The following is a 576,716-nucleotide window of genomic DNA, read 5'->3' on the forward strand; positions in this document are numbered from 1 at the left end:
ATAACAGCACCTACTTTTATAAAGTCCTGGTGATGATTAAGTTAAGTAATGTATGTAAAGTACTTAACATGGTGCCAGCTCATGGTAAGTGGTCAATAAATGCTATTACTAACATATCCTAGTATACTAACAAAATTAAAATAGACATTAAGTTTATGCATGAAAACTGAAGGGAAATATTGTAAAATGTAAATAGTGATAACATACCTTAGTGATATAAATACAGGGGATTTTTTTTACTTTTATGTGTTCCATATTTTGTACAATGGCAATATTTACCTTACAATAAGAGAAAAAAGTTATTTCAAACAATAATTAAAGGTCTTTAAAATACGTTAAATATTTTCCAGTTTGATTTTTTAAAAACAAGTCAAATATTACAAACCTTTCATTAGTGAAGTTAGAATTAAGTTCTATTGTAGTTTAAATTGTGATAATTTTCTTTTTCTTTTTTTAATGATAAAGAATCTTTTTTAAAAGGACTTTATTTATTTATCTTTATAGAGAGGGGAAGGGAGGGAGAAAGAGGAGAGAAACATCAGTGTGTGGTTGCCTCTTGCATGCTCCCTACTGGGGACCTGGCCCGCAACCCAGGCATATGCCCTGACTGGAAATGGAACCCGACTGTTTGTTTCACAGGCCAGCACTCAATCCACTGAGTCACACCAGCCAGGCAATTGTGGTAATTTTCCCAACAACATGCTTAACTACTTTCATTTATTTCACAATTTGACAAATACTAGAAGATTATGAAGGACACTGAACTTCCCTTAGAAAATAAAATATGCCAATGTCAGTTCAATAAATTTAATAAGAAAGTACGATAAATAAAATAAAATGAACCATGTGCTTAGGAAGCCGTACTTTAAATATTTAGATTGTTTGTTAAGATATGGGGTGTGTGTGTGTGTGTTTGCAACCATTGTGTGTTCTTGCCTCCTTTGTCAAATATTGAGCAACCACAAAGATGTGGATTTCTGGGCTCTACATTCTGTTCCAATGACCTCTATGTCTGTTTTTACACCAGTAACATGCTATTTTTATTACAATGGCATTGTAGTATGTAGTTTGATATCAGGTGGTGTGATTCTCTATCTTTGTTTTTCTTTCTCAATAATGTTGAGGCTATTTTTTTGCGGTTCCATATAAATTTTTGGAATATTTGTTCTAGTTCTGTAAAAATATACCATGGATATTTTAATGGAATTAAGTTGAATCTATAGATTGTTTTAGGTAAGATGGACATTTTAATTATGTTCATTCTTCCTTTCCATGAACATAGAATGTGCTTCCACTTGTTTGTATCTTCAATTTCTTTCTTCGGTGTCTTATAATGTTTTGAGGACATGTTTTTTACATCCTTGGTTAAATTTATTCCTAGGTATTTTTTTATGTAATTTATATGGAATTGTTGTCTTAGTTTCCCTTTCTGATAGTTCATTACGGTTTATAAAAATGCAGATGATTTCTGGATATTTATTTTTTATCCTGTTACTTTACTGAATTCCTTTATTAGTTCCAGCAGGGTTTTGTTGTTGTAGTTGTGGCTGCAATCTTTGGGATTCTCTATGTACAGTATCGTGTCATCTGCAAAGATTGACAGTTTTACTTTTTCCTTTCCAATCTGGAACCTTTTATTTCTTCTTCTTGTCTGATTGTTGTGGCTAGGACTTTAGTACTATGTTGAATAAGAGTGCTGGATATCCTGTCCTATCCCTGATCTTAGAAATAATTTTGGTTTTTGCTCACTGAGTATAATGCTAGCTATGGATTTGTCCTTTATTATGTTGAGGCATGTTCTCTCTATTCCCACTTTGCTGAGTTTTTGTCATAAATGGTGCTGGATTTTATCAAATGCTTCTTTATTTATATAGTCACGTGATTTTTATTTTTTATTTTTATGTGGTGTATCACATTTAATGATTTGTGAATATTGCAAGAATGATTTGTGTATCAATCTTGCATCCCCAGAATAAGTCCCACTTAATCACGAAGTATAAGTTTTTTAATGTATTCAAAAACATATTTTTAAAAAACCTTAAACAACTCAATAGCAAAAAAAAAAACACTTAAAAATGGGGAGATAAACTGGATAGACATTTTTCCAAGAGAACATACAAATTTTCATTTCATTAGGTACATGAGAAGGTGCTCAACATTACTAATCATCGGCAATGCAAATCAAAATACTGAAATATTACCTCATTCCCATTACAATGGCTATCATCAAAAAGACAAGGAATAACAAATGTTGAGGAGAACGTAGAGAAAAGGGAACCTCTTTGACATCTTGGTGGGAATGTTGGTAGGATTATAACTGGTGCAGCCACGTGGAATCCACTATGGAAGTTCCTCCAAAGATTAAAAAAATAGAACGACCATATACTCCAGCAATCCCATCTGAGTGTATATCCAGAGGAAATAAAAACAGGATATTGAAGAGGCACTTACACTCCATATTTACTGGAGCATTATTCACAATATCCAAGATAGAGAAAAAAGGTTAAGTATCCATCAATGAATGAATTAAAACCAAAAAAGATGTGATATATAAATATATAAATATATAAAATATTCCATTGTGTTTGAGTATATGCAGGGTCCAGCAGAAGTAACACCTGCTTGAGTGTGGTTGATGGAGTAATAATATGGGTGTAATAATTTATAGTTTTAATTTGAACATTTCACCTAAAATGTCCTATGAGTGTGATATTGTTGTGTTACAGAATTACATACTTATGATTTTGTAATAAGAGATTTTGTAATAAAAAGGTGGCATTATTTGCACAAGACCCTATGTGTGTTATTCAGCCATGTTAAAAAAAGGATACACTGCCATTTGCAACATGGATGGAGCTTGACAGCTTGACAGCATTATGCTAAGTGAAATAAGCCACACAAATACAGCATAATTTGTTTGTGGAATCTAAAAAATAACAATAATAAATATGTGAAGGGATAGATAAAATAATTAACTAGATGGGGGAATACTTTCAGAATATTCGGAATATATGTGTATCACACCACCACAATATGCTTTTAAATAAAAGAAATTAAATCAACTTTAAAATTCACTGGCTTTTTCTATGATTGCAATATGATAAAGGAGGCTGACTTAAATATACATGTACATATACATATGTGACATGTATATAGCTACTATGTGCTATTTTTCAGTAAAGCAACTGTTACAGGAAATGGATTATAAAAAATAGAAAACAGAAAGTGAAGGTGGTTTGTAATGGCTTTAAATTTGCTTGACAGACAGAATTACCTGCAGACAGCTTCAAATACTATGCATGTGCTAATGAATCCCAAAATTTCCACCTCTGAAATAATCTTTTCTGTTCATTTCAAACTTCCTCTTGCTTGTGCCTCAGATCTCAGCCTAAATGTCAATTCCCAGAGTTGCTTTCCTGAGTCCCAAGACTAGGTCAGTTTCCTTTAAGGGAGAGGCAATCAGCCCACACTAATTTATTATATGACATGTATTTTCATATCATAATCTGTACATAGAGGTAAATATTCATTCTGGAATAAGTAATTATCTCTATGTGCCAGTTGATGTTATAAAGCACCAGGAACACCAAGTGAAAAGCAGTTAAAATCTGTTGCCCTGATGGAGCTTATGCTCTGATGTTCCTGCTTCTGCCTTTTCCTGTCTTTAAACTATTCTCAGTTAGGCAGCCGGTGTGATCCTGCTAAAACATAGGTCAAATCACAGCACTCCACTGCTCAGCACTGTCCAATGGCTTCTTATCTCACTCACAGTCAAAACAAAAGTACCCACAAAACACCAAAAGGTCTTGCATGACCCCCCGTGTCACCTAACCCCCCACACCACCCCGTGTCCCTTTTTCCTCACCTGCTGCTATGCCTCCCATTCACTCCCCTCCAGTTACACTGGCCTTGCTTTTCTTCAAGTTCGTACAGACCAGGCACGCTCAGGACCTTTGAACTGGCTATTTCTCTTCCTAAAATGTTCCTGCAACTATCCATATGGCTCACTTCCTCAATTCTTTGAGGTCTTTACCCAAAATGTACCGTCTCTAAAATTTCACCCCCTACCTCTGACATTTGATATAGTCTTCCTTGCCTTTTTTCCCCCAGTTCTGTCACCTTCTAACATAGCTTCTAGTGCACTAATTTTTCTTGTTTATTATCTATTTTTCTTCTAGGATCTGAATGTTTATCTGTTTATTCACTGATAATGTAGACTGAAATAAATGTTCCACAAAACAACGCTTTCCCTTACTAAGAGTGCTTTACTCTGATATTTTCTGGGGGGTTTTATTATTAAAAATTCAGCCACTACACTGCTTTCATGATCTACTCAAGAGTCATGATCCAGTTTATATTACACTGACTTAATGTATGCTTTCCTTGTATCTTGTATGTTTCACAGCATATCCTTTTACCCTCCCTTCTTCTGTTCTCCTCCCCCTCCTCCTTTCTCTATCTCACTCTCTTTCTTTTTCTCTGTGTGTGTGTCTGTCTGTCTGTCTCTCTCTCCTCTCTGCCATATTATGAGTCCCATAAGGGATCAGGGCCATTTTACTCACTGACATATTTCCAGCACCTAGAATAGTAGCAAAAAAGATGCAAATCATGTGCAAGCAGAAGTTAAAATGGAGCAGAAACTGTAAGCAGCAGTTAGCTACCAGGCAGATGAAGAGCAAAACACAAAGGGAAGTTGAAACTATGACCCATGAGAGAAAGAGAGAACTATAGTTCATAAGTATATTTTAAAATTTTTTTTTAATTTCTAGAGAGCGGAGAAGGGAGGGAGAAAGAGAACAAGAGGAACGTCAGTCAGTTGCCTCTTGAATGCACCACAACCCAGGTATGTGCCCTGACTGGGAATTGAACCAGCAAACTTTCTCTCTGTGGGACAATGCCCAAGCAACTGAGCTACATGGGTCAGGGCAGTTAATAAGTATCTTTATAGCAATATTCTTTACCTTCTTTCTTAATTAGGGTGTTTTTATTTTTAGAAGCTAATGTTACATAAATAGCAGATGAATAAAATATCAACCAAAGCAAACAATTCAAATATTTGAGTAAAATAAATATTGTTTCTAAACTTAAGGAGGGTGTTTATGCATTAATGGAAGACTTACTTGAATACCTGGAGATGGGCAAGGCCAGAGAGCATGTTTGCTCCCATCAGCCCTCGTGGCCTTTTACCACCTGGCTGACTTCCTGCTTTGTTCTGCTGCATGGCTCTGCCACACAGGAGGGGCTCCTGACGACCCCTTGCCCAGTAAAAGGAAAGATCTAGATTGTATTAGGAAGATGTTTTCAAAGCTACATAAAATTTACAGGAGAAACCTCTCTTTCAGTGTCCTCTCTCCCAGGAAGTTGAGGGGAAATAAGAGTGCTCCTCACCTAAGCGAGTGTCTAGGTTGGTATTTCAGGACTGCTCAAATGTAGCTACTCTGCTTTGGTCATTTGCATTCTGTCACAGTTCAGTGCTCCAGACCTCATTTTATGTAAAAGTTATGAAACTTGAGCTTCAAGTTTGACCATTTAGATGGTTCAGTCCAACTCACTAGATTCTACATTGGAGAGAGGGGACAAAATCCCAGTTAAAAATTAAGTATTCCTGCACTGTTTTTGGTCTTATACACACAGAGTTGACTAAGAATGGAGTTTTGTGTCTCAGGAAGTCAGGTCTGCCCAGTAGCCCTGGCTTTCAGGAACCCCGACAGCTGTCCTGCATGCTGAGGAGTTGCTGCTAAGACAAGTGTTGGTTTCTTCCTCGTGACTGAGGGGGTTAGCTGAGGGACCATGACTTAGCAAATGACTGTAGAAGGAAGTGTCCATAAATAGCCCAACTAAATTCTGGATAAAAAATATCTTTTATAATCTTTATTTGACTTGTAATTCATACAGATCTTTAGTTAATCTTGGATGAAAATATTAGAGATAAACTGGAGATCTGAACTGAAAGGTATGAGATAAAACTAGATATTCACAGTTGTCAAGATCATTGTCATGAAAGATAACATGAAAAACATTTTCTTAAATAAAGATTAGTCTGGAGAGAGCAGGAAAATATCTTTCATATCTTTTTCCCTTTTAACCATGAGGCAAAGGGAATATCCCAGTGAATTTGAGGCCTACATAAGAGAATTGCTGTAAGAGAATTGTTGGAGAAAGGGCCCAATCTAATATGCCCTCAATTCTAATATGAATCTAATATTAATCAAATAGGGTGGACACCACAAAGTCATTCTTTTTGAAAACTGCTTCATAAAATAGAAAATTAAGATGAATTTTTGACTCAGAGAGAATTAGAAATAAAAGGACTCTTAGAAACCTTAATCCTCTTTATTAAGAAAACTTAATCCTCTTTAGTTTATAAAGAATTTCTTAAAAAAGATCATTTGCCTAAAGTCACATAGCTAGGTAGTCACAAAGCTAAAACTAACCCCCAAGACAGGTAATTCTTGGCCCAATGCATTTTGTGGGACATCTTATTGCTTCTCCATTTCAGAAAATCAAAATCCATGTCCGTTAATGCTACATGCCCGAAGCTTTTTTCTTCCCAAATTAGAAATTAACCTTTTCCCTGAAGAAAAACAAATCTTACATTTTATTATGAGTTTTAAATTTGACTAGTTGATGCTTTTATATGACATCTAATTCAGTTATAATAAAAATGTAAAGAAAAATGTAAATTATTACTACAAATAAAAATACAAAAAATTCCAGCCCTGCCTGGTATAGCTCAGTGGATTGAGTATGGGCCTACAAACCAGAGGATCGCAGTTCGATTCCCAGTCAGGGCACATGCCTGGGCTACAGTCCAGTTCCTAGCAGGGGATGCACAAGAGGCAACCATACATTGATATTTCTCTCCATCTCTCCTTCCCTTCCCCTTCAAAATAGATAAATAAAATCTTTAAAAATATATTAAAAATTCCACAAGAGAGATAACATATTTAAAAATCTTTGGCACTTACATAAAAATGTTTACAATTATTATTTAACTGATCCAATTTGTGTGGTCAGGGAACAACAGACTATCATAGTTCTTCAAATCATTATAAAATTTAACCTACTTTTTAATTTATTACATTTCTATTTTTTTGTTTTGTTTTGATGTCTTGCTTGACTTCCTTTAGGAATAATCTGATTATTTTTAGGACTTCGGAGAGTACAGTTCAGTCATTCACAATCCTGATTTCTTCCCTATTCACTTACTGCCAGTTTCACTATTCAACTGATATCCTTATTTACACTAACTCTCTCTTATATTCAATAGCTAGTTTACTCTCATACTAAAGTAATATGTCTATGAGAGCAAAAGCTTAATGTGCTAATTATATTTTTCCTTATTAAACTATTAACAAAATACAAATCTATTTACTACCTAAAATCACCTTACTGTGAACACCCCTGATATGGTTTACAGAAAGAGCACTGAATTTAGAACAGAAAACAGAGTTTCGAAATCCAGTTGTGGCATTTTACTCTGTGAAAATCATTACCAGTCTGAGCCTCTCTGCCTTTTAATCCACAAAATGATAGAAGACACCAATTATGCTTCCCTTCTTGGTTTATCATGAAGTTTAAATTACATAGTAACCATAATATTTCATAAGCGCAAAAAAAACATGTGGGGGGAAAGTATTATATAAGACAGTAAATAATTAATAATAATAATAGCCAAAGAAGTCAACTAATTTCATGCTTCCTATATTAAAATATATAGCCATGTTTTGATCTAAAAAACTATATTTATGAATGCAAAAACTGGGTATGAGATATCTAATCAACAGGAAATATTTGGAGGGAAAAAAGAAAATCCTTGCCATTTGCAGAAACAGAACCATTCTGTTCATGACTCACTGCAGCCCAGGAGCTTTTGAAGGCCGTCTGCAGCAGTCCAGTGAGCCGTGGGTGAGACTCCCCCAGGACTCCAGCCAGTCCTGTACATGGACTTGAATGATAATTACAGAGTCTTTAAAAGCCTTGGGGTTGTTGCTTTTTTAAATACCAATCATTAAAGCTTAAAAAATTGAATCCTTACGTTGTCTTGCTACCAGAAGACAGCAGAGAATTGCTCTCAGCTTCATCCAGGGTCACCCTGGGACCCAGCAGTCTCTTGTAATCATTCACATCAGAACATCAAAGGGAACTTTCCGGTCTACACTCAGCTTTCAAGGTCATGTTAGGTATCCTTGAGAAAATGAAACACATCTAGGTTAGCAGGTGCCACAAGGACTAATATTTATCTCTGGCCCTCTTTAACCTGAATATTAAAGTTCAAACAAATGTATCAGGCACTTTGCTACATACTTTTGCTTATATTAATACATTTAATATCAATCTTGCCATTTGTGAGAAGCCTAATGTTATCTGGTTGTAAGTTAAGCATGTGCCTTATATCCTAGCAAATGTTCAAATTTATCCGCATTCTTATAAATTATTCAGTTTCCTCAGGTAAAATTCCAATTATCTGTGATGGTTAGACATTTGAGTGTTTTAAATATGACAGAATTGCTATTTTTTAAAAAGTGGCATATGTACAGTATTAAAATTACACCAATATGTTTACATCTTTATTTGATTCAGAAAAATCTTAAGGCTCTTACTCATGTATACTAATATAAAGAAATGATTGAGTAAAGAAATAAATGGGGGAAAAGAGACAAATCTCCCATGCAAAAGAATTAACAATAATTTTATACAGACACCGCCCCCATCCACAAGGTGGATGGAGAGGGAGCATCACTCCTAACTTCAGGAGTTATGGGAACTCTTTTAAGTGTGGCCTGTGTGCAGTGACTTAATTCCGATGAGTAGAGTATGAGAGGGGGAAATAACTTTACAATAGAGAAACCTCACAAATACTACATCAGCCAGAAGATCAACATCAGCATTAACAGTAATATATCAAGTAGATATAAGTAGCCTTCATATGATATGATGAAAATGGCACTTTAGCTCTGTGTTCTTCTCCCAAAAACGCACAAACCCAATCTAATCATGAAAAACAAAATTACACAAAACCTAACAGAGCAACATCTTACAAACTACTTGACTAGGAGGACTCATCAAAACTGTCCGAGTCATCAAAAACAAGATGTCTCGGAAAGTGTCACGGCCAAGAGGAGCACAAGGATATATAGTGACAAAAGGTGATGTGGTATTTTAATGGGATCCTGGGGCATTAAAGACATTAGGTAAAACAAGTCTAAGTAAACTGTGGACTTTAATTAATAATAATGTATCAAAATTAATCATAAGAATGTATCCATATTGGTTAATTAATTTCAACAAATGCACCATAGCAATGTAAGATATTAATAATATAATAGGTATGGGGTAATGGGAACTCTGAGCTATTGTCTCAATATGTCTATAAATCAAAAACTGTTCTAAAATATATAGTCTACTCTTTAAAAAGTTGTCAGTTATTCTAATGGAAGCATATTATTTAAATAACACCTTATGCTTTCTGTTTAATAGAAGTAGTTTTAGGAGACTGACACTTGTTAATGTTGAAAATATTATGCTGCAGACATTTAATTCTACTTAACCAAAGTGGAATAAGCAACTGATTTAATTAATTTAATTTATGGTAGGATCTGGATATTGTGTATATTTTAAAACTTAATTAGAAAAAAATTTTTTAATTAAATCCAGTACTGAATGCTTGCTTCTGTCAATTTATTTTATTTATTTAACCTAATGACCAGAAGCATACAGAAGCTATAAAACTTTTTAATGAGATAGTTTATTTGGAGGGGAGGCAGGTTTCCTCCACATACACATAAATAGGTTAACCAGAATTGATCTACTAATACGACTAAAACACCTGCTTAAAGTTTTATAAAACTATATTTAAAAATAGGACTTTTTAACCATGTAATTTTTTAGCACCTTTTACATGAGCATTCAAGCACTTCACAAGCACCTTATGGTACATTCATAGTGACATTTCCTAAATCAGAGAAGCAGATGAGTCATGTGACTTTATGCCAGATTCTCCATGAGTCAGAGGTGGAACTGTTCCATTGAGTCATTACAGCGATGTTCATAAGAATTATTTAAACAAAAACCATTTGAAATCATAAGGAAATGAAAGAGCCATTTTCTAATTTGTTTACAATGTTAAATTATTTGAGATGAAATTTGGGGGCAATCAAATACCCAAATATACTGCTAAACTGAGTACAAGGATTTTTTCTCATCTTTAAAAAATTATATATTAATATCTGTTGCATATGTGCTAATCTTAAGGACAAAGAGTAGCCTAAGCCTCTTGGAGCTGAAATCCTAGGCCCTTTCTTTCTGTTATAGTGCCCATATAGGAAGTGCATTAAAGAAGTCAATAGCTTTCTATTAATTGTCATTATCTCACCTTAGCTTCTAACATGAGCACCTTATAAGTAAAGTGACAACACTGTAGCAGAAAACATAATTATGAAATTTTTGAATGCCATGAACTAAGAATTTCTAACTGCAGAGTATTCACTGTCCTTTCCTACCCTGATAAAGGTTCTTATGAAACTGGATACCAAAAATAAAACACCAATATTTTGTATACAATTCTGAATGTTTATGAAAATTAGTTTTCACTTATACCCAAAGATTGGTGGGCCCAATTAAGCTTGTTTCCAACCTAGGATGAGACAGTGTTTCAGGTAACCCATTTAAAGCAATGTGGTTTTAAAAAATGAGTAATAAGTAAAAAATACTTGATCCGAAACACACTGGGAAAAATATACTAACACAGATGATCCAATAATTCTTGAACTGCTTGACATTGTCACAGGAATCTCTAACCTTGTTGGCGGAGGCCTGAGGGCAACGAGATTTGTTGTGTCAAGCAAACAGCAGATTCTAATCAAATTCCTGGTTGCCCCACTACAGTACTTAATAATGAAAAAATAAAAACATTATTTTTATGACTTAGTATAGGTTTTGTTAGTCTAAATTGATAAAACTATTAAAATAAACTAATATACTAATAAAACCTTGCTGATATGGACACCGGCCCACAGTGTCCATGTCATTATGGATGAAATAGACATGCACATGGACTACGGAGTCCAGGGAAGGAAAAGGGGCAACATGGCTTTTCTCTCAAGGGGAGCAAAAGCCTTGGCCCCTGCCGTGATCATTTACTATACACAGGTTGCTTTAGGGGTTACCTTTTACAGAAAACAAAGGAGCCAATGCTGCTAATCACATCACAGAAAGATATTTGTAAATGAAAAGGCAAAAGTGGTTGAACAGGGTACACTTGTCCTTGGATGGTTTAGCATGAATTTTTGGAAGTTACTTTGCAGTAAATGTTTGCCACTGGGGGCTGGGCCTCCTACATCTCCCCCCTTGTTTTTAGTTAGGACCACTAGAGATCCCACAAAGCTTGTTGTTTTGCTGGTCTCCCACACAACCCTGGGAAAATAACTTGCAAACACATCAAAGTACATAGAGCATTGTTATAATCAGTAAGCAACCAGTGGTTCCACATTCTCAGATTAAGTCCATCAATCATTGTCAGGCAGTAATGATCAAATAGATAACATTCAAAGAACTCTGAGGGCCTATTTTGAGTCAGGGTCAAATAGCTAAAGTGCCACAAAACTTTGGGGAAACAAACTCATTTCAGGCTTGGACCCTTATCATTTAAATTGAGGGCACTAGCAAAGCAGGTTTCATGGGATTTTATGTTTACTTTCTTAGGGCCTGATTGCCCCTGGAAACCTACCCTTTCCAGCACAGAGCCGCACCCACCTCCATCCACCTCCGTCATTGTTTCTGTCGTTGTTTCCGGCTTAGGTTGAGCAGGAAGTAAGGCAGCCAAGAGATTAGGAAACTTCTTGCAGACAGAATGAGGACTCAGCCTAGGTCAGAGCCAAGGGGCGAGGGTCCATCACCCTCTTTTTCTACAGCCCCCCAAGTCCTTCACTGAAGGCCTCCACATGATCATGCCTGTCTTAGGTCGCCCCTCCCTTGAGGGATCTTACCCGTCATTGGCTAACTGACCAGGCATTAGTGACCAGGCAAGGTGAAGTAAAGTGGGCAGAGGCAGTACTCCTGCCAGGCATATAAGCCTTGTCTCCTCAGTGGCTCAGGTCCTCATGGCAGAACAGACCCAAATGAAGCAGGTCCCTTGGGTTCTTACTCGGCCTTAGCCGTGGTGGGGGTTACAGCTTCTGAAACCAGGCGGGGTGGTTTCCAACATCTAATCTCCCCCCTTTTTCTATTGTAAATGCAATTGTAGCTGTTAAGCCTGTGAAACCTACTATTTGCTGTTCCAGAATATGATCTCAAGAAAACAACCTCTATATATATCATAAAGCACAAATAAGGGTTAAAACAAAGGGGCATCCAAGGGCTGCTAGAACCAAAACTTGTAAATTTGGTCCATTGAAACAGTTTTTAGGGTTCAACCATTGAACACTATGGGGCACTGAAGGGCTGTTGCCCTCTGCAGGAGGTGATGGAGCTTCGGCCCCTGTCACTGGGGCAGGCCCCACCCTCCTCCATTGGAGGGAGGACCCAGGCCTGTGAGTGACGGTGCAAGTGTCCGTTTTCCTTCTGGTTGTTCAGAGTCAGCTAGGCTATCTGGTCTATCAGTTGATTGGTTCTCAGATCCAGGTAGCAGAGCTTGATGTCTGTCCCGCTCATGATATGGCTTTACTCTTTCAGCTGGTAGCCAGACAGGGCCCCCAGGAATGGAAACACAAGCACACCCTCTTCCCCAAGTTAAGGTCTGTCTACAGGGCCTTGCCAAGAGCCATCTCCTAGCTAATCTCTATGTAAAACCTGAGGATAAGATGACTTTGGTACTTTCTTCTGAAAATGTTTCTTAATTGGAATACAAAAGCAATTCATCACGATTTAGAAAATTATAGGTAAACAGGGCTAACATCAAATTTGGAGGGGGAAGGTCTCATGACTCCCCCTTTTTCTGTTTCTTAAGAAGATTTCTAAAAGTATGATGAGCCTGTTCTACAATTGCCTGACCAGTTGGATTTTAAGGTATTCCTGCTTTATGTTGGATATTCCAACGCTGAAGAAAAACCTGAGTAGAATACGCAAGGTATCCAGGGTAAGGTATCCATTATCAGTTTTAATTTGCTGAGGCCATCCTAAATGACTAAAGGCCTCAAGACAATGGGCTTTTATATTTGTAGCAGATTCTCCTGTTAAAGCAGATGCATGTAGGGCACCAGAGTAAATATCAATAGAAATGTAATATATTAGAATTTTCCAAAGGAAGCATAATGAGTGACATCTGTTTGCCAGATTATTTGAGAACTTAGTCCTTGAGGATTAACTCTTGTAGATGGGGGTGCCTTGCTAAGGGCTTGGCAATCAGGACATTCTTTAATAATTTGCTTAGCTTAGAAAGACAAGCCCCCTGATATTTCTGCAATCTGCCATGAGTTTAAGCAGTAAGTTAATTGCCTTGTTGTTCTCAGGACCTGGTAGCTCCTAAGTTTAGAGTTTTCAAGAAAAATGGGAAAGATGGAGCAGGGGGGAACGGTGCTCTGAAAAGCTATGTTTTAGGCAAAAATGGCTGCATGCCAAGGGCCTTTTGTAACTCGACTGACTAACCGTTCCCTTTGGGAGAATAGCCAGTTCTTCCCCAAGGAAACAATCAGTGTTTACAGGTACTGAGGTAAAAAATGGTACTTAGTCTTCTGGAGAGAAGGGCTAGTTCCCCCCGGGAGACAGTATACCTATATCTCAGTTTTACAATAAAGGTCACAGCTCTGGCATAAACAAGGAGGATTCTTAATATTTTTTAAACAAATCACACTCCCTATCCCACTCATAGCATGCTTTAGACTGACAAATTTATGAACATGTTCACAACTTTCAGAAACAGTTTTTCTTTACTGGCAAATACATTTACTTTTTTAAAATTGGAGTTTTGACCTGCTCCATTTCCAACCTGGGCCGGGTCACCCCTTCCTGGGCAACCTGGTGGCCACCCACTCCCAGGAAGTCACCATATCGATGCCAAACTTAGTACGGACACCCGATTGACATAGCGCACTGCAGCCCAGGACTCCGTGGCTCAAGCGATCCTCCTGCCTCAGCCTCCTGAGTTGCTGGGACTATAGAAGCGCACCATGGCGCCCAGCTGGCAGCAACTGCACCTGAGAGGCCAGGACTGCACCCAGTGCCGGAGCGGGGAAGGGTCTCCACCAGCTCACTCTGGGGAGAAAGGGAGGTGAGGGAAGCCAACCTCCCCTCCGCTCCACTGCCTGTCCACCGCTGCCCATCAGGGCAGAGACCCAGCCCCCACTTGCCTCGCACAAACCGGGAGGAGGGCCTAGCTAGAGCGATGGTCCCTTCTGTTCCATACTTCCAAAATGTAAAGATCCCTTATCAGCAGCCCCATATCTGTTGAACTAGCTTCAGACCAGCCATTGCTCTTATTTCCCAGAGAACCTGTTCCCCATGGTTGAGGATTCGCAGGAACCTCTAAAAAATTTTTTTAAAGATTTTAATTATTTATCTTTAGAGGGGAAGGGAAGGAGCGAAGGAGAGAAACATTAATGTATAGTTGCCTCTCTGCGCGTCCCATTCTGGGAACTGGCCCACAACCCAGGCATGTGCCCTGACTGGAAATCGAACCTCGATCCTTTGGTTGGCAGGCCCGCGTTCAATCCACCAAGCTACACCAGCCAGGGCTAGAAATTTTTTAACAAATAAAAAAACCTTTTTCTGAAATTCTTCCCACCGCAAGCACAGCGATTACAAAAACAATCTCCATTTTGCCTTTTCTCCACGTGCACCTTTAAATCCTTATGGCGGGGGACAGAGGGAAAAGGCAAAACTGAAGGGGCGGCAAGAGGTGGCTTAAAAGAAAGAATTTGCTGAGATGCTTGTAAATTGTCCTGTAACTAGTTGATGTTTTTAAAGCCGATTAAAGGGAAAATCTTTGCTCCTTCTCCCAAGCCTAGACCTAGTTTGGGGTTGCCTCCTGGCAAAAGCTTGGGAGAGGGAGCAAGGCTCCTGTTTACCAAAGAAGGTACAGTTGCAAAGCGGTCACAAGAGAGAGCAACCTAGGAAGAAAACCCTTTTCCTCTGTAATCCAACACACCCTACGACATTCCCAGAAAGCACTCGGGGTCATCGGCCTTTACCTGGGCTAATTCAAGCGTATTCCAACCAAGCTGGTGTTTTGTCCACAATGACAATGACTCATGGCCTTTGGGTCCCTGTTTTTGGGCGCCAACTGATGTGGACACAAGCCTGCAGTGCCCACGTCATTATGGATGAAATGAGACATTCACATGGACTACCAATTCTGGTGGAGGAAAAGAAACAACATGGTTTTTTTCTCAAGGGGAGCAAAAGCTGAGGCCCTTGCCCTGACCGGCCTTTATTGGGTTTCTCCACACATTACATGCTGGTCCTCATTTACTATGCACAGGCTGCTTTAGGGGATTACCTTTTACAGAAAACAAAGGAGCCAATGCCACTAATCACATCACAGAAGAGGGATATTTGCAAATGAAAAGGGCAAAAGTGGTTGAATGGGTTACACTCATCCTTGGAAGGTTTAGCATGGATTTTTGGAAGTTACTTTGCAGTAAATATCTGCCACTGGGGGCTGGGCCCACGGGAGCAGAATGGTCTCTTGCACCTTGCCCTAAGTGTTTAATGTAGTTTAGCATAAGCTAAGAGCTAGTAGAATCCCTACTAGCTAGTGAAATGGGGGTAATGCTAAGAAATACCTAAAAGCCCTCCTTAGAAAATCATGTCATCGTGAACGCATAGCATATACTCTGAGGAGAATATCTTCATTATAACACCCTTCACAGGGCCCTAATTAGAGGCCTACTTAGCTGTGGGACCACACACCTTTCTTCGTGATGACCTCATAAATAATTATCTTTAGAGGACTCTAACACAGTCCCGAATCAGTAAGAAAATTCTAATTTTACTAAATACCTGTTTAACTTGTTTCTCTCTAATGGACCCATTCCCATATACAAGCAAATGATCCATTAAAATAGTAAGGCAGGTGACCTAGTTCAATAACTTTCATTGAGTGGCAAGCCCCGCAGAGAAATGCTATTCCCATATGTGGGTATATCCAACCATGACTATTTTATTTATTTTATTTTATTTATTTATCTTTAGAGAGGAAGTGAAGGAGAGAGGGAGAAAAACATCAATGTATGGTTGCCTTTCGTGCATCCTCTGCTGGGAACTGGCCCGCAACCCAGGCATGTGCCCTGACTGGGAAGCGAACCATGATCCTTGGTTCACAGGCCTGTGCTCGATCCACTGAGCTACACCTGTCAGGGCTCCAACCATGACTATTTTAGAATCAGTTCTTTATGTTGTAACTGTGTATATGGTGGGCTGCAGACTAGAGAAGGTTGGGGAAGTGAGACAACCATGGATAGGCCCACTGGGCAGCTCTAAGGTTTAAAATTCCAGTGTTGGCAGGGGAGAGAAGTTGGGCTAAGGACAAGGTTATTGCTAAAAACATGCAAAAAGAAGGTAGAGATAAAAGAAAGGGCACTGTGGGATCGGAACCAAAGCCTAACTTGACATTTCCCATGTGACAAGATTAACAACAAAGAATTCCCTACTAGAAAAGTCTTCCTTTTTGCTGACAGACAAACCCTACAAAAGGCACTGCTTTTTTTTTTTAAAGGTTGCCATCTGGACCTGTAGCAATTGGTTTTCTCTAAAACATTATGCAAATTAATCCCAGCAATGCTGACATTCTATCAAGTTCATTCAAATTGGAGATTAATTGTGCTGAATTTGTCCATTTTTAAAATCAATTTATAAGAAATGGCAAGCAGGGAAAAAAGACTCCTTTAGGAAAATAACTGAATTTCATGTTTGGGGACTGAACCAGATGTGTCAAAAATCAGTATGAGAATATGTCAGGAGAGTAACCAAAACACAGTGGCTACCTCCAGGACCTGGGTGGCTGGAAGACAAGGACAGAAGAGAGCTCATTATATACGCTTTCGTACCTTTAAAATTTTAAACCATATGACAACTACCTATTCAAAGAAAGAAATATTTTAAGAAATTTAATATTAATGTTTTTATTAAAATACTAAGAAGGTTGACAACCACATAATCTACTCAGAAAACTTATTTTTGAAACATTAAAATACATAGCAAATGCTATTCTATCCCCCAGGTTAATGAGCTGTGCTATCTTGGAATCAGAAAGAATGCATTCAATCACGTGCCTTTTGGAGTCAAAGAACAGTACTCTCAAAAGCCATTTCTATAATTGTATTTCATCGGGTGTCATTATATATTATTTAATATACTCTTTAGGGCAAAAATTGTATGGCTCTAAAATTTATACTTTTAGCTCTTATAGGTAAGAGGATAAGTTAGCATTTAGAAGGAAAGCAATGTTAAGTTTCTTTTACTTTTATGTCTCAGAAGCTTTTACTGATGCCAAGGCTGATGGAAGTATAAAGACTGAACCTCTAAAAAGGACGATATATCTGTGAATTACTCAGTGCAGTCTATTTCAAATCCAACAATAAAAAAATTCTATTTAACTATATTATTACTACTGATGGGGATAAAATTACTGAATCTATTCATGTCAACAAAGAACCCTTGGAATTATTTCTCCTTAAACTAGAGTCATCAGGAAATTGGACCGAGACCCAAAAGAGCAGCCACTGGGGTGGCACATAGAAAGTGAAAGAGCATAATGACAATAGTGTTTTCCTAGACCCACTTCTCTGACTTTAGCTCCATCCCAATATCCCGTCCTTCCTTCCAGCAGGATATTATCCTAGGCAATAGGAGTTCTAAGAACTATCTTATGGACAGGTAGAAAAATAACCAAATAAACCTCATACAGCTAATAAATGATAAATAGCATAAACAAAGAGCTACAGACATACACAGAGGTGCAGAGTCTGGTGTATTCTGACTTGGTCACATTCTGGAGCCACAGCAATATTCTTGACCCATGATGAATGAAGATAAAGTTTGGACTAAGAACTGTGGCGAGGGAAAAGGAATTTGATAAACAACCTATTATAAGTCTATGAGTGGGTGAACACAATTCTGCCACCCCTTGGGATTAATGGAAATTTTTTTGTGCTAAAATATTTTAATTTATTATGGTATTACAATTCTTAAAAATGTTCATTTATTTAAATGATACAAGGCAATGCTTTGAGTATTTGAAAGCAACTCAATGTGGGGGCAACTTTGCCCACAAAGTTTCCCCGTCTGCTACAGATGAAAGTGAAACTACCAAGACATGATCTGCTTGGGGAGGAGAGGTGGTCAGTCTCTCAGAGGAGAAAGACCAAGAGCCCCTTCCTCAACTGCTTTTATTGGATTGTAATACACAGGAATACAGGTAAAGCTCATTAATCAATATCAGGTGGCAAGGATCAAACAACAGATAACATTTCAAAGAAATCTGAGGGCTTAATCTGAGTCAGTGTCTGTCAAGTAAGGGGGTTGCAAAAATTTTGGGGGACATACTCGTTTCCTGCTCAGACCTTTATTATATGAATGAAAACACTCAGCAAAGCAGGCTTCACAGGACTTTAGGAACTCTTTCTTATGCCCAATCACCCCCAGATCCCACTCTACCCGACAAGGGGCTGCACCACCTCCCCATCATAGGTTTTAGGCTTAAGTGGATTAAAGCCAGGAAGCCCTTCTCCCAGACAGAAATGGGGACTCAGGCTATGTCAGAATAGCAGGGGAGCGAGGGTCCATCACTCCCTCATTGTTGCGGCCCCTGAGTTCTTCCTTGAGGGCCTCCCAAGTGATTGTGTCTGGCTTAGGTTGTCCCCCCTCTGAGGGGGTCTTACCCATCTCTGACTAACCAACCAAGCATTGGGGGCAGGAAATGAAGCAGAAGCAGCGTTTGCTGCCAGAGATAAGCTTTGTCTCCTTAGTGGCTCGAATTCCAGAGGTCACTCACTCAACCTTATCTATGGGGGCCAGTTACAGCTTCTGAAACCAGGCAGAGCAGTTCCCAACACCTCATAATGTAAAATTACTAGTTTGCTTTGGCATGCATTTGAGCAAGAGTAGATCTAAAGGCTTACCTTCCTTATTACATTTTGTTTGGGCTGATATTAAAACTAGTTTTAACCTATTAAGACAATAATAAGCTTTAAGCAGTGTAAATTGGCTGAGGGAAAATGCCAACTAAAATTTTGCCACAGTTAGCCCATAGAAAAGGTAGTCCAAACTCCAATACATGGAAGGGATTTAAATCCAAAGAAATAATGTCCTATCATTTTCCTATTATTCTAAAAATTATTTCCCAGATCCTTCATACTTTTTTAAACTAATACCAACTGGCCACGACTTCTTTTAGCTACTTGTAACAGATTCAGATGACGACTAGATTAGATACAGCAAGACCTAGTGACAACAAAAACAACCTCCCTCAGCTAAACTGACCTGAACTAGAAAAGGTAAATCAAAGCCAAAAATCTCAGGGACTGAGATGTGAGGTTCACAGAGGAAAGGAAAACATTCAATGTACTCACAGAGGCATTCATCTAACCGTATTTATATAAGTGCCTACCTACCATGGCCAAAGCATAGGATTGTTCTAGAATTATTTATGTGTATCTAGATCTATAATGAGAAGCCCCAGTTTTGAACACATTTAAATCGTGATAATAGTAGTTAAAACTAGAAATATCAGAGGGGGCAAAATAACGCCTTGTTATTTTATTTAAAATAGCAATAATAACCACTAACATTTATTATTAGTAACAATGTTCTATCTTTCAGAAACTATGCTAGTCACTTGACTTGCATTAATTCATCTAAACCTAATGACAACTCTGAAGAAAGTACTATTTTTAACCATTTTACAGAAGGGGAAACCAAGGCAAAGATACACAGCAACTGTTGTGACTGATATAAAAGCCCATGCACTTATCCTCTGTGCTGTACTAACTTTTGGAATTTTAGCAATGAGAAGATGAGAACCGGTGTTATTTTTGTGACTATGATGTGATTCACTTTGGTATCTGGATGGTAACAGCTCACATAAACTACTTCAATTTAAGCCAATTTCATCTTCCAAGTTTACCTTTCAGGTGGCCGAATTCCAATTAGGCATACAGTTTTTTGGCTGTAGAACTAATAATTAATATTAATTTAGGCTTTAGTGTGGCCCAAATACTGGTTTAATTCATGAGGTAGGTGCTATTTTTTTGTCATCCCTACTAAAGCCCTGAGGGCTTCAGTTTCTACTGCTTGAGAGCACCAGAGCCAGGATACAAACGCAGGCAGCTTGGCTCAAAGGCTCCAGGTCACTGCTCTGTGCAGCCCTTCAACTAACAGAGGCAAATGAGCAAAAAACGATGATGAACCCTGCACCTTGAAAAGGGAGGGTCACAACAGGGTGCCTCAGAGGACCCAGGAGTTCCATCGCTTTTACAGCACAACATTTCCTCCTTTGCTGCTAACCCTTTGGGGGGAGCTAAATTTTACGTGAGAGTTAGACATCGAAGTGGAGAGGAACTGCCATACTCAAGTGGCCTGGACACCTGCAATATCAGCTTCCACTGGCCATTAGCACCACCCACTTTCTAATGGAGCCATTAGTTGTTAAGTTTCACCAAGAGCTTACTATTTACTGTTTAGGAATAACAGCAGTAGCTTACTGCCAGCTTACTGAATCTATAACCTTGGGTAGGTTCAATGCTCTGTTCTTGTTTGCCTTTGACGAGATTGGGCGCGTTCAGGGTGGTATGGCTGTAGACTCTTGTTTGCCTTTGAAATGCCTTATTAATGCCTGAGTAGAAAGCACACTATTAATACAAAATATTGATTATACTTATCTTCAGGATTATAAACATAGCTACAGATTTTAACAAGTGATATAGATTACCATTTATTTTGTGCTGCACAATCTTATTTACAAACAATTGCAATGTCCTTTCCATTCCATAGTTGCAGAAACAGAGTAAGAGTTTGGCAAAGTGACTGACTTAAAGTTACATAGTGTATTAGCAGTAGGTATTCCAAGTTTGGATTGTTCTTTGTTCAAATTCAAAGTTCTTATACCAATGATAATCTAACAATAGCAGCAAAAATGTATTGAGTACTTACTATGTATGAGACACTACACTGAGAACACTAGGTTCAACATCCAATTCTCTCAACAACCCTGTGAGGCAGTTATTATTATTCCCACTTTACAGTAAAAAAAATGAAGTCTCAGAGAGGCTAACTCATTTAACCAGATTACATGCTCATTAAATGTGGCCAAAAATTAGGATCCACACTCTGACCTCTCTGACTCCGAGCTAGAACTTTGTTTCCATCTAAACTCTGGAGCATGGGAGTATTCATGTAAAATATTAGACTTACCTAAAATGTCTAAAAGTAAGGGGTTATAGAAAAAGGTTGCACAAATGGTGGCAATGTGCCATGAACAAAGAAGCATGATTATTTTATTAACTCTCTACACCCGAGGTCACAAAAAAGAAAAGGAAACAAAGATATGACATATCTCTGTGTCTATCTTTAGGGGCTACATTGCTTATGTTCCAAATAAAAACCTGCTGGGTAAGGACACCAAATTGTGCTTCAGCTGGTTTACTGCAATACTTCTCTGCATGTACAAAGTTTACTAGCAACAATGCTGCTTAACAATAATTGGGAAACCAGTAGGCGATAGCATGGAATGTTGGGTTTACATATAAATAGATATTATAAAAATAGAAATGGTACTTGTGGGTACACACATACAGATACATACACAGGCACATATACAAATATTTTTTTGTTATTCAGATGTAAGAATACTGTCCATGTCCTGCCCTGGCTGTATGGCTCAGTTGTTTGGTTCCATGCACTGAAAAGTTGCCAGTTCTATTCCCGGTCAGGGCATATGCCTAAGTTGCCCAAAGAAAGTATATCAGTACAATTGAACATGTGGCATAATTCTTTTCTTAAAGCTAAGTCCTGGGGCAGTTAAAAAAGTAAGACTATTGATCAGAATCAAGACATTTATAATAGTAAAAAAATAGAAGCTTTTCAGGTAAAACATTCAATTAAACAAGGATTATACTTTTACCTAGTTACCTTTTTTTCCTCTTTTTTGCTTTAATTCAGGCTGTGAACAAGGTACACTCACTTCCACAATAAATGTATCATCTCTTATTTTTCTCTCAACTACTCTAAGTGACCCGAAATGTTCTCAAGTCCCCGGACTGGCCAAGCTCCTTCATAGCCTTTGCTTGGGTTGCTCACTTTGCCTGGAAAGTGCTCACCTTTCCCTTCTCACCCCTATCTTCCAAAGACTTACCTAAGGGATACCTTCTTCTAAGAAACTGTTCCATGTACATCACTACTCTCCATCCCTGTTTAAATTGACCCTTTCCTACAAGTTTGCCTCTCTACATATTGCCCCATAGGCTACTTCTCACAGTACTTCCACCCCTCATTGTCATTTACTAACTGAGAGGCTTCTTGCACCTGCCTAGATTGTAACCTCTGTTGAATACTGGCATTCTATAATAGACTTTTAGAACCTCTTCAAAGTTGTATTTTTTTTTGAAGTATTGTGAAGGGTAGGATCTGAGTTGAGTGCCAGAGCCTTTCCTTTAACCTTTTGTATGAGCTCCTAATTTTCTAATAGCTACTGCTTTAGAAAACAGCTTTTTAAATTTGCTGACCATTCTTAATTGGGCTTCTCCTGAGGTCAAGAACCCTTTTTGTCTCCAGTGCATTTCAACTTCATGGACTATTCTAAAAACACAGCGACTATCCCTGTAAATGTTAATGTTCTTATCTAATAAAGAGCTCTAGTGAGCACAGTGAGTTCTGCTGTGTGAGCAGATTTTTCCTTCTGGCAAAGAATTATGTTTTAGGGGTGAAACGAGTTATTGTTGTTTGTTTACAAATGTTATTTTACCTAACATTGTTCTATTTTGGTTTTAAAACATGACCTATCAAAAGCAAGGTTAAGGGAGCTCTCCCTCCTGGGAGCAAGCCCACACCTTCCCACCCCTCCAGCCCTCCAACTACTTTTACCTTTCTCTCTTCTAAGCTCCAAAGGCCCCTCTTCTGCCTTTGTAACTTGTTTTCTGAGCCCATTTCTTCTACTGATCACTTCTTCTACCTCTGTGACTTTCTAAATGAATTTCCCCTTATTGAAAAAATGTGAAGTCTGCAGTTTCTAAAGGAAGTTCTAATAAATTTTTTCAGAACATGGATTCACAGAAGTTTGACAGTTACTAATTTCCTCTTCATCAAGTAATGGAAGGATAGTAGCAGGATTTAAAGTATTATAACAATGATCAGAAATATATAACAGAGAAAGTAATAGGATTTCATAGAAGTTAAGCTTACTTATGGTGACATGTAGTGTTTGTTCAGTGAAAATCAAAGATTGTACAGCATGAAGGAACATCAATTTTTTTTAATCCTCACCCAAGGATTTTTTTTTTCATTGCTTTTAGAGAGAGAAAGAGAAAGACATCTATGTTAGAAACATCAACCACTCGCCTCCTGTATACATACAGATAGGAGACCATACGCTCTAGGACCAGGGATCAAACTCACAACCTAGGTACATGCCCCAACTGGAAATTGAAACCACAACCTTTTGGTTAAGGACAATGCTCTAATCAACTGAGCTAAACCAGCCAGGAAAACACATCAGATTTAAAGGGGCCTCCCGAAACAAGTTGCTGATATCTCCACTGGTTTAGCAACTGGGACTACCATTAGAAAAACCACAGTGGGAGGCTGTTGAAGGGCTCATTTTAATTTTCAAAAGGCCTGTTCATATTTAGGTTCCCAAAGAAGAGATTTCATTACCAAGGACTTAGTTAAGTCACATAGCTGCTTCTGACAAACACTGTACAAAGACATTGTTATTTCAAAAGAGTTGGCAATTCACTGCTTGAGAGAAAAAGCCAGTGAGACCCAGGAATCTAATTGTGTCTTTGTTTCTAGCCTGGCAATATTTTGAATAGCATATAAGCCTGTAGTCTGTCAGAAGTAAAGGATTTATAAATCCTGTCCTAGCTAATGAACTTCACTTTGATAAAATCATGAATTCTTTTGGGAGACTTAGGAGTTTTCTAGTCTAATCTTCAAAACACAACATAAGGTTTGCCTCACTAAAGGCAACCACAAATTAACTATTTTGATCTGAAGGAAAATGTCAAACGGTAGAATTTGGGGAGAACTATCAACTTTTCAAAAGAAAGTATCAAACAACAGTTTACATCCTAGAAATTGTCACAAAAATCTCACCTCGTTGCGTCTGCCAACTCTAAACTATAACATGCATGGAATCCATATAATGATCCATACTCAATCCTACTTAACAACATCCCTCTCTTCCAGAGTTAAAAGATTTACTTTAAATCAAACATCAAAATCTCAATTAATATCTCAGCTTTGCCCTTCCCTAGCTGAGGCACTATTAACACTGCTGTCATAGCGCTCACTCTCTCTTACTGGACTCAACAATAAACTCAGCTTTGTCTTACCAACAGGTTTAGGTGATTTGACTGAGCCAGCATTCAACAGTCCCTGGAGATTAGGGATTATGTCATATTTAGTTTTGTGTTTTACAATGTCTAATTAAGCATAAGACACTTACTAAATACTTTATATACTGCAAATCAGTACTAGCTGAATGAATAAATTACTGTAATATTTTGAACTCGAGAATGTTTAGCAAGTTGGCAACGCTCTTTCTGAGAAGTGGTTGCTCTCATGAAGGGTGGGGTGGTATTACCTCTTTAGGGAGATTTTGGGTTAGGGTTGCCAGATTTAGCATATAGAAATACATGAGGCTGGGGCACAGAAGATTTTTAGGACAATGAAACTGCTCTGTATGATACTATAATAGTTGATGTATGTCATTACATGTGGGGGAGCTTTGCCCACAGAGCCCCCCATCCACCGCAGATGAGAATAAATCTACCAAGACATGATCTGCTTGGAGAGGAAAGGTGGCCAATCTCTCAGAGGAGAAGGGCCTGGAACCTGTTCCTCAATAGTCTTTTATTGGGTTTAATTTACATAGAAATACAGGTGCTACAGGTAAAGCTCATCAGTCATTGTCAGGCAGTAAGGATGGAACAACAGATCACATTTAAAGAACTATGAGGGCTTATTCTGAGTCAGGGTCAGATAGTCAAAAGGCCATAAAGTTTTGGGGAACAAACTCACTTCTTGCTTGGACCCTTATCATTTAAATAGAGGGTAGTAGCAAAATAGGTTTCAAAGGATTTTATTCATTCTTTCTTAGGCCTGATTGCCCTAGGGAACCTGCCCTTTCCAGCACAGGGCCCCACCCACCTCCAGCATTGTTCCAGGCTTAAGTCAGGGAGGGGAAGTAAGGCAGCCAAGAGATTACGGAACTTCTTGCAGACAGAATGAGGACTCAGGCTACGTCAAAGCCAAGGGGCAAGGGTCCATCACCCCCTTTCTCCATAGAGCCCCCAAGTCCTTCCCTGAGGACCCCCTCAGACCATGCCTGTCTTAGGTCGTCCCTCCCTTGAGGCATCTTACCTGTCATTGGCTAACCAGTCATGCACTCGGGGCCAGACAGGGTGAAGTAAAGTGGACAGAGGCAGTGCTCCTGCCAAGGAGATATGCTTTGTTTCCTTAGTGGCTTATGGTCCCAAGGTTTCTCACTCAGCCTTAGCCATGGGGGATTACAGCTTCTGAAATCAGGCAGGATGGTTCCTAACAATTACATATTTATCCAAACCCATAAAATGTACAACAGCAAGAGTGAACCCTAATGTAAACTATAGTCTTAGGGTAATAACAATGTGTCAATTCAGATGTTTCAACTGCAAGAAATGTGCCTTTCTGGTAGAAGATACTGATAATGCAGGAAGCTATGTATGGGTTGGGGAAGGAGGTATATGGGAAATCTCTGTACCTTCCTCTTAATTTGCTGTATATCTAAACATAGAATAAAACCTATTAACAATACCAGAAGCCCTGTGAAATTTGAATTTCAGACAAACAACAAATAATTTATTAGTATAAGTATGTCCCATGTAATATTTGGAGTGATAAAAATTATTCTGAAATATAATTTGGACTGGTCTTTCTGTCTCTGACATCCCTATGCAGAGTAAGTGTAGGGTATTTTTGATTAACACATTGTCAAATGGCAGGGCAGTGGGACCTGTGAGCTCTATTGGCAGGGGCCAGGGGCACTTAATGTCCTGAAATCATGGGACGGTCTGATGCAGTGAAGAACTGTCTCTTCCAAAATGCCAAAAGCACCACTTGTGAAAACTGGCAGACTTGTGGGGAGGAAATACACTTTTTCTCTACCCTCTTATTTTTAGTAAGTAAAGGCCTGCAAATTAAATTGACAAAAGAAAAATTGTTTACTTGTGTGCATAAGGGAACTAACAAAGGAAGTGGGTAGCTCATTAATCAGTTGAAGTTAGAGGTTTATATATCTGACTTAGCAAAGGAAAAGGAGAGGGGAGAAAAGTTTTCCATGCGAAGAATGAATAATATTTTAAGAGAGACAGATGGGTTTTAGGAGAATGAAGAAGGGATAAAAAGTTTATGATAATGTTTGTACTGGTGGTCTTTCTTCTTCAAGGCTATAAAACTCCCCAGGAAGCGGGGGATTTATGATAGGTTTACTTTTGTCTTCCTTTCTGGGCATAAGAGCTGCCAGAAGAGTGAATTTATGGAAATTTCTTGTCCCCAAAGTTTCTGCTTTTAATAAGGGAATCTCCAAGGCAACTACTTTCTGCATCTGGTAAATCTCAAATGTCTTCAGCTTAAAATAATATTCATACCAACTCTGGAGTTCCAAGTAGGTCCCCATAGATTCTTAATCATGAATCTGCTTTCTTCTTTAATGTCTTTTGTGTACAATTTTTGGAAAGAATGTTCTCAATTATAAGAAAAATTTGGTAATAATTTTTGTGTTTAGCCTTAGAGAGAGGATTGATACAGTAGAAGGAAAACAGAAACTGAAGTTTAAATTTTGACTGTGTCTAATAACTTCTGTTTCTATAGTATAGAATCTCATCATAGTGCTTAAAGTGTGCTTTTTAATCAATTCTACTTACCTTTTTGCAAAATAAAAACCCAACGGTCAATATATTCAAAGTTATTAAAACTAAGATATATGAACAACATCTCCACTTATTAATGACAATGAAAAATGAACCAGTGTGAGTCCTGGTCAGTGGCTCAGTCAGTTGGAACATCATTTCGTAAACCAAAAGGTCATGGGTTCAATTCCAGGTCCAAGCAAATGCCTAGGTTGCAGACCAAGCCCCGGTGGAGGTGCATGAGAGAAGCAAGCAACCAATTGATATTTCTGTCTTACATTGACGTTTCCCTCCATCTCTTTTCCCCTTTCTAAAATCAATAAGCATGTTCTCTGGTAAGGATTAAAAAATAAATTAAAAAATAAATCAGTGTAGTTTTTTTATCATTTTGTATAATAAAAAACATACAAAAGATATTCTTTAAGTTTAGAAGTTACTAATTAGGGGTACGCCTTTAAAACATGACTCAGTCACAGTTTGAATGAAAAATATTCATTCAGACTAGTTTTGCCACTATGATGATTTCCAGAGGGAAGGGGATGCAGGGCAGGTAGAGAAAGATAAAGGGGGCATAGATGGTGGTGGAAGGAGACTTGACTTCGGGTTGTAAACACACAATACAATATACAGATGATGTATTGTAGAATTGTATATCTGAAACCTTGTATAATTCTCTTAACCAATCTAACCCCAATACATTTAATAAAAAATATAAATTCAAATAAGAAAAAAACAACCAGTTGCTTTGCTTTTCTAAGGTTTTAGGGTTTGTTTGTTTGTTTGTTTGTTTGTTTGTTTTTTCTCCTTTTGCCTTTACAAGGATCCAAGGCCTAAGAATAAAGGTTACATTTCTCCACATATCAACACTTTTCTTCTTCATCCTCTAGAATCATATTTTGGATCTGAAGTGTTTTACTTTAAACCTCTTTGAGAAATAGAGAGATGATAAACGCGGCCCAATTCAAAATTCAGATGGAAAGAACAATAAATATTATTGTTGGGAGTGGTTGTTAGAAACACTCACCTAACTTGTTTGAGACAGAAACATCCAGGCTCTTGGCTGCTGTGCATCTACTCTGGAGGCAATGAATGATACAGGAGCAGTCCAGGAACAGCTAGTACTACAAGAACACTATAGTCCTCCCAAACTCAGTGGAATTCAAAAACAAAGCTATCTTAATCAGATCTATTTTCATAACATATTTTCATATGCTCATGTTTGGGTTTTTGAAATTCTGTCTGCTATTCAAGTATGCTATTTTTTTCTCAAAATTTAGTCCTCAGTTTTTAAGCCTTACTTTAGTTTAAATGAAATCTGCTCATATCAGAAATGTCTCAAGGGAATATTTTTTTGGTTTTATTGTCCTTTTCCCAGTGAATTACTGTAGCAAACAGTTACATAATTTCCAGTCCCCTTTTTCTTGCCCTCATTTCTCTAAGACTTTGTAAGGGCAGTTATCCATTTCCCTAGCCTTGATGCTAGGGGTTTGCGATGTGACCCACTTTTGGTCAGTGAAATATAATAGGGAGTTGCTTGGTAGCATCTTAGGAAGACTTTCCTCCTTGGTTAAAAAAAAAAAGTAGAAAGCAAGGAGATTTAACTTTCCTTCCTTCTCCTTCCTGTGTGTTTTCTGGTGAGGATAATGTGGGGGCTTCTGTGTGTGTGCCTATGTGTGCCCATCAGGAGAAAGTCCACATTTTGTTGCTGCACCATCCTGAGACCATCTTTGTCGTATGACACAATTACATGTCTCCATGATTTAAGCCACTGTTGGTTGGACAGTCTATATATAAAGAGAGCCTAAAAATCTTATATAAATACTATTTATGCATTAAAATATTTTGTTTATACATCATGTTTGCATTTGTTGATTTGGAAATATGCTGTTATGCTCCATTTGTTTCTTCCCCAGAATGACTAGGAAGTAGAACAGGTTCTATGGAATTCTGGAGAAATCTAATATTTCAATGAAAAAGGAAGAGAAGAACATATAGACAATTGCAACCACCCAGTAAGGAAACATCATTAAGGGAACCCATAATCAGGAATTGCCGTGCTAATACAAATGTAACTTTCAATGTCAATACTTTTCTAATTTTATCCCATCTGCTACACTAGCTCCTTTTTTAAAAAACAATTTTATTGAAACGTAATTCTCATACTATAAAACTTACACTGTTTTTTTGAAAAGGATGTGTGACCTACTTTGCAGAAAGGATAGACTATCAAGTTTACCCTTTCCTATTCCACCTACACCTATTTCCAAGTTTATACTCTCCACCCTTGAGTCTTTATTCCTTGGTCTCGACTCCACCAATACTCTTTAATGTCTTTCCACTTGTGTAAGGAGCTCCCTACCTCTTAGATAGGCCTTTCCAAAGGAGGAATAAGCAGTAGGTTGTGACACAAATGGGATTAGTGAAGCACTGCGGTCAGACAGCAAGAGGTCTGGGCAGGGCAAAACTGCTGATGAGGCCGGAAAAGCAGGGCTTGGCAAGTTTAGGAGACAAGAAGCTTTAAAACCTCGTTTGAAGGTAGCAATCAAGGTCAGAGAAACAAACTAATTAGACTTCTCAGGCCGATGGTCTAGAGTCAGTGGTAGAAAGAACTCGTTCTTTGACTGATTTGGCTCGGGAAACACAGTCCTTCTTAACTATTGTGACCCAGGTTTTCTCTTGTCAGCCCCTCTCCCTGTCAGACCATTCTAGCTATCAGGAGAATTTTAAAACGTCTTAATCCTTAAACAAACAAACAAACAAAAAGATTTTTAAAAGAAGTCTGAAAGCCCTGGCTGGGTAGCTCAGTTGGTTAGAGCATCCTCCCAGTATGTCAAGGTTGTGGGTTCAATCCTGGGTCAGGGTTCAAAAAAGAATCAGCTAATGAATATATAAGTAAATGAAACGGCAAACCAATGTTTCTCTCTTTTCTCTCTCCCTTCCTCTCTCTCACTCTAAAATCAATAAGCAAAAGTGAAAAACAAAGAATTGTGGAAGGAAAGAAAGAAGGAAGGTAAGAAAAAGGAAGATGTCTGTTTTTATTTATTTAAAGGCTCTCAGTATCTAAGTCAGATTCAAGGCTTGTATGGAGAACTGAATCCCTCACAGTGGGAAAATTCTTCAGAGCCTTGTCATTTTCTTCCCCATTTTTTTCTTTTCAGGACCTGGCTGGAGAGCAAGGTAAGGAATAAGTACAAAAGCAAGGACATTGCCCTCAAATGCTTTCTTATGTCCTTTTCATACATTCCTGAAAGTCAGCAATGACCTCATATCCTTAATCTAAAACTCTCTTCTTGGACTTGAATTCTTTTTACCTTCTGAGTAAAATAGTTTCTTTTTCTCAAGAAACATACTTTTTGAAGTTCCTCTATGGTTCTCCTTTTAATCAGCAGTCTGTCTCCATTTCCACTTTCTGTGAGAAAATTTGAAAGTTTTATCCCCCTCTTTTACAGGATAAAAACTTTCTGAAAAGAATATTGAGCAAATAAACATACCATGTTAGACACCAAATGTCATCATGTATAATAGAAAGTTAGAAACATGTAAAAATATTATCCTATACATTTTTTATTTTACTTTTGAAAAACACAGAGGATAAGATTTATTTTTCTCAGAAATATATACAACAAAAGTGACTTTCACATATGCAACAAAAAAGGCGGTTTGTTTTTTTTTAAACTACCTCTAGTTCTGATGAGTCACAAAGCAGAATGCCTTGTTTATTGAAAATCCATTACTGGTTCAGATAGATAAGCTTTAATAAAAGTGCTGTTTACAATCTGGAGTTTTCTCTATGGATGCTTTTGATGCAGGAACTATAATCAAAAGCTTCTGAACCACGAGACTGTAGCAGTATTCTTCCAGAACACAGGGAAAGGTATTGTGCCTATTTGAATTTCTAGCAGTTTCAGCTACAGAAATAAGGGGTTTTAGAAGGCTGCTTATTGAGTGTCCTTCGTTAAAAGCTACTCCTTTTCTTTAATCTGCTATGCAGAAAATAAAAATTAGTAGGTGAAACCAAATTCATCTATTCCTCTTCATTCTTCTATTTGTACAGGCCCTTGTTAGATGTTTTTCTGGGAAATTAATTTTCTACATGGTATCTCTACTTGGTATCTCTACTAGAGGAGGAGGGCAAGGAGGAGAAAAAGAAGGAGGGAATACAAAACAAAATAAAAGTAGGCGGGGAATATTTGGACTCACGGTTGGGTATGATGTGCATTACACAGAACTCAACCATGAGTTCAAGTGAGGTTGTCATGGTGACCTCCTACTCCCTATCAAAAATAAACTTAGCTTTATTCGACTCTCTTCATTCTTAACTAAAACACTCAGGCATCATCTATGTTTAGAGATGATGGTCCTTTCTTTTAAAAATGCAAAAGTTCCCTACTAGCAGAAAAATCCCAGAGAAGAATTCTGATATTTGGGATTCATCCTTGAGTCAATTTCTGTGGCCAGGGAACCTGAAGTGAGGCAGTGTGATCTAGCAGTCAAGGGCATGTACTCCGGTGGGATTTCGTAGATTTATGTAACCTCAAAGTAGATTAACCAAGCTGGTAATTCCATTCACAAGGGAACTGCCACTGTCATTCTGAAAATTCAGGGTAGAGCCCTGGAGCCTAAAAACAAACTCGTGAGGGGCAGCCCAGGTTCTAGCTGTCCATATCTCTTTTCATCTACTATTCTCTAGCAGGCATTTCCATTTTTCTAAGCAAAGAGAAAAATAAGGATATATTCTCAATCCACTTACTTCTAAATTTGGGATTATTGTGAGAATTCTTATGAATTGTTTTTAACTTCTGAGAATTGCTCCTGGGAGATGCAGGTAGAGCCACACTAAGCCTCAGCAGAAACCTCCACTTGTGCAGCTGGCCATTCCTTTCTCTGGTTTACCTTACAAGGTTGTGTGTCTTTCCTAATGGGGTTGTTGCTGATAAAATGGTGCTGTTTTTGAATATATATGTTTTGTTGTTTAGTTATACATTGGTGAACAAAATGTGTGACCCATTTAATTCTCCTCTTTTTAAGCAGAAGTAGCCTTGGTTTACATTGCATGCTTAAAGGGGCCATTCAAGTAGCTCTTACATAGACATAGATCACCCAAAGGGCACTTGCAATGGTGTTTTAGGCAAAAAAGAGTCCAGCAGTTTCTTTTGCTAGAAAATTTATGTTGTGTCTCATCAATTCATGAGAGAGGATAAGCACAGTTCCTAATAATCTTTGTTTATAATCTAATTGGGTAAAAAGTTTCCCCTGCACACTCATTTTATTGTATTTGTTTTTAGAATATGTCAGCCTTTTAAAATTATTCCCCATGCTTGAGAAACATTTCCAAAATTTCTGTAAATTAATTTACCTTCCTTATCTGTTCTTACCTTTTTGCTAGAGCAGCAATTTTCAACCGGCATGCCTGGCAAGTTTTTAAAACTTGCAATACCTGACTATTTAGTCAGGGCCACTGACCTCTTTTCCATTAGATTGTCAAATTAAAAAAAAATGACAACAGCCAACACAACAATAGCCTTCCAGTGCAGATGAATCAACATTATACCTTTTTTTTTTTTGTCAAATCAACAAAGAAAAATTTTTTTGGTGTGCCAAAGAATTTTAGTCCTTAGTTTACGTGTCAGGAAATGGAAAAGGTTGAAAATCGCTGAGTTAGAGGGAAGTGGAAGGCTCTGATGATTTCCAAAACCACGCTTCCCTTCCCACTTTTTTTAAAAATATTTTATTTATTTATTTTCAGAGAGAGGGGAAGGAAAGGAGAAAGAGAGAGAGAGAAACATCAGTGTGTGGTTGCCTCTCATGTGTCCCCCACTGGGAACTGGCCTACAACCCAGGCATGTGCCCTGACTGGGAATCGAACCGTGATCGCATGGTTCGCAGGCCCGCGCTCAATCTGCTGAGCTACACCAGCCAGGGCCCTTCCCACTTTTTAAGACCATATTTTTAAAAAAATTTTAGGTTCACAGTAAAATTAGGAGGCAGGAACACAGGTTTCCCAAATACCCCTGCCTTGACACAGGCACAGCCTCCCCATTGTCAACATCCCTCACCACAGCGATACATTTGTTACAATGGATGAACCTTTTGGGTTGGCCAAAAAGTTTGTTTAGTTTTTTCCACAAAACGAAAGACACATTTTTTCATTTTTATCAATAACATTATTGATTTGGGTATTTTGAGTATGTTGGCTACCTCCCACTATTGGTTTCCAGTGGGTAGAGGCCAGGGTTGCTGCTAAACATCTTCCAATGCATAAGACAGCCCCACAGCAAAGAATTATTTGTCCAAAATGTCATTAGTACCAAGCAACTTTGCAAACCACTTTTGATACGTACAATCAGTCACAGCATCTGCTCCATACACTGCACAAATCTTTTTATCTTTTTGCATTTCTGTTGCATTTTTATCTTGAAATAATAAAGCATAATAACATAAAAATGTTGCATATTTTCTTCCATCTTCAATATTAAAATGGCTGCACAAAAATTCACCCATTTTGATAATTTTTTTAAAAATGCATGCTGATATGACAGCTGTCACAATACAAACTAAAAAAAGAAATTATTTCACATGAAGTTAAAGACAACTAAGCACTACCAGAGCCATCATATAGAAAAAACACAATGGGCTTTTTGGCTACACAATATCTTAACACATCTCAATCACCCAAAATCTATAGTTTATATTAGGGTTTAATCTTGGAATTGCACATTGTATAGGCTCAGACAAATGTATAATGACGTGTACCCATCGATAGTATCATACAGAGTATTTTCATTGCTCTCTTAAAAAGGCTCTGCATTCCACCGATTTATCTGCAACCCCCAATCCTGACAGTCACTGATCTTTTTACTGTCTCCATAGTTGGTTTTTTCTGCATGTCATATAGGTAAAATCATATGGTGTGTAGCCTTTTTAGATTGGTTTCTTTCACTTAGGAATATTTAAGTGAGTATTTGTTGCAATGGACTTATTTATTTAAGTCCTCCATGACTCATCATGGCCTAATAGCTCATTTCTTTTTAACACTGAATAATATTCCATTGTCTGGTGTATCAGTTTATTTACCCATTCACCTATTGAAGGACATCTTGGTTGTTTCCAAGTTTTGGCAGTTATAATAAAGCTGTTGTGAATATCTGTGTGCAGGTGTTTGTGTGGATATAAGTTTTAAACTCCTAGGTAAATATTAAGGAACATAGTTGCTAGATCATATAACAAAAGCAAATTTAGTTTTGTAAGAAACTGCTTGTCTTCAAATGCAACTGTACTATTTTGCATTTTCACCAGCAATAAATGAGATTTCCTGTTGTTCCACATCCTTGTAAGCATTTAGTGTCATTTGGTATTAACAATGTTCCAGATTTCGGCCATCCTGATAATTTGGGACAGTATCTCTTGTTTTAATTTGCATTTTCCTGAATAACATATGATGTGGAGCATCTTCTCATATGCTTATTTGCTATCTGTATATCTTCTTTGATAAGGTTTCTATCAAAGTCTTTGGCCCATTTCCTAACCAGTTATTTGTTTTCATATCGTTTTAAGAGTTATTTGTATGTTTTGTATAACAGTCCTTCATCAGATGTGTCTTTGGCAAATATGTATGCCCAGCCTGTGGTCTGTCTTCCCATTCCCCTGATATAGTCTTTCACAGAGCAGAAGTTTTTTATTTAAATGAATTCCAGCTTATCCACTGTTTCTTTCATGAATCATGTCTTTAGTGTTATATTTAAGAAGTCATCTTTAAACCTAAGGTCGCCTAGTTTCTCCTGTTATCCTTTAGGAGTTTTATAGTTTTGTGTTTTATTATTTAGGTCTATGATCCATTCTGAGTTAGTTTTGTGAGGGGTGTAAAGTCTGTTTCTAGATTATTTTTCTGACATGTGGATGCCCAGTTTTTTTAGCACCATTTGTTGAAAAGACTATCTTTGCTCCACTGTCAAATTGCCTTTGCTCCCTTGTCAAATATCTGTTGCCTATATTTATGTGAGTCTATTTCCAGACTCTGCATTCTGTTCCATTGACCCATTTGCCTATTCTTTCACCAATACCATACTGTCTTGAAAACTGTAGTTTTATAGTAAGTCTTCAAATTGGGTAGTGTCAGTCTTCAGACTTTATTCTTCTTCAATATTGTGTTCGCTATTTTGGGTGTTTTGCTTTCTTCATAAAGCTTGACAATCATTTTGTTAATATCAGCAAAATAACTCTGGGATTTTGGTTGCGATCATCTCTTTTCTTCATTTCTGTCCAAGTGTCCCTTGTGCACAAGTTGCACCTGACTAAATAAAACTCTCTGCTGTTGTCTTCCACATGGCCTCTTTTTTCCATTTCAAAATTACTTTTTTTTAAAAAATGAAAGTTCTCACATGTTTATTACTAAACCAGCCTAATAGTGCAGAAGCATAGAAACAAACACCACTTTCCCAATAAAACAAGTTCAACTGTCCAGACAGTAGTGAAATTTTCAGAGTGATATGGTAAGATGCAGGTGACCTTGAAGTGGTATAAATATGTGTGCCATCCCATTTGTAAGATTCCTTATGGACATAGTTTGTTTCTTCTCCAATGTCTCCCTTTGGAGTTGAACCTTATTTTATTACCAGACACCATCTGAATCCACTGAGGAATGGGAAGATTCTGCTTTTGTTTCTTGGCCAGTAGTTACATTTCTTTTTCTTAACTGATTTTAATAACTTGACTTAAAAATACAACACTTGATGTAATTGTTATGCAAAATACATAGATGAATACTGTCTTCTTTTTAAAATATGAAATAAGTAAGTACAATGTGAAAATAGGCAAGTGTCCATTAAATAAATAAAAATGTTTTAAAAAAGAAAGTTTTGCTTTCTACACGTTAATTTTTTTAAAAGATTTTATTTTTATTTATTTTTAGAGAGAGGACAAATGAGGGAGAAAGAGAGAGAGAGAAACATCATTGTGTGAGAAATACATCCGTTAGTTGCCTCTCACATGCCCCCAACTGGGGACCTGGCCCATAAGCCAGGCATGTGCCCTGACCGTGAATCAAAGCACAGACCTTTTTTTTTGATTTGCAGGCCGGTACTCAATCCACTGAGCCACACCATCCAGGGCTCTATAACATGTGAAGAAGGGAAAAGATTTAAACAATATTCAAGTTTATTAAACACATTTTTAGAGTATTATAAAAATGTTTAACTTTCATCAGCTTCAAAGTTTATGTTGCTCTTAAATTTTGCATATAACTGACATTTTAAATCTGCTAACACCAGCTAAATTATTTGCACTCCAATTTAAAAGCATCAATTTATTTTTGCATTTTTTTCTTTGCTTATTCTATCCTTTCTTATGTTTCTTCTTGAGAATGGCTAATGAAAGCATTGCCAATTTAATAAGGTATCATTAGAGAGTTGTCATCTGAAAACATGATATCCTTAGAAGCATCTTATAAACTTTGGAGTTATTTCTTTTTTACATCTATTTCTTCCTTCATCTCTGAGATTCTACTTGTTTTCTCTGCAAATCTGCTTATCACTTGTTGATCTTCCAAAGTAACATCGACATCTTCTGCAGATGCCTTCATGGTGGCTCTTATCTTCATGCCAGTAGTTATTCGATTCTGAAAATTTGAAAGAAACAGAGTCAACTGCACACACCACAATGATGGAGAAAAGGAGAAAGAGCGAAATTACATCTCTTGACTTCTGCTTCATCCTAATGAAAATTCCAATAGGCACAAGAAGAGCCTCATCTTGATAAAAGACATAACTGTTTGGTGTGACTTATAGATCAAAATTTTTCTTAGAAGTATTTGCCTTTAACCAAGTGAATATTTCCCTAATTGGCTGAGTCTCAGGGAGTTTTTTGGTTGGAGATGTTTACTTTACCTATTTTTTTAAAAGGCTGGCCTTTATAGTTTCAGAGTGGGAATAAGGTAAGAAGGTGAGCTTTCCTTCATTGTGAAGGAAAAAACTGTTTTAAAAGATAGTTGTTGTTGTTGCTTTCTACCAGAGGATCACTAAAGATGAATTTAAAGAAGTTGACTCACCTTTCCTGTCTCTTCTTACCTTGCCAGCACCTTACCCAACCAGGCTAAGGTGATGGTTGTATTCACCTTGGGTTTCAGGAGATTTTGGAGAACACATAGAGGGCCTATGCAGCCTAAGAGATCTGAGTTCAAATTCTTGGGTGATGATTTGACACGAATCTAATATGACCTTGGGCAAGTTATTTAATCTCTTTGAGTCTAGGTTTCTTTATTTAGAACACAGAGATATTATCCTTATTGTGTTTTGAGACTTAAATAAGATAAAGAACATGGCTATTCCATTATACAGTGGGTGTTTAATAAACAGTAGCTTTTATCAATAACTGCCCTTTACATGCAAACACCTTAAGGGTGGAGAAAGTTCCAGCTGAGTGAGTGTGAGCCAAGAGTATTTAATGGCAATCTCCAAATTTTAGAGATACTGGAATTAATTTTTCCATAGTAACATTATAAATGATGGCTAGGGTCCTGTATCATTGCTCAAACATATATATAACCGATAATATTCCTGATTAATATTGCTATACCAAGGTTGCTGTTGGCAGTACAGGCAGGGTCCTGGGGCAGTCAATGTCTTAGTTGCACAGGGTCCCTCATATTATTTTTATGAGATAATGAGTTTGGAATGTTTGCAAGAAATTCAGCAACAGAGCCCCCACCCCAATTCAACCTTAGTTACAGGATTAGGGACTCCCTTTACTGCTAACCTCCCTCATTTATTGGGTGCTGGCAATGAGGACCGAAGCTTCTATTGGTGGCTGCAGTGGCAGGGTCCTGGGAAGAAATGGATTTACACAGATGAGTTTAGGATGAGGGTGGCTGGGAGGAGGGTAATACAAGGAAAGTGGAGAATGAGAAAGAGGCATGATTACTTCTCAATCTGAGTTGGCTTCCTATACACTTCTTTTCTGCCACAACGATCTCAGAATTTAGCCTGTTTCCTTTCTTTACACTGTCACCACCATTGAGTCTTTAATAAAAGTGTCCCTTCCCCTTTACAACTAGCACTGAAGAAAGCATAGTTTCTCTTTGGCCTGCCAGCCCCAGAAACTGCAGTACTTTGTTTTCTAAGAGATTTTGCTGCTAGGAATAATGCAAAATACACAGAATCTTACTTTTTGAAAAAGACTTCCTTTTTTACAGCCAGCCTTCCTCTTTTATTTCTTAATAACAGTTTTAGAAATAAAACTAAAGAAACTGAAAAAAAACTCTAAAAAAATACAAAAACACACAACCTTTGAGCATTCAAGGGAAATAATGATATTACAGTTGAGGGAATAATTAGATTCAAGAATTCCCTGGGATTGTGTATGTTTGTGTGTATGTGTGTGCTGTGTTGGGAGTTAGATTTGTAGCTCTGGGGAGAAGGTTACAGCGAGAGCATGCTGAAAAGCAGAGACCTGTGTAATTTACCTTATCCTCCATTTCTTTTCCTTACTATTGTCACAAGGTTAGAGTGACACTCAGGTTGAATAAGAAGTCAGGACTGGATTTAGAATTGGGTAGACCATTGTTAAGAAGAGGTGAGTGACATTACGAGGTGATTTATGAAGAGCAGCAGTTTAAAGCAAAAGGATTATCTATGGCTACCTCTCTGGGATAGTTCTTTCAAGGAAACTTTTAAATATATGTAAGTAAGGTTCTGTCTATCTTCATCTTTGCATTCAACTATTAGTGAGTTTCTACTCTGTGCTAAAATAAATACTGGGGAATCAGGGATACATACAATAGATATATTAAATATGCTTGTATAATAATTAATGTTAATGTTATGCTAACTAAGCTGCCATACAGTACAATAACAATTCTGCGTAGCAAAAACTATTCCATAGCTCACAGAGCAGTAGAGAATCCTTCCCAAAGGTCAAGAATCAGCAAACTTTTTCTTGAAAGGGCCAAAGAGTAAATACTTTTGGCTTTGCAGGCTATATGGTCTCTGTTGAAACTACTCAATTTTGCAATTGTAGTGTGAAAGCAGCCACGGATACTATGCTTGTTTGTGTTCCAATACAATTTTATTAATGAGCATGTGAGGTTCATATAGTTTTCATGTACCATTAATTATTCTTGCATTGATTTTTTCAACCATTTAAAAATGTAAACCCTGGTCAGTATGGCTCAGTTGATTGGAGCATTGTCCCATAGACCAAAAGATTGTGGGTTCAATTCCTGACCAAGGGCACACAGCTAGGTTGCAGGTTTGATCTCTGGTCAGGGTGTGTACAGAAGGCAACCAATTGATGTTCTTCTCTCACATCAATGTCTCTCTCTCCACCTCCCCCCCAAAAAAACAATGAAAAAATTTCTTTGGGTGAAGATAAAAAACATTTTTAATGTAAAAAAACATTCTTAGCTCAAAGGCTATATAAAACCAGACAGCAGTCCAGAGTTGCAGGGGAAGTAATAGATAATTACAAGCATTTAGTTGTTTTAGTGAAATAATTCATTCTCCTGTATATCAGAGATAGAGAGTTTAATGGGCAATTTAATGAGGTGGTAAAGTATTTCAGATAAAAGGTGTCATAATTAATGACAGAGACGTTAAGCAAAACAGGAATCAGGAGGACCTGTGGAAAGAGCTTTCACACCGTTCATCCTTCATCCATAGGGAAAGCCCTGTGGGAAGAGCTCAGTTTTTATAACAAAGCTTTATGGTCACAATGGCCCCTCTCTATCACTTCCCTTTTTCCTCTAATAAGAACTTCCTTCTTGCTCTTTTCTTCTTATGTCTGATACAGCATGGCTTTATGCACTGGATTGAAATCCTTTCTTTTCCCTGAATAAAATTTTTTGGCCAATGAAATATATAGTCTACTCTTTGTTGACAGTAGACAGAGGCAAAAGAATGTTCTTGTTTTTCATTAGCTTTTGTAACTCTATAGTTTTGGATATAGACTGGAATGGCCTTAAGAGCATTTGAGGCAGTCTTAAATGTCCCTGGAAAATGTGATTTGGACTGAAGCTTGACACTGTTTGGGAAACCTTAGAAAGAGGAAGTATATGTCAAAACGTTAGGTTTATTTAAAAATAAAATAATAAAATTCCTAACATCCATTGAATTCTGAAAAAAAAATCTACTATTCTCACTTCATAGACAAGAAAAGTAAAGCATGGGAGATTAAGTAATTTGAGTAGTTAAGCCAGGATTCTAACTCACGGAATATATCTCAAGGCTAAAGGAATTTAATAAAGGTTAACAGATGTACAGAGTTGTATGAATGAAAAAACCAAGCAAAATGATAATCAGGTTACATTTGCTAATTTTACAGATAAGGAAAGAGTCTTAAAATTAACAAGACTTTCCAAGGTTACACAGCAAAATTAGAAGTAGATCTCAGGTTTCCTAACTACTAGGTTGTGTACTTTCTCTCAGTTTGCTATACTGGATGCCCTTCAAAATAAAAAACTTGGTAGGTTGGAATGAGTAAACATGTTAAGCTTTAGAGCCAGAGACAAAATTTACAGAAGACATAGAAAAATCTTGATTTAGAGTCTACAATATAACACTTATATTTAAATAAAAATTTAATTAATAATTAAAATACAAATTAAACTGTAAATATGTTAGAACTCAATAGAATAGTGCTTTTAATCACAAATTAAGTTTTAAGTCCCTCATTTTTATAAAAGGACTGAAATAAATAATAGAATTCTTTTACATCTTTCAAATTTAAAAAATGGGCGCTGGCTAGTGTAGCTCAGTGGATTGAGTGTGGGTCTGAGAACCAAACAACTGCGGTTTGATCCCCGGTCAGGGTACATGTTTGGGTTGCAGGCCAATTCCCAGCAGGGGACATGTGAGAAGCAACCACACATTGACATTTCTCTCCCTCTCTCCCTCCCTTCCCCTCTAACGATAAATAAATAAATAAATTTTAAAAATTTACAAAATTATTTAAAAAGATGAGAGATGGCTCTTAAACTTGGTTTTTAAGTAAACTTTTCCTTCAAAACAAAGTGAATGTACATTGCAAAAAACTTAAGGAAAGCAAAATGAAGTAAAATTACTAGTGTTACAGAACAAAAGGGGCCAAGGATCATTATGTCCACCACCCTATAGGAAAGACGTCTCTCAATGCCAGAGATTTGTGAAAAGGAAAGAAAATGTTTATTTAATGCTATACAGACTTGAAGTAGTGACCTACGGTCTTCATTTAAAATATCGAAGTCCTTTAGGATACCCACAGATGCAAACAGTGCTTCCTTCTGCCCCTGCCCCTAATTCAGGGTACTGTAACTCAGGAAAAGAAGCACATAGCCTTGTTTCAGGCTACTGGCACCATCAGCTGTGTCGCTGTACAGGCAGGATCTCTAATTAATCCAAAGCCATGTGGCACCTTCTCATGGCCTCCTGGCAAGAGTTCTTTGTACCCATTTTCCAGGCAAAGTCTCTCCTGCTTCCCAGGCCACGTGGCCAAAGGGAGTACCCCAAAGCTGCGTGGTCCTATTCTACCACAGCTGCAGGGGTATGCACTTTGGCCAAAACTGCATGGTTCTTTCCTACACCAGAACTGCGGAGGAGGGGAGGGTTGCCACTCTGCCAAAGCCAAGTGGCAATTCTCTGCTAAAGTCACATGGTGATTCTCTCTACCCCCAGGTGCAGGGGTCCCCACTCTGTCCAAAAGTGTGTGGCTCTACTCACTGCCACAGCCACGTGGTCCTCTCTCTCTCTCACATGGCTTCGGGAGTCTCCACTCTGCCAGAAGCATGGCTTTCTCTCACGTGGCTGCCATGTCTGGGTTTAAATCCCCACACCAATCCTCCTCTGCAGCCCCATTTCTAACTCCTCCTACAATCAGCTACACTTGCCAGCACTCCCATATCCTCCCAGCTTTACTGGGCTGCCATAGTGGGTCTGGGCAGGCATGGTCCCATGTCATGGAGCCAATCATCTCCAAGCTCTCACGCAGGCACTGTAACTTGGGGACCTGCCCCAGTTACATCTTGGGTAGAAGTCACTCCCTTCTCCCTGGCTCAAAGCATGGCCACAGCTATTTAACATATCTATGAAACCAGTTAAAGGTTAGAGATATGTTAAATGACCATGCCAGAGGTTAGCTGCAAAGCTGCTGCTGTACAAAACAGCTCTGCATATTCCTGCTCCATTGGTCCCTTCCCCCAACTCACACCTGTAGGGTGAAGGGGTGAGGACATTTTATATGTCTTTCTAATATTTCCTGGACACCCTGAGTTCTGGACCCCATTCCAAATCCCTTTTTTGGGCCACCCTCTCTTGGCTGCACCCTGTTAGACCAGTACTCCTTCCAACCAGGTATTAATATGAAGGCTCCATTTTTTTTTTTTACTGCAACAAAAGTATATAAAATAGATTAATTTAAGAAATTACTATTTTTATTAGGTGGAGAGTTCCTGTTTACATTCATTCATTTAACATTTACTGAAATGAAATTTATAAATTGGAACTGGCACTGTGCTGAATACTAGGGGATACGGAGATGAGCAGGGCACAGTCTGCCCCTAACAGGGTCCGGGAGGATACATACAGAGTCCCGCACATATAATGCCCCCATTTTTACTACAAGATCTTTTAAAAATTATTTATTTATTTATCTTTAGAGGGAAAGGGAAAGAGAGAAGGAGAGAAATATCAATGTATGGTTGCCTCTCGTGTGTCCCCTGCTGGGAACTGGCCTGCAACCCAGGCATGTGCCCTGACTGGGAATCAAACCCCAATCTTTTGGTTCACAGTCCCACTCAATCCACTCAGCTACACCGGGCATTACAAGATCTTTTATTACTTTATTACAAGATCTTTTATTACTAAAAAAAAAATCATATGCATGCAATTTGTAACATAACAATATCACACTCAAGCACACCATATGGCATTTTAGGTAAAATTTTCAAATTGAAACTATAAATTATTACACGTATATTATTACCCTACCAACCACTCTAAAGCAAGCATTACTTCTGCAGAACCCTGTAAAAACAAATGTATATCAATAGTAATACAAAACGTGTCAAAAAACAAGGAGAGTTGGAATCTCAGTTGTAACTGTGACACTAACCGGAATTTTTAGGTTTTCCAAAACATTCAACACAGGGCTGAGGAGGCAGGATTATTATAGCACGACTTCAAAACGCATGTTTCTGAGAAACTTAGGCAAAAACATTTTAGAACTTGTCAAGTGTCTAAATCAGTAAGTTAGAAACGCAGGTACCCTTAACCCAGGATAGCGACAATTCCAGAGTCGCCTCTAAGTGGTGTACTCCAGAGCCGCCTACAGGAGCGGTGCTTCTTGGGATTTGTAGTCTCTCTTAGGACCCAGGACACCACAATTCCATTTCTAACGTACTTCATTCACCCTTTTACATTTTCTGGCGTAACATTCAGACAACCCTAACCTAAAGCGTGACTTAAAAACTGTCATCTCATGCTAGGATCATTACATCTCTACCAAGATCCTTAAGTTCAACAACCAAATGAACAAAGTGGATCTCAAGCCTCTAAAACACCCGTCTTTCCTCTGTAGTGGGAGGAACCCTAGGTGGATTGGAGCTCAGGATTGGCCAGCATCAAGAAGAGAAGTTTTCTTACCCACTTGCTGATTGGTAAACTGTACAGTAGTTAAAAAAAAAAAAAAAAAAGACTCTACCGCATTACTCCGTTTTCCTGCGGGAAATCTCGCGATATTTTGGGCGAAAGGACCTGGAGACAAGTAGTGAGCAGTCCAGGCCTGTTGGGGTGGCGGACACCACAGCCGGGAAGGGACAGCTTTGGCGTGGAGGGCAAGCGAGTGCTGCCCACGCTACTCGGCCTGAGTCAAGAGCAGGCACCCAGACCCCAGAAGTGTGTGGACAGCGGGGCCTTTCAGGCCGTTGAGCCGGCCCGGGTCGCGGTCTCTGAGTGGATCCCGAGCTTCACCTGGGCCTGCGCTGGTTGTGACAGGTGCTCCCACTAGCTCGGCACCCTGCCTCCCGGGGGCCCGCCCCCTTCAGGCCTAGCCAGCCCGGGCTCGGGATGAGCTCCGGGCCCCAGCTGAGCGGCCCGGGTTCCTGGCGCCCGCCGCTGTCAGGGTTGCGGCCCCTGAGCGGCCGCCGCCGCCCCTGAGGGAAGGAGGGAGGGAAGCCGCCACTGATCCTGAGCATGAGCGGTCCGCAGTGTCCGTTGCTGGACTAAGGCGCCGACATGAACCTGCACCAAGTGCTGACTGGGGCTGTGAACCCCGGCGACCACTGCTTCTCCGTGGGCAGCGTTGGAGACCAGCACTTCACGGTGAGTAAGGGAGGCTCCGCGTCGCCTGTGATGTGTCGGCGTCCCTGAGTCAGCCAGACTCGGCCCCGAATGACCGGCAGAGGCCGAGCACGCGCCGCCGCTCCTCTGGGAGTCCCCCAGGTCCTCACAGAGTCCCCCGTCCCCTGGGGTCCGGCGCAGCTGGCCTTGAGGAGGCCGGGGGCAGAAACCTTCGGTCTTTTAGGTGCTTACTGTGCAGACCCTAAACTCGGAAGCCAGACTGTTTTGTGGGGTGTTTTAAGGGTTTAGTCTGCTGTCCTTGGGCATGCCACTGTCGTTTACACAAAAATCGTGTAGGGGCGGGGGGGGGGCGGTAGTGGGACGCTTTTTATTATTCCACTGCATAGGCAAAAATTGTTAAGTTTAGAAATAGTTGGGATGGATTTCATTTGTTATTCTAAATTAAGGACAAGTATCCTTGTAGTTAGAGTGGATGTCTTCAGTTACCAAGTGTTAACAAGTAACATGGGTTAAAAATGTAGGGAAACAGCGCTTTCCATTTTTCTTCAAATTTACTGAGGAATAACTTTAGAAAGAAAAAAATATTTTTCATAAATAATTTACTCCTGTGGTCCATTAAATTTCATCTGTAACCGTTTAGTATCCTGGGGAACTTAGTTATTTTGTACTGCTTACATCAGTTACTAAAAGTTGTATTACTGTTTCCAGCAAAACTCCTTTTTTGCTCTGTAGTGATAATTCAAGGTTAAGGTTTAATGAAAGTGATTTGTTTTTTCGTTAGTCTTATCCAGATATTGGAAGGAAGAGGGCCCCAAGATTTCTGTGTTCTTACTACTATAATGGAAATTTCTGCCTTAATTATAGTTTTTATAATAACTTCAAACTGTAAGTCAGTATTCACATCATAACTCTATATTTGGAGAATGTATTTATAATGCTGACGCTATAACTTGTGTAACTAGCGCTTAGTTATGATTAAAAGTAAAACTAAAGTTTGCATAAACAAGTGAAACAAAGTAAACCACTTGACAGATACCAGTTTTTCTTTTTGTCTACTTTTGACTTTTGTATTTGTTGTCTTTGTCAGTCAGAATAAATAATGGTTATTATTTAACATGGTGCAGGCATTTAATTCCTGGATTGTGCTTAGATTTATGCCAACCAAATAGTTTGTTTTAAAATGGTCTGTACTTCCTCTGTACAGTCACATATGCACGTGTCAGCTTGCACTTGACCCTAGCAGTTTTGGAGATTGTAATTCTAAATGTTAACCTAGCCAGAATACTCAGAAGAGTGAACTCGGAGGCTTGAGTGAACAACTGCAGTTGTGTATGACCCTCTGCTCTTGCTGTTTAGAGGGAGAGAATAGACAGCATCTACTCAAGGAAGTTTTCTCAGTGGAGATCATAAGATGGTAACATCTATAAAGTTATGTGAGTGCTCCTACATAAATTGTAAGAACTTGAAGGATCTATGTAAGCAGTGGTGTGAACTTCAAAGCACATATTTATGTACGTAGATGATCCATCTAAAGTGTATATAAAACTTTGCTGCATGCCTCCATGTTATTTTAAAGGAGAGGCGAGTTAATGTGCCAAATTATATGTAGTCTCCTACACCATCATGCAGCTTGTTGCTCCCTCCTGCTGAATTTTAAAGTCCATTTCCATACACCAGACTTTAATCTTCTCCCACCAAGCCTACTGAAGATTTCTTCAAGATCTCAGGAAGTGTTCCAGTAAATAAAGCAAAAATAATTTTTTGTTGTTTAGTGTGAAGAGACCCAGTTCTCTGTAGTTTTGGTGGTAGTTTAAGGATTGACAATCACCTTTTTTCTTTTGCAGCCAATTCATTTCTGACACTGAGTTGATAGTTCTGCTATAAACTAAATTTTTTGCCCTCAGTTTCCTGGGGGAAAATATATATATATTAAATTTACCTCTCTTGGAATTGCCCATTTTTCTTTTATGTTAAGAGCAGAATCTACTGTTTACATCTTGAATTTTATTTTTTAACCACTTTTGATTTTGAATTCTTTTTCTTTGATAGAAAAATAGCAAACATTAATGGTACATGGTATGTGCAGACTAAAAAAAAAAAACTCTCTAAATTCCAGTTTTACTTAAGGTAAGGACATGAAGTCTTTTTCTCACAGGCCCCCTGTGAAGAATTCTTTTATTCCTCTTGGTATGTTATGCATTCTGTGAAGACAGTCCTGTGTTTCTTTGTCCCTGTTTGCATGTTTGCAGATAACTTATCTGTTTTTGTATTGAAAGATTACAAGAGTTGAAACCCTGTTTTCCTGTAAAGTGTGTCAAGTTGTACATTAAAATGAAATTGAATGCCATTTCTTGGGGTCTAGAGTTTAAAATATACAATGACTGATACAGTTACTATATTCAAGAATTAGATACCTTTTTGCTACTTAAACCGGCATTAAACTATTTTGACTTTGCTCTTAGTATGAAAGCTTCCAGTAGGCAGTGACCATATCTCATATTTTCAAAGCACTGTTTGCACTTTCATTGTATCATTAACCAGCCTTACCTTGTATATGTCTTGCATGGTTTCATTGTGAGCATCTAGAACAGCAATTAAAGTACTGATGAGACCTAATACTAGAGTCATTAGCCGGATTTGATTTCCAGTCTGGTCCCATATAGTTAGTTGTTTACATGGGGCAGGTAAAAGTGTAAACTTTTTAAAATTTTTTTTCATTTTGTAATTTATTTATACTTAGTATTGAAACTGTTCTGAATGAAATGGAAAGCGAAATAATTTCTGAGAGCAAATAGATTGTTTTACTATTTGACTTCCTGTGTCTACTATGGATTTAAATGTCTTTGTTATAGGAGGGAAAGTAAACATAGGTCCAGGTTCCCTTTTGAATTAGGAAACCCAGTGTTCCCAGCCAAGGTGAGCCAGATTAGAAGTGAGGAGACTGACTTCAACTATCTGGCTGTTGGTAGAAGATTAAGGCTTAATTAGCATTCTCCTTCCTCTACTTTTTGTCATAATAAGCATCCTTTAGTTTATCTTTTATTCACTCTAGAGCAGTGATTTTCAATATTTTTCATCGCATGGAACACATAAACTATGAAAATTTGGCAGCAGGCCAAAAAATATATTTTTTGCATGCTCTGACAAAAAATAGGTATAATTTTGATTGATTTACAATAGTAGTAGTAGTAGTAGTGGTGGTGGTGGTAATAGCAATTACCTACCTTTCTTGCTCCAGAGTGACTTTTTAAAAAAATCAGGTGCCTATGCTTATATATATAAGGATTCTGGTACCAATCAGATGCAGTTTTAATATGCAACATAACCAGTAAGTTGCAGCTCTATTATATGATGATGTATTTATTGTTCAAGACAGGGCATTCACACTGGATGGTTATTGTGTGGGCGGTTGGCATTTATTTATTTGACAATTTAAAGGAGAAGAGGTCGGTGCCCCTGACTGAATAGTCAGGTTTTGTATGTTTTAAAAAATTATTGTGGAACACTGGTTGAAAATGGCTACTCCATAGAATACATTAAAGGTGGGTCGATGGAAAGGTTCTTTTTTTTTTGCAGGGGGAATGTGGATCTTTGTGGGTGGAGAGAGTACAGGAGGGAAAAGTTTAATACTGTTCACACCTGGAGAAAGAGATTATTGTGGTATTCATATGCCATTATGAGTATTACATTAGACTTTGTTTTAAAAATGTGTCCTGTTTTAAAATACTATGTTTTAAATAGAATTAAAGTGCCTTTAAGATTATTGAAGTAGTACTAATTCTTAACATTGTTTTTTAAAAGTGAGAATAACATTAATTACAACATACCAAATATAAGTAATTTATCCAGGAAATATACCAGGAAGATATTCTTTGGAATATTTACCTGGCATTGTTGGTAAAAACAGGAAATCTAAATGTTTTACAGAAATCTCAGGATTTCCAGATTAGAATACTGACTCTTACAGCCTTAGATAATTTTTGAAATTTAGAATATTCCAGATGGTTGTCTGCCAAAATTTAAAGTTAAATATCATGTTTTTATTGTATGCTTGCTAGCATACATATGAACTCAGTTTTTCCTGTGCATCTCATTTACTCTCAGTCAGTAAACCTAACATCACATGTGTCTAATAGTAAAGATTTTTATTTGTCAATTTAATTTTAATTGGTTAGTCATAGATTGCTCTGATTATAATCAGAAGCAGCTAGTGTACCAATTAACTTTGCATATTAACTTTGAAGACAAAATAACATGACAGTTTATTTGATAAACCAGTGCTGTTCTTATGGTTTTGATAACCTTCCACAATATAGCCAAGGCACCTTGAAGTGAGTCTTTGAGAATAATTTATTTTAGAAAAATCTGTAAAAGTAGTTTAGATTTTATTCTAGAAATATAATTTGTTGTGCTACATCTTAGGTTTTTATTTAAAACTGGTAGATAGATGATTTTTATTAAAGAATTTAGTGGCAAAATATTTTAAATTTATGTGTAGCCATTTTAAATTAAAGGTTTAATTTAATTTACAGGTTTTTTCCTGTTTGTGTGCATGTGCAAGCATGTATTTCCTTATTACTTCATCATGTTATATAAACCATAGAGACTTGAAATAATTTTAATAATTATTAGAGCTACCTGTAACAAAATGTCTATTTCAAGTCACTTTGGATGATACCTAGTTTCGATCATCTGTACCGATTTAGCTCTTTTGCCCCCAGTTTTATTAATATATAATTGGCATAAGTCATTGTGTAAGCTTAAAATATACAATGTGATGATTATATATATATGTATATAGTGAAATGTTTAGCACAATAAGGTTAATTAACACGTCTTTTACTCAATTACTGCTGTGTTGTTATGGTGGGAATATTAAAGGTTTACTCTCATAGCAATTTTTAAGTATGCAATACAGTATTATTAACTATAGTCACCATGCTATGCATGAGATCTCTGGAACTTACTCATCTGATAACGGAAAGTTGTGCCCTTTAACTAGCGTGTCCTATTTCCCCCATCCCCCCCCCCCCCCCCCCCCGCCCGACAACCACCATTCTGCTTTCTGTTCTTAACAGTACAATATTTTTAGATTCCACATGTAAGTGAAGTACATGCATATAGTATTTGTCTTTCTCTATCTGACTTCTTTCACTTAGCACCATGCCCTCAAAGTTGCCACAAAAGACAGGATTTCCTTTTCATGGCCAAATAATATTTCATTGTATGTATCCATTCATCCTTCAGGAATTTAGATTGTTTCTGTCTTGGCTATTGGGAGCAATTATGCAATGAATATGGGAATGCAGATATCTCTTCTAGATAGTGATTTCATCATTTTGGATGTGTACCCAGAAGCAGGATTGCTGGACAATATGATTATTTTATTTTTATTTTTTTTAATTTCAAGACAACTTTATTTTTTTTATTGATTATGCCATTACAGTTGTTCTATTCCCCCCTTCATTCCCCTCCACCCTACCCCATCCCTACCATTACCCCCCCTTTAGTTTATGACCATGTGTCTCAAGTTCTTTAGATTCTATATTTCCCATACTATTCTTGCCCTCCCATCTATTTTCTATCTACCATCTATGCTACTTATTTTCTATACCTTCTCCCTCCTTCTCCTCCTCCCACTCCCCTGTTGCTAACCCTCCTTGAGATCTTCATTTCTATGTTTCCACTCCTGATCTAGCTGTCCTTTTAGTTTGCTTTTGTTTTAGGTGTGGTTGTTAATAACTGTGAGTTTGCTGTCCTTTCGCTGTTCATGTTTTTTTAACTTCTTTTTCTTAGATAAGTCCCTTTAACATTTCATATAATAAGGGCTTGGTGATGATGAACTCCCTGAATTTGATCTTATCTGAGAAGCACTTTATCTGCCCTTCCATTCTAAATGAAAGTTTTGCTGGATAGAGCAATCTTGGTTGTAGGTCTTTGGATTTCATGTCTTGGAATTCCTCTTTCCAGCCCCTTCTTGCCTGTAAGGTCTCTTTTGAGAAATCCACTGACAGTCTGATGGGAACTCCTTTGTAGGTGACTGTCCCCTTAGCTCTTGCTGCTTCTAGGATTCTCTCTTTCATTTTAATCTTGGCTAATGTAATTATGATGTGCCTTGGTGTGTTGCTTCTTGAGTCCAACTTCTCTGGGACTCTCTGAGCTTCCTGGATTTCCTGGAAGTCTACTTCCTTTGCCAGATTGGGGTAGTTCTCCTTTATTATTTGTTCAAATAAGTTTTCCACTGGTGACTGTTCCTTTCCCCCTTCTGGTACCCCTATAATTCAGATGTTGGAGCGTTTAAAGATGTCCTGGAGGTTCCTAAGACTTTCCTCATTTTTTTGAATTCTTGCTTCTTCACTCTTCTCTGTTTGGCCATTATTTGCTTTCTTCTGGTCCACTCCATTGATTTGAGTCCCAGTTTCCTTTTCATCGCTATTGGTTTCCTGTGCAATTCCATTCATTTCAATTAGTTTCACCTTCATGTGTTTCTCTAATTTGTGGCAATAATCAACCAGTTCTGTGAGGATCCTGATCACCAGTGTTTTAAACTGTGCATCTGAGAGTTTTGCTGTTTCTTCATTGCTTAGATTTATAGGCTCTGGGGCTTTGAGATCTTCTTGAGCCATTTTTGGTCTGTTTGCGCCCTTTAAGTATGAGGAGGGGAGCCTTGGACTCCCAGGTCGCTGGGTTGTGATGCTGTATGTGAGGGCGTGGTCAGATCAGGGAAATGGCGACCCCTGTGCTGTTTGCGCAGCTAGGTGAGGAGCAGAGCCTTAGGTGGTTCACCCGGGCTGGGCTACTCAGGTCGCTGGATTATGACGCTGTATGTGGAGGCAGGGTCAGAGCGGGGCAATGGCGGTGCCCTCTGATCTTGCTCGCAGCTGGGGCCTGCTGGGTCCCGTCTAACCACCCACTCCCTCGCTTGTCTATCTGCGCACGAATCCGCGACCACAGTCAAATCTGGGCCCTGCTCCCTCGCTGGTTCACCGTGGTCACTCGCTGGGTCGCTCACTAGGTCCACCCGTTGCAACCCCACGCCTGGGTTCGGTGTACCTGAGTCTGTCTGCCTGAGTTTTCCTGTGCAGCCCCGCTCCGCCAGCTGCTGGTTTCGCCCCTCTTACAGGTCAGGCTGAAGAATTTGTTGTTATCGGACTTCCGAAAAGTTCAATTTTCTGTGTTCTGGCTGTGTTTTCTGTTGCTAATATTTAGTTGTCTTTAAACTTGGTTGTGTGAGAAAGCACGGCGTCTCCACCTATGCCTCCATCTTGGTGGAAGTTATTTTTTGAAGAACTGTGTTCCATAGAGGCTATTTCAGTTTACATTTCAACCAAGAGGGCACAGGGATTGCTTTTTCTCAACACCTTCACCATTTGCTCGTCTTTTTTACGATAACTCTTTGAACAGGTATGAGGTCATAGCTTTTTGTGGTTTTGATTTATGTTTCCCTTATGATTAGTGATGTCAAACATCTTTTTATGTGTGTATTGGCCATTTGTATGTCTTCTTTGGAACAATTTCTATTGAAGTTCTTAGCCCTTTTTAAAATTGGATTTTAAAAGTTTTTGTTAAAAACAAAAGTTTTTGTTTTTTTTCTATTGAGTTGTATGGATTCCATAGCTATTTTGAATATTAAGTCCTTATCAGGTATGATCATTTCTTTTGCTGTGTAGAAGTTTTTTAGTTTGATGTAGTCCCACTTATTTATTTTTGCTTTTGCTTTCCTTTTTGTGTCAAATAAGCAAAAGTCATCACTAAGACCAATGTCCAGAAACTTGTTCCCTGTTTTCTTCTAGAAGTTTTATGGTTGCAGTTATTATACTCACATCTGTATTTTTAGTTGACTTTTATGTATGATGTAAGATAAGGGTTCAATTTCATTCTTTTGCATGTGGCTGTCCAGTTTTCCCAACTGGTGAGAAACTGGACAGCCACATTTATTTCTTCAAATTTATTGAAGAAACTATCCTTTCTCCATGATGTGTTCTTGGTGACTTAGTTAATGACTAGTTGGTTATATATGCTTGGGTTTATATATGAGATTCTGTTTCTTTGTTCTATGTGTCTGTTTTTATGACAGGACTGCACTGTTTTGATTATCATAGTTTTATTGTATAATTTGAAATCAAGTAGTATGATGACTCCAACTTAGTTCTTCTTCCTCAAGATTGCTTTGGCTATTTGGGATATTTTGTGGTTCCAAATGAATTTTACTATTTTTCTTTTTTGAAAAATGCCATTAGAATTTTGCTAGGGATTGCATTCAGTCTGTAGATTTCTTTGGGTCACATAGACATTTTAATAATATTCTTCCAATCCACGAGCATGTGTCATCTTCAGTCTCTTTAATCAGTGTCTTACAGTTTTCAGTGTATAAGATCTTTCACCTTAGTTAAATTTATTTTTAAGTGTTTTATTCTTTTTGATGCTGTAATGAATTGGATTGCTCAGGAAAAATTTAAATAGTTTGTTAGTATATAAAAGTGAAACTTATTTTTTTATGTTGATTTTGTATCTTGCAACTTTGCTGTATTCACTTATTAGTTCTAACAGTTTTTAGAGTTTCTTTATATAATATTATATGCAAACAGGCACAGTTCTATATCTTTTTAATTTGCATGTCTTTTATTTCTCTTTCTTGCTTAATTTCTCTGTCTAGGATTTCTAGTAATATGTTGAATAGAAGTCATGAGAGTAGGCACACATGTCTTGCTTCTGATGTTAGAAGAAAGTTTTCACAATCTTACTCAATTGTGAAAGCTTGTTATATATGGCCTGTTATTTATGCCTTTATTAAATGATCTTTGTATCCCAGGAATTAATCCCACTTGATTATAATATATGAGCTTTTTAATGTGTTTTTGCAATCAGTTTGTTAGTGTCTTGAAGATTTTTGTATCTTTGTTCATCAGGGATATTGGTCTGTAATTTTCTTGTATTATCCTTGTCTAGCTTTGGTATCAGGGTAATGTTGACCTTGTAAAATAAACTTGGAAGTATTCCCTCTTCAATTTTTGGGATGAATTTGAAGAAGATTGGTATTAATTCTTCTTTAAATGTTTGGTAGAGTTCACTGATGAAATTATTTTGTCCTGGGCTTTTATTTGTTGGGAGGTTTAGATTACCACTGCAGTTTATATATTATGTTTTCTCTGTTTTAATTTCTTAAAGACTAAATATTAATAGTAATAACCCACATAAACTAAAGATTTGGGGTAGAGGGAAGGGAGGATGGTTACCCTTAATACTTTCATAAAAGTACAAAGGATTCCTGAGACCACAGAATTTGAGGATCGTTGCTTTAGTATTCCATTGTGTGATTATACTACAACTTATTTTGTACATTGCATTGTTGATGGATATTTGAGCAGCTTCTACATTGGGGCTTTTATGAGTAGATATGAATGTTCCTGTACTTGTCTCTTAGTGTACATTTAGATACATTTCTGTTGAGTATAAACTTAGGACATGTTATGATGGTTAAATGGGATACCAACAAAAAGCACTGGCTTTGAAGCATGATGCCAAGGAGAAAAAAGTAGGCTCAGATAACTGGTTTCTGGAAGATAGAAATACTTTTTAATATTTTTGGAAATAATTATTTAGGTTTCAGATGTTTTCATTACTACATGGAAAATAAATATTTTGAAATAATTTCATGCATAGAAATTAATACCTAGGTTGGCTACTGATCATAATTTAACCCTATTTTCTTATCACTTGTGCATACTGTATGTGTGTTTGTTCCTACAAATTTTTTTTTCTAAACCATTTGAAGGTGAGTTATATACATCATGACTGTTTACCCTAAATGATTTAGTTTGTATTTCATAATATGGATATTATTCAATATAATTACAGTACAGTTATCAACTTCATAAATTTGTATTGTTATACTATTTTTATGTAATGTATTATTCATCTTCTAGTTTTGTTAGTTGATATAACAGTGTCCTCTACAGTGTTTTCACCTGTTACAGTTAAGGATTTAGTCCATGGACAAGTATAACATTTAGTTATCATGTCTCTTAGGCATTGTTTTCCCGTTCCTTTTTAAAATTTCACTTTGACATTGACATTTGAAGAATATAGAACCTCCTTCCTTTAAAAAAAAAACAAAAAACCTTTTCTCATTTTGCATTTGTCTGATGTTTCTTCTTAATTGGAATGAAGTTATTCATTTTTGCTCACAATTATGTGTAAATGATGTTGTCCCCTTTTCTGGATATCACCTTTGGAAGCACATGATATCTATCATTAATGATATTAATTTTGCTGACCCATCAAGGTGTTGCCCAGTGTTTCCACTGTAAAACTGGTTTGCTTTCCCCCAATAATAATAAGCAGTGAGTGAAAGATACTTTATGACCATAGAGAAGATATCCTCTTTTTTATCAAAAATTTCTCCAGGATTAGGCATCCATTGATGATTTTTACCCCATATTTTATTTTTTTTAACACTACTATCTTTCTGGCCTAACAAGGTGCTCTGGGCTCTCATTATAGCTTCCCTGCCCCAGCCCTGTAATTAGCTTTTTTTTTTTAGAATTCCTGGTTTCTTTTAGTGGGAATAATATTAGAAATCAAGAAAAACAGGAGATTCAGGTGGTGGAGGAGTGATTGGAAGCTACACTAACCTCCTCCCAGGATCAATCTGAAATTATTTTTTTAATTACGGAGAAATCATCTGGAATAAGCAACTGAATAGTCGCGGGAGAGAAGCCTTATAACCATGAGCAGGCAGAAGACACAGTTTCACCATCACATAACTGGTACATAGTGCAGAGGAGATACAAGAGGGCTGACTGGGCTCCCACAGGCAACAGCTAAAGTGCCAGAGGAATATTTTTGGGGGATTCCTACTGAGAATTGTGGGGCCTGACTGCCAAGCTGGGCACCCCATCCAGTAGCACCAGAGTTTGAAAAGTACCCAGAAAACGTCCAGCTGCAAAAAGTGGCAAAGTTTCTCTCTGCTAGGGACAAACAGCTGGAGATGCAAAGAACCTTTTAAAGAGCCAATGAATAAAATTTCATTTGCAGCCACTAACCCTGGGCTCTGGCAAAGGGAGGGCATAGAGGACTAGGGACACTTGAGGAAAGCCTGAGGCCAGTGGGTTTGGGGAGAAGACTGAGAGAATAGCCACCAGAACCTGGTGCTAAGTCATCCCCCATTCTGCAGAAGCCATCTTGCTTAGGCAGACCACCCCACTCTGAGTGGCATCTGCCATGAGGGGAAGCAGTAGTCCTGCCCACAGGGGTTACTCTGCCCCACCCTGTGGAGCTTAAACCTGACTGCTAATTATAGAGTGACTAGATTAACAAGTGAAGAAGTTAGTTGAAGACAGTACATCCCTGGTAGTCTTGAACAGGCTGCCTAAAACCAGACTGGGACACCATCTGACATCATCAAAGGTGGATCCAGAAAGAAAAACACAGTGGTAAATACTAGATGCTACCGAGATGAAAACCACTGCTGTTTTCTTCATGATTTGCCATATTTTTCTCTCCTGCTTAGTTTTTTAACATTCATTTCATCAAGTTTGTCTGTATTAAGTCACTAGATTTTATATTATAGTTTATTTCAAATCTCTTATTTTGTTCCTCCCTTCTTTTACCTTATTTTTGTTTCAGATTTTGTTTTCTCACTTGTTACAACTTGTTTCCATTCTGCACTCTTAACTATTTCTCCCTGCTCCAGCTTCTCAAAACCATTTTTCCTGTCATTGATCATCTCACATTCTTTTTCCTGCTTTTAAATACCTGTGTTCTCTCTCTACCTTTATCAATCTTTGCTCATAAGTAGTGATAAGGTGGTGGTTGCTACAGTCCTTCAATCTTATTTCTAGATAGTGACTATCTTTGTATTTCAAATCTCAGATTTCATTGTTCCCCTCTGCTATCCCATTTTGCCATCCTCCCACCCTTCCTCCTGCCTTTTTTCATTTTAAACATTAATTTTTTCCTGTCTTAGCTGGGTTTTCACCCCACACTCTTAGTATCCTGTCTCCCTCTAGCCTCTCAAAATAACTTCTCTTTCCTTTAGACATCTCTTAAGTTTTTTCTTTGTGCCCTCTCATTCCCATTCCACCTATATAAATCTTAGCTCATTGGTTGTTGATATATCTATGGTGGATATTTTTCTGCAATTAGAGCCATATTACTTATTTATATATATCTAGATATACATTTATGTTTACATATATATATACACATATACATAGTAATGATTTTTTCTCTCACTAGATATATACAAACATATATATTTTTAACTCTAGCTTTAGCCTAATACTACACACTTCTCTTACTCCATTCCAACTTCCATCCTCCCTTTTGTAGTTATGAACTCAATTTTATTCTCTTTCCTACTTTGCCTTGTCTCTGTTCCTTACTCATTATCGCCTTTCCCTCTGTCTTTGTAAAATCTTTTTTTCAGTTAGTCATCTCATATTTGTTTTCCCTTTCCTATTATAGTCTTAATTTCTTTCCACCTTTATTAATAATGGCATGTTGCCTGTTGATAGTGTAATTGTGGGTAGAGCATATCTTTGTGGGTTTAGGTCTGTTTCCCGAGCCATTTGATTTTTACTCTGGCAGCATCTGTACAACAGTATACAAGACGTGGAGGGATGAGCGATTCTCAGTCAGCCAGAGGAAAGAACCCACCAAAGAATGACCAAACAACAACCAAAACCAAATTACAGCCACATAAAAGGCATAAAGGGCAGTACGAGAGCATCAGACATAGCTGATCAAGGAGTGTACCACTCAGTGCACCACTGAGTCCCTCAGGTCTCCTACTACAGCAGATTATACCATGAAGACCAGGATAAAATTAAAAAAAAAGACCAGGAAAGCAGATAAATCTAACAAGCAGGAAAAAATCAAGAAAAGTACCAAAAATGGAGAGACAAAGAAACAACCCCAAATCAAAAGGAAAGGAGGAATCTGCTGAAAGACTGCAAAATGAAATTGAGGCAACCAAACTATCAGACATCAAGTTCAAAATAATGGTTATAAGGATGTTCAAAGAGCTCAGTGAGAACTTCAGAGAACTCCAGGAAAGCTTCAAGGAACTTACTGAGAACTACACCAGCGTGAAAAAGAATATAGAACCTATCAATAAGAGGCAGGAGGAAATGAAACATACAATATCTGAAATGAAGAACACAATAGAAGGAATTAAGAGGAGGTTAGATGAAACAGAGGATTGAATCAGCAAGCTGGAGCACAAGGTAGAAAAAAATTCCCAGAGCAAAAAAATGAAAAAAGACCCAAAAAGATCTGAGGTGATAAGGATGCTGCAGGACAACACAAAACATAATAATAACTGTGTAATAAATATACTAGCAGGAGAAGAAAAGGAGTAAGGGATAGAAAACCTCTTTGAAAAAGTAATGACAGAAAAATTCCCTAACTTGATGAGAGAAAAAGTCATGCAAGTCCAGGAAGCACAGAAGGTCCCAATCAAAATGAACCCAAAGAGGACCACTCCAAGACACGTGATAATTAAAATGCCAAAATTCAGAGACAAAGAGAATCTTAAGCAAGGTAGAAACAGCTAGTAACATATAAGGGAGCAGTGATAAGGCTAGCAGTTGATTTCTCAACAGAAATACTACAAGCAGAAGGGAATGGCAAGAACTATTCCAAGTAATGAAAAGCAAGGGCCTGCAACCAAGATTACTCTACCCAGCAAATCTCTTATTTAAAATGGAAGGCGAAAATAGAAATTTCTCAGACAAAAGAAGGCTGAAAAAATACACCTTTACCAAACCAGCATTGCAAGACATACTAAAGGGACTGCATTAAGAAGAAGAAGAAAAGGGGTGAGTGAAAAAGGGACACAGGTACAGAGGTGAAAAATGGCAATGATTAAGTACCTATCAATAATAACCTAAATGTAAATGGATTAAATGCTTGAATCAAAAGACATTGGGTACCTGAATGGATAACAAAACATGATCTCACATATGCTGCCTACAAGAGACCCACCTCAGACAGAACAAAAAGACCTAAACAGCCTGAAAGTGAAGGCCTGGAAAAAGAAAATTTCAAGCAAATGGACAGGAAAAAAAAAAAAGCCGGCATAGCAATACTTGCATCAGACAAAAGGGATTTCAAAACAAAGGCCATAAGAAGAGGGAAAGGTCACTTCATAATACTCAAGAATTCATCAAGAAGACACAAACAATATAAATATATATGTACTTAAGAGCACCCAAATCTAGAGGGAAATCTTGGAGGACTTCAAGAAAGATATAGACACTAACACATTTATAGTAAGGGATTTTAACATCCCATTGTCAACAATGGACAGATCTTCCAAACAAGAATCAACAAAGATATCATGGCATAGATCAAGTGGACTTAACTGGTGTGTACAGAACATTTCACCCCAAAGAAGCAAAATATACATTCATTTCAAATACACATGGAAAATTCCCAAAGATAGAGCACATGATGGGACAAAAAACAAGCCTCAACAAATTCAAGAAAACTGAAATCATATCAAGTGTTTTCTTGCATCACAATGGCTTAAAGTGTGATTTAGAAACAAACCTCAAGGGAGAAATCTCAAGAACATTCAAATGCTTGGAGACTGAATGCATGCCATTAAACAATGAATGGGGTAATAATGAGATCAAGGAAGAAATCAAAAAGTTCCTGGAAACAAATAAGAATGAACACAGAACAGTCCAAAACTTATGGGACACAGCAAAGGTAGTTCTGAGAGGTAAGTTCATAGTGAGACAGGGCCACCTAAAAGAGATAGAAACATTTCAAATAAACAACCTTACTCTACATCTACGAGAACTGCAGGAAAAACAAACAAAGCCCAGAGTGAGTATAAGGAAGGAAATAACCAAGATTAGAGCAGAATTAAATGACATAGAGTCTAAAAGAACAATTCAAAAGATCAATAAATCCAGGAGTTGGTTTGTTAGAAGATAAACAAATTCAACAAGTCCTTTAAGCAGATTCACCAAGAAAAAAAAGAGAGAGGTTTCACAAAAATAAAGTCAGAAAGAAAAGAGGAGAAATTACAACTATTACCACAGAATACAAAGGAATGTAAGAAATTACTATGAACAACAACGATATATGCCAAGAAATTTGACAATCTGTGCAAAATGGACAAATTTCTAGAAAAATATAATCTTCCAAAACTGAGTGCAGAAGAAGCAGAAAGCCTGAATAGACCTAACAGCTGGTGAGATTGAAGCCGTAATAAAAAAAAAATGACACACAAAAGCCCTGGAGCAGAGGGTTTCACAGGAGAATTTTACAAAACATTTAAGGAAGAGCTAACCCCTGTCCTTCTCAGATTATTCCAAAAAATTCAAGAAGAAGGAACACCCCCAAACTTTTTCATCATCCTAATTCCAAAACCAGATAAAGATATGACAAAGTAAGAAAACTACAGGCCAATATTGTTGATGAACATAGATGCTAAAATTCTCAACAAAATATTGAGAAACCACATCCAGCAATACATTAAAAAGATCATATACCATGATCAAGTGGCATTCATCCCAGGGATGCAAACATGGTACATATTTGCAAGTCAGTAAATATAATACATCACATTAACAAAAGGGAAGACAAAAATCACATGATCATATCAACAGATGTGGAAAAAGCATTTGATAAGGTTCAGCACCCATTTATGATAAAAACACTCAGCAAATGGGAGTAGAGGGAGTATTCCTCAACATAATGAAAAGTCCATATACAAGAAACCTACAGCCAACATCATAGTCAATGGGCAAAATCTAAAAGCTTTACCCTGAAAACCAGGCACAAGATAAGGGTGTCTGCTTTCACCACTTCTATTCAACATAGTATTGGAAGTTCTAGCTGCAACAATCAGACAAGAAAGAGAACTAAAAAGCTTCCAAATTGGAAAGGAGAAAGTAAAACTGTCATTGTTTGCAGATGACATGATAGTGTACGTAGAAAACCCACAGACTCCATCAAAAAACAACTTGACCTAATAAGTGAATTGGGCAGAATGGTGGGATACAAAGTCAATATTCAGAAATTGAAGACATTTTTGTACACCAATAATGAAATATCAGAAATAGCAACTGGGAAATACATCCCATTTACTATGGCAACAGGAAAAATAAAGTACATAGGAATAAACTTAACCAAGGAGATAAAAGACCTGTACTCAGAAAACTACACAACACTGAAGAAAGAAATTAAGACACAGATAAATGGAAGCTTATACCATGTTCATGGATTAGAAGAATTAACATCATCAGAACATCCTTACTACCCAAAGCAATTTATATATTCAACATAATCCCTATTAAAATAATAATGACATATTTCACAGATACAGAACAAATATTTTAAAAATTTATGTGGATCTATAAACGATCCCAAATAGCCTCAGCTCATTATGAGAAAGAAGAACAAAGTTGGAGGGAATCACAATACCTGATATCAGACTATGTTACAAGGTCACTGTAGTCAAAAGAGTGTGGTATTGGCATAAGAACAGACACATAGATGAATGGAACAGAATAGAGAGCCCAGAAATAAACCCATTCTCCATGATGAATTAATATTTGACAGATGAGGCAGGAGCATAGACTGTAGTAAACATAGCCTCTTCAGCAAATATTGGGAGATCTGGATAAGTACATGTAAAAGAATGAAACTTTAGACCACCAGTTTACACCATACACCAAAATAAACTCAAGGTGGATAAAAGACTTAAATATAGCCCTGATTAGTGTGGCTCAGTGAATTGAGCACTGGACTGTGAAGCAAAGAGTCACCAGTTCAATTCCCAGTCAGGGTACATACGTGAGTTGCAGGCCAGATCCCCAGTAGGGGGTCTATGAGTGGCAACCACACATTGATATTTTTCTCCCTCCCTTCCCATCTCAAAATAAATAAATAAAACCTTTTAAAAAGGCTTAAATAGAAATTGTGACCCCATAAAAGTCCTAGAGGAGAACATAGGCAGCAAAATTTCAGATATTCTATGTAGCAGTGTTTTCACTGATATGTCCCCTAGGGCAAGAGATATAAAGGAAAGAATAAACAAATGGGAGTACATCAAATTAAAAAGCTCCTGCATAGCTAAAGAAAACATTGGCAAAATGAAAAGGGAACCAACTGCATGGGAAGATGTATTTGCCAGTGGTACACCTGATAAGGGTTTGATCTCCATAATATATAAGGAACTCTCATGACTCCACACCAGGAAGACAAACAATCCAATTATAAAATGGTAAAGGATCTGAACAGACACTTCTCCAAGAAGGGCATACAGAGGGCTCATAGGCTTATGAAAGGATGCTTAACATCACTATACATCAGATAGATGTAAATTAAAACCACAGTGAGATACTACCTCATGCTGGTTATAATGGGCATCATTAACGATAAAAAAAACAGCAAGTCCTGGCGAGATTGTGGATAAAAGGGAACCCTAGTACACTGTTGGTGGGAATGCAGACTGGTATAGCCACTGTGGAAAACAGTATGGAATTTCCTTGAAAAACTAGAAATTAAACTGCCTTTTGACCTGGCAGTTCCACTGCTGGGATTATACCCTAAGAATCCTGAACACCAATTCAAAAGAACCTGTGCCACCCCTATGTTCATAGCAGCACAATTTACAATAGCCAAGTGCTGGAAATAGTGTAAGTGCCTGTTGCTAAATGAGTGGATCAAAAAACTATGGTACAGGGACTTCCGCCAGGATGGAGGCGTAGGTGTAAGCACTGTGCTTTCTCACACAACCAACTTTAAAAACAAAGTTTTAGCAAAAAAAACGCAGCCAAACCACAGAAAATTGAACTACATGAAAGTCTGACAACAACGAACCCTTTAGCCAAACTGGTAAGAGGGGCAGAGCCAGCTGCAGTGCGGGGTCGGGCAGGAAAGATCCACCAGACCTACCCAGGCACGCAACCCAGGCCGGCAGGCAGTGGGCGGATCCCAGGTGTGGTGTAGCGGGCGGACCCACTGAGGGTGCAAGGCGGTGAACCCACTGAGGGCTGACCATGGTCACACATTCGCGCACAGATAAACCAGTGAAGGAGCGAGTGGTGAGACAGACTGTGCAGACGCCAGTAGCGGAAGTGGCAGAGGGGACCGCCATTGTCCCTCTCTGACCCCCCCCCCACATACATTGTCACAAACCAGTGACCTGGGTGGCCCCGCCCTGGTGAACATCTAAGGCTCTGCTCCTCATGTGTAACAGGCATGAACAGATCAAAACATGGCTCAAGAACAACTCAGAGCCCCAGAGCTGATAAATCTAAGCAATGAAGAAATAGCCAAACTTTCAGATGCACAGTTCAAAACACTGGTGATCAGGATGCTCAAAGAACTGGTTGATTTTAGTCACAAATTAGAGGCACATATGAAGGCTAAACTAATTGAAATGAATGGAAATGCACAGGAAACCAATAGTGATGGAAAGGAAACTGGGACTCAAATCAAAGGAGTTGACCAGAAAGAGGAAAAAACTATGATATATTTACACAATAGAATACTATGCAGCAGAAAGAAAGAAGGAGCTCCTGCCCTTTGCAATAGCATGGATGGAACTGGAGAATATTATGCTAAGTGAAATCAGCCAGGCAGAGAAAGACAAATATCATATGATCTTACGTATAAGTAGAACCTAGTCAACAAAACAAACAAGTGAGCAAAAAACAACCAGAGATATGGAAGTAAAGAATAAACTGACAATGACCAGAGGGGACGGAGGGAGACGGATGACAAGGTAAAGAAAGGGAAGGGTCAAGTCAAGGAACATATACGAAGGACCCACGGTCAAGGGCAGTGGGATGGGGATGGTCTTCGGGAGCAGGGGTTGGATGAGGTAGGGCAGAGGAACAGTGGAAAAGTGAGGGCAACTGTAACTGAACAACAATAATTTAAAAAACTAGAAACCAAGATCAAGATGCTTGATTGCAGTGCTGTCAGAATGTTTCCTCCTGGCCTTTCTTTGGACAGTATTCACAAATATATACATGTATTGTGTGCGTCTGTGTGTGTGTATGTGTGTGTATATATATATCTATATGTCTATATATATATACAGATATAGCACACACACATAATAAATATATTTATAAACATATTTACATGTGTACATGAAAATACAGCAGGTCCCTGAATAATGTGATTTTATTCAATGTCATTTGGTTATAATGTGGATGAAATGCCATAGAAATGTAACTCTTGTTTATGTTAATTAACCTTTAACAAAATTGGTTTTATTATATGTAGTTTCATGTAGTCTCAGAACTTGTCAAGGATGTTAAGTAAGAACTTACTGTACAAGCATTTTGGAAACCATGATTTTGTATCCATATTTCCAGTTCTAGTCCAGCCTTACATGATTGTATTGTTTATTCTTCCATTTCATATCTTTGTGCTTTCTTATACAATGTGAACTATGGCCCTTTCTATAACACATCTAAAAAAGTTTTAAAATTGTATCGTCTCTACCACTACAATTTAAAAAAGGAGTTCAGAATTTGTTTGTATTTCTTCGCCCTCCCCTGCTTGAGAGATAATAGAAAATACATGTATCAGTCTCTGTGCCACCATCACCCCATCCCTCCTCCCGTTTCTGTCACAGAGCTTCTGAAACCCTTGTACATTAGATGATAAGAATGCTGGAGCATCTTTTGTTCTAATGAGGCAAATGGGTGGGCTCCTGGATGCTTCCTGGATGATGGCTGGTCATCAGAAAGACTAAGCCATGATTAAAAGCTTGTAATTTTCAATCCCACCCCTCCCCCATTTTCAAGAAAGGGTAGAGAGGCTGAAAATGGAGTTAGTGATCGATCATGCCTACATGAGGAAACCTCCATAAAGTTCCAACTGTAAGGGGTTTGGGGAGCTTTCAGTTTGGTGAACACATCCAGGTACCAGAAAGGTGACATACCCCAACACCACAGGGATTGAGGGACTTTTATGCTACGGACCCTCCCAGATTATCTTCATTTGGCTGTTTATTGGTATCTTTTATCTTATCATTTAATAAACTGGTAAATGTTACTGTTTCTCTGAATTCTATTAATTGTTTAAGCAAATAATCAAGTCCGAGACAGAGATCATGAGAACCTCTAATTTATAGCCAAGTTGGGCAGAAATTGTGGATAATCTGGGGTCCTAGTACTTATGATTATAAGCATCTGAAGTGGAAGGCAGTCTCAGTTAAGACTGAGTTCTTCTTAACCTGTAGGATCTAACATTAGCTTCTTCCTGCCTTGTTTCCTTAGGTGTGGCTATCTTACTCATTTGAAATGCAGTTAGTTTATTGGTTTCACTTGCCCCCCTCATTCTCATTGATTTGATTTAATTTTTTAATATGTATGATGTTTATGTTTTCAAAACTCATAACTGTATTCAGAAATGTTATTCTTTCCTGTATCCCTTCTACTCCATCCTTCTCCATCTATCTTTGTTGGTAACAAACTTAATTATTTCCTAGTTTTATCCTTCCTTTCCTTTTGTAATAATCAAAAACATATACTACTCGTGTGTTTTCTTATTTAACTTGTTCCTTACACACACGCACAAAATAACACATTACATGTGCCCTTTTGTACTTTGGGGTTTTTTTCTTTCACTTAATAGCTCCTAGAAAATACCATTGTCAGTTCATAGTTGCCTTCCTTATTCTTTTTACAGCTGTACAATATTTCATTGTGGTTATATATCATAGTTTATTCAGCCAGTATCACTTGCACAGCAGGATTTTTTGGGAGACAGTTACAAATTTTTGACAGTGATTAAGAAAAAAAAAATGCAAATATGATTTGAGTTTTTCATGCATCCCACATCTATTTATATAATCAAATACACTGTTAAACATTTAAATTCTATAGTTGAGAAAACCAGAGTATCTTTATTAAAATCCCCAAGCATAATAGTCAACTTATGAAATGTAGAGTGCAGCTGGTTATATTATTTTCCTACCATCTACTAGTTTATTACCATACATTAGTTATAAGCTGAGGGAAGAAAGTGAGGATTGAATGAGAGATATTCCAGATGAAGATCAATAATTTTCATTGATTTAAAATTTATCAAAACTAGAGACATCTTTGTACCTTGTAGTACTGTCACTAAGGAAAAGTCAAATGACAATATAAATGACAAAAGTCAAGTGATAATATGATACAGCAGCAGCAAAAAAACAAAGGAAATCCAGAATGGTTAAGTCTTTTGTGATCAAGGGTTAATTGTATTGTAAGTTGTCATCTTCCTCTCTATAGGGCTAAGGGTATTTCTGAGATAATTTTCCTTTTTTCAACTCTGCAAATGTCTAATACTTGTATTCAACAATAATTTTGCGAGGTACTTTAGGATTAATGTAGACTTAATTCTGGAAAGTTGAGAGTTGTGACTGTTGACAAAAATAATTACAATACAGTATCTGAAAGTAGGTAGATAATTTCAGATATAACGAAAGGAAGGCAAAATTATGAATACTTATAATATATAGTGAAGAGGAAATATAAGTTGTAAACATTCAAAATTTAAAACAATATTTTGGGAAAACCGTGACAATCAGTATTTATCAAAATTTAATACTGAAAAAATCAGTTTCTAAACTATTAAGATATTTAGAGTATGATGAATGAAAAATTTTCTTGAAATAAATTAGTTTTTTGGGGCTTATTCTTGCTAATAAGCTTGTGGCAAGCCTTATGATCCTATTGTGGACATGTGTATAGGTGAACAGGCCATCATGAGATTTTTTGTTTGTTTGTTTACTGAGCCAGTCTTTTCCACTATATGACACTAGTGGAACCAGACTTGATTATCCCTAATTTCTTTCAGGAAAATTTCAGGCAAGCATGATTAACTAGGGAAGTCTTTGTTGTGCTATGGAAATAACACTAGATCAAGAATCAAGCGATCAGGGTCTGAAGCCTACTCTGCCCCTAAGAAGTTATGTCAACCTATTTAGGCATCATTTTCTTTTCTGTAATGTGAGCATATTTATTTGTATGTTCTCTCAAGACCCTTTTTAATATTTTTGGTAGCTGTGTACAGGACCATTTTGGGTTGTTGGAAATTAAAGACTGTGGGGGCCACTTTCCTTGCAAGTCCCCCCAGCTGCCATGGATAAGAGTAATCATGACTGAGACATGATGTGATCTGCTTGGGGAAGAGAAGTGGCCATTTTCCCAGAGGAAAAAGGCCATGAGCAGTGGCCAGTTCCTCAGGGGAAAAAGGTGTTGAGCTCCCTCCTCCAGCGGCTTTTACTGGGTTGTTTTTTACTGGGTTTACTGGGTTACACAGGAATACAGGGTGGCAAGGATCAAACAGTAGATAACATTTCAAAGAAATCTGAGGGCTTACTATGAGTCAGAGTCTGTCAGGAGCAGAGTTTTAGGGTTTCCTGCTCGAACCCTTAACATGTGAATGAAAGCACTCTTTAGCAGAGCAGATTTTACAGGTTTATGAGGAAGTCTTTCTGATGCCAGATTTTTCCCTAGGGGACACTCTGGCAAGGCAAGGGAGCTGTACCTCTCCCCAACAAGTATTCAGGCTTAAGGGGATTAGTGCCAGGAAGCCCTTCTCCCAGAGAACATGGGGACTCAAGCTATGTCAAAGCCGGGGGCTGGGGGCGGGGTGGGGGGGAGAGTCCATTGCTCTTTGTTGCAGCCCCCCCAGTCCTTCCCTGAAGGCCTCCCAAATGATCAAGTCTGGCTTACGTTGCCCCCTGCTGTTGAGGGGTCTTACCCTTCATTGACTTCTGACCAAGCTTTGGGGGCAGGAAGAGGAAACTGAGGCAGCATTTGCTACCAGAGGCAAGCTTTGTCTCCTGTGGCTCGCATTCCAAAGGTCGTCCCTCGCCCTTAGCCACAAGGGGTCTAGATACAATTTCTAGAACCAGGCAGAGCAGTCTGCAACAAAAGACATACTGTATATATTAAGTATAATACTTTTTATATTAAGTAAGGTATATGTGCATGTTCAAAAATGACAAGAAAAAAATTATTGAAACTTCAAGAACTTATGGGGATAGAAAGTAGTTTGCGATAGATGTTTTATTATCAGTGTTAATCTGTATGCTGATCTATAATACATGAATTTTAGGATAGTCATGTACCCTATAATGGAAGAAACTCCTGTGATCTAGGAAGGTATTGAAAAGAACACAAAAATAATTGGAAGAATTCTGCTCATTGTAAAATTCAAAAAGAGCTCTAAAATACTTGGTGTAACAAGCCTTGAACTATATACCCTTTTGTGTGGTTATGGTGGCTGTCTGTGTAAAATTAAATGCTTTATTTTTTCCATAGATATTTATAAAGCCGGCCCTTCAGTTAGAATTGGGTGCTAGAGCACAGAACAATATAAACTCAAACTTTACATTTTTGCCTTGGAACTTAATATCCAGTAATAGCAATGGATAATAAGAAACATATTTACAAATTATATACACTACAAAGAAAGATAAATAGTGATGTGGTGGAAAGGAAGGAGGAAAGAAAAAGAGAGGGGTAGGGCAAAGGAAGTAGGGGGCAGGGTAGGTCAAGAGCTGGGACCTGAATATTGAAAAGAAACTAGCCAGACAAAGACCAGGCAGATAAAAGGTGGATACACTGCCACAAAGTGGAAAAGATTGATATGCCTAAGGAACAGAAAGAAGGGCAATATAAGGCCAGGAGCCAGTTGAGGGGAGGAAAGAGAACCTTGAGAGGTTTTGGAGAATTAGGACAGTCATTTAGGGCATTGATCATGGTAAGGATAGTAAGGAGTTGAGATTTCATTCCAAGAAACTATTGAAGGTTTTTAAAAAATATTTTTATTTATTTATTTTTTAGATAGAGGGTAAGGGAAGGAGAAAGAGTGGAAGAGAAACATCAGTGTGTGTTTGCCTCTCTGGGGACCCGGCCTGCAACCCAGGCATGTGCCTGGACTGGGAATGAACCGGCAACCCCCTGCTTCACAGGCCCGTGCTCAATCCACTGAGCCACACCAGCCAGGTCTATTGAAGGGAAATTTATTGGCAAAATTATTGACATTTTTTTCTTCAAGTTTCTTTTATCTCCTACCTCTGTAGTTCTTTAATCTTCAATACTGTGTAAAACCTCACTTATGTTAATATCATTTAGACACACATACAGCTGATTAATATTATAAATCTAATTTTAATAATTTCCAATATAAGCTTTAAGCAGGAAAAATTACTATATTTATGGACTATAAGACCCCCCCCAAATTTGGGAGGAAAAGCAGGGTGCATTTTATAGTCCAAATGTAGCTTACTTGGCTCGCTATGGGGGGGGGGGCAGTGGTGGAGCTGGGTCATAGGTTATTAAATATTTTACCACATTTTTTGCTTCAAATTTTTTTTCTATTTTACTCCAAAACCTAGGTGCATTTTATGGTCCAGTGTGTCTTATAGTCCTAAAAACACTGTGCTTGGTGTAATAAACATTTTTTAGAGATTACTTTTGTCTTTGTATGGAAAGAAATTAGAGGAAAGCAACAGTGGAAGCAGTCAGACTATTAATAGTGCAGGAAAGAGATGAGTTTAGGGGAGAAGGAAGAAGTGAACAGAATTGGTATATTTTTTGCAGATGGGATTGATTGAATTTGCTGATGGGACTGTATATGAGAGGCAAAGGCAATATTCTTAAATAATACATATTTTTTTTAAATTCAAAATTAATCTTTTAAAATGTAATATTTAATGCCAGCATTTTACATGATTAATATTGTCATGACAATTTTGTCATTTTTAGTTTATTTTGTACCCTTTTGTTTCCAGGCTTACGCATCTGGATGTGACATTGTTATACTGGGAAGTGATTTTGAAAGACTACAAATAATCCCAGGAGCTAAACATGGAAATATTCAAGTAGGATGTGTAGACTGTTCAGTGCAACAAGGCAAGGTTTGTAATCTTTTTTTTTTAAGGTTTGTAATCTTACGAGATTCTTTTTTAATATGGTTTATGCCAGGATAATTTCTGAAGTATATTTCCTTTTGAATTAGAGACTTGTTTTGTTTCAAGGACAATATGGCTACAAATTTCTTTGGCTCCCTACATGCACTGTAGAGAACAAAATCCTGATTCTCTTATATGTACCTTTGAGATTTTCAGGAATCCTATTCTTATATAATTTTGAAATAAAGTATAATCTCTATGAGTTGACAATGAACTTAATACTACCTATATAACAAGTATAAAGCTTACTTATTTAAAAATTGATTGGATCAAAGGATAGGAATGACAGTAGTGCTTTCCATCTATTTACAAATAAACTACTGAAGAGAAGTTATATATTAAGAGTCATTTTTTTTTTTTTTTTGGTCTGCAAACAGTTATCTCCTTGTAGCTTCTGGATAAATTTTGTACTAAAATGAAGATAAGGTCTTTTAAAGTCTGTAATTTTTTGTTAATTTATTGCAAGTTTGTCAGAAAAATGAAAAATTTTATCTGGACTTCTATTTGCATATGAAAAGTAAAAAGTAACCTTAAAAGCAAAATAGCAACAATGAAAGAAAGGGCATGTGATGCCATATGAGGTTAAATACAGTTCTATATAGACCAGAATTGGGAGGGTCATAACTAGGAGGCATCATAGTATATAGCACCTTGTAATAGGTGGCTAGACCTAGGTATAGCTCCTTAGGGGCTAAACTAGGATGGACTTTACAAATCTACTAAAAATTTTTTGCTGGATATTTCAATACTTTGACTGTATGATTCCACCAGAATATTTTGTGTGAGGAACCTAAGTGGACCCAAAGCTTTTTAAAAAATCTAATAATTTCTAATAGACCTGACAGTCTGAAAATTTCTTTCTTGGGTCCTAATTTAAAGAAACTCATGGTAAAATGAATTTTCACTCTTGCAATCTTTACCTTGTTGTTGATCACTCTTTTTGTTACTCCTGGGTCTCCTTTCCTTTAATATAGTTACAAGTGTCTCTCACCTATCTTTCTTTTGTTCACTCCTTTCATTCTCACTGTACTAAAAAACGGTATTTATTATGGAATGCCAAAAATTATTGACATTTTTTTCTTCAAGTTTCTTTTATCTCCTACCTCTGTAGTTCCTTAATCTTTAATACTGTGTAAAACCTCACTTATGTTAATATCATTTAGACATTCATATGGCTGATTAATATTATAAATCTAATTTTAATAATTTCCAATATAAGTTATCTTTTTCTGGCTAGATTACATGACAGTTCAAGTTAAAATGAAGAAGTTATTTGGTTTTATAATCATTCTGATAAAAGGCAATTTTTTTTTTACTTATATCAGGTATTGGGAAGGAAGGTATCAGGAAGAAAATTTTGTAGGTTTGAGTGTATGGAGACTTCTGTTTGCCTTTAAGAAGGAAATGCTTCTTGATACCATGGGCATCAGTATGTTATCATTATTGTCTTTGCAGTACTACCGATTAATTTTTCTGGGAAAATTCATGTGCATTTATCTTGTATTCATTTGCCTAAAAACATTCCTAACTTACCATTACCTTGGGAAAGTTCTAACTGTTCACCTTGGTCATGGGACCCAATATGACTGGCTCAAATCTGCCTTTTTGGCTTTATGTTCCTTATTTTGTTGTAAAGAACACTATTCTAGCTTGGCTGGTGGTCAGTCCCCTCCAAACACAAAGTGCATCTTTTAGTTTCTACACTTGTGTTCATATTATGTCTTACTTCTAAAATAGAATATTTATTGTACTTTGAAGAGATACTACCTATATTTTAAAGCACAGGTGGCAAACAAAAGGCTCGCAGACCAGATCTGGCCCTCTACCTTGTTTTGTTCAGCCTGGTACCTTGTTTCTGCCTGGCGGCAGCAACGAACTCTCACTTAACTGTTAAGGAGTAGTTACATTTATGCAGTCCTGAAATTGTATTTGGCCCTTTGAAGGCACCCACAAGGCCAGTGTGGCCCCTGGTGAAAATGAGTTTGACACCCTGCTTCAGAGGCCCAAACTAAACACTCCCTCCCAGACCAACTCCGTGCAGATGATTCTATAGGCTAAGAACTCCTCAGAACACTTAATATATACATTAAAAAGGTTTTTTTTCTAATGTATGTTATATTTTCATTCCTTACCTCCCTTTGCTAGATTATATATTCTTATTTTTATCCCTGATTCATTCATTCATTTTATCTATCTTCTGATATTTCAATGCTCTTCATTTGTGACACACTCAAACTTTAGTAATAGCTACCTTATAAAACAGACCCAAGAAGGGTTGTGCTCCATTGATTTAAATAGTAAATTTTAAATATATTCACATAAAGTGGAATATTAAACACACTCCTTAGAGAGTTCACAAAAGAACATATCTAAGTTTTATTTTTAAAAAGTTAAATATACACTCACAGAATTGTCAACTTTGAAGACTGATAACCTAAAAATTGATTTTTTTTAGTCCTCATCCAAGGACATGTTTATTGGTTTTAGAGAAGGAGGAAATGGGGTGAGAGAGAGAGAGAAATCAGTTGGTTTTCTCCTGTATGTTCCCTGACCAGGGATCTAACATGCAACCCTTTGGTGTACAGGACGATGCTCCAACCAACTGAGTCACCGTACCAGGGCCAAAAACTGATTTTTAAGTCATGTCAGATTTTATCAGGGACAAGGAATACATGAATACATATTCTTCTGTGAGAAGGGAATTAACATTTACTATGCATCTTATAATATACTAGATATTTTACAAATGTTATTTCAATAATCAAAGTAATTCTCTTAGGAAGATAGTATATACATATTATAAATATAGATTGAGAAACTAAGGTTCAGAAAGTTTAGCTTGCTAGTTACACATTTAGTAACTGACAGTGTATATTGGGATTTTGATCCAGACATGGTGGTCTCTAAAACTGACATTCTCAGGTATTGGTGCCTGAAATTGCACATGTATTTTAAGTTATATTATTCATTTCTCTTTTGCTCTTCAGATTCATAAGTATGTTAACATATCCGTAATTTTTATTTCTTTTTTTTAAGATTGCAGCATCCTATGGAAATATTATATCTGTTTTTGAACCAGTTAAACTACAGAAGCAAAAGAAAAATTTGGTCAGTAACTTATTATTTTCCTTTTAGGAATTGAAATGTCATGAGTATTATAAGATGTTATTTTTTAGAATACAAAAAATCAGTGATCATTAAATCAGTATGTTATACACTGTAATTAAAGATAAGTGTTAAATGCCACTTTTATGTTAAAAATGTTTAAATCTTTCATTGAAATTGAATTAAACTAAATTGTGCTAATGAATTGTCTTGAAATATTTTTTCTGACATTTTTTCTTTTATATTTGAAGAGTCAACAACTTTAAGTTTGGCAGTTATAAATAAAATTGTTGCTAGTGCGAACACTATTCTCTAGTCATATGTGGCACTTTATTCTTCAATTTTATGATCTACATTTATATAGTTTTTCTGCCTTAAGTATTTTCTTCTAACAGTTACAGGTTTTAATTGTGGGTGTTAACATACCTCCAGGACTTATTTTCTTCTCCTTATCATATCATGTAATATAACTGTTAACAAGCCAGTGAATTTTTTAAATAAAGAAATTATATTCAGGAATAGTTCTCAAACCTGGTTAAAACTATAGTTTATATAAATATTGAAGTTATGGGGTAGATTTCTTGGTTGCTTCAATGCTTTTAAGTATGGCAGACAGACCAGGTTATTTTACCCATCTCCACTGAAGATTAAACTAGAAATTTAAACCATATGGAAGAATATCACTATAGTGTAGTCCAAAGAACATTTATTAGGAGTCAGATGACTGGGGTTTCCCTGCTGCTTTTTAAGTATTTGATTCTAAGCAAAGAGCATTATGAGACTCTGCTCAATTTTGAAATTAGTTACTATTTATTCATGCAGCATGGGCTATTGTAAGGATGACATATCAGAGATTATATAGAAATCTGTTAAGTGTGAAGAATTAAACAGCGTTTTAATAATAGACATGCCTTTATATATCTTTTTAAATATATATTTTATTGTTTATGCCATTACAGTTGTCCCACTTCCCCCCACCTTGCACACCCCCTCTCCCACCACTCTCCCCCTTTAGTTTATGACCACGTGTCTCAAGTTCTTTAGATTCTATATTTCCCATACTACTCTTGCTCTCCCCCCTATTTTCTACCTACTGTCTATGCTAGTTGGTTTTTGTACCTTCTCCCCCCTTCTCCTCCTCCTACTACCCTGTTGCTAACCCTCCATGTGATCTCCATTTCTATGGTTCCACTCCTGATCTAGCTGTCCTCTTAGTTTGCTTTTGTTTTAGGTGTGGTTGTTACTAACTGTGAGTTTGCTGTCCTTTCACTGTTCATATTTTTTATCTTCTTTTTCTTAGGTAAGTCCCTTTAACATTTCATATAATAAGGGCTTGGTGATGATGAACTTGAACTTGACCTTATCTGAGAAGCGTCTTATCTGCCCTTCCATTCTAAATGAAAGCTTTACTGGATAGATCAATCTTGAATGTAGGTCTTTGGATTTCATGACTTGGAATACTTCTTTCCAGCCCTTCTTGCCTGTAAAGTCTCTTTTGAGAAATCCGCTGACAGTCTGATGTGGACTCCTTTGTAGGTGACTGTCCCCTTATCTCTTGCTGCTTCTAGGATTCTCTCCTTGATTTTAATCTTGGCTAATGTAATGATGATGTGCCTTGGTGTGTTCCTTCTTGGGTCCAACTTCTTGGGGACTCTCTGAGCTTCCTGGACTTCCTGGAAGTCTACTTCCTTTGCCAGATTGGGGAAGTTTTTTTTTATTATTTCTTCAAATAAGGTTTCCACTTGTGGCTGTTCCTCTTCCCCTTCTAGTACTCCTATAATTTGGATGTTGGAACATTTAAAGATGTCCTGGAGGTTCCTAAGCCTCTCCTCATTTTTATGAATTCTTGTTTCTTCATTCTTTTCTTTTTGGTCATTTTTTTTGTTCCTTCTGGTCCACTTGATTGATTTGAGTCCCAGTTTCCTTCCCATCAGTATTGGTTCCCTGTGCATTTCCCTTCATTTCGCTTAGTTTAGCCTTCATATTTTCATCTAATTTGTGACTAAAATTGACCAGTTCTATGAGGATCCTGATCACCAGTGTTTTGAACTGTGCATCTGATAGGTTGGATCTCTTGGTAGCTTAGAAGTTTGGCTCTGGGGCTTTGAGCTATTCTTCTTGAGCCATATATTTTGGTCTGTTTATGCCTGTTATGTATGATGGGCGGAGCCTTGGGTGTTCACCAAGGCAGGGCAACCCAGTGGCTGGTTTGTGACCCTGTATGTGGGGGTGGGGTCAGAGAGGGGCAATGGCATTTGTTCTGCTCTCTCTCGGATTTCCGTCCTATCTACCACTTTCTGCAAGCAAATTGGGCCCTTCTGGTGCTGGTTCCCATATGTGTGGGCTTGGGCACCCTCCAGGACCCTGTGGGTCTCTCCAATGAACTCTCTGTGAACCTCCCTGGTACCTCAACCCCCAAAAGATTTTCCAGTTGGTGCTTTTAGGCTTTAATTCCCAGCTCTGGGGCCCCGGTTTGCACTGTCTGTCTCACTGCTCATTTTTTTGCCTGGTTTATCTGTGCACGAATGTGTGACCCCGGTCAGCCAGCCGCCTTGCACCCTCACTGGGTCTGCCCATTGCCACCCCACACCTGGGATCTGCCAACCACAGCCTGGGCGCCTGGGTCAGTCTGGTCACTTTTTCCTGCGAGACCCCTCTCTGCCAGCTGCTGACTCTGCCCCTCTTACCGGTCTGGCTGAATGGTTCATTGTTGTCAGACTTCTGTATAGTTCAGTTTTCTGTCTGTTTTGGTTGTGTTTTTGTTACTAAATCTTTGTTGTCTTTAAACTTGGTTATGTGAGGAGGCACAATGTTTCTACCTATGCCTCCCTCTTGGCCGGAAGTACCTTTATATATCTTTTAATAGTTTTCATTTTTCACTTCACTCATTAGTATCTTACATATTTCTCTGACTTAGTTTTGCAGCTATTATTTCCTTCTTTATAAATAAGGCAGTAGAGGCCCAAAAAGAAATGCGACTTGATCGATGAAACAGCTATTGAGCCATAGAAAGAGTAAAATGAGCTTTATTGATTCCTAGATGTGAGCATTCTTCTTTCTGCCTTGTGTTAATGAAAAATATTTTCTCTGGATTGATACTCATTTTTAACTTTTATGAAAGGTGAGTCCACAATTCTCCCCTGATTTTTGTGCTTATATATTAATAAATCCATTATTAGAAGCTCTTGTAGCCTTATGAATTAGTAACTGACAGTACTAAAAATAAATTTTAAAGGTGGTCGCTCTACTCAGAACAATGTATTTCAAATAATAATATATTTGTTAAATGAAATAACTAACTTTTAACAAATCTGTGTGTTATGTTAAAATGCCTGTATTAGTAAGGGTAGAATTAATATTTTTAGTTGCCCACTTGCTCTTGTTATATGATATTTTGATATAATAGTATCAAAAACTTATTAAGAAGACTTTAGATAGAGAGTAAAAAAAAAGCTTGGTAAATAAGGGGAAAACTGGATTAGATGGAAAAATCATACACTTGGAAGGCACCCAAAATCTCTTATTTCAGGATACGGTTTCAGAGAATCTTTAGACCCTCATAAAAAGATATTATTTCCTTTTCTTTGTACCTTCTGGAATATTCTTTTAAGGCAGTGGTTCTTCCTTAGAGGTACTTGCTGTTCACAGCCAGTAGTTGATACATGTGTCCAGTTCTTGCCCTGGGGATTTCTGCATCTGTAGGTGTGGGGGTTTGTGTAGATACTTGTACATCTCCTTTTGGAGAACATTCTGATGTGTACTTGATTCAGAACCATTCCTGCAAAGTGGTGTTCTATATGAAAGCATATTCCTCAGTCCATCTGTGTCAAAATCATCTAGGTGTTGGTTTAAAGTGCAGATTCTTGTGCCCCATCTTGACCTTTTGAGGCTGAACCTTTGGATAAGGGTCTTGGAAATTGGAAATTTTGATAAATATCCAGGCTACTGTATAGGCTACTATACATGGGTCTTGGAAATTTGAATTTTTAATAAATATCCTGGCTACCGTACATTCTTATACTAGTATATACATACTTGTATGTACAAGTATGAGAGTCACTACATTGAGTGTTTTTTTAAATATATTTTTGATTATGCTATTACAGTTGTCCCATTTTCCTCCCTTTATTCCCCTCCACCCTGTACCCTCCTCCCACCTACAGTCCCCCCAGTTCATGTCCATGGGTCATACATATAAATTCTTCAGCTTCTGCATTTCCCATACTATTCTTAACTTCCCCCTGTCTATTTTGTACCTACTATTTATGCTTCTTATTCCTGTACTTTATCCTACATTCTTCCCCCACCTCTCCCCACTGATAATCCTCCATGCGATCTCCATTTCTGTGGGTCTGTTCCTATTCTAGTTATTTGCTTGTGTTTGTTTGTTTTGTTTAGGTTCAGTTGTTGATAGTTGTGAGTTTGTCGTCATTTTACTGTTCATAGTTTTTTATCTTCTTCTTTTCCTTAGATAAGTCCCTTTATCATTTCATATAATAAGGGCTTGGTAATGATGAGCTCCTTTAACTTGACCTTATCTGGGAAGCACTTTATTTGCCCTTGCATGCTAAATGAAAGCTTTGCTGGATAGAGGACTCTTGGATGTAGGTCCTTGCCTTTCATGACTTGGAATACTTCTTTCCAGCCCCTTCTTGCCTATAAAGTTTCTTTTGCGAAATCAGCCGATAGTGTTATGGGAACACCTTTGTAGGAGTTCTCATAAGACTTTCATCTGTCTCCTTTTTTCTTGCTGTTTTTAAGATTCTCTTCTTATCTTTAATCTTGGGTAATGTAATTATGATGTGCCTTGGTGTGTGCTTCCTTGGGTCCAACTTCTTTGGGACTCTGAGCTTCCTGGATTTCCTGGAAGTCTATTTCCTTTGCCAGATTAGAGAAGTTCTCCTTCATTATTTTTTGAAGTAAGTTTTCGATTTCTTGCTGTTGTTCTTCTCTTTCTGGCACCCCTATGATTTGGATGTTGGAACATTTCAAGTTGTCCCAAAGGTTCCTAAGCCTCTCCTCATGTTTTTGAGTTCTTGTTTCTTCATCTGTTCTGATAGAATGTTTATTTCTTTCTTCTGGTACAGACCATTCATTTGAGTCCCCATTTCCTTCCTGTCACTGTTGGTTCCCTGTACATTTCCCTTTAATTCACTTTTCATAGCTTTCACTTTTTCCTGTATTTTGTGACCATACTCAACCATTTCTGTGAATATCCTGATTACCAGTGTTTTGAATTGTGCATCCGATAGATTGGCTATCCCACATTAAGAGTGTTTATGGGTCTCAGTCTAATAAAAATTAGTGAAATCATCTTAGTAGGCTACAGTCTGAATGTAAAATAAAATGGAATGGAGTAGAAAAATGTTAGAGTACATCATATGTAATAAGGATAGGTTACTTATACTTGCAATTATGTGTATGTTACATGTATTCTGGGTCACAGTGCAACATGTATTTCTTACTGGTTTTCAGGTGAAGAAGTTGAATACTATTCCTTTAAGGAATGAAAAGATTTAAATCACACATTGTAACAGGTTTACGTCTTTTATTCTGATTTTTCACACATACCATATCTCCGTTGATGATAAAACATTAAAAGAGACGAAAGTCTTAAGTAGCAGAGACACAGGCATATTTAAAATTAAATATTTGTAACAATAATAATAAAATAATTTAAAGGTCTGAGGTCAATAACAGTATTGTCTAAGGTAGCATATACTCATTGGTTGTTTAAATATAAGAAAGATAGACTTTTGGATCTCCAGGAATGGATATTCTCTCCCTAATCTTTTCTATCACATATTCGTTATTTTTCTGGATAGAGTTGCACATTTTCTCCTTAAAAATGACTGCATGGTAAATTATACCTAAAAAAAATAAATGACTGCATGTATTATTAACAGTAATAATAATGAACATATTCATTTGTCAAAAAAAAGATGCCAATAACAATTTGGGTAAATGATCTTCTTTTTTTAATTTCAGGAATTATATAATCAATGGCAGAAAAGCGGTCAGTTTTTTCTGGAATCAATAGCACACAATATAACTTGGGATCCTGCAGGTAAGAATATAAGCAGGATTGACTGCAATAAATATCCCTTTCCTAGGTTATTGTTTTTATTACATTCATGTATTTCAGTCCTGGTTTGTGTGAGATTGTGCGGAACACAATAGTAATAAAACAGATTGCATTTTTTTAGAGGATTTGGTGAAATGAAGATGCACGGCTACAGTATCCAGCTGTAGGAGGAATACCTGTTGTTTCAGGAAGGTCATACTAATTCTCTCTGGAGAGTCAGAGTTTAATCGAAGAGGAGCCTTTTGACCTGAGAGTGGATATATTTAACAATGAGGGTGGGCATAGATGTAGGAGGAAAAAAAGAAGTGAATTCTAAGAAGTGTTAATGTATATATGTGCCAGTAATGTATTTCTGCATTTAAAAACCATCCCAAAGCCATTTTTACTAATCTTCCACAATGAGCAAAAGCACAAAGAAAAGTGTAAGGTAGATTTTAATAGTGATTATTACTTCGTTGAGTCTGGAGTGAATTTGGTGATGAGGATATGATGCAGCATATTATAGAAGGCCTTTAAAGTCATGGTAAGGAATTTGAATTTAATTTTTTTTAATTGTCTAAAAATATTACAGGTTTTGAAAGTGGCTAGGGACAGGTGGTTTGCAAGAATGTTCTGGTAGCAGAGAGGGTTAGCTGAAGGGGAACAAGACAATAAATATTTATAATTATAATTACCTTTTGGAAAGTATGTCTTTATAGTAGTCTAAATGAGAAATAAGAACTTGTTTCAGTGCCTTTAACATAATAATAGGTATCAATTGATATTGAATGAATAATTAAGGAGTACATGAATATGAAATGCATTTAGGCAGTAGAATTGACATTACTTGACAACCAGATTGCACATGACTTTGCAGATATTTGTGACCACTAGAAGAGTAATATGCAAGAGTTAGAGAGAGTAGAACATAGGTTTTGCTTGGATGTGTGGAATTTGAGATGCTTAAATATGATATAGCAATATCCAGCAGATAACTAGAAATTTGAATCTATAACAGTGATTTTCAATCTATTTCATCTCATGGCACACATAAGCTAATTATTAAAATTCTGTGGCCCACCAAAAAAAATTCTATATATTTTGCCAATCTCAACAAAAAAAATAGGTATAATTTTGATTCACTCACACTGGACATCAGTTGTGTTGGCTGCTTTCATTTTTTAATTTGACAGTGCAAGGGAAAAGAGGTAAGTGCCCCTGACTAAATTGTCAGGTGTTGCATGCTTTAGAAATTCTTATGGCACACCAGTTGAAAATTGCTGATTTAGACTATAGGAAAGAAGTTATCTTTGGAACATAGAACCAGAAGTCCATCAGTTTAGATAGATAAAATAATTTACATTTTGAAATAGTTGAGAAAAATGTTAATTTAGAACACAAATTTCAGGATCTTTGGGAATTATTTTATAAGGGATTATCTTTGAGATTTTTTTTTCATGAAAACAAGTTTATTTATTTACTTTTCAATAAGTTTAAATCCTTGAGAAATACAGCATTACACAGATTATGTGTCTAATGGCCTTAGCAGGATGGTTGCTTTGGAATTTTGCTCAAACCATGCCACTGTTTCCATAAGCATGAGTTTCCTTTCCCTGGATTACTCTGGTTTTGTTCTGTTTACCACCAGGAGTTACTGTGTTGTTCTTCACTTTGTACACAAAAGCACATCTCTTGCCTAGACATCTTGAACATAAACACCTTCAAGCTTAAGGGCTGTGTGTGCCCTCTGATTCTGGAGACCCTGCTTATAGCTGGCAAATATGTCCTTGGACCTCAGCCTTCTCAACATTTGTTGCTATAAAAGTTCCCAGCAGGCCCTTGTAGTTCAGCAGCAGGAATTACACTTGAGATTATCTTTTAGAAAAATCACACAATGTTTTAAAATGTTTCTTCTCATGAGGTTGTAAGATTGATGTTTACTTGCTGGTTACCTACATGTTTATTTTATGCATACAATGAAAAGAGGTCAGATCTGGGTTCAAATTTGGGATTGAATTTTGTATACCGTATTTTTCAGACTATAAGACACACTTTTAACCCTCATTTTTTGCTTCAAAAAATTTTTTTTTCTATTTTCCTTCTCTAAAACCTAGGTGCATCTTATGGTGCAGACCCCAGACGCAACTAGATTTTAGAGGAGGAAAATAGGGGGGGAAATTTTGAAGCAAAAAATGTGGTAGAAAGTGCGTCTTGTAGTCCAAAAAATACAGGTATATCACTTTGTATATAACTCTGTTGTGAACAAGGTGACTTATGTCCCAGTTTATGCCTGTTGTCCTGATAGGGTTATTAATTGTGTTATTCTATTATCACAAGTGTTCTTTTTGGATGACAAATTAGTTATTCTGTTATGGTACTACAGTCTTATAATTATTTATTTACATGATTTATCTTATTGATTAGACAAGGGACAAGATTCTATTTTATTCAGTGTTTTATTTAGTTGTCTGTAGGGACTCATCATATAGCAAGCTCTCAGTAAATGTTCACATATTTGACTGCAAGTTTTATGATCATAAACACAGTATTTAAGAGATCAAGAATAGTTAACTCCTTTGTTAATTAAGATATCTAATTCATGAAATAGTTTTTTAGTGGTCAGTTGTGGCAGTATATATGAAAGTATTTGGTAAGTGATAAAGTCCTATAGAAATATTGTTAGCAAGTGAACTGCCTACTTGAAGTATCTTATTAACATCAATAAAAACATTTAATAATTGAATTGAATGACTTTCTTTTTTAAGTAATGACATAGCAGTTCAGAATTTTTGTACTATGATCTGTTAGTACTGATATTAGTATTAATGTTAAATTCCTCTAAAATCATCACTACCGAGTAGCGTTAAAACTACTTACTTTAATATATCTAGTAGCGACTTGATAGCAGCTTATGACCATTATCTTTTTTAACTGTAATTGAGCTAAACTTCACATAAGAGTTAATTTTTTTCCTTTTAATTTTGAAAAGTTTAAAATTTAGGATTCCATTGAGGAATAGATTATAACTGTAATAAATCCTTGGGAACTGTTAGTATAATTATTACTTTTGCAAATGAAATTTGTAATTATTTATAAAAAGATTATACTTATTTTACATGAAATAGTAATATTTGGGGTTTGATCAGTATTTACATACTTATTTGCCAGGTATTGCGATACAAAGAAATTTTTTTCAGATGATACTAATAAACTATAATGTTTTTGTGTTGTCTCTAAACCCACTATTGCATCTTGCTTAAATCATACGATTTTCTGTCATAGGCTTTTATTATTTTTTCCCTATTTCAGTATCCATACTTCTGCCCTTTGTATTCAAATCACTATATTTTATACATGTTACCTACTTTTGTTTCATTCCATACCTGGGATGAATATTTTGTATTTAGTATTTTTAATCCTTCATGGGATAATTTTATTTTCAGTTTATGTGAAAGAAAACTTGTAAAAATCAAACTCATAAGTACAGAGAACAGATTGGTGGTTGCCAGAGATGGAAAGTGGGCAAAATAGATGAGGATGGTCAAAGGTTCCAGTTGTAAAATAAATAAGCCCTGGGAATGTAATGTATAGCACAGTAACTATAATTAGTAATACTGTATTGTCTAACTCTACTATATTACACTAACTATAGTGTAATAATACTATATTATGTTTGCAAGTTGTTAAGAGAGTATATCTTAAAAGTTCTCATCATAAGGAAAAAAAATTTATAACCATGCAGGGTGATGGATGTTAGCTAGATTTATTGCAATGATCATTTCCCATATATACAAGTACAGAATTATTACATTATACACCTGAAACTACTATTATGTAATATACCAGTTATGTCTCCCCCCAAAAAGATGATTTGTGTCTGCTTGTAAGCTAAACAGTGGAATAGTAATCCGATTTAAGTGGACTGTCTTATTAGTACTTTCTGGTCTGTTTTTATCTGCCTGTGAGGCTTTCCACCTAGACTCTACTGTTTACTGAGCTGCTGCTAAGTGCTTAGCATGTGTTAAATGTTGGGTTGGCCCAAAAGTTTGGTTTTTTTTTTTCCCCCGGAAGATGGCTGTAGTAGCTCTTAGTTGTCTTTAACTTTACTCAAAACATTTTTGTTACATTGTATCATCATAGCTGTCATATCAGTGTATTTAAAAAAACACAAAATTGTGAATATTTGTGTAGCCATTTTAATATTGAAGATGGAAGAAACGCAACATTTTCAGCATATCATGCTTTCTTATTTCATGAAAGGTAAAAACACAACTGAAACGCAAACAAAATATTTGTGCAATGTATAAAGAAGGTGCTGTGACTGGTCAAATATGTCCCAAGTTGTTTGTCAAGTTTCATGCTGCAGATTTCAGGCCGAATGATGCTCCACAGTCAGGTGGACTAGCTGAAGTTGAAAGTGATCAAATTGAGACATTAACTGAGAGCAGTCAGTGTTCTACCACATGAGAGATAGCCAACCTACTCAAAATATCCAGATCAATAAAGTTATTGGTGAAAATGAAGATGTGTCTTTTTTTTTTTAAAGATTTTATTTTTTATTTCTTTAGAGGGGAAGGGAAGGAGAGAGGGAGAGAAAGATCAATGTTTGGTTGCCTTTTTTGCATCCCCTGCTGGGAACTGGCCTGCAGCGGACTGGCCTGCAACCCAGACATGTGCCCTGACTGGGAATCGAACCTCGATCTTGTGGTTCGCAGGCCCGCACTCAATCCACTGAGCTACACCAGCCAGGGCCGAAGATGTGTCTTTTATTTTACGGTAAAAACCTTAACAGACTTTTTGGCCAACCCAATAGATTATACATAATATAAATAATCCTTACCACAACTTTATACAAGCTTTTAATTTTAAAGATGAGAAAATTGAGGGTCCAGTGCTGCCCAAATAGATCAATTCACATGGCTAATTAAGTGACCTATTTGGTAATTAAAAACAGGGATTTCTGATCTAAAGTCTATATTTTGCTTCAGAACCCCTTTCCTTTTGAAATAGAAGGATGTTTTTAGAGCGGCACCAGTTCATAGTCCTTAATTGCTAATGTGAATACTTAATTTGCCAAAATTTTATTTCCTCTTTTTTTCTTTTCTTTTTTTTTTATTGATTATGCTGTTACAGTTGTTCTATTCCCCCTTTATTCCCCTCCACCCTACCCCCCATCCCCACCATCACCCCCCCTTTAGTTTATGACCATGTGTCTCAAGTCCTTTAGATTCTATATTTCCCATGCTATTCTTGCCCCCCCATCTATTTTCTATCTACTGTCTATGATACTTATTTTCTGTACCTTCTCCCCCCTTCTCCTCCTCCCACTCCCCTGTTGCTAACCCTCCTTGAGATCTTCATTTCTATGTTTCCACTCCTGATCTAGCTGTCCTTTTAGTTTGCTTTCGTTTTAGGTGTGGTTGTTAATAACTGAGAGTTTGTTGTCCTTTCACTGTTCATGTTTCTTTAACTTCTTTTTCTTCGATAAGTCCCTTTAACATTTCATAGAATAAGGGCTTGGTGATGATGAACTCCTTGAATTTGATCTTATCTGAGAAGCACCTTATCTGTCCTTCCATTCTAAATGAAAGTTTTGCTGGATAGAGCAATCTTGGTTGTAGGTCTTTAGATTTCATGACTTGGAATACCTCTTTCCAGCCCCTTCTTGCCTGTAAGGTCTCTTTTGAGAAATCCGCTGACAGTCTGATGTGGACTCCTTTGTAGGTGACTGTCCCCTTAGCTCTTGGTGCTTCTAGGATTCTCTCCTTCATTTTAATCTTGGCTAATGTAATTACAATGTGCCTTGGTGTGTTCCTTCTTGGGTCCAAGTTCTTTGGGACTCTCTGAGCTTCCTGGATTTCCTGGAAGTCTATTTCCTTTGCCAGATTGGGGAAATTCTCCTTTATTATTTGTTCAAATGCGTTTTCCACTGGTGGCTGTGCCTTTCCCCCTTCTGGTACCCCTATAATTCGGATGTTGGAGCGTTTAAAGATGTCCTGGAGGTTCCTAAGACTCTCCTCATTTCTTTGAATTCTTGCTTCTTGACTCTTTTCTGTTTGGCCATTATTTGCTTTCTTCTGGTCCACTCCATTGATTTGAGTCCCAGTTTCCTTTTCATCGCTATTGGTTTCCTGTGCAATTCCATTCATTTCCATTAATTTAGCCTTCATATGTTTCTCTAATTTGTGGCTATAATCAACCAGATCTGTGAGGATCCTGATGACCAGTGTTTTAAACTGTGCGTCTGTGAGTTTTGCTATTTCTTCATCGCTTAGATCTATTGGCTCTGGGGCTCCGAGATCCTCCTGCTCCATTCTTGGTTTGTTCGGGCCCTTTAAGTGTGAGAAGCGGCGCCTTGGATTCCCAGGTCGCTGGGTTGTGACGCTGTGTGTGGGGGCGTGGCCAGAGCGGGGAAATGGCGACCCCCTCTGCCGCTTCTCACAGCTGGGTGCGGAGGAGCAGTGCCTTAGGTGGTTCACCTGGGCCGGGCCACTCAGAGTCGCTGGGTTATGACGCTGAATGTGGAGGTGGGGTCAGAGCGGGGAAATGGCGGCGCCCTCCACTGCCGCTTGCCGTGGGGACCTGCCGGCCCACCCTCGCACAAATGCGCGACCTCAGTCAACACGCAGCCCCCGGCCCGGCTGTCTCCCCCGCGGTCGCTCGCCTGGTTGCTAGCTGGGTCGCTCACTAGGTCTGACCCTGCGCCGCCTGGATTCCGCGGGCCTGAGTGTGTCTGGCTGAGTCCTCCTGTGCAACCCTGCTCCGCCAGCCGCTGGTTTCGCCCCTTACTGGTCAGGCTGAAGAATTTGTTGTTAACGGACTTCCGAAAAGTTCAATTTTCCATGTTCTGGCTGTGTTTTCTGTTGCTAATATTTAGTTTTCTCTAATCTTGGTTGTGTGAGAAGGCACGGCACATCCACCTATGCCTCCATCTTGGCGGAAGTCTCCTCTTTTTTTTTTTTAAAGATTTTATTTATTTATCTTTAGAGGGGAAGGGAAGGAGAGAAGGGGAGAAATATCAGTGTATGTTTGCCTCTCGTGAGTCCCCTGCTGGGAACTGGCCTGCAACCCAGGCATGTGCCCTGGCTGGGAATTGAACTGCAATTGTGCGGTTCGCAGGCCCGCGCTCAATCCACTGAGCTACACCAGCCAGGGCCTCATTTCCTCTTTTATCTTCTTTGTTTGGATGATAGCACAATCTTCTACCCAAGTTATAAAGTTGAAAAATCTATCCTTGAAACCTACTATGTTTCTGTTTTTTAGTTGGTAAGCCTTGAAACGATTGTTTTTCAAATGGCTTTCAAATCCTTGCTTCTTACCTTAATATCTGACTCAGATCCTCCTGGTCTCCCATCAGTATTATTACAGTCGGTTAACCAGGTTTTTCTGTCTTACATTTTCCCTAATTTTCTCCTTCAGTGGAGTTACTTTCCAGAATGGAAGTTCGTTATTTTCTAGAATGGAAAAATACTTATTTGAGTTCTGGAATCTTTGAAAGTACTCATCGTATGGTGAAAATTGTGTATTATCTCTAGAAAAATGCACACACCATGTACACAGCTTTTGCGTATCTCAGTGAACAGAGGTTCACAGGCCTAGTGAAGACTCTCTATTGATACTCCTCCCCCCAGTTGAGACCTCTTATTCTAAAACACACATCCACTTATGGAATTGTCTCCCCCCACTTAAAAACCTTTAACCCCCAAGTACCTATAGCAAACTTCAAAGTTCTTATGAACATTAATAATGTTTCATAATCTGACCTCAGATTTTTTCCCAACCTTATTTAGATTTTCAGGTCTTCTATGCACTTTATTTCTTATTCATCCCACATTACAAGCCATTCTTGGGAGTAATTTGAACTTTCATGTCTTCATGCATCTGTTCATAATGTTTCTCTATTGGAATGTAAACTCATTATGAAAAAGGACAGTTATATTTGTCATTGTATTCTCCATGCCTAGCACAATGGCATTATAAAGATGTTCATTAAATGTGTATTGAATGAGAGAGTGTAAGATGTCTTTTCTCCCAAGCTGCTTCCACAAAATTAAAATACGGCTTTACTCCCCTTCCCCAATCTTTGTGTTACTTGATTTTTTTAGAAATTGTTTTATCTTTATAGTGTTATATGAAACTATTGACTATGTAGCATAACTCACTAATCAAATACCTAAGTAATAAATGGTGAATAATATATATATTTTTAGGCAATCGTCTTTTAACTGGTTCTAGCTGTTTGCAACTCTGGTCCAGTGCTAACTTGGAAAAGCCAACTGAAGACGAAAATCCAAATAGAAAAGATCTTAACTTTGGGGATTGGAGATGCATTTGGCATTGCAAGTAAGCAATTAATTAGAGATTTAAATTGATAAACCTGTTCCATGTGGTTCATTATAATGCATTTTAGTTTGTATAAAACCACACTAACATAAAAAGTACTGATTTTTTTATTTCTCTTGTAAGCCTTTTCCTATATACAGAGGATTTGCCATTTTCCATGTTCTTTGTGTTCATTTTTTAAAACTTGTTGAATAAAACAACTATGAAAAAAACCTAAGAAATGTTTAAGGCCTACATGAAGGTCATTAAGTAGAACTTGCTAAATTGTACAAAAGGAGAGAGAGACAGAAACACCTTCCATGCTTTTGAATGAGAGCTTTTCTATTGTGAAGAGGTATTTTTCAAAATAACCTATATTAACATAATTTTTGTCCAAATCTTTTTGGAATTTCTTCTCTTGAGCATAGTTCTAAACCTCATTTAACACGTCAAATATGGGAATATTCTGAAAGAAAAAAAGAACAAAGACATCTAGTATAGGAAAATGAATCTAAAGCTACAGCTGGTCAAGCAGTTTATTTTTGATATAAGAACAGACCAATTAGGATTCAGGAATCGGAACAATTACACATGGAGAGTTGATAATACAAAATGACATTTTACATCAGTGGGGCAAACTTGCTAGCTCTGGGGGAGAAAATGAAAGTAAAGTCTGTTTCATATCTGGCACCCAAATAAAGGTTGATGGAAGGAAAAAATGAGTTCCTATACAGTGAAACAAATATTAGAAGAAAATGCAGGTGAATTTTCAGATTTTAGAGCTACAACGTCCGGTATGGTAGCAACTAGCCACATATCACTGTTGAGCACTTCATATGCAGCTAGTCCAAATTGAGATGCGCTGTAAGTATAAAACATACTAGATTTCAAACACTTAGCACAAAGAAAAGAATGTAAAATATCCTATATTTTTTATTGTTTATTTGTTGAAATGATAATATTTTATATATTAGCTTAAATATAATTAATTTCACCTGTTTCTTTTTACTTTTTAAAATGTGGCTACTGGGAAATTTTAAATTACATATATGGATAACATCTGTCATTTATATTCTATTGCTATAGAGTCAGGGAAAGACTTTCTGAAGTATGACACCAAAACTAGACATGGAAAGGAAAGGAAGGGAAAGGCAGAGGAAGGGAAGAGAAAGGAAGTAATGGGTAACTTAAAACAAAAACTTGAGAGGAAATATTTGCAATTTTGGGTTAATGCCTTTTTAAAACTGAGGTATTAACATTAATTTAAAAAGAAGCAATATCTCAATGGTGAACAAAAATGGACGATGAAGAGAAAAAAATTAAATGGTAGTACATATGAATAATAAACACATTAGGAGTTGAGTGACCTTACTTGAAATCAAGAAATGTAAAATGTCCAGAAATAGGGTGCCTAACATCTATTACTAGTGAGTGTTTGGAGAAACAGCTGCTTCTATATACTGTTAATAAAGTTACACAATTGGTATTCTATTTCTAGAGAGCAATTTAGAAGTATTAATTGGCAGGCTTAATTTTTTCATACCCTTTAACAGCAGTTTTAATTTTTATTCATTAATTCAACAAATATTTTTGTGTGCTTATCATGTTCCAAGCAGTGGTAAAAGTGCTTGGGGTATAGCAGTAAACAGATGGGGGAGATAGACAATAACTGGTAAACTGGTATGACAGGATGTTAAATGCCATTCTTCATGAGCCAGTTTTATATGAAGCAATGATAACATACATATCAGATACCAAAGTGAGAGGACTGCAGTCCTGCTATATTTAGAATTTACAAAGGAAATTTCAAAGGAACTGGTTCCATGTATTTTATACCCCTCAGGTAGATAATGGGTATTAAAAAGGGTTAATATATGAGAAGGGGATAGGATTTTGTAAAGAAATTCTTTGGAAAGGGCTATAGCTTTGTTTTGGTCTTTCATAGAAAATAGGGAAGAGGGTGGCAGCAAATTGTTATATTGCCTTCACTGCAGATCTCGTAAGGAGCTCCTATGGGCTAAACTGTGAATTTGAAATGTATTTCATCTATTTAGGAGAGCAGGAGAATTTTAAGTTAAATCAAGATCAGAATATACAGTAGTAACTTGGACTAGACATACTAATAATTTATCTGAGCTGATTTGTTTTTTAAGTAAGAAAAGCCACGAAACTAGAAACTGCAAGTTTTATTTTAGGATTAACTGAAGATTACATTAACTATATTTAATAATAGGTCTCTATAACTTAACTAAATAAAGGCAAAAATTTAAAGCTCTAGCTACACTTGTAGGTGTAGAGATCAATAAGTGCAATAGAGAAAGAGTAAGTAGGGTAAGGGGAAGAAGAGTAGATGTAACACTGAGGACAGACCTGGAGGAAGTGAGGCAGAAAACCATGTGTGCCTATCTCTGGGAGAAGCATGTTGCAGGCAGATGAAACGGTAAGTGCTAAGACACCTTAGCTTGTGGCTGAAGTAAAATGAACAAGGTGAGGAGTGATAGGGGAAATTATTAAAGTCAGGACTCAGTTTATAGGTTATTGTGAGGCTTTTTCTTTTTCTTCTAAGTGATTTGGGAGTCTGTTAGGATTTTTAGCAGAGAGAGTATTGAGATCTTACTCCCTTTTTTAAAATTATTTTAGCTTCTCTTTTGAGAAAAGACTGTAGGGGAACAAGGCCACAATCATGGACCAAGCATTTTTAAGGCATTTAAGGACAGACATTTTTAGAACTAATCAGATGCATAAAAATGCACGTGCAATGCATGCATGAAAATGCATATGCATATTCATTGCATCATTTTTTAAGGCAGAAAAATGAGAAAACAGCAATGAGTTATTATTTCAAATCATTGCATATATGTGTAGTAGAATGCCATAAGCCAATAAAATAATGCAGATCTACACATACTGGTATGCAAAACTACCTATAACATTTTTAAATAAAAAATTTACAAAGCAAATTGTAAATATGACATTGGTTTCCATCTCCTCCCCTATACTCTCTCTAGGAAGGAGATAGAGATGGGGAGTGGACAGAATCATCTGGATATCTGTGTGTATTAGAACATCAAGAGTGGTTTTGCCTGGGAATCTGTGTCATGGTATCAGTCGAACTATATATGATTTCATTTTCTTAGCGATCTGCATTAATATTTTCTTTTTTTTAGATTTTATTTATCTTTAGAGGGGAAGGGAAGGAGAGAAGGAGAGAAATATCAATGTATGGTTGCCTCTTGTGAGTCCCCTGCTGGGAATTGGCCTGCAACCCAGGCATGTGCCCTGACTGGGAATCGAGCCACGATTGTGTGGTTCACAGGCCCACGCTCAATCCACTGAGCTACACCAGCTAGGGCTAATAATATTTCTATTTATTATATTTAAAGTCAGGAAAAAGGTTGTATTTGGAATGAACTGTGACAGAATTCATCTTTGGCCTGCTTTACATAGATGATTTTAGGATGAATCCATCTAAGCTTGAACTTAGGTGAGAAAAGGAGAACAAAGATAGTGAGAGGTGTTTTGAGATCGTCATATATGGGTAGCCAGAAGGGAAGGCAATGAAGGGAAGTGAGCCAAAGCTCCTTGGAAAAGAAAAGCAAGTACTCACCAAGCATATAGAGGAAGCTGGCAGGCTGAGTGCTTGATAGTCATTAAACCACACATAATCTTTAATTAGTCAAATGCCACATTAAAATAGAATTCACTTAAAAATGTTGATTTGTCCGTGCAAGTGTATTTTGGAATACAGATTATCTATAGCTCTTGAAATTAGATTTCCAGGTTCTGAGGGAATAAGAACTATGACTCTTGTCTTAAGTTTTAAAAACTGATAAGTTGTCCCTTGCATGATTTTTATGCATGGATATGTTTACATAAAAAAATTATATTTAAAGTTTTATATTTTAAATTTTGTATTTTAAAATTCATAATTATGAGCCTAAAAGTGAGTGTGAAACTTGTGTTATCAAAAAGTTTTATTATTTGAAGAAATTGCTGAATATAGTTTAGTGGAACAATTTCGAATTTTCCCTATTTAATTTTCCTTGAACATTATTCATCTGTTTAATTTACAGAACTGCTTCTCAAATTCATTTAATGAAATTTTCACCAGATGGAGAATTTTTCGCCACTGCTGGGAAGGTAATTTATGAAAATACTATTGCCAAATTGTGTTTATGATTTGTTTTGAAATTTCAAAAACATTAATAGGCTTTATTTTATTTATTTAAGTTAAAATATATTTTTGTTTAAAATGTTAAATAGCAAAAATTGGCATAATATTGTGTTAAAAGGCAGTATGGTACAGTTGAAACAGCATAGATTTAAAGGTAATCTGATATAATCTGCCCCTTACCAACTTTTTGACATTGGGTAAGTAGTTAATCTTTTTGAGCCTTGGTTTTTCTCATGTATAAACTTAGGATAATAGTATCTATTTCTTATTATTTATCATAGTATTAATTTAGATGGTGTATGTAAAGTGACTGGTTAGTGTCTTGTATACAGTGTATTGTCAATAACCTATTGCTATTATTTATATTATCCTTGAGCTGACAGATATATTAAGCTATATTTAAGGTAAAAGAATTTACAGACTTTACAGAAGACATTTGTAATCATTTTGTTACTACCCATTGATTTCAACACAATGTATTTCTTTGAAATTGTTTTGTTTTTTAATAATTGGTACACAGAGCAATTAATGCACAACTGAAGTTATTCTCCTTGCTCAAAACCTTCTACAGATTAAGAATGTGAGATATTCTTTATTTCAATGTCTCTGGTTATATTTTGCTTGCTTGTTAGTTTGGTTGATTAGATCCCACTTAAAGGTGCGATCATACGGTATTTGTCTTTCACTGCCTGCCTTATTTCACTTAGCATAAATAAAGACAAACTGCCAGTAACCAGAGAGGCAAGGGGAGGGGGATAACAGGGGAAAGAAGGGAAAGAGTCATCATGGAACACATATAAAGAACACATGGAGAGGTGAAAGTGGACAACCTTGTCTTGTTCCTATTCTTAGTGGAAAAGATTTGAGTCTTTGCATATTGAGTATGATGTTGACTGTAGGTCTCTCATATATGGCCTTTATTATATTGAGGAATGTTCCCTCTATTTCCACTTTGCTGAATGTTTTTATCATGAATGGGTGTTGTAGCTTACCAAAATCTTTTCCCACATTTATTTATATGATCATGTGATTTTTGTCTTTGCTTTTGTTTAAAGCAAAGTCATTTTGTTTAAAACTAATACGCCTTTTTACCCAGCAATTCCACTGTTAGGAGTATATCCTAAGAACCCTGAAACAACAATCCAAAAGAACCTATGTACACCAATGTTCCTAGCTGCACAATTTACAATAGCCAAGAGTTGGAAGCAACCTAGGTGCCCATCAGTAAATGAATGGACCCAAAAACTATGGTGTACATTTACACAATGGAATTGTATGCAGCAGAAAGAAAGAAGGAGCTACTACCCTTTGCAAAAGTATGGATGGAACTGGAAAGCATTATGCTGAGTGAAATAAGCCAGGTGATGAAAGACAAATACCATATGATCTCACCTTTAACAGGAACCTAAATAACAAAACAAACAAGCAAGCAAAATATAACCAAAGACACCGAAGTACCGAACAGGCTGACAGGGACCAGAGGGGAGAGGGGAGAGAATTTCAGGGGAGAAGGGGAAGGATTCACAGGAACAAGTATAAAGGACACATGGACAACAACTAAGGGGGGGTGGAAATGGGAGGGAGGTGGGGGGCACAGGGTGGGGTGGGCTGGGATGGGAGTAAAAGACAGAAAACTGTACTTGAACAATAACTAAATAAAAAATGCTAAAAAAAAAGAACACATGGAGAAAGCTGAAATCAGGTGGGATTGAGGGTGGGGCGAGGGAGAGTAGTGGGGGAAATGGAGACAATTGTACTTGAACAACAATAAAAAATAAATAAAAAAAAGAATGTGAAATACTCTAAATCCTCAGCGAGGTTTTTTTTTGCTTTTTTTTTTTTAGGAGAGTAGTGGATTTGTTTATTCTGACTGACTTTACAAGTGGGACTGCAAGTATAGCTTAAGAGTAAAACTCAGCACATTTTAGTCTCCTTTGTTCTTCCCTTCCCAAATTAGTAGATGCAATTTTGATTTTACTTAGATTATTTTATATAGTAATGGTTGTTAAGTGCTTATTATCACTGTCAGCATTTTCTTTGAACATTAATGTGATAATTCATGAAAACTGTCCTTTGTTTTCAGAAGTTATCAGTCTTTTTAAGTCTGCTAATAGTAATGCTTTCTTATTTGATACTTGGCTAAATGGAAAAAGAACACTTAACTTCATCTTTCAGTCTTTTCTGAATGACCCCATTTTCCATACTATATGCTAATTAGAACTTTCTTTGAACCAACTCTTGCAAAATACACATATTCACACACCTTAATTCTCAAAGCACAATTAAGGAATGCTAATAGAAAAGTATTCGATTCACAGATTTTCTCTGTTTCTCCATACCAACCCCTCTTCCATCCTTATGTTTCGTGATTGGGGATACAAATCTTACATTTGCTATTTGACTTAATCTTTAATTTTCATATGGATGTTTTTCTGCTTTTTCTCCCATCTTAGGATGACTGTCTTTTAAAGGTATGGTATAATGTAGAAAACTGGCGGACAGCTGTTATTTCTCCAGATAAAAGTTCAGAAAAACAATCCCAAGGAGAAATTGACTTTTCTTTTGTGTATCTGGCCCATCCTCGAGCTGTCAATGGATTTTCCTGGCGTAAAACAAGCAAATATATGCCTAGGTCAGTGGATTAGTAAATTTTCCCATGTATTAAAAGAATGTCATGTTTGTGATTTTGACTACTTTTCTTATATTGGACTTTTGCCTGTGAAGATTCAAGTAATATTAGCTAGATGGCCCTTGGCTTGCAAATCTCTGGCCATGGGTCAATTGTGGTTGACACTTAAGAGGAGAGCCATATGAAAGAATGTTTTACTTCCATATCTGGTATTTTAAGTGGCAGAGTTGTGCATCTTTTTCTTTTGTATATTATGTATCCAGTTCTTTTATGCCTGAATTATTCTCCATGTTGTTGCTTGCATGGACTTTTTCGCATTTCACTCCCTCATCTTGTGCTTTCTGTGTGTGTCACCTCTGGTTAAAAAAAACAAACAAAAAACCCCATAGCTTTACTGAAAGGACATACCATGAGACCTCAAACGTTTCTTTAATTACACCCAGCATCTTAAGGTTCACAGCAAAATTGAAGGGACGGTATAGAGATTGCTCATATACCTTTTGCTCCCATACCTGCATATCCTCCCTTGATGTCAGCATCCTCCACATTAGTTAGAATTTATGAACCTATATCAACCCAGTAGCACCACCTAAAGTCCATAGTTTACATTATAGTTCATTCTTGGTGGTGTGCACTCTATGGGTTTGGACAAATATATAATAGCATGTATCCTTTATTTTTATACCTAGATTTTTAAGTTATTTTCTCGTATAGTAGTTATTCTTCCTACCCCAGCCCTCCAATATAGGAAAGAATAGGAACAGGACACTCAAGAAACAGTAATAGTTCTCTTGTAGGAGGATGTTATCAGTCTTTGGGCTAAGGAAATTGCTGTAGACCACCAGTGTTGTTAGCACAAACACCTCAGCTTAGCTTCACTTTGAGAACTATTGCTCTAGTACCACTGAGAGCATTGCCTACTTATATAAAAATGGGTTTAGAATAGAATGAGCTGTGGCATATGTTAACTCTTCTCTTAAAAGTTGTAAATGGCCCCAGTAAAAATAGCTGCCATCCCAAACTGAACCTTTTAGACGTATCTGAAGATTACATCTTTTCAGAGGCTGATTTCTTCTGGTACCTCCAAGTGTTTTTATTTATCGATAGATTAGTACATACTTTTAAAAAAGAGGCTTATGAAGTATTGTATCTTTTAAGAGAGGATAGACGTATCATCTGCTCCTGACCATGTTCACTCAGTGTTGTTAAAAATGATCATAGGCAGATGTCTTAAACCGGACCATTACAAATGCCTAATAACATCAATGAGGCATACCAGTTTTTTGTTTGTTTGTTTGTTTGTTTGTTTATACTGCCTGTGTTCATTTGATCTCTTACCAACTAAATTTTGCATCGTAGGGAAATAGAACTAGAGTTTCTGTTAGTTGCAGCATCTTTTAGAGGTCTCCAGAACTTTACTTTTGGATCTGTATGATTTGAGAACTAGCTAATCTCCCTGCGCTCTCAGTTTTCACTTTTGTTTTACCAACTGCCTACTTCCTGCAGGTGTATAGTGGGAAAGCTGACCCTTTCTCATGAAAATGAGAGAGATCCCATCAAAGACCATTACTCTTTTTGTATCATGGGGTAATACAGGTGGTTTGTTTTTCCCGTAAAATTAAGATCCTCATCCAAAATGGGAATGCATTATACAATGGACTCTGCTGGCTTGAGAGAGAATAATGGGGAAGTATTTGTAATAAACATATACTTCTTTACTAATTAAAATTGATGAATGTAGGACAGGTTGGGAGATTTGGTTATATTTTCCACAAACCTTCAAAAGTTAGTTTTGGATAATTAGTTTCAAACTGTCTTTAATCTGTTGTTGTTACATCAAAATAGGATGGGTGTTACAGACACTTACCCTTCACATGGTTGTCTTCTGAGGTGATACTTTTTTTTCCTTTTTTTTCTGTATTGCCTATACCTGAGTATGATATACCATTGAAGAAAGAGTAACACTCTGATGAAGAAGTGAGGAAGAAAGATATTGCCAGAGAAGTGACTGAAACAGATCAAAGTACTTCTTACATATTCTGCTTATATGTTACCTGCCAGCTGTTTACATTGACTGCCCTTATAAAGGCCTAGTATCCTGAAGAAAGTCACCAGGGACCACCCACCTTTCAGGGTCAAATTGTTCTCCATGCTTCTGCGTTGTGTACCTTTCTTGCTTATTTCATTGTCCTTGCCTAAATTCTTATGCCTCTTCTGATTGCTTGCTGTCTGTTCATCCTTTTAGTCTCCTACCTTGTTATTCCTTGGTAAGCCTTTCCATTCTGTCAGTTACTAATTAGAACTGTTAAGGTTGAAATTTCTATATTTCCTTTTGATGTACGGGTATTTTCTTGTGTTTCTGTTTGCTTACATTTAATCTCATTACCACTGCCTGTGTGTGTGAATGTTCTAGAGAGAAATAGAGAGGGAAGGGGGGAATAGGAGAAGGGCATAGAAGACTAGAGAAAAAAAGGGAGAAAACCTGAAGGAGGAAAGAGAGGCCTGAGGATGGGGAAAGGAGAAACAGAGTGTGGAAAGGAAAGGAGGCACTTTAGGAAGGGGTGAGAGGTGAAGGTACAGAAGAAGAGAGGTGGTAAGGGAGGGTAGCTTGGACAGGAGAAAAAGCTGAGAATTGAGAGAGAGAAGTTCTCAATTTTCTCTCTCAATGGGTAGCAAGGGGATCAAGAGGAATAGACAGAGAAAGAAGGGAAGGAAGAGGGAGGGAGGTGAGACAGTAGAAGAGGAAAAGCTGAAGGGAAGAGGAACCAAGACAAGAACATGCCATTCTCCATTCTTCCCCTTTGTTCACATGCTTTTTTAATCAGGTAGCTGTGTGTAACAAAGTAACTGCTACCGAATATTTTTATTTCTTTTAAAAGAACTTTAACTTACTGAGTTACTGATGGAAGCCTTCTGCTGACCATTCATTTTTAGTCAAATATGTTTGACTAAGTGTCTACTACAGGATATTGTGACTTTCTTTCCCTTTTTTATAAATTTGCTGAGTGTCCGAATAAGAGGTAGTCTTTGTTGATAGAGTTTCAGCCTTTGAACTCTTGATGCTTATGGAGTTTACTAATATATGTGCAATTGATTTTGCTTTTATTTTGTGGATTGCAATAAAGTAAATCCACTGAAAATCAAGAGTGACTAAGAAAGAAGGTGGCTGTACTTATTTTATTATGAATTTTCTATTCTTATACTTCACTGCTTTTGGCATATGTATGTGTTAGGCAAGTAGAGGATAGAAATACTAATTAGTGAGGCCTGGTAGTGACCAGTGTGCATGTGCCTGTACAGGAAGTAAAAATTAAGCATTATGAAATAATTCAAATAACCATCCACTGAATAAGTCAGACCTTTTTAACAGATGTGGTTTTCTTTTGCTTATTAACTGAGCGATTATATCATGATTTTAGTCTTTATTGTTTAGTGATAAGAAGAATCTTAGATTATTGAAAGAAGAACTACTGAATTCTAGGCAGAAAAGAAATAGGTTAGCAAGCATTTGATGCAATGAAATAAGATACCCACCCAATTGTAATGGTTTTGACTAAATACATTGCCTAAATGTATGTTGACATTTTCTTCATTGGTACCTTAGTTGTGTACACTATAGAAACATTGTATAATGTGATACTGTGTGAAGTTTATATTATTGCCTCTAAAATCCTTTTATTTCTTAGGGCTTCTGTATGTAATGTACTGTTGACTTACTGCAAAGATAATGTGTGTCGCCTTTGGGTAGAGACATTTTTACCAAATGATTGTTTCCTGTATGGAGGTGACAGCAACCATTGGACCGAACCGATTAATTTAACTAATAATTTCGAGAGAAATGCTTCCAGTAAAGAACGAGTTCAAAGCACTTTAGATGTGAGTGTCTTTGTTAGACGTTATTTCCTACGAGTTTTACAACCTGTTGTATGTTGCTTTTTTGTAACGCTTATTCTAATTAATATTAAAAGTCACATGGATAGTTATAAAAATATATGCGTCTTACAAAAGCTCAGACAAATTTTAGTTTTATTTTATTTAAAAAGTGTTCTTTAGAATTTTGTCTAGAGCAAAAAACTACTTATTAAGTTAATTTTAGCTCACCTAATGATAACAAAAGTGTGCTTACCCTTCGCTTAGCTAGAATAACAAAGTAAATTAAAATCTGAGAAAGCAAAGGTGTGACTGTAAAAATTAGTTATTTTTTTTTTAGGGCTTGGGATGTTTTGTCCTGTCTTAATGATTAGTTTGTCAGATTCTATTCTATGGTTATCTTTAGAGCCCCTTTGAACTTGGAGTATTTATTTTACTAAGTAGTGTTGAAAGTAAATTCAGTTTTTGATGTTTGTATTAATTGAACATGGACTAGTAATGCAGATTCTTTTTATTATTTTTCTTACTATTGAAAAGAGGAAATAATCTAAATTGATTTATCTATGAACACTTTGATTAAGAATGCCTGTTTTTCAAATTAGTACAGTATTGTAATGGTTCAGAATATTATTAAATATATAATGCATGGAGACTTAATAACTAGAATCTGATGATTCTTGTCTACTTTTAGACCATGGGTTCTATATAAACTATTTTATCTTTTGAAAGATGAAAATAACAGTATTTGTAATGTCTGATTTATGGGTCAAATGAGGTGATCTATGAAAATGCTTTGTAAATTATGAAATACTACCCTAATTTATTATGGTAATATTATGCAGTGCTTTGTGGTCATAGGAGGTAAGCTTTGGATACAAAGAAAACAGCATACATACAGAGACACATCATTGTCCACAAACACGGTATTATAAACTTTGCCTTTATGTTCAGGAAATTAATTACCGGAAAATAAATCAAATACAAATTGCAGTATATTGGGTGATAGTTAAGAGTTAGGCAGTTTAAGTTCCAAGCTTCTTCAACTTTCAAATTTGCTATACAAAACTGATGAAAAATATTTGTACATACAAACTCATCTGAAATAGTATATCTGTAATGTCTAACAATCACTGTTTAACCTATACTTATATCTTTATGACAACATAGGCATTAGTTTTACTTTCTTGATTCTTTCACACAGGTAAATCTGAGACATTTCCGTAGAGGCCGAAGGAGATCTCTTGCACTTGTAGCGCATACTGGATACCTGCCCCATCAGCAGGACCCTCATGAGGTCCACAGAAACACTCCACTGCATGCCAATGCACTCTGCCACTTTCATATTGCAGCCAGCATCAACCCAGCCACAGGTAATAAAGCACTGTTCAGAACATGTTTTTGAATTGAGTACATTGATTTTATAACAAATAAGTTATACTTTTAGTTATAAACGTATAGATGACTTTTTTAGTTAATTTTTCATGATAGTCAACTCAGTGATTACACAAAGGAAGTTTTTGTTTATTTGTTTGCTCCTTAAAGCTATGATTTGATTTATGATTTAAGATCTTAAAAAGCCATTTAGATTCTGTATTAGTTTATTCTAAAGTGGAGATTTGAGCTAATACTTAACACAGGTTAACATCACAGAGTAGTGCTTCTTCACTATTGTAGAGTTGTTAAGTTAAAACTAGTGTATTAGTACTTGATTTTTGGAGACATTTCAGAAGTAGAGCAGAAATATTTGGAAGTTGTAACTAGAAGAATTAAGAAACCTATTTCTGTAGTCAAATATGTCTGTTAAATTGACAGATCTAGACTATCTGGGTGGAAGAATTGAACTGCTCATCATTTTAGTAAATGGTGACTGCTTGCGGGGAGGGGATATAAGCAGACTAACTGGTAATGGAAAAAACTGTAATAAAGATTAAGAAAAAAGAGTGGGTGAAACCCCAGCTGATCATAGTTGGGGCATTTAAAGTAAAACCTTATACTATTACTGGGGAAGAAAATGAAAAACAGTATTTGCATATGAGTAATGCCATCTGTACAGAAAGTGAAATGTAAAAGCCGTTTTTCACCTGTATCCTACCCTAGTCCTTCTCCCTAGAAGATAAGCACTATTGATGAGTTTTTATGTATTTGGGGATATTCTGAAGTATAAGTTTAGCATCACCTATTTTCATATAGCACATTGGATTTTGCTATATTGCATTCTTCAAAGAAATACAGCGATAAATATGGTCCATTAGTTACTCTAATAAAAGTGAGTAGTGCTCTGGTAAGTTAAAGAGTAGAGATACTTGTGGTAGGAATGAAGAGTATTTGATGGTTCTCTCAGCTTTTATTTGGTAGGCAACAGTCCCAGCTCTAAAAGTATCCATGAGCCAAGAAAATGTGAAGGGGAGAATATTGATTATTTGTATTAAAAATCACATAGGCTTAGAAAATGCCATTACCTTTATTAAAATATGTACATTGACAGAGGTTATAATACCCAGAGGCAATTCTAAGACCAGTAGAATAACTTTCAGTCTCTGCTGAGTAAAAGACAATATTCTGAGAATATAGAAATCTAGAATATTCTCACTTTAATGGAAAAGGCTAAGGGATGACAAAAAAGGAAACCCTTAGTTTCAATGTAGCATCTGCTTGACCACCTTCCTAAAAACTGTTCATAGGTCGTAGGTCCCTAAGGAAAATTCCTATGTATAGAACAAATCAAAGCAAAATAATATCACTAGTAGTTAAAATAGACCCTATGGAAAATTCCTTTCCCAAAATTGGATCTATTGGAATGACCCCTCTGGATGCTGTATTTCTTATTTGAGGACCAGCTCTCAGATTTGGCTTCACTTATTTGCCCCATTTATAAAAATAGAAACAGAAGAAGAGCTCTAAGAGATATTCTCCTGGTTCCAGTTCTTATATCCTTTCCATGAAGATTTCTCGTTAAAAAAATGACTGTAATCAAATTCTTTAAGTAAGGTCAGGAGACAGAAGAAATGTGAGACGTTTTTCTTTTCTTCCTTTTTCCCCCCTGGAATGCTTCTGCCAAAAGCCAGCATTAGCTCCTCTTTCTTGTGTACTTAACAACTAGGACTGTGATCCACTAGAGGCATTGTTGATCGTAAATCAAAAATCAGAAAGTCCTAGCCAATAGGATTCTTGGGGGCACTCTCTTAATCCCTGGCATTGGTGCGTATCACCTAGGAACAGTGGGATTGGCAATTCAGTCCCTCAAGGCTTTTATTCAGTGTTTAGTCTGTGCCAGTATGGGAATCAAAGACAGTGGTAGGAACTACAGATACAGGGGTGATCAAAACAGGTGTGATCCTTGCTCTCACGAAGCATAGAATCAGTTTACATTCCTTCAATCCATTGCAGCCTTTATTATTCAGCAGATACCAGCATGAGCTAAATTTAGATGTGATCTAATATGATACATACATTTTTCTTGACCTTTATTAGTTAGAAATTGTTTGTCATGACATACTTTGAATTTACACTTCAGTATGCTTAATTTAGCAATTATATCAAAAGTAATACCAAGGAACATTTTTTAAAGCTGAGTTGGTTTGTCTTGAATGCCTTTCTTGAATATAAGAAGGGAACCTCAATTTTACTTTCCAACTTGAATCTTGATGCTAATAAATAAACAGTGTCTTAGAATTAGATGGGTAGGTCATTAAAAAAGTTTGTAGGCCAGTCAATAGACTTAATAAAATAAGAAAGAAAGTTGTTGCTAGTCAGATAAGCCAGTAGTTCTTTGTCATCATACTGGTGACATTTGAATGGTAGGCCAGATTAAAATAGCATAGGTTTCATATCAAAGTGTGTGTATAAATTAAAAAGATTTTCCTATTAAGATGTCTACAAATTATAGATGTTTCTTATGAGAATATTTTTTAGAATTAAAGAAAATGTATATAAAATAAATTAGGCTATATGACCTAGAATATATCATTTTAATTCCTTTATAGGTATGTTAAATTTACCGTTTATGTCCATTATCATTAATAATAATTGTTGGCAAACATTATGTTGGGAGTCTTATTGATAGGTTAAGTAAAATATATTACAGAGGTTTAAAGATATGTGTCACAGTGTAATAAAAATATGAGACCTGGGTGTTTTATATGCTAGAATGATAGAAATTTTAACTGTGTTTTTTTATTGTTGTTGTTCTTAACAGACATTCCACTTCTTCCTTCTATTACATCTCTAAGTCTAAGTGAAAATGAAGAGAAGAGTGGACCTTTTGTGGTACACTGGCTAAACAATAAAGAGTTACATTTTACTTTGTCCATGGAAGTCTTTTTACAGCAACTTAGAAAAAGTCTGGAACAACCATCTTCTGAGGCCAGTGTAGAAGACTCTCATCAGACAGATGTAAAATCTGATGAAGGTAAAGCTTTAAGAAGGGTACAAAATACCAAATTTGATAAAAATAGCAAAGAATTTTGTATTAGGTTAACACTGGTAACTGTCAGAAATAAACTTCAAAATTACAGTGGCATAATACTAGTTTGAACTAGTTCATTGAATAATTTATTGTAGGTGTTTCTATTCCAGGTAGCTTTCTTCCACATGGTGATTTGGGGACTCAGGATTCTTCATCCTTGGGCTTCTTTGGTCAGTCCCTAGGGCCTTGCCACTTAAAGGAATATCTGCAAACTAGCAGCATTGACATTACCTGGGAGCTTGTTAGAAATGCACGATTCAGGTTTTGCCCAAAACTCCTTAACAAGAATCTGTAGTTTAATGAAACCCCTAGCTGATTTGTATGTATATTAAAGTTGGAAAAGCATTATAGTAGGGCCTTAAACTCTTCTGCATTTAGCGTTAGGTAAGAAGGGAGGAAGAGGAGAAGATACAACTATTTCTTAACTTTACTTAGAGTTGGCACATATCACTTTCTCCTTTCATTATGAAGTACTAGTCACAGGATCCTTGTAGTCCTTGACTGGATAGCTAGCCATTCTGTGTTAAGGACTAGGAAGCACAAATTTGTGATGGCCAGCTAGCCATCTCTGCTACAGTTCATGGTTCATAAGTGTTTTTATTTTTTAAAAGTTTTCTTTTAATTATAAGATTATAAGATTGGACATGCTCATTAGGAAGAAGAATCAAATGATACAGATAGGTATAAAATTTCCATATATTTAAGTAAGTGTCCTTCTACATTTATGTTTTTCTATCTTCCTATAACATATTAATATAGGCAGTTTTTTCTTTAACTGGGGAGTTCAGTTTTAAACAAAAATTGTGTTTTGTAACTTGCTTTTTAAATTCAGTATGGGAACTTTTCATTATCATTTTTTTAAGTTTCTCAGTATTCCATGTCAAGAGAAAACTTTAGCATTTCCTTTATTGATGGACATTTAAAGTGATTTAAGTTGTTTTTCACTATACTGATAATGGTACAGTGACATATCTCTTCATCTTTGTGTGAAATTTTCCGTCACATAGATTCTTAGACATGGAATTGCCAGAGTGTAAACTTTTAAGATTGTATTAACATCTGCCAATTTTTGAATTTAACTTTTTAAATATTATTTTTGTAGTACTTTCAAGTGTACGGCATGGTAACTTCTGCCAAATTGACCTCCAGAAATGTTTTACCGATTTATTATTTTTTTCACAGCCTTGCCACCACAGGATATTTTCATTCTATTACTCTTGCCAATAAATATGGGGAGAATGGCATCTTGTTTTACTTAGCATTTTCTTGAACCATATTGAACAGAATTATTTTAACCCTTCTGTGGTTTGCCTTTTTGTGCCCTTTGCCTGATTTTCTATTGAATTGTTTTTCTTGTTCTTAATGATTTGTATGTCTTGACCAATTTTTAAAATCTGGTCAACAGTCTTAACATTTCTTTGAGTCTCTTTTAAGAAAGTCTCTCTATTCCTAAACAGGAATGGGGCAAAGGTTTTTGAAATAATGGTTAGAATATATATATTTGCCTATATTAAGTTGTTATGCCAGTTTATTTCACTTTTATTTACTTTTTTTTTTTAATACTCAGCTGAGGATATATTCACTGATTTTAGAAAGAGAGGAAGGGAAAGAGAAAAATATTGATTGGTTGCCTCCCATACCTGCTCTGACCAGGGATCAAACCCACAGCCTAGATGTGTGCCCTGACCAGGAATTGAACTCACAACCTTTTGGTACATGGGACGATGCTCCAACCAACTGAGCCATCTTGCCAGAGTGGTACCAGTTTATTTGTGATCACCTGTGTGTTGGAGAAAACCTGGAAATTGGGCTGTTATAAATGTATTCCTTTAAATGATTTCTTTAAAATGTCATATCAGTGATAAGTACATAACAGCTAGAGATTAGCTAATATAGCAGACTCAGGTTTTAATAAATCAGATATTATGAAAAAAGTTACATTTCAATAATATATTTAAAAAATTCAGCCTAGAATAATAGCCTCACTTTCAACTCCTTCTTTTTACCATGAGCAAAACTAAGATTCAGAGAAGCAGTATGTCTCACTTTTGAGTAGTTAATTGTGGTACTGGGTTCAGAAATCAGTTTACCTATTTTCCAGTCTAGTAATAGCCCTCTACCTGTAATCCACTGACTCAGTCCTCTAGGCCTTCTCTTTACTGTGTTAACTCCAGTGGCTGTATATTCTTGGAGCAGAGTTATTTTTAAAGGAGAGCCCATTTCTTGTTTATGAAAACTATTATGTTTTTCATCTTGAATGCATCTTTAAAGATATTTCTTAATTTATGGTAATAGCTTGATTATATTTACTTGGTTCATGAACCCTTTTACTTATAGAAACGGATGATGGTGTTGATGATCTGAAAATAAATCATGAAAAGAAGGAATTGGGTGGTGATAAAATGGTACCAAACTCAAGTTTTGTACCATTACCATCAGCTGCCATTGATCATCAGATTGAAGTACTTCTCTCTGAATGGAGTAAAAATGCAGACATGCTATTCAGTATTCATCCCATGGATGGCTCTTTGCTGGTTTGGCATGTGGATTGGCTGGATGAATACCAGCCTGGTATGTTTCGACAAGTACAGGTACTTGATCCTCTGGAGAGCTACTTCTTGTTAAATGTGGGTACAGTTTTGTAATACATCTTTATATAAGTTCATGCATTCTAATGCTCACTTTCTTAATTCTAGGTGTCCTTTGTTTCCAGAATTCCTGTAGCTTTCCCCACAGGTGATGCGAACTCTCTCTGTAAAAGCATAGTGATGTACGCCTGTACCAAGAATGTTGACTTGGCCATTCAGCAAGGGAAACAAAAGCCTTCTACCCTCACACGTTCCACATCAATGCTTATCTCTGCTGGTCACAGTAAATCAACTAGTAGCTTAAAATTAAGTATTTTTACCCCTAATGTTATGATGATTTCAAAGCACGCCGATGGCTCTCTGAATCAGTGGCTAGTTAGTTTTGCCGAGGAATCTGCTTTTTCCACAGTTCTCAGTATTTCGCACAAATCCAGATACTGTGGTCATCGCTTTCATCTTAATGATTTAGCTTGCCATTCAGTATTACCATTATTGTTGACAACATCACACCATAATGCATTAAGAACACCAGAGGTTGATAACCAAAAACAACCTTATGATGCTTTAAATACTGAAGATTTGGCACAACAGAATAAGAACACCGTTGACACGGCATTTCAGGATCCCAAATCAGTTTATAGTGAACTAATTCTTTGGAGGGTTGATCCAGTTGGGCCATTGTCTTTTTCTGGAGGTGTTTCTGAGCTTGCCCGGATTAATTCTCTTCATGTTTCTGCATTTTCCAATGTGGCATGGCTACCTACTCTTATACCCAGTTACTGTCTAGGTAAGCATTCTGATTTTTATTTAATAATTTTAGGTTTTTCTGATATTTTTGCGTAAGGATTTAAATGTTTGTAAATACTTCGTAGGTGCATACTGCAACTCTCCTAGTGCATGCTTTGTAGCAAGTGATGGACAATATCTGAGATTATATGAAGCAGTTATTGATGCCAAGAAACTTCTAAGTGAGCTTTCCAATCCTGAAATTTCTGTAAGTAAATGGTTTTAATGTAAGCATATTATATGATTTTTAGGTACTTAATTTATACTTATTGGGCACATTCTAAAATTGTGACATATAATTTATAATGTATGTTGTTAGTTATTTTTTTCATAACTGCATTGTACCATTACAGTGATGCTAAATTCCTTTAAAAAGAAGCCGTTTCTTTTATTTATTCAGAAGTAAAGTCTTGTGTCTTACAATACGTCTTTCTGTAATAATTTTTGCTCAGAGATAAATGAGGACTAATGACAGTATATTGTGGAATATATGTCGGTCCTTTTGCAGTTTTTTTGTTTTTTAGGTAAAATGAGATGGAATAACAGTAGTGGAATTTTTAATCTTAACCAAGAAAGAAAAAAGCTGTCAGCTTTGTTGTATTACAAGCAGGAGTCCTTTCAACACTATTGCAAAATTTTTGTCTTGTGACAGGCAGTACTTCTTCCTGTGCCCAGCTAATAGCAATCCACCATCTGTATTGTTTCAACAGTATTTGAAACATTTTCATATTTTTGGTTTTGGTATTTTAAAATATTCCCTGTGTTAACCTTCAGCTATACCGAGCTTTCTGTTTAGGAGATTCAAGGTGTCTGTCTCCTCAGCTATCAGTTAATGTTTTTGTTAATGCCCTGCTTACAAAATTCCATGGGTGTCAGTGGTATCCTGCAATCCTGTTTTATTTCTAAGTTTTAAAAAATGTTTAATGCATGGTTTTATAGAATAGTTTTTTCAAACCACATATGTAGCATTTTAGTAGAAATAATATATTTATTGAGGGTCTTTTCTATTTTTGAGAATTGTTTTAAGTGCTGGAAATATCGATATGACCAAAACAGACAAAAATCAGACCTTATATTCTAGTGAAGGGATATAGAGGGAAAAGGTAAAAATATATTAATAAATATGATGGAGAGCAACAGTGTCACTAAAGTAGTAGGGAATGCCGAGTAAGGTGCTGGTCAGGGAAAGCCTCATGAAAAAGGTACCACTTGAGTATAGACCTGAAGAAGATGACGGAGCTAGCGATGTGAATGTTAAGAGAGTATTTTGGGAGAAGAGGCAGGGCAAAAATCCTGAGCCCATAACATGTTTGGTATGTAAAGGAGCAGCAAGGAAACCATTGTGGTTGGAGCAGAATTAGTAAAGTGGCAGGAGAGTAGTCCGGGGTGAGTTAGAAAGTTAGCCTGGCCATACCATATAAGGCCTCATCGGTAATGGTGAACTTTGGCTTTTACTCTGAATAATATAGAACCCACTGAAGAAAATGTCAGGGTGATATTATGATCTCACTTAGGTTTTAAAAGGATTACTCTGATTGCTATATAGATGAGACAAGGAAGAAGTGAAATCAGACACATTGGGGAAGCTATTACAGTAATCCCAGAGAGAGTCAAAGGGGCTTAGTTGGTGACAAATGGTAGTGATAAAGACAATAAGAATTTGTACAATCTGGATGTGTTTTGAACATTGAATAGTTAGTGTTAAACTGGATATGGGGTTTGTGTGAGAAAGAGAAGATGACCCCCAAGCTTTGTGGCCGAGCCCTAGGAAAAATAGAATTGCTTCAAGGTGAAATGAGAAGCATGTGTAAGAAGTAGATTTTATGTAGCGGGTTATATTCAAGAGCTTGGCTTTAGACCTCTTAATTTGAAGATACCTTTTTGACATCTAAGAGATCCAGTAGGCTACTCTCTGGAATTTAGGCAGAGGCTAGTCTGAAGATAAAAGTAGTTGTTAGAATTTAAATTTGAATTTGTGGAGCTAGATGACATCACTGAGGGAGAGAATATAGTTGGAAATTAGAGTGACAGAAGGATTGAACCCAGGGACATTCCATTGTTAAAAGTGGGATGAGTGTGGTGTACAATGGAAGGCAAGTGGAGAAAGTTATTTCAAGGGAGAGGGATTGATCACCAGGATTAAATGTTGGTGGTAAACCAAGTATGATGAAGATTGACTTTAACAATATAACCTTGACTACAGCAGTCAGGACCTAAGTGGCTCAAGAAATCAGCATACGTACATAAACAGGTTGTCAACTTGAAATCCTTCTCACCCGAAAATTAATGTTGAAAAAGTATTGATTCTTAGAATAGTTCCATCCTTCTCACCTGAAAATTAATGTTGAAAACTGTTGATTCTTAGAACAGTTCCATGAGACTGAAGTCAGTCTTTCACATTCATGGATATAAAATACATTTTCCCTCTTAAAATTACCAAGAATTTCTTTTGTTTTTCTGTGCACCAACTGAACTGTAGTTCTTACTCATTACTATGTAATTCCTTAGTAAGGTAAAGTCCTAGAATGATTATATAAAAGAGATTTGAGAACTTATTTAGCCACAATCAAACATACTTACTGATTTATTATTCCTGGATTTCACATTGTTGTTATTATTCTATTTAATTGTTTAATAAAAGAGCTATCCATTTTTTTAAAAACAGAAATATGTTGGTGAAGTGTTTAACATCGTAAGTCAACAGTCAACAGCCAGGCCAGGATGTATTATCGCATTAGATCCCATTACAAAACTTGTAAGTATTATTTTTCTGGCCTCTTAGTATTAGGTAAATAACATTTATATAAACTTATGTTGCTTTTTATTTACATTCAGCAAGGCCGAAAAACCCAGCTGCTTCATGTTTTTCAAGAAGACTTCATTTTAAATAACCTTAAGAAGAAAAGTATAACAAAAGACAGAATATTATCTGATGAAGGTAAAGATGAATTTTGTATGTAATGAGAAGTAATCTGTATGATGTGTTAGGCAGTTAATAAAAATAAATTGATATAATGTTTCATATCATCTATTTGAAGTTAAAATTTTTCTATGTAGGTTTGTGGCATTATTTATCATAAGTACCAGTATCTTCTTTTTCTAAGTATGTTTTATTAATTATGTTATTACAGTTGTCCCAGTTTTTTTCTTTTTACCACCCTCCACCCAGAACCCTTCTTCCTTCCATCATCCACCCCACTTAGTTTACGTCCATGGGTCGTGCATATAAATTCTTTGGCTTCTCCATTTCCTTTACTATTCTTAACATCCCCCTGTCTGTTATGTACCTACCAACTATGCTTCTTAATCCCTGTACCTTTTCCCCAATTCTCCCCCTTCCCTGCTGTGCTGATAATCCTCCATGTGATCTTCATTTCTATGATTCTGTTCCTGTTCTAGTTGTTTGCTTAGTTTTTGTTTTTTAGATGCAGTTGTTGATAGTTGTGAGTTTGTTGTCATTTTACTATTCATAGTTGTGGTCTTCTTTGTCTTAAGTAAGTCCCTATGACATTCCATATAATAAGGCTTGGTGATGATGAACTCTTTTAGCTTTACCTTGTACGGGAAGCACTTTATCTGTCCTTCCATTCTAAATTATAGCTTTGCTGGATAGAGTAATGTAGATTATAGGTCTCTGCTTTTCATCGCTTTGAATACTGCTTGCCAATCCCTTCTGGCCTGCAAAGTTTCTTTTGAGAAATCATCTAATAGTCTTATAGGAGCTCCTTTGTAGGTAATTAACTCTCTTCTTTTCCCTTGTTGCTTTTAAGATTCTCTCTGTATCTGTAACCTTTGGCATTTTAATTGTGACGTGTCTTGGCATTGCCCTTTTTGGGTCCAACTTGTTTGGGATTCTCTGTTTCTTAGACTTGTATGTCTAGTTCCTCCACCAAATTAGGAAAGTTTTCTTTCATTATTTTTTCAAATAAATTTTCAATTTCTTGCTCGGCCTCTTTTCCTTCTGGCATACCTATGATTCGGATGTTGGCACTTATGGAGATGTCCCAGAGTCTTCTTATTTTCTCCTTGTTTTTTGGAATTCTTGTTTTTTCATTCTGTACTGGTTGACTGTTTATGTCCCCCTTATGTTCTAAATTGTTGATTTGAACCCCAGCTTCTTTTCCTTCACTGTTGGTTTCATTATGGATTTTTCTTTATTTCACTTAGTGTATCTTTCATTTCTTCCCTTATGCATTTGCAGTACTCACTGAGTTCTCTGAGCATCCTTGTCACCAGTGTTTTGAACTGTGCATCTGATAGGTTGGTTATTTCCATTTCACTTACCTTTCCATTTCTCTTTTCCTTGAGTTTCAATCTGTTCTTTCATTTGGGCCATATATCTTTGTCTCCTTAATTTGGCAGCTTCCCTCTGTTTGTATCTGTGTATTGGGTAGAGGTTGTTTTACTTGGTCTTGGCATACCTATTTCATTGTGAGGGGTTGAACCTTAGGTATTCGCCAGGATGAGGTAACCTGCTTTGCCACTTTGTGGCACTGTATGTGGGGAAGGGATCTGAAAGGGAACAGTGCCACTTGCTTGGCTCTCATCCCATTTCCAGTCACTCCTCCCACTTTGTATAAGCAACTGATGCCTGTCTAGCTGCTTTCCTGGTGCTGAATCCCAGGGTAGGTGCATTTGTGTAAGTTCTAGGACCCTATGGGCCCTTTCCATGGACTTTCGTGAGAGATTAGCAGTTTCTTCCACTGCCCCAACCTTCACTGGTTTTTACAGCCAGAAGTTATGAGGCTTTATTTTCCCAGCCCTGGAACTCTGAGCTGTGAGGTAAGTCTTGGGGCTGGGATGGCTCACTCCCCAAATGTCCCTTCTAGTTTTTATCCACCAGAGGTTAGTGTGAGACCATCTTTTTCACCGACTGCCACTGCCTCACCACCACTGCCATACTATGTCCTCTCTGCTCGACTCCCCATCTCCACCCCTCCTACCCATCTGGATGAATATTTCTTATTTGTCCTTGGTGGTCAGACTTCCATACAGTTCAGTTTTCTGACAGTTCTGGTTGTATTCTGTTTTGAGATTAGTTGTGATCCTTGTTATGGTTATGCGAGAAGGTGAAGCATGTCTACCTACATTTCTATTTTGGCCAGAAGTCCAATACCAGTGTCTTTTTTGTTTTGTTATTGTTGTGCAAGAACAGTTGTCTGCATTTACCTCCACCACTTTTTATATTCTTAGTCAGGGATTTTGAAGAAATTGAAGGAGGTTTATCAATTATTTTTTAAAAGCATAATATAAATGTTTTTTTTTAATCATTAATGCATGAGTGCTCCTTGATGGGTGGGGTCCTTCCTAACAACCTGGATAATGTGTGCACCTACAATTTTCAGCTTTAAATTATAATTTAGAAACTAAGTATCTTAATTAATACTTTTATAATTAAACAATTTTTAAAATTATTTAAATGCCTCCACTCGATATTTACTATTTATTTGCATAAAGGATAACAGAAAAATAAAGCTAAAAATCTCTCAGTCATCATTTTCATTTACAGGACCAAACCAAACACAAAATGACTTGTTTTACAAAGCAATCATATAGTGTGTACCTGTTGCTTTAAAAGTCAGTTATAAGCTTCAAGTGATATTAATAACTCCATTTTTACTTCTTCCAGATTATATTTTTTACTCCTCTTGTACATTGTTTCTTTATTTTACCTTTTTTCTATTTTCCTTTAAGAAGTACTTCTTCCACTTCTACACTTTAATTTCTCACTGCTTTCACTTAATCTTCTGTCATTTTCCCTGAGAATTCGTAACTGTACAAAGACACTTCCAGAGCTTTTGTAACCTCTGAATATAATGATGGAAAGATGCTAAAAAGGGAAAATAAAGATGTCAAGTACAGGACAAAAAGTTATTTATATCAACAAAATGTTCTTTATTTTCTGTTTTTTATATTAAGGTATTAATAAATAGTATCATTAACAATCCAACTTTTTGTAAGACCTTTTGGAGAAATCACTGTCTTATGCTTAAGGTTGAGTTTTGCTATGATCTTCCCTCGGTTCTAACATTTTCTTTTCTATAAATCTTTAATTTCTAACTTTTTTCTTTAAGACTAAGTATTTTTCCTAGATTTTCTTAAAGTATTCAAGGAGTTCTTACTTTTACTCAAAAATGATTATCTTTATTATCAGAGTTTTCCAGCATATACCCCCAAGGAGTTATGTTTTCATTTTATTTTGCTTTAATGTCAAGAAGAGAAGAAACATTTTACAAATGTTATTATTACTGGGGCATTCTTTCATGTTAAAAATTACTAGAAATAGATTTATTTGTTGTTTTTTCTTTTTATAATCTCTGATCTTTGCCTTTCTGTTAATTCATGTAATTTAAATGCCTGGCTCACCTAGAACACATTACCAAAGTTACCTTTTCAATTAGTCTTTTAAGGCATTTATGATTATCTTTCCTTCTTAGTATTCCTTTGAAAACTTTTTTCTATGCAATTTTAAAAGGACAAAATGATTGCACTGTAATAATAGTTTCTCACTGACTAATATGGTCTTTGATTATGTATTTTCTGTAATGTAATATTCTTTACATAATTTTATGTACAGTGAAAACAAGAATAACTTGGATTAAAATCTAGCATTTTTAAAAAGTTTTTTTCAGTCAGTAATGAACTACTGATTTTATGATATATTTTAGATGCTTTTTTTGTTTATTTTGAACAACTTATGTGCTGCTTAAATTATGCAGTTATACTAAGAAAAAATTTCCTGAATACTGTGTTGGATAATGAATACTCATGTATTGATCCTTAGGTAAACATTGTTAATAGGTCATTTTATTACAGGTCTTATTTATTTCAAAATATGTTTAGCAGTACAGTTTTCATCATGATATGCTGACTTAAAGTACCTATCACATAGTTCCTATCCCAAGATTTCTTACTTAATATGGCCTAATGTATGTGACCATTGTGTTAGTGATAACTGTAATATGTGATTTTTTAAGCCTATCAATTCAGAATTAAATTTAAGCATAGCATACTTGTTAAAATTTTAAGTTAATACAAATTCATGTGATAAAGAAGATTCTATTCTATAATTCCACTTTATATTTGGAACTGTAGATAAGAGTTGTGATTTTCTTAAAAATTAGTTATTTTAACTTGGTGTATTTCATAAGTTGTCTCACTTGTTCATGTTGATAGTGAAAAATATTATTAATACCAACAGGCAGCTCACATAATGGATTTTCTGAAAAATTCTACCTAATTGTAATAGAGTGCACTCAAGACAACCGTTCATTGTTACACATGTGGAATTTACATTTAAAGTCTACTCCTGTCTTACTGGGTAGGTCATTTCTTTTTTAATTTTAAGTAGGCTTAAATTAACAAATTATTTATGATTAGACAGTTCAGTGTATGTTTTTAAAGCTATTCTTATTGAGTGATAATATAGTTTATTCAGTTAATTAAAAAAGCAAAATGATTTTTGATTTTCTTATAGAGAATCATTAATATGTTTACTTTTTAATTTTTATGAGGCAGTTTTGGATTACGAAATATATCAATTATAATGCTTATAGGGTTCTCCCTGCTCCCTCCAGTTTTGGTTTTTTCTTATGTTTTATAGATGAAAAAGTAGATGCAAAAATATCTGAAGCAGTTTGGCAGCCAGAAGAACATTATTCTTCTCCAGAGAAGATCCTATCTCCTTTTGCACAGAAGTATCAGGCTTGCAGAGCAAATCTTCAGAGTGCCAGCAAATTGACTCTGTCTTCAGAAATGGTTTATAGCCAAGAGTTGCCTTTGCCAGAAGGAGTTGAGATAATAAGTGTTAAGCCATCAGCAGGTTTGTAAATTTTGGGAAAATTTTACAGGAAAAAAAACTAAGCAAACTTTTTAATCTAGAAGTTTAAAAATAGGAACAACTAGGTGTTACTAGGTGTTTAAAAATAGGAACAACTACCTCTTCTTAAATATACACAGAAGCAGAAATGGAAAGACTCTCTTTAAGTACCCTACATTGAAACCTTAAATTTCTCATTGTTTTCAGATTACTTTGACATTTGTCAATTATAGCCTTAAATATTGATTTCTAAAACAAATTCTCATTATCCTTTTGTGAAAACAAACTGCATGTTTCTAGGGCAGAGATGGTAATGTGGTTGTATCTTATTTGTCAACTTTGATAACAAAAACCGTAGTTCTTAAACATCTCACTCAGTTCTTAAACAATTTGGTTCTTGGCCAAGTTTTTCACCAAAAAAAATGTCTCAATTGTCACACAAAACTTGGATTCTCAGTTTTTGACCTGACAATTCTTTCATGTGGATACTTGTATGATCAATCACGTGTCTCTCAAGTGATAAAGAAGATTCAGTTTGTGAACAAATTGCTTCTTAAAGAGTTTTCCAGAACAAAATTAAGTTTGAGAATTGAGGTTCCATTGTATTGGTTGTGCTGCCTGGAGCTGTGTGCTGTGAAGGATTATGAGGGTGTGGTTACTAATATATATTTATTAACTTTATCTTAGGGCAGCTGTGCTCAAAATGTGGTCCCCAGACTAGCATCAGTATTACCTGGGAACTTGTTGGAAATAAAAATTCTTGGGCTGCACCCTAGACCTACTGAATCACAATCTCTGGGGTTTGCTTTACCAAGCTTTCCAGGTGATTGTAATGCACACCAAAGAAAAAGAACCACTATTCTAAGATATCAAGAAAACCAAGACAAAGTCTATCTTCTTGCTCAGTTCTTTCCTTTTCATAAATCAAAGTGTGGGTTTTGGTCTTTTCTACTTTTCTCTCTCTCTCTCTCTCTTTTTTTTTTTTAAGTCCTCATTTTTTTATTGATTATGCTGTTACAGTTGTTCTATTCCCCCTTTATTCCCCTCCACCCTACCCCCCTCCCCACCATCACCCCCCCTTTAGTTTATGACCATGTGTCTCAAGTCCTTTAGATTCTATATTTCCCATGCTATTCTTGCCCCCCCCCCATCTATTTTCTATCTACTGCCTATGCTACTTATTTTCTGTACCTTCTCCCCCCTTCTCCTCCTCCCACTCCCCTGTTGCTAACCCTCCTTGAGATCTTCATTTCTATGTTTCCACTCCTGATCTAGCTGTCCTTTTAGTTTGCTTTCGTTTTAGGTGTGGTTGTTAATAACTGTGAGTTTGTTGTCCTTTCACTGTTCATGTTTCTTTAACTTCTTTTTCTTAGGTAAGTCCCTTTAACATTTCATATAATAAGGGCTTGGTGATGATGAACTCCTTGAATTTGATCTTATCTGAGGAGCACCTTATCTGTCCTTCCATTTTAACTGAAAGTTTTGCTGGATAGAGCAATCTTGGTTGTAGGTCTTTAGATTTCATGACTTGGAATACCTCTTTCCAGCCCCTTCTTGCCTGTAAGGTCTCTTTTGAGAAATCCGCTGACAGTCTGATGTGGACTCCTTTGTAGGTGACTGTCCCCTTATCTCTTGCTGTTTCTAGGATTCTCTCCTTCATTTTAATCTTGGCTAATGTAATTACGATGTGCCTTGGTGTGTTCCTTCTTGGGTCCAACTTCTTTGGGACTCTCTGAGCTTCCTGGATTTCCTGGAAGTCTATTTCCTTTGCCAGATTGGGGAAATTCTCCTTTATTATTTGTTCAAATGCGTTTTCCACTGGTGGCTGTGCCTTTCCCCCTTCTGGTACCCCTATAATTCGGATGTTGGAGCGTTTAAAGATGTCCTGGAGGTTCCTAAGACTCTCCTCATTTCTTTGAATTCTTGCTTCTTGACTCTTTTCTGTTTGGCCATTATTTGCTTTCTTCTGGTCCACTCCATTGATTTGAGTCCCAGTTTCCTTTTCATCGCTATTGGTTTCCTGTGCAATTCCATTCATTTCCATTAATTTAGCCTTCATATGTTTCTCTAATTTGTGGCTATAATCAACCAGATCTGTGAGGATCCTGATGACCAGTGTTTTAAACTGTGCGTCTGTGAGTTTTGCTATTTCTTCATCGCTTAGATCTATTGGCTCTGGGGCTCTGAGATCCTCCTGCTCCATTCTTGGTTTGTTCGGGCCCTTTAAGTGTGAGAAGCGGCGCCTTGGATTCCCAGGTCGCTGGGTTGTGACGCTGTGTGTGGGGGCGTGGCCAGAGCGGGGAAATGGCGACCCCCTCTGCCGCTTCTCACAGCTGGGTGCGGAGGAGCAGTGCCTTAGGTGGTTCACCTGGGCCGGGCCACTCAGAGTCGCTGGGTTATGACGCTGAATGTGGAGGTGGGGTCAGAGCGGGGAAATGGCGGCGTCCTCCACTGCCGCTTGCCGTGGGGACCTGCCGGCCCACCCTCGCACAAATGCGCGACCTCAGTCAACACGCAGCCCCCGGCCCGGCTGTCTCCCCCCGCGGTCGCTCGCCTGGTTGCTAGCTGGGTCGCTCACTAGGTCTGACCCTGCGCCGCCTGGATTCCGCGGGCCTGAGTGTGTCTGGCTGAGTCCTCCTGTGCAGCCCCGCTCCGCCAGCCGCTGGTTTTGCCCCTTACCGGTCAGGCTGAAGAATTTGTTGTTAACGGACTTCCGAAAAGTTCAATTTTCCGTGTTCTGGCTGTGTTTTGTGTTGCTAATATTTAGTTTTCTCTAATCTTGGTTGTGTGAGAAGGCACGGCACATCCACCTATGCCTCCATCTTGGCAGAAGCTCTCTCTTTTTTTTTTTTTTGACTGATTATTTTGAATGCTTTTCTAATTGAAGTTAAGCAGGGTATTGACTGTGTTCTGATAACATTTGCATTCTGCTTCTTTTTATATTTGAATAAAAGAGGCATCAAGACAAGGAAATTTAAAGTTTAGAAAAGAATGACTCTTGCATTAACACACTTTTAAGAGCTATTATCTTTAGCCAGACAGTATGATCTTTACTACTGAATTCCAATTGAAATAATATAGCAAATATAAGAGAAACTGAAAATATTTCTAAAAACAACCCTCTTGTTTAACTTCGGCCCCAGTTGAGTTTGAAAGAAAAAGTTCTGGGAAAAAAAGGAAAAATTTGTTTCATATGGCGAAACAGTAGTAATTGGTATAGTAGTTCTCCCCTTATCCTGAAGGATAAGTTCCAAATCTCCCAGTGGATGCCTGAAACTGAGCATAGTACTGAGCCCTACATATACTGTGTTTGTTCCTATACATACATACCTTTTCACTGAAAGGAAGCGCTTTGTGGCTTTTCTTTTTGAATTACCCATATTGCCAACATCACTATTCTTATGCTTTGGGGCCATTATTAAGCAAAACAAGAGTTACTTGGACACAAACACTGCAATACCACAGCAACAGTCAATCTGATAACTGGGATGGCTGCTGAGTGGCAAACAGCCTGGTAGCACACACAGTGTAGGTACCGTAGACAAAGGGATGGTTCTGTTCTAGGCAGGACAGGGCATGAGATTTCATCACGCCACTCAGAATGGCATGCAGTTTAAAATTAGTAAGTTGTTTATTCCTGGCTTTTTAATTTATCATTTGATTGCTGGCAGTTGAAACCACAGAGAGCAAAACTGCAGATGAGAAGAAACTACTGTAAATGTTATTTCCTAGTCTTAAGAATTTTTTTAGTCAAGACTGTTGGGAAGGGTAAGCTGTTACTTTCTGTATAGCTCAGAGAATCCAGTGGGCAATACTAATTGTGTTCTGTTGCAATATTGCTGAATTCCTTGAGGATATTTTTATGAAAAATATATTATAATTATGTTGAAATGAGCTTTTAAAATATGATAAATATTCCATATAACATTTCTTATAATTAGTAGCTTATGTTGAATAGCTTAGGATGGGTTGACGAACTGTGGACCACCTACTTGTTTTGGAAATAAGTTTGAGTGGAAGGCAACCACATCAATTTGTTTACTTTTGTGCATGGTTACTTTTGCTCTCTAGTGGCAGAGTTGAGTAATTGCAAAAGAGACCTTAGACTTAGCAAAGCCCAAAATAGTGATTACTATCTGGCCCTTTAAGAAAAAATTTGCTACCTCCTGATTTAGGAAATTTAGAGTATATGATTACATCAAGCCCCCAAAACAGTGTCCCACTTAGGACTCTTCTCAGCATTTGGCATATCAAATACTCCTCAATCATTGAGGTCCCATTTAGTATTTAGGTAAGCATGGCCCATTCACAAAATTATATTGAAAAATATTAAAGAGAAAGAACCAATGAATGTTGATAAGTTATGAGGTCTGTAATAATAATGTAAAACTAGCAAAGAGTTGTGAGAAGAAGATTGGTTGAGAACCAAGACTAGATAGAATTCAGGTTCACTAATTCTCCCTTGGTTTAGCTGTTTGATTTAGGCATAAGATACTTAACACATTTGGTTAAGGATCTTTACCTATAAAATGCAGGAATTTAACTAAAGTCTCCTAGAGTTCTTTCAGCTTTAGGTTTTGGTAATACTGACCTTTTTACGTACCTTTTTGTCATTAAAAGCTTTTTACTGTTCTTATTGACCCTTAAACTGTTGTATTGTTAACAGTAATTCATACAAAAGAGTAAAAACTTTAGTACATGAACATAGAAATATTTAACCAAATTTGATATTTTGTCAATGGATTATTTTTATTTTAGGTCATCTGAGTTCTTCTTCCATATATCCCATATGCAGTGCTCCCTATTTATTGGCAACTTCATGCTCAGATGAGAAAGTAAGATTCTGGAGATGCAGAGTAACAGATGGAGAATCTGCCACATCAGATAATGGAAAAATGGATCTTGTATACATTTGGGAGGAGTGGCCATTACTTATTGAAGATGGACTTCAGAGCAATAGTAGTATAACTCTACCTGGTAGGCCTGTAGAAGTTAGCTGTGCACACACAAATCGTTTAGCGGTAGCACATAAGCAGCCTGCACCTAATATTAGATCATCTCAGGACTTTGTGATGCGTGTAAGTATTTTTGAATGTGAGTCTACAGGAGGTTCATGTTGGGTCCTTGAACAGACAATTCATTTAGATGAGTTAAATATGATGTTAGATTCTGGCATTAGTATTGATAGTAATTTAGTGGCCTATAATAAACAAGAGGTATATTTATCCAGTAAAGAGAGTATAACATCAAACATAAAGCATTTAATTCATTTAGATTGGATGTCTAGAGAAGATGGTTCTCATATTTTGACTATAGGAATTGGATCCAAACTTTTTATGTATGGACCCCTAGCCGGCAAGGTACAAGAACAGACTGGTAAGGAAAGCATCTCATTTCCTTTCTGGGAGAGTACAAAAATTGTGCCACTTTCTAAATTTGTACTGTTACGAAGTGTGGATTTGGTTTCTTCTGTAGAAGGCTTTCCACCTTTTCCTGTTTCTCTATCATGGGTCCGGGATGGCATCCTGGTGGTAGGAATGGATTGTGAGATGCGTGTGTATTCCCAGTGGCAGCCATCTTCTAAACAAGAACCTGTTGTAACAGATTCATACAATGGGAGCACTCCATCTATAATAAGTTTAATAAAACAGAGTAACTCATCAAGTTCTGGATTACATCCTTCAAAGAAAACTCTGACTCGATCTATGACCAGTCTTGCACAGAAAATCTGTGGAAAGAAGACTGCATTTGATCCTTCTGTGGACATGGAAGATTCAGGTCTTTTTGAAGCAGCTCATGTTCTTTCCCCAACTTTACCTCAGTACCATCCTTTGCAGCTTTTGGAACTCATGGATCTTGGCAAAGTTCGAAGAGCAAAGGCCATCTTGTCACATCTTGTCAAGTGCATTGCTGGAGAAGTTGTGGCTCTGAATGAAGCTGAATCCAATCATGAGCGCCGCCTTAGGTCTCTCACCATCAGTGCCAGTGGAAGCACCACCAGAGACCCCCAGGCATTCAACAAGAGTGAAAATACAGATTACACAGAAATAGATTCAGTTCCTCCACTTCCTTTATATTCCTTACTTGCTGCAGATGATGATAACTCTTACTCCTCTTTGGAGAAATCTAGTAATCAGAGTTCCTTAAATAACTCAAACCAGTTATCAAAAGAAAGTTATGATGAGCTTTTTCAGAACTCAACTTTAATGACTGATGGTCATATGTTAGAAACAGATGAAGAAAATACAAAGCCCAGGATTATTGACCTTTCACAATACAGTCCAACTTACTTTGGTCCTGAGCATGCTCAAGTTCTTTCTGGCCACTTACTTCATTCTAGTTTACCAGGACTTAGCAGGATGGAGCAGATGTCTTTGATGGCCTTAGCAGATACAATTGCAACTACCAGCACTGATATTGGAGAAAGCAGAGACAGGAGCCAAGGTAAAACTAAATTGGGTACAGAATCAGAGGAAAAATTAATGATATTTTGACTTATTCTCACAGACAAATCTAAAATAATTTTTATAAAAATGAAGCCCATGAAAGTTTTTAATCATCATTGCTAACTCACAATAGTTTGAACTTGAATATGTATTATGTATCCCATAAATCATAGTACTTTAAAATAGAATTTGAAATAAAAATTGTAAAAAAAATTATGTCAGTCATACTTAATTTTTACCTTATTATCTGCTTAATATTAAAGAGCCAGCTGAATCCTTTGAGTTTAGCAAACGTTAATGTTCTTATTAAATAATTACTTTAGATACCCAAAAATAGGCTTTCTGCTTTGTTTTCTTTCATATTGTAGTAATTCACTATTATGTGTTCTTAAAAATATTCAGGTTTCTTTTAAAAATTAGCATTATGGTATACTTCTACCTATAATAATAAAAATAAGTAAAATGAAATTAGGTCTTTTCCTTACCCAGAGAACATTTTCGTCTTCTTAATCTCCTGAGTTGTTTACAAATTTGAATGTAGAATTTCCATCACATCTCAAATAATATTCAAAATTAACAAGTCCAACCAGGTGCACCAGATAGAGATCAGCAGGGTATACTCCTTGAACTGTGCTTGAAAGGAAAATATGGGGTAAAATTAAGAAAATAATAATAGTAACTAACAAATTTTTTTAAAAAGTTGGTCATGAATTGTGACACTTTTACTTTAAGAAGTATTACTAGTAGATATTTTTTAAGTAAGTATGTTTCAGGTGTTTTTAATTATCGAAAGTAAAAAGCAGGCCATCATACTGTGTAACTGTTTCTTTCAGTGTTAGCAGCAAATTATTGAAATGGGTATATGACTTGAATCACAATGGGAAATATTATAACATACCACAAAGAAGGTTAAACTATTTTAAAATTTGGTCACATTTTAATTTAAGTATTTTTCATATCAGAAGGTCCAATTACAAAAAAATGTTACATACCCTGAGTTAATTCATTCTCTTATTTATTATTTTCAAATTATTTAACTATACTACTTCTTTCTGTAATATGTAATTGTATAGAAAATAGAGATATTAGAAATATTTAGACTGGTAACTTCAGTTTCAGAATGTTTTGTCAAAGTATTTGGTGCTGTGACATCTTGCCTTCCAGAATTGTTAGTTTTTACTTGTGTTTTGCAGATGAAATGTTACTTTACAAATAAAAATAAGTAACTACAGTTTTTTCCCTTTTTTATAGGTGGAGAAACTCTTGATGAATGTGGGTTAAAATTTCTTTTGGCTGTTCGACTTCATACTTTTCTTACAACTTCCCTTCCAGCTTATCGAGCTCAACTCCTTCACCAAGGTGATTTTGGTAGTACTCTATTAGAAGAAAGTAAGGCTAGAAGAGAAGAAAGGCTTAAGAACTTTTAACTTTGCTTTTGCTCAGATATGATAATGATGGCAAATTTGACACATTCTAAGTTTTCTTGATTTTTTTAAAAGTTTATTTCCACTTAATTTCCTTTACCTATGATATTGAAATATTTTCAGTAAATGGTGTACAGTTAACAAAGACACAGAAATATGAAGCAGTTGGGCAATTGGATGTTCTGTTATGTTTCAAGCACATCATGCATTAAAGGGCAGTGAGAGTTATTTCATTCTCTTTAATTTGTTTTTTAGATTTTCTTTGTTCTCCCTTTTGACATTTATCTAAATTCAAATTGTACTCCTAAATTTGAATAACATTTTTGTTACAGAAAAGACACATATTCAATTTTTACTTGTTTCACAAAAAAAAAAGAGTACCCCCAAAACTACTGTTAACAGTAATGTATATTTTAGATATTAATTTTATAACATCTTAGTTACTATTATATGAGGTCTGTGTGGAAAAAGTCCAGCCACGGTTAATATAACAAGAATGGCTTGTGCAACATCATTGTAACCTGGCAGCCAAGGAGAGTGGACTACAATGCTCACGCATAAACAATGACAACTTCACTGTACAGTCAGTGTTAGTGGTAGACGCCATTGAGTGAGCATGTGTACTGTGTGGCTATCTCAAAAATTATTGCGTGAGTAGAGCAATGAATCTGCATCAAATTTTGCATTAAGCTTGAACATTTTTCCGAAGAAACTATTCAGATGATTTAGAAGCCCACAACTACAGGCGACTGATGCTTGGCAGGTCCATCATGACAGTGCACCCACTCATCCATCAAGTCTTGTGCAGAGATTTTTGCACAAGTCACTGAGGTGACTCAAACCCTCATACAGCCCACAGTTGGCATCCTGTGACTTCTGGCTTTTCCCAAAACTAACATCACCTTTGAAAGGGAAGAAATTTTAGACCATTGATGAGATTCAGGAAAATATGATGGGGCAGCTGATGGCAATTAGGAGAATTGGGACCTGTGTGAGGTCCCAATGTCCCTATTTTGAGAGAGGGACTGAGGCATCTTTGTCCTGTGTACAATATTTCTTCTATCTTCAATAAATGTCTTTATTTTTAATATTACTTGGCTGGATACTTCCTGGACAAACCTTGTCTACTGATAGGACTTTACTAGTAACAGAAATACTTTATTCAAGTTTTAGATAACTTAAACAGGGTATTGATTGGCTTAATGCCCATGAAGTACAAGAGAGACCTGGCTTGTAACATAATTGGCCATCCAGGTTTAAATGTTGTTATTAGAACTCTGTAGGTTAGCCTCTGCTAATTGGTCTCTGTCTCTTGATCTCTTTTTTTCTTTCTATGTTTCTCTTTGCTTTCTCCTCCTTTTTTTTGAATTCAGCTTTGGAAATATGAAGCTTAAAATTCTAAGTCAAATTCTTTAACTATTTATGAAAAAATACTTAACTTGGTTTAGAGATAATAGGGTAACAGTCCATTCAAAGCATGAGTCTTTGTAAAAATTTCTGTTTATTTTTATAAACTTGGGTATAGTGAGAATTTCAAATTCTTTGGCACTGGATATTAGGTTAAGAATTTCAATCTATATATGTCAAAGCCAAATCCTATAATTAATTATTTACTTTACCCATAGTAATACTAAACAAAATGTACTGCAAAGAGAAAATAGAAGCTGAGCAATAAACACCCCATGTGGTGCCAGTAAGTTGAGAGAATTAATGATGTAAATGGTATTGTATAAATATAAAAGTACCTTCCTAATATATCATTACCACTAATAGATGGGGTAATGATAGTATGTGCCAGGTATTATTCTAAATGTTTAAACAATACTATTTCTTTTAATCCTCACAACAGTATAATAAGGTAGGTTTCATGATTATTCATATTTTGTAAATGAAAAAATTGGGGAATCAAGAGACAAATTTGCCCAAAGTTATATAATTAATTAGAGATAGAGCTGCAGTTTAATGTAGGAAATTCTGATTCTAGAGTCTTCACAGTCTTCTTTTTTAATGTCAGATAAAGTTTATTTATACTATATGAGGAACTGATAAAAATATGAAGGATCAATACTTTTTGATGGACAGATAAAATTGCCAAAAGATATAAATAATGGAAAAATACAAGGAATAAAGAAATACTGGGGAACATTCTCTGTCTCACTAATGATTAAGGAAACTGAATTTGAAACAATAATGAGGTAACAGTTCACTTGTATCAAGAGTAAAAGTGAGAAAAATCCAAAGTAAATATAATAAGGTACTTTAATGAAAATTAGGAAAACCTTTTAACAAGCAACATGAGAATATATTTGTTAATCTCACTTGGAGAAGAAAAAAAGCAAGATTTTAAAAACTGTTTTCTATATCTGAAGTATGTATTATGAAAAACTAGATATAAATCAAATGCCCCAAAGAAAGAGAATAATTCATTTGGAAAACATTGATATATATGGTGGCATATAAAATTGCTAATAAAAATAATGAATTTATGAACAATATGTATTTATGGAAGAGAAAAACAAATTAAAATAGTATGAAGACTTTTTGATATGAGTTTTTATAATCTTAAGTTCTGTTCACCAAACTATAATGTCTACTTGATGCTTTTTCAATTCCATGGAATTAAATCTACAATACAAATGTTGACCAAGGGAAGATGAGAATCAGCTTTGAAAAAAAATTACACATATCAGTATAGAATAATATTGGGTGGCCAAAATGTCTCTTTAGTTTTTATCCGTAAAATAAAAGACATTTTTTATTTTCACAAATAACTTTAGTGATTTGGATATTTTGAGTATGTCAGCTCTCTCCCGCCATTGACTTCTAGTGGATAGAGGCCAGGCATGCTTCTAAACATCTTCCAGTGCATAAGACAGCCCCGCAGCAAAGAATTATTTGGCCAAAGTGTCAGTAGTACCAAGAAACTTTGCAAACCTATCTCTATCTATCTATCTATCTATCTATTTATTTATTTATTTATTTTTAATTATTGTTCAACTACAGTTTTCTTTTACTCTCATCCCAGCCCATCCCCCAGTCCTCCCCACCTCCCTCCCATCTCCCCCCCCCTTTAGTTTTTGTCCATGTGTCCTTTATACTTGTTCCTGTGAATTCTTCCTCTTTTCCCCTGAATTTCTCTCCCCTCTCCCCTCTGGTCTCTGTCAGCCTGTTCGGTACTTCAGTGTCTTTGGTTATATTTTCCTTGCTTGTTTGTTTTGTTGTTTAGGTTCCTGTTAAAGGTGAGATCATATGGTATTTGTCTTTCATCACCTGGCTTATTTCACTCAGCATAATGCTTTCCAGTTCCATCCATGCTTTTGCAAAGAGTAGGAGCTCCTTCTTTCTTTCTGCTGCACACAATTCCATTGTGTAAATGTACATCATAGTTTTTGGATCCATTCATTTACTGATGGGCACCTAGGTTGCTTCCAACTCTTGGCTATTGTAAATTGTGCTGCTATGAACATTGGTGTGCATAGGTTCTTTTGGATTGTTGTTTCAGGGTTCTTAGGATATACTCCTAACAGTGAAATTGCTGGGTCAAAAGGCATATTCATTTTTAGTTTTCTTAGAAAATTCCATACTGTTTTCCATAATGGTTGTACCAGTCTGCAATCCCACCAACAGTGAACTAGGGTCCCCTTTTTTCCACAACCTCTCCAACATTTGTGTTTGTCGCTTTATTTATAATGACCATTCTGACTGGTGTAAAGTGATATCTCATTGTGGTTTTAATTTGCTCTCTGATATATTGAATATCTTTTCATGTGGCTCTGGATCCTCTGTATGTCCTCCTTGGGGAAGTGTCTGTTCAAGTCCTTTTCCCATTTTTTAATTGGGTTGCTTGTCTTCTTAGAGTGGAGTCGTGTGAGTTGTTTGTATATTTTGGAGATTAAACCTTTGTCTGAGGTATCATTGGCAGATGCTTTCCCGTACAGTTGGTTCTCTTTTTATCTTAATCCTGTTTTCTTTGGCCCTGCAGAAGCTTCTTATTTTGATAAGATCCCACTTGTTTATTCTTTCCTTTACGTCCCTTGCTCTAGGGGACATACTAGTAAAAATGTTGCTGCATGAAATATCTGAGATTTTCCTGCCAATGTTCTCCCCTAGGACTTTAATGGTGTCACAGTTTATATTTAAATCTTTTATCCACCTTGAATTTATTTTGGTGTATGGTGTAAGTTGGTGCTCTAGTTCCATTTTTTTTCCATGTAGCTGTCCAGCTCTCCCAACACCATTTGTTGAAGAGGCTATTTTTACTCCATTTTGTGTTATTGCCCCCTTTGTTGAATATTAGTTGCCTGTTGAGACTTGGGTTTATTTCTGGGCTCTCTGTTCTGTTGCTTTGGTCTATGTGCCTGCTTTTATGCCAGTACCAGGATGTTTTGATTAAAGTGGCCTTGTAATACAGTTTGGTATCAGGTATTGTGATCCCTCCTACTTTGTTCTTCTCAAAATTGCAGCTGCTATTCGGGGTCGTTTATGGTTCCATATAAATTTTTGAAGTGTTCTATGTCTGGGAAATATGCCATTGGTACTTTAATAGGTATTGCACTGAATGTGTATATTGCTTTGGATAGTATGGACATTTTGATGATGTTAATTCTTCCAATCCATGAACAAGGTATATGTTTCCATTTGTTTGTGTCTTCCTTGATTTCTTTCTTCAGTGTTGTGTAGTTTTCTATATACAGGGCTTTTACCTCCTTGGTTAGGTTTATTCCCAGATATTTTATTTTTGTTTTTGCTATATCGAATGGGATTTTTTTCTTGATATCTGCTTCTGCTGTTTCATTGTTAGTATACAAAAATGCCTTTGATTTCTGGATATTGACTTTGTAACCCACTGTTTTACCAAATTTGTTTATTAGTTCGAGCAGTTTTTTGGTAGAATCTGTAGGATTTTCCACATACACTATCATGTCATCTGCAAACAGTGATAGTTTTGTTTACTCCTTTTTGATTTGGATGCCTTTTATTTCATTTTCCTGTCTGATCGCTGTGGCTAAAACTTCCAATACTATATTGAAAAGAAGTGGTAAAAGTGGACAACCTTTCTTGCAAACCTCTTTTGACACACATAACCAGTCACAGCAACTTCTCTGTAAACTGCACAAATTTTTTCTTACGTTTTAGTTGCGTTTTTACCTTTCTTGAAATAATAAAGCATAATATGCTGAAAATATTATGTATTTTCCATCTTCAATATTAAAATGGCTGCACAAAAACTCACCAATTTTGAAAAGTTTTCTTTTAAATACACACTGATATGACAGCTGTCACAATAAAATCCAACAGAATTGTTTTAAATGAAATTAAAAACAACTTAGCATCATCAACTTAGGGCCATCATATTGAGAAAACTAAATGAACTTTTTGGCCAACCTAATAGTTTGTATTTTTCATTTTCTAAGAAAAAGTCATGAGTAATAGGTACAGAACAAAAATACTAAGCACAGAGGCACTTGCCATAAGCATTTTCATGCTTTTATATCTGTATATATTCTCTAATATATTTTATGGATTATGCTATTAGTTGTCCCATTTTCCCCCTTCATCCCCCTCCACCCTGCATACCCCTTCCCATCTCCATTCCCCCCTTTTAGTTCATGTCCATGTGTCATACTTATAAGTTCTTTGGCTTCTGCATTTCCCATACTATTCTTACCCTCCCCCTGTTTATTTTCTAACTATCATCTATGCTACTTATTCTCTGTACCTTTTCCCCCCTTTCTCCTCCTCCCACTCCCCTGTTGATAACCCTCCATGTGATCTCCATTTCTGTGGTTCTGTTCCTGTTCTAGTTTGTTTAGTTTGTTTTTGTTTTAGGTGTCGTTGTTAATAATTGTGAGTTTGCTGTCATTTTACTGTACATGTTTTTTATCTTCTTTTTCTTAGATAAGTCCCTTTAACATTTCATATAATCAGGGCTTGGTGATGATGAACTCCTTCAACTTGATCTTATCTGAGAAGCACTTTATCTGCCCTTCCAGTCTAAATGAAAGCTTTGCTGGATAGAGCTATGTTGGATGTAGATCCTTGCCTTACATGACTTGGAATACTTCTTTCCAGCCCCTTCTTGTCTATAAGTTTTTTTTTTTTGAGAAATTAGCTGACAGTCTGATGGGAACTCCTTTGTAGTTAGCTGTCTCTTTTTCTCTTGCTGCTTTTAAGATACTCTCCTTTTCTTTAATCTTGGGTAATATAATGATGATGTGCCTTGGTGTGTGCTTCCTTGGGTCCAACTTCTTTGGGACTCTCTGAGCTTCCTGGACTTCCTGGAAGTCTATTTCCTTTGTCGGATAGGGGAAGTTTTCCTTCATTATGTTTTCAAATAAATTTTTAATTTCTTTCTGTTGTTCTTCTGTGTCTGGTACCCCTATAACTCAGATGTTGGAACATTTAAAGATGTCCTGGAGATTCCTAAGCCTCTCCTAGTTTTTTTGAATTCTTGTTTCTTCATTTTTTTTCTGATTGGATGTTTCTTTCTTCCTTCTGGTCCACACTGTTGATTTGAGTCCCAGTTTCCTTCCCATCTTTTTGGTTTTCTGTACATTTTCCTTTATTTCACTTAGCACAGCCTTCATTTTTCCATGTAATTTGTGACCAAATTCAACCAATTCTGTGAGCATCCTGATTAACCAGTGTTTTGAACTATGTATCTGATAGGTTGGCTACCTGTTCATCACTTAGTTGTATTTTATCTGGAGCTTTGATCTGTTCTTTCATTTGGGCCATTTTTTTTTTGTCTTTACGCGCTTGTTACGCGTATAAGGGGTGGAGCCTTAGGTATTCACCCCGGCGGGGTAACTCACAGCACCGTGTTGTGGTGCTGTATGTGGGGCAGGGATCCCAGAGGGAACAATGGTGCTTGCTCCACTCTCTGCCAGATTTCAGTCAATTCCCCTGCTTCCCATAAGCAAATTGGGACCTTCTAGCACTGATTCCGGGGTGGGTGGGCTTGTGTACATTCTAGGTCCTCTAGGAGAGGACCCCGTGGGTCTCTGCAGTGAACTCTCCTGTGAGGCTGGGAGTTTCTCCTGGCACCTCAACCCCTAGAGGTGTTTTCATTCACTGGTTTGAGACTTTATTTCTCCTCGCTGGGACCCTGGGTTGCAAGGTCTGTCTCACTTCCCAGTTTCATCGGGTTTATCTGCGGGCAAATGTCCACAAGCCTCACCCCTCCATAATCTGCTGCCTCGCTGGGTCTACCAGCTGCAGCTTTGCCGCAAGTTCTCTCATCCCAGCTGCCCCACTCTGCCCCTCCTGCCAATCTGGATGAATGTGTCTACTTTAACTTCTTGGTTGTCAGACTTTCATACAGTTCAATTTTCTGTCACTATTGGTTATTTTATGTTTTTAAATTGGTGTTGTCCTTTTGGTTGTGGGAGGAGGCACAGTGTGTGTACCTACCCCTCCATCTTGGCCAGAAGTCTATATATTTGTATATTTTAATTATGGAAAATACACACTCATTGTAGAGAATATTGACATGATAGAATTGTTTAGAATGAAAAAAATAAAATAAACCCTGTTTCCTGTAGCCCTAACTACTTAATTACAACTTTTTGCATTATACATAAAATTTAGACATTTTTATTGCAAATATGGAACTTTTATTTCTGATAGTCATTGTATAATCATGTTTATATTTTACATTTCTTCAGGTCTGTCTACCAGTCATTTTGCCTGGGCATTTCACTCAGTAGCACAAGAAGAACTTTTGAACATGCTGCCAACAATGCAGAAAGATAGTCCCACTTGGTCTGAGCTGAGAGCTATGGGTGTGGGGTGGTGGGTCCGCAATACCCACATCTTACGCAAATGCATAGAAAAGGTAAGTATTTTATGTTGGTGTAAAAAATGTATTATATTTTTGGATATTTCTTTAAATGACCTTCCATATTTCCTTTCTTTTTACCCTTTTTTAATGCAGTAAAATGATTTTAATAGTCTCGATATTTGAAAATATATTTTTATAATTATAGGGTTTTTTTAGTTTTAAATTTTTTATTGATTTATTTTTAGAGAGGGGAAGGAAGAGAGAACACAAACATCAATATGTGGTTCCTTCTTGTGTGCCCTCTACTGGGGACCTGGCCTGCAACCCAGGCATGTGCCCTGACTGGGAATTGAATTGCTGACCCTTTGGTTCACAGGCCAGCAATCATTCCACTGAGCCACACCAGCCAGGGCATGTTAATATAGTATTTCAAAATATGTATTCTAATTCATACTTCTAGTTGGTATATTTACTTAGTAGTATATGTCTGATTTTTACAAAATAATACGTGTACGTGTGTAGAAAAAAATAAAACAGTACAGAAGAGCTTGTAATGAAAAATATTTACAAAAACATAGTTTTTGTAATGAAAAATTATGGTACCAGTCAGTTTTGTTTTTACCTCTCTGTATCATTTGAGGCTACTACCAAAAATTACTTTTGTAATTGTTAAATATATATATATATATATATATATATATATATATATATATACACACATGTTTATATGCATATTTTTAAAAGTCATTGAACATTTAAACAGATGATGTGTGCCAGTCTCATATATGAGGGAAACTATTTGTTTACTTTAAAATTATTTTATGAAATTTCTACCATATTTTCTAATTATAGGTAGCCAAAGCTGCCTTTTATAGAAAGAACGATCCTTTAGATGCTGCCATTTTTTATCTTGCAATGAAAAAGAAAGCTGTGATTTGGGGATTATATAGGTAAGTGAGAAAACTGTATTTTAAATGAAAAACTTTTCATAAGGAGTAAATGTATGAAATAAAGATTTGTTATTCTGATTAGTGTGATTCATGTAGATTCTTAGTTATTTTTGTATTTAAGGAGGGATTTCATAGGGAAGAAGCCCAGGTGTTTTCCAGAGCAGAAGATTTTGATGAGGTCATTTTAGTTTGTTTTCTGGTTATATCAGTCCAAAAAAAAATTATTTTGCTTGTTTTAAGAACTTTTTGTGATACTCTGTAGAACAAAGAACTAAACCAGAAATTTGCATTTGAAGTGGGAAAAATGAACTGATGGAGTCTGGAATAGGCATCTACCCTGTGTCCTATAAGAGACTGTGGACCACTCCTCCTGTGGACCCAGACACCACAATTGAGCTTGGGTCACTTAGAATTTTCCTCTTTCATTTATCCCTTGTAAGATTTATCTAAGTCTTTGTTTTGGGATTCTTTTCAGATGAATCTGTAGGAACAGCAACCTTTGGGGGAAAATTATGGTACCAGTCAGTTTTGTAAGAGACTAGATCTTTTAGGATTGTTTTGAATCAGGATAGATTCTTCAGATTTTGATTATCTAAATGTCATCCTTAGATGGCCAGTGGAGGTAAAGGTGATTGATGGGGTTTAAATGGAGAAGTAGCACAGAAGTTAATACAAATTATATATTTCACTGATTTTAAAAATAATTTCTCATAGTGCTGCTAATACAGTTTTCTTAGTAGTTTGAAAGTTCTTTAGTAATCTCTGAAGTATATATGAAAAAACTAAATGTTTATCATAAATGTTCTTTGCTCAGACTAGAAGATGTTATAGTAACTTTTGAACTGTGAAATGTATCTTTTGAGTCTTTTAAGTGGCTAACTTTATAAAATCGGTTCTGATGTAGAAACATTGTGTTCCACAGTTTTTAAACTTTTTTTTCCTTATAGATCCCAAAAAGACACCAAGATGACACAGTTTTTTGGACACAATTTTGAAGATGAGAGGTGGCGTAAAGCTGCTTTAAAGAATGCTTTTTCTTTGTTAGGCAAACAGAGATTTGAACATTCTGCAGCATTTTTTCTTTTAGCTGGTTGCCTCAGAGATGCAATTGAGGTAATGAAACCTTTTTAAAAATAACATTTTATCCTTAAGCTCTTTATCTAAGGCTTAAATTTTAATTTTTTGTGTTTCAACTTAAGTCTAGTGAAATAGCACAAGGCTACCTACCTAAAGTAATTGATAGTATATAATAATGACTTTTAAAATTTTGTTGGTAGAGATAAATAGTTGATCTGACTCTTAAGAATATGCATGAATAGGTTTAAAAAAAGTTTGTGTCCTATCAAGTTAAATATATTTGAATCTATATGTATTTTGCACTCTCTTAGTTGAAGAACCTTAGCAAATTTTTAACTGATGATTTCTCAGTAAACCTTAAAAAAATTACAAACATTTAAGATATAACAGTTTTGTCTTAAATTGCCGTTTTGCTCAGAGTTTCATACCAACAAACAACTTTTTAAAATTTGGAAACACTATAGTCTGCTGAGGTGGATGGGGAAGAATAAAAGTAGAAAAATAAAATAAAATATATCACTTAAACTGATGCTATTAAGAATTATTCGGTATTTCCTCATTATGCCAATTATTTTTTTCAATTTTTTATTTACTTATTTTTTAGGGAGAAAGGGGAAATTAGGGAGGGAGAGAGAGGAATGGAGAGAGAGAGAGGAAGATTAGTTGCTCCACTTATCCATGCATTCATTGGTTGATTCTTGTATATGCCCTGACCAAGGATTGAACCTGCAACCTTGGTGCATTGGGATGACACTCCAATGAACTGAGTTACCCACCCAGAGCCTAGACTGGTTCTTCTTGCAAGCATATTTAGTACTGGTGGATAGGTTTGTAAGTTATTAACACAAATGCTGTCAAGTTGACTTGCTAAAATAAGCAGTATGTTTTTTATTATCCTTGTTCACTAGTTTCAATATTGATTAAAGCCTGTGTTCATCTAGTTATTAGTCAGTCAGTTGAGTTTCTCTTAAGTGAATAGTGATCTTTATTTATAAACAATATTTCTTTCTTTTTTTTTTGGAAGGTGTGTCTTGAGAAACTAAATGACATTCAATTGGCTCTTGTAATAGCAAGACTCTATGAGTCTGAATTTGATAAATCTGCAACATATAAGTCTGTTTTACGTAAAAAAGTTTTGGGAATTGTTTCTCCTGTTAATGAACTCAATTCATTGAACATCAATTTGCATTATGATCCTTTTCTTCGGAGTATGGCCTATTGGATTTTGGAAGACTATAGTAGTGCTCTGGAAACACTAATAAAGCAGCCTATCAGAGAGGAGGATGGTAAGCTGCACTTTTAGGATGTTAATGATAAAGAGTTTTATCAGTATCTGCTAGATACAGAATATACTGTAGGGTACTAAGGGTAATACAAAGTAAGTTGAAGACATAGTCTGAGATCTTATGTTTTAGTTGGGGACAAAGAGTTATGCATCTCCTTTTCGTTGTTTTGGGGGTGTTTTTTGTTCTATTTCAGAAAAATAAATCCTTTGAAAAACCAAAGACTTTGGGGTTTTTTTGATTTTATGAAATTGATGTATTCAACATAAATAGAAAAACATTTAAATACAAATGTTTTAAAGAAAATGGAGAAATAGACAGAAAACTGTACTTGAAAAATAACTAAATAAAATTTTTAAAAAAGAAAAAATAAGTTGATATAAAGTAAGTTTATCTTAGGTGGAAGTTAGTATATTAATAAATTTTATAATAAAAATGTATTTATTGTAAAGAAAGTTGACGTACATGGCATGATTAAAAATCTCAAGCTAGGGACAACTGTAATAGAATAACAATAAAAAATAAAGATAAAGTGATATTTTTACAAAAAAGAACTTAAGCTAAATAAATTCTTGATTGTCTTGTTCATGAGATGACTGAAATAAAGATTTTTTTAATGTTCCCTTTGAGTCTACTTCTGCCTTTTGTTTTAGATATACTTTCTGCTAAAGCTTTTCTAGAGGTTAGTATAAAATGGAATTAAAAATGATGGGACATGCTCTTCAAATATTTTTCCATAGGTAGAATCAAATTACATATGTATAATAGCTGGTATAATAGGTATATCATTTTGAGTACTAATTTGAAATGACTCTAGTTCATAGCTTTTTGAACAGTGTCATTTAATTAGAAAGTATCATGTGTTTTATTATAAGAAAACCATTATTTAATTGTTCTAGTCTCCTAGCCATGTGATCTGTAGATTTCCAAACTGTCCTTTATATAATGAAGGGGAAAAATAAAAGGCCTTTTTAACTCTTATTTTATGCCTACACATATTTATTTCAAAAATGAATTTTAATTTGGGCTTAATACATGATCACATACTATTAGAGCCAATTAAACCTTTTTTCTAGAAGAAAAGTACAAAAGGATATTAGTGGTTTGGACCAGGATGATAGGAGTAGAGGCAGAGAGAAGCAGTTTTGTTACAGTTGACTGGATAGGACAGGATTGGATATGGAATGTAAAAGGAATAGGAATCAAAGATAATTCCTGGGTTTTTAGCTTGAGCAATGGATAAATGATATATGGAAGACTGGAAACAAGTTTGGTGGAATGTTGCTTTTTAGATAGAGATATTTCTCTGATAAGGTCACCTTTGAGCAGAAATCTAATTGAAATGAGCAAGTAATCAATGTAAATATCTGGATAAAGAGTGGTTTAGGCCAAAGACTCCCTAAATAAAAAGGCCCTGAGGGTAGTGTATGTACATATAAATGGAAACTTAGTGTAGGCCTGTGGATAGAGTAGTCTAGATTTACAGGGTGAACTTGTCACTTGGGACAAGTGACAGAGATATGCAAGTTATTAGCATATAATAATATTTAAAGCCATGGGACTGTATGAGTTCACAGAATGAGTGTTGATAGAAAAGAAGTCAAGCATGGAACTCTAGGATACTCTGTATTCAAAGGTAGAGAAGATGAGGAAGATCTAGAAAAGCAGACTGGGAAGGAGTGTGCAGGAAAGTAGGAGAAAAAGAACTGAGTGTGTAAGTGAATATTTCAAATTATCTTAGATTCTTACCTGAAAATATGTGAAGTCAGCATAACCTTTGTCTTTCTACTGTGTTAAAACACTTTGATTACAAATACGTTTGTGTCTGTTCAGTGCAGTGCATATTAGTATGGTCTGTTAATGAAATTTTGTCAAAAGATGGACCAGACAGATGACTCTTGAAAACTTTTTTTTTTGCTCATAAAATGTATTTACTTTCAGATCAAGTCGTGCTGTCAGCCTGTAATCCTGCAGTTTTTAATTTCTACAATTATCTAAGAACACATCCTCTTTTGCTGAGACGTCATTTTGGATCATCTGATGCATTTTCCACACATGTGAGTTTAACAGGAAAAAGTGGACTGGCAGGAACAATTAATTTAAGTGAAAGAAGATTATTTTTTACTACTGCCACTGCTCATTTAAAAGCTGGCTGCCCCATGTTGGCTTTGGAAGTATTATCAAAGATACCAAAAGTTATCAAGAAAACAAAACCTTTTTGTAGAACATCTAGTTTTCTGGACACTAGTAAAGACTGTTCTCCTACTTCTCCATTCAAATTGGATGCAAGGGAAGATAAATCTTCTGCTATTGACTGGTCACAGTCACTCATGAATGGTTTTGCATCTTCTTCAGAGGGTTCCTCAGAGAAGCAGTCAAACTCCACTCTTTCTTTTGACTGGAGCCAACCAAGTGTTGTATTTCAGGATGACTCTTTAGAATTAAAATGGGACAGTGATAATGATGAAGAAAATGAGGCTCTCCCAATTTCAATGAGAGAACTAAAACCTTTAAAGAAAAAAATAGATGAAACAAGTTCTAATTACACAGACTCTCTCAGCACACTTGATGAAAATGACATTTTAAGTCCATCAGAAGATATAATTGCAGTTCAGTTAAAATTTAGAGCATGTTTAAAGATTCTCACAGGAGAACTTCGTACTTTATCCACTGGCTATGAGATAGATGGTGGAAAATTGCGTTACCAGCTGTACCACTGGCTTGAAAAAGAGGTGATAGCTCTTCAGAAGATTTGTGACTATTGTTCAGATGCCAAAGAACTACAGTCTGCATTTGGTGCACATGGAGATGAATTGGGAATAAATGAAGGTGCTGCAGATTTGCTTCACCAAACAAAAGTGAAACAACTGAGAGAAAACTTTCAGGAAAAAAGACAGTGGCTTTTAAAATACCAGTCGCTCTTGAGAATGTTTCTTAGTTACTGCATACTTCATGGATCCCATGGTGGGGGTCTTGCATCTGTAAGAATGGAATTGATTTTGCTTTTACAAGAATCTCAGCAGGTATGTAACTTGTATGATAGCCAGTCAAAATAGTACACTTATGAAATGTTTTTGATAATTGGTTTTTTGTTTTTAAATACTTAAATTGTTTATTTTCTTCATTATGGTAATTTTAAGGAATGCTCCTTTTTGTGTAATACTTCATATTGTGAATTTGAGGAGTGTGCATGTATTGCAGTTTAAGGGCAGTTTTATATTAGACCTATGACATACTGAATCCATACTTCATATTCTTATATGAATGCCTTATGAGGTGATAAACTTCTTATGATAAGGGTATTGTTCCATCATTTTTCAATGTAATTGCTGGAGTGTTGACCTCTTCAAGTCCCTTCTAACTATAAAAGTTTGTTAGGTTTTTAACTTTCAGTTGCTTTGAAGTTTTTCAAAGAACCCTTGAATTACATAAGTAATGGGTTATACCTATAAATGGTTGGTTAACCTTTTTTTCCTTTTTTTTTAAGGAAACATCAGAACCAATATTTCCTAGCCCTCTTTCAGAACAAACCTCAGTACCACTCCTCTTTGCTTGTACTGCCAGTGCCAAAACAGTAGTTGCCAATCCGTTATTGCACCTTGGCAATCTAACACATGATATTTTACATGCTGTAATAAACTTTGATTCACCACCCCATCCTGATATCCAAAGCAATAAAGTAAGTATGCTTGGTTGCAGTCTTTTCATTTATCTGTGTACTATGATGAAACTAAAAGATAAGTGCTGTGGTTCTTAAAAACAACTTAAACATCAGACTATACATAGTGATTGTTAATATTTTGCAGGTTTATATTTATTTGATCAAAGAAAACTTCTGGTTTTAGGCCAGGCTTATCTTATATTACTTATACCCAATAGAGTACTTCAGTTTTTAATCCAATGCTAGTTATTAAATCTTATTAGCAGTTTTATTAAGAGTGGTTAGTATATATGTAGATACTCGAGTAATTTCTTTAGCAGTACAGTTAGCCAAAAAGCTGATTGTTTTTTAGAGATAGAAACTTAATATTGTTGTATAAAGTTACAAACATGTATATAAACTTTCTCTTTGTTAATATTAAAAATCACATATTTTCAGGATAATGTGAAGTGTTTTGTCCCACTCATTCCTCTGGGCTAGGCAGTGATTCATGATTCCAGCTACAGCAGAGTCACCCGCAGTGCTTGTTAAATGTTTGGATTGTTTAATTCACTTCAAACTTATTGAATCAGTCTGTGAGAGCCTCAAGAATATGTATTTTTAAGAATTTCCTCAAGTGACTTGGATGTAAAACTAACCATACAGTTATCTAAATCAGCCATATTCTCTTCCCATGCATCACCACTCCACTTTATGTGCCATTAACATCACATTTCATATTTCATCTTTACTCTGCAAACATAATGAAATCCTTTCAAGTATGGCCAATTTTGATTATTTTGTATCTGTCATTTTTCCCCCCTCATAGTCTGTCATTCGTTTTTCTCCCACCTCACAGGCTGTGATATCACACCAGTTTGATTTTCTGCTTTGTCTAATGGTAGCCTCTTGCACAGTTTTACCCTCTTGTGAAACCTTCACCTTTATAATTTAATTTTACCACTTCTTTTTCTGTACTGTTCTGTAGTATAAATGTCCACATTGCATATTTTATAATTACAAATTTCTTCCCTTCAGATTGAGCTTGTTTTGGCCAAACTCTATTTCATGTTTAACTTTAATAATAAGCATGCCCCTTGTGTATCAGTTAGCTCTTGATGCTTAAGAACCACCCTGAAATACTAGTAGCCTAAAATCCCATCATTTATTTTGCACATGATTCTGTGGGTTGGCTCATCATTTCTTTTGGTTTGGGTCAGCTGGGCTGATGTCTGGATACTTTCATTTGTCTTTGGTCACCTGAAAGGTTGACTGGATTCTGGATGATCTAGGACAACCTCACTTATGTTTCTGATGGTTGGCAGACTGTTTGCAGGGTTGACTGAGAATCTGGGTCATATGTGTTTCATCCTCCAACAGGCAAGCCTAGAGCATAGTTGGCATACTCTAGAGAAATAGAACCAGTAGGGGGTATGTGGGAGTGTGGGCGTGTGTATGTTTAAAGAATTTTATTATAAGCAGTAGGTTCACATAATTATGGAGGCTGAGAAGTCCCAAGATCTGCAGTTGGCAAGCTGGAGACCCAAGAGACCTGATCATGTAGTTCCAGTCCAAGTCTGGAGTCTGTAGAACCAGGGTAGCTGGTAGTGTAAATTCCAGTTGAAAGCTAGAAGGCTTGGGACCCAAGAAGAGTTCTAATTCAAAGGCAGGAAAGACCCATGTCCCAGCTCACTGCAACCAGGCAGAGGTTCCTTCATATATAACCTTTTTGTTCTATTCAGGTCTTCAATTGATTGGATGAGACCCACTCACATCTGTTAGTGTTCCAATTCAATGTTAATCTCATCCAAAATCACCTTAACTGATGCATCCAGAATAATGTTTGACCAAATGTCTGAGCACCTCAAGGGCCAGTCAAGTTGACACATGTAATTAACAGTCACATCTAGGTTATTTTACATCATGGTTGCAGGAGTTTAAAAAGCAGCAAGAGTAGTATTTGCAAGGCCTTTTGAGGACCCAGTTCAGAATTTACACATGACTTCTATTGTATCCTCTTGGTCAAAGCAAACTATTACAAGGCCAGCCTGAATTTAGTCAGTAAGTGGGGAAATGACCTGATTGGAGAAGCTGGAAAATATTCTGATCATTTTTGCAATCTTTCATACATGGTCTTTTCTGTTTTCACTTTATTTTTCAGGCCCGCACTCAATCCACTGAGCTACACCAGCCAGGGCTGCTATTTTCATTTTAGATGATGATATTCTTAATTTTAACTTAAATTGCATGTCTTACTGATAATTGAAGTAGAAATAGTAATGAGATTTTAATCTATCATTTCTCATTTTTATCAACACAAAAGACTGTCATACTTCATAATTAGATCAAGTGCCTAGTTTTTTTATAGTCTAGTCCACTTTCATACCTAGGTTACACTTCTCCTTCATTGTCAGATCTACTTCTGTTATTTAGAACGTCTTCCTCCATACAGATCTTTGCCTTCAATTGCTGTCTTTCATACCTTCTTTCTCTGAAATTTTACTCCTTTAAAATTGTTTGTTTTTTGTAGTAACTAGAGTATGTGTTAGCCTATTCTTCAATGACCTGTCCATAGATGAACTGTCTTTTATCAGGTTGTGATTTTCTGTATTTTGGTTGAGGAGGAAGCAGGTTGAACCTTTAAGGGTTTACTTTTAATATATGGTTCATACACTTACTGAGTAGCTAACATATGTTCCCATTCACTCCAGAAATAGAAATTAAGTAGCATGTATGTGTTTTATAATTTCTGCCAAAAGCCTCAGTATTTTTTTATCTGTAGTGAGACCTCAGAAGGTAGGAAGGAGTATTAAGGGAAAAAAATGAAATAGTTTAGAAAGGTAAATTGTTTTTTCATCATTTTTAAAATACTGATTATATTAGGTTTTGAAAAAAATTACATTATATACTTAAAGTAATTTTGTTTTTTTTTTCCAGGTATATGTAATGCATACTTTAGCAGCCTCGCTTTCTGCTTGTATATATCAGTGCCTTTGTGGTAGTCATAACTACAGGTAAATATCTTTGTGAAATTTAAGAATGCTTGTAGTAAACTGATGAGGTTTCAGAATATTTATGCTCTTGCTTTGCAAAACTGTATATAGCAGTACATTTTAAATAATGCAAAAAGCATATGGCTGCAGTGTTGAGTACTTTTATTCATCTTGAAATTTTAACCTATGCCTTTATGGCAAATGAATCTCAGGTAAAACCTTGTCATTATAACTTACTTAGCAGCCTTTTATTGATCAATGCTTAATGCACTAAGTTGTCCTTCCTTAAGACCAGTCTAGTTAGAAATAAATGTGAACTGATAAATGATATATAACATGCCATAGTACTTAAATGACAAGTAGCATAATATGATGGATAGTAAAAGGCTTTAGGAACACAGAGGAGAGAGTGACTGACTTGGAACTGAAAAAATTTTACAGAGAAGTTGATGATTTTTCTCTTTCTTTCTTAAGGTTTCAACTGTAATTCATCTAGGCTTTTAAAAATATTTTTTAACACTCTGGGGTCTTTTTATGTCTTTCTTTAGTTCTTTGAAATTCTCTGACTTTATTTTCCCAAATGTTTTGTCTTCCTTCTATTTTCTTTCCTATTAGATATTAGAACTTGGCCCCTTGTATTTTTGTTTTACTTTTCCTCTCATATGTTCCTTAACTTCCTTTTAGCTTCATATCAGGAGAAACCCTAGCTTCCTTTTCTGGACACTAAATCATTCTTCAGCAATTTTCTGTCTTTTATTAAGCCTATCTAAGTTTGTTTTAGAAATTCTGTTTTTCATTCTTAAGATCTCTGTTGATTTTAATAGCCCAATTTTTTATGTAACTTACTCTCTTTATTTCTTGATTTTTTTAAAAAAACCTATCTGAATATAAAGTACTTTTCTTAATGTTCTGCTAAATCTGCTTCCTCAGCTGCAGATCTTTCATGATGTCGGCCTTTCTTGGTGTTGATTTTTTATTGTCTGTCTATCTTACGTGTTTGAATTTTCCCACGGGTAGCCTAAGCTTACTAATCTGGTTGTATGTTCCTAAGTTTGCTTCAACTTGATTTTTTTTTTACCCTGGTCCTTCAAGATTTCATTTTTTGTTATTGAGTGTGACTTTACTTTCATTACCATATTTTTATCTCTCTTATCATATCTATTTACTGTAATGGGATTTTTTGTTTTTTCTCTTCCATCTTGAAACTGGAAGAGTAAAGCAAGAGAAACTATTTACAGATGCATCAAAATGTATCTCTAAAAGGACTGGCCAATCAGAACAGGTCTAAACTATTAAATGTGCTATATTTAATCATTACATTCCTTTACTTAACATATGATAATAGAAATTTCTGTTATGTTAAAAATATTATGTACCATTTTTTATTATATTTCGTAGTTTATGTAAAGCCGCAAGTTATTTGTTCATTTATCTGTTTAGTTTTAGATTAAAGTACCATTTACTTGGAGAAGCTTACCTTGAATTCACAAATTATGTGAAATGCTCCTGTCTTTTGCTTTCATGGCACTGTATGTATAGGTTTTGCCTTTAAAAACATCTTAAAAATTATTTGTGTCTGATTTCCCCACCAAGCTATAAATTTCATGAGACACACAAACCATATTTTTTATTACTTGCCTGGAACCTAGTGTATATACTTGATGCAGCCTGCCCTGATGGAGGGTGGTGTAGCCATGAAGTATCAGATTAAACTTAAAATGATTTTGTTTTCCACCAGATAACCTAGCTTTAAGAGTGATATATAAGCTTGCTACTTGTGATCAATAGTAATTCTGTTTACTCATTTGTACATATTCTGTGTCTTTCACTATGTAGATACACTTAAAATCTATTACATGTGTTTTGGTTTAGACAGTTTGTATGTTTACAATTAAAGGACACTGCCTTTTAATATAGCATTAGACTATAGAGTATAACATAGATGTAATAGCAGTATAGCTAACAATCAAAAATTTGTATTTAAGGTACCCTAGAAGTTAGATCTAAAACATGGAATATTATGGGCTGGTGTGGCTCAGTGGACTGAGCACCCGCCTATGAACTGAAAGGATGCTGGTTTGATTCCCAATCAGGGCACATGTCTGGGTTGCAGTCCGGGTCCCCAGTTGTGGGTGTGGCAGAAGCAACTGATCCATGTATCTCTCGCACATTGATGTTTCCCCTCTCTGTTTTTCTCCCTCCCTCTCCTTCCTCCCCTCCCCTCTAAAAATAAATAAATAAAGTCTTAAATAAAACATGAATATTATGTGAAATTCATTTTAGATTATTGTATATTATTGTTGTTTTATTATATTACTATTATTGTAAGTCATTATAGCTTATTATTATTTAAATGTTTTCTTCTCTTAGTTCATTTCAAACGAATCAGTTTACTGGGATGGTGTATCAGACAGTACTGCTTCCCCATCGACATTCTTTGAAAACAGGAAGCTTAGATGAAGCAATAACTCCCAATACATCACCAGCTCAGTGGCCAGGTATAAATAAATAATTTATATATGTATGAGTTTTTCTTAACTTGAATTTAATCAGATGAAGAAAAAGTAAGTTTTTTTTTGTTTTTGCTCTATGATAATCATGCTAAATATTGTTAGAATTGAGACCAGTTCAATATTCCTCTCCCATTACAAATTATGTAGCTACTTAACTTTAGTATTTCCTTCATTATTAAAATAATTCAAATGTTCTGTTATATCACTTCTTGTATCTGTCAGATTTGAATTAGATTACAGATTTTCAGTGTTTCTCTAAATTGAACAAATAGCTCAGATGTCATACATTAACTATAATAACCTGTACTAGTCTATGAATCTAGAGAAGAAAATATTTTAATCCTGATGCAATAAAGTTTTTTAAAAAATTAGAAAATATAGTTAATTTCCTGATAGTTAAGTTTATTGTCAGTGGTATCTGTGTTTGTTGTTTGTTCTAGGAATAACTTCTCTAATTCGACTTTTGAATTCTTCTGGAGAGGAAGCTCAGTCAGGGCTTACAATTTTGCTCTGTGAGATTCTGACGGCAGTGTATCTCAGTCTCTTCATCCATGGCTTGGCAACACATTCTAGTAACGAACTATTTCGGATTGTGGCACATCCTCTAAATGAAAAAATGTGGTCTGCTGTGTTTGGTGGAGGTGCACATGTTTCCAGCAAAGAACAGACACACGCAAAATCATTACCTGGTTAGTTTTTAATATTTTATTTTATTTTTGAAAAACAAACAAACACAGGCTTCATTTATTCATCTGAATGGTACCTTTGTCAAATGTAATTATATTTTAATTTATTCTTAGGAAAATCTTGATACAGACCATTTTCTTAACTTCTACAAATAGTTTTATGGTGAAAATGTAGTATAAAGTTTCTGGTGCAGTTTCAAACTTTAAGATGCACATGTACCAATAATTCGAACTATCATTTGTAGTTTTCTTTAATCTTTCACTATTGAGATTTTTATTTGTTGAAATATGCTGTAACATTGGTTTTTTTTCCTATCCCAAATACAGATTCTCTCTTCTTTCTTTGGCAGGAAGGCACTTTGCTATGCCTACCCCCCACCAAGTAGTGGTATTCTCCATGGAATGTGTGAGCTTTTCCAAAGCTCTTTCAACCTTCAGTTCTTATAGCCCTCCCAGTCTTGCAGGCAAGATACTAGCTTTAGAAATAGGCTTTTACAGTTCAGCTTGCTTTGTGTTGATTTGGAGGGGTTGGGGTACAATGGGCCAGTTTTGTTTTGTTTGCCACTTGTTATAGAAAATTGATAATTTATTTTAAGCAAGCCATAGTTTTGATTTAAAACGATTAGCATTTTAGAAAATCATCTCTGCATTTTTATTCTTCTTTTAAATTCTTTATTATGATGTTTCCTGTCCCTTAGATTTTAATATATTTTTAATATGTTGAAATAAAGACGTGTCACTGCTAATCATGGCATATCAAACTATGGCTTGAAATGACTGGAAAAAAATTTTCAAATGAGGCTGCTTCATGTTTTGCATATTATGATTCTGGCCATTAGGGGTTTTGGATTTCTAAGTGTTCATAATACCATGAAATGTAAATATTTTAAACAATTTTATCCCCTTTTCTAAATGTCCTAATACTGAAAATATATGTGTTAATTTAAAGATTAAAACACCAACCATTCTTGACCTGAAAAGAATCTTTATGATGCTTTCTGCCTTTCTTTTAAGCTTTTAAAATCATTTATTAGCTCATAAGTGATAATCTTACTTTTAAAATTATTAAAATATTCTAATTTTCATAACATTTCTTTTCTAATTTTTAAAGAGTAATTTTCTATGCTTTATTTTTCATATGGATAAAAAAGGAAATGACTAACTTCAAAGTCTAGCTGAATGAAATTTATAGCTCTATTAAGATTAGTATTAAATAATTGCTAAATTAATTTTGCCCTGATTTTAATGTGTTCTGAGAATAGCATTTGTTAAAACTGATCTTACCAATGTGAAATGTTAAAAAGAGATAAATGGAATATTTATTATGGAATATTCGCATACCCCTAAGAATTAAAAATACATTCTTAATGGCTAGTCAGTAGGTCTCATTCCAACCATTTTTGCTGAGCATAGATACATAAAGAACCTGACTCAAAGTCCAGGTTGTCCTTTGTTTAACCACTCAGACTTAATTCTTTCTAGACAGAAATGCCATTATATAAATTATCTTCAAGTATACTCTATTATATATACTATCATAATCCTTATGCCACCAATTTTTGAATCCTAAATAAAGTGACCAAAAAATTATCTGTACCTATATGTTTTAACCTTTTGGATTGGAACGTGGTAGCCAATTAATACAGAATATTTAAAACGTGGTTTGCTTAGTGGTTGAGCTGGTTGTAGGGACATCTAAGTTATATGATGCTCATCTGTTTTTAAGAACCCAGAAACTATTCTGAATACAAACAATAACTAAAGGAGCATTTACAGAAAACATGAATTATATGATTCATCAGTTTGCTAATCAGAAAATAGGAGTACATTCACTGAATGGTAAAGCCAAAGGTCTGATAGTTCCAAGCTGATCTAGTTCGAGAAAGAGCAGGTAGAAAGAGACAGAGAGAAGGAGGGAGGGAGGGAGAAGGAGGTAGGAAGGAGGAGGAGAGAAAGAGACAGAAACAGAAAAAGAAACAGGAAAAAAAGAGGAAGAAGTGAAGACAGTAGATAGTGAAGGCAATTAGAATTAGAAGCAGCAGTACTGTGAAGCAGATCCACTAACAGTTGGAGAGAGAAAATCTGAGAACGAAAGTCAGCCAAGACAAGAAACAAGGTTAGGAGTGGCTTTCGAGATTAGGCAGAGTTCTGAAATCTTCACTTTTTGAAAGCAATGTTATGTTCTGAAAGCTTACCAACTAAAGGAGCACAGCAGTCTAATAAATTTTAGGTTGTACATAAGCAGCCCTTCATGTTTGATTTACTGCTAAACATAACTATAATGTCTCGAGAATCTAATTGCACCATGTATTCAGTATATATTGGTGATCAAGGGTGTAAAATAATGTTTTAGAAAAGTTGATCTGAATGTAGCCAACATTAATACATATATATATATATTTTAGCTTTTACTACTTAAATTCAGTCAAAGGAAAAGTCACTAGTCTAGAGGATTTCATTTTTCTGACAACCTAATCAGTGTCAAAGTATTTACATTAAAGATGAAATACTTACATGGAACCCCTAAAAATCTTTTAGAAACATAGTACTTTGAGAGGAATTTAAAAGTCACTGTTTCCTTGTTCTGGTATAAATTCTCATTTTAATTTTTTTAAAAATAATGGTCTAATGAACTAAATTATGTCTCTATATACATGTTTATTATATAGTCAGTGTACTAATTCTTTTAACAACATAAAATTTAACTATGACTTGAGGATTGTGATATAAGAAAATGATAGATGATTTTTATTAGATGTTAGCTTGGCATGTCAGAATTTTTAACAAATGCGTTAATGTACATAAATCATTAATTTGTTTTTAATTAAATTTAATTTGCATTGTGAACTCTCCATTGACTGTAAATGAAGGATTTATTATTTTCTAGTTAATTAAAACTTTAGTGCAGGTGAATGTTCATGGAGTTCTGAATTATTTTATTATTATGATTAATTTTTAAAATAGACCAACTAAGCAATAGGAATTTTCAAAAAAGTACCTTTTTTCTGTTAACAGTTAGAAATCCATACTTTTGCTTTTTGTTGCATATTACATTGCAAATTAAAATATTGTAAGAGATTTTATTGCATCTTGTGATAATATTTGCAGTTATAAGAACTGTGAATTTTTATCTTGACAAATTTACAGTAATGATTTTTCATGTCTCCAAATAGAGAATGAAATATAAAATGAGTATTTATGGTAAGCATGTCTTTTTGTTTAACAATGAGAAGGATAATGATGTTCTAAACATCTTAAAAGTATATTTTTGGCATTCGGTTATTTTTGTTAAATACAGATCAGAATATTCAGATGTTTTTCTTTTTCCCTTTTAAACTTACATAAAATAAAAGTTCTGTATTCAGTATTTAATGAATATATATATCATTGCTATTATTGCTTTAGCAAACTAGCTAACTTTCTTAACCAGAAAAAGACATGAACATATCTAAAATATAAAACAAAATCAACTATTTAAAATATAGTTGAGTATACCAAATACTTGTCTGCTATACTGCAAAATAATTAGTTTTGCTGAAAAAGGGAGTACATTTTTGGTTAGAGTCCTTTGCCAGACTTTTCATTGAAGACCACATAATAAAAATTTTTAGGTGTAAAAATCATTATATTCATTTCATAACTACTAGGGAAGGCAAATTCTTATATAATAAAGGTAGAGAAAGTATAGAAGATAAAAGGAACACTAAGAAATGAACATGTGTAAAATTTACAGATAAATATCCTTTTATGAAACATCTCAGCTCTCACCAAGACTCCATCACTATTTCTGAGACTAAGCATGTGATCTCTATGTCTAGCCCCATTTTCTAATAATGTTAGCAGTGCTAAATGCTGCAATGAAGTAGCCTTAATGTATTTATTATAATTTTTGTGGTCAAAAACACATAAAATATACTATCTTAACCATTTGTGTACAGTTCAGTAGTGATAAATACATTTACATTGTTGTGAAACAAATCTCCAGAATTTTTTCATTTTGTAAATTTGAAAATTATACCTATTATACATCATCTTCACCTTTTCCTTTTCCCCCATTTCCTAATAACCACCATTCTACTTTCTGTTTCCATGAGTTTGATTTGGTTTTTTGTGACTCTCCTTTCATCTTGCACAATGTCCTCAAGGGTCATGTGTGTTATAACATGTGACAGGATTTCCTTTCTTTTTATACCTGAGTAATATTTTCATGTGTGTGTGTGTGTATTACATTCACATTTTTAGTAAGTCCATTGACTTTGGGCTGGAATCTTACCGATCCATACTGTAGCCGGCAGGGTACTTAAAAATTAGTACTCTAGGGCAGTTACCTATCCATGAAACATACTTGAGCAAAACTCCAATATGTGTACATTTTTAAATGAATAACCTGTACCATTCATGATACAGATATTAAACATTGACAGTTTTTATTTTCTTCTTCCTCTTCCCTCCTCTTTTCTCTCTCCCAGCCCTTTTCCTTCTTCCTTCCCCTGTGCCTTCTCCTTTCCCTGTGTCCCCTTCCCTTTCTTCTTCATTGCTCCTCTGTTCCTTTTTCTTTCCCCTTTTGTATAACCATTTGTGTGCAGTTCAGTAGTGATAAGTGAAACCCCTTTTCTCCTTTTTTCCTTCCCTCATCTACTTATTAAAAAACAAATTAAATAGGAATTTTAATATTTTTCTTCCACATTTCAATGAATCATTTCGAACACCAACTACCTTGCTCTGTGATTTGGAGACACTCAATCACTACTTTCTTTTATAAGATGTTCATCAGTTCATTTTTATAGCTGTTTATGAAGCAGGTGCAAGGTACTGTGTGAAGTAATGATCCTAGGAAGACCTTGAGAGTCAAACTGTCTTTGTAAAATCTGGATAATGTCATCAGGCTTTATCTTATCATTAATTTTATTCTTTGAGGATTAAGAAGCACCTTAAATTCATGCTTATTTAATCTTCTGATTTCGTCTTTTCCTTTTAAGAATCTTTGAAATTTACCTGTAAAATCAGGTTTCTCATATAATTTTGAGAATTTCTTTTATATTTAATTTGTGTTCACACACATTTGTAGTTCACACACCCCTTATGAAAAAGGAGAATGAACATATTCTTCTTAGGAGACCTCCTAGACTGAATTACCTTGCTAAAGGGAAGAAGTAAGATTTGAAATCTATCCTTTTATTTTTGCATCTCTTTTTTTTATTAAAAAATTTTTTATTGTTGTTCAAGTCCAGTTGTCTCCATTTCCCCCTGACCACTCCCCACCACCCCAGCCATCCCCACCTCCCACCCTTGATCCTACACTGCTTTGGTTTTGTCCATGTGCCCTTTATACATGTTCCTTGACAACCCTTCCCCCACTTCCCCCCATTATCTATTTTATGTTAAACTTACATGACTTTTATCTTCTGTATATCTCTTGCTTTCAATGTAAAATGTTTTAGTGGGGAGGACTGGGGGGGTGGGCTGGGATGGGGGTGAAAGGCAGAAAACTGTACTTGACAAACAATTAAATAAAATTTAAAAAATAGGGAAAAATGTTTTAAATCATCAGTTATTTACTCCCCCCGCCAAAAGGAAAAAAATGCAGCTAAAATGGAAGGTCCAGGGCACATGCCTCCTGAGGCTCTATGCCCACTCTGGCATACTGACGAGTTAGCCCCATGGGTACGGGTGCCTTAGACTGAGAAGTGGAGAGTGAGATGGTTCTGTGTGTTACTTGGAAGTCAGTTTTGTTTCTTAATCCTCACCTAAGGATATTTATTGATTTGAGAGAGAGAGAGACATGGATGTGAGAGATAAATACTGATTGGTTGCCTCCTGTATGTGCTCTGATCTGGTATCGAACAGCAGCCTAGTTATGTGCCCTGATGGGGCTCGAACCTGCAACGTTTTGTTGTACAGGACAGTACTCCAACTAACTGAGCCACCTGGCCAGGGCTGTTGTGTCTGGTTTAAAATGGTTCAGAATATACATTTTCTTTTATTTATTTATTTAATCCCCACCTTGGGATATATTTATTGATTTTGGAGAGAGAGAAACATTGATCAGTTGCCTCCTTTACACATCCCTATCGTGGGTAGAACTCATAATCTAGGTACATGCCCTGACTTGAGATCGACCTTTTAGTGTAAGGGACCATGCTCCAGCCAACTGAGTCACCTGGCCGGGGCTGTTGTGTCTGATTGAAAATGATAATTTATCAACTTTTTAGCCCTTCCCTTCTTATGTTTTAATTTTAATGAAAGCACTAGAGGTGTGTGGTAACAAATCCAGCAGTACAGAAGAACTGAATGATAAAAACACATTGTCTTTCTCACTCTTTTGTACCTCCCATGTCCTTTCCTTATGTGTAGCCTCAACCACTCCATTCTGTTTTGAATTCATTAGGGTGTTACTTCCATAATTCTAACAAAACCACTTCAAAACATGGTAGGGATGAGGATACAGCTTCTTACAGGGCAAGGAAGGTATATTTGCATGTTCAGTCCACAATCTTGACATGGAAGCCTACTTTTAAAAAATACATTCTATGAATCTCATGCAGCTAAGAAATTTATTTTTTAATTCATATCAATACATAATTTTGTCCTTTTTCCCATATATACCTCAGTTTTTCTTTACCTAACCTATCGTCTTACTTATTCATGCTCCTTATAGTCCATAAGCTCTATATCTCAAATTTCTTTTTATTTCTCCCTAATTCTGGTTTTTTATTTTATTACTAGTGAAGTAGTCATTTACCCCATTAATACTGGAACAGTAAAATCATTTTTTACTCAAGGAGTAGCAGAAGATATTGATGTTTAATTAATAGCATTTTCAAAACAAGCAGTGAGTACCCAATGGCTAAATAATCACTATTGCTGCCCCTAAGCTTCATGACCGCTCTAACTCAATGTGGTTTAAGCATAAAATTATCTTAGGGCTTGCTGTAGTTTGAGGGGGAAGAGGAAGCATCTACCCTAATAACAAGTTATAGGTCATTTGTTTGCTGGAAGATATCACTCAGATATTTGATCGACACCATTTCAAGTAATATAGCAGTCAGAACTATGCACCTGTTTGCCATTTTCCCTCTGTTGTCCTTGTTTATCTGTAGTGTTTTTATAAGTAAGTTTATAATTCTGGCATTGGGTCTGTAATTTTAAATATTACCCCCAAGTGTGGTTAATCTCTTATTTTCATGTCATAGTGTCTGAGTTCTGTGTCACAGTGTCTGTGTCTAAGTTCACAGACTATACTTTCAAATGATTTCTCACTTTAAAAACCCTCTGATGTTTTGCTTTAAAAACTACATTTTTATGACATAGCAATCTAGAGAAAATGTGTTAATTTAGCATTGCTTGCAGCTTTTATTTTTTCAGGTATCCCCAAGCTTTTATGAAACCTACTAATAATCTAAAAACAAAGTCAAAATAGTAGTGTTTAAGTCAAATGATAAATTTATCTTAAACCATAACATTAATTATTTGAAAGATTAAAAAATACCTTTATATTACGAATATTCTACATAATGAGAACTTGGAAAAACCACTATTTAAGTTTTAGAACATATGTAATGTATTGCAACAAATATATTGGAAACATGATTGTTGTTTATGAATTACTAATAAAAACAAAAATTAACACATTTTAATTTGACAGTTCCTTTTAAAATCTTTTGAAAGATTATTTAATAATCATACCACTTTTTAACAAACTCTTAGGATACTAATTTTATTCAGTTTAATTTTCTTTTTGTGAGGTAACTAAATTTTTCTGTTAATCTCAGCTTGGCTGTTGCTTGATATAATGCATGAGCATGGTGTTAATGCAGGCTGAATAGCTTCAAATAATCAAAATTTATTACAGCATAATTATTGCATTCATTTGGGAGGTAAGTAAATTCTCACTGAAACCATTGAAGGAGAATATTGATGTGCCTTAATGTTGAGTGGTTTGCCTGTCAGACCATGCCTATGTCTGGGATCCTTGATTCTTTACTGGTGATTTGTATCCTGTGATTTAGTGTTAATTAAAGATTTGTATAACTTGTTTTTATAGGCTAATACCCTTAATATTCTAAGGTAAAATATTAAAAGAATACTGTTAAATGTTTAGAAGTTAAAACAGCAAAGATTCCATTTTCTATGTCTCTGTTATTCCATTGACTAGAAAATTCCATCTTGAATTATTTCTAAACTATTTCTAAAAGTCTAAATCAGTTTCATTAAGTACTTATGTGTTTGAATTTTTGTTATATTTTCAGTGAAAATGTAGTTTTATATATAGCTAAAAGGCCAGTGGTACTGAAGAATCTCATGAGTTGTTGCCTTTAACTAACATTGACTCTATGATATTCTTTTTTTTTTCTTAAGATTTTATTTAACCCAGAGAGAGGGAAAGTGGGGGTGAAAGACAGGGAGAGAAAGATTGATGTAAGAGAGAAACATCCATCCACTGTACCACACACATGCCCCCGCCGATACCAGATCTGCAACCCACGTATGTGCCCCGATCAGGAACCAGTGACCCTTTGCTTTGTGGGACGATGCCCAACCAAGCCACACCAATCAGGGCTTCATCATGATATTCTTAAAAAGCAAAATAGAACAACATAGATAATTTTCTATCATAGTCTTAGCTAAATCGTGGGCTCATTTATAAGCAGATATTACATCCTATAAGTCAACATTTAGAGAGAGAGATAAAAGCAGAGATAGCTGTACAAGGTCATTTTTGTCTCACTCTTCCTATTGTTTCCTCACTGTCATAATAAGATTCTTAGTTATGTGTGTGTTTTTATTTGTAGTTAGCCTTAGATCTTACACAATGAAAATTGTACTTATTTAATAATACTTTACTTTGTTATTACTAGTTTCTTCACTAGTGGAAGAAGGAGAGAAACAGACTAAATTATTTAAGCCATCAAAAATGTCTGGCAGAGAATCTGTCCCACCAACCTCTTCCTCACCACCAGTAAGCCAGGAGTCACTGACAGTCAAAGAGAAGTTCATCCCACCTGAGCTCAGTATCTGGGACTATTTCATAGCCAAGGTAATAAAAGTGCTGTCCAGATCAATATTTATGTGTTAAGTGGAAATGAAAGTGTTGAAAATGAGTATAATTATTGGTGCTTCCAAATGTTTTCCCACCCTGGTTTAGAAAATTTCTATTTTATCAGGCCACATTACCAAAAAACATACCTTAAAATAGTTTGTCTATATTTTCATCCAGTTTTTAAGAGAGTTCTCTGATAAATTATAATTTTTACATTTTAAATAAACTTCTTATTAAGGTGAAAAGATAAATTAGTCAACACCTTAATGCCAGTATACAATACCTGTTAGTAATTAAGGAATCAAGACTGTAAGAAGTTCATGTGCCATCTATATTCTTATTCCTTTTCTATACTACAGGCTGTACTACATTGTTCCAATATATACAAATTTCATTTACCACTTTTAATGAAATAATATCGGTCTCTCATCAACATGGTTCAAGTTTAAATTTACCACAGTATATTAAATATGAGTAATTGCATAAAGTACAAAGTTCCCTACTAGCTTTTCAGTCCATAAATTATAATTAAAATTAACAAATGCACTTCATGATTAGAAACTAATCATAGTAGTTCTTCCAAAGCCTGACAACGATTGATCATTTAGTGCCTGTTACTCAGTTCATAACAGTCAGAAAAAAGGATGGTATCCTGCCTCCTTGTCCCCCAGGATAAACACAAGTGACATTTTTTTAAATTGTATAATTAGAAGAGAGAATTGGCTAACATTGCTAAAAATGCAACAAAAACAATGGAAAAGTAAAAGTACTGGAAGTGAAATTCAAATCAAATGTAAAGTTATAGAAAAATTAGCTAGCTTTGGGATTATTGACATTGCTATCATTCAGGAGACTGTTGATGTGCAGCCAGAGCAGTCTAGTGAAGGCCAACTTATCAGCATAAGTGAGGAAAGCATGACAAAAGGATGAAGATGTTCCAGAGAGTGATATTAGAAGAAAAAAAAACTCCCCATTAAAGGAACTCTGGGTCATATTTCACAACATTGAAAGCACAAAACATAAAATGTTGGAAGCTGATACAGACTTAGATGGGAGTGTGCCAATTTGCCAAGGATTACAAAAGATTCTTGCTTTGTGTCCTAAATTATACAGTTAGAAGGTGGCAAGTGCTATTCAAAGTAATCGATGAATTTTTTACAAAAAATAAGATATTTTAATTCTCAATGTTTCTAATACTTTAATTACAGTGTACAGAATAAATACTAGTTTTACTATATTTTAATTTCCCTAATTGACTGTACGAGTTTCTCATGCCTTGACAAATATTTTGTTAGTCACAGAACATTCGTAATTTTCCATTCATTGTTAAGATTGCTTTGCATGGCTTCAGCTTGCATAGTCGTTTTACATTCCTGCACTACATGCAAAGCAAGAACTGCTTGCATATATCTCCTCCTGTGATCAGCCAAATTCTTCATATCCTCAACCTTTGGACATTCTCCTTACTGCCTTGAATTAATTGACACCTTGCTATTTTCTCTTGACACCCATGGCCTTGGCCTGTTGAGCAACTGCTTTTATTGTTCTTGTATCTTATATGCTTCAGTATAATAAAGAAGGGCATTTGAATTTCCTCTTTCCTCATGCCTTTTGCAGAATCATTTACTCATTGAACAAATGTTTCTTAGCACTTCATTTTATATGGGAATATCTATATTTTATCTTCATTTTTGATGCATAGATTTGCTGGATGCAAGAGTCTTGATTAGCAAGGTTTTTGTGTTCCTGGATCTTGTTAAATTTCTGATTGGTCTGCTCTTGCCCCAATCTGTATCATAGCATCAGGACAGTTGAGATGTTAGCCTTCCCTAATTGTTTACTACTGAAATATCTGTTGTTTTTGATAGTGTCACTGGGCATGGGATTTTTATTGAAGTCAGCTTTCTCCATCCAAGAAGCAGAGTTCTTAGTCCTCACGAACTGCCCTTCTGGTCCTGGTAGAACAATTGTACCACCGAGGGGCAGGAGTGGGGATGAGGGTAGCCCCTGGCCAAAATACCAGATTCTTACTTTTTAACCAAAGATTGAGTAGATTTTTCCTGAAAATTGCTTTATGTGTTACATGCATTTGGTCAGTTTCCAATATCTTTAAATTCTTTTTGATAATTTTGTGCAGTTTTAGTATTGCTTTTTAGTAGAAGACTTACCAACCTCCTCACTCAGCTGTTCCAGAAGTTCTGTCCTTCCTACTATGTTTCTTTGTTAGGCTTCTCTAGACACAAGATTTTATAACTTTTCAAATTTCCCACATTTCTTCCACCCTCACTCTTAACCAATGACCTCATCTCTTAAGTTTATTAAAATAAACAGGATCAGACAAACCTCTTTTATCATCCTACTAATGAAGGTATAAATATATTTCCTCCCATCTTATTCTTTCCTCCTGTTATTATGAAGAATTCATCCTATCAAAGATCCAGTTCTGTTCTGAATCCCATCTTGCTTTTTCTTCTCTGTTCTTTGCTTTGACTTCACTTTTCTCCTCTATTGGCTCCTTTCAGAAGTACAGAAATATGCTTTTCTGTCTCCCATTACAAATCCTGCTTTGACCCCCAAATTTTACAGATGTTATCCCAGTTTTGTTTTCTATTCTTATTTAACTTTTTTAAACTATATGCTATCTGCAGGGACTATGTTCCAGACCCCCCTTCCCCAGCACACACAGTTGAAAATTCATGTACAACTGTAGTCAGCCTTCTGCATATGCAGATTTCCAACCATAATCTGTATCTTCAGTCTTTCAACCAGATTGAAAATACAGTTGACCTTGAACAACACCAGTTTGAACTATGTGTATCTACTAAAAACCCCATGTCTCTTCTAGTTTTTTCCCTAATCTTACTGTGTATTCCTTCATAGTCTCTATTCTTCATCCCTTTTCTACCTTACCTGTGAATCTTGAGCTTAAAGATTTGGGTTTTGGTATTTATTTTCTCCAACACTACCCCCCTTACAACCAAAGTCCTCTTGTTTTAGTAAATTGCATTTTTTTACTTATAGTTGGTCAAACCAGAAACCCAAAAATCATCTTTTTCTTGTATTTCCCTTGCTCTCTAGATTTATCAGCAAACATATCAATACTTTCCCCCAAATATACTATGAGTCTGTTATTCCTCTTCATCTCCATCACTAACATCTATATGTAGACTGACAATTCATGCATTAGTTACTGATATCTCCATTTCTACTCTTGCATTTGACTTTTCTCTCATAAATTAAGGTATAAATCTCAATGCCTGTCCTCTACTTAAAAATCATTGGTGGCATTCTGTTACACTCTGTATACTGTGACCTATAAAAGCCCTACCTGACCTGTCACCTTCCATACTCTTTCCACCTTTATCCCAACGCATCCTGTTATTTTTTTATACTGAACTTTTCCCCATGTCAAAACCTTCCTGTATACTATTTCTATTGCTCAAAATTCTTTTCTTCCCTATTTTTCTTGCCCTTTATATCTCACTTAAATGCCACTTTTCACAGTTGTTTCATGATCAGCTCATCTCAATTTTTGTTAATGTTCTCGATCCCAATGTCTTTTTTCCTTTCTAGCATGATTTGCCTATTTTTCTCATTAAAATGTCAGCTCTATGAAGGCAGTGACTGTGTATATGTCTTAAAAATGTTTACATCAACTGTGCTTTTTACTTATTTTTAAATCTTTTTAATTTTACTTATTTTTAAAGAGGGTAAGGGAGTAAGAAAGAGAGGGAGAGAAACATCAGTGTGTGGTTGTGCACCCTCTCCTGGGGACCTGGCCCAAAACCCAGGCATGTTCTATAGACTGGGAATTGAACCGGCAAACCCTTTGGTTCCCAGGCTGGCACTCAGTCCTCTGAGCAACACCAGTAAGGGCTCAAGTATGCTTTTTTAACACAATAGATACTTGATAATTTTTTTGTTGAATGGATGAATAAGTGAGGGAATTGTGTAAAGTGATGTCAAAGACATAGAATGTTAAAAAAAAAGCAGCAGCCAGTTGCTGGTTTCACTTCTTATAGTGAAGGATACAATAATTGGATAAATTGCTAATATTGGACTATGTAATTAAATGGATTAAATCAGAAAGTTGAATGGTAAATTCTGTAACTTTTTCATTTTAGCCTTTTCTACCCCCTTCCCTAAGTAGAGGAGAATATGATTCAGAGGAAAGTCTGGACAGTGATGACGATGATGATGATGATGATGATGTTTTAGATTCAGATTTCCATCTCCAAGAGCATTCTAATTCAAATTCATACAGGTATGGAATACTTAATTTTAAGCTTAAAAAATCATGTTATATATAATGTTTTTTTAAATAATGCATGTGAAATTATAGGCTTGGAACTTAAAACATACTATAATTCAGACTTCTTTAATGAAATTGGTAAATTCCTTTACTTAACTATAATTCCACAGTTACTTTTTTTATTTTCCATGAATGAATGACCTATACTTTTTATCAGTCCTCATAAATACTGCAGTCAGATTATTCTTTGTTTTTTGTACCCTGATATAAATTAAATAAACCCTACTGTTTCAGCCTAGAAAATGTTTTTTCAGTAAAACACTAGTATTCTAACATCACTGATTAATGTTTCAAAAATGACTTCCACATATGATAAAAATCATAAATGTTTAAAATGCTTACCCTCAGTGAGCATTATTCTTACATGTAGAAGTGATGATATGTTTGTTATCTTGCTTTTATTAGTATGTTGATTATTTCTGAAAGGTATATTTGAGATAAAACAAAATATTAAGACATGATTTGTTAATGGTATGATAGAAGAATATAAATTTTTAAGGACCTACATCCAAGATTACTCTATCCAGCAAAGCTATCGTTTAGAATGGAAGGACAGATAAAGTGCTTCCCAGATAAGGTCAAGTTAAAGGAATTCAACATCACCAAACCATTAATATATGAGATGTTAAAGGAACTTAGAAAAAGAAGTTCAAAACTATGAACAGTAAAATGACAGTCTTTTGCTGTTGTAGATAATGCATATGTGAGTAGCTGCACGCAAATTTTTTGTTTGTTTTTTTGGATGTATATATTCTGGGTAAGTTACTAGTAGCGGAATCATTGAGTCAGGGAGTGGTGGTATACTCTTCTAAATCCCTAAATAAGTATTTAACAGGTCTGTTGCTTTATTTTTAGTTGGTCATTGATGCGCTTGGCAATGGTACAGTTGGTACTCAACAATTTGAAGACTTTCTATCCCTTTGCAGGTCATGATCTTGCAGGTAATTTAACATGAATTAATAGTCATTGCTTTTGATTTACTATTTTGTATTTTTTCAAATAATGGAGAAAAGTCTAATAACTTCCTATGATAGAAGATAGGTTTCTGTTAACCAAATCATCTGTCTGTAAATAATCTGTATTATATTGTTAGGTACTCTTAGTAGGACAATATCCAAGAAAGCAGGGGATGTGAACCTGAAATGATTGACTGTATTGAGACTGTATTTATAGCTATAGCCAAGGTATTGAGAGATTTTATACCGGTAGACACGTAGAAAACTAAGTAAATGCAAAAATTTAGTGATTATTAACTCCAAAGGAGGAAAAGCTTGTACAGGAAACAAAAGTGCATGATAGTATACCAGGTGATTCAGCTGTCATCCATATTTAAATATAAATATTAAAAAGGAAAGATTAAAATACCAATGTAACAAAAAATTATGTGCTTATATTAGAGTGATGGAGAGAGGAGTTTATATTCATATTCCATAGTAGTATATCAGAAGATCAATTCTAAAATCAAGAATTCACAGTATAAGCATGTTTAGATTTTTGTAGGTAAGTAAGAGGAATCACTGAAATTTGAGGGTGGGGTTAGGATTCAAGAGTATGAAAGTGTAGAACTGGAAAGTACTGAGTTTCATAGTATTATGTAACTTTTAATAACTTTTGTGTATTATTTTATTTTCTAAGCAAACCTTAGTTATATGCCATGCAGAAATTGGACTGATACAAAGTTTTAAAGCAATTAATTTTCTTCCCAGATATACTTTTATAATATTCAGGTACTTTTTTTCATGTTAAAGTCAAAAAGCAGTGATTGACATAGCAGTCATTTAAATCATGTCATAAATATTATTCCAAGTACTAGTAGTAAAGCTCTAATGCGATTTCAACTTAGATGCCCTTTTTTTCTTTAGTCCTTGGCCACCTAATTATGTCGAAATGTTACACAGATTTATGACATTCCTTTTTTAGTTCTCTAGATTTCTGTGCCTGCCTTTGTTCACCTCTCCTCTGCCAAAATGTGTTAACATCTCAGTCATACTTACAATTTACTGCAGAAGATAAATGCGGGTCAATTTTATTTTCTTGTTTTAGAGCTTCCTGTTTGTTCACCACTTTGTCACGCAGTTCTAAAAACTCTTCAGTGTTGGGAGCAAGTTCTTCTCCGACGACTTGAAATCCATGGTGGGCCACCTCAAAACTATATTGCAAGTCATATTTCTGAAGATAGTTTGTCTGCAGGTCCTGCCATTCTCCGCCACAAAGCTTTGCTGGAACCTACAAATACTCCTTTCAAGTAGGTTTTCCTGTGGATACTGTTTTTTAACTACATGAGTGTTTTCTGGTAGTATTTAAACAAAAAAATTAAGTCCCTTTATGTTTAATTTGCTGTTCTAAGCTCATATCTGTTGCTTTGTGTGATGCATATTGTAGTACAAAGGTTTGTAAACATTTCCTGCAGAAGTCCAAATAAGTAAATATTCTAGGCTTTGGAGACCTTATTAATCCTTGTGGCAACTATTCAACCTTACCATTGTAGAGTGAAAGCAACTATAGACAATAAGCAGTAGGTGAATGGGCATGGCTGTGATCTGATAAACTTTATTTTAAAAAATGAAAGGCATACTGGTAGTTTATCAGGACCCACTCTCAAGCAGTGCTGTTGAAAATAGCCAGTTAGCGAACAGATTTGCTGTTTGAGGAGTGAAGTACACCAAAAAGTAAAACAAGTACAGTACTTGCTTCATCAAAGTCTCGCTATAAAAAATATTAACTGAACTCAACAATGTATTTAGTTACTTAATAACATAGTTAATTTACATGTTTTTAACAAGCTCTTACCTCATGCACATCAGTGACAGACTTCTTGGACTGGTAATGTATTCATAGATAGCACTTGGAATAGCTCTGCTTATAGATCTCTTCTAGGGAGCATAATTATTATATTCCTAGGTTAAAGGTCAGCAAACTGTAACCTCCTGGGCCAAATTCACCTCTCATCCTACATTATAAAGTTTTATTGAATGGCAGCTACAACCTTTCATTTTAATATCACTTCTGGCTCCTTTTCCACTTCATTGGCAGAGTTGAGTAACTGTATGAGAGACCATCTGGCTTACAAAGCCTATAATATTTAGTATGCAGTCCTTTAAGAAAAAGTTTGCTGATTGAGGCCCTAAATGATCTGGTCTGATTTTAGTTAATTATTATGATTATAAACATTTATATAATACCAAGGAAATGTGGTCAGTTAATCAGAAATCTCTGGAGTGTGTAATTAAATATACTGTCTCTCTGTAGATCCAAACACCACCTGGCACTGTCTGTAAAGAGACTTTGGCAGTACTTGGTGAAACAAGAAGAAATTCAGGAAACCTTTATCCGAAATATATTCACAAAGAAAAGGTGTCTAAATGAGGTTTGTATAAGTTAAATCCTGTTTATTATTTTATTATTGAAGTCTTTTGTATTATATAACTGTAAAGAATAAGTTGCTTTTATAGACTCATTTTTTATCATAAGCATATCTTAAGCAGGTAATATATAGAAAAGTGATTGAAAAGGAAAGAGAGGGTCAGTATTTTCTTAAATCTATTTTATTTAAAGTAACTAATTCAGATGTATTTGGGACTTGTTTTCCCCCAAAAGGTATTGTTTAAGATTCCCTATCTTTGTTTCCTGTTTTGAGCTGTCATGATCACCAGTTTAAGAGAAAAAGTAGAAAGTTCCCATGATTTCCATGTAACAGTTAAGTTTACTTTAGAAGTTTAATTGACATTAGGTTTATATACTGAAAATATGTCAAGTATGTACATTTTCTTTTTACCCTATTGATTATGCTTCTTAATTAAATTTTGCAGTCTATAAATAATACTGTAACTGGTTGATTACACCTTGATATTATAATTATAATGATTATTTTTCTCAGTTTGGTGCTACTAAAAAGATTCAGTTTGATGATATGAGAAACTTGCACCTGAATATAAATTAACATTTTGTTTCCTTCATTGAGACAATTTTGCTATTAAAAAAATATCAGGTAAACTAAAGAGTGGATTTAGTGATATACTTAATTCCTTATCTTTTTTATGGACCAGTAACAAAGAGTTCAGAACTGGCTACTGGTCTGTAGATAAGATTTTGAGATGCACTGAAGTAGTCTGACAGTAAGCTTTGTACCGCTTTTGATGGGAAAGGAAGAAAGGAAGGTATTTCAATTGGGTAAATCAGGAAATAGAATGGCTTCTTAATAGACAGGTTAGCACAGAGCAACCTCATCAAAAAAAAGGAAAAAATCTTAACCTCATTAAAAAAAGGATAATTACATATATTTCATTGTCTCTCAGTTTAAGCACTAATTTATAAGAGGCAATTGCACATGCTCTTAATTAGTATTTGCCTGTTTATATAAATATATTTGATTAGCCAAGCAAGGAAACAATATATAATGTTTTTCTTAACTTTGAAGACTATTGACATGTACACTTTAGTGTAACATTGAAATCTAAGCACATAATAAATACAATAGATACAATACAAATGGAAGTATTTCTATATAACCTTAAGTAATATATATATCTTATTTAGAAAATGAAGTACCATTAAAACAGTTTAAGCAAATTTTTGGATGAATAAAGTTATAAAAATGAATGTGTCAAACTAATTAGCATATGTTTACTGGTAAGGTAATATTACTTATTTTAAATATATCTTTGCCTAAAATAATTTATTACAAGTTAAAGCATTCTGACAATAATGTATAAAGCACTGCTGTATTACTCTGTATAAAATGCATGTGAGTTCTGACTGGTGTTGCTCAGGTTGAGTGGCATCCTGCAAAGCAAAATGTTGCTAGTTCAATTCCAGGTCAGGGCACATGCCTGGGTTGCAGGCCCAGTCTCTGGCTGGGGTGCATGCAAGAGACAACCAGTTGATGTTTCTGTCACACATTGATGTTAAAAAAAGTTTTACTGTGCTTGTTACTTCTTTGGTTTCTCTAATGTACCTTGTTATATGAATATGCACATTTGGCAAAACAAGTACTGTTATTTTTTTTAAAAAACATTGTCATATTTGATTAATATAGTTGTAAAAATAAAAAAACCATTTTTCTGCCTCTAAATATTTAGTGTATTTGGGAAATGAAATAGTTCTCAAAACAATCAAAAGACTGTGTGCAACTAGATTGTTTAGTTAGAATTCAGGGAGTAGAATGACATAATGAAGGCAGAATGAGTAAGGCAGAATAGCAGATAAATGAGTAAAGTTATTTTTGTATTATAATTATTTTAATCAAAAGAAGTAATATGAATGTTGGACTAAAAACTTTATAGTAAGCTAAATACAGGGTCTGGCACAAATGATGCCAATTTTTTATTACAAAATTTTTTATTATAAAATCATAAGCATGTAATTCTGTAATATAACAATATCACACTGAAGCACACTCTGTGACATTTTAGGTGAATTGTTCAAATTAAAAATTATTACACCCATATTATTACCCCACCACCCATACTCAAGCAGGTCTTACTTCTGCTGGATCCTGTATTTTCTCCATAGATTATTTTATTTAATCTGCAAAATGAGTATAATAAATTTTATCTTGCAGTGTTTTAACTGGTAAATTTAATTACTTTAAAAACTTGACATAATTAATGCTAGTTATTAGAAATGCTATGTTACCACTTTGTTCTGTTCTTGAGGTGATACTTTTAAAGGTAATATAAAAAGGAAAATTTTCTATAGTTAAACATAGATTGAATAGAACAAAATAAAATATGAACTTTATAGAATTGGTATAAAATTATTTAATCTTTACTGGAAAGTTGACTAGCTTATTTTTGTTATTAACAATATTACTTGCATTCCCTTTTTCAAAATAAAATAATGATTATACTTAAATAGTTAAGTTCAAGTCACTGATTTTTTAGATGATTAGGAAATAGATACATGATAAATCCTGTACTTTGGATGGGAGATGATAGAGAATATTTTCAAAGCACTGCTGTTTTCTTTATGCTTTATAGTATATTTGAAAATGAAATTTTCTGCATCTGATGTTAAAATTCTGGTGTATCTTCAGATCTTTCTTTTCCTACATAATGTAGTTTGCCAATACATGCATCTTTAAAATAGAAGGTCTTCCCTATCTATATTTATTTGGAAATTAAGTGAGGATAACTTCAAACAGGCTACATCTGAATCATTCCTGACCAAAAACAGAAACAAAAAAATGCTTGGCAGCTATCATCTTGTCCCTAATTTCTTTTTCTGTTTTCTTTCATTTTCTGAGAAAAACGGAAGGTCTTGAACCAGCTCTTTCTGTAATTAGTGCTTATATCCCTTTTTAAGAAGCATGTGTGCCTGAAACACAATTTTATTAAGCAGTGTCACACTAACAGATTAATTGTAAAAGAGACTCTACACTTTAAAATTACAACTTTACAGTATAGTATTAATGTGTTTATGGGTACACATATACTAAATTAATCAAAAGTCACTATACTTTTATTATTCACAAATAAAAAGGACGAGAAGAAGAAGCATGGGTGCCTCTAAACAGTTTATTGAGTATTTCTGACTAAATTAAGACAAGGAGAAAATTAGAAACCTACCAGTCAAATTGTTTTAATAAGGAGGTTTTCATGAAGAGTGAGATATCATAATTGAGACAAGACATAATACTGTGTAAGGAAACAATGACTTTAATTTTTGGTTGATTATACTTTGGCACCAGTAGCTCTTTAATTTGTAATATAAGATACTGGAAGCAAGCACAATCTTGCTTTAATGTCAACATTTTAAAGTGAGTTCAATGAATAAAAATTTCTTAGGAGATAGAATAGAATTTACAGTGGTTGTTAATGAATTCTAAGGGTTTAAGTTTTTCCTACCTCCTTACCCCTAACCATTCACCCCACATGCTCTTCTTTTAAGATATATGAAATTTAAAGAATAATAACTCAGTCCAATGTTGCTTTCTAGTAAATTGGGTTAAAAATTAATTTAAAAAAACACCCCAAGTATTTTGCATGTTACATCTCATCTTTACTGTTTGTCATGTGATTATTCTTTCTTGATGAAGTCATTAGAGGACAACTGTGAAACCATCAAAAATTCTGTGATGGAGAAGCCAAACATCAATAAGGTACAAAAGTCTCATTCAACTGAAACTAGAAATTGCATTCTTTAACAAGAAAAACAAAGTATTGTCATTTAATTTTGGATCAGACTTTGTTTCTAATGCAATTAAATTACTATTCCCTCAATTTATTATTTTACTTTTACAAATTAAAATTGCAATCATAACATTGTTTCTATTTTATTAATAAGAGAATGCAATTTTAAAAGGAGTTGAATGTATCCTGTTTTGGCTACAGATTTTTCTGAGTACATACATCTAAAGTTCTTAATAAAATGTAATTACAATAGCCATTATGGAATTATAGTGGTAGTATTCTGTTTCTGTTTTTGCAAGTGTCACTTTTGAAGTTAAAATCTTAAGCTTTAATTTCTTAAAACATATCAAATACTATTATATAGCATTTATTTTACTGATAAAAATAGAATATAATACATTGCCCTGTATGTACTAAATACTCGTAGAGAATAATGGCACAAAGGATAAGAATTTGTATCACCATAAAATAACCACCAAATGTTCTGTGATCATATATTCAAATACAGCTTTAATTAGATTGATATATGATTCATGTGTTTCACATTTGGATTTTTAAGACCATCTCAACAGAGTAAGTTGAGATGTAAGTTTTAGGGAAAAAATTTCCCTAAAAGGTGAGGGGATTAGCCACAGAGCATACATGAAGGACCCGTGGACATGGACAGTAGTGTGGGATTGACTGTGGATGTTGGGGCAGACTAGGTGAAGGTAAGCAAAGGGGGGGAAATGGGACATCTGTAAAAGCACAAACAATAGAACATCAAAATGAAAAAAAATTTAACTCTATGAAATCCACCTCATATTATTACCCAAATATTTGGTAAAGTGGGAGAATTCTATAAAATGAATAAAAAAGACTGATTTGATGTCAAATGTTTATTATAACCAAAACCTGGTCACAATAAATATATGCAGTCTATACTTGGGAAGTTTCTAATGGCCTTTGGGAGTTTTGTGAAAATATAAATCAAACTTTTAATTAGTTAACAACGTCCCTTGCCTTATACTAATCACTAATTACTACAGTCTATGCATTATCATGAATCCTTATCCAAAGATTTTTCTTTTGACTCTGTTTATAAAATGTTAATTAGAATATTGTATTGCTATAGTCATCATGCTACATGGGAAGTCAGTCATTGTGTTTTGTTAACATTATAACCTTTTTTTGGCCAGAGTTTTTCAAGCCATGTGTGACAATTTTATTTTAAACAGCTTTATTATCTATACCTGACTTAAAATAACTGCACGTATTTATCAAAGTAGAGTTTGATTAATTTTCACATATGTGTACATGGATAAAACCATCAGCACAATCAGGGTAATTAATATAACTGCCTTAGCTGGGTATCTCAGCTGGTTGGAACGTCGTCCCAATACAACACATTGTGAGTTTGATCCCTGGTCGGGGCACATAGGAGAAGCAACCAAGGAACGCATGGATGGGCAGAGGAGCAAGTCACTGTTGCTGTCTCTGTCTCTGTCTCTCTCTTTCTTAAATCAACGAATTGATTTTTTAAAAAAAGGTAATATATCCCCTACCTCCAAAACTCTAATTTCTCCCTTGCTTTTTTCCCTCTCACCTTTGTCCTCTTTTTCTCTAGACAACTACCAATTTGTTTCCTGATGTTATTGTTTGCATTTTCTGGAACTTTTGTAAATGAAATTATGCAATATATCTTTCTTTTTTTTGTACTTTCTCAATATTATTTTCTTGAGATTCTTCCATATTGTATTTTTCAATATTTTATTTCTTTTTATTGCTGATGTGTATTCATTGTATGCCTCGGCCCGCGAGGCAGTCAACGGGGTCCGCCGATGTACCTGTAACGGATGAAGGGGGATGGGACAGGAGGCGCGAAGAATGGCAGCAAGACAAAGGATTCTGATCAAGCTGCAAATTTTATTTCAAAATGGAGGGAGTTATATAGAGGAGGGCAGTGGAGGAAGTGCAGTGGATAGGTGGCTTCAAAGCGTGCTCTAGCCTGCAATTGGCCGGGGGGTGCATGGCGGGCGCGTGATCAAGGCACTGATTGGTGTGCCACCCGCATGTCCAGGAGGGGGAGTTCCATGGCTCCTAACCGCAGCATCCTGTTATTCAGGCGCAACCTTCAGGTCGGATTGTATCAGCCTGTTTCAGGCTTATCCCAGCCCCCAACATCTCCTCCCTTATTTTTATTTTTAAGGTGAGGAGTGGACATTAACCGGCTAGGGGAGGCAGAGGTCTGGCTCCTCCTGAGCCTCGTCCCGAGCTCTGAAGCACCCTTTTCGGAGGAGAGGGTTGGGGTGCTGACCTCTATGCAAGCCAACTTGCCTTTTTATTGCTTTGAGGGCGAGGAGAATGTAGATAGGGTAGACTTTAACCGGCTGGGGGAGGCAGAGGCCTGACTCCTCCTGGGCTCATTCTGAGCTTTAGGGTACACCTTTGGGAGGAGAGGAGTTGGGTACCAACCTCGCACAAGTCAGCTTACCTCTCAGGAGACTCGAAGTGGCCGTATGTACAGGCCTCTCCTTGCAGTGCTTTGCCTTGCACCCAGCGGTGTCTATCACAGCTACTTGGCTGTGAAGCATACCTTCGAGGGATATGCTGCTCCCGCAGGAGGGGAACCTGGCAGGAATCGTGGGCTAGCACCCCAGCGGCTGTATGGCTCAGAGTCCGCTCCATGTTCTAGCATTTCTAATTGTTGATAGTGTACCTGAATAGGTCTTCCTAGTACACTGTTAAGTTGGTCTTTGATTAAGTTGGTTATACGTCTAAGAATCCAGGGAGCAAAGGAGAGGATGAGGGTGATAGAAACTAAAGGTCCTAAAGAGGGGAAGGAGGTAGGGGAGAATTCCGTTGAGTCCACCCCAAAGGGGGTGTTCGGAAAGTTCTTTTCCTTTACAGACGCAGGGTTGTCCAAATAGGGCGAGGCAGGGGTTTTGGAGTGGTCCTTCTCGTCCTCCGTCTGTCTTTAGGTATGGGAGTGTTCCAAGTAGTATAATGATGTTTATTCGGTGCGTTCTGTTTCCTGTAATAGAAAGGAGAGAGAAGTCCCTCAGGGAGTATGGCTTATCCCTGGGTTTGATTAGATGCCGGAGCAGAGGCGCATAGTCACAGAGCTCTCCTTGGCGATAGGGGCGGATGGCATTTTGGCAAGCGGGGTTGGCATTTTCATAAGCTAAGTGTTTAACGAAAGCGTTTTTACTTGCGCGTGGCCAAAGAGCCTCTCAGCTAATTCCTGTAAACGACTTATAAAATCACTGTATGGCTCATCTGGGCCTTGTCTTATTTTTGCAAGAGAAGTGGTTGCGGTACCTTTTTGTGGAAGGCGCCTTCATGCTTTAAGACCCGCGGACTGGATTTGGGTTAAAAGTCCGGGGGGGAAATTGAGCTTGTCTCTCATTGCTTTGATAGGGGGCGGAGCCAAGAAACTTAAGGATGGTCCAATTTTTAGAGGGAGGATTTTCGCATATTGCGCTGGACAAACTGTTTAGCGATGTCTTCATATTTGCTTTTCCAAAGAATAAGTCACCTCCGCTCAGCGCTGCCTTTGCTAGAAAGAACCAATCATTGGGCGTGAGCCAGCGCTCACTAAGATTTTCAATTAGGGCAAGGGGAAAAGGGAGCTGTGGGCCCATAGTGTGTTACAGCAGCTTTGACTTTTTCTAGTGTTTTAAGACTAAGTTTTTTATACGTGTGAAAATAAGCTTGGGGGTCGTAGTGTCTCTTATACTGGGCTGTGCTTCATCTATATCAGAAGGGGAGCTGTCAGAGTCTTCGGGGTCATCACTGTCAGGAAGGGGGGGTAGCTGCAGCCGCAGCTGAACTATCTACGTTCTCGGTCTTATCTGGGCGAGTCTGGGATCTAGTAACAGGGAATGCTAAAGTTTCGTGGGGAGGGGGACTGATCGTAAGAGCGGAGAGTTCATTGGCAATGGTTTTGATATCTCAGATGAAAGAGAGGGTTTCCTGAAGGAAAGGCTTTGGAAACGGAGTGAGTGCGGCGGTGGCCGCCACGCGGCAAAGCAGTGGGTGCCTTGCATGCCGCGGGCGGAATGGCGGAAGCGCCATGCACCGGAGGCGAAATGGCGGCGGCGGGTGCGTGAGAGGTACTATAAGGAGGCGGTTTGAATGGTGGAAGGACTGCCGCTACGAGCGGCGGCCAGTCGGGATTATTGTAGCGAGCGGCCTCGTACTCTAACTCTGCCTGTTCAGAGGGGTCTAACTGGTTGCCGGGGTCCTGGGAATTGTGGGGGGTGGAGCAGAGGAATAGAACTCCTGAAGGGGGAGGGTACAGAGAAGGGACTTGAGGGTCTGCATCTATTCGGATGGAAACAGAAGGACAGTTTGAAGGCGCTCGTGAGGGAGGTCGCGAAAGCAAGTCAGCATGAATGTCGGGAAGGCCGTGGACTGAGGGGGCTTTGGAGGGGGCCGGGGAGTGACTGCGGAGAATTTCTTGCCCCTCTTTGCAAAGCGCGCTGTATGTCAGGGGGAATTATTGTGGTTTTTAAGGATGTCTGTTATGAGGTTATAATAGTCAAAGGCAGTTATAGGGATAGTCTCGGGGCCAAAAACCTTATAATAGTCATTTGGACAGTTGCCTACACGGCGCCAGACGCGGGAGTCAATGCTACCCTCCTGAGGAAACCATGGGCAGATTTTAAAAACGAAAGTGAAAAAGGAATTCAAATCTTTTTACGAACTCTTATCTTGCGCACCTTGAGAGACTCTTTTAATTGAAGCGACGCACGAACGATCATGTTGTGAGCATGCCTGTCCCATGGCTGGGTCTTACCTTTTGAAATGCCGCTGTCGGGGAACGGGGGTCGTCAGGGAATACCGGCGCGCGGTTGAGTAGTCGCGGTGAGCCGGGCGAAACGCTGCGATTAAAGGGGACAGCGGTCCGCACAGGCGATCAGCGGGGCCCCACGTTGGGCGCCAGTTGCCTCGGCCCGCGAGGCAGTCAACGGGGTCCGCTGATGTACCTGTAACGGATGAAGGGGGATGGGACAGGAGGCGCGAAGAATGGCAGCAAGACAAAGGATTCTGATCAAGCTGCAAACTTTATTTCAAAATGGAGGGAGTTATATAGAGGAGGGCAGTGGAGGAAGTGCAGTGGATGGGTGGCTTCAGAGCGTGCTCTAGCCTGCAATTGGCCGGGGGGTGCATGGCGGGCGCATGATCAAGGCACTGATTGGTGTGCCACCCGCATGTCCAGGAGGGGGAGTTCCATGGCTCCTAACCGCAGCATCCTGTTATTCAGGCGCAACCTTCAGGTCGGATTGTATCAGCCTGTTTCAGGCTTATCCCAGCCCCCAACAATTGTATGGCTGGCTATACCAAAATTTGTTGATTCATTGACCTGTTGATGAACACTTAAGCTATTTCTATTTTTTAGCTATTTCAAATAAGACTGCTTAGAATATTCATGCATAAGTCTCATTCTCTTGTGTAAATGCCTAGGGGTGGGACAGTTGGATTATATTCTAGGTGCATGGTTAACACTTTAAGAAACTGCTCAAGTATTTTCGAGGGTGGTAGAAATGTTTTACATTCTCAGCAGCAAGGTATGAAATCTTAGTTGCTTCATATCCTCACTGACACTTGGTATGGTCATCAACCTTCATTTTAGCCATTCTAGTGGGTGTGTAGTAGTAGTTCATTGTGGTTTTAATTTGTATCAAGAATAAGATCATGTGCTTAATTGCCATTTGTATAAATTTTTTTGTTGAAGTATCTTTTCAAATTTGTATATATTTATTAGGTTTATGTTTTCTTAATCGAGTTTTAACACTTTGTTATGTGTTCTAAATACAAATCCTTTATACACGATAAGCAGTTTGCTTATATTTTCTTCTAGTTGCTTGTTTTTCATTCTCTACATTTTTTTAAACTACAAAAGTTCTTAATTTAAACATTGAACCTCATCAAAATTTTTTCTGTATATGGATTTTTTGATGTCCTATCTAAGAGGTCTTTGCCAAACTTAAAGTCACAAAGATTTTCTTATACTCTGCTTTGATATTTTATCATTTTACTTTTACAATTAGATCTATTGCCCACTTTGAGTTAATTTTTTATATGATGTAAAGTATGGATCACAGTTACTCTTTTAATTGTGGGTGTGTCAATTGTTCTAGTACTATTTGTTGAAAAGATTAATTTTCACTGAATTGCCTTTTCCCTTAAAAAAATCAATTGACATATATGTGTAAGTTTATTGCTGGATCCTATTTTGGACCATTGATCTGTTTGTTTTATCTTTATACTAATACCCCATTGTGTTATTGCACTGGCTGGAACTTCTAATCTGATGTTAAACAGAAATGGTGAAAGCAGACATTCCTGTCTTGGGAGAAAGCATTCAGTTTTTTGTCATTAAGTAACATGTCATCTATAGGGTTGTTGTTAAGTACCTTTTATAAGGTGAAGGAAGTTTCTTTCTATTCCTAAACTCATTGAAAGTTTTTAATCAGGAAAAGATGTTGGGTTTTGTCAAGTGCGTTTTTGTTTTGGGTTTTGTTTTTGTTTTTGTTTTTTTTGCTACTACAGTCATGCACAGTTTAAGAACAGAGATATAATCCGAGAAATGCATCATTATAAAATTCTGTGACTGAATGAAGATCATAGTGTACTTAACACAAACCTCAAAAATATATCCGACTACACACCCAGGCTCTATGATATAGCCTATTGCTCTGTAGGGGGAGAAAAATAACTTTCTATACTTCTGGCTTCTTGGCTGAGACATCCGTGTAATAAAAGACAGATTAACAGGAGAAAAACAAACAAAAGTTTAATAACTTGTCCAAAAGTTTAATAACAAGATACCAAGGAAAACTGAGTAACTAATTGCTGTAGCCACCACCTTAAATATCTTTCAGCTGAAGATAAAAGATATTGGGGATGGGTGAGTCAGTTATAGGAGGTTATCAGGATGCAGATTTAAGTATTTGCCTTCTTTCTGCATTGATAAGAATTTCTAGAGACAAAGTCATCACCCTCTTTCTGATACAGCTAGGGAGAAACTTACTAATAGGGATTTCCCTTACAAATGTAAATATCTTTTACAAAGGATAGTTTCTGCTTGAGTTTTAGAGTTCCTCCTAAGTTTACTGTTTCTTAAAATTAATCAGCCTAAAACATTTTTATGCCAAAAAGACATATTTTGGGGTGGCAAATTCTGTTACCCTACAACTTTTAAACTACCAACCTATGCAGCATGTTATTTCTCTTTGGGTTATCTCATGGCTTAAATATCATCCATAGTCTGATAACTCTTTAATCTCACTATGCCCATTTATTTCCTAAACTCCAGACTTGCATATATAACCTAATAGTTACCTCCCCTGAATGTCAAAACAGAATTTTCTGTCTTCCCCTAATCCCAACCCAAACCCACTCTTTCCCTCAATTTTGTCTCAGTAAATGGTACCCTCACTCACCCAGTTACCAGGTCTGAAAACAAGGAGTCAATCTTGCTTCATCTCTTTTATTTATATTGCAATCTCAGTTTATTTAATGAAATTCACCCTAATTCCAACCACTTGTCATTCCACCATTCCTGCTGCCCGAATCAAACCCACCACTGTGTCTGATTCAGTTACTGTCGCAGCCTCTTAGGTGGTTTCCTGGGAACTGTTCACATGTGCCTTACATTTTCCCTCGAAGCACCTAGAACTATTAAAACCCTCCAGTGGCTTTCTAGCCTTAAAATAAAAGCTGAACTCTTTATAATGGATTCTAAGACCTGTCCAAATTAAACCCTGTCTACTTCTCTAATCTCATCTCCTAACACTTACAATTGTTCTCGAAATTAAATATGCATAAGCTCTTGAGATGCTAAACACCATTCCTACCTGCATCCACCCACCAGTTGACTTTTACACAGGCCATCTTGGGCCCAGGCTACTAAAAAATGTTTTAGTAAATCTAGATGAGAGGACAGGAATATATTCCCACATTGAAGAAGCTTTTTTGAATTTCATGCCTGCAAGATCTTTCACCCCAGTGAGTGTTAAGTCTGAAGAAGCTCTGAAGATGAAACTGTTTTGTCCGCCCCACCCACCCCCCATTATTAGTATATCCCTCTTTTTCATGGAAATGAAAATGATTTTCTGTACTTTTAATTTCTTCAGAACCCAGTAGTGGACACTTAGTGGGCTTTACATACCAGGCAGAGAGGTGACTAAGTTGGAATTTTGTCATAAAATTTAAGAATCTTATTCTTTACATTCTTACTGGTTGATGGGCCTCAGCAGAGCAAGGACTTTCCTTAGAAAAGAAGTTAGCCCTCAAATAAAACAAAATAGTTAGCGAACACAGCAATTCCTTCATGTTTGTAATCAAATTGCATTTTAGATCAGAATATATTGGACATCTTTACATCCAGTAACTATGAGTTGTTTGCATAGAGCTCTTTTGGTTTAGTTATTTATAATTCTCTTTCAACTTTGCAATTATATGGTCATATCAGTTGCCATTTTTGAGAATACTGCTTAATGCTACTCAGTTCTGTGGTCAAATAATGGATGGGCAATGGTGATATTTTACCTAAATTTTGCAGGAATTAAATTTGTTGTATTCTGATTTCAAATAATTAATTCTGTATTTCACAGCAAGTTGTGAACCATTTTATAGTAATTCACTTTAAAGATTGAAGGTTAGGAAGGATAAAATAAAGTGAAATTATCCTATATTAAGCAACATTCCCAACTCTTAATAACTTCCTCCTCTTTTCCCCAGAGGTAATAAAATATTTATGTAAAGATTTTAGTAAATGCTGATTTTATACAGCACTCTTTCCTGAATTCAAAAAATTACATAATACCTCTGTAGTTAGCATAAGGTCCAATATATCTCTCTTATTTAAAGTACATTGAACCATAGTTTACTCAGCTACTAAAATGATTTCTGACATGGGCAGACCACTCTGCCTTTTGGGGTTTCAAGGGTTTTTTTAATAAATTAAATGCTATTTTAGATCAGGACTCAGTGAACTACATTCAGCAGGCCACATCCAACCGGTTCTTGTATAGGCTCTTGGCTAAGAATGGTCTTTATATTGTTACAAAGGTTGTTTTAAAAAAGAATATGCAACAGTGATATATACAACACACAGTCTACAAAACCTAAAATATGTATCATCTAATCTTTTAATATTTATACAACATTATCAAAGGATTATAATACTAAGAAATGTTGTTAACAAGTGCTACTTTAATAGTTAAACTGTTTTGGTCCTTTTAACTTAATTCACTATAACTTGGGAACATAAGCAATTAATGAAGTTGTACTTGTATGTTATACATGTCAACTATCTTATGTGAAAAAGCAAGTTTCAAAAAAATTAACTTCCCTTTGTAAAATAAATTTTGTTTGGGGGATAATGACCATGCAACATAGTACTTTTGCATTTGAAATAACTAAAGAGTTTCTGAAAATAATTTACACAAATATTAAATGATAGATTGTGTATAATATTCTTTCTATTACTAAAATCACTGTATTTTCATATTTTCTTTTTCTCCACTTAGATAGAAGCAGATTTGGGATATCCTGGAGGTAAAGCAAGAATTATTCATAAGGAATCTGATATCATCACAGCCTTTGCTGTTAATAAAGTAAGTACAGGCACTTTTCTACAAGTATTAAGTACTTAGAGTTGGAGAATGTTTCCTGTTTTGTTCGTTTGTTTGGTGTCAGTATTTTTTTTATTTAGTTATTTTTCAAGTGCAGTTTTTTTGTCTATTTCTCCCATCCCAGTCCCCCCTGCCCTGCGCTCCCCACCTCCCTCCCATTTCCACCCCCCTTAGTTCTCCTCCCTGTGTCCTTCCTATTTGTTCCTCCAAATCCCTCCCCCTTTCCCCCTTAAATTCCCTTCCCTCTCCTCTCTGGTCACTGTCCCCTTGTTCTCTATTTCAGTGTCTTTGTTTTTATTCTGCTTGCTTGTTTGCTTTGTTGTTTAGCTTCCTGTTAAAGGTGAGATCATATGGTATTTGTCTTTCAAAACCTGGCCTATTTCACTCAGCATGCTTTCCAGTTCCATGTTGTTGCAAAGGGTAGGAGCTCCTTCTTTCTCTCTGCTGCATAGAATTTCTTTTTTCCCCAAACTGCTTCCCACTCCTAAAATTGCAATCTGAATAAATTCTTTATTTTATAAAATGATTATATTGTTTGATAATTTTTATTTTAAATATGTAGCAGATAAAATGTTTTATTACTATACAGAGAGAAGTATCAAGTATTTACATATGTGATAGCCTTTAGAGTTTCTACAACACATAAGGGTTACCCAAATAAAACGTTTTTTATTTTCCTTATTTGAACGTGTTGAATACGGGTCTTAATATGAGATCAAATTTAAGCTTATGTGACTCAGAGGAATTCTCCCTCTTTGACTTACAGCTGTAATAGCTGTCCAACTAGAGTGTTTACTTTGTATTCCTTAGCCTTCTGCTCAATATCTTCCTTAGAGGTCTAGGTTGAAATTTGTCTTAATCATTTTCCTCTTCTACTTACCTGTTTGCTTTACTGTAGAGTTTACAGCGATTTCTAGAAATTCTTGTTTCCTTTTATTTTCATTAACTTAAAGGATATATATGAGGTATGTCCAGAAAGTATCCAGCCATGCACTAGGAAAAAATAGAGGCATTTATTTAAGAAGATACAAATTACAAGACACTGTACACAGGACACCTTAGTCCCCCTCAAAGTTATCACCTTATTGAGGAAATCTGTTTCATTGGTAGTGGTTTGAATCAAGTCATTAGCAACTAAAGCACAATGTTCATTCTGCTCTAATAGTAGAAGCTGCGGAACGAGTTTTGCTGCGATATATTTCATGCCAAGATCCTGTGTCAAAATTTCAGACACAGCAGTTTTTGGAATCCCCAGATCAGCCTCTAGTTCTCACACTGTCAATTGCTGATCTTTGTGGATTCCAACCCATACATGTTCAACATTCTCAGATGTTCTACTTGTTGCAGGGCTTCCAGAATGTGGATCACTTTCAACAGATTCTCATCCATCTTTGAAGTGTTTGTGTCACACTTTTATTTGTGCTGCACTCAGTGCATTGTCCCTGAAAGCCTTTTAAAAATGATTAAGACAAATTTCAACCTCTAGTTTCTGCAGAGGAATGTTCAAATTTCATGCAAAATTCGATGCAGATTTGTTGCTCTACTTGTTCTGTCATTTTTAGTGCAACAGCCACACAGTATACACACTCACTCACCAGCTTCTACAGCCCCCACTGACTAGTACAGTGAAATCATCATTGTTCATGCATGTGCATTTCCAGTCCACTTGGCTGCCAGGTTACATCAGTGTCTTACAAACCATTCTTGTTACGTTAACAATGGCTGGACATTTTCCAGACCAACCTCTTATATTCTTTTTCATGTATTTTTAATCTAAACACAAGTTTTAAATATTAGTTAGATATATATCCTATGGCATCCATTCAACAGTCTTTTCCCCAATAGGTTCTGTCTCTTTCTGTGCTATGCATCTCTTTTCTTTGATTTCTCCTAGCTAGTTCCTTTGTCATTCTATCATATCTTTTTTAAATTTTATTTTATTTTAATTGTTGTTCAAGTACAGTTTTCTGCTTTTTACCCCCATCTCAGCCCACCCCCTAGCCCTCCCTACCTCCCTCCCATCTCCACCCCCCTTTGTTATTGACCATGTGTCCTTTATACTAGTTCCTTCAAACCCTTCTCCCTAAAATTCCCTATCTTTTTATGAATCCTTTGTCTCATTTCCCTCATAAACATCTTCCCCTGAACAATGACTAGTTCTTATCAAGACAGGCAGGTTTGGAAACAGGCTTTAACTGGGCAGTTCTCATGTTGTAATATAGTATATACATGTCAAATACAAATACGAAATTATTATTAGCACCCAGTAAGTACCTTCCTTCCCCTGAAGGAAATATGATTTTAAATGTTCTGTGCTATAAAACAAACTAGAATTTTACTTTTTGTGGGGGAGGGATGTATATGAGCAACTAATAATGAATAATCATCTACATATATAAAGTCTGCCATTTAGTGTGTAATAGTGTACCTGTTTAATTTTTATTCCTCCAGATTTGTTACATTTGTAGCTGAGCAATAATACCTTTTGCTTTACATTGCATTATTTAAAAATGCCAAAGAGACTGAACTTTCCCCATTTGTTTAGTTGTGAATTATTTGTCAAAAACTGTGAAGGATCTGAGATATTTCCGTGCATATAAGCTAACAAGTTATCTTCACAGTTTAATCGATACGGTTAAAACGTACAAGACTTCTGGACCAGAAACAAAGGATAGTTTAATTCTGGTAGCAAAAGCAATAGCCATGTTGCGCTGGTTCCTAAGCTATAATTCCAAAGTGACAGGGCAAGGGCTGGATAATACCTGCACAGAAAGTGGTTTGCATTTATGGGAGAGAAACACTGAGTTTAGGGAGCTCAATTTTTTTTTTTCCGGTGATAGTAAGCACACCTCCCCATTTTTTTGGAGGGAGAGACAATAGCTATATTAAAGTCCTAGATATAGGACTTTGCTGTAGAATAAAGGGCAGTCAGTGACTCACTATCAAGATATTAGAAGAGACCCAGAAAGAATTATCTCCCAGTGGTCTAGTTACATCCTTTTTTCATTTACGTCTGGGGTCTCAGGTTTTTTTCTAATTAGTTTGTATTAGCATTTTACATAATTACATAATCCTCTTTTCTCTTTGTGGTCAGTATCTTTCCATTCTCTTGTTTAGAGTTTACATTTTTAACTCATAGATATTTAATCTGACCAACTTTTCATTTATGGTCCTTTTTGGCACACTGATACCATCCTTTTCCTATCCCTACACTTTATGATTCTTTCCTAGATTCTGCTTTTCTTACTTAAGATTGAAAGGCTTTAGGTAAAAGTGATATTACAGTATCTTGTTTGAATAATTCACCATACTTTCTTTCCTTTGGTGTTCCTTGTCTCCCTCATCTTTCTCTATCTTCCAGGACTCCTGTTTTCATCAACATCTCCCTCCCCAGTTCTAAAAACTATGTAAACCTTGAAGAGATTGTACCATGCTAGTAATACTAGAGAGGCAGTGCTGGAATAAAGTAGAACATCCATCACCACTTATAGCTAGCTTTCTGTTGGATGTTCTTGAATTCATAGAACAAAAACATATCTCTAAGCTCAAGCTGATGATTGTTACACTCAAAGTTTAATTTTTTTAATAATTCATTTGGAAGGATACTGTATATCCTTATACTGTATATCCTTCTGTTACTGTCTCTTGAGGCTGTTTTGTAGTTTTCTTTTTCAAAAGTAGCTCATATATATCTTGTGCTATATTATTTTAAAAATTACCATATGATTTCTTTTTCAGGCAAATAGAAACTGCATAGCAATTGCTTCAAGCCATGATGTCCAAGAACTGGATGTTTCTGGAATTCTGGCTACACAGATCTATACTTGGGTAGATGATGACATAGAAATGGAAATCAAAGGGTATCCTTATACTTTGTTTTTATTTAGTAACATTGCAATTTGAATGATGATTCCACAGGACTTTAACTTTAAAAAGATTTTCTAAAGGAATATTTTTAGTTTATAAGTGGAAGCTGACATGCTAAAAGTAAAGAGGAGGGTGTTAGGAACGCTAAAGGAGGTAATTGAGGCTTGAAAGAGAATAAGTGAAGGGATCTGAAATTATTTGCCTATGAAGTTATTGTCTCTGAATTTGTCTATGAATTATTGAGATAAGAGCCGAAAACTATTTTATTTTATTAGTTTATTTTTTAATCCTCACCTGAGGACATTTTTTTTTCATTGCTTTTAGTGAGAGGGTGGGAGAGAGAGAAAGAAAAACATGGATTGGCCACCATCTCCAACATCCCCACCCGGGGATCAAACCTGTGCCTGAGTATGCACACTGACCAAGAATGAAACCCATGACCCTTTGGTCCACAGGACAATGCTCCAACCAACCGAGCCACCAGCCAGGGCAAAAGACAATTAATTTTAAATGAAAACTAAGTCATATGTTAGAACTTTCGATTATATAGAACTAAAAAAAATCGTTTGCTTTCATTCTTATTGGCATTCCTTTGTAGGTCAGAAGATTTCTTGGTTATACATGCTCCTGATGATTTAACCACTGTGCAAGGTACAACCCCATATACACATAGCAGTCCTGGTACTCCAATCAACATGCCATGGCTTGGTAGTACACAGACTGGCAGAGGAGCATCTGTGGTATGTAAAACTAAAAACATTTGTATATAAATATCCAATTTTTTCCTTGGCATTAAAGGATGTTTTAATCAATCTGATCTGGAAATTCTTAACTTTTTCATAAGTCATACTTTTGTGAATTGGAAATTTTGATTGTGAGGAGTATGTTTTCATTTTTAAAAGATAAAAAAAATTTAAGATTCTTTTTTTCTGAAAAATTTTATTTATTTATTTATTTATTTAAATTGATTATGCTGTTACAGTTGTTCTATTCCCCCCTTCATTCCCCTCCACCCTGCCCCCCCCATTCCCACCATTACCCCCCTTTAGTTTATGTCCATGTGTCTCAAGTCCTTTAGGTTCTATATTTCCCATGCTATTCTTGCCCCCCCCATCTATTTTCTATCTACTGTCTATGCTACTTATTTTCTGTACCTTCTCCCCCCATCTCCTCCTCCCACTCCCCTGTTGCTAACCCTCCTTGAGATCTTCATTTCTATGTTTCCACTCCTGATCTAGCTGTCCTTTTAGTTTGCTTTCGTTTTAGGTGTGGTTGTTAATAACTGTGAGCTTGTTGTCCTTTCACTGTTCATGTTTCTTTAACTTCTTTTTCTTAGATAAGTCCCTTTAACATTTCATAGAATAAGGGCTTGGTGATGATGAACTCCTTGAATTTGATCTTATCTGAGAAGCACCTTATCTGTCCTTCCATTCTAAATGAAAGTTTTGCTGGATAGAGCAATCTTGGTTGTAGGTCTTTAGATTTCATGACTTGGAATATTTCTTTCCAGCCCCTTCTTGCCTGTAAGGTCTCTTTTGAGAAATCTGCTGACAGTCTGATGGGGACTCCTTTGTAGGTGATTGTCCCCTTAGCTCTTGCTGCTTCTAGGATTCTCTCCTTCATTTTAATTTTGGCTAATGTAATTATGATGTGCCTTGGTGTGTTTCTTCTTGAGTCCAACTTTTTTGGTACTCTCTGAGCTTCTTGGATTTCTTGGAAGTCTATTTCCTTTGCCAGATTGGGGAAATTTTCTTTTATTATTTGTTCGAATAAGTTTTCCACTGGTGGCTGTGCCTTTCCCCCTTCTGGTACCCCTATAATTCGGATATTGGAGCGTTTAAAGATGTCCTGGAGGTTCCTAAGACTCTCCTCATTTCTTTGAATTCTTGCTCCTTGACTCTTTTCTGTTTGGCCATTATTTGCTTTCTTCTGGTCCACTCCATTGATTTGAGTCCCAGTTTCCTTTTCATTGCTATGGGTTTCCTGTGGAATTCCATTCATTTCCATTAGTTTAGCCTTCATATGTTTCTCTAATTTGTGGCTATAATCAACCAGATCTGTGAGGATCCTGATGACCAGTGTTTTAAACTGTGCATCTGAGAGTTTTGCTATTTCTTTGTCGCTTAGATTTATCTCTGGGGCTTTGAGGTCTTCTTGCGACATTTTTGGTCTGTTCTGGCCCTTTAAGTGTGAGAAGCGGCGCCTTGGACTCCCAGGTCGCTGGGTTGTGACGCTGTATGTGGAGGCGTGGTCAGAGCGGGGAAATGGCGGCACCCTCTACTGCCGCGGCCGGTCCAACCGCCCACTCCCTCGCCTGTCCGCTCGCGCGCAAATAGGCGACCGCAGTCAACACGCAGCACCGCCTCCCCACTGTCTCCTCTGCAGTCGCTCACCTGGTGGGTTGCTCCGTCGCTCACTAGGTCCAATCCTGCGTTTGGAACCCGTGTGTCTGGATTCGCACGTCTGGATTCCGCGCCTGGGTCCGTCCGACCGAGTCCTCCTGTGCAACCCCTCACCAGACGCCGGTTTCGCCCCTTACTGGTCGGGCTGAAGAATTTGTTGTTAACGGACTTCTGAAAAGTTCAATTTTCCGTGTTCTGGTTGTGTTTTCTGATGCTAATATTTAGTTGTACCTAAACTTGGTTGTGTGAGAAGGCACGGCACATCCACCTATACCTCCATCTTGGCGGAAGTCCCTGAAATTTTTATTTATTTATTTTTAGAGGGAGAAAGAGAATGAGAGAAACATGACTGTGTGGTTGCCTCTCATACGCCCCCTACTGGAGACCTGGCACACAACCCAGGCATGTCCCCTGAGTGGGGATCAAACCAGTGACCCTTTGATTCACAGGCTGGCACTCAATCCACTGAGCCACACTGGCCAGGGAAAATATGTTAAATAAATATTTAAAAGTCAAAGAGCTGTATTTTAAGTAATAATTATTTGGAACTTACTGGTGCAAATCAGCAAGCTACGGTCTATGGGTTAAATTCTACCCACCACTTGTTTTTGTATAGATAACATACTAAGAATAGTGCTTATGTTTTTCAGTGGTTGAAAAAAAACAAAAGAAAAATGGTATTTCATGACACATGACAATTATGAAATTCAAATTTCAGTATCTATAAATAAAGTTTTATTGGAATATAGCGATAGTCATTAGTTCCTATTTTGCCTATGAATGCGTTGATGCTACAATAGCAGAATTAAGTAGCCAAGACAGAGACCATATGCCTATAAAGCCCAAAACATTTATTATCTGGTCCTTTACAAAAATGTTTGCTAACCCCTACCCTAGATAATATTTGTAATAGATATCTCCTAACACCTATGTTATATTAATATACATCCATATTAAGTATAACATTTTTTAATGCTGAGATAAATATATTACTCTTTAACAAATGAAAACAATATAATTGTGTTAAATTTAAGCAAAGTATAAGATGCAGATGAGCTGAAAAAGAATTTTTCTGTAGTAGCGGAAGATCTTCTTGAGCCCTGGTTACCAAAGATGTGATCCAAGTTAAATCTTCACAAAATTCCTTTACCGATACTTAGGGTATTGGAATTGATAAATAGAATCAAAGAAACCTAGCACCTTAATTTTCTCAGTGGCTTTCTAGGTAGTAGAGTTTTTGTTTTTATTTTTCAGTTCCTTTGACCAAAAAGAAAAAAATTTTTCATTAATTAGTAAGGGTAGTTATTTAAATGTAGGCTAATCATATCTGATTAATAATATCTGATAGTATTTTAATAATATCTGATATTTTAATATCAGATAGTGCTATTAATATTACTCTTTTAATAATATCTGATAATACTTTATTCTGAAGGCAATTCCTTTATTGCTCATATCACCTTATTCTTTGAGATGTCTGTTACAGCTGTTATAACTACTACTATTTATTCTTCAGATGAGCCTGAGATCCACAAAGGTTAAGTGATTTAATTCAGATGACTATCTCAAATTTGAGATAGAGCTTGTATTAGAGTCCTCCATTCCTTTTAGCTGATTGATTTCAAATAGTAATGTTTTAAAATTAATAGAATTATTTTTATCCTCACCCAAGGACATTTTTCATTGCTTTGAAAGAGAGTGAGAGAATCATCAATGTAAGAGAGAAACATCAGTCAGCTCTCTTCTTGTATGCACCCTGACTTGGAATTGAACCTGCAACCTGGGTATATGCCCTGATCAGGAATTGAGCCCACAATCTTTTGGTCTACAGGATGATTCTCCAACCAACTGAGCCACATGGCCAGGGCAATTGAATTTGAAAAGCCATCTAGCAATTATTCAAATGAGTGACCTGGTCATTAATAGTTATTTTTTCAATTGACAGATATATTAAAATTCTCTTATAAAACCTATTAATATCTTCTACAGGGAAACTTAGATATAATATATAAAATATATGAAAAGAAATAATAGACTTTTTTCCAACTCAAGTTTCAGAGACTACAGTATGGTTCTTTCTGTAACAGCTTTGCTGATCTTTCTGCTTCCACACTTGCTTCCTCTGTTCTGTACACAACAACCAGAGCTGCTGCTTTCCAAAGCATCATTCAATTTGTCACTCCCCTGCTTAACACTTTCAGATTTTTCACTACTGCTTGGGGAAAAAAAACAAAAACAAGCCCTAAACGTGGCCTCGAAAACCCTATGCGATTTGCCTCTGGCAGCCTCAGCTCCCTTCATTGCACACCTGATTCTTTTTGCTCTACTTACAGTGGCCTTTTTTCTGTCACTGGAACACATCAAGTTCATTGCCATGTCAGAGCTGTGCCTTGCACTCTGCTTAAAATGCTTTTTCTGGTTTACCTTTCAAATCTTAATTTAGATTTCCCCTGCTTACCTAGTGAAGGCATCTGTCCCTCCCAACTCTATTCACAGTCACCCTGCGTCATTTTATCATCTTTGTAGCCTTTATCAATTTTAAAATTATCTATTTTGGGGGGTGTCTTTTTTTATACCCTCTGGAATGTAAGCTCTTTGAGAGGTTACTTTATGCCTGCCTTATACACTGATGACCTCTAATTAAAATGGCATTTAGCATATAGTAGGTGCTCAGAAAATATTTTACACTCCAAAGCATTATAATACAGAAATAACCACTGTCATTCCTCTTGGGACTGAATTTTCTTCCTATTCAAAGAAGGACATATTTTTAGTTGAGCACATTGTGATTTGTAAACATAAGTATTTGTATTTCCTCCTTATTCAAAAAGACACTGATATAATATATACTTTTTAATATGGATCTTCTCAAGTAATTAACTTTTTCCCCTTATAATGTTTCACATCTGCTTTCATAAACTTTTTAAAGTTGTGTTTGTGTACTTTTTCCCTTATCATTTTCATTTGATAATCGAGTCAGAAAATATCATTTAGGAAAAAGGTAAAAGAAAGAATGGGAATCTTCAGACATTTCTCTAAGAGGAAGATAAGATTTAAAGATGAAATTTATTAAACACAATAGCTGGTTTTCACTTTTTGTGGAGAATTGTTAAAATATTTTCTTTATTCCATTGTTTTATTGAATAATGAATACTAACAAAAAAGAACACTTGTTATAACCAACTTCTGCTTTATCGGCATATTATTTATATCTCTATATCTTTTAGTGTTTCTATCCCTTAGCATATCTGCTGGATAATCTCTTCCCTCCCAAATAAATCCCCACTTTCCTCACTGCTTCAGTCTAATTGGACAATTTAAAATGAAAAGCAAAAATAGCAACAAGTGTGCATGAGACTGATGCTACAGACGGGGTAAAATATAACTGTAGTTGTGGTTCTGTGTAAATTAAAGTGATCTCTTTATTTCCACATACATATTTCACTTTTATGTGGCAGGCTTTGTAAATCATTCAAAACATGATTTACAAATGGGTTAATAAACAGTTCCAAATTATCAACTAAAAATTTATACAATTTTCTGTTTACCTCTTTTTTTTTGTTTTCACATGCTTCTGCCTGTCTTTATTACCTTATACTGTTCAGGATTATTCCAATAAATTTAATGGGATCAGAAAAGAATTGGCGAGAAAGGAGGTAAGACTAAATACTCAAGGAGAATTTGTTCCTAGAGGCTAGTCAGTGATGCAGAAAATGTATGTACATTTATGTGTGAGAGCTGAGCTACTAAAGTTAATTTCTGTTACCATGTTTAGTGTTTTTACCACTTGGAATTATAGAATCACATATAAATAAATGTTATTTGAATTTCATGTCACAAGTAAAAAATTATTAATACTACTATTGTAACTAAAAGAGTCACTTTCTTTGTTAACAGATGATTAAGAAAGCCATTAATAATGTCAGAAGAATGACTTCTCATCCCACTCTTCCTTACTGTAAGTTGATAATTATTTGCCATTATTCTAAGTAATTTAAAGGAAGCTTTTAGTTTAAATCAAAAGATAGTCAACATTTATTTTACTTTTTTGTAGAGAGTATTTGCTAGCAAATAGGATCTTCATTTCAAAATTGGATAAAAACATTTTCCTAAATTAATAGAGAAGCCTAACATAATATAGTAACTTTTTAGCATTTTGACTACATATTTTCAAGTCAGCACACTTTATGTTTTAACATTTCTGGACTCTTCACACAATGTTAAGTTGTAGTTGATAATTTTCTTAAGTAGATCACTACCATCTTTTATTACAAAAATCAGATCCATATCTTGGTCATTTATTACTTCGTCATAAGCAGTTTTTGTATTTTATTAAAATTATGTCATTTTGTCTTTTATCAGACACTAGTAGTAAATATAGGACATGGTTAAGTTCTTCTAAGGCAGGGTATATTTATTTTGAGTTAATGTTTCTGGAATCTCAGAAGTTTTTCTTCCTTTAACAAAGAACTTAATGGGGAGCTTATTGGAAGTACTGACACAGAAAAAATAATAGAGAATTTAAAAATTAACTGGTGGGTAGGAATATTAACTCACATGTCAATATTCCTATTGGCATGTGAGCATTCCAATTTTTTAAAAATAATTTTTAAGTTTTCCTGCCACTCTAACAAAATTAGAGCATGTTCATTAAGAGGTATTCATGTCCCTCCAATTTAATAACCTACAACAATTTTACTACCTTTTTTGAGAGACATTCTGATATAATATAATTAAAACCAATATTCTTTTCAATTTAATTATTATTTTTAATCCTAAGCATCTATTATCAAAATTGTACACCAATGTTCAATAAAAGGGTTCAAGAGAATCATATATTTAAAATGAAGAGAGTAGTTTATATTATTTATACTAGAGAAGTAAAACATAAAAACTAGTCTGTTTTTACTACTTTGAATTTATTCAGCACTAGAAGTATGTTTTCTACCCACAATCTAATGTGAAGTGAAAACTAAGAACCAGTTACGAAGCACAGAGAGCAAGGAGTCAAATGTGTTTCATATACAAGCTTAAATAATGTTACTCCCACAGCAAAAAACATTTGGTGTTGCATATAAATTTATCCTGCCGCTATGCACTAGGGTTTGGAAGTGTCCTTAGATATGGAAGGGACTTGTTCTTCTCATCCCCATAGCATGTTCTGACAGGTGACTAGTTTGTAGGAAATATTCTTTACCTCAATCTCATACATATAAATAAAGAGATCCCTAGTTTTGAAGGCAATTTATGGACATATTTTCAGTCACTAGGTAACATCAGATCACTTCTGTCTTGGTATAAGTACTTTCTTCAGAGAAGTACTGTAACTGACAGATTAAGAGATTTGAAAAATTAAAAGCCAATTAATCAGTGGATTTTATTTCAGGCTATCTTTTCATGCCGTGAACAAGTCCCACAGATAGTGATTTAGTTAAACAATAAACACTTTTTATGTGGAAATACTATGAGAGAGGATTTTTTAAAATTGTACTCAGAATTTCAGATACCTCATAATAGTTTATTCCTTTGGAGTAGATCTTTAAAACATCTTAGTTACTAGAAACCACTATTTTTTTACTTCTAACCCATGGAAAATTTTAGAAGTTAGGCAAATGGGTTGGATTAAAATAGAAATGGGAATCTTAAAAGGACTTCCTTTTTTAAAGTTATTAACTTATTAATGTTTTTCTCTTTATAGCTAACTTGTGTCTTACCACTTTGATATAATACTCTTCAGTTGCTAATAAGAGATATGTGCTCAGACAGCCTGATTATGGGTGCCTTTATCTTGTTCTTTAAAATCTTAGTTTATAAAGTCTTTAATAAACTATTTTATTTTATTTTATATGTCAGATACTAATAATTAGGGATTTTTCTCAAATAATTAAAACTAAGAATAATATTAGAAATTTTTGAGTGTTTTTAAACATAACTAGCCCAGTTTATAATTTTTTGAATAAGCACAGCTAGACTACTGTAGAGCTAACATCCTAGTCTCAAGAATTCTACCCACCAGGGTTAAAACATTTCAAATACAGTTGAAGCCCATTTCTTTTAAATAGATGATAAGGAATAAGGAAACTTGACTCATATATGACTAATAATGTGCTAGATCTTTATATATATTAATAAAATTTCTCATGATGTATATACCTTATAAATACTAATAATTACACTTAGTATAAATTAAGTCCTAAAGTATCATTATTCTCCTTCTACAGGAAGGGAATAGGCTCAGATTAAAATAAGTTTTCTAGTATCACACAATTAGTAAATGGTGAAGTGAAGAATTAGTAATCATTTACCTTGTTCATATTTTTCAGTGAAACAAATAACCTATTTGAGATATCAAGTAAATCAGAATAACTGTTAGAAATGTATTCAATCATGACATTCAAGGCCTTCTACAGTATTTTTGTTCTAGAAAAAATGTATAAATTAAAAATTTTAACAGTATGACTGATAAGAATTAGCTCTTTAGTAATCTCAAGAATTTAAATGGTCAAAAGCTACTTATTAAAGGCTACTAAAACTTTACTGTGATAATTTCAAAAGAAAAATTTTATAGAGGTCCGATTCGATTGCTTCTGCTTTGTGTTACTGTATGTTCTCAGTCACATAAAAGTACATCATATAACTATGTTTTTAAGATTAAGAGTATTCAAGTGAAATTTCATACAAAGGTAAATTCATGTATATTGATCTATGATTCATTTCTTAGTGGTTTCTTTCATAAAGATTTTCACTTTGGATTAAAAAATAAATTTTCAAAGATTCATAAAATACGTTTATAATATTTCCCCTTTTACAATGCAGATCTGACAGGAGCTCAAGATGGAAGTGTCAGAATGTTTGAATGGGGCCACTCTCAACAGATAACCTGCTTTCGATCTGGTGGCAATTCAAGAGTTACAAGAATGAGATTTAACTACCAGGGGAATAAGGTAGTGTATAAAAATACAGATGGGAAAATGGTTTGATTATGTTGGAGGTTTATATATACAACTGGTTTGAGTTTCTGAAGACGACAGCTCAGTGAGCTCATGGTAAAGCATTAATCTATATGAATTCTTTTTAATTTTCCAAGAACACTTAAATTCATTAGAATCTTCCTGGAAGAAGATTGTATATCTGCCTATTAAAATTCACTTAAATGATACTTAAGGACCCAATGATGATAGGAGCACATTATATTACACATTTTTAATTAAACACTTTGTTTTTCCACTGGAACCTATTCAAAGTGTGGTCAAATACCAGGTAACAAGGGACATCTCAGAACTTCTTACAAATTCAGATTATTGACTCTTATTTCAGACCTGCCGAATCACTCCCTACATTTTAACCGTATCTCTAAGTTTTTAGAAACACTGCTCCGGAATCAGGCCACTGTTTTGTAAATAAAGTATTTTTTGGAACACAGCTACTCCTTTCACTGTTTGCTTTCCATGATTACACTTTTTCACTAGAACACCACAGTTCAGGAGAACAAAGTCTTTACAATTGGCAGGCCTCAAATATTTATTATGTGGTTTTTAAAGAAAAAGTTTGCCAATGCCATTCTAGGACATATTTTAATGTTTTCACTTCCCATGATCCTACTTTCCTCAAACTGCCTCTCTCTACTCCTCATATTGCACTAGCACTTTATTTTTTTAATCATTTTTTATTTTTCAATTACAGTTGAGATACAATATTATATTAGTTTCAGGTGTGCACCCCAGTGCTCAGACATTATATAACTTACTAAGTGATCATCCTGATAAATCTCGTACCCATCTGACACAAACATAGATACCAGAATATTATTGACTATATCCTGTACTGTACTCTATACCCTATGACTATTCTGTAACAACCAATTTGTACTTCTTAGTCCCTTCACCTTTTTCACTCATCCTTCTAATACCCCACCCATTTGGCAACCATCAAAACATTCTCTGTATCTATGAGTCTGTTTCTGTTCTGCTTGTTTATTTATTTTTTTAGATTTGATTGTGGATAGATATTTATTTATTGGCATTTTATTCACATTTTTTGTCTTTTTTTCTTATTCTCTTAAAGAAGACCCTTAACATTTAATGTAATACTGATTTGGTGGTGAACTCCTTTAGCTTTTTCTTGTCTGGGAAGCTCTTTATCTGTCTTTGCATTCTAAATGATATCTTTGCTAGACAGAATAATCTTGATTGTAGGTCCTTGCTTTTCATCACTTTGAATATTTTTTGCCAGTTTCTTCTGGCCTGCAAAGATTCTATTGAGAAATCATCTGATAGTCTTACCAGAACTCCCTTGTAGGTAACTAACTGCTTTTCTCTTGCTGCTTTTAAGATTCTTTCTTTCTCTTTAACTTTTTGCATTTAAATTATGATGTGTCTTTTTGTGAGCCTCTTTAGGGTTCATCTTGTTTGGGACTCTGCACTTTCTGTACTTACCCAGGTTAGGGAAATTTTTTTAAATAGGTTTTTAATTTCTTGTTCTCTTAAATATCCTTCTGGTAGCCTAATGATACAAATGTTGGTATGCTTGAAGTTGTCTCAGAGGCTCCTAGAGCCCTGTCCTTTGTTTGTATTCTTATTTCTTTTTGTTGTTCTGATTGGGTGTTTTTGCTTATATTTCAGATCAATGACTTGATTTTCACCTTCATGTATTCTATGTTGATTTCCTGTAAGTTATTCTTCATTCAGTTACTATACCCATTACTTCTGACTGGTTCTTTTTTATGATTTCCTTGTCCTTTTTTATACTGTTGAAGTTTCTCTCTGTTCATCTACTCTTTCCCTAAGGTCATTGAAAATTCTTATAACCAGTGTGTTAAACTCTGCATCTAGAATACTTTCTCTATTTTGTTTACTTCTTTTTCTGGAGTTTTGTTCTGCTCTTTCATTTGGGATGTTATTTATTTCATCATTTTGGGAGCCTCCCTGTATATCATATCTGTTTCTGTATATTAGCAGAACTGCTGTATCTCCAGAGCTTAGTAGAGTGGTCTGATGTAGTAGGCGCAGTAGCACAACCTTTCTGTTCACCTGAGTTGGGCATTTCAGGTGTGCCCCACTGGGTGGGTTGTGTATATGCTCCTGTTATAGAGGTTTAATTGCTGTTGGCACATCAATAGGAGGTAATTACCCCCAAAGCTACAAGGATTGGCTTTGACCACTGTGGACTATCAGCTTTGCAGGGGCCCACACCATGCAGCAGGACTTACTTCAGTGGGCTCTGGTACTTGCTGAGTTTACCTCTTGAGTGTAAGTCTGTGTACTAGCCCTTTAAGAGGAACTCTTAAGGGGAACTCCAGCATCCCTTAGTCTCATTGAGTCACAATCTCCACTGGTATTTGCAGTCAGAAATTACAGGGACTTCTCTTCTTAACACAGAAACCCTGGGAGGTAGATTGGATTTCTTACTCCTCAGAATGGACCTCCGAGCCAACATATCCATCTACAACTTTATCTGTCACACCTGGGTGTAGGACCAGATCAGTCCATGTCTCTACCTCTTCTACCAATCTTAATGTGGTTTCCTCTTTGTGTCCTTTGTTTTAGGACTTTTACTCAGCTAGATTTCAGGTAGTTCTACATGATGGTTTTATAGTTTAGTTATAATTTTTTTCTTACTGAGAAATGTCAATTTGTTGTTCCACTTACTTATACCTTCATTGGTTGCTTCTTATATGTGCCTTGAATGGGGATCAAACCCACAACCTTGGTGAATGGGGACAATGCTCAAAGCTAATGAGCTGCCCAGCCAGAGCTTTAGTTGTAGTTTTGATATGGTTGTGGGAGGATGCAAGCACCACATTTACCTACACCACTATCTTGACCAGAAGCTCACTAGCACTTTAAAATAACTATTAGAGGGGAAATCAGACAAATGCTATTTGTCTTCAGGGCCATCGTTTATCAAGAACACTCACACATACCTTAGGTAATGATACATCTTGCCTTTCCTTTTCCCTCAACCTCCAAATCTTCAGCCCTTCTCATGTGCTACTTTGATAAAAGTGAGCTGCAACCTTTTTGCCTACCACATTTACCACAAGGCTTTGTTGCTATTTCGCAAAACTCAATGATAATATTTTTATGTAATTATGAAACGAAATTTTGAGATCTTATAATTTCTTAATATCAATTAGCAACATTCTTTGCTCTTTAATGGAATATTAAAGGGATTTAACCTAGAAGCCTTTAGAATCCTACAGTGCGTTTAGTTGTATAACCCATCAATGTCCATTATGTGCTATTGCTTTTCCACTTTGGTTGCAAATATTATATTGTTCCAAACTAATCCTATACCTCAACCCTTATTTCCCTAATGCATCCTTCATATTGCCAACAAAGTTATATAACAAATAATATAGTCATATAAATGTACTGTATATGAGATCATATTATTTTTTCAAGAACTTTTCAAGGCTCCTAATTATATTTATCGAGAAGCCAAAATTCTTTAGCATAGCATTTAAGACCTTCTTCAATTTGAATTATCTCATAGATTTAACACTTCCACATGGGCCATTTTAAGGCACAATAAATTATTCTTTGTTACCTGCCCAAGTATCTTTGACAGGCAGTCAACTTACTATTAATTCACCTTAGCCATGATGGGGCAAAATACTGCAACACCTAAGCGTGTTACCCTTTTTAGTATGGAAACCTAGTAGAGTAAATGGAACAGATGATCCATACTGTAGCATAGTAACAGTGATCAATTTGTCAACTTCAAATAAAAATGGGCTGCCAAAATCATTGAGCATTGAAGAAAAACTAAGCGCTTAAAAAGGGGCATTAAGCGAAATAAATGACTGTGAGGAACAATTTCTCAGATCCAGGAACATACTACATTTTAAAACAAGAACAGTCTGCTATAAAACAAAGTCAGTAGAAGAAAAGAATTCTTGCAAATTAAAAACATATGATCTCTAAAAATTGGGTTATTGGGTCATTTCAAGGGCTAAATAGTAGAATAGAAATAGTTGTAAATCAGGTTTTTGATTGAGAAGTGCAAAATAGGAAATTATCCCATGATTTAAAAATAATCCAAAAGTAAAAGACTATATTGAGCAAAATTTATAAAAGACATTTAAAAGATATTTCAGAAGAAAACAAAAAAATGATGGAAGAAAAATATTATATTCAAAGGAATAATAAAATAAAGATTTTCCCAAAGCAAAGAAAAAATAGAATTTTAGAAAAGGAAGGGCTTCTCAAATACTACAAGTATCAAGAAGGTACAGAAAATAAGTAGCATAGACAGTAGATAGAAAATAGATGGGGGGGGGGCAAGAATAGCATGGGAAATATAGAACCTAAAGGACTTGAGACACATGGACATAAACTAAAGGGGGGTAATGGTGGGGATGGGGGGGTAGGGTGGAGGGGAATGAAGGGGGGAATAGAACAACTGTAACAGCATAATCAATTAAAAAAAAAAGAAACAACACATACATGTCTAGACACATCCTGATTATTTAATTTTTGTTTTATTTTAAATTCAAAGATAAAGAGAGCTTTTAGGACAGAGTAGGACTAACAATAGTTACTTAAATTTCTCCACCACCCCCTCCAAAATTAATGGCATTGGCCCACCTTAAAAAAACAGGTTATAAATAAACAGTAGAACAATAGTTACAGAATTCTTATGGACAAAGAATGAGAACTATGAGTCGATATATATATATTTAGAGAGAGAGAAAGAGAGAGAGAGACTTAACACATACCATACACCCTTTCTGAAAAATGTACCTTGATCTACTCCAAAAAACAGGGTAAATTGCAAAAAGGATAGACCCTGGAAAAATATCTATAAAAAATATAGTAAACAGTTGGTTAATATTCTTAATATTAACCCTATCAACGAAATTTTTTAAAACAACTTAATAGAAAAGTACACAAAGGACCTGAGCAATCAATTGTCAAATTACACATGGTCAGTAATTTTTACTAATAATTGAAGGAATGCAAATTAAAATGAGCCTTTTTTCTGTAAATTGACAAATTTTAAAAATTTTAGTAATATGCAGTGTTGATTAATATGTAAGAAAAGTGGGTGTGTAAAGTAATATTGCCTCTTAGGATTTAATTTTATCTTCACATAACAGTTTTAAATGGTGCCTTTTGACAATGCTTTCCCATTTCTAGATATGTATCCTACATAAATACTCAAAGGTATATGTACAAGAATGTTAAAAGCAGTACTTTTTATGGTAGAAAAAATTGGAAACTGTCTACAAGGGGAAAATATCAAAAAGTTATAATAGAACTATATAGTATAATACTAAACGGTACATGAATAAGGTAGATTTATATGTACCAATGTGGAAAGGGGGCTATAGGTCAAAAATGTAATTGTGGAACTTTATTTATTATGATTATAATTTTAAAAAAATTCTGTACATGTGAATGTTTGAATATTCATAGAACAAATATCTAAGGGAACCCATCAAATTGTTAATTATTGTTAATCTGGAAATGGGAAAGATCAAGAATCTAAATCAGATGTTTGCTTTATTGTATATGCTTTATATACATGTGCATTATTTTTATAATCTAAAGAAAAAATTGTTAAGTTATACTCATCATTTAAGATCTGTATTATATAATCCTTTACTGGAGCTTTTGACATTTTCCCTATCAAATTGGCCTCAGTTCCCATAGTGGAATTCTTTTACTATGATAATCTTTGTTTCATTTACTCTCTACTGTTGTTTACATGTTTTTCTTATTGCATATTCTAGCAGTTCTCATTTCTTTCTCAAAATGAACAGTTTTCTATCTTATACATGCTAAAACTTTGTCACAGAGCTTAAGTATAAATCCAGGATCTTGTTTTTTGAGTACTTACAGAGAATATACAGACTGTGTTCTTAATTAGTATAATCAAATAGATGTTTGATGTTTGATTTCTTTATGTCTACCCTGCAGCTTTTTTAAGCAGTAGCTAAATTTTTTCTGCATGTATAGATGAAGTTAAAAGTCAAACAATTTATTAATCAAATGTTTAAGGATCAAAATATGGGATTAAAGTAAGGGTAAGGGTAAATATGTGCTTTTATATTTGTATTAAATATTTTAAATTTTTTCTCTAAGTTTGGAATAGTTGATGCTGATGGATATTTAAGTTTGTATCAAACAAACTGGAAATGTTGTCCAGTTACTGGAAGCATGCCTAAGCCATACCTGGTAAGCCAAGAATTCCTAACTTTAAAATTTTATGAGTTTTTATTTTAAAGACAGTAAGAATACATATTGCAGGCAAGAAATTTTAAAGCCAAAAAAGTAAAATCCATTTAGTCCTATATATTCAATCAGTTTACTGTAAGTTCCTGTCCTTGTATTATGTGAAAATTATTCTGTGAAGTATAAAAACTTCTGGTAAATTGTAAAATTAACCTGTTTAGAACCAACATGGTAGCTCCAGAGACCCATGCCATCTGTGGGTTACTCAGGCCCTTTTCCAGCATTACTAAACTGAGGTGGGTATTATACCTAAAAAGAATGACCAACAGACCAGTTCACCTGGTTGCTTTTTGCAGTTATCCCTCGTGAACAAACAAAGTATGATAGTGTATAGCTAGTACTATTATTTTCTTGCTCCTCTCTTTAAAAAAAATTGATACACCTCCATTCAGGACTATACAGGCTTAATGAACAGTCTGTAGCTTCATAGAGCACTGAATTTATATGTAATACATTTTTTAGTGAAGCCCTTTATAGGACTGAGTAATATCTATCAAGAAAAAATAAAGAATATAGGTTAAGATCCTGGTAATTAACCCAAAGTTAAATGTTGAAATATAGTACTAATCTAAGTGAAAACAACCAAGGGAGGGTTGATGGGATACCTTGAAAGAATATTTATTTTTCCTCATATTCTTTATTAAGCATACAGATTGAAATATACAAGTTTCTGTTCCCTAAGGGACTGTTCCTTTTTTTAATTTATAAAGAGATAAATTGGATTAAAATGTACTTTTTTTTTTACTTCAGGAGATTTAAGTAGATTTTGTTTGTTTTCAGGACATACTACTATCTAGCCCACTTCTGATAATGATCCAGGGAAATGGGGAAGTGACTCAGGAAAAATCTAAATATGATTTTGACATCTTTAAAAACTCATTTTTTTATTGAAGAGAAACATCTGAACAAAACAACTTGGAAGACTTTATAATTGACTAACCCTGTCATAATAGTTTAAGTTCGTATTTGATGAAATATTGAAAAGCATACATTTTAAAATTTTGTTGACTGTTAGTAATATGTTTTTATTCACATGTATGAAAAATTATTTAAAATTTTAAATATTTCTGAAAATAAATAATTTTGCCTGAGAATCTAAAAATTATAGTTTCTGTCTTCTAATACAAAACTTTTCATAAATATTCCAAGGGAAATATTTAGAGTTTAACCCCTTTTGTTTCTCTTGGAACTTTTGGTTGAACAATAGCAAAGGACCCCCTAAAGGTCATGATGTAGGCAACTTATTGAAATGGTTCAGGAAAAGTTGTGTGTGTGTAAGTGTATTAATGAAGGAGAGACTGAAGCAAATGTGGCAAATGTTAAAAATAGGTGGATCTGGATAAAGGGTGTGTGAAAGTTCTCTGTATTATCCCTGAAACTTTTCTAAAGTTCAGGAGGAAAAAAGACACAAAGTAAGCCACAAATTATGCAATCATTTTTAGATTAATACATCTACCTGGTTATAAAATTGTTATTAGCATTGACATTTGTTGTCTATAACCATTACAGACTTGGCAGTGTCATAACAAAACAGCCAATGATTTTGTCTTCATTAGTTCCTCCTCCCTGATAGCTACAGCTGGTCTTTCAACTGACAACAGGTAAGAGACTATAACTGAAATTGAAGTGTGTGTATGTATAACTGATCTTTATTTTTAATTGCTTTACGTCTTTATGTCTCAAGAATGTTTATAATCATGCCTTTAAATGTTTTTATTATAAAAATTGTTTCTTTGGGCATTTTTAGTGTTCTAATTATAAATTTAAGGCTATTCAGGTCCATTAAAAATAAAAACCAGATAGAACAGGGTAAATGGAGTCAAGTACATGGTGATGAAAGGAGACTTCACTTTGCATGAACATACAATGCATATACAGATGATTTATTATAGAATTGTACCCTTGAAACTTACATAATTTTATTAAGCAGTGTCACTCCAATAAATTTAACAAAATTCAAAAATTTTTTGAAAAAATCTATTTCTTTTGTATTTTTAATATTCTAATGTTAAGACTTTAGTGTAGGAAATAAGATTTAATTGTTGGTGGAATTAATTTTTTTTCATATTATTCCCTGTGTGTTAGTAAAGCGTGAGGCACACACACACAAAAAAAACCTATTAGTTATTGGCCATGCTATTTAGTTAATCCTCACTATGGCTCTATTAGGTAGAGCAGTGATTTTTAACTTTTTTCATCTCAAGGCACACATAATCTAATTAATAAAATTCTGTGACACACCAAAAAATATATTTTTTGCTCACCTGACAAAAAAAGGTATAATTTTGATTGATTTAAAAAATAATAATAGTAAATACCTACCCTTTTTGCTCCAGAGTGACTTCTTTAAAACTCAGGTACCTATACTTGTATATAAGGATTTCTCTTACCAATAATTAACAAATCAGGCACAACTGTATTATGCAGTGTGACCAATAAGGCACCTGTATTATATGATCTATATATTTAAGGTTCAAAACGGCATTCACAGAAATGGCTATTTTAGTGTTTGCTATTGTCATATTTTTATTTGACAAGATAAGGGGAAAAAAGTCAATGCCCCTGACTAAATAGTCAGGTGTTGCATTTAAAAAGAATTCTCGTGGCACACCAGTGTGCCACTCTACACTGGTTAAAATCACTGTTTCACAAAAAGAAACCCAGAAAGATTTGTTAGTTATACAGTAGCTAATAAGAGTAGCCTCTTGCCATTCCCTCAAAAATCTTAAATATGCGAGAAAATGTCTTCTCCTGCCTCCATCTCCACACCCCCATTTTTTATTTGCCTCATATAGCTGAGTTATGAGATCAAGGACAATTGAGGTTACTGAGTTTTTTTATATTTTTTTGTAAGGTGTCACTTTGCCCTATAAATTGGATTGTAGGAATGTGGAGTTTTCAATCCATCTTCCATAGAAATTCTTTTATATATTGGTGCCTCCTTTGCAACTCATGGAACGGAATAAAGGCTGCTCCCATTCATAGTAGAAATAAGTTTTCTTTGTACTCCAGAAAATTAAGTGTATCTTGTTATTTGTGTATGGAAGTCTGTTAGAGAATCAGTGAGTATAAAAATTTGCTTTCATATTCAGGCTTCATATAGTATTATTGTTACTATACATATTAATCTGAAGTTACTCAATTTTATGAGCCAGTAGTTTTTAAATTTTGTTTAAAATTAATCATACATAAATATATTCATAACATGTATTGGGTGTTTTTATAAATTTAAGAACTTTCTGTGAGAGAAAGTTTCAAGTGTTATGTAACTATATGGGACATACTTTTTATTCTGTTAACTTTATGTACTCAGGGATAATTTTTTTTTTTCCAGAAACATATGTTTGTGGGATACTCTTGTAGCACCTGCCAATAGTTTAGTTCATGGTAAGTTTTGAGTGCATTTTATAATTTTGAATGTCAAGAATTAATAAACTAAAAATAATTTTTAAATAAATGTGTTTTATTGACATATTTATTAATAAACCTCATGTCATGAGGTTTACTTTGCCCATACCTAACTTTTCACTGTACCTTGATGGGGGATAGTAGAGCATAAATAATGTGAAAATCATTTGTCTTTACTTCGGATCTGATAGTTAAAAGTCATCATCGTGAGCATCAGTATTGCATAATATCATGTCTTCACTCGCCACTTCTATTTAACTAACATTGTACTGAAAGTTTTAACTGATGTAAGACAAAAGGAAATAAAAAGTGTACAGATTGAAAGAATAGAAATAGAAATATCTCTATTCACAGGTGAAACAATTATTTGTGTAGAAAATCCCTAAGAATCTACAAAAAACACTTTCTGGGACTAATGTGCAAGTATAGCAGAGTCACAGGATACATCATCCGTATACTAAAGTCAGTTGCTTTCCCATATACCATTAGAATTTGAAATTTAAAACATACTACCATTTATAATAGCATCTAAAATAATGAAGTATTGAAGCATAAATCTAACAAAATATATAGCATCTATTGAGGAAAACTACATAAAAGACAAAAGAAAGATCTAAATAAATGGATATTCCACATTCACAGATTGGAAGACTTGATATTGTTTAGTTGTCAGTTCCTCCAACTTCACCAATTCAATACAATCCTAATGAAAATTCCAGCAAGCCATTCTGCAGATATCAACAGACTGGTTCTAAAGTTAATAGAAAGAAGCAACAGATTGAGAATACTGAACACTGAAGAAAAACAAACTGGGAGGACTCACACTACCTGATTTCAGGACTTACTATAAAGTTACAGTAATTAAGACATTGTGGTATTGGGTTAAGAATAGACACAGATTATGGGACGGGATACAGGCACATTTTAGCGATATTGTGGGTTTGGTTTTAGACCATCACAATAAAGTGATATTGCAATACAGGCATTGATCATTGTATTGCCCATCACTTTTTTGTACTTCACAGATGTTGCATTTTTTTTTTTTTACAAACTAAAGGCAAGATCCTCCATCAGTAAAAAGATTACTCCTCTGTGGTTTTTTTGTTTGTTTGTTTTTTGCAATATTCACTTTATTGAAGTTGTCCTGAAATGAACTGCAGTACCTCTGGGGTATGACTATAAAGAGAGTCACATAGATTATTGATTTTCCAATGCCTATAAAAGTTATGTTTATACTATATTGTAATATTTTTACTAGCAATTGTTCTGTAGCATGTGATGCTGTTTTATAGTATTTTGAATGCAGTAGAACGTCTTTCAAATTTGCATTCAGTCCTCTTAAACCCTGCTTCTCTCTGTCAACTAAGTTCATGTAATATTGTAAATCCTTTATTATCATATCAATATCTTCAGGGCATTTTCACCAGTAGATTCCATCTCAAGGGATAACTTTCTTTGCTCATCCATAAGAAGCAACTCATCATTTGTTCAAGTTTTATCTTGAGATTACAGGAATTCAGTCACATCTCCAGGCTCCACTTTTAATTCTAGATCTGTTGCAGTTACTTTTCTCACTGAACTCTCAAGCCCCTCAAAGTCATCCAGGAGAGTTGGAATCAACGTCTTCCAGACTCCTATTAATGTTGATATTTTGACCTCTTCCCATGAATCACAAATGTTCTGACTGGTATCTAGAATGGTGAATCCTTTCCAAAAGCTTTTCAATTGATTTTGCCCAGATTCATCATAGGAATCACTATCTATGGCATCTGTAGCCTTATCAAATGTATTTCTTCACTAGTACAACTTGAAAGTGAAATTACTTCATGATCCACGGGTTTCAGAATGAATGTGGAATTAGCAGACATGGAAATACTAGTCTTGCACATCTCTATCAGAGCTCTTGGGTGACCACATGCTTTGTCACTGAGCAGTAATTTGAAAAAAGTCTTTTTTCTGTGCAGTAGGTCTCAACAGTGCACTTAAAATGGTCAATAAATTGTGTTGTAAACAGATGTGCTGTCATCTGGGCTTTGTTATTCCTTTTGTAGAGCATAGGCAGAGCCAATTTAGTGTAATTCTTAAGGACTCTAGGTTTTTTTGAGTGGTAGATGAGCACTAACCTCAACTTAAAGTCAGCAGCTGTATTACCCTCATCCCCAAAAGAGTCAGCCCATCCTTTAACAATTTGAAGTCAGGCATTGACTTCTTTCTAGCTATGAAAATCCTAGACGGCATCTTCTTCTATCTGTTCTGTTTACACTGAAAAGCTGTCCTTTAGTGTAACCACCTTCCTTAATTATCTTAGCTAGATCTCCTGGATAACTTGCTGTGGCTTCTCCAGCAGCACATGCTACTTCACCTTGTACTTTTAAATTATGGAGACAGTATCGGTATCTTTCCTTTCACCTCTGCTAACTCCGAACGTTTCTTCTGTAGTGTCCTCACCTCTTTCAGCCTTTATAGAATTGGAGAGAGTTAGAGCCTTCCTCTGGATTAGTCTTTGACCTAAGTGGATGTTGTGGCTGATTTGATACATATTTATACCACTAAAACTTTCTCCATATCAGTAATAAAGCCATTTTACTTTCTTATCATTTGTGCATTCACTTGAGTAGCACTTTTGATTTCCTCAAACAACTTTCTTTCTTTTGCATTCACAACTTGGCTAACTAGTGCAAAAAGCCTAGCTTTCCACCTGTCTTAGCTTTTGACATGTTTCCTCCTCACTAAGCTTAATCATTTCTAGCTTTTTAAAAAAATTATTTTTAGAGAGATGAGAAGGGAGAAAGAGAGGGTTGCATCAGTGTGTGGTTGCCTCTTATGTGCCTCCTACTGGGATCCTGGCCCACAACCCAGGCATTTGCACTGACTGGGAATTGAACTAGGGACCCTTTGATTCACAGGCTGGCACTCAGTCTACTGAGACATATCAGCCAGGGCTCATTTCTAGCTTTTGATTTAAACTGAGAGACAGGAGACTCTTCCTTTCACTGGAATTCTTAAGATGCCCTTATAGGGTTATTAATTAGCCTAATTTGAGTATTATTGTGTCTCAGGGAATAGGGACATTTGAGGAGAGGGAAAGAAATAGGGGAACAGCCAGTGAAAATACATACAACATTTATTAACTTCACCATCATAGGAGGACAATTCATAGCACCCCAAAACTATTATAGTAACATCAAAAATCACTGATCACAGATTGCCATAATAATAATAAAAAACTTGAAATATTGAAGGAACTATCAGTTCTCTCACTTTGTGACAGAGGCACAAATTGAACAATTGTTGGAAAAATGGCACCAACAGACCTCAATGTAAGGTTACCACAAACCTTAAATTTGTTTTAAAAAAAAAACAAAAACAGTGTATCTGAAGTACAGTAAAGCAGAGCAATAAAGCAAGGTATTCCTATAGAGAGCCCAGCAATAGACCCACACACATATCGTAGATTGATTGTTAATAAAGACACAAAGACAATTCAATGGAGACAGTTTTTCAACAAATAGTGTTATAATCATTGGATGTTAATATATAGAAAAATGAACCTCATCCCTTTCATGAAAATTAACTCAAAATGGATCATAGAGCTATACATAAAATACAAAACTACAAAACTTTACAACTACAAAACTTCTAGGGTAAAATGTAGGAGAGAATACAGATGACCTTGGGTTTGGTGATAAGTTTTTAGATACAACGCCAAAGGCATAACCCATGAAAGATACACTATATTCAAGATTTTAAAACTTTTCCACTTACCAATATTTGAATGATAAACATGTGAAATGGTGATCAACATCAATAATCATCAGGAAAAATGCAAACTAAATTCACCATAAGATACTAGTCTTTACACTGAAATGGCCAAAATTGAAAGAGTCTATGATAATAAATATTGGTGAGGATGTGGAAGAACTGGAACACTCATTACTTGTTGGTAGATGTATAAAATGGCAAAGTCACTTCAGAAAACTGTTTGGTAGTTTCTAGCAAAGTTAAATATACACCTATTATGACCCAGCTATATATATTCTTACATACGTACCCAAGAGAAATGAAAATGCATGCCCACAAAAAGACTTGTATGGAAATGTTTTTAGCAGCTTTATTTATAATAACCAAGACTGGAAACAGTACAAATGTCCAACAGGAAACTGGTACATATACATGATAGAATACAGTTTGGGTTTTTTTTGTTTTTTTTTTTATTTTTAAAATTTTTTTTTATTGATTATGCTGTTACAGTTGTTCTATTCCCCCCTTCATTCCCCTCCACCTTACCCCCCCGTCCCCACCATTATCCCCCCTTTAGTTTATGTCCATGTGTCTCAAGTTCTTTAGATTCTATATTTCCCATGCTATTCTTGCCCCCCCATCTATTTTCTATCTACTGTCTATGCTATTTATTTTCTGTACCTTCTCCCCCCTTCTCCTCCTCCCACTCCCCTGTTGCTAACCCTCCTTGAGATCTTCATTTCTATCTTTCCACTCCTGATCTAGCTGTCCTTTTAGTCCCCAATCTGGCAAAGGAAATACACTTCCAGGAAATCCAGGAAGCTCAGAGAGTCCCAAAGAAGTTGGACCCAAGGAGGAACACACCAAGGCACATCATAATTACATTAGCCAAAATTAAAATGAAGGAGAGAATCCTAGAAGCAGCAAGAGCTAAAGGGACAGTCACCTACAAAGGAGTCCCCATCAGACTGTCAGCAGATTTCTCAAAAGAGACCTTACAGGCAAGAAGGGGCTAGAAAGCAGTATTCCAAGTCATGAAATCCAAAGACCTACAACCAAGATTGCTCTATCCAGCAAAACTTTCATTTAGAATGGAAGGACAGATAAAGTGCTTCTCAGATAAGATCAAATTCAAGGAGTTCATCATCACCAAGCCCTTATTCTATGAAATGTTAAAGGGACTTATCGAAGAAAAAGAAGTTAAAGAAACATGAACAGTGAAAGGACAGCAAACTCACAGTTATTAACAACCACACCTAAAACAAATAACAGTTTGGTTTTTAAAAAACTTAACCTCATATATGTGACAATATGGATTAACTTCTAAAACACATTGAAGAGAAAAAAGCCAGGCACAAAACAGTATATACTGTAAAATTCTACTTCCATGAAGTTCCAGGACAGACAAAACTAGTCAGATAAAGGTCAGAGTAGTGGGAGAAGAGGATTGACTACAAAGAGGTACAAGGGAACTTTCTAGGGTAATGACAACAGTTTATGTCTTGGTATGAGTATCCATTTGTCAAAGCTCATCAAGGATGTATACTTCGTTTCTGCATTTTACTCTATGTAAATTATATCTCAAAATGCTGGTAAAATTTAAAAAATCTATGCCAATAATTAGATTTACTTAGATTCTAATCATAATAATTAAATTTTATTGAATACTTACTATATGCTAGGTACTGTGCATGCTGTGAATACATTAATGAATTTAACACCCACCCCTCCCCTCTGGCAACCACCAGTTCTCTCTTTGTATCTATGAGTGCAGTTTTGGGTATTCATTAGTTTTGTTGTTTAGGTTCCACATATGGTGTTTTTCTTTCTCTGACTGACTTAATGTTACTGAGCATAATCATGCTTTTGCAAATGGTAAGGTTTTGTTTTTTATGGCCAAGTAGTATTCCATTTACATATATGTCACCACTTTTTTATCCACTCATCTGTTGATGGTCACTTGGACACTTGGATTGCTTGAAAATTTTGGTTGTTGTTTACAACACTGCAATGAACATAGGGGATGCATATACTCTTTTGAATTAGCATTTCAGGTATCTTCAGATATATTCCCAGAAGTGGAATCACTGCATCATGAATCAGCTCCATTTATAATTTTTTGAGCTAATTTCATACGGGTTTCTATAATGGCTACACCAATCTGCATCCCTATGAATAGTGTTCAGGGCTTTCCTTTTCTCCACATCCTCACCAACACTTGTTGTTCGTCGATTTATTGATAACAGCCATTCTGACCGGTGTGAGGTGGTATCTCATTGTGGTTTAATTTGCATTTCTCTGATGACTAGTGACATTGAGCATTTTTTCATATGTCTATTGACCTTCTTTATGTCATCTTTGGAGAAGTGTCTATTCAGGATCTGTGCCCATTTATAAATTAGATTGTTTGTAGGGGGGTTTTAGGTGTGAGTTGTGTGAGTCCTTTATGAATTTTGTTAGTAACCCCTTAGGTGCATCATTGGCAGATATGATCTCCCATTCAGTGAGTTTTCTTTTCATTTTGTTGGTGGTTTTCCTGGTTGTGCTAAAACTTTTTAGTTTGACATGGTTTCATTTGTTTATGTTTTCATTTGTTTCCCTTGCCTGAAGTGGTATGTTGGGGGAAAAATGCTGCAAGGAATTTGCAAGATTTTACTGCCTATATTTTCTTCCAGGATTTGTATGGTTTCCAGTCTAACATTTAAGTTTTCAATCCACTTTGAGTTTATTCTTGTGTATGGTATAAGAATGTGATCTAGTTTTGTTTTTTGCATGTTATCTCTCCAATTTTTTCAACACCATTTATTGAATAGACTCTCTTTACCTTATTGTATATTCTTGCCTCCTTTGTAAAATATTAATAGACTACAAAGGTATGGGTTTATTTCTGAACTCTGTATTCTGTTCCATTGATCTGTATGTCTGTTTTTATGTCAATACCATGCTAACTTGATTACTATGGCCTTGTACTATAGTTTGATATCTGGTAGCATGATTCCTCCAACTTTGTTCTTTCTCAAGATTGGTATAGATATTCTAGGTCTTTTGTGGTTCCATAAATTTTTTTGGAATATTCGTTAGTTCTTTGAAATACACCATTTGATATCTTGATAGGAACTGCATTGAATCTATAGATTGCTTTGGGTAGTGTGGACATTTTAACGACATCAATTCTTCCTATCTATGAACATGGAATATGCCATGTTCCACTTATTTGCTCCCTTGTAGATAACTTTTTCTTGCGGCTTTTAAGATTCTTTCTTTGGCCCTGGCTTGAGTGGCCCAGTGAATTGAGTGCCAGACTATCAAGCGAAGGGTCACTGGTTCAATTCCCAGTCAGGGCACATGCCTGGGTTGTGGGCCAGGTCCCCAGTAGAGTGCACATGAGAGGCAACCACACATTAATGTTTCTTCCTCCCTATCTTCCCCTTTCTCTAAAAATAAATAAATAAAATCTTTAAAAAATTCTTTCTTTGTTGTTAACCTTTGCCATTTTAATTATGATGTATCTTGGAGCAGGCCCCTTTGCACTCATCTTGATTGGGACTCTGTACTTCCTGGACCTGTGTGTCTTTCTTTCACCAGGTCATGGAAGTTTTCAGCCATTATTTCTTCAAATAGGTTCTCGATTCCTTGATCTCTGTCTTTTCTTTCTGGTACTTCTATGATGTGAATGTCATTGCACTTCAAATCATCCCAGAAACCCCTTAGACCATCTTTACTTTTTAAAAAATATTTTTTATTTTTGTAGCTCTGGGTGTTTTCTGCAACCTTGTCTTACAAATTGCTAATTGACACTCTGTTCCACCTGGCCTAATATCTATTCCTTCTAGTTTGTTCTTCATTTCAGATGTTATATTTTTCATTCTGACTGGTTCTTTTATTGTTTATTTGTCCTTTTCATGGTGGTAAACTTCTCACTAAATTCTTTGAGCATCCTCATAACCATTGTTTTGAACTCTGTATCTAGTAGTTTGCTTGCCCTTGTTTTACTTAGTTCTTTTTTTTGGAGCCTGTTTATTTGTCTCCCCATTTTGGCTCCCTCTCTGTATTTGTTTTGTATATTAGGTAGATCTGCTATGCCTTGGCATGGTAGCCTTATGTAGTTGGTGTCTCGTGGGTTTCAGAGTTGCAGTCTCCCTGATCACCTGAGCCAGGTGGTTCAGGAATGTCCCTTGTGTGGTTATATCAGCGCTCCTGTTGAGCCTCCATTGTTGTTGGTCCTTCTGTAGGTAGGGTTACCCCACGCTAGGCTATGGGAATTGAAATTCTGCCCCTCCCCCCAGTACACTATATGAGCTGCTCTGCGGGGCTAGTACCACAAAGCTGAATTTGCCCTAACAGGCTGGTGTCTGCTGAGCTCTCCCCTTTGTTTGTGCCATGGTGGAGCTACTTGGGTCCCGCTCTGATGTGGTCTGAACCACGGGTTGTTTTGGTTCTGGGACCCCTTGGGTGGGGATCTACTGCCAGTCAATGTCAGGCACTGCCAATGCCAAGCCCTGGACTACCTGTATGGAGTTATAAAGTGATCCATAGTTTGTTGCTGCCTCTCCTGAGACTGGGTATGCATGGGAGGGGCCTAGCTCTATATCAAGGCTGGTTTCTACCAGCTCCCGAGCCGTGGTGGCAGGTCAGCAAAAGGCCCAAAGCTCTCCAAGATCTGCCTTTTCCTCTAAGCTGCCTATTAGGTGCAGTTACTGAAAGAGCATTTGACAGTACCTGAATTGCTTGAGGGAGGCTCTCAGTGAATGAGCAGGTAGAGGCAAGTGGTGTTCACCATACTGTTACAGATTCAAACTCGGTACCATACCTGGGTTTGGGGTCACTTAGCAACAGTCTCAGAGTACACCAAAGTCAGCCATCACCTGCCATGTGCTCATGGACCTTTGTGGTGGGGTTCGGTCTCAGGGTGAGGCCAGCAGTGTTCCTCAGGCCCATACAGACCAAGATTTGGCCTTATATAGATAGGGAAGGCTTTGCAAAGGACCACTAGTCTGGTGTGTGCATGAGAAACGGCCCTGCCTAAGAGCTACATAGCTCAGTTTTTCCCAGAGTTTGCCTGGACCTAATGGAGAGTCATCTGCACAGGGGACCAGGCTGGCCATGGCCGGCTCATACTACTATGGAGCACAAACTCAGCAGGGCATGGACATCAGGAGTCCAGAGGGTGGGGCTAATGCATCTTTCCTGATGGGGCTAGTGGCTCTTTCAGGAGGTGTGGAGTGCTGCCACTTTGGTTGTTGGGGGAGTGGCAGAGTGGGGGAGGCTGCAGGCTGCTAAATGGAGGGACTGCTGTGGCTGCTCCAGTGGCCAGGCCTCAGAGGGGCTACAAAAGCTGATAGGGAAGGTGATCTGGGTTAGTGCTGGGAGGGGCTGCTGTGGCTGCTCCAGCAGGGCATCCTGGCTGGCTCTGAGAGGGTCTATATAGCCACAGGGGTGCGGGGGATTTCTGGTGGTGTGTGACTAGTCCCCAGTGGGCAGAGAAAAGAAAGGGTCTCTGCCTCATAGCCACACAACTCTCGTCTCTGATTATTATTGAGTTTGCCCTTACAATCCCTTCTAGAGTGTCTATACAACAGGCTCAGGCAGCAGACTCCTCCAAAGGGCTTGAGCTGAAGTGGGGCAACAGTGGCACCAGGAGGGTGGGACTGTACATTCCACAAAAGTTGATGTAGATTGGAGGGGCATATTTGCCTCAAGAAAGATGGTGTCTGTGAGCAGTGTGGGAAAGGAACTCAGCACAGGGACCCTGGTGGCTGACCCTTCAGCTCTCTTCCCAAAGCCATACAGCTCATAGACAAGAGTCCTAGCAAGACTCTAGTTAATGTTCTCAGCTGCCCTCCCTCTGCTAGAGCCCAGGGCAAATGGCTGCGAAGGAGATTTTGAGCTTTGGCCCTTTAAGGGGACACCTGGGTTTTTCTGGTGGACAGAATCTCTGCAGAGTTTTACAGCCAGATGTTAGGTACACACCTCTCCTATTGCTGTGGGCTGAGAAGCCTAGCATGGTGTTGAGCTGACATGGTCCTTAGGTGGGGGACCTCGGCAGAGCTGATATGTCCCTCCAGATTCTGGGCCTCTCCACATGGGAGCAGGGCCAGCCCTTTTTGCTTCTCCATCCTTCCTACCAGTCTCAATGTGGCTTCTGTAAATCCTTGGTTGTAAGATTTCTGTTCAGCTGGTCTTCAGTCTATTATTCAGGTTGATTGTTCTTTAATTTAGTTCTTTAATTCCAGTTCATAGTTGGGAGGAGGTTAGTGTAACTTCTACCTACTCTGTCACCATCTTCTGCTATCTAAGGTATAAATTTAAGCCCAGACAAAAACCAGGACTCAAACCTTGACGTTCTAACTCCTGAATCTCTACTCTTTATCATTATACCATATTGTCTTTGAGCTATATACAGATTTATTTTCCCTAAGATTTGTTAGGCTATATTTTTTCTGAAGAAAAATATTAATTGTAATTTCACATTTCTGATATTTATATTGCTATGTCTTTAGGTTTACTAACTTTTTTTCCAGTGTTTAATCTGCTTGTAATCCCCATCTATTTTATTTTTTATTTAAACATTCTAGTTTTTAATGTGTAGACTTTTAAGTAGAGTCTTTTTAAATATTTTTTATTTCTCTGTTTAATATGCTCACTCTTTCAATTTGCTTTTTGAACATGTGGAATACAGTTAAATAATGACTTTTAATTTCCTGATTTGATCATCTGTGTCTTTTCTGGGTTAGTTTCAATTGATTTGATGGATTTTTTTCTATGGATTCTATTGTTCTGCTTGTTTGTATGCCTTGTTGTTTTTTATTAGATGCTAGGATTTTACTTTATTAGGTTCTAGTTATTTTTGTATTCTGTAAATATTTTTGTGTTTTGTTCTGGAACTAAGTTACTTGGAAACAGTTAGATTTGGGAGTCCTTTATTAAACAGAATCAAAGCAGCATTTGCTATAGGACTAATTTTGCCCTTCTACTGAGATAAAACCCTTCTGAGTATTTATCCTGTGCCTGGTGAATTGAGGTTTTCCAGTGTGACTAATGGGGACAGAAACCCAGATAATTTCATTCCCCTTCCTTGTGCCCTGGCTAGAAAACACTCTTGGCTAGAAAACACTCTTCGGGCAGTAAGCTGGGCACTTGTGTGCCTCACACAGTTTGTTTCAAGTCTTGGAGAGATCATTCTTCATTGTCAGTGTCCCAAACCATTGTTTCCTATAGATCACTTGTTTTACTTTTTTGTTTCAGGAAGAAGGGTAAATCTGTTCTAGCATTCCACCTTGGAAAAGAACCATAAGTCTGTTTCTTATACTATTACATGATTTTTACTTTTTTTTTAATTTTCAGCTTTTATATGCCATGATAGTGGAGCTACTGTTTTAGCATATGCTCCAAAACATCAGCTACTAATATCATGTGGCAGAAAAGGTTTTACATGTGTGTTTGACCTTCAGCAACGACAACAGAGGCAACTTTTCCAGAGTCATGATTCTCCTGTAAAAGCCATTGCTATTGATCCAACTGAAGAGTACTTTGTTACAGGATCTGCTGAAGGCAACGTAAAGGTAAACACAGTAATGCCACAACATCTACAAAATGAAAAGAAATCTTCAGAAACCTTAGGTCTTTAATAATATTGATGACATCAGTCCATTTAAGTAGTAGGAATATTAACAACACCTATGTAGTCAACCATATTAATTAAAAAGATTTAATAAGTCTTTTAATAAATGAAGTAATAATTAACTGGAAAATTGTCTATTTTTCTATTGTTTTTTCAAATATGCTTAATGCATGCAAAAGAACTAGATTTTTTGTGGATATAAACATATTTCAAATGTTACAATTAGTTTTGGTACACTGACATATTTCCTATGCCAGTATTTTTTTTTTAACTAATAGCCATAGCATGCAGTCTCTCAGTGCCTGATTCAAGAATTCTAAATGTACCTGGGTAGGCTCTGCCTATAATAGTCCTTCTCAGACTCCACTGGGCTTAGAACTTAGAGGTTATTTAATATGGTAAGCAGCTTATTAAAAATGTACCCAATTCCAGAAATACTGTTGCTAGGTCCCACCCCCAAAACAGTAAGTCCCGGGTTCAGAAATGTGCATCTTTACAACATATACATAGTGTTATAAAATACTAGGTTTTAATGGAGAGCCCTCTGGCCACACTTGGAAAGATATGCAGAAATAAGTCAGTTTATACTAGTCCCTAAATTATTCCTATTGTCAGCAGCCTCCTGGAGGAGTCTAATTTCACAGAATTCATTAATGTAAGCACTAGAGAGGGTATTTAGTGCAAATATTGGATTACTTTGTTAGAACAGTATATTGTTTTCATAATTCTCAGCCAGAAGAAATTAACTGGAGTTGTAGAATTTCAAAAGGCTTTTCTTAAAATCAAATATGTACACCAACTTCCATACAGAATTCTTTCCTTCAATTTGAAGCTAGTTTCTTATTTGAACTGCCCTCAGTTTTGGCAGTTCATACTGTGTTTTAGATTAGTTCTTCAGTTGGTACTTTGAGTTTTACTATTTAATCAAGTAAGAAAATACTTGAAAGTATACAATGTAGTATTCATAAGTCACAGTTTAACAATGATGCCTAGAATAGTAGGAAATATTTATTTCTTGGGTAAAATAAGTATTTTTCTGTGACCTGAAAATTCAAGAAATACATTGGTTTCCTTAAGTGAAGATGCTTATAAATTACTTTAAGAACAAGTCACATTTTTATTGGTAGGGGCTAAAAATAGGAAGTTTCTATTTAGTAAGTTAAGAATACTGAAGTTGTAATAATTAACTTTATCTTGCAGTTGGAACATAGATTTGCCTTGTCTGCAGGCCTCTAGGTGTCTCTTTTCAGTGGTTCTGATCCCCTGGTGGGTATTTTGTATTATAGAGACGAGATTACTTCATTACAGAACTACACAGCAAAAGCTTTGCTGAGAGATAGGAAATCTTGATTACAGTCCCTATAATATTATAATTTTTTCAGCATTGTACACTTAACATCCTCGTACCTAGATTTTCTCATCTCCAGTGCAGGGTTTAAAATACTTTCCTCTCTTACTGGATGGATTTGGAAGAATGTAATAATATGAAAGTGAGTTAGAAAATTGCAACACCCTATACAGGATCAAGATATTAGGCCTAGATAGGTTTTTCTCCATCTTTGTTTTAGAAATTCCTTATTTGCACAGGAAGATAGGCCTAATATTTTTACCTTTGGACTTTTTAGGTAATCCTTAACCCCAATTATTTTTATTTTGCTTTTAATGTCTTTTAGATTTGGAGTCTCTCTACCTTTAGTCTTCTTCACACTTTTATCAGTGAACATGCTCGGCAATCCATTTTCAGAAATATCGGAACTGGAGTGATGCAAATTGAGACAGGGCCAGCAAATCATATTTTCTCATGTGGAGCTGATGGGACAATGAAAATGAGAATACTGCCGGATCAGTTTAGCCCATTAAATGAAGTGTTGAAAAATGATGTGAAATTTATGCTGTAACATTTGACAATAAGATCTATAATTTATCACCGAGTCCATAAAGTGGCCAACAGATGTAATGTATAATGTACATTGATTACTTGCTGTGTGACAAATAAGCTAATGCTTTCTTGTTTTCAAATTTATTTTATGGAGCTTTGCCCCTGATGCACTGATGCCTTAAAAATTAACAAGGTCATTCAGAATTAGACTATGTTGCCCAAAGTAGAATGTCTAAGTAGACTGTAATGTTACATATTTATACTATGTTACAGTGAGTATGTCATAGTGTCAAAGGAGTTTTGTTTTCTTGTGGCTGATAAATTTTTCCGCAGGTATCTCTGCATGAATTTCTTTCATTGTAAGAAATACCTTTTTATGTAAAAGCAGTTGCACATCCATCATCACTTAATTCACCACACTCTCAGTTCAAGCTTATACATATCAATCTTTTCTTCTCTTAACTAATGATATATTGATATTTGGTTAAGAATCAAAAAAATAATGAACATCTTCATTAAAACTGTCGCTGGAACTTCAGTGATAAATGAGCCAAGTAGCTTATTATGTAAATTTTCAAGTTTCCCTCCTGGAGCCCAAGTGTGGGTATGTATATATGTGCGGTCGTGTGTATTTATGTAATATATCTTACACATCTTATTGGAACTTACTTTGTGTATATATGAGAAAACTACATGTTTTTTCATGTGTTTTTGTGCCATAATAACTACTGCCACCAGAATAACTTTTTTTGCTGCTGGTTTTACATGTTTTTTTTTTTAATTATTATTACTGATTTTAGAGAGCAGGGGGAAGAGTGAGAGAGAGAGAGACATCTATTTGTTGTTCCATGTATTCATTCATTCATTAGTTGATTATTGCATGTGCCCTGACTAGAGATCAAACCTGCAGCCTTGGCACATGGGGACGGCACCCTAACCACCTGAGCACCTGGGCAGGGTTCATGTTCTCTTTTTCTTTCGAATTCCCATCTTAATTTTCCCATATAAATTTCAGGAAGATTTCTTAGATTATTATTTTAAAGATTACATTGAGTCAGCTAACTCTTAGCAGGCAGTAACAATTCTATGTTGGCATATATGAAACACTTAAAAGTAAGTTTGTAAATTTATGAAAGGATTTTTTGAGCATCAAACACTTTACTTAAACCTTATTTTATTTTTTTAGGTGCTTTTAGTCTTAAAGTTCTGAAAACCTAATAGCAGTGTTTTTAAAAACAATTGTGGAACAGTCAAATTAAAAAGATAGTATTACAAATGTAAAATACCTGCCAGATCTACCATTAATAGAAAATAAACTGAACCTTATATTTTATTATTTTTGCCAAATATATTATTTTAATATAAAATATGACCAAAATATTAAAAATGCACAGTGCTTTTAACTTAAATGCACTTACCCTATTTCTCTGTGTTTTGCTATAACTTTTTTCTGATTCAGAATTATATAAAACTTGATAAATACTTGATTTTAACCAAGGAGAGGGGCAGATGTAACTAAGTGTTTAAGGAACAATTATATGCTATTTAGCTTAAATATATTTTGTTAATAGGAATTGAAGAACATTTTTATGTAACAATATGAATAACTATTATCTTGGAAATTAAAGAGTTAAATAAAGCAAAGAAATGAAGGGCTGGTAAAATGAATTTTGTAATATCCTCAGGATACTTTTATCTTAAAAGTATATTGTTAAAAGATTTTGTAAATTGTACTCATAATTTTAAAGGCGTGGAGCAAGTTACAGTGGAAACACTGTCATTATGTGGAGAGGTCATGTATATATATAACCTGTACTATGACTTGTGCAATAACAACACGGGACTATTTTACCATGGAGAAATCTGTGACAGCATCGCAAACAATGCCATTGTTTGATGTAGTTAAGCTTAAGTTATTTTTCAGTAATTTCTTTACAAATCAAGATCCAAAAGGCTTTAAACACTTTTAATGAGATAGAAATTTATTATTATGCTTATTAGGAAAAAGCATTGTGGATAAATGATTATGCATTTTAATTGAGGGTTTGTATGAATAATAAATTATGTAAGCCCATATGTAATTACACCCAAAGTCATATTTTAAATAAACAATCATGCAGTGAGTTTATTTAGCATGCTATTGTGTTAAGTAATATTTGTGGCCCTTTAGTTGACTTAAAGTATGTCACATTTTAAAACAGAGAATTTCTGTATTTGAATTGGTTAATGTGAGGATTGAATAATTTTTCCAGATACCCTGTTCTTTTCTACATCTCTTTAACTTAATTGGATAAGCATTATTCAAAAAGGTGAGAATAAAAATAGTAGGAATATATTTAAATATAAATAATGTAAATATATGTAAAATTTCATTCACATTAATGGGGTGAATACATGAAAATACATTTTTTTTTAAAGATTTTATTTATTTATCTTTAGAGGGTAAGGGAAGGACAGAGGGAGAGAAACATCAATGTGTGGTTGCCTCTCATACGTCCCCTGCTGGGAACTGGCCTGCAACCCAGGCATGTGCCCTGACTGGGAATTAAACCGCTATCCTCTGGTTCGCAGGCCCGTGCTCAATCCACTGAGCTACACTGGCCAGGGCAAAATACATTTCTCAAATTGCACATTTTATGAGAATGTGACTTTGGAATGACAGGACAAATCACATTTCAAGTCTCATTTTCTGAAATATACATATTTTTTCTTATGTAGAATCATGGAACAATCAACTCCATCCTCCTTTCTTGCTGTCTTGCCCCAATTTATTCCTTCTTCTTTTTTAAATTGCTTTAAAAAAACTAGTTTCAACAACAGGACACAATACAAAGATACCCACTTAAAAATCCTTATACAGCCCTTGCTGGTGTAGCTCAGTGGATTGAGCACTGGCCTGCAAACCAAAGGGTTACCAGTTCGATTCCCGGTCAGGGCACATGCCTGGGTTGCAGGCCAGGTCCCTAATAGGGGCCATGTAAGGGGCAACCACACATTGATGTTTCTTTCTCCCTCCCTTCCCCTCTCTCTAAAACTAACTAAATAAAATCTTTTAAAAAATTCTTATACAACCTTAGGGGGTGATGTTTTATCAGGCATATTTTACTAAACAAAAAATTAAAATGTCATATGGCAGGAGACTTCAGCCAAAATTAAAAGAACGGGTAGACTAGAAATATGTGTATAATAATAGAAAAGGCATTAATGTCTCTGTATACAAAACAAACTTTCAAGTGTTAAACAGATTATTGGAGGAAAATAAATCACAGATCAGGACATTGAAAAAGTCATCAAGCATGAAGTACGGTTAATAAAATGTGTTTTCAAAGGCAACAGTGCGATACCACTTGGCATCTGTCAGGCTGGTATCAAGTCAAACTGTGACAACATCAGTTTTGGTGAGGATGCAAGGAGAAGGGCACCAGGAGACATCACTGGCAGGACTAAACTACCGAAAAGTTACCTGTCCCTCCTGAGCAACCCTACTTTTGAGAAATTATTCTATAAAGATACAAGCACCCTCACACAAAAAATGTGTATTGAGATAATCTATTGGAGAAAAAAACCTGGAAATGTAAATGTTAATAGATGAATGCTTGAACAAATGTGGTACGTCCATACAATGGAATATTCTATCATTTATTTCTCTAAAAAATGTTAGATTTGTATCTGCTTATCTGCAAAGAGGTTGGTGAGAGAAATTGAAATTGCTAAGTAAAAGGTATAATATCCCATTCTTTTGTGGAGACATAGAAATATGTATAAAAGCATACACACAAAACAAAATTTTAACATGGGAGTAGGGAAGAAAGAGGTACTGCATTTTTCAGACTATAAGATGCAGCCCCCTCGGCCCCCCAATTTGGGAGGAATAATGGTTGTTAATGGTGCTGTTGAGTTCTGTTTACATTTACATTGGTGAAATATTATGTTATTTATGTTACTAAATATTTGACCACATTTTTTTCTTCAAAATTTTTTTCCTGTTTTCCTCCTCTAAAACCTAGGTGCATCTCATGGTCCAAAAAATATGAGTAAGATGTTTCCAAACTCCTTTAAACCCCATTCAATGACATGATACCAAATATTGTTGTATGTGTGTTGGTGAAAGAAAAAAAGCTGTATTTTTAATAGGGCTTAATAAATTTGGGAGCTGCTCTGTGGAGTAAAGTTGTCAGGAATACTTTTTATGAATTGCTGGGATGTTTTTGATGCTTGATATTACTTAAGTAAGAAAGGTTACCCTTTGGAGTACTTGGAAAAAGTTGAACATAAATTACTTAAATGTACCTGTCAGTCTTTTTAGAAATGTGTATAGCTTTTGCTTCAGTTATTTTTAAAGCTAAATCTGTTTTTGAGTTTTTCATGGTTTTCCTCACCTTTGCTTGCTTGGTATTTTCTGTATGCATGTGTCCTATCATTCAGGGAGCTAATGCAGAGTTCATCTATCACATTGTTTCACAAGGCTTCTTGGAAGGAGAACAATGTCTTTTGTAGTTCTTCCACTACAAATACAGATGGGTGGTAGGAGGTGGCAGCCCAGTTCCTTCCAGAGTGGAAATGCTTCCCTCATCTACAACTGATTGTCTATTTAATATTAGTATAGGTATTACTTATGTAACAATTTAAGCAGTACAGTTCATCAGCCTGGATGATATGTTAAACAAGTTTTAAACCTACATTCCTCCCACATGCAAAACACTCTCTGAAACTCCAGTATTTTCATCTTATCACTCCATCAGGGTCAGGCTTGAGCTCCAGAATTTTATAATCTAAATCAAGTATGTATATGGTGCCTTGAATGGAGTTCCTCAAGTATAGTCTAAAGACCTATGAGCTAATAAGTTATGTGCCTTCCACACACCAAATACACAGTGATGAGACGAAGATAAGGTAGCTGGCTATCTCCCATTCTAAAAGGGGCAACATTAGAATCACACAGTAGTCCCTAGTCTAGAGAGATGTTGAAATTTATCTGGGCACATGTCACCTGTTCCTTGAGTAATGCTTTTATTTGGAAGTAATTCTCCACAATGGGTTACCCAATGGCCTGGTTTTTCTACCTAAGTCATCCTTCCTTTTCCACAAAAGTGGCCACCTTTATTTTTAACTAAGTACTATTCTCAGCCCATTTCCTCACTAGAGAAGTTTGAGGGTTCAAAGGCCTCTACATTTTATACTATCCCTATGCCTTATGGTTAAGTCTGGAAAACATAACTTTTAAAAACCTGGGTTTCACATACATGAAATTATAATCCACTTACCAGACAAAAGCTACACCCATATTTTATTTTCTGAAATAAGCTCTTCTCTACCTTGGGCCACCTATGAAACTGCTGTGGTATATTTTTAGAAATTCTATTATCTCACAAAAGGTCTACATGACACATCCTTAATCAGATTTTAACAAAAGGAATTAACCAAAACCTTGGCCATGTCTTGACTCAGACCATTTGTAATCCATAATACCGAATAATTTTTTTTTTTTTTAATTAATGAGGCCACTTCTGGTCAAGATGGAGGCATAAGTAGATAACACCTTGCCTCATTGCACAACCATAAGAAGGAACACAACTAACATAAAAATGAAAAACAGAGCCACCAGGAAAACAGCCAGAACTGTACAGAAATGTGACAACAGGATTTAAAACTATATTCATGCAGGTGGGTGGAGACAGATGACTCAGTGTGGCAGCCAAGAGCTGGAGGCAGAGAGTCAGTGTGGCAGCAGTGGCCGGTAGATTGGGCAGCCCCTGCCCATATGGTGTATAAAAATCAGGGAAATACCTTGTGAGCGAGCAAACCCAGCGGCAGGCCAGACTGCACACCCCAAGGCTCTAACCGGGAAAGAAAGCCTCAATCTCTGGCTGTAAACCCAGTGGGGAATGGGTGGAGGAAGAAACTGCCAGTTCCTCAGGAGAGCATGGAGCAAATGCAAACCCACTCACTCTGGGAACCTCAACCAAGACGGCCCCTAAGGGCGCCAGTTGCACACAGGAAGTGGGTGAAGTAACTGGAAATGGGGCGAGGGTCAGGCAAGCCCCTAGAAGTCAGCCAGCGGCAATACTGTCCCATTTAATCCCTTCCTCACACATGGACCCACAGTTTCACCACCCTGGCAAATGCCCGAGGCTCTGCACCATATATCACTTAACAGGTGCACTAAAACAGAATCAAAGTGGCTCTACCTAGTACACAGACAGGGAGGCTGCCAAAATCAGGAGACAAATAAATATGGCCCAAATGAAGAAACAGAACAGAACCCCAGAAAAAGAACTAAGCGAAATGGAGATGGCCAACCTATCAGATGCAGAGTTCAAAACACTGGTGATCTGAACACTCGAAGATTTCATTGAATAAAGCAAAAGCATAACAAAAAATAACGGCTTTACTAAGGGAAATTAAGAAAAATCCACAGGGAACCAAATTAAATGGAGGGAAGCTGGGATTCAAATTAATGATTTGGAACATAAATAGACTTTCAACCAGAACCAAATGAAATGAGGATTCAAAAAAATGAGAATTTAAGAAGATTCTGGGACATCGCCAAAAGAGCCAACATCCGAATCCTAGGGGGGCCAGAAAGGGAAGAGGAAGAGCAAGAAACTGAAAACTTATTTGAACAAATAATGAAGGAAAATTTCCCCAATCTGGTGAAGGAAATAGACTTCCGGGAAGTCCAGGAAGCACAGAGAGACCCAAACCAAGTTGGACCCAAAGAGGACCACAACAAGACGCCTCACAATTAAAATACCAAAGGTTAAAAATAAAGAGAGAATCTTAAAAGTAGCGAGAGAAAAGAACAGAGTTACTTACAAAAGAGTTCCTGTGAGATTATCAGCTGATTTCTCAAAAGAAACCTTGCAGGCAAGAAGGGGCTAGAAAGAAATATTCAAAGTCATGAAGAGCCAGGACCTGCAACCAAGATCACTCTATTCAGCAAAGCTTTTATTTAGAATGGAAGGGCAGATAAAGTGTGTCCTAGACAAGGTAAAGTTGAAGGAGTTCATCATCACCAAGCTCTTATTATATGAAATGTTAAAGGGACTTGTTTAGGAAAAAGAAGATTAAAACTATGAATATTAAAATAACAAACTATCAATAACTGAATCTAAAAAACAAAACCAAAAACAAACCAAGCAACTAGAACAGGATTAGAATCATAAATATGGAGGTCATTTGGATGGTTACCAGCTGGGAGAGGGAAGGAGAAGCATGGGGTAAAAGTATAGGGATTTAGAAGCATAATTGGGTAGGTACAGAATAGACGAGGATGTTAAGAACAGTATGGGCAATGGAGAAGCCAAAGAACTTACATGCACAACCCATGGACATGAACTAAGGCAAGGGGATCACAGCAGGGAAGGGGGGAACCAGGCAGAGGAGAGCAAAGGGGGAAAATTGGGACAACTGTGTAACAGTATAATCAATAACATATATTTTAAAAGGGTTCATGAGACCACTGTTAGGTGGAGGGAAAGAGACAGATCCATGCATGCACCCAGAAATTCATACATGGAAGTAAGTAGCACACCAACTCCTTACCCTAAGTATTAGTAATTAGAAAGAACTAAGGCTACGGGAGGAGGACAACATGGGAATCAAAACCCACTAGGCAAGAGCGCTTTGCTCTGAGCATTCCAGGACTAATGTGGGAGGCTTGCTAAAAATCAAGTAAAGCGTTGCCAACTTGGACTAGTGTTCCATGGATGTAAGTACACAAAGGACCTCTATCGACAGAACTAGGGATATAGGCCATATTCATAGAAAAAGATGTTCGGAGTAGAATTGTGTAGCCAAAGACAAAACAGAAAACAAAATTAGCTTTTGTAGTATTTGGGATAAAGCTCAAGAGAGATGCGAGATACTCAAAAAATAGTTCAGGTGAGGAAGAACCCCCAGAGACAAGAATCCAATGACAAGTCACAAAAGTAAGTTGCAGCTAGGGGCAGTGCTATAATCTCTAGAGAGAATGGTTTAAGGGATGAACATCTAGAAACATGCAGAGAACTTGGTTTCATTGGCTAAGGCTGTAGATAGTCACCCTTTGATACAGACAGTCGTTCTAGTAGGCTTTCTTAGGGAGAGGTGTGCTTTAATGACTGTTACCATAGGTGTTAAGAAGTTCTGGATAAAAAGTGAAAAAATATGATAAAGATATCATTCATTGTCAGTGATGTGTAATAGCCATGAGTAGGGGTTGCAGTTTATGGAAGTAATAGGAAAATGTTATTAATCCTAAACTTTGATTTTTATTGTATCCCTGAGTTTCTAGTTTGTAGAAATTTGAACAAACTCTACCCTACCCAATCTGCATCTTCACTTTGCTAATGGGTATTAAGAAAAATACCTGTACTTTTTACCTTGCTCATATGGTTACTTTAAGGACAAGATTACATGTAATAATGCTCCTAAATAGAAATAGGACTGGAAAGAGAGTTGGACAATCATATGTTGGAGGGTGTTGAACTTATAGTCATGTTTTGCATCAGGCATTTTCACTGATACACTCCCATGAAAATGGAGGTAAAGCACAAAACACACTAGATATTTCCATGGACAGTGTTTAAGGCGCACATCCGTGCATCTGTGCTTTTAGCGAATGGAAAATGTTGGGGCAGCACAGATGGAACTGGAGACTAGTATGCTAAGTGAAACGAGCCAGTTGGTGAAAGACAACTATCATAATAATCTCACTTCTTGTCCATAAAAGGAATCTATTGAACAAAACAAACTAATCAACAATATAGAACCAGAGGCACAGAATCATGGAACAGACTGACAGCTGTAAGAGGGGATAGAGGAGGCAAGGACTGATTGAAAGCAGGTGATGGGATTAGTCAAAGAATATGTATGAAGGACCGTGGGCATGGACAATGGTGTGGGGATTATGGAAATAGGGGTGGGCTGGGTACAGGGGGAGCAAGGGGAGAAAATTGGGACAACTAATTATATAAATAATAAAAAAATTTTAAGAACATGTTATACCCTATGTTTCTGTTCTCTTCATACCACCTGGAGTGCCCTTTTCTCGGCAAACTCAAGTTCCTCCTTTTTGTCAAATCAGGGAATGTGATTCACTCCCACTCTCCTCCAGGAGTGTTTGTGCATACATTTTTATTGTGCGTATTGTGTTGTGTAGTATTTTTGATCTGCTGTTGGGAGTCAGCATATGTGGAGGGACGACCAGTAGTTTTTGTGGATTTTCCAACAGTGTGGGAATACTGTGTCCCTAAGCCCCTGTTGTTCAAGGGTCAAATGTAGTTATTTCCTTACACTCAAAAAGAGGGGGCTGATACTGAGTAAGCAGAGTAGAAGCTTGAAGCAAGAGAAGAGAAAAGAGAAAACAGGCTCAGAAGATTTCTTGAAACTTTACAACTTTGTCAAAAATTAGCTCCTATGCCTTTAGCTGGGCAGAAGCAAAGTAGTAGGCATGCACAGAGGTATTTTTGGCTTGCAGCTGTAGTTACAGCTATCTCTACCTGATTTATAGGCTTTGGGGTATTGTTTTGGGGGTTTTATTTGGTCTGAGAGAATTTATTAATCTAGATGTAGCTGCAATTATTTTAAAATACATTTAATCATTGAATAATAGACTGATTACTAGGAACGTTTTAGATGCCAATGCATTTTTTATGACCCCAACTTGGAAATATGCAAGAGCTAGTTTGAAAATAAAATGATCCAAGTACTTACTGGCCCAAATAAGATAAGAAAAGTTAATTATATGGTTAATTTCTAAATATTATCGTACTAGGAAATAAGGTGGAGTCCCATGTTCTTTACCAAAGTTAAAGGGAAGGAAGACTAGTAGGCCTATGATGACAGTGATGCACGTTGCCTGAGAGGGCAGAGGCCCCTTCCCAGCCCCCAAGAGGAAGTACTGAGGCAGTGGCCACTCTGCATTGTTTCTGCTATCAGCATCTGTAGTCTCGGGTCTAGAAGGCCCTAGGAAAGTGAATGGTGGTGAGGGAAGGTGGTACGTAGGGTCCCTGGAGAATTTAAATTGCATATTATTTTTAGCATTTTTATGTTTTGTGGGGAAATGCAGAAATTGAGAGGTTCAAGATAAAAGAGGAGTGTTTAACAATGCAGCCCCTGTACACAGAAGAGAGGCTCAGGGAGGACCCAGAGGACTGGTGAGTGGGTTTGCTCTGATCCGCTGGGTTGAGATGAATTGAATGAGTGAGTATGGATACAGATGGCATTTTGGGTAGCTGGGGGGAGGAAGTCAAGAAAACTCTCCTGATCAGTATATTTTCTGTGAAATAGGAGGTGAGGATGTATATCAAGAGCAGGAGGTGCGATGGGGTGGAAAGGTGTCTTGAGAGAAGGGGTAAAAATTGAACCCCCTCTCTTCATCGTGATGCAGAAGGATATACAGGCTGCATGAAGACTTGACTGAGATTAGAGGTCATGAATCTGCAGAGCATTAAGTTTCACATTTTTTGTTCTTCTTAAGTAGCCCATATGAAAAACGGGGATGGCTAGAAAGATTTTGCGGGTGCATAAAAGAGAACGACAGTGGGGTAAAGGAATAGGAGGTATTAGTGACGGAAATGCTGGTTCTCGGGGTTAGGCTGGAGAGGGAAGGAAGCTGAATAGGAGAAATGCAACTCTACATGAGACAAAGGAAGAGTGTGGGGACCGGGGATGAGAGGCTGTAGCTATGGAATGTTAGAGGTAAAGCCTGTGGAATATCTATGAAGATAATGGTAGAAGAGGCTCTGGGGACTGTTGCTGCAGGGTGCAGCTGGGGCCGAGGGCGACTGGTATGAAACAGTGGTGAAAGTTACTGAGGCTGAGGTTGCAGACACCACGACATCCTGACTGATGCTCACAGCAGTCAAGTGTCGATGGGGCTCCTTCTGCCTCACGCAGAAGTTAGGTCTAATTAAAGCTTTGTACTTTGTCCAAAGTCATCCAGCTTACACAGGGCAGATTCATTACTAGAACGTCAGTTAGTGGTGACAAATGTCACTGTTCACAGGCATTCGGGGTTTGTTTCTAAGTATTTGTGGGTGGGGGAGGCTGGGAGGGTACAAACTCTTTTAATCTTAATTTAGGTGCATGGCTGCAGACTGAACAATTATTTAGAAAGTACTTGCCCTCGTCCCTCCCAAAACTGGGAAGCACCAACAAAGACTGATTCTGCTAATCCAGAAACCCAGTAAATCGACCTAGATAACTCCTCTCATCCCTGTTGAAAACAGGCAAAGGAAATCCCATTCAAAATGGAGTCAGGAAGCTTTGAAGAGGAACCTCTTATGAACTGCCACCCAGACCCCAAACAGGAAAATATACCACAGCAGGAGGAAGAATTCTCCTAGGTCATCAAAACACCTCCACCTTTGTCAATATTCATTCACCTGAACTTCTTTAGCCAGTTGCCTGGTTACATCCTAACCAATGAAAAAAATGCTACACTCAGCCAATGAGAACATTGAACCCTGGGGAAAATCCCCTCCCCTCCCCACTTCCTCTTTTTCCCCCTGTTAGAGCAAGTCTTTCTCTGTTCTTCAGACCTACTTGTGGTACACCATACTTTTATTGTCCCAAGCTGCAGTTCCTCTGATATTCCCAAACCCATTTTGCTGGTGAAATAACTTCGGTTTTTTTTGTTTTTTGTTTTTTTAAGGTCAACACATTCCATATCCTGTTAATCTTCGGGGCCTAAATCTCGAATTCATTTCTCTACCTACTTAGTTCAGGCCCTCAGCATCTGTATTCTTTCCCTATTACTGCTCCACCATTTGAGGGGTTAAAAAAACACAAACCTATTATTTTACAGTTCTGTAAGTCAGAAGTTAAGGTGGGTCTCACCAGGATAAAATCAAATGTCAGTAGAGCTGAGTTCCTTCCAGGAGGCCCTAATGAAAGGATCCATTTCCTTGTTCAATGGCAGAATTTTAGTTCTGTGCTGTTGTAAGAATGGGATACCCATTTTTTTGTTGGCTGTGGCCCATGCCTAGCTTTTAGAGCCCACCCACCTTCCTTGGCTCCTGATCCAGGTTGAGCTCCTCTCATACTTTCCATATCTCTGACCTACTGTTCTTCTACTTTATGGGACTGGTATGATTGGATTAGATCCACCCAAATAATCCAAGATAATCTCCCCATCTCGATGTCTCCAACCTCAACCACATCTGCTAAGACATTTTTGCCATGTAAGTTAACACAATTATATGTTTCAAGGATTAGGGGGTGGACATCTTTCTAGATTCATTATTTTGCCAAGCACAGTATCCTGTCAAAATTTATGACAGCTTAGTCAAGGCAGAAATATCAGGAGGGCCTGTGAGAGGTGCTGTCACACCCTGTATCCATAGAGATAGCCCAATGGGAAGACCTCTATGTTTACAACAGAGCGCTATGGTTGTAACCGCCCCTCCCTTTAACTTTCTTTTTCCCTCTGTAAAAGAGTTTCTTGGTGCTTCTAGCTTTTCCTCTTTGCACGTGGCTTGCCTTGTCTGCACATATGGAATGGTCCTTTCTGCCCTGCCCCACGGCAGCCATGCACTACCCAGTCCTATTTCAGTCAATACCCCACCACAGATATGATGGTGGTCCCCCAAGATCACAATGAAGGTGGAAAGTTCCTGTGCCTAGTGACTTCACAGCACAACTCATTACACAAATATTTATCATCATGTTCCAACTGCCTACAGTATTCAGCGCAGTAACATGCTGCATAGGTTTGGAGCCTACAAGCTCTAAGGGAATAGAATTTATCACCCCAAAATATTTCTCCTTGGCATATGGATTATTTTAGGCTGGCTAATTTTAAGAAACAGCAGACATGAAAGAATCACTGGAAACCAAGTAGAAGTTACCCTTTGTAAAAGACATTTACTTGTGTAAGGGAAATTTCCATTTGCAAGGGTGTCTCCTTGGCTGTACCAAGAAGAGTGGGCATCATCCTGTGTCTAGACCGTGTCTCATCGATGCAGAAGATAACAGTGTTACAGCCTTATCATCGTTTGCTGTCCTTTTTCTGGTAACGTTCCATAACTGACTCCTTTATCTCCAACATCTTCTTTTGTCTTCAGCTGAAGATGGTATTTAAGGTAAATGGTTTCACCCATTTTAATAGTTTACTCAGTTTTTCTGTGTTCCTCCCATGTATCTAGGACATACACATTATTAAACAGTTTTTTTCTCTCCCTGTTAATCTGTCTTTTATTACAGGGATGTCTCAACCAAGAACCCAAAAGGGTAGAGCAAAAATTACCCACCGTGCCTCCCATCCACAAAGCAATAGGCTATAGCATGCAGATGAGGCGTATGAGGCATATAGCAAGTTGTACCATCTAGGTTTGTCTAAGTACAGGCTATGATGTTCCCACATAGACAACCACCGAACTATGCATTTCTTAAGCTGTATCCCTGTCGTTAAGCAGCACATGACTCTGAATCTTTTTTGGTGACAGAATACCCAGTCAATTTTCGGTTATGGTCAACAGTCCCAACCTGACATACTTTAATAACTTCATAAGTAAGTTTCATGGCTCTGGCACTCTGTTTTCAAATTAACCTTTCTAGAACAACATTTGACATGTCTCCCATGTTTAAAATCCTCTCTCCACTAACTAAGGGTCAAATTAATGTTCTTCAGCTCCCATAGGAGGAAAACACTTGGATTTAGTTCTCTTCTATTTTTTTTTCTTTGCTTTGTTCCAATCTCCACTTCACTTCTTCCTTAACCTCTCTTAATGCTTGAAAAATGTCTCAGTAGGAAACTAGGAGGTTCGTATCTGATTTATACAACTGAAGAAACTGAGAGGCCAGAAAGGTAACATCTTCCCTGCGTATGTCCCAAGTCAGTCCCGACCCCTCGCGCCCAGGGGTCTAGTTTAGCAGTCCGGGTCCAGTCTCCGGGGCGCTGCCAGCCTCCTCCAATTCTCCGCAGCTCAGGGGCTTCAGGCAGGCTCCGCCCCGTTCCCCCGCCCCGGCCTCCAAGCTCCGCCCCCGGCCCCGCCCCGGGCCCGCCTTCCTTCTCTAGGCCCCGCCTCTGGCCCCTCCTCTCCTGCCCCGACCCGCCCCCTGGCCCCTCCTCCCTTCTCCAGGCCCCGCCTCTGGCCCCTCCTCTCCCGCCCCGGCCCGCCCCCACCCCGACTTCTTTTCTCCCGCCCGCTCTGTCCCGCGCGTTGGCTGATCCGTCCTCCGGAGCCAGCGAGCGTCCCAGCGACTGGGGAACCCGTCCGCGCCGTCACACCGCCCCGCTCGCCTCCGTCCCGGCGCCGCCGCGCCCCTTCCTCCAAGTAAGTGCTTCCCTGGCGCGCGTCCCGCACGCACCCTCGCGGGGCTTTCCCGGCCGCTGGGCTGCGGGCTGCTAGTGGGGGCGCTTTTCGCCCTCCGAGAGTTTTGAGAGTGAGTGTGAGTGGGTGTGAGTGGTACGTGTTAGCGAGTGTGTGTAGGTGAATGTGCAGGCGCTCACAGCCTGTAAACTCCCCGGAGTTTTACCCCGTTCGCGAGTCGCAGCGACAACCTGAGACCGAGGGCTGGGAGCCCCCACCGACCGGGCCGACCCCGTAACTTGCTCGCCCTGCCGCGAGTCCCCACGCCGCGCCTTCCTTCCTGCGGGAGACGCGGCCCCGCTGTGTGTCACGCCCTCCTGGTAACAGCCCGTGCGGTCGAAAGGGACTGCCCAGGTTATCAGGGTGCCCCAGATTGCAGAGCGAGATGCTGGCCTGAGATTGTAATCCAACCCTGCATTGTAAAACTGGCAGGAACTAGAGTTTTGCCTTCAGATCAGCCAGTGGAGACTTCCATTTGAAGAAGAAAGTTGTGTGCGCGCACAGTGTGACACTCGAGCCCTCAGCACCTGATGCAAGAACACCTGATGAGAGCCCTCGGACTCAGGGCGGCTGGTAGGCACTTTCAAGACCAGGCTGATCAACCACGCTTGGGCACCTAACGGGTGTTTATTGATTCAGTGACACCATATCTTGAAAGCCAACTGATTTCCTACGACACAGGACTGCATAGAAAGAGCTGCTCCTCCTCTGAGGGAGTCATGGAAGGAAGGAGACAGTAGTTGAGTGCCCAAAGTTGAAACAACAAAATCCTTGAGTTACTTAAGACTGATAATTCTATCCCTCCAAAAGTTTTTAGGGGGATAAATATTATCTCATTTTTATTGGGAGCTAAATTACTATCTCAAGGTAGGGCATATTTTAACATTTAAAAAAAGTTAAATCAATAGGTTAGATTGAGAGCAATAGTGTACTTGAATCCATTAATGAAATGATTCCCGTCCGATTCTAACAGTCTCTGAATTCTTCTAGCTCTCATTTCTTCCTGCTGTGGTCTTTTCGTAGTAGAGATGCCCAGAGAATTTCCCCACTTTCTGGATAAGAATCCTTTCAAGGGACACTGGTAGGGAAATAGCATTTATTTATTCATTGTAGTGCAAGAGTAAGAAGAATTCTGTGGCAAAAGGAAGTAACCCTGACAGAGTAACCTTTAAGTGGCCATTGTGCATTGGCATATAAAAGTTCGAGTTGTTAAATCGCTTTAAGTGCTGCTTATCGAAAAAGATATTTTCATCCTGGTTTGAATCCTGTTACACAAAAGTGTTTCCCCAGAGTTTTAACTAAGGAAACATTATGGTTTGAAATGTAAACATATGACTCCATCTCTTTAAGGAAAGAAATAATTATCACACTTAATTAAACACCTGGAAACATTTATTGCCACCTTCTAATTAGATCTGTCATGGGAAGTGAAGTCAGCAAGCTGTTCTTAATACTATAGCTGGTAACACAGTTACCTTTTTTGCAGGTGTTTTGGGTGCCTGTTCCCTGTCCATACACATTAATTGCCTCCCCAACCCCTTGCCCATCTTTTAAGGATTACCTGTAATTTGAATAAATAGAGTTTAGGGAAGTGGACTACCACTTACCTCCACATAAAATGAGTATTTTAGATATTGAATGTTTTGTATTAAGCTTTTGCATACAGAGGTAGGTTTTATCAGCCATTATGTTCATCTAGATTATCTGATCATTTAAGAATTATTAATAAAGCATTAATTTAAGATGATTCCCCAAAAAGTGTAATGATCCTCTACAAATTGGCTTTTAAAATTTTTTCTTAAAGGGAGACTTCTTTTGTCCTGATGTTCTTGGGTGTTTAAGTTTAATTTAAAAAGGGGTGGTGTGAGCTGGAAAATCTCATCTTTGGTGTCTTAATTTTCTGTGTCTGACTTTATTACTGGCTATAATCTTCATCAGTTGTGAGGACAGGCTATTCTGGTATCCCAACAGGATGGCGGACACTGAGGGTGAACACCCACACCAAAAGAACCAGGATCAGAGTATTTTATGAGGGCCTATTCTTTGCAGTTCTTCCTTCTTCTCAGAGTGGAGGAAAGGGTGTGCAGAGAGAAATAATTGCATCCAAACAGTACTCATTAGGAAATGCCGTGTTGGGGGAGGAGCAGATTTCTAGGTCATTTGTGGCTTGGAGAACTTTGAACTGCTGATCCTTGAAGTGGAGCCTGCCACAGGGGTGGGCACTACAAAGGTCTTGCAGATAATTGATCCAATTAATACTTTTCTGCTTGGGACAGCCCCTTAAAAGTAATACATTTCCTTCGTGGAATGCCATTTGTACCAATCAGAATTGAGCTTCACTTCCACTCATGCAGAATGGGTCATTTACCCACTCTCCATTTCTGTGCGGTACACATTGGAGGGACTGAAGGTGAGGTAGGCTCCAAAAGACAGGGGAAGGTTGGTGATAACAATAAGGACCACTTGTTTGCTCTCGGAGGAGGTGGGGAGCATTCATGCAACCCCAGTACCTGAGGAACTGACTAGGGCAATGGGCTCATGCACAGGCGCCAACCTAGATAAAAAGTGGGCACTTGACCAGACTTTGGCATTCACAGAGAGAATAAGCTCTGCTACAGAAGTTAAGGGAAGGCACCTTGCAAGGCCAGATTCTTTTATCATCTAGCCCCTCCTTACACTGCCCACATCCTGTGTTTAATATCAAGTGCACACAGTAAGAAGTCAACAAACACTGAAAATGAGCTTTTAACACCCCAAATTTTATGTTTCCTTGTAACAATTTCAGCCTTCCCTTCTCTGGTTTTGTTGACTTTGGCCCTGGGGTCTGAGCTGACTGCACTTTCTAGGCTTTTGTCCATCAGTGGTACTTCCCAGTAGCTGAAAATGAATGATTCATTGAGACGGAGAAAAAAATAACAGTGAACTTTGTTGCAAAATGTAAATGAGGTCAAACAGTATCCAGTGGAGGTTAGTTTGTGATCTACATTTTGGCAGTAAGAGGAGGAAATGACCTAGAAGTAGAGCGTAGATAATTCTAGAATGTGAGAGGTAAGAGGCACCTTAGAAACCATCTGGCCGGTGAATCTTAGGCCATAATGTTTGCCATTAGACAAGATGGGAGGTGTGTCCCCTCAGTCCGTCTTGTGGAGTCGTGCACCATTCATTCTTGTGGCAGGCGGTGACTGAACTACTGTGCAAGGCGCTGCACAACCCTCGAATTCCCGGGAAGGCATGCGATCCGGAGGACTGGTGACACAGAAAAATGTTTGTTTGTAGGAATGGGTCCCCGATGGTAAACAGATAGTGGCAAAACTGGGTTCAGAATTCTGTGTTTCATGGTAAAAAGTAAAGGCACTTCCTTAGGAGAGCAGAAGAACCATTTTTCAGTTTTTTTCCCTACAATCCTAAGAAACTAAAGTGAGCACATGTCTTCTGATGTCTGTTTCCAATAGCCCACATTGTAACTGCATTAAAACCCAATTCCATAGGCTTTTGTTTTCTTGGCTTTTTGTGTCAAGTGTAGAAGTTACCTGAGAAACTTGTTTTAAAAAGTCACAGGTTCCACAATAATCAGATAATACTCACCCATCCTTTTTAGAGAGCAGTTGCTTTTTCTCTAAAAGCAAGTATTTATGGCTCAGAACCAGCTGCAAAGCCGGACGGGTGCTAACAAATTTGCTTTCCTAGGGTTGTGCTTTTTAATACAGAACAAGAGGAGTTATAGACCAACGTGACTTTATTTCCCTCACGGTGGCGGAGGGCCAGCAGTCTTCCCCGTTGAGAAGAGTAAGAGGGTGAGGTCCTAGGAACGGTCTCCACTGAGGCGCTCCATGCCGACTTACAAACAAATCCAGGTTTATTTACTTGCAGACAAGGGAATTAGGTCCAAAATCCCACTTGTTGTAGTTGTCTCAAACACTGGGAATAAAGATGACTTTTAGTTTAGTCGAAAAGATGGTTGGTTCACGTGACTGCTGGAGTCAGCCACCACTGGCTATGTAGATTTTGGACAATCTACTTAAGCTCGCTGAGCCTGTTTCCCCACCCTCCCCTCACCCCCGAAATTGGGGTAGTATACCCCCCAATCATAGGATTGTTGTGTGTATAAATCCAGAATGTTCTCCTGTTGTCCAATGTGCAGAAGGCTTCCAGCAAGTGGTCGGCTTTTTGAATTGGCCAAATCTTTCTCATTTCAAGAGGATGGCGTTTGTCCCGAGCCACATTGGTGTAGAGAGGGAGAGTGGTAACTTATACCTTATGTGCTTTTCGCACGAACTTTCTTTTTTTCCCTCGAACGATGCCAGAAGAGTCCTGAGAATTGGGTGAATACAGCAGTTTCAGTGATTCCCAGCTGTAGAGTCACATGATTATATAGGGAAATCTTGCTGCTGCTCCAGCTACAGAGAAATGAGCCAGAGCGAGCAGTGCGTGTGGGTTTTAGGTGTCTGAGGGTGAAGAACAGTGTGACATCCAGTGGGCCTCCCTGTGTATATGACCCATTACAGTTAAGTTGTGAGCAGTGAGTTGGTCTTTCACCACTGGAGGCCCTTGTTTCTAACTGGTAATGGATGAAACCACATTATCTAAGACAGACAGGAAGATATGTCTCAGCTGCCCTGGGTGTTGCAAAGGGACTCGGGCTAGCACAACCTCAGGGGAAGTTGTGCGAGTTCTGGAGGCAGAGGGCAGGGCCGCACCTGGGGCGTTACCCGCTGGGGCAAGCTGTTCTGGGGACCCGGCACTCTTCAGGGCCCATGTTACACATGAATATTTGAAAGGAGCCAAAAAGTAACAAATACTTTCTCGAAGCCTAGCTCTTATTGCTTCAAACCGAATTCATTTAGTTCAAGCCTTCTCCACTTCTGGCTGTTATTTTATGATAAAAAATGAGATTCTGATGACTCTCAGCCAAAGTGAGGGAGGCAGAGATTGTGGCGTGTGCTTTGTGGAGACCTAACTGTCCTCCATCCTCCCCTGTCTGGGGCTCCTGAGCTGGCGGGGCTCAGGCCCTCACACATTTGCTGAGGCAACAAGGGAATTCTGCCGAAATGCCGTGGTGGTCTTTCTCATCTGCATCGTCGAAATGCAGTAGGATGCTGGCAACAGATTGCAAAGTTCGAAACAAACTTTTATGACTCAGATCTTTAAAAAATAAGTCCAGTTCCTGATTTTACTGCTCTGTTATCAGGAAACAACTGTTATTTTTTCACTCTTCTCTTTAAAAAGATGAGGTAGTTTTCTGGGAAATGGCTGGTGTTTGCTTAAATACTATCACCACCCTAGAAGCGCAAAGCAGTCTTGACTTAGTGATTGGACTTCCTTCTTCCTTGGTGTAGGCAGAGGCCCCCAGTGACTCATGAGTGTGCACTTGGGAGAGGTGAATGAGCTCACACCTCCCCGAACATCCAGTGATGGCCCAGGCTGCACATATTTAGCCATTTTGCTCCTTTGCTTTTATGACTTGGAGTGATAGTGCCTGGAAGAATGACTGCTATTACTGCCAGGGTGACAGGCTGTGTGTCAGCAGGGAGTCCCTGCCCTGTGTGCCCCTGGGGGCGTGGTTTCAGAACGTTGTAGTCTGGGCAGCCGCACAGGTGGTAGGACAAATGAAACTTTGAACTGGTCCAGTGTGCTGCTGTGTTTTAGGGCTCATCTGGGGCCACAGTTCCCAACTTGACTGCATGACAAAATCAACTGGGAATCTTGATACAAAAGGTACGGATTCCTGGGCCATACCTTCTGCATCATGAGAAAGGCCGGGCCTGGGAATCTGTATTTTAACAAAGTCCCCTAGGTGGCTGATGCAACTGATTGAAAACCCCTAGGCTGGGAGACTAGTTTTCATATCTTGTTGTATAAAGATTATTCAGGCAGCAGGTATTTTGTGTTTTTTTTCTCCTTTTCCTTTTTTGGGGGGGAGGCAGTGGAAAGAAAAAAATTCTTGAATGTATAGAGTAGCTTTAAAAGCTTTAAAGTTTAAAGAAGATTTCAGGAAGCACCTGTGTACTCATTCTGAGAAATAATAAAGTGGTTTTTCAAGTAGGTCCTCCATGGGTTGAAAAATGGTGTCCAACAACCAGGTCAAGAACAAAAATGACCCCCCAGCCAACAGTTCTGAGAAAGAGACCCTGGGGAACCTGCTCAGCATTCACTAACAGAAGCTCTGGAACAGGAGTCACTAGCGGTGCTGACAGCGTCTTCAGTCATGCCTGCTGACTTGAGGACGTTTCACACTGTTCGTAGACCACTGACCTGGCGTGGCTGTCCTTTTTTTCAGGAGCCCCATGTGTTGGGAGGAGCCTCAGGCCCAAGACCCTGAGTTGCCGAGTGTCCTGTTTTCCCTACCCCAGGCCTAACCCCCTGGCCTGAGGTCCTGGCACCTCCCAGCATCGATCCTGTTCTCAGACCACCCTCTCATTTTATAATGGTGGGCAATGGGAGCGTGGAGAACGGGTCATTTTTTCTTTGAGCCCGTCTTTTCGTAACTTCTTCCTTCCTTCTTCTCCTCTCCCTGCTGTAGTGTTCACATTTGAATTGTACTAGTACTTGAGATTTTCTTCCCTATTTCTGAATGCTGGTCAGTCTTCAAGTTATCACTCTAATAAATTCCATTCACATGAAAATAATGAATAATAAAGTCTGCCACTGATGACACATATATATAGGACTAATTTTAGTAGAGTCACTATTGTTTCCTCTCAGTTTAAATATTTGACCAGGGACTAACAAGTATGAAATTGGAGTCATTGGAGTCTTGCCTCAGTCTCCTTATCTGTCCATCCTTCCCTCAGGTTTGCTGCCTGAATCCAGAGCATCGTGGGCCTTCCAGCCTCATAATTTGGAGAAAGGGGCAGATGGAGGAGATTGGGTGATGACTTGTGGAGACAGGCAGCAGGGCCAGAGGATGAACCATTTCTGTCTTCCTCATGCCTGCCTGGACTCTGATTCCCTAGAAGCACATGCACCCCTAATTTTACCCCTCAATGAACCTTTTGTAAGTTCTGTTCCCCTTTGTGGCTGCCTTACCTTTCGTATGTTCATGACAATAAATCGTATGCCATGTCTGTAATAATGTGCCAGGGTTGCCATTACAAAATACCATGGACTAGGTGGCTCGAAAACAATGAAAATTTATTTCCTACAGTTCTGGGAGCTGGAAGGCCAAGATCAAGGTATCGGCAGGTTGAGTTTCTCCTGAGGCTGCTCTCTTTGGCTGGCAGACAGCCACCTTCTTATTTCCTCACGTGGTCTTTCCTCAGTGTGCTCTGGGTCTTTCTTTTTAAGAAAATAAATTCATTTATTTTTAAAGATTTTATTTATTTATCTCTAGAGGGGAAGAGAAGGGGAGAGGGAGATAAATATCAATGTGTGGTTGCTTCTCATATGTCCCCTGCTGGGAACTGGCCTGCAACCCAGGCATGTGCCCTGACTGGGAATCAAACTGGGTCTTTCTTTTAATAAGAACACAAATCACACTGGGTTAGAACCCCACCCTTATGACCTCATTTAACTTTAATTAGCTCTTTAAAAAAACCCATCTCCAGTCACATTATGGGTTAGGGCTTCAACATATGAATTTGGGGTAGGGGATAGAATTATCTCAATAACAAATTCCTTTGTAATGGGTTTTACCAATAGTACTCTTTTTGTCAATGGTTTACATCTACATATATGTTCAGAAATTGTGATTATTATTCTTTTTACTATAAACAATGATCTTTTGAAGAAATTAAAATTTGAGGAAAAGTTTTAAATATTTATCCACTTAGTTACCAAAATTGGGGGCTCTTCATTCTTGAGGGTAGACCCAGCAGGTATGTTTTGGCCTTCAGCCAGAAGAACTTCCTTTAATACTTCTTATAGCTTAGAGCTGCTGGAAACAAATTCAGCTCTTTTTTTATAAATTCAGTCTCAACATGGCTTCTTTCTTATATCCTTAGTTGTAGGACTTCTGTTCAATTAGTCTTCAGATGGTTCTCCAGGTTGATTGTCCTACAGTTTGGGTGTAATTTGGATGTGGTCACAGCATCCGCCCACTTCACCGTCGTGACCCTCTCCCAGCTGCTTCTGTGTGTGTATGGGGTGTGTGTCCTAATCTCTTCTTACAAGGACACCAGTCAAACTGCATTAGAGCCCATCCTAATGGCCTCATGTCAGTGGAATCACCTCTCTAAAGACCCTGTCTCTAGATACAGTCTCATGTAAAGGTACTGGGGGTTGGGGCCTCAACATATTAACTCTGGGGGATCACTATTCAGCCCGAAACAATTAGGATGCTTTAGACTTCAGTTTAAACTTCCAGGTAAGAGACTACACAACTAACAGGTTTAAATAGTAAACATACTACATTATCTTACATGAAGGGTATTCAGGGGTTTGTTTGATCCAGATTTGAATCAGTGACTCAGATAATGTCATCAGGGACCAGGTTCTTTTCATTCTTCTGTTCTCCAGTTCTTAGCATGTTAGCATTTTTACTACAGACTTTCTGTCTCATGGACAGAGAATGGTTTCCTCAGCAATGGCTATCTTACACTACCTCATCCAAAGGCAGGAAGTGCATATGGATGTGTAGAGGAGGGGTGGGACACAGAGAGGGCAGCAAAAATCTGTTCTCTTGTGGTGTCTATCTCTTTTCAGCAGGGGATAGCATCTTGCCTGCAGCTCCCTCAGGCCTCGTTGGCAAGCACTGAGTCACAGCTGCACTGAGGAAGCTGTGCAAGTGCACAGTGGGCGCTGACGGACCCTCCGCAGTGGGAGCAGCTCTGCCAATAGGAAGAAGGGACAGAGGTGCAATTACTGGGCAGATCAACAACATTTGCAGTCTCTAGACCCAGCTGCCGTGCCCTAGCTGAGGCCATCGCTATTACTAATGTAATAATCCCAGGTTTATTAGAATGAAAACTAACTACCCATGGTGAGGAGTTGGGAGAAAACCGAAACAAAGATGTGGAAGGTGTTGAATATTACATATACTTAATTACTACTAACAGTGATTTTTTTTTAATGTTGAGGGTTTATAAAAATAGTACTACATACTTTGGATGTCTTCATCCTGCATTCAAACCTGGAAGATGTCCATCAAATAGAGTGCACTTGGTGTTTCTGGAAATGTTCAGAACCTCAGTGACAGCAATTGTGACAAATGCTGATTGAGTTCTTACAGCGAGCAAGTGCTTCATACACATTTCATTTCATCTTCATAAGGGATATATGAGAAAGGTATTAGTGTTAATCCATGTGCATAGATAAGGGATTGTGGTTTGGGAGGTTAAATAACCTGCCACAGATGCCGAGCTGGGACTCACACCTGGCAGCTCAGGTGCCTCACCTCCTATGCTCTGAACTGCTGTGGAGTTTGAGCCTCAGTAAAGTGCTACAAACTCCTTCATTTTCTGTGAACTCCCAAAGGCTGTTACCTCTCCAACAGTCAGGGTCTACTTCATATCTGGTAGTAGATTATATTATTCAAACTTTGTTATTTCCAGTGGTAGACACACGAACCACGGGAGGGTGCCCAGTTTATGGTCACTCACCTGGTGACCTTCAGCAAGTCACCAGTCTCCTCTGCCAGATGCAGAGTGTCCCAGCTCTTAGGGTCTGTCATTCATGAACCTGTTTTCATCTTTAGATTGTACCAGAAATCCTGTTTTGTCTTGTTTTGTTTTTACTACTGTTACTCATCATTTGCATGGGAAGCCGAGTAAGGGAGTACAGGGGTTAAATTCCATGTCTAACTCTGGGCACTGGAATGTTGAATGCCTGCTACCACTTTGAGTTCAGTGACTAGTGTCACGTCTCCGAGAACCCAGCAGCCCCCTGCAATTCCAGTACGCATCCAAGGAGGCATTCTGCATTTCCGAATTGAGATTGCCTTTGAGATATTTTGGAGCACAGCACATGTTAAAAGCTTTAAAAAATAATTTAAGATGTTATAAGGCAAATTTAAATAAAACAGTATAGGTGAAATAATTTGCTTTAAACATGAGACGTTTGTTGAAACAGAAGTTTTTCCTAAGGTACCGGCTCCCAGCTGATTTGCAGCTGGGCCCCTTTTGCTCCTCCACACCTTGTGGTCTTCCCATCATTTGGGCTTTCCTGTGCTGACACCTACATCTTAATACTTAAAAAAAAAACAAAAAACCTTTTTATTGTAAAATAAAGCACAAACACCCATACTACCCACACAAAACAAATGCACTCTCTGGTGAGTTATTATAAGGTAATCACTCAGGCCAAGAAACAGAACTTTGCCACCTACCCCAAAAGCAACACCACCCGTTCCCAGCCACGTGTCCCTCCATCTCTCCCAAAGTAAATGCCATCCGACTTCCATAGTAATCACTTCCTCGAATCTCTTTATGGTTTTGTCACCCAAGTGAGCAGACTGACCCACGGTAGTTGTCCTACTCATTTCTCAAAAATTTGTCTTTTAAATCTCTTTTAATCTAGAGATTCCCTTGGTATCCTCCCCTTTTAAAAAATACAGTTTTTCTGTTGGCAGATGTGAGCTGTTTGATCTGTAGAGTTTCCTTCCATCCTGATACCAAGAAAGAGGCTCATTCATGGTGCACTTCAACTTGTTCCTTTGCCCTCTATTTCCTGATCTGGGTCCAGAGACTTAATCAGACTCAGGTTTAATCCCTTCGGCAAGATTACAGGTGCTGTTCTGTCCTTTCGTGGAGGGGCACGTGATGCCTGGTTTTTCCACTCCGTTTTGGCATTAGCAACTGTTGTTCCGCACTGTCTAGACCTATTAATTCATTAGGCATTACAGAATGGTGATATTCTAATTGGACTGTTTTTATTTTATTTATTAGCTAGAATGATTTATAAAGATAGACTCCCCTCTCATCTGCTATTTGATTACCCAGTGGTACAGTTCACGCAAAAGAAAGCAAGATTAATGCTTGATTCTTTCCTTTGATTTGTCCAGTTTTCAAGGATTGCTTGTCTGTTATTCTCAGAAAGTGACCACTTGGTTTTTATAAATTGATATTATTTTGGAATTAAATATATTTGATGGGTTTCAATCCACTGAAGTTTAATTTTTACTAAGACTGAAGTAGTCCCATGTCTGACCAGGGGAGACTCCTCCAATTAGCTCCGGAGTCCTCTGACATGACCTAACTAATATTTTATAGCTTTTCTGCTGTCTGGCATGTTAAGGTGATTTGGGCTTGTCTTGTACCTGGAATCAGCCATTTCTTCAACAATCTCTGGTGTCCTTAATGAGAACAGTGTTTTTGGATGCCTGTCCAGACACTAGGGCTGATCACGCACTGGAAAGGTCGTTGTTTCCAGGCCTTTTCACTGGTTAGGCCTGGGAATTACATACGCACACACACGCACACTTACATACAAACATATGAAGTTTGTACGTAAAGACAAACTTATAAAGACATAAGACCTTGTGCATTCTTATAGATATTTCCAAGCTAAGTTCAAGACTGAGGGTTTTTTGTTTGTTTGTTTAACCTCTTCTATATGACATTTGTATTTCTTTTCTTTTACACTCAGAGTTCTAGTTTTTTAGTCACAGGGGAGGTAAATAAAGTATTTGATGGAGCTGTATTCAACATACAGCAGTTTCCTTATTTCTACCGCTAACTACATGTGAGCTGCTTATTACAAGTTCGTTCTCATATCAGTGTTCTTAGACGCTTTGACTGAAGCTGTTTCTGCAGTAGATTCCTTAGGTAGGGCTCATGGGAACAATATCTCCTAATATTCTGATAACACTTTGTGACCCTTTATTATGTATCAGTTTTGTTGGACATAACAACCTTTGCCCACATTTTCTTTCCTTGCGAATCTTAAATGTTACTCCATTTTCTTCTGACAAAATATTGTCAAAAAGCCTGATTATGATAATCTAATTTTCTTTCCCTATGACCTACTCTTTTAGCACTTTTGAGAGCATCAACTATCTATTTCCTTCAGTTTGCTATCTACCTAGCATTCAGTACAGTGATTAGTGAGCTATTATGTTACCAGATCCAAGTTTATGACCTGACCAACTACGGTGCCAAATAATATTCTCTCCCTCCTGTTAATTCAGAATAAGCCATTTACTCTCATTCTCTAAAGCTTTTCATCGTTGTATTTTCAACTGTACCTTGTAAAGCATGTAACATTAGCAGTAAGCATATACATGTTTCTTAAATGAATGATGTGAAAGGATGTGGGTTTTTTCTTTTCCGTTTTAGCCTTTCGGAAGTTACCCTCCCCCTTCGATTCTTTTCCTCCATTCAGTGACTTTAAGTCAGACACAGCTGGGCTCACTGAGGCAGGCCGTCCGCTGAGCAGAGGCGTGTGTGTGTTGCACCCATTGGTCGCAGGTCGTTCCTGTACTCGGAGTGTGTCAGGCTGTCAGACAATGTCGTCATGTTCCTGGGCTTCCAGGGCCCTCACACTGGGAACCTCTGCCTCACAGAGTGGTTTCCATGCCTGGTGACCTCCCCGGTGTGGGTTTTAGGTGGGGCTCGTGGGAGCAAATGACCCTTCATTGTGAGTTTCAAGGCCCAGGCCCCTGGCAAGTGGGGCCCAGTCCCTGCCTGTCCGATTGTGTTGGAGCAACATCTGCTCCTTCCTTTCTTGGCTGACCTTTTTGCTTTTCACTTTTAGCCACCAGAACCCATGGCAGGATATCAGACTGGGAGCCTAAGCTAAGATGTGATCCCAGATGCATTTTGTTTAACATACACACTGGGTTTTGCTTTTAAATTTTACGTGCCAGTTCGTGGTGCATACACGCCAGTTTGGCCCAAGCCCCTGCTGCTCGCTGTTGTGGTGCCCAGTCATTTACCTGCCTGCCTCCTGTAGACAGTGGGGGTTGTGGCCCCCGACACAAGCTCTCCTGTCTCTCGGCGCATTTGTTACATGGGCAAGACCTTGGGCCACCTGACTTTGTGGCTGGCCTGCACTAGTCCTGCAGCGCCCTGGCCCCGGCTCTCCTTGTTTGGTCCTCGTCTGTGGGCCTTGCAGACTTCCATTCCCATCCCCTTTAGTATCTCAGTGCCATGAAATTAGCAGGAAAAAAAAAGGAAAAAACAAAAACAACATTATAATACATAGTTCAAAAACACTAACCCTACAAAAGCAATGGTGTGAATAATCCAGAGATAATGGAACAGCGGATCTTCCCCACTGGACTGAATGCTGAGGGGGTCTCTTATTTCAGGTGTGCAGAAGAAATAGTGAGGCTTCATAGCCTTGACCGCACCAGGATATCTCGCAAGTGGTAGAGAGTTGGTGATAGGGAAAAACCACCATGACATGACAAGTTTCTGATGGACCCACTGTTGTGTTCCTAGTCAGTGGCCCTGAGGGGAGGGCTGTAGAGGCAGACTTCCCATGCCTTTGACTGAGTCCGTGGGATCATGGGAGGCAGATCACCGGCCTGACCCACCCGAGTGCGTTTCTTTCCCTGATCTCGCGTTCCCACTTTCCATTGAAACAGTCCTGGGCATGGCTCTTTGCTCCTAGGAATCGCCACAAATAAGGACTTGTGTAAAAGTGTAACCATTTTCCATTCTGCTTTTATTAATTCACCAGAAAGCATGCTGAAGACTTCTCCTTCTTCTCCTTCTCCCAGCTGCCTTTTGCCTTTTTGCCTTTTGTCTCTCCTTGGCCCCTGTGTGAGCCAGCCGTGGTGGTGAGGCTCAATATTCATTGAGTACTTACTGTGCTCCATCAATATTGAAAGCATATTGGATATGCTTTCATAAAGCCCTGGGTATTCTTTCCTCAGCGCCAAGGGGAGTGGAGGTGAGACAGAATACACTCCTGGCCAGGTAGTTTCCGCCACAGCAAAATGCTGGGAGCACCTGGGTACCTTCGAGGGGCAGCACGGTAGTAGTTCCATGTGGACTGGCTTGGGGGGGTGGCAAAACCGGGAGGGAGGCAAAAGTGTATAGCACCGGGTTTTCACAGGCAGTAACCCATGCGGTTTCTAACCATGCCCCACCCTGCTTGCCCTCCCAGAGCAGCAGCGATCCAGCGCGTTCAGGGTGGTATGGCCATAGAGGGGGAAAGGGGCCTCCAGGAGCCTCAGGAGCATGTGCTTCCTCTCCGGGCCACTAGCTCCTAGGATGCCCAGTGAGCGCAGTCTCACGTGCTTGCCTTCCTCGCACCTCTCTGTGATGCTCCTCCTTAGCCTTCCAACTGCCCCCCCCCCACCTCATCAGGTTCTAGTGGGCAGGAGGGAGGGGGCAACCTGGCAGAAGGTGTGGTTTCTTTTTGCTAGAAAAGATTTGGGAGGGCGCTCCTCCCAAATTCAGAAGGCAGGGCTCCCAGTACTGGCACTGAGGGTGTGGGGAATGAATGAGCATTGTACTTAGATGTTTATGTACATTGCCAAATCCTAGGTACTATCTGTTATTATCCCCATTTCAAAGATAAGGAAACTGACACCATGAGAGTGTAGGTGCTTCTCCAAGATCAGAAGCACAGCTGATAGTCACATCCTTTGGTTCTTAACCATACTGCTGTGTACTTCCTCATGGGGAAACATAGACTTCACCTAGCCAGCTGGAAGGGGTTTGTCCTAGGTCGTAGCAGAGCTGGGCCCCAGAGCTTGGAGTGTGGAGCTGCCTACTCTGTGATGTTTAGATCTTTTTTTAAAATTTTTATTTTATTGATTATGCCATTACAGTTGTTCTATTCCCCCCTTCATTCCCCTCCACTCTGCACCCCACCCCCACCATTCCCCTCCTTTAGTTCATGTCCATGTGTCTCAAGTTCTTTAGATTCTGTATTTCCCATACTATTCTTGCCCTCCCCCCATCTATTTTCTACCTACTGTCTATGCTACTTATTTTCTGTACCTTCTCTCCCCTTCTCCTTCGCCCACTCCCCTGTTGCTAACCCTCCATGTGATCTTCATTTCTATGGTTCTGCTCCTGATCTAGCTGTCCTTTTAGTTTGCTTTCATTTTAGGTGTGGTTCTTAATAACTGTGAGTTTGCTGTCCTTTCACTGTTCATTTTTTTAATCTTCTTTTTCTTAGGTAAGTCCCTTTAACATTTCATATAATAAGGGCTAGATGATGATGAACTCCTTGCATTTGATCTTATCTGAGAAGCACTTTATCTGTCCTTCCATTCTAAATGAAAGTTTTGCTGGATAGAGTAATCTTGGTTGTAGGTCTTTGGATTTCATGACTTGGAATACTTCTTTCCAGCCCCTTCTTGCCTGTAAGGTCTCTTTTGAGAAATCCACTGACAGTCTGATGGGAAGTCCTTTGTAGGTGACTGTCCCCTTATCTCTTGCTGCTTCTAGAATTCTCTCCTTCATTTTAATCTTGGCTAATGTAATTATGATGTGCCTTGGTGTGTTCCTCCTTGGGTCCAACTTCTTTGGGACTCTCTGAGCTTCCTGGATTTCCTGAAAGTCTATTTCCTTTGCCAGATTGGGGAAATTCTCCTTTATTATTTGTTCAAATAAGTTTTCCACTAGTGGCTGTTCCTTTCCCCCTTCTGGTACCCCTATAATTTGGATGTTGGAGCGTTTAAAGATGTCCTGGAATTCCTAAGTCTCTCCTCATTCTTTTGAATTTTTGTTTCTTCATATTTTCCTGTTCAGTCATTTTTTCCTTCCTTCTGGTTCACTCCCTTGATTTGAGTCCCAGTTTCCTTTTCATCGCTATTGGTTTCCTGTGCAATTCCCTTTATATCAATTAGTTTAGCCTTCATATGTTCCTCTAATTTGTGACTAAAATCAACCAGTTCTGTGAGCATCCTGATCGCCAGTGTTTTGAACTGTGCATCTGAAAGTTTTGCTATTTCTTCATCACTTAGAGTTATGGGCTCTGGAGCTTTGAGATCTTCTTGAGCCATTTTTGGTCTGTTCAAGCCCGTTACATATGAGGAGTGGAGCCTTAGGGGCGGGGTGGGGCCACCAGGGCGAGGTCGCTGGGTTGTGACGCTGTATGTGGGGGCGGGGTTAGAGCGGGGAAATGGCCGCCCTCTCTGCTGCCTCCCACCACTGGGGCCCGCTCAGTCCTGTCTCACTGCCCACTCCCTCGCCGGTCTATCTGTGCAGGAATGTGGCACCACAGTCAACACGCCACCCTGCGCCCTTGCTGGATCCGCTGGTCGCTCACTGGGTCCGCCCTTTGCAACCCCACACCTGGGATCCGCGCGCCTGAGTCCGTCTGACCGAGTTTTCCTGTGCAACCCCACTCCACCAGCTGCTGGTTTCGCCCCTCTTACTGGTCAGGCTGAAGCATTCGTTGTTATCAGACTTCCAAAAAGTTCAATTTTCTGTGTTCTGGCTGTGTTTTCTGTTGCTAATATTTTGTTGTCTCTAAACTTGGCTGTGTGAGAAAGCACGGAGTCTCCACCTATGCCTCCATCTTGGCGGAAGTCCTGATGTTTAGATCTTGAGCAGACTCTTCTCAGGAGCTCTCTGAGATCTTTGAGTTAGACTGTAGCACGAATGGGAGAGGGAGTGGGGACTTAGGCAAATACGTTCAGAGACTCACTGCCTGGAGTAGTCCCAGGTTTAAAAATCCCTTTGGGCTGCAGACAACTTGACAGCTCCCTGTTTTACTCACAAGTCAGCAGTGTTAGCTAATACCTCAGCAAGGGGCAGAAGGCAGGTGAAACTTGTGTGTCAATTTTGAAATTTGCTAGCCATTCTAGTACTGAATTTGGTGGAGAAAGAAGTTAAAATAAGGTTTTTGAATTTCATACTATCTATGCTGTCTTTACATATATTCTCAGGTAATCTTTTAAGCATTGGTACTTCTATTCAGGGGAATATTACAGACAAATTTTGTTTACATGGTCTTTCTAAAATAAGAAAAAGATGCAGATGCTATTTGGTTATATGTAATTGGAAAAGCTCTGGACAGGCAGGGGAAAGGTGGGTTGTGCAGGGGCTGGCTGTGAGAGCTTGCTGAGATATTCCACCCTCTAGGTCATGCCAAATCTGAGAAATGGAAGGTGTAGACTAGATGATCTCTAATCCCTCCCGGCTCTGAAACTCTGCAGTTCTGATTGTTATCACCTGCACATTTCATTGTCATTTTAAGCATGGAAACTAGGGAGGCTAAAGCCACAGGTAGAGCCAGCATGGCACTGCCCGGGGTCCTCGGGAATGCATGCTGTCTGCCCTGGCGTGCAGTAAGGAATTCTGCACCAGCGGCTCAGGGTGGGAAGCCAGGACGCAGGCCCTGAGTTTTTCCAGGAGGCTCCAAGGATATAACATGAGATCATTTATTTTTAGATTGTCTTTGTGTTCCTCTTCATTTCTAAGATAAGTGATTGTTAATTATAGTAACATGAGGAAATTTGCTGAATTATGTTTTACACAAGAGAGCCTATCTGTGACTCTCTAAGAGGCTGATACAAAGGAGTGCAGGTGAATTCAATTTGGAGTTCATTGCAATGTTGTTTTTAAGTATAAACAAAACAACTTAAATATGAATCAGCAGCTTAAATACATCATGCTCCTTCCTTGAAGTGAAACATTATGCAGCTTTAGAACAAGGTGGCTCTCTGTACACTGATATCGAAAGGTCTCCTGGAGAGATTAAGTAAAGCAGAAAAATAATGACCCATTATGTTTAAAAACATGTTATATGTTTGAGTGCATAAGCATTTTTTTAGAAGCATGAGAAATATACTATTAATAGTGGAACTGTGGGCTGAAAGAGGGGAAAGGAAGTTTTACTTTTGATTTTATACCTTGTAGAGTGGTTAAATTTCATAATCAAAATGCATTTGGTAAAGGAGAGAATTTAAATTTCAGTTGAGTTTTTGAGGCATTCTAATACTTCCTTAGGAAAGTCTGTATGAACAAAGCATGCTAAGAAAGCAAGATGTTGTCTGTAACAGTTTAGGCTCTGAACATTTGGTAACGCCCCCATCCCACCTGCCAGCCTTTACTATATACTCTTCGTAAGACATGGCCATCCAGGTACTGTGTCCCTCCAATCCCAAAGTGTTGGTGGCTCCCAATGTCTATCTAAAACAATACAAAGAGCAGTGTGGCAGAGCAGCAGAACATGGCCCTGCTGGTTTCTCACCCATGCATTCAGGCAGTATTTTGCGGGCCTGTTGAGTGCCAGGCACAATGATGCCTCAGGGATGTGTGGATGAATGACACGTTTTTCAGAGACTGTATTACCTTCTCACTTGTAAGACAAGTTCTCAGGATTAAATACAACAGCAAATGCAAGGCTCCTTGCCCAGGCCCCAAAGGATAATATTTGCTCCCTTGCCCCACCCTCCTCTGCGTGTCAAATCAAGGTCAGATCCCCATTACTCTTCCGCATGTTTCTATTGGTCTCATTTCTAAACTGTGCATGGTTCTAGATCACACCCTACTCCTCCCTGACTTTGTCTTCGAGGGATAAACCCCCCTATCCTAAAATGCCCATCAATTCTCTTTCCTAGACAGAATTAGACTACCTTTCAGGATCTGGTTCAGATATTGCCTTCTCCGTGCAACCTTTTCTGGTTCTCTTCTTTACCAGGAAAAAAGATCTGAAAGTAATCACTTCCTCTTAACAATTTGCATAGCTTCTTCTGGCCTCCCTATCTTTATGTTGAATCTATCATTTATTTCATTTTACCTTAGTTTGCAGCTCTCTGTGCTCTTGGCCCCACTGGAGTATCTTTCCAGGGGCAGTACCTAAGTTTTGTTCCTCTCTAGAACTCATCTCTTTACCCTTGTTCTCAGAAATACGTCTTAGTGAATGACCATTTTTGTGATTTGCCCAAATATCTTTTGCACTTTCATTAAAAGGTTCATTTTAGTTTGAAACAAAAAAAAAAAAAGAAAAAAAATTTAAAAACATCCACAGCTAGTAGCAGTTTAAGGAGAGTTTCTTCTAGGAGAAAGAAACTTGGAAATTGTGGCACTGCTCTCCTTGAAGAGTTTTTAGGACCTTACACACTGGCATCTCTCTAGCGTGGCTCAGGCAAGTCACCGCCATTTACAGGAGTAACCAGCTCGGAAGTCCTGTTCTGGTGAAGTGAGATCTTATCCTGATAATTTAATAAAGGCAAACAAACCACACCCACTATTAAGATAACCACAGCAGAAGTAAAGGAAATTTAGAAAGAAAAAAACATAAGGTTATAGGTGTATGTGAGAAAACAACTTTATATTTCTTATTACTTTCCATCCTTACCCATAGTTATATATATTATCTGTGACCATAGTATATACATAATGTAGTATTCTGCTTTTTTCTTTTTTAAAGTATATATTGATTATATTATTATAGTTGTCCTAATTTTTTCTCCACTGACCCTCTCTGCCTGGTACTCCCCTTCCCTCCAGCAACCTCCACCCTTAGTTCATGTCCATGGGTCGTGCGTGTAAGTTCTCTGGCTTCTCCATTTTCTATACTATGCTTAACCTCCCCCTGTCTACTTTGTACCTACCATTTGTGCTTCTTATCCCTGTACTATTTCCCCCATTCTCTCCTTCTCCCTCCCTGCTGATAACCCTCCACATGGACTCTATATCTATGATTCTGTTCCTGTTCTAGTTGTTTGCTTAGTTTGTTTTTGTTTTTTAGATTCAGTTGTTGATAGTTTTGATTTTTGTTGTCATTTTACTGTTCATAGTTTTATCTTCTTCTTTTTCCTAAATAAGTCCCTTTAACATTTGATATAATAAGGGCTTGGTGATGATGAACACCTTTAGCTTTACCTTGTCTGGGAAGCGCTTTATCTGTCCTTCCATTCTCAAGGGTAGCTTTGCTGGATGGAGTAATCTTGGTTGTAGATAGCTTCTTTTCATGACTTTGAATACTGCTTGCCAGTTCTTTCTTGCCTACAAGGTTTCTTTGAGAAATCTGATAGTCTTATAGGAGCTCCTTTGTAGGTAATTAACTCTCTTCTTTTCTCTTGTTGCTTTTAAGATTCTCTCTGTATCTGTAACCTTTGGCATTTTAATTGTGACGTGTCTTGGTGTCGTCCTCTTTGGGTCCAACTTGTTTGGGACTCTCTGTGCTTCCTGGACTTGTATGTCTGTTTCCTCCATCAAATTAGTTAGTTCTCCTTCATTATTTGTTCAAATAAGTTTTTGATTTCTTGCTCTGCCTCTTCTCCTTCTAGTATCCCTATGATTCGGATGTTGGCTGCTGTCCCATTTTGGAGATGTCCCAGAGTCTTCTTATTTTCTCCTTGTTTTTTCGAATTCTTGTTTCTTCATTCTGTACTGGTTGACTGTTTATTTCTTCCTTATATTCTAAATCATTGATTTGAATCCCAGCTTCCTTTCCTTCACTGTTGGTTCCCTGTGGATATTTATTTCATTTACTATAGCTTTCATTTTTTCCTTCATGCTTTTGCTGTATTCATTGAGATCTTTGAGTGTTGTGACCACCAGTGTTTTGAACTCTGCAGCTGATAGGTTGGCTATCTCCACATCACTTAGTTCTTTTTCTGGAGTTTTGATCTGCTCTTTCATTTGGGCCATATTTCTTTGTCTCCTCAATTTGGCAAATTCCCTGTGTTTGTTTCTGTGCATTGGGTAGACATTGCTTTGCCTCTCTGTCTTGGTATAGCTGTTACAATATCAGGGGCAGAGCTCAGGTATTCATCATGGCAGGGCAGTCTGCTTCCCCATTTTGTGGCACTGTATGTGGTAGAGAGGTCAGAGAGGGAACAATGCTGCTTGCTCAGCACTTGTCCCATTTTCAGTCACTTCACCTACTTCCCATGTGTGACTGGTACCCCTCTAGCTGTTGCCCTGGTGGTAGTTCCCAGAGTGGGTGGGTCTGCATGTTCTAGGACCATGGGGGCCTTTTAAGCAGACTCTTCTGAGGGACTGGCTGTTTCTTCCACCACCCTAACCCCCACTGGTTTTTACAGCCAGAAGTTATGAGGTCTTATTTTCCTAGTGCTGGAATCCCAGGCTGCATTGTCTGGCCTGGGACGGGGATTGCTCATTTCTCAGGTGACCCTCCCAGTTTTATCTGCCACATGTGAATGTGGGACCACCCATTCTGGTTGTGTAGCTGCCTGGCCACCTTGCCACCCTGCTGCAGCCACAGTGAGTCTTCTGTACTCCCCCTCTTCATCTCTGCCCCTGCTACCCATCTGGATGAATATTTCTTCTTTAACTCCTTCCTTGTCAGACTTCTATACAGTTCGATTTTTTTGCATTTCTGGTTGTTTTTTATTTTGAGATTAGTTGTAATTGTTTTTATGGTTGGGCAAGGAGGCAAAGTATGTCTACTTATGCCTCCATCTTGGCTAGAAGTCTGCTTTTTCTTAACATTATTCCCTACACAGTTCCCCATGTTTTCACAGACATTTGATTTTGTTTCTCAGTGACACGACAATTTCAGTTGAATGTTGCCTTTCTTGAGCAAGAAATGGGGACTATAAAACAAAGATGTATCCTGAGGATACATCATTATACAAAGATGTATAATGTCTGCATTATAGATTTTTATTTTTTTTTATTTTTTACTTACAGCATTGTATATTTTTAAAAGATAAGATCTTATTCTGATATTACTATGATGTACTGGATCAAAATATTAGCAAAATATTAACTTGATTGAAGTTTGCAGCACAGTAAATGAGATTAAGATCATGAGCCACTTGGAAATGTTTTCTTGAATGAAACACGCATCTTTAAGAGATTAGACAGTGTTTGCCCAAGCAATGGTTCTTTATTTACAAAGTCTTGTTGGGAGCAGCTGGAAGACAGCTTTGTTTTATCAGCAGGTTTGTATGACTAACCTCAAGTTGTTTGCTAATGATTCCAGGTCTCCAACACTAACAGGATCGAATAATTTTATATAGAAGAATCAATCTCTAGTCTCCTTTTTCAGAAGAAACTAATCTGACCAGGGCCTATTGCAATGAGGTGTGTTTAACATATGGAAATCATTAGGCTCAATACCAGAATCTCTTTGAAGTTTCTGGATTTGTCTGCAAAGACAGAGAAGGGCATTTAAAACTAAACTTCACAGAATTCTGACAGGCACTACATACTTATTCTTGGAACACTTCTTACTTTGGCCCTCAGCTAAACTGACTAGATTTTTACTCCCTTTGTTAACTTGAAGTCACATTCACCACTTTTCACAATGAGAACCAACTGTCTGCTAACATGTTTTGTAGCTTCCTTATATAGAGGTTCTTGATTATTTTGCTACTTCTGTCATCAGTCTGAGTCATTAATACAAATGTTGATTCAAGGTAGATTTACCTTCTGGCCAAGGGACCCATTAGGAATTAGTGTATTTTATCATCTTCTTGCTCTACTGTACTTACTGTGTATAATCTCTTAATAATTTAGCATAGGATGATGATCACATTTCTTTGTGTTTCCCAGAGGGGTAACTGCATCTTTGTGTGGTATCTATTGTTTGGTCTGTAGAAGGGACCATGAAAGATTGGTCCTGTTTTGCTCTGTTTTCATCTATGGCTTAAAAAGAGGTATTCAGTCCTATTGGTCACCCAGCTACTGTAAGTCCCAAGAAGACCTATCATTGGAAGGCCTCTGTTAAGACTTTGTCAACATAAGAAACATCCAAACCTGTACAGAATTTTTGTAAGAGTATTTGAGCAAAACTGATGATATCTTCCAAAGAGCAAGATCTCAAATGCTTCTGAGAATAACAGTTGTGCAGCTTCTTCTATGTATTTGAAATGGAAGACACATAACGAAGATTACATGGAGATGGGAGAAAGCATGTGCTCTCCTGAGGGTGGTTATGGCTTATTTCAAAGGTGTGTTAACCTAGATGCCCAGAAACAATCAGCAGGGCTTGCTTAAGGCAACAATAAGCCTTGCACTAAAGAAGTTATATGCCTGCGGAGCGACTACCCACCAAGACCTGCCCAGTTAGGAATTTATGATCCCCTTTATTTGTCCACAGACCTAACAGTCCCGAATTCCAAGGAGGACCTGCATTGGGCTGTAATTCCCTTAAGTACTGGAAGATTCCAAAGCATTGTCACTTAGAAACCTATGAAATGCCTTCCGTTCCTGGGACAGGGGCCAGAGTGCCTAGAGTAGGGATTCTGCCAGGTTTAGTCTGCTTCCACATGGCTGACAGACAGCAAACCCTTGCTGTGTATTATTATTGCCAGTCACTCCCTCCCGCCCATCCCTGACTCCTGCCCTGTCCCACTGCCTGTCTCTCACCTGGGACACTGTTAAGCTGCTCTTGCCTTGGATAAGTTAGGAATGTGAGGGTGGGAGGCAAGTCCTGGGTGGGTGGGAGACAGGCCACTCCGTATTTCTGGCAGTAGTTCCTAAAAAGCCAGGGCTGGGATCAGAATCCAAACTACCAGCTGCTACTTCTTTTACACTGCTACCAAGTCTGTGAGGTAAAAATAGAAAAGTGAAACAAATTTGAAATCATGGAATCAACCAGAACTTATATGAACTCAGCCCAAGGCACAACTTCACCAATAGTGTCGTGTAGTTTTTCTTTCTTTTATCATTCAGGCAGTCAACTAATGATTAATAGGTGTCTTACTAAAGCATGCAGAGAATTGAAAAATGGCAAAGATGGTCCCTGCCCTCTGGGAAATGTTAATCTTGTTCGAAGAAAAAGTTAGGATGCAAAGGATCGGGTGGGTATCCATTTCCATTGCCGCAGAACAAATTGCCCTAAAACTTAGCAGCTGAAAACAAGAATAAACATCCATTACACACAATTTTTGTGGGTCAGGAATATGGGAGTAGCTTAGCTGGGTGATTCTAACTTGGGTTCTTTCATGAGGTGAGAGTCAGGGAGTTAGCCAGCTCTGCAGACATCTGAAGGTTTTTCTGGGGCTTTTTCTGTTTTGTTTTTGTTTTTGTTTTTCCAAGGATCCGGTTCCACGCAGGTTCGCTGACACAGCTGGCAAGTTGGTGCTGGCTCTGAGCAGAGGCCTCCGTTCCTCACTATGTAGCTTCTCCCGAGGTTTACTGGAGGGTCCTCGTGACATGGTGGGTGGCTTCCCATACAGTGACCAACCCAAAAGAGCACAAAGTGGAAGCCTCGGATGTCTCTTATGAGCAAGCCTTGGAAGTCACATACCAGCACTTCCGCGGTTCCCCTTGGGTTCCCCAGGTTGCCCTGGTTGATGTGTGAGGAGACTGCACAAGGGGGTGAACGCCAGGAAGTGAGAGTCACTGGGGGGGCGCCGTGGAGACTGGCTATCCCAAGAGGCAAAGATTGCGTGTAGTTATGAGAAAAACAGTGCTTCCGTGCTTTCGGGAAGGAGGTGGAATATAAAACGGAGAGATTTTCAGTAGCTGAGGTTGTGGCAAAGGGTGTTGAAAAGGATAGGGCATCAGGAGCAAAGAGGGTTGACAGTGACAAGGTATGTTTGGTTGGAGCAAATCCTGGCAAGGTGACTGGGGCCGAGGCCTGTGAGGTGTCTGAGTTTGGATTTTCTTTGATTGTTAATGATGCGTCACGGAAGGTTTTTGAGCAAGCAAGTAACATAATCATTGGCATATTTTAGCGTTAATCTGTGTGTGAGCTTTAGGGTTTTGGTGTCCTTCATATCCAGCCCCCTCCTGGCTTTTTTCCCAGCATGATCCAGGTTGTCATTCTCTAATTTCTAAAATTCTCTAACACTTCTGCCCATGCACCTTGATCACATACCACTTTGTACCGTTTAACTTTTCATGTTTTTGTCTTATCATAAGTAGATTCCAAGGGCCATAAAGGCCATATCTTTATCCATTTCTGTTTCCCCTGCTGTGCCTAGCTCACTGCGTGCTCAATAAATATTTGCTAAGTGATTAGATAATATCAGCCAATTACTCTGTGTGTGTAGCCACTGTTGCTGGCCTGCAGTGCATAATTTACAGTTAAACGTTTTCCAAAAGAGAGAGCCTTTGCAGTAGATTTGATTTATGTAGGTGGAAAAGTTTTGTGCACTTGGCATTTGCCAAAATATTTATAGGAAACTTGGAACAATCATTTTATTTATAAAAACCCACGGATTATTTTTAGTTTCAAAGAGAGCTCCTATTTTGTCTAAATTAAGCAAATGGAGTAATAAGTAAGTAGAATGAAGTAAGGGTCACTTGCCTCTGAATAGTGAGGGGCAGGCAGCCTCTTTCATGTACATATAAGACATTGATGGAATAAAACTTATGTTTAGGATTTGGGGCAGGGTATTTGTCTTCCTCTGCCTTGCTTAGTTTGAATGAAATGATCGTTGTTCATGTCTTTTCATTGCCAAGTAAGTATTTCACCATAGTTTCATGAAAGTTGAAGACTTCTGGTTTCAAGGTAGCAAAGACAGTTTTCTAAAAATCCTCCCTCCATAACCAACTAAAAAAGTAAAAATACAGGAATACAGACTATATCTTCATAATCTGGGATACATCTCTCATCCTGAACAATATAGAACTTAAAGACAGAAAGCAGATGAAGTGATTGCAAATGAGTTTGCAGAGAGAAGGGGACCAAGAATGAAATACCTTCATGGGATAAAGGGAAAGGACCAGAAGCAATTGATGTGCTCACAGAATCTCAGGAAGGCTCAGAAATGAGAGTTTGAAGGTTCCACAGAGGACAGGCAGAAGGCCTTAGGATGAAAGTGCGGGGGTGAGAGTCAACATGAGGTGACTGGGATGACTAAGGAGGGAAGTTCCTTGGAAGCAGCTCTGGCACAGAGAGTGCAGCCAGTCTAGAATGGAGCACAGCCATTCCAGAATGGAGCACAGCCAACGGGGTTCCAGAGGGATGTTTTAGGGGGAACAGTGAAACTAAAAAAAAAAAAAAGAAGAAGAAGAAAGAATGGGCAGTTGTGGGTTTGAATTCTGTCTCTGTCACCAGTGAACTGTGAATATGAGCAAGTCAGGTAATGTCTTTGGACTTCAGTTTCCTCATTCATTAAATAAGAGGTTGGAATATATGATGTCGGGTCCATTCAAACTCTGATATTTTGTGATCTATTGGCTAACAAGGCAATAAAACCCCCAGCAATTTCCACTCTTAGGTGTCTACCTAAGAGAAATGAAAATATATCCACAAAACTACTCCTATACAAATATTCAGAGAAGCATTATACATAAGAGCCCAAAATAGAAACAGCCCAAATATCCATCGATTGGTGAATGATAACAAAATATTATATATTGATACACTAGAATACTATTCAGTGATAAAAAAAAAGAAGTACTATATCTGCTACAACATGGATGAACCTGAAAACCATGCTAAGTGAAAGAAACCAGAAACAGAACACTATGTATGGTGTGATTGACTCCCTTTAATGTAACATCCAGAAAAGGCAGATCTGTGGTCAGAAAGTAGATTAATGGTTGCTCGAAGCTGAGGTGGGAGTGGAGGTGGGCTGCAGACAGGCACTTTGGTTGGTAAGATGTTCTGAAACTGGATTGTGGTGAGAGTTGCACAGCACACTCTGAATTACTGAAAATTACCACACTGCAGTTACAAGTGTAAATTATACCCAATAAAGATGTAAAAAGGGAAAGGTAACCAACTAGGGGTAAGGGATGGAGAGTCGCAAATGGAACAAGAATGGCAATTATGTTGATTATTTTTGAAGGTGGGTAATAGATAATGAAGGCTTGGTATACTTATCTTCTCTTTTGTATATGTTTGAAATTTTACATCATTAAAGGTTTAAATTATAAGGATAAAGGAAAATGGCCATTGTAAGCCTCTTATTGTATGGCAGTCAGATAACACAACTTATGTGTTATTTTTTATAGTGCGGAACATTCTAGACACTCTTGAGGTTTTAATTTAACCCTCATTTACACCAAGTCTACAGTATATCAAGTCACTTATAATGTGTTAGCTTTTCCCAATCTCTTATAAGGCACTCTAGAAAATTGTACTGATTACATCATCAGAAAGAAGGATAAGTTTTGATCAGCATGTTCTGTTTAAGTAGGTGTGATACATTTTAGAAAGGATGAAATTAAAATAAGCTTTAGTGCTTTACAGGGAAACCCTCAATCTTAGAAAAGTAGACCATCTAAAACAACGTCATTTCTCTTAGCTCTGAAGAGTTGGGATTTTTTTGTACTTGAACCTTAGAAGCCATATTTTGTTCCAGATGCAGTCTATTGTCAAAAGTGAATATAAGAGTGATTGATCATCATTTTCCTTGCTTACTGTGTTTTTGTACAAGGACCTGTTTTCAAACCTCACATCAACATTCTAAAGAAAGTAGTTTTTTGTCCCCATTTTACAGTGAGGAAAGCTGAGGCACAGAGTGCTGAGTAACTTGCCTGAAATCAAGTGCTGGTAAATGTTAGTGCAGGTGCCCTTATCAATTTTATTCTCCTGCTTGTATTGGAACATATTTTCTGCCACAGGCCTTTCTTCCACAAACCTCAGTCTAACCTACGTGATACGCTTCCTGTATGGAATCCACATGAGAAAGAGGAGGCGGCAGTGTTCTGGAGAGGGGAGCTGCAGGTGTCAAGGGAAGGGCAGTGACCATCTGCAAGGTGCTCGTGTTTTGGGCTGCCTCATGCTGAAAACATTACAAATGGGCCCCAAGCATTGGTTTGAAGGTCATGGAGATAGCTGAATTCAGAATTCAGATCCTTACTGGTCAGCAGAATTACTATGCTCCCAGCCCATTGTTGGACTTGCCACCCAGTTGCGTTACTTCTTTGTGTAAAAATCATCAGTGGTCCTGCATCACCTACAGATTGAAATCTGACCTCCTTAGCTGGTGTTCAGAACTCCTCATGTCTTGCTTCACGCTGTCTTTCTGTCCTGCCTCCCGAAGTTTCCCATTGGGCATCCTATCCTCATGCCATCTGGGACACTACACAGTTCCTATCCCCCTGTGGGTTGGTTTGTTCCTACTCACTGGGATTCCCTGCTGCCCCTTCTCTATTGGACCAGCTCCTATTCAGTCTTTAAAGCCCCAGTGAAAGGTCACCCTCTGTGGGAGGCCTTCTCTGATCCTCTCTCAGCAGCACCAGCTGCTTCTCCACTTTCTCATAGTTATTCATGTGCCCCAGCTCCTTCAGGCGAGAGACCTTGGAGTCCCACTCTGTGTCTCATCACCCAGGTCTGTGTCTGGCATGTGGTGGGGCCATCGGGGAGTGTGGGGGAAATGAATTTTACCGTAGAACTCTGATTCATGATTTCTGAAGATTTTTAACAAATCATCTTTATGTGGAAAAGGGATAGGAACTGACCTGGAAGTTTTAAGGCATATATTCATAAGGTACCATAAATGTAGTCCATTTTCTTATAGTCTCAATAGCTCATCTAACTGCTTTGTGTTGGGGAAGGTGTGGGCAAATGAGCATCCAGGAACTTGAGAGGAGCGAGAGAGATGTTCCTAGGTAGGAATATTCCAGTTGAACTTCAGGAAAGAAGACATCACTTAGAGTATTGAAACGTTTTTGGTTGTGACAGTCCCCTTTTTTAAGCAAAAGAAGAGAAAGGAAGGATTGGTTATTAATTCACTAGATACAGGACCAAAATCATAGCACCAAATTTGGTGACCTATTTGGGGTCAGACTGGCCAGTGTATTGAACTGGAGCTTCAGACTACCTACTGTGTGTTCCGGTCATTTAGTTCTAACCTGTAGCTTTTCCGTAAATACCTACTGGTATTTTATGAACTAGAAGATCCCTGTCCTCTCAGAGACAAATGCAAAAAGCTAACATCCCAAGGGAGATAATCCAGAAACACTGTCATTCTTTTGTTAGAGAAAATAATTTCTAGAGAACGCTAGTTTTTTCCTCCTCTCCTTGTAAGTATGCTTTCTACTAGCCACTGGCTAACTGTTAAAAATAAAAATTCACCTTCCTTCGGGAGGGGTGGGCTGAAAATGACTTCTGTGTCTGCTGAGAATTGGTTCTGCAGAACTGTCACATCCCTCTACGTCAAGTGGGAAAGCGCCTGGTTTTCCACAGTCGTCCCCCCCCTCTTATTTCCCCCATAGTCTTTTAATGGACGTTGTATGAGCTCATCTGGAGTGTGTTGCTCACCTGACCATCTTTTCACTGGAGTTCGCTGACTCATTGCATTGATTTCCATTCTAATAAACCTTTAAAGCATATGATCTGAGATGCCTCACTAGCAGAAACAAAAAAGAGATTCAAAACAGCAAAGCAAAGCAACTCTGCTGTCAAATGCTGGGGAGGTAAGAGGGAAAAAATATTCTTTGATTTTTCTCTCTGCCCTAATTTTTCATCAGCGTTGAAGGAAAGGTCCCTCCTAACTGGAATTTCCCACTTCTGGGTGGAGATATGATATTGCACATTGTTGTACTTTGAGCCATTAAAACTATAATTTCTGCCTTCATTCACTTGATTTATTGTATTTTAGAGGTTGGCTTGGAAAGACCCACCTGCCATGCCTCCCATCCCCTGCTCTGCTTCTTTTGTCTGAGAAACACTGACTCTTGTGCCCCAGAGCCCGACAGAGCAGAAACCACACTAGGAAACTGGGGAACTGGGGCCTGGCTTCCGCGTGGATTCCTTTAGGGGAACCGCTCTGCAGCCAGAACAAACATTCCAATCTGCTTAGAGATAACGTCTCGGTTTTCCAGTATCCACACCAGTGAGATCGTTAAGGATATGCTCACTTTAATGAGTGTTGTGTTTTATTTAAAGCGTGTGTTGTCTGAGAGAAAATGCTTAGAATTTGGAAGCTAGAGGATTGGGTTCCAGTTCATGTTTTGCTGCTGACAACATGTTTCACAGAAACCACTTCGCCTCCTCCCTCCACTCCCCCCTTGCTGCTGTGTGCCCTGGGCTGGGCTCGGTTAGATATACCTGTGCCTCTTGTGGGTCACCACAGCCGTGCTTCCTGATTAAATCTCAGAGCTCTCAAACACTGCAGACGGACTTTCCCTTCCACCCTCCAGGGGTGTCAGGGGGTGAAGTAAATGCAAAGCATTGTATAATGGCAGAGGAACCAGAAGGATCGAATACTTGCATCAGACAAAACAGAAAGGGAAAACGAGTCAAGTTCAAGGAGAAGTTTCATGCAATGCGTGCTAGGGAATAAGAGTAACCATGGCAGTGACAGAAATGGAAGGGGAGGAAGGGGGAGCACTGCCTTGCAGTGGCAGGTGCATTCATCAGATGGCCGCCCTTCCCACAAGTCCTTGCCCATCACCTTGTTGGCGTGAACCCTGTAGTGAGAGTAAAAACAAACCAACTACAGTACGTTTCCAACACGTTGGGCAATCACTTCCCACCATTGTTAGGGAGTGAAATACTTCACCTAAGTAAATTTACCAGGTAAGTGGTTTCCAAGTATCAGCATTTCAACCTGTTCGAATGGAAATTTTCTCAACCTTTGTCTCTCAGTCTTCCGGGTATACGTGGAGAGACAGCCCTCTCTGGGTCTTCTTCCCAAGGGCTCGAGTGAGTTTTCCAAGAGACAACTCTCATCTTGTCGTTCCTCAGCTTTGAAATTCTCAAGAGTGTTTCTGCTACTTTCAGAATCAAGTTCACTCCAACTCCTTCACCTAAGATATGAAAGGCCCTGTTACCTGGTTCCAGTCCAACTTTCCAGCCTCATTTCCTTTCGCTTTTGCAAAGGCGCTCTGTGCTCCAAACTGCTAGTCGAATCTAAACTTTCCACATATCACTCCTCCTGCTTGGAGCGCCTAAACTTCTGCATTTGGCTGCTCCCTCTGAACTGAGGCTTCGAGATGCTCCCAGGGTGCCCTCCTCCCCTGTAGTCCCTTGTGACTCCATGTAAATTAGATGCTGCTCTTCTGTATTCCTCCAGAAGAGGAATACAGGACTAAGTATATTGGACTGTAATTGTGGGTCTTTTGGCCTGCCGCCCCCACTAACAATAATCATAACTGCTAGCATTTGCTGATACTAGGCTCTTTCCTAACGGTTTTATTTGTATTAACTCATTTAATCCTCACAGCAACACTGTGCAATAAATACTATTATTAGCTTCATTTTAAGGACAAGTAGATGGAGTCATGGAACACTGTATAACTCATGCAAAGTTTTGCTACCACTATTTGGTAGAAGCAGGGTTTGATGCCAGGCATGTTGGCTCCACAGCCTGAATCACTGCGCCCACTGCTGACGGGCGGCAGGCACTAGACCTGGTGAGGGCACATCGTGGGCGTGCTGGGTTGAAGGGGACAAACAGATGAGTGGCTACAGTGGTGCACCGTGAGCTTACTGAGGCCAGCGGGTCTGAAACAAGGGCTGTACCAGACTGGCATTTGAAAATCTTCTGTTTCACTTGACTACTTCCTCAGAGTTGGCTGTCACTTTCTAATGTGATTGATATTAATCTTACCTTGAGTAAGGGACAGAGCCTGTAGGGATGTGGGTAGAGTACTACTACAGAAGGCAGTGATGACCTTCTGGGAACTTCTGGACATCAGTGACCCACAGGAAAACCTGAACGCTTTCCCTGCTGTGATTCACGGTGCAGCCCTCGGCAAAGTCCTTAAAACCTGCACTTCAGTTAAATTCTGCCTCATATTACAAATCTTGTTACTATCTTGTTGGGAATGTGAAATCAAAAACCGTAATGACATAAACTCACTTGTCTTCGATGAACCATCCCTTTTTCTCCAGGGGATAATTTCCTTTGAACAAACTGATACAATCTTTCCAGAAATTATTTTCAATTATCATCTGCGTGTACCTTGTACACAGGTTTCCCTTTGGGATGCATCAGAAAGCAAATGAAAACATCCATTTAATACAAATTGATTTAAGTGGTACATTTTGCTAAATTCTACCTCTGTGTTTGAAGCTTCATTGCACCAGAACAGAAAAATCCCGTGGGAATGGTGAGGTAAAAATGACCTATGAGAGGGCATGTCATTAAAGCAGGTATTAGTAAGTCAGTGTTATATGCCTTCAGTAACAACATGAAGAGAAAAATAATGCCACATTGCTTGTAAGGAGGATGGAGATAAGCTTAAATCTTCAAACTCCAAACAACAGAAGAGCCATTTGAAAAGCAAGTTTTGGTGCTGCGGACTCCCAGGTACAGCCTCACCCAGTGAGCAGAATGTAAATAAGCTGGTTTGCAAAAGAAAATGTCTGGTGGAAGTAACCCATGTTCAATAAAACACCTCAAAACTTAAGAAAGACTGTGGGGTTAAGTAAAACAAATAGAACAGTTTTCCTTCCCCTAAGTTACAGTTTAAAAGTAGCTTTCTGGAAATTTTCTATGCCTATTCAAGTATGTATATTCTTTATACACACACACACACAAGTATGTATGTACACAAAAATAGGACCATGTTACTATATTTCATGGATTCTTAAATGTTGATTGATAACACATAATTTCACAGATATGAAGTTATGAAGAGATGTGAATTCACAGTCGATAAAATACAGAATGTTACTCTTTTAGGACTCACCTTTCTCCCCACATATTCATATTTCAAACATCAGTCCAAATCACCAGTGAGAGACCTACTTTATTCTTTCTACTTCATTGTATTCGATATTCCAAATCTGTATGCAAATACGAGTTCATGTTCCAAGTTCATGAGTGTATCATGATTTGTTTAAGAATTCCCTTAATTGTTGAACATTCATGAGTTTTACAGGTTTTTATATTTCAGGTAATGCCACAGTAAACATCTCTTGCTTGTATGTCACCATATATAAGCAATTATAAGGCAGATTCCTAGAAGTGGAATTACTGGCTCAAAAGGTGTGCACACAACACATTTTTTTGGGTGCCCCTTCTGTAAGGCCCCTCCTCGCTTCTGTGTTTTCAGTGTTGGGAAGGAACCAAGCACAGATGACCCACTTCTTCCAGCAGCCCTGATAGAGAAGGACTCTGGAAAGGTGGACAGACACATCGAGTTAAGCATCTGTATTTACCCACTCATGCCACAGTCTTTCTACTCAAAGATGCATTTTTTTTCCATTTTTTAAACAATTCTGCCTTGGGGGTATATGCCGGCGATGTCACAGTCCTTCCTCCAAAACCCTTGCTGTGAAATTGTGGGTCTTACAAACAATGGCATTGGAAACTGAGGAAACATGCCATACGATGTATTTTAGTAAGTGGGTGTATAAGTCCTTCCGAGCTTTATTTGAGAAGTATTCTTATTCTAATTTAATGAGGAAAATAGAGTTTTAACTATCTTCCCATCAAAGCAAGTCTCAGAAACTGCAGAGATTTGCAGACAGTTTACCAGCAGCTACTCCTCTGCTTTGGGGTCTGCACATGTAATTTGAAAGTGAACCTTCATTTACTATTGAGCCCCGTTTCAAGGAGAAATCAAGTCACAAGCAGCACCTTGAGAAATACCGTTGCTGTGTCACTCGGAATTACAGAATTTAGAAGCTGATTCCATCCCACTTAGCTTACAGAGAAGGAAACTTACAGCTCACCATGTGGTGTTTTGTGCATCTTGCCCAACTGAGAATTGACATTAAAGTAACATTAAGTGAGTATTGCAAAGGCACAGCTGCACTCACGGTAGCTTTGCTGCAACAGACAGTGATTCCCCATCCTGCTGACATCCCAGCCATCTCCCCCGTGACCACTCTTAGGGTTTAGGGTCACCTGCATCGTTGCCCACCGGCTTGGTGTTGGCAGCTCTGGCCTCTCACATCTGTTTCTCCTGTTTAATGAGGTTTGAAATCAAACCACCACTCTTCCTCCACCTTTATTTTTTAGTTGCCCAACTGGTGTGCGGTATATCATGCAGGCCACACTCTCCCGACTCTTGGCACCGACAGGCTTCCATGACATCAGGGACGGCCTTGGGAGTAGGTCTGAAGCAGTTGGCACTTAATAAACATTCTTGGCCGTGTCAGCTTTTTTGGTCTCTCTGCAGACTGTTGGAATGGTGCACTGGCAGGGGGTCTGAGCCAGGGTGCCCTCCCCTTTCTTCTCAGTTATCTATCCCATCCCAGTCCCATTTGCAGAGAAGTAAAAGCACTTGTGCATGTGTGTGATAAAATTGTTAAACTGTTCTTGTTAACTGTCAGCTGGTATCGAAGGAGACAGTTATTTTACATTTTTCAGTTGCTTTTTGTGAAATACAAAGATCAAAGTCCTTTTCTGCAGTTTCCCCCGCTGCTCAAACCACAACTTCCTTCCTATGTATTAAAAGCTTCTGCAGCACATTAGTTTCTAGTCTTCTTTCTCACCATGAGTGGCAAGTAGTATATTTTATAGGACAGAGATGAAATGCGCCCACTTCATCTGTGGGTGCCTCTGAGTCTCTGAATGGACACCCATATAAGACATTAACAGGGCTATATTTAGAAGCACATTTTGGTTTTGTTTCTTAAAAGAAAAAACCCTTTGTGGAGGTGCTCCTCAGTAGTTCTCAAGTCCTTCTGAGGGAAGCTCGGCTGGGGGCAGGGGCGTGAGGACTGCTAACCGAGGACAGCTGCGGTTCACTCCAGCACATCCTCTGGAAGCGGTTCCCTTTCAACAGTCATTTCAATGATATGTTAACAAGATGGTTCTGAAGACTAATGACAAAATAACAGGAGAGCGAACAGGTAATGCAGGGGTAGTAGTTCTGCAGGAGACGGCAGGATCAGCGTTTGCACCCTGGGAGACGCCAAGCCGGAGTGCCCCAGTCTCAACACACCGTGACAGCCCCAAAGCCCGCCAGGGATGCTGGGGGTCAGAGGGCCTTAAGTAGGACAGTTCTGCTCTCTGGCCTCATAGGAGTTGCGTGTGGGCCTGAGAAGCCTGGGGCGGACCGTTACCTGAATTTGAGCTCTAGTGCTTCCCAAGTGTGAGGCCTTGGCCACTCAGGTTACTTTATTTTCTTAAGCTGAAGTAGTAACTTCGAAGTTTTCCCACTGAAAGTGGGAAGAAAGAAAACCAGATACGCAGGATTGGGCGGGGCGGGGGCCGCTGGCATAACCTGGATGAAACACCTGGCACATGGTGGGATTTCAGCAAGTGGCTGCTCTTCTTTCTCTCTCCCTCTGTTAGTCATTGATTTCTTTTGTGGGGAAAGTTTTTTTTCCTAAGGAGGTGGATTGTAGAAGAACAGAAATCATTAACGGCACCGAGGGTGATTGTACCTCTCAGAACTCAGGTGCCTTTGCAGAGGTAGGAAGGAGCTGTTACTCTTCAGTGCCACCCACACATAAGATGCCGCTGGGGGGGTCGGCCGGACTGGTGCTGATTCTGGTGGGCAGTGCACAAAGGCTGGGAAGTCCGGGCAGCCACCCTGGGAGGGTCCAGAGACTAGGAAGCCCTGCGCTCGCTCACAGAAGTTGAGCCTCCCCCAGGACAGTAATTCCTGCAGAGGGCACTCTCTGCTGGGCCAGACTCCAGGCTGGAGGCCAGGGATGTTCCCCAGAGGAATTCTGGACAGCTCTCCACAGTAGAGGGAAGGAAGGTCTCGGTAAACTTGGGGAGGAGAGAGAACCAAACCTGATCAGGGCCCATGCCTAGTCTTTAAGGCTGATGAAAACACTTTGAAAACAGGGGTTCACTCTTCCCTTCCTTCTCCTTTTCCTCCTCCTCCTCTGTTCCCCAAGATCCACCTAAGAGTCTTTCAGCAAAAACATTACACTCCAAGGGCTTAAATATTCGTAGCTTGGTTTGTTGTTCATTTTAAAAAGAGCAAAAAGGGGAAAATGGCAACATGAATTTTGAAAGGTAAAATGAACACTAGGAGCCTAATGAAAAGATCCTTTTATATTAATGGGATGGGGAAATAAGGTGATTAGCAAAAGTGGAGTAAAATTAGTATGAAGTGCTAATGAAGGGACCTTGAGGGCCTTCGCTCAGGAAGAAGAACAAAGGTCTGGCTTGTGGCGTCTGAGCATTAAGCGGAGGAATACAAGATCCACAGACCCCTGTGGTTCTCTCGAGGTGCAGCAGAACGTTACTTCTGTTGTTGCTTCTCCAGGGTGATTGCAAAGTGGGGAGCTGGCTTCTTCGTGGCACAGTGTTTCTTCACCCAGTTTCCACCGTACCTTTAAAGAACCAGCCCTCCACTCTGTGTCATGGTATGGGCTATTGAAAATAGCACTAATTAATAACCTGTAATTATCACTCAGAATCAATAGGAATGGAACGCTTATGTAGAATATTTTCAGTGGGAACCCAGGCATTACATTTAACAGAGGGAAGATGTTAGGTAGCTACAGAGCAGTACCAGGTCTGTGTGCTTTGAATGGGCATCATTTTTCATGCCTATTATCTGATAGGCAGAGTTTGATCAGGCCCAGGGTTGGAGGAAGTGGGCAAACAGAGGCGTTCTCAGTCTCAAACACTGTTGATAAGATTGCAAACTGGCAACTTATGTATTATAATTTAAAACACATGTACCCTTTGACCCAGCCATTTCATTTCTAGGGATTTATTCTTAGGTAATAATTGGACACATGCAAGAATGTGGATGCTCAGGTGTATTCCTAAGATGATAGCCACTGCAACACTATATGTAATAGAAAAAAAACTGGACTCGGCCTAAATGTTCATCAGACTTCAGCAAACCTAGTTTATCTAGGGTTCACTGAGTCGGGGTGCTGCCACGTGATGAGCTAGTGCTGAAACATGACCGCGAGAAAAAGGAGCTATAGATTGACTTTGAAAGATGTTAGCAATACATTAGTAAATTCCAAACTAACGTGTATAATATGATCTCTTTTAAGTAAGAGGGAAGGAAGTGGGGTAGGGGTAGGCGTGCTTATTTGGCTCTTAAACTTTGAAGAGGGGGCTGGGGAAAACAGGTGTGAGGGGGTGTCTCATACGGCTGTGATTTGCATTTTCCTAATGATTAGAAATGTTGAGCATGGTTTCATGTAAGTGCTGGCCGTTTAAATATGTTCTGTAGAAAAAGGTCTATTCAATTTCTTTGCCTATTTTTAAACCAAATTTTTTTCTTGCTATTGAGTTGTGTGAGTTCCTTACATATGTGGCTGTCAATCCCTTTTCAGATATATGGTTTGCACAATTTCTCCGACTCCATATATTGCTTTTTCATTTTGTTGATCCTTTCTTTTGTTGTTCAGAGCTTTTTAGTTTGATGTAATTTGCATTTTTGTTTTTGCTTTTGTTATTGTGCTTCCGGTGCCCTGTTAAGTATTCTTGGCTCCCTTGGCAATATTAGTTGACTGTATATGTGTGGGTTTATTTCTGGGCCCTCAATTCTGTTCCACTGGTTTATGTGTCTGTTTTTATGCCAATATTATGTATTTTGACTGTTGTAGCTTTATGATGCAGTTTGAAATCAGGAAGCATGATGCCTCCAGCTTTGTTTTCTTGGAATTGCTTGGTAGTTGCCTATGAATTTTAAGATTTTTTTCTATTTATGTAAAAAATGGCATTGGAATCTTGACTGGGATTGTATGGAATCTGTAGATGCCTCTGGGTAGTATGGACATTTTAACAAAGTTAATTCTCCCAACCCACTGAACACATGGTGTCCTTCCATTTATTTGTGTCTTCAAATTCATAAATGTCTTCTAGTTTTCAGTATACAGATCCTTCACCACCTTGTTCCTAAATATTTTATTGTTTTTTTATATTATTTAAATGGGATTATTTTCTTTATTACTTTTGCAGATAATTCCTTGTTACTGTACAAGGATTTTTGTATGTTGACTTTGTTTCCTGCAAATTTACTGAATGTGTTTAAAATTTCTAATAGTTTTTTGGTAGAGGCTTTAGGATTTCTGTATTATAAGCTCATATCATCTGCAAAGACATGTATGCTTCTTTTTTTCCCTCAGAGATTTTATTTATTTATTGCTGGAGAGGGCAAGGGAGGGAAAACGAGGAGGAGAGAAACATCAATGTGTTGCCCCCTCCTGGGGACCTGGCTCACAACCCAGGCATGTGCCCTGACTGAGAATGGAACCAGTGACCCTTTGGTTTTCAGGCTAACAGTTAGTCCCCTGAGCCACACCAGCCAGAGCGTGTATGCTTCTTTTCCATTCTGAGATTGTATATTATAGAGCAGCCTTGGATGAGTGATTTTAGTTGGTACATGTAAATACAACATGATCCTTGTGCTTAAGAAGGGGACACACTCTGTCTGGGGAAACAAGACTCAAGCACATGAGACATTTTCATGCACCTAGCTTAGCTTGTAAACTGTGTTAGATTATCTCATTGACTGATCCGTTTTGTCAGCATCTATGTACTAAGCATTTGGTGGTAACATCTGGGACTGAAGCAAAAACAAAATTAAGTTAGTTTTCTAACTGTAGACAGAGCAGTAGACAGAGCAATTTCTTCAAATGCAATTATCATACAATACATACAGGCAATGTAGCATGGTGGTTAAGAATGACCTGTGTCTGTTCTGTTCACCTACAAATCTCCAGCAAGTAAAACAGGATCTGTCTGATGGAACCATTCAGTAATACCTGTGCATTGAATAAACGCTCATAGAAGCAGTCCATGCCCTCTGGGAACTTCCAGACCACTGGTAAAATCCACTTTTCCCATTATCCCTAGGACATTCCTCTGCCTATCCTTCACAAACTTGGCAGGTTTCTTTGACAATGCTAGGTTAAGTCAAGTAAAGGAGTGCTCTGTACTGCAGGGGCTCTCATTTTGTTTCAGGGAGGGTGCTGGATACAGCACATAGCATTTACTGAACTCATTTGAAATGAATGTGTATGGGTCTGGCATCTTTGGGAAAGGTTGGTTTGGCCATAAAAAGTCAGAAGGAAGACTCCAAGAGTATAGGGAGTTTCAGCTTTTGTACTTACTAGTCTCTCTCTAACAGCTAAAGCAATACTTGGCACTGCTTAATAAAATTTGGGGGAGGACGGAGAGCACCAATGATCAGAGTGGCTCAGCAGGCTAGTTATGCCTTAGACTTACTTTTTAACATATACATGTATACATATATATTAACGTATGTGTATATATATGAATATATGTGTATGTGTGTGTGTATGGTCCAGCACAAATAACACCCCTTTTTAATTACAAACTCATAAGCATGTAATTCTGTAACATAACAATATCACACTCAAGCATACCATATACCATATGACATTTTAGGTGAAAAGTTCAAATTAAAACTACAAATTGTTACACCCATAATATTACCCTACCAACCACACTCAAGCAGGTGCTACTTCTGCCTGACCCTGTATATGAAATAAATGAATGCAATAAAGGATTCAAAGTGAGGGGGTGGATCTTGATTCAGACATGGAGAATGGGACTCTCAGGCCAGGTCATAGAGGTTGGTGTGAGCAGAGTGTGTCTGTGCAAGACAGTGGAAGTTGGTTAGATTAGAACTGTGAGATTTTATTGTGGGAAATAGTTAAGGAGAGCACTAGATGGTTAGCATAGGATCTGAGTAAGAGTCTTCAGACTTGGGCAGAAGAATTGGGGCCATCAGAACGAGGGAACTTGCATATTTTTGAAAAGAGGGACAACTTGAAAGTGGCATTGAAAAATTTGACTTTTGTGTGCAAGATGGGTTAGAATTAAGTGAGCTGGACTGAGCCAGCTCAGAGGCACTTGCAAATCCAAGAGTGAAAAATCAGAGTCCTAGCAAGGAAAATCAAGCATTAGGGAGAGACTTGAAAGAAGAGTCGGTAATGCATCGTGAGTATGAGTCAAATCTGAACTCCAGGATTAACTGAAGGCAGGTAAAGCGTGTCCTGTGGTCTTTACGGTGGCGTCTGGAACAAAATTTGCATATCCTGTACCTTCTCTATGTCTGGGAAATTTTCTCCTAACCAAGCGTTGCTAACCCAAATCAGTGAGAGCTTGAGACATTTATAGCTGGTGGAGTTCAAGTCACTGATAGGGATTCTTGCAGAACCAGGGGAGCCACATTACATGATGGTTAGGAGCTTGGGCTTCGGTGCCAGAGAGAAATGGGTCCAAGTTTTGGCTTTGCCTTGGATGAGTTTCTTTCTTTCTTTTTTAACAGTTTATTTATTTTTAGAGAGGGGGAAGGGAGGGAGACAGAGAAGGAGAGAAACACTGATGTGTGGCTGCCTCTCTTGTGCCCCCTACTGGGGACCTGGCCTGCAACCCAGGCATGTGCCCTGACTGAGAATTGAGCTGCTGACCCTTTGGTTCACAGGCCAATCCTCAGTCCACTGAGCCACCCTAACCAGGGCTGGATAAGTTTCTTAAACTGCCTCAGCCTCAATAACATTGTCTTTCAAATGGTGACACAAATGTATCTCCTTTACAGTGCTGTCGGGAGCCAGTGAGAGAATGCATATGTGGCGCTTAGCATAATACTGTATGCATCACACAAGTTGGTACAAGTTGCTGATTATTGTTCCTGAACTAAGAGAAGTGTCTCTGTCATGTGTAAATGCGTGTGTGTGTCTACTTGCTTTTTTCCTAATTAAAGAAATAGCAATCAATCAATCTGTTAGCATAACTAGTAAGCTGCTGCATGGTTGGTGAGCCGTAACCAGAGACTAGTGAGTAGGGGAACAGTCCCCTCGGGGGCAGTGCCAGCCCCTTCTCTGCTAAAGTTGGAACTAGGCCCTGTGCTGCTGAGCAGACTGAGGAAGGTGGCAGAGGATGCCAAGGCCTAATGGGCAGGGGGGAAGAATATTGGCTGCTCATGGCCGTGGAGCTTTTGTACAGGTGTCAAGCTTTGCTGTCAACACTAGATAGGTCCCTGGTAATGTCATCGACTGGGGGATGGACCCCCCAGGAAGGGCTTGACTTCCCTTTCCTTGTGGGCTCTCCGAGTGTCTTCCCAGCTCACTGCTTGTTAGTTTGTTTGTTGTTTTGAATGAACTCAGCCTTTGTCCCAGGCTGGTTTAGTGGTGCTCATGAAAGAGATGGCAGCTCCAAAGTCATCTTCATGGTCCATCTGGCATTTTCACCCTGGGAGGAAAGAGGTCTGTTTTCCACTCTGTGAAGCTTGGTTTCTAAATATTCTAACTGTGGAGTGTTTTAAGTTGCAGTGTTAGGATTCAGGTAGGTAAATCTTTATGCTCTAGTTCCTGTCCAACCAGGAGGGAAAAGAAAACATTTGCAGATCAGAGCTACAGTTCACTTTCCTCTTGTTCTCTGCTTTTTTCTGTTTACTGTAATCATGTAGATTCCAGTACTAAGATAAGGAATACTCTAATTTGGTGGAATGACTTGCCTTTTTGTGCCATCTTATACTGATTCAATGATTTACTTGATCTCATTGGTACACTATAAGGAAGAGAATCTTACACTTGGCTGCATATTAGAATCTTGTGGCTTCAAAAATCGGGTGCTTAGGACCTTGCCCAATTGAATTAAGTCAAAAATATCTGGGTGTGGGACTTGGAATCAGTACTTTCCAAAACCCTTCAAGTGTTCCCAGTATGTAGCCAAGAACCAGTGTCCTAGAACAGTGGCTCTCAACAGTGGCTCTCAACCTCCACCCCGCTCCCAGGGGACATTTGGCAATATCTGGAGACATTTCTGTGTCACAACTAGCTGAGCAGTGTGCTACTGGCATCTAGTGGGTAGAAGCCAGAGATGCTGTTGAACAACCACCTGTGCACAGGAGAGCTTCACCATAACAAATGTAATTATCAGGCAGGAAATGTCAGTAGTACTAGGTTGAAAAACAATGTTCCAGAATAGTCAAGCTTAAGAAATAAGATATGCCAGCGCAGTATAGTGAGGAAATCATAGCATGTAGAAGTTACACGTTTGCCTTGCCAGCAAGATGAGAGGGAAGTGGCTTAGTTAGTGCTCTACCCCTTGTTCTCTTCTGTCCTTCCCTCTTGGTGGTCCTGGCCTGTCCTTGTCGCTGGTGCATCTCCTGGCTCTGATTTTGGGGACAGAATTTCTTTCTGTGGTTCCGTAAGTTTCCTGCACTTCAATGGCTTGGAGGAAGACTAAAGTTAGGAAAATTAAGTCCATAGAAATTAGCCAAAATAAATAATTTTAAAACAAGCTTTTGAGTTGCTTATTTTCTTGCATAAAATTAGGGAGAACCATTTGAAAGTGAATTGACATGGGCTCTAAGTAATAGGATTTTATCAGCTTTGGAGAGTTCTTTCTCTTCTGGTCAGTGAGAGAAGAGCAGGCTAGGAAGGGCATTTTTTATTTTAGCGCTGTGCAGTTCTTTCATTTCCAGACCATCAGAAATACTTTTATAGCAGGTTAACTGTAACCCATATATTTATTTTTATATAATTAGTGTTATGTACTTCATCTCTCTCCAGCATGACACACGTACAAGATCTTTGCTGTAAGTTGTCTTTTTCCTGTGTATTTATTATTTATATAATTAGTGTTATGTACTTCATCTCTCTCCAGCATGACACACGTACAAGATCTTTGCTGTAAGTTGTCTTTTTCCTGTGTACACTGTCAACTTTAAAGTGTTTAATTGAGGTGTTAAATTGTAATATTAAATATAAATATAATGTAACATATTAAATATACTCAAAACTGTTTGTTTCCAGAAATCTGATGAAAATGAGTAGTTACAACTTTTGAAGTTCTCCAAATTCACTGATCTTATACAGCTGGCTGATTGCCAACTTTTAAAAATTGTTTTTTTAAAGGGATTTAAAAGAGACTTCAAGTAGTACTTTTAATGCTCTACATCAACCTTTTATGCTAAAATTAAATTCATGTATATGTGTCTGGGGTTATGCCTGTAATAGTTTTTTTCAGTTGTCTCCTTCCTTTTTTGTTTTTTATTTTTAATTTTTTTGTTATTGCATGAGTCCTTTGCCTCTGGTTTAATGGAGTTTATTTATTCAGTGTAAATTTCAGGGCCTACTATGTGTATTTTGCCTTAATAGCTATATTAGCTTTAAAAATTGCTCGTGGGGTTTGAGGCACTAAGCCAACACTCTTGCATTCTGGGTACCTTTTACACCCAGTGGTCGGAATGTTTTAAATTAAGACTAGACGAATAACAGCTTATGTAAAATTTGGCATGAATACTCCAAACTTCTGTGTTGGAATAACATATCCTGTTTCTTTATTGAGTTTTAGCAATGATTCCATAATCCAAAGGATACTTTAATTTTTATCTAAGCCTGGTTTTTGTAGCTGTGCTTTTAACTTAATTTATAATTACACGTAAAAATAATTTTCTTTGGTTATGTAAACATTCAAGCTTTTCTTCCCACTTTGGAGTTTTGTTGTATGAAGTTTGCAAAAAAATTCATTCAAGTTTAGATGTAGAGACTCTTTCCTAAAAATTCAGTTGTCATGAGAACCATTACAGGGTGTGCTCAGTACATGGTCAGGTGTTCTCCTGAGTCTGAGAGTACACGTGTGTGTGTGTGTGTGTGTGGTGTGGCGGGGGGACTGTCTCTGCTGGGGCTGGGGCTGCAGTACGGGATGAGGAGCAAGAGAATTAAATCAGTGCTTAAGAATTGAATGGATCAAGCCTGAACTTTGAAGTAGAACTAACCTGGAATCATTCAGGTTTCCTGGGAGCCAGGGTTATTGTGGGTTATTTGGTATTGGTGTGACGTTTTTCCAAAATGTTTGTCTATACCTTCATCATACCAAAGAACAGCTAGGGGAGTCAGTGGCCCCTGTGTAGATATTTCCTAGAATCAGGACCTGTTTATATGCACATGAACTGATTTGGGTGCTCTGGACTAACAGGGTGGAGCAAGAGTTAATGGTTTCCAAACGTTTGAAAGACACGGGAGAGGGACTAGCTATGTTCTCTGTATCCTGAAGGCACAGAACCAGAGCCAGTGGGTTGAGATACAGGAAAACAGACTCTGGCCCAGTCCGAGGAGTGTCCAATGAGATCGAAGAGGGTGGAGAGAGTGAAGAGGTGTGGGGGTTCCCTTCCAATGTAGGTCGTCAGGAGGACCACAGATGGGACTGGACACGGGATTCCTGCAGTGGCCTGGAAGGAGACATTGGATTGGGTCAATGATTTTCAACCAGTGTTAAAAATGACAGCAGCCAACACAATAGCTGTCTGGTGTGGATGAATCAAAATTATACCTATTTTTTGGTCAGATCAGCAAAAAAATATTTTTTTGGTGTGCCGCAGAATTTCAGTAATTAGTTTTTATATGCCACAAGGTAGAAAAAGGTTGAAAATGCTAGATTAGATGGATATTGGACATTGAACTTGATATTGAACTAAGTTCTATTCCTGCCTAGCCATTTTGTGATTTTGAGGACATATTACATCCCCTGAAAAGTGGAGACACCTGGCATTCAAAGGGAACTCCAGATGCATTACTTTGGGCTCCCCGAGGGCTTATTGTCTTCAGTCTCTGCAAGTCCTCCCACAACTGCACGCCCTCGGTGACAACACCAGTGTCTTTCTGCATGGAGTGGCATCCTCATCAACATCAAACATGCCTTGTTATTACCTGTCTTAAAAAGCAAATGAAAATCCAGATTCATCCATACAAAGAAGCCTTCCCGCTCTAGGCCTAGTGCTCTCCCCTCCCTTCTGGTGGACTCCCTAAGGAAGTGTCTCTGCCTGCGTCCTGTCCTGCTCACGGCCCTTCCTCATCCATCCACTCCCCTAAATTGTCTCTGTTAAAGTCACCGGAGACCTCCATTCTAACAGATGCGTGGGCTCCCCTCTGCCTCTTACTCAGGTTCAGCAGCGTTCTTCATGCTTCATCCTTCTCTTCTTAAAACGCTTTCTTGGTGTGGCTTCAAGGGTGTCACACTCTCTTTTCCCAGTATGCCACCTGTGACTCCTTCTGCTGGACGCTTCTACTGAGGTGGCCTAGGGCCCAGTCCGGGCCTTCTTCTCCCCACTCTTATTTTGAGTTGAATTAATTCAGAGTCTCTGAAGATTCATGGGCATCAGTTTGGTTTTTGTTACACGAGGATACTAATGTGTAGCCAGGATTGATGATCCGGTGATTTTACCTAAGCTCATGGAATAAATACCAAATACTAGCACCTGACTCCACCATTAAAGTATGTAACACATCGTTTCCGCACTCCAGACCTGACTCTGCTGTTGTTTATTTTACTTTCCTGTAGGAATAGGTATTTCGATTTCTACCTCACCCTCCCAACCTGCTCCTCCCCTGGGTCAGTCTACACATTTATGTATACAGTTCTCAGCTGAAAAGCCTGGATGGCATCTTGTGTGTTCATTCCGTTGGCACTCCACAGCTCATGCAACAGCAAGTCTTGTCCACTCCCCTTCCAAATACCGCTGTCTCACACCTCTCCACTTCTACGACCACCATGTTTCTTCTCAGCAACCTGACACAGGTGAGCACAGCAAGAGCTTCTGTGCTCTGGCCTGTCTCCCTCGCCACTTCTGTTCATGTTGTCAGAGAGCTCTTACAAAACCCATCAGACCGTGTTGTTCCCTTGCTTCAAACTCTCCTGTCCCCTTCCATGTTGACTAGCAAAGTCCGCCTTTCTTACCACGGGTGAGAGGAGCCCCTTGACGTGGCCCTGGCCCTACTCTCTGATTTCATCTCTTACCCCTCCAGCTTTCCCACTCCTACTGGACCACACGGACTGCCTTGCTGTGCCTGAAACTCGCCGCGCTGGCTTCTGCCCCAGAGCCTTTGCACCCACCCCTCCCACTGCCTGGAAGGCCCTTCCCCCGGCATGTCCCTTGGCTTTCTCCCTCTTTTCAGCTTTCTGCTCAGATGTCACCCCAGGAGAAGGCCCCTCCAAAATGCTCCCTTTCTTCCAGTTTATCCCCTTCCACCCTCACATAGCATTTATCTCCGTTTGATATCCTATTGTCTGGCTGTTTTGCTAGAACCTCGTCACTGCTCTGGCCCCTGCACTGTTTAAAATGCCACACATCATAGATACCAATAATAACAGAGTGCCACTTCTAGAGGCCTGATCCCAGAACCATATGTTTTGTCACCTCTACGGCCCTCGGTCCCCTGTCCAGCCCCTCAGCAGACCGTGCTGCCCTAGCCAGGGTCTACTGCTAAGCTTCTCTCAGAACCTGGTCTCTTACAGTCCTGCCTCCCATTTGACCCCTGCCTGATCACGGATGACTCCAGAAATACAGAGGAATGGGAAGAAGCAGAGCAGCATCCAGCCTTTTAGTGATTGTTGGGTGGACACTGTCCAGTTCTCTCTTGACTGTTTAGTGCATACTGCTCCCATTTTCTACACGCAAGTTTTCCTTAACAGTCCAGTCTCTGGGTTTTCTTCATCTTTTTCTCTGCACCTTCTCAGTCACCATCCTCTTTTTTGTCCCTCTATTAAATGTTGGTATTTTTGTCCTGGCCAGGTGGCTTGGTCGGTTGGAGTATCGTCCCGTACACCAAAAGGCTGCGTGTTCAATCCCCAGTCTGGGTGCATATAGGAGGCAACCAACCAATGTTTCTCTTTTGCATTAGTGTCTCTCCCTCTCTTCCCCTCACGCTCTTCTTCTCCCTCCCCCCTCCCTCCCTCTCTCTCCTCAAATCATAAAAACATGTCCTCACTAAGGAAAGGTTGCTTTTTCTTAGGACTCTGGGTTCTCTGCTTTTCTGTCTCATCTGGTGATCCTGTCCATTCCCAGGGCTTCACATTCTCACATGGCAATGAGTTCCAAACTTACAGTTCAAGTATGACCTCTTATCAATATGTCCATCTGTAAAGTGTTCGTCAATACTTGGATAGATCACAGGCAACTCAAATTCAACATGCAGTCAGCTGAAGTTCACTTCTCTCCCAGTTTTCCCCTCAGTAAGTGACCCAGAGACCCAGAAGGCATCTTTCTCTACCTCAGTGCTATACCCAGTCAGTTGCCAATATTATCAGTTCTCCCATGAAGTGGGTAGGGAATCTGTATACACTTGTCCTCGTTTTCTGCCACCAGCTATGACCAAGACACCACCACCATGTCTTTCTTACCTGGATTACATTAAAGACAGTTCATGTGCCACACGCCCCGTACTCCCACCCGCTCTCTAGTCTGGCTTTCTGTGCTGCCTTGGTCTTTGTAAGATATCTGCCTGATTGTCATCCCCTGGTTAAGGTGTCTTATTGTAGTTTTGATAAAGTCTAAACTTTAAACAGGGCCTATAAACTTTTTTAACAGCCTGTTCTCCAACTGACTGTACTTGTTGGGGTCTCCTGGAAATCTCTGTCGTCCTCACTTCATACCCCACCACACTGTCCTAAGGCACCATATTCTGCCTCTGGCCCCCTTATTTATTAAGCCTAGGGGCCCCCATCAGGCACAGTCAGGCCCAATAGATATGTGTTGAATGAATGTGGGAAGGCGGTGGCCCTGGCTTCTACTGCCCCTTCTAATGGTCAGTGCCCTCAAATTCTGATTTAATTTCCCTGAAAAATGTAAAGGCCTCCAAAGTCAAAACTTTCTGTTTTGTGGTGTGGTCCTGTGTGTGTTTTTCTCAGTTCTGTAGTTGCCAGGGGCTTAGTAAAAATGAAACTAAAAGAAGTATGTGGGATTCTGCTAGCAATCACTTTCAATCTGTGCTAGCTGAATGGCCTCTGAGGTCTGAGCTCAGGAGGCCACCAGACGGGACTTGGAACCAAACAACCAGTGTGACCCAGCAGAGAGCAGGGAGACAAGCTGGTGGCACGGGCCTCTGCCGGGAACTTCTTCCACATGACCGTGTGTAAGCCAGGATCCAAGTGTCTGAGACCTGTTGTGACTTGTCTGAACTGCTCATGAAATTGTCAAACCTGTTTAGGAAGAAGGTGTGAACACAAGAGTGTGTTTGGGTCTTGAGCAGTAAATCTTACTTTAAAGAAACAGACAAAAACATAATCAGTTGTTGGTCTCAGTTGTAATGAATCTAAAGAAGAACAGGGAAAGCTTTTTCCTTTAAAAGACCCAGGTCAGAATTGAAACGTCACCCGAGGGCTGTGAGATTCTGGGTGAGGTTTCCCAGCCCCCCACCTCCCAGACGTCTATATGCAGTACCTTCTCAACAGGGATCAGAGGGGCCGCACAGTCAGTGCTGAGTCAAGAGGAAAAGCAAGAAGGGAATGACACACTTCCTGCCCTCAGTCCTAGGGAGTTTTTATGTTTTGCTTTGAAGATTCCCTAAAAAGTCAGAAGATTGCCCTGGCCACCTCTTAATCAGCAGCCTCAGTTTATTTTTGTGATCTCACAGGATGTACACACTGCCGTACATTCTTGTGACTCGCATATTCTCAGAACCTTTTCCTTGTTACAAAAGTATATATAGTATATTTATCAACTACAATTTGAGAAAGAGAGAAGGAAGGAAATAAATAAATAGATATCTTCATTTCACCACCCAAGAAAAACAAAACGAAACAAAACATGGTGCTTATATCACACCAGGACTTTATTTGTATGCCTGTAATTTTTCCTCTATAAAGATTATGTACTGCTCAATATAATTTCTTTGCCTTTATATGTTGCTTTGTAGCCTTTGTGAGGCATTCTTGTGTTATTAGCTACTCCACAGGTCATTTTAAAAGACTGTTTTGCATGCCCCTAGATAGATGTGCCGCAATTCACTGAACCAATCCCCCATTTGGATCGTTCGGCTGTTATGTTTCCACCGTCGGCATAACAACACACAGCTCCCTTGAACTGCAGCTGTCTGCACTTGTCTCTGTTTCATTGGATGTATTCTTAGAAGTGGTTCAAAGAACATGTGGAGTTTTGAGGTTTTGATCTTGATCGCCACTTTGCCTTCCAGACATTTTACCTGTTTCACCTTCCCACCATGTAATACACATGTCTTACCGTGTCCTGTATGGTCCTTTCCTGTTCTGGTCTTTGCCAGATTCCCAACTCCTTCTCGTACCCTTCTTCCCTCAGCTTCCGACACTGCGGCCATATCGCCCTTTTTCTGCTCCTTTCCCTGGAGCGTGTCAGGCTTGTTCTGTCTCAGGCTGGAGCGCCTGCTCTTCTCTGGCTTCAGTGCCACCTCTGCCAGAGCGGTCTCCCTCAGAAACCCCTGTTCCTGTCCATCCTGTCCGCTCTCATGATCTGTCCTGTATTTATTTCTGTGTCTACTTGTCTGCCACTTCTTTCTCCCTGAACGTCAGCTTTGTGGGACAGGAGACCTCATGTCTGTTTTCTTTTCCACCGTGTCCCCAGCATGTAAGGCAGTGCCTCCCATGCAGTAGGAACCGGATAAATGCAGGCTGATTTTGTGAATGGGAGAGCTCATCCATCACCTAGGGGCATGCAGTGTAATGTGTATAGCATTGCCGTCCCTTGGAGTAAAGCATGCTAAGTGCTTTAAGAAAGCTTATAAGTGAGAGATGGAGACAGAGGTGTGGGAGCTGGCATCTGGCTACAGCCGTCACGACAAGCCACAGGTGAGCTGGCGACGGGCTTGTTGCTGGTGGTGGTTGGAAGGACCTGGGAGGCCAAGGGAAGCAGGTGAGCAGAGGCCCAGAGGTGAGCGGGCAGGACTGAGATCACCTGAAATCCCAGGCAGCTGGAAAGCATCACACATTCCTCACCAAAGTGACAAGGTGAAGTGCGGACTGGACCGGAAAGTACTTTCTAAACTCACTTCTAGGCACAGATGTCGACGTGATGGTAATAGACCTGTGCTTTGGGAGGATGCACTGTGAGCGTAACTAAGTGAAAGGAGCAGTGAGTACAGGCAGTGGATGGAGTGGGAATGGGGCTGGAAGGAGGGGCAAAGGGGCAGGGCGTCCATCGCAGACGTGGGGAACTATGAGAACTCGGTGGCTGTGGGGGGAGGTGGGGTGCTGGGATAGGGTGGGAGAGTGAGGTTCATGATGACACCGAGACGTCAAGTCTGAGTGACTGATGGGAAGGTGAGATATGAAGCCCCAGAAGAGAGGCTGTTTGGGGTAAGGAAATGTATGAATTTGGCATCAGCCTGCCCTTGGCTGTAGGAAGAGCGTTTTCTTGATTAAACTAGACCACGTGCCTTCCTTTGTCCAGAAGGGCCCCAAGATAGGGGACCCTGGGCTCCCGTGACCCCTGCTCATCTGGAAGAGTGGCGCTGCTTAGTGGGCGGGGAATGCAGAGCTCTGACGCCTCTCCAGAGGATGAGAGGCAATGCCTGCTCCCCTGTTACACGTAGAAGGAGATCGTTTGATGTCACTGTGTCCTGATGTGAATTTGTTCCATTGTTGGGCCGAGGAGGATGGGACAGAGGACAGGTGCTGACTGGTGGGTGCAGGAGCAGGGGGTGCTGGGTGCCGACGGGTAAGAGGAGGAAGGTGGGTGGGCGGTGCGTTGCCCTTCTACACATGGTCAGGACTGCTACGTGTTTTTCCTGGGGCGGGTGTGGGCAGGGGCACTTTACTCAAGACATGGTGTAACTTTTCTTGCTCTTGAAATTTAAAAGGTTCTGGAAGTTGCGTTTTCAAATTCAAGTCTGAAAAATAACCACGTGGGTAAAATGACAAAACGGCAAAGTCTGTGTCCTCTAAAGAGGGAACAGAGTAGAACCGCTTCACTGGCCCTCTCTGGAAAGCTGTCTTTTCAAGAAGCCACCTTCCGCTACTGTTAAAGCCAAGGGTTTGACAGAATATAAATGGAAATGGGGATAGGAGAGCACAGATAAGGAGCCAGCGGTACTTGGCGGATGGGGTGACCTTCCAGCCCAAGAGGAGAACTAGCGATGACAGGGCAGCAGGGTGGTGACGGAGGCCAGAGAGGAGAGACAGAAAAGGGATCAGATTTGGCAGTGGAGGGAGTGCGAGCAATGCAGCTGGGGAACTATCATATGTTGCACATTAACTGGAAATTCTAGAAATTTATGGAGACATTTACTCCGAATTGGAGAGTTTTTCGTGGCCAATTGAGACTTTAATTAGTTTAATATTTTATTACTAGGGATCATGTTCAATTTCACATGAAGGTTTGCGATGGAAGAATGCTATAAAATGTCAAGACCCTGTCTGTACTCAGGTCTGGGGAAAATAAACCACATCCAGAGCGCCAGCACACTGACTGCAGCAGATGCTCCGTGTTTCTTTGCTTTCTAAATGCTGCTTTAGTGTTTTCACTGGTGGTGTAAGTGTGAGGAGAGATTCGAGCCCGCCTCAGAGAAGACGGACACAGAAGCCGGTTCTGAAGTGCCCAGCCCCGGCTCTCCCCGCAGCTGCCAGTTGAAGCCGCCGCGCAGTGGTCTGGGCACGCTTTCGGCCTCGCGGGGCTGCCCCGTTCTCCTCGCTGTGAAAGAGGTTAGATGGCATCAGAGGTCTTGCCAGTGCTGAAGTGAGGTGATTCTAAGAGAGGAAAGAGACCATCTTTATTGGTTTGTTTGTTGTGTCATACTTTGTAAAATTTATACCTAAAACACAGAAATAGGTACTGTATGGTGGAAAGGTCTGCCTTCCCACACTCCCTTTCTGTGCAGCCTGTCGGGGGCGGCCATGAGTGACAGCTGAAACGATGACAGACTTGAGAAGCCTGCACCCCAGACCTGCCCTTGACCCCAGCGCTGGCCCCCAGCAGCTCTGTTCACCCTGTTTACCTGACTGCTCTGCGGGGCCTTAAAGGGGAGGTTGCCAGGGGTCCTTTTTATTTCCCAGATGGTTCCACATTTGTGCTTTGTCTGCTAAACCAAGGACATGTTCATGATATGAAGAGAAAAAAGCCTATAGATTTAGAGACATACCTACGTTCATATCCTGGCACTGCTCTGAACAGGTGTATTAAATTTATGGAGCTCAGCTTGCTCACCGGTAACCAGAGGGCAATAGAACCCACCTCCTAGGGTTTTAGTGAGAACAGAGCAAATGTAGGGAAAGCACCATGCACGCTGCCCGGGTTCTAGCAGGTGCTCAGCCAGTGGGACTTCCCCACCCTTGTCTAGGTGTGAACCATGTACTTTTCTGCCAGTGCGAGTCCTCCTTGGGCAAGAGAGGGTAAGTCTGACCATCCGCCCTTTCTGTGATAATATCTGTAAACGGCTTTGGAGCACCTGGCCGATCTCAGGCAGTCCCCTACAGTAATTTCCCCTCAGCCTGTCTTCTTTCCCACTTCACCAGTGACTGCTTGTTCCTTGACGAAGAGGAGAGGGACAGAGAGAAGCCGAATCAGGAGGAGGCTCTGGTTGGACCATGGTTTTAGGGAGGCCCTTGAAAGAGTTCAGGGGGCTGAGAACGATGCAGACGAGGAGGGTGCAGAGAGAATGGATGGGGAATGGTGGGGAGTGGGGTTGAGCAGAAGGAAAATACCACTGCTCTTGGCAGCCACCAAGTCTTGTACTAGGGACTACAGAGTACCTCGGGAATGCCAAAGCGCGGAGGTCAAGGTGTTTTGTACATGTTTCCAGTTCTGTCTCTGAGGTTATAGCATCAGATGAAGTAAGCAAACGAAAGTATCTTTTTCATGCAGGCACATTTTATTATTCCTGTGCTGATTTTGTTGAATGTGTTGCCGATAAGGATGGTGGGCGGCTGTAAAGAAAATGTTTTTCTTGGGGTATGCAGTGAGCAGTGGATGAAACTAGGCCAGAGAGAAAGTGTGTGCTCTAGAGATTATTCTGGGGGGCGGGTAGGGCCTCGGTCTTCTGGCTTCCCTTCCCAGCCGGGCCTCACCATGGCCCTGCTGAATAAGCTGCCTATCCTCTTTTGCTCTGCCAGCGTCTTTGCAAATTGGAATCACAACCCACTTTCACCAGGTGTGGAGACAGGGAAATGACTTAAGTGTTAGCGCCTTGCTCCGAGATGCCTAGATAATGTGGAGATAGCATGCTCTGGAAGAGGAGGATCTGGTTTTCCACGAGCCACTGTCACGTGGTTGCAGATAGGTGGAAAGGAGATATCAGATAAGGTGGCCGCAGACTTCTCTAGGGAAGCTCTGAGTGCCTCCATGACAGGCGCTGCCAGTTGTACTCCCTGGGGCACCCCGCTTCAGAAAAAGATGGAGAGCCACCTGTGTTCCTGAGCACAAGCCGCCTTAACAAAGCTGGATCTGGACAGATTCCTACGTCACTGGGCCACCAGGCGGGGTTCCTAGGGCTGGAATCCCTGCTGCCTCCTCTCCTCCCCCTGCCTCAGACCACAGGGTGGTATCGCTGCATTGTGCCGCCATCACAACTGCTGATCCTTCCAGCTACTGAGGGGGTCCCAGTTTGCAAGTCCCTGGGAAGCATAGAAGAGCTGTATTCATATCTACAAAGGCAATCAAAGAGAGTTAGCTATTTTTTTTACAGAAGGGTGTCCTCTGAATTTTGACTGCTCCACAGATCTTCCTGATCTTTAGCCCCTGACTATGATTCTTCTTTCTTCCCAAATGAAGCAGGATGACCAGAATATATAACAACTGCTGGGATTGCTTAAAACAGCAAACTTTGAGTAAACCTAGGCATGTAAAGCCTGGGCAGGATGTCTTTAAGGAAATGGGTCCCCTGCCTGATTTGTCGCCCATCCAGATGTGTTGCTTTTTACTCTCCCAGTGTTGGAGAGCTCTCTGCAAAATCAGGAATTGGCCCTGCTGGGTGTGGAGGTGCCCAGCTGATACACAGGGCTGTAGTGCTTGCAGGCTTCTGTGCCCTTGCCTGGTGTCAGGAGCGTGCTGGTGCCTCCCTGACTGTGCCTGGGGCATGTGTGAGGGCACTGCCACTGTGTTGGCCTTGTTTTTATGTGATGCTGTATGACTTCCTCCAGCCTCCGCCTCCCACGGCTTCGCTGTGCTGCTCCTTCTTCTATCTGTAGCGGACAGAGTAATTTCTGAAGGCGCCTAGCTGTGCGGCTACCACTTGGGCCCCATTTTAAGGAAATGTGAGAGGCCAGTCCCTCTGTTTAGATGTAGCATTTCTGCTTTTTATACTTTGTAATTTATCCTCAAAATTGCCACTGAGTCAGGGTTTGGGAAGTACTTGTGATTTAGAAACCTGCTCATCCAGCCCCAGCCCATGTGGCTCAGTTGAGTAAGTGTCCTCCCGCAAACCAAAAGGTCATCGGTTTGATTCCAGGTCAGGACACGTGCCAGGGTTTCAGGTTTGGTCCCCAGTCAGGGCACATATGAGAGGCAACCAACTGATGTTTCTCACATCAATGTTTTCCTCCCTCTCCTCCTGTTCCTCCTCGAAAATCAAAAATAATACAATTCAAAAAACCAAAAGAAACATGCACTTTCAGGAGGAGTATTCTCTTGGTATCTTCTTTGACCCTTAGTCCCTGACGAATACGTAGCATTAAGGGGCCAGTCAGAATCTGGGAAGATAACACAAAGAAATGCAGAAGTCTAAACTTAGTCACATGATAATGTAGGCTAAGGAAAACAAGAAGGTACAATATGCTTGTAAGTTGGTGTTGATTCAGTCTCTCTTTCAGCCTCCTCTCCGAAACAGGTAGTGGTAGGCGTTAATGTAGGTCAACAGCAAGGTTCATTGCCATTTGAGCGCTCTCTGTATTTGCTTCACGTGCTTCCCTTTGCATCCTGATAGCAGTTCTCTGAGGCAGATGAGGTTATTCTCACCTACAGAGAATAAAATCACTGGGAGATGTAAAGTAACTTACAAGCCTACAAAACCAGGAAGTGGCACCACTGGCCCGTCAGCCACGCCTGCTAGACCCCAGAGCACTTGACAATTGCATTTCACTTGCTGTCTTTTTTTTTCTCTTTTTGCTGAGTACTTGTTAGACTCAAGACAAAGTGTTATTGCTTCAAGAGCATAAAAATAAAATCAAGAAACTTAGCAGGTAGTAGAAGAGAGATAGATAAGTAAGTCACCAAAAATAATACAAGGACCACTGCGATTAGGTAACACCCAGAAAGTGTTAACCAAGAAAGCACCAGCCATCCCCTGGGGATCCGCAGAAAGAGGCTTCGTGGAGGCGGTGCACTTGAAGTGCGCCAGGTAGAACTGGCGGAGTCTCAGCGGGGTGATGAGAGGGGGGAGGCTTGGGGGTGGCGCTGACTGTTGAAGCACCAGTAAATAAATAAGCTTATGAAGGAGTATTAGTGTATATGCACACATCTGTGTATTCCTATGCACATACTGTGTGTATCTGGATATAGTCATGTGCATGTTTTTAATAAAAACCTTATAGTCTCTTCAAAAGCAAAAGACTAATGATTTTAAGTAGTAACGTTGCCCAAACTCTTTTCTCTAGTTTTCCAGAGAACGAGAACACCTCCAAGCACTACTTAACTATGAATAGATGTTCATGTTTATACTGGCCAGGTAGGAATGAGGTGTTTTTTTCATTTTCTTTTTCCCAAGCATCTATGATTGGTGCTGCTCCCTTTTTTAAAGTATGCGCTCCTCTTTTCTAGCATGTCGAAACATTAGACTTCCTGTTTCTGCTTGATTTTGAAAATATCTCCCGTTCGCCTCTCATAGATAATCCCCGCGTTTCTGTGTAGCCGTACTTTACAGGTAGCAAGTGCAGGCAGCAACCAGTCCATCCCCATTGGGATGTGGAGACCTCTCTGGATTCAAAATTAAAGGCTACCTAATGCATTCCACTACAGGTGACGAAACCCAGCTCCCAGTATAACAAGCAAGACGACTTTCAAAGTGACTGTTGTTGACCAGTGTCTCTGTGCATTTGTTTGGAAAGCTCATGGTAGATTTTTCAAAAGGACAGTATAGATTCTTTTGAATTATTCTCAAGAAGGACTGACTCTTCCTGAAGGTGACACAGATGCCAGATGCCATAGAAAACCTGCCAGCGAGGGTGGCCGTGCATTTTCCTCCCGTCTGTGTGACTCTGCCAAGACTCTGACGCTGTCCTGATCGATAGAGGGAGAAAATGCTGAAACTAGGTGAGTTAAAACTGCCCTCAGACTAACCGGGGTGTAAGGTCCACATTGGAACCCAGCGGAATGTTCAGATGGCTAAGTAACCTGGTGTTGCTGTCTACGAGGGAATGACTTCTGGTCGTAGCTTTAAAGTGGTTGTGTTCAACAAATCACGGCTTTTCTTTCACTGTGGCTCTGCGTGTGGAGAACTGGCATTGAGCTGAGGGAGGTTTGACTACTGTGAGTGAAAAACAGCATCTAAATTTGCATGTAGACGGTTTCATTTGTAGACAAATGAAGGCTTGAAGTGTTTCAGAAATGGAGCTCCAAAAAGATTGGATGGCTTCTTCACTTAAAGTTTCTTGTTTTTACAGTTTCCATGAGCTTTATTGACCCTAAGACATCTCTGGCTCCCAGTGTTCTGGTGGCAGCGACACCAGGGGACGGCCTGTGAACACACGGTGTTTATTTCTGTTCCCCCAGTGTGTAGGTGTTTGTCAGAACATCCCTGCTACCACTCCCTCTAACAGCCAATAAGCAATTTTGTACTTTTAAAATACACCTTACTTATTTTCAACCTATTTAATGCTTCTATAAGTAGACTTAATTTTATTTTTAAGGTAAATTGGAAAAGTTTTTGAGTGTTGAAATAAAAAGAATTTTCAGCAGTCCTTAAATTTATATTTATGTGTACACAATTTTTTTCAAGTTTATATATAATTTCTGTTGAAATTTATTTAGAATTTTTCTGCTCAGAAACTTTCTGGAGCCCAACTTGAATGCTAGGGAGGAACTGAAAAATTGGAAGACATAGGTGGATGTTATTATATGTAGTTTCTTGGCTCATTAATTGACAGCTTGACAGTTAATGTGATTTCCTAAAGCCACGACTTCTTCTGCTGCATGGGATGTGGTCACTGGCACATCATTTATGTCAAGTGTACATTTGCCTACCAGATGCCCGGAGCTGTGCATGTGATTCTCTGTCAGCTCTCTTTGTGTGCATGTATATAGGCACATTCTCTCCGGTATATAAAAGTAGTTACACGTCTGTGACTATATTTCATGGCATATATAAAATTTGGGATCAGAGCCAGGTTTGGTTGGGAAGGTTTCATGGAAGAAGTGAGTTTTGGGTAGAGTTCCAAAGGGAGGGTAAGTAGCATACTTTGGCAGAAAGAAGAGCATATATAACTTTTCCAAGGCTGGAGTGATTAAGGCAAACACACTCATGAGTAGGCATGAACCATTTAAAGCACATTATAAATTACTGGTTGAAAATAGCCAGGCTAAAGGTGAAGAGGCAGGGGGGTACACGTAGAAGGGAGAGGAGGGGTGTGCGGGAGCTCCTCTGTTCTGTGTGGCTGGTAAATTTCACCCTTGGATAGCAGCACCCTGACCGTGTTGCCATCTAGTGTAACTGGCCCAAATACATGTGGGAGCATCACCCACCTCTTCTCACTTCAGGTTGAATTAATAGTGTGGGATCTTGGTGGCAGGGAAGCTTAGATGAAGAATTAGACAAAGGAAACAGGTGTGACTGTTTTCCAAAATGACATTAATTTTGTCTTAGGGGAAAAGTAGGGGTGAATACAATATATATTTAAATATATATTATAGAGTAATATGTTTATCAACTATAAAGAATTCCCCATAGAAATGTATTTATCAAACATTAGGAGTTTCCTATAGACAACCTTTGGAGGCTGTGGTATTGCCGAGAGTACAGGGTGTCCGTGGCCCTTCGGCACAGGGCAAGGAGCGTGCAGGAAGTTCTGCAGCAGCATGAAAGCATATCGCATCTGGCTCTGGGTCGGCTTGCTGTTTCATGTGGTTATGGAGTCCGTACTGGTACGGTGGTGAAGGAGAGCCCGTGACCATAGATTTCACAGCCCGCAGACCTCACAGCTAGAAGAAACTGTAAATAGCTGTGCTCACTCTCTCTTCCACCCACCTATGCCTGCATCCATTCACCAACACTCACTGAATTCCTGTCCTCTTCCTGGTACCAGGGAAACACCAGTGAACAAAGCAGATAGAAGTTCCTGCCCTTGGAGAGTCAGCCTTCTAGATAATAAGAAAAACAAATAAGCAAAACATTCAGACATAGAGCAGGGGAAACTAGATGAATGGAAAACAAAGCTAAGTATTTATGGTAGGTATAGCTTTTAAAACATGGTAATAAGCCTTTTCCTATGGCACACTTTTCCAGCTACCTCAGGCCTTTGTCTGGCACCTATATCCTTGATTGTTCTTTTTGATCCATTCTGGATTTAAAAATAAATAAATATGAAAAGCAATATACAGTGGTACTCTGTAGTCGTCGGCTTTAGAACTCGTCAAACTTGGTACTTGTCGCATTTTGATGAGAAAAAATGCATCAGCACTGGGTGTTTGCTTGCCACTCATTGCACTTGCTAGAACTTGTACGAGTCATGACCCCTCTTCACAAGAGGAAATGCTCTCTCAGTCGTCACTCGCTTGCCACTCATCAGAATGAATTAACGATGAATACTGAGGTACCACTGTACATATATACGGATAGAGTTTGTGTAGGCCGGAAGGACCTGCAACTGTGCATCCTCACTGAGAGTGTGATATTAGACTCACATGGAAGATATGAAGAAGCCAGACCTGTGACTACCCTGGGGAAGAGCATTTTGGGCAGAAGGCAAACAGATGCAGAGGCCCTGAGGTGGGAATGGGTGTGGTACCCCAGAAAAGGTCAAGGGACTGATAACAGTTAGGGAGAGGAGCCAGACAGAGGGTGAGGAACCAGAATAGGGAGCACCTTTTGGGCAGTTATAATGAATTGGACTTTTACTGGGTGAGAGATGAGAAGCCATTTGGTCTAGTTTAATCTACCCATTTTATAAATTAAATTTAGGACATAGAAATCAAGTCAGGTGTCCATGGTTATTCAGCATCACAGTGCCAGAGCTGGGATGAGAACCTGCCTCTGACCCAGCATTCTGCCCACCACCCTGAGTGCTTGGGTGGGACGTGTGACCACCTGCAGGCCCAGACTTCCAAGTGCAGTGGTTCTAGAGGAAGCCGAGGGCTGTGGGCTCCCCCAGCAGTGGTTTCAGCCTGGTTCCTTTTGGCTGTTCCTCCAGAGTGTGCTACCCGCCCATAGAAGACCCACAGCAAGCACAGGACAGGATCAGAACTCTTATCTCAGAGGAGTCCTCTGCCAAAAGTTACCTTCCTTAGTTTTGACATGGAGACAAATCATTTTGGTTTTCCAAGAATTATAATCTTATAAACCCTAGAATCTATAATCTCATAAAGCCTCCCTGCATTCATATTTTTTAATACTCTCCTGAGGATATGTTTATTGATTTGAGAGAGAGAGAAACAGAGAAACTTCAATGTGAGAGAGAAATATCTATGGGTTGCCTCCTGTATGTGCCCCAACCAAGGACCAAACCCACAACCTAGGTTTGTGCCTTGACTGGGAATCAAACCTGCAGTCTTTTGGTGTATGGATGACGCTCCAACCAACCGAGCCACCTGGCCAGGGCCCCACATTCATTTTTAAATTACTTGGATGTAGTTAAATTACTTGGATGTAGTGACTGACTGCTATCCAGTGCAGCTTGACCTGGATAATTTTTGCCCAACATTCTTTGTCTTCTTCCTTTACTGTAAAGGAAGGCCTTTTTTCTCTCCTACCACCTCCTTTACATCTTATGACTGTTGTCCTCTGGACACAGGCCAGATCTTTGAATTTCACTCTCTTGTTGAAGGGTGGACTAGTGCTAAGTAGAGAGGAAAATGACCTTGTGCTGTCACCTGTGTCATCTCCTCTTCTTTAATCACCCATGGTCAGTATTCTGTGGACACAAGGTATTTGCGCAAGGTCATCTCATCTTGTGGAGAGAACTAACTTATCTCTGACTCTCTTGCCCCTTCTTTCCCTACCTCCTATTACAGATAGTGTGAGATTTACATTATCATCTTAATTTGCATTTACATTTGTTTGTGTGATACTTTTTCTTGTGTGGTTTTTTTTGACCAACCAAGGTCATTTTTTAGGTTCATTTTTGCACATTGTGTACAAATGAGCTCTGAAGCCCCACTATTTCAAACTGTTGGCGTCATCATTGATCAATAACCTTTGGCATCAGCGCTTTCAGTAGTTAGTTCTTTGTCTACCCCTAGAATACGAGGGCAAAGACCCTCTGCAGTCCTTTGGCTCTTTCGGAGAGTTTTCTGAGCTGGCTTTGGTGAGAACCTGAAAAAAAGCGCTTGCTGGAGGAAATTCCATGATCAAAACTCAGGACAACAAAGCAAATGCAGAAATGCTGTTATTTATGTGGTGGTTGCTGTGAGCAGCAAGTAGGCCTTCAGAAAACTTGCCAAGAAACATTTCTTCATTTCTAGCTTATGAACAAGTATTTGCTGCATGTGGGTGGTGGAGACTGAGAGAGTTCGGTTAAAGGTGCCTGCAAAGACAGCCTAAAAAAAATGCTGACTGATTTTCGCAGCTTCCAAAAGTGATTCTTTTGGAATTCAGTGTTTCGGCAGTAAGACTGTGGAGTGGAAGTGCAGAAATGCAATGAGCTACATGCTGTGTGCCCCGAGTGGACTATGAGCATATCCTAAGGCAAAAAGCTGGCCTGACCCTAATAGACAAGTGCTGTCCACCCCAGCTCCCATCCCCTATCCCCCAAGACAGTGCCCTGTCTCTGCTAGCTACCTAATAAGTTCCCGCTGTTCACCAAATGTGCCCTTCAGTGCTTTACCACATCCTTGGCTCCTGGGACAAAGCCCAGGGCAGGTCTGACCTGGCTCCTGGCCTTTGGCTCCACATTAGGGCCTAGAGTTTTTACACACCTTTTCCTACCTTACAAGGACTTGCCCTTTCTGCCCCCTGTCAGGAATGTGGCCACTCCTTTGTGGCAAGGAGGTCCCCACACAGGGTCCATCGGGAAGCCCCATCAGGGGTGGTGGGGCAGCACCATGCTGGGAGTGGAGGATGAAGGCCAGGAACTGGGGTCCTATCCCTCGGGTTCCTCCCTGTCTGTGCATGGAGCTTTCTCAGCATCCCCGCCTGGGCTGTGCTGCCAGTTACCACTGCCATTGACAGGCAAGACTTGGCCATGTAGGAGAGGGGCTCCCAGACTGGGCTCGGGCCTTTGTTAGTCAGCAAGCTCGAGGAAATGGAAGAGAATGGGCTGCTCACGTGGTAAAGCTGCATTAGAAGTCCTTGTTGGCTGCATAGGATATTGTATCAGTTATGACTCTTATTATGCAAGAAAGAGAAACCCAGTGTAGACTGGCTCATACACAAGAGAATGTTTTATTAGCTTACATAACTAGAATGAGTTTTGATTTAGCAGTTCAGTGATGTAAAAAATGCATTGTCTTTCCAATCTGCCTTCTGTGCTTGAAGTTCATCCTCAGCTAGCTTCTCTCACGGTGGTTCAATGTCTGCAGTAATTCTAACTTCATGTCTCCAACACACTGTCCTGAGTGAGAGCGAGAACTGACTTCTGGTGGCTCTATCACAGGAGTGAGTAACCTCTTCTAGAAGCCCCCAGCAGATTTCTGGTGTCTCACTAACTCAGATAGGGCCATGTGCCCAACCTTAAGCCAGTTTATTGGCTATGGAATGTGCTGTGTTGACTGGCTTGGGCTTGGATTGCCTGAACCAGTCACTACACGGTGAGGGGGATGGGGTTACTATGACTGAGTTAAAGTGGTCAAGGCCAAACTCTGTTGCTTCTCATTTGGTGACTGGCTGTGATACAATACTGTGAATGGAGCCCTGCATATTGGATTACCACTCCCCCCAAACAGTGACATGGATGCTATCGAGGAGGCCAAGGACACGGACCCCAGGAACCACAGCACTGCAGATGAGAAGGGGAAATTCTCAGAGGTCCATCAATTGTCCCCAAGGCACCTCAGACCTGGTCTGGACAGCACTGGACAATGAGAATAAGAACTAGGAAGAATTAATTACAGGCAACCTTCAAGCTATGGTAATTATAAATTCCCACAAAACACTGAAGTCCAATATAATTTTTCTTTTAAAACAGTTTAATAAGACCATATGACCCTGAAAAGGATGCCCTCATCTTTTATAGATGTGAGTTTAATGGCCATATTTGATTAGTTTATTTTTTTAAATTGATATTACCAGGTTCAGGATAACATAAAGACTTTGAAGTTGTACACAAGTAAGCAAAATAGGGGCAGTCATTTGGGGTTTTATTTTGTTTACTCCAGATGGGACTCGTAGGAGAATGTCTAAGGCAGAGGAAGGGATGGGGCACATTCAGAGAGCTCTTGGAGAGTGAGAAACACGGTGATGCAAAGGGAACCACCACTTGGTCATGAATAAGTTGGAACAGAAGAAACAAACTTTATTTTTGTAGGTGAAGTTCATGACTGGGCACAGGATTGCAAAATCCACACCTTGTCTCCAGCCAGTCAATATTCCTTGCCATGTCTCTGAGGATAATATGTGTACATAGGAGCCCTTTATTATTAGTGCGCTTTGACTGAAACCCTAACCATGAATTTGAGTGAGCTAGACTGTCCATGTGCCAGAAATCAAGATCAGGAATGCTGGGCTCAGCTACCAAAGGTTGTGGTGCCTAAACGTATCCTGTGTCTCAGGGCAGCTGGTGGCCGAGAGGATACCTCCACAGTGGAGGTCTCGGACATCTGGGTTCTCATCACTGTTAAGACACTTGTATGACAAAATTTTGAGCACGTTCTATCAACTTGCTGGGCCTCGTTTCTCATTTGTGAACAAGCTGAGGGATGAGGAGATTGGATGAGAGGACCTCTGAAGCTGTCTTTGAGCACTAGCTTTCTGATCGGGTTCTGTGCGGGTGTGATAGGAAGTGTTATGAAGATCTGAGATGGAGTTGAGGTAGGGAATTAAATCCTCTGTGCCAGGGCATAGAGACAGGCGGGTGATGGCACAGTGTTTGTATTGCATGCTGCAGATGTCTTAAATAGCAACCAAGTGGCTGGACTGGCTGAGTGCCGGGTGTGAATTGCTCTGACTGTTGTTATTTGGACACTACGGGTGCTGCAGTATAACCACAGCTTACTGAATAATACAGTTGTTTCCTTTGCCAAGCCCGGCTTGGATTGGATACTGGCTTCCAGGCTTATGTTCTGCGACATCCAGATGTCAGGGATCTTGTGGGATCAGTGTACATGAGGCGAGATTAGGAGGTGACTCTGGTGGATACTTCTGTTAAAAAGCCGTTTCAAAGCCATGGTCACATGGCTTATCCTGAGACTGATGAGCCACACTGGTGCTGTTGGTTTCCTCTTGTTAATAATGATTACCAGTGGTATTGCACACTGTGGTGGTTTATTTTTTTCCAGTGATCCTATTGCTCAATAATCCACTTTATATTCCATTCTGAAACATTTCACACTGGAGCTCTACCTTAGTAGGAGAAAAGTTACTTGTTTGTTTTTAATATCAGTTTATATAAACTGATATTAACTCAAATGTTGTCCCAAACTCAAATGTCTGCAAGAACCAGATGAGAAATAGGAATGTGCAGTGTTTTGTATGATCAATGGGAACTTGAGAGGCCTGTGACCGACTTGCAGAGAACAGGTCCCATCTGAAGGCATTACAGTTAAGATGAAACACCAAACTTGCCTGGCCAAGACAGCTCTGAGAGCTGGATTCAGACCTAAGGTTACCAATTGGTGATTCTTGGGCTGTACAAACTAACTAACTTCTGCTGTCATTGGTATGTTTGTTCAACTTGAGAGATGCCAGATTTTATGGCTGTGAGCCTTTTGTAATTTTGTTTTTATATCAGATTTTAGCTTTTACTTTATGTTACAAGACTGACTGTTGTTGGAATAAGTGCTGCTAAAAACCATACTTTTTACCCACGAATTGGACATACATCAAATGAAATAATGTCCTCATAAAAATCATGTCTTTGATTCGTGGCCATTGGAGGATGAATCGATTTAGAGAAGCAGAGGTGGAAATCTCAATCAAAACAGTTCTGAGTATTTCACATCATTTTAAAAAATGGATCACTGAAGAGAAGAAACTCCAAGCATTCGAAATTTACACTTCTGCCCTGCAAGTTGTCTGCTGAGTATATACACTCCTTCTTGCCTTTTCTTGGTATTAACAGGGGTGAGCTTATTGACCCTGGTGGAACTGGGAGTGGCACGAGCTTTTGTTCCCTGTTTTCCCAGCCTTCCACCCTCCCTACACCTCCACCTGGGATGCACCATGAGTGAACAAAGAAACCAATGAATTCATTTATTCTCAGATGTCAGTCACCCAGGACTTTCCTCCAAGGGACCCTTGTATTTTTAAAAGAACCTGATGGTAGAACAGGAAATAGGGCAAAGTTTAGCCCAAAGTACCACCTGTCTAATGAGAGTATGTCGTGCTGAGAGGATGATTTGAGACTGGGGAGCCTCCCAGGCACCTCACAGATAACACCTCGTGTTGCCCTGCTACAGGTAAGACCTGCTGGACCAGCAGCAGCCACTGAGCGTGGACCGGGGCTTGACTTCATTCTTTTTAATTTAAATTATTCAAACTCATATCAGAGCCCATACAAATTCTTACAAATGTGTTTTGTAGGAGATTGATGGCACCCAGCTTCCCTGTGCTTGGTGTTGGCCAGCGGGGGGATTCTGGGAATTTAAACATTCCTTCAGCAAAATGAGTGGAAGCTGTGCTAAAACTGTGTTCTTTTCGCAGTGCTTTGTCTTCAGAGTGCTCTCATCTTGTTCTTTTCAATGAGACTTCATAAACAAATAGTCCACCAGTCCTTTCTCTCCATCCTGAACACCAGTTTATTCTGCAACCCGTTGCAATTTGGCTTCTATAGCCAGTCAGTCACACTACTAAATTGTCTTTCTCAAAGCTTTCCAGTGGCCGGCTGAGCATCATATTTATTGGCCTTTACTGTAGCCTTTCTTTCTGACCAGTTATTCTTTTACCTGTGGACCATTACACATGCTACCAACTCTACCTAGAACCATTCTTCCTTTTTTCCTCCCTCACCTCCTCTTCCTTGGCTAATTCCTGACCCTCAAGTCTTAGCTTAGACATCGCTTCTTTGAGGAAGCTTTCCTCGATGACTCCCTCCCCCAGGTCTGATTCAGGTACTGTCTTACGAGCCTTCATAGCACTCCATACTTTTCTGCTGTTGCACTTACCATTCATACTATATTTTAATCAGTGCCCTGCCTCCTCCCTCACTGCGCTATAGACTCTGTGAGGACAGGTACCACGGTGGTTTCATCTACACTATGTACCTGTACATAGTGTATGTACCTGTGCCATCAGGGACCTGTGTACCTGATGCCATACCTGTGCATGGAAGATGCTCAATCAATATTTGTAGAATGAAGAACTACATAAATGAAGATGACATCTGAGCAGTCACATCTACAGCTTCCTGTGGAGCAGACAGTGAACCCGTTTTCCTCCATCAGCCTTTGGTTCTTCCTAGGTCCCTTGGACCTCCAATTAGAAGGTGTGGAAGGGTTGTTAGATACTGTCAGTAAGAAATGGCATCTGGCTCTGAGGAAGAAGACAGCTGTCAGGAAATCCCGGCCATTCACATTTAGCCATTTCATGACTAGGGAGTGACTCTTGGCATGGCTCATATTAAACAGTGATGGTATTTGTGATGAAACCAAGAGAGAGGGTGAGTTCTAAGGGTTCTGACTACCAACAGAGTGGCAAACACATTGTTCAGGAGGCCGAGCAAATGGGCGGTGATGATTCTACCACTATTATAGAGGAAGAACTTGGAAATATCTAATTGGCAACTGCAGAGGAACAGAGACTAAGGGAGGAAGGGTAAGTGTTGTGTAGATGTGAACTATACAGGCAGTGCTGGGCTCTCTGGACCGTGTGAGGAGTTTCCAAGGTACTTTAGCTATGTGCAATTTCACTCTAATGGTTTTAGAACTGAATTTCCCTTCTGTCACCTCTGAAAACATGATTCTACTCTATGAAGGGTGTTGCATCTGTTCTGTAGATCTACAGAGTGAGACAGGCTTTCTAGAGCATTTAAGAAAAATGTGACATCTTGATCTCATGCATCTTCTCGCCTCTTGAAATTGGGTAGAAATCGTTAATGGACCATAATGACAATGAAAAAGCATAACATTGTTAGGCAGAGTTTGGTGAGCAAAGAGTAGGTTTATATCTGTATTACAGAATAGTGTGATTAACAACAATAGTTTGTCCAAAAAAAAGTATAGTCCATAGCCTTTGTTTAGTGAAGAGGAGATATTCTACACAGTCTATTTTAGAAGTATTTTCCTGAAAAACTGTGAGTTTTTTTAGAAGCAGCAGCACCTTCTTGAAGAGCTCTGGTTCCGTGGGCGACCGACCAGTCTGATAGAAGAGGCTCAGCATACGCCGCACTGGTTGCTCTGCTCAGACCTCAGACTCACACGTGTGAGGTGGGCCTCCTCGCCTTCCCTCTTGCCACAACCGTTCCTCCTCTGGACCTCCCTTTTTTAAATTAATGTCCAGCTTCCTTTTTTTCCACATAATCCAGGCTCAGAGCCTTTGTACCAGCTGGGCTATCTGATCTCTTTTACTGCTCTCTTTCCCTCTTGGAGCAGATGGCATAGTTGCCTTGAAATATAATTATTTGTGCTCTGCTAAATCAGAGACAACATAGTGTAAATAAAAAAAAAATGGGATGAGGTCAAAGGACCCATTGAATATGAACTAATCTAAGTTCATATTCAGTCTGATCTAAGTGACCTTGGGCCAGTCACTTAACTTCTCTGAGGGTCTGGATCCTCCCCAGAAGCAAATGAAGCCAGTGGTACCCAAAAGTCCTTCCCGATGGGCCTGGTATGAGGATCGCTGGCCACGTGTGTGACAGCACCTCCAGAGGTGGAACGTGCTGCCTCACTGAGATGTAGTAAAAGCAGAGAGGAGGTCTGCAGTGTGCCTTGCATAAAACCTGGTGCATCGTGGGTGCTTGATAAATTACACTTATTCTCACTGGCAGTATAAAGAGAGCTTAATTCAGACGCATAAATTGTTTGGTTCTCACTGGTTACTGGATCAGAGTTTGGGGCTACGTCCCACTGGAGTAATTTTGCCTTCCACCGGTCCAGATAACAGGATTTGGGGGACAACCAAGTGTTGCGTTTTTTACACCCACAGCTTAATTTCATCCATTAAGAAAACATATGACAAAATTAACTATATATTGTACAATGATGGATCCCAAAGTAGCTTTAAAACAGCATATTTTAAACACAGTAGCCTCTGAGGGGAAGCTTGCTCCTAAGAGGCTTGCTTAAAAGAATGTTTATCGCCTGACAGAAGTTCATGCCTGAGTAAAGATGTGTTTGGAATCCCCATCTGGGATTTATTAGTAGGGATGTATACTCATGTGGCCCAGGGCTGGATGCTGGTCCTTAACGTAATGGAAACAAAGCTCCCACTCTGAGGATGGTGAGGTCACTTAAAGTGGGCGGCTGCTGCTGGTACCTTGCTGGCCCTGGAAATTCCAAAAACTAATGCTGTTCACTTTGACTTATTAATGGTGCCTAGGACAACTGTGGTGGGTTTGAGAGGTGGCTGTGATAGAGATAAGTACAGTCCATTAGTTGAAGCCTGGACTCAAGTGGCTCCCATTGGGGTGTTTGCATTTGCTCGGCACTCTGTTGACAAAGATGTTAAAGGAAGTACGTCCATTCTGTGCATGTTGTAAAATGGAAGGGTTGCAGCTGTCAGAACTGTTTTCTTCTTAGCTCTTTTTTCTGAGAGAGTGTTTTGGTAAACCTGGTAGATTTATGGGTTGGTGCGGATTACCAGCGTCAGCTTCCCAGATGCAATGCTGTATTTCTTTTCTTCTTTTCTTTCTTTGAAGATAACAGATATTTATATATGCAGATCCTTGTAGTGTGCTTTTGGGGTCAGGGCAGATTAAGTTTATTCTTATGTTGTCATAATTCAATATTATGAAATAATTTGATGAGTTATTTAGTTATGTGTTGCCTTCAAACTCTCTAGCATGTGTTCTACTCTCTAAAAACATGGGGAAAAGACCCACAAGATATCATCTTGTCTTTCATATAGCTTACAAATCCACCTCAGAAGACAACTAGCATCAAACTGATCAACTCGTAGTAGAGTAGATGTTCACTGTGGAAGTATAAGCTCACTACAGGCCTCCTTAGGGGAGCTGAGACCTGAGAAAGCTTTGGTAGGGACAGAAAGGTAGACCAGCAGCAGCTGCACTCACAGGTTGGCTGCACCAGGGGTTATGATTCATCTTAAGGTTTGTTTCAAGCAATTTCCAGTTAATGAAAACAATTATTAAGATTTCTGAGCATTACTCACTTTTCGAATCATTCACATCCATGTGCGAATGTGCACATCCTTGATTTTTCCACCAGTAGCATCCTTCACACTCCCTTGCATTGCCATTGCTTGCTTTGGGAGAGACAGGCTGGTGCTTCGGCTGGCATCCTGGGTGCCTCACCCACAGCCTGGTTATCTCTTCTGCCTACGTGGGTACAGGGACTAGGATGGCCAGTAGTTGTGGTAGGTATGGATTATTACATTTCTAGCCGTGGTGGGCACTTGAACTTTCAACCCATGTTCTCACTTAAAGGAATGTGTGTAGCTGTCTGTCTGGACCTTCAGGGATAAGGATACTCCTAGACAGGGTGAGCCTAAGGAACCATCCAAGCAGACTGGTACTAAGGCAGCTGGAAATATGCTGACTGGAGCAAAGGTTCCCAAACATTCTTTACTCATGCCTGTTATTTTTTTCAAGTTATTGCAAGGACAAAAGAAATACCCAACAGTTTCATTCATTAAATGGCTAGGTCCAACTTCGTAACTAATTATCTACTAATACCTTTGTGACCATGTGAAAAGATAATACAAATTTAAAGAGAGAAGAAACTGTGTTTTCACTTCGTTCTTCTCCTCAGTTGCTCACTAATGGAATGGGTGCACCCATTGGGTCTTGCATGTGTCAGTCAGGCTCCAGTCAGGGAACAAGCCACATGGTGGTTTGGACAGGGATGTTTAATGTAAAGGAGTACTAACTAGCAAAACAGTGTGGTGGCTCCTCAAACAATTAAAAATGAAATCACTGCATGATATAGCAATTCCACTCCTGGGAATATACCCAAAAAGAATCGAAAGCAAAGACTCGGACACACTTTCGTGCACTGTGTTCATGGCAGCGTGACTCCACAGAGCCAAAAGTGCAAGCAATACAGGTGTCCACCAACGGAGCCGTGGACAAACCAAATGTGGACCACACAGGAGATGGAATATTATTCAGGAACATCAGCCTTAACTATTTAGGAAAAAAATCCTGACACGCGCTACAACATAGATACACCTTGGGGGCATTGTGTTACATGAGGTAAGCCAGTCAATAAAAAGGCTTACTCTGTCATTCCAGTTACATGAGGTATCTACGGCAGTCAAACTCAGAGACAGAAAGTAGATTGGTGGTTGCCAGGGACTTGGGGGAGGGGAGAACAGGGAGTTGGTGTTAAATGGGTCCAGAGTTTCAGTTTTGCAAAATCAAAAGCATTGTGAAAATGGGTAGTGGTGAGAATTGCACAACCATGTAAACACACAGCATACTACTAAACCATAACCTTAAAAATGATTAAGATGGCAAATTTTTGCACTGTGGATTCTACTGCAATTAAAAATTATAATAAAGAAATCAAACTATTTTTTTTAAAAAAGGAGATATTAACTTTGATGAGGACTCACCATTAGAAGTAAAGAGAATTCTAACAAATAGAGGAATAGCAAATGGAAGGAACAGTCACTTTCCCTGGGTTTGAGATAGAGCACTAAGCATGAGCTCCCCTCTCTTCTTCCATCCAGACCTTGCTGGAGTAGGGATGGCTGGCTCCTTGAACGGCAGAGAAGTCGCTGTGGTGGTGTGCTGGTAAATCTTGCTGGAAGTTTACCCTCCAGGATGCTGTGGAAATCTGTCTGTGGGGAGGTTTCTCATTGGAGGCACTCTGCTGAAAAAATGCCTGTGGGGGCATCAGCAGAGCCTGCTGGGGGCTGGGCAGGGCTGACCACCAGGCACAGCAGGAGGCAGTTGCTGAAGAAGGTACCAGGTGCTGGAGGTGGCAGGTGTGCGTGTAGGAGTTTGCAGCAAGACCACTCCAGAACCAGGAAGGAAAAGTTCTTCCAGTGACATTGCCACACTTTATCTCTCTGACAAACCTTAGAGTTGAACCTGCTGGTAAAAAAAATATATATTTTTAAAGTCCCATCTTGATTTTCTCACAGCAGGTAATGAAGGCTGAATTTGGAGGTATGAGGCAGTAAATTGATTACTGATCACCTCACATCTTCTCAAACCTTGAAATTAGGGATTCCACCACCCTAATTTGCTATCCCACATTACTTTTCCCAAAATACTTGCAACCACTGACAACCTAGCTTTGCAAAGAAATGATGTCATCCAAAGAAATGTAGTACTATCTAATATTACACCATGCGTGAGCTTGAATTGGCAGTTCATGCACTGTCCCGAGAGATGCTGAATAATTCTGTTTCCCTCAAAGTTACAATATACTGCAACACCTCCATAAGTTTGCAGGAGTGTCCTGAGGCACCACAGCACACAGTTTAGGAGTCTTATGTCTAAAATCATGCATCTCTTTCAGCATTTCTGACCGTACCATTCTAAGATATGAGAATCTAAGATGCTGATTTGGTTAAGAGTACAGAGCAGTGAGGTGTAAAGTGAAAATTGTGTGGGATCAATATTATTTTTGAAAACCTCTTAGGAATTACCAGACTGGAGAATAACATACCACCTTCCAGGAAATACAAGACCTACTGTATCAATGTTTCTCTTAGCATTAGAACAGGTTGCTGTTCCCTTGGGACAGGATGAAATCGTTGGCTTATCTTGAGAGGCACTGTGATTTGGAAAAAATACACTCTTACCTCAGTGCTTGAGATGCCTGTAATGTGCCAGGTAACACAAGACGCAAGAGTCAGGGAGGGACCGGCAAATCCCCAGCTCCATCTCATGCTTCCTCTGTGGCATAAAACCATTCAGTGGGACCGGTGGCCGATGCACCACCATTTAGATGGTCACTTTTCTCTCTCTTCCTGTTTTGGGCTGATTGGACATAGTTGAATTTGCGAAAGTTAAATGTCATATGATGGGACTATGCTATTGAAATAGATTTTAGATTAAGAAATTGGTTGTTTTTAGCCATCTTCTGTTTCTACCAGGAAATCAGTGGGCTTAATAAGACCTTTTTTTAGGGAAGTGAGCAGGCACACTATTCATATTAGCAATGTCCCAGAAAAATACATTCATTTTGGTGATGTCTACAACTTGTGAACCTTAACTAGTACCGATTTCTATTGCTCTTCTTCAAGGAGAAGCTGGATAACTTAAGTTTTATAACCTGACCCCTAATGGGGAAAAAAAATGCCTTTTTTAATGGCCCATGCCTTTCTGGGCTACCTGCAAAATGGCCCGTCCCCCAGTCCTGTTTGGATAAGTTCTGCTTTGGTTCACAGGTCCACCGCCTGCTGAGTTTGTCTGTTGAGTTTCAGCCTTGGCCGCCTTCCCCGGCAGGGCTGGCCAGCCCTGTCTCCTGGCCTCCCAGTCTTCTCTGCCTCTTAAATAGGGACTAGTTGGCACAAAGGTTAACTTCACAGAGATCCTATCTGAGTCAGAGACTCGGTGTAAAAATCAAATGATGGCAACTTGGAGTGCTTTAGGCTTTCAGACCGATCTCAGACCAGGAATCTATGGTCCCAATTCCACATATGGAACACCACTTTACTTCTTTGAACAGAATTGTAAATTCTGCTCAGAAACCTGAGTAATGCTTTTAACTGCTCAGATGCAGTCAAGGAGGGCCCATTACCCAGTCTGTGCTGGCATCATTTTCTACCCCTTTGAGTTTGCACACAGGACAGAAAAGTGACTGTCACTGCTGCCACCTCCACCAGAACTGTTTGCTTCTGGGTTCTCCACAGTAATCGGTACCAGATGTGTGGCTGGCACTGCAAGGTTGTGTAACTGTCTCACACTGCATTCCACTGCAGTCTGCTGGCCAATACAGGGGGTCTTCACTAGGTCACTGGAAAAGAGAATTTTGTTAAAAATGTATGTTTATTTCGTCCCCGAATTATTTCAGTGCTGTAAGGAGTAAAGGCAATGCTTAGTTAGTTTGACAGTCACTGCCCTTAAACTTGAATTTCAGTTCATTATGAGGAGGAACTTTCTAATGATGAGAAGGGAGATGGGCCCATCTCTTAAAGGAGTGAGTCCTTGTGAATAGAGGTCATCAAGGAGATTTGGATGAGGGCTGACTGCCTGTGATGTGCCTAGGAGATCTCCTCACCAGCCAGCTAAAGGATTAGAATAAATGACCTCTAAGGTTACTTCCAAGCCTGAGTTTCTGCAGCTATGTTTGTTGACCACTTTTTCCTCATGCTGCTTTTCTGAAGGAAAGCCAGGGATTTGTAAGTCTGATGTGACACCATCTGGGCCCCGTCTCCGCCCTGCCTCTCTTCTTGCCTGTGAGTCCCTTCCGCAGCCCCTCTCGTGTTATGCCCATGTTGACCTCATTAACCTGGACACAGTAAAGAAGTTCAGTCCTTTCATTTTTCTTTTCTATCCGTGGACCACGCCATAAAATTGCCGCACCTATCTCAAATAGTCTAAGGCCAGCCCCAAACACATGCTCTACAGCCTAAAGCAATCTGGCCTTATTTATGAAAAGTATTTGGAAAAGTGACAAACGGGACCTTGTAATTTTCAGTTCTTAATCACTTTCTCGACTCATTTCACTATAGTCACTGCCCTGTTAAATAAGTGGCATTACCCCCATTTTATAGGTGTGCAAACAGAGCTCAGAGAGGTTGACGACTTGCTTGCTTTTAGAAGAAAAATGAGAGAAGAACGAAGAGGAAAAACAAAAGGAAACATCCTCATGCAAATGAGGCAGAGCTTAATGGGGCCCACAGAGGCCCAGGTCTCCCTAATTTAAGGGATGTTCTTCTGCAAGCTCCTAACAACTTCACATCAGAAGGGTTAATTAGGGTCCTGACCCAGCTCTTCATTTAAAAAAAAGATTTATAGTTTCCTGTACCTGAATAAATGGAAGCTATTGGATTTATAGCTTATTGAATGCATTGAATATCAGCAATAGAATAATCGTAACCTGCGGCTGTGAGTGGAGCATTTGAACGCAGCGATCTGAGCAGTCTGGGCCGGAAGCATGGCAGCTCCAGCTCTTTGGAGACCGCCCAATATGGCACGCTTTGAGCTATTCTTGTGCAAAATAAAGAACTTGACTTTTACATGCGTCGTTTAATAGAGTGAGAAAGTCTGGATAGAGGAGACAGGAGGCCGAGACTGACTGCATTTACTGTAATCTAAAGAACATTATTACTTAGTTATGTGACCCTGAGCAAATCATAGCCTCCCTTTCTTTAATTACATGTCTGTAAAATGGGTATGGTGACCCAAGGGAGCTAATTGGGAAGTCTGAATGAAGCCTATATGAATGGAAGGCATTATTGTTAAGTATTGTAAAAGAAAGACCACATGTCCCAAATTCTTCAGATAATATTTTTAGACCTGATTATGAGTGTGTGTGTGTGTGTGTGTTTAATCATCTATTAAAAACTTTTTAGCCAAGAAGATTTCTTAGGAGAGAAATAAAAGCAAGCACTGAAAGCCTGGGAAACAACTGGATCCCAGATACATCGTGGTCCCCATGTGCGTGCTCACCTTGACTGTCACTTCATCCCGTCCCTCGGAATTCTGCTCTCACACTCAGAGCATTAGTGAGCATGGAGGGTTTACTGAAGATGTCACTGAGGAGAGGGTTTACCTACAACAAACTTCAAACCACCAGGCAGGGCCCTGGAGGCAGCTTTCTCCCTCTTCCATCTCCACACTCAGGGTTCTTCCATGATTCACAGCAGTTCTGCCCCATGTTCCACCAGCCCCGAACTCCCCAACCTTAACCCAGTACCCAGCAATTCGTAATCATAAGATCTCTTGAGGCACAGGGCATGGCTCCTGAGAAGGTGCTTAAGGGACCTCCACTGTCATTTGTGTGTCCCCTTCTCCAATTTGGGTAAGTAAATCTTAAGGCAAGGAGAGTGAGATCACCTGAGCCAGGCAGGGGCTATGGCCCCTGCCCCCTCCACCTCACCTCTGTTTTGGAAGGTTAAGTGCAACAGGGTGTCTGAGGAGGACGAGAAAGATGCACAGCCTGCCACCCAACCAGGTGAGACCGAGAACACAGATCTTTTCTACAGTGAGGGGAGAGACTGAAAACAAACTTTATATATAGATTATGGAAGTCTTCAAAGCCTTTCAAAGGTATAGATATAAGCTGTCATTATTTACAGATGATGGTACTGTACATTGAGAACCCTAAAAATTCCACCAAGAAACTACTGGAGCTAAGAAATGAATTCAGTAATGTAGCAGTATACAAAATTAATATCCAGAAATCAGTTGCATTTTTCTGCGCCAATTCTCAACTATCAGAAAGGCAAATTAAGAAAATAGTTCCATTTCCAATTGCTTCAAAAAGAATAAAATACCTAGGAATAAATCTAACCAAGGATGTAAAAGAAGACCTGGACTCAGAGGTTATCAAAGTTATAGACAATGCAAGAAAAGTTGAGGACAGCCTCCAAGTCAAATAGAGGAAATCTACCCTTCATACCAAGGATAAACAATGCTAATGTACACATTCAGCCTCTTATCAGCAAGGTAGTAACAAAATGTGGTTGAAATGGCTGTTTGTGTGACCTGGGTTCTTCATGACCTAGAAGCCATAGGTGTGTATTATAACTCACAGAGATGCTCAGTATTTTTCACCACAGGGAGTGTATACCATTCCTGAATGTGAGCAGAGGATGTGATTCCTCCTGAATAGACTGCACGTTCTCTTCCCAGCACTGCTGGTCTTCTCATTTGTGTGAGTCTGGAAACCTGCTGACCTCCCCTGTTCTCAACAGACGTCTGGGCAGCTGTGAGCAAAAGACCCAAAAGCCCAGGTTTTTTTAAACAGATTTTTTGAGGTACACTTTAAGAGGAGGTTTTTCTGCTGCTCTGTGATGAAGTTCAGGTTAAATGTGTTAGCAACACACCTTCCTTAGAATCAAGGTGACAAGGAAGAGGTTGAGTTTTTTTGTCTGTGGTCAAAACTACCAAAATTATGCCAGTAAACTCCACATAAGCCGGCCCTTTTTTCCTGTGACACATGTATCAAGTATTTGATAATGACTGACTGAAAAAAAATTAGCATCTTAGCCAGCATTTTAACTCTCTCATCTTGATGCAGAAGGTGGGAAATTCATTGTTAGACTCTGGTAGGAGTTCAACGTAGTATTTAAAAGAAATATGGTATTATTAAATAAGACATGTTGCTCACCTAGTTGCTATTTTGTATCAGGTTGTCTATAATAGGTTGTCGGTATGACTTCCAAGCATATTCCGAGTCACACTAAGTGATGTTGGAGTGTTTCTTAAACACACAAAAGTGAACAGGCTCTACCTGCAGGAGATAAGTCATTATGATGTACTATAGCATCATTCACTAGGGCTGAAAGGTAACTAATCCCCTTTTGAATAAATGCAGCACAAAATCAAGAGGAAGTGACTGACCTAGTACATATCTGGAAGCCCTAGAGAACCAGCTGCCCTTTGCGGGGTGTGGCATGGGGCAATGTAGTATCCAGGGCAGATGGAGAGCTTTGAGGTTATACAGGTGACTGAGGAGCATCCTTATCCACATATGATTTTTAAAAATAAGCTGAGCACTCCTAGCACTTCAGCTAGATCAGGACATTAAGTTTCTCTACAGCTTTCTGAGGATCATAGTGAATGTTCAAAGATCACCCAAGCTGCTGAAATGACTCTAAATTGAATTTCAAGGCTGACATAGCAGTGTTTGAACTGGTCGCTCAGCAGTTGTTCTCCTTGGCTAACCTGAGCAGGGCTGAAGGCCTTTTTGTGAACCCCGTGGAAAAACAAGTAGGACATTAAGGACATGTATTTTGATACACCTTATGTGGTTTTTACATAATTGACTTGCAGAAGGACATTTAAGAAGTAATTTGTTGGAAGACACTTGCTGAAAGAAGAGGTTGAAAGTGAGTGCTGCCTGTGGCAGATGGGGCCTGGAATTTGGGTTGTCTGATTTGGCATAATCATCACCTAGAAAAGGTGTTGCATCTTTCTCCAGTTACAGATGCATGGGAGCTGTCTTATCCATGCAGCGCGCAGCCCTGGTGAGATCCTGCTCAGCTCGTGGTGGACAGCTGGGCTGCTGTGAGGGACGGGGAGGACAGATGGTGGGGGGGGCTCCCAGAATGTCCTTTCCTTGGACAGTACGGGAAAGGTCACTTCTGACTGCTGAGGGATCCTCCTGTCTCCTCCATACGCCTCAGGTTACCAGGTAGAGGTACTCGTCTTGGCAGGTCCCACCCCCGGAGGTCCCACCCCCGGACGTGCTGTCCAGGGAACAGGCAGTGCACCACCACTTTCAGAAGGGTGCAGCCTGCTACCCTTCTGGTGGTGAGGTCAGTTCCGGGAGGCTCTACAATACTGATATTTTCCAGATGTTTCTCCCCTCCTCTCCTCTCCCACTAGCTATGTCTTCCTCTCATTATCGTTCCCTTTCGGTGACATTGAGATCAAGTTCTGCTTGGGGTCTTAGGCATGTTAGAATCATTCAGCAGTTGGAAGGGATTTAATATCTAGGCCTTATAGTAGTATTTATAATAGCCTTCACTGCTTGTGAATAGCATAAATACCTTTTTTTCTGTTCAAACCCATTATTGAAATAAAACCTGAATATATATTACAAAAATTTACTTTTAATGGTGTGATAGTTTGTAATAATGGGCATTGTACTTTATGGTTTTCAAATCAGCTTTTCTTTATGTTATTTTATTTAATACCAAACATAAATCTGTGAAGTAAACAGTACTATTTTTATCCTCATTTTCCAGATGAGAAAAGGGAGGCTCAAAGAGGTTAAGTAATTTGCTTAAGGTCTTACAAATAATGAATGGCAGAACTAAATTTTAATTCAAACTCTTTAAATCCCTGTCTTCCATCTGCCCTTATTAAGTTTATCATGGTGCCTTTCCACTCATACTCCCTCCCCTGATATAAAAATGGGAAATGAGGACAAAGAAAGCAGCTGGAAAATAAATTTGTTAAAAGAATATAACATTTCTCACAGTTTCCTAATCAGTCTTTTGGGTGCATTATTTGAGGACTTTTCACCTTACATTGGCGATAAAACTAGTGCTCTGCAAAGTCTCTCCCCAGACAGGCATTTCGTGGTAGCTCTTGTCCCCATTTCTCCGAAGTACAAACCAAGGCTTTACAAAGCTAAAATGCCTTCCTCTCAGCCAGTTGTAGGAGGCCGCCGGTGACTAGGGGGCAGAATTGAGATTTGTTCTTAAGGCTCTCCAGCCTCTTTATTCTATCAGCATTTTGCATACCCCACCCTGCCTTTGGCATTTTGAAGGAATTTATCCAGGGTTGCTATCAGTAGCTGGGGAGGGAATGGCGCTCTCCCTCTGAAGATGGCCCTTTGGAGTAACTGCAGGGCAGTTAAGCTCATCCCAGAGAGTGCTCGCCCCAGTTACACAGAATGAGTAAGCCGCCTTGTCTGCCTTCCCCGTGCAAAGGTCTGGGGTGGAGGCTGTCCCCACTTTCTTCACAAGGCCCTCTTCTTGGGCTTGTGAAGCAGGTCCTTCCAGTCACATGGACCAATATCCATGTTCCTTCTTCTTAAAAAAAAAAAAAGTATAAAACCGAGCAGCTATAAATTTGTAATTTTTGCGTATAAAATCCCCAACACAAGGAAAGTTCAATGGGCGTCAAGGATTCAGAAGTATTTCTTTTACAACCAGTGCATTTACTATTTCTGCAGCACATGCTGAAATGAGCCTTTTTCTTCCTTTATTGCACTTGTATTCACTGGCTTTGCATGTCTCAGTTTCGTTTGCCAGAGGCACCCCTCTGCAGTCATCCCTGAAAGCCAGGCTGTGGTCTGGACCTCCTCCCCACCTGTGTGCGCCCCTGGCCCGCCTGCGGCCCCACCGACCCTGCCAGGCTGCATCCGCCCTGGGACGCGCTGCTGCGCTCGCCCCGGGGGCGGACTCCTGCCGCCCAACTGAGACGCGATTCGTCATTCTTGCAGAACTTTCCCCCTTAAAATCCCTGCACAGAACTAGCCCTCCCTCCCGGGGGAGGTTTTGATTTTAGTGGCTTTCCTTCCTTTTATTTTCCATCGTGTTTGGGTTTTGGCTGCGGATCGAACTTGCGGCGGGTCCAAGTGCAGTTTCAGAGGTAATCGCCCCAGAAGGCGGGTGACCCTGACACCATGCACTCCGAAGCAGAAGAATCCAAGGAAGGTATGATTTTGATTTCTCAGGGACTGGCCAAGTTTTGCGGAGGAACGTGGAGAAAGGGCGTAGTAGGGGAGCGGATGAAAGTATTATAGTGAGCGGCGGGTATTTCGTTCGCTTTCCCTGCTCCCTCATGGCCCCATTGGAGCTGCCTCTGCCGAGTCCTGCACGCGGGTGGGAGGAAGAGTCAGACCTAGCTCAGCCAGCCCACTACAGCCTGCTTTTCAGATTTCTCTGGAAACTGAGCGGCCGCAGTAGTGCCCCCGAGAATGCAAAATAAATATGCTCGGAAAAGCACCGCCTGCTTCGGGACAGGCCAGGGCTGCGTCCCCTGGTCGAGTCGACTCTTGAAAAGAGCTTCAGAAGTTGGAAACGCTGTGCGTTTCAGGCCAAAAGGGGAAGCTGAGGGAGGGGGAGAAGTGAAAGCTATTTGGGGAATATTTTTTTTTCCTTGCTGGCTGTTCAGCAGCGAGTTCATTTTGTTGGGGGCTGAAGAGATATGACTGGAGCCTTGTGCAGCTTGAAACTGAGGAGAGTTTGTTTCTAACTTTGTCTGTTTCTAACTTTGCCGAAGCAAAGGGTTTCATTTACTCCTAACAGAGAACGGGTGACAAGGCTGGAAAAGCTCCAACCAAAACACAATTATACGTTGGTGTTAGTACGTGGAGTTTATTTGTGTGTGAGTGTTTGTATGCTTTGTCTCCTGGAGCCTTGTGTACACAAAAGTACTTTTGTGCGTGGGGGTGGCAGTAGGGATAGTTGGGCGAAATCAGAGAGGAAGGGAGGAACATGTTCAAGATGGTGAGATTTCTTTTCAAGTAGCCTCTTGGCCAACTGGTAAATATCAAGTCCATCGCAGCAGCTGGGGAGCCCGAGAGGCAGAAAGGAGCCCCCTGGTTTCTTCTCCCTTTGGCCTCTATCAGCGAGGAAGAGCCCTGGGAAGTGGCCCTCTCCTGTCTTTTACTGATTGGCCTCCCAAAGCAAAGCTCTGTGTTTCCTAATGTCATCTCCATGGGCTGACGTTTACCTTATTATTATGTCGGGTGGGGGAAGCAGTCAAAAAGAGAGGCTTGTTTAATAGAAGTCTGGGGCTGCTGTGGATAAAAATGACAGCCAGGAGCATTGTTTCGGAGCTTGGTGTGGATCTTGGGGGATTAACATTTCCTTGCCTTGGCCTCCATCCTAATGATGGATACTTTTCTATCTTTTTACCAGCAGTGTATAGTAAGTCAAAAGTAGTGGAAGAAGGGCAAAGAGGAAATGGGCTGAGAGAATCCAGTTGTGAAGTTTTTTCATTTATATTTTTTGCTTTATCAAATTTATTGCAATACAGGTTTCAAATGTGCAACTCAAGAACACTGCTGCGCACTGTGTTGTGCGCCCGCCACCCCAGAGTCTCTTTCCATCCCCCCAATGAACTTCATCAATGACAAGTAGCACTTAAATTGATATTGCCTCCCAAGCATGTTTTTTCTTTCTTTTGGGTAAAAAGGGACAGGGGGGAAAGTGGGAAAACAGCATCCAAAAGTATGTTATACATATCTCTAGCAGCATCCACATTCTTTCCTCCTGCCCAGCTCTCTGGTTGGGACCCTGAAAAGGAGTGTCAAGGGGGTTCCTTAATGCCCCCTCCTACTTGTTCCTCATTTTCCCTCCACTTGTCATTTTTGTTCTCACATCAGCAGCGAATTGTCTGGCCTCCATGCTTCTTACAGAAAGCCCAGAATGTTTCTTTTAAAGTAACATGAGGTGCTAGAGTTGTAAATTGATGGCAATTAGGGTAGGATATGAAGTAATTCTTGAAGGAGATCAATCAAATACTTTATTAACAGATGGAATCATGGTAGCTTCTGCCAGGAGATGAAGATGCGCGTCTGTCTGTGTGCACGTGTTCTGTGTGTGTGTGCTTGTGTATGTTCCGGGAAGCTCCTGCAAGGCTGGTTACTGTCTGGGATCTAGAACCACCACCCTGATGTCTATGAAAGGAGTCATGCTGTGTAAATAGCATCTTACTCTGTCCTTTTTACTCCTTTCCCCTCTCCTTAGCTTTTGTTTTCCTACCGTGGACTTACGTATCCCATTCAGTGTGAGATCACCACAAGCTCTTTACAATGTCTACATTGCAAGAAAATTGTCTTCAGATGCTTCATGACTCATTTGCTGTGATGGGAGATATTTTCAAGTCATTATTCTGAACTGCAGTGTGAAACCAGTACACTTTGTTTGGGGTTGAATCTGAAAAAAATATCAAGTCAGATTCAGAGGCCCTTGGAGGCCAACATATTTGTGAATGTAGAAGCAAATGACTGGGGAGATTGTTAAGGCTTTATAGCTTGGAACATACTTGACTCCATGCCAGGAGTGCTGAACTTCCATCCTGAGCCACCTCCTAAAGAACTGATTTAATTTTGCCTGCTTACAAATGAGTATGTGATCGTGCTTGAGTATTACACAGAGAAAAATAATCCAGGTCTCGCCTTATTAAAAGCTGAATAATTTAAGATATTCAGGCATAAAATGATAGAAAAGCAAGAGAAATGAAGGAAGAAACCCACTTTATTTTAAAAAGGGAAGCCATTAAAAGGAAAGATACCAACTCTTTTCAATAGATGAGGGCTTCCTGAAGAGATAGGTCAATGGTCATGTTTTTGGTATTTAGTTGCTTTCTGTTGAGTCCATTACTTAATTAGAGTAGGAAAAATGAATGACAGTTAAGATCTCTTAGGACCTTTGTAGTGCTAAGCATCCTGATATCCAGGGTTCCTTGGCCCTGGATATTAAAGCTTTGGTACCAGAGAGCGAAGAATCCATTGTAAGGAGGGGCCGCCTTGAGAGGAGTCGGAAAAGAGTAAGGGTTGAGCTGTGAGTGAGTCCAGCTCCGCCTCCATTGCCCATAGTAGCATTTCCCACCACCGCCTGGCCCAGGAGCACCCCTCACCAGCCCTATTTCACAAAGAAAACAGTAGCCATTAGATAACTCTCAGTGTCCTGCTTCCAGACTGACAGGCTCACCTCCACCTGCACCCACTCTCCTGGCGTCTGTGGAACAGGTGTGTGTCTTTGTCACTGCAGAAGACTACTCATTCCTCCTCGGGCTCCTCACCACACCAGTCGGCCTCATGTCTTCGCTGGCCCCATCTCTCCTGTGTGTACACGTGCTCAAGCTGCCTGCTTCGGGGTGTTTGCACTTGCTGGTCTTTTTGCCTGAAATATTAATCAATCCACTTGATCCCTTTTCTTGATCATTCACTGGTTGGAAGCTTTTCTGAATCTTGAGCATAAATCAGGGTCCCTTACTATCCTTTCTCAGAGCACCTATTCCTTTCCGCGCTAGCACTCGCCACGCTGTTTAGCCTCTCTTCTCTAAACCACAAGCTCTTCGGGGCAAAACCATGTCTGTTTTATTCTGTCCTGTATGTCCAAAACCTACCTAGTAACAGGTGATCATTCAATATTTTATAATATGAATGAACAATCCCCATTGTAAAGGGTAAGCCTTAATATTTTGTTTCATTTCAGACATTTATCTGTCCTTCAAAATGAGCCCTTTCAAGAAAACACTTTTTCATGGCTCCTACTTTCTCTGTTTCATCCCTCATCCCACGGAAGTCTTTTCTCTACCACTTCACTGAAATCACCCAAGTTGCCATCATCTTCCCAGGTGCTAAAGCCACCAGTGGTCCAGCATTCATATTTTTGTCCTGACCTTACACGACTTTTTTGTAGCATTTGACCCTAGGAGATGAGTGTTTCTGCAATCCTAAACACCCTCCTTGGTTCATAAGGCACAACACTCTCCCGATTTCCCTTCCTTTTTCCAGCTGTTGCTTCCTAATGTCCCAGCCTTCCTGCCTGGGCTCTTCTCAGAGCCCCCTGCGCAGCCTGCGTCTCGGTGCGTACGACGCTTTGAACGTCACACAGGTACCTCAAACTCAGTTTGTGTAAATTGAGCCCATCATTTTCTACTCCTCACAAATTGGGCACTTCTTTTGTATTTTTACTGATTTTTTGGTTTCTTGGGGTATCAAACTACAAATCCACAAGTTACCTATGACCCTCTATTTTTGGCTTCCACCCGGCACTTTATTCTCCTCACTACCTGTTGAATGTATCTCCTTCTCTTCATCTCCCCCATCTCTGCCTGGTTTGAGCCCTCAGCATTCGCACCCTGATGGTTATAAAACTACCTCTGTTGTTGGATACAAGAGATGGACATTGATTACTGCTATTATAAGCAGAAGAAATTTATTGAGCGTCTACTGGGTAGGTTACACATCCACAGAATGGCGGTTCACACATCTTCTGAAAATGTGTCAGGAGATACAGCCAAGGACATACCCGAGAACTGCCTGGTAAGGAACTCACCATGGCCTTCCCCTCTGTATCTTTCAGTTCTGTCACTGCCGGGACTGCAGATGTGGCTGAATATTTGGTCATCCTTGACATTCAGAAATCCCAGACATATACCATCTGATTCATCATAGATTGTATACCTACCCCTCACTGCCCATGGGAGAGGGAACTTCTGGTTCTAGCTTTGGTAGTGAGAGAGAGGGGCCTTACTCCTCCCACCACTTGAGAAACTAGGGCTTCTCCAGAAATAGGAAGAGTTCTGACGTGGACACCAAAACAACAAGAGACACCTACCACGTCGCCGGACTGCTCCATCCACCCTTGGTGCTGCCTTTTGATTTACTTTCTTGTTCCCTCAACAAATGCTGTTTCTTTTGTTGGGATCACTCTCTTGCCTCTTCTCAGGGCGGGTCTTGTTGCCAATAGGACCCAGTGTGGAGTAGATGCTCTTTCAGAGAGTTCCCACAACACCCTATACTTCTTTCAGTTGCTCCATGTCCTCATGGATATGGTTATTAGTTTTCTTTTCCTTTGCCTCTACTTCATTATGAGATTTTTGACAACAAGATCTGTACTTTTTCTCTTTTTTCCTGAATCCCTGGTGTGTGACCTAGGGCCTCTCATATAGAAGGGCCTAATAAAGCAAGATCAGATTAATTTATTTATTTAAAATAAGATTGTATAATATGATAAAACCTTTTTTTAAAGTTATGTTTTATTGATTATGCTCTTACGGTTGTCCTGATTTTTCCTCCTTTGCTCCCCTACACCCAGCAGCCCCCACTTCCTCATGCAATCCTTCCACCCTTATTCATATCCACAGGTCATGCGTGTAAATTCTCTGGCCACTCCCTTTCCTGTAATGCACTTTACATCCCCATGGCTATTCTGTAACTACCTATTTGTACTTCTTAATCCCCTCACCTCTTCACCCATTCCTTCCCCCACACCCCCAATCTCTTCATCTTTAACCTTTGGTATTTTAATTCTGATGTATTTTGGAGTGGGCCTCTTTGCATCCATGTTGTTTGAGACACTCTGTGCTTCCCGGACTTGCATGTCTATTTCCTTCACCAAGTTAGGAAAGTTTTCTTTCATTATTTTTTCAAATAGATTTCTAATTTCTTGCTCTTTTTCTTCTCCTTCTGGCACTTCTATGAAGCAAATGTGGGATTGTTTGAAGTTGTCCCACAGGCTGCTTACACTACGTCATTTTTTTTGTTCTCTTCTTCTTGTTCTGACCGGTGGCTTTGCGCTTCCTTATATTCCATATCATTGATTTGAATCTTGGCTTCATCCACTCTACTGTTGTTTCTCTGTAAATTTATTTCAGTTAGTGCATCCATTGTTTCTGACTGGATCTTTTTTATGCTGTTAAGGTCCTCACTACGTTCTTTGAGCATCCTTATAACTAGTGTTGTAAACTCTGTATCTGATAGATTGCTTATCTCCATTTCATTTATAGCTCTTTTTCTGGAATTTTGATCTGTCTTTTTATTCGGGCCACGTTTCTTTGCCTCCTCATTTGGGCAGCCTCCCTGTGTTTGTTTCTATGTATTAGGTAGAGCCACTTTGACTCTGTGTCTTGGTAGTGTGGCCTAATGTAGTAGGTGTCCTGTAGGGTCCAGTGGAACAGCCTCCTCTATTAGTCAACCTGGGTGCTCAGGGTATGCCCTTTGTGTGAACCGAGTATACTCTCTCCTTGCAGTTGAGCCTTGGTTGCTGTTGGCAGATCAATGGGAGGGATTCACCCAGGCCAGTCAGCTGCAAGGATTGGCTATGACTGCTGACCACCAACCTCCACCCTGTGTGGAGGATCAGCTGTGCAGGGTCAAGGTGGTGGTGCTCTGACATGGTCTGTAGCGGTCCACTGGGTGTGCTAGCCCTGGGGTTTCCTGGGTGGCACAGGCCAAGATTAGCTCCCAACTATGTTTTGCCCAGGGTCACCCTACCTGAGCTATAAAGCAATCTAAGATGGCTGCTACTTGTGCTGGGTTTGGAGATACCCAGGCGAGGCTAAGCCAGGAATCTAGGCCGCTGGTTCTGGGCCTGGGGCTCACTGAGGCCAGCTGCTGCTTGTTTGTTCCTATGGAAAAGCAGCTTGGATGGGTCTATAAGTTAGGTGGAGCAGAGTCTCTGGGGATCTCCTAGGTGGGTCAAAGAGTTTTAGCCAGATTAATGGAGTCTCAGATATGGCACTCATCTGCTGGCTCTGTGTGGGGAGAGCCCAGAAAAACGACAATGGTCTCTGTTCACCTTGATGCCAGACACCTCAGCCTCCCCCTGAAGCTGCTTCCCTGGTGCTGGACCCCAGGGGGAGTGAGTCTGAGTAGGTAAACCCATGTGTGGGTTCTTTAAGAGGTACTGCTTGGGACTCCAGCAGTTTCTTCCACTGACTCAATCCCCACTGGGTTTTGCTGGGTTTTGCAGCCAGAAGTTGTGGAGATTTATCTTCCTGGCACTAGAACCCTGGGCTGGGAGGCTTGGTGTGAGGCTGAGACCTCTCATTCCTGAGATATCACTACTGAATTTTTAGCAACCACACGTGGATGTGGGACCAGCCTGTTCTGTGTCTGTGCCCCTCCTACCAATCTAGATGGATGTGGTTTCTTTAATTCTGTAGTCGTCAGACTTTATTTCAACTCAGTTTGTGTTGGTTCTGAGAGATGGTCATTCTATATTTTAGTTGTAATTTTATTGTGGTTGTGAGAAGAGGCAAGTCGTGTCTACCTATCCTGCCATCTTGACCAGAAGTTAAAGAAACTATTTTGAGTGTAAAATGTATTAAGTTCTTCAATGTGCCAGACATAGTGCTAAGGATTAGATTGTGCATATTATCTCATTTATTTTTAAATATATTTTATTAATTATGCTATTAGTTGTCCCATTTCCCCCTTTCATTCCCCTCTACCCTGCACATCCCATCCCACCCACATTCCCCCCCTTTAGTTCATGTCCATGTGTCACAAGTTCTTTAGATTCTACATTTCCCATACTATTCTTGCCCTCCCCTGTCTATTTTCTACCTACCGTCTATGCTACTTATTCTCTGTACCTTTTCCTCCTCACCCACTTGCCTGCTGATAACCCTCCGTGTGATCTCCATTTCTGTGGTTTTGTTCCTGTTCTAGTTGTTTGCTTGGTTTGCTTTTGTTTTAGGTGTGGTTGTTAATAAATGTGAGTTTGCTGCCTTTTTACTGTTCATATTGTTCATATTTTTTATCTTCTTTTTCTTAGATAAGTCCCTTTAACATTTCATATAATAAGGGCTTGGTGAGGATGAACTCCTTCAACTTGACCTTATCTGAGAAGCTCTTTATCTGCCCTTCCATTCTAAATGAAAGCTTTGCTGGATAGAGTCATCTTGGATGTAGGTCCTTGCCTTTCATGACTTGGAATACTTCTTTCCAGCTTCTTCTTGACTGTAAGATCTCTTTTGAGAAATCCGCTGACAGTCTGATGAAAAGTCCTTTGTAGGTGACTGTCCCCTTATCTCTTGCTGCTTCTAGAATTCTCTCCATCATTTTAATCTTGGTTAATGTAATTATGATGTTCCTTGGTGTGTTCCTCCTTGAGTCCACCTTCTTTGGGACTCTCTGAGCTTCCTGGACTTCCTGGAAGTCTATTTTCTTTGCCAGATTGAGGTAGTTCTCCTTTATTATTTGTTCAAATAAGTTTTCCACTTGTGGCTGTTCCTCTTCCCCTTCTGGTACCCCTATGATTCGGATAAAGATGATCTGGAGGTTCCTAAGCCTCTCCTCATTTTTTTGAATTCTTGTTTCTTCATCCTTTTCTCTTTGGTCATTTTTTTTTTCTTCCTTCTGGTACACTCCCTTGATTTGAGTCCCAGTTTCCTTTCCATTACTATTAGTTCCCTGTGCATTTCCCTTCATTTCGCTTAGTTTAGCCTTCATATGTTCCTCTAATTTGTGACTAAAATCAACCAGTTCTGTGAGCATCCTGATCACCAGTGTTTTGAACTATGCATCTGATAGGTTAGCTATCTCTTGGTTGCTTAAAAGCATTGGCTCTCAGGCTTTGATTTGTTCTTGCTTTTGGGCCTTTTTTTTTTGGTCTGGTCAGGCTTTTTTTTTTTTGGTCTGGTCGTGCCTGTTGTGTAGCGAGGTGTGGAACCTTAGTTGTTCCCCAGGAAGGGCAGAGCAACCCAGTTGCTGGGTTGTGATGCTGTATGTGAGGGCTGAGTCAGAGAGGGAACAATGGCACTTGCTCTGCTCTCTCTTGGATTTCAGTCCCTTCTGCCACTTCCCACAAGCAAACTGGGCCCTTCAGGTGCTGGTTCCCAGGTGGGGGGGCTTGTGTATGTCCCACTTTGTGTGCCTCACTGGGTCTGCTTGTTGCCTCAACACATCCAGGGTCTGCCAGCCACTGCCTGTGCTCCTGGGTCTGCCAAACACCGCTTTTTCCTGCCTTGGCCCCTCTCCACCAGCTGCTGCCTTCGCCCCTCTTACCAGTCTGGATGAATAGTTGTTTGACTTCCATATAGTTCATTTTTCTGTCTTTTGGTTGTTTTTCTGTTTCTAAATTTTTATCCTTAATTTTGGTTGTGAGAGGAGGCACAGTGTGCCCACCTACACCTCCATCTTGCCTGGAAGTCCCATATTATCTCATTTAATACTCACATAGTAATTCTTCGTGTTAATTACACATAACAGTTAAGAAAACTGAGGTTCAGAGGGGTTAAAAATAGTGCCTATAACTACAAAGCTAGTAAAGGTGGAATCAGGATGAAAACAAAGGCCAACTGACCATGGAGTCTGAGGTTTCGACCCTGACACAGTGCTCCCATGAATATCCACAAGCTGCCCACCCGCTCTTCAGGTAAGCTTGGCACTCAGAAGGATGCTCTCTGTGGTCCTATGTCTGCTAGTACCCCAGTTTGAGAAGCCAGGAATGGAGAGACCATGTGTCTTGGAGGCACAGAGAAGAGCCCAGGCCCTGCCTCTTTCTCTGCTGTTCAGGGCACAAGTGGTACCTGGATCCTGCTGCAGAGAGGGACCCAAGTACCTGTACCTGTGGGACAAGAGAGGGACCTCACTTCCTGGGGCAGTGGCCAGCTTAAGAATAGAGGGTATGGACTTCCCTGGTCACTGATGTGAAACAAGGTTCAGTTGTGTGTTATGTTAATACAACTGGGTGACTTCATAGTATCCATGGAGTTTCAAGTTTCTTTAAAATCTGCCACGTGTATATGCATACAGGTGTGTGATTCTCAGCACAGTTGTGTTTTGCTTGCTTTGTTCATCATATATCCTAATAATACATTAAATGTGGGGGGAATATGAACAGGACTTTGCACTCTCAATTATAGCCCCACCTGGTTTCAAGGTCATTTAACAGGCCCCTAACCTGTTCCTCAGTGCTCCTGCATAAGTTTCTCTGAGCTGCAGGTTACCTTGAGTCCATCTGTCTGCCATACCTGGGTCCCCAGTTCCCTGGTGGGTTTTCAGGAAGTCCGCGGTGATGGACCAGCTTTCAAGTCAAGTGACTGTCAGTCAAGTGTCAGGAAAGAAGAATGCCTTAAGGCTAGCCCCCATCACATACTGGCTTGCAGAACATTCCAGGGACCTCAAGGTCAGCATCACCCAACCTGCTAGGGCTTATGGCTCTTCAGAGAGACAAAAAGTAGAGACTCCCACTAGAAGGAATGGGACCAATACTGGCCATAGCATTTATCATGGAAAAGTTCAGTAATTTGGTGGTGGTGACTTATTAATGTTCTCTTCAATCATCAAGATGCCTGGGGTTATGTAAGCTGCCACACCATGTGGCATCCCCAAATTTTAACCTCAGGCAAAAGCATTATTGTACCCGTTTTTTCCCCTTCCCCAGCCCTTGCCTTCCAGAGAGAATGGAAAGAAAAGCAGTGTTCAGCTTTGATGAGATGCGTGGTGCTTGTGGTGCCGACCTTGATGTCATACGTACTTTAGAAGGTACAGCCTATGCTTGAAAACACCAGACTTCAATGTGATTATGTTTCCTTGTATATAGTCCTTGGCCTTGGTGTGAGGTGTGTTGACAAGGACCAAAAGTGCACAATCTGGTTAGAGATCTGTGCCCAGCTGTGTCCTCCACAGTGGACGTCACTCATAACCTGGTGTTGCCTGGCATTCCCAGCTCTGCGAGCTTATGTATATTGGAGCCTTTTCTTCCTCGTCTCTGAAATTCTCATCAGACTGAAAATGCATCACACCTTTTTTGTCCTGTAATTATGATGCCATGGACAGCCAGGGTAACACAGATGATTAAATCCCCTGCTCCTGGCTGCTGGTAATCTAGAAGGGAGGCAAGAAATCGGTGGTTGGAAGAGAAAGCAGGAGGGCCCGGGAATCTCAGGACCCAGTCGCTGGGCTTGCTACGACGTGTCTGTCAACATTTCTGTCTGTTTGAGAAAGATGCTGACAACCTTGGAAACAATGAGATTCGCACGGTTGTGTACCTCTCTTCATTTAGTGGAGTGTGCCTGAAAATCATAGTGTTAACTGAATTATTTTTAAAAATCAAATAATTGGTTGTATCTGTGATATTTAAGGAAGATCTGCAGTGAGAAGACTTTTATAATTGAAATGACTCTTAACAATACAAGTTGAATCACCGTGATTCAGAGTTAAAAGCAGCCTAGCAGGTCCTTTGTCTAGCGTCTTCACGGTTGGACAACAGGAACTGAGGCCTGGAGAGGTGATGCCCAGGCCCTTTCTAACCCCCTGGTGCCTGTTTGGCAAACAAGAGATTTTGCAAATGTAAGTTGGAGCACCCTGGATTTTTGCATGAGATCGCCTTGAAGCAGGACAGATCTGTTCGTATAGGTGTCACTCACTACCTTTTGGGGGAACTTTAATGGAATAGTTGAACACATGGGGGGGACTTCTCATTTCACTTTCTCCTGTGTGTACCTTAGGAGAGTAAAAGATGAAGCATTGTGAAGTCACCTTTTCCTCTGCAAATTGAGCCTATTAGATCTCTGGTTCTGAAAGTGATAGACTGAGAGGCAATTAAACAGTGAGCTCACTTATTTTCATTCCTTTGAGAACATCATTCAGGAAAATTGGCTGCTGAGGGTGCTGGCTGGGCAGGGACTCTCCTCCTGGCTGAGAAGGTGTGCCTGTGTGTGGGTTGGGGGGGAGTCAGTATGCACATGCCAGACCTGCCACTGCAGGAGCAGATGGGCATCGCAGCCTCGTTGTCCCCGGGGGCCTCAGGGCCGTGCCTGTAGGAGTCGGGCGCATCCTTTTTCAGGAAATGGCTGTGGGCTGCTGCCTACTGCCTCTGGAGCCACAGACCAATTGCTTTAAGCAATTGTCTTATAAAAACAATAGGACAGTTGCCTAAAGCTTGTTCAGAGGGCTTAAAAACCCCACAGAAAAGTTAGACATGGAGCTGCCGTGTGTCCTGAGTGACTGAATGCTGAGTGGGCAGTAAATGGCTGAGGGGCTGCTGGCTTGGACTCTGTAAGACTATGCAGAGCCTGTGTTACTGGGCTGGTACCTGGTGGTACCTACGGTTTTCAAGTTGTAAGGGACTTTGTGTTTGTGTATATAGTATTGTCTATGGACTTAAACTGAAAAACACTTGTCGTGACAAATAAGATTTAATTTGATAAATATGAGCAAAGTTTCTTAAGGGGAAATAGTGAAGCAAAGAGGACACTAAACAGAGTGATCATGACAACCTTAGGCTCCTGAAGTCTTAAGGCTTTCTTTGCTCAATTCAGAGTTGATGGTCAAAAACAGAATAAGCAACTCAGGAACTTTCCTTTCAGTTTGACAGGCCGTCTATGCTTGATGCCAACTCTCCTGGCCCACGTGTGTATTACCACATGGTCCACTCGGCTAGGCTAGGAGCTGGGGACCAGAGGATTCTGCAGAATCGCAGGCTGTTCTGCTTGCCATGGACAGTTCAGTGTTTACTTCCAGGATGTAGCCTCTTGCCCTCAGTCACTGCCACCTTCCCTGAACCTTCAACACTCAAGTGTTGACTGAGTTAGTACCTCCCTTTTGGAGCTTGGGGATGCACAGATGTGTGTTGTGTGTGTGTGTATTTGTCTATGCAGAGGGCCCTGCCCTCTGAGAACTTCTGGTTCAGGCCATCGCATATAGCACATGTGTGTTCACAGAACAAACTGCATGATGAGAAGCTTAGGATGAGAACAGCTCAGAGGATGAGTGTTCACATGTCAGGAGGGGTTAGTAGGAACTTCAGCTCAGACCTTTAGGCAAGAGAAGAATGAAGGAGGTTTAGAGCATTGTGGAGTGGAGGGGTTGTGGAGGGTGTTGGTGATCTATATTACAGTGGTCCATGGGGACAGACTGGCTGCCCAGGGGGACACTCTGAGTAACAGACAGGCACTGGGAGTCAGAAGTAGAGTTGGTCTCCTTGGTTGTCTGTGAAAACTTCACCTGCTGATAAGGTTCTGTGAACCTCAGGTTTCTCGTTAGAAAAATGCAGGCATTGATATCAGACTAAAGCTTGCTTGAGATACTGTCTAGGAGGGAAACACAGCTGTTGCGAGGAATTAGGGGTGGGAGTGTTGAGCAGGAAGAGGGCAGGTGCAGAGTAGTGTTTTAGGAATACCACGCGAAGAGGAACCATGCTCGGTCCGGAGGACCAGGCTGAGCCTGGGTCACAGGAGCCTGGGTAGTACAGTGTGTGACTCTCCAGTCACAGTGGGAGGAGAGGTGCTTCCCTTCTGTGATCTCCAAGGGAGAGACTGGAGAGAGTGGAGAGGACTGGGCCGTGGAGTTCACCTCTGAGAACATTCACTTTTTCAAGGGAAACAGGTAGATACAATCAGTAAAGAAAGCAGAAATTGAGTAGGAGGAAAATAAGGAAGGAAGAAGGAATTTAGAAGCCAGGAGAAGAGAGCCCCATGGAGGTTGTGGTCAGCCATGTCTAAAGAGAGGTTCTGTGGAAGGTGGCTTTGCCCCCTTCTCTTTGGGCCTCAGGGAAAGCTGGAAACCTGAGTTTGAAGAGCTCATCTGCTCAGGGATGGGAACACATCGGGAGTACTGAGTCATTACTTAATGGGAATAAGGGGGGTGTGCGGGGCCCAGACATGGATGCCCCAGCTGTGAACACATGCCCAGTCTCCTGAGGAGGGGAGACCCTCCGTGTTTCCACTGGTGCACACTCGAGTCCCAGTCACCAGCAGATTTCTTCCTGATCTCCCTTCTTCCCATCATCCCCAACCTCTCCCTGTGGCAGCGCACAAAATCGGCCCTGGTGCACGAGGGTGAAAGTGACCGTAGGTGGAAATTTAATCCAGCTCTTCATCCTGCCAAGAAGCTTTGGTTGGTCTGAAAATTATAACATTTTTCTCTCCTCCCTTTCACCATGACTTTCTCTTCCCCATGTTCTTGCTTCCTGTGACAGGAACACATGTCTCAGAAAACCCCTGATGCTGCAGTCCGGAATACCCCAGGCTGGACACCATGTGGACTTCAAGGGCTTTAGTCTTATGCATGTTAGATAGGATTTGGGCCACACTAATAAGCTGAGCCGTTCTGAGGTCGGAAGCAATTGTCACACCAATAGAAATATGTTAGGTGGCCTGTCCCTTGTGAGAACCAATGAGATGCTGTTTGTGTCGATGAGTAGAGAGTTTCATTAATGCTGAATAAATAAAAAGGCTTATAGTCACACCCAAAAACCAAACCCGCCCGTGGCCTGCCTACCGTATTTACCTGATTAAGAAGTACTCATTTCACATTCTGTGAAAAGCAGCCAGGCTTGTCCCAAGGAACTTCTGTGAAGCTGTTTGGTAAAGTAAAATATTAGTGCTCTGACTGTTCTTATTGTGAAGCACTGATGAAGCCATTTTCACCTTTCAAGGATTCAAATCAGAATTAAGTGAGTTATGAAAGGAATAGCTAGAATGAAAATGCACCCCTCCCTGATACCACAAGTCTAAACATTGGACTCGGGTTCTTCCGAGAAAGGAGATGATGGAAGGAATCTCTCGGGAGAGTTTGCAAGGAGCTAGAATCCAGGGGCAAGCAGCATTTACTGAACGGGGAGGAGAACTGGGACACTAGGACAGCGAAGGAGGCCGAGGGAGGGGCCGTTGGGTAGGTTTTGAAATTTTAAGGGAATAATGAGGAATAGGTAAGGAGTGGGGGCCGTGGGGAGTGGGAGGAGGTGGGAGACACGGGTAGGATCCAGGCCTGATGCAGAGTGGCCAGGGGGAAGAGTAGGCACGTGGGGATTGAGGAAGGGAGGAAATAAGGAAATAACTCTGAGGTCAAAACAAAATTAAAGAGGTGAGGAGCAGTATAACTAGGGTGACTGGGACTTAGACGTTTGGGCATTTGTTTATTTTGCTTGACTCGGCAGTTGTTGGGAGGCAGGAAGGTGTGCTAGTCTCCAGAGTGTGATACAGACTTGGAGCCCGTGAACTGGCGCCGTCTGCAGGGGGCAGACGCAGGATTAATGCAGGGGCCTAAAAACGCCGCTGCTCACCTTGCCGCCGCTAACATGGGGCCCGCTAGGAGCCCACCCTGTGTTGTGTTGGCTTGGTCTAGTGACTTTCTTACTGGGTTATAAAAATGATTTCCTCGAAAAGCTTGCAAACGACAGACGATGAATTAGAAAAGCAGTAATGCCAGCCTGCGGGAGTTGTTTCAAAGCTGTGCACTGGTCTGTGCCATCCATTTTCTGAAAGGCCAGCGGAGCTTTCGGTGAATGGCTTGTCGCAGAAGTAGAGAGCCACCACCCCGTTCAGTGAGGCCGAACCTGACTTCTGGGGGGTTTGCTCGTTAACAAGTCTGATGGTAAGCAGGCACACTGAGGAATTTCAGGCTGAGGGTTTTTTATGGGGAGGGCTGGTTTGAATTATTGGGCTCACTCCACCATAGCTCTGACTCGATGATCAGGCTGATAACCTTGGAAGTAGGGGAGCGATTACTGGTTGTTGCTGTCTGTCCCAGCATGCTTTGGGGTTGCCCCTCTGTGTAAGTGGTTCGGCCATGGGGGAGGGGAGGCCTTCTTGTGTCTCTCAGCAGAGGAACTTGAGCTGGCTTGTTTCAACATGTGTAAGGGTTAATCAGGTAAATTATAATGCTTTTGGGAGAGGCAGCTTAGCTGAAGCCTGACACAGCCCTCAAGGTTGCTGGGAAAGGGTCATTCTTAAAACCCTTAATTGATTTCCTTTCTTTGCAAAGATGACTTCTTAACGTAACACTGTGGTGCTAGACCCGTTGATAAAGTTTACATTCCTGATTTATATTTTAGTCTTCTGCATACTTGCTCCTTTAAAACTCTCAGACAGCCCTTCTTTTAAAATATAATTGGAGCAAGTTAAAAGGAAAAAAAGGAATAAACTGTCTTTGTTGAGACATTCTACAGTCTTCGGGCATTTTTGTAAATGGAGATATAGAATGTCAGTTGGACTATTTAATTGTAGTGGGTGGGAGTGGGAGAGCTATCACATTTGGCAGTGGTGTGCTAGAATATCACAGAAGTTAGCAGCAAATTGTCTGGTAAAGTCATATTGTCTGTTGTTTTCTATTTTTCCCCCCATGGCACCATCTATTCCTATTCTGTGAAATATTCAACCTGTTTTCATTGTATATCTTCAGTTAATGTTTGATGCTGTTTTATCGTTCATGAATGACTCAGTTGACAACTAAACTTGGCAGTTTGTTACCATCATCATGCCCCTGGACAGGAAATGTTCAGTATAGATATGACTAACCAGTTTCCAAGCTTAAAAATAAAACTGGGGATTTCTGGACAGAATGGGCCTTTGTCACTCATTTCAACATGCCTGATAAGTGTGAAGCTCAAAGCCAATCACTTTGGTCTCTCATTTTTTCCAGGCCACCACTTCACCTGAAATTTTCTATTATACAAATTGAAACTGATTTTATAATGTTAGTGGTTTTCTTTTTTTTTCAATGGAATAAGGGGTATTTGAATAATCATGAGAATTAGCTAGAGTCCATACTCTTCCTTATGGCCTTTTTTGTGTTTGTTTTTTTTTTTTAGCTCCATTTATTTATTTATTTTTCTTTTCTTTTTTTAGCTCTTTTAAGTTATCACCTTCCTGAGGTAGATGATGGGGAAACAATCTTCACTTGCTTATATAGCACCTTAAATTCAAAGTAGTGAGCATGTGTGTGGATGTCTTCATAAACTGTGTGACTTGTCTTCTTGAATCTAAGGCCCATCTGAAGTAGCATCCTTCTTCAATCCAGTAATTCCAAGATGCCTTTTGTCAGGTGGCCCTTGAACAGCACAGGAAGAATTATACTATTTTGACAGATACCAAAAGGTGTTTGGCATCTTGTTGCCTATAGCCATTGTTCCAGGACATGAAAGATAATTTTATATTTTATTTTTTCTCGCCATATTCCTAAGAAAAGTAATTTTTTCTTCTGTAATAAAAATGTTTTTTCTCTCCTTTATTTCTTATTCTAAGTAGCATTTTGGGGGAGGAGGGGTCAGGGATTTAGGAAGTCTTGACACCACCTTTTGCGGAAGCGCCAAAGTAGACCCAGCCTTCGTTAGATGAGGATGCCTCGGACAACGACACAAAAGTGTTTCTTTTTCAGAGCCCTTAACTCTGGGCAAGGGTTCATCTGTGGACTTTCATTTGTTTTTCAAATAAGAAATTGTGCCAAGGAATGATGATTTAAAATACAAAGTGCATGCAAATATTTTTAGTTTGCGTTAAAGTCAGTAATGATTGTTTGGGACAACTCAGCTTCCTTTGCCAAATTTAGAAATGAACCATAAATTTATAAAGAACGGTTTGGTTACTATACTTGGCTCTCAAATGCTTGTTCTCCTAGGCTCCTCCTCACTGTCTGTTTCACGAACAAGGTAGAGCAGAGCAGAAGAGCTTCTGCTGTGCTTTGGATTCGAGCTTGACAAAAGTCTGGTCTTTGAAAACACGGGATCCTGTGCCCCAGATACCCTAGGCCTGTTCCGGTAGGATGCTTTCAAGGGAAAAAGAGCACTGTCTATATATAAGCCAAGCTTTCACCGAATGAAATGATTTCCTGATCTAAAATGGTGATCTTCTCTTTGTGGTGATGAAGAATCTTCTAGATTTTACAATGATGGGCGTACTGTAGGAAAACTGACAATGTTTCATAACCAGTGAAGTGTGAGGATAGACATGTCATCCAGAGGGTAAAATATTTTGCAGAATTAAAGTCTTTGCTCTTTTCATGAGATTTGAGGATCATGCAAAGATTGATTGATGGTGATCTGTCATCTGGCCTTGCTGTCAGTTTTTTGTCTGTTCTGTTTTCACTGTCTGGGTGTCAGGTACAGAGGGGCACTGTACTCACTAGGGGGTGTGCCATCCATGGTCTAGCAGTCAGCTAAAACCAAGATGGACATTCAGAATATACTGTGTGTATACTGTGGGGGGCATTTAAGAAGGCCTGCTAGAACCTTCTTCGTGCTGGTTCCTTTGGAGGCCATGTGGGTGTCTTCATTCTCCTAGCCAGTGTTTTGAATCACAGTGGTTAGGCCTAAATTCAGCATGGACAGTGCAAGGGCATTACCTAGACCAGGTAGAAAACCAAAGAGTTGTCTTTCGAATTTGGGTCAGACTAGCTTTATTACCAAAACACTTCTGGCACATCTTGTGTGGCAATGGAAAAGGGAGTGTTTTAGTTGTGACCATTGTGTTTGAAATACCTGCTTTTTTCCCCACTAGTTTTCTTGTTTTCCCACAAACGTGTCTTTGTTTCAATTCATTGGAACTGTACATCTGTGGACTTCTTCCTGGGTTCCAGCCACTGGGGCATGGATCATCCCAAAAAAGCTTATAACTATTAAGTCTTATTTAAAATAGAAAGCAATTTTTAGGCGTAAAATTAGAGAAGAGAAAGCTGTTACCTGATTGGGAGACAGAGAAACAGAGGGCAAAACCAAATGTAAAAACTCTTTAGGCTGAATAAAGGAGCCCTTTAAACCCAGTGTAAGGCTCGCAGCAACTTTCATTTGTTAGTATATACCTAGAAGAATAGAAATGGACTTTATCAGACTTCGACAGCAAATTAAAAACCTCAACCCTCTCTAACCACAAACATACATTCATTCCCTGGAGTCCAATCAAATAATCAGCGATAAAGGCAAGCTACTGGTCAAAATGATCTCTGTTGTGCCTGAAAAGAGCATCTTGCTTCAAAACTGGAAGGACCCTAAGTTCTGGCCTTTCTAGGCCTGGGCCATGATTTTGCGTTTTCCTTGGAGCCCAGAGACAAAGGAATAGCTGTTACTAAAACCTCTACTTCCCCAACACCAGCCTCCAGCCAGAGTTCTAGGCATCTTCTGTTAAAATGTTTCAGATTCTTTACCCTCCATCAGAATGCGATGAGCTGTAAACCAGCTCAAGAAAAGAGGGCCCAATTTCTGATCCCTCGATACTTTATCAGATGCCATTAAAACACTGAAGAGCTTGGAGATTACTAAGGCCTGCATTTGGAACCTGGTCTCTTAATCCAAGAATTCTGTAGCTTCCCTTTTCTGTGTGTTTGTGCCTGTAGCTCATATTGCACTATTTGGTGAAAATACCAATGTAATGGAAGAAAAATGATGTGTGAAACATTTGCTATTCATAAATTTAATACCTTTTGATGTTAGCTAGAGTCTCTAAACATTTATTTAAATAAGGTTTCTAAATTTTGGTGGGGGCAATATGGTATATGATTGTTCTTTAGCTCATAAGATGTAGTGAAAAAAATTTTTTTAATTAATTAATTATTTATTTATTTAGAGGAGAAGGGAGGGTGAAAGAGAGGGAGAGAAACATCAATGTGTGGTTGCCTCTCATGTGCCCCCCACTGGGGACCCAGGCATGTGCCCTGACTGGAATTCAAACCAGCAACCCTTTGTTTCTCAGCCCATGCTCAATCCACTGAACTACACCATATTACCATATTGATCACTTACTTTCTCTGTTGGGACATGTTTCAGTGCATTTAGAAACTGGTTAGGAATTTTTAAAAGTCACTTCAACATTCCTCACCAGGAATATCAGGCCAAAAAAAAAAAAAGAAAAAAGATTTTATTTTGATTCATCAACAGGGAAAATATGGCAGAATTTATCTGGGGCATTTGCTATATAGACTGCTCCCTGCACTGGAATGTGGGTGGAGTGCTGGCATTTATGCATTTGTGTGTTTCAGGGAAATAAAGGTACAGGGAAGCACTTGTTCGTTCCCTATATAAAGACTAATGTACAGCTGACAGCTTAAAAATACTGTATGAGACAACATTTCATGTCTGACAGTAGCATCTGTTTCCTTCATTCCAAGATCAGCAAATAGAATTAAAGATGGATGCTGAAAATGGAAAAGAGAAAAAAAAACTTCTTTTTGGCAACCCCCCTAACTCCCTCCACCACCCTTTTCAAAGCAGGAACGGACTGAACGGCATAAATGGAAAATTAATAGATTGCGGGGGGGGGCTGCGGAAATGTTCTTTCGGGGAGGGTAAATTTCATTTTCAGATTTAGAAACTGACTCAAACTATACATTCCAAAAACTTGATTCATCTTTTTCCTTAGTATGTATTTTTATAATATACATTGTCTCACATTTTAGAGATAAATTCACTATTATTTTTCTAAGGTATCTTCTTCTTTTGCAGCAGTGAGGACATTAGAAATCAGATGAAGAAGAAATTTTGATGAATTAGGTTGTCTTTATTCTTAGAAACATTGTTTTGATTGGAGATTCTGTAATTTATCAAGAACTTAATATAGAAGATCCCGTACAGATATCAGCAATATTTCTTAGGAACAAAGATGTGACCATAAACCTTGCTAATCATTTGATTCAATACAATTATACTCCGAGCCTTAGGAAGTGAGCGGCAGTGCACCATGTGTTTAGCTCTTACAGGGCCTCCGGTATTTTAGAAAATTAGTCTACATGCCTTAAAAGTACAAATTGACCATCATAAATTGCCTCCATAAAAATGCAAGTTAAAACTGCTCTTATTTACTTATTGAGATCTTTGTCCTGTGTTTCTTTACCAAATTGACCCTGACAGTGTGCAGGGATTCTTCCGTGAATGACATTTGGAGTTTTTATAGAAAAGCACTCAGCCTTTTTGACCACCCCAGAAACAAAACTTAGACACTGTACTCCCCACCCCCACCCCTTCCCAGACTGCTGGGCACGTTTACTTCCCTTTAAAACAAAAACTGCCCTAAACAGGGTAGCTGTTACTCTGCACGCCAAGAATGACATCCCAATAGTAGTTATTGTGCTATTATATTCGTTGCTATATAACACCTCTTATTATGTAGGGGGTGTCATATGATGTAAGAAAGAGCTAAGAGATGAAGCTTCTATCCCTGTGCCTTTTACCATATCGATCACTTACTTTATCTGTTGGGACATGTTTCGGTGCATTTAGAAACTGGTGAGGAATTTTTAAAAGTCACTTCGACATTCCTCACCAGGAGTATCAGGACAGGCACGCACCAGGGGTCTGACCAGGTGTGAGGCAGAGCAGAGCCTGCACCAGAGGAAGACACGCAGTGTGGGAAATCCGCGTGTGTCCTTGTGGCGTTTTCATTCTGGAGGACATGTCAGACACACACGCAGGGACACGCGTGCCAGGGGAACGCCACGTCAGTTAGAGAGGTGCAGGAGGGGCTGTCTGTGGCTGGGAGGTTGGAGGCAAAACTGTTGAGACGGATGGCGTTGGCAGGAAGCTTTGGAAAGAGGAGCATGGGGCTGTTTCCCAAAGGATAGGGGTGTACCATTGGAAGTGGTACAGCAAACGATTTTTAGAGGCCCCAGGCCTCGTGTTAAATCATCTTCATTCCCCCGATGAGAAGATCGGTCCCTTTCCAGTTCTTTTGGAATACTTTGCCTCATTCATGGAGAATGCCTACGTTTGGGGCCGTGTGTGACTTTTGCCACCTTGCTCATACTGACTCACTCCCTTTGATACCATGCAGGTAGACATGGGGCTCGCAGCCTTTGGCAGGCAACAATATCTGGCTAGAAAAACAAATAGTGTTGGGAATTTTTTCCTCATTGAATCATTGGTATCATTTAAATGTGTAAATGATTTTTATGATTATGGTATGTTTAGGAGAGCAGCACCAGTTTCCATTCATACAGTTTCCTTTTAAAACAAATTAATTTTTTTAAATAAACATTTGTTATGTAACCATAGGAAAACAAATATCCCTAGTACGTAGACAACAAGGGCAAGTCATGACAGTACTAGAAGGACAAGAGTGTAGGGTGTTGCTCAGGTAGAAACAGGGTGGCTTTTTGGGTGGAGAGAAGTTTCAGCAAAGATCCTGGGGTAGAAACTGCAACGCACTTTGAGGGAAAGGTGAGTGAAGAAGTTGGTGGAAGCCTGGACACCTGGTGGAGAATCAGAGCTAGGAAGCCATCTGGCCCAGCTTGACTGGCAGGCAGGGGAACAGGGCCTTAGCCTGTGGGGCGACTGCTGGAGTCATACCCAAGACTCCCTGAAAGTGATCCAAAATCGTTTGATCACGTAGCGCAGGGGTAGCTGACTCAAGCCTTGGGTAATTTTCTGGCCCCTGTAAGCGTGTTGCCAGGTGGTATATTGGAAAGGCCCCATTTCTGCCTCATCACCCTCTCAAGTGCTGCCAGGTCATTTGTCTTGGAAAGCTGGAAATATGAATTTTTATGTCACTGCTGCCAACTTTTACATGTTTTTTAATTACGAAAAAAGATATAAAGCATTATGAGGGCTTATTTTTGAGGTGATGAAAGTTTTATGACATTAGATATGGTGATACGTGACATTTTGCATATAATAAACATTACTGAATGTACACTTTTAAAATGGTTACAATGGTGAATGTTATGTTATATGAATTTAACCTAAATTTTAAAAAGAAAAAAACCTGATTGGGTCCAACCTAAGTGTGTTGCCAGCCAAAAGTTTGTCAGCTCTGTTTTAAATGGAAGAAGTACTATGTGTAATTTTGATGATCCCAACGTAAAGCAGCTTCCACAGGGGAGCCAGTGACCGGGAGGAGTTAATGGGGGTCATGGTGTGCGACCTTGAATTAACCTTCGGGTCTTTGTGGTCTTCCTGGCTTCTTCCATCTCTACAAATAGGCCTGGTGGTAGGAAAGGTGGGAGGCGGAGAGGTGGCTGGGATTGCGGAGTGACGGGAGTGATGAGTGAGCGGATGAAAAGACAAAGCCACAGGGGGGTGGGAGCTGCCACAGCCGTCGAGCGGTGATTTATTTTGTTGTTATTTGGCAACTCGTAAAATGGCTCCGTTATGTTATGTGCCAAAGTTGATTTTACCCCAATATCTACCGTTAGGGAGGTCATCGGTCTTCAAGACAGCATGTTACTGTATTTAGGGAAACATTTTTCAGTTCTTACACAAGAAAGACTCTAATGGTCTTTTTAGTTATTTTCTTTAACTGAAAAATGAGTTTAATGTATTGAGTATATGTCATCAACACCAAAGGATTACAATTATTTTAACAAACGATTTGTCTTTCTGGTTCCTGGGGACTTCATTATTTTTAATACTAAATTTAATTTAAATTAGCCAATTTCAATGAAGGTAACATATAACTTAAGATTTTATAGTATATCCCAACTTAATCCTCAACTTTTTTATTATTGACTAACTAGCAAAAAAAGGTAGAATATATGCCTTTGTAAAATTTCTAGTTTTTATGAATTAATCCTTTAAAACATGCCTTTTTTTTTTTTACCTGGCCAGGTAGCTCAGTTGGTTAGAACATTGTAGCATCGTCCCAATATGCCAAGGTTGTGTGTGGGTTTGATCCCTGGTCAGGACACATACGAGAATCAACCAATGAATACACGGATAAATGGAACAACAAATTAATTTCTCTCTGCCCTCTTTTTCTCTTTCTCTCTCTCTCTCCCCCCTCTTTCTATTTTTCTCTTTCTCATTGCCTATTCCTCCCCTGTATATTTCTGTACCCTCCAAAGGACCTAGGAATATTTTTAATCCATTGGATAAAGATTAGTTGAACACTTTAATGGCAAGTAATAAACAATACAGTGTAACCCATCCCAAGGATTTTACTTTCAGGGAAAATGGAAACAAATAAGTATGATATAAAGTAGTTTTCAATAACAAAGACAGGATAAAACGTTTCTGATTGAGTTAGTAAAGGCTTCGTGGAAGGGGTGACATTTGGGAAGGACCGGGAAGAAATGGACAGGATTTTACCCAGGATGGCTCCCCCTTACTTCCTTCACATCTCTGCTGAATTATCTTCTTTGCAGAAAGCCCTTCCCCCACTGCCCTGGGTAAAACAGCAAAGCTTCCCTTTTTCAACCCCACCATTCCTGTGTACTCTTTCTGAAAACACACACACATCCCTTATTTTTCTTCTAGCCCCTGTCACTACTTCCATTTTTTTACATGCTTGTTTGTGTTTTAGATCTCCCTCTACTAGAATCTGTGTTCTTGAGAACAGGTACTTTGTTTGGCACACAGTAAGTGCTCAATAAAAATGTGGTGAGTGAATGATGAATGACTGGGGGGATTTTTCTGCTATAAGTCTGTTTACCAGGTAGAGCTCCAAACTGGTACGGAAAAGCCAAGTTCCGCTTTCTTGCAGGATCTTCATAAATTTAGCAAGTTTACCACCTCTCTGTGACCCAGGGAACATATGTACAAAGAAGGGGCAGATTTTGGTGCCCCAGTATAGCTTTCTATGTCTGTGACTAAGTAACAAGTATTATGAAAACAAATCATTGTTACTCTTAACCCTCCCACCACCTCCCCCAAGAGATCCTCCATAGAGTTTCACTGGCTACACATAATTTATGTTAAATTCTAAGATTGGTAAGATTCACACGTGTCCTTTGCTTGCTGGCACATAGGTGCACTGATGGGCAGAACTTCTAATTCCTAACTAGCCAACAGTAGTTCTGCAGGTTGGCCCTGAAATATAGTCACAGAGCCAAGAAATGGACACAAATGCTTGAAGACAGGTAGGGAGGGCTTGTGGTGAGGTGCAGAATGTAGTCTTCTGCTAACGGGGCAGCCACCGTTTACCTCAAGGCAGTTGTTGCCATGTGGGAATGTGGGCTCCTTTTGGTCACATCTTAGGATATTTCAAAGCAAATCAGAAACGTAGACTTTGAGGTTCAATTTCTTAATTTTCTAATAACGACCACTAATTCTTAGAACATAATAATACTGTGCAGGCCAAATAATGGGCTGTTCTGGTTACAATCTCTGCAAAATATCCTGATCTTAGTAAAACGGGGGTACCTGAGCATTACGAGCGGAGAGAAACGTTTGGGGAGGGGTAGAAACCATTTGCCAGAGAAGTGCCACCTTGCCAGTGCCCAGCAGTGAGCAGCAGTGCTCCTGCCACCCTCTGGGGGCTTTCCAGGGTTTTGTTCTGGCATCTCAGTGCTTCTTGATACTTGGAATCAAGTATCACCTTGGAAGACTGTTTACTTTAAGACCCAGCAGATCCCACCTGACCATTTGCTCACCTTGAGTGGGATCTAGCCTCCAGAATGTTGACATGGCTATAAAATGCATGACTAGCTTAACATTTTAATACAGTTACTGGGGAAAGATTTTGACAAAAATGTTGGGAGACTGTGCCAGGATGCATATTTGAGAAATGCCCAAACTGAGGCCAAGAGGTTACTGCTCCCAAAATATTCACACACATGGGTTTGGGATATTTACATGGATGATTCCAGAACACTGGCTGTAATGATTGAGTTAGCTAAATATGGTCACTTCTGCATGCAAAAGTGGCTGGTTATTCTGTATGTTTTGGCAAAGGGCAGGGAGAAAAGCAGTAGACGAAAAAAAGAAGAGGCATGTCTTTTATATAGATTCCATCCCTTTAAAACAAAAAGTAGTTTACATCCCACATGTAAGGCTATGGTTTTGTTCATGGAGTAGAAGTAAGTTCATTTGTTAAGCTCTAGTATATGGAGTTAAATTGACTTCCTGATACACCTTCATGAATTGCTATAAAAAATAATGATGGATTTCATGGAGGCAGATTAGAAAATTGGGGTGTTTAGTTTACTGCATGCTAGCTGGACCACACCTGTTAAACACTTTGAAGAATATAGAGATGAATGGACACGGTACATTAGTTGTCAAAAATCATGATCAAGTAAGATAAGATAGGATTGTAACTCTCCCACAAGGCAGAAAAGCATGTAAAAGGAAGAGATTTATTCCTCTTTGGATTTGGAGAGGTCATTCAGCCTTTGGATTTGGAAAAGCATTTTGGAAAAGGTGGCGTTTAAACTGAGCCTTAAAGGACAAGCAGGACTTTGTCGGGCAGAGATGGAGGAAGAGGGGTAGGGGAGACATGTAGATTTTCTTTCGTGTGTATTCTGTGATATGTAAGACCTGTGATCCTTTTTTTAATTGTTTAAATTGGGGGGGCGGTTCAAGGAATTGCCTGTCCTGGGGAGCAGACAAACTCTAAGATGTGGGATTCTGCAGCTGGCCAAGTGGCATCTTGACATTTGATAGAAACTTTGTAAACCATGAGCACTGTTTTAATTTCAGTTTTCCTGTAGTGCAGTCACGTGAGCAGCAACGCACCTTGGCTGTGCAGCTGGTTACACGCCTTTCACGAGTCCCTTGATCTCTGAGCCTCCGTTCTCTCCTCTGGCTCCCACAGTGTTAAGTATTGTACAACAATCAGAGGGCCACACCAGAACGAACACTTTCATGTTGGTGAAAATATTTTGCACACTGTGAATTTCTACACAATGTCAGCTGTAATTTTGTTGTCTCATCCTCGTTCTATGGCCAGGAGCCACCTGACGACAGTGGAAGGGGTGTGTTGAGCGCCGGTGCCAGTTTTAGCGGCTGGTTCAGTGATGAAACTGTACTTCAGTGCGCTGGAGTTTTAAATCTGTTACTGGTTTTCTAAACACTGCGTGAATATAAATATTCATCAGAAGCTAGGGCCTCTGGCAGGATAAAAAAACTGGGAGTGGAAAAGTGCAGAAAATCATGGAGCTCGTTTAGCGGCTTTGCCTCTGCACTCCCATGTGAGTCAGATCATATCAGCAGGGAGAGGCTCCATGCTCTCAAGAAAATGGGAAAGTAAACCACAGCTTCATTGGAAAGACTTTAGGAAAACCGTAACAAATCCTGACCAACATAATGAGTAAGGAGGGGTTCGTTTAATTTAAAAAAGAAAAAGGATAGTTCACTAACTTCAGTTTTATATAAATGTTTATAGGATATAATTTTTAATTTGAGTCCCAGGGATGGAGTGAGGCCCTGTTTAAATTTTGGTTAAAGTGTCATGTAAAGGAGACTAACTTTTTTATTCTCTTGGATACATTATCAAAATTCTTTGAAGCTTTAATATAATAAGCTACATTCTAAAAGCATTTTCTCTGGATTCTGTGTAGAAGCTCACATTTACTTTTTCAGTGGAACAGTTTTGAGAGGGAATCGAATCTGTTCCTCCTCTTCTCACAGCGTGCCCCCGTGGCCGAAGTCTACTCAGAAACCTAAACTCCGAGAACTCTAACGCACAGCCTTCTGGGAGGACCCCTCAGAGCTGGAGTCCTCCCACACAACCCCACAGGGCACTTCTTCCCAGTGCAGCTTCTCAGACTGTAGTCCTGGGGATTCTGATTCAGGTCTGGCTCCGTGTATTGGTCAGAAGGCTCCAGGCCCTTCTGATGCACATGACCCATGTCATCTGCATCAGAAGAACACTGCCCCGGTACCTGCTCTGTCCTCTCCCCGCTAATACTCGCAAGAACATGAAGCACCTTCAAAATGAGCTTTCCTGGGCCTTGATGACCTAATACATATTTGTGTTTAAACTTTTTCTAAAATCCATACATCCCATATGCATCCTTGGGTGTCTGACATACAGAACATTGCTGGTCTGAATTTGCAGTCTGTAACCAGCCAGTAGTATAGGTCAGCCGTGGAATGCAGTCACATTTATTTCTGTGAGGCAGAACCTTTTTTTTTTTCTTCAAGGTCCATCTCTTGGGTCAGTCTCCTTTTGTGAGTCAGCCTTCAAACCTTGCCTCCTTCTATCACTCCATGTAGCAAAAGGAATGTTCCTTCCCTTTGCCACCATTGCATTTTCCATTCTGCCTAGCTCTGTGCTCATTGGCCCCCCACCCCGATGCGTGTTACGCCATGGATCGCCGTTGGGGTGGTCCATGTCTGGGGACGAGGGGCAGTGTTATTTATCTTTGAAAGCACAGTTACCTGATACATGCTCAACAGAAGTTTTGCTGAATGATTCATGGTTTGGGGTTGATGCACTCTCTTCTCCCCTCACTACTGCTTCACAAAACATGGTCCAGGACTGGGTCATCCCAAAGCATCAGGACCTCCACAACGTCTACCTTAGTAATGACAGCCATGTCAGTGAGAACAATACCAGTTTATAGAAATCAACCCAATTATTTTATATCTGGCACTATTCTAATTCATTAGCCTTCATACGGACTATTCTAGATTAATCTTTATAAAAAAACTTCAGTATCCCCATTTGCATGTGAGGAAACTGAGGCACGCAGAGATTAGGGAATTCACCATGGGAAGCTGGCACTCAGTGGGAGAGCCAAGCTTCTCACCCAGACAGCATGACTCTAGAGCTGGGGTTCACAATCACCGCTTTGCCTAGCTTTGCCTGAGCACTTGTCTTGCCCTCCCCTGTGTGCACGAGACAATTGTGAATCCATTCCTGAGGAATAGCAAAAGCCTCAGTTCATTTGTTTGCCAGTAATTTTCATTGACCTTAGTCTACACATCTGTTAACGGGTCCTCGGTGGGAAACTTGGGTGAGTGAAGTTAAAATGTTCCTTGGCTGCACTGATGCTCAAATCTTAATATTCTTAAGACATTTTATGCATTTCAAGGGGGAGCTTACTATACAGTGTTTCCCCAACTTATTTAAGGAGAGAGAATTTTTTTCCCCCATAAGACTTAACTCCTTGAAGAACTAGTTCTTTGTTGTTAAAGTAATTTGGGGGAAAATGCTGGCTAGTGCTCCTGTCCTAAATATTTGGCTAATCCTTACTTTTGACGCTTTCCTATTTAGTCTTGAGTGTCTTTAGTGCTTAAGTATTTACATAGTCTTTAGTAACTACTGACGTTTACCTGGGGTAGTCACGGATCTGTGGTCAGAGTTTCATTACTGATAGTGCTCTTTTCAAAAGTATCGCGTTTAGATGGTAAACTCTATGATTGCCTTAATCTAACACTTACAGTCCCCCCACCCCCATTAAATAAAGGCCTGCGTTTCACACTACTTTGTCTTCTCTCATTGCTGTTGCATGGTGGGACCAGACAAAGATAATAGCCATGTGGTTATAGCAGCTCATCATTTTATATCTTAATCGTGCATGGAATTATAGACACTTATGTACTTCATCATCTCTCATCATTCAGCGTTGTATTTTTTTTAAGACTGGTTTATACCATTCAATATCTATTCTCATATAAGCTTATCAATGCAGTGGGGGGGGGGGAACCTGACTGAGAAAGGACTGAGAAAGTACGATGGTGAGGCTAAGAAAGAGACTTTTTACTTTATATATTTACATCCTGGCTTTTCAACAACTTAAGCACATTTTTTTGTATTTTAAATTAGATTTTTAAATGTTTAAAACTGCTAAGTTTTATCTGTGGAAATACAGACTATTTAAGCCCTGCTGCATTGATCTACCTTATGGAATTCATTTTCTCCCCCAGGGAGGCAGACCTGGTCTCTTTCTTTTCTTTCTTTCTTTTTTTTTCTTTCACTTAGTTGAATATCATTAGGTCTTCTCATACCTTCAACAGGAAGTCGCTTTCTTAAAGCTCATGTAGTATAATTAAATTTTTAAGAGAATAGCTTGAAGCTGGACATATTAAAGTTCAAGTTCATGTCTTCCACTTATTGACCTATGGCCTTGAGAAAGTAACTTAATTTCTCAAGGCGTCAATAGCCTTATCTGTAAAGTGGGGATAATAATAACCTCCCTCTTGGGATGATGGTTGGGTTTCAGAAAGAGAACTTTGGATTCTGGGAACTTCTGAGGATAATGTATTAAAAGTTCAAAATATGGTGGCTAGCTAGTGGGCTCTCATGACCATAAACCTCCCACTCTGACTTTGGGTGACCACAAGATTTGCTTCTATTGCTGTCGTCTCTGTCCTAATATTTAGCAGACTGACATTCCTTGGGGTTCAACAATACCACTTCATGTAAATACCATGAAGTTTTCCTCCAATCCTGGTGAGCTCTTCCGAGAGCTTGTGCCAGGCAGACAGGAAGCGATGGAGGCGTCATAAAATTCCTGGGGCAAATTAACAGGAAAGAGCAGAGACGGGGTCTAATATGAGGTTAGAGGAGTTGAAACTCAGCTAAGCCACGGAAATAAGAGACACAAAATCATGAAGAAATTGCAGAATTAAAGCAACAAAAGTAGTCTTTAGATCACACAGGGAAAGGCTTCGTAGTGCTTTCTTTAAGACATAATTTCTCTTGTCCGTGAATTTGGAAAACAGGGAATAGAAGAAGAAACAAGTAGAATGAATACAGTGTTTGCAAATATTTGGTATGAATCACTGATCCTCCATTTCGAGTGATGTGAGTTAAGGGAGCAAAGCTCTGTGTACATTTGTGCTGTGGTAGGAGCCTAGCACTAGGCTGGGTGTTTTCCAATTTGTATCTCGTTCAGTCTCACTTAAGCTGAAATGATACCCCACCTAGCAGATGAGAAAACTGAGATTCAAAGAAATTAAATTGACCCAACTTTACAACGCAGGACTCTTGACCTTGAGCCTTTCTTTCCATCCATGCTGTTCTTACTTGCCTTCCTTCCCTGCCTTTGGGTTTCCGGGGAGGCTTCAGAGACTCTGGGTGAGAAATGAGGCCAGAGTGATCTCGTCCGCTACTGTGGATTTTCACTTCCGCTTTATCTTTGGCCCATTTCCTTTACACCTTGTTTCTGTTGCACAGTTTTACATGGATGTTGACACTTTCTCCTTCTGTCTTTTTGTAGGAGACTTTCATTCTGTTCTCCAATTTTCTCAAGACAAAATAACCTTATGCTACCTATCAGAGTCCCTATAGCACTGAATTTATTGCTAACCAGAGATTCAACACCTTTAAAAAAAAGAAATTCCCTGATAAAGTTTTAATATGTATTAGATTTTTCAAAAATGTCATCATGGAAAAGGAAATATAGCCCCGTACTAACTGAACTGTGTGAGGTCCCTGTTTTCACACAGCCATCTGGCGTTTTGCATTGCTCAGGCCCATAATACTTCCAGAAGGAGTTGATTAATTCTGACCAAATGTGATTCAGTACAAAAGACCATCAGAATGTATTTGAAGTTTAATTTGTTGAGTTCTTTAAGCAAACCTGTGGAGAGGGCTCTTCTGCACCAGGCATTGTGTGAGACATGTCCTATGTGGTCCACGTTTGTTTATCTTCGGAACAACTCTAGGAGCTGGTTATTAGGCTCACTGTGGATGGGGAAACAGAGTCTCAGTAATATCCCAGAGCAGAAGGACAGTACACAGAACATTAGATAGGGAATATTTGGGCCTTTTTAAGTAAACTCTTCTTTTCCAGGATCCTAAGGGAATAGGTTGCCACAGGAAATGTGTACTAATTCTCCACATGCTTACATTACACTTTGTAAATTTTAATATATGTTAAGGGGTATGTTTTTAAGAAGGTAAAACTCTCAAAGCTCTCATCAAACACAAAGTATGCATGTCAAAGGTATTAATTAATGGTAAATCAGTAAACTCATAATTGGTTCAAAGGAGAATTCCAAGCGCAACACAAGCAGACAAGAAAATGAGAAATCGGTTGCACCTCCACCAAAAACATGTGTCTCTGTGGACAAGAGCCATTTGCAATACGACTGGTTTTCTACGAGTCAGAGTTGTCCAGCAGCTAAGTAAGGGACAATGCGAAGAATCTGGAGGAGGATACTTCACGATTCCTAGTGTGCCATTGGAAAGCCACCCACCAATATTTTTTTCTTTATTGGCCCATTTTAAAGTCACTGCTTTTCCTTGTATTTGTCTTTTTTGTGATGTTGCCTTTTAAAGTGAGCATGTACTTTTTGGTAACGGTAAGTATCACAGAGTGAATGACTTAGCTTGTCACTGCGGTGATGGGTACCATTGGCTTTTAACCATTTGGCATTAGGAAAATTCATACACACCAAAGTTTGCGTTCAGTATCAGGTCAGGGATCCCAGATACATTGATTCTTTTGAGACTGTGTTCTTTTGTGCTAGGCCTCCATCTGTGTGACCTAAGGCCCATTTTTTGGGTTAAGGTGCCTGGCTCTTGTCTTTTCTCTCTGAGTGAGATTGCCTCCAGCTGGCTGCGGTGGGTCAGCTGGCTTCTGATCCTTCCAGCTGGCCCCTCAGGCTGGAATCTGCTGCTTTCTGTGGACTGTGGTCCTCCTCCCTTGCCCTATACTCTTTTTCTTTTTGTTTGCTATTTCTTCTCTATTCTGTTGAATTTCCCACTTTGGGATCATTGAGTGTGGAGGTTCTCCAGCCATTCCGACTCCCCTGCTTTCCTGGAACACTACCAAATCCCAGTGTAGGGAGGTCAGCTCTCAGCCTGTTGACTTCTTGCGACAGTGTTTACAGCTGGCTATGGCCATTTGCTTATCCCCAAAGCTGCCTTTTTTCTTAAGCCGCATGTTGATTTGGAGTTACTCAGATGCAAGAGAGATGGGGCTTTATATATTTGTCTAAAGAACTTTTATTAACAGGCCACAGCTGTCAGACGTGTTCTCCCACTTGTTCCTTTCTCGTGCTTTCTAATACTAGACCCGCTTGATCCAATTTGAAAATTTTAACTAGGCAAGAATTAGCAGGGACAGAAATGTGCATTTGCAGTCACCATGTAAAAGTTCCAGGTATAACAGATTTGGTGAAGAAATTATGTATCTGCTGGTGAGGTTGTAAAGAAGTGACTTGGAGTAATGTTATATGGAATTCTAGTTTGTTTCATAAACTATAGTTTTTCACTGGTTAAAGCTATACAAGTGTTTTTTGTTTTTGTTTTCGTTTTTTTTACCTTCTGTGCACTTTTTAAAAATGTGCACAGGGCTCATCCTAGTTTTACCATTAATGTTTACCTCCAGATTTATAATTGTCGATGCTAAAGCCAGGAGTCCCTGAATATCTATTTGCTTTTCAGCAAACATTGCTGAACGGAGCATGGGATTAAGCAAAAAATATATATAATAAAGGAGATACAGAGACTGAGGGGAGGAACTGTAAGATAAGTATGTGGAAAATAACATCTACAAATATTTCCATAAAGCACTCAACTAGTTTTAATGTAGTAATAATCTTTTGTTTATTTTTAACATATACCATCATTTTTCATTAGTCAGTAGTGTACATGTGTATTTGCAAACACAAGTGAATTCATCCTAGTAGTTAGAATGTCGAGTCAGTACTTGGCACTTGGTCCTGAGAACATCTAGTGTCACATCTTGGTTGCTTCCCAGGACATGTGATGCCTTTGGTCTGTCCCCGCCGTGTTTAACCGTAACTCCCATCAGAAGTAGAGGTGGGCTTGTGTTGTATCTTCTGCTGTACCTCCGTCAGAACCACTGCACCCACTTTCCCACTAATGTTCGTGTTACCGTTCCCTGGTGTTTTTCTCGTTGTATAACAAATCTGCCCTCTTTAAAAGAGCTGATGGATGGCTGTAAGAGAAACCACACTCTGGAGTGCACTTAAGGAGAAGAAAACCACATATTTAGCTAGATAAAACAAATATCTGTTTTTCTAGCTTTTAAAGTAACTCCCCCCCAAAACACCCACATATGTATTTAAAACTCTCATTTTGCAGGTCAGCATGTTTTCATGGAGAAGTATTTAAGTACAGTGAAGAGAGGGGGGAAATTGATTCTGCTTCTGTCAGAAGCACCATGTACCAGGCACCCTTGCAGTCTCAGGGAGCACATGGTGAACAAGATGTTAAGCAGTCTCTGCTCTCAAAAAGCTTGAATTCCAGAAAGGAGAAGCAGACATTAAAAATTTAGGCAAATGATGGGAACTTCAGGAACAAGGAAATGTGATGGTTAGCAAGGAATGCAAGTGGAGTATTGTTTTTTAATTTACACTTGAAAAAACCCTGGTTTGCATGTGGGAAGAGATTGGAAAGGGGCATAAACTAGACCGATGTGTGTGGAGATGGAGGGAAGTGAGTAGAACTGAGAGGACTGAAAGAGGTAGAATAAAAAGAACTTGGTAATGGGATGTGTAAGGGAGAGGATGGTATTGTGGGTGACTCCAGGTCCCTGACTTGAGCAAATGCATGGAAGGGATGCTATTAATTAATATAGTAAAGAATGGTGGGGTAGTAACTAAGGCAGGCAGGAGGGAATCAAGTTTTCAGTTTTGCACATGGTACGTTTGAGATGCCTGCAAAATAGCCAAGGAAAAGAAAAACCTTGAATGCATCTGCAAAATGAGTCTGGAAAAGAGGTCAGAGCTAAGTTATATCTGTGGGTGTCATTGGCACATGGATGTATCTGAAGCCATGGAAGTGGATGAGATCACAGAGGAGTGAGGGTAGAGTGAAGCAGAAAAACTTGGTCCAGGCCTAGCTCTGAGATATACCAGGCCTTTAAGGGATCTGGTAGAGGATGTGGAACTGACAAATGAGGCTGAACAGGAATGGCTAAAGGCAGTTAATTTCTTAGAAAAAACAATCATAGTTCATGATCACTGACCACACAGTCCTGGCCAACTCACAGCCACAAACCCCAGTTGGCTCTGGGAAAAGCCTTCACTGACACTAGAAAAGAAGTCTGCTGTGTGCGTATCTCGCCTTCACTAGGGGTGGGGAGTGGCTCCCTTCTCATTTTAAAAGATGACTGCACCAGATAAAATGCAAATAATAAAATGAGTGTGGGAAGCTGCTGCTGTGTGTCCAGAGCAGTGTGAAGTTCCTCTGAAACAAATGCGAAAGCCTCACAGATCAACTTCTCTGTCCTGATTCAGATGTGGTTACCAGCAAATGGGGAACAACCTTGCTTCGTTGGCAGCAGTCTTGCCTTTTCTGCTTTCTCCTGTGGGAAGTACAAGTGCTGCACCACAGAGTTGTTGTTTGGTCTCTGTGTTCAACATGAAATGGGACATTTAGATTTAATAAGAGGAGTAGCTGAGAAGAGGTGCAAACTTGCAAGCCCAGACTTGGGAAAAGGAGCACAGAGGGATCTTTTGAACAGCTCCCACTATGGCTTCAATTTTTTTCACAGGGTACAATCCTGTTTCCGTATCATACACATTGCAGTAAATCCCAGATGGCATGTTTGTGGGCGGTGCCATGTTCTAATAGAGTAAAAGTAAAATAACCTTGAATTCCTGAAATCTAAGTTATTTGCCATATATCTGAAAATTTGGGGGTATCCCTTTCTGTATAAATCAGTTTTATTTATTTGTTGAGGTCCATATCATGAGTTAAGTAATGGGCATAGTCCCTGGTCTTAATATGGTGATATTAACTGTATGTGTGCCCTTTTTTGGATACCAGTTCTTCAGTGTGAATTAACCTACGTGCTCTTTTGCAAACCATTGGAGAGTAGTAATAAAAATGGACAACTGGTTAAATGATGAAAACATTAAAAAAGCTTGAAAACCTTCATAAAGTTACCTATTTCTCATGCTTTTTCACTTTCCTTTTCTTTTTCTAAGTAGATTTCATTTCTTCTTCTGCAGTTTCAGTTCATGTTTCAGAAGTTTAAATATCGACATTTGATTGAGGGTACCGTTTCTAGTTTAACCAAGATATTCTTTCACTGTGCATGGCCCCATATATTTAGAAATGATGTCGTGGTCACTAGGAACCACTTTGCAGGTACCTGTGCTATATACCATGAGCTACTTTGGCCCAAATTTCAAATCCAGCGTGGCATTTCCACACTGAGGGAGTGAAATCTTCTGATGCGTACTCCAGCCTGGATTTGGGAGCAACAGTTTTCTAGAATATTGCTAGCCTATCCAAACCAGAAATAACTTTGTGTCAGTGATGCCCTGATTCCTTTCTACATAATCCGTGTTGGTAAGTCTTTTACCTTTCATTATTGAATGACTGCTTTCCAACACCCAGGCCTAGGCTTAGACACTTATACACATCGGCTTATGCACAGGCAGTGACCCAGTTTGGGTCCAGGAACAGCTGCTCCTGGACCCAAAGGTGGAGGAGAACCCCTGAGATCTCCATCTCTGAGGACCTAGGAGAAGAGGAGAAAGTGCAGCATGGTGGAGCAGCATGCACAGTGTTTCTGGGTGGGGGGAATTGGAGAAAAAATAACCTTGGTTTGGGGAATAAACATTGATTATTTGCATTAACTGGCTGTAATCTGGGAGCATCACATAGTGTCTCATTAATATTTAACACATACAGCTGTAAGAATAGTGCCTTAAACCTTGGTCAAATTCAGTTATGGTGATTTCAAAAGCAAACTCTAAGCAAATCGGCTTTTTCCTACTGTTCGGGTAGCACATTTTCTTAGGTCATATAGTATGGTTATTTCCTCAAACCAAATGAAAATGTAAAGGGAACAGTGGCCATTCATCAGAAATAGCAACTGACAAGAAGCTTTCCAAAGAATGTTTGGTTCCAATATTCACTTTCTGGGAATTGAAGTTCAGGGTGGTTAGGGTGGCCAAACTGGTAAGTACTGGCTTGGCCCATGTCTTAGGAAATTTGACTTTTCGCAAGTAGATTATAAAGCTGGGCTCTCCTTTTGATTTGCTCCCATTAATTTGTCATTTTACTCAATGTCATAGCTTTTTCATCTGTCCCTCCTACATTTAAAGGAGTTTCTTTAAGTTGTTCTTGATAATTGTTTCCCACAGGACACTTAGGAGGTTGTCTTATATTTTTAATATATTTCCTATGAAATTTAACTAAAAACTTACTGTTTCATGAGATATAGTATTTTTTAAAATCAGAACGTGTTATTCTTAAGAAAATTGAACCCTTTAACTTCTAAACGAAATACTGACCACATAGCAGAAAATATAAAATACTTGAATTGCCAAAGACCTTAACAACCTGTGAAATTCACAAATGAGAACCTAATGCCCAGGAAGATATGTAGGAAGTTTTTTTTAGCTCTTTTTCCAAACAGAAACTATTGACAGTAGTTGGGAAGTAAAGCATAGGGGGAAAATACACCTTTATACCTGTTTTTTAATTTGCTCTGTCCCTGACACTAACCTTTCATTTCCCCACCTTTTGTTTTTAGTGGCCACAGATGTCTTTAATTCCAAAAACCTGGCCGTTCAGGCACAGAAGAAGATCCTGGGTAAAATGGTCTCCAAATCCATCGCCACCACCCTGATCGACGACACGAGCAGCGAGGTGCTGGACGAGCTCTACCGGGTGACCAGGGAGTACACCCAGAACAAGAAGGAGGCGGAGAAAATCATCAAAAACCTCATCAAAACGGTCATCAAGCTGGCTATTCTTTACAGGAATAATCAGTTTAATCAAGACGAGCTAGCGCTGATGGAGAAATTTAAGAAGAAAGTGCACCAGCTTGCGATGACCGTGGTCAGTTTCCACCAGGTGGATTTCACCTTCGACCGGAATGTGCTGTCCAGGCTGCTGAACGAGTGCAGAGAGTTGCTCCACCAGATCATCCAGCGCCACCTCACCGCCAAGTCACACGGACGGATTAATAATGTCTTTGATCATTTTTCAGATTGTGATTTCTTGGCTGCCTTGTATAATCCCTTTGGGAATTTTAAACCCCATTTACAAAAACTCTGTGATGGTGTCAACAAAATGTTGGATGAAGACAACATATGAGCATGTGAAGTAAGGTTGCGATTGCTCGCGATTTATTTGAAGGCGGAGCACTGTTGATGTATGAAGGAAAAGAAGCATATTCTGAAGAGAAAACATATTTCAGAAAGACTTTGACCAATTCAATTGTCAGACATTAATGATACTATATGAGGCTCATTTTATTTGAAGCAATGCATATTGCCAGGAACTGTGGTTAAAAGCTTCCTGAGGGTTAACAGATCGTGGGACAGAGGTGGGGCTGCAAAATGCCAAGACAGAGTTCTGCAAAGACAGAGATGTATGGCTCCACACCTCGGGACATCCTTTCCAGGGCAGTTGACCTAGTGTCAGGGACACATTGGATAGTTCTAACATGTGCAACGTTACACATGTCGGATCACTTTTATCCCTTGCCGTGTATATGTACCTGTTTTAAAAAGCCAAGAACTTTCTCGTGCTTTCATTTCTCCTTTTGAAACAATTCCATTTTCAAGTCTACCTTTGGCTAACGATTTTTTTGTTAAAGATTTTTGTCATTGACGTTCAAGAATTAAGGCAGTCAAATCTGAACCCTCAAAGAAATAGAAAACTGCTTCTCTGAAGTCAATATTGTAGAAACCAACTGTATTTGATGTTGTGAATAATGTCTCTGGAGTTGAGTCCTGTCTTTTAGTACCAACAGCGATACTTCTCAAAACGTGGTAATTCCCCAAAATGTAATGCATACCATTGCTTTGAAATGCTTGTTGAGGGCTTCACTATCATGTTATCTTGAAAGGGTTCTGATGGAATCTCTATTTTTACTACTCGTTTCAAATGTAAGAGACAAAGAGAAAATCTAGATAGTTCTTGATATTAGGACAATAAAAAGTAAGTGGTATTAAGAAAAATAAAACCACTTTTATTTTAGATATGAGCCCATTTCCTACCTAAAATAATTTAGGGGGATCAGGGGCAAAAGGGAAAAAAGGGTTTTGATGCAGAACACAAGAATGAAAATAAATGCATTTCAATGTTTAATAAGTTTTGATAAGTAAATAAAGAATGTTACTTTTTTATTTAACTGAGAAGGCTTTTGTTATTTTTTATTTGCTATGTTGGTGAGTAAACCAAAGAGTATTTGCATTCCAAGCAGTTTGTGTGTTGTTTCTATATAATTTTATGTGTGTGTGTATAATTAAGTTCACATTTGCATATTTTCTAAGAAAGAAAGAAGGAAGGAAGGAAGGAAGGAAGGAAGGAAGGAAGGAAGGAAGGAAGGAAGGAAGGAAGGAAGGAAGGAAAGAAAGAGAGAGAAAGAGAGAGAGAAAGAGAGAAAGGAAGAAAGAAAGGAAGGAAGGAAGAGAAGAGAAGAGAGAAGAAAGAAAGAAAGAAAGAAGAAAGAAAAGAAAGAAAGAAAGAAAGAAAAGAAAGAAAGAAAGAAAGAAAAGGAAAGAAACCTGATGGCCAATAGCACTTAGAAAATGACACACACAACCACCAGCACTGAATATCTGTATTGTCACCATGCTTGTAATTTAGTGTCCTCTTGCTGAATTTGTCTGCCTCCCAGAATGTTGATGTTCAAATAATAGTTCTCCAGGAAGGGGTTCCAAACTACAAATTCCAGAAGCTGCAGTCCGCTGTACAGCCTAGAGGAGGCGCTCAGTTTCTCTGGGACCCTCATGCGCTCATCTAAGATAAGCAGCAGGGGCAAAGAGTGTCTCCCTAAATCCTGACACTAAATCCTGACATACAGGTTTGAACTTAAATTACCATTCTTACTACCCAGAGCTGGTAGATGACTACTCTATGCTATATAAATAGCATAGTGACTGCAGAAATGACCCCTCTAGCTTAGCTTACAGATTTAATTCAGCAGGCTTCCTTGACCAGCTCTGCTTTCCTCACTTGAGAAAGCTGAGTGTCATCTGTGGAGGCTGCTGATTTGGTGCATTCTGGTCTCTCCCTCAGCACAGGTGTGGAAAACGAAGTGCCCCGGCAGTGGGTGGGGGCTTCTCGCTCATCTCTAGCTATGGACAGGGCCACCAGGGAGAGGACCTAGGGATAAATTTAGATCCGTCTGGGCACATTGGAACATAGAGGTGTGCCTGCAAGCTACCACTCAAATATACACGGGGGAGGGGAAGAGCTCCCTTATCCTCACACTGAAGAAAGGCAGTGAGGCGCATCCTGGAGAAGGAAACCTGTTCGCTGTTATCGCTCCACATCATCTTCTGGAAGGAACTCGTCTCCTTACCAGTCCTGTGCCGGGGAGGCAGGCCTCAGAAGTATCCATTACAAAGTCTTGATCAGCACGTTCAGTTCATCTCTGTGCAAGGGTTTAGTTTCAGGGCTAGGAGGTGGGGAGGTGGGGGCTAGTTGGACTGGAAAGAATCCACATGTGCTTAGGATAGACCATTCTGAGCCAAGTGATAGTCGTTTTGGCATCTGATGAACATTTGTGTAAAAGATTAAGTCCTTTTCATTTTGGAAAATATGAATTCTGTTATAAATTGATTTTTAAAATTTTGTGCTGATGGCTTCTCTGCAAAGATTATAGATTAATGTCATAGATGAGTGATAATACCAGTATTAACAACTGACCCAGTGGTTATCACCTGCCAGGCACATTAACCCACTTAGTCCCTGCCACAGCCTTGGGCATTTTACAGAGGAGGACACCATGGCCAGAAAAGTTAATGAACTCACCTGAGGACACATAGCTATTAGGTGTCAGGACCACAATATCAATAAAACTGTGTTTTCATTGAAAGATAGTAAGGACAAAGGCAATTTTAGGAATATCATTGGTTCAGACAAGAGTGGGCGGCACACTTCCGAAGTGGTTTTCACATTTTGACATTTTAGATGATATTTAAATCCTACAGGTGTTGGTATTCTCTGAGATCTGGGTACAATTTATACAAAGATATTTTATGAAGTTTTCAACATGGCTTCTCATTTGGGGGCATCTCACGGCTCAAATTTCTTTCCCCTGGAACTTAAATTCAAGGTGCTCACAATTAACAATGACTTTGGACATCGACCCATGAGGCACAGTGCAGCCTGATGCCCAGGTGACCTTCACTGGACACCCAGGTGCTCTTGTGTGCACAACCAGGACAGAAGCAACAGCTCCCTCTGTGTCCTCAGGGAAACAGCGGTGCCAACTTGCAACTTCAACATCATTTTCCAGATTTAGAGGCTGGAAATACCTGAACAAGTAAGCTTAACCATAGCCTTGTGTTTTTCGGATTATTAGAACTTTTCCTGTACAAGTGAAATTTAGTTTTAAAAAATGCAAATATTAGGAACTTTAAAAATACAGAAATGGTGCTTTTGTTTTGCTGTTGTATAACAGTATCTCATTCACAATTCTCTGGAAAGTATTTTTTTCTCCCACATGTAAATAATTAGAAACACACAAAGCTTAAACTTTGTGATGGATTTTCCCCTGCAAAGAATTAATACAATTTTGTAGTCTACATTTCAAGTCAGTTGGGTTTTTACTGAATATTTAAATTTATCCTTGAGATACTTGATGAAGGCAGGTAAGCTAACTTGTTATTTAGCATACCAACCTTGACAGATAACAAATACAAGATGAATGTGTCTCTCCATATTATAAAATATTTGTAGCGAAAAGTTAAGTGCTGTTTAATTGCTAGGAAATTAAAATATTCTAATAAAACAAACAATTGGCATGTTAATAGGATTTATAATTTTTTACATTTTAGCCAATTTTGCATTTCCGAACTCGCATTATCTGAATTAGTTGAACTTGGCAGTGTTTGAAAAATTACTGCTTTGCTTGATATATTGTATTCCTGAGTAAAGTTTCTGTGTAATTTGTTAAGCTCAAAACAGGTTGTGACACCCAGCGCCGTATATGACAGGTAAAGTTTTATTCTAGCTCTGAAATAATTTTCTTACTCTGATTCAGATAAAGTGTGTGTAGAAATGCCCTAATGAAAACACTGAGGCACTAATCAGAAAAATGAGTCAACTTTTTATTCCTAAAATGGGACAGAAAAATCTTTAGGAGCTTATAATCACATATCGCCATTGTGGCAAACTATTGAAAATCCATTTTCTCATTTTATTGAGGTGTCTTTCTGGTTAGTTATGTAGGCCGAGAGCCAGAAAGACACTTTTATTTTGGGGAATTTCCCAAAATGGAAACATTTTTCAGTGATGTAGACTTCTGTCTGTCTAGCCAAAGATGTGTTTTCCATCTAGTAATGAGCATCAGTCCCAAGTTAGAGGGGACAAGTCACTCCAGAAACAGCCTGTCTGCCGAGCCCTGAAAAAGGATATGTACGAGTTAGCCAGCATCCACAGTTAGGAGAAAAACATCTGTGCTTTGGAAAATGGAGTATGGAGAATCGTGGTGTCCACCAAATTCCATTAGATCTTTCTAAGACCAGCCGACCAGTGGGTAAGGCCCCTCATCTTCCTTCACGGGTGGCTGAGGAAGTTCCCTCTGTCCCCACTCACAGCTGCGTCACTGTATTTCTGCCTCGTGGAAATAAGATGGCTGATCAGGCACTTGGGGTTTGTTCTTAACAGAAAGAAAGAAGACTTGCTTTTAAAAAGTGTGTGTTTTGATTTGCAGAATGATCTAAGACAATATTATTCTGGTACTTTGGTTTTTCCATTAGAGACGAATTAAGTCATTTAAAAGAGCCGGGTCTAAGATATAAACACAGGGCATGGAAGTGACAACTCCGGGCATATTTGCCTGGACTGTCACCGTCGTCTGGGGTGATTGCTGTTCTGTAAGGAGCTGTGGTTCCATTTTCCTGGTACTGGACTCCATCAGTCCAGCAGGAGCCACCACTCGCCTATCCAAAGTGACTGTCAGCCTCTTTTGCTACTAAGATCCCTCATTTTCCCTAAAGGACACATATATGCCAAGCAAACCATACGTTTTCATACAACATTGAATGTTCTGAAAGAGGACTGACTTGCTGTTAATTAGATAAAAGTGCCAGCATTATTGCTATTCCCTTACCACAGCGGTGTTCATCTCACAGGACACATGAACTAATTACTAAAATTCTGTGGCACACCAAAAAATATGTAATTTTTTTTTGCTGCTCTAACACCAGACAGCTATTGTTGTGTTAGCTGTTGTCTTTTTTTTTTATTTGACAGGTAAAAAATCAAAGGGAAAAGAGATCAGTGCCTCTGGTTAAATACTCAGGTGTTTCATGTTTTAAAAATTCTTGCAGCACACCAGTTGAAGGTCACCGCCATATCGTATGGAAATGGTGTTCTCATAAACAAAGAGTCACATTTCTAGTTTGCTGAAATAGTCCCTGGAGATTCTGCAGTGAAGCCCACAAGTGGAAACATTCCATGGCGTTTTCAAACACCACGTGTCAGGAGTTTTCCCTCTCTATTTGTCCTGGGGACGCACTGGAGGGTGGCCAGTTGGAGCCCGACAGGGTACAGGGACCTGTGCGGGCGCAGTTTCCAGTGCTTCCAGCTCTGTGTCTGCCAGGGAGCCTTCTTACCTTGTCTCCAAAATCTGGATAAAATCAATTACCTCATATTCTCACTTCATGGATAAATTAAACAAAATGTGGAAGGCTTTGAAACTTCCTGAAGACTATTCCTGTGTGAGGTATTGTTTACCTAAGCAGTGAAAATAAGCCTGGGGGCTAAAATAAGCGACAGACTTCTGCAGCCCAAGAGAATTTTATTAAATCCCAGTCTCCTTTGAAAAAAATTATTCTTTGCTTTCAGTTTATAATGAACACCTACTATGGGCCCCCACTATGGGCCTTGGAACTACACAGTAGCACCTAGTTCTTGCATTTGAGGAGTTTGCGGACTTGGAGGGGCACCGAGAAGGCCACGAGAAAGTTAGTGCTAAGTTGGGGTTCCCAGGATGAGGGCAATCCCAAGAAAGGCTTTGTTAAACTCGAATAGGCTTTCTAGATTTAAAACTTTCACCGTTTTTTGAGTTTTAAATTTATGCTTTAAAAGCGGTGAGCTCAAAGGAGTGGCAGATTCCTTTTCAAAATCAATGGCAAGTATGTGCATGGGTTGTGATGTACAGGAAAAGGGAAAACGTTTGCAGTCCTTTCTTTTTATTATTGGAGATAAAAATGATTGTTAATGAGTCCACGGCGTAGCATAGATTACCAAGTGTACTGAGTGGAAGAGTCTAAGGGAAAACGAAGGAAGATTTTAATTAACAATTAACATTTTAATTCTTGGGAATACTTGAGAAATAGGAGTAGGGAATCATTTTTTAAATTTTTTCTTTTTCAGAAATAGATTGTAGCCCAACCGGTGAGGCTGGATAAACTCTGGTTTCATACCCTTGTCCTTGGTGAGGTGTATCTGTGTCCCCTGAGGCCTCAGGCCAGGACACAGAAGTACATGGTTGAATTGGTCCAGTGAGGACCATCCTTCTGTGTGTCTTGCCTGCTGTGCCCCTGGCTGGTGTGGTTCTGCCTGCTCACTTGTCGAGGGCTCATTGCTGCCCAGGAATTTTCTTTCCCTGAGTCTTGGAAAAGAAAGGTTAACAAAAAAACCAGCATATCTTCTTGCTGGCAAAGGACTGGAAATCAGTGTCAGGAATACAGCCTGGACGAAGTCCGATGTGGGGTTTACAGCCTAAATGTGTTCATCCCCAGTGGCTCTGGACAAGGCAGAGATCTTTTCCTTTTCGTTGGGTTACGCCTAGAGAGTTGGGGTCCAAACTTCTTTTTGGACAAATCACAACACTTCCTGATACTTGCTAACTTATGAGAGGATTTTTTTTGTTGACAAAAAGATGGGCTTTTGAAGTTTTAGTTTGAGTTTGTTTTATCTGTCTCTTGAAGAACCACGTAATTTCAACCACGGATAATACTATAAACATGGCTGATTGCGTAAAAGCCTGCCTTGTGTTCTGAACCAGGTTTGCTTCGATCAGCAGGCCGAGAAGGATGTCTGCTCTCCTTTGCCACATTTCTTTCTCCCAGGCTGGGAAAGAAGCACCCCCCTCACAGGACGCGGGCTCCCCCTCCTTTCAGCTTGAGGAGAAGGAAAGCTGCCCTCTTGGTAAGTAAGGGTCTCTGACTTCCTGGTTGCTGTCAGCAAAACAGGAGTTGGGGATTTGACAGCCTGTTTGTCCATCTTTTTTCAATGCTGATTTCAATACAGCCGTTTTCCCTAAGTATGTTACCCTTAATTCTTCTGTTTAGTTCTCATAATAATTAAGACTATCTTCTGCACATATATAAAGATTCGACTTTTACAAAATGTGAAACCTATTATGCATATCATACAAGCCCAAGGAGCAAGAGAGGTGACCCAGGCAGCGCAAGCAGCACAGTTGCAGCACAGTTTGGCTTGCTTTTCCCTCACCATTTGCAAGTGTTTTCTGTAGATGTATGTGCCTGTAAGAGGTGTTTGTTTGTTTTTTTTTTTAAAGATTTTATTTTAGAGGAGAAGGGAAGGAGAGAGGGAGAGAAACATCAATGTATGGTTGCTTTTCGTGTGTCCCCTGCTGGGAACTGGCCTGCAGGGAACCTGCCTGCAACCCTGGCATGTGCCCTGACTGGGAATCGAACCGCGATTGTCTGGTTCGCAGGCCCGTGCTCAATCCACTGAGCTACACCAGCCAGGGTCAAGAAGTGTGTTTTTATCTAACAGTGCTTGACACGAAGATTGGGGCAACGGCCCTGCCTGGGGGAACAGCATGGGGAACCCCGTAGGGAGCTAACCGAAACTGGAGAGGGGTGAATATGCTCTTCATTTAAACAACTCCCATTTAAAAACAATTGCAGACTCAGAAGCAGCTGTAAAGACAGCACAAATGAATGCCTCGTACCCTTCATTCAGCTGTCCCCAATGGCGACCCGTTGTGTGGGTGAAGCGCAATGCCCAAACCCAGAACTGAGCTTGATATGTTGATCCTAGGCTACAGACCTTATTTAATGTTCACTAAATAGGGTTCATTTTTCTAACCTGCATGTTGTGTGCATGTGGTTCTACGTCATTTTATTCCGTGTACAGATCTGTGCAACCACCACCACAATCAAGATACAGAACCGCCCCATCGCCGCACGAGAACTCTCTGGCGCCCCCTCCCTCTGCACTCACACCGCCTCCCACTCCATCCCTCCCCTTCCCCGGTAACTTGTCATCTGTGCTCCATCTCTACAGTTTCATCATTTGGGGAATGTCGTACAAATGAAATCCTAAAGTATATTACCTTGGAAATTGACTTTTTATATCAAGCATCACGCCCTTGAGGTCTCTTCAGGTTGTTGCATGTATCGGCAATTCGCCCCTTTTTTTGCTGAGTACTATTCTATTATACGAATGTACTAGAGTTTGTTCGCCCATTCATCCACTGAAGGAATTTTTTTGTTATTTCCAGTATTTTTCTACTAAAAATTAAGTTGTGAATTTTTGTGTGCAGTTTTTGAAAGATTTTATTTCTTTATTTTAGAGAGAGGGGGTGAGAGTAAGAGAGGGGGAGAAACATCAGTGTGAGAAACATTGATCAGTTGCCTCTCTCCGCTCACTTCCTTTCGTTCTCCCCCCACCCTCCTCTCTGTCCTCTCACTAAACTTATTGAAGTATAACATGCAGACAGAAAGTAATAAAGTTTCAGTTCTAGAAATTTCTCACAAAGTGAACACACCCAGCTCTTGGGTTAAGAAAAATATTTCTTTTTTTAAAAAAAATTATTTATTTATTTTCAGAAAGAGAGGAATGGAGGGAGAAAAAGAGGGAGAGAAACATCAGTTCATGATCAGTTGCCTCTCATACACCCCCAACTGTGGACCTGGCCTGAAACCCAGGCCTGAGGCCCGATCAGGAATTGAGCCTGTGACCTTTTGGTTTTCAGGATGGCACTCAACCCACTGAGCCACGGCAGTCAAGGCTAAGAAAAGTGTTTCTATCCCCCAGAAGTTTCTCACACAGAATAGAAGTCACTATTCTTTTTTTATTTAATTGATTATGCCATTACAGTTGTTCTATTTCCCCCCTTCATTCCCCTCCACCCTGCACACCCCCTCCCCCACCATTCCCCCCTTTAGTTTATGACCACATGTCTCAAGTTCTTTAGATTCTATATTTCCCATACTATTCTTGCCCTCCCCCCTATCTATTTTCTACCTACCACTTATGCTACTTATTTTCTGTACCTTCTCCCCCCTTCTCCTCCTCCCACTCCCCTGTTGCTAACCCTCCATGTGATCTCCATTTCTATGGTTCTGCTCCTGATCTAGCTGTCCTCTTAGTTTGCTTTTGTTTTAGGTGTGGTTGTTAATAACTGTGAGTTTGCTGTCCTTTCACTGTTCATCTTTTTCATCTTCTTTTTGTTAGATAAGTCCCTTTAACATTTCATAGAAGTCACTATTCTGACATTCCTGAGATTGTTGAGTGTAGGCAGAGGCAAACTGCCTGACCCGCCCCTCTGAGCCCCCTCCCCAACCTCGCCTCGCCTGCCAGGCGAGATTGTTTTGATTTGAAAATCATATGTGCAATATATGTGTACAAGTGAGGGTGGACCAAAGGAAACTCCAGTGGGAGTTTTCACAGGTGGTAAAATTAGTATTTTTGTTCTGGGAAAGAGAAAGTGACACGTGCGGGGTTCTTTCCGTCAAGATTAGTTCCTGGAGATAGAATCACTGTCTCTGAATTGAATCGTTTTCTGCAATCTTCTGACTTTTCTGTGTCTTCTGCAGATAATCTATACTGATTGTCTTGGGATTCGGACTTTCCCACCCCGAGCATCGTGCTATCGTCAGGAAGCGTTGACTTTGGGCTAACAAAGTTGTTAGCTGTTTATATTGCACGTTCTCACTCACGTCTGTGATGTGATGTCATTCTCGACAAACGGAAAACGGGCACTGAGAAGGGAAGGATTTTTTCCAGTGTCTCCGCTGGTGAGCGGCAGAGATGGGGCTTGAACCCAGGACTGAGGCTGAGAGCCTGCCTCTGTGCAGCACCCTATGCCTCCCAGAATGGGCGGGTGACTGAAGCAAATCCCTTAGTATTCTTCTTTCCTGGTTCCAGATATTCAAGGGCAGAGTGTCCCGGGGTGGGCCAAAGAAAGTTGCTGTCAAAATTATCTCAAACACTTCAGAAAGATGACAATGATTACTGAAAATGAAAAAATTGAGTTTCTTACTGTCCTGTCTACAAATCAGATGACTGGGTTAAACCCATGGATGGGAGAAACTGGTTGTGACCTTGTGTGGGTCACTTACTTTCTCTGACTAGTGTCATTTTCATGTGTAAGGTGGAGATAATTCCATGTAAAGCACTTGGTTAGAGAAGAGCACCTCGCATGTAAGTGCTTGACTCCTGTTAGCTGCCATCATCATCGTCACCACCACCACCACCACCACCACCACCAGCACCACCATCACCACCAACACCACCTGGAAAGGTCGGCGGGATGTGGAGGTGTTGGGGGTGGGGCTGAGTGTGAATGAAGGTCAGGTTTCTGGGCTGAGTTACCCCAGTGGTTAGCAGTTCCCTTTCTCTAAGAAAATGCTTGTTGTTAAATTTTTATTTGAAATACACTTTAGCCAATCACCCTGACTGTTTTGTGAAAAAGAAATCTGATATTCGGAGTGTATTTAAAAGAGTTGCTTAATCCTTGGGGCAACTCTGTTGAATTAGCAGTTTATATTTGAGGAAGGTTCAGATTTAGAGTTCATTTTTAATCTTCGTTTAAAAAATATTCACTAGCTATCATGCTGTGGTTTTCTTTTACTTTTGGAACATGAAATCATATTCAAGCAAGGTAGCAGACCCCTCTGCTCACAGTTTCATCCAACTAGAACCCAATTCCGTCTTTCCAGTCTGCAGGCTCCCTCCAGCAGTGACCCCTCTCCTCCTCCGCTGCCTGGCTGAGATCACGTTCTCCTCGGATTCCAGCTCTAAGAAGGGCGGTTGGCTGGTTCCTACCTCGTCTCTGGCTGTGGGTTTGCCATAAATTCTATGTACACAATATATACGCCATATGGACACCATCTGAGAAGAGCGTTTCTGCTCTGTTAGCTCTTTAGGATAAACAGAAAGCTTCTGAACCTGCCTGCCTCTGGCTCCTTTACTCTCAGCTATGGCTCCTTTGTTTTAAATCCTGGAATGTCCAAGTCATGACAAAGTGAGCGTGGAAGAAGAGAGATGATGGATACTTACATTGTACTGGATTTATAGGTATTGATTGACTCTGGCGTAACTTAATTGTTGACTGAAAGGTGCTTTGTATTAACTGATTGAATCTATGCTTTGCCAGAACATACTGCCCACATGTCGGTAGAAGTTGTCTAGCCTGGATTTTAGGAGCTGTCTTGATTTCTAACGTTACGTCATTTCTAATGTGTCTCATTGTCATTACATGTGCCTGGGGTTCAGTTGAGAATCTGTGTAGTTGTTCCTTACCTGGCAGGGGAGGGTGGCTTTTGCAGGGTGAGCCTCGCACTGCTCCCCGAGTGTGCTGACCCCTGCAGTCTCCCCAAGTGAAGGAAACCCAACTGCGTCACTTGTGGTAGTGGGGGACTGCACTGACACTCTCCCCTGGTTTTTTCTAAAAAACGGGGTATGTAGGTACAGTCAAGCACCCAGGCTCACAGGGCCATAGGACCTCTAATCAGTTATGCTTTGGTCATTTACATTGGCAGCCAGGCCATCTATTCTCTTTCTGTTGTTAACAACATTCTGGTTTCTCCTTAGGATAGCGCCTGTCCCCAAGGCTCTATCCAGATGCCGACATCACCTCTGATGACAGGCACGTGACCTAGATCTGGCCAATTAGAGCATTTCATCTTCTTTGAGTCAGGGCTGATGATGCAATGCAGCCAGGAAATCAGGCTCAACTGTAGATCATCTTCTGGCTTGTGCTGAGAAGCAGGCAAAGAACCGTTCTCTCTTCCCACTGGAGTAGAAACTATGAGGCTGTGAGCCTAGAGCCTCTGGCAGCCAATGTGCTCCCAGGAGGAGAGAGCCAGCCCGAGGAAGAACCAAGCCTGGAAAGCAGTGTTAAGGGACGGAGAGAAAGCGAGTCCTGTGCTGTCACATGAGGCAGTGCCTCAGCCGCACCTGCCGTCAGCCTTCCCCCAGACTTCTTCAGTTTTAAGAGTCAATACATTTCGGGGGGTTTTCCCCTAAGCCATTAGGAATCAAGTTTCTTTTCTTATGACAGAGAGCATTCAGACTGAATCAAGATGATTGCTAGATGGGTTTTGCATTCCCTGTGGAAAGTGCTTGCTCTTTTAGAGAAGGGAGAGGGAACCTATGAAACCTCTAGTGCCAGGAAATTTTGCCAAGAAACAAACTTGTGGTCACCTGGCCTGGTCAGTGGAGACAAACCAGCTAGAACTCAGAAGTCTGTCCGGAAATGTCATGAGGATGTATTGGTTCAAATTAAGGTTTACTATTTTGAAGCATTTGGGATAATTTATTTAAACTATTTTGGAAGACTGCCAAGTGTCCTTGGGTTAAAAAAAACCACAAGCTTTGTAGTTGAAGCTTCAGAAAATGATGGCATTTCATTGAGCCTCAGTTTCCTCATCTGTAAAATGGGCATATCTGGGGTGCTGATCTCAAATAAATCATTAAAGGCACATAAAGTACTCAGAACAGTATATCTAGTATGTCCTCAATAAACAGAAGCTATTATTGAATGCTACTAATACTGCAAAAGATTTATATGATCTGAAGAGTTGGAATATTTTAGTTTAGGTAATAGCTAATAAGCTTAGTAATCAATGCAGGTAAAATCTATTGTTACAGGAACTGAAGGTATGTCCCACCCTGACTCCAGACCATAAGCAGCTCCACCTCTGTGCCTCAGGAGGCCTGCAAGCAATTCAAGACGGTATCTGAGATGCTAAGTAAGACAGGCAGTGTAAGACATATGTTCTCACCTATAAGTGGAACCTAATGGACAAAACAAACAAGTGAGCAAAATAGAACCAGAGACATGGAAATAAAGAATAAACTGACAGTGACTGGGGGGAGGGGGCAGAGGTGTAACAGGGAAACAAGGGGAAGGGTCATTAAGGAACACGTATAAAGGACCCATGGACAAAGACAATGGAGGTATAGGATTGAATGTGGGAGGTGAGGGTGGGTAGGGCAAGGGAGAGTAATGGAGGGGTAATGGCGATGACTGTAATTGAACAAAAATAAAAGAAAAAGGAAACAAAGAGTACTATTAATAATGCTCGGAATTTTTCCTTGGGCCAGAATTAAGAGTGAAAATAATTTAAAAGACAAGCACAAGCTCTAGAAAAAGCATTAAGCGTTATTAAACATTCCATACGCCTATGATTTGTTTGCTCAAGCTTCCAAGTTGGTAGGTAAAGGGAAATAAATCTAAGCACTGGTGTTTTCATATTCCCAGTGAGGGACCAACTTATCCAATTGTGTTTTCCTTTCTCAGTTTGAGGCTGTTTAAGTTATCAATAACACTGCTTCTCCTGATGGAAGTAAAAGTTCAGGCCAAGCTTTACCTCTTGAGCATTTAAAAATAAACCAAAATTAAAAAAACAGTACAACATCAATCAAAAAATGTCATTCAAACCAGTGTTCATTTAGTACTGTGTGCCTGGCGCTGTGCTAAACTCTTTTTGTCCATCATGTCTCCGTAACAGCCCTAGAAGATAAGAGTTCTTATCACCATTTTACAGATGAGGAAACTCACGCTCAGAAAGAATGGACTGTTGATGGACACCTGGCTGTGAGCAGAGTCTGGGATGACAGCCCAGACCGCCCAACCCCAGAGCCTGCCCTGCCAGGCGCCAAACACTGCCCCGACCCTAGGCCTGTGCACGCTGGAGCCCAGGAAGGTGGGAGTCCTTACTCACCAGCTCCTGAGCCCACACGTGTCTGCTGCAGGTCTGACAGAATCAGGAGACCCAGCTCCCACGAGTGAGATCTCCCAGGATCACCCAGAAGGCTGATGGTGGGACTTTCCAGTGGCAAGTTACAGGCTGTGGGGCAGAACTGAATCACTCTGAGGAAAAAGGATGTCTCTTGGAATAAATTGTCATGTTCTCATCATATATGCTTCTTGCTCTGAAAATTCGAAGAAGCTGTCTTACTGTGGAAGGATAATCACTCCTTGCTAATGAACCATTCAGTAAGTGATTTGATTACATGTGATTATTATGGGAGCCAAATGTGGATAAAAAATGTCCATTTACTTTCTTAACTTTATTTATTTATAAATACAAGGCTCAAAGGGAGAAATAGAGAAGTTTACTTGAAAAATGATTTATTTTATGTGAATTTTGTATTGATAACATGCCTTATTCTGAAATGAATTTAACAGTGCTAATGAACACTCTCCACCACCCTGAGCACCCTTGAACTGTCCCCCGTCACCGTGATGGTTATAGCTGAGGTCTTTGTTGTTGCTGTCAGATGTCATTCGCTTGGCCTCTCTCCCTGTGAGGTGTGTGTGTGTGTGTGACTTGGTGACAAGAGGAGTTAATGGAAGATATGAGCAGAGACTGAAACAGCACAGTCATGCGTCACATAATGTTTTGGTAAAGAATGGACCATACATACATGATGGCCCCATACGGTTATAATGGAACTGAAGAACTACCGCCCGGCGCTACCATAGCTGCCATAAGGCCTGGAGAAGACCGTTCATGGTGCGTCATGTCCTAACGTTAGTGTCATTGTGATCACAGAGCACGACAGCCCCCCGCACGTCTGCCTCTGGAGATTTTCCCTGGGACAAGATGTGGGGCTGGAAGGCTGTGATGTCGATGCTCTTGGCCCTGTGCAGGCTTAGCTTCATGAGTGTGTGCTGTGTCTGCGTTTTTACAAAAAACTAAAAAGTAAAAAATATATATATATATTTAATAGAAAAAGGCTTATAAGTCTATAAAGAAAGAAAAATACTTTTGCATAGCTATATAATGTATTTTTGTTTTATTTAAAAACAGTCTAAAAGTTTAAAAAATTAAAATGATAAGCTAAGGTTAATTTATTTTTGAAGAAAGAAAGAAATGCTTAAATAAATTAAGTGTGGCCCCAATGGACAGTGTTCGTGACGTCTGCAGCCGAGCGCAGTGGAGTCCTGGGCCTCGGCATTCACTCACCACTCGCCGGCTCACCCAGAACAACTCCCAGGCCTGCACGCTCTGTTCCCAGTGAGTATTGGTTTTAAAATCTTTTATGCTATACCTTTTCCATGTTTAGATATGTTTAGATACATGAATACTTACCATTGTGTTTAGTACAGTACGTGCTGCACAGGCCTGAGCCCAGGAGCCATGGGCTCTGCCACGTGGCCCAGGTGTGAGTGGTTTGTGTAAGTGCACTCCACGGTGTCAGCACAGTGACTAAATCGCCTGATGATTCACTTCTCAGGACACGTCCCTGTGGTTAAGTGACACGCAATTGTATTAAGCAAACAAGGATTAATGGTCCTCATCATACAGCAATGGCCAGGTGTGGTTGCTGCTGTTAGGGCCAACACAATGCACAGCACGTAGGACTTTCTCTGCACCATATCCAGACATCCAAGGGGAAGCCAAATGACGTTGCGATAAGAGACTATGGAGAAGGAAGAGCTCAAAGGGCTTGAAGTGGACATGTGTTGCCTCCGGCTGCCCAGAATCCACTTACTCTATTTCTAATAGCTTCCAGTGATCACTGGCAATCTAATCTGTAGTACTCCCAGTGCAGATGGAGCTATTTTCACACCCAGCTCAGTAGTGGACATGGGACCCAGGTTCGCACAATCCAAGCTTCACAGTCTCCCAACTACAGACACGGATAACGACAAGTCATGGACTCCATGCTTCTTTGCTGTTACTTCTGACCTAGACCTCGATGTAGTGACTTCTCAGCTTGGGTGCAAGGCTGGCCTGCTTCTGACAAGTTCCCAATATGCTGGGGTTTGATTGTAAAATCATATCAACTCAAGCAGGCATACAGCTGGGAAGGAATGCTGATACAATGGCAGGAAGACAAGTCTGGTATATTGGAGGCATATATTTCTAGGTTGTTAGGGACAGGAGTTTGGGGAACGGTATCCTGAGGAATTCTGGATCTAACTCTTGGAAGGTTTTTTTTTTTTTTTTTTAATCTTTAGAGGGGAAGGGAAGGAGAGAGGGAGAGAAACATCAGTGTATGGTTGCCTTCATGAGTCCCCTGCTGGGAACTGGCCTGCAACCCCTGTATGTGCCCTGACTGGGAATCAAACCGCGATTGTCTGGTTCGCAGGCCCGCGCTCAATCCACTGAGCTACACCAGCCAGGGCTCTTGGAAGGTTTTAAGATTCAAGATGTGATGTGTCTCCCAGGTTGCAGTAAGCTTCCCCAAGCTTTCCAGATCAGTGCGCTACAGGACCTTATTCGTATGCTCATGCCTTCAGCCCGCTGAATGTTTTCACGCTGCAGGATTGAGCCATTGCTCTTTCTCCAGTCCTCGGGAGTCGCCCCCAGTCGTTCAGGCATTTTGGGTTTTTTTTTTTTTTCATCTCCAATCATTCCTACAGTGACCAAGGCTAGACCAGGCTTTGCCTCCGATAGCACTCAAAAGACGTTTGCACTCCATTCATTACAACACTTGGGACTCTTGGGAGACGAGTTATAGAAATCTAGTAAATGAATAAACTCTTGTTGCAGACATTTGGTAATTTGTTATTGAGTTTTCTCCTATCATAGTTTTGAAACCTGTTCTGTTGAGTTCATGTGTCTTATTAAGCACCAGCCAGGACTTGAGGAATCATACTTCTGGCATCACTGTCATAAATGACCTCCCACTGTATTTACTCCACCCGTATTTTTTGCCTGACATTCTGCCTGTAGCATCTGACACACTGCTAAGGGAAACTACCCTGCTCAGCTCTGTTCATTATTCTTTTTTCCTGGCTGTGTTAATAATGAAAAAAAGAAAAGAATTCAAAATCACCCCGTGTGGTAATTAGGTATAAAGTGCCACTACCGATGGGACTTAGACCTTTATGTTTTTTTATATCTTTAAAAGATTTTACTTGCTTTATTTTTAGAGAGAGGGGAAGGGAGGGAGAATGAGAGGAAGATGAATACCAAATGGTTGCCCCTCACAGGCCCCCCTATACTGGGGACCGGGCCCACAACTCAGGCATGTGCTCTGACTGGGAATGGAACCAGCCACCTTTCAGTTTGCAAGCCCACACTCAATCCACTGAACTACACCAGCAAGGGCAGGGACTTAGAGTTTTGGGACTTCCCGAAACACACAGGGCTCAGGGGGTGATTGTGGATTATAACTGGGGATTTCTATTTATGTCATTCCAAGCAAGGTATGTTTTCCCAGGCTCTGAATCTGACCTTTCTCTGCTTACTGAGTGTTTATTCTCAGCCTCTGAAAGCTACTCATTGCTTTAGTGCCATGATTAATTAATTCAAGAAATACTTGAATGGCTGAATACAAGAAGTATTCTCATAAACCATATACTGTTGACCCTTGAACCACACTGGGGTTAGTGGTGCCAACCCCTGGGCAGCCGAAATTTATGTATAACTTTTGACTCCCCCAAACCTTAAATGCTAAATAGCTTGTGATTGACTGGAAGCCTCACTGTAATGTAAACAGTTGATTAACACATTTTGTATATTATAAATATTATACGCTGTATTCTTACAATAAAGTAAGCTAAAGAAATTTATAAGGAGGAGAAGATACACCTAAACCATTTATTTAAAAAAAAATCCACATATAGGTGAATCTGTACAGTTCAGGTCTTGTTACTCAAGGGCCCACTGTACTTGAGCCCATTGGCAAATCAGAGATTGGTGACAGGCACTGGGGGAAAGGGACACCTGCGGCAATGGGACAGGAGCTCACTCCCGTGTGAAGCAGTATGGGGGCGTAGCTCTTGCAGAAGTCCTCCGGAGGCAGCGGCAGGAAAAATAATCTGTTCCCAGGTACATTTTCCTTGTCTTCGTAGAGGTATGCAGATATTGCTCCTGCCTTTAGCCAGAAAAAAAGTCTCTGGATTATTCAAATGGGGGAAGCATCGGGGAAGATAGAAACACTGAAAGTTCTCTTTTCTCCAAAATAGCAAAGATTTAAGAACATTGAAGAGCTTGTGTGGCTCTCTACTCCCTCTTGTGGTGCAATCGTGTCACTGTTTTCTAACTATGGTACAACTTCAAGTTTGTGCCTAAGGCAGAATCACCAAGCCATTCACCGTGAGAACATATTTAGACTGGATGTAGCAATCCAGTGAGGCAAAGACAGATTTGTACACATCTTTCAGAGGATTAATGAGTTCACCTGTGGAAAGTTGTAAATAAGCATATAGATCCACTGTTTCTACAAAGAGATGGTTTCACAAACACTTTTCCCACCAAATGTTGGGCAGGTTATGGGGATTTTATAATCTGAGGAGGAGAGAAGGCACTGTGTTTTCACCATTGCATTCAAGCAGAGGATAAATAATGGTTTTTTTCTACAAAAATTAAAAATTTGGGATATGAATATCATATTTTATTATGTGATCTAGTATGTAATAACACTGAAATTATTTTATTTGTTGGATATTTTACCCTTTATTATATACTTTACTCTGCAGCACAGAGAGGAGTGGAAGAAACTACACAGTTTAATTGGGAGGTTCCTTTTATAAAGGCCTAAATGGGATGGGCGGCTGTCCAAGAAAATGTGCTAGAAATAGATTCTGTCTTTCTATAAAAAAATGAGCTGGCAGCACATTTTTAAAGTGCTGTGCATTGACTTAGGATTGTCCTCATTAGGACCAAGTACACCCATTGTGTTGCTCAGTAGTTTTTAGAACTTTGGCTAATTATGCTACCTCAGAAGAAGAGTGGATACTTTTCGGGCACAGACCCTTTAAAGGTACTCTTTAACTGGCCTGGCTACTGGGGCATGGTCAAGGCAGCCCTGTAAACACTTGCCTTCCCTGGTGGGGTAGGCAGCTTCTAAGATAGGCTTCTATGACGGTATTCCAAGGGAATACCAAGGGGATATTCATGCCCTTATGTAATCCCTTCTTTTTGAGTATAAGTTGGACTGACTCTCTTCCAATGAACTGAATGTTGCAGAAGTTAATGAAATGTTACTTCCAAGATCACATTGCAAAAGGACTATGGCTTTCCAAAATGTGGAAGCAGCCAAGATGTCCTTCAGTAGGTGAATGGATAAGTAAACTCTGGTATATCCACACAATGGAATACTATTTAAGACAAAAAAGAAGTGAGTCGTGAGCCATGAAAAGACATGGAGGAAACTTAAATGCATAGTACTTACTAACTGGGAAGCCAATTTTTAAAGGTTACATACTGTATGATTCCTACTATATGACATGCTGGTAACAAAGAAACTATGGAGACAGTAAAAAGATCTCTGGTTGCTAGGGGTTAGGGAGAGGGAGGGATGGCTGCACGGACCACAGAGGATATTTAAGGCAGTGAAACTATTCTGTATTACACTGTGATAGTGGATGGATGTCATTACACAATCCTCAAAACCCATTAAATGTATAATACCAACAGTGAACCCTAATATAAACTATGGACTTGGGTGATAATGATGAGTTAATGTAGGTTTATCAATTGTAACAAATATACCACACTGGTGGGGGATGTCAACAGTGTGGGGGGTTGTCCATGTATGTGGGCAGGGTGAATATGAGAACTCTGTTTTCTGCTTAATTTTGCTGTAAATCTAAAACTGCTCTTAAATATGTATATGCGTATGCGTGCATGCACACATACACACTAACACACATATATAAAATGGCTTCTATCTCGGGTGCTTACTTCTGCTCTCTCACTTGCCTGCTGTTAGCAGCTTTATGGAGAGGCCCACATGGCAAGGAACTGATGTCTCCAGCCAGCAGCCAGCTGAGACCAGAGGTCAGCCAGTGGTCCAGACGGACCTTGAGATGACTGCAGCCACAATAGCACCTGGAGTACTGCCTCACAAGAGACATTCTGACAGACTCTGCGCTTGAGGAGCCCAGGTAAATTATGCCCATATTTCCAACCCACAGGAACTGAGATAAATAAATGTTTCTGATTTTAAACTGTCTAGGTTTTGTGGTAACTCCTTGTGTAACAATAGACACCTAAGATACTTGTTAAGCTACCTCTTATATTCAATGTTAAAGAGATTCTTTAACACTAAGCAGTAGATGATAAGTGCTTAAATGCGTAGTTCACACTAGGAAGTCTCTGAACAGTGAAGCTCACGTCTCTCCAACCCGACCAGGCAGCGAGCCCACAGCAGCCATGCATCAGGACTGTGCTCCAGACAACCGAGTACCCCGCCAGGGTGCTGGTGTCGCATTCGTGTAAAAGTAACGTGTATGACTTTCTAGAACTCTTTGGCATTTTCTTTTCATTTTTTAATTGAACTTATTAGGGTGACATTGGTTCACAAAACCATACAGATTTCAAGTGTACAAGTCAATAAAACCTCATCGGCACACTCATTGTGCACCCACTGTCCCGGGCAATTTTCTGATTCCATATCTTCATTTATCTGTGTTGAATACTTAGGCCTTTCCCTACAGACCACAATATTTTGTACATATTTATCTTAGAAACTGATGGAACAAGCAGGCAAAATGTCAGTAAGGATATGAAAGACTTAAAGAATATGATCTATAAATTTAACTTAATGGCCGTATATAGAACCCTGAGCCCTAAAATGCACATACCTTTTAAGTACACCTGGAATCTTTCCTGAAATTGACCATGTGGTGGTTCATAAAGCCCATCTCAATATATTTTAAAATAATTGAAATCAAAGTATGTTCTCTGATTATAAATCATTAAGCTCAAAATCAACAACAAACAGATTATTAGGAAATTCCCTCATGTTTGGTATTACAAAATATACCTGTAAATAAATCATGCATCAAGAAAGAAAGGATAATAGAAATTAAGAAACATTTTAAACTGGAAAACCTCCAAGTTTTCTAGGAGTCTGCGAGAGGAGGGAAAGAGGAGCAGGTCTGTGGATCATAATGATGTGTTGTAGAGTCTAAGCAAGACAGAAAGGAAGACAGAAAGAGGCTATGCATATTGCGAGATCCATGGCGGCCAATGCATTGAAGGTCATGGTCATAGGGAAGAATTCTGCAATGACAGTACTTGATCTGGAGAGGTCAAAGGTTTACATATGAGATTTTAGGAGTGGTAAGCTTTTGGTAATGAACAGGTCCAGGGTGTGACCATGGAAGATAATGCCAACTGTTGAATGAATGCTTTCAAAGAGTCACGGGGAGTGAGAGAACTAAGTTATTAGGAAGCAAGGTGTTGGATGGGTCATGCACCTGGATTCTGAAATCTTCAAGCAGAATGGATGGATTTGAGGTGAAAAGTAAGGGAGGTAGGAAATAAACTGTGATGAAAAAGGAGTTGTGAAAAAGAAGTTAGAAGATTAAAAGCAAATGAGATAAGAAATTTTATGGTAAATCCCAAGCTGCTCAAAGTCAGCTGTGCCAAAGGAGTAGGTGTACAAGGTAAGCCAGGTTTATTCCTCAAGAACATTTTATCGGGTACATTTTAAAAAGAAAAACAAAAAATGGCAGAAGCTCATCCCGTCCTGAAAATGGTTTTCATCATTTAAATGATGCACAGGACGATTGGTTGCTTCCAATGGAAAGAAACCCTCCGGGTTCTTACTACAATGCTGCTTTGCCTCACAGTGCAGTTTTACTTAGCGTGCCTCTACTCGGTGTGGCCGACTTCTCCCTAACACGATTTTCTCCATACACGTGACTGCTCGTGGTGTCTCTAAGGGAGATGCACATCCGGTGCCTCAGGTGTGACCTAACTCAGACTTCAGCAGCTACACAAATTTCTTTAGCATGATGTATCTACTTGTAATTAAGTTGCTTTGTAGCAACGGAATGCAGGGTATTTTATGGAGTTTGAATTGTTTTAAGCGGTCGTTCATTTGCATAATCACACAAGTACATTTTCATGTAAAAATCAGAAAAAACAAGCATCACCTTGATCACTGCCATGGTCCCCAACTCATGGCCTGAACTAACCAGTTATAGGATGATGTGTTCTCCTGAGTTTTTCTCTATTCATTTACTTTCCTGTAAATATGCAGAGAGGAATAGGCAGTTTTGTATGTCAGATCACTTTACTCCCCTAACATTCAAGGGCTTCCTATCAAAAAGTGTAGAATAAAATCTATACTTTCAATTGTGGTTTAAGGAAGACTTCATACAATCTGGTCCTTGTCTACCTCTTTGGCCCCCTCTCATGCCAGCAAGTACAAAGGTGTTCTTCCCACAGAGCCTCTGTATGTGTTGTTGTTCATTCTGCTTAGAAAGCGCAGTGCCAATCCTTGCTTCACTGGTTCCTGACATTCAGCTCTCAGCCCAAAATTGATCTCCTCATAAGCCTTTCCTAGATACCCTCTCCAACTACACACCTCCCTCCCTGTCTCCACTTCCAATCTCTTTCGAATCCCATCACCTTGTCTCAGGCGAAAGAGCCACACCCTGGGGTTTGAATCCTCACTTCGCTACATGCTAGCTAAGTTATTTAACCTTTTCCCATTTCAGGTGTCTCATCTGAAAAATGAGGATAATGGTAGCACCTACTTTATAGATTGCTTTGAAACCAAATGGGTTAATCTTTGTAAAACACCAAGCACTTTCAATTATGTGGAAAATTTATTTACTTGTATATTCATCATCTCACTTCTCCAGAATGTAAGGTGTCTATGGGCAGGCCTTTGATGGGTTTGTTCTTAGTACGGTGCCTGACTCATAGCAGCCTTAGTAAATCAAGGTTGAATGTATGAATATTTAAATCTTACTTCCTGTGTACACATGAGATAAGTTTAAAAGGGAAAACATGGTCCTGCTTTTCTTAAACACTTTCACTTTTATACACTGGCCACTACTAGGTGCTATCACCGTATCTTGTGCTGCTTATACTCTGATAGAATGAATACACAGTAAGCCTTCACTGAACAATAGGTTCTTCTACTGTTGAGTGGAATGATGTATAATGAAACCAATTTTACTATAGGCTAATTGATCTAAACAAGTTAAGTTCCTACATCATCTCAATGTTATAATAAAATGTTGAGCAGAACAATGTTTTTTGAAGACCTGCTGTAAATTTTCTAATATCTGCAAAGTAGGATCCCAACGATAATTCTCTTGTGTATTACTTTTCCAAAGAGCACAGAATATACAAGGTCAGTGTAGCAGCAGCCACAATCCCATGCTCTTTAGAAAAACGCCAGCAGCAGTTATCACAAGCAAAAATGACATTCCCAGATTCCAGCGCAATCTAGACCTATATTACAGTTGCCAGCCCATTGGTTTAGGGTTATCTGTGGGATGGAAAACAGCTTCTTGTTTGAGATCGTCAGGTTACTAGTCATATGTGCCAGTGACCCATAGCCTGTGAATCTAAGCTCAACTAAAAAAATCCTTTGTAAAGAGGTGAGCCGGGCTTCCATGTGCTCACAGGAACCTTGATGAAAGCCAAGGCTTTCTCCAGCAGTGTTGTAGCTGCTGTTGCTGTGAAGATGGTGCTTCAGAGCCCCAGTTAGGGCGCACTGCCAAAAACTTTCCTACTCTGAAAGGTACTTGTACATTTTTTTCCTGCAATTTTTTTGGCTGCATAAGCTCCAAATTGGGTTATCTAACCAAGACTAAAAAACAAGATTAAGGAGAACAAGATTAGTAACAATATAACTAGATTTCTATCTATTAAGTTGAGCTTGAGAAAAAGCCAAGTCTAAAGTGCTGCTTCCTTCTGGGTGCTAACAATGGTTCTAAAGTTAACACAAAGTACAGCTGCCTTGCAGTACAGTGTCTCCTACAGAGCTTTTGTGAACCCAGGTAAGAAATTTCTATCTCCATCCATACTGCTTGATCCTGACTTATGCAGTATGTGGCCCTGGAAAGCCTGTATTGACTCCCAAATGAATCTTTTTTTTTGTTACTATTAAACTTGGCTGCAGTGATTTCCAAATGCTAAGTCAGCCTGTGCCACTGCAGTCTCAAAGCAGCTGCAGCTGGGTGACAGCTGACAGAATCTGCAGGAAGCCAGAGAGTCGGGTTCAGAGGCCCCGCAGTCTGGAACCATGGCCAAATCATGGCACAGGTCTGATGAAGATGCCACCAACCTTGCAGCTGGATACCAGACGCTGCAATTTGCACCTCTGACACTGCTACCATTGAATGTTGCCCACTCCCAGTAGAGCTGATGCTATTGCTGCTTCCTCCATTTATTACCAGAATGGAGTTGGTATAGTCTGTCATTTCCACCCTAAGTCAGTAGCTTGGGAGAAGCATCTGACTCGTAGAACTTAGATCATGTGCTATGCCTCATTGCAAGGGAGGCTAGAAAGGTGAGTATCTGGTATATTCAACCTCTTAGGTGGGAAATAGACAGAGGTACTGTATTCTCCAACAACTGAAAGCAGGCTTGGAGACTGAGAAGCAAAAAATAGTATACCATTTTACTCTAATATCCCTTTCCGTTCTCCCAGTATCAGGGCTAAGCCATAAAGCTTAGTTTGTTCTTAGAAAGTGACCCCTTACAAAAGAGACATCCATAAAGTTGGAGCAGAGAGGACAAACTTAGGAGGAGTTCTGACCAGCAGGCAAGGTTAAGTAGAATTCTTACTGGGAAGGAAATAAAAAAGATTCGGAGAGTAGACAATAGGGGCCATGGTTGGCCTGGGATCTTCAGGGACCTGACACCCCTTGGCCTGGGCCTAAAGAGATGGCTCAGTGAAAAGGAGAGAAGCACCAGATAGATTTCGACTCTGAGAAGACATTGCCATGCAAGTGACCTTGAACTGTCATAGGGTGACTGCAGCAGAATGGCAACAGCCTTGTTGGTCTGTGTGATGAGCAAGCTGAAGGTCCTATACCTGTCTCTCTTGGCTCTTGGTTGGCATGGTTTTTTTTTTTTATTTTATGTGAATAATTTAGAAGTTTGAAATGTTTAGACTTATGTAGAGATTGCTAAACCAGCTCATAGGGTAAAACATAATGCACAGCAGATTCTCAGAATGCTGAAACCCAGACACTAACATAAATGATTCAGAGGCTAGATTTGAGTTGGGGCCCAGTGTAGGTGAGTGGGGGACCACTGAGAACCTTCAATTATGCTGAGAAAGTAACTTCAAGTTTTATCTGCTATCCGTAGGTGGCAGGAAACAGAGGCCAGCACAGCTTTAAGGATGACCCCTACCCTTGCCAAACCTTTCCTCTATGTTAAGGTGAAATGTAGGCTATGAGAGGGAGCAGGGAGAAGTCCTGAAAGACAGCAGCATTTGCCCCAAATAGACTAAGTTTTTATTTTTCAATTGAATTTATTGGGGTGACACAGGTTAGTAAAATTATACAGGTTTCAAGTGCACAATTGCACAAAATATGATCTGTTCATTGTATTGTGGGTTCGCCACCCAAGTCAAGTGTCTGTCCATCACACTTGTCTCCTCCATAATGCGCCTCCACAATCCAGACGGAGTTATTTTTACATGGTAAGTTTAAGTTTCCTATTCCAACTCCCTTCCCATAAGAGTGAGGACTTGAGAGCAAGATGAGACAATTAGAGAAAATAATCTACACCTCTACAGTAGTAGGCAAAAGTAGATTTACAGTGATGAGTATGCAAAACAGTTTATTCTTGTGTTATTGTCTATTAATTATTGTATTATTTTCTATACAAATAACTACATAGCTATTTTTCCCACCTCTGTATAGCAACACTTTTTGTAGTGTTTTAAATTACACACCTAACTGTACTTCTGTGACTGAAATTCCTAAATCTGTACTGCTTCTCTTTCATATTCAAGACATGTTTACTTGGGCACTATACTTGTTGGCTCTGGTCTGGGACCAGCCACTGCCCAGTTGTGAGTCTGGGAAGCGGAGTGTCGGCTCCCAACTGTGGCTGCGAAAGCCTTAGTTCTGTTCCCTGTCACAGGTCTGTGGCTGAAGGCAACTCATGGTAAATGACAACTGGGTTGATTCTGTACTTACATTTCTGAAAGTAGGAATAATATACACAGCCTTTTTTGCAGTTTAATTTTTTAATGTGAATAAAAAAATAGGATTATGGGATTATACAGGAAACATTACAACACAAGATCCAAATAGATACCCCAACAAGGACATCTGGACACTTTCTCCAGGTGGAGCTTGGAGAAAGGGCCAGTGCGCAGTTCACTAGGCCTCCTCCTGGGATCTAGTTTGAGGAAATTTGGGTCTGCTGCATTGCATAGCTACTTCAGCTTTCTCTGCAGGAAGCAGGCGTGTGGAGACCAAAATCCATGAACTGCCTCAGAGGCTTACCGTTGAACCTAGGATTGCCATATGGTCTGAGCACAAGGCTCCCTTTTGCATCTTGATTCAGGCCTGGATTCAAAATATCTGTGGTCTAAGCTTCCAGGCCTTCCTCGTGGTGAGTAAACAAAGAAAGTTGTCATTGTTCTGAAGCGAAGGGTGGACTTGCCTTTGCCAAGGAGCAGCAGGTGCAGTGGCCGCAGAATAAGTGCCAGCATGGGACTGCCAGAGTGCTCAGTCTCCAGGCAACTGGCCCTATTGGTTGGAGGTGGCACTGGGCGGGGGTGGGGTGGGGGAGTGGTGGGAGATCCTGGCCCAAAGCTTTAGAAGTGACCTCTTTCTTGTCACATATAAAGGTGTTCTCTGGAGTAATCCTGCTTACAATCATTTTCCACACTGAATTAAAACATCTCAATATGATCTGACTCACTCTGCTTACTTCTGAGGCCTTACCCTCTCCCCTACATTCTAGCTAGTGTTTTCATTACCTGTAGTTCTCCTTTATTTGCAGGTTTCACTTCTTAAAGTACTTTGTGTGTCATCCCCTTTGTAAAGTTTTCCCTTTTCTCTCCAGCAGGAATAGGATCTGTTTATTTTGGCACCGTTGACTGACTTTTACACATTTGTCACAAGTCTTATGCTGCACTGTTATTGAAGGTTTACCATATGACAAACTCCGAAGGACCTCACTATTCATCTGTAAGCTTGTGCTTTGTTTAATGAATTACATAGGATTGTTATTAACATGCAAACCAAAAATCATTTAGAAGCACTTGTGAACATTTTTTGTCCCGAGGTTGTATTTTGGGGGTCATCGTGGGGGTCCACGACTCTGCATCTTGTGACAGTTCCTGAATGATTTTCATGCAGGAGGTCCAGGGATAACATTCTGAGAAGTCTTTACCCATTGGTAAAGGTGCCATTCTCTCTTAGGAGCTACTTTGAAAGTTACTTAAGGATAGGGGCTGCATCCTATTTCTCTACGGTAGCGGAAATAGCCTTCCCAGCCAGGCCTCTTGGGCAGTCTCCCTCGCCGGTGCTGGAGGCCCGACGGACTACATTTCCCAGAGGGCCAAGGATCTCCGCGCAGGCGCACTGGGAAAACTACGGAGTCCTTCTCCATCCCAGAAATTGGCAGGTCACTTTGGCTCCGCCTCTGCCCCTGTCTGTCTCCTCCGTGTCCCGCTGTCTGAGCTCCAGAGGTTCTGCTTTTGTGTGTGTGTCTGTTTGTCCCTACAGGCAGGACTCATGGCCTCGCCGCTGAGGTTCGATGGGCAGGTGGTACTGGTCACCGGCGCGGGTGGAGGTGAGCGCGCTAGCCGGAGGGCTAGCCCCCTCTTACGGGCCCGGAATTCACGCACAGCCACAGTTATTGAGGCCGGGTGGGAGGACGTAGCTGATCTGCTGTCGGGACTCCGAATTTGTTGTGGAGGGAGAGAGAGGTGGGACTGGCTAGCCTTGAACAGGGAACCAGAAAGTCCTACTTAGAGACGCGTCAGGTGCAGCCCGTTCATCCGCCTCTTCTCCTGGGAGCCTCCCTTGCGGGAGGAGAGAGGTCGGGGGGACGCTGCGGAGTGTAGGATCAAGTGAAGGTCCCGGCTGACGGTTGTCTCTGCCTACCAATGGCTATTGCTGCTCTTCCGCCCCGTAGACTCTCTGAGGCTTTCTTAGGTCTTTTAAAGGTTGCGGAAAAGCGACTGGGTGCCTCAGTCTCCCCCAGAAGAGTATCAATTCCTTGCCTTTGAAAAGTCACTCTTTCAGTGTTTCTTTTCCTCTGGGGCATGGTTTTAGGCTCTCTTGATTTTTACTTAAGAAGGCCTCCTTTAAAGAGGGCATCTAAGAGTTCTTGTTGAGTTTGTGTGCTTATTAAGATAAGCACCGTATGGTAGTCCCTACTTACCTTCGCTTGCACCCTTGGTCCAAAAGTATCAAATGGAAAATTCTAGAAATAGTTAACAAGTTTTAGATTGTGCACTGCTCTGAGCAGCGTGATGAAATCTTGAGCAGCCCGGCTCTGTCCAGCTCTAGATGTGAATCATTACCTTTGTACTGCTTATGTGCTTTTATCATAAAGGGAGATCACTGACATATCATTTGAGACTATTGTATTGCCTGCTTGTAAATTGAGACGTTTCTCTGATTAACTTACCTCAGTTTCTTATATTAGAGGCTTACTCGCATATTTTTCACTTGAGGATTTTCTGTTAGCATATTTTTTTTGCATTCTAATTATAAATATTTGATTTATCTGAAAACCCTGTGTTTAGAAAAAGTTTTTCAGCTTTGATCTGATAAAGAATAAGAAGGCTTGAGTTATGTTGGCCAAGTTCTCTGTTATTCAGAGTGGATTAAATTTTAAAATATATTGTTTGGTGGTATCTTTAATTTATATTTTGGGTTCTTTTTAGAAGAGTCTGGTACTTTAGCTCAATTTCTTATTCGTATGCCTATTTATCAATTAATTTAAACTACCAATTTATCAACTAATTTAAATTTTAAAACGTGTACATGTTAAAACAATTTAAGTAATACAAAAGTAAGCCTTCCATCCTTAGTTGCTAGTCACACAGTTCTGGCCCTCAGAGGTAAACACTAATTGCAAGCCTCTTACATATTTTCCTGAGATATTCTGTACCTGTAAAACTTATATAGGTATATATTCATTTTTGAATGTATAAGATATATACACCTTACATCTTTGAGTTGGAACTAAATATTTAATTACTACTTAATTAAGAATTAAATATGTGTTTGGTGATTGTGTCATTAAAGCCCAGTGTAGGAGATAGAAATCACTAGATGTCTGAAGCAGGATAAGATATAATTTAGCCATTTGTATTCTAGGCAGTTCCTCTTGGAATGGCTTGTGGAACAGAAGTGGTCCATTTGTAGCCACATCTTGTGAAGCTGCCATTTAAACTGCCACAGCTCAAGTTATCCTTGGATACCAGGGTGTAGAAAATGGAAGCTGCCACCCAGAAGTTAGGGAGCTAGATCAAGAAGTTCCTGCTACATCCACTGTTTCTTACTACTTAGGAGGCTTCTAGAAATCAGCTTCTTAACCAGCAGCAACAGCTAGAAGTCACAGTAAGATGGCTTCTGCCTCCTTCCAACTTTCCAGATGTCACAGAAATACATTTGATGGTGGAATCCTACCATCTAGGCCAAATGGTAGGAAATGGTAGGTACAATAGGTGGGAAAATGCAGTTTTAAGCTTTCTTATTTCCGGAAGTGAAGGGGGTGAAACACAGGGTGAGAGTACAAATGAAGACATTGTAATATAATTAGTAACTCACCAGTTACTTTATAATAGGGATTGCGTTGAGTGGACTGCAAAAAATTACACGAACACTTGCTCAATTTTTTCATAATTTTGTTTTTCATCAGGACTGGGCCGAGCCTATGCCCTGGCTTTTGCTGAAAGAGGAGCATCAGTGGTTGGTAAGTTGATGTTTTTTTCTTTTTAATTAGTAGTTGGTAGCTAAAGTATTTAGAAGCCAGCCACGTTTGTTGTTGCATCAAATAATTTGTTAAGGTCATATTTTATCACTTATTTTTTCTTCTGCAAGCTAAAAACTTTGCCCCTTGAGACTGACTTTATAACTTTTTAAAGTAAACTAGTTTCACAGAATTTGTAACTTAACAGAATTGATAAAGATGGAATGTCATGTCATAAAAGGAAATTATTGCATTTGGTATATTGTGGGCTATAATTTTTGGACGTGGAAGGCTGAGGCGAAATAAGTCTATAAGTGTAAATATATTGCTAAGATTAAGAAGTAAATGCGGGGAGCAAGGGGTGGGGTGGGCTGGGATGGGAGAAATAGACAGAAAACTGTACTTGAAAAATAACTAAATAAAATTAAAAATTTTTTTAAAAATTAAAAAAAAAGAAGTAAATGCATTTTGAGAACTGGAAGGTTTGTTTGAGTTAGGGAATCCTAAGTATTTTTTTTAAAAATCTCTTTAATCAAAAATTTTCCAATGGAAATTTTTTTACAACAGTTTCTAAAAGTTTTAATTGAAGGGGTAGTGGCTTGAATTTTATTGTGAAGGGTGGGTTGTAAGTGCTGCATTGAAGAATCCCAAAGGTGGGAGTTTTAGTAATCTGAATGGTTTGGATTGGCCTGATGTACTGGGTAGTTGGTATGGGCACAGGAGCAGCTTTGTCCACAGCCAAGTCTTTGTGGGGAATAACCGAATGAGTGCTCAGTGCAGGGTAGGTGGGTAGGGGAAGTGTTATGGCCCAGTATTTATTGGTATCTTTTCTGGGGTAAAATTGCTGGCTCATGACAGTGACTTCCCAATCCCAGTTTCCTACATTTTACTAAGGAATACACAGAGACAAATTTTCCCTAATTTGTTTGTGGAGACAAAACAAAAGAATAAGGGAGAAACCAGATTTTCCAAAAAAGGAAGACCTAAGCTGGACATTAATGATACTCTTACCCGTCAGTGTATCTTCATGGAAGATACTTATCTTCGTGGAAAGGACACAGAGACTTTGGATGTTGCTCTTTTAATATCATAGCCCAGGTCTGTTAATCCATTCCGCTTGTGGCAAGGACACATTTTTACATTGGGGGTCTATAGTTTAGTTCCTCTTTGTCAAAATTTCCCAGGAGTATTTTGTGTCGTGGCTTAATAACACATTTTGTTACTGTTTTTTTCTCTTTTTATATTGGAGTATATTTCTTAATACATTTACCTTATAGTTTTAAATTTATTTTTACTCATTTCTGTAAGTGCAGGGACCTTGCTTTATCTTCTCTATCTTCTAAAGGACCTAGAATATTGCTTTGTGCAAAGAAGGTACTTTGTTTATTGTTTTTTTTAATTGTTTGACATAGGTTTTTTGGGGGGGGGTAGGGCTGCTGTGTCTTTGAGATTGGTTTCTATTTTTCTTTTTTGTTGTAGCTAAGATATAATTTTAGGTTATAAATATGTTTTATGAAAAATTTACAGCAGTGTGTTTTTGTGGGGATCGGTTTTCCTCTTTGGTGACCTTTGTTAAATTCTGATTTGGAACTTTGAGTTGTAAGAAAAAAGTAAACAGGGTCAGTGTGTTTATTTATTTTGTGTTGCCTTGAAGATGATATTGCAGCATGTGCTGGTGAAAGTCTAAAATGGTAAAAAATTTCTGTCTTGGAAGTATATTTACCAAACTAGGCTGAGGAAGCCAGATTTAGTTCATTTAGGGTAGAGGTCAGTCTGTGAGAAACTTGGTTTCTCACTGCCTTTCTACTGCCTTTTCAGTCTCTGAACTTTCTTGGCCACAAGCGGGTTGTGTTCCTTCTTAACCACCACTGCCCTCTACTTTAGCTTTTAAAAGCATGGGTACCCTGGTTCTAGATTGCATCACAAGTGCTAATGTTTCTCCTCTTAATTTTTGTTCTGCTCAGCATTTTTTTTTGCCTGAGTAAGCAAACTTTGGACCTTATGCCATCAGAGTGTCTTGTTTGTGGAAAAGAGATTAATCAGATAAATCTATTGACTATCTCAGAGGCCAATAAGAAGTAAGACCTCAGGAAATAGAGTAGCTTGTTTCTCTTATAGGTCAACTTTTGCTAGATTGTATTGGGTTAACAAACAGATTTAAATGGCTCACAATACAAAGGATTATTTCCTGCATACATGACCTTTCAGCTTCTGGTCAGCTGTGTCTCAGCTCTGTGTGTCTTCCCGAGTCCCAGATGAAGGAGCAGCTTCTCTCTGGGACATTCCTATTCTTGGGACAGAGGGAAAACAATAGATCCACTCAGTGTCGCTGGAAGTTTCTGTTCAGAAGTGGCATTCCACTTCCACTCACATTTCAGTGGCCAAAGAAGATCACTTGGCCAAGCCCAAAGTCAAGAGTGTCACTGGATATATATATGTTCTCTAACTTCATGTTAATATGATTGCTACATTTTATATTCCATAATGAAAACATGGGCTATTTAAATCTGGGTAAAAGAACTGCTAAGCCTTTGCCTGACATTAAAACAGGTGACCTTTAGTTTTACATAAGTTACATCTTTCAGAAAATGTTTGCACATATCTGAAGAAAATACGGGGAATGGAATGGTTTTGAGGCTTCCTCAGTAGGTGAGCCATACCCAGTTTTCTGGTGTTCCCTGTCAGTCATCTTGAGGGCATGAATGCAGTGATTGAAATGTTATAGTAAGAAGAACCTTTTCTTTGACAGTAAGCAAGGCAGAACGTTTTCCGTTCTTGAACCGAAGAAGTAAAACCATTGAGTAATTAAAATTACAGGTTTTTAAAGTGAGATCGATATGATTTCTTTTCTACGTAATCCACAGGCAATAATGATGGTGCTTTATTTAGACAGGTGGTTAAGATGGAGGTGGTGCAGCGAGGTTAAATTCTTGGTATATTTTGAAGGTAGTTGTGGTGTGATTCGCTGATTTTTGATGTGGGTTGTAATGGTAACAGGGTGTAGAGTGGCCATTTACTGAGATTGGACAGACGGAAGGCTGACCAGCTTGCGGAGAGGACACAGCCCCGTTGAACGTTCAGGTGGAGATGCTCAGTAGGAGTGGGGTATCGGACTCCGTAGTTGGAGGGGCAGGTTGGAGCTGTAGAAACTGCAGTGTCCTCAGTTTAGAGGTGGTATGTAATGCCAGGAGACTGGGTCACATTGCCCAGATAAACCAGTGATTTTCAACCTTTTCCATCTCATGCACACATAAATTAATTACTAAAATTCTACAGCACACCGAAAAATATATATTTTTACAGATCTGACAAAAATAGGTATATTTTAAAAAACTTTTTCTTGAGGATATATTTATTGATTTTATATAGAGAGGAAGGGGGTGAGATGGAGACAGAGAAAGACAAAGAGAAAGAAACATCGATGTGAGAGAAAAACATTGATTGGTCTTCTGGTACTTGACCCAACCGGGATTTGAACCTGCAGTCTTGTGGTGTACAGGAGAACACTCCACTAACTGAGCCACTGGGCCTGAGCAGTATAATTGTGATTTACTCACACTGGCTGGCTATTCTTGTATTGACTGTTGTCATTTTTTAATTCGACAATCTAAGGGAAAAGAGGTCAATGCCCCTGACTAAATTTTCAAGTATTGTGTGTTTTAAAAATTCTTGTGGCACCCTGGTCAGAAATCACTGAGATAAACAGAAGTCCAAGGCCTGAACTCTGGATGGCTCAGTCTGTCATTTTCAGATTCTTCTCACTGTAAGGGTACCTCTGATGTCTTACTGTTCAGATGAAGAAAATCAATTAAAAGGACCTAATTTAAGACACTGCTGTCTAAACTAACCCACATTTTTGAGTCCTTCAAATATTTAGATACAATATATGGATATTCGGGAAAAGGTTTCTCATGAACTACAGTGATGTATCTCTCTACAAAACAGTGAAAATGACATGGCAACTCCGTGTTTTCTCCTTTTTCCTTGGCTGTCAAGAAGCTTGAGGGTAAACCTGGCACTGTCGCCAACTAGAGTAGTCTGTGCTTTCAGTAGGTTTGTCTTTCCCTGATGTAGCATTTTGTTAATTTTCTGTTCTTTAATAGCCCCTGCATATGTATTTTATATTTAAGTCACTTTAAATACTTTTGGTAGCATTCAGGACATAACAGAATATAGGAAGAAATCTTTTTTTGAGCCCACAGCTCTAAAATCAATGAAATATTCTTAATGCTATCGTTTGCTATAGGAAACTTTATCAAAATGGGGAAAAGGCATCAAACATAGGGTATAGAAATGTCTAGAGGGACATCCAAGGAATGGCTAATAGGAGTCACCTCTGGGAAAGACTGGGATAGGACGAGTGTAAAAAGGCACTTCTTGTATTTGTTTGTCTTAAAATGTAAAAAAAAAGTAAGTAACCTCTTCAAAAATAAATATATTTGTAATACAGTGTTGCTCTTACCATCTTTTATGCACCTCTTGGATTATTTAGAACAAAGGATGTCTTACATTTCAATACATATAAAACTTAATACATTTTTGTAGAATGGGAAGCATCGTTTTACTTTAGAAATAAAAATAGTTTATAGATATGTTGTTGGTAATAGATATGACTCATGTAGAGACACATTCTTGAATAAACATATGAACATAAATATCTATAAAGATAGTTCAAAGCACTCTTCAAATATAAAGCATTGTGACAGGAATACTCTTGATAATTTAGTGGGAAGTTGGAAACTGTTGTAAGAGCAGTTTCCCTGCGCTGAGCTACAGCAAAAAGCAGGAACCACCTACAGTAAATTGAAGCAGTAACGTGAAGCCATCAGATAATATTAATGCTCAGATATTACCTCTGTTTCTTTCTCAGCAGTTCAGTAAAGAAATTTATGATTTGCAACACATATGACAAATAATACAAATCTTTTCTAAATAAAGGGACATTAATCTGTAATGAAGGCCCTGGCTGGCTGCATCAGTTGACTGGAGCATTGTCCCATACACCAAAAGGTTGCAGATTCCATCCCAATCAGGGCACATACTTAGGTTGCGGGTTCAGTCCCCAGTCGGGGCAAGTACGGGAGGCAACACGTCGATGTTTCTCTCTCACATCAATGTTTCTCTCTCTCTGTCTTTTTCTCAAATCAATAAATATACCTTTGGGTGAGGATTAAAAACAAATCTGTAGGGAGGACAAACACCCTAAGTAGAATGTGATTTAAAAAGAAATGTGATTTAAAACAGGCAAACAGTAAGAAATATAAATGGAGGATTTACAAATATATTTTATTTTGATGGTTTCAACTGAAAATACTCTGACCTTAACTATCATCATCTTCCCATTCTTACTGCCTATTGTACAGCTATTTGTTTATCTGAGGTGACGGATTTATCATTTCCTCTGTTCTTTCCCCCAACAAACAAGATTTGGATAAGAGAAACTTACATACAACATTAGATGAACAGAGTGGTTTACTTACAACACTAGAGGAACAGAGCGGCGTTGTAGTAGGTCAAGGTTCTAGTCTGCATATTGCCATTTCATACAGCTTTGGAGCCTGGGGCAATTTACCAGACCATTCTCAAACTGTTTACTCTTCTGTGAAAGTAGGAACAAGCAGCTCACCTCCTAAAAGGCTATGTGGGGATCAGATGTAGCAGTGGATGCAAGGGTTCTTTGAATGTAAAGTACTAGATACACAACAGTTTAGGACGGTAGTGGTATTTTTAAAAGTTATTTATTAACATTATTAGAATTTTAGCAGTACATTTAAGTTGTAACACTGTCACATAGTATGGATAGGTTTCCCTTGTGTACAATTGCAAAACTTTTAATATTGTTTTTATCCCAGTCCTTTAGCATGACCAGATTTTCTAGTTGAGGTAATCCTGTAGTTTGGCTCTGATGAGAGTGGATGACCGAATGAGGTCAGTGCAATTTAGTGCTCTCAAATGTAGAGACTTATTTTGAATTAATCTATCCTGATACTGTTTCACTGCATATTGATCTCAGTAAGCTATTCAGGCTTTAATGCTTCTATGTGTGGTTGCACTTTGAACAATTTCCACTTGAGGGTGGTGTTTCATTGCATGATCTAACAGTTCTTTACTTAAATATTAACCACATTTGCCAATTTGCTTTTGAACTTCCCCCTGCTTAGTGAAAAAAGGTCTTAAAATGATGTTAGCTACATGTTTTAAAATCTTGATATTGTTTGCTGGTTGTTTCCTGTCATGGACATGGACAATTAATAGGAATTAGTCTAAGTCTTACCATTTTTTAAAAATCTTTTGAAGTATAATGTAAGCATCTTTCCATTGTTTTGTGTTCGCAGCATATTTTACATGAAGTAAGACTGCTAAGACTATATATTGTTGGAAAAATATATCCCAGTCCACATTTTGAAAAACTTATTTTCTTAAAAAACAGTTAAGTAAAAATACATTGATTTAGCCAATTTTAAGTTTAGATAGGCATTTGCATTTTCTCTGTATTATCCTTTTGTTTCCTTTACCACCCAACCCTACTTGTAACTACCATTCCAATAAAAAAAATCCATTTTTCCTAAGAAAAGATTTTTTCAGGTGTGGTAATCATCAACTAATATTAAAAGACTTTAAAATTAGAATATGTAGCTATGCCACTTATTATTTACTATTTTTTGTTATATTCCTATAAACCTATGTAATAACCCTACAAAATGATCATTTTGCAATACAAATTGATTTTTTGGTCTAAAGTATTTTTCTTAAATTCTATTTTTTCAATATTTGGCATTGATCTGTATATCTCTTCATTAGTTTTTGCATGTTATTTCATAAATTTGACCTTAAATTATTGTGTAAATTAACTTTATCTGTTCCTATTACTTAGTTATGTTGGTCTCTCTTTACTTTGTGCTAAAATTTGCTAGGCTTCACCGATTCATCAGTTATGAACTCTTTAAGATGTACCATTCTTACACATCTGTGGATTTCCTTGCAGATAGTAAATGCTCAATTAACGTTTATATCTATATAATTCGGTATAGGCAGATATTATATGGTAAGTGTGGTCAGTTAAACATATAAAAACTGAGTCATTGTATAAATTAGTGGCTGAAAACTTATTCTGTTTGTCATTTTGAACTTTTTAAATACTTTTATTTCTTTCATTGTAAACTATGGCATGGTATGTTATATGAAAATTCATAAGTTGCTTCTCTGTATAATATTTTAATATCATACTTGTTCTTTATCGCCATTTCTGTAAACAGGCTTTCTTGACATACAATGTGAAGTATCACATTGTATTTTTAATTTTTTTATCTGTAGTAAGAACGCTTATTGTGAAGTCTACTCTTCACAGATTTTTTAGAGTACAGTATCCTCCCTATTCATGAGTTCACTTTCCGTGGTTTCAGTTACCTGCCATCAACCACAGTCTGAAAGTATTAAATGGAAAATCTCCCAAATAAACATACATCAGTGTGTGGTTAATCATAAGGCGATCTGTAGGTTTTTCTCTCTTTTTGGCTAAAGTTAGGTTGAATCATATTGTTTTTCTATTTTTAAAAGTAAAACCATTGTAAAATTTCAAATTTTATGTTATGAATGTACAGACCTCATGGTATATACATTGAGTGTATGAATGTATGAATTTCATGTTATGAATGTATATACCTCATGGTGTGTTTAGTAAAATGGGGTGGGGCAGGATGAAACTGGGCAGATAACTAAAGAAATACACAAATAATATTATTTCAGCTTATATTTTGAAGGTCTAGAAATGAATTCATGTTTATTTGTTATTGCATTGCAGTGAATGATTTAGGCGGGGACTTCAAGGGAGTTGGTAAAGGCTCCTCAGCTGCTGATAAGGTTGTTGAAGAAATAAGAAGGAAAGGCGGAAAAGCAGTGGCCAACTATGGTATGGTATTTGAGAGAACTATACTACTTTAAAAATTTTTCTTCAACTAACGCTGTTGCACACATTAAGAATCTCTGCATTCCAGTGTAATTATGAAACTAGGTTTTATCTAAGTCAGCCAAAGCTGTTTGGCTACATATTTTATATATGTGAGAATTTTAAACTTTTGATGTAGATTCCTTCACAAGTCTAACATTTATTCTCTTGTTTATTTAATATTTTTATTAATGAGCAAGTGATATAATCAGTAAATTAGCATAGGTACATGTATAAATATGTACTTGTTCTTAAAAGATCTGTTGTAGCTAAAAGGTCTTAGGCATTTCTATAAAATAACATTAAATTCTCCTTTTGAAATTGTTTAAAAAATTTTTAAAGTAATATCATATGAGAAGTGAAATGCCTCCTCTCTGTACCCAACCTCCATATTCCATTATATACAAGTAATCACTGCTATATGTAACTTATTACCTTTATAAGAACTTACAGAGTCAAAGTTAGGCATTAAAATGAAGCCACAAGAAAAACAGCACATACAACCTTTACATTTGATGTATTGATTCTAATAGTATTTGTAAGGAACCCTCTTGAAAAGATTTACTTTAAAAAGCTAGGGCTTACTGATTTTTCTGCAACTTAGATTGTTTTTATGGGCCAGGGATTAAATTAGAGGACCAGTGACTTCATTTTGAAATTTTAGAGGTCAGGGAATAGGGTATGATTTGTTGAGTGTTTGAGGGAATAATAAGACAGACATTTTAGTGTCTTCTGTCCATATTAAGGATTTAGAAAAATGTTTTCAGCTTTTTCTTTAATTTGGGGGTTTTGAGACCTAGTTTATAAAAATAAAAATCCCATACCCATCCCTTTGCCCCAGTTTTGATATGTACCCTGTATCAATCAGGATTCAGTCAGGAAAACAGAAGCCCTTGTAGGTATTCAGGTGTGATGGTTTTAATACAGAAAATTAGAGACTTACCTAACCATTGGAAGGGCTGGGGAAGTGCATGTCAGGGAAACTGTCCATGACCACCTCAGCCTGAAGCAGGTGGTTCTCAGGAGCTCCCCCAGACGTGCTGCTGGTCTCACATCTTCAGGATTGCCTGCATCTGCAGGTCTCTCCTACTTTTCCATGCCTTAGGTTAGGGGTGTCAAACTCATTTTTACCAGGGGCCACATCAGCCTCACGGTTGCCTTCAAAGGACCAAATGTAATGTTAGGACTGTATAAATGTAACTACTTCTTAACAGTTAAGCGAGAGCTTGGTGCTGCTGCCGGATAGAAACAAGGTGCAGGGCTGGGTAAAAGAAGGTGGAGGGCCGGATCCAGCCTGAGGGCCTTGTGTTTGCCACCTGTGTTTTAGGGGATTATCTCTTTTTGGCATATTTAGCTCAGGACTATATGGGCCCTAGGGAAGGGACTGTATTTGCTGTAACCTCCCCTGCTATTGCAGAGTATAGAAAGAAGCGGTGGTGATATGGAGTTGACAGCTGACTATTTGACACACAACTCTGTGGATATGAGCCCTTTTCCTCAGTTGATTAGCAGAGAATAATGAAACCATACTATTTTAACAAGCTTTATTCTTTGTGGTTAGTATCATGAAAGCAGTAGGTTTATTATCCATATATAGTTATATAGTGTTGAATGTGCTTTTTCAAGTTAAATATGTACCTTCTTTCCTTCCTCCCAAATTCCGATTTGCATCCTTAAATGGAAGTGCCTCTTGGGCTATTTAAAAATAAATATACAGGGTGGGGCAAAAGTAGGTTTATAATTGTTCATATGGGAAGTAATAAAATAATTAATTAATGATAATACAAGAGTTAACTCTGTGTTTTGCGTACTCGCAGCTGTAAACCTACTTTTGCCCCACCCTGTATATTACATAAATTAAATATTCAGGACTGTGGGTCAACATGGAGGCATAGATTAACATGGCTCACCTCCTCACACAACCATAGCAAAAATTACTACTAAAATACAAAACTGTCACCCAGAATTGTCAGAAAATTGAGCTGCATGGAAGTCCAACAACTAAAGAAGAATTAAAGAAGTTACTTTCATCTAGACGGGTAGGAGGGGTGGAGATGTGGAGACATGGAACTGTGGTCCCACACCTATGTGTGGTGGATAAAAATTGGGAGGGGTACCTTGGGAGCGAGGGATCCTAGCCCCATGCCAGACCACTCAGTCCAGGGTTCCAGTGCCAGGAAGATAAGTCTCGTCTCCATAACTTCTGGCTGCAAAAGATAGTGGGGATTGGGGCAGTGGAAAAAACTGGGCTTCTCAGGAATCTCCTCTTGAAGGGCCCAAAAAAGGGCTTAGAACTTACGCAGACTCACTTGCTTGGGCTCCAGCCCTGAAGCAGCAGTTGAAGTGTCTGGGATCAGGGGCACAAGTGCTGGGGGACAGCTTCCTCCTGGACAAAACCCCACAGGCCAGACAAGGGCCAGTGTCCCTTTTCTGAGCCCTCCCCCACACAGAGCCACAGAGTGGAGGAACCACTTCTGAGACTCCATCAACCTGGCTCACATGGGTTGCTTTGCCCTGGCAATTACCTAAGACTGCACCCTATCCAACTTACCAATATGCTTTTCTACAAGGCCACCTTACCAAGTCAGGGAGTCAAAGCAGCTCTACATAAAAACAAACACAGGGAGGCATCCAAAATGAGCAATAAAGAAATATGGCCCACATAAAAGAACAACAAAACTCCAGAAAAAGAACTAAACAAAATGGAGATAAGCAATGTACGGAGAGTTCAAACCACTAGTTATTAGGATGCTCAAGGAACTCACTGGGTACTTAAACAACATAAAAAAGACCCAAGTAGAAATGAAGGTTACATTAAATGGAATAAAGAAAAATTTACAGGGAATCAACAGTGGAGTGAGTAAAGCTGAGAATCAAATCAACGATTTGGAACATAATGAAGAAAAAAAAAACATTCAATCTGAACAGCAAGAAGAGGAAAGAATTTTTGAAAAATGAGGATAGGCTTAAGAACCTCTGGGACAACTTCAGATGTACTATCATTTGAATCATAGGAGTGTTGGAAGGAGAAGAGAAAGAGCAAGAAATTGAAAACTTATTTGACAAAATAATGAAAGAAAACTTCCTTAATTTGATGAAGGAAATAGACTAACAAGTTCAGGAAGCACAGAGTCTCAGACAAGATGAACACAAAGAAGACCACACCAAGACACATCATAATTAATGCCAGCTGTTAAAGAGAAATCTTAAAAGCAGCAAACAAAAAGCAGATAGTTACCTACAAAGGGGTTCCTATAAGACTGTTAGCTGATTTCTCAAAAGAAACTTTGCAGGGTATAAGGGACTGGCAAGAAGTATTCAAAGTGATGAAAAAGCAATGACCTATGACCTAGCAAATCTATCATTTAGAATGGAAGGGCAGATAAAGTGCTCCCTAGACAAGGTAAAGCTAAAGGAGTTCAATATCACCAAGCCCTTATTATATGATATGTTAAAAAAAAACTTATTTAAGAACAAGAAAATGATCAAAATTATGAATATTTAAATGGCAATAAATTCACAGTGATCAACAATTGAATCTAAAAACCAAGCAAACAAGCAGAACAGAAACAGAATTATAGATATGGAGATCATTTGGAGGGTTATCAGTTGGGAGGGGGAAGGGGGAGAATGTGGGAAAAAGTTCAGGGATTAAGAAGTACAAATTGGTAGGTACAAACTGGACAGGGGCATGTTAAGAGCAATATAGGAAATGGAGTAGCCAAAGAACTTACACGCATGACCCATGAGCATGACCCATGAGCATGAACTAGGGGTGGGGATTGTTAGAGGGGATGGGGAGTACTGAGTAAAGGGGGACAAAGGGAGAAAAATTAGACTGTATAGCATAATTAATAAAGTATATTGAAAATAAGTATTCAGTTTGTTGTTTAGACACATTTCAAGTACTCAATAGCCACATGTGCTTAGTGGCTACAGCATCAGTGCGGAAGTGGGATGTTTTCATCTTTATAGACAGTGCTATTTTAGGTAGTATTTGCCAAATATTTCTCTTTCATCCCCTCCTCTTTATTTCCCCCCTTTTTATGGGTTAAAGTATTATCTTGGGGGCTAAATTTCTTTTGTGACATTAGATTATCTATATTTTGATTTATTATGTGCCTGCACTATAAATGTATTTTTCTTGGAAACAAGTTCTGTTGAGTGAATAGGATTTGTCATGTCCTTTGATCCACAGCATTTAGTAATCATTTTGAGAGATATCACTGAAGTTTTGTACTAATTTTCCTCTCCCTTAGATTCAGTGGAAGCAGGAGAGAAGGTTGTGAAGACAGCACTGGATGCTTTTGGAAGAATAGGTGATGTTTCTTTGCATTTATGGTACTAGCAGAGCAGCTACTACCTTTTAAAAAACTTCCTCTTTCTTGATAGTCAAGTAATTAGATTTGTTTTACAAATTGATTACATAGTCTGCCTTATTCCACAAACGGCTTGAAGTATGAGAGTTTTTTTGTGTGTGTGTGTGTGTTTTGTTTGTTTTATATTTTTCTGCACTTAAGAGCCTTTAAAAAACTTACTCTCTAAGTACTCTTTATGTAATAATTTAATTATATCCCAGATGCATTTATAAAATAAAAAATAAATCAATATTTGGCAATAGAGGACCCAGTGAAATCCTTTGGATGATTATAATAATTTCAGTTTATAATAATTATAAACTGATTCAATATGTTACAAACTAATTAACATGAATTACATACAGTTGACCCTTGAAACAATTTGGGGCTCAGGGTGCTGACACCTCACGGAACTGTAAATTCGTGCCTGACTTTCGACTCCCCAAAAACTTAACTGGTAGTAGTCCACTGGGTACCATGTGCCTTCCTGATAATGTAAGTAGTCAATTACATGTATATTGTATGTTACATGTATTATGTACTGTATTTTTACACTAAGGTAAGCTAGAGAAAAGCAAATGTTAAAATCATAAGAGGGAAAATACATTTATAGTACTGTACCTTATTTATTGATATTGTAAGTTTGTGTCATGTATTTATAAGATGAATTGTCTTTCAGTACCTACATTAATTTCATCTTATATGAGGCAAAACACTGTAAATGTATTATGAACACTAGACATCAAAAATTAAAAGATAATGTGAAAGAAATTTATATTTGCAGGTAAAAAGATTCATGTATTGATAATGAAGAAGTAGTAAGATGATTTTTTTATGGTGTAATCAGTAGGATAACTTCAGTGTAACCTAGCCTGTAGACTAAGGAATGAGTAGTTATAAGACTTTTATGGCATACAGCATTAGTTGTATTCATAATACACTATTTGAAATGTTATGGTTTTTAAAGAGCACTTACCTGTGGTCATGGGCTGATACGCAGTTTCTCCATTTATGAGAGAGAGCCATACTGAAGGCGATGAAATTCTTCAAAGCAAAGTGATAAAATAGTAAGAAAATTAACAAATTATTAATTTCATATTAAATATCACTGACCTTATGCCTCTGTCAGGATTGGTTATCCACTTTATACAAGTCTTGCATACAGTGTTCTATATGACACAAAAACGTCTCATACGGTTCTTGCCATATATTTTTACACAGACACACATATACAACATATGTTTATTAACTGTATGGCATGATGATTATTTACTGTCCATTAAATGGAAGTGAGTCATCATGCTGGTCTTCACCCTCATCTTCATATGGAGCAGACTGAGGAGGAGGGGTCGGTCCTGCTGCTGCACGGGTGACTGAGGGGGAGCAGGTGGGGGAGGGGAGGGGAGGCAGGAGGGGCAGGCACAGTCCGTGTAACTTCATGGAAATACATCGTAATTTCTGTGTGACTGTTTTGCAGTTTTATTTTTTTTTAAATGTTTCTATATGGTACCATCTTTCTTCCAATGTTTGTATTAGTTTACAGGGCTCATATCATTGAAGGGTCTATGTCATAGAAGAAGTCAAAAGCAATCTTGAATAATCGGATCCCCTCCGCCAGACTAATGTCAGTTTGTTTTCTGGCACTGCTTCTTCTGTGTCTTCTTTCTCGTTGTCTGGTGATGGTTGAGAAGCACTCCTCTTCGTGAAGTTGTCTTGGCTAATTCCTCCACGTGGGTGTGGTGTCTGTTCTTTAATTTCACTGTGATATATATCTTGAAATCCTCCCCTCCCCCACATCTTTTTTTGGGAGGGGGCCACATCTACAATCTTTTTCATGATTTCCTTGTTTAGCTCTATTGTAAATCTTTTGAAAGCATGCACAACATCCAGATGCAGTTTTCTCCAGTGGGATTTATTGTTTGGGGCTTGATGGCCTTCAACAGCTTTCTCTATAACAATGATGGCATCTTCAGTGATGTAATTCTTCCAGACTTGCATGATGTTCTCTCTATCAGGATTCTCTTCTATAGCATTGACAGTTCTTCCCATAGAGTACTATGTATAATGAGCCCTACACATTAAGGCATCGTGTTGGGGAGCAAGTACACTGCTTCAGTGAGCTCACTGTTAAACTCATGGGATTCTCTGTAGTGAAGGGCATTATCCAATATTCAAAGAACTTTGAAAGGCACTCCCTTACTGGCAAGGTACTTCCTAACTTCAGGGAGAGAGTGTTGTTAAAATCAATCCAGAAAAAGGCTTCTCATTATCCAGGACTTCTTGTACAACAAAAAGACTGCTAGCTGGTGTTTATCTTTTCCCTTCAAGGCTTGGGGTTTAGCGGCTTTTTAGGTAAGGGCAGTCCTAATGCCCAACTGCATTTGCGCAAAATAGTAATTAGCTATCCCTTCCTGCCTCAAATTATGGTGCTCATTTCTTTTCCTTACAAATAAATATCTTTTGTGGCATTTATTTTTTCCAGAATAGAGCACTTTCATTTGCATTAAAAACCTTTTCAGGCAGATATCCTCAGTGATTTTCTTAATGGTATCTGGGAACTTGTTTGCCACCTCCTGGTCAGCAGAAACTGCTTCTTCTGTTATGTTGAAGTTTTTAAAGCCAAACCTCTTTCTAAAATTATCAGACTATCTTTTGCTGGCATTAAATTCTCCAGATTTAGATCCCTCATCTTTCTTTTGCTTTAAGTTATCATATAATGAGTTTGCTTTTTCTCAAGTCACGTTAGTGTCTGTAGCCATGCCTTTCTTACAGCAGTCCTGCACTCACATAAAAGCTGCATTTATAATAGGAGATAAAAATTATTTTACAAAACATGTAAAGTTTTCATGACTGCTGGCATAGCTGTAATGATAGCTTCATGAATTTCCTTTTTTTTTTTTATAATGGTCCTTACTCTGGATTCATTCTTCTTGAAATGCAGGCAACTGTAGTTACAGCATCTTCCTTGACTGTGTTGAGTTGCGCAAGGTGAGAAGGCTGGTGGTAGGTGCCAATATGAACCACATCAATGACTGTGAGTTTCAGGTCTATATGCTGGCTAGCACCTGTTTCACTGAAGGTGTTGGAGTCATCTCACCACTCCTCTCCGCCTCCCCACCCCCCACAATGGTTTTGTTACTTGGTTTCTCATCTGGCCATCAGGCTGCACGACATTTCAGGCAATAGAGCTCCCAGCAGGCATTGCCAGTCTGGACATCATTCTGGCCATTGTGCGTGGAGCTACATTCATGCATGGTTGCTGCTTTGTGGTTGCTGCTTTGCGGCTGCCAGGTGATGGCAGACCAGAAGAGAGGTTGTTTCTTTTCACAGTACCACTCTTAGGCAGTTGCTGTAAGAGATCCTGCTCATCTTTTTCTTACAATGTCATAACTTCTGCTGCTTCTTAGGAGCACTTTGTATGAGTTCCATGGTGTTACTCAGGTTTACACTGTTGCACTGAAAAATAAAAAATGCAGAACTGTGAGAAATCACTTTTTACTGCTGTGTGCAATTTGCTGAGGAGAGGAACTTCTCATGTGGAGCGATGAGCATCACATGGCATTTGAAGCTGGTAATTGCAACATGTGAGCTCACTGCAGTATCAACAGGACGTGGCTAAAAATTATTACAGTAATACAATAGGTACTACAGTTTGTGCAGTTATTTAATGCTGCATGTTTTTTATTTTAAAATTTTTATTGTATTTCCATTACCATTCATCTTCCTGTGCCTCCTTTCCCCCTGCAGTCACCACACTGCTCTGCATGTCCGTAAGTCCTCCTCCTCTTTCGCTTGCTTCCTCCACCCCCTAACCCCCAGAGCTGCCAGCCTGTTCTCCATCTGTGAGTCTCTCCATTTGCTTCTGAGTTCAATTTGTTCATTAGATTCCACATATGAGTGAAATCATATGGTATTTGTCTTTCTCTGACTGGCTTGAACATAATACTGCATTTTTACAGTTGTTTACATTTCTCTACTGTGAATGGTAGCACGTGTGGTCTGTGCGTACATATTTTGATAAATTTCACCTTTTTGTAATAGACTTGTATATATTTTATGGTAATAAATGATAAAATAGACTACTAGTATCTACATATATTTCATGTGTTCTGACATACCTTTTTCTTAAGTTTTTTTTTATTTTCTAGGTTATATGGTTTGTCTACAAGGTTTTTCACATTGTTGCAAATCTCCAAAAAGTTTTCTAATATATCTATTGAAAAAAAATCACATATAAGTGGACCCATGCAGTTCAAGGGTCAACTGTATTTTAAAAACCCTTCATTTTTAAGAAGCATTTCCAATGTATCATTTAGTGCACTTTTCTCTAGATAATCTTCCTGGTTTAGTTCCACACATTTTAAATAAGAGATTGATTATTGAATTCTAGAGAGCAACATTCCTGTGGCTCAAAATATTTACAGTCTGAAAAACATGATTTTTTTGTAATTTGAATGTACTCCCTCTTTTTCTTATCTAGCATGTTTATTTTTCTAGTCATGTTTGGTTGAGCTTATAGGAGACACTTTGCAAATAGATGACAGGGATAGACCACACAGGTGTGAAGTCATAGGGTGAAAATAGATGCGTGATGGTGGTTCACCTTAAAAAAATGTAATTTTTCTTCATAAGAATACAGTTATGTGTTTCTAACTCTTGATGTTTTCTTCCTGGGTTTTTGACTTTTGAGTGGCAAGAAAAATATCTTTAATCTTTTAACTTTCTGTGTGAATTTTGAGGTTAAATGGGAAATGACTTATGGTTACCAATGAATTCTAAGAACCTAAGAGTTGTGCAATAGCTAATTCTGTAAATAAGATGATAGAATTTCAGCAGAAGGAAGGATAGAATATGTAAGTTTGAGAGCAAAGCACCAATATAAGGTGATATTTGTGGTTTTATGAATCAGAATTTTTTTGCTATAGGTATAGAATTTTCTTCTGGTAGCACTGTTCACCAATTATATATACACAATTATTTTTCTTTGGCAACCCCCCCCCAACTTTTGAAATAAATGTAAGTCAAGCAAATGCAAATTAATATTCTTGCTTATATATTTGTGACTTTGATCTTTTTATATTGTAGATGTTGTGGTTAACAATGCTGGGTGAGTATTTCTTTTTTTATTTTTAGTAAAGTAACCTACATGCAATGTTTTTTGTCTTTGTTTTTAAAGTGTGTACTTTCTGCTTCCCTAACTAATACATCATTTTTTTTAGAATTCTGAGGGACCGTTCCTTTAGTAGAATAAGTGATGAAGACTGGGGTAAGTTTTTAATATATTTCTATCTGGAATATACCTATCCACTTAGCCTTTTAGTATTTGATAGATTTATATATTTATATATTTAAGTTAAAACTTTTATTCCTTTTGCTAATGTAAGTGATGAGTAAGCTTTATAACTGAAAATGGTGGATACATGGAAATAGCATATTTTTTTAACATCTGAGAAATTATAAAAAATCAGTTGCCAGAAGTCACTCGGAAGGATTTCATGCCTTTCATTTGTTTCCATCTTTTTTCCCTTGAGAGCTTGTCACCATCTTATAGCAGTATCAGCTCTTTCTAACAGCCTGTAGTGTACTTATGTGGCTGTGTGATTCTCAGTTCAAAAGCAATAGCAGAATGTGGAAGGGAGCCAGGGGCACTAAAAATGATGAAGATCTTCATACTGGATGGGGAGACCCTAGATGTCTCTAATTTTGAAGACTCTAATAATTAGGAAAACTTTCCATTAGGAATGCCATGTTGGAAGATTGAGTTTAGATGATGAACAAGTCAAAGTTCTGAAAAAAAAATTTTTTGTTTGCTCATTTTGCCCTTACATTCATTAGCCATCAGAACTAAAACAATAGTGACTGAGACAGTGGTGCGCATGATAACTGAGTTGAATTATATCATTGTTTCTAGTGTGTGCTTCTGGGGAGTATTGCCAGAGTTCTTTTGGAAGAAGCAAAATATCTTTGTGACTTAATGTTAAACAAAGAAGGGCTTTTAGTTTCCTCTTCCCTTGTAAGAATTGGGGTACAACACAAGCTAGGAAAGATAAGATTTGTTGACAAAAGGGGCTTATGTTGGCACTTTCCTTTGAGCTCTGGTTGAGCTAGGATGTTTCTTCCTCTGGTGTTATCCTAAGCTCACCACTACTAACTACCTCTCCTCCCTTTTATTCCTGTTTTTACCCATACATTCTTCTTCTAATGTATACATGAAAACATTTGATGAGGCCCCAATTGAAACAAAAATAAGTAAGAATGGTTAAAAATAGTTAAAATAGTCAAATGAAACATAAAGAAATTGTGTTAAAAATTAAACCTAGAGGGTTTTGTCTATCTGAATAATTCTCCAGGTTTTCTATTCATTAGATTAATAGCTCTAAAAACAGATAAGTTTCTCTCTTCCTCCCTCTCCATGCCCCCCCCCAATTCTCTCTTAACTCATTTGCAAACCCTGGGATAAAGGAATATAAGGATATACTGAGCATTTTGTAAATACTTTTTGATGGTGAACTGTGTGGTTTATGACTATGCTTTAACTAATGTTTGTATTGAGTCCCAACTATACATGTGACATTTTTTTTATATTTGTATTAGTGAATTTTATATAAAGTAGGCATAAATTGTATTTAGATATGTATAGAGATTTCAATAATTTTATCATAAATTGTAGGCAAAATATGTATGAACCCTTGATTGATTTTAAAATTGGAATAAAAGCAAAAATACTCAGAGTGATGTGACAATAGTTGAATGTTAGGTATAAAATGAACATCTGCTTGTAAGTAAATCAATGCTTACATTCATTCTGAGATATGTCAATTGGAATTTTTGACAGAATATTTAATGAAAATAATTTCTTACTTTAGATATAATCCATAGAGTTCATTTGCGGGGCTCATTCCAAGTGACCCGGGCAGCATGGGATCACATGAAGAAACAGAATTTTGGAAGGTAGAGTTTCGTATGGCTTTCAAGGAGGATTAGAGATGTGTATGGGTTCTTGTGTACAGGGCATGATGATTGCTTTGACATTGAGGAAAATATCTTCAGATATGTGTAGGCTTTTTAAATGTAGCTTTGACACAAACATGCTCATTAAATTTGCCATTTAGCTATGGACGGATTAGCTGAGCTGGACAGCTTTAAATTTTTTCACCTCCTACTTTTCTTCACAGTTTTTTTTTTGTTCACAGTTATTTTTTTTCTTCGCAGTTTTTAAATTGTTGTTCAAGTACAGTTGTCTCCATTCCCTCCACACCCATGACTACTCCTCTCCACCCTAGCCATCCCCACCTCTTTGGCTTTATTCATGTGTCCTTTATGCATGTTCCTGACAACCCTTCCCCTTTTTCTCCCCATTCTCCCCCACCCCCACCTCACTTCTGGTTACTGTCAGTTTGTTCTTAATTTCAGTGTCTCTGGTTATATTTTGCTTGCTTGTTTTGTTGATTAGATTCCACTTATAGGTGAGATCATATGGTATTTGTCTTTCACTGCCTGGCTTATTTCATTTAGCATAATGCTGCCCCAGTCCATTCATGCTGTTGTGAAGGGTAGGAGCTCCTTCTTTCTTTCTGCTGCATAGTATTGCATTGTGTAAATGCACCATAGTTTTTTGATCCATTCATTTCCTGATGGGCACTTAGGTTGCTTCCAGCATTTGGCTATTATAAATTGTACTGCTATGAACATTGGTGTGCATAGGTTCTTTTGAACTGGTGTTTCAGGAGTCTTAGGGTATAGTTCCAGCAGTGGAATTGCTGGGTCAAAAAACAGTTCAATTTTTAGTTTTCTGAGGAAATTCCATACTGTTTTCCACAGTGGCTGCACCAGTCTGCTCCCACCGACAGTGTACTAGGGTTCCCTTTTCTCCACAATGTACTTGTTGTTTGTTGATTTATTTATGATGACCATTCTGACCCACATGAAGTGGTATCTCATTGTGGTTTTAATTTGCATCTCTCTGATGGCTAGTGATGCTAAGCATCCTTTCATATATCTCTGGGCTGTCTTTATGTCCTTGTTGGAGAACTATCTGTTCAGGTCCTTTGCCCATTTTGTAATTGGATGATTTGTCTTTCTGGAGTGGAGTCGTGTGTGTTCTTTATATATTTTGGAGATCAAACCCTTGTTCGAGTTATCATTTGCAAATATATTTTCCTGTACTGTTGGTTCCCTTTTCATTTTGCTGATGTTTTCTTTAGCCGTGCGGAAAGTTTTTATTTTGACGAAGGTCCATTTGTTTATTCTTTCCTTTAGTCAGTTGCCCTAAGGGATATATTGGTGAAAATATCCCTACGTGGAATATCTGAGATTTGCCTGCCTGTTTTCTCCTCTAGGACTTTTATGGTGTCATGCCTTATATTTAAGTCTTTTATCCATTTTGAGTTTATTTTTGTATATGGTATAAGTTGGTGGTTGAGTTTTATTTTTTTGCATGTAGCTATTCAGATCCCCCAACACTGTTTGTTGAAGAGGCTATTTTTACTCCACTTTATGCTTTTCCCCTTTGATCATAGAGACTTGGGTTTATTTCTGGGCTCTCTCTTCTGTTCCTCTGATCTATGTGTCTGTTCTTATGCCAGTACCAGGCTGCTTGTGCTTACAGTGGCCTTGTAATACACTTTGGTATCAGGTATTGTGATCCCTCCTATTTTGTTATTTTTTCTCAAAATTGCTATGGTTATTTGGGGTCCTTTATGGTCGTATATAGAATAAACATTGTTGAATCTATAAATTGCTTTGGGTAGTATGGATATTTTGATCATGCTAATTCTTCCAGTGAATGAATACAGTACATGCTTCCATTTGTTTGCATCTTCCTTAATTTCTTTCTTCCGTATTGTGTAATTTTCTGAGTACAGGTCTTTTACCTTTTCAGTTAGGTTTATTCCTAGGTATTTTATTTTATTGTTGCTATATTAAATGGGATTTTTCCTGATTCCTGTTTTTGATATTTCATTGTTGGTGTAAAAAAATGCCTTTAATTTCTGAATATTGATTCGGTATCCTGCTGTTTTGCCAGATTCACTTATTAGGTTGAGTAGTTTTTTGGTGGAGTCTGTAGGATTTTCTATGTACACTATTATGTCATCTGCCAACAGTGACAGTTTTGCTTCCTCCTTTCCAATTTGGATGCCTTTTATTAATTTTTCTTGTTTGATTGCTGTGGCTTGGACTTCCAATACTATGTTGAATAAAAGTGGTGAAAGTGGACATCCTTGTCTCGTTCCTGATCTTAGTGGGAAAGCTTTTAGTTTTTGCCCATTGAGTATGATGTTGGCTGTAGGTCTCTCATATATGGCCTTTATTATGTGAAGGAATGCTCCCTCTATTCCCACTTTGCTGAGTGTTCTTATCATAAATGGGTGCTGTACCTTGTCAAATGCTTTTTCTGCATGTATTGATATCATCTTGTGACTTCTGTCTTTCTTTTTGTTTATATGATGTATTATGTTTATTGATTGGTGAGTATGTACCATCCTTGCATCCCTGGGATGAATTCTACTTGATCATGGTATATGATCTTTTTAACATATTGCTGGATGTGGTTTGTCAATATTTTGTTGAGAATTTTAGCATCTGTGTTCATCAGTGATACTGTCCTGAAGTTTTCTTTGCTGTGTCTTTATCTGGCTTCATCAAAAGAGTTTGGGAGTCTTCCCTCATCTTGGATTTTTTGGAATAGTCTGTGAAGAATAGGGGTTAGCTCCTCCTTAACTCTTTTGTGAAATTCTGCTGTGAAACTGTCCAGTCCAGGGCTTTTGTATGCCGGAAGTTTTTTGATTACTGCTTCAATTTCATCAGCTGTTACAGGTCTGTTCAGGCTTTTTCTGCTGTTCTGACATTTTAGTAGCACAAGCATTGAGCACTTACCTGTAATTTATTCTGTAAGTAAAATGTCATTTTGTGTATACAGTGACCAACTGGGGAAAGATGAATGTCTGTTTCCTGCTCATTGGTACTTGTGAGACATGAGTCAATCTTTAAAAATTGTTTAGGAAACTGTAGGACTCTCATGGTTGTGTCTGTGTGAGTGACTCAGAATGTGGAGCTAGAGAGTGAGTAAGATTGGGTCAGAATATGAGTTGACATTGTTTAAATATGAGACATTTAATGTTACCTAGAAAGAGAGAGGATCACAGTGGTGAGGACTAAAGAATTAGAATTGCTTTATCTAATATTTATTACTAAAATTTTAAGTTATATATTGCTAGTTTATTTTGTTTTAAATATTTCTTGTTGTTTTCAGTAGATAGCAAATGTACTTTCTTACACTTAATTTTCTTTGGTTCTGACCAGGGATTCTTTTAAAACAGTTAAGCCTTGTATTTGAAGTTTGAGAGATTACTTTTATTGTTAATATTATTTTAGATATATGAATCATGACTATAAGAACCTAATGACAGTATACAAAGTTGTTTTTGATAGGTGTAGTAGTACTGAAAAGAAAATAGAGACTAGATAGAGTTGCAACATTATCCGATCAGAAAAGATGATATTGCGGGACTGATTTTCCTTTTAGGATCATCATGACTTCATCAGCTTCAGGAATATATGGCAACTTTGGCCAGGCAAATTATAGTGCTGCAAAGCTAGGTCTTCTGGGCCTTTCAAATACTCTTGCAATCGAAGGCAAGAAATACAACATTCATTGTAACACTATTGCCCCTACTGCTGGATCACGGATGACCCAGACTGTCTTGCCCGAAGGTAAGTAAGTTGGATTTTTTTTCAGTATTATTACCTTCTGATCTTCTTGGGTAATAAGTGGAACAGCAAATCAATTGTTTTTTTCTCTCTCTTTCATCAGTCAATTGAAACAAACATTATCTCACACAGTTTTGGGAGGATCTGGAGTCATCAGCGGCATAGCTGGGAATTTTTGGTCCTGAGTGTCTAGTGAGGTCTTAATGAAAATGTTTGCTGGGACTCCAGTCTTGTGAAATCTTGTCAGGTTCAGAGGGTCCACTTCCAGGCTCACACGTACATGACAGTTACCAGGAGGCCTCCATTCCTTCCTTGAGACGTTAGTTTCTCATCACCTGGGTTTCTCCATAGGACTACTCTTGATATATATGGCAGCCCCCTTCCCAAGAGCTAATAATTTGAAACAGAAAAATGGCAATCAACATATAAGTTGCTGTATCTTTTAATTTCAGAAGTGATATACTCTCAATTCTATCCTATTATATTGGTCACAGAGAGCAATCCTGGTATGTTGTGGGAGGGGACTATAAAAAGGGGTGAATGAGAGGAGATGGGGATCATTGGGGCCATCTTGATGACAAGCTGTCACGCAACCCTAGAATTGCGGTGTTACCAATATCTTGCATGTATCTTTTTCATCCTTTAGCACAACCTCTTTGCTTGCCCAAGATGTAATCACTTAGAGAAAATGATTGGTTTTCATATCCTTACTGCTTTTTCCTTTAAAAATATTAAATATTAAGTAAAATATTTTTAAAACAATAAATACATGGCTAAAACTCTTTATTGTTGGGCCTGCTTATTTTGATATTAATAAAATCATACCATACTGCATTTTTGAGGAGGAATTACTCTTTTTTTCACACAATGTTATGATTCTAAGATTAATTTATATTGTGTATACCTGTAGTTCACTAATTTTTTTAAATCTATCTTATTGATTTCGCTATTACAGTTGCTCCATATTTTCTCCCCTTTATTCACCTCTGCCTTGTTAACCCCCCCCCCCACCATCATTCTCACACCTTAGTTCATGTCCGTGGGTCATACATATACATTCTTTGGCTTCTCCATTTTCTATACTATTCTTAAACTCTCTTCTATTTTTTTCTCACCTAAGGTACTATATTTTGCCATGTATAATACACACTTTTTTGCCCAAGTTTTTGAGGGGATGTGCATTATATGTGGATAGTACTAATTCCATATTCATATAAATGTTTTGAATTCTTTTATTTATGCTTATGTGTTAAAATATAACTCTAGAAAGCAATAACAATATCCATATGCAAAATAATACCCCAGAATATGATAATCTGTTTTGTCTCTACATATAAATAAATAAATAATTGAAATAAAAACTAAAACAAAAGATTTTTTTCCCTGAAACTTTGGGCCAAAAACGTGGGTCTACATTATATATGGCAAAATATGGTAAATAAGCATTTCCAAATTTGTTTCATCATGGCATTTGAGATGGTTGGAGTGTCCCTTTGGTTTTCTCCTCATACTTATAATAGAGAGTTGAGAACATTGTACCATTAGGTTTTTTTTTTTTCATATTTGAAAGCTTAGAGGCTATAAAGTAAAAAGTCTTTGGAGCTGTTCTTTAATTTACAGGGACTGTAAATGTAAATATAATATAAAATTATATTTTGTCATTTCACAATAAGGTTTGCAGTTGTTTGATTCTTTAAAGATTATCAAGTTTATTAACAAATTGCATCTCATTTGAACCTTGGAACCACTTTCGGTATAGGCAGGGAAGACATTTTACTTTCCATCTATCTTACTGAGAAGACAGATGTCCGGGGAGTTGAGTGATGTGCTCACCATCCTTAATTGCCTGCATAGCAGGGCTAGCATTAAAATCCACGCCTTCATAATCCTTGTGTAGCCTTTCTGCTCTGTTAAGGTGCTCACAGAAAGGATTCAATGGGAAAATATTTCTTACAGTTTGTTATTGATTAGTAGTGGTTGCAAGGTTCATTTCACATCATTATTTTACTGGTACTACAATTGTCAATGATATTATTTTTTAATTTTGATTTTCTAGCTTCTGGTTAAATAGCTAGGAGAGTAAAATAGTTCTAAGAATGAATGGCATCTAAGTTCCTTACGTTATACACAAGTATAGCTTTGCTCTCTAGTCTTTGCCTAAGTAGGTCTAACTTGTCTTCTTCTGAATAGTATTATACCCACCTTGGAAAGGTATGTCTGATATATTTAATATTAGAAGCCGGAAAGAGCTGTATGATGGAAAAACTTATTTGAAAAGCCTTGAATTTTATTTTTTTTGAGTCAATTTTATTTATTTATTTTTTTAATATTAAATTTTATTTAGTTACTTTTCAAGTACATTTTTTTTTATCTATTTCTCCCAACCCACCCCCCCCCTGCCCGGTCTCCCCCCTCCCTCCCATTCCCCCCCCAAGTCCTCATCTCTGTGTCTTTCATACTCATTCCTCAAAATCCCTCCCCCTTTTTCCCCTTAAGTTCCCTTCCCTCTTCCCTCTGGTCGCTGCCCACTTGTTCTCTATTTCAGCGTCTTTGTTTTTATTCTGTTTGCTTGTTTGTTTTATTCTTTAGCTTCCTGTCAAAGGTGAGATCATATGGTATTTGTCCTTCAATGCCTGGCCTATTTCACTCAGCATAATGCTTTCCAGTTCCATCCATGTTGTTGCAAAAGGTAGTAGTAGCTCCTTCTTTCTCTCTGCTGCATAGAATTCCATGGTGTATATGTACCACAATTTTTTGATCCATTCATTTACTGATGGGCACCTAGGTTGCTTCCAACTCTTGGCTATTGTAAATTGTGCTGCTATGAATTTTAGACTAATGATGTACATCCAATTTTGTTCATTTTATTTAAAATGTCTCTGAATTGCCTGTAATTTTATAGGTAAGAAATTTTCAAACAGTAAAACAATAGCTTAAATATGTGTATACTCTCATTTATAAACTTCTTTTGGGGGTGTTATTTATTCCAGATATTGTGGAAGCTCTGAAGCCAGAATATGTGGCACCTCTTGTCCTTTGGCTTTGCCATGAGAGTTGTGAGGAAAATGGGAGCTTGTTTGAGGTATTCTTACCCTTCCTCCTTTCTGGAAAGTAATTTTCATGTAATTGAATATTAAAAATGGTTTAAAAATTGGTATTTTTCAGTTACTCACATTTGTAAAAATCTGCATCAGTTGATTTTTTAAATATGGTTATGTTATAATTAAGGAATAAATGTTGACTAAGGTTGTTTTTGAGAAAGTAACTGCAACTTCATAAATTCTCTGTATACTTAGTTCTTTATTTATGGTATTGTCACCAAATGAGCATGTGGCTGGTTTGGTGTGTTTAGTCAAATAAAGAAAGTCTCATTTGATTTGAGAAGCTCAGTAGTAAAGTGGATGGATTTAGGGATTAGAGTCAATCAGGCAAGATTTTGAATTCTTGTTTTGGCACTTGCTAGCTTGCTGGAATTTTGTCCAAGTCAACCTCCCTGAGCTTTAGGGTTTTGGGGGGGAGGTTGTTGTGGCAACTAGAAATTATACTTTTAAACTCTTAGCATAGGACCTAGTGCGTATTACATAGCAGTCACTCCTTAATTTTATTGTATTTTTTTCATTATCATTTATTCCTCTTATCCCCACCCCCTGGAAGCACCACACTGTTGTCCATGTCCATGAATCCTTTCTCCTTGATTTCATAATTTTATTTTTAAAAAGATTTTATTGATTTACTGTCAGAGGGGAAGGGAGGGAGGAAGAAAAGGAAAGACATCAATGTATGAAGGAAACGTTGATTGGTTCCCTTTCACAGGTCCCCAGCTGGAGACCTGGCCCACAACCCAGGCTTCTGCCCTAATTGGGTTTCAAAACTGCAACCTTTTTTGAATCTAAAGGCGGGTAATGGTGGGGACGGGGGGTGCTGGGTGGAGGGGAATGAAGGGGGGGGAATAGAACAACTGTAATGGCATAATCAATAAAATAAATAAATTAATTAAAAAAAAACAAACAAAAAAACTGCAACCTTTTGGTTTGCAGGATGATGCCCAGCCCACCGAGCCGCACACCAGTCAGGGCTCTTTCCCTTAACTGTAAATTTTATATCAGTATAGCAGGAATTTAATCTGGGTGTGATAGATGATAAATAGTAAACGCAACCTACCGTTTATCTTAACTTTAAGAATAAACTCTTTTTCCTTGTTGCAAAGCTTTTGTTTGTTGTAGAAATAAAATCCACATATATTACTATCGTCCATGATACCCACAGTCAGAATTCTTTTAGATAGATCTCTTTGTGCCACTTTATACATTTTTGATTTCTCATTTGAGTTTGATTTCTTTTTTCCTTTCTAGGATGAACTGTTATATTTTATGCTTCTTCCCACCCCTTTATTTGATTCTCTTTGATAATAATGAACCCATTGTATGAGAAATACTATGATATCCAAAAATATTTCTTGGTAGCAGAGTAACCTGACTCAATTTGAAGTGAATAATATATTACCCTGATTCATTTAGATAAAAAGCTGATAAGTAAATAAAAAACTCTATACACATTTAAGCAGAGATATGTGCCTCACCTTTCTTAATCACAACCACTGAATGTGAATTATGTAAAATTAGAGGTAGAAAGAACTTTACAACTCTAAATTTACAGACAAATAAATTTAATAATGTCAAGCTCAAAATTTGGCCTGTTTTTAAAAAGTCTTACTGGGAAAACTTCTTTAAAAAACCTTTTTATCTTTTATACTTTATTATTCTGTGAACAAAAATAATATATGCTTTTTATAGTAAACTTCAAATATCCAGGAAAGTATATAGAATAAAAATACCAAATAACCCCCATTACTACTACTTAGAGATAACTACTATTAATATTCTTAGGTATTCTCTCCCAGTCTTGTATTAAATGTGCATTTTACACTAATAGTCTATTAGTCTATTTCAGATGGGCATTTTACACACACACACACACACACACACACACACACACTCAAGCTGTATAGTTAGGATCATGCATAGATGAAATTTTGTAGGTTGTTGTTTTACTATATTGTGAACATTTTTAGTGAGGAGCATTTGCTCTGCATGATTGATAAAATATAGTAAGATATGTATGTGTAATATCCTGACTTCAACCTCGAAAATAAATTGCCATTTTGTTTGAAAGGCCCTGATGGATAACTAGAATTCTTTGTAGTTAACATAATCTGTTAATAGATAACAGATTCTTTGGCTCAGCTGAGGACGTTGTGTCTAGCACCCAAAAGGAGCTTGTAGTTTGTTGCTTCACTCTCAAAATATGGGAAAAGATGACTGTTACCAAAACCACTGCTGATTTCTCTCTTCTGACAGCACCAAGGCTGATTGGTCTATTGTATAAAGTGTGGGCATATTAATAGAAAGACCTTTAAAGGGTGATTAAAAAGTCATATCCTTGACCCATATCAGCCACTAAGATATGTGCCGTCTGTTGATAAATTTTCTTCTGTCATATGTATGTGGAATTCTCGTGATAAGTTCTGGCACATTGTAGTTGTGGTATTGGAAGATACAACAAACATTTTTGTTTATATCAAACATTTTCTTCTGACAGTATCTTTGAATGGCCTTTAGAAAAAAATTTATCTTTCTGTGTGGCAGTTAATATATTTGTTCATTTGCTTTACTTTTATATATAAAGATGTTTCATTAAAATGACTATATATAGTTCATTAAGTCAGATCTTGGTTTTATTTTTCTTTGCTTTGAATTTTGTTATTCACTAAGTCTTTCAAGAGGGACATGAATTTCAAGGTTGTGATGTGCTAGGCAATTTTACTATTTATATTGTTTAGCCTTCATGGTTACCTCATGGAGAGTGTGCTAGTATCCTTATTTCACTTAAGCAGATGCTTGGATTAAGGGAAATCAGATGATCTGACCAAGGTCGCAGCAGCTAGTCAGTGGAATGAGTGGTACTGACATCAGAGTCGTGCTTTTTACTATATTGTGCTGCTTTGTATTTCTACTCTAACAACATGAACAGTGCAGACTTCAGGGCCAGTAGATTTTTGTACAACTGTATTATTTTTTCTGTTGTCATATAGTATCCTAATTTTCTTAGTAAGATAGCTGCCTGTATTTTTCCTCTGGTTCACAGGCCCTTGCTCAATCCACTGAGCTACACCAGCCAGGGCTGCTGCCTGTATTTTTAATTTTAAAAAATTTGTTAATGATGTTACACTAATGGTATAACTTCTTTCCCCTCTTTTTTGGTAGGTTGGAGCAGGATGGATTGGAAAGTGTAAGTCTCTTTTTCCCTATGTTATTTCCATATCTTTAAGCCTGCAGATCTAATTAAAGCTGGATAAAGACCTTGTCAAATGCCTAAGTATTGGATGTAACTCAAACCTATTCTAAAAGTTGTCCTATAGTCATTCTTGTTCTGGCACTTGCTAGCTTGCTGGAATTTTGTCCAAAAATGCTACAGTCCTGTGGTATTTTCAAGACTCTGTTTTATTTTCTTTCTGTTGGTAGTTCTTAACTGAGGATTTGACCTTTCTTATTCAGAACTGGCTATTCCTTCCTACAGCATAGTCTGTGTAGTGATGTTTGTCTTACCTCATCTCTGGCATCCAACCTGCTTGTTCTGACTGTGTCCTCAGAGATGTCCTCCCTCAGCGAGGGAGGGCTGGTTTTGGAAAGAGGGGAAGAGCCCCAGCAGGCAAGTTCTTCAGTTCTCTCATTTAGTTCTTTTCTTTCTGGGACCATGAGACATCAGGAGGAGACAGTGAAGCATCACATGGACAATTCTGTGGGACAGAAATTGCATCTGATCTGTGAAAATTATTCCCCTTCAGCCCAATAGTAAATTCATTTGGCTTCAACTCTCTTTTATCCCAGCCCTTACACCTTGTGAGCTCCAAATTGTATAATTGCTTTAAGGTGTTTTAAAAAAACTGAAAATTCCAATGTCCCAATGTATGTTTTTAGTTGGCTAGAGGTATCAAAATTAATCAAATTATTTAAAAGGTTTCCATTAGTGGATGGTGTTGTTACAATGTATTGTAGACTATCAATGTTTTCATTTGTTCTCTGCGGTTATTAAAGTAAATTATATTGCTCAGGCATTTTTAAGTATTAAAAATAAATGTTTTAAGCATTTATGACATCAGTTTAAGAAAGGAAGATCAATTGTTACAATAAAAGCTACATTTGGGACTTTATCGATAGGAAGCTCTAGAAGCAGTCATTTTTGTCCTGCCCAAGATAAATCTTAAGTTGAATAATCATCAAAGTCTGCCCATGTTTAAATAGGTTACTAGTGGTTATTTATTCCTCAGTCTTTTAAAAAAGAAAACAATGTTCATTCTCCTCATAAAACTTAGGCAGCAGTAATAATTTTTGTGAATAGGATCATTCTAGTTGACTTCCGGTGGAAAAGAAGGAAGAACAAAGGGAGGAAAAGGGAGATTTGTTTGGGATTGTCTGACATAGTATTTGGTAATCTGGAATTTTTTATCTGTCTCTACCACTAGTCTTCAGTTTGCTATCCAACAAAACTTTGTTCTGTTATCTTGAAGTATAGTCCCCAAGTGATGTGTGGTCACAAAGTCAGTTTTTTGACATGATAATATAATTTATCTTCTGATTCAGCATTTCATTCTGCTTTAGTAGTGTCTGGTAAAGTCAGAGAAATTTGTCCCTTCAGTTTCAAATATTTTTAAAAACTACACATTATCTTCATGGGTTTGTTATTTTAGGAAAAATGCATTTTAAGGACTACAATAAAACTCTTTAGAAGTTTTAGAGGTTCTTTAGAGGCTCTTATGAATTTTACTTTACTTTGTGTCTTCACTGAAATTATGTGCTTAGTATGTTAGTTTTGTTTCTATAACCAGTACGCTGGGAGCGGAGCCTTGGAGCGATCGTAAGACAGAAGAATCAGCCAATGACTCCTGAGGCAGTGAAGGCCAACTGGACGAAGATTTGTGGCTTTGAAAATGCCACCAAGCCTCAATGTATGGAAGGTAAAGGGTCCCACTCAGTCCAATCCTGTTTGGGGAACCAGAGGCAGTCTCTTCTCTTACGAAATGGCTACTGTAACTGTGGTGACTTAGACTGTTGAATCATGTAGAGTACATTTTCTCATCTAGTATGTATTAGAACTCTTCACATTTAAGATATATATGTCACTACCACTGTCAGTTTTTTATCATCCTATTTTTTTGGTGTACATGTGGTTGGGGGTGGTATGAGGTAAGTTACCCATTTGTGCTTAATGCATCTACTCCTCATCTGATGGCTGGTTTCAAACTCTTCCATTATTTAACCATATGCTCCTTATCTGACCTGATTTTTCTTTTATTTCCCATAAAGTTTATTTAAGCCTATTTTATTTAGGCTTAGCTCTTTCTGTCTAGTGAATAGATTTTGCTGTTTTAGCACTTTGTCTTTGCTCCTGTTTCTGTCTTTCTAAAATGACCCTTCTTCCTTTTATTAGTATTGTTCTTTGGAAAAACTTAAGCCCCAGATGTTCAACAAAACCTCCCTACATATTCTGGGCTACATCGATCTCTCTTTTAGCTGAACTCTTCCACTTGAGCATCTAATCGTAATTGCTTTCATTTCATAATTATGCAGTTTCTGAACTGCATAGTAAGTTCCTTTGGAATCAGAGACTGTATCTTGCATATATTTCTCCTGTATTTGGTGCTAACATAATGCAGAGCTACTAGAAAGGGTTTTTAGTAAATGCTATTACCTTGAATTATTGAGGCATCTACGATATGCCACAGGAGTAAATAACCAATAAAAGTCACATTATTTTTTCTAGTATAATTCACATATGCTTATAATATATAAAATTTAAAGGACCTTTGTGGGAAAGGTCATGAATAGAAAACTAATTTTTTTCCTTTTAGTAATTTTATATTTAATGTTTGATAAAAAATATATCCAAAAAAATGACTTTTTTTTTTCCTTAATGACATTTCACTGCCTGCTGGTACATGCACTAAAATTTTATTGTTTTTCTCATTCAGATGGTAACATAATTGTTCTATCATTAATGGTAACATCCATATTCTGTATTTTGGTATTTGAGATAAATTTAGTCTATCAATATCAGGTATCAATGAAAGTGAATGAAAGGAAGAAATATATTAAAGACTTTCTTCTGATGTCAAAGTTCCACTTTATTGCCTTAAAAGTTCTAAACTAATATAAAGAAGGAGCTAACTAAATGAATTGTATAATTATAAATGACAAGATATGTCTAATATTTGAAGTACTGTTAAAAATATCAGCTTTTTAATACAACTGAGACTTTCTAGAGCAGGTATTTAACTCTGCTTCTCATTTTATGATGATGAACTAAATCCTGGAAAAAACTAAATAACTTGTCCAAGCTTTCTCAGTGTTTGAGTGAAGAGTTAACTCAGGTTGTCTCTCTCTGAGTGCAGTGCGTTTAGCCTATGTCAAGGTGACTCTCAGTTATATAGCCACTGCCCCCGACCCTGGGGCAGCAGTCTGAATGGGGAGGTAAAGGAAGGATTAGAAGGAAGAAGCCTCTCTACTGGTGTCTCCAGGAGCGGCAGCTATCCCGTCATCTCACATTCTGTCATTTGATTGTAGTTTTTTCTCCAAGGTTAGAAGACTCATACCTCTAGGGTTGTTAGAAAGGTCCCAGAGCTTTGGAATCACCCTAGAACAGTTTCCAAAACCTGTTTGAAGTCACTGGTCCTAAGGATGGTTTTCTCTGGAAAAACTTTTAGTACTGTCTTTAGACCTACTACCTGTACAGAGATCTAGGGGGTAACCTTGGCACTATTTTGTTCTGGAGAAGGGAGGATTGTGGGGAAAGAAGGGTAATTAGTTGTCCCTCCACCAAACAGAAATTGCATGTGTATGGATGAGGGTCCCACTTTACAGAGTTGTAAAATTGCTCAAAGCTCATTGCAAAGCTTACAGTCATAAGCTGGGAAGAGTATGTTGGTCAATGCCTTGTTTTCCATTAAAAACACAGTTATCAGTGGCCTATTTAAAAGTCTTTCACAAATTTTCTTGGTAATAGCCTCACCTCATACATTCAGTTCATGAGTGCCAGTAAAGAGTCTGCATTAGGCTTGCTGAATGTTATAGGAATAATTATCTAGCACCGTGATTTTTCACCCGGTGTGCTGCAAGAATTTTTAAAACATGCTGTGCCTGACTATTTGTGAGGGGCACAGACCTCTTTTCCCTTAGGTTGTCAAATAAAGAAATGACAGCAACCAACACAACAATAGCAATCCAGTGTGAATGACTCACAATTATACCTATTTTTTATCAGATTGGTAAAAAATACATTTTTTGGTGTGCTGCAGAATTTTAATAGTTTATGGTTCCATGAAATGAAAAAGGTTGAAAATTGCTGATCTAGCACATTTTCTTGATCACATTATTGTTGTTGTTCTTGTTTTAGAATCAACTTCCAATATGCTTGAAATTCTGAGTAAAATAGCTTCAGATGGAAGAGTTTCAACAAATCGTACCAGCCATGTGGCAGCAAAAACAGCCACAATAGGATTTGTAAGTGGGGGGAATAAACCTAAAGCTGTGCCTTCTATGAAGATCTTTTCTTTAATACAAAAAAAGTATTTTGTTGTTATATAAGAAAGATAAGTGACCCCAAACCTTCTCATAATAGATGTACCAAATATTTATAGAATTTGAATGGACACAAGACTAGAGTATTAAATGTACCTTTACTTTATTTTTCATTTTTTTAATGTCAATGTATGGTTGCCTCTGGTGTCCCCTGTGGGGAACTGGCCTGCAGCCCAGGCGTGTGCCCTGACTGGGAATCTAACCGCGATCCTTTGGTTCGCAGGCCCGTGCTCAATCCACTGAGCTATACCAGCCAGGGCATAAATGTACCTTTACTTTAGACAAGTATCTTTTTTTTTTTTTTTGAGAATCACAAATAATCCTACTCTAGTCACCATGTTTCTAACTTTTTAGAAAAGGCTAATTTATTTTAGAGCATCTCCTGAGTCATTTTTTTAAGGGAAAGCATTGACAGAACGTATTTTGGAAGTATTTCATAATTTGAAAAGCCTTCCATTGTGTCAGAAATTTTAAGAGAGTTGTGGTTATAGCTTATGGGAAGTTGGCCAACTTGCCACCTTTTTATTTATCCTTTAAAAAAAGGTTTAGTGCATAAATAATAAGTAAATTATTTTAATACATTCAGTTTTGGTATTCTGTGACTCAGGACAGACAGTGATATAATTAACTATATAATTTTAACCCTGAGAATATGGTCAGTATATAGTTGTGATTTTACTTTAGAATTGAGGTTAGCAAACTTCTTCACTAAAAGGCTAGCTAATCAGTGTTTTAGGCTTTCTGGACCACGTACTGTTTCTGTCACAAACTCTTGATTTTCTTTCTTTAACTACTAAAGTTAAATTATACATATGAAAACTATTTTTAATTCTCAACCATTGTTTGACAACTCCTGCTTTAGAAAATGAAAGTGATTATAAATTGGACCTCATTCTTTCATAACTTAATGTATGTTTCACAAAATTGCTAGGTATATCATCACTGAATAGAAAAATACGATATCCAGTTAGATAAAGGACAATCCTGGGAAATAGCTTCAGATAAAATCTCATTTTAACTAAACCATCATGAGGCAGTCTAATTTATAAGCATTAAGCAGTGTTTTGTTCCTCTGTTTATAGTAGATTTTTATATAATAAATATTATAGGACAATTCACCATTGCTATTTATAACAAATTTGTTTATTTATTTGTTCATTTATTTATTTTTGATAGCTAGTAGTTGTTAATCTCGCATCAGAATCAGGAGATAGGAAAGTAAAATGATACATGCTATTTGTTAGCAAGAAGCAAGTGATAAAATATTACTTAGCTATAAATGAAGTTTTTTTCATATGTAATCTAATTGATTTCTATTAAAAAATTCAAATGTAATGAAACAATTATAATACTCCATCAAATTCACTAGAATGATAGTCTAGTCACATTTTTTCTAAAGCAATCCTAGGTATGTATGGAAGTAATAGTTTTGAAAAGTTAAAAATTTAAAGATTTGACCAAGACGAGTAAAAAATTATTTCCTCCATTTGTCCCATAGGATGGAGCTATTGGCCATAAATTTTCTTCATTTTCTTCTGCTTACACGGAACTGGAAGCTATTATGTATGCTCTTGGAGTGGGAGCATCGCTCAGAGAACCAAAGGATTTTAAATTTATTTATGAGGGAAATCCTGACTTTTCCTGTTTGCCTACCTTTGGAGTTATTATAGCTCAGAAATCTATAATGGATGGAAAATTAGCAGCGATTCCTGGACTTTCAGTCAACTTAGCAAAGGTAATGCATAATAAATATTATTGATAAATATCACTATGGTTGTATATATTAATAAAATAGTTTATAATGGTTGATTCAGGATACGAAGTTGGCATATCTTTTGACTTTTTAAGAATAAAAGAGAAGAGGATTCTCAAAATACAAACAAAAAGAAGAAAATAGCCCTGTTTAGTCCCACAACCCTGGCATAATGTTATTAATTCTCTCTCTGCCATTTTCTTACTGTTTGACCAACAGTAAATAACATCTCCAACCTTGTTTTCCTATGTATAAAATGGATATGATAATCCTTACCTGGTGGTATTGGTGAAGGGCAAGCCAGGGAATTAATTATCCAGTGGAAGAGTATTTGAGGCTGACAGAACAAGTGTAAAAGGCCCTGAGGCAGGTGCATACTTGGCTTGTTTTTCAAACAGCAAGGGCGTCAGTATAGCTGTAGAGCGAGCAAGGGGCTCTGGTAGAAGAGGGCCTTGTAGTCATTGTAAGGGTTTCAGTTTATATTCTGATAAATGAGCGGGGCCATTAGTAACACTTTGAATGGAGGAGTAATATATGAGCTGCTGTATTCACTCAGAGGCTCTTTTTTGCTACTGTGTGGAGAGTACATTATATGGGAGCCAAGCATGGAAGCAAGGAAACCAGTTAGTAGCCTAAAATACTAACTCAAGCAAAAAGTTGAATATCAGGGGAAAGAAAAAAGAGTCAAGGATAAAGGTTTTTGGAATGATATATACAGGGTGGGTAAAAGTAGGTTTACATTTCATTTGGAAAATAATGAAATACTAAATAATAATACAGTAATAAACTTTTGTGTATTCATAACTGTAAGCGTACTTTTACCCACCCTGTATGCATATCTATATTATTTAGAATTAATTATATGCAACATATTTAATATGTACAGTAGTTATATATGACAATATATATAATAAAATAGTTATGTTCAGTTATTGGAAGGTGGGGATAATTAGGAATTGGTTTTGGACAGATTTGAAATGGCCGTTAAACATTTAGGTGGAGCTATAAAGTAGGTAGTTGAGTAGATGAATCTAGGGTTTGGGGGTAAGGTCTAATTGGAGTTTGTAATATTTAAAGACATGAGATTAGATGAAATAACCTAATGCGTGAGTGTAAGTGGAGAAGATCTTGTGTGTAGGGTCCCTGCAGTGGTTAGTGGTTGAAGAGATGAGAAATTGGCAAGAGAGACTTAGAAGGAATGGCTGGTGAGGTGTGAGTTATGAGGAATATCAGAATATGGTATTTGGGAAGCAAAGTGAATAAGTCATTTCAAGAAGGAAGGAGTGCACGACTAAAAGAAAGCTTTTGAGGTGGGGTTTATTTTATTCCTTGGAGTAAGGTTTAGATTATAAGTCCAGTGATAATTGTTGAATCATAGAGCTGTGAGACACTTTCTGCAATTGATTGATTGGAGAATCCAGTTACTGGGGTTTTCTTTAGCCCTTTGCTGCTCTAAACTAATGAGAACTTATTAGAGTATTTCATGAAGTTGGGAGGGAAGCGAGAAATGAGTGCCAAGCAGTTTGTTTTATTTACTTTCCCATGGTAGTTGCTGCATACAGTTCTTCTGTGAGCATAATGTAAGAGCAAGCAAAGCAAATATTTCAAACTTGTCCCTCAGAGTTGAATGGAGTTCGAAATCATAAATGGCATTCCATATCTGGAGCTGGGAACAATAGTTATCATGGAGTTTGAATACCACCTTCCCAGGCCATGCGATAGTGAGATAGTCCATTTGTGGTCCCATCACTGCCAGCCTCTCACTGCTTTTTGTTCCCTCCTGGGTTCTGAGAAAGACTGGGAATTAAGCTGTCCCGTGGCAGTAGAGTGTGGTCATTTGGATGTGTGGGTCAGGTTTTGTTTATTCTGTCCTTTGGTTTTCCTGTGTACATTGTGCATCCTTGCTTCAGTACATGGATGTAAAGTGGCTGTGAAGTTATACAGGGGCCTTTGCTCTTTGTAGGTACAGTATCTGCTCTTTGTAGATAATTTATGAGATATTATACTAAGGAGATGTTGGCATAGAAAATGCTTTTCTTTTGAACGTAGTTTTGAAGGTTTGTGTTTGTGTTTTGGTTGTGTGTATTTGGTATGTGGCCAATTTGTGCATTTTCTTTTTTTTATTAATTATGCTATTGCAGTTTTTCTAATTTTCTCCCCTGTATCCCCCCTCCACCCTGCCCCCCCAATCCTCCAGCATTCCCTCCCTCCGCTTAGTTCATGTCCATGGGTTATATATATATATAAGTTCTTTGAGTCCTCTGTTTCCTATACTATTTTTCATCTTTCCTGTCTATTTAATGCCTACTAATTATGCTGCTTCTTCCCTGTACCTTTTCCCCCATTCCTCCCTTCCCCCTCCCCACTGAACTCTGTCTGTGGGATGTCCATTTCTATAATTCTGTTCCTGTTCTGGTTGTTGGCTTAGTTTTTGTTTCTGTTGTTTTTCTTTCCTTTTAGGTTTATTTGTTGATAGTTGTGAGTTTGTTGTCATTTTACTGTTCATATTTTTTATCTTCTTTTTCTTAGAATAGTCCCTTTAATGTTTCACATAATAATGGCTTAGTGATGATGAACTCCTTTAACTTGACCTTATCTGAGGACCTTATCTGGGAAGCACTTTATCTGCCCTTCCATTCTAAATGAAAGCTGTGCTGGGTAGAGCAATCTTGGATGTAGATCTTTGCCTTCCATGACTTGGAATACTGCTTTCCAGCCCCCTCTTGTCTGCAAGCGTTTCTTTTGAGAAATCAGCTGGTAGCCTTATCGGAAGTCCTTTGTAGGTAACTGTCTCCTTTCCCCTGCTCCTTAGGATTCTCTCTTTGTCTTTAATCTTGGGTAACTTAATGATGATGTACCTTGGTGTTTTCCTCCTTGGGTGCAACTTCTTTGGGACTCTCTGGGCTTCCTGGACTTCCTAGAAATCTGTTTCCTTTGCCAGATTGGGGAAGTTTTCCTTCATTATTTGTTCAAATAAGTTTTCAATTTCTTGACGTTCGTCTCCTTCTGGCACCCCTATAATTTGGATATTGGAATGTTTCAAGTTGTCCCAGAGGTTCCTAAGCCTCTCTTCATTTTTCAAGATTCTTGTTTTCTTCTTTTCTTTTGGATGGATGTTTATTTCTTTCTTTTGTTTCAAATTGTTGCTTTGAGTCCTGGTTTCCTTCCTGCCACTGTTGGTTCCCTAAAATTTTGCTTTATTTCACTTTGGATATCCTTCATTTGTTTTTTCCTTTTTTGACCCAGCTCAATCAGATCTGTGAACATTTTGATTACCAGGGCTTTAAATTCTTCATCAGGTAGGTCGGCAGTCTCCTTATCGCTTAGTTCTGAGGTTTTGCTGTGTTCTTTTATTCGGGCCATATTTCTTTGTCTTGGCGCAGCTGATGTGTTGTAAGGGGGCAGGACCTTAGGGATTCACCCAGGCAGGGCAACCCTCCTTGCTGTGCTGTAGGGCTGCCTGTAGGGGTGGGACCAGAGAGGGAACAGCGCAGCTCTTTTGCTTGCCTCTGGCACACTTTTCAACTCTAATGTGAGGCTGGGAGTATCTCCTACTGTGGCAACCCCAGCCATAGCCCACAGTCAGCTCTGAGTCTGTTTTTCCTTTAAGTCAGCCCCTCCCTCACAGCCTGCTGAACTCGGCACCCTGCCCCGCCACCATGGTCTGCCACTTCCCCATGGGTTTTCTGAGTTGGCCCAAGAGGTCTGCTGCCTTACTGGTCAGGTTCTTCTGGTTGATTTTTTCTTTTTCTTGGTTGTCAGAGTTCTGTGCAGTTTGATTTTCTGGCACTTTTGGTTGTTTTTTGATTTTAGATTGGTTGTTATCCTCCTTTTGATTGTATGAGGAAGTGAAGGGATTCTACCTATGCCTCCATCTTGGCTGGAACCTGTTCATTTTCATTCAACAGATATTTATTGGATACTCAATATGTTCCAGGCACAGTGATAAATACTGAAAGTATAGCTTAGTTTAGCAAATAATCCATAATTATCAGTTAGTGAGGATTTATCAATGTTTAAAAAGAAAGCAAATATAAGGTGTGGTCTCTGCTCCAAAAGACAGTTTTTAGATTGGTGGACTGATTATTTCTGCATCGTGTGATTAAGAAGTAGAAGCCAAAGTGAGACAGATGATTTGGGGAAAGTAGTGGTATGAGCATGTAGACAGTGAAATGTCACTTTTGATTAGCAATATCTTATAGGCAGAACCTGTGGAAAAAGAAAATCTGCTAATAAAATTTTGCTTATCCTAACATAGGTTCTGCATGGAGAGCAGTACTTGGAGTTGTATAAACCACTTCCCAGAGCAGGTGAGTTCTTGATGTGCTGATTCCATAATCACACCATAATTTTATTTTCTGACTAACCTTCCAGCTGTGTCAGTGTGTTAAATTGGCATTCAGTGACCAGGCTAAACCAGGTCACACGTTATTTATGTCCTTGTCAGCCATTAGAAAAGGTTAATACTAACTAATACTTGGTTATCTTATACTTTGTTTATTAATAGTCTTATTTAATAAGTTACTTCAAAATCTAACAGTTTATTGATGTATGGTAATTAAGAACTGAAAGGAGCATTTTTGTTTGTGTGTTCTAAACTTACTGATTGTGTATAATCAGTTATGGTTCCTGTTAATACAGTAGTCTTTTCTCACGTGTTTATGTTGGTACTGATTTTCATGAAGCAAACCATGTTAAAAGATACAGAATTTTTGTATCTTTAATGTTTTATTTTTCATTATAATGTCTTGTTCAGTAAAGCTTCTCATTTTATTCTTTCTCTATAATTTGACATATTTGTTTCGTTTTGCTACTTTGATGTTAGAATATTGTCTAATTCTATACTGACCATTTAAGTTGGTGAAAGACAAAAAAATGTTTGTCATTTCACATTATATAAGGTAGAGGTCAGCAAATAGCTAGAATCCTAGTTTTTTTCTTCAGTCTTCTTCTTTTACTAAAAATTATGAGATTCTTACTGCTTAACGCTGAGTAGCTTTAGTTCAGCGGTAGTGTTACAGCATCGGGTGCACACAGCTCTTTCCGTCTGAGGCCGTGCCCAGCGTGTGGTGGCCCCATTTCCCTCTCTGCTGGGCACCTGCCACGTGTAAAGCACAGTGTTCGGTTTTGGATAATTTTGTGGTCTGGCTGCATATCAGAGTCACCAGTACTACATTATATTATATTACCTGTTATCTGAAATACAATATGGATTCCATGTCCCAGCTCTGGAGATTTCATGTGCACACATGTGTCATGTTTGGGTGGTATGATGGTGGTGGTGGTGGAGGATGGGAAGCTTCCTGTGTGTTTTGTACGCATCCAGCCTAACACGTTCATTTGGGAAATGGTGTTACGAGAAGGGAAGAAATGTGTAAGATAGGTTTCTGCCACTACAGATTTTAAATATGAAAAGAGATTAGAAATATGTTAAAAAATGATTGCAACAAATAGGTGCTTTCAATAGGTGTGGAAAAGACTTTTCTTAGTTTCTTGTATTTCCTTAGCCTTAAGTTATATTTCTCATGATTACTTTTTATCAGAAGCTCCTGTGTATTTTTAAGTAGTTTTAAAGTTTATTGTCTAGTAAATGTAAATACTGAAAATTCAAGATACTTACAGTTTGGAACCTCATTAAAAACCTGCAGAAAACCAAGGTTTGACCAATATTTGTAACATCTTCGTAAAACATACTAGTTGATGAGACATAGGAACTCAGGCATTGGGAGACTGGTGTCACCATCTCTGTATCTCTTACTCATTTGTTAGCCACAGTGATACTATCACAGGTTGATTTACTGCTCCTTGTGGTAAGAATATAAACATAATTGGACAGAGTGCAAGAAACTGAAGAGTGCACTTTACTTTCCATTGTGAACTACACATGGACTAGTCTAGCATGTGCTGGTTTCTAGCTTTTCTGGGGTCAGATGTTTGATCTTTATTATGTTTCTATTTCATGTCATTCTTTCTTTTTATGATTCACTACTTTCTTGAGATGGTTTCTGTTATTAGGGAAAAACAATACTGTATTTTATCTGGAAAGTGAGATTGATTATGTTACCAATATCTGACAGGGAATATGTAGCTATTAAATATTAGTATATGTAAATGTGCTATGAATGGTTAAGCATTATGCAAATGTAATTATCCCAAGTTTCCCAAATAGAACCTCATGGATATGTGGTTTTGATTGTTAGGGTAGATTTAACCATTTTCTCTTGAAGTACTCATGTTTAAGTAGATTTTAATAAAATTATACAATAACATGTTCTCATTATAGAGAATTCATAAATTATAGAAAAGTGGAGGAAGAAAACAATTGCTTGTTAATTAATTATTCACTCACTGAATATTTATTAAATACCAGTACCTATTTTGTGCCAGGCATTACACTAAGCTTGGTAATGTAACCATGAAAAGACATTGTCTTTACTTTTGCAGAGCTTAGAACTTGTCTAATGGTGTACAGAGACAATGGGCAGTGATTGGCACTGTGTAATACATTGTAATGGAAGAAGGATAAGTTTGTTACAGGAGCACATAGGAAAACCTAGAATGCAACTTGAGGGGTTGAGGGAGGCTTCTTGGTAGAAATGAAATTTAAATTGAGATCTGAAATTAGGAGTTAGTGTTCAGAGGAGATTGAAAAATATTTCATGTAATGGCAATACTCTGTGCAAAAGTTTGGAAGTGAGAAAAAGCATTGATTGTTAGGGGAACTAAAAATAGTTACAGCTTCCTTAAAGACAGCTTGGGGAGGGAAGCAAGGTGTGAGAGCAGAGAGGTAAAATGGTCTTGCAAAGCCTCGAAAATCAGGTGAAGAAGTTTGGATTTATTTAAAGGCAATAGATAGCCACTGAAGGACTATAAGCAGGAGAGAATTATATGATCAGATGTGGATTTTAAAAAGCATCAGTTCTGCTTGGAGTACAAGCAGATGAGACAGGGAAGGAGACTTTGTAAGGCACTGTAGTAATAATCGAAGTAAGGGACCATGGTTGATTGTATAGGTTGACCATGTGGGTGGGTGCAGGTGAAGGAATTGCAGAGGTATGTAGAAAGTAGACCTCATGTTTGATTGGCCGTGGAATTGATCAACTGGGGATATCATCACCAGTTCATCAACAGTTTTCTGATGGCTTGCTAATAATAAGTTCTCGGTATTCTGCTGCTGTGAATGAATGGAGTATAGAAACAACTCTGTCTTCTGCTCCCATGGGGCATATAATCTTGTTGGTGAGGAGGGTAGCCACAGATTGTGTAATTGCAACTACATGTGGTAAACATTACAGAAGAACTGACTTGAAGAGAGGTTTAAAGAAAGATTTTAGTGTGATACACAGTTAGGTAAAGAAAGAAGGAAAGAACATACCAGACAGAGCCAAGGGCCTGTGTAAAGGCCCTCAATATACATGAAGCCTGGCAGTGGTGGCAGGAAATAGTATCACATAGATCATGTTAGGGAATTTTATATTTATCACAAGAGCCCTGGGAGGTGGTGGGGAGAGGCGTAATGGTGGTGGTGTTGGGAAGAGCAGTTAATTGCATTGTCAGATTCGACTTTGGGAAAAATCGCCTCAGACATGTACAGACCGGAGTGGATGTGCAGGCACCTACTTAAGTCTGTTGTGGTAGTTCCAGTGAAATGACGGTAGCTTGCATTAAGGTGGTAGTGGAGAGATGGGAAGAACTGGGTGGGTCTGAGAGTTGTTTAGGGGTGAATGTGGCCAATATGGATATCATCTGTGGCTTCTTTTTTACCATCTTGCACATCCAGTTACCGGATGTGATTCTAGTTCTTTCTCTCCCTTCAGTACATCCGAATCCTGCTATTTCTGTCTACCTCCACCTCTATGTCTTTCTTTAGTCCACTTTCTAGGTGTTCTTCTTATTTTCTAAGTGTTTTTTCTGCCGCCATTCTTGTTCCCATTAGGTCTATTTACCACACTGAGGCCAGAATATTTCCAAAATGCAACTGTGCTTGTCACTTACTTATTAAAAACCACAGATGGCTCTTCCTAGACTTAAGGATGAAACAGAAGTTTTTAGTATAATCTAACTGATTTCAGAAATCAGTGATGGTGCTCAAGTTTCTGGCTTGGGCTATTGTGTGACTAGTACAATTCATTCGTATATGGAACAAAGAGAAAAGCAGATTAGCAGGTTTGAGAAAAAGATGAGTTTACTCCCAGACAGTGAAGATCCATCAGGACATCACCAGTTAAATGATGGAAAGAAGACGCATAAAAATACCCAATGATTAGAGAGAAACAGTGGCTCATTGAATCCAGTAGAGATTTGAGAAGGAATGGGGTAAATGGTATCAGTTGTATGCTTAATTAATGTTTGTTAGATAATTAAAAATTGTTATTTCTTAAAATCTAATTTATCAGAATTACTGATGTTTCAAATTTAGTGACTCAGGTATTCTGGTTAAAAATTATTTCAAACCCTACTTTTTAGTTTCGTTGGACTTCCGATTAAATTCTCTCATGTCTTAACATAACTTACAGCTTTTAACACAGCCTATTCATTTACTTATGGTCTTTAAAACAGTGTGTTTATTTATTTATTTTACTTTTCATTTTAGGAACATTAAAATGTGAAGCAGTTATTGCTGATATCCTAGATAAAGGATCCGGTTTAGTAATTCTTATGGATGGTAACTCATTTCTGGTTCTTATAACAATATTGTTAAACTGATAGGCTTTGTATGTAACAGAGTACTTCACCATACAAGTGATTAGTAAGTTTGTATTTGTCAGTTTGTGGGAAAACAAGACAAGCAATCTAAAGTGTATAAACTTTTTTTAGAAAATAAGGGAGGAGGGGAAGAAGGGGAGTAGGTTGGGGTGAGGGGTGGGGACAGTGGGACATTGCAGGCAATTTCAGACAATATAACCAAAGCACAGAAGAAGTGTGGCTGGTTTGAAGAACACAGAGGAGAATTATACTTACTGGAGTATGTTTTTGACAGGAAGGGATACATAGACAGCCCTCAGTTGATAATTAAGCAGTATTGTAAATATACTTTTCTATGTTGGCCCTTTGGAACTTGGAACATATTTGACCCCTTAATCAATCATTTGGGCCTACTGAACTCATAATATGGTTTAAACACCACAGCCACATTATATTTGCAGTGGAAAAAATAAATAGTAGTTTAATAAATGTTGACATAATTAAATCTGAGCTATAGATACATTGCTTAAAATTGATTTTTTAAAAGTTTAAGAACAAAAGAAATAGATATCGTCAAAAAATTTAGAAATAATGGCAATGGGAAGTTTAATATTGTCTGATATTTGGAATATAGATGTTATCATTTTCGTTCTAAATACATAGGAAGTTATACTGTAGATGCTGTTTTGAAACCAGTCCTATTTTTACTTAATAATGTATTGAGAACATTTTTGATGCTCTTAAATATTCTGCTACATTGTTTCTGTTAACAGTATTTCATCATATGTTAGTTATCTCTCCTTTTCCTCTCTTTTTATCTTCCTCCTCTTTTCTAGATTTTCATATTTTCTTGTCATTCCAAATGTTGGCCAGTATTCAGCTTTAATTCTCCCAGTTTTCTTTTAGCCTTCTCACTATTCTATCAAAAGTAATATACCACAAAACAAAACTTTTGCAGTAACCGGCCCTGGCTGGTATAGCTCAGTGGATTGAATGCGGGCCTGCGAACCAAACAACCAAGGTTCGATTCCCAGTCATGGTACATGCCTGGGTTGCAGGCCAGTTCCCAGCAGGGGGCACATGAGAGGCATCCGCACATTGATGTTTCTTTCCCTCTCTCCTTCCCTTCCCCTTTAAAGATAAATAAAACCTTAAAAAAAAAAAAAAAAACTTCTGCAGTAACCTTAGCTTTAACTTTTACTGTTTTCTCTTGACCTAATCCATTTATTTAACTGTAGCTTGGCAATGTGTAATAATGTATCAGAATTTGTAGATAAAGCATAGATAAAGTTAGATTTACAGTTTCTTATGTAATAAAGACAAAAATTTCATTTTAAGTACAAATTGCTATGACTTCTTATTTTTTGTTATAATTGGATTTTTCCTGTCATGCAGTTCAAATTCATATTCCTAGTTTTCTAGAGCTGCAGATACAGATAATACTCAAACTCTCACTAGGAAATTAGTCAGTAGAAAGAGGGCAGCTGTCTTACATTCATTTATTACTTGCTTACCTATCTACTAACTTGCTCAGTGGTCATTTATCCATTGATTAATTAATTTAATAAATATTTATTAGGTGTCTTTTTTGTCCCAGCTATTCTAATTGTTGGGAATATGATGGTGAGCAAAACAGCCATGTTCCTGCCCTCCCGAAGCTTATCCCTGTGTTCTCACTTCTTTCCTGTTTTACATTCCAGGCTCTTTTTGAGTGCTTTGGCAGACTGTTTGAAAGTTAGACTGCGAGGTTACTGAATTTATAGTGGGATTGTTTGAAATGTTTGAGATGGAGAGAATTGAAATATTAAAGTTGGGAGGTTTAAAAATAGGTGAGAGAAGCTGCTATTTCATAGTCAAGAAAGGGTTTGTGAATGTCTTCTGTCTGCCTTCCAGCAGCTGGGACTGAGTGAGTTAAAATGAAATGCATTGTAATCCAAACTCAAGCATCTTTAAATTACAAAACCTTTTAGGAATTGCATTTTGTTTTTAAAACTTTTATAAGAATTGCTGATTGGTTATCTAGTTACAACTTTTGATAACTTACTATTATTTTTTTTTTTTTACTTTTCAGTCCATTCTTATTCTGGAAAGGAACTTATATGTTATAATCAGTTCTCTTTATTTGTTGTTGGCTCCGGAGGTTTTGGTGGAAAACGGACATCAGACAAAGTCAAGGTAGGCTATGGCTTTATAAGCAAAATAAATGTGCAGTTAAGGATCCTTACCTATATTTTGAACTTACTACTTCACTATACATATTATTTCATACAGTAGAGGCTCAGTAATCCATACTTCTCTGAGTCAGAATTTGTTCCTTGGATTTGAAATGTTTATATTTGCATATTTTAATACATAACATGTTATACATAGCAAAATCTGACTGAGTGTGATATACCTGAAATATTATGGGTATATTATTACTTTTTTACACAAACTTTGCAGCACCCAGAAGTCTTTAGAAAAGCCTAACATGTACAAAGTGATTCTTATAAAAATTAAAATCTTCATTCACTAAATGATGTAAGCATTTCACCTGTGTAAGACAATTCTAGTTATTCTTCAGTTCCCAGACTATATTTAAAAACACATTTTTTCTAAAAATATTTTAGAACTTGGATTTGACACAAATTTAACTTGGCCTTTGCCTCTAATTTATTTGAGGTAGTAAGATTATACTGTGATAAATATTCTGGAATGAATAAGGCATTATTAAAGACAGTATCAAGAGACTGCTTCTGGAGTCATGGTGTGAGGAGTTCCTTGGACCCTTTCACCAGTGAAACAATCATAACTAGTAAAATTAAATATAAAAAAAGAAAGTTTAAAGTTCCTGGGAATTGTTCTAAGGGAATTAGCAGATGAACAAATGTCTATTCAATGTCTGTATCCAGGTTAGTGCAGTGAGAATCTCTGACATTTGAGCCACAACTCTCTTTCCTTCCTCTTCTCCTGGTTCAGCATCATAGAAGCTTCACTTCAGGCATGTGCAACTGAGAATACAGGATCCTTCTGCTCTTAGCTCTCAAAACAGGGCCGTGCTACCTTCCCTGGAGGAGCATGTCACTAATTTTTGTTATTCCCCCACAGCTGGTGATGCAGAAGCTCCATGCGGGGTGAAAGTGGCTGTGTTTTGTGTTCCTCTGACCAGCCACCCCCTTGTAGGGCAGAGACTGTCCCACCCATGGCAGGCTGGGAATACAGGGCCCTCGTCTTTCTTGCCCCAGCTTGCTCTTAGAGTGAGGGTTCCAAGAAGTTACCACTCCTGTCCAGCGTTCTACTTTTAGAGTGAGGATATTACTTGGAGAAAGGTGGGCCACCATCTCCACTTTCATCTCTGCTGCAGTGGTGCAGAGTTTTTGCCCAAGGGGCAAGGCTAGCTGAAATAATGAGAGCTCTGAAGCTTTTCCCAAGGAGACTGACTCATTTTGGAACAGAGTATTTGGAAGTTTAAAGTAAGGATATCTTCAAAAATAAGGTTAGTTTGGTGATAATCAAGAAGAGGCTGGTAGGTTCGTGAGAACAGTAAGTTAAACTGGCCTAACTCGAAGTTTACTAGAGAGAACCACAGACTGAGACAGCTGAGTAGAGACATCCTAAGATCCTAACACATCTCTAAGACTAGCCTCAAAGACTGACTACCCCTGTAAAGAGTCCTGTCTTTATTATTTATTTATTTATAATATTTTTATTTTTCAATTTAAGTTGATAAACAATAGTATATTTAGGTGTATACCTCAGTGATTAGACATTATACAACTTACTAAGTGATCATCCTGATAAATCTCACACCCATCTGACGCCACACATAGTTATTAGACTATTATTGACTATATTCCCCGTGCTGTACTTTACATCCCCACAACTGTTATGTAACAACTATTGGTACTTTTTAATCCTTTCTCCTTTTTCACTCATCTCCCCAACCTTCCTTTCATCTGTCAATTGTTAAATTGTTCTCTGCATCTATGCGCCTGTTTTTTTCTGCTTGTTTGTTTATTTTGTTTTTTAAATTTAATAGTTGATATTTATATTGGTAGATATTGCCATTTTATTGTTCATAGTGATCTTATTTTTTTTTCTTCTTAAAGAACACCTTTTAAAATTTCATGTACTGGTAGTGATGGACTTTTTTAGCTTTTTCTTGTCTGGGAAGCTCTTTATATGTTCTTTGATTCTAAGTGCTTTGCTGGGTTGACTAATCTTGGTTGTAGGTTCTTGCTTTTCATCACTTTGAATATTTCTTGCCACTACCTTCTGGCCTTTTGACTTTGTGTTGAAAAATCAGCTGAAAATCTTGTGAGAGCACTGTTGTAGATAACCAACTTCTTTTCTCTAAGGGCTTTTAAGGTTTTCTCTTTGTCTTTAATCTTTGGCATTTTAGTTATGATGTGTCTTGGTGTGGGCCTCTCTGGGTTCGCCTTGCTTGAGACTCCCTGTGCTTCCTGGACTTGTATGTCTGTTTCCTTCACCAGGTTAGGGAAGTTTCTGTCACTCATTTTTCAAATAGGTTTTCAGTCTCTTGCTCTCTCTCATATCCTTCTGGCACCCCCATGATGTGAATGTTGGTATGCTGGAAGTTGTCCCAGAGGCTCCTTACACTATCCTCATGTTTTTGGATTCTTTTTTCTTTCTGCTATTCACACTAGGTATTTTTTGCTTCTTTATATTCCACATTGCTGAATTGATTTTCAGCTTCACCTACTCTACTGTAGCTTTGCTGTAAATTATTCTTAACTTCAGGTAGTGTATTCTTCATTTGGAACTGTTCTTTTTTTATGGTTTCCATGTCCGTTTCCACTGTTGAGGTTCTCATTAAGTTCATTGAGCATCCTTATAACCACTGTTTTGAACTCTCCAAAAGAGAGTTCTCTTGCTTCTCTCCATTTTGTTTGTCTTTTTCTGGAGTTTTGTCTTGTTCTTTCTTTTGAGACATGTTTCTTTGTCTCTTAATTTTGGTAGCCTCTCTGTGTTTGTTTCTGTGTATTAGGTGGAGCTACTATGTCCCCTGGGCTTGGTAGAATGGCTTTGTGTCATAGGTGTTCTACAGGGTCCAGTGGCACACCCTCCCCAGTCACTTAAGCTGGGCACTCCAGGTGTGCTCTGCCCTGTGGGCTGTGTACACTCTCCTGTTATACTGGAACCTTGATTGTTGTTCACACAATGGGGAGGATTTACCAGCAGAATGATCAGGTGCAAGGATTGTTGCAGCTGCACCTGTGATCACCAATACCACAGGGGATCAGCTGTTCAGGGGCCCACCCAATAGAGCAGGACTTACTTCAGTGGGACTCTGGTGTTCACTGAGTGCTCTCCTTGAGTGTATCACTTGTGGAGGTGGTTGGGTGGTGCTGTGACATGGTCTGAAGCTATTCAGATGTGAATTGTTTGTCTAATTTTTATAGCTATCATCATCTTTTGCAGTTGGAAAAGAGTCTTTACCTTTTTCTCCTTTGTGGCCTAGAGGATGGATCTCATTATATAACTTCTTTCCTTAAACAGGGAAACCATAATGTAGATGAAGCTAGGTGTTATGAAACTTTACACATCGTTATTTCCTGAACATAAAATATTTTTTTAAAAAATGTGTTATCCAATTTATAGATTTTATTATTTTAAAACATGGTTGGTTATCAAATACTAGTTTGGGTAAAGAGAATAAATATTACTTGTTAGTATTTAACATTCTTTTTTTTTTTTAATTTCAGGAAGCTGTAGCTGTACCTAATAGACATCCTGATGCTGTAGTTAGAGACACCACCTCACTTAATCAGGTAAGATTATATATTTTAAAAGTGATAAAGCCGCCTGACTTCTGATACTTTTTAATTAAGAACTCTTGACACCCTATAATTTTTTGAGTCCAAAAATAGTGCCTGTGTCTTTCAATATAATAAAAAAAACTTTTGTGATCGGAATTCATTCTTTCTAAATTTTTATTTATCATTTTTTCTCCATTAGGTATCAAAAGATAATATAAAATAGTTTTTCATTAGTCAGTTAAAAAAGCGTTATGCTTTCTTGGTGATGATGAACTGCATGCTTTATGGAGACTGACATATTCAGTAGTGAAGAATTTTATGAAAGCCTTAGAGAACAGAATAGAAAAGAATACAAAGGTAAATTTTAGTCATCCTTTATTGGGAAAAAAGCTAAGCTTCATTGCTTGGAATCAGATTATATTATGTGAACTTTAGCAGATAGTCAAAATAAAAGCATCTTAGAAGGAATAGGTGATTTAAACTTTTTCATTTGATATAAATAACTTGTTTCCTGATGATGGATATAAAATGCCCTGTCAGTTAGTAAATTCTGTATGTAGAGACTTATTTAAGAAACAAAAGGTAGCCATAAAGTGAGAAAAACAACTTTATTTTTGAGAGACCTGAAGGTTATTTCCTAAAGTGACCAGGAAGTCCAACTATGCAGAGACAGAGTAGAACATGTAACGCTCTGGTCGTGCTGTGAGTGAACATGTAGTGGCAGCGGAGTATTTACAGAGCCACTTTTCTTGGTGCTTATTTTGATGTGCTTGCCATGAGAACTTCTGCAGGATTTGTGTGTGCTGGCAAATAGAAATATGGTTCCATGAGCCAGAAAGAATTAAGGTTGGTACACATTAATTGTATTTTCTACACTGTCTAATCGGATGATGGAGAGAATTCTTCAGATTAGTTTTTGCTTTTAAATGTTTTTCCAATTTCTGTTTCTTATGAATTTCTTAATAATGCTCCTATATTTATGTTTAATTAAACTTCATAGTAAAATCAACCTTTTAGGGCACTAAAGAAGAGAAAACGCACCACAGATTCATGGTGCAGAAAATCCACCAATGTTCTTTTATTATTCTTGGGTTATTGAAATAATAAAATATATTTGCTATAGATAAGAAAAACTGAGTAGTTTCCAAGGCTTGAATTTCTACACACAGTAGTAGAGAAATTTTTCTTTACTTTTTCAGATGATTAGTGCTTTTTACTAGCTTTTAGCAGAGCTGACTGTTTTGCTGCATGATGAATATTGTTAACAAATATTTTTATGTATATAATGAAATATTTTTATGTATATGTATAAAAATCTGTCATTATTTGACAGAGATTACCATTTTGTATCATATGGTCATCCAACAATATGATGAAAGCTACATACTATTTTTTCAAAAAATATTTTGCATAAAACTTTGCATAAATTTTAGAGGATTTTGGGGTTTTTGAAACAGGGTCTGTGCTGTTGGAGATACAAACAAGCAGAAGAAATATGATCTCTTTCCAAGGAGCTAAAATGACACTCAAAATGTAGATACCTGAGTAGCTAGGGCACCTGTTCCAAGTAATAAATGCTGAAAATACAGGCCTTGGATTGTAGAGCAAGTGCTGTAGGCATTCAGAGGGGATGTGTATTAGGGAATGATATACAGGGGGTTTGGTAGGAGAGGTGGGTTTACTGACCTAAAATGCTGTGTAGATTTTTCTCTTTCACCAGAGATGTAGGGCTTGAAGTGAGGGCAGGAAGGGGATAAGAAGTAATGAGAGCAGACTGTAGGAGCATGATGTGTACAAGCAGTAAGAATTCAAGTATTTACGTTGGAGAGTAGTGAGAGGTGATTGCGGATGGGCTTGTCTTTAAGGAGAAGTGGAAATAAGAAAGACTAATTTTGTGCTAGGTAGGTATATCAGTGAGTACTGTGACTTTTCAATCAGTAAGGAAACTGGCCACCATATTTTTAATTCTACTAATGTTACTCTGGACTACTGTATTTATGATGTCTTTAGGAGACTCTTCATTTTCAGGCTGGTATGAGATTACAAGTGTACTTTATAGTTTTCATAATAAATAGAAAATTCATCTCCAGTAATCTAGACAGAACAAAGAATAAGTATGAGATGTTAGGCCTTGGATTTTGGGAGAATGAAAACAAATATCTAGTTTCCCCCTGTATATGTACTACTTACTCTAACAATTAGGATTTTAATTATCATCATTATTAAGTAAGTTATTATTATTATGGTTATACTATTATAATTATTGTGGTTATACACTAATGGTATAACATAAATTATGTACGTTATTACTGAAATGTTATACTATAAATTAAAATAAAAGTCTTTATTAAATTACCATGTTTGTTATATGTACTACCTTTTCTGGTTTGTTTTGTCTTCAAATGATTTTATTATTTTTCACACCTCTGTGGATTGACTGGGTGGTTCTTCTCTACTGTATTTCTGTCACTCATGCAGCTGTTCTCAGATGGTGGCTGGGCAGGGTTAGAAGGTCCAAGGTGGCTTCTCACAAGTATAGGGTCTTGTTGCTGACTGTTGTCTGGGGTGCCTATAATCTTCCACAAGGTGTCTCATCTGTATGACCACCAAAGGGACCTCTATTTAGACTCCTGGGGCTCTTCTGTATAGTACATACACATTCAGTACATACACGTTCCAGCTGAGTCTCCTAGAGCTCTAATATTTATCTGTTTGACTCAGGAAGACTTTTTGCTGTGTTTGGGTTTCCTTTCTTGTACTGCAGTCTGGAGAGTACCATCAGGCAAGGAGTGGTGGGTGGTTCATCTCTTTTGTTTCTATCAGGAATCGTAACCCTGCACTGCCTACTGTCCTGTGTCTAAGAACAGTGTCTCCCTTCCCCTTTAAAACACATTTTTTTCTAGTTGTTTACAGTGGAAGACTTAAGTCCATTCCAGGAACTCCAAGGCCTATACCTTCTTATATATCTTTAGTGCTTAGTTTTCTCATTTATTACTGTCTAGTTTTTCAGTTTTATTGCTTTCTACTTATTCTTTGCCTTCTACTTGTTTTATATATAACACTTAAAGAGCCTGTTTTATTTCTTTGTTTTTTATCTCCCTTATTGTTCCCGTTTTTTAATATTCATTAATTTTACTCTTTCAGAACACTTATCATTAATATATTATTCTTTCACTTTTTTCCTCATCTTTGTTTTAGTCTTATTTATTAACTCTTTTGCCTAAGGATTTGCATCATCTCCAGGTTGGATAAAGCTTATTCTCTGGTAGTTTTCTCCAAGAACGAAGGGCTCATATGTTGTATTCATTTGACTTCTGTATATTTATAACCATTTTTCTATACCCTTGATCAGGGTTGTCAAACTCATTTTCACTCGGGGCCACATCAGCCTCACTGTTACCTTCAAAGGGCAGAAGGTAATTTTAGGATTGTGTGAATGTAACTACTCCTTAACAGTAAAGCTAGAGCTTGGCGCTGCTACCAGGTAGAAACAAAGTACCGGGCCAGATAAAACAAGGTGGAGGGCCAGATTCAGTCCATGGGCCTTGTGTTTGCCACCTGTGCCCTAGATATTAGAAGGACAGCTTGGCTGGATATGAAATCCTGAGTTTTTATAAAATGGTGTTCTACTGTTGCCTTGCTTTTTTTTTTAATCCTCACACAAGGACATTCTCACTGATTTTAGAGAGGAAGGAAGGGAGAAAGAGAAACATCAATGTAAGAGAGAAACATTGATTGGCCACCCTCCTGTATGCACCCCAGGGGTGATTGAACCTGCAGTCTAGGTATGTGCTTTGTCCAGGAATCCAACCCACAACCTATTGTGTGTGATGACGCTCTTAACTAACTGAGCCACCTGGCCCTGGGTGTTCCCTTGCTTTATTTGTTGTTTTTGAGGAGTCTGATGCCACTCTAATGACCTTTCTCTAAGTTACTTGGTCTTTATCCTTGAGGCCCATAGAAATACATGTTTTTTTATATTTAAAATATAATCATTTTACCAGAATAGGTCTCAATGTTGATCATGCCAGGTCAGTTTTCCCATGTAGTTGGGGTGCTTTATGTATATTCAGATTTTCTTTTATTTTTCAAAAAGTTTTCTAGGATTATGATTTTAAATGTTAGGTCTTATTCATTGTTTTGTTTTCTCTTTTGGATCTTTTTTTGTCTTTTTTTCAACCACTTGTTTTTTTTAACTTCTTTCTTGATTGCCGTTCTCTTGGTTCTTTTCCTCCCTTTTTTTTTTTCTATGTCTCTTAGTAAATTTTTATTTGAATATCTTTGCCTTATAATTTAGTCTTCATTTCTGATATTTTCTTACATTTCTTGAGTTTAATCATCTTTTAACTCATTTATTAATGCTTATTATCCATTTATAGTCTTACTTTTCGAATTTCAGATTCCGGGATTTTTTTCATATTTTCAAATGCTTGAGTGTTAAAGTTTTCTTCTGTTTGGTAGTTTTTTGGTTTGGGGAAATTTCATTTGTTACAATGTTTTAGTTTATTTTCTCTTTTAGTCTTACAGTAGCTTTGTACCATGAAGATTATTTACCTATGTGCATTTTGTGGGCAGGTTGGTAGTTTCGGATGGTTTTTAAGATTTTCTCTTCAAGGAATTCAGGATTGCCTTCTGTTGTAGCAAAGTGAATTTTCTTGAGCGAATTTTGGGGCACTGTGGGGAGGTATTTAATTAACAAAAAATATTTTAAAGATTTTTTACTTATTTATTTCTAGAGAGGAAAAGGGAGGGAGAAAGAGAGAGAGTGAAATACCAATGTGTGGTTGCCTCTCTTGTGGCTTCCGCTGGGGACCTGGCCTGCAACCCAGGCATGTCCCCTGACTGGGAATCAATCCACTGAGCTATGTTAGCCAGGGCTAATTAACAAAAAATATTTTTAGTTCTTATTATCTTTCAGGATCATAAATTTTCTTTCTTCTTTTTTTCTTCATTATCCAGTCTTTAAAGGGACATCTTTGTTTTATTCTCTTATCCCCCAGAGGTGTTGTCTTTTTGGGATTGCCATTTGGAAGTCTGTTTCCTTTTAATGCTTTTCTTTATAGTCTATGTTCTAATCTTCCAGGTTTCTTCTCAGTATTTTCATCTGTAAGGTGGACTTTCTCTGACTAGAAATGATTTGTCTTTCTTTTGCTCTTTTCTCTTCCATGTCCTGCTTTTGTACTCCCTTCCCAATTTCCTGCCACCCTCCGCAGTAGCCTTGTGAGGGTGTTCAGGGCATAGCTCTGTTGGCAGTTGGTATTTATTTTTTTATTTATAAGAATTTGCAGTTTTTGGTGTTCTCTATTTTGTAGTTATTTTGCAGGTTTGGGATCTGTGTAGTTTTATTTGTTCTGGTTGATCTGTACACATTTTTGGAGGATGTGAGGATTTAGGAAGCACTAGTTTCTAAATGCGTTTATTTAGCATTTAGTTTAACTTAAGGGTACAGTTTTTAAAAATAAAAATTAAGAACTAATTTATTCATATATATAAAATCTTCCCACTTACATATAATGTACAAGTCAGTCAATTGGTAGGTATTTTTCTTAAGTTTTCTGTGTCTGTATGTGACTACATGAATTTCAGTGACTTCTTTATTAAGGCAGAAATGAAACAAAACAGACTTTCAGTTTTCATTCTGAAATACGAGATTCCTTTAAAATATTCTGAAAAATAAACCTTGACAGTTTTCCTTATTAGTATTCACAGAATGGTTATTTTGCATTATGTCAAAATTTAGTCAAACATCCAGTTGTTGCTGTCTTTAGTCATTTCTCATGATGGATCTTTTTTTGTCTTTGCGTATTTACTCTTCTATCTTTAAGAAGCAATGCTATCATTGAAATAATATATTTTTTCATATTTCTTTAATATGATGTTTTTAGAAGAATTTCTTTTCTTTTATAGGAATGACATCTGTGGTATAAGAATACTGGTACTAATCTTAAAAATTTGGTTGTCATATACTGTGGCCAAAGTTTTTATAATCATAGCTCACATTTATTGAGGTATTAATATTTATCAAGGATAATGCTTTGTAAGAGGTTTATTAACCTCTCAGGTTTTTTTTGTATTAGAAAATCAGGTGATAAAGAAATTTACTCATTAATGGCAGAGCTGTATTTGAACTCAGATCTGTCTGATGCCAAAGCCTATATAATCTATCATGAGTTTGTCAACTTCCCCTTCAGACTCTGAAGTATATCTTTTCTTTAATTTGTATGTAAATGATAATGTATATTTGCCTAGTGTTTTATTGTTTGTAAGAGGCTTTTAAAAATTATTTATCTTAAAAAATAAAAATTATCATTTATCTTGTAATAGAATTTTGAATTTTCTGTTTGTCCCTATAGTTCCATTAATTTTTACTTCATGTAATTTGAAGCTCTTAATGGATGGATTTTTAAAAAATATTTTGTTTATGCTATTATAATTGTCCCAATTTTTCTTCCTTAGTCCCTCTCTACCAAGTCCCACCCCCACTCCCTCAGGCTATCCCCACACCATTGTCCACGTCCATGGGTCATGCATATATATTCTTTGGCTAACCCCTTCACCTGCTTTCAGTCATTCCCTACCTCCCTCTTCCTCTCTTACAGCTGTCAGTCTGTTCCATGTTTTCTGAGCCTCTGATTCTTATTTGTTTGTTAGTTTATTTTGTTCCTTAGATTCAACATATAAGTGAGATCATATGGTATTTGTCTTTCACTGACTGGCTCATTTCACTTAGCATTAATAGTCTCCAGGTTTATTCATAGTGTCACAAAAGGTAAGAGTTCCTTCTTCCATATTGCTTCATAGTATTCCATTGTGTTAGTGTACCACAACTTTTTTATCCACTCGACTATTTATGTACTTGGGCTGCTTCCATATCTTGGCAATTGTAAATAATGCTGCTTTGAATTTCAAAGCATTTCTTAGCATATATTCTCAGAAGTGGAATCACTGGGCCAAAAGGCAGTTCCATTTTTCGTTTTTTAAGGAAACTCCATGCTATTTTCCATAGTGGCTGTACCAGTCTGCATTGCCAAAACAGTGCAGAGGGGTTCCCTGTTCTCCACATCCTCACCAGCACTTGTTTGTTGATTTATTGATGACAGCCATTCTGACAGGTGTGTGGTGACATCTCATTGTCATTTTCATTTGTATTTTCTGACAATTAGCAACATTGAGCATCTTTTCATATGTCTATTGGCCATCTGTATGCCCTCCTTGGAGAACTGTCTATTCAGGTCCTTTTCCCATTTTGTAATTGAGTTGTTTGTCTTGCTGGTGTTGAGTCGTGTAAGTTCTTATATATTTTGGAAGTTAAGCCCTCATTTAATATATCATTGGCAAGTATGTTCTCCCATACAGTTGGTTCCCTTTTCATTTTCATAATGGTTTCTTTAGCTGTGCAGAAGCTTGTTAATTTGATGTGATTCCAGTTATTTATTTTATTTCCCTTGTTCTGTGAGATATATTGGCAAAAATATTGCTTTGTGAGGTATCTGAAATTTTATTGTGTGTTTTCTCCTAGAATTTTAATGGCATTGTGACTTATACTGTCTTTTATCCACTTTGTGTTTATTGTAGTTTGTGGTGTACATTTCATTTTTTTGCATGTACCAGTCCAGTTTTCCCAACACCATTTATTGAAGAGACTCTCTTTACTTCACTGTATTCTCTTGCCTCCTCTGTCAAATGTTAATTGACCACAAAGGTGTGGGTTTATTTCCGGACTGAGTTCTGTTCCATTGACCTATATGTCTATTCATATACCAGTACCAGGCTGTTTCGATCCTTCCAACTTGGTTCTTGGCAGATTGCTGAGGCTGTTCAGGGTCTTTTTGGTTCTATATAAATTTTTGGAATATTGGTTCTAGATCTTTCAAATATACCATTGGTATTTTAATAGGAATTGCATTGAATCTATAGATTGCTTTGGGTAATACGAACATTTTAATCATGTTAATTCTTCCAGTCCATGAATATGGTATGTGCTTCCACTTACTTGTATCTTCCTCAGTTTGTTTCTTCACTGTTCTAAGATTTTCTGAGTACAGGCATTTTATCTTCTTGGTTAAATTTATTCCTATTTACCTTATTTATTTTATTTTATTTTTTATTTTTAGATAGAGGAGAAAGGAAAGAGAGAGAGGGAGAGAAACATCAATGTGTGGTTGCCTCTCTTGTGGCCCCGACTGGGGACCTGGCCCACAACCCAGGCATGTGCCCTGACTGGGAATCAAACCAGCGACACTTTAGCTCACAGGCCGGTACTCAGTCCACTGAGCCATACCAGCCAGGGCCTATACCTTATTTTTTTGCGTGTGTTGAAATAGTAAGGATTATTTTCTTAGGTGAATAAATGTTTTTGAATGTTACATTCTCTCTCTTTTTTTCCCCTGAAATTATTTATTTATTTATTTATTGTTCAAGTACAGTTTTCTGTCTTTTACTCCCATCCCATCCCACCCCCCAGTGCTCCCCACCTCCCTCCTATTTCTACCCCCCTTAGTTTTTGTCTATGTGTCCTTTATACTAGTTCCTGTAAATACATTCTCTTGATTAATTCATCCTTTTTAAATCTTGAACTTCTTATACAAAATCTTAATAGTTGATTGGATTTAGTTATTTTTTGAAGACATATAAAGGGAAAAATAATGAGTTATTGAAAAGTGTATAATTTTCATAACTATCATGTGGGGATAATGAGAAAGGAAAAGAGCTTATTTAAAACTTGTACAAAGCATATTAAAAAGGAAATGACATTTTCCTAATGTTAATTTCTGTGAATAAAATGTATTTAAAAAGAATAATCAGTAATTAAGGATAACAAAATAACTACAGAAATTAAGAAAGTCAGGTAACTGACATAGCTAGTCTATACACAACATTTTAATAGTCCCAGGAAGATTAACACAGCAATTGATAAGAAGGGAAGTCTTGAGATAGACCCAAAGGAGTCAAGTTAATATACAGATACATTAAATACTCAGCTGTTTTGTGAAATTCTTCCCCATGGTAGTTAAAAGTATTCTCTAATTTGAACAATGCCATATTTAAATGCTGGGAAGTATGGTCACTTGTTACTTATATCTTTCTGCTAATTTTGTCTTATCTAACTAAATAAGTGATACGAAAATCTGGACTAAGCAGAATTTTAATCTTAATGGCAAGCTACCAGTCTCTTTTTGCAGGATGAGCTGATGCTCAGGATTGTACCAGGAAAATGAAAGTTGTATAAAGTTTTTGCATTGACATTCATGTGTCTAGATTGTGTTACAAGCTTCAATTTAAAACACCCCATTTAAAAAGTTGGCATAAATTTTGTTTAGTAAGAAGAGGCCATAAACATGTACTTTATCTTAATTGTTTTTTAAATAGACCTTAATTTTTTTAATTTATTGATTTTACAAAGAGAGAGGGGAGTGAGGGAGAGACAGAGGTAGAGGTTTGTGTTCTTATTCATGCATCCTTTGGTGGTTTCTTGTATGAGAGTAGATTGATGGGTTTCTTTCTGTGAATTTCTCCTTAGGCATTGGTAACCAGGTTATCCCCTTCCTATTATGTGACAGTCTTCTTCAACTGGTTTCAGTGTCAGGTGTTACCAAAACACATTTGATTTACAGTTCATCTTTTTGTTAGAAATAGTTATTTTTTAATCAAAGCTTCAATTAGGTCCATTATAATGGATTTCATATACAGTAACCAGCTATGTGTCCTGTTTTTCTTTTAATGTATTCTAGGAAAGTGCTGAATACTAGTTACATTTATAATTCTTTCTGCACAGGCTGCTTTGTACCGCCTCAGTGGAGACTGGAATCCGTTACACATTGATCCTAACTTTGCCAGCTTAGGAGGTGAGTTGCTAGTAATACGTACCAATGTAAAATAGCTCAGTTATCTAAATGACTTAAAGAAATTGCTACTTATGACTGGCAGTTTAACATTTTAAAAATAGCCCTCTCATAATGTATTTATGCAAAGGATATGGAAAATTAGGAAATACTGTTCAGAAAATGGTGTAGTTGACATTGAGATTATAGTAGAAGGAAACTCCTGCTAGTGTAAGTTCTAGGGTAGGACTATGGGGGTCAGTGTCTGAGTTATTATGAAGGGCAAGGTCATTTGAGGAGAAAGCAAGAAACTGAAAAGTTAGGGAAAGATTATCTGCATACATGAGTATTGAAATCACCATGGATGATTTCATGGTTACAACCAAAATTAAACCAAACAATACTTTGTGTTCCTAGATCTCTAATATTTTAATTTTTTCTTTCTTTCTTTATTTCATAACTTTCACCCAGGAAATACTATTTTTAGAATATTTTTATATTTATTAAAATCGAAGGTATAGTTCATATTAATATAATTTAAAGCTATATTTTGAAGTCCTGACTTACTCTTGGTTTTTAAATATGAACTGTATTCATGTCTAGCTAAACTCTATTTTTAGGTTTCAGCAAGCCCATATTACATGGATTATGTACCTTTGGATATTCTGCCAGGCATGTTTTACAGCAGTTTGCAGATAATGATGTGTCAAGATTCAAGGCAATTAAGGTACACATATATTACTGCATAATTTGGACATTAGCGATTTTGTTTTTTATTTTTAGGGGAGAAAAGGAGTTTTAGTGACTTCTTTTAAAATAGGTGCTATTCTGAAGTAATACACATTTTTATTACATTGACTTGGGAATTAGTACATGTCCTTTTTGTAGCTAAAAATACCTCTATTACACATTTATCATGAAGGATATCATACACAGTTATAATTGTATCATACTAATTGGATCGGTTTATAAATTAATGAGGAGAATACATATATCAGCATATATGCCTTAACAAAAACTTAAGACTTACCTTAAAAATTTTTTAACTGTTTTGTAATTTGCCTAAATTTAATTGAAAGTGTTAAGTGGCTGTGTTTGAACTGTAATAAACATACACCTACATCAATATGATGGTTGCATATTGATTTAACTTGTGTACTTTTAAGTGGTTTCGAGCTTTCATCATTATAGATTACAAAGAAAACTGGCTCTGGGTAATGTTCTTGCATAAGTGTAAGGAAGAGACACACACTAAAAAAAATAATACAGTGTCAAATAGCTCCCAGAGGTTTTGAGCTTGTGTTCCACGTAGCAATGAAAATGCATTTTTCTAATGCCTTATACCTTTGATAACACTGATTATTCTCATGCTTTTCATTTTAACTATTTTATTGTTATTCAATAACATTAGAGCAAATAACATAGTATAGAAATTTATGAAGTAAAAAGTATAATGTTATGTTCTATAGACCCACCACAGATCTTGTTTCGTAGACATAATTAGTACCAACTTTTAATTTTATTTTTTAATTATATTAACATACAATCTTATATTAGTTTCGAGTGTACAGCACATGATTCATTATGCATTTATATAACTTACAAAGTGATCAATCACCTTAGTAAGTCTGGTACCTCCTGATACCATACCTTGTATTACAATATTATCAACTATAATCCTTATGATGTACCTTACTTATATCCATGTGAATAATACTTTTAACTGCTTTAATTTGTTTTGGTAGTTACCTACACAGTGCTACTAAATATAATTATGTTTCTGTTTCTTGGTCTGCCAGTATTGAACATTATTTATTGACTCTGTACTTTAAAAGACAAAGAATTAGCTTATGACTGCTATATCCTTTCTCTGCTACTTTTATAATATTATTTTTATTCCTTTATAAATTTAAGTACATCTAAATCTCTACTTTATTTTTTTGTATGCTCTTTAACTTTCTTTCCAGTTTTTTCCCTCACAGGTAGAAAAGTTCATTTTAAAATATTCAAATCCAAAAACTCATTTTTTTTCAAGGTTCGTTTTGCAAAACCTGTATATCCAGGACAAGTTCTCCAAACTGAGATGTGGAAGGAAGGAAATAGAATCCATTTCCAAACAAAGGTATGAATGTTTTGTTACCTACTTCATGATATCCTATCATGTTTCTCCATCTTAACATTGTTTGCTTATTACTCTGCATGCGGGACAAAACCTAGATTGTATGATCAGTGGCAACTTTAATTTGGAAATAAGGTGTCTGTGTACCTTGTTTTTTATTTTGTTTTGTTTTCAATAAATCGGTTGCCGTCTGTGTAGCAGCAGCACAGCTGTTGTGAAGATCTAGCCACGTCCTTTTGGCTCAGGCAGTCAGTCACGTGGTCAGAATCTAGTCTTCATCAAATCGACAACATGGCTCTCAGAGATATTTAAATGAAAACAGCAAAAATCTACTTGATTCCTTAATGAGGGAGCTAGCAAGTAAGGTGAATCGGAGCCTATTTATAAGTGACAGGACAAATAAAAAATATCTCCCTTTAGAGTTAAGTAATTTTGGGGTGAGGCTGTTAGCAGTTTTCCAGTAAAATATTAAAAGGACATACAACCATCCTTTTATTTGTAAGTTTTTAAAAAAATTATTGATTTTTTTAGAGAGAGAGAAACATTGATTTTGTTTCACCTATTTTATGCATTCAGTGGTTGATTCTCATTTGTGCCCTGACTGGGAATCGAACCTGCAACTTTGGCATATTGATTGAGTGATGCTCTAACCAGCTGAGCTACCTGGCCAGGGCTGTTTGTAAGTTTTTTCAAGATCATTTTTGTTAACACAGTTTACCAAGCTGATACTTTTTGGCCTGATTATGTTGTACTATACATTGGGTTGGCCAAAAAGCCTGTTATGTTTTTTTCTGTAGAATAAAAGACACAATTTTCATTTTCACCAGTAACTGTTCATTTGGATATTTTGAGTATTTCAGCTATCTCCCACGTGGTATAATGTTGATTGTTCTCAATTAATGTCTCAGTTTGATTGCTGTCAACTTCAACTGGTCTACCAGGCTGTAGAGCATGAAACTTGGCAAACCATGTCTGACACATTGACCAGTCACAGCACCTTCTCCGTACACTGCACAAATCTATTTTTGCATTTCAGTTGTGTTTTACCTTTCTTAAAATAATAAAGTATAATATGCTGAAAATGTTGTTTATTTTCTTCCATATTTAATATTAAAATGACTATGTACTAATTTTGATGTTTTTTTTAAATGCAGGCTGACATGACAGCTGTCACAATACAGTCTAACAAAATTGTTTTTGAATGAAGTTAAAGACAACTAAGTGTGACTAGAGCCATCTTATGGGAAAAAAATAAACAAATTTTCTGGCTGACCCAATAGATGGTTTGTGTTGTGCAGTTTTAAACACCACCACTAATAATAGCAGCTTCCAGTTACTGAGTACCTATAAGTAGGCCATTATCTATAATATGCGTAACAACTCTACATTTTATAAGAAAATCTAGGTTCAGGTCTTCTAAATGACTTGCTTGTGGTCACACAGAAATGGTGGAGTTGGGATGGAAAGCCAGGTCTACCCGGCACCAAGCTTAGACCCTAGGGCCCTGCATGTTTTTACCGTATCATGATTTTTTTCACAAATAAATAACTCTGCAGAACTCTTCTTTATGTGGTTGCCTTACTCCTAAGTGCTTCCTGTTGCTTGCAGTATTGTTTTCCTGCTTAATTTATGCATACTATTTATTTCATTTTTCAAATTCTTCCAGTCTTTTAGGATTCAGTTCAAGCTCCATCTTGCCCTCAAGGCAGTCCCTTCCTTACTACCCTCTTTCCACCCATACATATGCACTCACTAGCTTTTTCTGAAGTCTTCTTACAATTAATGTTTGTCCCATATAATTTGGAGTCCTCTTATTTTTTAGTTATTTTTGTGTTTAAGTTTTATTTTTTGAATAAGATTATGAACTCCAAGTGTTTAGGACCATGATTGTATTGCAGTTTTTGTTTTTCTACAATTCTAGTAATGAATGGTACAGAAATAATTTCTATTGATTCAAACTTACAGTTTTGAGAGATAACTTAATATCTGAATATAATACAGAATTCCCATTTTGATAAATTCTAAGCACCTCTTCTTATTTCTTCAGTGTATTTGCTGTTTTTCCCCTCAGTGACTAGACGTACTCTTTTTCTATTAGTTATGTATAAGAATCCTCTCTCCCTCCCTCCTTTCCTTCCTTCCTATTATATTGTAAGAAATATCTTCAGTTAATGTTCCAAATGATATGCTTGGCTTGATTACAACAAAGTAATTTACTAAAGTATATTTTGTTTGTAAATTGTCTCTTTCAGTGCCTTTCACTGTATATAACTTGAAATAAAATGAACAAATTGTTTGAAAGATCTTTTTTCTGAAGTATGATTTGTAGTCAAAGGATAGTGATCTTGATCATTAAAAATGAATTTTAGTAAGTGCTACCTTAATTTTTAGACACTATCTTATACATTCATAGCAAGACCATAATTTTATGAAAGAATAGCAATTGGAATAATTTTAGATAAAGTATTAGGAATTAGAATATGAGTTCCTTTCATGAATATTTTGATAAAAGACTATTTTAGCTTTTTGTTTATGCTATGTACACTTCCTATTTGAAATAAGAACTGGAATTATTACCTTTAAAAGTCCAGTGTTATCAGAAAAATTGTCCTTTGATTACCACCACCTCAGGTGGATATCGTGGCATGCTTTCTAATGAAGAATTCATCAGTTCTCCCTCTGAGTCCTCGTTAGACACATAGATGTATTTTTTTAAAGTCCCCCACTGTTCAGGCTGCACTCACAATTATCTCAATTGGTGTTTTTGGAGATCGGACCTGATCTTAACATAATTTTTTAAAAGAGCTATAGTTGATTCTACAGTTAGCATTAATAACATATTAAATCAGTGAGGCTTCATTTTTATTCATCTTGACATTTGACTTATGAACTTTTAATTTAATTTGGATTATTATTTTCTTTTTTATATGAGCAAAAACTGTAAATGTATTTAAGTTACTTTATACTGTTTCACACGACATTGTGTTTTCATTGGAATCATCAGAGTGAATTGGTTTATTTTTCTTTCTGTGCCCCGTGTAAGACCCAAGAAACCGGAGACATCGTCATTTCAAATGCATATGTGGATCTTCTGCCGGCGTCTGGTGTTTTAGCCAAGACACCTTCTGAGGTGGGTTATAAAGTGAAACCCAGGTCATTTCCTAATTTCTGAATTTCAGTTAAGATTGCTTTAAGAATGTTCAGGCTACTTTAGAAAGTTAAGTGCTGTGAAAGGTTCTTAATTCTTGAACTAAAAGACATTAATTCAAAACTATTTACAATAAAAAGAATATTTGGACAACATGAAATTTTTAAAAACTTTTTGGAGGGGGTAGTAGGGTGTGTCTCAAGAAAAACAATTTTCTAGTTTTAGCATACTTAAATCAGTTCTTTAATAAGAAATGTCAAGCAAACAATATTTTGTAGAAAGATAAATGAGAAAGTTAATATCCTGTACCTTCTCATGATTTGAAGATTTATATGAAACTTTATATATAAATATAAAAACAATGGGATATATTGTTTATCAAAACGATTTTGTTATTCTCTATTAACATGTTGAGGCTTTTAATAAAAATGTTTATCTTCTCTGTCTCTAAAATATTAACTTTGTAATGATGAGGTTTTCATATCTTTACTTTATGATCTTAAATGAAGATTAAAATCTCAAGACTCTAAGATCAAAAATTGACAAAGTTTTAGAGCTAGAAAGAAGTTCAGTTTTTATGTAATTTAGTCCTACTTTGTAAATAAATAAATAGGACCACAGAAGTAGATTAGTTATCTTCCTACTGAAGGTAGTTAAGATACAGGTGGTTTAGTTCCTAATTTATTTTTAAATTATTGTTTCTGAATTTTGATAAAAGTAAAAACCTCTTATTTAGAGGGCTGAGGTTCCGTTTCTTTTTTAATGTAATCTTTATTGTATTTTTTCCATTACCACTTAGTCTCCTTTATCCCCCCACCCCCTCCAGCAATCAGCACACTGTCGTCCATGCCCATGAGTCCTTTTTCCTTTTCGCTCAGTCCTCCACCCCTAATCTGCCCCCACCAACTAGCTGTCATCTGCTCTCTATCTGGGGCTGAGATCCTGGATGACATGAATAAATGTAAGGAAAATGTGAAAGAAGCGTGGTGTGAAAACAAAAACAAAACTAATTTGCCTTATTTATGTGCAGAGTTTGAAAAAAGTTTCCTTATTGTACATATACTTTGTAACAATTTTCCCCTTGACTCATTTTTACATAACTTGTAACATTAAATTTTCTCTTTTTCCTAGGGTGGGGAGCTTCAGAGTACCTTGGTATTTGAGGAAATAGGTCGCCGTCTCAAGGACATAGGGCACGAGGTGGTAAAGAAAGCCAGTGCTGTGTTTGAGTGGCACATCACTAAAGGTGAAAATACTGCGGCTGAGTGGAGTAAGTTACATCCCTGACTTTGTAATACTCTAAGGCAACTCTTAGTAAACAGAGATAAAGTGTCCTTGTTATAATTCAAGCCTGGGTCTTTGAAAAGTAAATCCTACTTTATAGGTCAGTTACTTTTCATGGGATTAACAGGTTTAAGGTATCCAAAGACATCTATGTTTCTTATAGAGATGTAGGGAATCAATTAAAATGAAAAGATCTCTTTTAAAGAGTCTATTGTAATACCTGAATTAGTACTTTTAAACAGTTATCCTAGTTGTATGCTACTTTAACTTCTTTTCACATTTCTCTTAAACATAAAACAAGTTCATCAGGGCAAGTGAAATAGTTTTGTCATTATATTTTGACAGTTTTAAAATTGTTTTTTTAATACCAAAACAATAATTTGGATTATCACCTTACTTATCAAATTGTTAAGAATAAGTAGCATAAATGGTAAGTAGAAAATAGACGGGAGAGAGTAAGAATAGTATAGGAAATGGAGAAGCCAAAGAACTCATATGTGTGACCCACGGACATGAACTAAAGGGGGGCAGGATGTGGGTGGGAGGGGGTGTGCAGGGTGGAGGGGGGAGAAGGGGGAAAATGGGACAACTGTAATAACATAATCAATAAAATATATTTTAAAAAGTTAAAAATTGTTATTTAAGGGTGCCTATTTAAGTACCTTGAAAATCAGATTATTTTTCATTACAAGTGAAGGTCACTATAAGTGTTCACTTAGACCAAAAAATTAAAATGTATGTGTAAATCAGCTGAAACTTTTTTTTTCTTTTTAAAGATTTTATTTTATTTATCTTTAAAGGGAAAGGTAAGGAGAGAAGGAGAGAAATATCAATGTATGGTTGCCTCTCGTGAGTCCCCTGCTGGGAACTGGCCTGCAACCCAGGCATGTGCCCTGACTGGGAATCGAATCCCAATCATGTGGTTCATAGGCCCGGCTCAATCCACTGAGCTACACCAGCCAGGGTCAGCTGAAACTTTTGAAATAATCTTCTATTACATATTGCTAAAACCATTTTGAAGTTTTGTTCAATTAATTTTGGTTCAGTATAAACAATCCTTTTTAATGTCACAGTCAGCTATTCCTTTATGTTCGTTTAAGAAACATTAATGAACATAGGGAGTATATGTTCATTATATAAAATTTGGCATAGAAAAGGCATAAAGAAGAAAGTAATCCTGTATAATCCTACTCCCACAGTTAACATTTTGATGTTTGTTCTTCTGGAATACATTTGTGCTTATAAAATGTTAATTCAGAAAGGGTGTAAAGGAAGGGAAAATGTAGTATGTATTTGGTCCCCCAAATTTCAAAGTGTCTCATATTTTCCTACATAACTGCATAGATTAACACTGTATATGTAGGGGTCATCAACACTTCTCCTTTCTGCCCTTCCTTTTTCCTTCCCATGTAACCATGATGGAATTCAGTTTTGTCTCGATGGATGATAGTATATTAGAAGTTGAGTTATAAATGGGGCACAGGACTTTTGAAGATATTGGTGAAGAAGAGAAATGAGAGCTATAAGAGTGAGCAAAGGTGCCAGAACTATGTCACTGTTGGCAGAATGAAACTTTGAAGGGATTTATAAAGTATAGAAGTGACTCCTTCTTGGCAGACACTTTCAATAGCCAACTAAGATTTTCCCTTGTCTTGGTGATGCTTTCCTTGTAGGTAATATTAGAAAATGTGCTCACATTTAAAAATTACCTTGAATTAACCTAAAAAAGGATTTTTCTTTATATTTCCCCTAGAAAATGGGAATATTGGAATACTGTTAATAAGTACTTATTATTGATGCTTTGTGGCTTATATTTGTCTTATTATCTCTTCTTCAGGTGCTTATTTATCAAAATTAACAGTGAAATTGGATCTTAAAGCTTTCTCTGAAAGGATCCACCATTACCTTTGGTTACCTGCTGCCTGTTATTTCATTGGATTCTCAGCTGTGCAACTGTTTCTAGTTCTGTGTGTTGTTTTCTGGCAGTCTTCGTGTCACTGAGTTAAATCACAGTGTCTGGCAGCAGTGGAAACTATCTAGGACTTTGGCTTATGGTATTTTTGAACGTGATCTGTATTGGCATCTGTTTTGCACTATGGCACCTAATGACATTGAAGTAGATGTCCAAATGCTTTCATTTAGAGAATGCTGAAGGTGCTTTTTTTTTTGTAAGCAGTTTTAAAAATGTTTGGCTAAGCACTTTATTACCAAATATTTTATATGTTAAATTGCTGTTAGTTGCCCCAGGCTTGTTCACATCTTGGCTGACTGGAACCTTGTTGTAGAGAACAGGGCTAGGCTACTCAGTTTACCTTGGCTGGGCTCAGGTGTCACTGGAATTTCATAAGTGACTGGCGTTGAGCAAGCCTAGGAACCAAGGGTTTTGGGTTCATTGGCTTGGAAGGCACATTCCAAACCAAAGATCCTGGACTGTGCCCATCTTCCCTGATTCCTCCCTCAGCTTGCCATCTGAACAGCAGCAACAGCACGTCTCTGGGCAGAACGTGTATGTGTTGTGGGAACTGGGGAGTCTTCTAAAACCAGCTTAGTCTAAATCTAGAAAATATCAGTAAAGTTTCGTGTCTGTGCTGGGTTAGGGTTGGTGTTGGCTGTGGAGAAGGAGGCATCTGATCTGTCTTCTGGGGTGAGGCCTCCCTGAGCCTGGCCTGGTCGTCTGGGCGCTGCCTGGGTGAGAGCCCGTGTGGCCGCTGCGTCACTGGGCTGAGGGAATCTGAGAGAGGCTGGAAAGCCTTTCTCCCGTGGGCCAGGAGTGTGTGTATAACAGGGGGGTGTAGGCCCCTGGTAGGAGAAATCAGGGGAGGGCCTTGGTGTGACATTTTGGGGGAGGAAGCCCCATTTCCTGGAAAACTCACTTGCACCTTCTCATTTCTATCTCTGGAGACTGTTTTGATTATGAAGTATTGTAGAATTATTCAAAACTTTATGGTCCAATGATAGTGCTTTCCTACATAAATGAGGTCAAAGTAGAAGCTTTATTTCACTGTTAACATTTGTTTTAATATCAGGAACACAGTGACTTTGTTGTCTATACATGTTTTATTACTCCAAGATGGTATCGAGTGCCTGGACACGTCTGAACACTGGTTTTGATAACCTGTGCCTTCAGGGTTTCACCCTTTGGAATAAAGGCAGTTCTGTGGCTTTTTAATTTTCTAGAGGTTCTTGGATTAAGTTGGAAAGGTAAAAATGGACATGAGATGGAAGAGTAAATCCCTGAATTCTCTTTGAACAGAGCCTGTTGCTCATGATAGTTATTGTATTATGATCATTTCTAATTATATGTCTCCTCCTACTTGATCTTGGGTTTAACACCGAGAAGGAACTTCAGATTAATTTATTTCCAGCCTCAAAGAAGTATTCAAAGTCATGAAAGGCAAGGACCTACATCCAAGATTACTCTGTCCAGCAAAACTTTCATTTAGGATGGAAGGGCAGATAAAGTGCTTCTCAGATAAGGTCAAGTTAAAAGAGTTCATCCTCACCAAGCCCTTATTATATGAAATGTTAAAGGGACTTACCTAAGAAAAAGGAGATCAAAAATTTGAACAGTACAATAACAGCAAACTCACAACTATCAAGAATCAAACCTAACAACGAAACAAAACAAAAAGCAAAAATGAACTAAGCAGACAAGAATAGAAAAGATTCACAGGAATAGACATCACATGGAGGGTTATCAGCTGGGAGGGGGTGGGGGTAGAATGGGGGGAAAGGTACAGGGAATAAGAAGCATAAATGGTAGGTACCAAATAGACAGGGGGAGGGTAAGAATAGTACAGGAAACGGAGATGACAAAGAACTTGTATGATCCTTAGGCAGGAACTAAGGTGGGGGAGTGATAGTGGGAGGGGGTGTACAGGCTGGAGAGGAATAAAGGGGAGAAGAGAATGGGACAACAGGAATAGCATAATCAACAAAATAGATTTTAAAATATTTTTTAAAATAATTTATTTCCAGCCCCAAGGATGGTTTTATAACACATAGTAACCTGATTCCGTAAATGTTGAGTAAATGCTAAAAGCTATACAGAACACACAATTTGGGATAGAAGCAGATGCCTGCCTTTTAAAAAATGTGCTGAAATTGGTGCCTTTTCATCTATGAAAACAATAAGTTTATTGTATGGATAGTGACACGTATTTTCTATTTAGCATGAGTGAAATATTCAGGAACAGTATGGCACAATTGAGACATTTTATAAGTAAGCAGTGTATTCTGTGATATTTGTTACTATTAATTTCTGAAACCAGCCACAAGCTTTCTCCTCGTAAAATAAATCCTTTGGATCCCATTCTGTTCTAGGCAAAAGTAAAACTTCAGAGGAAATGAAAGTTGACAGGAAGGCATAAAGAAACTTAAAGAATCAGGGGCCTGTATGATGTATGGAATAGTCTGCTGAAAATTAAAACACATTTATTTTTATCTGCAACTCTAGAAACAAAAGTTCTAAACTGGATTTTTTTTCTTATAACTCTTTGATGTCAAAACCTGACATGAACTTAGACGTTACAACTACTTGTCCTTAACTCACTTAGTGTGAATTAGTCCAATGTAGAATGTAGAAATCGTGTATTTGTTGATAATGTGTTGTGACTTTGGAGGTCTTTCATGATATTTAATACATGTTTTATGTATGGTATTTTCTTCCTAATATGTGAAAAATTCTGAATTCTTAAACACATGTGGCCTGAAGGGTTTTAAATAAGAAATTGAGACCTGTTCATATATACAGATAATTCTGATAGAACAGAAGTGGTAAGAGACATGCTGTTGGCTCTCATGGATGGGAGGGTTGGTTCATTCAACAAATACTTGAGTATTTAGTATGTGCCAAGTTCTCTGCTAGGTTGTGGATTACAAATACGAAAAGACAGGATTTTGGGGGGGAGAGTGGTTTACAGAAACCAGTATTAGAGGCAGTGTATCAGGAAAGTTTATAGTACCGGAGTTAAGGAAACAAAGGTTGTTGAATTCAGGTTCAAAGGAAGGAAGACCTGTAGTAAAGTGCTGGCAATGATGGAGAGGAAAGAGACTATGTGGATCTATTGCTAAGATACAATTGACTGTCTTGGCTACTAATAATGTCTGAAAACAGGAGGAAAAAAAAGGAGACAACTAACACCAAAGTGTTGAGCCTGTGTGACTGAGGATGTCAACTCCAGTACACGAGTGTGAAAAATGAAGAAGAGAGAAGTTTAGGAGGGAAGATTTGAAAAGCTGTGGTGCCACAACTGTAGCAGATGGAGGCCTGGGCGAGGTTGTGGGAGCTGTGGGCCTGGAATTGAGGGATGAGTTCACAGCTGGAGATAGAATTAGAAACCATATTCGTGGAAATATTAGTTGGAACTCAGGGAGTGTTCGCTTTGCTACTCTGCTTCATATTTTGTTTTCCTTAGGATGATAGATTGAAGCTCACTGACATCGAGCAGTTTGCTTATTTTTCTCTGAGAGGAAATTTGGTTTCCTTTTACATATTTATAATCTTTTCCATTATAGGAACATAATTGGATTTTACATTTATATAGCAAGATTGTGGAAATACTACTCATTGCTTACATATCGTTAAGTTATAAAGGGAGTTGGCTTTTTCAAATGTATTCTGTAGCCCTGGCTGGTGTAGCTCAGTGGATTGAGCATGGGCCTGCGAACCAAAAGATTGCAGTTCAATTCCCAGTCAGGGCACATGCCCGGGTTGCAGGCCAGTTCCCAGCAGGGGCCAGTTCCCAGCGGGGGTCATATGAGAAGCAACCATACATTGATATTTCTTTCCTTCTCTCCTTCCCTTCCCTTCTAAGGATAAATAAATAAAATCTAAAATAAATAAATAAAAGTTAAAAAAATGTATACTGTAGCTAATTATGTAGAGCTAAGTCTACCTATTTGGACTAAATCCAAGCATCTATTATGCACTTTGGTTTTTTGCATCATCTAACCTCTAGTTCATCTGTTTTGGATCTCAGAAATTTGCTGAAATCTGAAAGAATAAATACAGTTTGGGCTACCGCCATTCTTTTAAGATCTGATCATTAAAACCTGTTAGTTCCTGGACTGGTGCATTTCCTAGCAGTCACACCAGTTTTACTTTTTAGGGTTTCTCAGCTTAGATGTAAACTAAATCATCAGAGTGTTGATTCCACAGTTAGGATTGGGATCCAGCTGAGTATCTCATGTGTTTATAGAAAAGACGTGAAAGGTGATCTTTGGAAAGAAGAAGCTGTCCAGCCTGGGATGGGGACCTGTTTGTTAGAGAGGCAAAGTCCAGATAAAGATGGATGTTGCCCAGCCTTCCCCTCGTCCATCTGCTGCTGCTGCAGTTGCCCCCCTTTCTTTCTTTTTAACTATACAAAGAATACATGAAAACATGTTCATAATGTGTAAGTGTCAATAAGAACAGGGCCTTTGCCCTTCATGCTCCATTTGTAGTACCTTGTGTATCATGTGACACCCCCACTGGAAACAGTGAAGGGAATGAATGAATATACAAAGTCAGGAAGTTCCCTTCTCTTTGCCTCTTCCCCTCCCCAAGGTGACCACTATTGTTAAATACGTTTTTAGTTTAGTTGGCAGTACTCTTCTCTGTGGAGAGTTAGAGTGATTAATTTTCTCTCTGGAGCAAGGCTTGACTAAGCAAAATGTAGTTCAGTACTCTGGCTTTTTCTTACGTATGTGTAGCCTTTCCTTGACCCTAAATCGGGAGTGCCCTATACACTCTTACAGAGAGTGGTGTGACTATAGCTGCTCCTTCACTGTGGCAAGAAAAATCACCTTCAAGAGGCCGAAGCTAGATGAGTAGAATTGGGCTTATTAGATGATTGGTCTCAGTTGTATATGAGGCAATTAAAAGTTTCTAAAGTGTAACTGTGGCATAAAGCTCTACAAATGTTATACAGAGAGCAATGAAGGAAAAATTTTAATAGCTTTCCTAGTACCCAAACTGTTTCTGGGACACTTAATTCGTCTGTCAAAAACGGTTAACAGGAAAGTAGCTAATTTTAAAGTTTATGTACAACAGTTAGGGCAATGAATATTTTATAAAATCATAAATGTAACAAAACTGATTAGAATATTTTTAAATATATGTTGATTAGCTTGATTAATTTAGGTATTTGAAAGGTGACTATAGTGTGTATTCTCTTCCCGTAACATGCAGCTGGTTTGAAATCCAGTTTTCTTTGTTGACTGTCCAGTATTTGAACCTGATGGCTTTGTCAGATAACCTCCACTAACTTATTTATTACATTATTCTACATTGATTCACATTTAAAATGTTCTGTTGTTTAAGCTTCTTTAATGAGGAAAAAATTGATATGATTATTTTGAAGAGCTTCTTTATATAAAGAAAATGACAAAAATAAAGGACTTTATTTTTTTTAAATGACAGGTAATATATATTGTAGAATAAGCAGTACATTATCTTTATAACTGTAAAAATGCATTTTAGTTGGTTTATTTTACTCTCATATTGTGAAGAAAATATGACACACATTGTTTTTTTTCTTACTTTTCTCAGCTATTGACCTGAAAAGTGGTACTGGAAAAGTGTATCGAGGCCCTGCAAAAGGCTCTGCTGATTTAACAATCACAATTTCCGACGAAGACTTCATTGATACAGTCCTAGGCAAGCTCGACCCTCAGAAGGTAATAAGCACATTCTTAATATGTTCATTTATCCATCATTATTGCTTCCTATTTGACAATTGCAGTTTTTAGCTGACTTCCAAATTCTGATTATGATATGGAATTCTTACAACTCTGAAGACACAGTGGATGCCAGTATCTGAGTTGACAGATCATGAATTTTTTAATAGATTTTTCAGCTGACACTCTTCAAAATTGAATTTTGGGTATATTCTTCTTTAGCATATCAACAATATAAAATCCACATCTAGACTTTTTATTATATTATGTCATTAGCTCAAAGGTGAAAAATCTTATACTAGTAGATATTTCGTAACATTAGACATTTATTCCTAAAAATAACATTAAGAGCTTATCATAAGCATCTCTGAAAACTGGAAATAGAAGGATGGAACATAACAACCAGCATCTTATTGAAGGTGAAATATTTAGAAACAGACATTTCAGTGGAAAATTATGATTAAGACAAGAGAGCACTGTCTGACCATGATGAGTTAATATTGTTCTGAAACTTTTGGCCAAGTTATAGACACACAGAATGAAAGTAACTGATGTAGCGAATGCATTAGAAAATTTAGTTATTTTTCAAATTGTGATTATGTAGCTAGAAATCCCCAGAGAATCCACTTATGGGTTCTTAGAATAGAGGAATTCAGAGTGGCTAAATGCATAAAATTTATTTAAAAAATAGCTTTCACATAGCAAAACCAAATAGAAGATACAATTGAAAAAATTGTTTATAATTACCACCTAAACTAAAAAATACTAATTACTACCCTAATAAGAAAGTTCAGTACTTCTTTGAAGAAAACTATGCAACTTTATAAGGAACAGAACAGCCCTGGCTGGTGTAGCTCAGTGGATTGAGCCTGTGCCTGCGAGCCAAAGGGTTGCTGGTTCCATTCCCAGTCTGGGGCACATGCCTGGGTTGCAGGCCAGGTCCCCAGTGGCAGGGTTCATAAGAGGCAACCACACATTGATGTTTCTCTCCTTCTCTTTCTCCTTCCCTTTCCCTCTTTCTAAGAATAAATAAATAAAATCTTTAAAAAAATTGTAATCTCCCCAAACCCCAAGTCTTTAAAATCCAGTGTGTGATTTATACTTACACTGCATCTCAGCCAGGACTAACCATGTTTCAGGTGCTCAGTAGCTGCACATGCTAGTGGGTTCTTTATTGTACAGCACAGGTTTAAACATCGTGTCTTTGCTTTTCTGCTCTTTCTTATCTGAAGTCCGCATTTGCCACTGTACTGATACTGTGCTTTCAGAGGTCACTGATGACTACTGTTTTGCTAATTCTAATGAATATTTTTCTGTCTATGCCTTACTCAACCTTTCAGGAGCATTTAACTCAGTTAATCACCAGTTTCTTGAAATAATTTCATCCATTGGTTTTTATGACATCATATTCTCCCATTTTGCTTTCTTTACCTTTGGCTGTTCCTAATCTCCTTTGGTGTCTTCTACCCCAGCCATTAAATGTAGATGTTTCTTAGGGCTCATTTTACAGCTCTTTGTAAATAACAATAACTTTACTCATCCAATGGTATTTTAAGCCATCTGTTGATATGGACACTGGACCACAGTGTCTGAGGTGTTGTGGATGAGATACGAGACAAATTCACATGGACTACCAAGTCCCGTGGAGGAAAAGAGATAGCACAGCCACTCTCTGAAGGGGAGAGCACCTGACCCTAGCCTTGACAAGCTTTTATTGCTTTTCTGGGCACATTACATTGAGGATGGTCCTCATTTACTATGCGCAGGTTCTCTTTAGGAGGTTACCTTTTACAGAAAACAAAGGAGAGGATGTTGCTAATAACATCAGAAAGAAGGATATTTGCAAATGGAAAGGGAGAAGTGGTTGAACTGGTTACACTTGTCCTTGGAAGGTTTAGCATAGATTTTAGGAAGTTACTTTAAAGATACACAGTAAACATTTGCTGCCTCGGTTCAGGGTGAGGGAGTTTTAGCAAAAAGCAAGTCTCAACGTGGCCTACGTACAATGCAGGCCTGACTCCCCCCAGGAGAACCTGTCTGTGGGTGTGGGTCCTGTGTACAGGACTTTGCTTTCCACTGGCCTTTCTGGGTGGGAGCTGGGCCCACACCACACAGAATGGTCTCCTATAATCTATATGTTGACAACTCACAGATTTAAATGCCTCACTCCACTATCTTTTCTGAGTTCCATAGTGGTACAACCAGCTCCCTACTCAACTTCTTTGATGGCATCTCAAACTTATACTGTGTCCACTGTAGAACTCATGATTTAGTTTTCTCTGTAGTCTTTTCCTTTTCAGGCAATGGTGCCATCATCTCTCCACCCAAATTAATATGCTCAGTAATATAAGAATTGTATTGGTTTCCTTCCATATCTCTGTGTCCTTTCTATACTTAATACTTACTGCCTGATCTCTCTCCAAAATACATCTTTTCTTCATCACTAGGGACATCACCATGATCCAAGCGTCCATCATCTCTCATCTGGCTTACTAAATAGGTTTCAGCCTGCTTCCATTCTGAAAGTACTTGCTTACATTGTGTAGTTTTGACTCCCCTACTCTAATACTTGCTTAATGAGAACAGGGAGAGATGTCTGTTTTCTAGCCTGGAACATTGCCTAGTGTACTGTAGTCTGTTCATACTTGAGTAGATTAAAGCAATGGTAGAAATAAGGAGCATAGCTCAATAGCAGTAGTTTAGAAATTAAAAACTTGTGCACGTCAGATTCCATAAGGTATTCCCATAAACCTGGGAAAAAAATAAGATGATGATGATTCACAGTATATTGGTATTAATGTTACCGAACAAGAGGTCCGAGGGAGGGGCAATATGATATCTGGCCCACCTAGGGATGCCCAAAACTGCTATACAACAGGGGCCCCTCCCAAAAACAAAATACTGATATCTACTGGGCCCTTCTGTCCGCCGCCAATTGGAAAGACATCTCTTAATGCCAGAGATTTGTGAAAAGGAAACAAAATGTTTATTTAATGCTACTCAGGCCTAATGCCTCTACTAAAATATCGAAGTCCTTTAGGGTATACACCTACACCCACACAGCACTCCCTTCTCCCACTGTCCCAACTCCGGGTACCGTAAATCAGGAAAAGAGCACACGTCTGTATTGCAGGCTGCTGGCACCGTCAGCTGTGTCACTGTGCAGGATCTCGAGTTAATCCAAAGTACTGTGGTACCCTCTCATGGTCCACTGGCAAGAGTCCTTTGTACCCAGTTCCGGTCAAAGTCTCTGTTGCTTTTCAGGCCCCGCGGCCAAAGGGGGACACCCCAAAGCCGCGTGGGCCTCTTCTACCAAAGCTGCAGGAGTCTGCACTCCACCAAAAGCATGTGGCTGTCTTCTTCACCTGGCTGCAGGGATCTCCATTCTGGCAAAGCTGCGTGGTTTTTCCCTTTCAGCTGGGAAAGAGGGGGTCCGCACCCTGCCAAAACCACGTGGCTCCCTCTTTCACCTCACCAAGAGGGGGTCCTCACTCTGTTGAAACCGCGTGGCTCTCTCTTCATCTGGCCAAGTGGGGGCCCTTCATGTCTTGGAGCCAGTCCTTTCCAAGCTCTCACACAGGCCCTCACTCAGGAGCGCAGCAGCCCTAGTTCCCATCTTGAGTCCTCCTAGTTCCATCCTCAGTCCCCGCTAGTTCCATCTTGAGTTCCAGCTCACTCAGGAGCGCAGACCTTAGTTACATCCTGAGTCCAAGCCCTTCTCACTCAGGAGTCCACTTAGTTACATCCTCCTGAGTCCCAGTCCACTACCTTCTCACTCAGGAGTGCAGCTCCTAGTCTCATCCTCCTGAGTCCCAGCCCTTCTACCTTCTCCCTGGCTCCAAACTTGGCCACAGCTATTTAACATATCTATGAAACCAGTTAAAGGTTATACATATGTTAAATAACCATTCCAGAGGTTAGCTGCAAAACTGTTGCTATGCAAAACAGCTCTCAATGGCCCTGCTCCATTCGTTTCTTCCCCCTGGGCCGGGGGGGGGGGGGGTAGTGAGGACATCTTATATGTCTCTCCAATATTCTTATACACTTTGAATTCTGGACACCATTCCAAATCTTTTGGGGGGCCCCTCTGGCTGCACCCTGTATCATTAATAACCTATAAAAAGTTCTGGAAAGTACTAAGACCTCAATGGGCAAAAGAATGGGCAAAAATAGAAAAAATGGGCAAAAGTTATGAACCAGTCATTAATGAAAGAAATAGAAATGACTGATACACATAAGAAAAACTATTGAGTTTTCTCAGCATCTAAAAATGCAGATTAAAGCAGTTATTTTTGCCTCAGATTTTCAAAAATTAAGAAAATAGTATTGTTACAGTTGGGATAAGAGAATTCCCATGTGGCTGGAAGGAACAGTAATTTGGTGTAGTCTTTCTAAAAATCACCGTGGCAGAGGTTCGCCGCCTATCTTCCTTTTTGGCAAAGTGCAGTCTCAGTCAGCACTTCTTGCATTGCCCTCCTAGTTCCAAAGAAATACCTAGTGATTCAGGTTTTTAAGTATTTAGGTCCAAACAAGAATAGTTTCCCATGTTGTCGTTTTTTGTATTTGACCAGTTTTTAAGTACTCCTTAGTGTCCCCGTGGGTTTGCTGGGATGCCCTGGTGTCTCACAGTGTATGTATAGTTTGGAAACTGGCAATTTGGAAGTATATTCAAGAACCTTAATGTAAGAAATGTCATGATTTAGTAACTCTTCTTCTAGGAAATCTATTCTAAGAAAATAGGTAAGAACAAAGATTTATGTACACAATTCTTCCACGTAATAATAACAAGCATCAAATATTGGTGTATTTACACCAAGGAATTAGGAGTTCTTATTTCAGGTTGTAAGTCCCCCTCAGACTGCAGGACCTGGCGGGCAGGTCTGCGTCCACTCCTCCTCTGCAGGAGCCACAGACTGTCACTTCTGTAACTGGACAGTGAAAGCAGCCCTGGTTTGGAAATGGCCACCTCCAGTTTGAATGTCTAGCAATGGATTCTGGTATAAAAGTTTAAGTAGTTTTTTACTTTTCCTCCAGCTGATGAGGATTTGTTTCTGAGATTAAGTTGCTATTAGTCAATAAGCAGTTAATGGCCTTCTTGCTGGCTCTGTGGCCTTGAGCAGGTTATTTAAGCTCTCTGAACTCCAGTTTTCCATCTCTCGGCTGGGGGAAAGAATTACTGTTAGGCCCACTTCAAGTTGTTGGCTGTGCTTCTCAAGTGAGATTGTATTTGTAGGGCTGTTTTGTAATGTAAAGTATACACAGCTATTACTATTTATAATCTAGATAGAAATCTAGGGACTTCTTTTTTTATTTCACATTCTGTTATTTTCTCAATAAGCTATAAAAACTGATTTATAATTTTTATTTTACTGATAGGGAACTTGACACTGAGGAAGGACTTTAGCAACTTGCACACGTTTCTTTTGTCAGGTCAGATGCAGAGGTGGTAGGGGAGCCCTTAGTGTTTTTAACATGACAGCCTTTTGCTTGATAACAGTGAGCTTGCTCTGCTCTACCACTTATGAAAACACTAAGCTAAGCACTTTACACGATTTCCCTCAACTCATACAACAAAGCTGCATGATTTAGGTGCTGTCATCTTGCCCTTTATAGATGAGGAGGCTGGAGCTCAGAGATATTACATGCTTTGCCCAAGCTCAGCTTGATAGTAAGGGGCAGAGCCTAGATTTTTAACTCAGGCCTCTAATGCTATAGTCCAGGATTGATTCACTGCTTTGTTGTACTGCCTTAATTTATTATTATATGACTTTCCATTTCATGAAGATGTAATAAATATTTTTAATCTGCTTTTAAAAGTTCTGAATTTAATATTTTAACTATTAAGAGTAAAGACTTTTATTTGTGTGGTCTCAAATTCATGTATAAGAATATAGACTAAAGCTAGAAGCATTGGTTGAAGCAGAATACCCAGATCTGTCAGTTCAGATAAATTACTTTATGGTTTTGTAGAACACACAAGGAGTGTACATTTTTCTTAGTTGTCTAAAAATATCTATAATCATTAAATTATCATTGCTAGATAAAAGTTGCCTTTGTTGTTAATTGTATTCAGTCTGAAAAATTTTTTGAACAATGTTTTAAAAACACAAATAAAATGTAACATGATAAAGTTTGACGCTTTTTTTCCATCTTTGCTTCTAGGCATTCTTTAGTGGCAGACTGAAGGCCAGAGGGAACATCTTGTTGGGCCAGAAGCTTCAGATGATTCTTAAAGACTCTGCCAAGCTCTGAAGGACGCACTCCATTATTAACAAAAGCAGAAGAATACTCTTTTCAATCAGATACGCAAAAGTGATCGAAACTAAGGTGCAGGGAAAATTGCTTAACGTTTTCAGATAACTTCAGATTTTCATTTTCTACTAATTTTTCATGTTATTATTTTTACAAGGAACTGTAAAATAGCACGTAATTATCCCTCTTAGATTTTATCTTCATAATAAAAAATGTTCATTCAAGTCTATTCTTTTTAGAATTGCAATAGCATTTATAAGTTGAAAGGAAAATTAAATGAGTAAAGGCCACTTTGATGCCTGTTGAGCTTTTTGTTGTTTTCTGTTCTCTAATTTATTTAAACTCCAGTTTTAACGCAAATTTTCATACTTTGCTATGGTAGATAGTATTCTACTTTAAGGTAGGGAAAAAGCCTTTGTGTTTCCAAGTAGTGTTATTTCTTCTTTTCCCTCTTTTTCTGGAAATTCTTTACTTTCATCTAATGCTTGTAAATCTACCAAATACATAGCTTTTTGCTTAATTGGTAATCTTAAATCATAAGATGGTCACCAGCAGGTACTGTTGTATTTCCGCCAGCATTTAGCTCAGATTATGTATGCTGAGAAGAATGCTCTTTTGATAGCTTGGCTGCAGAGGAAATGAGAAAGTGAGTGGGAGGCTCAGGTCAGGGACGGAGGAAGTTTCCATCATGGAGCACAACTGAGGAGAGTGTGTGTGAGTGGCTGAGTTCTCAGGGAAGCAGGCTTTGAGGTGGAGATTCATGGGCAGAAAATGTATTTGGGAATGGTCTTGGGATCAACAAGCAGAGGGGTGGGATGGTTTAGGGGGTAAGCAAAGGAAGCAGGGCTAGGCAGAGAGAGAAGGTACGCTGTGGAGCGTTTACCAGAGTCCTTCAGCTTAGGAGCTGGGTTGGCCTTCACACGTATCCTTGATTATGGCCTGGCCCTCAGTCCTGAATAGGACTTCTGGGAGCACACAGCACAGTACTTTGCTTCGGAGAACAGGAGTGAGGGAATTAGAGTTTAGGGATGAAGGAAGAGGTTCTCACAAATACAGAATTTTAATGTTTAGCACAGTGCTGGAACATACTGCAGGACGACAACATATTATTGATTTAATAAATGAGCAGGATATGTAGAAGGCATAGAAGAAAATTTAGGTATTTGGAAATTATGTCTTAGTCTCATCAACTTTGTATGGTATCATAAAATTAATTTTAATTCAAAATGATCCATTGTTAGGCTGACTGAATTAAAAAACAGTGGCAGTCTCTTAACGTTACTATAAAATGGTAACTATTATCCCTGTTGAGCTTGGAAAAGCCTAGTGTCCTTACAAATAGAAACAGCATATTAAAATTAATCAAATGCCACCACAAATTAATGGATGTGTTGAATATATACCTTAGATGCTTAAAACATGTTGAGAAAGTGATGTTTAATTATCTTCCTAACCTGTCAATTGTAAAGGTATCCAGATTTACCAACAGCTTTTTATTAGTCTTCATGTCCCTTAACCTTTCTTTTTATAAAAAATTTAATCTTTATTGTATTTTTTTATTACCATTTAATCCCCTTATACCCCCCAACCCACCCACCCAGAAGTTACCACACTGCACAACCTTGCTTTTCAGGAATAAATTCCGATTGATCACAGTGTGTGAACTTTTTGATGCATTGCTGTATTTGGTTTGCTAATATTTTGTTGAGGATTTTAGCATCTGTGTTCATCCGTGTTATTGGCCTATAGTTTTCTTTCTTTGTAGTGTCTTTACCTGGTTTTGGAATTATTGATAGTGCTGGCTTTGTAAAATGAGTTTGGGATTTATGACATAGTTTGAGAAGGAGAGATGTTAGTTCTCAGAATGTATGGTAAAATTCACCTGTGAAGCCATCTGGTCCAGGGCTTTGTTGTTCGTTGGGATTTTTTTGATCACTGCTTCAGTTTCATTAGGTGTAATCTGTCCAGATTCTCTGATTCTTCCTGATTTCGTTTTGGAAGGTTGTATATTTCTAGGAATTTATCCATTTCATCCAGGTTGTCCAGTTTGTTGGCATGTAGTTGTTCATAATATTTTCTTACAATCCTTTGTATTTCTTCAGCATCAGTTATTATTTCTTCTCTTTCATTTCTGATTTTATATGGGTCCATTCTCATTTTTTTCTTGATGAGTCTGGTAAAAGTTTCGTCAGTCTTGGTAATCTTTTCAGAGAAGCAGCTCTTGGAATCATTGATCTTTTGCATGGTTTTGGGGGACTCTGTATCATTTATTTGTGCTGTGATCTTTATTATTTCCTTCCTTCTACTCACTCTGGGCTTTGTTGCTCTTTTTCAAGGTCCTTTAAGTGTAAATTTAGATTGATTGTTTGAGCTTTTTCTTGTTTGTTGAGATAGGCCTGTAATCTATGAATTTCCCTCCCAGTGTCCCACGGGTTTTGGATTATTGTCATCATTTTCATTTGTGTCAATGTATCTTGATTTCTTCTTTGATCTCATTGTCAACCCCATTCATTGTTTAATAATGTGTCATTTAGCTTCCATGTCTTTGTGTGCCTTCCAGCGTTCTTGTGATCGATTTCCAGTTTCATAGCAGTGTGGTCAGAGAAGATGCTTGATCTGACTGAAATCTTCTTAAATTTATTGAGATTTGTTTTGTGTTGTAACATGTGGTCTATCCTAGAAAATGTTCCACATGCACTTGAAAAAAACGTTATGTTCTGCTGCTTGTAAATGCTCTGAAGATACCAATTAAATCCATTTGATCTAGTTTGTCTTTTGAGGCATAGATGCTCATTGACTTTTTGCTTGGATGATCGATCCATTAAAGTCAATGGGGTTTTTAAATCCCCGACTGTGACTGTATTTCTGTCACTCTCTCCGTTTATGTCCATCAAGATTTGCTTCACATATTTAGTGCTCCTATGTTGGTGTATAAATGTTTACTAGGGTGATATCCTGTTGGATTGTTCTCTGTATCATTATGTAGTGTCTTTCATTGTCTCTTACTATAGCCTTGGTTTTAAAGTCCATTTCGTTGGATATAAGTACTGCTACCCCACTTTTTTTTTCCATTAGCACGAAATACCCTTTTCCATCCCTTCACTTGTAGTCTGTGTATCTTTCAATCTGAGATGGGTGTCTTGGAGGCAGCAGCTATATGGGTCTTGTTTTCTTATTCAGCTACTCTGTGTTTTTTAGTTGCTGTGCAGAAGCCATTACATATTGATAGATATACATATGTTGTCCCATTTTATTGTTAGACTGTTTTCCTCTGTTCCCTTCCTTCCTTCCTTCCTTCCTTCCTTCCTTCCTTCCTTCCTTCCTTCCTTCCTTCCTTCCTTCCTTCCTTCCTTCCTTCCTTCCGCCCTTTAACATTTGTTGCAGTGCTGGTTTGATGTTAACAAACTCCTTTTGCTTTTTTCGTTTTCTCCTCTTGTTTTAAATGATGGCCTTTCTGGGTAAAGTAGCCATGGTTGTAGGCCCTTGCTTTTCATCACCGTGAATATTTCACCCCACTCCCTTCTGGTCTGAAATGTTTCTGTTGAGTAATCAGATGCCAGACTAATTGGTGCCCCCTTGTTAGGTGACTACCTGCTTTTCTCTTGTGCTTTTAGGATTCTCTCCTTGTCTTTAATCCTTGTCATTTAATTATGATGTGTCTTGGTGTAGGCCTTTTTGGGTCCAATGTGTTTGGGACTCTCTGAGCTTTTTGGACTTTTATGTATTTTTCCTTCACCAGATTATATATGATTTTGGTCATTATTTCATCAAGTAGGTTCTTGGTCCCTTGCTCGCTCTCTTTTCTTGGCAGTTCCATGACATGGATGTTGTTATGCTTCATGTTGTTTAAAATGTTTAAACTCATTTTTTTAATTGTTGTTCAAGTACAGTTGTCTTCATTTTCACCCCACCAGGCACCTCCCACCCCACCCATCCCTGCCTCCCATCCTCAAACCTACCATTTTAGTTTTGTCCATGTGTCCTTTATACATGTTTTTTGATGGCCCTTCCCCTATTATTCCTCTTCCTTCTCCTCTCTGGTAACTGTCAGTTTGCTCTTTATTTCAATATCCCTGGTTGTATTTTGCTTGCTTGTTTGTTTGGTTGATTAGGTTCCACTAGATAGGTGAGATCATATGGCAGGGGGTCAAACTCATTTTTACCAGGGGCCACATCAGCCTCATGGTTGCCTTCAAAGAACCAAATATAATTTTAGGGCTGTGTAAATGTAACTACTCCTTAACAGTTAAGTGAGAGCTCGCACTGCCTCAGGGTAGAAACAAGGTGCAGGGGCACATAAAATAAGGTGGAGGGGCGGATTCGGCCTGTGGGCCTTGTGTTTGCCTTCTGTGTCATACGGTATTTCTCTTTCGCTGCCTGGCTTATTTCACTCAGCATAATGGTTTCCAGTTCCATCCATGCTGTTGTAAAGGGTAGGAGCTCCTTCTTTCTTTCTGCCACATAGTACTCCATTGTGTAAATGTACCATAGTTTTTTGATTCACTTGTTTACTAATGGGCACTTAGATTGCTTCCAGTACTTGGCTATTGTAAATTGTACTATAAATATTGGGGTGCATAGGTTCTTTTGAATTAGTGTTTCAGGACTCTTAGTGTATAACCCCAACAGTGTTGTTGCTGGGTCAAAAGGCAGTTTCCATTTTTAGTTTTCTGAGGAAATTCCATACTGTTTTCCACAGTGGCTGCACCAGTCTGCAATCCCACCAACAGTGCATGAGGGTTCCCATTTCTCAACAACCTTGCCATCACTTCTTTTTTGTAGATTTATTAATAATAGCAATTTTGGCAGGTGTGAGGTGATATCTCATGGTGGTTTTAATTTGCATCTCTCTGATACTAGTGATGTTGAGCATCTTTTCATATGTCTCTGGGCCCTTTGTGTGTCTTCCTTGGAGAAGTGTCTGCTCAAGTCCTTTGCCCATTTTGTAGTTGTATTTGTCTTTCTGGAGTGGAGTCATGTATGTTCTTTATATATTTTGGAGATCAAACCCTTGTTCAAGGTATTGTTGGCAAATATGGTTTTCCATGTAGTTCTCTTATCATTTTAATGCTGTTTTCTTTAGCCATGCAGAAGCTTTTTATTTAGATGAAGTCCCATTTGTTTATTCTTTCCCTTATGTCCCTTACTCTGGGGGACATATCAGTGAAAATATTGCTGGGGAAATATTTGAGATTTTACTGCCTGTGTTCTCCTCTAGGACTTTTATGGTGTCACGACTTATATTTAAATCTTTTATCCACTTTGAATTGATTAATGTGTATGGTGTAAGATGGTGCTGGAGTTTCATTTTTTTTACATGTAGTTGTCCAGCTCTCCCAACACCACTTGTTGAAGTTGCTATTTTTACTCCATTTTATGCTTCTGCCCCCTTTGTCAAATATTAATTGACCTTAGAGACTTGGGTTTATTTCTGGGCTCTCTGTTCTGTTCCATTGACCTATGCCAGTACCAGACTGTTTTGATTACAGTGGCCTTGTAATACAGTTTGATATCAGGTATTGTGATCCCTCCTACTTTGTTCTTCTTTCTCAGAATTGCCATGGCTCTTTGGGGTCATTTATGGTTCCATATAGATTTTTGAAATGTTTTTTCTATAACTGTGAAATATGTTATTGGTATTTTAATAGGGATTGCACTGAATCTATGAATTTTTAAAAATTCTCATTTTTAAAAATTCTTTTTGCTGCTCTGTGGTGGTGTTTTTTCTACCTTGTCTTCCAAATCTTTGATTCAGCCCTCTGCTTCATCTGACCTACTGTTTATTCCTTCCAGTGTATTATTTATTTCAGATACTGCATTCTTTATTTCTGACTGGCCCTTTTTTATGGTTTCTATCTGTCTTTTCATGCTTTTGAATATCCTTATAATCACTACTCTATATTCTGTATTTGATAAATTGCTTGCCTCCATTTCATCTAGTTCTTCTGGAGAATTCTCTTGTTATTTCATTTAGGGCCTGTTTGTCTTTTCACCCTGGCTGCTTTGTATTTTCTGCCTTAGTTGTTAAACCAATCAGCTGCTAAACTGATCAGTTGTTAAACTAATTAGGCTGTAATCAGTTAAGCACCTCAGGGTGGGACAGAGTAACTCCTGCTGGCGGGGCTGATGCCACTTGGAGAGCAGCGCTCTGCCTGAGAAAGATGGCTTCTGCCGTGTGGGGAGCGACTCAGCACAGGGATCCTGGTGCCTGTTCCTTCAGTTCTCTCACCAGAGCCACCACCCGCAGACTCTCCTCAAGCTTCTCTCTAGTCCACTCTGTCCTCCCTCTGCTGGAGCCTAGGGTAAGTGGCTGCAAATGAAATTTTGTGCGTTGGCCCTTTAAACACCTCTCTGCATCTCCTGCTGTCTCTTTCTGGCAGACAGAAATTCTGAGGCTTTTGACAGTTGGGTGTTAATCTTGGTTCCTTTCCAGTTCTGGTGCTGTAGTCTGGGGAGCCCAGCTTGGGGTTTAGACCCCACGATTCTCAGGGGGAACGCTCCATCAGCTGAACTGTCCCTGTAGGTCTTTAGCTGGAAGCCAGCCCTCTTGTGCCTCTTCCACACCCCCTACCAGTCTCGTGGTGGTAAAGTGGTTTCTTCTGTCTGTCCATGGTGACAAGGCCTCCCTCCAGCTAGTGTTCAGTTGTTTATTCAGGATGGTTTCTGTACAATTTAGCTGTAATTCCACTTTGGAGGAAGTTGTGTAGCTTCCACTTACTCCTCAGCCATCTTGGATCCCACCCTCCTTAACCTTTCTATAGTAGTTAACAGTGAATGCACTGTCCTCCTAATTCCTTCCTTTCCTTTTATCCTCCAGTGAGAACTATATTAACTTTATAATGAGTTTATGAGTTAATCTCTCTTGCCTCTTTTGTCATTTTCTCTACCTATATTTTTCAGGATTTTTGATTGAGGTTTCAGCCTTCTCTTTTGGGGAGGCATTTTCTTCCCGGATAATTTAATGTACTCTTATCTTCAGTCATTACCCAAGTGTTGGTAACTCCCACCCTGTATCTCGAGCTTCAGTTTCTCTCCTGCCACCGTGTCATCCACAGGTGCCGATCATTACCAGGCTGCTGTCGAGTAGTTACTGCAGATAAAGGTCCAGAGTACACCTGTGGTCTTCCTCTCCCCCTAAACCCGCATCTCTTTCTGTTTTTGTCTTAGTTAAGAGCATCACTTTTTGCCTAAACTAAGAAACCAGTCACCTTTGACCTTTTCTCACACCCCATATTTAGTCCTTCACCACCTTTTGTCAGTGTCACTTCCTGAAGATTTACGGTTTTTGTTCTGATTCCACACCCAGTATGCCCTCATGCTTGACAGCTCATTTAAGTGGCTTTTCAGCTCGTCTGTCCAGTCTTTCACCACCCACTCTCACCACCCAGCAGACTGCCCTTCTGAACATTGACTTCCCAACCGAAAAACCTGTGATGGTCGTCTTGTTCTCAGACTCTAGCATGGTTCAAAGTTGCATCAGTTGGAATTCTTTCAGCTGCAAGTAATAAAACCAGTTCAAATCTACATAAGAGAACTTACCCACATAACTGAAGGATAGGACTGGCGTTGAAGGGGCTTGAACAGCAATTCATTGCCATCTAGGTCCAATTCCTTGCCATCTCTCTGCCTCCTCTACCTGCTAGCTCCATGTGGTAAGCCTCCTGGAAGCTCCAGGTTATTCCTGTTGTGGTTACAAGAACGCAGCCAACAGGTGCAGCCTCACAGTCCCATTCCAAATCAACCAGCAGAAGGGAGAACACTGGGTTATCTCAGAAGCCCCGGTAAAGTCCTCACCTGGTCTCACTGGCTGTGATCAGGTTAAAAGCCAATCCCTGGACCCATCACTATAGCCAGAGATGTGGGATGTACTGATTGGCCTGCATTCACCAGGGCCTTGACATACGGCTAAGGATGAAGTGTAATGCCCAAGACGGCCCCCAGTATTGGTGGCTTGCTGGGAGGACTCGCAGGACTCAGCATATTGTCATACTCAAGACTGATTTATTACAGCAAAACAGTACAAAGCAAAATCAAAAGGTAAAAGGCCACGTGGAGTGAAAATCCAGAGGAAGTCGTGTAGAAGCGTTTGAGAGCTCCTTCCCCCATGGAATTACATAAGGTATACTTAATTTCCCCAGCACTAAATTGTGACCGCAGCTATGAAAGGTCCACCAAGACTCTGTCCAGAGTTCTGATTGGGAGGCTGGTCATGGGCATCTGCCAGAAGATGCACCAAAATCCCAGACTCCTAGAGGGAAAGCAGATACTTAATACAAACCCTATTGTTTGTACAGTTTGAGCACGGGGACCCGTTCTTCTCAGTGAGGGAATGGTGGGAATCTTCCTGAAATCTGAGGTCTCAGAGGCCAGCGAAGGGGCAACCTTGCAAGCAAACCTTTTTAAACATAGTGGTCTCAGCCAGCCATGTTTCATCTTTCCTGTGCTGATAGGGTCAGCCACATCTTAACAGCGTGGCCCGAGAGAGAATCAGGTGTGGTATCGGGGAACTTAGAGTCCTGGGGAGCCGAGTCAGAAAGCTTCACCCCAAAGGCTCTCCCGCCCTCCTACACTGCTTTTCTGCCTGTCACCTGGGAAACACCCCTGTCAGTCAACCTCCCAGGTGTCACGTGTGCAAAGCTGTTCTTCACCGAAGCTGGTAGAATGGCCTCTGACGTCCCACAAACTGTTGTATTTTAAAGTGAATAATATGAGAAAGCTAATTGTCATATTGCAGAGAAACAGTAATAATCTATTTAATAATAATACCCTAACATTAATTTTGTCCTCTAGGTCAACCAACATAGCAGCAAAACTAAATGACAGTCCATTTCCACTGTACTTCTGAAGTGGAAAAGTCTCAAAAATTGAAAGTGATGAAATGTGATTTTCTTGAAGAGCAAAAGATTTTAGGTCAATGTGCACTAAACTATTTAAGAGAGGAGAGGAAAGAAAATAACCCATTTAAAAGCCCATAAATAGGCACGACAGAGAAATTGCAAGCTTTGGTTAAAAGTGAATCTGGGTTTACATGACATGCATATGCAATATATTGGCTGCAGTTGCCCAGTAAGTGTCTTCTACTATCAGGTTACCATAGCTTAAAAAATAGAAACCAGAGGAGGCAAAGTGTCGACTCACGAAAATTCAGAGCTGTTTATAGCCTCCTCCAGAATCCATCTTTGAAGAACCTTTGCTGGATAACTTTTGAATCTGTAGCTGACAAGTATAAAGAAGCAGAGAAGTAGAAAGTTGTATAGTGTTGGGAGCAGTGGCTGGGAGGTTTTTGGAGGCAGCATGGAAGAAAACACAAAATTAAACCAGGAAACAGACTAAAAAGTGTTACTTCAAGTGAGTATCATGTGAAGGAAGGTTGAATGGCTTCACGGAGAACAATGACTGGCTACACCAGAGTTCAGCAAACATTGTCTGTAAAGGGCCAGATTGTAAATATTTTAGGCTTCGCGGTCTGTATATGGTCTCTTGCATATTCATTTTTTAAATAGCTTTGTTAAAAAATATGAAAACCTGTACAGAAACAGGCCAGGGGCTGGGCTGGGTCCACAAGGTGGGACCTAGACCTAGGTGTTGCGAGCACTGATTTAGAGAGCACAATTTTAAGGTGTCATTTTTATCTGCTTTAAATAATGAAAATACGAAGTCACGTGGATTACAAAAGCATGACTCTCTCCCACTTCCACGTCTGGACAGTTCAAACTGCCCAGCACGTCCTTGGCCCTGCTCCCACCAGCCCACACCACGATCCTGTGCGGAGGCCGAGTGCTGGACCAGCTTGGCACGCCGAGCGCTTTGCCAACCAGCAACTCAAGTGTCACCTGTTCATCCCCATCAACATTCATGAGCTACCACCCTCTATTTAAACAGTACTGTTACAGACATTTCACTTCTGAATTGTTTCCTTAGATTAAAACTTTTAGGATGTGGAATGACTGGGTCAGAGGGTAAAAGCCATTATAACATCCTTCACAGCCCGGGGGACATGAGGAAAGGGGAGCAAGTGTCAGCGTTTTAGGGATGGTGGGTTCTGTTATAAAAAACGAGACAACTTCATGTAAGTCAGTGCCTGCTGACTGCAACAGTGCTTTAGTTCCTAGAGTCACGAAATTTTGTATTGCCAAGCAAGAAAACAACGGAGTCCGTGAGACTTAGATCTCTGATTCAAATGAGGTGACGAGGTGGCTGTGGGAGGAATTAGACAAAAGTGTGCGTTCTGCCGTGTGTGCGGATGGATGATGGACCGGGAGGCGCAGGCCCCTGCTTCTGGCTGGGAACGAGTACTCTGTCAGAATACACAGTCCTGTTCACAGACTATATATATATATAATTAGTTTTTAGAGAGAAAGAAAGGGAGGGAGAGAAACATCAATGTGTGGTTGCCTCTCATGCATCCCCTACTGCGGACCTGGCCTGCAGCCCAGGTATGTGCCCTGACTGGGAATCGAACCAGTAATCCTTTGGTTCACAGGCCCGTGCTCAATCCACTGAGCTGCAGCAGCCAGGGTGGGTTTTTGTTACATATAACCATATTAATTCCCAAATAACAATTTTGAAGCCCATCAGTGGATAGGCAGTGGAATATTTATTGAATTCCTAATGTGTTCTAGGCATTGGAAATTTAGATGTGAACAAGGAAGAAAAAATAGGTAACTTTAAGCAGCTTATTACATCGAATGAGTGAATCTAACTTTATTGTTACTTCTTAAGGATTGCTATTATTTAAAGAAATTCTTTAGCGTATGTTAATGGTTTCTGAAGTTTGATTTAAATTGCATTTTAAAACTTTATTCAAATTTTTAACATAAACTAAATCAGTTTATATCTCAGCCCCCCGCCCCACAACCCCTGCCTCTGACGATCATCAATCTGTTTTTTGTATCTATTGCTATTTTTAATTAACTAGAGAATTAACATTTTCCTGTGTGTTGTTTAAGAAATATGTATTTTCCCACATGTGAATTGCCAGTTTTCTTCTTTAGAGTTGACAATAAAAAAAACCCATTTGGCAGATGGCAATGAAATTCCAAGTGAGTTGTTCTAGGTCGTACTGGGAGAAGTGTGAGTCAGGCCAAGAAACTAGGTCCCCAACTCCTAGTTCCTGTTTAGTCCACTGTGCATGCTAAGCAGTATTTCTAAACCTGTTTTTCCATCTGTGTCTTTGAAGGATGATATGATTTGCCTTAAAGTAGACTCCTTAATTAAGGTGATTGGGTCCCTGAAAAGTGCTGTTTCTTTAAAGCTAGAAGTATTTTCACTCTATAATTTTGGTATTACAGAAAATTCTTAAAGGTAAAACAGGAGAAGGCTGAGTATTTTATAACTACCAGGACCAGAGAAGCTCCTTTAATGTTTTTGAATTCTGACTGCCCTTGCAGAGTTGAAAATGTGCCCCTTGCTGACCTGTACAAGCTCCTTTATGCATTCAAGTTCCATTCCCCAAGTGCCTTTTCATAGCACCTCAGGGACTCATCGTTAGAGCTCCATGCCTCCTCCAGTAGCAAAACCAATACAATGTTCTTTGTATTTTTTCTGATGAAATCTTGTAGCTGACAACGTCAAATTCTCTTGAATTTTATTAGGCTTACACTGTAGCCATTATAAAAGAATAATACTTAGATACCTAAGACATAGTCTATTAACTCCAATTTCTATACAGTAGTTCATCTTTATTATTTTTATATATCGTAAAAGTGAAGTTATTACTTATAAACACATTGGATTACTACAGAACTATGACTTTATCATCCAGCCATTTAAAAGAAAAAGCATTCCAAACAGGCCGTCTCTGCAACCTGCCTGCCTTCCCTCCTCCCCCCCAATGCCTCCAGAAGCTTCAAACTCTTCCTGCTTTATTATACAGAGCAGCTCAGCTGTTTCTCAGCTGGGCTCTCGGAGGGCCTCCATTCACAGCTAAGCAAGAGTTTCAATGTATGCAGCTAAAGAAAATGATTTCTCCCAAAGACGATTCTGCCTCTATTGTACATGTATTTTTGCCTTCTGGTCAATGTAGGATGGCAAGGTAGGAAGAAGTGAGTAGGAAGGCCTCAAGGTAGCTTGGGAAAAGGATGCCAGCTAAGGGAGGTAGTGTCCAAAGTCCCACCACCTGCAGCGCCCCCTGCTGGGAGTTTACAGGTACCATCCCAGCTAATCATCACAACAAGCCTGTGAGGTAGAGAATATTGTTAGTCCCTCTATAAAGAGGAGGAAACAGGTTTGGGGAGGTCAAATATCTAACTCAACATCATACTGCTGTTACGTGGCAGACTGGGGATTGGGCATAAGCTATTTTTGTGCTTAATCACTGTAAAACGCTGCTGTCTTATGCATTATGCTGGTGCCACACCTACATTATTGCATTTTATTTCTCTTATATTTTTTTACCTTTTTTTTCCCAAAGAGGAAACTTTCCCAAAGTCATGGAGTTGGGATGTATTGGTGCCTGGAGTGTAACCTGGCTCATCTAACTCCTAAGTTTCTGTGGCATGTTGCCTCCATGAGCTTCCCATTTAAAATATTGATATGCTTTTACTTGGGTATATCAGCAGAAGTTCTTCATAATGATTCCACTAAAAATGTGCAAATATTTATGTAGGGTAAACAAAGTCAGCCTGGCTCCCTCACCCAAGTGTCTGGGGAACCAAGATAAGTAGAGTTCTCACAGCCTTGAGACTGGGCGGGAGGTCCGATAAACGGTTCCCATAACGTGAAGTGGCCTCGCATGCGCACAATCACTCTGTATTACACAATATTCTGTCTCCCCGCTGGCGTGGAGTATATTGGGAGTTGGGATTTCCCACCGGGGGACAGGTGACATACAGTGCGCCACACGGGGGGACACGAGGCTTGCGGCGTGCATGGATCGTCCGTCCACCCTTGAGTAAAAGCAGGTCAGGCACCCCCATGGCTCCGTGTATATTCTTCCATCGGCCTGAATCCTGGAACCTATGTGAAAGGTCACAACACAATTTATACTTAATGGCACAAAGTTGGTGCCTCAGGACATTTATTTTACCTTATTATTATTTAAAACAACTTTATTGTAGGACATGTATTTTAAATGTTTACAGTGTGAGCAATATAGAGAAAAGGAGCAAGTACATCTGAGATTAAGGAAACACTTTCAGATAGGGTACCACTGGGCAAGAAATAGATGCTCTGTATTTCTTGTGGGGTCAGGACTGTGGGGTACTAGTATTGTTCTATTTTTGGAATTCCAAAATACATAAGAAACATCTTACCCTGTATTTCAACTTGTCAAAAATAAACTAACTTACAAGTATGAAAAACACACACATTGTCATTTATGTTAACCTGCAATAAAAATATGGAGTTTTCATTGTCTTTGAAAATTACAGGGCCCACAGAAATATTTAATGTGGGAGACTGCTCTGCATAGCGTGGGCCCAGCTCCCACTCGGAGATGCACAGGACCCACGTCCACAGGTAGGTCCTTCCTTGGGGAATCAGGCCTGCAATGTGCCTAGGCCACTGTGAGACTTGCTTTTGCTAAAACTCCCTCACCCTGAATTGAGACAGCAAGAGCTTACTGTGACTTCCTAAAGTCCATGCTAAAACTCCCCAGTATGGAGTGTAACTGATTCAACTACTTTTCCCTTTTCATTTTCAAATATCCATCGTCTGTGATGTGATTAGTGGCATTGACTCCTTTGTTTTCTGTAAAAGGTAACCATCTAAAGCCAACCTGGGCATAGTAAATGAGGGCCATCATGTAACGTGACCAAAAAAATAATAATAACGGCCTGTCAACGGCCTTTTGGCCCCCCTTGAGAGAAAAAGCTATGCTGGCCCTTTTCCTCCACAGGACTCGGTAGTCCATGTGAGTGTCTGGGGGACTATTGTGGATGAACCCCATGAGTTGGAGTCTGCATCAATTTAATACATAAGAATTACAGAAAGAGTGATAGGAGTGTTGTCTCTTTTTAAAGAGTAGTGTAACAGGGCCCTGGCTTGAGTGGCTCAGTGCACTGAGTGCTGGCCTGCAAACCAAAGGGTTGCTGGTTCGCTTCCCAGTCAGGGCACATGCCTGGGTCATGGTCCAGGTTTCCCTGTATGGGACGTGTGGGGACGTGTGAGAGGCAACTACACATTGATGTTTCTCTCCCTCTCTTTCTTCTTCTCTTCTGTCTAAAAATAAATAAAATCTTTTAAAAAAGAGTAGCCTAACAGAGAAATTAAGAGAATTTAGAATCAGTAGGTTCAATAACATCAGTCAATGTCCAGCCCCCTGGAAGTGTCCAATTCCTTTTTTCCTGCACCTGGTGCAGTAAAGGTGGCAGGGCCTTTGCCCAGTTACCTCGAAGGATGGAGAACCCTTTTTCCTAAAGCAGGGAGGGTCTTCCTTAGGAAATGGGTTGTGTGCTGTGTTAGAAAATTCAGTGGGATGATGAAGTATGTTTCCTTGTATGATCCGTTGATTTTGGGTTTTGTTTGATGGAGAGATTAAATTCCCCCTGCTCTGCAGAGTTGGTTCGAATCCTTTCTGAAAGAGTGGAAGTGCGGTCTGATGGGAACAATATTGGACTCGGAGTCAGGACACTGGTCTCGGCTTCACAGAATGGGAGGTCTGAGGGCCACTTCTGTGGTACCTGAGAATCCCCTTTCTTAGATGTTCTTTGTCTCATCTGAAGGGTTGGCTCTAAGAGTGCAGTGAAAATGAATAAGAAAGTGCTTTAATAACACTGCTTTATAGTTGTGTGTTCTATGATTCATCAAATTAGTGCAGACAATGCGCTAAATGTAGACAGATGAGTGTAGAGTTCAGTGATTCAGATACTTAATTACATAGGAATTGTCAAGACCCGGAGCACTGGTGGGCAAGTTCATCTGTGTGGGGGTGGGGGGAGGGTTCTGGTTGTCAAAGATTTGATGTTCAGAGGGAACCTGTGCTTCATTCTACCTGCGGACGAGTTGGAACTTTCTAGTGGGTAGGAGGAGATGCTCCCAAGCGCCCTGCTCTGAATCTGTCTGTCCCAGATTCACTCTCGGCTTTCAGGGACCTTCCACAACGTATTGGCTGGTTTCCTTAAGGACGGGGTCCTAATCTGGCTCCAGCAGGGGGATTGTGGCCGTCAGGTCTGTTCACCTTTCCCAAGGTGAGACTTCATTTCTCAGCTAGTGGTGATGGGCCTGCTCTTAGGAGGCAGATTTTTGGGACTCAACAACAATTATCCTTTTACCTCTTATCATAGGTGGTTCAGTTTTCTTCACACTATGTTCTGCTTTTTGGATTGGATTCACCTAATATCCAACCATTTCCTAAGTAATGCCTCAGTTTTATAAAGTTTAAAGCACTACGTCTTATACTAGTGGTTCTCAAAATACTGTGTCTGGACCAGAAGTATCAGCATGTCCTAGGAACTTGTTAGAGAGGCAAGTTTGGAGGCCCTATGCCAGACCTGAATTCTGAATCTCTGGGGATAGAATCCAGCAACTGTTGTTTTAACAAGCTTCTAGGGGATTTCGATGCACATTAATATGTGGACACCCTGTCTAGGCTGTTCAGTTGTCCTCGGTGGAGGCAGATTAGCCACTTCATTCCTCCTCCCTGTGTCCTAGTCTTAGAGAAAAGTTCCTGCCTGGCGTCAGCTTTCAGTGTTTCTCTGCTAGTGTGCTGCTAAAACCCACCCAAGGGACAACCCTTGTTCCTATACAAGCACAGTCTAGGTTACGTAACATCATCATGGGAGCATGAGGAGCCACACAGTCTAGTGCTCGGATTTACAGACACCCATCCTGATCTGAATTAACCAGGCACTCACGCTACAATGTCAAATATCACACGATTTTTTTTTAAAGAAATGCTGCTGGGGGTGATGGTGGTGAGGTGGAGGGGCTCCAGGGATGGGAAGCTAATTAGGATAAAACCCTGTTTCATACCTGGCCTAACTTTGCTGTACTTCATTCTTTTCTCCTCTTCTTTTTCCTTCTAGTTCTGTTTTTCTTTCTTCCTACAGGAGCAAGTGGGTAGTTTATCACCTAATAAAAAGAAGAGAGGATTACCTTCTTTGTAGACTTTGGGCGTTACTATCCAGAGGTTTACATGTGAAAGCTGAGGTAGGTCTTCATGATTGCTACTTAATTTCCTCGGGAATAACTAAGTGGGAGCTACAATGCATCTTTGTTTAGCAGCTATGGTTTTCATTAAATTTAATTAAGACTCCCAGAAGCTTTAAATTTAGGGCAACTTCAAAATGCAGGTGGCTTCTGTTAAGTATAATTATATTCCCTTTATAGCTGCCATGGTTTAGGAGAGCTGGGCTGTCACGCTTCCAGTCTTTAACAAGCTCACCAGTGCTTTGGTTTCAAGTTCATTTCCAAGCATAAGCTGCCCTTCCTCTTTTAACCCTCCCTCCCTCCATTCCTCTCTCTTTCTCTCCCTCTTTTCCTCCCTTTTTGCAGAAGGCCCAGGCTATTGTGAACATAGCAAAAAGCTGCTAAGTTATGGTTACAACCTTACTAAATAGTTGAGGCCACATTTCAGCGGTTAGTTTTCTCAGGATTTTAAGTCAGTCTGGCTGACCACTGGGGCAGGTTGGAGTCCCTGAGTTCTGTAGATGTTGTGCCCACGAGGCCTGCGGAGAATGAGAACAGAGGCCTGGGGTGGTCTTAAAGGCAAACAACACCAGCTACCAGGGTGGAAGGAGACTTGAGTCTGTGGAGCTCCTCCTTGCCTTCCGTTTACTCTTTTCCTTTGAATCAAGTACATCCATTTGACATTAGACTTAGAGAGAAATTTGTACACATTTGTTGTGAAGGTGGTACAATAACATTGCAGAAAGTCTTCTGGTTTAACTATTAGTGTTTCCCAAAAGACAGACTGAATTATAATAAGTAATTTGCTCAAGGTCAGTTTTCTGAACTCTCACCTGCAAATTGAGTGGGTTCAAGGAGTAAGAAGAGAAGAAAGAGGAATTATTAAACCGCTACAGTGTGCAAAGCTAGTCCTTCAGGTACTTCCTATAAAAAGAGTTCCTTCTCAGAGATCCCAGAACAATAGCATTTTCCATAATTGTGCTGAAGTTTCATATCAGCGTTTTTCTCAACTAGCTGAGAGCACAATATATCATTGCAAAGGTAATGAGAGGAGGTTGTCAGGACTTTGATGAAGCCCAAGGTTGTTTTTTTTTGTACTCTTGGTATCAACTATACTTCCCTGGGTCTGAAATCAGATTATCTAGGTCAATTCATTGCCTTTGGAAGAAAACAATTTTCTTATAAAGCTGTAAGCAGAATTCCTGTACCACTCATGTACATTTTGTTTGATTCTGACTGTAATCCCATGCACACTTAATGACATGTGTAATTGTCATTATGATGTCTGGTCATTGGGGATAAATGTGAGCAACTGAATGAGCTGTTTTAGTGTTATTTTAATACAGTTAAATCCAATGTAAGTTTTGTTTTGATAGTTGTTCAGTGTCTATAATCAGCATTACTATAAGCAATTTTTTAATATTAGCAGTTTTCCTGCTCTCTATATAAAATAAAAACATTTCTCTCCAATTCCTGATTAAATATGGACTGGATGTGAGATGATATCAAGCAATTTTATTTAGGGCAACAGTGGTGTTTTGTTTATTTAGGAAAATGGCCTTACGTGAATTAGGTAGGGTTGGTGATACTATTCTTTCTACTTTTGTGCATTCGTGAACAGTCATGATAGTAAGTTAGCCCCCTCCTGCTTGTGTGTGGGCTAAGGCAAAGCCACTGCACATGACCCGCCCCAAGGCAAGGCCTAGTCCCAGCCGTTCACTAAAGGTGGCAGTCACGCTGGTTTGTCCTTTTAAGGGATGTGCTCTGACTTGGTCCCCTGGCTTTTACCTTGTGTCCTTTTCGGTGGCACTCTAATTGCCAGGATGTAGCAAGTTGAAATAAAAGGCCCTACTGTGGCCTTGGACCTAGGATGACTTTTTCAGTTTTGTTTACTGGAAGCCCCTCATTTAGGGGAATCACCAGGAGCTTTGGTGTGACCCAACGAAGGAGTGAGCTAACACCCTCTGCCTGGTTTGAGAAGATGAGCAAGGAAGTCTGGGAAGTGCTAGGGCTGCTCCCCAGTTCTCGTAGCCATCAGAGACACCCCCACCTGTCCAAAAAAGGCCCATGTGGGTGATGGGGCCAGGGCGGGTGAGGCTGGGAGGTGGGGAGGGAGAGGCAGCGTATGCTGCCCTGATTCAGGTCGAGACTGCAGGAAAGTTGGGGTATTCGTGCCAGGGAGGAAGGGCTCCAGTCCCTGGCTGTGTTTATGGGGTGCCACTTTCCTCTGGCTCCTGCCGCCCACCCACCGTATCTGCTCCATTTCCAGAAAGTGGTTCTTAAGTCCTCCCTACAAATTTTCCTTCTGTCTCCTGGCTCATGGCTAACACGCCTGTAAGGGGAGAAGACATTTCAATCTGCAATCGGTGATAAAAATGCATAAAAGCAAACACCTGTCTGAGATGAAGCATTTTAATTCATTTACCCTAAAGAATAATCAGTCACCCAGTGCTCGTGGTGATGTGAGAGCTTTTCCTAACGAGAGGGAAGGTGGTGGTGGGGACGGTGCCCGGAAAGCAGGAGCCGCAGCTCCTAACACTGCGGTGGTCCGGCCGGCGCTGCGGACCCACGAAGGCCTTTCCCAGAGGCGAGCCCTGAGGTGCGCTCGTGAAGCGAGAAGTCTCCCTATTATCCTCGGAAGACGGAAATCAATTTCATTGCTCTGCAGTGTGACGTGTCCCCTTCTCCAGGGGACAGGGGGAAATGTGACAGGGGAAGAGGCCTCAGAGCTTCAGACGAGGGGAATGCGAATTAGGGAGCCAGCGTTCAGTAAGCGTTCCTGACCCTGTTCTCCAGGTACTTCGGTGCTAGGATGCCCCTTCATCTTGGATGGTGTAACAAAGGCATTTTCTTCCCTGACTCTGTTACACAGGCGCTGGGCCACACCAGTGACCCAGCTGTGTGATTCCTGACACACGATATTTTTATTTGTGCCTTTAAACCCTTGCTCTTTGCCATAAATTGACTATAATTGTTAATATGCTTTGGCATTGTCTTGAATCATTGTTCGTTGTGTGAAGATAACTCAGAACGGGTTTTTTTTTCATATAGATGACCCACAGCTGCTTCCTGAACTATCTCACATACATATTAGACATAAGGTCATCAGTACCTAAGTTTGCTCCATGACCGAAACAGCAGTGCCTTATGCGGACCGCCTTTGTGCCAGCGACTTTACCAGAACCTAAACTATGCTGTCAGTGTGTCTGTAAGTGGCTCGGAATGAGGAGGAATAAATTGAGATGATTGGAAAGGGGCTGCGAGTCCCAGCCACGTTATTGCTTCCCCTGCCCTTACGCCGTCTCTGTTGCAGTTATTAGCTCATCGAGGGCATGTTTTTGCCTCTCTGAATTGTTCACACGCTATTAAAGTATTTGCAGTAGTGGAAGCTAATATGCAGTACTTCCTGCCCTATGAGTTTGGAGAGGTTTTAAATTGTACGGGGACTTCCTGGATTGCCAATGCATACTGCACCCTTAGAAAGACCTGTTCTTTGGAGCAACCGTGACCCGATCAGCTTTCAGCCGCCTTCAGAAAATGGGCCAATTTGTTCTTCACAAGGCTTTCGTAACAGTGAGAAGACACATCACCATAATACCGTGATACTGAGACAAGGGCAACAATAGTCTAGTTGAAGCAGAGGGAGTCTGGAAAATTCCGAAAATCTGGGCAAGGGAGCAGGGTCCGGAATCCAGGCCACAGATGCAGCTGCAGGGACTTATCCACCATCTCTGGGTGGTGCAGGCTGCACCAGCTAGGATCCTCTGAGGTTTTAGCAATTTTTCTAATCTTTTTACTCTTTAAAGTTGATACGTGTTGAGAAAAATAGGGATCTGTGTAGTAGTTTTCAAATCATGGTCATTGAATCAGCTGCACCAGCATCAACTTGATAGAAATGCAAATTCTTGGGCCCAGGTCAGAGCTACTGAACCAGCAGTCTTTTTTGTTTTTGAGGGTTTTGTTTATTTATTTTTAGAGAGAGGGGGATGGAGGGAGAAACAGAGGGAGAGAAACAGTAATGGGAGAGAAAAACATGGATTGGTTGCCTCCCGCATGCTCTTGACCAGGGTCCTGGCCTGCAACCCAGGCATGTGCCCTGACTGGGAATCAAACCAGCAACCCTTTGCTTCACAGGCTGGTGCTCAATCCACTGAGCTACGCCAGCCAGGGATGTCTGTCTGAAAGTTTCTGGTGACTCTGCTTTGTGCTCAAGTTGGGAAGCCTCTGTTCTACATGCCTTTAGGGGATCCCAGCAACAGGAAGGTGACATTTCCAGAAGAGCCCATTGTGATGTGGTGAAGATGAATTTGGTTTGTAACTTCTCAGTTAGTGAAGGATGGATAGAAGGTCGATTTTCTATGGCTAAAGTTGGTCACAAATCTAACCACAAATTTTATTTTTTCTATAAATCTGGGAGATATCTTGCTTCTTTATTATAAAAATATTCCTCAATCTAAGAAGAAAAGTACTGATTTTAAAAGGAAAAAGTGTGATTCTGGGAAATACCAAGACACATACCTGACTTATGGTTTAGTTGAGAACATGATAATTACTGTCCTTAAAAGGGAACTTATTTGATGACAGCAAATAAAATTTTATCCCATTGAAAGCATGTAAAAATTAAATATGGATGGATGAAGTTGTTGAATTTCAATAAAGGCGATTTTCAATTGCAGATTCCATTGAAATCAACTGAGAAATGATATCAGTAGGGAAAAGAGTCATGGGATTTTTTAGTCATTTAACCTTGGATCAGTTATGCAAAAGGTCCATGACGAGACTTAAATATTATAAGATATGATTAAATGAGAATCCCCTCTTGCAAATCATTGAACACGTAAACTTGTTCTTCTGATTAATTCATTTGTTACTGTATGGAGTTCCCACTGGAATGTGGAATTTTATTGATGTCCTCCGTCTGCGTGATCGGAACTTACTCAGTGGCTACTGTGCACCGAGGAGCGATGGCGTTCTCTCCCTCTCTCAGGTGCCCTTCGGGGGAACTGGCCACAGCCACGGGAAGGGCGGGCCAACCTTTGACCACAGAGTTACACCAAAATGAAAAGGATACGAAATTAAAACCAATAGGCAAACTTTACCTCAAGCTGAATGTAAATCTTTTAAAAATGAGGACCTTTATAGGCATGAAGGAAAAACAATGTACAAAACCAAAAAGTGGTCTTGGGGGTGCCTCAATGTGGACCCATGGGACACTTAATTTTCTAAAATCACCCTCCCCTTGCACAGATACAATATGCTCACCTGTTCATTCCTAATTCAGCAACATTTGTGGCTGAATAGCTTCCCTATCAGACTGTTTTGAAATGGCAAAGACAGTTGTTTTTTAGAAGGCTGGATACCATATTAGATGCTGACCAAAAAGGATTCCTCAATTCCTCCAGTGTTCCCTATATAACTTACTCTTCCCAGTATATGTGTTAGAAATAAGTTGTGAATCAGATTTCTGTCATTTTACAAACAATAGTGTTTTGAATATTTTAAATAAAATAACTGCTTTCTGCTAGAAAGTAGTCTAAAAATAAATGAAGTAATATCTTTCTTGGAGCTCTACTAAGGATTCTCATATGTTAATCTTCTTTTTGACAATTGAAGCTTCAGGATAAAAGTCCACTCAGCAACGCCTACTGGGAAACAAATGATGAGCGACAAACCATAACTGTAACTGTGATTAAAAAACAAGGCTGCATGTTTTAAAAAAAAACAACAAAAAAACAAGGCTGCCTTTTAACTTAGAGCGGCTTTTTAACCTGGTAGAACCTAAACCCATTTTAGAAGGCTGGAGGTTAATATATATACATATGCCATTTAACTCAGCAAAAGTACCCCTTCCCAAAGCAGGCCCCCTAACTCTTTGTAATACAGCATGCGAATAAAATGCTTATTATATCTAAGCAGTGAGTATGGAAGAGATTAGGAAGTTGGAAGACAGAATGTGGGAATACACATTAAAATGAGGGGAGGAGGATCTAATATTTCCACTATAAGCCAAGTGTTTCTGTACATTATATCATATAATCTCCAAGTCAGTGCTTCGAGGATAATATCTCCAATTTTCAGGTGAAATATAGAAGGATCAGAAAGAAATGGCCAAATAAATACAGACAGGACAGGAATGTAAAAAAATAATAATAAAGGAGTACCGTGGTGTCCCAAAATAACATGACATTGATTTCTTGGGACTGATAATGTGTTCTGCCCCTGCTTTGAAATGGCCATGGGCTCAGCTTTTTATCTTTATTGGGAGAGCCATGTGGGGGTGTGGGGCTGAGTAGGAGGGAGTAGCAAGCAACATTTGAAGAGGCCTCAAAGGGGGCAGGAGACCCTTTCTCCCAAATCTGCAGCATTGGGCAACTGACTAAGTAGGAAATTCCTGGAACTGCTGCCACTGACCTTGAAGTTTGGTCCAGGCTGGGCCCCAGAATTATCTAGACTGAAGCAGGAAGCAGGACTGAACTGTTACCACTAGATGGCACCACATTGCAGCTCACGGGGATAAAGTTGAACTAGACAAAGCCACTCTTTTGGCCCCTGGTTGTAGCAGCTCATCTTGGACATTTTGCTAACCTAACAACTAAACATCTCTCTCTTCATGCACATGACTGATAGTTTTGGTTTGCATTCTGCTTATCCAAGTATATGTTTTCCTATGAATAACTGTCCAAAGGAACTTAAAAACCTAGAGGAAATGCATACATTCCTTGGAAAATATAAAATGGCAAAACTAGCACAAATATAGAACATTTGAACAGAACCATAAACGGTGAAAAGATTGAACTGGCACTGAACAACTCCTCCATCCTGAAACCCCAGGCTCAGATTGCTTTACAGGTAAATTCTATCAAACTTCAAGAAACAGTTGGTTCCTAACTCATTCTAAATATTCCAGATGATGAAAGAGATTAAAAACTGTGGCTCATTTTATAGATGTACAGTAGTAAGGTTCAGAATGTGTATTTGGGTGCACCTATCTGCCAGGAGGTGTGGCTCCCTCGGTACCAGCCAGCCTTGATGATGATACATGATGCCCACTGTGCCCAAATATGTGCCACAGGGTGCCCGGTCCTTTCTCTCCCTTCTCCCCCTACCTCCCTGGCAGACAAGCTCTATACTCTGGAGACTGGGTGTAATATCAGGACCTCCTGATCACTGGAAATTGAGGCACAGGGAAGGGAAGTACACATGTGAAGGTGCGGCTGGGGGGTGAAAAGAGGTACCCAGAGTCTGGGAACTACCAAATGTCAGAACTGGTAGTGACCAGAGACTGCGGATTCCTGGACTTTGCAGGCTTCTCTTCCCTCTGACCAGGCTGATTGTGAACACCCTCTTCCCTGAGGTGAGGTTGTGGGGTTGTAACTCCGTAGTGACCACTCCCTCCTAGGGCAGCTGGCTCAGAAAGTCTCTCCCTGGGCTTAGCTGAAATGCAAATCTCTGAGGCATTCCCTGAGAACCTGACCTGCTTGAGCTGCTAAACTGGGAAGGTGAACAGCAACCTGCTGGAAGACACTGGGACCCCAGATCTGTGGGGCTTAGGTTACAGACCGGTGCTGGCAATCACAGCTGGGGACTCGAAGCAGGTGAAAGACAGACCAAGACAGGGAAGGGTCTTGACTGGAGGAACCAGGGGCAGCTGAGGGCGCTATTTTTCATACAGCTGTGGGATAGCACAGGCTATGTGAACACGGTGGGAAAAATCCCGTATTAACCAGGGGCTTCTCTTATGCCAATATCATTTCTCTATCAGTCCATAGACTGATAGTGACTCCTGACAGAAAGACTGTATTTAGGAATTAATTTATCCAAGAGTATAAACACACTTTGTGGAGATGAGTTTAAAATATAGTGAAGGACAAAGGTAATCTGAATAAATGGAGAAGTGCTCCATGTTCTTGGATGAGATGACCAAAGAGAAGGAAGATGGCGATTCTTCCTAGATGATCTATAATTTCCATTCAATCCCAATAAAAATTCCATTTGAATTTTTTGAGAATAATGAAAGTCCAAAAATGGTGAGCCAATCTCTTTTTTTCAATTGTGGTAAACACATAATATGAGATGACTCCTTTAAACAAATTTTCAGTGTTCAGTACAGTATTGTTAACTATAAGCACACTGTGGTATTGCAGATTCCCAGAACTTTTTCACAGTAAGACAGCCTTGGAAAAGAAGAGGAAGTGGGGTAGCATTTCCTGGCAGACAGTAAGACATACTACAAAGCCATAGTATTAAAAAGTGTCATTTTGGTGCAAGGACAGATTAATAGACCAATCATCCAGAGCTCAAGAACAGATTCATGTATTGATTGGAAATCAATATAAAGGTGGCACCACAAGTCAATTGTGTGGTAGATGCTATTGGAAAAGCTCATTATACAGACAAAAATAAGATTGATCTTGTCATAATTCCCCATCCAAAGGTGGATTTCCGAAATTAAAGATCTAAATGTGAACATTAAAACTATACAACTGTTAGAGGAAAATGTAGGAAAATTTCTTTAAAAAAATGATCTTTTATTGTCTTATTAAGGTTGTGCTAATTTTCCCCTCTTTGCTCCCCTCCACCCAGCACCCCCCACTCCCTCAGGCGATCCCCACACCATTGTTCGTGTCCATGGGTCATGTGTATAAGTTCTTTGGCTACTCCCTTTCCTGTGCTGTACTTTACACCCCCACGGCTATTCTGCAACTACCCATGGAAAATTTTTTTGTGACTTTGAGTTTGGGGAGGATTTATTAAATAAAACTTCAAGTGTAAAATCCATAAGAAAAATAAAGCTGATTTTGATTATATCTGGGCAACATTATTACAAAGATTAGAAGGTTAGTAGACTGTAAATAACATGAATGGTGCCAACAAGAGACTAATGTCTAGAAGACCCAGAGAACTACTGCCAACTAACAAGAAAAAGGTACAGACTTTGGTGGAAAATGGCAAAGTATAGGAAAATAAAATTTACAGAACACATGCAAAATTTTACAAGAACATATGCAAATAAAACAATGAAGTATTTCGCAAATAGAAGACCTGTTAGGGAAAAAGCAGATGAAAAAGAAAACATTAAAATGGGGGAGAGGAAACTACATTGTTGCCTATAAAGAGGAGAGAAATGCTACTGGCCATGGGGATTTGAAAGATAAACTGTGGAGTAAATAAATGAAGGAGTTAATGGGTAAATACAGTTAGAGAGGGGTCCGCGTGGACCAATGCACTGAGTCCCACCAACTGAGCATAATTACCTTAGTCTTTTCCAAAGAAGACCCCAAAAGGAAAGAAGTTGAAGATAATCTGTCTTTTGAACTTTGAGCCCACTCCCCATCCTAGTTCTATGCCTTGAGACCAGGTAAACACCTTCCCTTATAATTAGGTGACCTCAGCGGCTGTCTTGGTGATTACCTGAAGGTTCCCTGATGTATGTAGGGCACCTGGCATGCCATACATACTCTGGTGATAATTCCCTAACTCCTATTTTAATATTTACTTTTTCATCTGCTCCCCCCTCTAAGAGTTTCTTATTGGAAACATCTGCAAATGTCTCACTGTTGGGTTCATTCTTCTCCATATTTCTCTCCATCTCTTTTGCAGCGTGGCCCTGTTAGTGCTCTATTTACTGCAGGCATGCTCTCGAGTGTCCCTCTTTCTGGAATTGCATGTCTGTTAATGCGGCCGGGAGAGAGTGGGAGCAGCCTGGGCAGCCACTGCACCCTGGTGACTCCTGTGGAGGTGCTGTTCCCAGCCCTCCATCCCTACCTGGGAATCTGTCCTGCAGCTCATGCTGCTGGAGCCCTTCCTCCCCCCCATCCTCTCTGGGTGTGGTTTCCTAGCCCTAAGTTAAAGAATGCAGGTACCTGTTTGACTTCATTTTGTTAAATTTGTCCTCGACTTTGCCCTCAGCCTGCCAATTGTTCTACTGAAGGAGTTCCTTCAGGTTTGTATCACTGTGTAGATTTTTGCTGACTCTTGTGGGCTGAGCTAGAACCATTCGGTGCCTATTTCAGAAAGGCAGGTTGAGCCTCAGCATCAGAAAAACCTTTACAAACCTGAATGATCTTCGCAGAGAATAAATTCCTTGCAGGGCGGTGAATTCCCCATCACCAGAAGTGTTCTAAACACGCCTCTGATCAAGGTGGGGATGGTGGTGTCAGGTGGGCCTCGACCCTCCTGTTGCAATGGACCGTCTGGGAGTGTTGACACCTCCCAATGTGTGCCCCCACTTTCTCAGATACTCTTACTGAATTGGTTTCGTGTGGGACCTGACATCAGATTTTCTTAAGTTCCCCAGGTGGTTGCAGGGTGCCCCTATAAGCCCAGGGGGACTTTTGTAGACCCAAATGAAAGCCCAGGTTAGGACAGTTGGGTCTGCTAACCTAAAGGTCTTACTTTTATCTCTGAAATGGTATTATTTTACCTTTGTATTTGGTATAAAGCTGGTGCTTAGGTGCTTTTAGATGCTGACCTCCTTTTCCTCCCCATGTTTTCTTCCGAAGAGGCTCTCTCCCTGTGTCCACCTGGAGCATCCGTGTGGAAGGAAGTGGCCACAACTCTTGCGGCTCTTACTCCTGGGGGCGGGCCTACTCGGCTCCCCCGGAGGTCCATTGCCTGAAAGTGCCTCTTCCCTGTGCAGGCTGCAAATCACAGCGCTCTCACCAAAGGGGCAATTTTGGTAGAACTGACCACTTAAATAGCAGCACAAGATTAAGAAAACACATTTAACTGTGGAAAGGCCATCGGCAGTAGCAGTAAGTGTAAATTTCCTTTTCTGGGGGTGTCCATATATTGAACTAGTTTAGAAAACCCTAGATTCTTGTTTGCTTAGACATTTGGAAAAGACATTAAGGGATGATTAAGAGGGCCTCCATCTACCACTTGTTAATTATCTCCATCCCTCAGAGAAAAGGATGAGGTTGGGAGGGAAGGAGAATAAGGGCAGAGGGAGAAATCCATTGCAGAACCCCAGCCTGTAATGGAAGTAACTATCTCAAATTCCCTCATCAGAGAGTCTCCTTCCTGTTTTTCTGCAAAGGGAACTTATTGTGAGATTTGAATCCTCACCTGCCCCTTCACCTCTGTCCTTTTCAGACTTAGTGTCTGCTCCTTCTGTCTCTGTAGTTCCCCGAGGGTGGATGGATAGCCTGGCTCTGCTGTGACTCAGTGCCGTTTTATCAAGGTAGTTCTTATGTCTCTTGCCTTCTTTCAGGAAAGAGATCAGAGCTTGACATTCTAATGGGCCTCCTTAAATGCCGGTGAGAGGGCGGAGTTCTCTAAAAAACAATGAGTTGCTTCTAGGTGAATAGCAATAATTATGGCTCCAAAACCTTAACTTTCCAACCACTAAAATGTTAAGTGTAAACAAGATAGACACCTTTTATTGCCTTAAATAAATGCCTTCCTTAAAAAAATTTCCTCTTAGACAAAGTTTCCAGCTAGCTTCATGGATCCTTAACCTGACAACTGGCCATACATTTACTCCTTCCTAAATTCTTTATGTTGGCTGAGGTGGGGTATATCAGATTACATTTTTTAAGACATGAACAAAATTCTTCTTGTCACCTCACTGATGAGTGCTCCTGTTTCTGCTGGGAGGGCTTTTTGCAGCGAAGACTGAAGAGGGAGCCTCTGCACTCAGCCGTCGCAGCGCCCCCTGGAGCCAGGCGCTGTCACCCCCGCGGCCAGAGCACTGGGTGAGGAGGAGGAGAGCCTGACAGACAGGAACAGGGGCTTCTTATTCATGAATGACAGCATTTTCTTGGGCTGATGGTGGAAAACATGAGTTTGTGCTCCTGTGGATCATTTTACATTCACATTTTGGGAGTGGGGCATAGAAATGATTCTCAAACAAAACACAAGTGCCGGGCTTCACCTGAAAGTTTTGAGCACCATTGGCTGATGCCCCCTGCCTGTCAGACTTCCAGAGAACAAGACACAATAACTGTTGCTTGAGTGGGTGAGGAATTTCACCCACTGGCTGCTCTCTAATTGACACCCAGAGATTCTACTTTAGAAGTCTGCTCCCCTAAAAGGGCCAGGGGAGGGATAAGTGCCAGGGCTCTAGGAAGTTCTTCTTAGCTGTTCTGGGCTCCCTTATGAATCATCTGCGTGACTATAAGAATTAGGCTTAAGAACTTCCTAACCAGGAATCAGTGCCTGGCAGCCTGGTGGAGATTGACAATGTTGGCATGACATGTGTGACCGTTATACAACCTCCCTTGAAGCTTCTGGGAGCCCTACCTCCGTGGAAGAGTATAGGCACCACCCTGGAGAAATGGAGACTATTACAACCAGGAGGTACTGTGGTGTTTTGGCCCAGCTGCCAGGAAAAGGTTCTCAGACCAGCATAGCTACCTAACCTCTGGGCTTTGTCTGCCCGGAACTTTTGGTTGAATTAAAAAAAAAATGATCAAACAAGGGCACACGCATGCATTAACTTGTACTGAATACAGCTATCAAAAATTATGTCCGCAGATGTGATGGACATGGGTTGTATTAATTATACAATTCTGAGCTATTTTAAATCAGCTAAAATTGCACCAGATCCATTTGATGAATAAAAAGATTGTGAGTATGAATAATTGTCTTGGTATTCATTTGCCTTTTATCTAAGTAAGTTTTCATGTTTATATGTCAGTCTCTGATTTTTTTCCAGTTCTCATGATCAGTTCAAGCAGTCCTCTGACTTATGTCTTTATTCCCATGTTACCTGCTCTTAAAAAAATGTGGGTATCTGTGGTCTAGACTATGGTGATCTTAGATCTGCTCAGCCCCACATCCTTTTTTGTGCTCTTGGTGTGTTCTCTGTCATGGAGAGGCTGACCCATGAAGGCTGTTGTTTCCCAAACCTTGCTGTTTGCTGGTTTCTCATGAGTTTAGGCAGTGAAGGCGCTGAGAAGGGAGGAGCCAGGGTATTTCCCCTCCTCCTTCTCTGACTTGGGCTGATTCACCAACATTAACTGAATTCATCCCATGGCTCTAACTCCCATGTTACAGGCCCATTATGGTTCCAGCTCTTGTTGGCTAACGGACTTTCCTGAGCTCCAGCAATTCGGCCTTTTCTCTTTGTTCTGCAGCCCAGAGGTAGTACTGGCTTCCTGCTGTTCCCAGTATTGGGGTCACCACATTATCCTATTTGGCTCTAGCTTCTCTATCATCTGAGTAACTCATTCTGAGCACTGAATCCCCTATTATAAATACTTGTAGTGGTACATAATCCTACCCCCTCATTTTGTAAGGAAGGAATTTGAAATCCAGAGAGATTAAAGTGTACTTCTCAAGCCCATCTGGAATTCGGGCCTCTAGCATTCTGAATATTGACAATGCAGTTAAGAATCCAGAAGTTAGACAGTGGTAGTTTCTTTAATATGAGTAGCTATCAAAAAATCCTTGCTCTAATGCCCATGCAATAGCTCCTCTAATTCAAGTCTTTAATTAATTTTGAGTTAATTTTTGTGTATGGTGTAAGACAGTAATCTAGTTTTATCTTTTTTTGCATGTGATTGTCCAGTTTTCTCAACATCATTTATTGAGGATACTGTCTTTTCCCCATTGTATATTCTTGCATCCTCTGCCATCAATTGGTTGACCATATGTGTGTGGGTTTAATTCTGGACTCTCTCTTTTGTTCTGTTGCTCTCTATGTCTGTTTTGATGCCAATAACATACTATTTTGATTATTATAGCTTTGTAACATAGTTTTAAATCAGGGGGTGGGCTGCCTCCAAACTTTGCTCTTCTTTTTCAAGATTATTTGACTACTGGGGTCTTGTGGTTTCATAACATTTTTTAAATTGTTTGTTCTATTTATGTGAAAAATTGCATTGGAATTGTGACAGATTTCACTGAATCTGTGTTTGCTTTGAACATTTTAACAATATTAATTCTTCCAATTTATGAGCACAAAATATCCTTTTACTTATTCGTGTCTTTAATTTTTTTCATCAGTGTCTGATAATTTAGATTGTGTAGGCCTTTCATCTCCTTGATTAAATTTATTCCTAGCTATATTTTATTCTTATTGATGCAGTTGTAAATGGGAGTATTTTCTTAATTTTTGTTTGGATAGCTTGTTGTTGGTGTACAAAGACATAACAAATTTTTCTGTGTTGATTTTCTACCAGCAACTTCACTGAATTTGTTATTAGTTCTAATAGTTTTCTGGTGTAGTCTTTAGGATTTTCTATACATACCATCGTATTGCCTGTAAATAGAATTTTACTTCTTTCTTTCCAATTTGGATGCTTTTTATTTCTTTTTCTTGTCTAATTGCTTGAGGCCTTCCAATACTATATTGAATAAAAGTGACAAGAATGGATATACATGTCTCGTTTTTGATTTTAGAGAAAAAGCTGTCAGGTTTTCAACATTGAATGTGATGTTAGCTGTCAGCTTGTCATACATGGACTTTATTACATTGAAGAATATTTTGTCCATACCAACTTTGTTGAGAGTTTTTGTTTATCATAAATGGATGTCGAATACTGTCAAATGCCTTTTTTGCATCTGTTGGACTGATCACATGATTTTTATCCTTTATTTGTTAATGTGGTATATCACATTGATTGATTTGTGAATGCCGAGTCATCCTTGCATCCCTGAAATAAATTCCACTTGATCATGGTGTATGATCCTTTTAATGTATTGTTGTATTCAGTTTGCTAATATTTTGTTGAGGATTTTTGCATCAATGTTCATCAGGGGTACTAGCCTATAACTTTCTTTGTTTGTTTGTAGCATCCTTGTCTGGTTTTGGTGTCAGGGTAATAATGTTAGTCCCATGAAACGAGTTATAAAATATTTCCTTCTCTTTGGTTTTGGGAAGTGTTTGACAAGGATTAGTAGCAAATCTTTTAATATTTGATAGACTTCACCAGTGAAGCAGTCTGGTTCTGGAGTTTTGTTCGTTGGGATTTTGATTAGTGATTCAATCTCCTTACTAGTAGTTGTTCTACTCAGATGTTCTATATCTTCATGATTTGGTCTGGGCAGATTGTGTGTGTCTAGGAATTTATCCATTTCTTCTAGGTTGCTCAGTTTGATGGCATATAATTGTTCATAGTAGTATCTTATGATCCTTTGTATTTTTGTGGTTTCAGGTGTATAACTTTTCTTTCATTTCTGGTTTTATTTTCTTGAACCCTCTCATGTTTTTCCTTGGTAAGTCTAGCTAAAGGTTAGTCAAATTTGTTTCTCTTTTAAAAGAATCTGCTCTAAGTTTCATTGATCTTTCCTATTATCTTTTTAGTCTCTATTGTTTAATTTCTGTCCTATTCTTCATTAATTTCTTCCTTCCGCTAACACTAGCCTTCATTTGTTCTTCTTTTCTGGTTCCTTGAAATGTAAAGTTAGATTATTTATTTGAAATTTTTCTTATTTCTTGAGGTGGCCCTGTATCACTATAAACTTCCCTCTGAGAAGGGCTTTTGCTGCATCCCACAGATTTTGATAAGTTGTGTGTTTCCATTTTAATCTGTCAAGAGGCATATTTTGATTTCTTCTTTGATTTCTTTATTGAACTATTAGTTATTCAATAGCATGTTGTTTAATTTCTACATATTTGTGATTTTTCCAGTTTCTTCTTGTAATTGAGTTTTAGTTTCATATATTATGGCTGAAAAAGATGCTTGATATGATTTGAATCTTTTTGAATTTACTGAAACTTGTTCTGTGGCATATGATCTGTCCTAGAGAATTCCATGTGCACTTGCCAAGAATGTGAATTCTGCTGTTTTTTCCCCTATGGAACGTTCTTTATATATTCATTACATCTATCTGTTCTAATGTATCATTTAAGGCCAGTGTTTCCTATTTGATTTTCTGTCTGGCTGACCTATCCACTGATGTGAGTGGGGTATTAAAGTCCCCTGCTATTATTGTACTGCTGTCGATTTCTCCCTTTAGGTCTGTGAATATTTGCTTTATATATTTAGGTGTTCAAATCACATTTTTCAAGTAAGAAAATCTGAAGGCTTTTTTTTTTTTCCCAATCTTATTTCTCCCCCATCTGCTTTTTATCTTGACCCTCCCATTAATCGTCTTATGCTCCTTATGGTTACTCAATGTCTGCTTAGCAGAAACCTTACCAGACAGGGCCTCTTTTGATCGTACCCTAGTGTTTTACTTGAGGTTCCTGAATGGCTATCTTACTTCCATGGCCCCCATGTTTCCACCAGAATGCAGCCCTGTCAGCTGATGCTGTTATTCTTTTAGGCAGTTTCACTGACTTCATTTTTTAGGACAGAAATGAGTCACATAACTATAGCAACCACAAAGAAGGTAGGGAAATATTGTTTGTATTTTTTAGCTGAACACAGTACAGTCCCCCAAATTGAGTTCTGCTATTGAGAAAGAGGAAAAGCATGTGTATTCTGTAGGTAACCAGTAGTTTCTGCCCCTCTTTATTTTTATTTATGGAAAATATTGAGTCCATGAAAGCAAAGTGCCTGTTAATAATTCAGATAGTAATTAGGCATGAGGAAGAGAGCGCTGACCATCAGCCCTATGGTGTAGTTTGGAGAGGAACTTCTGCCATTGGAAAGGGAGGGAAGAAGAAGATGAGGCTTTAGTAGTAAGTATATCCTGTGATTGGAATCTCTTGGTCTAAGCTAGTATCTTTATTTAATAGAAAAGGAAATGGAAGCTTAGAGAAATTAAACCTTCTTATTTCAAGTATTTATTGAGCACCTAGAAATGTATATTGTTGGTACTTCAGATCCATTAATGAACAAAACAGATAGAGTTCTCTGTTCTCAGTAGATCAAGGCCCTATGGCAGAATGAGTCTGGAGTCCATGTGTCTTCAATGCCCATTGTTATATTGCTCAGACCAAAAGAACTGTAGTTTTAAGGTTACTTGAAATTCAGGTAATGAAAATATTATGATTGAAAACCATCAGAGATTTGTCTGGTTGTTTTGCAGGTACTGGGAGATTCTGAAACAATCTTCTCCTTGCTTTGTTAATTTGATTGATCTCCAGATCAAACAATATCTGCTGACTGACTCCCATTTCCAACCCCACAGACCTTGTCTATTTTTTTAAATCTCCTCTTAGGCTTTTTTCCTTCCTATACTGTAAATGGGAAGGAAGCTGAACAGGCAGAGTAAGTGTCATTTTTCCTTCCAAGTAACACTTTAAAAGGAAATATGCCATTTGAATGAAAATAGGTATCTAGTTCTTTAGGGATTTACTCTAAATTGACCAATCATTTTTGAAAAAAGTGGAAAAAAGTTTTGAACAACCATATCTAAACGTTCATAAAATGTTATTCTTCATATTTATTTTGGAAAAAGGTATCTTTTCTATTGATGTCTCCTATCCTACTAATTTCAGAACCACTTCATAAGTCACACAAGAAATTTAGTGTCATTACTTTATAAAGAGATCCCTCCTTTGATCAAAATACCATTTCTTGGAAGGACCACTTCACCTGGTTTTCCAGATCTGGCTCTGAGTATCTATGTCTATTTTCACCACTAAGATTTAAACATCTGTGTCGCAAGCTGAAGGCAATTTTAAAAAGATGTTTGAGACGCCTATTCCACTACATGCCACCTAACACACCAGGGAATTTCTGGGAAGTTGGTTTTCCTTCCATTCAGATTTTTATGGAAATACGTTCCATTAAGGAAGCTCTTAGTCCTTGATCCTTGTCCTCGTCCAAAGGGATGCAATGCAATCTTTTCTCCAAAAGGCAAGGAACGGAACATATAGATGTTGAAGCAAAAACATGATAGAGATTAATTTTTTCTTTTTAGTTATTTATAGCTAAAGTTGGTATTAAATACTAATTTTTAAATCTTCTGTAAATTTATTTATAAGTCATTTTTCTATTGAAAAATTTGTTGAGGATTTTATTTATTTATTTTAGAGAGAGGGGAAAGGAGGGAGAAAGAGAGGGAGATAAACATTAATGTGTGGTTGCCTCTCATGTAGCCCCCACTGGGGACTTGGCCTTTAACCCAGGCATGTGCCCTGACTGGGAATTGAACCAGTGACCCTTTGGTTCACAGTCTGTGCTCAATCCACTGAGCTATACTAGCTGGGACCGAAAATGTTTTTTAAATGGCATTTACCCATCATGTAAGTACTGAAAATATGAAGAAGTTTACATTGTGTTTTCTTGCTTTTGCACCTTTAAACAATAAGGTGTTTTCATTTTGCACTGTAACTTAAGAGTTGTTTAATTTATTTGGAATACCTAATTACAATTTTGAAGATAAAATTTTGAGTAATAACATTATTGTTGGAGTAATATTGCATGCTACCATACTCCCAAAGTATCTACTTGAAAAAAGAGATAACTACTTTGACAGGTGTCAAAGCACCTACTCCATGAATGGGGTGAAATACATAATCCGGTGTCCTTCTTTATCCAAATCTTAGCAAAAATTTTGAATGTCAAATTTTTGAATAGGGGTAGCATATATCTCATTAGGGTTTCTAGCCCACTGCAAAACACAAAATAATTTCTCCCCCAATCACTAAAGCCCTTTTTCATACCTGTAGAACACAGCAAAGTTATCTGGAACCACATTTTCAAATATCTGTAAATATTTTTTATACATTTTAAGAGATCATAGACTTGGCAGACGAGGACCTGCACCAAGCTGGTCTTTCAGAGGTTTATGTCTCTTCATGAGCCTCATCACTGCTCTTTTTTATTCTAGCGTGTGGGCTTTCCCACCTTTGTCGCCCTGCTTCCCTCACAGGCCTTGCTGCGCTTCTGCTCGTTCAGTAGCTGTTTCTCTTAGTCACGTGAGAGAGCGACAGTGATGATGCACAGCGCTGTTGTCAGAGGGCACTGGCCCCAGACCTGTCTTGAGAACGGCCGAAGGGGGACTTTTTACTAAGGATGTTGTGCCACATAAATGTCTTTCCTGGCATGTATATGCAGGTTCATTGAAGCAATTTTTTACTTGAATAGTGAATTTTATGTAAGCACTTCTGTAAGTTATTAAAGTAGATATTTCAATGGAAAGGGTTCAGCAAGTGAGGAAACCCGTATAAAGTAGCTTGGGTATCTACTTATCTAATATGTGATTTATTAGCATGTCAAACTTGGTAGCATAGCAAATATGCTTTGTTCTTTAGGAAAATTTTGATATTTCCATGGGGTTGATATTGGAAGTTAAGTTTTTGTTTTGGTATTTTGAAAGAATCACCCAAGTGGCATTGGTCACATATTCCATCCAACATTTTTTTTTTGTGCTGTTAGTCTGTCTTATGCTCAGCATGCTTTTCGCTGGATGAAGGCAGAAATTTCTATGGAGTCCAACTGATCTCCCAAAGCTGACTTGTGGAATTATCTTTAATCTAGTGTAGTTCATTAGATAAGTTGCTTTTCAGATTTATATTTTTTAAACAACATTCTGGAAATTAATAGACATGGCTAAAAGTGTTCCACTATAAAATAAGTATGGAGGACATATGCCCCTTCCTTGGAGATTCACAACTTAGGAGAACATACTAATTATTGTGAGAAGTCTTGTGAATAAAACAAAGCAAAACAAAACAAAAACTTTTTAATTAACTTTGTTTTATTAACATGTCCCATTTTTTAAAATGAAATGCCTATTAATATTCTCTAGGACACCAGTTTGGAAGATATTCCATTAAACCATTTCTTTATTTCTATCACAGACTGAAGAGGCTATGCTAAAATTTGACGGGAATTCAGACATGTTCTACAGTTATGCATCTGCATTTTCCAGCTGTCAAAAATACTTCAGAGAAGTTAATTCTAATGCTAGACATCAGAATTTGGCAAGGCCAAAGGATGTAGGAGCTGGCAAAATGTTATGCTATAATAATTAAAAGGGTTTTTTTCCATGTTAAGCACAGATCAGTTCCAGAAAAGCTGAGAATTATTTGTTTAGAATTTCAATAAAAATTAAATAAAATATAATTCTAGTTTACCCAAAGTACATTTCAAATTTTGAATAATATCTCTAGGGATAATATATAAGAGCAGTATTTGATCCATTACTTCAATATAATATTTACTGCTGCAGTGAAAAGGGAGAGATATTTGCAGTAATAATATTAGTGTTATTTTACATAAAATGTGGCTAATCTAGAATTGGTTATTACCAGGAACAGATGGAATGGAATGGAAGTGAGCACCAAAGACAGCCATGGAACTAGTCTCCCCTTCTGGATTTTCTGTACAGCATCACGCTGCTCAGAATCCCCACCTCCCCACCTCTGCCACACTGATCTCCCTGTGTGCATGGATCAAAATACCATCTGAAGCTTAACTGTTAAAACTGATGTCCCTCCTCCACGAAGCCTTTTCTGATCTTCTTTTGCCTATTATTTCTCTGTCACTAGATCCTTAGCACTGAGAAGTTAACTGTTGTCTACGGAGTTTACCTTCTGCCTTGATTATGGTATTTGCGTCCTTGTCAAGACCCTCTTGCAACCCATATGCCCTACCCCAAAATCCTTGTTTGCAGTCCTTGTACTTAGACAACATGTAGCTGTTGTCTAGTATTTATGAATTGAATAGTGTAAAAAAAAACCCCAAATACTTTCTGTAAGTTCTCTCATACCAAGAGCAATTGGTACAAACAAAATGGGCATATGGGGACAGGCCATTTGGTGCTTAGTGTTGGTGAGAGTATTCACAATCTCATCAGGACACCAGTTCGTACCCCAGGAACAACTTAAGGTTATTCAATGATGAAATAATGATATTATTTCATCATTGCATCTCCAAGAGGCAACACTAATTTAACGTGCATAATATTTTTCAGTATTTCTGCTGGCTGGCCAGTTTTCATTAGAGTATTATTATTTTAGGGTATATAAATCTTTGGTAGATGTCTGTATTAAACAAATAAACAAACAAAATCTGAGGACGCCATGAAATGAGACCATTTATCAGGTCTGCTACCTCTCGACTTTGAGCAATTGACTAATTACTTTCATTTCAAAGCTAATTTGTAGAATTCCATGTAACAGTGCCTTACATTTGTCTAGTGATTGGAGGTCTACAAGGGGCTTTCGTCTGTAGCATTCATTCAATCAATCAACTAGTCAACTAACAAATTAATTCTTCATCACACATTACTTTGAGCTCGTTATGTAACAAACATTAGCGGGCATGATTTGGCAATTCCTAAAATAAATATGGCCATGTTCCTGCCCTGTAGAAGTTTTTAGTCTGGTAAAGGGAGAAGGAAATATAAACAAGAAAGTGGACTAAAATGTTGTGTTCAAAGTCTTCTCACACCACAGTGGGGCCACAAGGTGGAGAGTGGGTTGTTCTCACTAAGGGAGGGGGAGTGGCCAGGAAAGCTTTCCGTGAGGCAGGTCAGTGAGTGGTCTTTCTGATTCCTATTAGTGTCGCTGCTGTCCATGGTTTACAGTAGGGAATGTGACTTAGAGAGCTGAAGCATCCTCTGTGAGGTGACCCTGCGCTTAAGATTTCAGAAGCAAACTGTCCTACGCCACAGCATCTCCTGTGCATACCACGTGGGTCTAGGAACGTGGAAAACCAAGTATTCTAGCAGGGAGGAGACAGAGAAGGGAAGGCCGGAGAATCTGAAATGGAGGATTGTGTGTTTATTCAGAACGGGCCTGGTTCCCAGAGGAACATGAAAAACAGCTTGATTAAAATTGTTATTTCTTCATAAAGGAAGAGAGAAACCTGAACCCAAAGACAGGGTTTAGAGCTGGAAACAATGGCTTTGCTAAGATTTGCAGTCCTGTGAGATTTCTCAGTTACAGAGGATATGAAGGAAAGTTACTTGAAAAATATTTAAATTACTTAACATCATTCCCCCTGGGCAATATGGGAACTGTCTTTCTGGACATTCAGCTTCTATTAACATGAAACTTGGGGGGAAATGGGGTTTAAAAGGATGACCTACTTCCTCTGCTGTCACCGCCCACATCTCTAATTTCCTTCTCACTCTGTTCACTGGAAGACATGAGGCTTTTCCACGGGAAGGATGCTTCCTTTCAGTCATACTTCTGGTACATGTGGCCACTTTCACTACATTGGTGGCATATTGATTTGCAAAGTTCATTAAGAAGACACCTGTGTGCATTTACAGTGACAGGGACAAGATCAACTTAGTACTGGCACATACTTTGTTTGCTCTCTGAAAAAAAGCTTCATGTCAGATATTCTAATATAGCATCACTCAAACTGTGATGGAAGTTGGTCTTTTTCTTGGCCTCTGTACTTCATGCAATCACATAGAAATTATGAGCTGGAGTGGCATGTTTTGTAGATTTTTAAATTGGAATGTCATGATGTTAAAAAGAAAGCCACATGCCCCAAATGGTGTTCCTCGTGCCCAAAGCCCATGACAACCAACCTAGACTTAATACCTGACCTTACTGCATTTTTAACTTTCACCAGAAACGTCATCTTAATCCACCAGTCTGGAATTTTCTAGGCAACACCAGTGAGGCGATCTGTGAGACGGCTCCTCTCCGACCCCCACAGAAAGAAGAGCCACTCTTCACAGTAAAACCCTTGCTGGTCCCTTCCCCACAAAAGAGGACGTCCTGGCCTGCAAATAGTCCTTTCTTTTCTTTTGCGGATGGCTCCCTGGCACACCTTTCTTCCTCTAAACTCCTTCATGCTGTGAACCCCTCAGAGGGGCCTCGCGGATGCTGCCTGATTCATGAATTGCCTAATATAGACAATTACATTGTAAATTTACTTGGTTGAATTTTGTTATTTAACAAAAACAGTTAGGGAAGTAGGCGATTTAACTTACTGAAAACAAAATTATATTACACCGATAATGCGTCTAAGAGTAGACAGCCCTTAATTTTTATGATTCCTTACAGGTTAGAAATATTTCAAATAATCTCTTTTTGACCTTCAGAAGAACCCTGAAGAGAGGCATAGGAGATTTTCTCTGCAAGGTGGGGTTTTTTTTAAAGCTACTAAGAAACTGAGGTGCAGGCAGGTTAAGGCTGGGATCTAGCTAATATTAATGAACATTTCCTTTTCATTCTTTTGGACTAGTGTTGCTTGGTTCTGTTAAAAGATAAACTGAGGCGTCCTAAAATTCTTGAGTTTTTCTGAGCAAAACTCTGTTTGAATTGGATGGTACCACTTGGAAAGTGGCTAGGAGCTCCAACAATAGGAACCAGGGGAAAGATTTTATAGAGAAGATGTGTGAGCAAAGCAAGGGGATTATCTGATTGGCTGGAGCCTAAGCATTTGCATTATCTGGGAGAGTTGAGTTGGCTGCTTGTAATTGGTTGTCTTTTGGTTTCCATTTCTTAACCTCAGGCATTTATAGGCTTAGATTTTGGTTTGCTTACATAAGCTGCTGAGGAATTAGAACCACCTCAGTCTAGTAGCCACCTTGTTTAATTGATTTAATGGTTCTTTATATATATTGCTTCTTTGCAGAGAAATTCTTCCATGCATACACACTGTGCCCCTGACCTGCTACTTTTCATTTGCATGTGACTGTTTGCAAGGGACTGTGATTGAGAAAATGGATAATTTAGTGCTTGTAACAAAAGTAACACAAATCACCTATCCCAGCGGTACAATAGTTTGAATTACTTTAATGTATGAAGAGCAGAACATAATTAAATTCTAAGAATCAAGAATCATATTTCCCTTAGGGGAGCACCAGAAGCAGGAGAGAATTAGTCAGGATGAACACAGCCCACCAGGGATCCTCATTACGGCCCCGTGTGCAGACTAAATGGTACAAAAGGAACAGAAGGTGGTGATACTACAATGTCAACTCCGTTTCTCGGGCCACACTAGTCTGGAGGGTTTTTAAAAATTTTTTTAATGTATTTATTTACTTATTTTTAGAGAGAGAGGAAGGGTGGGAGGAACAGGGGAAGAGAAACATCCATATGTGAGAAATACATTGATCGGTTGCCTCTCACATGCCCCTAACTGGGGACCTGACCCCTAACCCAGGCATGTGTCCTGACCTGGAATGAAAGTGTGGACTGTTGGGTTTGCAGTTCCACACTCAGTCCACTGAGCCACACAAGGAGGGCTAGTCTGTAGTTTTAAAAGGGGTCACATACATGGTAATAACCTGTAGGTTTATATTTTTATCCTTTTGGCTGTTACAAACCCTCATGTCCTCCCAGTCACACCCAGCAGAGAGTCCCTCGGGCCTGCCACCTGTCCATCACCAGTGGGTCTCTGATCTGTGTCTCCTCCTCTGCTCTTGTTCCCATGTTGGCAAACTTGCTGCCTTCAGAAGGGATGCAGATTTTGCTCGCAGGGATCAGTGTCTCCCAGTAGCCTTCTTTCCTCTGCCTCTGAATCCTCTTTTGAGTTCTCGATGTGGGCCAGGCAGAAGTGGGATGATGCTGTCTTCCCCTTTTGGGGGATGCATGAGCTTCAGGGCAGGGCAGGGTGTTCAGTACACCTTCTGTCTAGCTGTAGAAGCATAGCCCTCTCTTGTAAGCGCTGAGTTGTGAGTCCACAAGTGCACAACTGTAGGCCATGGACAAAGAGGCAACATATTAAATACTGTATTAAGACTGTTACCTTGTTCTCACTTGGTTCCTCATGAAAATACAAGTATCTCCTGGAAGACTAATACCTAATAGCTTCCAGAGGGGCCTGGAATTCTACCATGAAACAGACCCTAGACTCAAGCTTAGGGTACCCAAGATATCAATATTTTGTACTCAACTTGGGACTGATTTTTTTTCTCTTCTAGTTTTTGGTCTTTCTTTGTTATATTCTTGACTCATTTCTTTAGTTAACTGAATTTTAAAAAAATTCTTAGCTCAAGAAGTGAAAACTGCTTTGGAAGGCAAAACTCCTCCGGTCAGATTGTCTCTGACTAAAGGGAAGGAACTGAAGGAAGCCCGTGGAAACAGCAGAGTCACATATTTCCAATCAGCAGGGGCACGTCCTGCTTCCCTCTGCTGGTGAGTGATGCTAAACAGCTGGAAAGGACTCCCATTCCCAGCAACTCGGTGCTGTTGACCGTATAAAACAAAACAAATCTAAACTGGAATCTAAAATTGGTGTTTAAAATTAACCAAGGGAGGCAAAACTAGCTGGATTTGGCATCGTGGGCAGCAAGTGCCTGGCTACAGTGCCCTGTGTCCCCATCCACAGGGAGGTGACTCATCCCTGCTCTGACTTGGGACCCCCAGGAACCCTCTCAGGAGCCATCATCCTCTCTTTCCATCCTGGAACCCCTCAAACTATCCGTGCCCCTGTCTTGTTTACTGTATTAAAACCTCAGAGAGGATCAGCTGCCACCTGACAGCCTGAACTCTGTGGGCAGGTGTTTCTCAACCAGGTAGCATATAAATGGCAGCATGATTTGGGGAAGCAAATGGATGAACTGTAGTTATCTGGGTGTCCAAACACCTGCAATGTTTCTTTTCTGTGGACTGTGCCAGGTTACCCCTTCCCCATTTCCCCAAGACTCTCCTCCTCCACCGCCCTCACTCTCTTTCTTTGTGAACTGGCTTGATTTGCCTTGTGCCTCTTTCTCCAAAATTCTGAGTATGGGGTTGTGGAAAAGGCCCTCCCACCCAAGGAGTTTCTTTAAAGCCCAGTGTCAAGTTTCCAGGTGTGGGGGAGGTGTTTGCCTTTGCATAAATGGGGCACCCGGAGGGGGCAGGCGCAAGTCACCATGCAAGGTGCCCTTTCCATGTGTCCTCTAATCCTTCATGATGATGACGATGATGGCAAACCCTTACATGGCACTTACTCTGTGCCAGACTCTGCTCTAATCAGGCTACATATATTCGCTCATTTAAATCCTCATCACAAACTCTGTGAAGTTAGTACTATTATGGTCTTCATTTTGAAGATGACCATCGGAGTTAGAAAGTCTAAACATACAAACAAACAAACATGTACCCAAGGTCCCAGGGCTGATCTCAATTATTCATAAACACAACAGGACAATTACCCTCTCTTTACAGGTGAGAAAGTTAAGGTGCTAATAGGCTCAGGAAAACTGTCCACAGTTCCAGGGTGGGTCAGAACCACACCTTGGAATCAGTCTAACTCACCTGGGAAAGAACACCACACCTGGGAATCAGTCTAACTCGTACGAGAGCCCAAGTTCTTTCCACTTTGCAGCTTTGCTTTCTCAGAGGCATTTTTGCTTTGACATACGCCACAGAGCATGGCATTTTTAATGAAAGGAAAGCTTGCCAAATGAAAAGCAGATTAATGCGATATTTGGGATGCTTTCCAGTAAATAATCTCTTTCAGAATTCTTATCTTCTCCCACTCAAATTGCTAAAGCCATAACAGTCACAATTACCTCAGCCTGGCTGCAGCAGTGTGGGAGGGAACTCTCTGAATTTTATTGCTCAGGGGAGACACTGGAGACCAACAAAACTTTCCTTTAGATGTCTGAGCCATAAGTCAGAAGCTGGAGGTATCGAATGTTGGCATTCTCCATCAGCCTCACCTTGCCTCTCCTGTTTCAGCCATGTCTCGGAACACCATTACTTCAGTAGAGAAATAGAGCTTCAAATTGGATCAACATTAAAAATATCAGAAATGCCAATGTCAACCTGCTTCCCAAATAAATGAGACTCAGAGCATCATTTGAACATGACTGGCTGAGACGTGAGGAGAGTCCATTGTTTTTATAATAGATAATCTTAGATACTCCCTGGGAATTTTCAAATATCCCTTGTTAAATGGAGGGCCAGAAGAGCAATGTGATTATTTCTGTATGATGTGTGGCTGAATTTGAAGCCAGATGTTCATGTTTATGTTCAAGAAGAATGTGTGTCTCAGTTCATGCTAGCTGTTAAAAAGGCAACAGATTTATATGATCTGAAGAGAAACCAGAGTATTCACATTAGCTGTTGAGGACATGAGAAATAGGTCTCCGGTCTTTTCTCTAAGAGCTAGTGACCTATTAAGGGAAACAAGAGGTGAACCATAATAATCTGTGCTGTGAGAGAAAACATTGTTCACTGCCAGTCGACCACAGACCAGGCCTCGAGTCAAGCACTTTATGTGGGGACATGGCAAGATGGGAGAATTATCTCCATTTCTAGGGAAGGAAAGTGAGGTTTAGAACAAGGCGCCCTGACCAACAGCTCATTTCTCGTTTGACAGATTTAAATTCAGGTGGTCCTCATGCACTCTCTCCCCTAGATTTTATTACTAATCAGGATTCCATTTGACATTTAATGGCTTAACTTATTCAGTATTCCTTTATAGGATTTAAAGGTTTATATAATTACCTCACCAACTTGCATAGTGTTTTGAGAAGATGATTTTTGACCTGGGGTATTTTGAAGAATCTTGGGCAAATCAAATAATTTTCAGCTTTTTAAAAGGAATTTGCAAAACAGCAAACTTTACCCATTTTGTAAAGCTTTTATGTTTGTGGAGTGAAACTTATGGGTGGTCTTTAGGAGAGGGATAAAAGAGGGAAGGATATCATTATCTGGTAATAGATAACGGTTTTGAATTTTGATTTGGCTGCTTCAAAATGGTTGTTTCCACTTGACAGGAGTTAAGTTTGCTGTGGCTTAAAAAAGGCCAGTCTTGGAAGAAGTGCTTATGATGGGGGAAGTGAAGTGAGAACCCCACTTGGTTAGACCTTGGTTAGACCTTAGTTGGAATAGTGTGTTCAGTTTTGGGGAATGTACATTAAGACAAATATGAAGCAATTAGGGCACATTCAGGAGAAACTGGATGGCAGTGGGGAAGTGAAACCTGGATGTTTGGAGGAATAGGGCTACGTAGCCAAAGAAAAGACTTGAATGGCTGAGACAACAGTGTTCTAGTATTAGAAGGAATATCTCATGGAAGAGGAATATAGATTTATTCTCTGTGATCCTGAGAGATAAAACTAGAAACAACAGTTTCCGAGGAAGTAGATTTGTCCTTACAAGGAAGAATTTCCCATTATACTTGCCCGAATGCATAGTTTGATTGTGTGTGTGTGTGTGTGTGTGTGTGTGTGTGTGTGTAAGAAAGTGGTGGATTCCCAGCCCCTGGGAGTGTTGGAACAAGTGTCAAGTAACTACTTGGCAGAGCCATTGGAGAGGAGACTCAAGGGTACTGTGGGGATCGGGTTTCACTAGCATCAAAGTCCTTCCCAACCTTGAGCATCTCAGTAGCGACCAGACTGTCCTTTCAGGCTTTCCCTCTGCCTTGGTCACCAGGGTTGGAATATGCTTTGGGCAGATGGGGGGATGATAGGGGATGAAGAATCCACAAATGCAGAGCAGTTACTTGGACCATTTTAGCTTGGTCTGCCATTTTTATTTTGCCTTTCTTACATACTCATGTGCTTGCCTTAGACTGTGGGCACCAGAGGCCTGCAGCTAAAACGGCATAATTCAGTGTGCTTAACTCAGCCCACCATCTCACACACTTGTGTTCTTGCAAATGTTACCTGACAAGCATTTTATCAAGTCTCAAGTCAGGTATCCAGTGCCATCAGCTGCCACAGTAAGACAGTCTAACTTGGCTGCACGTACAAATTCTAGGTTTGCAAAACTTGTAGCTGCCTCTTCTCTCTCTCTGGGGGAAGATAGAACTTGAATTCTTTCCCACATTCTAATGAAATGGGAATTTCAGGATACCTGAGAGAGAGAGAGAGAGAGAGAGAGAGAGAGAGAGAGAGAGAGAGACTATTGAAAGGGTTTCACACACAATTAAAAGTAGCCTTAAAAATTGCCCATATGCTTGCCATACTGCTCCCAGCTCAGCGTCAGGTAGGAATCTTCAGCTGTTTTGAGCCTCTAACCTTTTTACCTCTTTTTAAGGACCAATAGTGATTGATAGGAGGTTTTTGCTCATGTCCTATAGCTGAACTCTTGTAGATTCAACCAGTAAATATTCCAGCCAAAGGAGCATGCGCTTGACCATTTCATTGCTTTCCTCAGGGAAGACACTGAGGGCTCAGAGTGAAATCTAATCTTCAGCGAGCTCAGTTGTCACAGTGAGGAACAGGCTTCTCAACAATTCTCTACACGGCTGGGAAGTATGATTTATAAGGAAAGAGGCATTGTAAGCATGGTATTTTTATGGGACTTCATATTCCCCTCCTCATTGTGGATATATTGCCCATCTTTGGGAAGAGACCCTGAGCCCTTGGCCAGAGCCTGTTCTCTCATTTACTTCTATGAATTGATGTCCAGGGGGTTAGGTTTATGGAGATTTTCAGAACCCTACCCAATGCGAAAAAGTGGTGCAGCGCAGATTATTCCTAGGTACCAGGAACTGTCTGAGCCCACTTAGAAGGCTTGCTTTCCCTTGCCTACAATTTACAATAGCAGCTAAGTCCTTGATGGGAAGGCGTCCTGTACAATTGTGGGTTTTACTCCAATTTCTGGGCTCTTTTATAATTAAAACTTGATTACTTTGTAGTTATTTGAACTGCATGGGTCTCAACTCAGTTTGTTAACATTATTCATTTGCGATGGATATATATCTATATCTATATATCTTAGGATCTTAAAATATTGCTTCACACAGGGGCACCATCTCAAGAACATCTAGTCTGTCTCCAATAATAAGGAAGTTGAATATTTATTTTTGGTACTTTCTCTCCACCACTCTCAACATTACCCTCTGTACTAAACACCATTTCCTCTTTTCTCTCTCTGCACATCTCCTGCCCTATTAAGAAATGGCCCAATTCTCAGCCTGTTTTCCAATAGTTCTTGCTAGAGCAGTGGCTGATAATGGTTTAAGTTAAGGTATCAGTTCTCATGAGGTTATTTGTATTTTAATAAAAAGCTTTGAAAGTTAAATATCTGAAGTACTGAATCTCTAAGGTTAAATTTTAGGCAGTGGGAAAATATTTTAGATGGAGATGAAGGGAGTTGGGTGGATGACACAGGACACAGGACACGCAGGGCTCTACCTCTGGTGCAGATCCATGTAGCTGGTGACAGGTCTGGACTAAAGCAGAGACAGCATTGCTGTGCAGGCCTGGGGAAAATAAAAGAGGAAACTGGTCAGGACATTGGCCTTGGAATAGAGAAAATCCAGTACCTTGACAATTTATTTAAGCTCTTAGTGGGGAGGGATAGAAGATCAGGTTGGAGAGCTCATACCAGGTGCAAGATGATGTGAAGAATCAGAGGTAAGGTGTCATGGTCTCTACTTTCCAAGGGTTTATGCCCTGTGTTGGGAGGAAACCAGGCACATTCATGAATAGACTGGCCTGGACATGCCATATGAAAAGAGTTATCATGGAGGTACAAATAACATGCCATTAAAATGTGGATTCCATTCTCACTGGGATATCTAGAAAGGCCTCTTATAGAAAGTTAATTTTTAGTTGAACTGTTGTGGACCACTTTGCCTGGTTTCAGGAATTGTAACTACTCCCCATGGCTAAGGATGAGCGAGCGACCTCCAAAATGCAAGCCACAGAAGACAAAGCTTGTCTCTGGTAGCAAACACTGCCTCAGTTTCCTCTCCCTGCCCCCAAAGCTTGGTCTATGTTGTTGATAGGTAAGTCTCCTTACAGAGGAGGGGCAACCTAAGCCAGACTTGATCACTTGGGAGGCCATCAAGGAAGGACTCAGGGGGCTGCAACAAAGAGCAAGTGATAGACCCGTGCCCCCCAGCTATGTGACATAGCCTGAGTCCCCAGTCCTTTGGTACAAGCACTTTCTGGCTCTAATCCCCTTAAGCCTGAATATCTGATGGGGAGGGGCTCAGGTCCTTGCCTTGCCAGAGGGGGTAGGGGGCGGGAGGATCTGGCATCACAAAGAATTCCTGAAAACTTGTGAAACCTGCTCTGTTAAGAGTGCTTTCATTCATATGTTAAGGGCTGAGCAGGAAACCCTAAAGTTTCTGCAAAACTTCCTTCCTGACAGACTGACTCAGACTAAGGCCTCAGGTTTCTTTGAAATGTTATCTACTGTTTGATCCTTGCCGCCCTGTATTCCTGTATATTACAGCCCAATAAAAGCCCCTGGAGGAAGGGGCTCCAGGCCTATTTCCTCTGAGAAACTGGCCACCTCTCATCCCCAAGTAGATCACTGTCTTGGTAGTGTTACTTTCATCCGTGGTGGATGCGGGGGGGGGGGGGACCTAAAAACAAACCGTACTTTGAAAATGTGTGCTTTTGAAAGAAATGATTTGAGTAAATGCCTGTGTTTCTTTTTTTGTGTGGGAGAGAAGTTCGCAGAGGCTGTAAGGTGAGTGTCGTGCTGTTGTGTGGAAGATGGGGCTTCAACTCTGCAGGGCTTGCCGTGTTCAGTTGAGTGTTTTATACTTCATTTTGTTCATGTTGGAAAACCATTTAATATTTGAGCAGGGGAATAATATTCTTTAAGAAAATAACTATGACTTGGGTAGATGAAAGGTGGGGAATGACATACTCATTTGTCCACAATTAGGGGAAGAGTGGAAGATGGCCTGTAACTCATTAGATGTGCATTGCACCTGCAGGAGCAAAATAAGCAAGATTATCTTAATCCATAAATCCTTGTCCCACATATGAGTTCTTTTTCATCATGGAGCAAATATTTGGCAGCCAAGTTATCTTTAAAGTAACAAGAGCAAAAACTATTTGGAATAAATGTCTCAGAGCCATTTATTACGCTGCACAGAACTGTGAGCAAATGGGATTGAGCTAAAGCGTTTACTGTGGTGTAGAGTGTGGTTCTGCAGGGGCTGACACACTATTATCTGTACTTTCATCTTGGCTCAACTCTCTCTCGCTATTGCCACTACTATTACTCAAAAACCAGGACTGTCAACAAGATAATCGAAATAACAAAATGGGAGTCAAGGGTTTTTCTGCCTGTTTCTTGAAGTTTTAGGAAGATCGTTTCCTTTTGTATTCCTCACATTCAGAATGTGAAAGCCTCCCAGACATCCAATCTTTAAGTCACACATTTTAAAAGGCAGTGAAATTATTTTGCAGTTGCTTTTCAGTTTAAGGCAAGCGTTTTGTGGGTTTTCAAACCCTTCCTCCTGAATCTACTTACAAAAAAGAAATAATACAAAGTAAATGCCACATAATCCCAACTACATTGTTCTGGTATAAAAATCTGAACATAGCATGATAGAAAAAGTTTCTGAATTGTGATTTTAGAGATCTGAGTTCTAGCTCTAGTTTGATAAATGCCTATCTTGATGGTTTTATCACATCTTATATTTAATAGTGAGGATTGGGATTTTTCTGTATGGTTTCCATGCTGTTCTGTAGTATTTTCTATATTATTTTTCCTTATGGAGCCTAGAAAATGGGGAGACACATGATAAGATTGTGGTCAACACTTGGGTGGAAGTGATGTCTGTTACCTTGGGCCAGAATATCTCATGCCAATGTGAGGCTCTCCAGAATTCTTTCTCTCTGTAGTGATGACTGATAATTTTCCAGGTACTGGTGGCTTTCTCAACCTGGATCCATAAATGAGGACACTGAGAAGCAGAACTCCTTGCCAGCTGACAATGGGCATGGACAAAGAGCAACCTTCACTATTTTAAGGCACTGGGATTTGTTTTTTACATTAGCATATATAATTAAGCTTAGTCTTGATTGACATGGTCTCTACAGAGTACTTATAGCTAATGAATGGGGAAAGGCCCCAGAGGTATAAAAGATATTTCTTTTCTTAAATTAAAATTTTACTGATTTTTCTAAAATAGATGTCAAAGTCTGCTATGAGGGGTAGCAAGTTTCTTACATTGGAAATACTGAGATATAAATTGGGCAACTTCTTCAAGGTGGTGCTGTAGAAATTAGAGGTAGTTGCATGATACAACAAGAAATATATATTTGGTCTTCAATCCCATTCTGGTACTGAGCTCCTAAAACTCTTGGAATTGCCCAAGTGATGAGATGGATGAAGGTGTCTTCTGTTACATTAATGAGGTGAGTTTTGGAAAGCACCTAAGGGTGGGGTTGGTTGTCAGAGGAGCCAGCCTTGTGTTTACAGAGCTGGAACTTTCAGTCCCACCCCTGCACCTGCAGGAAGGGGAGAGGGGCTGGAGGTGGAATCAGTCACCAGTGGCCAATGGTTTATTCAGTCATGCCTGTGTAATGAAGCCTCCATAAAAGCCCTAAAAGAAAGGTTTCCAAGAGTTTCTGGGTTGGTGAACATGGGCAGATTCAGGGAGAGGGATGTGCTCAGAGGGCATGGAAGGGCTTCATCCTTTCCCCATATGTCTCTTCCAGCTATCTCTTCCTGAGTCATATCTCTTCATAAGAAACCTGTAACCTAGTAAGCCAAATGTTTCTCTGAGTTCTGTGAGCCACTTTGTATTAGTAATTTAATCAAACCCAAAGCAGAGGTTGTTGGAACCACCAGTGCATATGAAGTCTGTCCAGAAAGTATCTAGCCACATACTATAAAAAATAGAGACGTTTATGGAAGAAGATATAAAATACAAGAGACATTGTACATAGAATAAGGATGCCTCAGTCCCCTTCAAAGTAGGCACCTTGGACCTCACACAGTTCTCCCAATTGCCATCAGCTGCCCTGTTGTATTTTCTTGAATCTCATTAATGATCTGAAGTCTCTTCCCTTTCAAAGGTGATTTTAGTTTTGGGAAAAGCCAGAAGCCACAGGGCAACAAATCTGGGCTGTAGTAGGACTAAGTCACCCTGGTGATTTGATGTTCCATCAAAACACTCTGCATGAGACATGATGCACAAGCAGGCTTGTTGTCATGATGAAACTGCCAATCACCAGTTGCTCATAGCTGTGGCCTTCTGAATCATCCAAATAATTTCTGCAGAGCAATATTCAAGCTTAATGCAAAATTTGATGCAGCTTCTTTGCTCTACTCAGTCATTTTGAATGCGATGGCCACACAGTGCATATGGTCACTCAATATCATCTACGGCCCCCATGGACTAGTACAGTGAAGTTGTCATTGTTCATACATGCTCATTCCAGTCCATTCTCCTGGGCTGTCAGGTTATATCATTATTGCTCAAACTGTTCTCATGTTAACAATGGTTAGACTTTTTCTGGATAGACCTCATATAGCAGGTCATTCAGAAGCACTGGTGACAACCTGGACTTGTGACTGCTGTCTGAAATGTGTTGTGTATAGTGGTGGTAGTCTTGAAGGAGTGGGTGCTTAACCTGTGGAATTTCTGACACCATCTTTGGTCAGATAGTGTTAGAAGAGTTGAATTATGGGATACCCAGCTGGTTTTTGAGAATTACTTGGTGTGAACGCCCTCCCCCCCGTCTCCCAACCCATCTTGCACCCATGTTGGATGTAATTGGTACTCAAATCTCAAATTGGATTAGAGAACTTCAAGGTCCATTGTAGTTTAAAAGCATTCATATTTGGAGCTCCTGAGGGTAACTATTGCACCTCACATTTGTGTATCGAGTATGGTATGTGAAGTACTTTCTCCAGTGTTAATGTCCTTGCTCTGCTGTGCGAACAAGAGTTATTATTTACTATACCTTCCATGGAAACTTGAACAGGTACTAAGAAAAAATCATTCGGAGAAATACCCTGATTCTTAACCTGAACTCCATAGCTACTCTGATAGCTGTATAGTGATATCTCATTGCAGTTTTCATTAGCGCTTCCCTGATGACTAATGATATTAAACACCATTTCAAGTGCTTATTTGCCATCTGTTATCTCTTCAATGAACAGCTCCATGTTTTCTGGCCATTTTTTAAGTGGATTGTTTATTTTTTTACTGGTGAGTTTGGGAGTTCTTTATAGATATTGCTGCTTTGTTGGATATGTGTTTTGCAAATATTTTTCTCCTAATCTGTAACTTTTTGTATCATATTCTGAAAGGGATCTGTGACATAGCAAATGGTATTGATTTTGATGAAATCTGGTTTATTTGTTTTTCCTTTTATGGATCATTTCTCTCTTGGGTTATTGCAATAGGCCCACTCTTCTCTCTGCTTCTTCCCTTGCCTCTCAAATAGCATTTTCTCAAGAAAGTCATGAGAATGACTTTTATGTAAAAGGCAATTTTTTACTCAAAAGTCTCCAAACTTTCCATGTTACTCAGAGGAAGAGCAACAGTCTTGACAACAGCCTAAGTGGTCCCTCATGATCTCTGTGATCTCATCGCTCCCTGTCTTGGCGCTGACCACACTGGCTTCATTCATGATCTTCAGACAGGCCAAGCAATGCCTGATCGAGGACTCCAGACTCTTCATTTTGCCTGGAACATGGACCCCTAGCTCTAAGCTCCCTTATTGCCCCCTGGTCTCACTGACACAGGACCTTTTTAGTGAAGACTTCTCTGACTTCCCATTTAACGTAGAAGTGGCCTCATTTCCTATAGCCCCAAATTCAAGTTCTTACTTTATTTTTCTGCATGGTACTTGTCAACATCTAACCTATTCCATATGTCACTTATTTTGAAAAATTGTCTATTTTCCCCCTAAATTAAGCTCCTTGAGAGAAAATATTTTTATCCGTTTGTTTGTAAATGTTCAGCTACAGGGTCTAGAGAGCCTGGCACAGAGGAGGGACTCAGTAAATATTTACAGAATGAAGAGTGAATGGAGAAGGGAAGGAATGATTATATGAGTCCCAGCCTACCTTACACTTGCTGAGATAAACCCCATAGTCCCAGCTTGGAGAATCTGAGCCATTGCTGGAATCATGTTTTCTTTTCTAAAGACAGGTTCCTTTCTTTTGGGAATTCAGAGTCTAAGAAGGATGCCTTAAGGATCATTTGCCTTGGAATGGTGGAATTAGAATTTCTAATGAAATTTCAACTTCTACTGAAGTAATGGTTTTCAATGGTTACTAACGCTATTTGTTGAAAGGCTGATGAGAACATCATAGTGGGGGGACAAAGCCCACCACACCTGAAACCACTGGTACATTTAAATGTCATTAAAAATGGGGCAATTTTATGTGCTTCTTGTTGTGATGTAATAGGACAGTCAAAATAATGTTGCAATAATAAGAAATTGAACTAAATATAGTCAATTTTCTAGATTTAATTTCATGTTTACAAGGAAATACAGGTATTAGGGGAAAACCTTAAATGATGTTACAATCAACCAACTGAAATTGGAAAATTCTACAGGATAAACAACTTAGTTTCTTTAACAAATAAATAGCAATAAAAAAGGTAGGGATGAGGGACTTGTTCTAGGCTTAAAAATACATTGACCAATTGTAACATATGGACCTTGTTTGGGTATTGAAAGCAATGGACCAGGTACAAAAAATGACATTTTAACACAGTTGGAGGAAATTGGGTATGGCTTGGTTATTGTTATGAAGAAATTATAGCTAAATATGTTGGGTGACATAGTATTGCTGTTATGTTAAAAAAGTTTTTGTTGAAGATAAATACTGCTACATTTAAAGAGCAATCATATAGTGCCTGAAATATGCTTCAAAGTCCTGCTCCTCAAAACACCTAAACTAAATGATCGAAAGGCTAAGTGTGTGTGTGCATCTGTGCATATACAGAGCAAGAATGACAGAGTATTGATAATTGTTGAAAATTGGGCAATGGCTTCATTAAACTGTGTTCCTATTATACAATTCTCTTTACTTTGTGTTGGAAAATTTCTACCACAAAAGGGTTTAAAAAGTCGTCTTCTTTTCCTGGGATTTTCCAAGAAACAGGAAGGTTAATCTCACCAGCAAATCTTCACAAGGCTGCATTTGTCTGATCTTTACTCTCCCTGTGCCTGTGACTGTAAGATATTCTGTGGTGCCCTTTCAAGTTTGGACACCCATCAGTTCATTGCTAATGTTAACAGTAACTTCTGGGAGTTTACTTCCTCCATATACACCAGACCACCCATTGCATCATGGCCACTGCCTCAGAATGAGGTGTCTTTAATTTTAGATTGGAGCCAGGAGGGTCCAGGTGGTTCACCACTTACAATTGGTATAAGTTTCAGCCCACAAGCAGAGCTGTGCAGGAAACAGTATGAAAATTTTTATAACTGCACTTCGTTTGTATTTTCAGCATTGATTCTGCAGGTGTCCAGTTTGGAATTTCACCCATTCCTGTTTGGAAATTCCAGAGGGCCTGGGTCCTGTGTGGTGGTGATGCATGGTCACTGTTTACTAGAACACACAGTTGTAGGTTTAAAGTCCATCAGCTTGGTTGCCATGCCTCGTTTAGATTGGGTGGTCCCCTTGCTGTGGGTGGGACAGGTTACCAAGATTCCGCTTGCATGCACCATACATCCATTGTCCTCTTGGATTTTTTATTTTGAGGGGGCACATCTACCTCCCCAGCCACATGTGGGAAGCCTCTTCTCTGTGATCCCTACACATTTCTTACTGACTTAGTTGGCACCTCTCAACCCTAGTAATGTAAGAAGGGATTATCTAACTTCAAAAGTCCTGCTTCTGGTCTGTGTGTGCTCAAGCATCCTTCCTTTCTATGGAGTCTGGGGTTTTAGAAGTAAAGGCAGAGATTACCAGCATGCTATTACTGCTTCCACCCTGGCTGTGCCCCTCCTCTGGCCGATAAACACGGAGTCTGCTACCTACTTGAATGCAGAAGGGAAAGGGTGAAATAAAGGGAGAAAAGAAAAGAATGACACAGGAACAGGTTAACATCTCAAAACATCCTGCCACATTTGAAAGATGCACTAGTAGAATTCATGGGAGAGGTTCCATCGGGAAAAAGGAATTGTTCTTGAAAAGGGGGTGTGGGAGTGGCAGAGACTGTTGAGCCTCAGTCCCCAGAATGTTTCGATGTCATCACTGAGGTCACAGAGTTTTGTTGTGGGCCCGGCAACCTTTGCACCTTAACAGCCCTGTGTTGTGGTGAACCCTGGGCCATGCTGTGGGTTCTCTGAGGGGTCTGAGTTCTTCAGCCCTGTAGGAGATTCTATTTTTATTTGCACTGAATCATTTCAATGGACATCCTGAGATCCAAGAAGGGCCGACCTGTAGGGAGAAGGAGGAGCTGGATGTTAGGCATCTTCTAAGGGACTCTTCTAGTTGGTGCTATGAAACGGCAACAAAAAAGGAAACATTTGGAAGATAAAGAGTCCCAGGAAACTGGCGAGAAGGGAGGAGGTATGTGCTGGGCAACCTGTCTGAGGCCCACGGGTGGCTGCTAGCCTGAGCCTTCTCTAAGAAGCTGGGTCCGAGGAAAATGTGTCACCTGTGAAGTAGGCAGGGGAAACCCGATATTGGCTGATGCTGCCGTGTCCATCCCGAGGGTCTCCACAGTGTGAGATGGCAGAGAGGCCAGATGTCCCTGGTAGATGGAAAGGCAGCCCTGCCAGTCTGAGCACTGCTTTCCTGGGGCTGCTCAGGCCTGGAGCTACATCAGACTCTGACCCAGCTGGGGCTCGGCTTGCACAGACTCACAGGTGCAGCTTTTCTCAGCCTCCTTGTTCCTTCTGTTCTCTTTATTGGGTCTTACCCTGGGGTCACTGGGCAGGGGGTGTAAAGGATGCTGCTAGAGATCCATGAGTTGCTCTGTGCATTTGACCCAAGAGGATACAAGAAGCCCAATGACTTAAAGGATGTGCTGAAAAACATCTTGAGAAGCGAAACACCTGTTTGAAAGGAGATTGTCTGTCTAGTGAAGGCGTCATATTGAAACAGATTTTATTCCTTCAGCTAGAAGAATTGACCAGTTAATCTATGGGAGTTTGTGAATCCACAGGTGTGGATTTCCCAGAGGTCAAGGGGTAGGGAGGGCCTTCTGGAGACTAGGACCAACTGGACGAGGGTAAGAACTGTTGTCAGGGCCTGTGGGGAGCGCTGAGAGCCGTGGATATACTTTGCAGGCCACGTGGTGACTGATTCCATTAAATATAAACTAGTAGCTTGCCCTGAGAATGGGGGCGGGTCACATGTAGGAGGTGGGGCACAATGGAGCCCATTGCAGAGATCCAGCTCCAGGCTTCTGACCCAAACTGGAGCCCAGAAGCTTCCGTGAGGCCCAGCGCCCTGAAGACAGTAGGATGAGCCCTGGGCACGAAGGCCTGGGCAATAGGCAGATTTTCAGACAGTAGCTGGGACGGGGAAGGCAATGATTGCCCCTGCCCCTTACACTTAGGATCTTTTTGTCCGTGTGTGTGTTTGGTGGGAGCTGTGGGGATAATACAGGCAGGGTACTCATTGGATGTGCAGTCTGTGTGGTAAGGCTCCTGTCATCCTGCCCAGTACACGTAAGAGTGTATTCAGAACTCTTATGAAGAGCGTTCCGTGAGACGGTTGTTCCATAAGCACACGCATACTCTGATGGAGAAAAAATTGCATGTCTCCACACACAACTTCTTTTTTAAAACACACATAGAGCATGTACATACATGCATACATCACTCCTATACTGTGTTCACATATGACCCCTGTGTGTGCTGTCCTCTCTTCCCACACCAAACTCTGGAGGTTGTACTAGATATAGCTCTACCTATATCTAGTTAGAAACATACACTATACCTTCAACTGATACAGACCTGGCTACTCCCAACTATCTCTAAATACCTCTATAAGAACCAGTCATGGGTCACACACACTAATCACACAACACCTTGTGTAGTAATACCAAACCCACTTTGCACAAACCATCAAAAAAAACACATTCACCAATTCTTACTAAGGTTGAAGGATAAAATACAGAATATCTAGTTAAATATGAATGTCAGATAATCCACAAATAATTTTTTAGTATGTGTATGTCTCAAATATTATAACCCAAATATTGCATGGGAATATTTACACTAAAAATTATTCATGGTTTATCTGAAATTCAAATTTAACTGGTGTCCTGTATTTTTGTTTGTTAAATCTGTCTACCCTTATATGCTTACTACCAGCTGACACATCAAATACCTCCTGTATTTCTATTTAGTGTCTGCCTTCCCTTTCTAGAATTTTTAGCATTTTTAGAGCCTAGAATAGTGAAATAGTGCCTGATACATAGTGATTGTTCACTGAATATTATAAATTAATGAATGAATGAGTGAATATAGACCATAAATACAAACCGGACCATATAATCAGGCCACACAGTCCTGAGCTGAGAACACAAACCATGCACACAAACTTTCCATAAACATAGATAGACATTTCCACACTGTTCACCACACCAATGCGCCACCCCATCAAATACTTAGCTGATACACATCACTCTCACACTTCTGACATATTCACAGTCACCACTCATGCTCGCATTCCTAACAAGACACTAATAAAGTAATTATTGGTTATAACTAAATACTGGAGTAACCACAGAGAACCAGAGTCCGAGGCATGGGTATTCACTGCACCTGAAAGAAGCCAGCCACTCAGTAAACACATGTTGGATGAATGAATGATTCACAAACACGCCCAACCAACCACATGACTGCGGTTTTCATCCTTTCTCAGGAATCTCGAGGTCACAAGAGGATGCTCCTCAGCTCGGATTGACCAAAGTGGCCAAAGGCTGTGGCACAGGGGCAGAGGAGGCCTCCTCTGCCTCCGAATACTTCTCCTGTGTTTCTTCTCCAAGCAAGCTCGTCCATGGCAGTGCAGGTGTGGGCAGGAGGCACAGAGATCCAACCATGAGCCTTAAATACAACCCAGGGCAATCGGACAAGCCTGGGGAGGATGGCAGAGCTGTCAGGAGAGCCTGGACATGAGCTCCCTGTGGGAGTAAGCCCTGGTGCAATCATGGTGGGGAATTCAGGGAGTAGGGGCCAGAAAGGTCTGGGCTTCAGGTATAGGGCAGAGGGACCAGATTAAGAAGAACGTGTAAGCTTTGCCTTTACTTTTGCTTCCAGAGAAGGACAGAGTTCCTCAGCACAGGCCTTCAGCATGGGCGTGGGACTATCAGCTCAGACCCACACACAAAACCCAAACACATGCCCCAAAGTGCCGTTCTCCGATACCACAGCCTACATTCCACAAATAGCACAGCAGTGACATTAAAAAGTCACATTCTTCTCATAGCACACACCCCACCAATGTCCCACACACCACAGCCCTCACCTCTATATACAGACACCCCTCCACTATGCCAACACACACAAATGAGAAGCCTACAAATGACCCCAGACACTCTGCCCCACAGTATGAGCAACAACCGCCAAGCTCATCACACACCTACCCTGCACCGTAGTCCCTCTCTCCTATAGCCTGTGTGTTCATTCTCGTTCCCTCTGCTTCTGGCATGCGCCACACACACTCTTATGTTTCTAATTTCCTTTCCTAGGAATCCAGAAATCACTTCAAGACAGTCCCCAGCCTAGATCAACCCTAGCCCATGTTCAAGAACAAGGGGAGACTGCTCCCCTCTCACCACATGTTTCCTTATCATCCCCTTTATCTGATAAGACCTGTGTGACCTCTCAGTATATGAACAAAGAGGAGAGGGGCATGAAAGTATATTACATGCAGGTACAAGTGAAAAAGGGTGTAGCTGTCTCCTGGGAGACAGAGGCAACCCCAGAGTCACTAAAAAAGAAGCCGATGGTGGAAGAGGTGAACCTTCCCGAGAATGTACAAGTAGGTACGCCCCCCTCTGAGGTGTCCACCAGAAACCTCCTGTGTGACAGTGAGACCCGAGAAGAGGTGAAAGAGCATGAGGAGAGAGGAGAATCAAAGGGCCTGGCAGGATTGTCCGCAGTCGAGGAGACACCCAGGGCTAAGACACCTGACTGGCTGGTGACTATGGAGACTGGCTTCAGGTGCATGGCCTGCTGCAGGGTCTTTCCCACCTTGGAGACCCTCCAAGATCATGTGCAGGTAGGGATTAGGGAGGGCTTCAGCTGCCACGTCTTTCATCTCACCATGGCTCAGCTGAGGAGCAATATGGAATCAGAGAAGATCCAGGAGAAGGAGGAGGAGGAGGAGGAGAACGATGGAGAGGAAGACAAGAAAGAAGAAAAAGAAATGGAGGGGGAGCCGCCCACAGGGTAAGACCTTTGCGTGAGCAGGTCCTGGAGCTAATCAGTGTCCAGGCTGTGTTTCATTCTCCAAGGGATGGGAAGTGAGCGGGGGCTACAGCTGCTGGGGGTGCTGCGCCTGCTCCCAGCCAGCACTGCCTCCGGTCCAGCGCCAGGCCCCCAGGGAGAGTTGGGGGCTGTGACCGATCAGGGAACAACTGAAGGGTGGGGTTGGGGTGGGAAACCAGGCCTCTTCTTGCCCAGACATTTAATAAAGTCATGACTGTAAGTGGGAATTTATTCTCAGCTTTTTCAGTTCCTGCAGGAAGTTCTGAGAATGTCCAAGGGCTAACAGAGTACCTTTCTTCTGTAACTAAGAAGAGTTTTCCTGTGTTTTTGTTTCCACACAGCAACTGAGATTCCAGGCCAGAAGATCCGGGAACACTTACCTTGGGCAAGGTAAGGCCTGAGGCCGGCCGGCAGGGTCTTCTGAGCTCACAGCATAACGGCCCAGAAGAATCTCAGGGAAGGGACTGCAGGGCCGCACTGCCGTACCTGGCGCCTCGGCAGCTGCACTGATGTGTGGCATACCCAGCGCTTCCCGGGACTTGACCTGCAGTGATTTATTGAGAAAGTGGAGAATTTTGACAGGAGTTCTCCCACAGTCTCCAGGATTGACCTCCAGGGCCAGGAGTGGTCTGAAGAAAGGACACGGGGCTTAGCAGGACTGGAGGTTTAGGGCTGAGAGCCTTTGCCTGAGCTGGGATCTCACTATGGCCGGTGGACATAGTCCCTTGAGAGAAAGTGGAATGTGTAGAAGGAGATACGTGAAAACGAGGTCAGCCATAAGAGATCTGGAAATGTTCTAGAACCTTTAGTTTGCTGTAGTTGATCTGAGGACACACGCTCATGGGGGTATGCATGGCCTCTGAGCTGTAAGACAGAGTGAAGGGTCACTCTGACTAGTAGGGCTCGTATTGCTCTTGTCTTTTCCTCTTTCTGTTTTGTTTTCTCACTTCCAGGGAGAAGAGAGGATCGTGGAGATAGTGGCAGACAGAGTGCCAGTGGTGTGGAGGAGGATATATGTCAGCCTCATGCTCAGGCTAACATATAAACATTACATGCAATAAAGGCTGTTTTCCAAAACTCTCCTGGATATACTCATTTTTGTAGATTAAACTTTTTAATGGTTTAAATTACAGCTTATGTTCAATATTATTTTGTATTAGTTTCAGGTATACAGCACAGTGGTTAGATAATCATATATAATACTTTACAAAGTGTTCCTCCTGATATTTCTAGTACCCACCTGGCACTGTACTTCCTGGAAACATCAGTCTTATCTCATCTTATCTTATCTATACCCAGCATCCTATTCCCGAAGCAGCAGTATCCAGCCTCTCGGGACTGATTAGGCTTCTGTGTGACTATGTTGCAAGGCTGGATACCATCTCAAGCTACACTGAGTACAGATGGAGCATGTGGAAAGCAGCGGGTGCTGTGGGAGCCCAGGTCTAATGGGTCCTGACTGAAAGCACTAAGAAGGGAAACTAAGAGGGCCTGGAGGGTGGTCTGCATGTCTCCCAGGACGAAGGAGAAATGTCTCAACCTTGAAGCTGTCCATGGAGCAGGTTCCTCCTGAGATGGTGACACTTTGTCACAGCCCTCAAAAAGAGGTTACTGGACCTCAATCAGGAACTGGGGGGAGAGATTGCTACATAAGGAGTGTGAGCCAGTGAGCTCTGGTATTTCCAGTTCTGACAGTCCTATTTTACCTTCTAAATTAATTCTTATTTCAGCCTGTCAAGATTTGGATCCTGTCACCTCTGAACTTCATCCTCACACCACCTCTATCACCCACTGGAACTCGAGGCATCCAGCAGGTACCGAAGATGCATGAGGTGGTCTACTGTCTTAAAGGTAAAGGAAAGCAATGAGTTTTTTCTAATTTGAATAAAGGGTCAAAGCTGAGCTTTAAAGGAACTAAGGGAATTAGAAAAAAATAGTTTCCTAAGGAAGCTAAGGAAATTATTAGAAGGAAATAATTTGAAGTTCAGAGGTTTTATCAGTTTAAGTAGAATAAGATGTAGTTCCAAAGTCCCATAGGTTTTTTTCCAGGATGTGTAGGGCGTCTTCTATGGGGCTTTATTGAATCAACAATAGCTCCAGTAGTCTGGTGCTGTCATTCCTCTTTGTGCAATAATAATAAACCAGCTTCCTAACTGGTTTTATGCTTCCCAGCCTCTCCATCAGGGATATCATCTGCATATGCATATCTCTTTCTTTCTTTTTTTTTTTTTAAAGATTTTATTTACTTATTTTCAGAGAGAGGGGGAGGGAAGGAGAAAGAGGGAGAGAAACACTGATTGTTTGCCTCTTGTACACCCCCAACTGGGAGCCTGGTCTGCAACCCAGGCTTGTGCCCTGACTGGGAATCAAACCAGTGAACTTTTGCTTTGTGGGACAATGCCCAACCCATTATCCCAAGCTGGTCAGGGCTATGTGCACATCTCCTGCCTCAAGATGCCTAGTGCTTCCTTTAACTGTCATTGCAAAGAGTTTAGAATTTGAGGCTTCTGCTGGCTACCCTTTCATACTCATTCTCTGGCCACCTCTGTACACTCTGTAATCCTCACCTTTGTTCCTTTTCATCTGCTGTGGAACTACCAGGAATTCTCTCTTTCTCTTCCTGGGTCCACGTCATTTCCTTTCCTTTCCTTGGAACATTTGACTTCTCTCTCCCATGGGCTGCTTCAAACACCTAGGGTTTGTTCCACATCAGTTGGTAGGATATTGGTTATAAAATGAGGGTTCTCAGTGCTGTTCCTGCTGGGACTGAAACTTCCCTGTAAAGCATGGAGGGGTGTAACATGAGGCTCTGTAGGTGGGATTCAGAGGGTTGCAACAAGCTCATATTACCTCGCAAGAACTGCACTGACCAGGAGGTGGAGAACTGAGGCCTGCAGCTCGAATGCTTTTCTAAGATGACTGCACACATCTGTCACACCAGATCCTCCCGGTGGGGCCACTGTCAAAGCAAATTTTGAATAAGACTTTGAATCCCTGCTCAGAATAAGGTATTTCAGAGCAGTTTGAAGGCTTCTAGTAAAATAGATGTAACTGAATTCCCTTCCCTGAAATCAGCTTCAATGAACTGGAACAGAAAATGAAAATAGATTGGGGATTTCTCACCAGTAAGGACAGGCCACAGCCCTGGCCACACAGGCCATCAGGTGTGGCCCCCTGACTCTCACTCACTGACTCTGAGTTTCCCAAGCGCCCGAGTTTGGGCGTGGAGGCTGGAGTCAGTGGTCCAGTGCGGGCTTGATAGTCTCCAGATACTGATTCTGCTCCTGGACGTAATGTTCCTAAAGTACATTTTCCTTGTCCCTGGTCACACTGATCTCTCTTCCTTGATAGTTCCCTCCTTCTCTTTCTTACCTCCAGTGCAGGGAACACATTTATTATTTGTTCACAGAAATCTCTACTGTTCTGCTGTGGCTTTCGCTTTCAACATTCCAAAGCCAATAATTTTTCTTTTTCTCCCTCAATTGTGCTCAGTTTTTATCTGCCTAATGCAATGAACTCAGAGGACTTAGCTGACAAGATAGGGGGAGGGGAATCTAGGAGCAAAAAGAAATAATAAAAAGTACTCCAGTTAATTTCTCACAGTATTATCCAGTTATATATATTTAAAATTTAGGAGTAATATAGAAATAGTCCCTTCATAAAAATCTCATGTCATATTAAAGTAAAAAAAATCCCTTTTCGTAATATGCCAACTTCACTCCCAAGCCTATTTCCTTTTGCAGAGATTTTTACTATTAACTGTTTGATTTCAAGATCTTTGGTCTATGCATTTAAATACATAGGTGTTTTATATATGATATCTAGCTTTATAGAGATTTTTGATTCAAAAGTTATATCTATTCTAAAACCAACATTTTTTACTTCTGGTCAAGGTGGCAGCATAGGTAGATACAGCTTGCCTCTTCACAGAACCACATCAAAATTATAACTAAAATATAGAATACCTATTACTCAAACTGGTCAGAAAATGAGTTGAATGGAAGTCTGACAACTACAGATTTAAAGAAACTGCATCCATCCAGCCTGAGCCAGCAAGCAGGTGCCATATCTGAGACTCCATCAGCCTGGCTAACACTGTTTGACCTGCCTTGGAGATCCCCAGAGACTCTGCCCCACCTGGCTTGTAGGCCCGCCCAAGCTGCTTTTCCATATGAATGGCTGGTCTTGGGTCCTTCTTCACAACTTCCTAACTCCTATCAAACAAACAACAGCTGGCCTCTGTGAGCCCCAGGCCCGGCACTAGCAGCAGCCAGCCTAGTTTCACAGCTTGGCTTCACCTGGGAATCTCCAAGTCCAGCCTGAGTAGCATTCATCTCAGATTGCTTTATAGCTTAGAAAGGGTGGCCTGGGAAGAACACAGATGGGGGCTGACCTTGGTCTGCACCACCCAGCAAACACCAGGGCCATTGTGTCCAGTGGACATTTATAGACTGTGTTGAACATCCACCACCTGCACAGCTGATACTTCACAAAGGGTGGTTGGTGGTAAGTGGTCACAGCCAATCTTTGAAGCTGACTGGCTTGGGTAAATCCCTCCCATTGACTTGTTAACAGCAACCAAATCTGAACTACAAGAAGAGGGTGTACTCAGCCCACATAAAGGGGGCACCTTGAGTATCCAGCTTGGGTGATAGGGGAGGCTGTGCCACTGGACCATATAGGACACCTGCCACATTAGGCCACACTGCCAAGACACAATGTCAAAGCAGCACTATCGGATACATAGAAACAAACACAGGGAGACTGCCAAAATGAGGAGACAAAGAAACATGGCCCAAATGAAAGAACAGATCAAAACTCCAGAAAAAGAGCTAAACACAATGGAGATAAGCAATCTATCATGTGCAAAATTAAAAACAGTGGTTATAAGGATGCTCAAAGAACTCAGTGAAGACCTCAACAGCATAAAAAAGATCCAGTCAGAAATGAAGGATAGACTAATTGAAATAACAATTTACAGGGAAACAGTAGCATAGTGGACGAAGCTGAGAATGAAATGAATGATATGGAATATAAGGAATCACACAACAACCAATCAAAACAAGAAGAAAAAAGTATCCAAGAAAATGAGGATAGCATAAGCAGCCTCTGGGACAACTTCAAGAGGTCCAGCATTCACATCATAGGAGTGCCAGAAGGAGAAAAGAATGAGCAAGAAACTGGAAATATATTTGAAAGAATGATGAATTCTTCCCTAATTTGGTGAAGGAAATAGACATGCAAGTCCAGGAAGCAGAGAGAGTCCCAAACAAGATTGATGTAAAGAGATCCACTCCAAGACACATCATAATTAAAATGCCAAAAGTGAAAAATAGAGACTCTTAAACCTTTTTAGACCTTTTAATTTTAAGTAATATATTTTATTTTCTTATTTTCTCTTACATTTTCTTTTTTAAGTAAACTATTTTTTTTCAATTTTATTTATCTTTAGAGGGGAAGGGAAGGAAAGAGGGAGAGAGATATCAATGTATGGTTGCTTTTCATGCATCCCCTGCAGGGAACTGGCCTGCAACCCAGGCATGTGCCCTGACTGGGAATCAGACCACGATCCTTTGGTTCGTAGGCCCGCACTCAATCCACTGAGCTACACCAGCCAGGGCACATTTTCTAATTTATTATTGCTAGTGTAGAGGAACTTGATTATTTTTAAAATTTATTGATCTTGTATGTTTCCCTTATTGAACTATGTTATTAGTTTCTATTAATTTATGTGTGGATTTCCTGGGGTTTCTCAGACAAATGATAATATTAAATGTAAAGGCAATTGTTTTTTTTTCTTTCGTTTCCCTTGTCCAAGGCAATATATCAGAAAAAAATATTGCTCTAAGAAATGTAACATTTATTTTCTTTCAGTCAATATTGTGTTTTCAAGATTTACCCAAGCCAATTCATACGGATCTAGGTTTTTCATTTTTAACTCTTTGCACTTCTTTTATTTTTTTATTGATTATGCTATTATAGTTGTCCCATTTCCCTCTTTTCATTCCCCTTCACCCACACACCCCCTGCCACCCTCTCCCCACATTCCCCCCTTTTACTTCATGTCCATGTGTCATAAGTTATTTGGCTTCTACATTTCCTACACTATTCTTACCCTCCCCCTGTCTATTTTCTACCTACCATCTATGCTACTTATTCTCTGTACCTTTTTCTGCTCTTTCCTCTTCCCACTTCCGTGTTGATAACCCTACAGGTGATCTCCATTTCTGTGTTTCTGTTCTAGCTGTTCGCTTAGATTGCTTTTGTTTTAGATGTGGTTGTTAATAACCGTGAGTTTGCTGTCCTTTCACTGTTCATATTTTCTATCTTCTTTTTCTTAGATAAGTCCCTTTAACATTTCATATAATAAGGGCTTGGTGATGATGAACTCCTTGAACTTGACCTTATCTGAGAAGCACTTTATCTGCCCTTCCAGTCTAAATGAAAGCTTTGCTGGATAGAGCAATCTTGGATGTAGGTCCTTGCCTTTCATGACTTGGAATACTTCTTTCTAGCTCCTTCTTGCCTATAAGGTCTCTTTTGAGAAATCAGCTGACAGTCTGATGGGAACTCACTTTGTAGGTGACTGTCCCCTTATCTCCTGCTGCTTCTAGGATTCTCTCCTTCATTTTAATCTTAGGTAATGTAATGATGATGTGCCTTGGTGTGTTTCTTCTTGGGTCCGACTTCTTTGGGACTCTCTGAGCTTCCTGGATTTCCTGGAAGTCTATTTCCTTTGCCAGATTGGGGTAGCTCTCCTTTATTATCTGTTCAAATAAGTTTTCCACTTGTTGCTCTTCCTTTTCACATTCTGGTACCCCTATAATTTGGATGCTGGAACATTTAAAGATACCCTGGAGGTTCCTGAGCTTCTTGTCATTTTTTTGAATTCTTGTTTCTTTGTCCTTTTCTGTTTGGTTGTTTCTTTCTTCCTTCTGGTTCACTTCATTGATCTGAGTCCCAGTTTCTTTCCCATCACTATTGGTTCCCTGTGTATTTTTCTTCATTTCACTTAGTGTAGCCTTCACTTTTTCATCTAATTTGTGACCAAAATCAACCAATTGTGTGAGCATCCTGATCACCAGTGTTTTGAACTGTGCATCTGATAGGTTGGCTATCTCTTGGTTGCTTAAAAGTATTGGCTCTGGGGCTTTGATTTTTTCTTCTGCTTGAGCCATAATTTTTTGGTCTGGTTGTACCTGTTATGTATAAGGGGTGGAGCCTTAGGTATTCACCAGGACAGGACAACCCAGTGGCCGGGTCGTGATGCTATATGTGGGGGTGGGGTCAGAGAGGGAACAATGACACTTGCTCTGTTCTCTCTCAGATTTCAATTTCTTCTGTTGCTTCCCACAAGCAAATTGGGCCCTTCTGGTGCTAGTTCCCAGGTGGGTGGGCTTGTGTATGTTCTAGGACCCTGTGGGTCTCTTCAATGAACTCTCCTGTGAGGCTGGGAGTCTCTCATGGCACCTAAACCCCCATGAGTGTTTTCAATCAGTGCTTTTAGGTTTTATTTCCCAGCACTGGGGCCCTGGGTCTCACAGTCTGTCTTGCTCCCCATTTTTGCCTGGTTTATCTGCACGCGAATATGTGTTGTTGCTCAGCCAGCCACCTTGTGTGCCTCACTGGGTCTGCTTGTTGCCTCCCCAAGTCTGGGTATGCCAGCTGCCACCTCCTGCATGCCCTGGTCCACCAACCACCACTTTTTTTTTTGCCATGACCCCTCTCTACCAGCCACTGACTCCACCACTCTTACCAGTCTGGATGAATGGTTGTTGGACTTCTATACAGTTCAATTTTCTGTCAGTTCTGGTTGTTTTTTTGTTTCTAAATTTTTGTTGTCCTTAATTTTGGTTGTGTGAGGAGGTACAGTATGTCTACCTATGCCTCCATCTTGGCCAGAAGTTCCATTTTTAACTTCTTGATATTGTTTTATTATATGAATACAGCACCACTTAATTTTTATTCCAGCATTATTGGACACTTGGATTGTTCTCATCCCTTCTCTAGAATGAACAGTATTTTCTAGAACATCCCTGAAGACTTTTCCTGACAGTCAAGAGGGCCAGGCTGCCTGATGGATTGTTGCTTTCCTATAGCCGCTTGCCAGTAGGACACCTCCACTCACCACAGATGAAAAATTCTTCCAAATGGGAAGATCTGAGGAACTTCTCAGAAGGTAGGAGGTTAATGCTGGGTATCCTGTTGGGACCCCAGGGGAGTCTGGGCTGGCCCGAGCCTCCCTGCTTTCACCCTGGGCGCTCCAAGTTAAATGTGAAGGAAAGGAGAATCCAAGAGCTATGAGTGGACACAGAGAGAGAGAGAGAGATGTTGAAGGCCAAAGCTGTTATTGAGGCCACTAAGTGGATTGTGAGGGTGCAGAGAAATTAGATAGGCAGGCTCTGCTTTCTGAGAACTTGTCGTTAAAGGATGGTCATAACTAAGGTGGTGCCGGGAACACATAGCTGACTCCAGCCAAACCGTTACAGAATGCTGCTGCTCTTTTAATATCTCTGCTTGTTCATATACTCTTGTTTCCCATTATTTGGTTACTGTCTTCGGCACTGCACAGATGTGAAGCACAATAGCTTGGGGGCCGGTGACCAGTCCTGCTGTGCAGTATTAGTTTACAGCTGGAAGGTGACAAAGGTGGCCAAACTGAGCTCAGGAAGGAAAGGTGGTATTTGAAGAGAAAGTCTAAGTTGAGAGTGTTGTTCCAAGTGTTGGTGAATAAAATCTAGCTCTTGTGCCTCAAGCATTTCCTGAAGTCCTGCTTGTTCATAAAGTTGGCCTGGGGTGCTGGGTTCACTCCATGAAGGAACCGTGCACCCCATGATCTCATCACTTGCTCACACTTGTCCTCTTCTGATCCACACTCAGCAAGACAGATCTTCCCCGAAGCCACTTTCCACCTGCTGCTGTCATCTCGTGAACACTTGCTGTCCCTCCCCCGTGCTCCCTGATAAGCCACTGCAGTGAGTTTATACTTTGACAACCATGCTTCTCACCACATTCTCAGCAACTTCTGATAAATTTGATCCACTTTATGCCGTAGTCTTCACCCATCAATCATCTTTCTAACTCCCCCTCCCCCGTTTCAGTAATTTTTAATCTCCTCACAAACACTTAGAGGTTATTCCTCATAATTTAGAGAATATTTATTGAAAAAGAATAAGCTCACAGGTGTTCTTGCAATTATGGAAGCTTTCCTGTCTGGCAACCCACAAAAGCGGGCCCACAGAAACCTGCAGTCGAGTTTCAAACCCTTCTAAGAACAAAGCCCATCCCAAAACACCTCCCAGAAAACCAGAGTCCTGATGTAAGAGTCCTTGGACAATGGCCCAAACTGAGCTTTGGATTCACACTCAAGTCAGATGATTTAGGTAAAAGTTGAGAAGTAAATGTGTCTTAAAATCCACTTAAATACAAAACCAAAACCAAAATCCCCCCAAATTTCAAGAAAATTCCACATGAAACAGTTTTCAGCAATGGTTTCATTTCTCAGACTATGCAGAATGTCTGCTACACCCTGTAAAGATTCCTGGTTTTAATCTGCGCCAAGCTGTGTTGTGTGTGTGTGTTTAAGGTTGTGGTATGTTGGAGGTGAGGATAATGTTGAAGGGCACTATGAGCTCTGCTTACAGAGCCAGAGAAGTTCAGCCATGTCACCCACTGTTGTCTACAAGAGTTGCATCAGGCCCGACAGATTCTAGCCATTTCTGCCATGCATTTTGGAGCAACCTGTAAGTCCAGACTCGGGGTTCCCATTGTAGGTTTCTCCGTCAGCATTCCACTTTGAGATTTCCGGGTCTAATCACAGTGCTGCCAGGATCTGACCTGATCACTCCACTGTCCTGTGTGCTCAGAACTCTCGCCTGTCACTCCTGGGGAATATTTTTCCTAGTTTTTTGGCCAACTTCTTCCCTCTTTGAGGCATTCTACATTTTTTCTCAAGACTTTAAGGCCTTTGTTTTTGCACAGTAGATTCTGATGCCTCCTTAAACCTAGAGTAAGAATCATTATCAATAGAAAAATTAGTTTACCTTTTTCGAGGGGTCATGAGAATTTAATCTTTAATCCTCTCTAATAAGGAAGGGAAATAAGATGATCCAATTAGCTAACAATTACTGAAAAAGCATCATAAGCCAAGCAGTCTTCTAAGCATTTGTATGCATTATTTAATTAGTTCAAAGAATCACTATATGAAGCAGATGCCATTATCATATCATAGGATGAGCCCTGTCTGGTATAAGTGATTGTGGACACAACTCCTGGAACCTTCTAGGAACTAGAAGGTCCTAGTTGTTCCTTGTTGTTCTGCAGACTTGGGTTCAGGTGGGACCAGATCACACTCTCCTGGAGTATGTAAGAGAGAATAAGGAATTTCTTCATGGCTGAGGTTACTGTACACAGCAGCCATGTCAGGTACTAAGAAATTCCAAGACCAATAAGATGCACCTAGTCAAATAAAGTACACCTATCTAGATTATTCTGCGTGTAGGAAACCTCTGGTCCAGGAGAGTACTGAGCTGGTTCTGTCTGTGCCCAATGAGAGCAGGTACAAGGGCTGCCCATGATCCCCCACCATCCAACACCAGCCTGTAGGTGTTGGAGCCATCTCACACTCAGAGGTTTATGAATGTCCTGGCAAAGTGGACATGGAACATGTTGAATGGGCCCCCTGGGTCCCTCTCTTGCTGGGGGGTCATGGCAAAGTGCTGGCTGGTAGAGATATACATGCACATGGAGGCAAACAGAGAAAGCTCAGGGTGCTTGCTCCGAACTTGTGCGTGTATTCCCTTCCAGTAGACTCTCTTGTCCAGCCACTGCCAAGCTCCCTCAGAAGAAATCCTTTCATCACAGGGTTGGATGTTGGTCTCATTCTTCTTCATCATCTCCTCCCCAGTGTATGGTCATTGTGAGTTGCTCCCATTCCACAGCATCCTCCTCTTTCATTTCATCTCCGTTCTAGTCTCTCTCCCCTCCAGAGTGGCCTGCTGACTCAATGGTGGGGTTCCAAAGATAGAAAGAAATCCCAGCCATTCCAAAATAAAATGCAGACATATCAGAAAAACTTCAAACCACTTATCCTGCCATATTTTAAAAAAATTACACAAGCAGTACATTAGATTCTCAATGTCAAAACTCAAATGATTAAAAAAATTGAATAACAGTTTTTTTCTTTACTACTTCCCCAATTTATTCCAATCCTCTGTTAATATGATTAACCATTGGGTATGTAAACTTTCATTTTTTTCCATTCACATACACATTTTTTTTCCCACACAGGTCACCTCCAATATCCTCTGATCTTGGGGTTCACTCTTTTCACCGAGTCACCCCTCATGAAGCAGCCCTTGTCATAGAGAAATATTTCCATTAGCTAGTGGTCAATACCTGCTGAGTGCTTATTCTGTGTCAGGCACTCTTCTAAGGGCTTTATATATACTTATGATGTATAATTTTCACAGCACACCCATGGAGTAGGTGAGATGATAAGCCCCATGTGTCAGGTAAGTGCATATAAAGCACAGATAATCCCAGAGGCCAAGTGACTGGCCTGCGACGTCAGAGTGAGTCAAGGTCCATGCCTTTCCTTACTCTGCACTGTTACCTCCATCTGGGAGACGTGACAATTTTGCTGCTAAAATCTTTAAATACCATGATATAGCTTTACATCTCTAAAACAAGTATGGGGTTGCTAGATGGGCTAACTAAACTATTATTTTTAAAAGTTCTTATGCAGCCACATGAAGGTAAGCCAGGGTCTATAATAAGATTCAACATTTCCTATTAACTTAAAAATAGCTCCTTGAATATAATTGATATAATATCAAGTCTAGAATATAGTCCAAATAGTAACAGAAAAATAAAAATATGTAAAAAGTACCTAAAGTCAACAACTACTGGGAACATAGAATTATTGGGGCCAAGGCAAATACCCCTAGAAAAATTTGCTTTTTCTGTCCAAGGCTTTTGAAAGAGCCCCACCACCTGCGGAAGTCCCTGGAGCAGTTGCTCAGCTCACTTCTAAGTACAGAAGCCTTTCTCAATTTGATAGAATCATAAAGAAACCTTAAATTTGGTTAGCAGTTCTGCATTCCTGATGCAATAATATTTTTCAGAGTGTAGGAGGATATCAAGCTATGAAAATATCCTTGGAGAGATTTGCTTATTAAATTTGACTTTTTCAATCTTCCTAGAACTTTTTTTAAAACTAAACACCAGGGAGTTCTCTTTGTTTTTCAGGTTCATGTTGTCCTTTCTTTGTCTAATAAACTTTAAAATACTTTTTGATGACTTATTAAGGTTGAAAAAATGCATATCTCTTGAAAATATAGAAGATGGTGACAATGGCAGGTAGAAATAGCCCTAAAATTGAGGATACACTTCATTATAGCTAGTAAATTGGAAGGAAAATTTCAAGTTCAGTATTCAGAGTGTACAAACAGAAGTTAAGGATGCTCTGGGGCATCTCTGGGATCTTGATGAGTCCCTACCATTCTGATGAGTCAGGTTGACCAGTGAAATATTGAAGGTTTAGTTAAATTTGAATGTCAGAAAAACAATGAATACATATTTAATAAAAGTATACCCCAAACATTACATAGAATTTGCTTACACTAAAATAATTATTTTTATTTATATGAAATTCTAATTTAACTGGGTGTCCTCTAATTTATTTTACTGACTAATTCTGATGGTCCTACTGATGAGCCCTGGTGGGGGCAGCTAAGGGATGGTGCACACAGGCTCTCGGACAGTCACAAGTGAGGTGTCCGAGGACATTCAGGCAGAGTGTAGCATCCTTTGTAGATGGTAGCTTGGAAACCACGGCCAATTCTTGATGGCAAATGCTTCATTGGACTTCTGGAAGCCCATATTCAATGGGGGAGCCCAAAGTCAGCCTCATTCCCACATCTATGTTTTCAATTCAAAATGAAATCTTCTTGGAATTAGCTGCTTGTGACTGACAAGAGATGAGGAGGTTTGAGAAACTTGGAGTTAACATAGCCTTTACCCTTTATGAATAAGTTTTGCTGTCTTGGGAGATTTAACAGGGGCAATGTGATTGTAGGGGCAAAAATTCCAGATGCCACAATGCAGATAGTTTTGTTATAAGAAGGGGGATGTCCCCCCAAACAGAATTATCTTCTGGAGGGCAGACCCCTGGTGGTACAAGCTTCCTCTACTAGGTGAGTGTTCGAGGAACCCATCCGAATCAGTGTGCCAGCTGGCGTTATTGTGAGAGGCTGTTTGGCTTCTGTGAATTATTTCTGAAGACTTTTTCAGGGTATTTGCCCATTTCATGATGAGTGATTTACAAGTACACCTGCTCACACTGCACTGTGTTCAGCAGTTTTTGACCCAAAATGGCATGACCTCCATGCCTTGCCATACCTATTCACCTGATCCTGCCCCAAATACCTTTTTTTTTTTTGTTTGTTTCTCTGGATGAAAAAAGTCCTCAAAAAGAGATGTTTTGTTGATGTGGAAAAAGTGAAACAAAAAATGGCAGAGGCACTAAAAGTCATCAAAATCAGTGAGTTCAAAAATTCTTTTGAGCAATGGAAGAGTCATCTCAATAGGTGTGTTGTATCAAATAAAGTGTATTTTGAGGCTGACTAAAGTTTAAACATGCAAGAATAAATACACAAATTTTCATAATAAATTCTGGGGGGTTTGGGTCTCCCCTCAAACTTCTGGATGTGTGACCAGGCTCTAGTGGTCCATAGAATGAAGATCTTAGAAAGTCAGACCCAAACTTGAATGTTTCTGGGGACCAGGTAAAGGCCTGCATTTAAAGTTGACTTTTTATGGCTTGTGGAGACATAGTTTCCAGAGTAGAAGTCATGGAGGAGACCTTGGCTTTATCTACTGTGCAGACTTTTATATCTGATTTTATCCAGATTGTATTTCAAAGGTGGGGCTTGCTTACAGCTATGGAGGTCCAGAAAATTCTGTGAGTGCTTTTTGGACCTTCACTCCGAGAGAGAGCAGGGATGAGGCTGTGGACATGCCGTGAATTTCTGACAAGGGGTTTCCCAGGACCCAAGACTTGATGCTGCTCCCTGAAGTAGGCAAAGTGATTTTCATCCCCTTACAGCGCCGTGAAAGGAAGCTGCTGCACCTGGCCCAGAGGGGGTTGCATGTGATTGGAGAAGGTTGGTCATATTTAGGTAATGCTGGTATAACTAGAGTCAAAGAAAACAAATTATCCGAAGTGCAGGTGTCTGAGATGGGAAGGATGTTGCTGAAATTTCACAAATGCTATAGGCCCAGAGAGTATCACCAGAATGGGTTATAATTTGGGTTGCAGGTAAGAGAGTGAGGGATGGAATAGGGATTGACCTCATACATGTGGCCATCTTCCCATCCATCCATCCATCCATCCATCCATCCATCCAATAGGTATTTATTGAGTTTCATGTGCCAGGTACTATGTTAGGCTTTGAGATACAGTAGTGAATAAAACTTAGTCTGTAAGGCATTTATAGTTCATTCAGAGAGCCTGATAAATAAGTAGACAATTATGAGATAGGAAAGCCATATGATAGAGGAAGTAAGGTCTTCATGAATGGGTCAATTAATTAAGCCCAGTAGGGGATGGGAGACCCAAACAGGCTTTTTAAAGAGAGTGATATTAGAGATCTGCAGGGTGAGTAGAACATTTCCAGGACCTCCCCAGGCAAAGAAAGAGGGAAGGAGAAAGTTTCAGGCCAAGGGACTGGTCTGTATGGAACCCTTAAGATGAAAAGCACGTTGTATGCTCTGCAGTGTGTGTTTGGGACATGAAATCCAAGGGGTGGGGGTGACAGGAGCTGTGCCTGGAAAGGCACTCAGGGCTCTGTAGGCTGCATTAACAAGTTTAAACTTTGTCCTTTCAGTGGAGATTCACTGAAGGTATTAATCAGATGTGTGTTTAGAAAAATCATGTAGGTAGTCCTGGCCCGTGTGGCTAAGTAAGTTGGAGTGTCATCCCATAAAAGAAAGGTTGCTGGTTTATTGTTCAGTCTGGCCCTGTATGATCCCTAGTCTGGGCACATATGGGAGGCAACAAGTCGATGTTTCTCTCTCACTCCCTCTTCCCTCCTCCCTCTGTCTAAGAACAGTGAAAAAATGTCCACAGGTGAGGATAAAAATAAAAAGGGGAAAGAAAGTCATGTAGGTATGTAAGTGTATGGAGTGGATACAACTGGGCATTGGTGCAGGCAGTGAGCTCGAAATCAGTGTGCAGACCAGTGTCACACATGGGACTACACGGGGCACTGGAATCAAGTGGGGCAGTGACTATTTTTCTGTTTTTCTTTCTTTTTGAATTTCTTGTGTGAGGGTAGGCCAGTGGATGCCATGCCACAGAGCAACATGCCATTACGAGCAACATGAAATCAGTGAAATCTCCTAAGATTCTGCAAGGCAGACATTTCTTTGCATTATTTTAAATTGCCACAGAACCTAAAAGGGTCATCACTACAGAAAAGGGGTCTGGAACATGCAACAGCAGCTTGGAAATAACAGCTGATAGAAATGAAAAAGAAACGGGATTTGAGGGATTCTGGGCAGGGCACTAGAAGTGCACAGTAGCTACAGGCCGTTCTAAAGCACAGCTTTATAAGCTCTGGCCCTCTTTGGCTTCTCCACTTCCTGACCCCCAAACCCATGAGAATCAAAGGGTCTTCTAGAGAACCATGGTCAAATTCCCTTTTATGGAAACTTCCTATACAATTAATAGCTTCCCTCTTTCTCATGAGGAAAAGATGAACAACTGTGGTGATTCAGTGAGTTGTCCCTCCTCTGGAGATGATGCCACAGATTGTAAGAGATGGGGCTCATGTATTTCTTGTGAACTTCTTCAAAGAGATCTCTGTGGTCCAACCCTGTGCTGGCTCAGAGTGCAGTGCCCTTCCCCTAGGAGAGGGTGGGACCTGCCTTTTGGGTTTTGCTTCAGATGAGGTGATAGAGTTATGACTGGGCCTTGCCACAGGGAACCATTTTTCCTTTTGAAGAACTTAATAAAAAAGTAGAACATCTCTCCTTAAAACTTGTTTTTGAATACCTTATTTTTCCAAGACCCTCTCTTCCACCAAAGTGTAAGGCGTGTGTGTGTGTGTGTACAGAGTGAGATTCATATCTGCTCAGGCATTTAAGTCATCTGAAAATCAGAAAGATGAATTCAGTGTATCTATGTGAATTAAGTTCAGTACATGTTTGTGTATAGACTGGTCTGTCTCTTAGTATCCTACAGTACTTACCCTCTTGTTTGTTTTAAAAGAAGACAACTTAGGCCTGGCTCAGGGAAGAAAGCTACTCTTTAGCTTTACCTTATTTTTTTTATTTTTCAATTACAGTTTACATTCAATATTATTCTGTATTAGTTTCAAGTGCACAGTTTCAAGTGTTAGGCAATTCACTTTATAACGTGGTGCACCCTGCCAATGTATCAAGTACCCACTTGGCACCACACGTAGTTGTTACAATATTACGTGTTTGAGGAAGGTAAACTACTGTCATGAATCTAGTTCCAGAATGTGAAGGAAGCCTCACTAGTCATACTGGTGAAAGCCCTTTGGTTCTTTCCAGCACAGACACTGTGTAAGATTTCTTTGTCTCAATACGCATGTGTGCCTATGTCAACCTTTGGATGAACCATCATGTGTCTCGAGTGCAAGAAGGAAGCCTAATCATGGCAGACACCTCCCCCTGCCCAACACCTTGCAGTCTGAAAGTCGAAAGCTCCCCAAGCAGTGATAACGCTGCTTATCTTCTTTATTAGTCACTCGGTACCATTTAGAAGTTTGAGCTCTTGTTTTGTGGTGCCCTGTTGCTTTCCAGTTCTGCGTGTGTTTCATCATTATCCCTTTCGATCCTGGAAATGCCATTTTTAACAAACTACCAATTACTATGAAATGTCACTACAACGAAATACCAGTGTTCTCCACAGAATTTGTTGTACTGGGATTTGACCTTCATCGTTAATTTTTGGACTATCTTCCTAGTTTGTGGCTTATTTGGACTCCCATTTCTTCTGTCTGTTGATCACTTCAAAGCTTTTGTCTAGAAATTAAGCTGGGAAAATAACATAGAAGTTTTCCCCCCCATGATAGTTCCTTTCTTTGATGTAAATAATTGAAAATGGGCAATGGTAGCATTAGGGGACTTAAAGTTTGAAGGGTTTAAGAATGATTTAGAGAATCAGGAGTAAAAGGGACTAATACAAATTGGTGTGAAATATTATTTTGCTCCCAAATAGATTAAAATAGATCTGAATTTATGTTTATTATAGAAAATGGTTATACTTTAGCCCTTTGAAGTTGTAATACCCAGATGTTTGTCGAAAATCTATGATAAAGTTCTAACTGGAGATCTTAGAATAAACTTGACACTTAGTGGAATGGAGAATGTGAAGAGGGGAAAGAAAAGTCAAACTGGAAGGCAGCTGCTCGGAAGAAACTTCCTTACCCAGGAGCCAGCTGTGCGAATAGAAGTCAGACAGGAAAGGGGACAGAGCAGAGCCGGTGTGAGAGCACTCACCACCAGGGTGCAGGCGCAAAGTGTTAAGATTTAGAGCATCTCTTAAGTCCTCACACAAAAACAGCAGGGCCTCCTGAATAGGGACGCTCCGTTTTTGGTGAACAGGCTGGAATTTCAAAAGTATGAGGACAAAGTCTTTTTCTGAAAGTGGTGGACTGTGATATTTTATAGAAAGAATTTCCAGAGGTGATTACATACTCATGTATATGAGTATAAAAAATATATCTGTTAATCTAAGGTCCTTTGAAAGCAATGGGGCGCAGAAGGACCATATATTTTGGAATCTGGGGGATCTGGGTTGGTGTCTTAATCCCTCAGAGCTCAACTTTCTCACCTGTAAGTTGGTGATGATGGTAACAGGATTGCTGTGAACACTGAATAAGATCATGGACTTTGGGCGCTCAATGCGGTACCTGGCAAACAAGAACTGTTTAGTCAATGGTAATCAGTAATCATTTTCCAAATGACAGAAGATAGTGCATCTCAGGCTTATGTTGAGAGAAATTTCTTATTATCTATATGCAGGCTAGGATCACGTGTGAACACTCTGAATTTGCTTAACCCACTTGTCTTCTACTGGCAACTCACTCAGTGCCTCTCCCACAGCTCTAGGACCTCACCTTTTCATGCACTTAGCAGGCTTCCAACGGCAGATACCTGCCATTTTACGGCCCCAGATTTCCTTCTGAAGCTGTTCAAGTCTTCTCTGCCCTTGCAGACAGCGGGGAGGGAGTGAGGGGAATTAGTGGTGCCCCAGCAGCAGCCCTCAACCAGTGAATGATGGTGACCTTAGGCGCACGATGCCCCTGCCCTTTGCTCTTCCAAGAGGATAGTTGTGTCTCCTGGTTTCTCTGGGGATTAGCTCTGGTTGCCCACACCGTTCCCCAGCTAACAGCATGCCCTTTATTGCTGCCTTCTCTTCCGGATTCCACTGTCTTACTTGCTTATTGGGATTTCTTCCACTTCTCCAATTAACTATTTGAACTGGAATGTTCATCACTGGGTTCGATTCCGGGAGAATCCATATGGAATCATCTCCTTGAGGAATAAAGTTGTCAAGTTGCCGTTTATCAAAAGATATTAAATGATAGAAAAACTAAAATTATCTTTATGTTTAATTCACAGTTCCTACAGACATTATTTGGCCACAGTATTGCTTAAATAACTCCATAATGTAGAAGTGATACAAAACGCATAAGGGCCCTAACTGATTTTGTAATTGAATGGATTCACTTTAAACATCTAAGAGTAGGCATGGATTATGTGAAATGCTAAGGGAAAAATAATCCAAGATAAACAGTTCATGAGTTAATAATAATTACACTGTCATTTGTAATAATCAAGTCCTGCTGAAGTCAGCTGTTTGCACACAAAAGAGATTGGTGTCATAGGCATACAACATTAAGTTAATAGCTGTTGATCAAATTTAAAAGAACTTGGTGGGAGGGCAAGTGGTCATTCATTCTCTTTTATTTCTTAGTTACTGAAAATGAGTAACAAAAAGTGTTTCTCTCTACTCTTTGTTCTCTTATTTGAAGGATGTAAGAAGAAAAATGGAAACAAAGTGTAAGCTCTTTCTTAAGGAAAGGTATTTATAGATTTTCTTAATGACAACTTTAATTGGGAGATCATAACGACCTAATTTATAGGAGTAGCTTGACTTCGGAGTCCATTTCTAGGAGGCAAATGGATAGAGACAAAAGGGAGGGGTGGGATGGGACAGGAGGGGGACGAGCATAGCGGGAACCCATGTACACTCATCATATAACAACTGCTTTAATTCTTCATCATAAATGTAAAAGCCAGGCCAGAAGCACCTAAAATTTATAGCATGATGATAACATGACATGACCATCATGAGATCTGTTTGCCTTATTTCTAGTGCAGATGCAGACCAAACTTCATGTCTCCACAGCTTTGCTTTTCCATTTTCAGGCATTGATCACATATTTGGTGTGGGAGAGCTAGTCCATCTGTGTGTTTGGTTGGCATGAAGTAAGGAGTCTCCCTCTCTTACTGGTAACGCCTACTCACAGCTTGGACAAAATACAGGTTGGACTCCGCATTCGACGATTTGGCTCTACCTACTAGCATGATTTGCAAATAGTATCAGTGGTTGCTTTTTCAAAATAGTATCTTCAAATTTTTTCTCAGCAATTGATTTGTTTTTTTTCCACACAAAATATTCTATAGAACCGCAAAGTGTAAAATATATTATGATAATACTGGTTTAATAGACAGGTTTTTGAAAATGGTGACAGACTGTTGTATGTTCTAGGATACGCTGCAGTTATTTATTCAGAAGCTCAAGGGAGGTACAGTAGGAAATTCCACTTCAAATGGAATCGCCAATAATATCTACTGATTGTGTGTTTTTTTATCCTAAACATCAAAGTCAGACAAGACTTTCTGACACACATAAGTTCTCATAAGTACTAAAAGATTTGTAATTCAATAATATTAAGACATAAAACCTGTTGGAAATGAATCTGTTATTGAACCATGGAGTACTATGTTGCACGTAGGGAGTCTTCATCTTCTGTAGCATGTGAGTGGGAGGGGCACAGTGTGGTCACATTGGGTTATTGGTATGGGGAAAATGCATTCTCTTATCACTTAAATCTTTTTTTTTAAAGATTTTATTTATTTATCTTTAGAGGGGAAGGGAAGGAGAGAGGGAGAGAAACATCAATGTATGGTTGCCTTTCATGTGTCCCCTGCTGGGAACTAGCCTGCAACCCAGGCACGTGCCCTGACTGGGAATCGAACCTCGATTGTTTGGTTCGCAGGCCCGCACTCAATCCACTGAGCTACACCAGCCAGGCCTTTATCACTTAAATCTTATAGAAGGTACAATTTACTGTAATAAGTTGAAAGAACATTTACTTAGAAAATTATACCAGAGACATCAGTCTGGGAGATGTTCAAAGAGCATAGATTCTTTATTCTTCTCAGTTTTGCCTCTCTGAAATCGTATCTAGTTCCATGAAATCCAGAGTGGGGTCTCATTTAACCCTTGGTTTTCCAAGTTTTTCACCCTGAAAATTCAGCATGAGTCCCCAGTATGATGGCAAAATCTGCCATTCACTAACCAGCCCTTGCAACCTGGTGCTAATAGTTTCTTCACATACCACTAGCATCTTGCTGCATTGTCCACAAGTTCCATAATGAGACCAGCGATTGCATATGCCCAGTATGGACTGGCTTAGGGTATAGGACTAGGCAACATCATATTTCACATGCGTGGGGGGACTTGATCACACATTTTTAGAAATGAGAGGAAGCCAGGCACTGACCTTTAGTTAATAACACACTTAAAGGAAGGTCATTCACGTATAGATTTGGTGGAAGCTGAGGTTTGCTGACAAGAATGGGTTAAGAAGACACTATTTTGGAAGAGGGTTTACCCAAACGGGTTAAAATCTGACATATAACCCATGTGCATTAGTACTTTCTAGTATATGCCCGCAGTGTTAAAATATGTACTAGAAATAAAAAAAAAATTAGACCACGTTGCTTGTATGTAACACCTAAGACAACCATGCAGGATTTTAGAGCTTCTAGGGACATAGTTAAAAAATAAATCCTGAAATGAGGTCCCCGATTTGGAAAACTTGGATTATTGCCATTTTACAAGTGGAGAAAAAGCAAACAAAGTAAAAAAAAAATGACAAGTTAAAGGGCTGTGGGCTGACTTAGGCATGTTTGCGCGGTGACCCAGAGGCAGACCTGAGAGGTGGAGCTGAGGCACTGCGCTGAAGCCCAGGAATGTCAGGAACTCACTTCCAGTACCCACAGTGCAGCCCCGAGGTTCCAGACCAGACTGAAGCTGTGTTATTGATCTGGTATGAGATAAAATTCATTATGTTCAAGTGGGAACTATTAGTTGCTCAAAAATAATAGTGGGATATAATTCCCTATCAGTTCCTCCAATATCTGATGGCTTAGCAATTATAAAAAAATTAAAGTGTAAATTTATGTGCAGGAATAATCACCAGGCTATGAAGACAGAACTAGTAACAGGTAGGCTGCTGTTTGAGGTTATGAAGTCCTCCATAAAAACTTTCCTAACAGTTTTGGGGCCGTGTGTTGTGAAGAATGTTAAACCTTAACTCAGTCAGTTTGTAGCCTGTAAAGTGTGTGTAGGAAAGAAAGTCTCACTGGTTTTCCCCTAAACTGATGCTAAAGTACATTCCCCAGAGATTATCATTTTAAAGGACCATCATTTAAAGAAATCCTTTTCCTCCAAGAGTAAAGTTTATAAAAGTCTACTCCAGACTGACAGTTTGGTTGGCTTCTACGTCCAATTTCTCAGGGATTTTAAAATGACAACAAAAACAACTTTTCCCTCCCTTTAGCATGGGGGGCTGGGGGGAGTCCAGACAAGGCACCTGCCTTGGAAATGCAAGGTTTGTGTAGTGGAGGAGGACATAGGGGTGAGTATTCTCTGAAACTGCTCAGTTGGGTCATTCAGAAGATAAGTTCAGGTTTTCCCAAAGGGTGAGAAATGACCTAGAAATGGAAGACAAAACCAAGAGGGGACGTAAGGCAATGTGAGATCAGGCGGGCACGTAGTGTGAAGGGATCTCTTTGTACCCTTTTTGATTTCCAAGTATGTGGTTTATTTTATTTCTAAGTATGTAGTTTTGAAGAGTGTGAATGAACATATGCTTTGTATATGTGTAATCTTCTTATGTCCTTTTAATTGACAGTCCCTGGTCATGGGGTGGGATAAGGGTCAGTGATGGTTAGTGTGTGTGAATCAACAAAGGAGCAGATCTCAAGAAACAGTTCAATTAGATAACTTAATAGCTAACTAATGGTTGCATGAGAAAATAGGGAATATTTCAGGCAATAAATGCAAAAAATAAAACATTTTATTTGAAAAACATTTTGTCTCTATAACATATGCTTGCACCCACTGGAATAATTTTTGGAGTAAAAAGGACTTTGCATTTAGTTGAGTTGTTACAAGGCTTGTATTATTCTGCTTCTGAAAATGATTCCTTTTTGTCATTCTTTTTGATAAGAATACTTAGGGGCTTTCTGTATACAATGACCTAAAATGTCTATTCTCAATAGATGAAAAAATGGGTAGCCGAAGCACCTCTCAATGGAACAGGATTGAAACTCATTGTGAATAACCCAGTGTTCATTTTATTTCTAGGGTGGTGCTGGGTAAACGACTCTGGCTCTGAGTCAGATGTTGTTTGACCACCTGAGCTAGCGGCAGCAGAGACTGGCTGTGTCACACCAGAAAGGATGTGCTGACTAACATTGTCACTTTTTCTGGCAGCAATCTTTCTGACCAATTTCCACAGCTGAGAGAACAGGCAAGTCCTTGATTTGGGTTAAACGACAAAGTTGTTTAGATCACAGATGATTCTTGCTTTGAAACTCTGAGTTAACTACCTTTCTAGAGATTCCTTTCCAGCTCAAGCTGGGATTACAGGAGTCATTCAGCAAATGAACACTGACTGGACCAGCTGTTTCATCTATAATGCAGCGAGGCCCTTCAACTTGTCATTAGCTTGGTACAATTTGTCTGCACAGGTGCTGCAGGTGGCAAGTTATTAAATTTTCATTTATGCTGGCATTTTACTAGAGGCATTCAAGCCTCCTAGAGCTGGAAAGGGTTGCACTTTTAAATGATAGGATTCAAAGGAAGTTTAAATCTTATGGAGAGAAGCAGGAACATGTAGGCAATGACCTGGTTTGTCCATGATGTCTTCTTGGTTCCTGAACTCATTCGGTGTCTTGTCCTCCCGTATCCCTCCAGGTGCTGCTGTGCCAGATTCATTAACTGAGTAATGCTTCCTTTCATTTTTGTGTCCAACATGTCTAATATCCGAGAAATCAACACTGGCTTCACTGGTATGTTGCTGATCTTGGACTTGTTTTGAATTTGCTAGTTGGTTGCAGTTTATTCCTTGAGGCTTGCCTGAAGCTGTCATTCTGTGATGTGATGTGAAGAAAACTAATTAGAAATAAACCTAAAGACTGCATTGACACATGAATAGGTGATTTTTTTTTCAGCTAAACATGCACAGAAGAGAGGCGGGTAGGCTACATATGTCCTAGTGAGATATGAAGGTCTAAGCCTTCAGAGACAGGGGGTGAGGGACACCTTTCAATCCCTTTTAATTTGTTTAAGTAATGATTTCATTCTCACATCTGAATGCATCTAAACATTAGCCCAGGTGGAACCCTTTGATCTTCTGATGTTTTGGTGGGAGGCCTACACCGGCTTTGTAAGATGGGTCTTTTACATTGTTTTCATTTTAATTTTTTCTTAACTTTTTCAATTATCATTTTTATTCAACATTATTTTGTATTAGTTTCAAATGTACAGCCTAGTGGTTACACAGTCATACTGTACAAAATGTTCCCCTCAATATTCCCAGTACCCGCCTGGTACCATGATAGTAGTCACAATGTGATGGACTACATTTCCTGTGTTAAACTTTATATCCTTGTGACTATTTCCTAACTCCCAGTCTATGCTTCTCAGTCCCTTCACCTTTTTCACCCATTCCCTCAAACCCCTCTCTTCTGGCAACCATCAGTCTGTTCTCTGTGCGAGATGGGTCTTTTAATCCAGTCTGTGTTTCTATTAGAAAGGATATTAAGATAACTACACATCAGAGAGGATCTATGATGTGTCTGTGCATTGTGCTGTGATGTTCCTTCTCCTTCTTTCTCTCCCCACCCTACTCCTCCTCTGAGAACATATAGAAGAAGGCAGAAATTGTGCAGCCTCCTTTTGCCTCCAGTTTGGAGAACATGATGTGCCTGCCTGGTTCTGTGCCAAGGATGTAGCCATTATTACCTCATTTAATACTCTCAACAAGTGGCAGAAGTGAGCATTATCAGCACCATTTTACAGACAGGAAGCAGCCTAAGAAAAGTAAAGAAACTCATGTCGGGTCCTGTAACTGATTAGTGATACGGCTGAGACTCAGGTCCATATATCATTACAAAAGCAGCCTTACCCCACGTGACTAATATGTATTAAAAATGAATATGTGTTTTCTTTTTAAAAAGTTTGGAGAAAAAGAGAGCAAGTTCTTGTTTGGGTTAAAAAGGAATTTCACAGACCTGAATCTCAAAATACTTTTGGATTAATGAAATAACAATCAAATGAGAAGTCCGAGCCTTCTCAGAGATTAGAATTGTTGCTGTTCCCATACTCCTGTCTCTGTTTTACCAAATGGTCTCTGTCTCAATAAAAAAAAAAAAGACCACTGAAACATGAAGCTGAACAATTTAATGTCATCTCTTGAGACTTGGTGGTCAGTGAACATTTTATTCTTTTCTATTGCTATGTCATAAGGGCAAATAGAGCTCTGGTTACAAAAATGTGGTTTTATTCCTCTTTACATTCTACACATTAAGCTGAAATGACATCTATTCAAAAGAAACATCTTTGGCAAGGCACAAACTGCGTGAGCAGTTGTCACCGAGAAGCACTGCTCCCGTGCACTGATAGATGTCTTTTGGAGAAAATGTAGAGTTGTGTAGGAAGGCTCAGGAAAGCCAAACGCTGAGAAATAATAGCGTGTGGATCTTGTGGATGGTTGCTGTGAAGTACAATATCATTATGCAGGTGGGGATTTGTCTAAACTCCCAAACAAACACTGAAATGAGCTATCTCCAGGAGGTGGAACATGGCTTTTATAATGTGAATATTTGGCAACTCGAGGCAAAGAGGAGTTTCAGTAAAAAGAGGGAAAGCACGTAGGTCAATTATATTTTGCCCATGGGGACAGGACTTTGCTTCTGAAGGTTGGCATATCTTTGGATGCAGTGCTTCTTGCTGGTGTGTGCTTCAGGCATTGTGGGCAGGTGTCTGGTCACCCTGTGCTGCCAGCGGATTGGGGCCACTGCTTCCTGATGCAGTTCGTTGGCAGCTCCTGTGTCCTTGTGCTGTCCTCACACCCCATTCCTTTATCCCCTCCCTTCACTGCTCACCTCAGGCACGGCAGGGCCTGGACCCTCCAGCACCACCTTCAACTTGGGAGCTTTACCTCTGTTCTTCAAGTGCTTATTTCAAGGGTTGAAAATTTATATGCTTAAACCTTGCCAAAACTTTAAATTGGCACAATGTTTTCTTGAAAATTCTTATTTACATTTTATAACTACAAATTATTTTCAGCTTGTTTTGTCAACTTTCTCTTATTTGTTGTGAAGTTGCTATTAGTTCTCAATTTGTGCAAGTACCAAAGTTGTTATGTCCTTTATTCATTGTTAGTTTTACATTATTCACTATCCATTGATATTGAAAATCCTTTCAGCATTTTTAATGGTGACACTGGTCATGCCAAGCATGTTGGGTTCTCAGAATAAAACAGAAAAGATGGAAAAAAAAAGAATCATAATCTGCACTTTTTCAGAGAAAGTGAGGTCAGAACTTCCAGTATTCTAAAATGTGTAAAATCATTGCTACCCTAACTACAGTATGGTTTCAGCACCCAGGAGGTAATTTTGTGTGTTTCAGAAGGAGATCCTTAATTTTTTACTATGTTATATTCAGTATTTGATAAACAATCCTTAGTGCCTGTACATTTGTTCTTTTAGTCATTTAAAGACTTTCTTTACAAATTGTACCATTGACTTTTATCTACACTGTTATAATAAGTAGTTTAATGTCTTTTATAAGTTGCATTACAAATAATGTATGAAAATCATCAGGTTTACTAAAATCCTTTTAGCCTTAAATATTTCACTGATTCTATTGCTCTCAATTCTATTGCTTTCATTTTGCTCAACCAGCCTTCTAAACTTGCTTTCTTGTTTCCATGAATTTTTCCCAAGTCAAAGTCCTTACAATCACTCATAGAAATTGCACTCAGAGTTCACACTGATATGATCATAGATTCTCATGTCTACCAAAGTGGGAAGATATGGCTGGGGTCTCATGAGCCTCACTTGGCATGTGGGCCAACATGCTTTCATGATTCCCATAGTCTTTGTGTTTAAGGTTTTTTTTTTTGTATATTTTATTGATTATGCTATTACAGTTGTCCTAATTGTTTCTCCCCTTTATCTCCCCTCCACCATCCAGCATTCTGCCCTTCCTGACCATGGTTCACATCCACGGTCAGGCTTCTCTATTTCCTATACTATTCTTAACCTCCCCTTTTTAATTTTGTACCTACTAATTATGCTTCTTATTCCCTGTACCTTTTCCCCCATTCCCCTCTCTCCCTTGCCAGTGATAACCCTTTGTGTGATCTCTGTTTCTGAGATTCTGTTTCTGTTCTAGTTGTTTGCTTGTTTTTATTTTTGTTTTTTAGGTCCGGTTGTTGATAGTTATGAGTTTGTTGTCATTTTACTGTTCATAGTTTTTGATCTTCTTCTATTTCTTAGATAAGTCTCTTTAACATTTCATATAATAAGGGTTTGGTGATGATGAACTCCTTTAACTTGACCTTATCTGAGAAGCACTTTATCTGTTCTTCCATTCTAAATGAAAGCTTTGCTGGATAGAGTAATCTTGGATGTAGGTCCTTGCCTTCCATGACTTCAAATACTTATTTCCAACTCCTCTTGCCTGCAAGCTTTCTTTTGAGAAATCAGCTGATAGTCTTATGGGAACTCCTTTGTAGGCAACTGCCTCCTTTTCTCTTGCTGCTTTTACGATTCTCTCCTTATCTTTAATCTTGGGTAACTTAATTATGATCTGCCTTGCTGTGTTCCTCCTTGGTTCCATTTTTTGGGGGACTCTCTAGGTTTCCTGGACTTCCTGGAAATCTATTTTCTTCACCAGATTGTGGAAATTTTCCTTCATTATTTGTTCAAACAAGTTTTCAATTTCTTGCTCTTTCTCTTCTCCTTCTGGCATTCCTATGATTTGGATATTGGAGCGTTTAAAGTTGTCCCAGAGGTTCCTAACCTCTCCTTAGTTTTCTGAATTCTTGTTTCTTCACTCTGTTCCAGTTGGATGTTTATTTCTTCCTTTTGTTCTAAATCATTGATTTGAATCCTGCTTTCCTTCCCTTTACTGTTGGTTCCCTGTATATTTTCCTTTATTTCACTTTGTATAGCCTTCATTTGTTCCTTCATTTTGCAACTGAGCTCAGTCAATTCTATGAGCATCTTGATTAGCAGTGTTTTAAACTCTGTGTCTGAAAGGTTGGCTACCTTCTCATTGCTTAGCTCTTTTTCTGGGGTTTTGATCTGTTCTTTCATTTGGGCCATATTTCTTTGTATTGGTGCACCTGTTATGTCATGAGGGGTGGAGCCTTAGGTATTCGCCAGGGTGGGACGACCCTCTTGTGGTGCTGTCTGTGGGGGAGGGGTCAGAGAGGGAACAATGCTGCTCACTTGCTTTGCTCTAGCCCCACTTTCCAATGAACTCTTCTGTGAGACAGGGAGTTTCTCCCACCTTTGTAACCCCCACAGGATTTTATAGCTGAAAGTTTTGAGTCGTTAGTTCCCCGGTCAGCCAGCCAGGCCTCACCAGCACAGTCTGCTGCTTTGCTGCAGGTCTGCTCTGCCCATCTGCCCATTTCTGTCCCTCCTACCAGTCTGGATGAATGTTTCTTTCACTCCTTGGTTGTTAGATTTTCATGCAGTTTGGTTTTCTGGAAGTTCTGGTTGTTTATTGTTTTTAAGTTGGTTGTTGTCCTAATTTTGGTTGTAAGAGGAAGCAAAGTGTTTTTACCTACGTCTCCATCTTGGCCAGAACTTCTCATCTTTAAATTAAAAAAAAATTGTGATAAAATATACATAATATGTAATTCACCATTTTAACCATTTTATAAAATGGTATGCAGTTCAGTGGCATTTTCACATTGTATAACCATTACCACTATTAATCTCTAGAACATCTTCATCTTGAAAAATGAAAAGTCTCTGCTCAAACAGTAACTCCCATTTTCTCTTCCCTAACCCCTGGCACTACCATTCTACTTTCCATTTCTATTAATTGGACTATTCTAGGTTTCTTATATGAGTGGAGTCATACAATATCTGTCCTTTCAAAACATATTTTATTGATTATGCCATTACAGTTGTCCCACTTCCCCCCTTCATTTTCCTCCACACTGCATACCTCTCCCCCCACACTCCTCCCTTTAGTTCATGTCCATGTGTCACAAGTTCTTTAGCTTCTACATTTCCCATACTACTCTTGCCCTCCCCCTGTCTATTTTCTACCTACCATCTATGCTCCTTATTCTCTGTACCTTTTTCTGCTCTCTCCTCTTCCCACTCCCGTGTTGCTAACTCTCCATATGATCTCCATTTCTGTATTTCTGTTCTAGCTGTTCGCTTAGATTGCTTTTGTTTTAGATGTGGTTGTTAATAACCGTGAGTTTGCTGTCCTTTCACTGTTCATCTTTTTTGTCTTCTTTTTCTTAGAGAAGTCCCTTTAACATTTCATATAATAAGGGCTTGGTGATGATGAACTCCTTGAATTTGATCTTATCCGAGAAGCACTTTATCTGCCCTTCCATTCTAAATGAAAGCTTTGCTGGATAGAGCAATCTTGGATGTAGGTCTTTGGATTTCATGACTTGGAATACTTCTTTCCAGCCCTTTCTTGCCTGTAAGGTCTCTTTTGAGAAATCAGCTGACAGTCTGATGGGAACTCACTTTGTAGGTGACTGTCCCCTTATCTCTTGCTGCTTCTAGGATTCTCTCCTTAATTTTAATTTTGGCTAATGTAATTATGTTGTGCCTTGGTGTGTTCCTTCTTGGGTCCACCTTCTTTGGGACTCTCTGAGCTTCCTGGATTTCCTGGAAGTCTATTTCCTTTGCCAGATTGGGGTAGCTCTCCTTTATTATTTGTTCAAATAAGATTTCCACTTGTTGCTCTTCCTTTTCCCATTCTGGTACCCCCATAATTTGGATGTTGGAACGTCTAAAGGTGTCCTGGAGCTTCCTAAGCCTCTCCTCATTTTTTAAAATTCTTGTTTCTTCCTTCTTTTCTGTTTGGTTGTTTCTTCCTTCTGGTCCACTCCATTGATTTGAGTCCCAGTTTTTTTCCCATCACTATTGGTTCTCTGTGTATTTTCCTTCATTTCACTTAGTGTAGCCTTCATTTTTTCATCTGATTTGTGACCAAAACAATCAGTTCTGTGAGCATCCTGATCACCAGTGTTTTGAACTGTGCATCTGATAGGTTGGCTATCTCTTGGTTGCTTAAAAGTATTGGCTCTGGGGCTTTGATTTGTTCTTCTTTTTGAGCCACAATTTTTTGGTTTGATTGTGCCTGTTCCGTATGAGGGGCAGAGCCTTAGGTGTTTACCAGGGCAGGGCAACCCGGTGGCTGGGTTGTGATGCTGTATGTGGGGGTGGGGTCAGAGAGGGAACAATGGCACTTGCTCTGCTCTCAGATTTTAGTCCCCTCTTCTGCTTCCTGCAAGGAAATTGGGCCCTTCTGGTGCTGGTTCCCAGGCGAGTGGGCTTGTGTATGTGCTAGGACCCTGTGGGTCTCTTCAATGAACTCTCCTGTGAGGTTGGGAGTCTCTCCTGATACCTCAACCCTCACAAGTGTTTTCAATTGGTGCTTTTAGGCTTTATTTCCCAGTGCTGGGGCCTTGGGTTGAATGGTCTCTTTCACTACCCATTTTTGCCTCATTTATCTGCATGCGAATGTGTGTTTGTGATCAGCCATTCGCCTTGTGCACCTCACTGGGTTGGGTCTGCTCATTTCCTTCCTGCACTGGGGTCTGCCAACCACCACTTTTTCCTGCTGAGACCCCTCTCTACCAGCCGCTGACTCTGCCCCCTTTACAGGTCTGTATGCGTGGATTGTTGTTAGATTTCCATGCAGTTCAATTTCCTGCCTGTTCCGGTTGCGTTTTTTTTTTTTTTTTAAATTTATTTATTTATCTTTAGAGTGGAAGGGAAGGAGAAAGGGAGAGAAACATCAATGTATGGTTGCCCTTTGCGCATCCCCTGCTGGGAACTGGCCTGCAGGGAACCGGCCTGCAACCCAGGCATGTGCCCTGACTGGGAATCGAACCGCGATTATCTGGTTCGCAGGCCCGAGCTCAATCCACTGAGCTACACCAGCTAGGGCCCTCGGTTGCGTTTTTGTTTCTAAATTTTTGTTGTTCTTAAATTTGGTTGTGGGAGGAGGCATAGTGTTTCTACCTATGCCTCCATCTTGGCTGGAAGTCCTGTCCTTTTGTGACTGGCTTATTTCACTTACCACAATGTTTTTAAGAGTGATCCATGTTGTAGCATGTGTCAGACTTCTTTTTTAAGGCTGCATAATATTCCATTGCGTGTTTATACTACATTTTGTTTATCCATTCCTCCACCGATGGACACTTGGGTTGCTTCCACCTTTTGGCTATGGTGAACAACGCTGCTGTGAACAAGGGTGGAACAAATTATCTTTTCAAGTGCTCATTTTTAGTTCTTTTGGGCATATATCCATAAATGAAATTGTTATATCATATAATAGTTCTATTTTTATTTTTATTTTTTAAATTATATTTTATTGGTTACACTATTAGAATTGTCCTGAATTTTCTACCTTTACCCTTTACACTCACTGCTCCCTACTCCCTCAGGCAATCCCCCCATCACTGTTCATGTCCATGGGTCATGCATATCCGTTTTTTGGCTACTCCATTTCCTATACTCTACATCCTTATTGCTATTCTGTAACTACCTATTTGTACTTCTTAATCCCCTCACCTCTTTACCCATTCTCCCTGTTCCCCTCTCCCATCTGGCAACCTTCTCGTAACTAACTTCTTTTCTATTGTTTGTAAGAGTCTCTCTTTATCTTTAACCTTTGCCCTCTTAATAGTGATGTGTCTTGGAGTGCTCCTCTTTGTATCTATCATAATTGGGACTCTCTGCACTTCCTGGACTGGCATGCTTATTTCCTTCACCAAATTAGGGAAGTTTTCTTTCACAATTTTCTCCGATAGATTTCTAATTTCTTGCTCTTTCTTTTCTCCTTCTGGCACTCCTATGAGGAAAATACTGGACCTTTTAAAGTTGTCCCAGAGGCTCCTTATACTATCCTCATTTTAGGGGGATTCTTTTTGTTTCTTGTTCTGATTGGTTGTATTTTGCTTCCTTATGTTCCAACTGTTTGATTTGATTCTCAGCTTTATTTATTCTACTGTTGTTTCTCTGTAAATTGTTCTTTATTTCAATTAGTGTATCCTTTATTTCTGACTGGGTCTTTTTTATGTTGTTGAACATCCAGCATTTTGAACTCTGCATCAGATAGATTGCTTATCTCCATTTCACTCAGCCCTTTTTTTTTTGAGTTTTGATGTGTTCTTTCATTTGGTCCATGTTTCTTTGTCTCCTAATTTTGGCAGCCTTTCTGTGTGTGTTTCTGTGTATTAGGTAGAGTTGTTTTGACTCCATGTCCTGGTAGTATGGCCTAATGTAGTAGGTGTCCTGTAGCATCCAGTAGCAAAGCCTCTCCTATCACACAAGCTGGGTATCCAAGGAGCTCTCTTTGTGTGGGCTGAGTACACCCTCTTCTTGTAGTTAAGACTTGGTTGCTGTTGGCAAATCAATGGGAGGTACTTAGCCAGGCCAGTTCAGCTGCAAGGACTTGCTATGACTACTGATCATTGACCTCCACCTTCTGTGGAGGATCAGCTGTGCAGGGACAGGGTGGTGGTTCTTTGATGTGGTCTGCAGCTGTCCCCTGGGTACACTGGTCCTGATGTTTCCTGGGTGGTGCAGGCCAATGACAGTCCCCACCTGTGTTTTGCCCAGGGCCACCCTGCCTGAGCTCTAAAGCAATCTGAGATGGCTGCTACTTGTGCTGGGCTTGTAGATTTTCAGATGACACCAAGCTGTGACTCTAATTGGGCTACCTCTAGAGTTTACTAAAGCCACACATGGCTTGTTTGATAGGATTTAGGAGCCAAGACTAGCCATTCTTATGGAAAAACAGCTTGGGTGGGCCCCTAAGTTGGGTGAGGTAGAGCCTCTGTGGATCTCCAAGGTGGGTCACATAATGTTAGCCAGGTTGATGTAGTCTCAGATACGGCACTAGACTACTAGCCCTGTGGGGGTAGGGGTCAGCAAAGGGATAATGGCTTCTGCTCACACTGATGCCAGACACTTCAATCTCTCCCTGTGTACCACTGGTGCCCTTTAAGCTGTCACCCTGGTGCTGGAGCTCAGAGGGAGCTAGTCTGAGCAGGTGAGTCCATGTGAGGGTTCCCCAACAGGAACTGCTTAGGGCTTCAGCAACCTCCTCCACTGACTCAATCCCCACTGGTTTTTGCAGCCAGAAGTTGTGGGGACTTCTCTTCCTGGCACTGGAATCCTGGAATAGGGGGACTGGTGTGGGTCTGGGACTCCTTGTTCCCAAAATGTCACTCCTGAATTTTTATCCACATGGCTTTAGGGCCAGCCTGTTCCGCATCTGTGCCCCTCTGACCAGTCTGGATGGATATGGTTTCTTCAGTTCTGTAGTTGTCTGACTTCTATTCAACTCAATTTAGTAGTTGTCAGACTTCAATTGAACTTGCTTTCTGATATTCCTCAGTGATAGTTGTTCTATTTTAGTTGTAATTTTGATGTGGTTGTACAAAGAAGTGAGCCCTGTCTGCCTACATTGCTGTCTTGACTGGCAGCTTCAGTAATTCTATTTTTAATTTTTTGAGGAACTGCTGTGTTTTCCATAGTAGCTGCACTATATTATATTCCCACCAGCAGTGCACCAGAGTTTCATTTTCTCTACATCTTTACCAATACTTACTTTCTTTTTATTTTTTATAACCATTCTAATGAATGTGAAATGGTGTCTCATTGTGGTTTTGATTTGCATTTTTCTAATGATTAGTGTTGTAAAGCATGTTTTCATGGTCTTATTGGCTATTTGTGTATTTTCTTTGGAGAAATTGTTATTCAAGTCCTTTGCCCATTTTTGAGTTGAGTTGTTTGGTGTTTTGTTGTTGAGTTGTAGAAGTTCTTTACCCATTTTGTATATTAACCCCCTACCAAATGTGTAATTTGCAGGTATTTTCCTCCATTCTATTAGTTGCCTCTTTTTGTTGCCAGCATCTATTTATGCACAAATTTTCAAAAATTTTGATCTAATTTATTAATTTTTTTCTTTTGCTGCCTCTGTGGCCTTTGCCTTTTAATATTAAATCCCTTCATGGTGTTTTTATTCTGACAGAATAATCTTGGTTACTTTACTCTTATGTTAAACTTCATATTATAGACATTTAATTAACCTCATTGATAAACACATTCTTCACTCCCACAGACACTCAAGTCCAGCCTGGAGTGCTGTTCTGTACTGTAGGTCAGTGAGTAAGCCGTGGGGCTAACGGGTCTTATATCCTCATGCTGACTTTGACTTAAATGCCTTCCTGAAACTGGAGTTCTGTTCTAAACAATAGCATTTTGTTTGGTTTGCTCGATAGCCTCAGAATCCCGCCTTTCCCCCATCTATTGATTCACTATTCATTGGTGCTTATATTTTTTATTTGTTCAGTTAGTTTTAGCTCTATTGGTGTCATCTGAAAAACTAATGAACATACTAAATATGCTAATCTAGGTCAGGGTCTTAATACTTGCTTTTCAAACATAAGCTTTCAGGAGGTTGGTATAGCTGATAAGAGCAGCAGCTGCTCTGTTTGGAGCAGAAGGTGGAGAGGTTGGACTTGCTGCTTTCCCTTCTCCAGCTCCTGAAGCTTTTCCTCTGAACCTACAGAGAGGCTGTAGGTTCAGAGGAAAACCTGCCCACAGAGGAAAACCTGTAGCCCACTCAGGACAGAAAAACCTGCGGATGGGGTGGGAAATGGTGCATGGTCATTCCCTTCACCTTCCCTAATCCTACTCACATCAAAGAAATTCAGCTTTTATATGCTAAATGTATTAAAGCGTTCATGCAGCATTCAACTTAAATAACAGGGTTCTCTGCCTGAACTAGCTGTTCAAAGATCGCCAATCTAGTTTACTGACCAAAACAATAACCCACATGGAGAGTGACCCAGTTTATTGATGAATAATTCATGTAGGGGTGATTCAAAGTCAGAGGAGAGTCACCTGGTAAGGAGGGCAGCTACTGAACCACTGGAAACTTGATTTTGATCCACAGATACTTTAAACTGAAGGGAACTTAGACATCACACTAGCCCAGAGGCTGCAAATCCTGTTTGTTTGCATAGCATTTTAAAAATTCATCGATAATATTAAAAATCAGAAATGTTTATATAAAAAATCCCGATTATAGTTTTTTTTGAAAATACCAGATCTGACAACACTAGGCCCCTGGTCCTGTATAGCAGTGATGAGTCATGGGGTGGGGGTGGGGGCTTTTATAAAGAAATTTCAGTGTCCAGTTTGTATCCCAGATCAATTAAATGATACTCTATAGTTAGGACCCAGGTATAATATATATTTTGAAAATCATGATAAAAATACATGACATTAAATTTACCACCTTAATCATTTTTAAGTGTATAGTTCAGTAGTATTAAATATATTCATATTATTGAGCAACAGATTTCTAGAACTTTTTATCTTGAAAAACTGAAATTTTATACCTGTGTGATTTCCTTCGTGTTTTGAAGCTGCACAATATTTTGTTGTATGTATATATTGCATTTTGTTTATCCTTTCATCTGTCAATCTATGTGCATGGATTGCTTCTATTCCTGAGTATTGTGAATTATGCTGCTATGAGAATGGATGTGCAAATATCACTTCGAGATCCTGCTTTGAATTCTTTTGGATGTATACCCAGAAGTGGGATTGCTGGGTCATGTGATAATTTTATTAATTTTTTGAGGAACCTCCATACTGTTTTCCATAATGGTTGCACCACTTTATATTTGTACCAAGAGCACACAAAGCTTCCAATTTCTCTGCATCCTTGTCAACACTTACTATTCTCTGATCTTTTGATATTGCCCATTCTAATGAGTGTGAGATTATATCTTATTGTAGCTGTGATTTTTATTTCTCTTACGTTTAGTGATGTTGAGCTTCTTTTGATCTCTTTTGGCCATTTGTACATCATCTTTGGAGAACTGTCTCCATTTTTAACAAATGTGTTACTTGTTTCTTTGTTGTTGAGCTGTAGAAGTTCCTCAGGTATTCTAGTTACTACCTCCACATCAGGGATATAACTTGCAAATACTTTCTCCTACTCCAAAGTTTATCTTTTTACTCTGTTAATTATTTCCTTTGCCACACAGAAATTTTAAAGTTTGATGTAATCCAATTTGTCTATTTTTGCATATTGTCTGTGCTTTTGGTGTCATATTCCAGAAATCGCTGCCAAATCCTATGTCCTGAAGCTTTTCCCTTATGTTTCTTCTACCAGTGTTAGAATTTTAAGTGTTTTTTATAACCAGATGAAATATAAAGTTAACTGGGCAATGATATGTAGTTTATGATTAAGAAGAAAATATACCATTTCCAAAATTTATAAAATCATTTTAGTGGGGTTATTTTGTATACACATCTAATATAACCTTGGGGTTTAGTGTTAACTATTCAAATTATGCTAAAATTTGACTTAAAATTTTAGTGACTTAAAATTTATTATAAATTCAGCAAATTATCTAATTTAGTAAATTTCATCAGCTACTAGAATTATTCTTTAGTCATTGTAAAATATAAAGTTGGGTTTTAAAACTGAAAGTAGAAATCATTTTTATGGTATCCATCCACATGTATCCTAGAGTGATGCTATGGTTGTGGAAATGCTGGTAAAAGGGTTATATTTTGCATACTTTTTAGTGAACTTGTGTAGTATAATGTTTACGTGTATTATTTAAAATCAAGTTCACTTTAGGTATGTGGGTCTGCATCTGTGAAAACCAGTGTCTTACCTTAAGATTTATAAATATGTACAATAAACATTTTAAGGCTGAAGGCCTCCTATTTTGCATATATATTTGTCTTCATATGCCCACTTCACAGTCTTGAGAATCAAGTCTTCTCCTGTGTTAGGTTTTAATATTCTGTGTATGAATATCCATATGACTATATGGATTGCTTCAAACTAGTTTTAGCATAAAAGGAGTATTTTGAGTTTTCATTCAATTCCTTCACATCTTCCCCAAAATAGATACTTAAAAAAATTCTTCTCTATCACTTCTGAAACTGGGCTTCTTTTGCCCACTAAACAATAAGGCAGAAGACTGATAAAGTAGTGTTTTTAAAGTATTGTTTTTTTTTCACCTTTGCTTTGGCCCACGTGGTTCTCTCAACTCTAATTATTGTTTGTAAATTTGTTTGTGGCTGTGTTTTGGATTTTCTCCAACTTTCTTTTGCTATTCCCTTTGACATGTGTCATTAGCCTTTGTAAATGCTTAAGTTCTTCAGGAAGAATGGGATTGTTTCTTATGCCTATCTTGTTCAGTCAGTCCAGGCATGTTCGGTACTGTGCTATCATCCTCCCTCTGTGTACCGCTCTCTGTCACACTGTGACCGAACTGTCCTCCTAGGCGTCTGCTGGATGGAGCATGATGATCAGGCCGGCAGTGCTGTTTAAAAAATGAATATGCTACCTATGTGATGTCATTGGTGGTCTAAGAGAGTTTTCCCACTATAGTGTTTTATGCCCTTAGAGTGCATGAGTTCCAGGGAGAACTTTATTCCAATGGTTAAACACCTCTTAAGAAGACTGTAGTAATAGCAACACTAAGTAATTATAAAGCAGCAAAAGGTTAGTCTACTGTCTGCTCCTTCTATGCCTATCCTCCAAACCCACTGTGGTTTGGCTTATTGCAGTGCTAGGCCAGAATGTGCCTTTTCCTTAGACCCATATTCTGGATACTACGGCAGCTCTGGGCCCCATAGTCATTCATAATCAATGGCTCCTAAACTTCCTGGGGTTATGGATTCCACTGAGAATTTAGTAAAAGATGTGGACTCTCTCGAGGGGAAACAAACTTAAGCACATAGAACATTTCAGAAATCATTTCAGTGTCCTCATAGATTACCCTGAAGTTTCATCTTAGGGTCCTATAAAGACAACTTATCTTTGTTGTTGGATTACCATGTGAAACACTATGTGAGACGTGTTACTTGAGGCACCTTAATCCCTACAATGACCTGATGAGCCAGATTCTATAATATATAAATCTATACAATGAGGAAGTGGAAGCATAGAGACATTCAACAGCTTGGTTAATCAGGTAGTAAGCAAAAGAGCTGGGGTGAGCACCTTTGCCATCTAGCTGGAGCTAGAGACCCATGGACCCCAGTTTGAGAACTCTTGCTTTGAGAATTTGATTGGGTTCTAGACTGAATTCTAATTGGAAAGAGCATCAAGAGTACTGGACAATTATGAGGGCTCAGTGGTGTGGTCCTTACATCAGCAGCTTTGACATCACCCAAGAATGTGGTAGAAATGTGAAATTTCAGACCTCACTGAAGAACTACAAAATTTTAACAAGGTCTTCCAAAAGATTTGCATGCATATTACAGTTTGAGAAGCATTAGCTTAGATCACTCAGCCTCAGCAACTTTGACATCCTCTGAAACCATTTGGAGCTTCAAATTAAATTTTTGGTAACTTGGTAATATTGATGATGGTTCTTAGTGGTATACTTGGGACAGGGGAAAAATGGTATAGTGAGAGGTATAGCCAGCATTATGAATAAATGTGAGAGTATCATAGGCATCTAAGAGGTCCCCTTGCTCTGAATTAACTGCAAGTTCTATTTAGAATGTTCCTATGCAGTTATGGCATTCTAGAATAGAGAAGTAAACTTACAAAAAATGCACTTCTTACTTGCTGACTGCATGCTTTCCAGCAGCACAGGGGGATCCTGGGTCATGCAAGGCTATGGATAGGCATCAGAGCTTAGAAAGGACAGCTTTAACCTCTCCTGCATATTTCCTGTCAGGCACGGTTGCCATGGTAGGTCTTGAAGAACCACTGGGGATGTTCATACCTGGTGAGCAGGTGTCCTCTCAGTTGATTGTCTACTATGCCCATTTCTGATACCTTTGCTTAATGACTTGGTTTCTGAACTTAAATGTCACTACTCTCTTAGATCCCCACTTAACTTCGGTGCCAGTGCCTCCCTTGGTCTGAATTTCCTCCTGAATTATAACTATCTTCAAATGGGTTTTGCAAGTTACCTCATCCTTGTTTTTGAACTATAGTAAATTGAACTTCCTATGGTTAATAGATGGTATATCCCTAAACTAGAGCTTTTTTTTCATACCAATAGTCCTTTACACTCATATCTCTCTTCCAGTAAGACTCTCTTCTGTCATTAAATCAGTCATTATGATTAATTGGTAGAATCACAGGAAGGAATTTTTTAAAATCCGTTTAGGTACATTCTGGAATGTAAGAACATTCTATGGAATAGTGGGATTCAGTAAAATGTACCCACCAACATGCTTTTTCTGTAAGAGCATGAGACCAGCAAAGATTTTGTGGTTCATTTCATAGGTTCTGGTATAGATATTGGACTTTGCAGATGAGGAGTGCAGGGATTGTCATTTGAATGCTAAAAGGGCTGTGTGTGCTTCTCTGTTTAAGCAGTGAGCATCACACCCATTTAGAGATGTAACCATCAGGCCAAACTGAAAGTCTCTTAAAACAAGCAAAAAAAGCACTTAATAATTTTGATTCCCATACCAAGAACGCTCTATAAAAGTGGCGCTAAAAATTCTGCTCTTGAAATTTTTTACTTCATAATATTTGAAAATACAGTCCAACTTCTTCCAGTGGAAAGGCCATAGAGGACACAATGTTTCAGAATGTTTCATATGGGCATCTATATTTGAATTAACTAAACTAAAAACCCAACTACACCAGAGCAAAATTGGGTATTAATATGATCACCACTGAGATTGGTATCTAGCATGACAGTAGTATTGCCTAACCTACAAAAAAATGCACATCGTTGACATTAGACAAACACAGATACATTTAATGTGTGGGTCCTACCAGCCATGAGAATTTTGCTTTTCCTTCAGTTACTTAATGAAAGAAGCGATGACTGGAAGAAAAAGCAACATGTAAACTCTTCAGATGGGGGAACATGTCAGTGTGAGATGTGGATGCATTAAGGAGTCTTGATGCATAGATTAATTTTCCATTAATTAACCATTGCCCCAAATCAGAGGAATCAGCTCCTTGTCACAAGAATAGAGAAACTACTACAGACCTTGGAAAGGCTGACCACTTTGAAAAGTTTGTTCAATGGAAGCTATTCAATAGCAGGTTTATTTATAGCACCTGAGAACATTTCTTCATACTCTGCTCAGTCCCAGTGAAGAGTCAAGTCCCTACAGATATCGCTTTCCTGGAACTCGAGGTTGCGAGAGAAACAAAGTGGAACTATCTATTTGCCATGTGCTGACCTTTTACTAGGGATGGCTGGGGTCATTCAGATTTCTATACACAGTATTTTTCCACAAGGGGGAAAAATCCAGATTGTAGTTCAACATTTCTTGACAGTCTTGAAAAATGTGGTAATCAGAAAAGTTGTCAGGTGCCTTAATTAAAACTCCCAGTGTGATTCTTTTGCGTATGAAAATTATCCTTGGTGGTATCATTTATGAGGAAAGGTTAAAGTAAGTGAGTTAGCTTTTAGACTATCAATTAAAAGGAAAGATAACTTGCCAGTGAATCAAGTGAAGTGTTTATTTAATTTATTTGCTGCTTTTGCTTGTACTGGGACTGTAGGCAGCACTCACATTGCCCAAAAGATCCTTCCTTTGATCCCTTTAAATCACCAAAGCCTTCACTTACATTTTGAAAGGTCTGAAAAATACTGACGGTGTCTGTGGTTCTTTGGGGTTCTTCGTCACACATGCCACAAAAACATTTCTGTTGGTGACATTCTGAAGCGGATGTCATGAAAATAAACTATCTCTGATGTTTCTCATACTGATCTGTCAATGGCCTTGATATTGAGAAAAATGAGGTTTGAAAGGAAGAAATGGAAGAAGTTGGAGAAGGTGATTGGGGAGCAGGAGCAAGGGAAAGATAAAACATCCAGAAGTCAGAGAGATAGAAGGGCAGTAACATTTTAATGGAAGGGAGTCTGAAAGAAGAAGTTAGAGAAACAAAGATAAATGGATGAAAAAGTAATATTTTTTTGTCATTTTTAATCAGGATTCAAACTTTTTAGAAAGTATTTTTTTCAAGCTAGTATTTTAGAGGAATTCTTGTGTACCTGCCACTATGCTGAATGCTTTATTTTTTATTTTATTACATTTTATTGTTACAACCATGTGAGGGAGCAGTAAAGCTAACAAATAATGTTTAAATATGTGAGCCCTAGGGCTTGATTGTCTGGGGCTGGAATCCCTGGAGTGCCACTTATTTGCTCTGTGATTCCGGACATAGTAATCTTTCTGTACCCCAGTTACCTCATCTGTAAAATGGTGATAATATTAGTGTATATCTCACAAGGTTATGGTGAGAGTTAGTAAGTAAATAGATGTAAAGTGTTAGAACAGCACCTATGTATGGAAGCATTCAATAAAGATTGGTCCCTGCTATTATTACTTTTATTAACATTCCCATTTAATAGTTGAGGCTCAAAAAAGTCAAAGCATAGTGTCAAGACGTCTTGGCTCATTTCAAACCCAGGTGAATCTGACTTGAGAACTCTGCTTTTATCCATATCCTGTGAGGTGATAGAAGGCCTAGTTTGTAACTCCAACATTAACTGATTCTTTTTATGAGTTAATTAAACTCTCTAATTTCCCTTGGATGTCCCCCGAAAGCAGATCCTATGACAAGGGCTTGAGGAATAGCTCCCCAGGTATACGACTTTTTTCGATGTATATATTAACTACTTATTATCTACTGGAACCAAATCCAATAAAGCAGAATAGGCACAATGAACTGAGAAGAGCAAAACAGTAAAAGGATGGAGCCACTGCAGAGGTGCATTTTTAGGAAGGTGGCTGGGGCAACTGAGATTCAGTGCTGCCACGGCCCCACTGGAGTTGTGCCGAATGTGCCTCGGAATTATCCCTCAGGGGCGGGGAAGGGGGAGTGTTTCCCCACCAGTTCCTATCCCCTGTGGATCGAGGATTGCTCCCGGTTTGCACATCACCCAGCTTAGCCCGGAATCTCAGTGGGCAGAGGAGCCCGGGGCTGAAAGCACAGGAAGGGCAGCACAGCTGAGCAGTATATCATGTTGTCAAAGGTTATACTCCTGCCACAGAGGATCGCCACAGCCATCTGGGCAGAGCGGTGGGCCACGGGATTGTATGTGGCCTTTGATGCATTCCCCTTACTTCAATATACACATTGATGACATTAGATATTTGTTTCATGTTTGCATAAGTAAAATTTCTATAATTAGCACTGGGTTATGAAGGAAATTAAATGAGAGGCACGTGAAAGTGGTCATAAAAATATAAATCATGTTGAGTATAACACTATACATGTTATATTGAGATTTCCAGAGTTGAAGGTCAAACAGCGGTTGAACAATTTTTAAAAAAATAATCATTCATTCTATGGCTACTCTTGAAGTAACTGCGGTCATCATTTCACTGTATAACTATGTGGAGTTCAGCAGAAGAAAACTGCTTTGGGAACCCAATAGGGCATACATGACTGAGTTATAAATTGATTGTTGATGTAACCGTTGGATTGGGAACGTCCAAACCATTCATCTGCCCCATGCCTGGTCATTTGGCTACTTGCTATCTTGGATGCTGTAGTCCTACTATCCCGAGGTAAAAATGAAATAGGACAGAATGAAAATTCATCCTGACTAGGATAAAAGCTGAGCCTGTTTGGCACTTCTGATATTTAGCAGAAATCAATCTTACTCTACTTTCAGTTTTGAAATATTTAATTTTCAATGTTGTCTTTCTGTTTCATGTTTGAATCCTCATTCCTTCACCTACCCATCATAGGGTGTTGGTCACATTATATATATAACTTCCCTGGCCTTCCATTTTCTCATGAAAAAATTGGGAAAATATTAACATTTAATACAATGAACTGTTATGAGGATGACATAAATTCAATATGTGTTAGCTGCAATTATTATTGTTATTGTCATTTGTTTTGGCAAAGATCTGTAGCTTTATTTCCTGAGTGTTTAAATTGTAGTTTTTTTCTATTAATCTAACATTTTATGTGAAATGTAAGGCTCTGAGAATCATCTTGATGTTCAGCTGAGATATACATTTAAAACCTTTGACCCTCTGAGGAGCCCTCTGACATCATGAAAGTGCAAGACCTTCCTAAAGGTGATTTTCTAAACAGAAAATTGATAGCCCTGTCCATAACTTATTTATAAACAATTTGATCATGTCAACTACCTTGGAAAGGATAATAATTTTGATGATAACACTACTTATTTATAGAGGTATTTTCCCCTCAGAAAGCACAAAGTGACTGTGTTCTTATTCCATGCACTTAACACGAACCCTGTGAAGGAGATCTTGGCTCATGTAGTGTCCATGTAACAGACCTCTGTCTTGTAGACTTATATAAAAGAATGTAAGAATAGTGCAGTGTGGTAAAGACAATGATGTCATTTTTCTACTTAATTGATTTGTTGTCCCACTTATTTATGCATTCATTGGTTGCTTCTTGCATGTGCCCTGACTGGAGATTGAACCTGCAACCTTGGCATAACAGGATGATGCTCTAACCAACTGAGCTACCTGACTAGGGCTATATGACTCCATTTTATGATGTTCAATTGTACATCTTAAGCCTCACTCTTAAGCCTCACTCTTCCTTCTTCCCCTTTCACCCCACTTCTAGACAAACGGATGGTAAGGTTTGGCTACTTCCTCCTCCTCTGGTGCTGGTTCACACAGACACCTGCCTCACCTGCTGTGCACAGAAGTCCTCACGCCAGCCTCACTCTCCAACTGTAGTAAAACCTCATGCTGGTCTCCTTCCCCTGCTCTTGCAAGGCATTTCAGACCAGCTTGAGGGGCCTGCCCTGCTTTCCCCAGAAAGCCTCATCGTGTAAGTAATAAACCCTTTCACACTTTCTCATAGTGTGCCATCAGTCTTGACATTCCAACCAAAAAATACTTGGGGGCTGCTATGGGGGTGCCCAACCTGTTTTTCAGAGTAGCTGCAACACTTAGATATTGGCTTGAACTGAACAGGACCAAGTTTCCTTGGAGAAGTGGCTGCGTCTAGGTCTGGGGCAAGGAAAACACAAAAAGAGTCTGGGATGTTTCGTCATGCCTGAAAGTAAGTAAGTTCTGAAAGATAAATGGGGTCATATCAAAAGAAAAACAGAAGCCAGGGTGAAGCAGCTTCCTCTTACCAAAGGGGCAACTTGAGCGTTGGAAAGAAAAAGGATGGTGATGGAGTTTATCCCATTGAATATAAATCTAGAATAATCCAGAGTAGAAAAGAGGTGAAAACAGAGAGAGGGGAAGAGAAGAAATAAAGGGGGAAAGCCCTTCTTTGTAGAAGATTATTCAGTAACAAATGTGGGGAAAAAGGAGAGCATTTTAAATAGTCACCATTTAGTAGCCAAAAATGATTCAAGAAAAAAAAAATCAAATATACTAAAACTTTTGAGTAAAATGTTGATGTAATAAAATATTTACATGGATTCAGAGTGTTGTCCCATGTATTGTGTGTTTCAAATACCAAGGAAAATGGGCCTTTATAACGTTTCTGTGATGCTGTGGAAGTTGTCCAACATCTATGTATTATGGAGTATTTATGCTAAACTACTTGACCTGGATCTGATCATAAAGAAAAATTAAATACAGAATGTCGGGCATATAAAATAACTGTCCTAAATTTTTCAATGTTGTGAAAACACAAACTAAAACAAAATGCAGAGTGCTCTTTTGGAAGAGATTAAAGACATTAGAGGCATAAAAAAATGCAGTGTGTGAACCTTGATTTGATCTTATGTTGAAGGAGTAAAACAATTTTAAAAGACAGTATTGGTCAGTTGGGGAAATTTGAATGTGACTCAGAGTGATGTAGTAACACAGAAGAACACTCTCATCCTTAGCAGATGTGTGGTATTTAGGGTTGATCTCTCATGGTGTCTCCCTCTTATTTTCTAGTGTTTCAGCAAATAAGTATATATATATTCTTATGTAAAAAAAGATGAACCCAGATATAGAAAAAAGAAAACAATGCGAAAAGGAAAAGGAAAAGAAAAATGTTAATATTTTGATAGATTTAGGTAAATAGTATTTGTTGTTCTCTTCTTGCAACTGTTTTATAAATTTTAATTTTTTTAAAATAAAAGATTAAGGTTAAAAGTTCCCATGAATAGCAACAAAACAACAATAAAAGCAGCATATGTACCTCAGAGGATTGCTAATACCACCAATATTCCTGCATTGCTTCCGCTGAAAGTTTAACAGCTTTGAACAGAATGTAGTGTTTGTACCTGGAAATTTTTTAAGTATTTTTTATTGAGTATGCTATTACAGTTTTCCCAATTATCCCCCCTTTATCCCCCCTCCACCTGGTCCCCCAACCCTCCAGCATCGCCCCCCCTGGCTTAGTTCATGTCCATAGGTTGTACATGTAAGTTCTTTGAGTCCTCTGTTTCCTATACCATTTTTATCTTTTCCCATCTACTTTATGCCTGCTAGTTATGCTTCTTCTTCCCTGTACCTTTTCCCACCCTATTCCTCTCTTTCACCTCCTCACTGAACTCCCTCTGTGTGATGTCCATTTCTCTGATTCTGTTCTTGTTCTGGTTGTTTGGTTAGTTTTTGTTTTTATTTTCTTCCCTTTCAGGTTCATTTGTTAATAGTTATGACTTTGTTGTCATTTTACTGTTCATAGTTTTTATCTTCTTTTTGTTAGATAAGTCCCTTTAACATTTTATATAATAAGGGCTTAGTGATAATGAATTCCTTGAATTTGACCTTATCTAAGAAGCATTTTATCTGCCCTTCCATTCTAAATGAAAGCTTTGCTGGATAGAGTAATCTTGAATGTAGGTCCTTACCTTTTATGACTTGGAATACTTCTTTCCAGCCCCTTCCTGCCTGTAAGGTTTCTTTTGAGAAATCAGTGGATAGCCTTATGGGAACTCCTTTGTAGGTAACTTTCTCCTTTTCTCTTGCTGTTTTAGGATTTTCTCTTTGTCTTTAATCTTGGGCAATTTAATGATGATGTGCCTTGGTGTGTTTCTCCTTGGGTCCAACTTCTTTGGGGCTCTCTGGGCTTCCTGGACTTCCTGGAAGTCTATTTTCTTTGCCAGATTGGGGAAGTTTTTCTTCATTATTTGTTGAAATAAGTTTTCAATTTCCTGCTGTCCTTATTCTTCTTCTGGCACCCCTATAATTTGGATATTGGAGTATTTCAGGTTGTCTCAGTGAGTCCTCAGCCTCTCTTCATGTTTTTGGATTCTTGTTTCTTCATTCTGATCTAGTTAGATGTTTATTTTTTCTTTTTGTTCCAAATCATTGCTTTGAATCCTGATTTCCTTCCTGTCACTGTTGGTTCCCTGAATATTTTTTTAATTTCATTTTACGCATCTTTCATTCTTTCATTTTTCAACTGAGCTCAATCAGTTCTGTAAGCATTTTGATCACCAGGGCTTTAAATTCTCCATCAGATAGGTTGGCAATTTCCTCATTGCTTAGTTCTGAGGTTTTGCTGCATTCTTTCATTTGGGCCATATTTCTTTGTCTTGGCTAGCTGACCTGTTGTAAGGGGGTGGGGCCTTAGGTATTCACTGGGCAGGGCAACCCTCTTCGCTGTGCTGCCTGTGGAAGTGGGGCCAGAGAGGGAACAATGCAGCTCACTTGCGTGTCTCTGGCATACTTTCTAAAGAGTCAGACTGGAAGTATTTCCCATCTCAGCAACCCCAGCCATAGGCCACAGTCAGCTCAGAGTCTCAGTTTTCCCCTTAAGTCAGTCCCTTCCCACTAGCTCTGCAGAGCTCGACAGTCAGCTGTTCTCCTCAGCCTCCTTGCTGTGGTTTTTCCGACTCGGTTGGCCTTACCAGTCTGGTTGTTCAGTTTGATTTTTTTCTTTAATTCCTTGGTTGTCGGAGTTCCATGCAGTTTGATTTTCTGGTGATTCTGGTTGTTCATTGATTTTAGACTGGTTGTTATCCTCCTTTTGGTTGTGCAAGGAAGTGCAGGGTTTCTACTTACATCTCCATCTTGGCCAGAACTTGAAATTATTCTTAATGTATAAAATAAATAGCAATTATTATTATGTCCAAAGAGCTACTGGACAGCAATGCATGTTCATGAATCAATGCTATCTTCCTCCATCTCCGGCGTCCATCTGAATTGTGCTGCCCTGAGAGGAGAGTAAATGTGCAGCCAACAAGGACAAACGGACGACGGACATGGGAATCAAAGGCTTTATGGTTGCTGCAGGTTTCCTGCATTTTGTACCTCATTAATAGCAGATTTGATTTGAGAGTGCCGTGCCTGAGCTGCAAATGGACCCTGACTTTTGTGATTGGAGAGCCACTGGCAAGACTCACCTGTGATTAACATCTCTTTGCTCAAATAAGAACTGCTTGAGGATGACATTTCTGACTGGGTCAGCTTGTGGTTATTACATCTGAAAACAGCAGTAATTCCTCTTCCTGCTCCTACACCCTGAGAAAATAATTGGCATGCTCATTATCTTTTAAGAGCCTGGAGGAATTTATCCTTTTAATACTGTGGTCAAATAGTTACCCAGCTCTTCCTGACTTTGTAATGCCTTTCCACAACTTGTTATTGGGTTGCTCTTTGCCAATTTTTTTCCCCTTTCTGTAGTACTTTTTTTCTTTTTTAGAATGACAACTAATTTTTCTTTTCTCTTCCTGAAAGACTGTCTATGTGAAGAGGGATGGCCAGTCAGTGTAATATTATGAACTCAGGGCAAAACACAATTGTAAAAGAATTTTCCAGTATTACATATTCCACTCTCGTCCCACCTGAGATGCAGCTATTACAATCATAGTCTGTGTTTGTTCACATGTATAATGTAACATTTTCTGAGCTTTCTTGTTTGCTTTTTTTGTTGTTTTTGGGGGGGTCAAACCATTTTATTGAGGGTGGAGGTGTTGGGAGGACGGATCCACTGGGCTCGGCCCGGGTGGGATCTCCCCAGCTTCACTACCCCAGAAAGCTCTTGTTTGCTTTTTAATGTTTCTTGGATTTTAGTCTTTATTTCACCACAAAGCATTTTGCCATGGTCGAGAACACAGCTTGGTCTACATAAAAATGAAAACCCATTAGCCTGTTTAATGAACTCAGTGAATTTAAGCAATGTGAGCTTTGGTAAAAGAGAAACATATATACTTTTTTTTATTATAAGCATGGCTCAAATGTTGCACGAGATATGCTTGTACTAAAATAATATCCATTGTTTATCTGAAATTCAAATTTAACTGGGCATCGCGTATATTTATTTACTAAATTTGGAAGCCCTACTACAAGCAGATCTTTTTTTTTTTTTAAATAATTTTATTTATTTATCTTTAGAGGGGAAGGGAAGGAGAGAGGGAGAGAAACATCAATGTATGGTTGCCTTTCGTGTGTCCCCTGCTGGGAACTGGCCTGCAACCCAGGCATGTGCCCTGACTGGGAATCGAACCACGATTGTCTGGTTCGTACAAGCAGATCTTAACAGCTGCTAAGTTAGTTACAAGAACCTGGCAAAGTCCTCCAGGGCCCAAAGAGAAAACCAGACCCCCGATGAAGAGTCATCTTGTTTTCCCCACACTTCCCCAGGAACAAATTGGTCTCCTTTCCTGTATCCAAGGGTGACAAGAGCAAACCCTTGTGTGACTACAGTTACTGTATTAACTGACGAACGTTTCTTTGCTATGATCAACTTTATTTTTGTGGTTCTTTTAGGTAGTTAAGCGATCTGGGGGATGGGGTAGGGGGACTCACACAAGTTTCTGTTGCAAAACATTGCACCAGATTTTCAAACCCAAGAGCTAGATTTTTTGACAAGGATCCACCACAACTAGGGTTGTAACTTTTCATGAGGCACTTATCCTTTATGTAATTATTTTCCTCACTGTGTAATAAGCATAACATTTGCTTCATAAGATTTTAGTTGTGAAATGAGGTTGTTTATGTGAAAGTACACCATCAACACAAATTTTTGTTGAGTCAGAAGTTAAAACTAAGATCCCATTCAGAAGTATTTGTAAAATTAGGGCTAATTTTGGCATTCAACAATTTTCTTGGAATCTATCCATTTTGTCTACCTTTAAAAATGTATTTGTGTAATGGTAGCTCACTGTTCCTTAGTGGCTGAGATTGTGAATTGTCTACCTAGAAGAATTAAGAGAATCCAGAGAGACGCTATTAGAACCAGTATGAGAATTTAGCAATTTGTTGGATACATCACCCTACAAAAATAAAAATTCTCTATATCAGTAATAATCAGTAAAAAGCTCCAGAAAAATAATATTTTATATATAATTGTAATAAAACTGTAAAGTATTCAGGAGTTAATGTAAAACTTTTAAGGAGAAACTTGCCAAATTGTACTTTTCAAAAAGATAAAATCCTACCTTTCCCACAAATATAAAATGAAGATGTGTCAAAGGTATTAAAGCCACTAATTAAGGAGAGAACCAATATGATGTTTTGGTCAATTCAAAGAGCACTTAAGAAGTTGGAGATTTATAGGAAATTTAACAAAAAAATATATTAGTATAAGATGGCTGAATTAGTTATAAAATGAATTTCCAAAGACCATAAATCTTTAGAGTTACTTGTTTTATCAGACACAAAATTATTTGCCTCTACTAGCAAAATTCTGGAAGTTAATATGTGACCTCACTAAGTCTGAGAACACTCACTAATAGCAATGTAGAAACTGAGTAGAGGCTGTAGTGGTCTCTTGTGGCCTCTGGCCACCCTGTGATATCGAAAAAATGTGGTACCCACTTTGGGGCCTTATTTCTAAGTTTTAAATAATTTTCTGACATACTTTAAAATTCTAGTAAAGGATATAAATAAAAGATGATCTGAATAAATGGAGCAACATTTTATGCTCTTGGATAGGATGAAGTCATATTACAAAGATGTAGGTTTTCTTCAGTATATAAAGGCAATGCAATTTTCCATCAAAATTCCAGTTATTTTGGAGAGACTACTAAACTTGCAGTAAAATTTATAGAGAGGAATAAAATTCCACGGCTGTCTTTTGCTTAAAGAGAAGTCATAAAGACAGAGAGCTTGCCCTGTCAGAGAGTAAGCCATACTACACAGCTAGAGTTATAAAAGCAATGAGCTATTGGTATAAGATCAGATAAACAGATTAAGTGGAACAAAAGAACACTCAGAAAGAAGTTAATGTATCCATGGGAGTTTAATGAACTTTAAAGGACATACCATAAATCCATGGAAATGGTTTAGTTGAAGTTTCTGGTTTTTTTGAAAATTGGCTCATTATATGCAGAAAAATTAAATTGGATCCCTACCTAAACCCACATAAGGGGTGGCCTCCAGATCTAAGTTAGAAAGGAGAAAATACAAAGCAGATAGAAGAAAGTGCATAAGATCATTTTTATAATCTAGGAGTAGGAAAAACACTTCAAAAATTTCCAAAGGAACAGCAACAAAGCAGAAAGTTGATAAATACAATTACATTAAAAATTAAAACTTTTATGCCTGAAGAATGCTATGTACCAAATTAATAGATGACTAAATGGGAGAACGTATTCTCAGTATATAAAACTGGCAAGGTCTTAATAATTAGCAAAGAATTTCTGTATGTTGACAAGTCAGTTACTGCAATAGGAAAACAGGTAAAGAATGTGAACAAATAATTTACAGAAAATAAATCTATCAAAACCAACAAGTATCTGAAGGCATGGTAAATGTACTCATTAAAGAAATGCAGGCTAAATTAACAATATTAAATCGGCAAAAAGTACAGAGCTGGATGGCGCTGAGCGTGGTCAGAGGAGCGGCAGTGCAGGAAACGCCATGGGGACGTGGACCAGTGCAGCAATTTTGAGCAACGATCTGGCACAATGTGGGCAAATTAAGAGTACAGGTACATGCAAAGACCTGGAAGTTCTGCTCCTGGGAATTTGTCCCCCTAGATATTTCAAACATGCCTATAGTATGAAATATATAAAATTTTTATCTCTGTGTTGTTTACAATGGTGGGAGTTGGTGGCATTTTGGGTAAATAGGAAGACTTGAAGAATACATACTTTGGATTACTGTGCAGCTTTCAAAGGAACACGTCTGATGAACACATAGATAAGATAGTGCTTAGTGCTCAGATAAGTGCTCAGATAAAATAAGACTGGATCTAAAAAAGATAGTGCTCAGTGAAAAAAGGAGAAGCAGAATGAGATTTATAAAAATGTTCATAGTTTAAAATACATGCCAACAAAATAATGCATCACATTTTTTAGCACTGTAAAATAAAAGGGAATAAATACAACAGAATTATTGCTTTGGAGATGGGTATAAAATGGAATGAATAAATATTAAACCTAGAGAATCTCACTTGGATTGATGATAATGACGTGACTTGAACTGAGAAGTATTATTAATTCAATTCTGTATATCTGTCTAACAAATAAACAAAACAAAAGATAACCATGCACTGGAGTGGCCAAAGTATGCATTGCTGTTGAGGAGGTTTGCCTTGCTTACTCCTTGCCTGTGTTTACATTTACCGCTGTGATTGCCTTGTGGGGAGATGGCCCATCTGGGATGCTGCTGTGGGCTGATTGAGGGTTTTCACGTGCTCTGAGGTCAGAGACCAGCAAGGAAAATCCAGAAAGAAGGAACTCAGGCACAATCAAATGAGTTTTGGTGTGTACTTTTTTGCATTTTGTTACAATGCTGCCAAAACTTTGGGTATTGTCTTTGCTGGCAAGTACCCCTCCCCTCGGGGGGCGTTTAGTAAATCATTTTCATGTTTAGTAACCATTTATGCTTCACTGGTTTTCCAGTGTGCAAATCACTTTGATACAATATCCTCTATGTAGCTTTCGCTGCAATTCAACTAGAGACCCTGTTGTGCTTCTTTTGCCAAAGTTGAGAAAACAGAAGGTGGGAGGGGCCAAATAACTTTCAAAATGTCATGTGTGTGGGAAGTGATAGAAACAGGAGTTATCAAAGGCTTCTGGCTCTGAAGTCCACTTCTTAAAATGCTTCAGTCTGCTTAACGTAACAAAATCTTCAGTCCTAACTGACTTCCAAGTAATTGAGAAAAAAATGAAATTCTTGTAAAGATTTCTTTTGCTATTTATGTGAAAGTGAACTAAGATTAATTGGTGAGGACTCAGTAGATATGACAAGCAGGAGAAGGCAGTTTTCAGGTGGAAGTCTGAAAAGCAGTGATAAATAATATAATTCCCTGGTCACCCACTACTGCCTGGAAATCATAATGTATTTTATAATAATTTACAAATTACAAGGTATTTCATTTTGTCTAAATGCATTAAGCTATAAATTGAAAATATTCTGTAGTGTCATCCTGGATGCAGTTTCTAAAAAACAAAAAGAATGTTAAGCTTCTCAAAAATGAGAAAAAATTTTAGGCATCTATGTAAGACGATTTTGCCAAATAACTGATATGGAAAAATGGATTAAAACAGAACTTAAACACTGAAAAGTAACAAGAACCTTCTGAAAAGCGGCCTGTGGGCTTTTCCCACATGTGGTACCGGTTGAGCTCATTCTTACCTCTTTCCTGATCCCCACACTGCCCATAGCCTCCCCGAGCTCGTTTGTCACACTGCTAGCAAAGCAACGTGAGCCTTTTGGAGTTCTCCTGCACACCCCGTCTGCATCTGCTTGCGGAATGGAGACAGGAACGTCATCTGATGTAGCCCCACTTACCTTGGAAATCTTATTTACAGCGTTCCTCTTCACCCCCGACCTTAATCCAGAGTAGATACATGTTAGTTCCTTCCACCTCCTCAAATGGGCTGTTACCTCTCATCACAGACCCAACTGCACAAGTGCTAACCCTGACTGGAATGTTCTGGAATGTTCTATGTCCTTTATTTGTTTACCCTTATTCTTTCCTCAGATTTCAGGTCAGAAATAATTTTTCTAAAGAATCCTTCTGGGTCCCCAATTCAGGTCAGGTCCCGCTGACACAGACTTTCAGGGAGCCAGCCCTCCTTTGGATCACCATACACAGTTTGTAATTATACATCTATACATGTCATTAAGTGCTTGATTTTTGTCTTGCTTTCCCCAACAAACTACAAATTCCACAAAATGTGTTCCTTTACGTCTTAGTTTTTAATTTTCTTCCCTCTACATCTAGTGCCCTATTGCTCGTTGGGGGCATAGTCATTTATTTGACTCTTCAGCACTTTGGTACACCTTTCCTGCATTTGGAGAATTCTTCCCCTCATGACCCCCCTGCTCACAGGGCCAGAGGCCAGAGGCCAGAAATTTACTTTCCTAGCCACCATACCTTGTAGCCAGGCTCAAACATGACCCAAGCAGTGCCATCCAGCCTTCAGAGGTACACACCGAGAGTCTCCAGAACTTGTCTCCTGTACCTGAGATCACAGAGCAAGCTGTGGCGTTGTGCCTGGGGTAGCCCTGGTGCTGGCATAGCCTCACATTTCATCTTTGGGGTTATTTCTGAAGAATTGGTCATCAAGCCTGTTTTGGTGGCTTTTCCAGAACTTCTGATACTTATATCCTTTAATAAAGTTTTAGGTGGTTTTTTTTCTTCAATAAGCTAGAACAGTTGCTTTGGTTTGCAACTAAGAACCCTTGTAATGAATAAATGAATAATGGAATTGCTTCGCTATTAGCACATGTTGGATGTTCTGATGTTAGTGCTGTTCTATGAAGTTATTACAAAAGGGGCTGAAATTATAGAAATAATCTGGGTGTTGTCGAGAGACTTGTTATGGCCCAGTGTATTTAATCATAGGAGGCTATAAAAACGTTATTGGATTCATGTAAATATATGCATTGCCTTCCTGATATCTATTGCTTAAAATATTCTGACAAGTAGTTTGGATACCGTGTGACCAGTTTCAGAACAATGCAGCTCTTAGTGCTTTCTGTTTGTCGTTTTATTGTGCATTGCTAAGCTGAAAGAGAAATATTTGATGCTTGTGTGTCAGGACATATAACTACTTCATCTATTGCTCTATGCTGAAAAAAGATATTTCAAATCAAACATAAAAATAAAAAGATGCATGTATGCTGTGATTCTGTGAGTGTACATATTTGGTAAGAACAGCACAATCATGACTACATATTTTTCTGGTAATGAACCTTGGAATCTTGAGTGGAAGGTCTGGAAGAGCATGAAATACCACATAGCTTGCTGTTTATTAAATGTGTTCACTGGGGTAGTAGGAGCAGTGACTTAACAGTTTAATTGGACCACCCACTGCTGGACCCACCCAGCACTCACACAGCTGAGACTTTCAAGCTCAAATGTCAATGAGACGCAAAAATGTGAAACATAATCACTGAAAAGTGGTGGTTACTGTGCAAGAATGAAGCATGCATTCTGTTAAAAGATAAACTGAGGCATATTAAAATTCTTAAGAGTTTATCTGAGCAAAAAATGATTTGAATTGGGCAGTGCCAAATCAGAAATGGCTAGGGATGCTCTACTGAGAGGATCTTGGGGAAAGGCTTTTTTAGAGAAGAGGAAGGAGCAACATAAGGGCGTTATTGATTGGATATAGATCCACAGTTTTTGTTCTTACAAATGAAGTCTTTACAAGGAGAGAAATGTTGTTTTTAATTTCTGAGGGAATTGGGTTGCAACCTGAAAGATACCGAGGCTGATTCACCCATCCAACTACATTATCTTCAGTTTGCTTCTTTATGTCAGGAAAATCTCCAACTAAGATGGAAATCAAAACATTCCTATGTTCTAGATTTAAAGATGCTTGTCTTTGGAATATTTCCCCCTCTGGTTATGTAGTTTCATTTGGCTTAGGGAAAAAGGTCTGAAACAAAAATTTCTTACTAGACTCTGAATATCAACTTCCAATTCGGCCAACTTCAGACCACAAAGCTATTAATACTTTAAAAAATCCTTTCAAATATCTTGTCAGCTTTCAGGTGTAACACACAGTAAATATTCCTGGCAGTACTGAGCAATCCCATGGATGCAAGAGGTATCCCCAAAGATGATGAAAAGAATACTACCCTCCCAAGATCTGGAATCACTTCTAAAGATAAACCAAAAGAAAGAAAGATTTAGGCAATTCCTCCAAGAGTTGGAAACAGTCAGTTGGACCCAAGTCACAGTCAAAATGCAGCCCCCATTTGCACATGGCCATATTTGGGGGCCAACAACCAGATGTGCCGAGTTCTCAGGATGCAAAATAAGAGAAACAAGAAGGTAAGAGCCATGATGTGAGAGAACGGATCAACAAGCAACGGGTACCTGAAAGCAAATTCACAAGTCACAGTTCAAAGACCTAACCCTTACAGGTGTTTTTTTTTTTTCCCCCTGCCAATCCATATTTGGAAAAGAAGATGATAACATGAAAACTTACCTTCCTGCCTTGACCAGGCTTCACAGGTTGAGATTTGGAACAGCTGCTTTGGTAATATTTCTCACATTTGCTGGCTTCCGGCAGTGCTCCCCGGATCCCATCTGCAGGTGCTGGAGCAAGTCAGGTGTCCCAGAGGGTCTCACCTTAGTCACCATAAACTGTAGTGAAGGAAAAATAATTTTCCTTCTGTCCTTTATTTTAAGTGTGCCACTCAGACCCCTTTTTCTCTAGGGTGTCTTGAAAGTGGATAAACTTACCTAGGTTAAAAGCTCTCCACTGTTGCCACGGTAATCCAAGATGATCATTAGAAGGTTAATCTGCTTGATCAGATTTAGGACAAAATTTCTTTTTTTCATCTAAGGCCTCACACTGGACTTAGTTCAGTTTCCAAGTCAGACTCAGTTTGGACAGGGGCCCAGTCTGGTTCTTAAGTCAAACCTGGTTCAACCCAATGGGTATCTGGATCAGTAGGTGGGTGGGGGTGTGTGTGTAAGATGTGGTCAAAGAGAGTCTGGAAACTCTCAAGGATCTGACAGCAACTAACCTACTCCAGCCAACAGCAGCGAGAAAGCAGTGAGCTCAAAGGGCTCCGCAGGTCCCTATGCCTGGACCTTAGCCTTCCCCTCTTCCCTTTTACTGGGAGACCCCAAGGAGAAGGTTTTACATAAGGTTAGCGCCACTGTTTGCACCTCTGCTTCTGTCTGCCATAACCTCGCTTCTCCCATCCTTCGGGGACATTGTGTAAAATTCGTCCTACCGCTTCTGTCTGCACTGGTGGGCTGTGCAAGCAGCTCACTGTCCTGGTGACTACCCAGTGACCTTGACTCAAACTCTTTGTGGTCTGTTTTCTCTACAAAGCCAGGAATGTGAGTTCTTTACCATCTTTCCTATGAATCTCATATATTGACTCCTTTACCTGGTCAGCGGGAAAAACTTATTTCTTGTCGTGACCAGCTCCGCATTTTTGGTGGCGGTAGTAAGGGAATCTACTGCAGGAGTAATTCCTTAGCAATTCCATCTCTTTAGGCTTACTCCTTTCCCCCATCAGAGGACTGGACTGGATGATAAATTGAAGTTCAGCTCTGAGCTCTGGGAGAGCCTTTCTTGCCTCCCGATGCACAGCCCCTGAAGCTGAGTCCAATCTCACCAGGGAGGACAGTGGGTAGGAGTGGGCCTCTTAGAAAGTGGACCAATCGCTAACCCAATACTATCTCCATCTCAGCAGGATCTTCCTGGCTTTGGCTTGTTCAGTGAACCAGTAATACCTTGGATTACTGTATACACCATGTACAGAGATATCCCAATGATAATAATCTGATAGCATATTGTTAACACTGAAGGGTTTTATTATGAAATGTCTTCATCAGGGTGAGGAGTAACTAACAATCTAATGGGGAAAAAAATTCCTAAGTGGCAGAAGCCAACTTGAGTTTTCTCTCTGCATAATAAATCTTTAAGTGATATCTTCAACTTCCCAAGGAGAACCGTTCATTCAGTTCAGGAACATTATCTATACAAAAGTACTATTGATGGCTGCTCTTGCTCCTTTTGTTCTGATAAAAGTGACTCACACAAGCTGCTATGCAGCCCCGCCCCACTCCTGCAATGTGAAGTGTTTAAAAAATAAAATAAAATAAAATAAGATGAGGAACTGTGGTTTGTAAAGAACGGTCCCTGAAGTGAAGGCTCTCAGGGAGCCCCTGCAGCCCTAGAATAAAGGAGGAGCAGAGTCAAGGTCCTGGGGAAGCACTGTGTTCACCTCCATCACTGGACCGACAGGTGCCACTGAACAACTAGAATCAGTCTCTTACACCATGACGAAATGCCTTGGTCCTCAAATCATAGGGTGAAGAGGGTTTTGCTTATCCTCAGGGGCCTCTTTTTCTAAACCTGCAAAGGCTATAAGACAAACACTGATGTTTTATCAACTTCTGTCCCTTCCAAGCATAGAGCTAAGAGTTGTTTTGTTTTGAATCATGATAAAATGTGACAACTTCTAGTTTCTCAGCCACTGTGTCATTTATGATCTCAATATTTTCCAAGTTTTGGTTCTTTATCATGGTGAACCTGACTTAGGAGCGAACATTTTCCTTCTGAAAGCACAAACAATGTATTGTAAATGGCTGTGTTTGACTATTTTTTGATAACTTCTTACTTTTATCTAAAAAAATGACATTCATCATAAATGTCTGTTTTGTGCATGTTGAAACATCTTTATTCTTTTACAAGGAAAAAATCTAGGTTTGACTGACTTTTATTGTTGTACTTTTATTGTTATGATAGAAGTATTGAATGAATAGCTGTTGTTTCTAGTTTTAAATAATGTTTTTTAACCTTCTTGTTCATATATATGGGTTTTTGTAATATGATTTTTTTATGTCTACTTGGCTAAACTACATCCCTAGCTATTCAAGCACAAATCTGGTTATTGCTGTAAAGGGAATTTGCAGGTGTAATTGAAATCCTTATTCAGTTGGCTTTAACTATGGGACATTATCCTTCATAATCTGAGACCTCATTAAAGCAGTTGAAAGGCCTTAGAAATAGGAGTGAGGAGCATGTGAAAGAGAGAGAGAGAATAGAAATTCTGCTGTGTTTAAAAAATTTTTTTTCTATCTTTACTGAAATATAATTTCCTATTCCCTGCCTCTGGAAACCACCAATTTACATTTTGTTTCTTTGAGTTCAAATTTTTAAGATTCTCCATATGTAAACTCATATAGTATTTGTCATTCTCTGACTTACTGCACTTGGCATAATGCCCTCAAGGTCCATCAATGTTGTTGCAAATGGGATGATTCCTTCTTTTTAATGACTGAATAATGTTCCCTTGTGTATGTGTAAATACAAGACATAACAATTGATATCAGGGGTGTGGAAAAAAGGAGAATGCTTGTGCATTGTTGGTGGAAATGCAAATATATATATGTATACATATATATATATGTATACACACACACACACACATATATACATATTAATATAAGGAAGGACCAAAACTCCAGAACTTATTTATTAAAAATTATGTATTTATTTTTACATGTTTAAACTTAGTCACCTTCAAAGTACTCTTCATCTGATGTAATACATGTAAAGAGATGTGTTTTGGCACTGTTCAAAACAGTTTTAAACTTGTTGATTTTGATTCCTTTTATTACTTCTGCCATTTTTTTGTTTAATATCTTCCACATTGGTGAAACATTTTCCTTTTTCACCCAGGGCAACAGAAAAAAAGTCTCTCAGGGCAAGATTGGGTGAATAGGGAGGGTGGGGCATAGGGTCATGCTGTTTTTGGTCAAAACCACTGAACACTCAAAGCACTGTGGGTAAATGCACTTGTAAATCACCCATTGTGAAATGGGCAAATGCATTGAAAGAATCTTCAAAAAAGATTCACTGAAGCCAAATGCAGCCTCTCACAACAACACCAGTCGGTACACTGATATTTAGAATACTCACCTAGTGGGGGAATCCTGTACTACAAGGGGCCTGCCATTCAGAAGATAAGATAATTCCATTTTGGTGGGGTTCCCTATATATATATATATATATACACGTCACATTTTCTTTAGCCAGTCATCTGTCAATGAACTCTTAGGTTGTTTCTATGTCTTGGCTGTTGTGAATACTGCTGCATTGAACATAGGGTGACAGATATATCTTTGAGATAGTAATTTCATTTTTTTCAGATATGTAAGCAAAAGTGGACTTGTTGGATTATTTGATAGTTTTATTTTTAACTTTTTGAGGAAGTTACATATGGTTTTCCACAGTGGCTGTGCCAATTTTCATCTCACTAACAGTGCATAAGTTTGCCCCTTTCTCCACATTTTGCCACAATCCTTATCTCCTTTTTTTAAAAAATTATAGGCATTCTAACAGGTGTAAGGCGATATGGTATCTTATGTGGATGTAGTTCTGGTTTGCATTTTCCTGTTGATTAGTGATGTTGAGCACTTTTATCATATACCTGATGGACATTTGTATGTCTTCTTTGGAAAAAATGTCTAATCAGGTCCTCTGCCCATTTTTAAGTCAGATGGTGACAATGATGATGATTATGATGATTTTGCCATTGAGTAGTACAAGTTTCTTATATAATTTGGATCTTGACCTCTTAACAGATATATTATTTGCAAATATTTTCTCCCATTTCTTAGATTGTCTTTTCATTTTATTAGTGGTTTGTTTTGATGTGCAGAAAATTTTTAGTTTGATTTAGTCCTTTATTTTTGCTTTTCTTACTTGTACTTATGGCATTATATCCAAAAAATTATTTCCAAGACTAATGTCAAGGAGCTCACCCTTTATGTTTTTTTCTAAGAGTTTTACAGTTTTATGTATTACATTTAGGTCTTTGATTCATTTCAAGTTAATTTTTGTGAGTGGTGTAAGATAGTTGTTCATTTTTATTCTTTTTGTATATGAATATTCAGTTTTCTAAGCATCATTTATTGAAGAGATAATTTTTTCCTCAATGAGTATTTCTGTTTCCCTTGTCAAACATTAGTTCACTGTACGTGGATACTTATTTCTGGGCTTTAGGTTGTGTTCCATTGGTCTATGTGTCAGAATGTAGTCTAATACCAGACTGTTTGATCACTGTAGCTTTGTAATATAGTTTGAAATCAGGATGTCTGATCCCTCTACCTTCAATCTTATTCAAGATTGCTTTGAATATTTTGCGGTATTTGTGGTTTTACGTGAATTTTAGAATTTTTTTATTTCTGTAAAAAATATCATTGGAATATTGACAGGGATTACATTGAATTGATACATGGTTTGGGGTAATGTGGAAGTTTTAACAAGCTTTAAACAATATTAATTCTTCTGATCCATGAATATGAACTATTTTTTCATTTAGTTGTGTCTACCCCAGTTTCTTGAATTGGTATCTGTTTTCAGTGTACAGATCTTTCACCTCCTTGAATAAATTTGGGTGAGGCCACTGTCCGTGCTCTAAGCTCAGGGAAGTTACTGCTGGCTGTTGGTTGGGATCCACAGTTAAGTAAACCTGCTGGCTGGGCTCCATGATCAAGTGGGGAGCTGGGTGGGCCCTAGTCTGGCAGGGCTGTCGGCTGTGTTCCACTGTCAGGCAGGGCAACTAGCTGGGCTGTGCAGTCATCTGTGGTTGGGCAGGGTCACAAGCTGTGTTTCCTGGAAGGTTAATGCTACTGGACGGATTCTGCGTTTAGGTGGGGCCATAGGTAGGGCATTGAATGGATATAGGGCTCAAGGCTACATTGTGTGATCAGGTGGGGACATCGGCTGTGGCCTAAATTTGGGCAGGGCCCCAGCCTGGCTTAATGTTGGGTAGGTTATTGACAGTATTCTGCTATTGGGGTGATAGTTGTGATAATTTGTGGGGTGGGACTATAAAAATATCCTGTTTCTCATCAAACTTAACCCCTATCCCTAACACCCTAGTGTAGTTTATTGATTGATTTTGCTTAAATAAATAATAAAGATGGTTGCATGTAATTTTCTAATTGGGTCTTTCCAGATTTATTAGTCTGTATAGACAGGAAGATCTATCTATATACTCTATCTATTTATTTATCAATGATTTATTACCAATATGCATTCATAGATTATTATTTTATTCAGTGTGTAATGATGTGTTACTGTCCTCATTTATTTTGATGCTCAAATTGTCTCTGACTTGTGAAGTGGGAACTCCTTTGAGCTGGTTCTGTGTATCCTATTGACTTTTTTTTTTAAGTTTTAATTTGTTTTTAGCAATTCCCTATTTTCTGGCATAAAATGTTCAGGTTCATCTTGTGCCTTCCCTGTTTCAGCCCTGGAATCTGCCAAGTCTCCAAGGACACCTGATTTCTTTTAGTAAGGAATGGTACTTAGAAATAAAGATATGGTGGCAGGTGCACTAATTGCTCCTATGGTGTAATTGCTCTGGGCTTTGGCCTCTCGGCCCTTTCAGTAGATTGAGCTGAGAAAATAAATTTAAATGGGTATAGGCATTTTTTGGTTTGTTTTTTAATTTTATTTGTTTATTTTCAAATTATAGTTTATTTATGCTATTACAGTTGTCCCAGTTTTTCCTCCCTGTCTCCCTCTACAGAGCACCCCAACTTCCTTGGGTGGTCATCTCCCGAGGTGACCATGTCCATGGGTCATGCATATAAGTTCTTTGACTACTCTTCTATGCTGTACTTTACATCCCATGGCTATTTTATAACTAGCAATTTGTACTTAATCCTTTTATCTTTTGTGCCCATCCCATGGGCCCCTCTGCCATCTGGCAACCATCAAAATGTTTTTTGAATCTATGATTCTGTTTCAGTTATGTTTGTTTATTTTGTTTTTTTAAAGAATAAATTGTTGATAGATATGTATTTATTGCCATTTTATTGTTTATATTTTTGGTCTTCTACTTCTTAAATTAGACCCTTTGACATTGGATATAATACTATTTTGGTGATGATGAATTCCTTTAGTTTTTTTTGTTTGTTTGGGAAGCTCTTTATCTGTCCTTCAATTCTAAATAATATCTTTGCTGGGTAGAGTAATCTTGGTTGTACGTCATGGCTTCTCATCACTTTGAATATTTTTTGCCAATCCTTTCTGGCCTGCAAAATTTCCTTTGAGAAATCAGCTGACAGTCTTTCTTATAGGAGCTTCCTTGTAGGTAATTAACTGCTTTTCTCATGCTGCTTTTAAGATTCTCTCATTGTCTTTAACCTTTGGCATTTTAATTACAGTGTGTCTTAGTGTGGTCCTCTTTGGGTTCATCTTGTTTAGAACTTTGCACTTCCTGAACTAGTACGTCTATTTCCTTCACCAAGTTAAGGAAGTTTTATGTCACTATTTTTTCAAATAGGTTTCCAATTTCTTATTTTCTCCCTTCTCCTTCAGGCACCCTCATGATGCAAATGTTGGTGTGTTTGAAGTTGTCCCAGTGGCTCTTTACACTATCCTCATTTTTTTAAATTCTTTTTTTTCTTGCTCTTCTGATTGGGTATTTTTGCTTCCTTATATTCCAAGTCACTGATTTGATTCTTGGTTTCATCCACTCTACTGTCGATTTCCTATAACTTGTTTGTTATTTTAACTAGTGTATCCTTCATTTCTGTCTGGGTTTTTTTTTGTGCTGTTCAGGTCTTCTCTAAGTTCTGTAAGCATTTTTATAAGAAGTATTTTGATCTCTGCATCTAATAGATTGCTTGTTTCCATTTTGTTTAGTTCTTTTTCTGGAGTTTTGTTCTATTTTATTTAGGTCATTTTTCTTTGTCTCCTCATTTTGGCAGCCTCTCTGTTTCTTTCTATGTATTAAGTAGAGCTGCTTTGACTCTGTGTCTTGGTAGTGTGGCCTAATGTAGCTGGTGTCCTGAAGGGTCCAGTGGAACAGCCTACCAATTACCTAAGCTGGGTACTCAAGGTGTGCCCACCAAGTGAATGCGACACCTTCCTGTTGTAGTTGAGCCTTGACTGCTATGGGTAAATCCAAGGTCAGCCACTGACTGTGTCCTCTCTGGGGTCACACAGCATAAGTTGCAAAGCAATATGCATGTGGCTGCTACTTGTGCTGGGCTTGGAGGTGTCTAGGTAAGGCCAAGTTGTGAACCAGGCTGGCTGCTGCTAGTATCAGGCCTGGGACAACTTAATGAGAAGTAGGTATAGGGCTCACTGCAGCCAGCTGCTGCTTTTTTGAGAGATTTATCTTGCTTCACTTTATCACACTTCACAGACATGTTTTTAACAAATTGAGGCAAGACTTTCCCTCATCAAACAGATTATGACTTGCTTTATTGCAGCACTTGCTTAACTACAGTTGTCTAGAATGAAATCTGCAATATCTCCAAGGTATGCCTATATTTTTGAAACCTCAATATTCACTCTCATTTTAAAATCCAGCTACATTAAAACTTTTTAAGTATGTCTTGAGCTCGATGACATTTCTTCCCTTATTCTGTCACATAGGCCCTCAAAGTAGTTGCTCAATGCATATTTCTACTTCCTCATTTATCAGCATTTCATTTCCTATGTCTTTCTCAGCCTTCCAGAATTCAGTGAAAGTTTTAAATTTTATATTCAGTGTAGATTCTCAAAGACTTTTGTGGTTTCCCTGATACGTGACTGAAAGGCCCAGCTTACACTGTTTTTTCCCTGTGCATTGATTTTCCTATCAGAGCACATTCAAGTTGATAAATATATAACTCATAAATAATATACAACAGATCCTAATGTCCGAGTGAAAATTTTGGGGATTGGTGGAACAAATGGTAGTGGAAAACGTTTTCATCATTTGAATTCTTTTTCAAAAGTCTAGTGCAAGTAGACTTGCCCAGTGGTTTGTTTTGTAATTTAATTGACTTTACCACCAGCCTTCTCCTGGCAATTTCATGTGTATGAAACAACCAGAAGTGGACATATAGTTCCTAGAGTCTCCCCAAATCCCAATCTGACCTGTTGCTTCCTTGGTTGGTTAAACTACATTTGGAAGTATTTAAAAACCTTGCAAAGAATTACAGATCTGTTGCAGATAGTTATTTTGGCTACAGCATTAAGATGCTTTTGCAAGGAGAATAAAAGCTGTTTGGGCTAAGGCATCAGAGAAGCTTGCAGTTTAGGTTCAGCTCAGATTTTTTCCCTTGTTTTACACATGATGGGAGAGATCAGGTGCTGCACACAAAAGCAAGTTCCATACGGGAAATTCTTCTTGGTATTTTTAAACCCTGGGAAAATATATCTACTTATACTTGGATCTATAATGGCAGACAATCCTGTAATTTATAATCATAAATGTTTCTTCTTATTACTTGTCATACACAACAAATCAATTAGCTCTTAAACATTTTCTTCCACAAGTTACTTCTCTAGCTGCTAGATCCGAACTATACATGGTCACTCAAGAGATGACCAGAAAACAAGACCAAAAAGAAGTCTTGCTTCTCTTTTGTCATTATTTTTGTTCATCCCCAGTGTACTTCTATCAGGAAAGAATTATGAGAGCTTGATATTAGCAACTAAATGTATGTAGAGTTATGAAACTGCTTATGCCTAAATGAAGTTTAAAATTGATTCAATTTTTAAATTTGCAAATGATTAAAGTAATTATGATTTGATAAAAGCAAAGAACAGGGATTTGTTCAACAGGAGAAAACAATACTTTGAGTAAATAAGTGCATCAAAACTTATCTTGCTATTTAATATCAAAAATAACTTTTTATGTAGATGAGCTGTCAGTGATGGTTTCTAAGATTCTGGACTACATTTCTAAATCATTGTAAACATAAAAACGTGATCAGGATTTCTACCAGACTATGATCACCTTAAAGACAGAGATCCCTCAATTCTAGTGGGTTCCCAATAAACAAATGTGATAAATTGTCACTTGGAAAAGGAAATACACAGATTAAAAATAAAACCCATGCTCATTTCTCTGCCCTTCAGATGCAGTGGCAGAGAATGTGTTGCTTCCAGAGAACTGAAGCCCTGAAGACCTAATCAGGTCTTCCTGGTGGCAATGACAGGGATAACTCACCCAGTGATCCAGAGAGGATGTGTAGCTAAATGTGGCAAAAATGGTTTATCTCACACAAGTATGGGACTAGTAGAGCCTTATGCCAGTTTTTGAAAATGAAATTCTTTCTTCGTAAAGAGGGAAATTAAACCACGTCACTTTAGCCATTTACTGGAACATGCAGGGGGCCTATGTGGAGCTGCTCCCCCGTCTGATCACAGAGACGTGAGACGGGGCTCTCCAATACACACAGCTTCCTGCTGAGGCTGATCATGGCCGGCAGCCCAGGGGGCACAGATGTGAAACAAAACCCTCATATTTTATCCTCAAAGCTGAGGGTAGAGTGTGCAGATATTCAAGGGAAAGCTGCAGATAGAAATGTGGACTCTCTGGGAAAAGGAAAATCACAAGTTATCAACCCACAAGTTAGGTTAGTTTCTTTTATAACTGCAGTGTGGTAATATAAACACTGAGCAAGACTCTATAAAGACTCCAATTATGTAGAATTGTGATTATGTAGAATTTGAAAAATCTGTGTCTATGTGATTTGAATATGTCTAAAAAGAAATTGTGTTAATCCTTAGTTTTATTTTATTTTATTTTATTATTTTATTTTATTTTATTTTATTTTATTTTATTTTATTTTATTTTATTTTATTTTATTTTATTTTATTTTATTTTATTTTATTTTATTTTATTTTATTTTATTTTATTTTATTTTATTTTATTTTATTTTATTTTATTTTATTTTATTTTTTTACCAAGAGAAACAACAAGTTGGCCAAGGGTAAGACCTATGGGATTTCTGCTCAATGAAGATAGTAGAATACATTTTTGAACGTACTAAAAACTATAAATGGATATATGCTATTTTTGCTTACCAAGCATTCATTTCCCATCTACTGGAAAAGGTACCCCACTTTTTCTGTGGGGAACTAATTCCCTATCCTTGGCCAAGTGTCCAGATGAGGCTCTGGAGCCTGAAGAATATGATTCTGATTTTCCAGGTTATAATGTTTGTTTCAGGGAAAGGTACCTGTCCCCAGTGTGCCAATCAAGGTGAATTGTTTGGGTTCTTAGTTGAGCTTTCTAAAAGAGATGCTTTTTATTTTCTGCTAGACTTGATTATGAAAGACACAGATTATCTATCTTACCTTTTTGTGGAACCTGAGAATAAGTCATCACATTAGGGGATAAGGAGAGAAGAAGAGGACCTGGTTATGCTGACAAACTGAGCCCTGCGCTCAAGTCACATATGAATGTTTAACCCATGTGATCCAATGAATGCCTTTACTTGGCAAATTAGCATGAGTAAGGTATCTATTATGCAACAGAAGGTAATTTAACTAATGTAGCAACTGAATTAAAATAGGAGCATGGGCTCCTATTCTCATGACCACCTGGAACACAATGAAATGTTTACATGAAAAAACTAAAAGAAAAATTATCAGGTTACTATGCCTCAGAAACAATCACACAAGTGTATGTATTAAAAGTTGGTGCCAGCAAAAATGAAAGTAACGGATCTGAAGAGGATATTGACATGAGCATTTGTGGGATACTGCTCTTGCAAAACATGTTTAATAAAAGATGTTAGTTTTTAGAAAAATTTTGAATATGAGAAAAGTACTATTTCCCACATCTATAGAACTTCTTTCTCCTCTAATTTATAATTCTTATTCCAAGATCCTTTGTAAAATAATTGGTTATGGTTTAATTTCCCTAAACTGTGGAAGACTAAATAATTGTCTGTTGGGAACAAGCTCTCATGATGTAATTTCTTGGCTTAACAACTTTACTTGGAACACATCCTGTATGTGTTCTTAAGGAAAAAAATATGAAAAATATTTTTTGAGACTAATCTAAAAATGTTTTGAGTGTATCCTCACACTTGAGTCAAATTAACTAGAAACAGAATTCTAGATTAAAAACAAGTTCCTCTCACAATTTTGGAGACATTACTCCATTATCATCCCACTTTTAGTCATGATGCTAAGAAATACAATGCCAGTCTTGTCCCCAGTCTTTGGCCTTTGACCTGTACACCAACACCCATCCTCACCATTCATAGTGACAAAAACCAAACTTATGTCAGGTACTTTTGAGCCTTCTTTGTGATGAGGTCTCATCCTTGGGCTCTGCCATTGCCCGTTTTGGTCCAGTTTTAGTAAAACCCCTGCTGGGTGAGCAGTTCAGTGAAAATCCCCCAACCTTGACATCTGATAGAGTTTCTCATCTTTCAACTTTGGTATCCGACCACCTCGATACCTGATTAAATCCTTATCCTCTGCCCTCGATAACTTATCACCTTTGCCGACACTCAGTAATAATCTTTTAAAGTCAGGTTAGCCAGAATCCCTCCTTACTTATGTTTTCTCTTAGTAATCCACTGATTCCCACCCTGTTCCTTGGCTATAAATTTCTACTTTTGCTTGTGTGTTCAGATATGAACTCAGTCTCTGTCCTCTACTACAAAAACCCATTGTAATAGTATCCCTTTATACAGTTTGCCTTACCATCTTTAACTAAAGTGCCAGGATAATTTTTGTCTTTAACAATCAGCACTCTCTTAATTCCTCATTTTCAACACAGCACATTACTCTCACTGCTGAGTCCGGAGTGTCTCTGAGGGCCAAGCCTTCTTTAATTCAATTTCTTTAGAGAGTACGTTTCTCTTCTTTTGAAGGGCTGGGGAAGCGACCTCACCTGGCACAATATAGAGAAGGCATGTAGTGTGTAGTAAATTCTTATATGGTCTCGTCTTTTTCTCTGTCTCCCAAGGTGCCTGGTGCCTCCATTTCCTGAGAGCTTTCCGGGATGCTAAAGGCTCCCCAGTCTACTTCTCATCTGTATCCTGCTTTGCAGGTTTTAGCTTTCTTCATGTAAGTTATTCACCACTTCCCCGTCCACTGTCCACCTTAAGCTTTAATGAAGACATCTTGTTTGCCATTATCTCTTTTTCCATTTTCTTTGTCCTTTAGGTTTATAGTTTATTCTTTGATGTTATGCTAAAGGTATTTCAGGAGCTAAATCTGTGCAATTAAACTACCATTTTATGTGAAAACTCCTATTTGCTATTAAAAAATAACTTTATGCATATATCTATTTTCACAAAGTCAACTGAGGATGTGGACCGTGGTTGAAATCTATTGGCCCCCTAGGATCCCAAACATTCAACTTTGCATTGTAACCCCAACAGTGTTTATCACTGATAAGTTAGTTTCCTTTTAATCCTCACCTGAGGATATGTTTATTAATTTTAGAGAGAGAGAAACATTGAAGAGGTGTCTCCCATATGTGCTCTGACTGGGGGTCAAACCCACAACCTAGGTATGTGCCCTGATCAGCAATTCAACCAGTGACATTTTGGTATACAGGATGACACTCCAACCAACTGAACTACCTGGCCAGGGCACTGATACAGTCATTTCACAGGTTCTGAGCATCATGCTCTCACTCACCATATTCCAATAAAATATGTAATATAAGAGAGACAGAGAAGGTACGTGTGCACAAGCACATAGGTGTGTGTTATATGTGTCTGAACTAGAAATAACACTCCCTACCTCTAAGCAGCTTATTATTCATTTGAAGACATAAAACTTATATTCTTAAACATTGAAAACAATGTGATAGCAATAGGGTAACAATAAAGAACACAAGGTGAAGTTATTTGCCAAAGAGAGATTAGGGTCTATGTTCAGAAGCAAGGCAGATTGTCCTCTGACTGAGGTGAAACTGAAAACTTTCATAAGAGGGTGGGATTTGAATAGAGCCTTAATGGATGGATAGACTTAAGCCTGTTTAAGTTCTAGGCTGATGTGTCAAATACTGGCATGTATTCATGAAATTCAGCTTCCTAATTCACGTCTTTGCTGTCCTGGGCACATGGCTAGACTATATTTCTGGGTAAGGTGGAAACATAACATGTTGGTAGAAGTGTTGCATCCCATGTCCTCCTGTCCCTGAACATGGTGGGCTTCAACCTTTTTGACATCAGGGACTGGTTTCCATAGCCAGGGGATACACTTATTGTGTATTTTATTTCTGTTATCATTACATTGTAATATATAATGAAATAATTATACAACTCACCACACGCTAGTCACCAAAACTAGAACTGAGACAAGCGTTCAGTGGGGGAAAGCGGTATGGACAGAAGGGGTAAATAAAATAAAAAGTAGGCCATGTGCAGAGTAAAATAAGTGTCGGATTTTGACTTAAAACCTGCCATCAGATGCAGTTGTCCAATTGAAGTGCATCAAACTCACTTGCGACTATAAAGCCTGCCACCACGTGCAGCTTAGTTGTCACTCGCCCTCACTGGTAGGGTTATGAGTCTGCAGGCAACTGATTTATTATGGTCTCGGGGCAGTCGCACCTCTCTGCTAATGATAATCTGCATTTGCTGGCTCCCCAGCACTAGCATCATCACCTCAGCCCCACCTCAGATTACCAGGCATTAGATTCTCATAAGGTGCCTGCAAACCGAGATCCCTCTCATGCAGAGTTCACAGTAGGGTTTGTGCTCCCGTGAGAATCTAATGCCTCTGCTCATCTGATAGGAGGTGGACCTTCTGCCTCAGGCAGTAAAGTGAGTGACGGGGAATGGCTGTGAATGCAGATGAAGCTTTGCTCCCTTGCCAACAGTTCACCTCCTGCTATGAAGCCTGGATTCTAATAAGCCACAGACCGGTACTGGTCTGTGGCCCAGGGAGTTGGGGACCCCTACCTTAAAGTACCTCTCACGTGACACTCTGTTCTCTATCTTCCCTAGGCTTGATCAGTCTTCACACTACCATTCCTGTTCAAGTCAGCAAATGGCTATAAACCTCCACATTCTACTCTCTTCTTTCCTAGTAAGACCTGTGGTTTCCTGCTGTCTCCTGGCTTCCTCACCTCATGGCCCCTAGGACATGGCCTGACATGAATTCAAACTGGTAGTAAAATATTCAGTCATCCAGTAGGAACTTAACAGGTGGCACTGCGGCATGAAACTGGAGATGCAACTTGATTTCCACTTTGAACATTTTTCTGGATTTTGAAGCCCTGAATTTACAGACATGGTTCTAGAAAGGGTGGTTTGCACTGGCATTGGAGTGCATCATTTGATTGAAGCAAAGCTTAGTTTGCTGAGCTGACATTGAGCTGTCCCCTTCAAGTAAATTCTACTCTTACACATCCTTAGTGTTTCAGCACTCACCAACTGCATGGACTGAAGTAGATTTTAAAACTGTAGAGACACCTTGGCTGCAGAGATTTGCTCCCCTGGTAGGACTGACCACATGCTGTGGACATCTGAGTAGCAGAGGCAACGAGGCCCTTATGATTTGTGGCAGCTACAAAGGAAATATGCCCTGTGTGATGGGTATGAACAACTTGGTGGAACAAACGTTAAAACACAGACAATGGTAGGCAATGCCCAACACTCAGGGGCTACCTGCTCACTGCATTTGGTAATGAGGTCATGAGGAGAACAAGATTGGTTTGGTTCTTCCATAAAGCCTACTCTGTTTTAGCAAGCCAGCTGTGTATAACTCTTAATTCAGTTAGTTGTTTTCATATTAATTAGCTCCTGCATAGTAAGTTTTCTTCCTCCATTCCCAATCATGATGAACATTTTAATTTGTTTTCTCAATTTGTAATGCTAAGAAGAGTCTCATCATGGGTTGTATTTTCAATCCACTGTGCACAGATTACTTTCAATGACAGAAAAACCCAAGGGCTGTAGAGCTGCAGAAAAAAAAAATCCAAGGATCTTTTTAAATATTTTATAAGCACATATGGGTTTTTTTTTTGTTTTAGCAACTTGTGAGAATGAGGGTGATCATATTGATTGGAAGGAAATGTATTATAGGAATGATTTTGCCTGAGTCCATTGAACTCATCTTCTGTTACCCAGGGACTGTTCTTTATTCCAGATGCTTGGAATTAATTTCACATTCAAAGCCTATTTTCTAGAGAAAGAAAGATGGGCTTCTTTTTAAATTTTTAAAGGGTTCAAGGTGGGGAAGTTTCTTAATTTATTTTCTTGGAGAAAACAAAATATAACAAGGCAGCAGTATAATCCTCTTTAAGAATTTATTGAAATGTCAAATTCTGGGGAACTGGAGCTGTATGAGGAAAATGAGTAAACAGCAGATTAGCATTTAGACAAGATTCTTTTATTGTTTGACTATAGAAAATAATGCTAAATAGAATTAATTTAGAATTTGGCAGGATTTCGAATAGTGGAGGTAAAGCATGCAAATAATTGAGTAAATTTGAATCTTGTAGCAACACTTATTGGAATAAATTAAGAAACAGGGTGATAACAAAGATTCTTTTGGAGACTCTAAGTTCAAAAAAACGATAAAGTAAGAATTTTATACTTTTTAATGGTTTTCTGGAATTTAAAAGAAGAGCAGTTTTTATTTTAGAATCAGTACTATTTTTTTTAACACCAGTGCAATTGAGAACTAAAATTCATTATTAGTAATGACCGTTGAAAACCATAATTTATTGGAGAGTTGTCCAGGATAGAAGTAAAGTGATTTTCAACCCTTTCTGCCTAATTTCAGTGAAGAGTGGAAAAGGAATGACCCCGTAATTTGTTATTTGGAATGTTCAGATTGCTTTAGATTAAAAAAAAAAAAGTACATTATTTTTAATAGAAAGTTTTCTTGTAGACAAGGATCTATCCAGATAATTTAATTACTGTAGTTTATTGAGCATAAACTGTGGACACTTTAGCTATTTTCTCTCCTCTCATTTAGATCTAATTAGGACTAGATGGCCTATTTAAATGTATATATGCAGAAGTACTTATATTTAATGGAGAAAGTTAAAAATAGCCCAAATTAGAAAGCCATTTATTTTACTGCTGAAGACTCTAGATTGTGCCATGACTTGATCAGAGCATGTAATTGGATGGAGTTAATGTTATTCATTTTCCCCTCCACTATGGTATGAACTTATGGGGCATTTGGGGCAAATTCCTTCATTAAGTGTCTTGAGATGCCAGAGTCTAATATTATTCTCAGTATAGAAAATAATATCTCATTTTTCTTTCTCAGGCACTCTATCTAGTAGGAGAGTCTGGAGGGAAAGAAAGCGGGGCTTCCCTGAATATGGTCCAAAGTCATTTACTCTGGCCAGAGAACTCACATGAGGGCTGTGTGCCTATGAGAGAGCAGCAACAGAAACAAAACTATAGCTGCCCACCGGAAAGTTACTCAAGTGAG

The 576,716-nt window shown here is 39.0% G+C and overlaps 4 protein-coding genes and 1 pseudogene across 14 annotated transcripts; 4 read left to right on the top strand and 1 right to left on the bottom strand.

Moving 5' to 3' along the window:
• Positions 1-35,965: 35,965 nt before the first annotated feature.
• On the bottom strand, positions 35,966-43,760 carry LOC119061101 (prefoldin subunit 4-like; annotated as a pseudogene).
• A 7-nt stretch (positions 43,761-43,767) lies between these two features.
• Positions 43,768-212,379, top strand: DMXL1 (Dmx like 1). 7 transcript variants are annotated; one of them, XM_053665319.1, is made up of 46 exons: positions 43,768-44,320; positions 69,075-69,200; positions 72,291-72,362; positions 78,348-78,426; positions 86,634-86,766; positions 90,819-90,885; positions 93,373-93,551; positions 97,235-97,424; positions 98,620-98,788; positions 101,614-101,826; positions 104,221-104,474; positions 104,580-105,258; positions 105,344-105,465; positions 107,923-108,012; positions 108,093-108,195; positions 112,459-112,578; positions 112,861-113,079; positions 117,835-119,520; positions 120,774-120,881; positions 128,614-128,783; positions 129,582-129,679; positions 130,627-130,792; positions 131,781-132,042; positions 133,981-135,062; positions 135,527-135,718; positions 138,617-138,693; positions 141,043-141,170; positions 141,626-141,874; positions 142,222-142,335; positions 150,730-150,908; positions 155,036-155,175; positions 156,079-156,164; positions 157,267-157,468; positions 158,473-158,590; positions 162,260-162,322; positions 171,875-171,961; positions 175,718-175,839; positions 176,445-176,586; positions 181,854-181,904; positions 182,146-182,206; positions 185,065-185,192; positions 191,337-191,429; positions 192,996-193,087; positions 194,821-194,873; positions 205,980-206,197; positions 207,930-212,379. In XM_053665319.1, exons 1-46 carry the CDS (start codon positions 44,234-44,236, stop codon positions 208,152-208,154), a joined length of 9,294 nt encoding a protein of 3,097 aa, XP_053521294.1. In that variant the 5' UTR covers positions 43,768-44,233; the 3' UTR covers positions 208,155-212,379. The 7 variants fall into 7 exon arrangements, with proteins under 7 accessions (XP_053521294.1, XP_053521293.1, XP_053521291.1 ...); XM_053665316.1 differs by lacking the exon at positions 142,222-142,335 and having other exon boundaries at positions 43,769-44,320; positions 207,930-212,378; XM_053665321.1 differs by lacking the exons at positions 162,260-162,322; positions 181,854-181,904 and having other exon boundaries at positions 43,769-44,320; positions 207,930-212,377.
• Positions 212,380-222,251: 9,872 nt separating this feature from the next.
• Positions 222,252-338,489, top strand: TNFAIP8 (TNF alpha induced protein 8). Of its 4 annotated transcripts, XM_053665315.1 has the most exons (3): positions 222,252-222,396; positions 277,757-277,886; positions 336,882-338,489. In XM_053665315.1, exons 2-3 carry the CDS (start codon positions 277,874-277,876, stop codon positions 337,445-337,447), a joined length of 579 nt encoding a protein of 192 aa, XP_053521290.1. In that variant the 5' UTR covers positions 222,252-222,396; positions 277,757-277,873; the 3' UTR covers positions 337,448-338,489. The 4 variants fall into 4 exon arrangements, with proteins under 4 accessions (XP_053521290.1, XP_037003699.1, XP_037003684.1 ...); XM_037147804.2 differs by lacking the exon at positions 277,757-277,886; XM_037147789.2 differs by lacking the exons at positions 222,252-222,396; positions 277,757-277,886 and adding an exon at positions 299,891-300,291.
• Positions 338,490-364,824: 26,335 nt separating this feature from the next.
• HSD17B4 (hydroxysteroid 17-beta dehydrogenase 4) lies at positions 364,825-447,567 on the top strand. The gene is made up of 24 exons (XM_037147821.2): positions 364,825-364,995; positions 367,078-367,131; positions 374,930-375,037; positions 379,333-379,392; positions 384,517-384,538; positions 384,651-384,697; positions 386,298-386,382; positions 389,957-390,144; positions 393,132-393,223; positions 396,405-396,429; positions 398,027-398,155; positions 400,591-400,697; positions 402,274-402,510; positions 406,787-406,838; positions 411,122-411,193; positions 413,285-413,388; positions 416,919-416,984; positions 426,748-426,817; positions 427,414-427,520; positions 428,829-428,915; positions 431,956-432,042; positions 433,192-433,330; positions 440,876-441,003; positions 447,166-447,567. Exons 1-24 carry the CDS (start codon positions 364,938-364,940, stop codon positions 447,253-447,255), a joined length of 2,214 nt encoding a protein of 737 aa, XP_037003716.2. The 5' UTR covers positions 364,825-364,937; the 3' UTR covers positions 447,256-447,567.
• Positions 447,568-501,186: 53,619 nt separating this feature from the next.
• On the top strand, positions 501,187-505,096 carry FAM170A (family with sequence similarity 170 member A). Of its 2 annotated transcripts, XM_037147753.2 has the most exons (3): positions 501,187-501,256; positions 503,564-503,704; positions 504,390-505,096. In XM_037147753.2, exons 1-3 carry the CDS (start codon positions 501,187-501,189, stop codon positions 505,094-505,096), a joined length of 918 nt encoding a protein of 305 aa, XP_037003648.2. The 2 variants fall into 2 exon arrangements, with proteins under 2 accessions (XP_037003648.2, XP_037003656.2); XM_037147761.2 differs by lacking the exon at positions 503,564-503,704.
• Positions 505,097-576,716: the final 71,620 nt, after the last annotated feature.

Source organism: Artibeus jamaicensis, unplaced genomic scaffold (genome assembly GCF_021234435.1).
Source record: "Artibeus jamaicensis isolate MK-2021 breed Jamaican fruit bat unplaced genomic scaffold, CSHL_Jam_final contig_402, whole genome shotgun sequence".
Classification (NCBI taxonomy): Eukaryota; Metazoa; Chordata; class Mammalia; order Chiroptera; family Phyllostomidae; genus Artibeus; species Artibeus jamaicensis.

Coding starts and splice junctions, on each gene's coding strand:
- TNFAIP8 (XM_037147789.2), top strand. CDS start 300,261: ATGCACTCCGAAGCAGAAGAATCCAAGGAAG. Junction 300,292..336,881: donor AGCAGAAGAATCCAAGGAAG/GTATGATTTTGA, acceptor TTTTGTTTTTAG/TGGCCACAGATGTCTTTAAT.
- FAM170A (XM_037147753.2), top strand. CDS start 501,187: ATGAAACGGCAACAAAAAAGGAAACATTTGGAAGATAAAGAGTCCCAG. Junction 501,257..503,563: donor AACTGGCGAGAAGGGAGGAG/GTATGTGCTGGG, acceptor ATCCTTTCTCAG/GAATCTCGAGGTCACAAGAG. Junction 503,705..504,389: donor AAGCAAGCTCGTCCATGGCA/GTGCAGGTGTGG, acceptor TTCCTTTCCTAG/GAATCCAGAAATCACTTCAA.
- DMXL1 (XM_053665319.1), top strand. CDS start 44,234: ATGAACCTGCACCAAGTGCTGACTGGGGCTGTGAACCCCGGCGACCAC. Junction 78,427..86,633: donor TATAACTTGGGATCCTGCAG/GTAAGAATATAA, acceptor ATATATTTTTAG/GCAATCGTCTTTTAACTGGT. Junction 113,080..117,834: donor AAGTGTTAAGCCATCAGCAG/GTTTGTAAATTT, acceptor TTTTTATTTTAG/GTCATCTGAGTTCTTCTTCC.
- HSD17B4 (XM_037147821.2), top strand. CDS start 364,938: ATGGCCTCGCCGCTGAGGTTCGATGGGCAGGTGGTACTGGTCACCGGC. Junction 384,539..384,650: donor GTTGTGGTTAACAATGCTGG/GTGAGTATTTCT, acceptor CATTTTTTTTAG/AATTCTGAGGGACCGTTCCT. Junction 398,156..400,590: donor CAAGCCTCAATGTATGGAAG/GTAAAGGGTCCC, acceptor TTCTTGTTTTAG/AATCAACTTCCAATATGCTT.